This window comes from Sphaeramia orbicularis, chromosome 14 (genome assembly GCF_902148855.1).
Source record: "Sphaeramia orbicularis chromosome 14, fSphaOr1.1, whole genome shotgun sequence".
In the NCBI taxonomy this organism is placed as follows: Eukaryota; Metazoa; Chordata; class Actinopteri; order Kurtiformes; family Apogonidae; genus Sphaeramia; species Sphaeramia orbicularis.
Genome location: NC_043970.1, coordinates 24852769 through 25429484, shown reverse-complemented (window position 1 = coordinate 25429484; position 576716 = coordinate 24852769). Strand labels below are relative to the sequence as shown.

Genomic DNA, 576716 nt, shown 5'->3' with positions numbered 1-576716 from the left:
GTTGAAAGTGACTTCTCAGACACAGATACAATTTAGTAATTTCCATATAAACTTTGATATACTGGCAAAAAAAGAAATATCTGTCATGATTATCTTAACTTAATAAAAAAGCTAATTTTATTATTGTTTAGCTAATTAGAAAGTGGTTGTTATTAAATTTGGACAGTTATTTAGTTGACATTTTAGCATATCTAGTCATTTATTAATAATTTATTATCATTTATTAATAAGTGATTGTTTCCATAATTAAATAATTATTGGTGTTTTAAAGACATGACAATAATAAACATAAATCACCCTTCTTTTTTTTTTTTTTTAATAAAGATGTATGCAAGATATAGCCCATGGACTTCAAAAGTCCCTCAATTATATACTGACCCAGTAAAACTATACTCATTATGGCAAATGGAGATATGTTTTTGTAAATTTGTGTCCTGAGGAAACATGAAAAAAGACAAAGTACATAACCAGGACAGGAAAGGTGGTATATAAGTTAAAATCAATGCAATACAATAATCAATATCAATTAAATATGTATTCATTATAGAAACAAATAAATAACTGCATGTATTTAATAGAAAAAGCTGCAAAAATAGTTTTTTCTCTTGTAACTGGTACAACATCGGTCATAAATCTTATTTTCCATCTGCGTATGTGCATCACACATCTATTGATAATGACTTCTGTTTTCAGATGATCGTCTTCATGCAGCTTCATCCTCCCTTGCTTCAGTTGAGCCTGAATGACGACATCTGGAGGTGAATCACAGCTACTGCAGTGGATGAGCAGGGATTTACTGACTCATCACTAACATTGAAACTCAGTGAATTCAGTCTTATGTCAACTGAAACCGACTGAGGCTTTTGCTCAGTTCATTCTTCAAATACAAGAACCCAGCACAGACTTATACCTGCAGATAACCTGTCTGTAGTCTCACTGTAAATGACTCAGGTCAGGTATAAGAGTGGGCACTATTGAACTGAACTGAATTTGACTTAATTTTCCCCCCGGTTGTTCTCTGATCATCCTTTTTGTTTATTCTTGTGCACTGTGCAGCTCTTATGGAGGAGAAGAAGACCTCAGATGTCTAGTTTGAAAGAATATCTGAGGGACGGAGGTGGAAGTAACCAGGAGGTTGAATTACTGCCAAAAGCTAAAAACAGATGTGGATCCTAAAGAAAGAGGAGAATGAAGATGAATAATGTCACAAGCAAATTCTACATTCAGAACATTACTGAAGTAAATATATGTACGTATTACATGCTGAATGTGCTTAAACGATGAAAAGTAAAACTGGTCATTATGTAGTTAAAAGGTTCAAGTTTTTTTTATTCATTTTTACTTCTGTACGTTCATGGTCAGTCTCATTTCAATGATTTCATATAATTCTGTGTGGTTTAATCTATCTCAGTACATCACATTGGGTAAGATCGTCATGCGTTTGCTGCATTGCTGTTGTATGAGATCAATGTATCTGTACAATGTCAAATTTCAGGCCTGGTTTCTGTTTTGTGAATCCATGAATCCAAGAGGGTTTTTTGAAGAGTTTATTAAGCTTGAGAAAGAGGTTCCAAAGGTTCTAAACCCACAAAGAAACTATTGATCCTTTAGTTCCATGTTTCCAAATCTTTGGGTTGGCACCAGAAATGGGTTGTGGAGCTGTTTTTATTGGCTCAACCACCAACTGTCACAAAAAAATATATAGTGATAGTATAATATGTGTTTTTATTTTCCTTATAAGAATGGAAGAAGACAGTTTTCTGGAAGAGTTTTTAAATGTTGACCTCAACAAAGCCATGTGAAATGAAGAAGACAGGCCGCAATTGTAAAAGACCTAAGAAGTCAAAATCATTTAAAAGAGACAAACAACAAATGTGATGTAAAAATGCAAAAAGAAAGAAATGACATGTCAACACAGAAAAGAAAACAAAATACCATAAAGCATGCGTCAAACCAAAAATAATGCAAGAAAACAAAAAGATTTATTCAGACAAAACAATGTAAAAGAGGTAAAAACAACAACAAAAAAACATATCTTTTATGCAAAGAACACACAAATATGTAGAGATCCATAGAGGAGATCCATTATTTTGAAAAGGTGCAGACAATCCTAAATAATTTACTAAAAATGTACTGTAATATTTAACATATTCAACATAGCATAGCAAGTAAAAGATGCATCAAGGCAAAATGATGTAAAAGACACAAGACGACATGAAAATTATACAAAACAACAGGATGTCAGAAGAAGAGTTTTTAGTTGTGAGTCGTTAAAAATATAAATCTCTGATAATTCATCGTGTGTTTTTCTAAGTTTGGCTCCTGAGGGGACACCAAATTTCCCATAAAGGTACTGAGCTGAAAAAAGGTGGGAGCCATAGTTTGAGTTTATCACAAACAAAACCGAAACATTAGTAGATGTGTGGAATTTACTGGACAGGAAGAGGATGAAAAACTAATCTGAAAAGAAAGAAACACTGACAGACAAACACTACCCAGCAAAATTGCAATATTAGGCTCTGAGGTATAGCGAAGCAGAAGCGTGAGGCTCACAGAAAGTAAACAAACCTCAACCATTATTCACACCCAGTGGACTACTCAACCACTGAAAGTGACCTGTGTGGTTACTGTGTGCAATGGTTAAACTGCTTAAAGAGCTAAGACAGTCAAACCAAAAGTAAATAAACCAGAGACCAGGAACACACCCTGTCACATGCAGGTGTGACCTGTCTGACAAGGAAAAGGCATCATGTGGTTAAAATATGCTCAAAATAGACCTGTTTATCCACCTCCTTACCTATAATCAGAATTCTCCATTGTAAGAGCAGTTGAAGTTAATCTTATTTTTTCTACTTAAAAAAAACACATTAAACCAAGAGCATATCTTGGTATTTTACAGTAGAGTCATCAAAAAATGACAGCATGTAGTTAAATGTAACTATAAAATTCAGTTCGCCTTGTCAAGTTGAATACATGATACTATCTGTTATCAGCTAAAATCTAGAGAAATCTAGAAATCTGAAAAAGTTTTAGTATCTATTTCTTATTTATTTATTTATTCATCCCAATCTGAATGACTGGACAGGAGCAGGATGAAGAAAACTTAGAATACCTGCCCCTTTCTTGAAACATTTGCTTACATCAGATACATTGCCATTACAGCTATTACAGTAAACAGTTTACATGACAGTCAGTGTAAATAAAACAAATCCAAAATCCATAAGTAAAATTATTCCATTACATGCTTTTATAAAGCTTTTCTATTCTTTCCTTATACAGCCTCTTAAACTGAAAAATATTTGCGAGTAGTAGAAATCCATCTGTGACATACCTCTCAAATGTTAAATAGTTATAAAAGAAAACATACATTTATCAAGACCACACATTACTGAATAAATGAACCCTTTCATGCATCGCGGTCACTACAGTGGACAGTTATTCTGCAGCTGTTCTCTTGTATATTCATGGGTTTTGTTGTTTTAGTTCCATATCAGCCGCTTATGCATCATCCCATACACTGCAATTCATACTGTCACTATAACTTTGCTGTTCTTGATAAACCTGATCTGCAGTAACATGTTTGAGTGTAAATCAATTGTTAATTGTGAGACTGTAATTACCTTTGTTTTTTAAACAAAAAGTTTTTTTTTTTGTGTGTATTACCTCCATGAAATGACTAATAACTAGTATTAGAATATGTTAAAATGTGAGAAAACATCACATTAGCAACAGTTAATGTTTTAATTTCATTCTTTTCATATCACTTTCTGCTATTGGGTCAAAACACGGTATTCAAAATCTCTCTGACGGGACATTTTAGAGACAATTTGACAGATTAGTGTTGCTAAATGACCCACATTTTTACTTTTAAATTCATTTTTGCTTTAGTGGGACCATAAGGGATTATCCATAACAAGGAGCTACTTTATACTGACATAAATGTTGGAATGGCAATCAATTAAAGTTCACTCTCTCACAGGACATTACTGTGCTTTGACCCGATTGGGTTTTTAATATATCTTTCTTTGCTTCGAAAATTAAATGCATGGTGTAGCTGAGTGGACATTTTTGTGGCTACATGAAAAAAACTCAATCACATTGTTTTTTTCATGCCTAAGGAGGAATAAAAACACTCCAGACAAAAAATCTCGAAAAAGTTCTCATAATTCATGCATGAAAGGGTTAAAAACACTGGGCCTTGCAGAGACTTGTTAAAACTTGCATCTATCTATCTATCAATCTATCTATCTATCTATCTATCTATCTATCTATCTATCTATCTATCTATCTATCTATCTATCTATCTATCTATCTATCTATCTATCTATCTATCTATCTATCTATCTATCTATCTATCTATCTATCTATCTATCTATCTATCTATCTATCTACAGGGGTTGGACAAAATAATGGAAACACCTTCATCTCAAGATGATAATGCCCCAATCCATACAGCTAGAATTGTTAAAGAATGGCATGAGGAACATTCTAATGAAGTTGAGCATCTCGTATGGCCGGCACAGTCCCCAGACCTCAACATTATTGAGCATTTATGGTCAGTTTTAGAGATTCAAGTAAGACGTCGATTTCCACCGCCATTGTCTCTAAAAGAGTTGGAGGGTATTCTAACTGAAGAATGGCTTAAAATTCCTTTGGAAACAATTCACAAGTTGTATGAATCAATACCTCAGAGAATTGAGGCTGTAATTGCCGCAAAAGGCGGACCTACACCATATTAAATTATATTTTGTTGATTTTTTAAGGTGTTTCCATTATTTTGTCCAACCCCTCTATCTATCTATCTATCTATCTATCTATCTATCTATCTATCTATCTATCTATCTATCTATCTATCTATCTATCTATCTATCTATCTATCTATCTATCTATCTATCTATCTATCTATCTATCTATCTATCTATCTATCTATCTATCATTTTGGTTATGCAATGTAAATACTGTCAAATGAGTTTATTCTAATTTGGTTTAGGCCTGTTTTGTTCTATTTTGTTCATTGTTCTGGCTTGAAGTCAAAGGACAGGAGTGAGTATTTAAAATGTTTTTTTATGTTAAGTTATTTGATAATGAGAATGGGGGTGGGATTGAATAAGTTTTTCTTCTTCCCACTCCTTTTCGAGTGTACTGTAGAAGAATGATTTTTTTTTTTTTTTTTTTTTTTAATTTAGAATTTACATGTATTCTGTAAATGCTCGAAATAAACAAACAAATGAATCTATCTATCTATCTATCTATCTATCTATCTATCTATCTATCTATCTATCTATCTATCTATCTATCTATCTATCTATCTATCTATCTATCTATCTATCTATTTGTGCTGCGGTCCCTTTAAGAGCCTCCTGGGTGTGGAAAAAGGGAAGTTTTTGTGCATCCGAAGCCAGTTGGTTCCATTCCATTATGCTTTTCTTTACACTTCTTTTTAAAATTCTATATGTTGTAGATATCAACAGCATCTCTCTTATGATAAAAACCCCACCTTTAACACTTAAACCTGTGTATTTAATAATAAAAGAATAAAGCGTGTAAATATTCAACTAAAGAGCAGAGGAAGGACACATAAAAGTGTGCGACATTTCGGAACGGAACACGGCCGACGGGCTCCTAGCCGCTCTTCTTATCACGACACTGCAACAAGGAAAAAGTAGCTAAGAGGACTCAGGATACAATTAAATGACACTTTAACGGGGCGTCGGGTAAAAGAAAAGAGGAAGTGAGAACAAACCGCGCCTCTTCGTAGATTTCTACACTTGGAATTGAAGCAGTGGCTGCGGCAGGCTCCCACGGACACCATGGTCCCTTTGAACAGATGAGTGTGTGCAGCTAAACGTGGAGTCTCCTGAACTGAGCTGGAATGACCTGTGTGCTCTAGACTGGGACTAACTGAGACTTTTGTGCGGTGCAGAACATGGGGCATCCTACTTTGGAGTTCAGTGCCTGTTATCTGGACAGTCCAGACTTCAGGGAGACTCTGAAGTGTTATGAGCTGGAGCTGGAGAGGACGAGCAAATTCCTCAAAGAGTTGATAAAGGATGGAAACAGTGTGATCACAGCCATCAAGGGTACGCATGCTCACTTCTAATCTCATCTAATCTGATCTGTTTGTTTATCATTTCAGTGTATGGAAAAGCTGCATGTGCATATTAGTGGTGTGATCAGGGTGCAGCATCAGTGGGGCCTCATCATGGGCCTATAGGATCAATGTGAGTGGGTGGGAGAGGCACATTCAGGGAGGTGCTAGTGTCCCCCCTGAGAAAAGACCAAACAGCTTCATGAAAAGGCCATGGATCTGCAGATGTGTGGGATGATGACACCAAAACCAGCCTTCAAGGAACAGCTGGGCTCTTGTGCAGCATTGGTGGTGTCTCCTCTGTCATTTAGGACCAGTCCCACTCATAGTATGGACCTCAGCCAGACGCTTATATTTGGGTCAGCGTGACATCCATGAGGGAGACACTGTTTGTTTTGTTGGACTCACCAAGTTACGATTCTGCTGTCAAATCCCCAAGCTTTTCACCTCGTAAACAGAAAGTGTCATTGTATGCACTGTAGTGGCGCTGAGTGTCTTTTATTCGGTCCTGATAATACCCAGAGGTCACAAGTGCCTGTGACGTACATAGATATTCACAAAAGTCACGTTTTAATCTTTGTCGTGCTACATTCTTATCATTGTGACATACACCTCAATTGTAAACTGTAAAACGATAACTGTGCTTGTGTGTAAAAAGCTTTCTATAAAAGCATAAATGGAAATTCAGTGAAGCGAACACTGTTTATACATATTAACCACAGTTCTGTTAAGTAAAGTGTTTTTATGGGGAGATTTAAAATATGATACTGGATCTTTTAGCCAAGCTCCTGAGGCAGAAAGCTGTGCTGTATTGATCTGACTGGCTCTGTTTTGGTTTCATAATAAAAGCCAGGCAGAGCAGGGATAATGTATTACATAGACTTTGGGCTCTAATACCACATACTGGCGGCAGGACTCCACTAGACATTGCTGTCATACTAAAGATTTTCCTGGCAGCATGAAAAGAAAGTAATGTGTAGTTAAGAGTCAACCTGAACTTTGCTTATATTATTATTATGATTTGGGTTGAAGTGTAAGGATGTATTTTAAGGCCTTAATCTGTTTTGTTTTTTAGCCTACTCTGTGGCTGTGCAGAAGTTTTCCCAGACTCTCAACTTATTCCAGTTCGACTTCATTGGCGACTCCCTGACAGATGATGAGATTAACATCGGTAAGATAATACACACTTAACATTTACTGACTTTCATGAGGATTAACAGACGTTTAGAGAGCCTGGAAAACATTTCACCTGTCTTATGTGAGGATATCCATGTTCATCAGGACATTGAAAACTCCCAAATTGTTTTTACTGACTTTACATAACTCTTCTACATCAGCGTTGGAGATTAAAAGAAGAGTTTTTCCACCAGACTTCAGCATAGAGGATACATTTTTGGCCGCCAACTGGTCATTCCTTAGTAGTTGAATGTGAAGAATCTGGGGGAAAGAAAAAAAAAAAAGGAAAACCAGATGATACAAAACAAAAGTTGCTTATTAAAATAGATGGAAACTTTGATGATCTTACAGGTAAATCTAAAAATGCAGTTGTAAACTCAGGAATGTGTGTTTTTTTTTTTTTTTTAATGTTTCCTTATGTGTTTCCCGCATCAGCATGTTAAGATAAAAACCTGCTACATCTTGATCCTGTTCCTTTGTGTTTTTTTTTTCTTAGCTCAATCATTCCAGGAGTTTGCTGTGCTCCTGCAGGATGTGGAGCACGACAGGATGATGTTGGTGAGTTATCAGCTTCCTCCACATACGGCCTTCATCCTAATGAGATATTAGAAAACACATTCACATATCCTGCAAGAAAACTGACAAGATAGTGTCAGAAAGCTGACGTTTCATAAGTTTCAAACATATTCCCATGCACAAATATTTGTAGCTCCTGCAGTGACATTGTGGGTAACCCTGTTTGTTATCAGTTCCCCTAATCAACTTTTTGTTCCCTTTTCTTAGTGACATGGTTTACGTTTAGTTCACAGTGCCTTCATCTGCTTTGTGACTATTGCTCACATGTACATGGTGATGACGATGCTCAAACGACATATTGTGCAGCTCTAGTTGTGGTTCAGTTATCTGTGCATCAACTGCTTCCGTGCATCTCCCCCTACTTCCCCCCTACTCCCCCCCCTTCTCCCCCTCTTCCCCATTCTCTCTATATTTCTCTCTCTCTGTTTCTCTCCTCCTTTACCCTCTATCTCTAACCCCAACTGGTCAAGGCAGACGACCATCCTCCAGGAGTCTGGGTCTGCTCCAGGTTTCTGCTGTTAAAAGGTCCTTTTTCCTCACAACTGTCACCAGTCACAAGTGTTTGCTCCTGGAGGATTCTGTTGGGTTTCTATAAATTGGCTTGAGCGTCTGGTTCCAACTGGCTCTATATGTAAAGTGTCATGAGATGACTTTTGTTATGATTTGGCGCTATATAAATTAAATTAAATTTGATTTGATTTGATTTTGTACAGAGAAGAGTATTAAATATTTGATCTCACATTGTGTTTTGTAGTGTTATTGACGTCTAGATAAAGCTTTCAGTTGTGACTCATTTTCCGAGTAAGAAAACTCAGATCAGTCTGTTTTTAGATGTTTGTTCACCTGGCTTAACACTGAACGAAATCAAATTGTGCCATTATGCTCAAAGCAATGCAGTAGTTCCTGTTTGACAGGGTTTTCAGGATGTAGATCTAATTTAGAAGCAGTAAGTGCTCTTCTCAATGCGGATGCTATTGTTATGCTCACACTCACAATGTTTTATTTCCTTTATCACGTATTTTGTGTCACATATTGTCCTCATTAACTACAATCCAGATGAGTTGAATTTAAATGTGTAGAAATGTGCATTTACTTAAAACTGAACAGAAATAAGAGTTGCTCTGTGCTTCCTGTCCAGGTGCAGAATGCCTCTGACCTGCTCATTAAACCTCTGGAGAAGTTCAGAAAGGAGCAAATCGGAGTCACAAAAGTGAGTGTTGTTACTGTTTATCAGTTTCAATCAGTCACATGCTGCTTTTTCTTGTAAATATCAGATTTTAAGGGTTGTTAGTCACTTCTCTGGTTCAGTGATTAAAGCCTGATCTGTTTTTCTGCTTATTATATGACAAAGCCACATCATTTTCCTGAGTCACATACAAGAAAAACATATTAGGAGCCACTTCCCCAAATCTATTTGTTGACATATATGAAACACCCACCTGTGTAACAGTAACATATAGGAAGTGAAGGCAAGGCTTTACTTAACTTAAAACATTTGCTTAAAGGATGTAGGTTATATAATTGCTTAAGGTTTAAGATTTTAAATGTTAAGGCTTATAGGTTATTCTCTAATTTAGGTGCATTATTCAATGTGACATTTGGGTTTTTTACTGTTATGGTTACATTTTCCTACGCTATTAAACTTAAGAATGATAGTAGTTGTAATATTTCATTCTAAAGTAGTTTACAGGGATTTTTTTTTTTTTTACAAGGCAAGCCAGAACTAATGGTTAGACACTTTTTTGTAGTTTATTTTCTGTTCTGCTCTAGCTTAACCACATTTATAGTAAAAACAGTCTCCAAAATGTGACAGTATTCTTTTCTATTTATGCAATGCTGCAAGATTTATTTCCATCCATAGTTACATTAATTTTGGCCAAGATCTTGTACTGATGGTAACATCTTCTCAATCACATCCAAAGATTCCAAACAGGGTTCAGGTCTGGACTCTGTGGTGTCCAATCTATGTGTGAAAATGATGTCACATGCTCGCTGAACCACTCTTTCACAGTTTGATCCTGATGAATCTTGGTGTTGTCATCTAGGAATATGGCTGTGTCATCAGGGATGAAAATAATCCACTGATGTTCATTCAGTAGATTCAGCTGACCTCATAACATTACTGAACCTTGACCTGATCAACTGAATCACACTGGGTTTATGTTCAGTTAATGAGAGATTTAACTGAAAAAGACACTTTTTCTTCAGTTTTCTCTGTTTTGATGTAATAACCCTCAACTTTAATCTGAGCTTTTATGAACATCTACATGATCAGTGAATTAAATGCAGGAAAATACATGATATTCACTGGAAAAATGCAAAATACAGAGGACAATATTAGAATAAATGGTGATAAATTACTTAAGAAAGGTTACAGATGGAGAAAAATTCATTTGGGAACAGCCACAAAAGTAGCACTGGGTCTTAAAAAAAGTAAAGTGTAACTATAGAGCGTATTAAGCACACCAAAATGCTGTATAAAAAGCAATAAAACACTATGCAAATGTTAAGTAAATATGATTTATGAGTTGCTTGATTTAATCTTATTTAAGTCCTGTGCTTTGCCCTCATCTTTCCTACAGGAAAAGAGGAAGAAGTTTGAGAAAGAGAGTGAAAAATACTACTCCCAGTTAGACAAACACCTGAATCTGTCTGCTAAGAAGAAAGAGAGTCAACTCCAGGAGGTCAGTGTATAGGACCATCTTCAGATTTGTGTTGAAATGAAATCCTGAGAGGGTCTGAGTCAAACGGTTTGACGCGTTGTCTCTTCAGGCTGACGATCTACTTGAGAAAGAGCGAGTAAACTTCTATGAGTCGTCTGTGGAGTACGTTTACCAGATCCATCAGGTTCAGGACCGGAAGAAGTTTGATGTGGTGGAGCCTGTGAGTGTCGTCTGTGGTCCCCCACTCTTCCTCTTTGCCACAACACAAGTCACGCAACAAAAGAAGCAGGAAATATGCATGACTTTAGAAAAAAAAAAAAAAGAAAGAAATGGAAAAAAAAAAAAGGAAAAATCATAAGAAACAAAAGAAGTCATTCAGTGCTGCATTCATTTGTTCAGTATGGTTCATTTGATTATGAGTAGTTTTAAGTGTGTGATTCATGTTTTATTTGGACAGGTCCTGGCGTTTCTTCACAGCATTTTGACGTTAAACAACCTGACAGTGGAGATGACTCAGGACTTTATGCCTTACAAACAGGAGCTGCAGCTCAGCTTGCAGAATGTAAGTGCTATTACCTGCAATAAATAAGACCATTAGAAAGATTTAATGCCCTTTAACCTGATCTCCTGAAGGTTCTAATGCTCTGTCTGGGTTTGTCTGCAGACAAGAAACAACTATGAGAGCACCCGTGAGGAGCTGGAGGAGCTGATGAAGAGAATGACCAACCCCTTGCAGATCTGTAAAATGCACAGTTTTCTGCCCATGGAGGGTTATTTGTACTGTCAAGAGAAGTGTAAGTGTACACAGACAGAGTTGTATTGCTTATGTTTTTAATCCTGGCTTCAACCAGACCTTTGTCTTTGTTTTTGTTTTTTTGTCCTAAAAGGGGCCTTGGGTGTCTCATGGGTCAAATACTACTGCAAGTATCACAAAGAGGGTCGACTGCTGTTTATGGTTCCCTGTGAACAAAAGACTACAACTAAACAGGTACTGCAAGGACAAATTAAATCATTACTTTTTTAATACTGGCTGTCGTATCCACATTTCATCTTTTCATAGGGGACTAATATTTGTTGGCATTTACATCCATCTGTGGGTTTTACAAATATTTATCCCATAATTCCTCCCTGCCCTGTTGGTCTTGGATGTACAGGGTTTCCACCTGACAGATTATATATAATATTTTCACATAAAAACATTTAATCAATGAAAAGTATTAAGAGTTCCACAGATCCTCAGATTGTCAGAAAAGCCTTTAAAGGGGTCATATTTTGCTAAACCCACTTTTATTAGTCTTTGGGCAACTGCGTATAAAACCAATATGTATTTCTGCTCCAATATTTCAGTTGATTTCATGCAGTGTTATTTACCTCAAATGGACAATTCATTTACAGCTTTTTCCACATGCATAGAATCAATAAATGAAATATTAAGAAACATATGGGCCGGTAAAATCCTCAAATCAATAAATGCAGTTCAATAAATAAAAACTTTTAACTAAAATCCAATAAATAAATCCTCTAAAAATAGTCAATTTCATCTAAAATGGCTTGGCTCTGTATTTAAGAGCTTAATATCACAAGGAATAAAGACATTGTGTAGCAAACAAACAAAGCAGAAGATGATCTCAGACACAATTTGATTTAAAGGGGTCATATTTTGCTAAACCCCCTTTTATTAGTCTTTGGTACATTTAATTGTGTATTTGGACCCTAATAATTTAAAAAGTTTGAATTTGAACCCTCCAGGTGCTGCAAAGCTATCTTTATATTCATTTTGGCAAAAAATCAAGTAGATTTCTACAACCTGTTTTAATTCCTTCTTAATATGAATGAATGAATGAATGAATGAATATATTTATTTTTGGTTTTACATCAATCATTGTACTCAGTATATCAATCGTAATAAACATAAAAACCAAAAAAGGAATAGGCTAGAAGCAAAAGCTTATTTTTTGCCTATCTTTTTCAACTAATACACTGCTTACATCAACTTAAATGTGTACAAAATTAAGCATTCACACCATAATAATAACAAATAAAAAAAAAAATCAACAACAAAAACACATCTACCATCTCAATTCAATATTTCTGAATATTTTAAACTTAAAGTACTCTTTTTTTTTTTTTTTTCTTTTTTTTTTTTAAACTTCACCAAAGGAGTGGATAATTTAAGTGCATCATAAGGTCCCATAATTTCACACCCACAATCCCAACCCATCTAGACTTCACATCCGTTCTCATTTTAATCCACGCACACATATGAAAATCTCTGAAATTCGAATTACTCTCTCTTAATTCCAAGAAACCACAAGTAGTCTTTGAGACAATACTATTTTTATCCTTCATGTTCCATATACCTATTTAGAAACTATTCTTTATACCTCTTTTTAAATATATTTATGTTTGTACTTTCCTTTATCTCCTTTTCTAGATTTGTTACGTCTATAACTAGTTACGTCACGAAATTTGCACATATAAGGTCAAGACTTCCGACGAACATTTCTCCGAGTATGACATAATTGTTTGTCAGCAGCAGCGGTTGTAGTCCATACTGAAAATATGTCCAAACTTTGAGCCGATTACCTGAAATGTTCAGTTGTTGGTTGAACAGGACAGAGCAGCACAGCCAACAACCTGGAGGAGGCGGGGCGTGAAGTGGCTCATGTGCATTTAAAGGGCCAGTGCTCAAAACAATGTTTCTGGTGTCATTACTCAGAAATAGGGCTGAAGATGGACCTGTGGAGTTGAATTAATGAAGAATTTAGACCTAAGCATAGCATTTACAGTTTATGTAGACCACAGGAAAATGTTTTAAAATGCATAATTTCATTAAAAAAAAGCAAAATATCAGTCCTTTAGCTCCATTCTAACTCCGGTTGTCTTTTTTTTTTTTACATACTGTTTACAAGGTTATAATGTCATATTTTCAGAATGAAATATCAAAAAATAATAAGACCTACGCTATATTTGATGACCTCTGTACCTTCATTATATTAAATATCTTTAAGTGGTGTCATTTCTCGTATACTAATGTTACTTATGGATATTACATCAGAATGTCTGTGTAGGTTCTCATTTGCCCAGGTCATCGTTTTTCTTGGTAATTCTTGGTTCTTGGTAATTAGTAGAGTTGAACTGAGAAGAACTACCAAGAGCTACATCAGAATAAAATAACATAATGAAAATATAACTTGCTTAATGTAATGTGACTAAAACGTACCAAACAGTATCATAATAATGTTTTGTTTTTTTGTTTTTTTTAAAGAAAACTGCAACATTTACTATTGGATTGACATTGTAGTAGTCTAAGATTGTGTGAAAATGCAGGCTTGTTAAAATAAGAGTCTGAGTCCTGTCACACAGACATTGGCAGTGGGGGTAAAATAACGCCCACAATCCCACACTACTTCACTGCATCATTTTACTTTTGTATTTTATTTTTGGTTTTAATTGCCATAGAAATTACACACTGTGAGTTTAATTACATGCATTATATCAACCCCTGAACAGACCATAAATTATATTGTTCAGATACAAAACATGTTTGTCAGAGACCGTAGCAAAAAAAAATGATCAGTTTGATACTGATGATGTGATGTGTTTTATACTTGAATAGAATAGAAAGATTTTTATTGTCACTGTCACAGGAACAATGAAAATTCATTTAGCAAGTCTGTTCTGTATAGCAGCAAAAACAATTAGTGCAAAAAAAGGGCTGTATAAAATATCACACAAAATACTGAAAAATGTAAGCAATGTGTGAAAGCTACAAGATAAAATATTAAATATGCATATACAGCCAAGGTAATACAAAAACTGCATTTACATTTAACCGCTTGTGGGTTAAACTTTGCTTGAGTCTGTTTGTTTTAGTCCTGAGTGTCCTGAACCTACTATGCCTCCTGTATGTACTACAATGGGTTAAATGCAGAGCTTGAAGTTCCTTATGGAGACAATAAGAGTGAACGTTATTTTACATAGCAATAAAGTATTTTTTTTTATTGTAAACCACTAGGGTCATGAGGTTAAATGTGTTTTGAGCATCTGAAGCTGAACCATCTGAACGCCTTTTTTCACCAAACTTTGAACAATCAGTCTAATCAGTTACTAAAAACACAAAATCATCAGTTTTGTGTTTTAGTGGTGAATTTTGCTAATATGTCTGTCATGTCTCTGTGTTGTCTGTGTCTTGTCATTTCATTGCTGGAGTTGAACTTCAGAACCATTCGATATTTCTCCAGTGAACTACTTGACTCGTAACTCCTTTCTTGTCTTTTTAAATGTCTGTCTGTCTGTCTGTCTGTCTGTTTGTCTGTATGAACTCTAATGGTCACATTTCAAGCATTATTGATATGAAACCATGACCAAATGATTGTCCATATTCTCTAGTCGACCTGATTAGTTTTTACCAATATTAGGCCAAAGTAGGCCAAAGAGATAAAGGCCAAAGTTCAAAAATGGATATTTCGCTATAACTTCCACCAAAATCATCATATTGACTTGAAACCAAAGCCAAATAGTGCATTTTTCCATTCTGCATCCGATGGTATGCATCATGACATCATAAGGGTTTTGCCCTTGGTAGCACCCCGGGGTAAATATCAGGGGGTCAGTGAACTTGGTTTTCTAAAATTTCAAATGGCTGTAATATCGCCAATATTCATCCGATCATACGAAAATGTAACATGCAACATCTCTGTGCAAGTCCCTTCTCTTATGCCAAATTTCGCAAATCTAGGTTGCGTGACTTCCAGTTGCTATGGTAACGTTAGTAAAATGTGTTTATCATTAATAACTTCCCTTCTGTTCATTGTAGTGATTTCAAGCTAATGCCAAATTATTGAAAATTCAGTTCTCTATCCATTACCTACCTCATTTTTTTCATGCGTATATATACAGATTTGGAGTTATTGGCATCTAAAGTGACAAAGGCTCAGGCGCCTAATTTGCATATTCACAAAACGGTGCCTATTTTGAAAACTAAGACGGACGTTTATTGTTGACTTACAGGAAGTCGGCTATGGTCTTTCATTTGGTACCAATTTTGTTGACCTTCGATGACCTTGAAAGGTCAAACTCAAGGTCATGATTTTCAAAAGACCCAATTTTAGACTGTAACTCCCTCAATTTTGCAGAAAAATGACTAGTATCAGGTTGTAAAGCATTAAAATGTTGGCCAGTGTTCTCTTTCAAAGGCTTCTGGCAAACACACTACCTATGGCAGTTTAATTTTTTTATGTTTCTGCCTCTCATCCATTCATACTTTGAGCATCCTCTGTGCTGTAGTTGTCCGTTTACCTCCTCAGACCACTCACTCCTACTCTCCTCTGATTCTCATGCTGCTGTCGTCTCTCTTATATATATACAACCACCATGTAACTGTCTTTCTTTTTCCCACAGGGACCGACGCAGCTCACGCTCAAATCCTGCATCCGCCGGAAGACTGACTCCATAGACAAGCGCTTTTGCTTTGACGTGGAAACTATCGAGAGGTTAGTGGAAAACAAATTTGAAAAACTGTGAGACGAGGCAACACGAAAGCCTTGTGGGATAAACAGGTTGAGGCGGCGAGGTGAACAGGTGGTTTACAAGGACAGAGTGTGAGGGCTAAATGGACTGTAGCCCAAACAATCCCTAAGCAACAGGCTCAGGCTGGAAACAGATGGCAAACTAGTGATTTTAGTGGAAGGAACACAAAAAGCTCATGTTTATACAAGTACCCGACTCCGTGCAGAATACATGATCAGAGATACTTCAGTCATTGGGTCCTCTGTCATATGTAGGTTTGTTTCCTGAAATATGTGGAAATACAGGAATACTGACAGAGTGTTTTTAAATGTTTCAGAGGGATGTGAATTATCCATCTAGAGCTGAAACTGTCTCTGAATATGGAGCTTCTAAATGTTGTTGTGTGTGTGAAAGGAGTGTATAATGGTGGTCTCCTATCTGATGAGGCCGCTATAGATTCCGATTCTTTATTTGTCATTTAAACATTACATTGCAGATGAACAAAAAGAAATGACCATGCATTGGTCTCCTGTAAACGTAATAAAACAGACAGTATAAAAATATATTAATATTCATGAAATAGTGCATATAATAAAATCTGTGATTAAAAAGTGTACTATTTCAAAGTAAAAGTGTATTGCACTGAATATGGCACAAATATAGTCCATCTATACACAGAGCCAATATTTCCCCTCCTCCGTTTTCAATAATAATGTCGTACACACTGGATAGTTTTCAGATGTTTTTATCTACAACAACCTGCATAAATACACCTGCAGAGTGCTATCATGGGATAAGGGCCTGGATAAACAAAGCTCACACACATGACGTTGATACATTTTTTTGTTGCTTACTCTGATATTTATGACCCTGTAACTCAGTTTCCCCCGTACACACACAAGCACTGAAACAGTTTTGGCTGTAGATTTATTTTTAGTGCCCTAAAGCGGAGTTTTCTTGTGGGTGAAAGGCAAAAAAGCATGAGAAAATATCTAGTTTTTCCGATACCCGACTACAAGTATACATGACAATAGTGTCAAACAGTGAAGGGTCAAGATGCTTGAAATGTGTATGGAATCACTGACCTACATCTGACCCCTGACCTTTATGATTGTTCTATACAGTCTCCTCAGCACATCCCCCTGCTTTAAAAATCCTTTGATTACATTTCTTCATCAGTTTTGTTGTATGACTGCACAATATGTTGTTTTAACATCAATATCGCAATGTGTTGCAGTGATTAGAACTGTCACCTGAAAGCAAGAGGGTCCTAGGTTTGAGCCCAGTGCTGGTGGGGCCTTTCTTTATGGAATTTGCATGTTCTACTCATGTGGGTTTTCTCGGGGTACTCGAGCTTCCTCTGTCCCACAAGGATAGGATAAGTGTTCAATCAAAATCGTCCATAGGTGTGAATATCAGAGTGAATGGTTGTTCATGTCAGCCCTGTGATGACCAGCTGGTACATAAGCGACTTAATGAATAAATGAATGAATGAATGAATGAGCCATCACAGTGGGCATTTTCATACTAGTTCTGTTGTAGTATGTACCATGTCAGCTCAAACATGCCATAATACAACAGTCATCCTTAACCGCAGACGAAAAAAATAATTTCAAGTTCTCATTTGGAAGAGAAGTTATTGTGATGGAATGTGATTGGGTTTCAGTTTTCATTTTCAGTTTCTTTTTTCAGTTTTTTTATCTGGCATTTTTTGCTTTATTTTAATAATAAATGCCAACAAGGAGAGGACAGAAATGAAGAGGAAGATTTGATGTCAAAATGGAAAGAAAAATTAATTGTTTATAATTATTTTAGCTAAAGACAAGGTAATCTTGAACAAAAACAGGTACATTATCTTTATTACGTGTCTAAGTAAACAACCTAATATGTTCGAAAATCCCCACAGAAGTGTCACCCATTTGTTTTTGTGTGCAAGAAAATAAGAACAGATGGTTGACATTTAAAAAGTCTTCAGAGTAAAATGTGTTTTGCAGATCCACTCCTTAAAATCACCCCCATGATTTTAATAATCATGAGATCCTTGGTGAAAATTCCTTTATGTTTTTATAAATATTACAGAAAAAAACATTGCAATGCATTTTTCTGGTGTTTCTTCCAGTATTGACAGTGTAGCTTTTGGGAAGCACAAAGATGTACAATATTATGACTGTGTTGCAGAAGTGAAGGGATTGGACTGACTGTTTTAATTTTACATTCGATACTAACAGGAATTACAGCATTAAAGCTCGACCATTAAAATGAAATGCAGATGCAGCTGGTGTAAATATCACTGCTGTTGACAAATAAGAGGTTTTCTTCGTGGTGGTGGCTGCACTTGGCAGAAGGACTGTTTAACAGTTGCCATAGTTAAGAATTGATTCAGTGGCCTATGAGCTGCAAAAATTGGCACATGACATTGTTGCTCCTGCCATCAACAGATTTGCTTTTCTTATTCAGCTCCATTTGCAACTTCCATGAATACCTTAAGGAATTTAAACAAAGTTACTGCTACTTAGCATCTTTGGCCTTATTTTTTTCTTTTGAATTATGATTTTTTTTTTTTTTTTTTTTTTTTCCTGAAAGTTCAGCGTGAGAGCTTTTAATACAGAGGTAACTGTGGTCGAAGGGTGTTGTGTATTTTTCACAATAATTTAATTGTAACCTTTGGCTCTTTAATGGTGTTTCTTTTGTGTTTCCATAGAAACTCACCCGTCACTTTCCAAGCCCTTTCAGAGGGAGACAGGAAGCTGTGGATGGAGGCCATGGATGGAAAAGAACCCGTGAGTTTATTTATCTACTCATGTATGAAGTTAGGGCCAAATGATGCACAATTGATGACGCCGTATTTTCACAACCTCTACACACCTGTTTTTATGAATTTGACTGAGATCAGAGGTAGTTAAATTCACAGTGGTTATTAATTTTAGGACAAAATAATATTATAGCCTCTTTATTGAATTGGATAGAATTAAATGTTTTGTTTTGTTTTTTTAGCCTCCAGATCGTTTGTACACAACCTAGGAACAAATAAGACAAAAATCTAGTGTATTTAAGTGTTAGTTTCATTATCATGTAATACATAAATGATCCATTCACTGTACATTATCCTGTCTATCATATGGGTAGATACTAAAGAAAAGAAATGAAAAAAGTGAAAAAAATATTGGTTTCAAAAGTATGTTTAACAATTACTAATGATCAAAATTATATCCAGTACTGCGCAAAAGTCTTATTAGCCATTAGTTTGTTGTTTTACAAGAGTTACGATGCCTGCACAAACACTATTCTCAGTATCTGTAGTAAGATCCAACCAGGATCAGGAAATACAGCGTATCTAGCAATACAAAAACAAAGTTTCAGGAAAAAAACGTGTGTTTTGACCAAAATGTCAAGTATTTAGTATGACCTCCCTGTGCATTTAACATATCTTTATCTTTTTTGCTCAAACACTTTGACATTTACTGTAATAATCTTCATCTTTTTTTTCTTTTTTTTTTACGGTGGGTTTCATTCAGTGTCAGATGTTTTTATCATTTGGGCTCATTCTTATTATAGGAATGCAAGTCATACAAAAATTCAGATTTTAGCAATTTAATTAGTTCTTTTTTGTATTTTTAATATTGTGCATATACAGTACTTCCTATGTTTTGTTGTATCTGAAGAAAAGCGACTGAGAAATAATTATGAATGCTCATTACAGCTCTGAAAAACCTATAAAAAATAAGGACTTTTGTGTAGCTCTGCATGTTTTTTCATCTCTTAAGTCACATGTTACTCTAATTGGGAGGAGTTAATATTACTTGCTGATGCTGATTCTTACGAACATGAATAAAATTGACACTGTAGCTGTGTTTCTAATGTGAACAAATGGGCTACTTTCGCTTAAAATACTTTTTGGAGGCTGTTTTTATTTAGTTTTCTTTATTGTTGTGTCATGAGTCTTATTTAATCACCAATGTGCATGAATCCATGTTTGTCACATTTGGTTTCATATCTTTTCTTTACTGCTTTACCTACAAACAACTGCCAAGATAGAAATCCAACAGATCAGATACCTATGCATTAAAGACTTTTTTGTTTTGTTTTGGTTATTTTTACCTCACATTGTGTGACACTTTCAGAATGGGCCTGCAACTTGCTTTAGGGTCACGGACCACCAGTTGAAAACCCTATTATTAAACCCTCCTTCTGTACATGCTCTGTCTGTACTCAGCATTTTAACCCATAAAGACCCAGTGCTACTTTTGTGTCAATTCCCAAATTATTTTTTTTCTCTATTCAATCTTTCTTAAGTGATTTATCACCATTTATTATAATATTATCTTCTGAATTTTATATTTTTCACTGTAAATCATGTATTTCCTTTATTTAATATCATATATTTAATTTAGATGTTCATGAAAACACAGACTAATTCAAAGGTTATTATATCAAAACAAAGAAAATATAGGAAAAAGTGACTTTTTCAGCAAATCTATCATTAACTGAACATAAACCAAGTGTGTCCATCCACTGTCACTGATCCAACTCCATGGGTTTCACTGGTGAATTAATATTGTAGAAGATGACAGTGTTTCCATGTTCACTACGGAGCCTCTGAACGTCCAAATAGGTCATATCTGATGACCATGAAAAGATGACAAACTGTATTTCACACCAGTTATTTACATGTATTGATAGGATTAGTGGATCAACAGGCATGAAACACTTTACATCAGTAGATGGTTTTGGTTGCTGGGTGCTGTATGGGTCTTTATGGGTTAAAGCCTTTCAAATATAAAGTGCTGCATTTGCAAGACTGAGGAGTCTGTCAGTTCCTCATTTGCAAACATTTAGCTGCGAGACTCTTTGCACATCTTGTCAGATTATTTCAGAGAACAGCATATATGGTTTAGTGGTTGAAACTGTGTGACATAACCTCCGGACTTGTGGACAAAACAAATAACACTCTACTGCCAGAGGATGTGAAAATAACAGAAGGCACGCTTTTCAATGCCCTCTTCCTGAGAAACTTCCGCAAAAACCTCTGTGCATCATGACAGTTTCTCAAGAGCTCCTCCACATACTCTGCCAAAATATTAAAGTGATGATCCATCACACAGTAATGCTTTAATGCCAGGTCTGTAAAGTCTCCAAAGCTTTTATACAGGTCAGGGATCAGGTTTGTCACATAAATACAGATGTTCTCAAATGATCTCTTCTCTAATGACTTTATTGTCCTCTAAATACCTTTTGGCTTCTTGAATAGCTGACGTATTAGGTGCTACATTGATTCTAGATACTTTATAATGTCATTTATAGTGCAGTGTTTCTGTGCATAATGTTATGAACTTCAACATTCCCTTATGGTACAAGAAACACAAACAAAAATGCTTAAAATATGTTCATTTTATTGTGTCAATTATAGCATTATTATGAATTTAAAGCAATTCAGTTGTTTAAAACCATAGTTTCTGTATCTGTTTCCTTTTCTGTGATCATTTAGCCCAAAGTGTCTGTTGTGACAAATATCACAAGATTAGATATGGCTGACAAGCATGAACCGAAGGGCCAAAAAATATCTGAAAAACAATGTAGAGACAATTAATATTCCAAGACCAGAATATAAAAGAGTTGAATTTATACAGAAAATGACTGGTGATCTGATAAAAACATCCATCCAGGTATATTGTCTTTAAATCTATTAGTGTTTTCAGGAAGTTGTTTTAAGTATAGCAGGTCTGTGTCATTGTACCATCATCAAGTATTGTCACACTACTTTTCTCACCTTTTGAGAGATGTTTCCTGTCATATTTCACAATCACACACACCAGGGGCTAGTAAAAGATGTTTCCATTTTTCCAGCGGTCTTTACTTTCTTTTTACATTTTTTCATTTCAGATCTATCATTCCCCAATTCACAAGCAAGCTGAAAGTAAGTCATCACCAGCTGTTAAACATGAACATACAGTGTAGACGGACACTGATGTTCTTTGCTGTTATTTCTCAAGTGTTCGTGTTGATAATTTGTCCTTGTCTTTCACAGTGGAGCTGAACGAAGTCGGATTCAAGTTTGTGCGAAAATGCATCAACTACATTGAAACTAGAGGTAAATTGTCAGTTGGCCGCTCTGTAGCTTCCTCTTGTCCCTTTAGGGGGTGTAGTTGAGTCATAGGTTTCATGGTGATGGTTCTTCTGCAGGGTGCATGTACCTTCAGCAGAAATGTTTTTTATTACAATGGTAATAGTAGTAGTCATATTATCATTATATATATATATATATATATATATATATATATATATAATGATATATATATATATATATATATATATATATATATCATATTAGTCATTTTATAAGCCTCCTTACTTTATCAGAGATGATTTAGTCACTGTCATTGGCTGTTCAGATTGATTTAGTGATGTTGTTGGTTTTTTTTTTGATCAATGTATTTTTATTAAGTCTTTCAAACATACAAAAAAAGTAAGTCAAACACTGAAACAGATAGCAGAGGTATAAGATGCCACAAAACAAAAAAAAAAAACCCAAACAAACCCAAAAAAATTAAAGGGTTCCATATTGTAATTCCCCAATCACTTTGTACACAGCACACATTATCCAGCGTCAAGGTGCATTGTCAGCTGTTCTACATAAGAAATAAAAGGATGCCAAACCACATTAAACTTCCCCATTGATCCATTCAGTGTGTATCTAATTGGTGACGTTATTTTGAATAAAACCCGCTGTAGTCACCATTCAAAGCTCATGCTAAATGTCGGAGTCTGGAGGCAGATGTCACTGTTTCATTATGTTGTCGTGATATATCCAGTTCACTCAAATCCGACGAGAATGGAATGAAATCCCAGTTATGTGATCTGATAAACGCTCTGGTGTGGAGCATTTACCAGCCTCAACCTAAGCCCATATTAGAGGTTTATATTCAGAACAGCTTTATTCAGTGTCTTTGTTTAATTTCACGCAGCTTCTGAAGAAAAGTACGTTGGACACTTTTCATCGCTCTGTTTTTTTTTTTTTTTTTTTTCTTTGTAAACCTTCTCCTCTCCTCTTTTCAGGAGTCACTCAAGAAGGAGTGTACAGAACTGTTGGCAGTAACATTCAAGTGCAGAAGCTCTTAAATTCCTTCTTTGGTAAGAAAGTAAACCAGTAATCGTGTGCTAAATCTGACCATACACTGTCCACGAAACAAGAGGGTTCTGTAGGTTCTGTGCGGAGAGTTTCTGCTTCTGTTGAGATTCAGTGTAAAATGTGGAACAAATGTCAGCAGGACTATGTGTCACAGTGCACCTGCTCCACAGGTTTCTGTAGGAGACACACAAACTGCACCTCAGCAGATTTATTTAATGATCATTTTCATATCTCTGGATGAAATAAACGTCTTGGGCAAAAGAGCTGGAGTGATGACACAGACACAATAGATCATAACATTTTATTCTCACTAAGTAACATTAATATGCTAACAAGCTGAACAAGCATTGTGACTATGGTAAACATTTACACTAGTGTATTTAATATGTACTGTAAGTGCTGTACAGTTTTAACTACTTCTTTAACTGAGTATTTCAATTTCATGCAACTGTTCTATACTTCATCATTTCAGAGAGAAATATTGCACATTTTTCTCTACTGTTTCATTTTACTCTTGGTTGATAAATAAAATAATCAATAATTTGACAAATATATTGATATAAAAGGATTGTGTTGCTTTAGCTAAATAAAATAGTGTGTTAGGGTGATGTATACAATCCATTTTGACCACATTTCTATAAATTTATCTTGCTTTACTTTTAATGATAATGTTGTGGTGCATCTGGTCGTAGCCACTTCCTTGTCAGAGCTTTTTTCCGGTAAAGGGAAACTTTACTGATAACTAATAAACTAATACAGAAATATGAAGTCAAAAATGCTGGTTGGCTGTCGTCACAGTCTGGGTCAAAATGTGGAATTCTGAGAATTAATGAGAGAAAATGTGTTTTACTCAAAAGGAATGTTTGTCTCAGACCTACAACATCTACTTCGAAACGCTGTCTGAACCTTACAATACATTCACTTTACAGGTTCTTTCTACTGGGAGATTTCTAAATCTATTGTATAAATGTACACAAACCAATGCATATGTGTAATAACACTTTATCATATACATTGAAAACAGCAGCACTTCTGTCATTTGTTTTTAATTCATCTTTTTGAAATATGTAATATTTAGCACATTTAATCTCTGAGACAGATAATGTCTGGAAAAAAAAAAAGGGTAGAGAAATGTAGAGTGTTATGAGTACTTTTTCCACCCCTCATTAAACCTGCTGACACGACCAGTTTACACTACAGCCTTAAAATAAAATTGTTGCACATTGTAAACCAGTGTCTGTGACATGTGATCAAATAACACTTTTCTGCTTGTTTCTTTTCCACAGACCCCACAAACCCAGGAGATGTAGATCTGCAGAGCAGTGACTGGGATGTTAAAACCATCACAAGTGCATTGAAGTTTTATTTAAGGTGAGTTTGTGCAGGATGTTTTATGTGGATCTGGATTCCTCTCACGTCCTGCAGACTGTTGTGCAATTGAAATCAATTGTACCAAATCTGTTACATTTTAATGTTGAATGTATTTCATGGCACTTTGAGCACATTAGATGTAGAACAAATGTAAGTTTTGATCACTCTGGATTGGTCATTGTATGACTAAGACTAGATTTAGGGGATGGTTTTGCAGGCTTTACAGAAGCTGCTCTTTCTGATTGCTTTGTAATGGAACACTGTCATAAGCAAACCCTGCGATCCATTCGATTTACGAGTGTCTCTGTTTATCTGTAGGAGTCTGTCTGAGCCCCTGATGACCCATGGTCTACACCGAGAACTCATGTGTGCTGCAAGTAAGACTTATTCTGTGAATGTTCCTTTGTATGATTTGTACATTGAGTTTGTCCACTATGTTAATTCGACCCTAAGTCTTGATCCATTGACAAACGTATCCGTGTTGTGATGGTTCCAGGCTGCAGAAGTGTTTCATTTTACCCTTTTGCTTTAAACCTCGAATATACACAGCACTTCGTGCCTTTTGCTTGTACAGTTTAAGGGAGTGATCCTAAAGTATCTGTTTATCTTGGTTATCTTTACTCTGACTTTACTGCAGGTAAAACCATGAGCTGGATAAACTCTGAAGACATTTGTGCATTGGTACTGAGCAGGCTCAGGAATTCAAAACAAACAGTGGATGGTCCAAGAGAAAAAAGAGGAACTCTAAATACCCTCTTTCTTTATATTACTACACTACATTATTGTAAAATAGAGAAAACAATGCATTTAATAGCATCAACCTTATTCTGTCAGGATGTAGCAGAAAGTCCAAAAGATGAACGGTTTCCTGGAAATGCTATTGTTTGTTGAAGGGGGTTTCCTAGTTGTACAGCTGCTGAAGTTAGTTTTGCAGACTTTGTTTTAGATCTCATGAGTTCTCACCTCATAAACTGTTGAAACATTAAACATTTTAAGATAGAAGGAACATCATTTTTCAGCTGAGAGAAAGTGCCTTCTTCTGATTTGATATTGGACATCAACTGTTACTTGTGTGCATTAATAACTTTTTTTTTTTTGTTTCGTTCATATTGCAGAGTCAGATAATCTTGACTTTCGGCTGAGTGAAATTCATTCACTTACCTACAAACTTCCAGAGAAGAATCGGGAAATGCTGGAGATGCTCATTAAACACCTGGTCAAGTAAGTGATTCCTGTTGTGGGTTGAGATTTGTCTGTTTTACCCTTAAAAAATCTGTCAATTCCTGCTATTTGTTTGACATCCTCCATGATAGTCATTGACTGCTTATCTGATTTGACATTCACAGTTTTTAAAATCATTTATTTAAATCTAATATTTAATCAAGTGGATTGATGAATGGATTAATATTTACTCTGTTGATGCTGCCTTTTTCTGTTTTTCATCAGTCTTTGGGATGCTCAGCGACTCTGCTTTTTGCATCATAACACTAATTTCAAAGACTCAAATTTAAGTTTAATTAGTTTTGTTTCTTTTTACTTTATTCATAAAACTTGAGGGAGTGTTTTTGTTTATGTATTCATTCTGTAAAAAATCCATTAACTCTAGAGATTACTAGGTACTCCCTGCACTTTTTGTTTTTAAATGATATTGAAAATCTTTCTTTTAATTAAATTTATTGTCCATGGTTTTTCTTTGAAGTGTTGTGTTACTTTAAAGTTTATCATTTGTGCTGTAAATATATCCCTTGATTTTACTAATATGCTGTATCAGTGTAGATAGGAGTCCTGCCCCTTCTGGTGTTGCCCCATGGGATGTCAGTCTGGGGGGAAAAAAACAGTACAATTAGTAATTTGGTCATGGAAAAAATTACCATGACATTTGTCAATTGAAGGGATAATTTTACAGGTCAAAAGAGTCACACTGTTGTAAAACTGCTGACATATCGAACTGTGAGAATATGTAGTTATGAAGACTACAGGTGACTTTCCTCACTGTCTGTCCATTATCTGTGCTGAGCCAGTAAAGATGTGTCTGTAGCTTCAGCATGACCTGATTTGAACATTTTTTTTGCCTCTTTTAATCATTTTTCACTTCTCAAAGAAGAATGAGGTGAAATATACCAAAGTAATGGTCATTTTGAAGACCTGTATGTGAAGAGATGTCATCCACGGAGCCATTTCATACAGTCACAGAAAAAAATATTAGACCATCCAATGTCATCAAAAACAATGGTTATACAATCAAGTACTAACTCCTGTGTGTATCATGTGACTAAAACAGACAGGAAAGAAAACACAGAATGCCTAAAAGCACTGTTTTTGTCAGTATAATGCCATAGCTATTGATGTAAGAACTGAAGTGATTTTTGGTTATTATCAAAAAAACATAGAAAATGTTTAGACATCAGCTCTGAAATTAAACTCTTATGAGCTATTTTTGGGGGTGGGACCTTTCTGTGTGGAGTTTGCATGTTCTCCCCGTGCCTGCATGGGTTTTCTCCAGGTACTCCGCCTTCCTTCCACCATCCAAAGACATGCACTGATAGGTTAATTGGTTAAATTATAAATCTAAATTGCCCATAGGTGTGAATGTGAAAGTGATTGTTTGTCTTTATATGAGGGCTGAAAAGTTCATAGCCTGACTAAGAAGGAGTTATTGCACAGCAATGAAACTTGGCATACATTAAATTCAACCTTTCCTGATACTAACTGCATGGTTTCCTTCCAGATAAACCCACATTGGATAAATAATTTAAGACTTTGAAAAGTAGTACTACAGACATTTCATGAAAATGCTTGCTTTTCACCCCTCCCTCATTCTCCCTCCCCTTCTTGAATTCAGCTTCCCAGTTTTGCACACTTGATAAAGCAGGAGCATCATCCCCTATAGCAACCATGTCAGCATGAATGTCCTTGGGGGCTAACCCCTTTTTCTGCAGACATTTGATAAGACCACGCTGCCACAGATGGTTCACAAAATGTCTCTGGTACTTTTCAGAGTCCTAAATTATTTATCCAATGTGGGTTTACTGGAAGGAAACTATGCAGTTAGTATCAGGAGAGGTTGAATTTAATGTATGCCAAGTTTCATTGCTGTGGAATAACTCCTTCTTAGTCAGGCTATGAACTTTTCAGCCCCCCTCGTATGTCAGTCCTGCAATGAACTGGTGACGTGTCCAGGGTGTACCCCGCCTTCGCCCATAAGTAGCTGGGATAGGCTCCAAGCGACCACCATGACCCTAGTGAGGATAAAGCGGGTTCAGAAAATGAATGAATGAACTATTTTTGTTATCATTATATTTGTCCAAACAAATGTACCTTTAGTTGTACCAGACATTAACAAGAAACTGAAGAAAACAAGGGTGGTCTAATAATTTTTTCCACGACTGTATAAAACTAGATGTTTCTTTACCACAAACTGTGATTTTCTTGACTTGTAAAATAATCTTTTAAATTGACAAACATCATATGTGTAAATGGTGACACAATTCAAACAGGAACTATAAATTATTTGGCTTTCACCATTGAACGCTTTTTATATTTTTTATATTCCAATTTTGGTCTCATGGGGCAGGACTTTGGCTCTTTGAGAGACTCTTCCAGTTTTAAGGACATCACGCAAATTTCTATAATTTACAGCGGTTACTCCTGATCCTGATAATGTGTCACTAGCTGGGGTGTTTTCTTGCTTTACAGTGTGTGTAGTCACAGTGACGAAAACCTAATGACTCCGTCAAACATGGCGGTAATCTTCGGACCAACATTGATGAGAGCAAAGGAGGAGACTGTGGCGGCCATGTTGGACATCAAGTTCCAAAATATTGTTGTGGAGATTTTGATTGAGGACTACAAAAAGGTACAGGTTCAGAGACGACAGCCTCTGCAATCTAAGAATAGATGGAGATACAGCAACGAGCAGAGAAAACAGTGGTCAGGCTTCCATCCAAATTCATGGCAAATTTAAGTGAATTCTCTGCCAAAGTGTAAATTTCCAACCATGACTGTTGTGCAGATATGAGTTACTTTGTCATCACTGTGATTTAAAACTGTTGAACACATGCACACACACACATAAAATCATTTACTAAATCTGCTTCCATTGCACTTACATTTATTGTTTGGCAATTTTGAGGGTTTTTTTATCCACAAATTGAAAATGTGAATTAAAACAGTTCATGGGTGTGCACCTACAGTTAGAGTGGCTTATTTTGAGATGGAAATCCTTTTTTCCATTTCATCAGCCTGTTTTTTTTCCTCTCAGAGTTTGGTCCATTAAAGCACAAGTGGATCATAACGTGATCCATTTGTGACAATTATTCAGCATTACTCCTGCTGGTTTAGTCACTGAGTATTCAGTGTTTGAACGTTCAAGCCAGTAACTAAGTTGTTTTCTCATTTATTTTTCTGCTCTTATTGTACATTAGAGTTACAGTCTGGATTAAGCTGCTGCTGTTGTGATTACAGATTTTCAGTGGTTTGCCGGAGGACAGCACCGCCCGACCCGTCCCTCCTCCACGGATCACGCCGAGGAAACGACAGCCAATCACAATCTCCAAGCGGCCTCTTCGTGCCTACCAAGCTGCTAGTCAGGACCACTTCCAGCACACCGAGAGTAATTATCCACCTCTCTAGGCCTGACTGTCATCACCGTCATCATCATGACCATTATTATCCTGTCCTGGTGGAATCCCTAACATTTTCTCCTCATGCATAAAATGCTCAAAAGCATGCTCACGTGTTTGCATTCAGTACTTCAGATGTATTCATTGTGTACTCATTTGTTCTTAAAATCCATTGATATGCTTTTCTTTTCATTGCCTTTTCATCTGGTGTGTTTTACATTTAACTTCAAGTACAAATAAACATATTTACTGTTCATTTATCTCACATTAGTCTTTTTTTTTCAGTGTTTCAAACCATGTCATGTCATTTGTGTCTGTTTAAACTCCTCGTTATGTGGATGTGAATCTGTGGAAGAGGGGCTCCTGCAGCTTATTGTGTGAAACTAAACTGCTCTTACACTTCTTGTATGGTAAAACCAGCCAACAAGCTCTGCTAAACCAGTAACATGCTGTTCTAAATACTGTGGAAACATTCTTTACAATCTAATATCAGTGATCCGAAGCATGTAAATGTACCTACCATCATGTTTGCAGCCTTTGAGGTCATTCTCAGTATTTACTACTTAGCATTAACTGTCATGTCGTTGCTCTGTAACAGATGGGCAGAAAGATGGTTCTGTCCTGGACGGGGACACCTCCCAGAACCCTGTCCCCTTCCAGCGGACTAAACCGCTCCTTCCCAGAGAACCTCCTCCTCGGCAAGCGCTGATGCCCAAACCGCCGAATCGTCAGGAGAAACTTTCAGACTCTGACGACACGAGGAACAGGCCAGATTCTGCTGCAGCGAATGGGGAGTCTGGAGTCACTGTGAATCGAGCCTCATCCTTCCAGAACAGACGACCGCCTAAAGGTATGTCAGCTGACCCGCCCTATGTCAAAGTCTGTCTACAGTAACAGGGTTCTCACGGGGTCTTGAATATACAAATCTGCATTTAATACCTTAAACCAGTGGTTCCCAGCCTTTTTTAGCTCATTTTAACATCACAAATTTCTGGCAACCCCAGACATTCAAAATGGAGACTTTTCTTTGCTAAATTTAATTTGTTTTTAATCATGTAATAGTTGGCTATACTATGTTGCAAATAAACATTAATTTTAGATGACATTAAGGCTATATAATGCACCTTTTTGGTGTCTGCTTCTCAGTTTCTCTCGGAGATGTCTTAGCAGGGCCAAGTGAGCGAAGAAATCTTTCCATTCTCTGTTCGGTCTGGTTTTCTGACAGTGACTGTGTCTGGGGAGGTTGAGGCGTAGTAATGCATGCGGTCACATGATCGGGTCAACCAAGATATGCCCTCTCAGCTATTATATCATGCATTTTATTTGAACTTGATTTTTATTAGGAAAAGTGTGTGGTGTTTTAATTGTAATGAAATATATATTGAATCATTAAAAAATGTTTTTTATTGGTAATTTCTTTTTTTTTTTTAATCAATTACTTAAAATTTCTGGCGACCCCATTTGAATTCCAGGTGACCCCAAGGTTGAAAAACACTGCCTTAAAAAGTCTTTAAAAGGTTATGGTATGGTAGGTCTTAAGCTATGTTGCCATGAACTTGTTTGCTGTGTTGTGTTTAAATGTGTCTGAAATGTTCATGCTGCAAAGAAAGTAACGTTAGTCTACTCAGTTCCACCCGTTCCAACCCAACAACTTATATTGAAATTAGGCATCAGTTATCGTTAACTTTGCAGTCCTCGGTGAGAAGTGATCGAAGAAGTGACTAACTCAATAACTTGGACTTGTTTTCGTAGTTTGACTTGTATGTTGTTTTGTGTTGTATTTCATGCTGCCTCTTGGCCAGGACTCCCTTGAAAAAGAGGTTCATAATCTCAATGGGATTTTTTTTCCCTGGTTAAATAAAGGTTAAATAAAAAATAAAAGTGAAAAGTAAGCATGGGGAAGTACACATTTAATAATGCTTGGTTGGAGTAAATAAATACATTTTACTAAACTCTAGGAGTCACACATTTTTGCCAGTATGGCTGTAAAATGGACATTAAATTATTTTCTAAGTAGTCTTAAAAAGTCTTAAATTTAACTTGTAGAAACCTGTAGGATCCCTGAATAAGTCTCCAATAGTCTGCATTTTTACTGTTAATACAGTGGGTACGGAAAATATTCAGACCTCCTTAAATTTTTCACTCTTTGTTATATTGCAGCCATTTGCTAAAATCATTTAAGTTCATTTTTTTTCCCTCAATGTACACACAACACCCTGTTTTGACAGAAAAAACAGGTCTGATATAGACAGGTGTGTGCCTGTCCTAATTAAGTCCGATCAATGTAATTAAACACAGCTGGACTCCAGTGAAGGTGTAGAACCATCTCAAGGATGATGAGAAGAATCACCTGAGTTAAATATGACTCACAGTAAAGGGTCTGAATACTTACAGCCATGTGATAGTTCAGTTTTTCTTTTTTAATAAATCCACAAAAATGTCTACAATTTTATTTTTTCTGTCAAAATGGGGTGTTGTGTGTACATTTAGGAGAAAAAATTACTTAAATGATTTTAGCAAATGGCTGCAATATAACAGTGAAAAATTTAAGGGGGTCTGAATACTTTTTGTACCCGCTGTAAGTACAACCCTGAAGTAGGAACATTTGGGATTCTATGACATGAAAAAACTGAAACCTGTGATTTCTAAAATGAATTTGACTTGTTTTTCCTTGCAGGCATTATAGTCATGACAATTATTATTTTGCCTGTTTACTTTTAGTTTTTATTAGAGTCGGAGGACCATGGGCAGATTTTAGGAGAAAAGGACCGGAGCACATTGAGTTTCAGTAGATTTTATAGTGAAAACAAGCTAATGTTTGGACGCTGCTGTGTCTCCTTCAGGGGAAAGGATAGAAGAGGCATGCAAACAATTTATAATTGACCTATATTTGCTGGAGCTTCTCATTGGATAACAGGTTGAAACAAGTTTAAAGTCTATTAGCTAATATTATTAAAGAAGCAGCCAGTGTCCAAGTACCACACCCCATCAGTCACATGTAAGAAGACAGACCTGCTATGAAGGAATGCATGAACAGAAATACAATAATGAGTAATTAAATATATAAAATAATGACAAGAAAAATGAATAAATAAATCAAATAAGAAAATGAATAGATAAATAAAAGTGGATAAGCGGATGACAAGTGGGACTAATGCACAAACACCAAAGAAGAATTATACATGAAATTATTCACACTTGACAAATTTATTTATTGCAAGAGGGCTCCACTGTGTTAAGTGTATGAGTCTAATCTGCCTCTCTGTGGAGCAATAAATTAATAATATCTCTGCCTCTTGAAAGGGATGAAACTATTGCAATGGAATTTTAACTTTTTTGTCCAACTCCCTTCTTTGTCTCATGTCCTTATCTGAAATACCCCCTACTATATGTAAGACTAGAAGCAACTAATGTGACCGTGCCAATTTCTGACTATTTGTAAAACTTACCCAAACACTCCCTACTGCATGTAACAAAAGGTGACTGTTAAAACCCGGGGCTCATCACTCAATCAAAAGGCCCTTTGAAGAGACTGGAGGTGTCACTTGACAAATGGGATCCACCCTATGAAGGTGGATCTTACCAGAAGCTCTTTATCTTTTCTTCACAATCACCACTCGTGTGCAGAACTGACCTTTCTTTGCAAAGAAATAAAAACCTTGTCGGCCGGCAGACGTCTCTATTTCATTATTCACCAGCAGCAGAGAAAAATTTCCCCAACACTCTTTAATTACCTCTGAAGCATAAAGTTGCTACAGCACATCATCAGTCAGTTGACTTTAACCCTTTCATGCATAGTGGTCACTACAGTTGACAGTTATTCTACAGCGGTTCTCTTATATGTTCATGGATTTTGTTGTTTTAGTTTCGTATTGGCCAACACAGTGGATGCTTATGCACCATCCCATGCACTGTAATTGAAAACATTATTGTAACTTTGCTGTTCTTGATAAACCTGATCCAACATGTTTGAGTGTAAATCAGTTCCTTGTTATTGTTATTAGACTGTAATTAACAACAAAAGTTTTTTTTTTTGGCATATTATGTCCATGAAGTGAGTAATGACTAGTATTAGAGTACACTACAAACAAAAACTTAAGGATCTTTCTTTTTTTTTTTTTTTTTTTTTTTTTTTGGTCATTTTTTTGTCATTTTTGCCATTTGTAAATAAAACTATGTCTGGTCATTAAAAAAAAGTCTTTCAATTCAGTTCACACAAAAAAAAGTAAAAAGCATTGTGCAAGAATCCCAACTGAAAAAAATAGCCCAAACATTAAAAATATCCATAACTTTTTGTTTGTAGTGTATGTTAAAATGTGAAAAAACATCAAATTAGCAACATTTAATGTTTTTATTTCATAGTTTTCACACAGTATATCAATAAATACAAGTTTTCTTTGCTTCAAAAATTAAACACATGGTGTCCAGCTAAGTTTTTAAAGACATTTTTGCAACTCCATGAAAAATAGCTTAATAAAATAAATAAATAAATAAATAAATAATTGCGTTTTTTTTTAATGCCCAAAGAGGAATAAATAAAAAAAATCTTGATGAATGTTCTCATAATTCATGCATGAAAGGGTTAAACTAATGTCAACCTGTTATCTGATGGTGAAATTTAGGTTGATTAGAAATTGTTTACATGTTGCTTCTGTCCTTTAATCGAAAGAAGACACAATAAAACATGAGGTTTTTGCACCAATTAAATGTACTCAAACTATTAGTGTGCTCTTTTTTCCTTTTTGCCTCCAGTCTGTGTTTTAAGCTGAGAAGCACCTGTTTTTTGGGTTTTTTTTGCCTTTGTCGGCTGGGTGATGTGCTGAAAATGACACTGAACAGATTAAAAGGCCGAGTGCTTCAGGCGATTGCCACCTTGCCCGTAAATGTATTTTAACATTGAGAAGATTTTTTAAAAAATACAAAAAAAAACGCAACGTCGCAAAAGGAAGATCAGTGGGGTTTGGGAGGAGGGGGAGATTTTACTCTCTATGCTGCTTTTGATTCATCCCAAATCCCTTCTTTCTTCCTCTGAGGTCTGATGTTTTTTAAGGTTTCAATGACTTTTTTTTTTTCCAAATGTGGACAATCCCTGGTCCAACTGCTTTTTTCGTGCATCTGTGGACAAATTGAGCACCCTCAGCTCATCTTTCCTGCTTTTTTTTTTTTTTTTTTTAAATCATATCCAGCTGCTCATTCTCATCATCATTAATAGTGTAACTCATTCCTAGTCCTAAACCGCCCACATCCTGACATTTGGAATGTACTGTTGGCCTGAGTGGCTGTAATGGAGGTACATTTACATCCATCTCAGAGGTTATGTGTCACACTTGTTCACACTTCAGAAGAAATACACACTCAAAAAAAAACATCAGCACTGATTTTTGTGGCACTGGGTGCAAAGTAGACCTAAACATCCCATAATGTAACTTATTGCATTTCACAGATTTTAGAGAAATTAATAACATAACAGCAATTATGACTCAAAATGATAATGGCGAATAAGTGTTAGGTTTTTATTATACAGGGAGAAGTGAATCAGACAATGACAGCGTGAACAACCTCAACATCAATGTCAAATCCGATACTGTTACCACGGTAACAGTCAGTTACAATAACTAGTGGCACCAACTGACAAAAAGGTGGAAAAACCCTCAGACAATGTGTTTTGTCTGTGTTTTAATGATGTTGTGTGATGAATTGAAATGTGGACTCCAGGTCTTGGAGGTCTGCTCTGTTGGAGTTCTCTTCTAGCCACAAACAAAATGAAAACCAGATAACACAATATCCTGTCTTCAGAGTAAATGTAATAATCATTCTTTCCTGTTTTTATGATCTGATTTGTAGTTGTGGTAGACCTCACAATAGAACTTATGTCGCTTTTCCTAACATCGTCATTCAGGGGCAGCACACTGTCCAGCTACTGTAGCTGTGAAGTTTTATTAGTCATCTGTAATTTTTTTTGTGTGTGTGTGTGTGTTTTTTTGTTTTTTTTTTCAGTATTTTTTTTTTGTAACTTTATCACATGGAACACATCAAACATAATTGTCTTGTTTGTCATTGAAAGAACCAGTAGTGCATCTTGATGAAAGTGAAGACTCTGTAGGCTGGACAAATGACAGTTGAATGTTTGTCTCAGGATGTTATTATATAATTGTGTGTTTCTTCTTGAATATTCAGATCATTGTTAATACTAATTGTTGTTAATTTTCTGTAGAGGGTGAAGGTCTGAGCAGAACGAGGTCAGCAGAGAAACCTGCCATTTGCAGACCTCCAGTCAGGCCTCCTGAGCCCCCCTCTCGAGTCCCGGTTCCACAAAAGCTCCCGAGTGTAGGCAGCGGTGAGGCCTCTCCGACATCCTAGTAAGTCCTCCAGTCACATAAAAACCCTGTAAGTCCTGCAAATAATAAGGTATTCAGCTGTTTTTATTAAAAGAACATAGATTTACAAAATATGCAGCGCTTCAGTGCAGTTACAGCCATGACACAGTAATAACTTATAAAAACTTCAGTACAGACCTTACAGCTGTGTCTGACTTTCATCACCAATTTTTCATCAAATGTGTAAAACCCCAGTCATAGCCTAAGTATCACAAATCCGTGAGTCTTCCCGTGATTACGCACCTGAATCTTTTCCCTCACAGTGAACAATTTCAAAGTGTACTCCACCATAAATAATCCGTGTGTTTACAGATGGAGCCGGTAGGTCACTCGGGTATTTTCGGAAATTTGTCGGGACATGGAAGGGAAGTGGAGCTCCATGCAGCCGCAGTGGCAGCAACAACCAACACGTCAACCAAGTGGAAGCGGGTGCATGGAACTCTGCTTCCCACAGTACACGTCGTGACAAATTTCTGAAATTGTTCACCGTGAGGGAAGAGATTCAGGTGTGTAATCACGGAAACACTCACAGATTCATGACTCGGGTTTTACAGATTTGGTGAAAAATTGGTGATGAAAGTCATACGCAGCTTTAAACTGGTTATATGGAGTACTGATATTCCAAACCCGCAACATCAGGGGGAAATCACATACCAGAACACACGTAGTAAGATAAGATACTTTATTGTCATGATACAAAATGTACGATGAAATTTAGTACTACCAAAACCACCAACAAATCAGTGCTATGTATGACAGACTGTAGCACTTACCAAATAAAGTATAAAGCTCATTGTTTACACACATCTGTATTGTTATCAACACATTTTCTTTTTCAAATAAAAACTCACGGCTGGTTATTGTAACAGTCGGTCCAAATAAGATTGTGTTTAGTAATCTCCACATGCTGCCTCAGCTGATAGTTTACATTCTAGCTCTGTTAGCTTAGCTCTGTTTTTAGACAGAAAACAGTCACAGTAAAAACCACTAATCACCTCTGTTTTATGTACAGTTTGTATTGTCAGTAGCTGCAATAAAGATCTGTTTGGAATCAACCAAACAAGGTCAGAACTCTCACAGTTTAGTTTGCACCACGGATCAACAAATGGTCAAATAATGTCCCATAATAACTTCACACATTCATAGTCAAACCCATGTAGAAGAAACACTGTGGTTCTTTACTGACTAGTTGTTTGTTAGTGATTCTCATCCTATTTGGTCACTTTTTGACACTTTGGTCTATGGCTCTGTGGCGTTAGTTTTCCTCACCATGACAGAGCGGCAGAGTGACCCAGTACTCCCTCTAGTGGTCACATAAATCTGTTTGGTCCGTATGATCATATTTGGTTCATATCACTACAGTCCAATACATTGGCGTCTTTGGTACAACTTCACTTATAATACATTTAAGTTTTTTTTTTATATTTTGAAGTAGAAATCTATATTATAAAAACCAAATGGGCTCTGTGTGTGTGTGCGTGCCTGTGTGTGTGTGTGTGTGTGTGTGTGTGTGTCTCGGGAATCACCCAAAATCTGGAAAGAGCTGACTGCTGCAGTTTGGCATAGTTATGGATTTTCGGTCAAGGAAGACACTAGCGAAAACGGCAAGTTGATAGGACCGATATTTTGGGAGATATTTTTAATTTTGGAATACAATTGCCTTACAATCACGTTGCCATATACCCAGAGTGCTTTGGCGATGACTGCTGGACATCTTCTGTGTAAGAAAACGTCAACACACCAACAGCATTATATTAAAAGTTATTGGAAAAGGCAGCACACATATTTATAAGTATATATATGTGTGTGTGTGTGTGTGTGTGTGTGTGTGTGTGTGTGTGTGTGTGTGTGTGTGTGTGTGTGTGTGTGTGTGTGTGCTGCACAGACTGGGTATGTGTTGAATTGTTGGCTTTTTCAGACCTGCAGTTACACCATACATTCTTTTCAGACATTTTATTACCCTGTAACTTTCAGAAAACTATCAGTATGAGGGAGACTCAAAAAGTTCTCACACTGGGATTGAAACTTGGGTCTACCAGTTTGACTTGGAGAGCAAAATTCAATCAAAACAGTAGCATCCAAATGGAGCTGCTGGACCTGTGGAATTCAAGGCAGAGAGGTCTGTTAAAGAATTAAATTAAATAAATAAATAAATAAATAGAATAGAATAGAATAAACTTTTTATTACATTTGTCTGAGAGCTTTTTGACTCTCTCTTGTATTTCACCCAAATGGTTTTGTGCCAAAACCTGAGAGGTATTTAAGTTCCACTGATGTAAACAGCAGGGAATCAAACACTGAAAATCCAGCTGCGTTAGCTGATTTTCAGACAATATTTCTTCCTTTTTTTTTTTTTTAACCGAGTAAACAGACTGTTATTTTACTGACAAATGAATTATAGGAAATATGACAAATAACCTGTAGCCCCCAGTATTATATGGAAACCAGTCTACTGGTTAAAGACACATTTTAACATCCTTGTATGACCTTTTTCTACATATGTCTGTTATTTTCAGTTGCACCACACTAATAGCATGGTCATTACACTGAATTTACACTGTGAAAATACAAATCTGCCTTTTACCAGCATAGCCTAGTGGTGCTGGTTGTTATGATGGACATTAGGTAACATAGGTAATGACGAGTGTCTGAGGAGCAGCCAAGAGTTGCTGTGCTTGTATAGAAATAAACCCACTTTGAGCAGGTGATAAGACGTTAATTAACTTGTTATCCTCAGAGAGAGGATAATGAGATCCTTAAAGGTGGAGACTTTTCTCAGTGTAGACTAATAATGTGAACCATGGCTGCTGACTGTGGGTCTGTTACATGTCCCAGTGAGCAGCACTACATTAACTTTCTAGGTATATTGAATTAATGATATCTGACTTGATGAATAGTCTTCAGTAGAAAATTAGCAGACAAATGTAACACAAAACAACATCTGATTAACTTTCATAATGGTTTATAAAAATACAGATTGCAGATGATAAGTTCTTGATTACACTGGTCTGTAAACAAAATGCTTCCGCAACAAAAGTAATGAAACTTTACTTAATTTGGGTTAATTATAAAGAAAAAGTAAGTCAACAGTGTTAGTTGGTGATAATTTTCAATAAAGTGTATTTGGTCAGAACTTGAAATTGTATGATTTAATGTGAAAATGGGTTTTACACAAAAGGAATATTTTCCTTTGAGTTACCAGTTGTACTTGTAAACACTGTCTGTACATTAGAATACATTCACCTCCCACATTCAACAGTTATAAATCTGTCATATAAATGTACATGAACCTGTAGGTGTTGCAGTGAGTAGCACTGTCATCTCTGTCAAGGTCTAAGTGGCTCAGAAAATGAATGAATGAGAGAAGGAATGAACATAAACCTATGTGTATACTATAACTTTGTCATATATCTTGAGATCACTATCTTGCACTTTTCTCTTTTTTTTTCAAATGTATCTTATAAAAATATGTAAGATTTAGTGCATTTCATCTCTGTAGTGGACCCAAAAATTTGTGGTGTTTGATACCACGAATTTCCTTTCCGATCCGATACCGAGTAAAATTCAGGCTGGTATCAATGGTACTGATCTGTTACTGATACATGGTACAAATACACATAATATCTGGAAAAACTGAAAAAAAATTGTGTATTTCAAATCATAACTTCATAAAGAATACGAGACATGAGAGTAATTATTGTTTAATTATTAACAACTATTATAAAAATAAAAAGTTTAATATTAATTCACGTTACATGAACGTGTTAACATGAAACATGAAAATACTGAACATGTAACACTTCAACAAAAACATCCAACATTGACACTTTCCCTCATTGACAAGTTTTTGTTCAGGAACAGCAGCATATTTACAGTTTTCCCCTTTAGTCTGTTCCGTTTTCTGCTCAGATCCTCTGCTGCCTTTGTAAAGACTCTCTCTGCTGGTCCAGAGGTGTCAGCCATTCCCAGGTATCTCTCTGCTAGTTTGTTTAGGGCCGGAAAGGAATGAATGAGAAGCAGGATGCTGTACACACTTACCCAGGCGGAAGAAGAAGTAGTTCCCATCAGTCGCGTATCATTTGGACAACATCACAGTAGTTTAGCTGCTTTGTACTGTGTTCCTGATGTACATTACCTCAAATGACCGACGTATCAAAAGTATCAATATTTTGATTTGTGAATCAATTCTGGAGTGTAAAGATCCGGTATCAGAGATATTGATATTTTAGTATCAATCCACACATCACTACAAAAAATGTTAGACCAGTATTATTAAATGGATTGGCTTTTTGTTGTTTTTATCACTATTTTTAGACCAGGTTAAATGTTATAAATGAGGCCTCAGCTTCAATATAATTGATCACTGAATGATCATTAAATTGTCTTCTTTTTCTGCAGTGTTGCCTCTAAAACTAAGTTTTTTGAGAACGCCTCCAGGCAGGTTACCAGGTATGTATCACTGCTTTTCATGTACAGTGTAGATACAACAGACCAGCCTCAACAGTGAACTACTAGACATCTTGTAGTTGTATGTAGCTGCTTTTTGTTTCACATAATATCAATGTGAGTGTGTGTGCGGGGAAAACCCCTCCATCATTTACATAAGTCAGTCCTTATGTGGGTCCTCTCCCGCTTTCATGCCCCTGCTTTTGATCTTGTGGGTCAGTATCCTCACAGCCCTTCTAGTGCAGACACTGGTTAAAGAGCGTGAAAAAAATCTTGACAAAGAATCTCTGTCTTTATGGATAAAATGGTGATTCAGTCATTGCAGTTTGTCACTTTGAGTTTCCACCATGACATCCATAGGGATTGAAATAGTGACTGTGATGCACAAAAGTTGTCATGCCCTTTTGATGCAGAGACTTTGGCGTCAATGTGCCATTCACAAACGTTTATTTTTATCAGATTAGGTCTGAAAGAAGTCTTTTAAAGATCAGCAAATGGTGTTTCACAGGCCAAAGATAAATACCAGCCAGTTAACCTCATTACGAGTAACATAATTCAGAAAATCACAGCATTACTGAATAATTTACTGGTCATAGTAAATAATTAACAGTGCACTGTAGGAAAAATGGTGAAATCCATATGTAATAATGTGCCAGTCTAACAGATAGTTAGTCCATATCTCCAGACTTGGTTGGTATGATTCATCCACTGTCATTCTGGAGCAGAATAAAATAAAGTTTGTGTTTCTTTCAGTCACTTACATTCATTTTGGACAGCACTAAGCAAAGGTTGCAAAATAGTTTTGAGTTTTGGCTGAACATTTGCACATGGAAAAGTCAGCTGTGGAATTAAAATGACTAGATCCTCACAGAAGAAAATGTCAAAAAGATGTGTGTCTGTCAGAACGTATCATGAAGTTTAGTGTAGTTGCAGCTTTGAGGTTGGTCGTTATTAGTCTTTCACATAGTGAGGAGTTTGAGAACCTTAACAGATATCAGGAGGAGAATGACAACTGGAATAGTCGACCAATGGCAGGATCTGATCCAAAAGAGGTCAAGATATCAACCAGAATAATTCAAGGTCATTTCATTAATATGTGGAAAAAACAAATATGTTAACAAATATGTAACTTCACTCTCTAATTTATATACAAAGTGCCTTTAACTTAGAGCCTTTGTGGTTTATGTTGATTGTGTTTGGCAGAAGTTGTCATCATACGCCTTCTTCAGCCTTGAAGAAGGCGTATGATGACACGCACTGGTGTGTTTTTAACTCCAGCCCCAATGAATTAATCCACTGGCCAACATGTAATAAAGGCTTTTTAAATTCTCTAACCAAGCGAGTGCCTTGATTTTTGTTTTTTTCCAATGGTTCATGCCCTCTACAGGAGCACCTTTGGTTTGCTGAGTACCAGTAGCTTCCTGTGAAATAGTTTTTGTCTTTTTGGATGATTGATCATTTTATAATGAGAGTAATCAATATCTTAATCCAGATTTTCAAAATGTGGATCAAGTAGTGATAATATTTGTGTCTCTTTTTAGCCCGCCAACCTCTCCGACGTGTCCAGCGACAAATGTAAAAAAAGAGGTGAGACCACTTGTGATTTACTTTTGATCCTTTTCTGTACCAAAGCCACAACACAGAGTAACACAACACATCATTCATTCTGGGTCTGATTTTGCTATAATTGAGACTGTGTGTGTGTGTGTGTGTGTGTGTGTGTGTGTGTGTGTGTTTTTTTTTCTCAGAATTCCACTTAGGAAGTGTTCGTCGGCCTCTCGTGACTTCTGCATGTGCTGTACATGTGCATTAAGCTGGAGGGAGTCACCACTAATGAACTCAGTTTTTGTCTCACATGAAAGGTTCTCTATAGAACCCAAAGGTTTGTTCCACCTCTCCATAGTAAACATTGTTAAAGGGCAACACGGTGGGAAATTGACTTTTGAATGAACTCTAATGTTCTGTGTCTCAGTGTTTGATCATTATTCCAAAGTTAGGATGAGTGATTCAATGTATATTTCTATTTGTTTGGTATTATTTGACAATTTTGTCAAATAATTATCCCGATGTTAAGTCATGTTCAGTGTTAAACAGGACCATTTGGCCATTTGTTGAGACTAACTGCTGTAACTGGTTATGATGCCTTAATCTGACATTTTTAACAGTTGATATTTTGCTGTAAGACATAGATGCACCAAAGATGACTAACGGATTAAACACACATAATGATTCCCTTATTCATTTTCCACATGGTTATGATTAATCTAGGTTTCATTTCTAAACTAGGAAGTATCATTTTAGACGGTATGAAAACCCAGCTGCTGGGTGTTGGGAGACAATTTTTAGTAAAATGTACTGTTTTGATTCTCAGCTGAGTCCAGGAACTAGATTAAAGTAAATGAAGTCAACATCTTACAGTGTCTGTTTGCCTTAAAGCTATTTGTTTATTCCAGTTTAGTCTAAACTAGATGAAAAGTGTTGATAATGTGCAGTAGTCAGTGGAGATGCTTCTGTTGTTAAGCAAACTAGTCACTTTTAATAAGGTCAGCGCAGCTTAAATTTAACTAGTATCATTCCATCATCTCTGACCTCAATGTCAAACTGTACCTGCTGTAGGTACAGCACGTTGTCCAGAACAGACCTTAAAGATTCACTGAAAGGAATTAAATTAAATCACAGGTCAAATACTGTATGCAACAGAACTGATGGTTACAGTTTATGAAAATCACACTCCAGTGTTTTATTTTTTACAGCTTTGTTCTTAAAAATTCTATTATGTGAATTTTCTTTTTTTTTTTTTTTGAATAATCCAACTTGAATATTCTGTTGTCTGTCTGGTTGGTTTTGTGTTAAAACAAATAAACATAAAGTGTCTGAATGTCTTTGAATGTTTGGATAACTCAGTATTATGTGTCTGTGATTTTATTCTGTGGTCTTTATTTGACGTCTTTGTGAAGGTGCTGAAGTGTGGAATCTGTCCTACAGTCTGTTTATTTATGCATGTATAATCTTATTTGTAAAGATAGTTTCTTTAAGTTAAAAACAGTCAGATAAGTAATGCTGCCCCAGATCTAAGTGCACGATTAAAACTATCTTTGGTTTTGTATTAACATCAGTTTTTAATGACAGCAGGAAAACAAATGACAGTGCAGTTGCAGTTTCTATAAAAGCTTCGCTATTTGTGAGAAACTAATTGGCTCAACTTCCAACAGCATCTGTAATTTTTTTTTTTTTGGATATTTTTGAAACTGAGCAACCCAACGCGTATGAAATGTGCTGTTATCTGAACAAAAGAAACAAATATTGACATGCACACTCAATGTTCAACAGTGATGTGAATTCGATAAATACAAAGGTCAAAACAGAAACAATGAGAGAAAACCAAGAATTATTAAAGCACACAAGCCTTTTTCCAGTATTCTTAGTTATTTATTGACATATTGTATCATTTACGGTTTTGGAGCACATGTTGCGTAACAGTAAATTGATACAGTTTGGAGTTAATTGCTGATTGATTCCTGGAAACTGATCGAAAAATCTTTTTAACTATTGTAGCTACACAGTGCTTCATTACGGTGTATTTTCAACATTTATTTCTCTCTGCGCACTGACGTAGATGCTGTTGAAAGACATCTATAAAGAAATACAAAACAAGGAATACATGTTTCAGTCTCTCAAAGTCTCTTCCAGGCAATAGACTGGTCCCATCACACTAACTTAGCAGCAGATGTGTTCCATATAAATACACATTGTGCATTAATGTCTGATAAAGTTTCCAAAATACACATAGAGAAATACTAAATACAGCACAAACACCATTTACTGCTCTGTCTCATGAACCATGTTTAAAGTTATTATCAGAGCTGTTGAGTTTCTGATTCATTTTGACTTTATCCCATAATGCTTCAGTGGCACCCATTTCTGCTCCACACATAAAATAAATCTGGATGTTATTCATTGTAAAACCAAATGTTGTTCTACAGATAAGCTTTGGCATCTTTTACCAGTTTTACTGTTTATATAATGCCATTTGTAATATTTTCATGTATTTTTAAATGATCATATAAACCCACAGACTGAGTTATGAGAAACACAAAATAAACTTCACCACTAAAAATGTAAAAACTGTCTTTTTAATAATTACACATATTATGTTTGTCATCAGTTCCTCTAATTCCACCAGACGGGGCCTTTCCAGCCCTTTTTGTAATCCATCAACTCGCGTCATTCAGCACCACCAGTCTGAACACTGGACCTGCTGATGTGAATGATGGAATTTTCAGCAATATTTATGACTAATATTTGGTAAAGTAACACGGTAACCAAGCAGCAGACACAGCAAGGACAAAAGAATGTGTTTTTGTTTTTTTTTTTTTGAAAAATGCACTGTATATTCAAACAGACCCAAACTGTTTCTGGTTAAGACTATAAACCTTCCTGTTGTGTTAGGGTCGGCACCGATTCATTTTATGTTTTGAATGCATAAAAGAACTACATATAATGTGTGTATTGTATCAAGACTTTTTGACTTTGTCAGGAACCTCTATTTCAACAAAATAATACAAAAAACTCTTTGTGTTAGGGTCAGTTTTGACCCAGTTATTGGGGGGGGGGCTGAAAAGTTCATAGCCTGACTAAGAAGGAGTTATTCCACAGCAATGAAACTTGGCATGCATTAAATTCAACCTCTCCTGATACTAACTGCATGGTTTCCTTCCAGACAAACCCTCACTGGATAAATAATTTAGGACTTTGAAAAGGAGTACCAGAGACATTTTGTGAACCATCCGTGGCACCGTGGTCTTATCAAATGTCTGCAGAAAAAGGGGTTAGCCCCCAAGGACATTCATGCTGACATGGTTGCTATAGGGGATGATGCTCCAGCTTTATCAACTGTGCAAAACTGGGAAGCTGAATTCAAGAGAGGGAGGGAGAATGAGGGAGGGGTGAAAAGCAAGCATTTTCATGAAATGTCTGCACTACTATTTTTCAAAGTCCTAAATTATTTATCCAATGTGGGTTTATCTGGAAGGAAACCATGCAGTTAGTATCAGGAAAGGTTGAATTTAATGTATGCCAAGTTTCATTGCTGTGGAATAACTCCTTCTTAGTCAGGCTATGAAATTTTCAGCCCTCCCTTGTAAAAGTAAGATTACTAGAAGCACTCGGAGAGCGCAGACCTCTGCCAAGGCTGATCAGTGGCCCCCCCCCGTGGGCCCCCCCACGCCAAGGAGGTTATGTTTTTGCCAGGGTTTGTTTGTCTGTCTGTTGTTTGTTTGTTTGTCTGTCCGTTAGTGTGCAACATAACTCAAAAAGTTATGGACAGATTTTGATGAAATTTTCTGGTCTGCGCCCCCCCCACCCCCGATCACCACCAAAATTTAATCATTTCTTCCTTATCCCATTTCCAACAAACCCTGAAAATTTCATCAAAATCTGTCCATAAGTTTTTGAGTTATGTTGCACACTAACAGACAGACAAACAAACAAACAGACAAACAAACAAACCCTGGCAAAAACATAACCTCCTTGGCGGAGGTAATAAAGCGATAATCAGAGCCAAAACTGAAATCATAAGTGTACTGTCAGCCAACACACTGACTGCCAGCTCCTCTACCAATCATGTGAGCTTTAGGGGATTGTCATTTTGTGTTGTTTTCCAGTTTACCTGCACAAAAACAAAACCAGCAAAGACGGCCATGTCCAGACGTGACGTCAATTCAGTACAGAGTTGGTGACTTGCAGAGTGTACATGGAGGGGTATACTGACAAAAAAAAGGCCCAGAGGCTCACACTAAAAGTATTAAAACCAATATTTTCATGGATAAGGAAGCCTAACAAGGTAACCAAAAGATGAGAAATAAATTGTATGATAGATAATTGTTTGCCCCTGTGTAGCTGGGACAGGCTCCAAGCCACCCTTGTGACCCTAGTGAGGATAAAGTGGGATCAGAAAATGAAAGAATGAAGATAACTGTTTTTAGTGTATTTTACAGCTGTTATCATAAGAGATGGGAACAGAAAGATAAGGCTAAACACCAGAAGGGGATTTATAGAGTCTGAATGAAGAATCAAGAGTTTTTGTATAGTTATTACTGTATTTCGACTCTAAGTTTTTTCAGACAATATGACACATAAACATCAGAACTTCTTGGACATCTTAAAGAAATTTAAGACATACAAAAAACAGAAAAACTAATATGAAATGCAAAGACTGAGCAAGAAAATTAGAGTAATTTCAAGGCTACATATAATTGAGAATATACACAGAGACATTTAATGGCCATTGACCATAATCATAGTTTCTTTATATTGTTTGTCGTGTGCGGTATCTTTATGCATACACTTTTTTTCCCCTTGCACTTTATTTTGTTGCTGCCTTGATCAATCAATGTCCCCACTGTGGGATTAATAAAGTCTCATCTAATCTAATCCATACAGGCTCATCAACTGTGAATGATGGATTTATTCCAAACATCATCCATACCTGCTCCTAATACTTAACATAAATATACGATGTTGATTGGTTGGGAGCAAACCCACTGTTGTGTCTAAGGCCACATATCGTCCAATATGATTTCCTCCAGGCTGGATCAGTAAAATAATAACATCATTACCAATAAATAATGACAACTCCAAACTTTTCTCTATATTCTAGAGTGGAAAAAATAGAATTACATGATGAAAATGTTTACATCTACTAAATATCCTTTAAAAAAAACTGTGAATAACATAAACAACCATGAACATCCTGACATTTCTTCAGAAAAATAAGTACAATGTTAACAATCTTATGCCTCATCTTATCATGTACACATAACAACTTACAGATCACAGTGGATCTACAAAGACATAAAACATTTACCGGTAGTAACAAGCAGAATGTTGTTAAAATTGTACTTATTTCTCTTTAGACATTATTCATATTTGCTCAGCTTATTCACATTTTTGTGAAAGCATAGTTTGTAAATGTAACATTCTTACACCAAAACAAAGAGAACATTTTGGAGTTGTCATTATAGTTAGGTTATTTTGAGAATATTTTACTGGAGATCATTTTTTTCTATATGAGGAACCTGAATTAAAATGATTTTGATTTCCTTGATTGTTAATGTCTTTTATCCCATGGGCCAGATTGGACTCTTTGGTGGGCAGGTTTTGGCCTGTGGGCCGTATGTTTGACTCCCCCAGTCTAAGAAAACCAGCATGTGGGAATAAAATCTATGAAGACTGGTCATGTATCAGTGAATTTCTGATGGAACCGTCGTCTGTTAAGTCTGAGTTTTTCTAATAGAATTAAATACAGGACCTCTTTGACCCCATTAGTGAAAGATGGGGGCTTATCAACCTTCCAGTGGTGGAGAATACGTCTCCAGGGTCATTGCCTGTGAGTAAAGTTAGCTGTGGGTGTTTTAATAACGACATTATCTCTAGGAAAATCTCAGTAACTGGGTTGGGAATTATTTATTTATTAATGGTTTATTTGATAGGGATGAATAAATTTACAGCAGTCACAGGTATCAGTATCAGTATCTATAGCCTGTGCTACTTTGTGACACTTGTACAGAACGAAATACAGAAAAATAACCTCATGTTTATTAACCCATAAAGACCCAGTGCTCTTTTTGTGGCAGTTCCAAATGAGTTTTTTCTCTATTTTTAACCTTTCTTAAGTGATTTATCACCATTGATTCTAATATTATCCTCTTTATTTTGCATTTTTTTCAGTGTAAATCATGTATTTTCCTATATTTGATTTACAGATCATGTAGATGTTCATTAAAGCTCAGAGTATAGGTAGGGTGATTATATCAAAAACAGAGAAAACTCAAGAAAAGTTACTTTTTCAGCAAAGATATCAATAACTTGACGTAAAATCAAGTGTGTCCATCCACTGTCATTTATCCAACTCAGTGGGTTTTACTGGTGAATCAATGTTGTAGAAGATGACGGTGTAACTACGGAGCCTCTGAATGTCCAAATGGGTCATATCTGATGACCATGAAAAGATGACAAACTGCATTTTACACCAACTATTTACATGTATTAGATCCACATGGATTAGTAGATCAGAAGTTATTCAACAGTTTATATCAGTAGATGGTTTTGGTCACCGGTGGAGGTTTAGGTCTTTATGGGTTAAAACTGATTACAACAGGATGCCAAGAATAAACATTCAAATACATCACATCTAAAATGAGAGTACAGATGCGTCACAGAATAAACCAGGATTTAGTGTCTCACATGAAGGTGGTGAAGTTTGTGACAGATTTCAGACAATCAAGGCAGTGAATTCCAGAGTTGTGCTCTTTTTACGGGAAGTAATGTCTGAGTAAAAGATGTTTTACAGAACAGGACTTTGCAGTTGCCTCATGAAGCTGCTCTGGTGGGTCTGCAGCAGCTGTGAAACTTATTTACAAAGAGACAGAGGAGCAAAACTATGTAAACATTGAAATACTGGATGTGTGTAAAAAAAAAAAAGTGTCAGTGATGTCTTGTTTGCTTTTTGTTCAAAACTGATCAACTGCAACACGACAAATACATTATATTGCCAAAAGTATTGGGATGTCTGCCTTTACATACATGAACTTTAATGACGTGTTTTTTTTTTTTTTTTATTTCATGGGCTCAGTTCGATATGTAAAGTGTCATGAGATAACTTTTGTTATGATTTGGCACTATATAAATAAAATTTGACTGATTGATTGATTGAGTTGGTAGAGTGGGTTGTCCGATGACCAAAGGGTTGGTGGTTCGAATCCTGTTCACATGTCGAAGTGTCCTTGGGCAAGACACTGAACCCTACATTGCTCCCAGTAGGGTCTGACAGCCGCCTACTGGTGTATGAGTGTGTGTGTGAATGGGTGAATGTGAGGCCTTGTGAAGTGCTTCAGGCCCCATGAAGGTGTATAAAATGTGCTATATAAGTGCAGTCCATTAACCATTTAGTCTGTAGGGTTTATGTGGCCCTTTACCTGTGGCCATGGAAGCAAAGTTATTATCGTTAACGAAAACTAACGAAATGACGAAAACTAGAATTGTAAAAACATTTTCGTTAACTGAAATAAATAAAAAATTATAATTAAAAGAAAAAAAGGATAACTAACTAAAACTGTATTGTGTGTTTACAAAACTAACTAAAACATATAAAAATTATGGATAAAATTCCCTTCGCTTTCGTCTTTGTCAACATTGGGTTGATATGAAATCGATTTATTTCGCTCTAGCAAATTTAGCTAGCGGCGCCATATGATATTTAACGGTCCATCACTTGTGGTCACTTGTGGTTTCCAGGCGTCTTCTTGTCGCCACTCTATCTGGAAACATGGAGACTAAAGTTGAGAGAAAGCAGCAGAGTCCTGTCTGGAATTTATTTGAATACGACGGAGAAGAAGAGAAAAGATACGACAAAACTAAAATTAATACTAAAACTAAGCATTTAGAAAAAAAATAAAAACTAGCAAACCTGCTCTAAAAACAAATTAAAACGAATTGAATTAGAGAAAAAAAAAGTCAAAACTAAATAAAACTAAACTACAAGGAAAAATCCAAAACTATTATAACCTTGCATGGAAGTGGTCAGAAAACCCTTATTAAATGATTTGAGAAATGTCTCAATACTTTTAGTAACATAGTGTATATGAAACTACAGCAAAATAAACGTGGATGATGTTCAAGTGACATCTAATACATGTCCTGTTAATTCTATTAAACTGAATCATAGCTGAAGCTCATATCTTAATAAAGACAATGCTCCTGGTCTAAAGATAAGATTATGTGAATTTGCAATGAAAATATTAAAATTCCTTTGTGTAAAATAGACGGAGAGAGCTGAATATCTGATTGGATTAGCTCCTCTCTCAGTGAAACAGATAACACTTATTAAGAGTGAATTTTTCCATATTAGGCCCAGGAATGGTGAAAGTTAGAAACACATGGTCTCTATAATTAACAATAATGCATGGATGTCTTCTTTTGTCTCATCAAACAGGAAGAGAGTATGTTTTAGCCACTTGTGATAGCAGTAATTTGAAGCCATCATCTATGTTATGTGATGTTACATATTGGTGCTTTTAGTTCTATGGGATCTAAATGCAGATACACAACTTTTATTGAACATACATATTACAACTGAAGTGATATATACAACTAATATCAGAGCATATTTGACAAATAATTGGATTGTTCATAAACTTTCTATATTCTTGTACTGTTGAATAATTAGTTCCTACAGATTTACAGACTGAAACTAGAAGCACTCGGAGAGCGCAGACCTCCGCCAAGGCTGATCAGTGGGCCCCCCCACCCCCGATCACCACCAAAATTTAATCATTTCTTCCTTATCCCATTTCCAACAAACCCTGAAAATTTCATCCAAATCTGTCCATAACTTTTTGAGTTATGTTGCACACTAACGATCAGTGCCCCCCCCCCCCCCCCCCCCCCGTGGGCCCCCCCACCCCCGATCACCACCAAAATTTAATCATTTCTTCCTTATTCCATTTCCAACAAACCCTGAAAATTTCATCCAAATCTGTCCATAACTTTTTGAGTTATGTTGCACACTAACGGACAGACAAACAAACAGACAGACAAACAAACAAACAAACCCTGGCAAAAACATAACCTCCTTGGCGGAGGTAAATATCACTGATACAAGCAAGAACAAATATTATTATTCAAGTTAACCCTTTCATGCATGAATTATGAGAGCCTTAATTTTTTTTCTCCAAAGTGTTTTTATTCCTCTAGGCATTGAAAAAACAATGCGATTGACATTTTTTTTAAACCTATTTTTCATGGAGTTGCAAAAATGTCCTTTCAGCTGGACACCATGTATTTAATTTTCAAAATGAAGAAACATATTTATTGATATTCTGTGTGAAAACTATGAAGCTAATCTGATGTTGTCTCACATTTTAACAAACTCTAAAACTGATCATTACTCACTCCATGGAGATAATATGCTTTTTGTCTAACCCATAAAAACCCAGTGCTACTTTTGTCATTTTGTCATTTTGTTTAAAAAAAAAAAAAAAAAACAAAAACAAAACTTAATCACCGTCTAATAACAACAACAAGAAACTGATTTACACTCAAACTTGTTAGTGCAGATCAAGTTTATGAAGAACAACAAAGTTACAGTAATTATATGAACTGCAATGTATAGGATGATGCATGAGCGTCCACTGTGTTAGCAGATATGGAACTAAAATAACAAAATCCATGAATAGAACAGCTGTAAAACAGTTGTCCACTGTAGTGACCACTGTGCATGAAAGGGTTAATAGTGCATTTACATATATGTCAGAAGTATAACTTTACATAATCAGTTATATCTTTTTTCTACAACTGATAGTAAAATTTTGTAAACAGTTCCATAAAATAGAGTTTGTAAGCTAAAAAAGTGAACCTATTTGAGAAACGACAGGTGAAACTTCCATTTTTGACACTGATGTTCACTTTTGCTTAGTCTGGCCCAGTAGCAGCTCCTATATTTGCCACAAGCAGCTTTTTCAACCAAGGCATATGGACTAAATTTGTAGTAGGGTACCATGAAGATTTGTCTAGCTTGTACATCTGCATGACATAAGTGGAAACATGGCTGCATATGTGAGCTAAGAGGTAAATGTTCTAAGAGATGGGTGTGGTTGTTCAGAAAATCTGCATCTGGTGCAAAGTCTGGAGCAAAGAGTCTGGAAACATTTCCATCCAAATGTTGATGCCAATTTACAATCACAGAATGTCCTCATTCTAAAACTTGTTATTACCACTCACGTACTTGATGTTGCTAAATAATTAACACCACTGTCATGACATAGAAGACAAGAGACATGGATTTAACGGAACAGTTTATTACTTTATTAACCCTGAAATGCCTAAACACCCACTGGAGACCAAAAGTATCTACTGATATAAAATGTTTAATAACTTGTAAACCACTAATCCTATAAATACATCTAAGTAATTGTAGTAAAATGTAGTTTTTCAACTTTGCAGCACCACCAGAAATGACCCATTTGGACGCTCAGAGGCTCCATAATGAACATGGAAACAAAGTCCTCTTTTGCAGCACTGATTGACCAGTAAAATCCATGGAGTTTGACTGATGGCAGTGGTTACACATACAGGAAAATACACAGTAAAAAATGCAGAGTCAAGCTATTTGAACCTAGATACAGCACTTTTAGCTCTATGGAGAGTAAACCAGGTCTTACAGTAAAGTTAAAAGCCAATGTAAAGTTCTGCACAGATGCAGAGTCAAATTCAACTCTACAGAGTGATAATTAGTGCCAGTCTGCCGAATTGCATTGTGGATACCAGACATCTTACTTATTGTGTTCTATTTTATGTGCAGGGGTTTGAGGGTTTGTGTTAATGTTTATTTAGATTAATGGGTCTGTCTTACAATGTTTATTGGACTTTTTATGTTTGTTTGTTTGTTTTTTTTATCAATGTGACACCATTAGTCAAGCCTGTAGGTAGAACAATATGTTACCTGATTGTCACTATGAAGTTTTAACAGTGTTACCGGTGGAAAAAATCTGCACTTTCAAAAAATAAATAAATAAATAAATAAATAAATACATTTCCTGGGATAAATGAAATGCTTGGAGCAATTTTTCTCACTTCAAACCATCAGCGTAACAAAAATACACCAAGTCTATCATAACTATCTGAAGAGCTACTACAAGAAGTTTCTGAAAATCATCTTATGACCCTCACCTTGGGAACCCCTGCAATTCTACATTGTTTCAATATTAATGTAGGGTACAAACTGATGAAGAAAATAACACTGCAGAGAAATAAATATTAACACATTATAGAGTAATTTTTAAAATATATAGTGTAATCATATTACTCTAACAGTGTGAAAATATCACAGTGTTAAATTTTTTTAAAAAACATTTCATTGTTAATTTTGACACTGAATTGAGTAGGATTAACTCTGAAAATTTGACACTGGCCATAGAGTAAATTTTACTCTAATTTTGAGTGGGATCAAATGTTATCTGAAACAGAGTTAAATTCAACTCTGTAAGAGTTAAATTGACAGTCTGTTTTACTGTGCACCCACCTTTCACTGAAAATGCAAAATGCAGAAAATAATATCATAAGAAACTGTGGCAATTAGAAAAAAAAAAATTATAAATTGCCACAGAAATATTTGTAAGGTCTTTAAGGGTTAAGGACACTGAAAAATACATTTGACAGTATGAAGAGTGTGATCACTATTATCATTGATGGATGTGAATAATGCATGCCAAGTGGTGTAATGATATGAAAACTAAAACAGAAAGTCAAGAGCCATAAATACAAAGAATATGATGCTGGGATGGAGCAGACTTAAGCTTTAAAGGAAACTCGTAGCCAAACTTTAAAGTCAGGAGTTTTTTTTTTTAATCACCTTCAAAAGATGATGCAGTTTTACACCTTTGAAAAACACATATTGAAAAACACACGAAAAGGTCACAAAAGGTAAAAATCATACAAGAAACGTCTTTAAAAGTCAAGTGTTTAGACATCAAAACAGACGTTAAACTGATCAATATATACAGTTACTGTAGCATAAAGAACCCAGTTAATATGCAGTTCACTGGGCGAATACCTTTCAAATTCAGTGGAAAAGCTGCAGCCTGCTGTGATTAAATCATATTATTCATAAAACTTTACAGGGACACGGAGGCACGTGATCCACTGGATCTGACAGTCTTTTAAAATTCTCCATGTGAAATGCATAATCAAGCTACAGTGGCATTAAAAACACAGAAAAAACAATTTTGGCCAGTCTTAATTTCAAGGATAAAAAGTAACAAAGTGTTAAGTGTTGGAACAACTTTTATAGTGCAAAAATTTCAATCAACAAATGTACAAAGACATTGAAGTGTCTATTTCTGATCTTTATCAAAATGTAATCACAGTATTCTCATGATTGGTTTTTGCACATGCCAAATGCTAAACATGCGGTCTTGTTTTTTGTCACATCTGCTGCGTTGTTGGTTAATTCATTTAGCTGTTGTGTCACTTTACCACCACCAATTTTGATTTTATTTCTGCAAATGTTTTATAAAAGGACAGAATGACCATATACAGACATGTGCAGCTGAAACAATGCACCCTTAGTACTCCATAAAACTGGGAATCAATTTAAAAAAAAAAAAAAAAAAAAATGAAATTGACCTTCACAGCGACTGTCACTCACTGTACACTTACAAAATAGTACCGTTCCCTCTGATAGATGTTCTGCTCATTGAAGTGAATCAGTAAGTCCACAATAAACCGGTAAATAGAGGGATAAATGGATCCCCATGCACTGGTTCAGTAAAGCTAAACACTGCTACTACACACACAGTTTTACAAACACATGATGCATGCATCTGCAAGCTATCAAAACAAGTAAGGAATTATCAAAAAGTGTTACATTTACAGAGATATAAAACATCACTTCATGATGTGGAAATAGCTACAGAGAAAAATTACAAGTGTTGTTCCTGTTGGATCTCAAAAACACAAAACAGTTCAATGAAAAGAAATAGGATTGTCCAAATTGTATGTGCACACTTTAAATCGCGACCGCTTTGATTTTTGTGTTTTGGTGAATGATATATTAAAAATGGCACGTCTATTTACACAACATATATAGAACTTTTCTTTGTTGTTGTTTTTGCTCAAATGTCTGTGGTTTATCTTCAAGGTATTCCACAGATTTACCCAGAGCTCTGGCGGGGTCACTCAAGGACTTTCTACATCTGAAGTCAATCCAGTTTTGGGTTGCCTGCACACTTTCATTTTTTTGGCTTGATGGTGCACACACTGTTTACCTAATCCAATCCATGGCAATCTGAATGAAGTTTTCATCCAGTATATGGCTTTGCTTTATTTTCTGTTTTTTGTTAACACCATATTTATTCAAGCTTTGAACTGTCAAGTTTTTTTTTTTTTTTTATTTTACTTTTTTTTCTTTCAGTGTCAAGTAGCTACTGTCAAGATGTGAAAGTATAGATACAAAAACCATCTAAAGAGGGGACACAGTTCTTTTTAAAGGCACTGCGTTAAACACAGTATACAGTTTAACCAGAAGTTTCTGCTAGATAATGCATATGCAGTGACAATATACTAATGGGCTATCAAGGTCTGTTGGCTTTGCATTTATTTATGGTGTTTAAAACTAATTTAAAAATTTAGTATGGAAGTGTTTGTCACTCAAGTGAAGTTTGTGTTGGGATCTGTTTTGTGTCATTTTTTTTTACATTTACTGACAGCATTTCTAAGCTGTTTTTGATGCAGTAGAGGAGCAGAAGTATCCAGGAGAAAAGATTTATGCATGGAGCGACTCAAAACATGGAACACTCAAATATCAATAAAACTGCTGGCAAGACAGGTAAAGAACATGTATGATTTATAAGGGATAAATGTGACCCATAAAAACTCAGCTGTTTCAGTCATTCAGTATTGGGAGACTATTAACCGCACAAATTTCTATTTCCAATTTCACTCCACCTTTATTTTATGTTGTTCATATCCTAATGAAAAAAGCACATAGTATTTAACAGACAAATTATACTCCTCATTCAACCATTCATTATCTGAACCCGCTTTATCCTCACTAGGGTCATGGGGGTCGCTTGGTATGGAATCACAGGAGTGCCAAAATTAAAAGGAAATAAATGTGGAAATAAAAAGAGAATCAATAAAAGAAATTTGGAAATAAAAAGAGAATCAATAAAAGAAATGTGGAAATAAAAAGAGAATCAATAAAAGAAATTTGGAAATAAAAGGAGAATCAATAAAAGAAATTTGGAAATAAAAAGAGAACCAATAAAAGAAATGTGGAAATAAAAAGAGAATCAATAAAAGAATCAATAATAAAAAATATACAAATGCAGTCATATCATTGCTTTACTTATTCCATTTTGACATTGTCTTTTCCATTTGTGTTTTGTCATTGCTTTTACCTGATGGCTCAAGCTGTCAATCAAATGGCTGTGGGCAGGTCTTTCTGTCCAGGATAACTAGTCGATACCCGATCAGACGATTCCGGCTTGACAGTGACTATGCAGTAGCTATGTTTATATGTTAGCTCTCAGCGCGGGAGACCGGAAGTAGCGTCACAGACAGGACGTAGACGCGCATACACATTTATCTGAAGTAAAAAGAGGGAAAGTTAAATATGGTTGACGTGGACGAATTGAGAAGAGGCGTTCAACGAGAATTATTAGCAATTGCTCGGTATGTGGGGGAAAATTTTCCAATGGACTATATTTTAAGGTTGGTGGAAGATGTAATGGAAAGTCTTGGAGAAATATCTGCACTGACGAATATAGACGTGGTTCTAGTTGACACATGTGTATGCGCGTCTACGTCCTGTCCGTGACGCTACTTCCGGTCTCCCACGCTGAGAGCTAACACATAAAAATACCTGCTGCATAGCCACTGTCAAGCCGGAATCATCTGATCAGGTATCGACTAGTTATCCTGGACAGAAAGACCCGCCCACAGCCATTTGATTGACAGCTTGAGCCATCAGGTAAAAGCAATGACAATAAGCAAATGGAAAAGACAATGTCAAAACGCAAATGGTAAAGACAATGTCAAAATGAAATAAGCAAAAGCAATGATATGACTGCATTTGTATATTTTTTATTATTGATGCTTGTATTGATTCTCTTTTTATTTCCAAATTTCTTTTATTGATTCTCTTTTTATTTCCAAATTTCTTTTATTGAGTCCCTTTTTATTTCCAAATTTCTTTTATTGAGTCTCTTTTTATTTCCACATTTCTTTTATTGATTCTCTTTTTATTTCCACATTTCTTTTATTGATTCTCTTTTTATTTCCACATTTATTTCCTTTTAATTTTGGCACTCCTGTGATTCCATAACTTGGAGCCTATCCCAGCTACATAGGGGCGAAGGCAGGGTACACCCTGGACATTTCACCAGTTTATCGCAGGGCTGACATATAGAGACAAACAATCACTTTCACATTCACACCTATGGGCAATTTAGATTAACCAATTAACCTATCAGTGCATGTCTTTGGATGGTGGGAGGAAGCCGGAGTACCCCAAGAGAACCCACGCAGACACGGGGAGAACATGCAAACTCCTCCTCATTCAACCATATCATCCTTAATTTGGCTGTAACTCATGCTCTGTTCCAGGCCGGTTTTTGAGCCCGTAAGTCACGACTTCAAACCAAGACTCACGACTTCGTAGCGTTCCAGGCAAGTTACGCCAAACTGCCTGAGCGCAAGGAACTGTGGTAGTTAGATGTAAACAAACCAACATGGTGGACCGTATGTTATGCTCATTTACAAACATTTCTGTCGTCAAAGGTGTTTGCTCTTTGCTTATTTGAGGCAAACAGAGGAGTAAAAATGGCGCATAAGGCAAGAGAATCTGTTATACGTTTTATGTTGTGTTATTTGTATATTTGAATACATATTTGGTATTTATGCTAGAGTAGCTGCTGATTATGCAGAACATTTGTGGATAATTAACGTTAGAGCAATATCTTGTTTTAATAAACAATTTGCATAAACACTGCATCCATGGGGGCTGTCATTGTTGTTTCATGGGCTAAGTGACGTCAGAGCTCAGAACTGGGAGTACATCGATCTAGTATGAGTTCACGGGTGGGAAGTCACAGGTTTGACTGACATTCCAGTGCATTTTCACCGGTAGAACGTTGGAAAAGCACAAGTTACGGGTGGCCTGGAACGCAGCTTAAAATGATCCATTGTAAGTCCAGCTCACAGAGACACTGTTCATCGTTAGATTTAGGGAAGATAAGATAAGATAAGATAAGATATTCCTGTCTTAGTCCCAAAAGGGAAAAATTCCAGGAATCAATATAGAGAGGGGCCTGGTGGTTAGGTTCTGACATAAGGACCAATCAAGTAAAATGCTCCCCTTGGCAGGTTGACCATGGTTGAAGTGAGGTACTAAAACAGGAGCGATCCATTTGAATGGTCCTCTATTGGGTACTGCACAATCACTGTCTGTTACTTTTTATGAAGAAATGACAAATACTGTAATAAAAATGACATATTTAAGTCAAATTGGAAATAGTAACTGGGATATCACTAGTTGTGTGCACTTGCAAAATGGAGGTTTACATTGTGAAACCCCCTTTTATACAAACGTGACTGACACGTCCAAAGTTTTTCATATATATACCTGCTCTACTGTGCATGTTCTTGTACCAACATTCACGGTGTGTTCCAGTTCTAGAGGCACCTTTTGGTTAAAATCTGGAGGAACATGAATGACCCCTGTCAAAGTTTAGGTTTCTATGGTTCATTCCCCCCTCTTTGATAACTGTATGAATGGTCATTTTCATATAAATCAAATGTTTAGATTAACCCTTTCATGCATTGTGGTCACTCCAGTGGACAGTTCTTCTCCAGCTGTTCTCTTGTATATTCATAGGTTTTGTGGTTTTAGTTCCATATGAGCCAACACAGTGGAAACTTATGCAACATCCCATAATACACTGCAATTCATACCATTACTATAACTTTGCTGTTCTTGATAAACCTGATCTGCAGTAACATTTTTAAGTGTAAATCAGTTGTTATTTGTTAGACAAAAAGAGTTGTTTTTTTTGCATATTATATGAGGTAATAACTAGCATTAGAGTATGTTAAAATGTGAGAAAACATCAAATTAGCAGCCTTAAAAATGTTTTTATTTCATTGTTTTCATTTTACTTTCTGATATTGGGTTTTAAATACATATTTCTTTACTTAAAAAATGAAATGCATGGACATTTTTGTAACTCCATGAAAAAAAAAAACTTGATTGCAATTTTTTTTTATGCCTAAGGAGGTATAAAAACACTCCAGAAAAAAAAAAATCTTGACTAAGGTTCTCATAATTCATGCATGAAAGGGTTAAATAAAGGACAAACATTATGTATAATTAATGGGAGTGGGAGTATCTGCTATGATTGACAGGTGAATCTGTTTGAGTCTGCTCTACTGCATGGGCTTTGATTGACAGTTAGCGTTAGCTCTGCTGCTGAAGTAGACATTTAGAGCTCTTGTTCATGGAATAAAATGTATTTTTCTCACTCAGTAGTTGTATTTAAGGTATTACACTAACATTACTATCTGGGGATTCTGTCATGAAGTTTACTGGTCCTTAATTATAGGGCCCGATGCAAGTTAGCTGCATTGGCTAATGTTAGCATCAATATTGATTTATATAGGCTGCTCTAGTTAGCCTGCTAATTAGCTTACATTTCATAACATAGACAGAAATATTATCAAACATAACTGCGGTAACATTTATTAAGGAGCTGAACTTACTTGATGCCATTTTTTATTATTATGTTATAGGTGGATTCAGTGTTTTCAGAGAGTTCCTTTTTCATTTCTTGCTCTTCCTCCCTGCATTCGTTTTCATAAATCCAACATGTTGTGCATCTCATGTTTGTTTGTTTTTTTATAATTGCAGTTCACAAACGACCGGGTAACATCACTGAAGGTTTGTCCAATATTTATATACAGTCTATGCATAGAAATTAGTGTACACACTGTTATCATGGATGTAGGAAATGGAACTGTAATCAAAAATGACCAGAATGAAACAGACTCCAACACAAACTTCACCTGAGGGATCAAACAAATCTGTATTTAAGCTTAAGTTTAAAAAAAAAAAGAAAAAGTTAAGATTAAAGACATTTCAATATGTCAGGTTTTTTTTGAGTGTTTCTCCTTCTCTCTTCATGTTCAATATGTTTACACACTACATATTTCTAAGTTAGCTTTAAAATAAACAGCGTCAAGCAAACAGTTCAACACATTTGCAGCCATTTTGACAAGAAACGAGTTTAAGTGCACAGGATCTACAATGACGTGTTTTCTTCTTGCATTGTGCTACTCTGGCTCAGTTAAAACGGGAAAAGTACAAAGGCAACATGTGACAAAGCTGAAGCAACTTATCTTTTTGTCCTCATTACAAGTCTGAATAGGCTGTAGTGTATGATTTCCGGCTCAGCAAAATAACATTGCTGTACTGTCATGTGCTGTGATGAATTGCACGACTAATCATGAACATTTAAATGAGAATCAGATTAATGCTAATATTAACGACCAGGTGAAACATACAGATACAATGTGAGGTTTTAGTTGTATGGCTGCTCAATGTCTGTCTGATATTATCCGTCACATCACTCATTTTCTTGTTCTCAGCAGATTAATTGGCTGTGGTGTTTGTTTTATTATGATTTAATACATCTCTGGAAGAAAATTCACTGCATTCTGCAATATGTGCATGTTACCTGCATTTCTCAGGTCAACAGTTCTTTGTTTTTTTGTTGTAAGTTCTGCGTTTTTAATTGCTGCCTTCAACTGCTGTACAAAAAAACCCCCCACTGTGTTACATGTTGAGTGTAAAACAGTATCCTAAAAAGGCAGGACGCAGGATAAATGAGGTTTGAAAAGCATGTGAGCAAAGTAATTTTAATGGCAATGATGTGTTGAATTATTCTGAAGAGTTGCAGCTGTTATTTTGAATGGTTTGTTTTGATCCTCATAAGTAAAGACCTTAGAAATCACAAAGCAGACTAAATAATGCATTTGAATATAAATGCAGCACTAAAATGTATGTAATACTATCGCTACTTAGTATGAACTTTTAGAAAGTCACATCAGTTCTACTAACCATGAAGCACCACATGTATGTCTGATACAACTGTAAGTGTGTCCTACTGTATTTACACTGACTTTGAGATATAGAATGAGGAAAAAAAAACACTTGAATGTTACATCAGGAGGTGGTGAAGCAGCTGGATGTGGCTTCGTCCTGTAAATCTGACTCCATGTTACAACAACAGAAGGATGATATGGTGCAATAAAAGAGACTCCATTAATTTGAGACAAAAGTAACTGTACGTTCAGCTCTTCTATTGTCTGGTGTTTTAAGGCACTTAAATGCCTCACATGCTTTATTTATCACTTTGTTTCAAATGTCACCTAATGTGCACCTGAAGGCAGCAACTGAAACAATTGGGATGATGAGAAAAGAGCACTTTTGGGATCCATTTCATGTAATTTCTTTAGTCTTTGTCTTTCTTTCCTCTTTTTCCTTTTGTTCTCTGAGTACTTTTACAAATGTTTGTAACAATGGTAGTCCATGTGAAACAGTTTTTGTTCTGCTCATTTTTTACAGGTGCATGGTGTATAAGTACTGTAGCATCAACACCTCCAAATACAAACTCAAACTCAACAGGTGAAAAGCATGGACAAATCTAAAAAAAATTATTTCAGTTATGGCTAAAAGGAAAACAAAAATTTAACTAATAATTACAAAACGAGACTAAGAGCTATTACACTGAGGGAAAACAGTACCAAGCCATTTGTTAAAGTTTATGGAGGCAGAAAGGATGAATCACTTTCGATGATAAAAAAAAAGAAAAAAAAATCTTTCTACTCATGAAATAAAATTGGTTTAGCCAAACCTGCCAAGATCTTTGGTACATGTACAGAGATTATTTCTCCAATCATCTCTGGAAAGCTGACCTTTGTGGGCAGTGACTGAGCCTGGACGAAAAGGTCGAATGTAAACTGATGGAGCTTCTTCACCGTCTGAAATAGTAAGAAAATGAAAATACATGACATTGTGTGGATTTGCTGAACAGTAACTGCACACCATTATTATATATGTATTTATCAGATGTGTCTTTGGGCTCGGGTTGATACACTGCCTCAGACACCACCAGCAAAAGGTGAACAGTGAAACTGAATTCATTAAAACCTAGTGAGTATAAAGTTTAATTTGTAAAGGTAAAAAGGCTACAGGAGTGTGCGAGGAACAGTGTTCATTAGAAAACGTCAAACCTTTGACCCTTGACTTTCTCTTAAAAAATGTCTTTTACCAGCAAATTATTCTTTCATACAAAACACACTAACTGTATGTTAAAAACCTTAAAAATAATAATATTAAAGAAAGTGTTCCTCACCATCTGGAGGGAGTCCAGAAGTCGGGTGAGCTGGTAGAATCTCTGAGAACAATTGGTGTTGGTCATTCGATAGTTAATGAGCCGATCGAGTTCATTGATGTAGGTGAGACGCAGTTCATCAAAGTACTTCTGACTTTTCAGACCCTCCACTGGAACTGGTTAAACAAAGAAGACGGTCATAATTAATTTCTGCAGTTTTGATCTTGGCGTGAACAAGAGCAGAGAGTGAACGCTGTGCCAAATAAAGGCGTTTTTGTTTTCTTGTCTCATTTTGATACAGGGTCCACAGAGAAACAATCCACTGAACTTACTAATGCTGAACAGGAGCAAGGCCTTCATGCAGAGGAACTCTTCCTGAGTGATCTGCAGCAGCACAAACTCCTGTGAGAGATGTCTCATCCGTATGCAGTGTTCGTACATGGTGGAGATGTGCATCCGGTGTCTGTAGCAGAAAGAGATGGAGCAAGTAAAAAGGTCAGAATATTATAGGGGAAAATGGGAATATTTACATAGCAAAACCCAAGAGGATAAATTCCTTCATTTGTTTACTGGACACTGTTTTTGACTGGTGAGGAGGAGAGACAGCCAGAGACACACATTATGGTCCAGTGTGGACTGTGTTTGTTATCCTTAAAATAATACATGTCTGCTGTGCGATCTATGGCATTTGGATAAAACACACATCTTGTGGTGACTGGGCATTTCATTGTGCCTGAATAATCTACAGGTATTTCAGCGATAACAGTAGGAGAAGAGGCTCTGTGATCCAAGATGACTGTTTCTGCTGATATTAAATCAATTTGCACCATTAATCAGGAAAAATGGCATATAAGTATCATATTTAGCTTCCCTATAAACGAAAATTAAAAAAGAGACTAATGAATAGCATAAATACATATACTCATAGAGACTGACATAGATTAATAAAGGTATTTTTGTAGCTTCTCACTGTTTCTGCGCTGGTTGTATAAATGCATGATAGAGGCTACAGACCAGGGTATGGCGTAATTATAAAAGTTATGAAACAGGATCAAATTCGAAACAAACTTATCAAAGAGCTGCTTTTTCCTCACAGATGTGATGTTTACGAAACACAAATACAGACAGTTTGCAGACTGAGGGGTGAACGGAGATGTATCAACAAGAAAACTATGTGATAAAATACACAAAAAAGGCTATGTTGAATTCACATTTTGCTGTTTTACCTGCTGTCAATATACTCTGTAAATGACATCTTTTTTTTTTTATGTTTTTCCAGTCTTAAGATGCTGCTAAAGTAATAGCTCTTACAGCAAATACTAAAAAGTAATATTAGTCGTACAAGAAAATATCAAACAGTAAATGAAAACTGCAGCTTTATAAACAACAGAAACACAAATCTGTTTATGTTGGGCTTTTATAAAGGTGATATCTGTGCTGCCGTAACATGTACCTTCACATTTCAATGAGCTTTAAAACCCCTTTAGCCCTCTCGGCCCGCCCACATGCCTAAAAAATTATATTAATATTCGTCTACTATAAAAATATAATAAATCAGGACAATGGATGTTTTTTCAACTTTTGCTCAAAGTTTAGACCCTAATGCTAATAAAAGTACATCAAAAGTGTATTTTAGTGCAAACTTTAATGTTCAAACATGATTTTTAATCTTTGTGGGGTGAAATATATGCTATTAAAAATCTCCGACACGAACAATTAATTTATGCATGTCATCATCAATCCAGCCGAAAAAAAAAAAAACAGGCAAGGATAAAAAATTCTAATTTCTCTTTTAGTTTGTTACAGTTTACTCAGGCATAGTAATAGATACAATATTTTAGACAATGGGAATAGATTCTGTTAGGTCTCTAAATGTCCATAGACACCAAGAACATCCATATGAACCTTATTATTGTGAAGTAATTCTTCATTTACTTTGGGTATGTCTTTTTAGGCGTTTTTCCCCTGAAAATATGGTCAAGGTTAAACAGGTTAATAAAAAACAGACATGACAACAGTTATACTGATGTTTTTGCATTTAAAAGAAAATAATTGGAATGATCACGATATGCAGTTTTAGTCTCTTTATTTTCCAAATGTGGGTTTGGTTCAACCAACACCTCCTACAGTTTAGCAGAAAATGATGAAACCTTTATTTTGGAAGATTAACATGAGATAACAGGATGTTTCACAAACTATTTGTGTTGAAAAAACTTGATGCCAAAAGTGACTGATTCTTGGAAATACTGAATTTGAGGGAAAACTAACAGCTCAAAAGATAAAAAATGCTCCCATGAAAATTTTTTATGTTCAGCCTGATGTTTGGTTTCACATTTACTGATTTAAGACTTTGAGTTAAATGGCAAGTAATTCAGATTTACTTATTTAAGTAGTTATTAGGCAGGGAGGGTATTAACTGATTAATAAGCTCTTGGCTTTTTCCTGCTCCACATTATTGTTATTACATCACCCTTTAAAAATCCAACTATAGTCAAACTTTACTTAAAACACTTTTTTGAGTCTTTGATTCTGTTTTCATTCTTTTCCTTTAATGTAATTCAGTTAAAAATAAATTGCATTAAATGAAGAAATACCACAAAATGGAAAGTAAAAGTGGTGCTGCCCTTCCTGATGAGGCGTGATGAATTATCCAGTCACCACACAAGAAAAATGTAGCTGATCTTTGTAGTTTTGCACTTGTGCGTTTCCCCCAGATGCCAAAGATCACACAGCAAAAACAGCCAGTATAAAGGTAATCAACTGTGCGTGTGTTTAGGTCCTGAAACAGTGACCCATAGAAAACAACATATGGTTGTGCTTCTCCATGATACAAAGTGTAGTCATTATTACGTTTCCCATGGAGTTTATGGTGCAAAAACTACTGAAGTGATTTTCATGAAACCAGGTGGAAGGGGTGATCCATAAAAAGGAGCAGATCCTGGATTTTGTTTTTTCAGTTCTCTACCCTCGTGACACGAGATATGTGAATTAAAAGCCATTTGGCCTTGGAGGAGGTACATGCCCCCTGTATTACCTCCCAGTCATGACTGTTCTAACCCTTTCATGCATACTGGTCACTACAGTGGACAGTTATTCTACAGCTGTTCTCTTGTATATTCATGGGTTTTGTTGTTTTAGTTCCATATCAGACAAGACAGTGGATGCTTATGCATCATCCCATACACTACAATTCATACAATTACAGTAACTTTGCTGTTCTTGATAAACCTGATCTGCAGTAACATGTTTGAGTATAAATCAATTGCTAATTGTTATTAGACTGTAATTAACAGTTTTCTTAAACACAAAGGGTTTTTTTTGTATATTTTCTCCATGAAATGAGTGATAACTAGTATTAGAGTATGATAAAATGTGAGAAAACATCAGATTAGCTGCATCAGAAATGTTTTTATTTCATAGTTTTCACACAGTATATCACTTTCTGATATTGAGTTTTAAATACATGTTTCTTTGCTTAAAAAATTAAACACAGTGTCCAAATGAGCGCACATTTTTTGTAACTCCATGAAAAATAGGTTCATTTAAAAAAGTCAATCACATTGTTTTTTTTTTTATGCCCAAAGAGGAATAAAAACACTCAGGAAAAAAATCTTGAATTGAAGTTCTCATAATTCATGCATGAAAGGGTTAATGTAAGGGTATATTGTTCTAGGTAAGTCATTCTCTTTATTGTACAAATTTTAAGGGTCACAACAGAGCCTCAAATCAACAGCACCAATTTTGGATGCTGAACTTTCAAAGAAATAATGGAGAAAAAAAATAAAATAAAAGCTACTAAATACTCTAAGTAGTAAGAACTGAAATCCTATACAACTATACAAAACATATATTTAAATTAAATTTCCCTATGTTGTGTAAAGTTCAAAACTGATGTCCAGAAACACCCAACTAATGTAATGACAACATCTAAAAAAAGTAATAAACTATTTTTGTGATGACTTCCAAATTAATTTTTGTCGAAGTGATTTCCTAACTGTGTGGATGTTCAAAGTGAATCCAAAGGTTACGAATATAAAAGCGACTGTCCAGCAAAATCTATCATTTACTAGACTTAAAAAAACACAAGCGTCTACAACCACTCTTATTTGACAAACATGGGTTTTACTGGTAAATCAATGTTGGAAATAGCGATGGTGTTTTCCATGATCAATACGGAGTCCCCACACACCCGGGTCATATGGGTCATATCTGATAATGATAAAAAAAAATGCATTTTACCTGAATTATTTTACATATGTTGGATTCATGCATAGAATTAGTTGTTTAAAAGTCATGCTGCTGCAGGACTGTTTGGATTAAATTTAACAACAGGATGTTTTGGGCTTAAATCTTCAATGTGTTACAAACCTGGCTGCTCTGTATGAGTATTGCATAATTATGGTGTTGCATTTAAATGGAACTTGATGAATTATTAACTGATTGTTTGGGTTAAGTGGGCTAAAGAACAGCAAAAGAGCTTTTGACCTGCAAAAATATGCAGAAATAAGTTGAGCTTTATGAATATACACAGCATTCTGGGTAGTTTCATCAATATGAGTTTAATATCAACCCTATCCACACGTACTCAGAGTCTGGTTTTGACCAACTTGATTTGTAGTGTCATGAGATAACTTTTGTAATGATTTGGCTCTATATAAATAAAATTTGATTTAATTTGATTTATTCCATGCATGCTGCCTCTTCTACTCTTCACTGCCTAGACTATGTAAATCACAGTGCTCTTTGTTTTATATCCAGTTCATTGTCCCATACCCATCACTGTGCACTTTATGATGTGGTTTCCTGGCCTTCATTAAGCCTAAGGAGAAAGCAGCATGGTCTATCTTTATGTATAAAGCCATACTGGGTAAACTCTCTTCATATTTATGTCATCTACTATCACTCACACACAGCTGTTATAACTTTGGTTCCACTAGATGGCTGCTCCACCAGGTACCCAGGATTTGCACAGAACTTGGTAGAGCAGGTTTCTCATATTTTGCACCATGGTCATGGAACAATCTTTAGAACACATTACAACTTAATGATTTGGTCTGCCTGGGAGAGTTCAAAGCTCTGATTAAAAAAAAACAACTGTCTTAGTGAAGAGTGCAATTGCTTTTCCTAAGCTGGATTTTGTTGTATGTTGTCTGTTGTCCTTTGTCTGTTTATAACATGTTTTATTTTAGAATTTTTGTAACTTTATAATGATGTGCTGTCTTGGTCAGGTCTCCCTCGAAAAAGAGATTTTAATCTCAAGGGAGTTCCTGGTTAAATAAAAGAAATAAATTATTGGGCTCTTGTACACTGCACACACACTCTCTCTCTCTCTCTCTCTCTCACACACACACACACACACACACTCACACACATTTTTATAAATGTTTGGGTTCAATGAGAATAAAAGCTCCTTTTTAGTGACACTCAATTTCATGCCCTCTGGGAGCTGCGTTTCTGCTGTCAGTGTCTGCTGATTTTAACAAAAAATTTGCTTCGATGTTTGCTTCTCAAATTAACATGTAGCCTTGACAGCTCTGATTTATTTGCTAAAACAAGTTAACTTTTGTACAGTACAGGTGCCTTTAAAAAGCTATAATCATTTAGTCTTATTGTTCTGATTATATGCCATCTAAAATCCCTTTAAGGTAATACTGAATGTGAATAAAACCATCCAAACCTGACACAATAGTGACAGTGTTACTACATGACAGTATCTTAATTCAGTAGTAATGTGGTCAAAGCCTAAGGTAATAGCATTTAATATTAAGGCCTGACTTACATGTGAGTTTTAAATCCAAGTCTTGCAGCTTCAGAGATATCACTCTGGATAATAATGGGTTCTCATGATCATGATAACTTTTCTGCCTTTTAGTAAAAAATCATCTCTCGCAGCACAATTGGACATATTACAACCGAATGTGCTATGCAGTATGAATAGATGAAGCCCCAACCATCGTACCTGTGCTGGCTCTAATCATAGGTCAATTTGATACTGTGCTGCAAACACATTATTAACACCAAACCTCCAAAATTAGCTTTAAAACGAATGGAATTTCCATTTAGTCATTTTATTATATATTTGAGTCAGATGTGGCAGAACACAGAAAGTAGAGGCAAGAAGTAAAACAGTAAAATTGAACTTGTACATAATCTTAAATGTACTCACATCAAGTAAAAAATTTAAAGTAGGCATTTCAGCTGTATTTTACAAATAATGAGGAGACTATTCAACCATTTTAATTTAAAAAAAAAAAATCAACATGCTGAGATGAATAACCATTAACTTTGCTACAATGTGCAAATTTTTTTTTCACTGTCACCAACAGAACCTTGTTATGTTTGTCTTGTGGGATGGATTCACTCTTTTCTACATGTAACTGTTTGATCCATGCAGGCTGAAAAAAAAAATGGACCATCAAAGAGTACAGTGGGTTGAACATACCCTTGACCTAATCCTGATTTATGGTGTGGAACTTGAAGACTTAATAGTCTTTCCACAAAATCCTCTCCGACCACTGCCTAATAACTTTTGGATTTTTGTTATTCAGTGATTCCCTTCCTGTCAAAATGTTTATATCAGACATGTATCACATCATCTAAATGTACACATCTGAATTATGCAGCAGATTCTTTCTCCAGCTCAGTCAATTTTACTCCATCTCAATGTGATGAGTTTGTTGATAGTACAGCAGACTCTGTGAAAAACATTCGATCTTATTGCTCCACCAAAAAAGAAGATTATAAAACAAGGGAATCGGGCTCCCCGGTTTAATTTTCATACTCACCAATTAAAACAGCATGTCCAAAAACTTGGGAGAAAGTGGCGTTCTACTAAACTGGAAGAACACCATTCAGCCTGGCAGGACAGTCTAAATAAATACAGGAAGGCACTTCGTTCTGCTAGAGCAGCCTATTATTCATCATTAATAGAGGAAAATAAGAACAATCACAGGTTTCTTTTCAGTACTGTATCCAGACTGACAAAGAACCACCGTGCATGAGCTTAGTATTCCTGCAACCCTCCATAGCAATGATTTTATGAACTTCCTCAATAATAAGATTTTGTTCATCAGAAATTAGATTAATGGCCTCCTGTCCTCCACAAATTCTAGTCCACCTTTAAATCCTTCAGACCCAGAAACCACAGAGTTGACTATTGAACCATTTGGTTTTATGGATTGTTTTTCTCCCACAGAGGGCATCAGCTAATTTTGATAGTCTATTCATCCAAAACCGTCTAAACTGTCTCTTATACCCAGTTCCAACAAAGCTCATTAAAGACGCTTTACCTTTACTTATCACCACCTCCTTGATATGACCAACCTGTCATTATCAGCAGCCTATGTACCACGGTCCTATAAAGTAGCTGTAATCAAACCTCTTCTTAAAAAACCCTGCCTTGACACTGCAGTGTTATCTAACTATAGACCCATATATATATATATATATATATATATATATATATATATATATATATATATATATATATATATATATATATATATATATATAGCCTATCTAACATTTTCAGTTTGTTAATATTAAGACTGAATCTTCTCAGTGCACCACAGTTAGATATGGAGTTCCTCAAGGCTCAGTTCTTGGACCAATACTGTTTATCCTATACATGCTTCCTTTAGGTAACTTAATAAGAAAACACTCCATCAACTTTTATTATTATGCCGATTACACTCTACATTATATTTATCCATTAAATCTGTTGAAGCTAATCAGCTAACTAAACTACAGGAGTGCATTAAAGATATTGAAGATTGGATGACCAACAACTTTCTGCAAGTAAACTCAGACAGAACTGAAGTAATTTGTGCTTGGCCCAAAAAACGTTAGACATGCAGTGTCCAGCAAAGTGGTCACCATGGATGGCATTACCTTGGAGCCCAAAACCACTGTGAGGAATCTAGGCGTTATGTTCAATCAGGATTTATCCTTTAACTCGCACATTAAACAGATTTTTTTGAACTATCTTTCCTCATCTGTGTAATATTGCTCAAATCAGGCATATTTGAACACAGAATGTGTCAGAAAAAGGAATCCATGCTTTTATGACATCAGGCTAGATTACTGTAATTCACTTTTATCAGGCTGTCCCAAAAAGTCTTTGAAGACACTTCAGTTCCTCCAGAATGCTGCTGCCCATGTACTGACTAGAACCAGTATTAAAGACCATATTTCTCCTGTGTTGGCTTCTCTGCACTGGCTCCCTGTAAAAGCCAGGATAGACTTTAAAATACTCCTCCTCACTTACAACACCCTTCATGGCCAGGCACCGACTTAGTTCCATCTAATCCACCCAGACCACTACGCTCTCAACATGCAGGCTTACTGGTGGTTTCTAGAATCTCCAAAAGTAGGACCGGAGCTACAGCCTTCAGCTATCCAGCTCCACTGTTGTGGAACCACCTCCCTGCCTCAGTCCGGGAGGCAGACACCCTCTCTATGTTTAAGAGTAGACTAAAACCTGTCCTTTTTAATGAATCCTATAGTTGGGGTGGCTCAGGCTGGTCTTAGTTCTGCTCCTACAGGCTTAGACTGATGGGAGACTCATCTGGATACACTGATCTCTCCTCTGCTCCTCTTCCTCTCTGACCTCCTCTCTCCTAATCTTCTCCTCTATTTACACCCCAGTGAATATATGCTATTGACTCTCCTTCCCTGGATCATCTCTGAACCTGCTGTGTGGTCCTGCCTCTCTCCTGCCTTCATTGTCATCAATCATTTATCCATATATTTGTGTTAGTGTTTATTACATAGCTACATAGATGTTAACGGTTTCTATTATTTGTTGTAACAGTTGCAGTAGTAGTACATCCACTGTTAATACCTGTGCTTGTAGTACTAGTAGTATAAACAGTTATGGACATGTTCTAGTTATTGTCAATTATACTAGCACCAACTGTCCTAGTTTCTAACAGTTCTAGTTCAGTTTGCTGTGCATCCATGTGTCTCCTCCTATACCCCACCTTCTCCCCCCTTCCCTAATCTCTCTCTCTCTCTCTCTTTTTCTCCTCCTTTAACCTCTCTCTTTCACCCCAACTGGCCAAGGCAGATGACCATCCTCCAGGAGTTGGGGTCTGCTCCAGGTTTCTGCCTATTAAAGGAAGCTTTTCCCCCCACTGTCACCAAGTGTTTGCCCCTGGAGGATTCAGTTGGGTTTCTGTAAATTGGCTTGAGAGTCTGGTTTAGACCAGGTGTATATGTAAAGTGTCATGAGATAACTTTTATTATCATGTGGCAACATATAAATAAAATTTGATTGATTCATTGATAAAAGCACCTGAAACTTGTGCACAGTTACATGCAAATCCATGTACAAATCCTCATGTTCTGACTTTGCACTGATGCTAAAACATACATATTCATATATTAATCTTATACGTACAATATCTGCACAGGTGGATTTTGGATATGAGCATTTATATTCTTTGCTACACCCAGTCAGACAGACTTCACCACTGTTTTTTTTCTGTGAAGACTAATATTCAGGTCTGAATCCTTTTCAGTTACTGGGGCGATGAGACTGTGAATGCTCAAAACTAATGTTCCTTGCTGTATTCTCCTGGTAACAAAAGACCAAGTAGGAAGGAAACTGGATGCATATGCAACTGAAAGGCTGCAACCATCGCTACTTTATGTTTACAAGATTGTAGATACTTGATGCATGAGCAGTAGCGCAAAAGAGAGAATGATTGGAAGAGACAGAAAGAATGAAGACTCAGAGAAACTGGTGTCTGTCATATGTCTGACTGCATGTCTTTGAATATGAAAGGCAGTACTGCGACGGTAGCTGAATTCAGAATCTCTGAGCTGTACGTACTCGTTGAACACAAGGTCAGGGGCGAAGTAAAGCATCCGGCCGTTCACGTTCTTATAGGACCTCCAGCCCAAAGCGAACACCATCACCCCCATCCACGACTGCTGAATGACTGTCATCTGGTCATCCACATGGAGGTTTCTGAAACCTGAGGAGGAGAAGAGGAAGAAGAAGAACAAGAACCAGAAAGAAGAAGGAGAAGAAGAAAAAGAAGAACATGCAGGAGAACAAGAAGAAGGAGAAGAACAACAACATTAAGAAGAACAAGAAGAACAACAACAAGAAAGAAGAAGAAGAACAAGAACAACAAAAGAACAAGAAAAAGAACAAGAAAGAAGAAGGAGAAGAAGAAAAAGAAGAACAAGCAGGAGAACAAGAAGAAGAACATCAACAACATTAAGAAGAAGAAGAACAAGAAAGAAGGAGAAGAAGAACAAGAACAACACAAACAAGAAGAACAAGAAAAAGAAGAAGAAGAACAACAAGACAAACAAGAAGAGGTAGTCAACACAAATATCAGGCTTTGAGCTAAAAGCAAGTAAATAATTTATTTAACTGAAGCCGGAACTTGTGACATGTTACGATCCAGTTTTCCCACAGGGGCTAAAGTGACACATTTTACACACATGTATTTCCTTTTGCCGTTGTTTCTTCAACGTTGGTTCAAGCACAGTTTTCTGCTGCTCTGTGCTTAAACATATATGTCAACAATAAAAAAAGAACAGTCTGATATTCATTCCTATTGTAATAATTGTTCAATATGATCATCTTCAGAGATTTACAGGAATGGTTTTGTACCGAGATCCCACATCTACAGGGATGTTTATTCAAAGAATAGACTCTGGTTGCAAAAGAATGAGAAGATATGCAATGTTATTCACACATTAGCTCAAAACACCCAAAGACTGAGTCCCAAATCTGACTGAGACCAAATAAATTACATTTCAAGCATTTTAAAAATTGAAGAAGACAAAGAGAAAAAAGAGCCTCTTAGTCATTGAAACGCTTTCATAATATTCTGGGACAATTATAAAGTATTTAATGTTTTAGGAAAGTAAATGAAAATAAATCTACTTGTTAGATGAAATGAATGTATTTGATTTACTATTGGGTCTAATGTGTGAGTATGTTTTCAGTAACATGACCGAGTCACGATGGTAGGATGCATTTTTTCAGTTTTCTGTGAACATTCACAGAATTTCAGAAATCCTTCTTCTATTTCAAAACTGCAAAAACAACAAAGTTGTTTTAGTGGGAGGAGATAAAATTGCTCCCACGAGAATTAAACAAAAAGGCTGTTTCACTGAGCTGTGTCACAAGTTTATTTGAATTGAGCTATATTTAAACCATGCCTGACTTACTCGTGTCAGTCAGTGTCGTACCTGGGAGTCCTTTAGCCCATTTGACCACTTTGACCAGCTGCCTCTCCCCAAGCTCATTGAGGCTGGTGAGCAGCGTGTCGGCAGAGTCCGGCTGGCCGTAGTCGTGTCCAGCGTTCACCACCTCTGGCTCAATGGACTCCAGGATGTTGAGGAAGACCAGCTGGGAGTGGAAATTCAGGCTGGATTTAGGAGAGACATTCTGCAAAGCCTCTGTAGAATCCTGAACTGGATGGTCCTCTTCAGAGTTCTTCTGTTGTCCAATTTTCTTGAGTTTACGTGCTGCAAACAAACCAAAAAAGTCTCTTGAGTTACTTGAGGTTTGAAAGCTGCTACTTGGTTGAAAAGCCAATCTTCAATTTTTCATCCAAGAATTACAGTGAAACATACTCACCACAATAAATGGAATATTTAGTTTTATCTACAGTAGTGGAAAAAAGTTTTCAGACAACTTTAAAATTTTACACAATCTCAAATATTTCCATGAAATATTTGTGAAAAAGGTTTTGTTGTGTTTCAAAAGGTGTGGCTGCGTCAGACAGACAGTGATAAAATGATTTCTCTGGTCCTCGTTAACAATAAAAAGTAGCTAAACTAAATTCTTGACAGTTTCAACATGTCATGCCCTGGATGTGTTTCATCATCTCACTGAAACATCCAGTTTTAACCCTGACAGAAAAGAGCATGTGCAGAAGTGAACATGACATTAACTTAAGAGGGATTCTTAATACAATATATTAGAGATGCATGGGGTGTCCAAAAACTTTTTTCCACCACTGTACTTGGGAAGTTACAGATTGACTCAACTTACTGCCCACTACAGTGATCACAAAAAATATAAAAGGCTCACATTAGAGGTTTTTTTTGTTCCTTCTGGGCTTTTTATTGGATATTACCTCTGACCCTCACTCAAATATGATATATGGCTGTAAAGCACCTCAACACTGGACGCAACCCATGATAAAACAGAAAAAAAAAGAACAGGAAGTCGTTCTTAGTACCTATAAACATGGTCACTAATGACTCCCTCAGACAATAAAAACAGCTCATTCTAAGGTAATAAAAACATGACAATTTTTATTCATGTGTAATTATCCACTGATGACACATTACTATGAATATTATATTCAATTTCTGCATTTAAACGCTCTAAACCCCCACTGAATTCTACACATTCAATCTTTAACCTACACAAATAAGAACCAAAGCTGTGTCAGACACTGTCAACATGGGCTTAATTTGACAGAAAAGTTCAGCCCTGCTTGAACAATTGTTGTTAGGAATTCTATAAGAGAGATTTTCTGTGTTTAAATTTAGCACATTGTCGCTGTTGGGGGGAAACCTCTTATGTCTAAAACGGATATTTTTCAGGAAACTGGAAAAACGATGTATTTTCTAAATAAATAAATGAGATGTAGTTACAGGCTGTTTTCAACACATTGGTTAAATATTTCTAAAACTGTCAGGCCAACATGAAGGCTGACCGATAGAATAATTTTATGACAAAAAAAAACAAAACAGTAACAGTATTGCCATTGTTACAGCATCACTAACAATGACAAAAAAGTCATATTGTAGTTACTATTAATGTTATATAACTGGTGTTTTTATGTTTTATGCCTATGTTATGACTCATCCTACCATCTAGAACTTTGTTGAATTTTTATATACCTCCCTGTGACAGACTCTACCATTACCTAAGAGCTAGCCAGAAATGACAGGTCATTGCATCCAGAGGTGGTGTTGACCAGTCAGAGCAGACTATGCTGTTTGGTGACAGTGTGACCTCCCTAGACTGCAGTTTCAGCAGGAAAGACAAATAACATTTTTTTTTTTTTTTTTACAGACAGCGATCAAAAAATCCCAGATATTAATAACACACTTAATAATAAATACATAGTCCTATGTTATGTATTTTGTGACTTCTAACTTCAGAGTTCTTACATGACAGCATTTAACCTTGTGGTGTACAGGAGGTTTTAAAACACACTAAACAAAACATATAGTATATACAATCACACAGCCTAGCCAAAAAAGTCCTGTTATCTAATATTTCACTCGACCTTTAGCTTTGATTGTGACACACATTTGCCGACATTGTTTCAACAAGGTTATGCAATGTTACAACATTTATTTGCATCATTTTTTGGACACATTACAAGGTGAACCTAGACCTGACCAACTGAAGCAACCCCAGATCATAACACTGTCCCGACAGGCTTATAATGTAGGCACTAGGCATGATGGGTAATCGCTTCATCTGTCTCTTGTGACAATTGACCCTGGAATCGGGCCAGTTTGGATTCCTCCGACAACGTGACCTTTTCCCTTTGAAACACAGTCCAGTCTTTATGCTCTCTATTGAACTGCTGATTAATCACTGGAGTAATGATCCAGTAGAAGGAGTACTTTGGCTAGGCTGTGTATAATAACATGGAGTCGGTGTAATAATATAAAATACATACGTAAGTCTAGTTCTACTCAAGTATTCCATCTTTTCGTGCACAAGAACATGAAATTTAGTCGTCATCACCCTTTATAACACAATAATACAACAGCCACAACGCATGCACCTTACTTCTACCTGTATATATCCTATTTGTTTTACCTATCTCTCATCTGTAGTATAGTTAGCGTTTGTACAGGGTGTCCCATAAGTCTCCATACATAGGAGACATAATACATTCCATACATATATGGTTCTAACATGTATTTCTTTATATTTCTTCTTTAGAGTTCCTCAGCAGTGGAGGACACGCATTGAAATGTGTTCCCGACAAAATGGCAGTCATATAGAGCATATTATATAAATAAAAATGGTTTATGTCAAGAAACGTTTATTTTTCCTATGTATGGAGACTCATGGGACACCCTGTATATTCTTTCTGTATATTTTGTTCATTTTAGGAGCTCTAGCATTACTTTAGTAGCACATGTGTATTAATATTTTATTCTGAAGCCCTTGCACAGTTCACTTTTCTGAACACTGTGATATTTGTATTTTATTTTCTTGTTCTTATACAGTCCCTTTTGCACAAAGTGTTTTGCTGCTAAATTGAACTGAGCTACTAAACTGATTTTCATTGTTCCTGTGACAGTGACAATAAACATCTATTCTATTCTATTCTATTCTATTCTATTCTATTCTATTCTATTCTATTCTATTCTAACACTGTGCATAGAAACATCTTAAAGGTCCATTACATAGCAACATAAGCATAGATAAGACATCTCATCCCATTTCCAAGAAAAGTCTTTTAGCAAATGAGCCTCATCTGGTGGAAAGGCCTGTGGTCATCATCAGTGAATCCTCTCTGGTTCATAACAGGTGACACATAGATATATAAAGATAATTTTCTCTACATATTTCTTACTAAAGGCTCTTTCCTAAATGCTAGAATTATACTGATGAACAACACAACTCTCCAAATGATGCGTCTTTGTGGTACATGTCTATTTCTTTGGGTGCTACAGAAAATACGAGTTGTAAAAAACATCCTAAAATCTACTGCACTACAAGTCTATCAATCACAAAACTGCAATTTAATTCCCCATAAATGCTGAAAGCCCTGAGGCAGCTGCTCCATATGACAACCAGCACTTACAAACTGCACTGCAGGCAGGGCTTTGTTACTGAAGTGGGCTGTCATGTTCACGAAGCAGCAATACAATCAAGGCTGAATAATTGCTATATATGTTATATATCTGACTAATCGGAGCATGCGACGTCACACTGTTTGTTACAAAATACTGACAGTTTCTTGGACATATTAAATGGTGCTAATAGTTTAACTTCAGCTCATAGGGATGTTTCTGAGTGACAACTGTGGAGTGGCAGAAAATGATATACCGGTATGTGTGCTGAAAAACATTCCTGACATTCAGTTCAGCTTTCAAGCCAGTTACACTCTCCAAAAATGAACCAACAAAATCCTTTAAGCTAGAATTTATTAATCTGTTGCATCCTAAAGTGAGTAAAAATAATCAAAATATCAAGAGATATTTATGAATTTTCTCTCTATTCTCCATATTTGACTGACAGGTTAATTGTATTTCAAATGTGTCTTGCAGCTTCTGTGCAGAGGAACATCTCATTAAAGCTGCACCCCAGGTTTCTAATCCAGTTTTCTAAATATTGAACTGCCGGTAATAGACCTGACTTAAGTCTCTCAAAGGTAGCAAGGTGGAAGGCAAATTGCAGATTATATAAGAAGTCTAACATTTTGAATTCTGATCCAAAACAAATATTTCAAATAAAAATGGTTAATTAAAAATCCCTCCCTGGATGTGGCACAGGAAGGCATTTGATCTTTGCAGAGTACAGTGTAAATAGTTTGGGTTGAGCTAACCTTAAGATCCTCGTACTTGACATGAAGCCAATACAAACTCTTACTAAGTTGAAACACATTTGTAAGTTTCAATACATCTGTACATGTTTTAATGGTTTTATTATAAGGCACTGTTGCCTATTTTGTAAACTTCTCATTATGTGTATGCATTAAAATGATGTATGTGCTATTTTAAGTGATGGATCCCAGGAAGACTAGTTGTTACCTTGGTAGCAACCAATTGGAATCCATTGAAAACAAATAAAAATAGAAGACGACGTCCAAACAATGGGTTGGGTCTTTGTCACTCTCAGATTAAGTTCAGGCATAATTAGTTGCAATATTGTGGTGTTGTTTGTGTACAGTGTGTGTACGAACAACACAATGGCTTTTCATAAAAATACTGCAGAGATTTTCTGACCTGCACAATGAATGTTACGTGTCCAGTGTATTATCATCTTTAGTTCACCTCCTTGTATGCTACCATCATTTAATAATCTGTGTTTTTAGGTTCCTGGGTGCAGGACACAAAAAGACCATGAACTGGTACATTTTCTCCTCTGAAAAAGCACTTTTGAAAAGTGTGTCTATTGAGTTATTTTACGATCAGGGTCCAGGTTAAAGATGTCATTATATCATTGGATCACCGATTTAAGGTGTGTTTCCTGAAGGGCATTGGTAGCAGTGTATTTGACAGATGGATAAAAGAGAAAGGACTGACTCAAGACCTATCAAACTGTTCACAAAGTCTCCATTAAATCTAAATTTCACACTTACTTTGTAATAGTTGCCTGACTGTAACTGATCACACATATACACAATGTGATATTATTTCATGAAAAATATACTGAGCTGTAACATACTGTGCTCCAGCTGACTGAACCTCACATAAGTGGTTGGTTAATGAGTGATAAGTTAACTATTTATTTCAAACATGTTGGAAAACAGATAACTCAAGAACTTAATTGATCAATCAGTCAATAAAGAAAATAGTTATACACTACAAATACACTGTTGTCCATGAAGTTGGAATAATTTTGTTTTCAGACACATTCTTTTTTTTTTTATTCCTAATTATACACATTAATAATCACCTTTGACCAAATTCAACGATTAGTCCCAGATACACTTTATCTATCAAGAATAAATCACAGTCACAATCATTTCATGAGAAGAGATAAAAAAATATTTTATGCCAATTTTATCAGCAACAGGGTATAAAGCAACAAATATAGTCCCTCTACATACTTGAGTAGGAAGAAATAAACACTTATTAAGTAAACTTTCCCATATCTTATTAATTATTCATTATATTTATACACATACATACATGCACATATAGTTTCCATATGTAATGACTGTATTTGCAGATAAAAATCAGAACGGTTAAATGTGATTTGTTTTTTGTGGTGTGTTTCGGAGAAATAATAGTGTGTGTGTAAGTGATAAGATGAATTACTCAAATTATCTCCTTCCTGTTTATCTCCGTTAATTGCGATGATTTTACACTGATATCAAACCATTATTAACGACAGATTATAGGCTTGTTAATAAATTGTACCACTGTTCACACTGCAATGCATAAACGCTACAGTTAACAAGACTTTCTCATTGTTATTACAAAGGCATAATTTTTGAAATCATTGTTTTTACTTCTGTGATATCGCAGAACTGCCAAGTTATTTTACTGTTGCACATCATTACTGACCCTTAATGTTAAGAGCTGCACCAGACAAATATGGTCAGATTTTTATTATCACAGAAAATCACAGTTATTATGCAATTAATATTATTATTATTTAAAAACTATTAGAAGAATGAAAGGGGCACAACCTTTAAATAAGTGACAAATAATCCAAAGTGCTTTCTCTTAAAAGACAAGAACCAAAAGGGAAACTGTTGTGAACACTGATGTGACTCCCCATCTGGCTGCATTCAAAATAAAAAAATACTTTAGATAAGCATTTATATACAAAGTACGATAACGGTCCTTTTTTTTTTTTTTTACTACAGTGTACTTCGGAACAGTAAACTGCTACAACCATTCTAGAGAAAAAACTGAGTCAAAGATGGCACCTATGAGTGGATAAATATTTTAATTTCTTTCTGATTATTAAAAATTAAACCAATAAGGGGATTTTCCGATACAGCAAGATCATAACTGGTTTCATTTTTAAATTTCAGATCCATTATGAAAATTGATGGAAAATGTATCTGATTTCAGGAAAATGGCCCTGCATTAGGAAAATATATCCTGCTGGTTTTATATTTTTATAGTGTCATGCTATAGTTTTACAGTTACAGAATGATCTGGACAGGACTGAGACATTAGTTAACCTTGTCCCTGGGTTCAGTGAATCAGGACGACTCATGGATTCGGTTACTGCTCCTAATCTTTCAGAAATCTGCTTTCTGACCACCTCATCCAGGGACAGGGAGAGGACACTTATATCTCATACATATACTTATATATAGGCCTGGAAACTCGTAGGGAACAGGGGTATTTCAGCAGCAGAGAGCAGAAATAATATTGTATGAATGTGAGACTCAAATTGTGGTCATTTTTATCATCACCTTCAGGAGATCAGTATGACCAGCTTTTGTCATACAACACATATAAGAAGTAATAAGAAGAATCCCACCATTTATAAATTCTGCTGCCAACTTAAAATGAGTTAACTTTCAACTGGAAGTGTAGCAGTAGCAAAGACTCACTCAAATGTGTATCAAAGTGCAGTCAGGTTTCTGGTTAGGATGACAGTTTGTTCTTGAGCAATGATGAAATGAGCATCTAGAGGTTAAAGTCAGAGTCTGTCAAGGATTTGAAGCACCTCTGTAGAACGATCAACTATGATCAGAGCAAACTCAAACAGAAGAGAAGAGTTCGTAGCTTTCTCCTATGTGATCAGGCTCTACATACTGCAACAATAATACACATCAGTGTTCAGCTGATGGTATAAAGTAGCACCACTGTAAAGCAGTTACCTGCAATAAGAGGTTTCAGTATCAGGATGTTTTTATTATAATCTAAGACAACGCACAAAGGATATATCATGGTATTTGCTCCATGAATGATAAATGGTAGGAATTTAAGAAAGAACCAAGAAAGATACTAATAAATAATTAAAAAATAAAAAATAGGCACTAGGATCTAATTACAAAAACAATTTGTACATCACACAGTAATGTGCACTGAGCTGTTTTCTGTAAAATTAACAGTTTTTTCCCTCTGACAATGTAATGTCAAAGTAATGTCCCTGTTCTGCTTCTATTTGTGGATGTAATTAAAATTCCTGTAATGATGAGTAATTTTTAATAACTCTTAAATCCTGAACAGATGCTAGCTAGACCTGAAATGGAGAAACATCAAATAATTCAACCCTATCTATTTCCTTATTCCACTGGAGCTTCCAAACAATTAGAAATGGAAAAAAAAAAAAAGCCTTTAATTTAAGAGTTTATAATTAAATCCATTTCTGCATTTACAACTAAGTAATGAATCCAATTAGTTAAATCATTCTTCATCATATATTATGACTTTTAAATCTGAGAATCTGTGATAGGAAGGTGCAAATGTATAATTTTTTCCCTTTGCTTCTACAAATTGTTGTAAATTTTCCTGTGAAATACCAAAAGTGAATTACATGTCCATGATGAGAACATAAGTGAAAGAAGGGTCTTTTCAGCCACAACTAGAAAAGGTGTGCCTTTTTACTGACAATCACAGCATTAGATCACATCTTCCCGCCATGAGTTTGTCAGTGACTGGTGGCAAAATTACCAGCATGTCTGCCGCTTTAATTCACATGTCTCATGTCAGCTTTGTGCTGCCAGTACAATTTTCACCGTTAACAGAATGAGAAAATGGAAGAGAGTGAAAATTGAACACAAGACTAAAATTAGTCCACTACATGTCAATCTTTACAGCCTAATATGACGAACAGGTCTGGGTGACAGTAAGGAGAAGTGAATGGAAGAGGTCTAAATTGCATGGCAGCTCAGTCAGGGGCTTGATTATCAGTAACATCCCCTATTGTGATGATGCTGCAATTGAACAGCCAGCTAAGATGTGCAGCATAGAAAGAATAAAGTACATGGTCTTGGAAAACCATTAATAGTTTTACTTTTAGGACTTCACTTTCCCTGTGGTGTGCTTTGTTCAGATGGTGCAGGGTGTGATGTTTGTTATAGCTCCTACTGTAAAAATATACATTGAGATGAATTCTGCTTCAGCACACATCTGCGCTCTATGCGCAATCTGTCTGACAGGAATGCAACAGATCATATCAGTGATTACCAGTCAAACACTTGGAACCAGTGTAAGTATAATATCTTTGTGGATATGTCATAGTATAGGATTTGTACAATAGACTAAACACTACAAAAATGGAAATTCAAGAAAGGCAAAAAAAAGTTTTGTTTCCTGGAAATAAGTCACAAAACCAGGTCCACAGAAGGATTGTGTGTCTGTTACAACCACTGACCTTGTGCAAATGAGAGAAAAACATATTTTACAATTAGCAAAGAATGTGCACAGGCAAGAATTTACTTCAAACTGCACCAGAAAGCAATTAGCACTATGTTGCAAATGTGTCTTTGCATGTTTGCAAATCAGGATATATTCGTTTATTCAGTGCAAAATAAAGCCCATTGCATGCAAATGAATCTTGTTGCAAAAAGCAGATTCCATGCACTTGGCTGGTGCAATTAAGGCATAAAAAAAGATGGAGTTAAAGTTATGTTATTATATGTATGCACACTCACTCACTCACTCTGTCTTTTTCTTCAAATTTGAGTTTATAAGGTTTGAATGATATTTAAGTCATATTTAATGATATCAACTGTGAAATACTCAGGTATATGTAAGAGATACTGAGTGAATCTAGATCTTATCTTGAGCTTAAGAAAAAAAACCCAAACTGAAATCTGAATGTAGCTGCTGCAGAACACATATCACATATGTCAGATCCGGATTGATCTGGTATAAACGTGCACAACCTCTTTTGGAGTTTGGAGACATCTATTATTTCAGCATGTGACGCTGCTGCCAGCTCTGAGCATTAAACAGAGCATGATTACTAATGGTTGTGTGAAATACCAGATACATTCATTGAGCCCATTTACGTGACCATAAAAATCTGATACATGCACTTCAGACATGTGACAAAAAACAATGGTTTAGACAGTTCAGTCCATTATCAGATTAAGTCTGTGACTCTGTGGTAGCCTCTACTATCCACTATGCTGTGGTCTGCTGAGGAGCAGGCAGCACAGAATGGGACAGAAAGAGGCTGAACAAACTGGTCAGGAGGTCCAGTTGTGTCCTTGGCTGGACTCTGGACACTGTGGAGCAGGTGGGTGACAGGAGGATATTGCCAAGCTGACATCCATCATGGACAACACTTCTCACCTACTGTTTCACACTGTGGAGGCTCTGAGCAGCTCCTTCAGAGGCAGACTGATCCACACAGTGTAGGAAGGAGGTCGTCCATCCACCGCTGTTAGACTACAACACAACGCTTTAACCCTGTCCTGGTCGTGTCTCATTTGTACTGTATTGCAATTCCACTCTGATGTAAATATGTATATAGTCGTTAGAGTTGTATTACTTATTACCATTATTATCATTATTATTCTATCTTGTTTGTCTTTTGCATGATCTTTATGCATGCACATTTTTTTCTTGCACTTTATTCTCTTGCTGCTTTCACTGTTGAATTTCCCTGTTGTGGAATCAATAAAGTCAAATTTAATCTAATCTAGGTATACACGCCTAAAGATATCAGAGAAGTCCAGGTGTGTTAATCCAGTTTCTCAAAATCAGATACCTGCTGTTATTTAATAAATCATATCAGATTAAACTGTTTACATGATTGCCTGAATAATCTGATAACTCCAGGAATTAGATCATGATTGGAGTTTTAGTTTCCGTGTAAAGTTGCTCACTGACTCCTGAACATTGTTAAAATCAAGACATGAATCAAACACTTTAACCCATAAACACCCAAACATCCACTGTTGACCAAAACCATCTACTGATCTAAACTGTTTAATACCTGTTGATCCACTAATCCTATTAATACATGTAAATAATTGGTGCAAAATGCAGTTTGTCATCTTTTCATGGTCATCAGATATGACCCATTTGGACGTTCAGAGGGTCTGTAGTGAATGTGGAAACACCGTCATCTTCTACAACATTGATTCAACAGTAAAACCCATAGAGTTGGATCAGTGACAGTAGATGGACACACTGGGGTTATGTTCAGTTAATGATACATTTGCTGAAATAGTTACTTTTGTCTGTCTTTGATAGAAAAACCATCAACTTTAATCTAAGCTTTTATGAACATCTACATCAGGGGTTACCAATCCTGGTCCTGCATGTTTTAGACATTCCCCTTTTCCAGCACACTTGACGGTCATATCAGGCTTTTGCAGAGCTTTATGATAGGCTTATCCTTTGAATCAAGTGTGTTGGAATAGAGATACATCTAAAACATGCAGGATACCAGCCCTTGAGGGCCAGGATTGGACACCCCTGATCTAACTGATCAGTAAATTAAATGTAGGAAAATGGATATTTCAATGAAAAATGCCAAATAAAGAAGATATATTACAATAAATGGTAGCAAACCAATTAAGAAAAGTTAAATATAGAGAAAAATTCATTGGGAACTGCCACAAAAGTAGCACTGGGTCTTTATGGGTTGAAGACTTGAAATCCCAGATTTAACTCTATGTGTTCATCCTACCTCCAAGAGTCATTCCAGCTTCGAAGCACTTCTTTAGCCGGCAAGACGGGCAGTTCTTTCTTCTCAGCTTGTCAATTGTGCAGTCATTTTTGCTTGCACACAGGTACTTTTGTTTGCCTACACATACAGAAACAAGAGGTTGATGATACATGGCTTCAAATGGAGATTAAAACTCACGCCCACTTTGGCTTTACCTTCTGCAGCTCTTTTGAAGAAAACCTTGCAGCTGCCACAGGTGAGAGCCCCATAATGGCATCCAGAAGCCTCATCTGAACAAATCAGGCATGTCCTCTGTGGTGGGAAGAAGAACTCCATGGGGAACATGTGCTCTCTGCCGCCTTCAAACCTGCAGCCATTACACAATATTAAACCCATGTACATTATTATTTCAAATACTGCAAATCATAGTTAGTTTGTTGTTCCTTTGTTTTACTTCTTTTGTTTTCTAACCAGCCATGCTTCAACACTTATTGGCACCCTAAAGGCAACTATATTATCTCTGTATTTGCTGGATACCTCCCTCCCAAAGTGTAACCACAAAGCAGTTTTTGTACACTCCCCAAAACAGTGCTGCCTCCCTGTGTTGTTAAAAGAAGGCAGAGTTGAGAGTGTGATGTCTTTGGATGGTGTGGGAAAGGTTTGAGCGCCGCAGCCAAAGAACTGAAGGGGGGTTTGCATACGCCCGTCTTCAGCCTTGAGCGCAGACAGATTGGAAATGCTCAGACATAACGTTACCTTAGTGACATGTTACTCAGATATCGAAGTAAAAGAGACGACTGGAGTGAAACTGGACGTCCTCCATGTAGGAGAGGTGACAAAGTGGAGACTACTGAACTTTAGATTATATAGTTAAGTAATTGTGTGAAACTGGAATTAATGAATGGAGTGTAGGCTGAAACCACAGTGAGATACTGAGTGCAGCTGGTAAAGTACAGGCGTGACTGTATAAACACTCAAATGTAACACATGTTTGTAGTATTTTTTTTCATATTCCACTGTAGTTTTTCCTATTATTTCAGATCCAGGCCAATGTGTTGCTTCTTTTTTTCTGTAACCCCATTACAACTCTGTGCTGCAGCTCAAGCCTCATATCGTAACTGTAATGGAGCAGCACTAATCTAATAAAGATTACAATAAATCTTGTTTTGGAGCAAAGACTAAAGTGCACTGCACTGTTAGAAATGTATACACGTTTCATTTGTGAATCCAGGATGGAAAATCGTCATTCTTTCTTTTGGAAAAACCCTAGTAAAAGCAAGTGTAACTTTACCACTTGAGTAAAGCCATTATTTGCTCAAACTGACTCATCAAATATAGGATCTATTTATAATACCAGTGAAAAAATTAAGCAAAAGTGGATTGTGACTATTCAGTGTTTTACTTGAGTAATGTGTGACAATTACTTCCTGTACCTTTTGGACAAGAAGTTATTGGAGTACTTCAAAGCAGAAATTTATAGATTAATACTATGTTCCACAGTACAGTGCAAATAAGGTGTCTGAGTATTTGTATGTTTATATCACATCAGATTAGTCTGTCCGTTTTTGTTTATATATGTGATATTTTTTGTTTTGGTTAAAGTTACATGCACACATAGCCTTGACATACAATGATATATGAATTGATAAGAACATTTATATGATGAGTGCAAACATTGAAATACATAAAATGACACAGATACACATTTTCACAGAGTAATAATTTAATACTATTTTAAACCACATCATCTGATTAACTGATAGGCTGACACATATTAGATCCTTTAACTAAAAATACTGAATTAAAATTTTCTGCTCCTTCACTGTCGAGCATTTTGTTTCCTGTCCCTGGAAATTCATTTCCTTCTACAAACATAAAGCAAATTTCAAATGTGAATCCAATAAAGTCAACTTCTCATTTAGCTCCTTCTAAAGCCGTAATCTAAAAATCTACCATTCAGTCTGAAGATACATTTACAAGTGTATTTGTTGAGTTTATGTGGACATGGACTTTAACTCTGGAGCACCAGCAGTTACCAAACTGATCAAAATACACGCTGGTGCCTGTGGCTCAAAGTACAGGAAACCGTAAACATAGAAGTTAATGAGTCTTTTTAATCAAACATATAAACAAAAGTCAAAGCCACTACATAAAAACTTTATGTAACTTTTTTATGATTCCCTCTGGGCCTTGGCTGATCTGATCTGATATGTTTTCTTTCCAGTCCTCCTTCCAGATTGAATGTGGAACTATTTCAATACCTTAACAAGATCATTCCTTTACTCCTGCTTTTCAGTGATGTCTTCAAGGGTCCACATCACACCTGTAAAAGTGATCATGACTATCTCCAACTTCCTCTGAAACAAAAACACTGCCTCAAACTTTCTTAAACTGTCTTCCTTAAAGAAGTGAAAATGCTAAACATAAAATGAGTATTAGACCCTAAATAGATATAATTCTTCACAGTGAAACTCAAGGATTTCAGTCAAAAAACATGAAAAACAGTGTTAAGTGACACCAGACTTTAGTGAGATGCATATTATGTGAATAGAAAATGTGAAACTACACCTGCTTTGTCTTTTGACCTGTCCTTCTTCTGCAAAATTTTCACTTAAGGTTTACGACAATGAGATTATTCAGTCACAACAGCTGTGAACAGACCTGAGCTCATTCATTATAAATGCTCACATACACATGAGTCTAAAGTGGCCGTTTGAGTGGAAAAGTAAACTGAACAAGGTTGGACGGTTTGAGAGTGTCTGGATATAAATGATTACTAAACCACTACAGAAGCAACTAAATGAAAGCTGAACGTGATCACAGCTGACGGTGAAACTGTTTGGAATTTTCTCAGTGTGCCATACTAAATACAAGAAATACACGGGCCCAGTTAAATATCTACATTTACTATTTTATTTTTTGAGCCACCTAAAAGCAAAAGGTTTATGTTTAACTTTATAATCCTCCCAATTCCTGAGGAAGCACACTGATGCTGCCACTTTGTGTATCGTGTTTCAATGTGTTTAAAATATCAACGGAAGAAATGAAAAACAAACCTAAGACAGCTGAATACTGGGAAAAAGTATACGGGGCAAACTGGGCATATTTGGACATGCAAACATAAACAGGCATCCTTGTGGACAGCTTTGTACACTGAAAGTCAAATATATGACTGAGAAATTTCCAAAAAGACATGCTCAGGGTTTTTACTCGGCACATATTTCCAGTGGGTTCATTGGAAAAAGCTCCAGGACTTGAGGTATCAGGCAACAAAGAAGTAGGAATTCTCAACTCTTCAGGGTTCATGCACCTGGAGGGGTGTCCTGCTCCAAAATGATTTTTAAAAAAAAGCTAAACTGCATAGTTTTGTTATCTATTTCACTAAAAATCTGTCATAAACATCTATCACACTCCTTGTTCTTATCTTAAATCTTCAAATAAAGTAAATGTCCATACAAGACATGAAACAGGATTGTAATTTTGCCTTCAGGCTTGGTTTTTTAATGCAAAGCAGATGCACCACAAAGCAGGATGGGCTGACCGCGCTGCTATTCGCAACAGTGTGTTTTTCTCCACTGATTAGGGTGGATCGGATTCTCATGTAGGATGTGCAAAAGTCTATTGATTTAACAGTAAAACTTATTTCTGCTTCTGGTTCTTTGTTGACATTTGTGTTTTTTTAATAATCCACTGGCTGCACATTATTACTAAAGGTCATAAGAACTATTATCCAGACAGATTAGGGTTAGAAAATGCTCTCAGTTATTCACCTGCCAAATTAAATCACAAATGCTCCAAGGTCAGATGCCCTGACACTTCTCTCTGGTGTCGACACCAGCCTTATCACACAACATTTATCCCACATTCACAGCTTTGAGGATCCACACTAACCTGACTACTGAGTTAACAAGTGTAAGAGAATTATTATGGTATGACTGCCTCTTGAAAGAATAGAGGTTTTTTTTGTGTTTTTTTTTTTTTTTGTGTTTGTATTTTTGTGTTTGCTTTTTAATATGGACCGTGAGTCTGAAATAAAACTTATCTATCTATCTATCTATCTATCTATCTATCTATCTATCTATCTATCTATCTATCTATCTATCTATCTATCTATCTATCTATCTATCTATGAATAAAACTTTGCACATCTGCACCACACAGTATATTAAACGGCATTATTAAAATGTGTGACTTTTTATTTTTCCAAAAGCCATTATTATTATTATTATTATTATTATTATTATTATTATTATTATTATTATTATTATTTTAATGACACTTCTTTCATCAACTGCATTCAGAACTTAAGTCAGCATTTCAATAAAATCAAACATTATCCATGAATGTTCAAATGTAAGAACAGCTGAAATCTGTAATGTTTTAGGTTCATGGATTACTTTATAAAAGCAGCGTTGATAATGAGAAATGATTTAAAAAGAGGGAAAGTTATTAGAACAAAATGTCTCCAAAATCTGATGAAAATATGACTTTTGTTTGTACGTTTATCTGTTTGGTGCAATCTAGTGAACTTGTAAGTCAAATGATTTCCTCTTTATAACTGATCTAAATAAATCAGAAAACTAATCAGAGTAAATTGTGTTAGAAAATGTCTTCTTTTAGTCTTATAATAAATCATTTATCTAATGCTAGAGTAAGGATAAAACACAGATGACAATGAGTGCTTAAATCTTGCTTGGGTCTATATTTTTTGCTAAACGTGTGTGGAGTATTAATGAAATATATGGCCATAAACCTGTGATTCATGTGGTCTTCCACACAAATCACTGCTTTTAATCTCCTATTTTTCTTTTGTGGTACGAAGAACTGGCAATGCTGATGTTTTGAGTCACATAAAGGTCAGACTGATGTCAGATGCAGCACAGTGAGATGGTGTCTTTCTATGTGAAAATCACCGAATCCTCTTTTTATGTTATTCACATGTGTTGAATGTCCTTTTTATATCTTACCTGGTGTCATTGTAAGGCACCTCCAGCCACTCTCCCACCTCTGTCTTCATGTAGTTGTTACTGGGATAGGGCGGCCTCAGCATCCCTCCTGAGTACCACTGCTCCGGACGCACCACGCTCCTCTCATACGGATTACAGATGAAGGCTGTGTTTGCTGCTGTGATTTGTGAATTCATGCATTGCCTCGAAGCCCAGACCTGAGAGTTGCCCTTGTCGTTGTAGTTGTAGTTAGTGCCCCACAGAGCCCCTGCAGAGTCCCCACTCGTGTCCTCAAATTTGACTTTAATGCTGTATTGTTCCGGCTGATACGCGCCGTACTTGTTCTCCGTGGTTTCCACCTCATCCGTGGGTCTGTAGACTCGGCACGGCATCTCTGGGACCGTTTGTCCGAATCGTGCCAAGTTGTCTGGCACCGCCGGGCCATAAGGGCAGGACACGGCGGGCGCAGAGTCCAGGTGGTCCACCTCCGGCGCGCCTCGGTCCTCCGACGCGCACGCGGTGAAGTTGGGCTCGTCACCTGTTGCTCCGGTGTGTCGGAGGTCTGCAAAGGACGCCACACTTTCAGAACTCTTAAACATGTCACCCAGGTGCCTGTGTCCACGCATGGATCTGTCCGGACACCTGTAGTCGCACACGGAGGTCTGCGCTCCGGCTCCGGGACGGCTCAGAGGCACGGCGCCGAACGCGTACTCTCCACGCAGGTGCTCGTTTCCACTGCACGAGCTGAGAGCGGGCTCCGCGTCGCTGGTGTCGCCGGCCTCCATGGTCAGTCCCAGAGACACGGACACAGCATTACACAACTCCCTGGCTGTCTCTGAGATTGTGGCGCAGGCGGAAAAAGAGCGGCTGTCGCCCACTCTGCGCTCTGCGGGTAATGCGTCCTCCGGAGGCGCAACAGCTGTTTGACAACACTGCTCCTCCATGCCACACACTTGCGGGTGAATCTGTCCGTATGAGAATAAGTTTGCATTGTCCGACTCTTTGGACCTTCCAGTGTCGTTTCCTCTTGACTTAATGCTGAAAAGGATCCGACTTTCCTCAGTTTTTAGCGCCATGCTGGGAGCGCGTCCACCGCAGACTGCCTTTATTTCCTCCCTCCTGGACTAACTTGAACTCACGCAACTGTCCGTGAGTTTGGCCGATCTCCCAGACTGTGCTTACTTTGACAGTAGACCGAACTTTATGGGACGAAAGTCCCACTGGTCCCTGTAGTTGTTGCTGCTGCTCAGCCCAACTCTCACGTTGAGTAAAATGTTTTGGTAAAGGTCCTGCAGGGCTGCAGGAGTCACAAACTCCTCCTAAACTGACATCTGCTCTGGCAGGGCGGCCAGTCTGGAGTCAAAGGAAGAAAGGACATGCGTGTGTCAAACATACAGCACTTTACAAATCTGAAATCTATCAAAACTGAGAAATGAATGAGAAACACATCTTCCTCCTTTTTGAGCCCTGGTTATTGTGGGGTGTCTGTCAAACCACAGGAGTCCCACATTTAAGCTGTAGTCTGGAAGTATTCTACCTCCTTATTTATTTACTTACTGAAATAGTTTATATTGTGTTAGGCCCTGTGGTATTACAAATAATTATTCGCCCACATAGTTTTTTTTATTTTATTTTATTTTGTTTTGTTTAAATCTAGCCTACCTCTTTTTTTGTTTTTAATTGTTTTTTTTGTTTGTTTGTTTTTTTGTTTTTTAGCCTATTTAGTTTTTATTTCTACAGCGTATTTATTAAGGGTATACACACAGGCATGGTGCTCCATAGTTGGTATGTTGAGAGGATTTTACAACATTTTAATAAAATAGAAATAGAATAAATACCTAAGTGCAGATGTTTCTCCTTGTAACCTAAAAAGCTAGAGATGAACTTGCAAATAATTGGATTTGTTCATGTGTAAGTAATTCAAGGTTATGTATTTTCAATATAAAGGTCTGCATTTAGCTTCTATAAGCATTTTTTTTTTCCAGTGAACTGTAATGGCATGTTTCTATATCTTCTATTTTGTTTATTTAACTGATCAAATAGTGAGTCATAGTGGGGGTAAGTAAGCCAAGGTTTTTCAGCAGAGATGCTTCCAAAACCATTAATGTGTAACACTTTTTCCTTTGAAGAAAAATAAATGTTGACCCCCACTACAAGAAAAGCACACAAAAGGCATGAATGAAAGTACTGCGGAGATTATGAAGCATTGATATGATCTACTTTATTAATTAATTAATTTTTTAAAAATTATTATTTATTTATTTTTGGGTCTGCTTCATATTACAGTTTAGGTCTTTTCAAAGTGTGTGCATTTCAACAGGCATTTAATAATAGTGTTGGGATTTTGAACAAAGTTAGTTCACACAGCAAGAAGCTTCAGACAGGAGTGGTACATGTAATGGTAAATTCTGCTTTATATACAACGTATACCTTTACAGAATCAACTAATAGACTGCAGTATTCACAGGCAAAGCTGTATGGATGTCACTATTAGAAGAAATGATTGTGTGCCTGTTAAATAAGATATTATCACAATAAAAAACCAATGATATTCAGTTGGTTTCGCTGTAATACACAGGTTCAAGAAACTTTACTTCAAATCTGGAGTACCTGTTACAGTACAGATTAGTCAATCCAATAATATTTTCCTCATTTTTATTCACCATTCATTCATGGTGCATTTCATTTCTCTGTATTCCACAGTGGATGTCCGCAGTTGTCCTTGTGGGAATGAGCTCAGTCTAATCCAGTGTTATGGTTTTCATGGTTGCAGTTGTGTAACACAGTCTGTTGGATTCACTCTCCTTGGCAGACATTAAACCCAGACCTACGAACAGGGGAAATAAGAGCCACACACAGGCAGCGTGACTCATAGTTAATGTATCTGCTTCACCTCTTTGACAGTGCATCAGCTCCTTCCCAGTGACCACAACACATGACTGAATCGTGTCCATATCCTCGTAAATCACTGATACATGTAGTTTCATATTGTTGACAACACAACCTCAAAGCAGCCACTGTTAATCAAACATTTATCAGGCGTGACGTTAAAACTTCCTGCCCTGCTGCCAAATACTGTCTGAAGTCTTGATTTGTCCTCAATCTGGACAAATAAACACGCCCATTAAAAACTACTCACCACAGTTTATGATGCATAGATGAATTACATGGAGGGTTTCTGTAAATGTTATTGCTGTTGTTTGAAGTTAACTTTTGTGAATCTGTTTTCATGAATGTATTGATAATATTTACTGAAGTTTGGAAATAGATTTAAAAAATAATGTATTGTCATTTTATGTGCGCATGTGGCTTGGATACTATGAAATCAGAGGTGTTGGGCCAGTGTTTTTTTTTTCTTCCTGGAGAACAGCTGCCACAATTTGTGCAAATCAGTGAGCATTGTGTTCATTGTGTATTTAACCCATAAAGACCCTGTGTGACTTGTGTGGTAGTTCCCAAATTAATGTGTTCCTCTATTTAACCTCGCTTAAGTGATTTATCACCATATATCCATATATTATCCTCTGTATTTTGCATTTTTTTCAGTGAAAATCAGGTATTTTCCTATATTTAATTTATTAATCATGTACTTGAATCATCATGGTGACATTACATTTGAGTGTTATTGTATCAAAAACAGAGAAAACTTCAGAAAAGTGACTTTTTCAGTAAAGTATATAATTAACTGAACATAAAATCATGTATTTTCCTATATTTACTTTACTGATCATGTAGGTGTTCATTATAGCTCAGAGTAAATTCAAAGGTTTTTATGTCAGAACAGAGAAAACTGAAGAAAAACTGACTTTTTCAGAAAAATATATCACTAACTCAACATAAAACAAGTGTGTCCATCCACTGTCATTGATCCAACTGTGTGGGTTTTACTAATGAATCAATGTTGTAGAAGATGGCGGTGTTTCCACGTTCACTACGGAGCCTCTGAACGTCCAAATAGGTAATATCTGATGACCATGAAAAGATGACAAACTGTATTTTACACCAATTATTTACATGTATTGATAGGATTAGTGGATCGACAGGTATTAAACATTTTAGTTCAGTAGATTCTCTTGGTCGCCAGTGGAGGTTTGGGTCTTTAGGGGTTAAAAATTTTAAAGTTTATACAATAAAAGTTTTGTCAATATAGGCTTGCTATACCTTGTTAGCTCAGATTCTCTGTAATTGAATAGTTAAGTTTATTCTACAGTATTCCTGAGCATCAAAACATAATTAATAAAAGAATCACATCTATAGTGATCAAAGCTAATAAGACTAGTGTGTTGTATTTTAGCCACATAATAAAAAAGGACATTTTCTGAAACTAAATGAGGTATCGTTCATTAACTTTAATCTTATAAGCTTTGAAACTTGGTATATCGTAAATATTTTACACCAATTATTTACATGTATTGATAGGATTAGTGGATCAACAGGTATTAAACATTTTAGATCATAGATGATTTTGGTCGATGGCGGATGTTTGGGTCTTTATGGGTTAAGCCTCAAAGTTTCAACAGAGGAAGAGGAAGAAAGCTAACTTCAGAGGGCCTCATCTGTCCCCCATTATTTTCTATGTGCTTTTAATTGCATTTAATTGATGGGCTTGTAAAGTGAATTTATATCATAGCCACCCACCGTGTTAGTGTGGGTGATTCCTATTGTAAACCTAGAATAATTATTCCAGCGGCGAAGAGTCAGTGGCTGTATTTGCAGTCCTCAGTCCATCAAGTTGAAGCTGTAGGAAGACTTTCAGACTTTCAACTGTTTTCCTGAAATTAAAAAAATAAATTAAAATCCTGTGCCCTGGTTCTTCTATGACAAATGAAGCAGATAAAAGATTTGGAGTCAATTCCAAGTGTTTAATTTGCATTTGGTAGTTATTCACTGGAATTATCAATCTGAGGTCCAAATATGTGTCAATGCAAGTAAAGGAGGTCATCATTCAGCTGAAAAACCTACAAAGAATCTATCAGAGAGAGAGAGAGCAGAAACTTTAGAAGTGGCCAAAACCAATAATTTGGTGCATTCTTAAAAAGAAAGAATCCACTGGTGAGTTCAAGTACATCAAAAAGCCTGGAAGACCACAGAAGACAACGAAACTGAATGAATAGAGATTTATTCTGTTGGTGAAGAAAAACCCTTTGACAATAACAAGTCCAAAATACACATGACGAGGTAAACGTGTCATTATGGAAGTCTATGATCAAGAAACGCCTTCGTGAATCTAAATACAGAGGGTTTATAACAAAGCGCAAACCACTGGCAACACTCAACAACAGGAAGGATGCACGTCATGTGTCCAACATGGTGGACAGTGTTCTGCCATGGACCTGTGTGGGTCACCGCTGTTTATTAGAACAGGGTGGATTCTAACGTTTTCAGGTCTATCTTCTGCTCCAAAAGTGATAGGACAACATTTCACCCTGCAGATGGATCTTGACCTGAAACATCCTGTAAAAGCAACCCAAGGGCTTTTGAAGGTCATGAAACAAGATGTTCTTCTGTGGTGGAGTCAGTCCCCTGATCTCCATCCAGCGCTTCAGTTACTGATCAAACTGAGGGCACAAAGATCCACAAACAAGCAGCGACTGAAGGTGACTGTAATAAAGACCAGGGAGGAAATTCAGTGTTTTGGTGACGTCCATGACTTCCAGAAGGATTTCCAATTACTTTTGAGCTTCTGAAACGGTTTAACCCATAAAGACCAAAACCATCTACTGATCTAAAATATTTAATACCTGTTGATCCACTCATCCTATCAATGCATGTAAATAACTGGTGTAAAATGCAGTTTGTCATCTTTTCATGGTCTTCAGATATGAACCATTTGGACGTTCAGAGGCTCCGTAGTTACCATGGAAACACCGACATCTTCTGCAACATTCATTCACCAGTAAAACTCATGGAATTTGATGAATGACAGTAGCTGGAGACAATTGTTTTATGTTCAGTTAGGGATATATTTTGCTGAAAAAGCCACTTTTTCTTCAGTTTTCTCTGTTCTGATATATACGGTACTAAATATAATATATATAATAATCTTTGAATTTACTCTCAGCTTTACATGATCTGCAAATTAAATATAGAAAAATGCCTGATTTTTACAGAAGAAATGTAAAATAAAGAGGACAATAATACAATTAATGGTGATAAATCTCTTAAGAAATGGGTAATACAGAAGAAAATTCATTTGCAAACTGCCACAGAAGTAGCACTGGGTCTTTATGGGTTAAAATGGTTGTAATCATTAAATATTTAGTGCATTGTTTTTGTTAAACCCCTAGAATTAAAGTCTCCTCTCATCACATGTTTGCTTCATTTCAGATTCACTGTGGAATGGACCTGACTGTATTTATTTGGTTAAATGATTTTTTTTAAATCCACCGCTTCTGGATTAGTGCTTCTGGCACTTAGAATTGTATAAAGATTAAATTTGGCAAAGCTGCTCTAAATTACGTCTATAATGAGTTTCATGCATATAAAACTAATTCTACCACCGACTTATTGCTTTACCACCTCTATCTGACTGTTTTAACAACTGTTCAGCAGGTTTTAATTTTGCTGAGGAAATCAGTTCATGTACAATAATAGTTAATTTGTGTGTCCTGCTTTGTCTTAGTTATAAATCGATATTCAGAATGGGTTTTATGAGTAATTAAAAGTCATACCTAGTGCCGGTGGGAAATATTATGGCCATACTGGGCCTTGAAAGACACAGAACTTAATTTCTGCCACAAGATGAGTCTCAATCAAAACAATAACAAAAGGCCTAGTTGTTGAACTTGTGAAGTGATATTACAGATTTTTTTTTTTTTTTTTGCATCACATTTAGCCACAAATGTTTGCCATTTAATTATAATGAAACAATCACAAGTAACATTTAAGAGGATTACACATGAAATAAGCTGTTATATTGAACACAAGTCAACAAAATACAAAACATAGGTCCAAGATAAGGCCTTATTCCCCAATATTATATTTTATTTTATTTTATTTTATTTTTTTTACAATAAAGCAAACAATATTTAACATAACATATACATACACTGCACAAAATACAAAGCAAACATGGATGAGGAACTGCCAGAGCATCAAATTATCCATCAGTAAAACAGCTTTATTTCTGGCTGAAATCACACTGGTAAAGAAGCTGTAGAATATCTGCACAGCTGCACAAGTCACTTAGGAGCATTTATTTATATTTTTATGTAAATTCATCTTTTTATATGACTTGTTCTGATCTCATTTAACAGGATTTTTTGTCTTAATCCATGGCTTGTACCAAATTTCTCTTTTAATTATTAACTTTTTGGATTGCAGCATTCTTTGTCAATCCTCTAATTAAATTTATTGTCTTATTTATGTGTTTTGTTGTGTTAAAACTGTGATGGTTGCTATGACATGGAGACTGCTAACTTAGTTTATCAATAGGTAAAGTAAAGTTAACATTGCAACTCAAAAATATAATTAAGCATTACCAAGAGTTGCTTCCATTACTGTTTTTTTTTTTTTTTTTTTTTTGAGTTTTCACTTTTCTAAAACAATAAAGGAACACAGAACACAGAATATGAGGTCAGAGGCAGTGAACACTGGTGCAATTCATTATTCAGACCTTTTTGGATGGAAACAAAACAACAGAGGATTAAGAAAATTAAGAAAATCCTCATCAGCGTCCATTTGAATAGTCGTCTCATCTCCTCCAGTTTGTCCCTCTGTTCTGCCTGTTGCCAGGGCGTATAAGTCATCTTTTCCATGACGTGTATATAACTGACAATCCCTGTAAAAGAGGGCATCCATTACTTTTGAAAATGGTTTTGCGTGTTTGTTTTAATGAACCTGTTCCATTTCAGCAATAGAAAGCACCCCATTAAAGCACCTCTAAACACTTATGTACTAGGCTTCTCCATTTTAGTCATGTTTATTTTTCAGCTGTAACCATTCCAGCATTCTGAACCTGTTTTTTTGATTAAATGTAAAGGCCCTTATCCATTTGCAACTCCAACCTGTTCACAGCAAATATCAGAAAAACCGCTGTGAACTGTTGCAGTCAGGGACATATTCATTAGTGCACACTGTGGTAAAAATTTGGGATTTGTATTTAAAGGTCCAGCGTGCACAGTCCACCTGCAGAAATGAAATATAATAGTCATAATTATTTTTTTTATTAGTGTATAATCATGTGAAAATAAGAATTATTGTTTTTGTTACATTTTACAACTTTCTTTTTGTTTGTTTATTTTCCTTTATAACTGGTAGTGTTCAGTGTTAATGTACACTCACCTACTATAATAAACTAATTATATACAGTCATGAAAAAAATTATTAGACCATCCCTTGTTTTCTTCAATTTCTTGTTCATTTTAATGCCTGGAACAACTAAAGGTACATTTGTTTGGCCAAATATAATGATAACAACAAAAATAGCTCATAAGAGTTTAATTTCAGAGCTGATATCTATCCATTTTCCATGTTTTCTTGATAATAACCAAAACCACTTCAGTTCTTACATCAATAGTGATGGCATTGTACTGACAAAAACAGTGCTTTTATGCATTCCTTGTTTTCTTTTCTGTCTGTTTTAGTCACATGATACACACAGGAGTTAGGACTTGATTGCACAACTATTGTTTTTGATGACTTTTGATGGTCTAATAATTTTTTCCATGACTGTATGCCTACTTAATTCCTATTTATACACATCAGTAATCATCTTTAACCTGGTGCATTGATTACATACTGAGTCCCAGTTACGCTTTGTCTATCAAGAATAAATCACATTGTCATGATCATTTCATGAAAAGAGGGAAAAATATTTTATTCCAACTTTATGGGCAACAGGGTACAACAAGAACTCTGGTCAACTCAACTTCTTGTTACACTAGAAACCACATGTTATGACTTATGTTTTCTTTCTTCTTGTCAGTTAGTGATATAGATCTAAGAAGGAGATACCACATGATGATGATGTACATCTGTATGGTCACCATAATGAGAAGGTTAACATTAGAGACTGGCTGGAAAAGTACTGTACTGAGCCGCTCAAAAATGAAGCAGAATGTTTCACGTGTAAGTGGCAGTTTTAATTTATTTAACTCTCATGCATGTTATTGAAGATTATGACAATGGTGAAAGATCATAGACATAATGCTTCTGGCAAAAATGATGTTTACTGCTTTGTAGAAAGTTACCATCTGGAACGTTTTTGTATACATGTCAGCTAGTCTAGTTTATTTGTATTTTTAGAAACTTTAATGTCATGACCTTGAATCACATGAACATGAACATTTCAGTCTTTAACCCATAGAGACCCAGTGCTATTTTTGTGTCAGTTCCCAAATGAATTTGTGTCTTTATTTAACCTTTTTAAAGTGATTTATCTTGGTTTATTACAATATTATCCTCTGTATTTTTTTGTTTGTTTTTTACTGTAGATCATGTATTTTCCTGTAATTAATTTCCTATATTCAACTTAAATGTTGTACATCCAAAGGTTATTATATCACAACAGAGAAAACTGAAGAAAAAAATACCTTTCAGTAAATTATGTCATTAACTGAACATAAAACAAGTGTGTCCATCCACTGTCATTGATCCAACTCCATGGGTTTTACTTGTGAATCAATGTTAAAGAAGATGACAGTGTTTCCATGGTAACCATGGAGCCTCTTATCGTCCAAATGGGTCATATCTAATGACCATGAAAAGACGACAAACTGTATTTTACACCAATTATTTACATGTATTGATGGGATTAGTGGATCAACTGGTATTAAACATTTTAGATCAGTAGATGCTTTCATTTTCTATTTGATGTTTGAGTCTTCAATGAGCGCATTAGCATCCATGTGAATCTGCATGACCGTGATCATAATAGCAAAGGTTTATTGAGTCCGTCTTATTTTTTTAAGGAGTGGCCTCCACAGAGTTTTATTATATCCTTCTTATCTGACCGTTTTACCCATTACCAGTTAGGAGAGGATGAGTCATTGTGGGAGGCGACCTTCTTCCTGGGTTGTTTCTACATGAGCAGAGGCCTCTGTCAGTGCGGTGAGTCTGTCTCTGCAAATATGCTGGCAATTGTCCTGCAGTTTTGGCTTTTGATGTCAAGGTTTCTGTGGTCCATCTGCGATGGAACGAATTTTCAGACAAGAAAGAAAGAAAGACAGAAGAAAAGAAGATGTTGCATGTGGGAACCAAGAAAAATGACACAGTTTGAACAAAATTGCAACTTATTTGCTGAGCTGGTTGAAACTCCAAACCATGCATGTAGGTTTTAAAGTTTGATGTTATTATTACTGTGCAAAATGTATGGTAAAAATAATACAATATATCTATAATTAATGAGGCTTATTATGTTCAACTTTTGCTTCATTTGCTAAAAAAAAGTCCCATCTACAGAGAGCACTTAAATAATGTTAAATAGTTTCATTTATGTTTACTCTGGTTAAACCTCTCAGGCTGCACAGTGACACAAATTACACCTTCCCTGCATAAATGTATGTCAAGATTCCACCCAAAGCAGCCTACTGTCAGTGCTACCTTTTTGGATTCCAGTTGTCATTTATGAAGCCTAATATTACTATAACTCTTGAACTGAAATAAGGGGGAGAGTACAGGCGGGAATGTGTGGGAGAGCAGCGAGGAAAAAGCAAGGTTTTAAGAGGCAAAATGCCAAGGCTGAGATATTAGACCTTCTTCTGCTAAAAAACGGAGAAATCTGTGAAAGCGAAAATTCAAGGTTAAAACCCCACCGCGCTCTCATTCTGGGCTCAGAGGAAACAGGGCAGAGCTGTTTAATGGAGTGTTAAAGAGGTGATAATTTGAGAACCATTTTATGCCAGAATTTGCTGAGGAAAGTGAACTCAGACATTGTAAGTACTTCAATTAAATGCCAAAAGTGAGAGTAAGAAGAATCCAGAGGAGATGTTCACTGTCCTGTTAAACCACAAGTTTTTTAAAATTTGTTTTTATTATAATTTTGGTTCACACAGGGACTTTCTATTGGACACTGGCAGGGACACATTTAGTTAGAGATCCCCCTGGAAACTGCATCAGCTTATGTTGCAAATGTGATTTTTAAAAATATTTTATATATCCTTTTCAGCTACATTTGTTGTCTTCCTGGCACCCAAACATGTAAAAATACATCATGAATTACCGTTTATATTTACAAAAACAGCAAACCATGATTTTCAAATGAATCTGAAGTATATTAAATCACAAGATTAGCAATATTAACATTTACTGTGTATAATATTAGCTTTTGAACCTGCACTGAAAAATGAAAACTGATGTGTGGAAACTCATGAATACATCAGTCTCCAGTTAAGAGGGACAGTAGATGAAAAAAAAAAAAAAAAAATCCATGCTCATGTTCACATTGTTCTGCACATTTAAAACATATGCACATATCTGTGTTTTGGAATGATTTTAGGAAAACTGACGCCTTTGTCATTCATAAAAAATAAAAAGACCCATTGTGTTTATGTACATCATAGCAGTTTTTCACATTAAATAATAGTCTCCTGTGTCTTTGCTTTTTCATTGGCCAGTGGCACCACAAATCCAGTCCAGAGCTGGAAAAAGTTGTTTTTCTCTGTGAACTGTCTGTCAACAGTTTATCTCAAAGGCTGCATCGTAGAGAGTGTTGTCCAGGAACTTCTTCAAGGTGAAAGAGGATCAAAAGCAGCGATCCTTGGCCTAAATGTACTTGTTGGGACCAAGCCAAGGTTTGGTCACATCGGTGAGGGTTTTCAATACTGTAAGCACCATGTGATGCCAGGTTAATTCTCTGATATATTCACTTTTAAACTATCTCAGCTGTGCTCTTTGAGAAATATTCAGTTTTACTTGTACACTGTTGCACATAAAGTTGGAATAAAACATTTTTACCTCTTCTCATAAAATGATCATGACAATGTGATTTAGTCCTAATAGATAAAATGTAACTAGGACTCAGTATGTAATCAATGTAGTTGGTTAAAGGTGTATAAATAGGTATAAAGTAGGCATTATATACAGTATATTATTAGTAGGGCTGTCAAAATGAACTCATTAACGCAGATTAATCCATCATCACGATTAATCTGATTAAAAATTTTAACACAACAAACCCATCTGCAACACAGAATGACTCTGAATGTCTCTGCCAACACATTTCAGGCAGTTTGTCCAAGTAGAGTTACCGTCACACATGTGCAAAGGGGCAGTTGATCCGGTAGTGACAGGCAGCAGAACCAACCCATAAAGATGGAAGACACTAAACAGCACGTTGGCCCTCTGGATGGAAATATGAGGACAAAAAACCCAAGACGGAACAGTTGACCGACATAAAGTATTATATACACTCTGCAGGAAGGAGTTTTCTTTTCACTGAAGCACTTCCAGCTTAAAATACCACATTAATGCAAAGCATATATTAGTTGGGGATTCTGCTACCACTTCAGCTAATGTGTCACCCAGCTTGCCACAAACACAATAAGTGCGTATATATGCCCTTCTTTCTTGAGTCTGTTTGTTCATGCAAAAGGAAATGCGATTAATATAGATTATAAATGAATAATATTTAATCGTGATTAACCCTTTCATGCACAGTGGTCACTACAGTGGACAGTTCTTCTACAGCTGTTCTCTTGTATATTCATGAGTTTTGTTGTTTTAGTTCCATATCAGCCAACACAGAGGACACTTATGCATCATCTCATACACTGACATTCATACCATTAATGTAACTTTGCTGGTCTTAATAAACCTGATCTGCAGTAACATGTTTGAGTTTAAATCGATTGCTAGTTGTTATTAGACTGTAATGAACAAGTTTCTTTGTTTTTGTTTTTTTTTTAGCAAAAAGGCTTTTTTTTTTTTTTGGACGTTTTCTCCATGAAGTGAATAATAATTAGTATTAGGGTATGTTAAAATGTGAGAAAACATCTGATTAGCAGCGTTAAAATGTTTTTACCGCATAGTTTTCCATATCACTTTCTGATATTGTGTTTTAAATACATGTTTCTTTGCTTCAAAAATTAAATGCATGGTGTCCAGCTGAGTGGACATATTTGTAACTCCTTGAAAAAACAAAAACAAACAAACAAAAAAAACTCAATCACAATGTTTCTTTTTTTTTTTTCATGCTTAAAGAGGAATAAAAATACTCAGGAAAAATATCTTGACTAAGGTTCTCATAATTCATGCATGAAAGGGTTAATCGAAATTAATTGAGAGTGATTGTTTGTCTCTATATGTCAGCGCTGTGATGAACTGGTGACATGTCCTGGTTGTACCCTGCCTTTGCCCATAAGTAGCTGGGATAGGCTCTAGCGACCCCCGTGACCCTTGTGAGGATAAAGTGGGTTTAGAAAATGAATGAATGAATGAATGAATAAATGAATAATGAAAATTAATCCACAGCAACCCTGTGATTAATCTGATTAAAAACTTTAATCGTTTGACAGCACTAATTATTAGTGTACTATAGTAGGTAAGTGTGCATTAATGCTGAACACTACCAGTTATAAAGGAGAATAAACAAGAAACAGAAGGTTGTAAAGTGTAACAAAACACCAGGTCAAAGGTGATTACTGCTGTGTATGAACAGGAATAACAAGAGGAATGTGTCTGAAAACAGACTTATTCCAACATTATGGACAACAGTGTATATTTATTGAATGTAAAACATCTTTATTATGGCTGCAAAGTTGGGTAACTGTCCTCAGTTGGCTTTACATGAGTTTTGCTTTTTGTGTTTAGAAGGATAGGCTTCCTTTCATCAAGGCTACGAGGACCAGAAAAAGTACAAAATGCAGGTGTTAAATGTTTCAGTCAGTATTCTTATCTGAAACATTTTTGTCTGGCAGTAATTCACGGCCTTCATAGTGCTTGTTTCTCCTGAAACAAAGGTCAATCTTTTAACAGAGTAGAAAAGAGAAAAGAAGGAGTAAAGTGAAAGAATAACCTAACACCGTCGTATTATAAAAGGTATGTTGGACCAGAAACGTTCGAGTCGACTATAACCTAAATACTCTGCCAGACATGAAGTAACTTGACTCGGTCAGTTCTAAATCCTCCCAGTTGTTCAGTTCTTCTGTCAACATCGAACAAACCCATTCTTCTTTTGCAGCCAGGCATACAAACCACATGATGCATATGTGTGGGATTTGATATAAAAGTATAATTACTATCACTTTAATGTGTTTGTGTTTATTTATCCAGACAGTTATTGTGTTAAAAATGTGACAAACATGTTTATTTTTTTCCAAAATTCCAAAAATATATAAATTAAAGGTGGCATTTCCTGCTGCTGTATATTCTAAAGTTTCTCTTCTGTTGATTTTTGGTTCTTTTCATAGTAAATAATTGTGCATTTCTGACACTGTTTGCTCTTTTCTTCTCTTTCAAGATTTTATGCAGACAAAATAGCAAAAACTCATAACTTTCTGTATAGTTATTCCATGTTTTATTATATAATCTATGAAATTGCAGTCATCTGTTAAGAAAAATGCACTGTGAAAAATGTCTTTGAAGAACTAATTTGTTCAGTGCAGGGTCAGGTTAGTTTGACATTGTGTGGAATGTACTCCAGTAGTAAACAAAGAAGATACTGGTCAAGCTGGAGGATTTGGCAGGTTCATGCAGCTGCAAAATGCATCATCAATTGCTGGCCTTCGTCTTTGCTGACTTTGCGTTGTAGAATTGCTCCTTTTTTCTACAATTTCTCATAAGAGACCTTTATGTTGAATGTCAGGTGGCAGCTGCGTGGCCCCTCATTGTGCTTTAGGTGTAAAAGTGTAGATTCATGTGGGAGCACCTGGATGCCAGACAAAACAAACAGAATAATCACAACTTTGTCTGTCATCTTCGAATTATCTTTATAACTTTATACTATTTTTCACATTTTCTACTTTCTTGAAATTTGTTTTTCTCAATCCAGACACTCTCTGCAGCTCAAGTCTTCCACAACAGACAATACAAACCCCATCTGTCATCAACATTATAAAGATTTAGTCACAATTTGTGTCAATCAGTCCTGCACTATTTTGTCTTGAGTGTGTTTTCATTGATTGGCACAAAACTTTCCTTGGAGTTACACAAGAATGGCAGAAAAAGTGTGTATACTGTATAAGTGCATATATGTTCTTACTGTTGTAGGCAGAAATTTCAGAGAAAAACATTTAAAAAGAGTGTTAAATACTCTTTTGTAGATGTTTAGAATATAGAGGAAACTTGGGAACTGACGTTTTTTAATTCCCACAGAAAATAAAGCACAATGGAAGGAGACAGCGCATACACCCAGTGTATCCCACAATGCAACTATATTATTAAATAATGAATAAACAAGTGGTGCCAGGCACAACAAACCCCACCCCTCGCACGTATTGTAGCTTATTTTGTCATCATGTCTATGTGTGTGCAGATGTAAGCATATCAGTTGCCTTTATATATGTGTCAAGTTTGAAGTAAATTGAAACAAAATTGATGTTTTTATAGACTTTTGAAATTTCATCCATTGTAAGTAAATGGGAGGGGGAAAAAAAAAGATTTAAAAAAAAATTATACAAAATTTGACCTTTGACCTACTTTTCCCAAAATGTAATCATATCTATTCTTAGTCACTGGCAATGTATAAACCAAACTTGGTATGAATTCAACCAATAGAGGGTATGCACGTAACGTCACCGCCAAGGTTATAATCGTTAACGAAAACGAACGAAATGACGAAAACTAAAATTGAAAAAACATTTTCATTAACTGAAATAAATAAAAACTCTAATTAAAAGAAAAAAACCATAACTAACTGAAACTGTATCGTGAGCTCACAAAACTAACTAAAATGTATAAAAATTATGGATACAATTCCCTTCGTTTTCGTCTTTGTCAATGTCGGATTGATATGAAATTAATTTATTTCGCTCCAGCAGTTTTAGCTGGTGACACCATACAACACTTCACAGTCCGTCATGTCTGGTTACTGGTGGTTTCCAGTCATCTTCTGGTCCCCACTCTACCTGGAACATACAGACTAAAGCTGGGACAAAGCAACACAGTCCTGTCTGGGATTTACTTTAGTGATACATGGGTCGGGGTTTTTTTTTTTTTTTTTTGGCATACCGTGTGTGCTCGTAAGTGACAGAGACAGAGCAAAGCTAAAGGACAGAGTCAGACAGGACTAGCATCCAGGTTAAAACTGGAGAGTTTATCACCATGAAAAGGCCTTCCAAGGCCTTAACTGTACAGTTTAGAAGAGGAGAAAAGAGGAGGATGAAAACTAATCCAATTACAGAGGCATGAAACCTGTTAGAATGTTAAAAAACGTTTGATGTTACTAGCTACAGCTAGCTGAACTGAACTGAAGCAAAGTTAGCTAATAATGGAACTGGAGATGATTAAGAGATGAGATATCTGCTAAGGTGTGGTTTACTGATGATGGACTGGGTTATATATGTTTATAAGTGGTTTATATATGTTTCTGTCTGCTTTAACTGCTGGTTAGCTGGTTTATAATAGGTTCCTATCTGCTTTAACTGCGGGTTAGCTGGTTTATATATGTTTCTATCTGCTTTAACTGCTGGTTAGCTGGTTATATATGTTTCTATCTGCTTTAACTGCTGGTTAGCTGGTTTATAATATGTTCCTATCTGCTTTAACTGCTGGTTAGCTGGTTTATAATATGTTCCTATCTGCTTTAACTGCTGGTTAGCTGGTTATATATGTTTCTATCTGCTTTAACTGCTGGTTAGCTGGTTTATAATATGTTCCTATCGGCTTTAACTGCTGGTTAGCTGGTTTATAATAGGTTCCTATCTGCTTTAACTGCTGGTTAGCTGGTTATATATGTTTCTATCTGCTTTAACTGCTGGTTAGCTGGTTTATAATATGTTCCTATCGGCTTTAACTGCTGGTTAGCTGGTTTATAATATGTTCCTATCGGCTTTAACTGCTGGTTAGCTGGTTTATATATGTTTCTATCTGCTTTAACTGCTGGTTAGCTGGTTATATATGTTTCTATCTGCTTTAACTGCTGGCTGCTTTGTGCATCTCCTCTCACGCTTTGCACATCTTCGCATTGTTTCACGTAAGTGACGTTGTGTATGGATTGCACCCCCCCTCAACCTGCTATAGGGAATTTATACATTGTACGGTACATTGTGTCTCTGCTCAGTCAATGAGCCGCCCTAACCCGACCCCCAAATAAAGTGTCCAGGGTAACCCATATCCGCGCCTCACTTATTTCTTTGAATAGGATGATGAGGAAGATAAAATATATGAAATAACGAAAACTAATACTAAAACTAAACTAAACTAAAACTAAGCATTCAGAAAAAAATGATAACTAATAAAAACTAACAAACCTGCTCTAAAAACGAATTAAAACTAACTGAATAAGAGAAAAAAAAGTCAAAACTAATTAAAACTAAACTATAATTAAAAATCCAAAACTATTATAACCTTGGTCACCGCTAACGCATGTCACCATGGTTACGTCCACAGAGTGGCAGAAAGAGGGAGATGGGTAGCAGCTTGGGGTTGAATACTGCGAAAACTTTAGAACAATCTAAAAAATGAAGAAGAGCTGTTGTACCATTGATTGCACAAATAGGTTTAAAAAGCACTTGGAGCAATCGTTTTACCAGCTACCTAAAGCCAAAGACAGAAGACACAGATGGATCGCTGCAATTCGTAGAAATAACTGGAATCCAGACAACCAAACCTGGATTTGTGGTTGACATTTTGTGTCAGGTAACATTAATTTATGCTGTGTTCTTGTGTAAAATCATACCTTAAATTACATATGGTTTTGGCTAACGTTACTTCTTAGTAAAGCTCTTAATGTTAGCATCTGTCATTTAGTTCTATATTTCATAACTGAAACGTTTTTGTCTTCAGTTGTGTGATTCTGAACCTTGTGCTCTACATGATTTATAAACTAGCTTAAACTGAGGCTAACCTAGTTTTCCAAGCAAGGGGGTACTCTAGCACAAAGCTGTTGTAGCTGTGTTGTATGAAGTATTTGATGTAAACTCTAGTTAAATCTCCACAGTACCAGTAGATCATCCACTCACTTGGGTCAGTACTAAGGGTTCAACTCCAGTAAATCAGTAGTGAACTGTGAGCACTACTGCTGGGCCTTTACCTTGGCAAGAAAATACGTCTGCACTGACAGAAAACCTCAAGACAAAAACGTTTCAGTTATGAAACACATGACAGATGCTAACATTAAGAGCTTTACTAAGAAGTAACGTTAGCCAAAACGATATGTAATTTAAGGTATGATTTTATGCAAGAATACAGCATAAATTAACGTTACCTGACATGAAATGTCAACCACAGATCCAGGTTTTGTTGTCTGGATTCCAGTTATTTCTACGAATTGCAGCAATCCATCTGCTTCTTCTGTCTTTGGCTTTAGGTCGCCGCTAAAACGATAGCTCCGAGTGCTTTTTAAACCTATTTGTGCAATCAATGGCACACCAGCTCTTCCCCATTTTTTAGATTGTTCTAAAGTTTTCGCAGTATTCAAGCCAAAGCCACTACTCATCTCCCTCTTTCTGCCACTTAGTGGACGTAACCGCGGTGACTTCCGCTAGTGGTGACGTCACATGCATACCCTCTATTAACGATGGCGGGGATGTCAACAACTCTTCGGCTTTTGTATGCTTTCAGCCTTTGCATTGGGGATTTTCCCGGCGTTGAAATCAGGTTCATATAAATGTCAGGATACGTGATTTCCGGCCACATATCAGTGTTTGTAGACCACTTGTTGTTTGGTAGCTTGTATGGATCCATGTCCAGTCCAGTTGTCTTGAATTTCATGTTATATTCCACATTTTTCCCGGTCTCGCTGTAGTTACTGCTATGCTCCGCCATGTTGAGCCGGTTTGTTTTTGCCACTCAGTCTGACTTAGAGGGGCGTGGCCCAGGGGGGAAGTGACGTATGTGCATTCCCTCTATAGTTTTGCCGCTAGAGTGTTAACAACGAAACAAACAAAACAAACAAAAAACCAAACCCAACCAAAGACAATACCCCTTCCCTCCCCTTCGGGGGGTGGGGTAATTATTAGTAATATTCTTCTCACTTTAAACATCCTACAGACTTGGATGCACCCACCAAGGATGAAACAATACATTCCATTCAATTATTTCAAATTCTTGTTCCATTCCTCAGTCTCTTCCCACAATCATTATGTTTTTTTTCCAACATTCTGTAATAAAAAACAGTCCAGGTCATTTCATTCCACCCGTTCTGTTAGTCTGGAAGGTGTAGAACATTTCCAATTTGCAACTGCAGCATTATTCTGGCTGCCCTAACTCATCCAACCATCACAGATATGGACTGATTTGCCTCTGCAGGAAGTCTGCAGAGAAATCTACAACTCAACAAGTAAAGGAATCAAGAACTGGTTCCAAAATGTCAGATCAATGGGATTCTTTAGTGACTGACCTTTTCATCTTCTTTTACTTCACAGTGAGGATCGGAGCTAAAAAAAAACATTACAAACTCATCCATGGAGCCTTGCAACAAGAGGTATGTCCTTATTTATACTTTTATCCACACAGAACGTTAATCAGGAATCAATCAGATGCTCAATATAGAATCAATAAGCAGAATAAAAGATAATCAGTACAAATATGGGCGTGTGTGTGTGTGTATATGTGTACATTTATGTGTATGTATCAGTACATATATTTAAAGGGGGTTTAGCTGGATATGAACTTGACAACAGTTTTATGTTCAAGTTGGATGTTTCTTGTTATACATTTGAAAATTGACTTTATTCATTCTCAACTTTACAACTCAACACTTGAAGGAAATATATTATGTGTTTTAATTTACTGTGTTTACTGCCTTCGTTTCAGTAGAGCAGGGGTGTTAAACTCACTTTAGTTCAGGAACCACATTCATGATCTGAAGTGGACCAGTAAAAGAATATCAGTGAAAAAGTATTTACATCTACAAAGTTTCCTTCAGAAAAATTCTTGCAATTTTAACAATATTATACCTCAGTTTATCAGTTTATCATCTACACATGTGCATTATAACTTACAGATCACAGTGAATCTACAAATGTACAAAACATTTAGTTACAGGCAGAATATTGTTAAAACAGGAGTTACTTCTCCAAAGACATTGTTTGTATTTAGAGTAAAAAAAAATCTGCATAAGCATGCAAGATTTCAAAAACTATTCCAAGGTACACTGTAGGATTGGTGTAAAAATAAAAAAGCTTTATTACTCCATGGTAATCTTTTAAAATACAGCCAACGCATTGCGCTTGGTTTAGACATTGTTTGTATTTGTTCAGGTTATTCATATTTTTAGTGAAAGGATAGTTTGTACATGTAAACATTTTCATGTAATTTTACTTTTTTTTTTTTTTTTTAACAGTAAAACAAAGAGAAACATTTAGAGCTGTCATTATTTATAGGCTATTATGATAGTATTTTACTGGTCTGATTCACCTGACATCATATTCGAACCTGAATTAAAATGTTTTTGACACCCTGGACTTTTCATATCTTCAGTGTAATTTTTGCATTTCACAAATTCATCCCATGGGCCAGACTGGAACCTTAGCCAGGCCAGTTTTGGCCCGGGGGCCGTATGTTTGACACCTGTGCACTAGAGTATTGGACATGTGTGCAGAGTCATCGTTACCAGATGAAAACAGTGAGTCTTTTTTTCTTCTAATCTCAACGTCCCTGTTCAAAAGAAACCGCCAGTGTGATATTTCTTTTATTTTAGGTATCTTTTATGTCTCAGTGTTGAAATAGTCACACTGATACACAATTGAGTTGTGTTTGCTGTGCTCAAAGCATCAAAAACACACTCGCTCCATCCCACTGGGACATTGTTTCTTTCCAGAGAGAACAAGACACAGATACAAACTCCTTAACGTCGGTGGTTTGTGTCCTGTCGTCCAAAAGTGGTGGAGAGTCTCTTTAACATCACTTATGTAATTCTGCTTTGGAATGTGATATACTTCAGGTCATAAGAGAGTGAGCTTATGTTATTACACTTATGTTCACAGTTGAATGATTTCTACAGAATCTGTCAAACACATTTCCTAAAAACATCCTGTTAGATGATGTGGAGGATATAAGGTTCTTCTGCTGACGTCCACTGTCAGACGCTATGATCCTGCACGGTGAGGTGTCTGTGAAAAGGTCAGTACTACAGTTATTTGTTCCAGTTCCTGGCAATATATTACATTATTCAGTTTTTACATAAAAAACACTCCTCTGTAATATCAGTAGTTCTACTGACGACAGTTTCACTTCAACCCTCAAGCACCTAAACAGATGACAACCAAAAGCATCTACTGGCCTACTAATACTACCACTACTAATACTACTAATACTACCACTACTAATACTACTAATACTACCATTACCAATACTACTAATACTGCTAATACTACCTCTACTAATACTACTAATACTGCTAATACTACCACTACTAATACTACTAATACTACTACTACTAATACTACCACTACTAATACTACTAATACTAATACTACCACTACCAATACTACTAATACTACCACTACTAATACTACTAATACTACTACTACTAATACTACCACTACTAATACTACTAATACTACCACTACCAATACTACTAATACTACCACTACTAATACTACTACTACTACTACTACTACTACTACTACTACCACTACTAATACTACCACTACCAATTACTGCTAATACTACCACTACCAATACTACCAATACTACCACTACTAATACTAATACTAACACTACCAATACTACTAATACTAACACTACTAATACTACCAATACTACTAACACTACCACTACTAATACTACTAATACTACTAACACTATTAATACTACCACTACTAATACTACTAATACCACTGCTATTTATACTACAAATTCTATTAATACTATTACTACTATTAATACTACTAATGCTATTAATGCTACTACTATTTATACTACTACTATTTATTCTATTACTACTATTAATACTACTATATTACTACTATTAGTACTACTAATACTATTAATACTACTACTATTAATACTATTAATACTACTAATACACCTAATACAACTACTAATACTACTACTATTAATACTACTGATACTACTTCTGCATTTACTAATATTAGTAGACCTACTACTAACACGACTACTACTACTACTACTACTACTACTACTACTACTACTGATACCATTACTACTACTACTACTACTACTACTACTCCTCTTGCAGATACTTTTTTTTAATCTTTCCTCCATTCATCCCACCCTGCCTGCCTCCTCATTACTGTGAACAGTTGTCCTTAAATACTTAAAATCCCTCACCTTCTTCACCTTTTATTCTAAGTGTTTCACCTCCATCCCTTTCATTCATATTTTTGTTGCTGCTGCTGACTTTCATTCCTTTTATTTCCAGTGCAGACCTCCACCTCTCCAGGTTTTCCTCCACCTATTCCCTGCTCTCACTACAGATTACAGTGTCATCTGCGAACATCATAGTCCATGAAAATTCCCAGAAATCCACGCCACAGGTTTTGTGTTTGTTTTTTCCTCTTTTGTTTCTGTTTAATAAAAGACCTCTATCCATTTCAGTACTGCGCATGTGAGTCCTTTATTTCACCCCCTATGACATGATTTCCACTAAGCAATGGAAACTGTAGAGGATAATCCTATAATAAGTGATGATAAATCACTGGGAAAGGTTTAAATGTAGAGGAAAATTGCTTTGGAAGTTTCTACAAAAATAGTTCATTGCAAGTTTACATTTTTAGTCTTTTTACCTGAACAGTTTAAGGAAGTATAGTGTTTTTTCTCTCTATCCCTCCTCTGTTCTGTTGTTTTTTAATTACTTTCCAGGGTAATTTAACATGCATTTTTGGTTTGAAGAAATTTGGAATAGGATATGAGTTAATGAAGTCTTAACACTTAAAAATAAAAAAAAAAAAAAAAAAACAAAATCAGCATGTTGTACCAAAGTCAAATGTCACAATAACTGTTCCTGGAGCTAAAATGTGAGGAGGTGAACTGTTTTGTGAATTCATACACAGACTCACAGTCATGTTTCAATGGATCTACTTAAACTGAAATAAAGCTGCAGGTCAGCCACCTTCAGAGGTTACTTTTACATGGTGATTTTCTGTGTGGCCAGAGGTCGGGATGACAAAATCACTTTTAGGAGGTTAGATGGATGCAGCTATCTGTCTCTCACATATTGAACTCTATTTGAGAAACTAAATGAATATCACATTTTGGATTATTGCAGGTTTGACTGGTCAGTGAACCACAGAAATTTGGTTCTTTTAGAATTAATACAGTTAGTTCAGGGGTGTGTGTTGGAAAAGTTTCCTCCCTGAAAGGTTCCCATTAGTTTTTAATCTTCCAACACGGACATGCACTTATAGTAGTGGCAGAGCTAAATCTTCGGTTGTGCTACATTTACCACTTAATTTCGTATTTGTTAGCAATGAATCTGTCACAGAATTGGCTTTGACCAGTGTGCAAACTCAAAGCAGATGTGCCATCAGTTCAAGAGTTGATCAGACTACATTTTGTACGGTTTCTCCAAAGTACAGCAAGGCGCTGGTGAGGAACACAGTAGATCTGAAAGTTAGTTATGACTTTTGTATGATTACATGGCAAGGCTTCTATAATATGATATCACTTTCTTCTGCACTTTATCACACATTGCACTATTGTCGCGTCTGCTGCTGTTTTGTTCCATTATACACCTCCTCACCTCATAATTGTTATTGCACTACCGCATTGTTGTAAAAAGCTTAGATTTATATCTTTTATGTGTTATTATAGTCAGTGTTGGGAAAGCTACTTAGCAGTAATTCAAACAAACTACATTTCTACCCCTGGAGAAATGCAGTTTGTAAAACTACAGCTAGAAAAAGTAGTTTTAGCAACTTCTTTGCATTTTTCGCACTAAATTGATAATGTACATGTGGTGTATATGAAACAAAATATGGCAATGGTTGGGGCGGCTCATCGCTTTTGGGGGTGGCGCTGGTGGGAGGGATGTCCATGGTGGTGATGACCACATGGCGTCTGCGAAGCATTCAAGTGCTGCCAGGGCAAGCCAATCAGAGGAAGCGTTGGCTGTGATGTCATGACATGATCATACCTTTAAAGCAATTCGGGCGGAAAGAAAAAGGGACTGCTTTGTGTTCAATTATGAAATACAGTTTATATTAAAAAAAATAAATCTAAAAAAAAACAACCTTAATTTTATGTTGTTACCCAAAATTGTAGTTTGCAAATTGAGTAGTTAAATGATGAAAAATTATCCAAAAAGTACCTGTCTTGTACTTGATGCGGCATGAAATATTAATGTAGTTTAAGTACCAGCAAGTTATAGCAAAATGTAGTTGAACTACACAGTTCAACTACATGTAGTTTAAGTCTACCTAACACTGGTTATAATTTATCTTTCATACCACTTATATGTTCTTATTCTATTTGTACCCACTCTTTAGTTGCTTGTCATTTCAGTAGCATGGTTAGAAAGAAACAGCGAAATGTCCTTTGCATATACTGAATTGACTATAAAAATCTTTGAATCTTTCACAGCAAACAAGTGAAGTAAAACACTATTTTTCCCCTGTCGACAGTAAAAATGAATCACTTTTTATTATTATCTGACCATTTAAAGGTTCCCCATGCCAGATTAAATATAATTGAGTCAGTCAGTGGAATATTTAGTGCAGACACTTGGCAACTTTGGCGTTTAGGCTCTGGGATCCTCACTCCCTGCAGATATTTTACATGTAGGTATTACAGTGATGTATAAATAACCTCCCCCCAGAGTCTACAGGTGGATGTTGGCGTGTTGGAGGGGGCTTAAAGAGCTAGCAGCAGCACTGGGGAGTCAGAAGAGTGTTATTTAAGGTGAAATAGAAACATTATGGTGGTACTTTGCAATCGTTGAAGTGAATGAGGCGAAGTCTGTCCATCACCACTAATATTGCTTCCTGTCTAGACCAGGTCTGGACACGCCTCTCATCTAACCACGCCCCCACGTCAAAAAGAGGCCAGAATGTTTTTTAACCGCAGAAAAGTGTTTTGTAAATGCAGAAAAGTTTTGTAAACACAGAAAACATTTTGTAAAAGCAAAAAACAGGTTTGTAGGAGTAAAATAATTTTTGTAGATGCATTTTTAAAAAGAAATATATATTTTTGGTTTCCAGAACTTCACTTGTGCTTACAATACTTCCTGTACGTGTACAATGTTTTCTGGCCTCATCTTGACACCATAATCTCAGCTACCGATGGGCGAAGGTGGGATGAACCCAGATCATCACAAGACTGACATATACAAACAAACAACCATTCACTCCGATATTCACGGTACAGCCAAATCAGACTGACCAGTGAACTATTGAAGGTGTGTCTTTGGATGGTGGGAGGAAGGAGTACCAGGAGAAAACCCACATAGACACAGGGGAGAACATACAAATTCCACTTAGAAATGCCCCAGTCAACCAGTGACACAGACCAGTGCACCACCCATAGGTTTCTTCTTCTCCCAAGTCTTCTCCTTTACATTTCTCTTGGTTTTGTTCAGGTTAATATTTATTAACCCTTTAACCCCTGAGACATTATTCCAGGTAAACGTACTGCTGTGAATTTACGTCTGTTTCAGTGTCATTAAAGCTGCTGTGTGTATGTGCTTGTGTTCCTTTTCTTCAGTGGTTTTGTTTTACTGTGTGTTTTAGGAACAAAACAGGGTGGAATAACAGAAAAAGACAAAGAGAGGAATGGAAGTTTGACAGGTTTTTATTAAATAAGACACGCAATGTACATCGATAAGAGATTTAGGATGTTGAACATGAACTGTGAACTGGAACACACTGAACAGCAACAAAGATTTTGAATTTTGGCCCAGTAGTTTTTGTTTTGGGGCTCTTTTTTTTCTAAATCAGTCCAGCTGCTTTTTGGCACCTGGTTGAACTAAAAAAAAAAAAAAATGGTTACACAGACAAAACTTGGTAAAAACATAGTGAAAAAAAATAATAAAGCAAAACCACCACACCACGACACTGCAAACAACTGTAAAAACTAAAAATGACAGAAAGTGTAAAAAAAAAAAAGCCCAAACTGTCTATTTCGCTGACTGCTCAGACGTCTATGGAAAGAACCAGGTCTGTTCTATCAGCACATTTTGAATATTTTCCTATTGAGCAAATGGTTGAATTTTTATGAATATTTTATATAAATAATACATTCAGAACACTCAAAACAGACACGTCAGCGGTCAAAGGATTAAGTACTTCCAGAAAATACTGTTCTTCTATTTTAATCAGGAAAATCAATCAGTGGCCCAAAATTGTGCAAGTGTGTATGTTTGAGTGAAAAAAAAATGGAATGAGGGACTAATAAAGGCATTTCTTCTTCTTCAACACTTCTTCAAAAGTTATATTTTCAATTGAACCAGTGAATGAATGAAACAAATCTGTATACACTGAGTACCACCTTTTTTCTAGTAGAACAGACTTCTTCTTTTTCTACTATTCTTCATGTTTTAGAGTAGGTCAGTGTTTTTCAGCCTTCGGGTCGGGACTCCACGTGGGGTCGCCTGGAATTCAAATGGGATCGTCTGAAATTTCTAGTAATTGATAAAAAAAAAAAAAGTAATAGAAAATATAATGTGAGTTGAGAGAGATAATCCCAATCCATAAAATACATGACAAACTGTGAATCTGAAACTGAAGCACTGTGGTACTGTTTATCTTTCAAATGTTCACTGTGGTCGGTTTCAGATGCTGCAGCGCTTCCATAATTCATAGTTTGAGTTATTGTTTTTCGGTATTAATTGTCAGCCTTGTAAATCTAAGCTGGACTGACTGTACATATCCTGACCAAGGAAAACAGAATTCTCACTTTGTGCAGTAATCTACACCTGGCTTTTCTGCCTCCGTCCATAATAATATACATTATATAGACTAAATGTCATCTAACATTAACGTTTATAAGCAACATAGTATAGCAAACTATTACATGATCAAAAACAAATTAATTTTGCAAAAACATGTCTCCACTTTGAATGTTTGGGGTTGCCAGAAATTTGTGGTGTTAAAATGGGGTCACGAGCCAAAAAAGGTTGGGAACCACTGGAGTAGGTGAATTCCAGCTTTATGTCGCATTAATGTCAGCAACTATGTTCACTAAGAAGGATAAACTGTAGAATGAGGGACCTCCATGTTTTTACACAGCCACTGTGAAGAAGGGTGAGAGGGTTTTTCATTCAGGTGCAATTGTGAACTTCACCACTAGAGGCCACTGAATATCACAAAATGTGCATTTAAAAGTATAAGTTGCAAAGCCTGAAGAAAATTATGGCAATATCAACTTTTCTAAACCAAAGTTGCTTTTCATTTTGCTGTTTCTACATATGTTTATTACTCTTACATAGTATTTTAATCTCTCAAGGTATTTTTTTAACCATGTATCTTAGAGATTTATCTGTTTAAACATTGTTCTGTTCAGGTTTAGATATAGATAACAGTGAGCCAGAGGAAAAATACCAGTTTTTTTGGTTTTATCCAAAGTCCACAAAGATTTGATAAAAAGTGACTTGCGGTTTATTTAGTAATATTTAAAACCAAACCTTGACCTTTTGAGTAAAGTGGAGGATCCTTCAATGACAAATTACTCTGAAATTATATATCAGTGGTTAGTAAAATTGGGCAATGGTGACATTTTGCAGAACTCTACAAATTCTTTCCAAGTGTGAATTTGGGGCCAGAATAAAACAAGAACCCCAAATCTAACAGGGCATCAGAGGAAGCTTTTGTCCCGGTTCAGTCTTTGCATTTGTTTTATTGAATGAGTGAGGTCTTCACACATTCCTTCAAATGTACTTGTTTTCATCTCAGCTTTGCGGGGTTAGACTGTTTATGATCCTTTAATTAAAAACCACTAGATTCCAAACACTGAAAGACACAGAACTTTAGTTCTACTACGGATGTTTATGTCATATAAACAACAGCCATAGACACTCATTTGTTTTTTTTTTAAGTTTCTCTTTTGAAGTTAGAGCTCGTTTGACGATCAATAAATATCTCACATTAGGGGAAAATAAATACAAGTACCCCTTATGTATGGGATATACTGCCAAAAATAGAAAATATGGAGTTAATTTGGTTCCTTGTTCTTTTGTTTTGTCGTTAAGTGACAGTCAGAAATCATGTAATCATTTATGTTTGTATATACACGTAATGTTTATCTGATTTTAACATGAATAAGAAATAGTTGATAATAATTGATTTAATTTGAATTGAATTGATTTATTTATTTACAGTCTAAACTGCCCATAGGTATGAATGTGACAGTGATTGGTTGTTTGTCTCTATTTGTCGACCCTGTGATGAAGTGGAGACTCCTCTAGGATGAACCCCACCTTCACCTATAGGTAGCTGGGATAGGCTCCAGGACCCCCCACGACCCTAGTGAGGATAAAGCAGGTTTCAGAAGATGAATGGATGGACGGAAGGAGGATTTATTTACACCAGTCGGATATGCATTAGTGTTTAACAGCATCCACTTCTGCACAAAAATACCTCCTAATTAAGTGTTATTGAGATGAAAAGACCGAGCATAGTCACAGAAAAACTAATAATGTCATCTCAAGAGATGAGAGCTTTTATTTGAATGACTTTTTTAGTCGTAGGCAGGGAACAAGTAATCCTCCTCCAACCACGTCTCCAAGTCAATTAACAATCCTTTCCAAAAGGATGCTTGGCTCTACAAAGCACAAGTCAGAGTGACATTGAGAGTGCAACATCCACAGTGAACAGGGTCACGCTGCACCGGGAGCTCCAGAGGCTTCTCAACAGCAACATCAGCTTATATGGAAAATTATTTGCAACCAGGCATTTGATGAAATAAGGCAATAGAAACTTAAATGACTATTTTCACATCATCAGCTTCATCCTTTGTCTCATCAGTAACTATCACCTTCCTATCACCTAAGAGCAACTGTAACACAGCATCTCTGGATTTTCTGCTGGTAAATGACCAGGCCAATGTTTACTTGGTTTCACAAAATGATGTCAGCTGTACACAAGACAAACTGTGAGCCAAACAAACACAAAAGGCTTGTTTGTTTTGGCCTGGGGCTATTTTCCATTGCTTACCTATGTTATTTAGCTCTTTCTTGCCAGAAATGACACAGTTTTTGTTAGGTTTTTAGCTCTGATAGGAGGATAATAATAGAAAATGTAAAGCATAGATGGGACCTTAAATTCAGAAAGTGCTCCAATCATGCAACAAATACCCCTCATGTTCCCTAATGGTGGCTAAAAAACTCTGAAGTTCTGCATCAGAGTCAGTTGGTTTAACTCCAGTCCACATTCAAACATTATATGTAACAGTAATACACCTTAATGTTTTTCCAAAGAGAAAAAGCAGACAAAGAAGACATTATACTACTGTAAAAACACTGCGATTCAACATGTACAGATAGAAATGGCTGACTGTGGAAACAAAAACACTGAATCTTTTTTTTTTTTTTTTTTTTTTTTTTACTTATTACACATTCATGGAAATATAATAATGAATTTTACATTCCATTTCCTACTCTGACATCCCCTTTCTGAACCTCTACCACACCACAGTTTCTGAACCACATAACTAATGTAGTGACTCTTTTAGGTAAACCATATCCATGAAGCAAATGGCTCGTGTAACAAAAGTCCTACTGTGAAAGGGGATGTAAGTCAAAATATTAGAATGTGGATGAATTTAAATTCTCCTGTAGAAGCCCATGATAATAATAATATTTGCCCAAATCCTATTAAAGGGCATTTATTCTAGCAATAACAGTTATTATTCACCCACAACAGTTTAAAATGATTATGTTTCTGATTTATAAGGTTGTAAAATAAGCTGCAAACCTCTGTAACTGAATGGATTCTGCAGGATTTAGCTTGTGCTTGACTTCGAGTGACTCCCAGTTTATAAATACTTGTAAAAGAGGAGATAAAATGTGATGCCCCACTGTACAGGCTACAGTCCTTGAATCTTTTTGACCATTTTATCTGGGACTAGATCTGTTTTTAGTTTGTTGGAAGCTGCAGATGGATGTAACCTGGCCTTGTTTCTCTTCAAAAGGGCCTCAGTAAAGTGCAGTTGGAATTGACACATTTAAATTAAACTGATGTTAAGTGAGCGCTTGCTGTAAGAGCACCACTTATGGGTGTAATCCGGCAATATTCCTGTCCTGATGTCATTCTTGGTGACTATCAAAACATTCATGACATGCAACGAAAGAATGAAAATGCAATGAAAATCCTGCTCCTGCTTTGCATGATCTTTTATACATTTGATATATTGAACTACAAATGTATTCTTGGTGAAACATACTAAATCTGCAAATCTGTCTGCAAAGTTTCTGCCTGATTTTTCATTTAATCTAAAGCCAACTGTGTTGTATATATGCTTTAGTCTCAAGAAAGAAATAGCACTTCCTTCTCTTCACACCTACTTATGTTTTTTGTTCAGGTGAGAGCTTCTTCAGGGTTTAAAAAAACAGCAGGGACGCTTTTATGATGTTCCATTTTAGGTTAGAAAATGTCACGAATAATAACACACAGCTGGGTATTCTAACCAGAAACTGAAAAATAATTATGTAGTTAGTGTAGCTTGGTTTTCTTATTGATGAATGAGAGGTTTATACAGCTTTGACAAAGCCATGAACACAGACTAAAAACCAGAATTTATGAGGTTTGAAATTAAGCTGTCAAACACAATCAACAGTGACAAGAGTAACATACACATTATCTGTTTTAATATTTTTAATATTTTATTTCAAATAGTGGCTTGGTAAACAGCTTAACATATATTATTTATTAAATCAGTCTTCAGTATTTACATTTTACAGTAGTTTCACGTCTTGATGCACTGAATGAACTGAATTTATCATTATGTGCAGTCTTTGATCTTAATGAAGACTCAATTATTTTCACCAATGCAACAAACTATAAAAGGAGCTCTATCACCACTTACTGGTCAAACTGAATTATAGCAACAAAAGGCACCCACACGGTGACTGAATAAGGTCATATATTCAATATGGACTAAATTATTAAGATATACCTATTTGAAACAGAAAAATAGGGTGTCAGATTTGTATTTTTTAATCAACCAATGTTCTTCAACGTCTACACCATCTGCACTTAAAATGTCTGAAAAGGATTTGAATCTCACTGGTCTATGTGGAAAATGCCTCCAGTACAGTACAGTACAGTAGTGAAACTTTACCAAGTGTGAGTCTAACAATGAACACTTAAGTCAAAAATGCTGATCGGCTGTAGTTTTCCATGATACAGTCTTGGGTCAAAATGTTAAATTCTGAGAATCAATGACAGAATGTGTTTTACTCCAATGGAACGTTAGTCTCAGAGCTACCAGATCGACTTCAAAACACTGTCTGCACATTAACTTTTTTTTTTCCTCAAATGCTCAGGACAGTGAACTCATATGTACTCAAACAAAACCAAGATTAAGACTGGACTGCACCACATTACATTTGCACACACACACACACACACACACACACACACACACACACACACACACACACACACACACACACACTGCACAACGAACATATTGCACAATGTATATCCTCTGCTATGTTACTCTGTGTAAATATAAAAGTTTGTTTTGAGTCTGTTTTGGTGAGCCGCTTTAATTTTATTTTTCATATATTTATATTTGTCTTATATTTTAGATTTTAAATATTTATGACTTCACCCCTTAACAGTAAGCTTTTTGTCTGTATAGGTTTTCAGATGTGAAGCGTTCATTTCTTGCAATTCGCTGTTCATACCATGACATGTAACAAATGAAATAAAAAACAGTTTATCATATACACTGAAAACATCAGCACCAGCACACTTGTTATTTATTTTCCAATTCATTTTATTGAGGTTTGTGAGATTAAACACATTTAATCTCTGAGGCAGATCATTTAAAATGAAAAAATGTTGACCAGTTTTAGTGAAAATAAACAGTTATATTGTCCTTTTCTTGCGCTTCACTTTTTACACATGAGGTCCCATCTACGGAAGTTGTATGGTTTGTTTTTATGTTATATTGATGCCAGTATCTACTCTTTTTGTATGTTTGCTGCTGTTTGCAAAAGCCATTTTAAGCTTTTAACTTCTCCAACAATGTATATAATGTGCAACTAAACTAAACTACCCTAAGCTGAATTACTTGACCCACAACCTTCACAAGTCATCCTGTACGTGTCCACTTACCTCTGATCATTTCTCATTTCTCAGGTGACACATGAGCTCTCCTCAGTACAGTAGGCATCTGTTTGCCTAAAACAGTCACTGCCACTGGTGCAATTTAAACTTCATTTGGAAAATTGGGCGCGACGCAAATTCATGCTGTAACGTACAACGTGGCTCATTTTAGGCCAGTTGCTCTTGTGTAACATACTGAAAACATCAGGTTGCATTGTCCAATGTACTGAACAGCCTGTGTGGCCTAATTTTGAAATGGGTGGGTTAAAAAAAAACATCATTTTACAGAGTTAGACTTTTTCATATGACTTAAAAATATGTGAAATATGTGAAGTGCTGTTCCAGGTCAATGTTAACTTGCCAGAAACCTTGGAGCCCTGACAAGACTCTGACACAGTTTACAGAACAACTTGACATTTGGTTAAAATTCAGAATACGTAATATGTGTAACAATGTTAATCAATTTATTATTAAAAGGCATTCAAGTGGAGTACAGTAAGAATACAAGCACTGTGGTAGGAAACTGGGTCAAACTTAACTTTATATAAGTCTGCAAATAAGACAATGAAGGTCAAAATGACAAATAATATGTAAGAAGCATTTCTATACAAAACAGAATCAGGATAAATGGGATGCATGTGTGCAAGTAACTGGAGCAGATGTAAAACCCTGCAGGCGTGTATAATGCATATAACAATGTGGAAACAGCCTGTGCATTAAACTCCAAATAAATACAAAGACGAATACTGAAGGCATTCTCCACTGACATATATCTGGATTCATATTTATTCTTGTTGCATCTCTAACCCTCCTACATTTTCTCTTAAATTCAGAGATAAAACAGGAACAGGAAACATAAGGCAAACAGATAAGGGTTCTCTATGAGAAGTCAGTTTTGATAAGGCTTTTTTCTATTTTTACTGATTTCAGATTAGTTGAAGTATCACATATCAGCCCATTTTGATCACACTGCATTTTCCTTTATTATAATACATGTTTGGTGCATTTGTAGCATTTTAACATCTATGTTCAAAGACACACACAAGGTTTCTGGGCGACTGGAAACTTTATTGAGCCCTTTCCTCTGTCAAACATGTAGGAAATGGACATTTACCAGATATGCGGTTGCGCATTTTATGAGATAATCATAGCAAAATACTGAAAGGAAATGATAAACCATTGGATTTCCCAAACACTTTTGCGCTAATAGAAATTAGATAATTTCATTGTAAAGACTTTCTCCCACACAATGACACTTTATGTATATATGTGTATGTATATATGTATTGTGTAAAAATGCGTTTTTTATAAAAGTTAATACCATGACACTCAGGGATTGCACAATATTTACCTCTAGTTGCAAAAAGCATCAAAAACATAACATCACATTCAAGAGTTTTATCTATTTTTGCAGAAAAACTGAAAACATTAGAAAAATATTAGACTCTTTTGCAGCACATGATGAATGAGCGTATTGTATCACCCTGTCAAGATGGACGGTCAGTCTGATGAGTGACCCAGGATGACAAGTGACACCTCACTTGGGGTATTTGACAAACTGACACTCATTAGTATAGAGTGTCCAACTCAGCTTGTCAAACACACTAAGTGGGGGGCCCGATCAAAAGCAAAGATGGATCTGTAAATGTAAATGAGTACATGAAAACACACTGAACACTCCACCCATTGTACACAGTTATCAAAGACACATAAATACACTTGTATGTTCTTCATACTTGAGTAGTGTTACCTGAGTCGGCTGATCTAATGAAACTGAAGCTTTGGAGTCTGAGGGTAATGTTCTTCTCTCTCTCACACGAGTCCACAATGATGACACTGTGCAGAAGACAATTCGTTTGACCACTGAGCTTCAACACAGCAAAGGGGAAGTCAAAACAAGGAAGATAACTGCAAAACTAGCTCTCAGGAAATATGTGGAAATAAAGTGTCAACATGTCACGGTTGTGAAATGCTGTTGAAGGCTTTCGGCGCCCACAGCTTTGTGATGATAGTTTGCGGAGACATTTTCGGACAGATTTTTGTTCTCCTTCACGTGCTCAGAAACGTTGATGGAACTCAATGTGCATAGTTCATATGATCATCTTTATGAGAAGCAACATCCTGTGGTGTGTGGGATGAACTTACAGAGCCTTCAAGTAGATCATGTAGTTAGAAAAGCTATTGAAGTTGTTCATACTAATTAGTCGGAGGACAAAGGAAAGTTCTGGCTGTGCCCAAAGCTTTCACATGAAGAGTCTTTTCCAAATCTGAACCAGCTTGTTTTCGCTCTCTTCAACCAGAGCCTCTAATGACAGGACTCATCATCTCCAAATTATAGTTTTTTTAATGGTACCCAAATGATGGTCTTGTATTTTTTGCAGCAGTTAAAATGTGCTCTTTACTGCTTTGTAACTTCCTCATGTTACTCTGAACCAATGCACCGTGAATCAGTCTGTGGACTTCCCTCTGCAGTCTCCACTGTACTGTACTTTGAGCTTCCTTCATTGAATAAGTGACTGAACACATGATGTACTGTAAACTAACTGTTCAAACGTCCATCTCTGAAGTGCAGATTTATCAGCAAAAGTAATATAGATGAAATAAACTGAAGGACTCTTTTACTTTGATGCACTTTTCCACCATTTATTTTAATATTGGCCTCTACATTTTGGATTTCTCATTAAAAATCAGCAATTCTCCTTAAGTTCAATTACAGACCATGTTGATGTAAATAAAACCCAAGTAAATACAAAGGTTATTATATGAAAGCAAATAAAAATGGATAAAAACTAGCTTTATATTGTCATTATCTGAACATAAAACAGCTAAAATTTACTTAGGGGGTCAAATGAGTGGCCATTTTTGTCAAAAAAAAAAAAAAAAAGTTATAAGACATGCATAGAACTGTGTTGAAATAATGCTAATACATTTGTGCACAGACTACTGATATTACTTGACAGTGGAAGCTATATTTTCAGAAATATTGGATTTTGAAAAGCACGTGTATGTGAAAACTTTTGCTGGTGGACGGACGTGACATTACCCATGATGATCTGGTCAGTACCAGTACTTTATTAGTAATAAACTTATATACTTACTATTGCTAATTCTCCTCTTATTCATAAATGTTAGTATTGTGGATCTAAAACAATAACAGCTGACACAAAAACACAAAATGTGGCAGTGGACGGATGTGACATGGTTGTTACGGATCCCATCATACTGATGCTCGGCAGCCATGTCACCGTTTCCACAAATGATCCCTGTGCAAAAACTAGGATCATAATAATTTATTGTATAGTTTATCATCATACTAAAGAGTAAATAACAATATAGAACTGTTATTTCTTTATAAAAATGCTTATTATTAGAAAACTGTTGATTTAAAAAGTGACATGTGACATTCTTAATGTATGTATTGGTGTAACATAAGCAGGATGGATCAACACCATACTCCATATTGAACCTGTAAAAATAAAACATGTGATATGTAGTATATAAACTTGTAAGAAAAACTGGGGAATCTAAAAGAATAGAATATTTGTTTTTCAGGTAAATTCAGTTCAAATAGAACTTGGCCATTTGTGACATGAAAATATAGCATTAATTGTGATGAAATTGGACATTTTTGAGCTAAAAACATAGTTCATATGACCATCAACATGTTGCAACAGAACTGAAATCCTGTACATTTGCATAACTTGCATTTACCAACACAAAGTTCCTTTGGGGATTCACTTATATTGATTTCTCATGCACAAAGACATAAATAAGACCTCTAAGCAAATTTTAGCTGAAAAACAAACATCTACAATTACAAACTACATGGGTTTTACTGGTGAAACTACATTCCACAAGATGATAGTGTTTCCACATTGACTCTGGAGCCTCTGAACGTCTACAAAGACATGATCTGATGCTGCTGAAAACCTGAGGAGCTGCATTTTATCTGAATTATTTATATATATTGATAGAATGAGTGGTTTGAAATTTAACAGAATATAGACAAACATGACATGAAATGTTATTAAGTGGATGTAAAGTTATAAAATATTAGTTTAGATAGATTTTAAGATAATTAAATGCACTGTTATATTTAGTAGGGTTAGCAGGTATTTTCACTTTGCTGAAGCTCTACATGAAAATATGTTTAATTTACTTGAATAACTATAATACATTTAATATTTTTTAAGCAAGTCAATTCTATGATGTGTCACTTCATTGCAACTATTCATTTATTTTCCACTACTCAATAAAACCTTCTGTCATTTGCAAAAATGCCTTAAATGGAGTAAATATATACTGACCATAAAACTGGTAGTAGGTTCACTGGATCAAAAAATACAATATGTAAATATGTATGAAAGAGTCAGGTGTTCATTAAGGACAGGGATAGAATGCATGAAAAGTAAATGAGCAAAAAACAGATTATGACAAAAGTAAGTGGTGCAAAAATACAACAGACTGAACCATATATGAGCACTCTGATGCAAAAAATAAAAGTCCTTTATTTCCTATAGTGATGCCATCGACACATCCTTCAACATATGTAATTGTCTATTGCTCAGCCAAAAGACAGGCACACATGATGCATTCACTGATGCAAAGTTAATGCAATGTCACAATAAATGTCACAACATTTCTTTCTGTCCAGTTGAAATAGTTGCTTGTGTAAATATTAAACTCCAAGAGTGTTCTGATGAGAAATGGCCTGATTCCGAGAAGATTCCACCAGTGGGCCTGTTTTTCAGAATAAATAAATAAATAAATAAATAAATGGGGAAGAAAAGGACTCTGAACTAGTCTGAATTGACTTTTTTGAGGGATATTAATTTTGTTAGGGTGTATATAAAAAAAAATACATATAAAAAAAAAATCTAAAAAGGGAGAAGAATGGGAAAAAAATGCCATGCCATCACAGTTTACCTTCAAAAACCTACCACTATTTTTGTGGGGACTTTCAAATGAGTTTTCCACTACATTTAACCTCTCCCAAGTTCTAATTATTTAACTGCTGTCCTGTGTGTTTAGCATTCTTCCGTGAAAATCAGGTATTTTCTTTTATGAAATTTAAATTGACCATAAGCTGTAGATGTTTGCAGAAGTTCAAAGGAAATTCAAAGGAAAGAAAACATAATTTCGGCAAAATATATTATTTGCTGAACAACAAAACAAATGTCTCCAGCCACAAACCTTTCTCAGACTACATGGGTTTTGCTGGTGAATCAGTGTTAAAGATAGTTTCACTATGGAGTCTCTGAATGTCCAAATAAGTCATGTCTAATACTGCAGAAAACTATGAAAATGCATTTTACCTGAATGATTGACATATGTTGATAGAATTAATTGTTTAAAAGTTATTTATCATTTTACTGTTTGGATTAAACTAAACAACAGGTCAGTTTGTGCTTGAAGTTCAGGCTGCTCTGTTTAACTGTGGTGTTGCATTTACATGGAACTTGATGAATTTTTAACTGGTTGTGTGGATTAAATGGGCTAAAGAACAGCAAAAGAGCTTTTGACCTGCAAAAATATGCACAAACAAGTTAAGCTTCATGAATGCATGCAGCACCCACTTCTGAATAGTTTCATCACTTTGAGTTTAATATTAACTATATTCACAGTTATTTACACACTTCACTCAGTTTAAGCATAAATTTTGCTGCCATTTGTCAAGCTACATGGGTTTTAAAGGTGAATCAATGTTGCAGAAAATGGTGACCTTTCCAAGTTCACTGAAGGCACATCTGACGCCACTGAAAAGCTGAGAAACTGCATTTTACCTCAGTTATGTACATGCAGTGATATGGTTAGTCATTCAAAAGTGATTTAACAGGGTAGATAATTACATACTCTTAGTTGCTGGTGATTGTTTAGATGTTTTTAACCCATAAAGACCCAAACATCCATCACCGACCAAAAGCTTCTACTGATCTAAACTGTTTAATACCTGTTGATCCACCAATCCTATCAGTGCATGTAAATAATTGGTGTAGAAACAGTTTTTTTTTTTATCTTTTCATGGTAATCACATTTGACCCATTTGGACGTTCAGAGGCTCCATAGTGAACGTGGAAACACCGTCATCTTCTACAACATTGATTCACCAGTAAAACCCATGGAGTTTAATAAATGACAGAGTATGGAAACACTGGGTTTAAGTTCACTTAAGGATAGATTTTACTGAAAAAGTCACTTTTGCTTTGTTGTTTTTTTCTGTTTTGATATAATAACCCTTAAGTGTAATCTGAGCTTTAATGAGCATCATCATCACAGGTGCCAAACATGCGGCCCGGGGGCCAAATCCAGCCCGTCAGAGGGTCCAATCTGGCCCTTGGCATGAATTTGTGAAATGCAAAAATTACACTGATAATAACAATCCTTTTAATTCAGGTTCCATATTCAGACTAATTCAATCTCAAGTGGGCAGGATTCAGTAAAATACTATCATAGCAACATATAAATAATGACAACTCCAAATTTTTCTCTGTAAATGTAAGTATTTTCATGTATTTACATTAAAACAAAATATAATTTTGCAAAAAATGTGAATAACCTGAACAAATATGAACAACTTGAAATGTCTTATAAGAAGTAAGTACAATTTTAACAAGATTCTGCCTGTTGTGTATTTGTAGATCCACTAATGTACATGTGTAAAGGATAAACTGAGGCACAATATTGTTAAAATGACACTTATTTTTTCAGTTTGTTCATGTTATTCACATGTTTTGAAAGGATAGTTTGTAGATGTAAACCTTTTCATAATGTAAATTTACTTTTTTTTTTCACTCTAAAACATAGAGAAAAGTTTGGAGTTGACATTATTTATATATTATTATGTTATTATTTTAATGGTTCAGCCCACTTTAGATCAAATTTAGCTGAAAGTGGCCCCTGAACTAAAATGAGTTTGACACCCCTGATCTACATGATCAGTAAATTGAATATAGGAAAATAGTTGATTTTCACGGAAAAAACACAAAATAAAGACAATAATATTATAATAAATGGTAATAAATAATTTAATAAAGGTTAAAAAGTAGGGGAAAATGCATTTGGGAACCACTACAAAAGTGGCACTAGGTCCTCATGGGTTAAAAGGAAGAGATTCTTCTGATGTGGTGGCCAGATCTAAATAAACTCATTAAGTCCTGAGTCATGAGCCTGTGTTGTTTTACTTTCAAGGTGCCTCAGTCTGTTCTGAGCAGGACCATTTATCCTGATGACCTGCAGACACTGAAGAAACAGAGAGAAACAGTCTTTGACAAACCTTCATACCCTCACGTACCTCAAAGATGATCGAGGGATGTCAGATTCTGTCTTTAATCGTTGAAAGGCCTCTTAAACAGAACCCACATGAGTTCAAAACTGAAACACTGAATCAATAAGAGAAGGAACATACACGATAAATGTGTAAGCGTAGAGGAAGTAGGAAGTAGGTGGGAGGGGCAAAGGTTTGAAAGGGTAGTGAGTGGGAGCAGGGAGAAGCTACAGAAGCTGTTCAAGGTTAGGGGGTTACTTGGACCCAGGTATTTCTTTTTGTCTTTTGTAAACAGTATACATTGTAGAATTGCACGCTTTTGTATTTGAAATGTTGTTTTGTGTTTTAGTGATGAGCCTTGGTGCCATGAGGACCAGCCACTGTTTTCTCGCTTGGTTGATTCAATTATTGTTTGGACTTTGATATTTTAAGTTGGTTTAGAGTATTTTTTGCGTGGTTTGTTTTCAAGTTTGATTTTGGTTATTCCTGTTTGGTTTTGTTTGCAGTTTTGTACTTTTTCTACAACTCAGAACCGGCATTATTGCACACACCTGTTTTTAAACATAGCCCATCAATGAATTAATCCTGCCTCTGCCAACTCTTTTAAACCTCGATTTTGAAAGTGTATAAATAAATACTGTTCAGTTGTTTAAAAAAAAAAAAAAGTCTCTTATGTTATTGTGTTTCACTTGGTCACATAAATGAAGGAAAAAAGGCTTAAGGTGGAAAGAAGAAAAGGGGAAATAACATCCATCAACTTCAGCTTCATTAATTTATAACTTTAGAAGCTCCAATAATTCTACTTTTATGTTCCAGACACAACCTCATCCAACCTGACCTCACCAACAACACGACAATATCAATTTAGGAATGTTTTCTTCATTTTGCAGCTGGTGAACAAAGTTTGTGGACTTCAGTGTTGGAGACCAGTGTTCACATGCCAATTACATGAAAAAAGGTGAACGTGCACATCCAAAATTAGAGATGTGCAGGATCCCAAAAAAGTAGAACGTGAAAAAAATAAAGGATTTATTTTTTTGCAGCTGAAAAAAAATAAAAGCTGAAAAAAAATAAAGGATTTATTTTTTACACATGCCAATTACAACCTGAGGTGAAGGTTATTCATTCATTTTTGTTATTTGCTGTTTATTTTGTCTATTTTAGCCCTTCCATGATCATTTTCCTAACCCAAATCAAGTCTTTTCTGTGCCTAATATTAATCAGTCTGATATAACACCTTGCCCACTTATTTCCATCTTTGGAGTCCCCCTGAATTATCCTAAGTTCACCACACAGAAACTAAATGTGTCCGTAGATGTGTCCTCCTACACCTAGACAGACTTATCCATGCATTTATCTGGAGCAGGTTAGACTACTGTAACGGCCTTCTCACTGGACTCTCTAAAGGAGCTGTAACAGCTGCAGTACATCCAGAACGCTGGTGCTCGGGTCCTGACTAGAACCAGGAAGTATGACCATATTAGTCCTGTGCTCAGATCTGTGCACTGGCTTCCTGTGGCTCAGAGAACAGACTTTAAAACAGCTCTGTTTGTCTTTAAGTCTGTCCATGGTCTAGCACCAAAGTACATCTGGGACATGTTGGTCCCATATGAACCATCTCAGACCCTGAGAACCTCAGGGACTGGTCTGCTGGTGCCCAGAGTCAGGACTAAACAGGTGAAGCTGCGTTTCAGTTCCATGCAGCTAAACTCTGGAACAGTCTTCTGATGACATGAGACAGGCCTCTACTCTGACAATGTTTAAGTCCAGGCTGAAAACAGCTCTGTTCACCTGTGCACAGAACAACTGAAAGGGTTCTATCTTCACTCTTCTCTTTTATTTTATATTAAATGATTATTATTTATGTTTTATTGATTATAAGTACTGTGAATTGCCCTGTGTATGAATTGTGCTATACAAATAGATTTGTCTTGCCCTTCCTTACATTGGAAGTCACTTAAACCTCCAGCAGAACACGTCTGGATGATGGACGTAATGTCTTTCTTCAAACTGGAAAAGATCAAATTTTCTTTCAGAGGTTTAACTGAGAAATTTTGCAGTACATGGAAGCCCTTCCTCTCTTACTTAAACATAACAGAATAGAATAGCTATAACACTCCTAATTAAGTGAATGTGGACCAATGTGGGTGGGAAGGGGGGTGGGGGTCTTTTTTTTCTTTTTTTTTTTTTTTAAGTTCAAGTTGCCCTGTGATGAACTGGCGAAATGTCCAGGGTGAACCCCGCCTTTGCCCGTAAGTAGCTTCAGGCGACCCCCGTGACCCTAGTGAGGATAAAGTGGGTTCAGATAATGAATGAATGAATGAATGAATGAATGAATGAATGAATGAAGTTCAAGTTTTTGTTTGTTGTTAGTTGGTTTTTGGAAAACTGGAAATACTTATCCCTGTACTGAGAGAATGTTTGTTTGTTTATTTTGAATACTGCAATAAAATCAAACAACAAAAGAATTATATAAAAAGAACGTGAAACATTCGAAAAGGAGCGGGCTGAAGTTTAACTTATAATCTCCCACCCCTTTACTCCATCCTTCAACTATCCTAAATTCCTGTCAGATTCCCTAAGTAACTCAAAAATCCTCACATATCAGACTAAATTCTGACTATGCATAAAACACAAAATTGCTGTACATATCAAGGCTAGACTGTCCATTTTGCAGCAGCATTTCACATTAAAATAAACTCTGTCCTTTCCATAACAGTAATGGTGCACATATCAAAACAAAAATAAACTCTGTCCATTTCATAACAAATATGCATACTGAACATGTGTCCTAATAAAATTGATTATTAAAAAAATATTTTAAAAAAAATGAATCAGTCTTAAGCTACGATACATTCACAGCCTAAATGCAGGTGGTAAATAAAGCTACCAGTAGATTTTCAGTGCATGTTCAGTATGGTCATTTCAGGAAAGAGTTATAATTAATCTGTATTTTGTCATTTACAGGTTTGAGTCTGATTACAGTAAATGAAGCTAACTAAGGTTCAGGACCAAGGCCACATCTCCAACCACCTGGAAAGTCTACGTGTACCAAGTTAAACAACCAGGAAAGTACCCATCACTCCTCTCATCCATTTATTTAGCATTTTTACCTCTTTTTTTCCCAGGCTCCATCTGGGTCTGTTTGTTAGAAACACACATCAGAAACACTGGGTCTGCTTCAAACTCCCACAAACCAAGACTCAACATGTCCCAGATGAGCCTGATCCACTGACCTCCTCATCCATCACCATCCTCTCTTCCTTTATTCTTCCCATGATGCAACACTGCTGCGGCTTGGCCCATGTAAACTGAACGTGTAATCATTTGCTCAATAAATATACGGTTCTGTGTTGTATCATGAACATGACTAGTGATCCACTGTTGGCGTAGTGTTTGAAGGTGCCATTTGAAAACATACATGTACTTTTGGATTGGTTTTTTGATAAAGTAAGTAAACTTTGTGTTCCTTAGCTCATTGTACAAACACAGTTGGTAGTTTCCATGCATATAATTTATATATGTCTGTATTTCTGTATAATATATTTAGTTTTTCCAAGTAAATGATACATATATGCCATATATACTCTAGAATAGTTGTACTTCATTATGAAAATGCACTGTCCCACCATAGAAAAAAAAAAAAAAAACAGTAAAAGTAATGACTCGACCTAAAATGTCTGAGGGGAAACTGTGGGGGACAGATTTTTAAAATTATTATTATTATTATTATTATTATTATTATTATTATTATTATTATTATTATTATTATTATTATTATTATTATTATTATATGTAGTAGTACTGTGAATAATACTGGCAAATAGGCCAAAATACATACATCTTATGTTTTGCTTTAGTTTCTAATTAAAAATAATACAGTAAAACATGATTTACAAGAATATTGTTTAGTATTTTTCAGGACATTGGTGTCAAATATAGCAGGGACTGTATTTTGCTGATATGTATCCCATTAAAAAGAAGTGTTATTTATGGTGTTTATAACTGTAAAAAAAAAAAAAAAAAAAAAAAAAAAAGGGGTCCTAAAGTGTGCATGGACCTCTTTGTTTGTCCCCAGAATGATCATCGAATAATTTGTCCCTAGTGTCAATGCAGTGGACATTTAATCACAAGTTAAGACTTAAAGTTGTGTTGTACAGTAGTGTTCTCCTCGAATAACCTGAAGAACTGAAATACACAGAAGTGTTTGCAGTAACGCTGAGTCATTCTAATTGAAACACGGACATGTATTTACGTAGTACAGCTCACTTATCTTGAAGAGACAGTTCAGAGTGTGAATCATTTCAACACAGTGTTCAGGCCACTAATACCACACACAGGGGAAGTAGAAGATGAAAAAACACCACCTCCCTTTGCAGTTGAGAAAGAGGCGGTCGATTTTCATCAAGTTGTTTAACAAGAATTAACTGAATTTCCTGTTGCAAAAATGGCTGAAAATTCAAACACCTAAATTAATTCATGAGCTGAAATCCAAAAATCTACAAGCATTACCATGATGAGAGACGTCTAAAGGTGGAAGAAGCAATGAGATACTTTACTTATGTAAAAGCAGAAATAGCAAAGTGTAGAAATACTCAACTTACTGTACTGTGTTCAAATACCTGGAGTATAATATACAAAACTGACTTATAGCTCCAAAAGTTGAAGTATTTACTTAGCAAAATGGCTGCTTTCATACTGTTTTCTTATAGTATTATCAAATATTGTATTATATTATTCAAAAGCATCTAACATTTATATTTTCTAACTGCTGAAGTTAGTCCATAGTATGCATTTTGTATACTACTTGATATTAGAAATACAGAACTATAGAACATAAAATGGATATGCCAGTATATTACAAATGTATTTCTAGCTGTAGTCTCATTTTGGTTGCAATTTCTTATCATCCTGTCTTTTCAACCCAAAAAAAAAAAAAAAAAGAATTGTTTTAAGTTGTTGGAGTTGGAATAATTAAATTTTCAGACACATTCCTCTTTTAATTCCTGTTTATACACATCAGTAATCACCTTTGACCAGGTGTAATGATTACATACTGAGTCCCAGTTACACGTTATCAATCAAAAATAAATCACATTATAACAATCATTTCATGAGAAGAGATAAAAACTATTTTATTCCAACTTTATGGGTAACCGTGCATTAGAATAGAATAGAATAGAATAGAATAGAATAGAATAGAATAGAATAGAATAGAATAGAATAGAATCTTTATTTTGTCAGTTGGGGTTCACACACATAAACATGTACTACACCAGCAAATGGGGGGTTTAAGTGCCTTGCTCAAGGGCACATCAGCCAACAACTCTCCACCAGTCCAGGGAATTGAACCAATGACCCTTTGGTCACAAGCCGACTCTCCAGCCATCTAGGCCCCATTTCTTTTACAATTAAAAAAAAACAAAACAAAATAAATTACGTATATACTTTATGCACAATACCTGTACTTTGTTTCATTCCAAGTGGTGTCCACAAATGTCGATTCTGAGGTTTGTTGAATTTGCCAGCACCAGCTGTCAGATGTTATTTGGAGTCATTTCAGTTATGTTGAAGAGGCAGGTGATGTGTGCACTGCATCCATGAGTACATGGCTTTAAATAGAAATCAGACAAACAGTTTATTTGCCAGCCTGTCAGTCACTGGATCGACTGCATATTTGAGTCTAAACCAAAAAGCTACAAACTAAAATTCAAATATGCACCAAATATTTATCATCTGAGGCTTTTTAGGAAACATATAGGCTTTCTGATTTGACCATTTCATACATGTTTATTTACTTTCGGAAAAAAAAAAAAAAAAAAAATAGTGGGCACTTCACTGGGCCAAAAAGCACAAAATATAGATGTGTTTAAAGGAATCAAGTCTTCAGAATGAATGAAAAAGGATACAAAAAGACTGATACAAACAGAATTAATCATCAGAAACATATCTAATCAAATACACTCTGATAGAGATAGAAATAAAAAAAAAATTAAAAAATATCCATTATTACCTATAGTGACTCCATCTCCAACATGTTTTGACAACACAGTCTTCAACAGGTTATAATATTTAAAAAGGTATATACCAAATTTTAAAACCCTAGTGCATCATGGGAGACTGATCATGTTGATCACAAACAAATATCTGGCGAAGGAGGCAGAAGTGTCATATATATACATCATATGTCATATACACTGATGCCCATAAAGTTGAAATAAAATATTTATACGTCTCCTCATGAAATGACCGTGACAATGATTTATTCTTGGTAGATCAGTGTACCTGGGTATGTAAACATTACACCTGGTCAAAGATGACTACTGATGTGAAAACAAAATTATTATAACTTTATGGGAAACAGTGTAGATATAAAAAAGAAAGAAAATGAAATTAATGAGAAAATAAAAGTTGATAATAAATGGTGATTGAAACACATTGCAGATACTGTCCCTACAGGAAACTACAGGTTATTATTTTTGTTTTTAAATTATGTTTGTGCATTTTCTAATCGACTTTATTTGTGCCATCTTTCTATAATAGTTGCAAATGCGCTCACTTAAAAAAATTACTGTAGAATTAACATCAAAATATTGTAAAATTGCAACATAAAAAAACTAAGTAAAAATAGAATGCAAAGTTGTTTATTCATAAAGATTTTTGTGTTAATGATTAAATCAAATATAGCTGTAGTTTTTACAGGAAGAGTATGTTAACAAAACCAGATTTGTATGTAGAAATGATGTATTTCTGTTGTTTTGAGAAAATAAAACTGTAAATTGAAAAACAATGTGGTTCCATTTAAATTGCCAGACCATAATATTGAAACAACAGCCTATTTGCTTTTTTTTTCTTTTTTAAATTAAAAAGACCATCAAAAGTCATCAAAAACAGTGGTTATGCAATCAAGTACTATCTCCTGTGTATCATGTGACTAAAACAGACAGAAAAGAAAACATGGAATGCCTAAAAGCACTGTTTCTGTCAGTACAGTGCCATAGATATTGATGTAAGAACTGAAATGATTCTGGTTTTTATCAAGAAAACATGGAAAATGGCTAGATATCAGCTCTAAGATTAAACTCTCATGAGCTGTTTTTGTTGTTATATTATATTTGTCCAAACAAATGTACCTTTAGTTGTACCAGGAATTAAAATCAACAAGAAATCGAAGAAAACAAGGGTGGTCTAACACTTTTTTTCCGCAACTGTACGTGCAAAAACACTTTATCACATATGCTGAAAACATTTTATCTAATCAACAATTTCGTCATTTGTTTAATCTTATTAAAGTTTGTAAGATTTAGCACAAAAGCAGATAATTTCTAAACTAGCATACACTGTAGAAAAAAAAAAAATTCTCAGAAACAAAACTGGCAGCTGTGGTTACCAGAACAATATTGTATAAAACAAATCAAACCGTAAACATATTTACACAGTAACATGTAGATTTAACATTTGATTTCAGTGATATTTACATTTTAAAACATCAAATTTACTTTTTTATTATGATTTTTTTTAAGTATGACAATAGGCTGTTATTTCAACATTATGGTCATGACATTTAAATGGAACCACATTGTTTTTCAAGTTATTTTTATTTTCTCAAAACAATAGAAATACGTAATTTCTACACACCAATCTGGTTTTGTTAACATAAACTTCCTGTAAACATCACAGTTATGTTTGATTCAATCATTAACACAAAAATCTTTTCAAATAAACAACTCTTCATTGTATTTCCACTTAGTTTTTTTTATGTTGCAATTTCACAACTTTTTGGTGTTAATAACCCCCCTCTCAGATTCCTGAGGCTTTAATCTTCCTTTATAAATGGAGGAGAGGAGTTTTTCTCCACCTCCTTGTTCTTCCTCCAGCCTGTTGTCCATCGTTGGTGGCTGTCGACAGGCGCCAAACGTAAGAGCGCTGGATGGGATTCTAGCCCGGGTTGGTGATACGTGTCTCCCTCTGCTGGAGAGGAGCACTGTTGAACAGCAGCAAAAACAAAGCAGGAGACAGATGGATCATCTTAGTAAATAAACGCTGTGATGTTACACTCTTCAAACACCTGTGAAAAGGCAGGGGATAGAGCTGAGACGATGTAGCCAATGGTAAAAGAAGGATGAGGGAAGATGAAATGACATGGGACAATGCTGCTAAAAAAAAGAAAGAAATAAAAAAGCTAAAATTATTTACAAGTCAGCTGGACTGTTTTTGATAAAGATATATATGAAAAACATGAGAATTCTATGATTATATCCACTATACTATGGTTTTTAAAGTTTTAGACAATACACATTAAGCAGTTTTCACTTTTTCTTATTTTATACAGCCTGCACTTATATTGGATGCTCTTTCATATGTGTGTCTCACTTGTCTTTTTTCACTGGAGTGTGTTTTTAACCCATAAAGGCCCAGCGCCTTTATGGGTGTCTGTGCTCATTCAGCCTCTGCGTTCACTTGTGCTGCTTTGCTCATTATTGAACTGATCTGGATGGTGATCTGTGTTCATCATTTTGTGAGTCCTTATGAAATACCTGCATAAACTGACTCCTACAGGGCTTTTTTGGATTGAGAATGTGCACTGCCTTTGTGAATGTGTCTCTCTCTGTTGTGTGTGTGGATCGTGGATGTCAGTCATTTTAGTTCAGGGGCCAAATTAAGCCCAGTTTGATCTAACAACCTAATAACCTAGAAATAATGACAACTCCATGCTTTCCTTTGTTTTAGTGTGATTAAAAACCCATTAAATTCTGAAAATATTTACATTTACAAACTACCCTTTCACAAAAAAGACAAGAATGAACTGAAATTTCTGAAACATGAATACAGTTTTAACAATATTGTTCCTCAGCTTATCATTTACACATGTGCATTACACACAGTGTTACACAAACATTTGGTAACAGGCATAATATTTTGGAACTAAAATAAGAACAATTTTTACAATATTCTGTCTCAGTTTATTATAAAGACAACTTACAGATCACAGTGGATCTACAAATGCACAAAACATTTAGTAACAGGCAGAATATTGTTGAAATTGAGCTTTATTTTCTTTAGACATTTCAGGTTGTTCATATTTGTTCAGGTTATTCATATTTTATTGTTAAAGCGTAGTTTGTTAATGCAAATATTTTCATAGTGTAATGTTATTGTTTTCACTCTAAACCAAGAAGTAAATGTGTAGTTCTCAATAATTATTATGCAATTATTTTACTTGATTACTTGAGATCACATTAGTCTGTATGAAGCTCCTGAACTAAAACCAGTTTGACACTTTTGATTGTGAATATCTTCAGTATAATTTTTTGCACTTCTCAAATTCATCCTGTGGGCTGGATTGGATTGTTTCTGGGTCTGGTTTTGGCCCATGGGTCGCATGTTTGACACCCCTGGTGTAAATACTGGTCTGAAATAGATTTTAGCACCAAATCAATAAGTTCTCACCTGTTCCAACCTTTTTTGGGTCCAAGGTCCATGACCTTTGAACATGTGGGACTGCATTAGAAAATCACACGTGGATGTATGTCCTCACACAGGACCTGTAGATCTGTGGCGTTAATGGAAGGGCACACTTAAAGTCATGAACCTGATTTCAGATCTTACTCACACTCAAATATGAATTATTTCCATATTTCATCCCCATGATTCATTCATTCTCTCTGTGCATAAAATCCTGGACTGAAGAAGACAGAAAAGGCAGATAAAGAACTCACTTTTGTGTCTTTGTTGCGATGTAAAGTCATAACAGAGTTGTGATCAGCTCATCCTGTCAAATGTTTGTCTTTTTGTCTCTGTCCAGGCTCTACACTTTTTCCACAGTCACTCCACCTGCAGATCCAGAACATCAGAACATGTCCCCTCAGTGAGTGGGATGGGAGTCCCTCCTCAGTCTCTACCATAACCTGGTGACAGGCTCCTTGACCTTCCCACCAGTGTCTAAGCAGGCACCCTCCTCCCCTCCTCTCCCCACCACCCTGCTGTGTGGTCCTTCCTCCACACGTCCAGACACAGCCCCGCCCAGATTTCCTCAGGTCTTTAGTGCTGCACCCAGGGACCAGCATCCAACAGATTGTTCAGTAAGTACAAGCACTTCACTGGGTTTCAGTAGAAAAGTGGGGGGAACCAAAGCCCACAGAACAGTTTTTTCTCCCTCTCTGTTGTCCTGATTGTGTCCTGCAGGCATGTTACCAGAGTCATGTCCCCCATGGTCCACAGTGTCCACCTGTGGACAGTCACTGACTACAACACCTGTGGACACATGCTGATGTCTGTCCTCTGCAGCTTCAGCCCAGAGAGCGCTCTCTGGGCCATGTTGCAGAGGTGGAGGGATGTCATGGAAGAGGAGGAGGGAGACCCGGAGGCCCCTAGGGAGGGACAAGCCAGGGGAGAGAGACGGTGGTTCTCCCCCGAAGAGATGCCGGATAACCTGAGAAGACCAGGACCAGCAGCTCCCTGAGGACCTCCACATTCACTATATGGTATAGTACAGTGTAGTACAGTATGGTACCTTACAGTATAGTATAGTACAATGTAGTATAGTATAGTACTGTACAGTATAGTATAAAACAGTATAGTACAGTACAGTATAGTATAAAACAGTATAGTACAGTACAGTATAGTGTAGTGTAGTGCAGTATAGTATAGTATAGTGTAGTGTAGTGTAGTGTAGTGTAATGTAGTACAGTACTTTACAGTACAGTACAGTACAGTACAGTACAGTATAGTATAGTATAGTATAGTATAGTATTTATATGGTAATCTTTTTAACAAAATCTAAATAAAAACAACAGCAAAAAGAATAGAGACCTTAGGTTCAATATAAGTGAACCTAAGGTCTCTATTCTTTCTGCCGTTGTTTTTACTGTTTAATTTTTTTTCTTTTTTGTGACAATGTTTCCTTCTTGATGAATATCCTGTTTCTTTACTTGGAACAGTTCTCCACAGAGGAGTACTAAGTTCAGCCTGACCTGACTTAACCGTTGAACATGACAAAGGGCTGAGGCTGAAGCGCCCCCTTGTGGTTTATTACAATACTAGAATTTTAAGTTCAACAGCAGTTCGATGGTGACCTGCTTGTTTTCTTCAATTTCTTGTTCTTTTCAATGCCTGGTACAACTAAAGGTACATCTGTTTGGACAAATGTAATGATAACAAAAATAGCTCATAAGAGTTGAATTTCAGAGCTGATATCTAACCATTTTCCATGTTTTCTTGATAATAACCAAAATCACTTCAGTTCTTACATCAATAGTTATGGCATTGTACTAACAAAAACAGTGCTTTTAGGCATTCCATGTTTTCTTTTCTGTCTGTTTTAGTCAAATGATACACACAGGAGTTAGTACTTGGTTACATAACCATTGTTTTTGATGCCTTTTGATGGTCTAATAATTTTTTCCACAACTTTATTCAGCGAGATGATGTAAAAAGTATAAGACTAAAGATGCAATCAATCACAAACAAGCAATAAACAAACAAAAGGAATAGTTTGCAATTTGTTTTTTATTCATTGAAAGGAAGCAGAAAGTTCTGATGACTACTCTGGGTGAGGCACTGCCTGTTACTTTACACTTTCAAATACATGACATGTTTCCGTCGGTGTTTTCTTTGAGTTCAGATCATTAGTAGAGGGCTGTCGATGCAGGTGCTTCAGGTTTTACATTGTACAGCATCACTGAAGGTATCGCCAAAGGCACCGAAGGTTACTCAAATCAACTGCACTTTTATATTTCATGGAAGATACAAAGAAGTAAAAGCAGCAATGGGCAAAAATATCCTCTATCAAAAAGATTCTTGGTATAAATGGCACATTTTCATTTCTTAAGAGATATCAAAATAAAATACAAAGAAATATTTATCACTACAATGCATGTGAAGTCGCAAAATAGTGACGAACTTTTTCACATATTAATTTCAATGTGTGCAAAAACCTTTCTTCTGTCTTGTTGAAATGAAACCAGGAGCGTGTATGACTTTATGAACTTATGGTTGTAGAACACTGACAACGCCGTAAGAGACGTCTGGATTTATGGTAGAGAACGTGTGAAATACAGGATTTCTAGTAGCATCTAGTGTTTGACTGGTCTGTTTACAGCAAATACTGATTTGTTTTCTTTCAGTACAAAAACTGTCAAGCACTGCTAGATTTTTAAAATATAAAAATATCTTCAGTGGTGTCTTCTTTTATCACACCTGAAAAACCCAAATTTACAAAACACACACATGTAATTAAATACACAGACTCCTATTGATAACGCATGCATTAGAAACACTGTCCATCTAGGACAGCAGGTATGTTTGGATCGACTGTGACAAAGTTAACCAGGGTTTTCCAGTGCATCTTCAAATACTTTTATGCATAAAAATTATTGAGAATTTAGGAATAATTACAACTTTCAGCTTCATATCTGACTGTATTCATGTTTGATATTGATTTAAAATTGGCCTAAAGTATACAGTATTGAAGTAAAAATGTACAGTACAGTAATTTCTAATGCTGTATTGTTAGAAAAGACTCCACTCATCAATGCAAAAAGAAAAACTGCATTTGACTCAAATGTTATTTTTGATGAGTAAGAATTTAAAAAAAAAAAAAAAAAAAAAAAAAAAAGGAAATAGTTCAATACTAAACATAGTAAAATCAAAAATCCATTCACTTTGATGGAGGCATTTGCTTTATAATGAGTAGAAGATGCCAAATCTAAGTTTGCGGTGAGACTGATATATTAAAACTGAGGTGATACTACAGAAAAGAGTACATTTTTCAAGGGAAATTGTTCTAAAATATTTCCAAAAACTTTGGCAAACACAAATGAAGCCCTCCTTGGAGATTTTTTTTTTAAAATCACATTACAGTCATTTGGTCTAAATTCAAGACATTTGTATGCAAGTTTTAAAGGAAATGGATCCATTAGAATATTAACAATGAAATAAAAACTAAAGGCTGGTAATTGCAAATTGACTTGAAGTAGTTCAGAAACACACAAAGTACAAAAAACAAACTAAATGAAATTGAGCTTTAATGTCACTTTGTGACTGGGATATAAATACTGAATGGTTTGAAACAGTTGATTTCAGTCGATAAATGGTAACACTGCTCTATTAATCTTCCACAGACACTTCAGAGTCGTATTAGGTGTATTTTCTGATGTAGATTACAGTGCATTGAGCTTTAATGGGAAATGTATCATTGTCTAAAAAATCCAGCTACTTGAGAGGAACCGCTGCCCTCAGTATTTACAGCAGAAATACATCTACAGTTTTCTAGATCAAATTTAGATTGGTCTCTCATTTAGTTTAATTCTCTCTAATCTTGATACAAAAATGTAACAGTAATAATGAACTGTTTGCCACGTGTCATGAAAGGTGGCGTGAGCCCTTGACTAAAATGCTACATAAACCCCTTTGTGAGGAATGAAATACTAATAAAATACAGTATGTCCCTTTTCAACCAGTGACTCGCCTAAATTCAAAGTTAGGAATGATAACAAGTGGAATTTCCAGATCCTTATTTGTACATTGTGCTGTGTTTGTGCAGCCACATCTTGTTGTGGATCTGATTTATTTGGGTGCAGAGAAAACAGCTTGTGTGAGGCAGGACTGCAGTCCAGGCAGAGCGGCCCAGCTGTGTGGGCTTCTTTAAAGGGTGAACGCACACATCACATGCACTCGAACTCGTCGATGCGCTGTTTGGTGTTTCCTGACCGGATCTGTCTGAGGGTCTTGTACTTGTCCCGTCCTGCCTTCATGTTTTCTGCGTGGATGATGTCGTTCACTGTTTTCTTGTTCTCGTCCCGGGCATTGGCCAGCTCCGAGCTCAAAGCCTGAAGACACACATTAAATCACAGTATTAGGCCACAGTTGCAGCTGTTTTCACACCAACCACATGTCGTTTATCTCACATTACACCTGGCAGATGATGAGAATAAATAATGATGTTGGTTTCTTTCTTTTTTGCTGCTAAGAAAGAGTTTTTAGAGTCAAAGAAAGAGACAAATTAATAAAAGCTAGAAGCACTGCTGCTGTTTTCGGCATCAGACACAGTTATAAAGGAAAAGAACAGAGTTTGATGCTGAAATCATAGTGAATTATGAATGTAATAAGTTATTATGTGATGTTATTATCTTTGCTAAATCGGACGTTTGTTGATCCATGGTTCAGACTAAACTGTGACAGTTCTGACCTTGTTTGGTTGATTCCAAATAGACCTTTAATGCAACTATTGACAACACAAATCATACATAAACCAGGAGGTGATTAGTGGTTTTACTGTGGCTGTTTTCTGTCTAAAAACTGAGCTAAGTTAAGAGAGCTGTAAAATCAGCTATTTTATTTTGACCACTTCTTACAATAACCAGCTGTGAGTTTTTATTTGAAGAAAACCTGATGATCCCATAATACAGATGTAATGAGCTTTATACTTTACTCAGTGAATGATACAGTCTGTGGATATGTGGTGTTAATTTGTTGGTGGTTTTGTTGGTCTTAAGTGTGTTCTGGTATGTGACTTCCCTCTGTTGTTGAGAGTTTGGAAAATCAGTTCTATATAAATCCCCTTTAACCCCCAAAAATGAACTACGCACAAGATTTGATAATACTGTACTGTTATTATTTTACATTTACCAGTTGTCATAATATATAGGTCAGTACTGATTTACAGCATCTGTGACGTCTGTTTCTGTTTTCTTAATTTTCCTTTTTGTCTTTCTGTCTTATCAGTGTGGATAAAGTCAGGGACACCGCTGTGGGATGACATCTTTTGCCTGGAATCACATTTTTAGTCTAACTCATGAACAGAGACTCTAAGATATCAGTGCATTTATGGATGATTTTACATAGAAGTTATACAGCAGTAGATTTTGTTTTTGTGAACAAAAACCACTAACCACTACTTAAAACTTTGGAGGTGTAGGTGAATATTAACACATTTGTAATATTATGTTTGTTGATACTGTATTGATATATGAATTTTTAACAAACACTTTATGTGAAAGATTTGTGGAAGACAATTTACAACCCAGCCACTAGATAGCAGTGTTATTTAGAATTTATCTGCCACACCTGTTTTATGCATATGTTGATGTTCTTTATACTTAGTTTCCCAAGCGTTTAATTTTTCTTATTGAATTTAATATAATTCCTTTTTACATGTGCATCTCAGTGCTCTAGTTGGACTACTTTAAATTCATTATATTTCATATTACTTACATTTTCCTTTCATTTAAAATATTAACTCAGGTATGTTGTGCTTTCATTTGTTTTACTTTTATGTCATAGATTTATTGTTTTTTTATTCATGGGTGTTATGATCTTTTAATGGTCTTTTATCTTTTATTTGCTCTTACATGTTTTTATTTATTTCATGTTTTGTCCTACAGATATTCTCAGTAATTACCATTTTATAATTTTAAATCCTTGAATGAAAATTATTCTTTTTTATGATGTTTCTATTTCTTTTGCAATTCTTGATTCACTTTAATGGTTGGTTATTCGTACATCACACTTGATGCAGCACATGGTTCTCCCATCTGGTTCCATCTTAAATCTGCTGTATAAATGAAGTGTTTACTTGATTATAATATGACAATACATTGGCTCTAATAAGTTTATCCTGAGATGTATAGTATTTCCAGTTTCGAATCACCAATACACAAGTCATTAAAATAATTCTTTCTTTTTAATTAAAAAGAAAACTATTAAAACATAGTGCTAAACCTCCTAATCCCTGAATCCAATATTTCCTGGATTATGGATTTAATGGGAATGAACAAAGACTTACGAGCAGATGTTTCTGTAAACGTTCATTCTTCTCAGCTTCAGTCATGCGCTCCTCTTCACTGCGGTCTTTGTACGTGGCGGCGGATGTAAACTCGGCGCTGGCCTCAGCGCTGCTCTCATCGTTTTCATCGTGCTCGTTCTCTGCGTTGAGCGGCTCCTGAACATGAGCGACCAGGACTTTGTTTTTGAGCTCTTCTTTGGTCTTCTCCAGGTCTTCCTGCACCATTGTAGCCTGACAGGAAACATTGACAATAAGATGATTGTGTGTCCTGAGAACGACAGGTTCCGTCCATATGTACATAATAAACAGATGCAGGTATTAAGTTATTTGTTTGAATGATTACTTAAATTACATCAAATCATAAACATAGGGTTAAACCTCATTCATCAGAGCCAAAGGAGTGGATTATGTTACCTGTTTTACTACTTTCACTGGCTCCTTATTGTACTGTTAATGACACTGACATATAATCCACTATACAACCTTTGTGGGTGTGATTTTCACCGTGAGATGTTGGGAATAAGATCCAATTACGACTAACATTGGAATGTCATCTGAAATCCAGCAAATTGCGCAACATGGAAACCACCACTTAGTGCAGTAGTGTTTTATAAGCCAGTGTATCATAATAGGGTAAAACACTAAAACAGGATTTCCTCTTCACAAAGACAGCTGCCGCCACAAACTGCATGAGTCACAATGCCCAAAAAATGAAGGGGCTGGACTGGCACACATGGGTTTTTACCAAAAAAGACATGAGGCGAGCTTTGTGCTTTAACTCCCCCCTCAAATACACTCAACACAGCAGGAATGTCTGTATTTATTGGGCCACAAAGGAGGGCCTCTGCAGTAAAACTGAAACTGAAGCTAAATTATTTTTCCCAGTATTTCTATGAAATCTAATGTAGTAGTATTAAAAGGTAATAAGTCACCTTCATCTGCCACTCAGTAGCCTCCTCTTCTTTCTTCTTCTTGGCGTCTTCCAGGAGGGAAATCTTTGAAGCGAGGTCTGCCAACTCTGTGGCCTGAATGGACAAACACATGATTTAATAGTCTTGTTAAATCCTCAGTGGATGAAGAAACTAACTAAATGTGTTGCATCTACTGAAATAATGTGTGGGGAGCATGTTGCCAAACTTGAATAAAGTCAACAAAACTGGCACAAATTAAGTTTTAGTGTAAGTCCAATTAATTAAATTGTAACATGTTGGTAAAACCCTGGCACTTATGAACAAATGCATTACATCACATTAACATAAATATCTAGGTGCAAGTTTTTGTGTGTAATTCTTTAAGGTCAGCCATGTGTGTTGAGTGAATAAACTGACCAGGTGTTCTTGGTTCTTCATCTGGTTCTCTGACTGTTGCAGCAGGGTCGTCCTGGCTTCCTCTGCGACTCTCAGATCTGTCTCCAGACGTTCAGCCTCCTCTTGAGCTCGTTTCCTCTCCTGTTCCAGCTCCAGAGCCTTCTGCGTTTGCTCCTCCAACTCTGTGCATACAAGCATTCACACAGAATTATGTCATGAACAGCATTAAGAGAGAAAAAAATCATTGTCACTGTATGTATGAGTATCCACAGGTCACCCACCTTGTTGGGCTTTTTTCGTCTGTTCCTCAATTTGCTTTAATCGCTCCATGAGTTCCTCCTTTTCCTTTTCAATCTTCTCCTTCTCCTTCTCTGCCATCTCTCTTTTCCTCTTTTCATTCTCCAGCAGAGCTCTAGTGGAAATAGAGACAAAAAGAGATGAAATAGCTTTATTGTCTGTTCCAGGTAAAATCAGAAATTTGTGTTTTGTCACAGCTGTTTGACAGAATTTAAAAACCAAATCCAGGTATTAAAAACACCCCAACAGAAACAAAAACACACTTTAACAGATAAAAACTCGTAAAAGAGATAAAATAACTAAAAACACAGTGCAGTCTATTTTGTATTGTTACAAGCAGCTATTTCAGAGGGTAGGAAGGATGAAGCTTAACAATAACAAGATGGTCTTTAAAAAAATAAAGCACGATGATCCTATATAATGTTCTGGCATATATATTAGGCTATGTCATATAAATAAACAGATGCTACTCTTACCTCTCCATCTTCTTGTGATTCTTCTCCTCTCGAGCCTGTGCCTTCATCTGCTGCACTTCAATGGTGTCGGGTTTGCGGCGGCGCATGTACAGCTCATGGTTGCCCATGCATAGTGCCAGGATACGTTTGTTAATGCGAAGTCTGGGAGCGTAGAACACAAAGTCCTAAAATAACAAAATAGGAGAATGTATCAGAAGTCATACAATGACCAGTTAAACATGGGATTTCTGAACCGTTAACAAGATCCCTTTGAAAAAATGGATTCACGTACAGGTGCTTTCTTGTCAATTGGTTTAATGACAAACTTCTTGTCATTGAAGGAAATGTTTCTTATTTCACTCCAAGGAAATCCAATTTTGGGTGTCATTCTGCAGAGAAATTGCAAAATCAGAAGCACATGATCAGTTGCCTTAAACCTAACAGAAATAAGCAAACCCCAATCACAGAAACTCCACATATTCATAGTGATAACAGTAATTCTGACATTGCGGAATCACTTACTTGTCATTCTGTTCATAGATGTTGAGTCCCAAAGCATCCACTCCCAGCCAGAGCTCTGTCCCTTTCTTATTCTTGATGTTGAAGTAGTTGACTCCATACATCTCAAGATCTTGAGCAATCTTCAGGTACTCCATCATGGATTCCTCTCTGTGGACAATAACATATTAACATGGGAAATGAAAGGACAGAATGGACGGTTTGGGTGATTCTGGTCACTGCACAGAGCTAATCAGATAATAATGAGTAGCATGTGTCATGTACGGATGGTATTTTTCAGTGGTTACCTGAGCATGCCCTTGTGTTCCTCGTGCCACACTTGAATCCTCTCCTCCCACTGATCCTTGTTGAGTTTGTGCTGGTCCAGGACTCTGAAAACATAAGAAACGTATAAACAGAATGGCTTCAGTATCACCCCACCTCTCACCTTAATGCATGTTTTACAAAACATTAAAAGTGTTGAACTGTTTTCTGAAAACTGTGTCTGCACTATGAGATTCTTAGCCTTACAAGGTAAGTTTAGAGGGTAAATGCTTAATTATTGTTGATATAAATCCAGTTGTATATGTTTTTGCTATTAGATACTGTGTATTAATCGGCCTTTAGTGCTAATATGTGTGTCAAATCAAGTCACAGAGGTGAAGTCACTGCAAAAGGTGTGAGATCCAAAAACACCTAGGTAGCTTTTCACATTTCTTGGTTTTAGGTCAAATACAGAATGCTTGCATAAAAGTAATGCACAACAGTCAGTTTTTCAGAAATACACACTATGTAACAGTAAAGGAAGTACAGTAGTACACTAGAACTGCAGATATGTCAAATTCATACATGTATATTTTTAATAGTATATTACAATGTTTAATAAAATATTGAAGCCTTTCAATTTTAGATTTGTCCAAAAAAGAAAAAACAAACAAAAAACGGTTATATTGTTAAACAGATAAAGATAAATCTAGATTAATTATATGGGCATTTATACTATAATCGCTACAAGGTAAAAATGATCTCAACAAAAATGTTCTGATTTTATACTATTCAAGCATTCTAAGTTTCAAGACAAGAGCATTTAATAGTTTGTGAGCTGAAAATGTACTGTTTTTCTCACAATAATATGGATATTTTCTAAATTACCTTCTTTTTTTTTTTTTTTTTTTTTTTTTAGCATATCAATCCACGAACCACAAAATGGTACAAGTGTGCGACAAACCAACAAACATCCTGTGCTCATTAAAATGAGGACACTACAGATAATAAGAAGCAGAGGTTTTAGTCTGTCATGAACATGAGGAGCAATCACAAGGTAAGTCATAAACTCAGGTTATTACATGTTGGTTTGGGCAGTCAAACTGCATTCTTTATATTGTGTAGATTTTCACCCCAACACAGATACAGTACCTCCTGCAAGTAAACCACTGACTTGTGCACCTGTATGACCTATATTTGAAGGTTCAGGTCATTACACAAAGCAACAATAGTCATATGCAAATCCTTTTCTGATCTTTTCATTTTCCCTGTCCACATACACATGGAAGTTTTAACAATATTCCCTCCTAATCTCCCATTTTGTGACTTAAAATGCTGTGTATGTGAGATAAGATAAGATAAGATAAGATAAGATAAGATAAGATAAGATAAGATAAGATAAGATAAGATAAGATCCCACTATGGGGAAATTTCACGATTAACAGTTAAGCATTTTTAAAATTTAAATAGTATTTACATATTTACATTGTGGTTGCATATTTAGACTGATTTGATTGATTTGATGTTGAAATTTTACAATTTTACACCACAGATAATAATACAACACATTGTTCAAATTAGACCAGTGGTTTCCAACCTTTTTGCCTTAAAGAAGTGATATTTTGCTTTTTTTAAAAGGAATTATGCATTTCAACACCTTTCCCTGTGGTCTACATAAACTGTAAATGCTATTCTTGGGTCTGAATTCTTCATTAATTCCACTCCACAGGTCCATCTTCAACTCTATTTCTGAGTAATGACAACAGAAAGCTTTTTTTTGAGAGCAGGCCCTTTAAATGTATATGAGCTATTTCACGCCCCGCCCCCTCCAGGTTGTTGGCTGTGCTGCTCTGTCCCATTCAACCAACAACTGAACATTTTAGGTAATCGGCTCAAAGTTTAGACATATTTTCAGTATGGACTACAACCACTGCTGCTGACAAACAAATATGTCGTACTCGGAGAAATGTTCATCTGAAGTCTTGACCTTACATGTGTAAATGTCGTGATGTAACTAGTCAGAGATGTAACAAATTAAGTGGGACTTAAAACAGGTTGTAGAAATCCACTTGATTATTGCCAAAATGAATATAAAGATAGCTTTGCAGCACCTGAAGGGTTCAAATTCAAACTTTTTGAGCTATTAGGGTCCAAATACACAAATAAATGTGCCAAAGACAAATAAAAGTGGGTTTAGCAAAATATGACCCCTTTAAGATGTTCTTTGGTGAAGAGAATGACATAGTTTGACAATAGTGGACACTACATTTGTGGGTAAATTTAAACCATTTAGCCGTTCTAGAGCTACACTTTAGTGACTCCTAATGTGATACTTAATACAGAAAAAAACAAAACAAAACACAGAACTTAAAAAAAAGTATGTTCAGATGTGTCTTGGTCTATGTATGCATCTGAATGCCAGGTTTAATAACACTTCCTTTTTCTAATGATCATTCTTATGACTGTAGTTTCGGAGGCGTGATTACCTCTGAGGGAGCAGATGTTCACTGGACAGGTAGCCTGGTGTGTGGACTTCCTTATTGTAGTCAGCATACTTGGCCTGCACTGCATAGGAGGCCAGGAGGACCGCTGTCTCTGGAGGACAGTAGATGTCGTCATTTAAGATTCCCTCCTTCACCTGCAGGAAGAACAGGCGCTGCGTGGCCTCCTGGATTAACTCCTCGGACACATCCTCAGGGAAGAACTTGGCACGGAACTTAAACAGCAGCGGGCTTTCCTTCCTCACATCCTGGGCTGTCACCTAAAATATATGTGTCACGAGTGAAGGGTAGAGGTTAGACTCCTTTACATAGCTTCAGTCAGAGGAGGGTGTCATTTATCAAAGACCTCACCTTCTTGTTGAGCTTGAGCCATGTGGAAAAACCCTTTGTATCCTGGTACTGGAGTCCAAAGTACCAAACCTCCCTCAGTCCAATGGTCTTGACAACCTTACAATGACATGAAAACATGGTAAATATGCCTCTCATTACACATATAACATATTATACTTTTAGTCCAGTGTAAGACTAAAAGTATCTAGAGCTGATGATGAAATAAACAGAAGACATGTAAACAGTTGAGCATACTTGGTCAAAGAGCTGCTTTCCTGTTGTATTGGGCTGAATGGCGAACTCCAGTTCAGCATCCATTGTGGTGACTCTCACACTAATCTGAGGAATAGAACAGAGAAAGGGAAATATTTAATTATCAACATCTTAGAGGTGTGTATTGTCTGTCTTCATGTATCTAAGAATCACCAACACAGTCCCTGCTCACATAGTTATTACAATTAATGGAAAATAAGACTAAAAACATAACCAGAAATGAAAAAATAATGAAGAAAATCTAGAGTTTTTCTAATTGTTATGATGTTGCTGAATAATAGTTTTGCACAATATGGTTTTTAAATCATATTCCACATCATTTTCATCCTATCTTTTTCAACTCCTATAAATCAAGACTATCGTGGTTATAAAAATTGCAAACCTGTAACAAACAAAGAATAAACAAGTGGTGCCAGGCACAACAAACCCTGCTCCTCGCATGTATTGTAGCTTATTTTGGCATTGATCCAGCTGATGTCATCATATCTGTGTGTGGTGATGTCAGCATATCAGTTGCCTCTATATATGTGCCAAGTTTGAAGTAAATTGAAACAAAATTGATATTTTTATAGACATGTGAAACTTTGACCTACTTTTCCCAAAATGAAATCTCATCTATTCTGGGTCACTGGCAATCTATAAACCAAATTTGGTATGAATTCAACCAACAGTTTTACTGCTACAGACATGTGAAATTTTGCCCATTATAAGTAAATGGGGAAAAAAAGATTTTAAAAATACATAAAAAAATTTAACTTGGACCTACTTTTTCCAAAATGTAATGACATCTATTCTGGGTCGCTGGCAATCTATTGACGAAATTTGGTATGAATTCAACCAATAGTTTTCCAGCTAGAGTGTTAACAAACAAACCCAAAAACAATACCCCTTGCCTCCCCATCGGGGGTGGGGTAATAAAAGTAAGACAATAATTGATGCATAGGGTATATTATTTTAATGGGTTGTCTTATGTTCATAAAACAGCTACAACATAAAAATACAACAAAAGAAAGAACCTGAGACAGAAGCTTGATTGGATTTTAGGTGCAGTTCTTTGGGTTTCAGTAAAGTCAGCAGCTGTACAACCAGAAAACCATGCCCACCATCATCACAGCTCAGTAACCTATTTCTGAGCAGCTTCACTGTGCATATTGGGATGCTCTGGAAAACAAGGTAATTCAACAATCTAAGATCCCATCTGCAAACAATCATCCATTTACATGCAGGATTCATTGATTGTGCCTGTAGTCCCCCACTGTGTACAGTAAACGTACCAATCTGACTTTGGCTCAGCCGCACACAACTTATCTACAGGAAGTAACCACATCCTCTGGTGGCTGAGCCTTACGAGGCACTGCTGCTAAACACTGAGCTCTCCGGAGAGCCGACTACATCCTGTCATGTATCAAACAACCTGTCAGCTTTCTACTGAGCTATCTGAGCCAGCAGACACGGCTCAGACATTAGCAGACTGTGTGAAGTCATCTTGTTTTCTCTATAGGTAGTGCACGTCTTCAAAGCTGCTTATTGAGCCACTGAGATAAACTTGTGACTGGAAAAATAACTGACATAACATCAACTTCCATGAGGTCACCAATATATAAGTAACATGTGTACCGACAAGGCTTTTCTCATTTTCTCTGTCCACGAAGAGATGACGAAAACAGCAGCATGCTTGTCTATTGGGAAATAACTGTGCAGGCTGAGGCCCACGCCTGACCTGAACAACAATGGTATGCATTATTTCCCAGTTGCGGGGCTGATTAGAGTTGCGTTCTTTCCCATTCATGTCAGCAGGACCCCATTTACTGCTCAGGACACTTGCCCCTCTGTCACTTCCTGTCATCACCAGCAGTTAGTGTTGAAGTGAAGCCTACAACCCAGACCGGCGCTGAACTCTCACACAGATGCACACACTGGTCTAGACAAAACAGCTCTGAACTCTGATGCACAGCTTTTTTATTTGCAACTTCAGTCCAGGACCGTTTGTCGACTTTAAACGGTTTCATTTCCTCCGTCAAAGTGGATAATGTTGCATGAAAAAGGAACTATGCTCATAAATTTTGTGCCTGGTTAGGGTGTGTCTCTCATGGCCAGAATTCAAAAACACACTATTATTAGCAACACACTCAAAAACACCCTTCTCAGGCCCACGTGTCATGTTTCCATGGCTTATTATTCACCGTTTTTACTCACAGCTACTCTATACCGTCAATTAATTCCTCAAGAAACTATAAATTTAAAGGTACATAAATGTATTAGTAAATTTAAATTCATGAAGTACTGAGTATATATTATTTTTGCTAACAGAAAACAATATTAGCTGTATTAATGATTTCCTTTAGGGCTTCATGATTCGGTGAAAAACTCAGATTGAGATCACTGTGTGCAGTATTGTGATAATGATTTTTATCTACTTAGTTATCAAGGACAATGAACTGTTCTGTCACAGCTGCCCATTACTGTCAAACGAATACTACACATATTAAGGAACTAGTTAAATGTATTAAAGAATTTACTTATTACTCATGCAAAAAGGCAATACAAACATACACAAGCATGAAAAAATACAAGAACTTACATGACAAAAAAACTTTAAATTTGCTTGTTTTACACAATATCCCTCTATATGTTCAATGTCATTAAATCCAAAATATCACGTTACTTAAGGCCATGTTATTATTATTATTTTTTTTTTCCAGTTTCTGTGATAAAATCATCCTAAAGCCTCCTAAATCAGTCGAAAGAAAAGGTTTGTCAAAAATTAGACTTCCTTCTACCTTGATATTTTCAACTCTGCTTTAAGACCCCCTTTTTATTTCCACATTTTTATTGTGGTCATGATTGCATTCTGGTTTTTATGTTTTTACATTATACTTCATTGTATTTTAATTGCTCCTGTGAATTATTACAGCTAGAGGATGAGTTTAGAGTCTGTAATCTTAATTTATTGTCTTTTATTTGTCTTTTCTTTGTGTTAATGATGTCTCTCTTTAAATTAATTTTATGAATAAATTGAATGAAATCGAGTATCAGAAGAAATATGATGAAGAAGGTAACCCAAAGATGAACCCTGGGAAAACCACAGGTAACTGGATCAGGAGGAAGTGAAACTACCAACACCTCACCCACAAAACAGAAACATTTTATAGGTTATGGAAACAACCTCAAAGGGACTGAATGACTATAACCTGTAAGAGCAGATATTAAGAGGGTTTATCACTATCTGTATTTTTATTTTCATATAGAATAAATTAATTTAAAATCAACAACTTTGGTTCTGATGCAGATGCTTTTCTCCGCCTGTAATCAGCAGTTTCAACTATTTAAACAGTCTTTAAATAATGTACTAAAATAAATATTGTTTGCATATTACTGACATGTATTTTACCTTTTTTGCGTTGGAGTTACTCTAAAATTCAACTGCTTGATTTTAATTATTCTAAAAATATATCAGTTATCATTGTCCTTGATTACTAATAGTCATACTGGTCCTGAAGAACCTCTGAGTTCTACTAATTGATAAAGTGACGAAAGGTAATATATGGATGAGTCCTCAACTGCCTCAACCCCCACATTCCAACACTGGTCTTATCTCAATGTCCTGGTCATAATCACAATCCTGCAACCAACCTAGCAATCCAGACCCAGACAACAAAAGCAGATAAGTGCTTTTAAGGATAAGAAAGAACACAACTGTTCCTAAGGGACAAACTGCAGCCTGATTATAAAGTGAGGTGGATAACAGCTCTCCAGAATGACACCTCCTCTAGTAAAAAAAAAAAAAAGTCTTCAGCTGTTTATATGATATATGTGATATATTTAAAGTACATTAAGGGCAACAAACTGCTCAAATAGCAACTGCAAGCTGACAATAAGTCATTATTTGTAAGCCACATCGTCTCAGAGGGACAAGGTTATCGGGTCCTTAACAATGGCTCGGATCGACCCTGGTAACCACAGCAACCACTACTGACATCTCCCCCTGACTCACAGCCAATGAGAACAGCTTATCACAGACCAACAATAAGAGCTCATTAAGAAACTGTAGCAATTATGAGCCATTTAGAGCAGATACAGTAAATCAAAGGTTCAGTGAGTGAATTTCACTGACATCAAGTGGTGAAGGTGCACATTGCAACCAACTGAAAAGCCCCCTTTCCCTGGCCTATGGCAGCCGCAAACAACAAGTGAGTCCTCATTTTGGGATTTTTAGTTCACATAGTAGATGGTAATGCATTTCAAAGCTTTCAATGCCTTACAATAGGAATTTGGAAATGCTGTAGATACAAATAGCTCATTTTACAGTGAAATAAACATTCATCCATCTTCTATCACTTATCCAGGTCCGGGTCAAAGAAAATGTGCAGACCTTCCTCTACCAGACCACCTCATCAAGCTTCCATGGGGGGACACAAAGGTGATACCAGGTCCTCTGAGGAATATATTTCCTCCATATCCTTCAGGTCTGCCCCTGAGGTCTGCTTCAGAGGTGTCCAGGAAGCATCGTAACCAGAATCATCTCAACTGGCTCCTCTTGATGTGGAGGAGCAGTGGCTCTACTCTGAGCTCCTCCCACATGACCAAACACCTCAACCTGTCTCTAAGGCTATGTTGAGACTGCACTCAAATGTGGCCCAAATCCTATTTTTTTTTTGCCCATATGTGATCTGTATCTGATCTGTTAAAGACAGTTTGAATACCACAAATCTGATTTTTTCAAATCCAACCCAGGCCACTTTCATATGTGGTCCTAAATCCGATACGTATCTGATATTTTGCAATGCGCCTTCAATCTGAACTGCCATGTGGCATTTATCCGACCTTTACACCATTGAAATGCAACAAACATCACAATTCTGCGTCCCAGGAGGAGGAGCAGCAGGAAAAACACATGTACTTTTGTAAACACAGTGTGTGCCTGCGTGGTCACGTACTACATTAAGACCTCTTTTGCACATACGGGTCACTTCAGGGTTGCATTCAGTCCATACTCAAAACTGATAGAAGTCGCATTTAATGTGTAATATGAACAACACAAAAAAATCTGATTCCACCAAAAAATCCAAATTGTGCATTAAGACCTGTTGTCTGAAATTAGCCTAAGTGATCTTGTTCTGCCAGGCACCGCCCAGAGCTAATGAAGGTGGGAAATAATAGCAGATAATAGCAGACTAATAACCTTAATATAATAAAACACTACTAACAGAATTATTAATTTTACATTATATTTTCCGCATTTATACCCTCATAAATACCTGTAAATCTTACACCCATGATATTCAAAGTATGGATCTAAAGCCTGCACTACAGCATGCATTTAACAGTAAAACACCGTAGAAGTGTGGAAAAAGTGAAAAAATGTGACTGTGGTGACGCTTTCTGTTTGCAACACAACACAACAGCCATTTTGTTATCCACTGACACCACACTTCAAGGAATAGCCTATCATGTGAAAAGACTTGTGAGCAATACAACAGGGATGTTTATATCATCCAAAGAAAAAACTACAAATATAAATTTGACTTGAGAGCTGAGTCTGAGCCAAACTGTAACCTTTGTGTTGTGTATTAAAAATGAACAATGAACATGTATTTACAGCAGTCAGGCATGTTGGGCTCTACACTTAAAGTACTGTGTGTTGTGTGTGTTTCTCTCACCAGCTAAAGCTACATTGTGCACTAGCGACAACCATGTCCGTCCTTTGCTGAAAAGCTCACATATGAGGTGAATGTAATTTTAGTCAAAGGTAAATCATCATTTTTAGCAGGGGTTGACGTATGTGCTTCTTTTGTGTCTGCATAAATGAAATCTTCTCAACGTCCTCTTGTCCTTCCGGATCAGCCGCCAGTCGTGTGCTAAACGTCATTTAACAGATTTGTTTACTGCGACTTCCTGGAGTTTTGTCTATACCATGAGATCACCAGGGCAACATCAGACATCTGCCTACTACTTCTCTATTGTTTGCTTGAGATTAAAGAACTATCCAGAATGTACCACCCAAGATAAACCGCACCATGTCTGTGTTTTAACCCAGATGAAACAAAAGGGATATAATGCGCTTTAAATGAACACATCTGCTTCAGTTATTCATTCTAAAGCATCCTCAACATTTTGGCTTTGTTTTGCATTGTACTTTCTAAAATATCCCAGTTTCTCCAAACCATATGGAAATTGAGTGACAGGAAGTAGGATGTAAGAGAGGATGAGGTTTCATTCTTCGCAGGGGACAGTAGACACACGAGGCCAAAGGGTCTCTTTCCCACAACCACTGTAATGAAATCACTGTCTTATTTATTAAAATTCCAATCCCGTGGGCATCCAGAAATACTCACACTATTACAATGACTTACTGGGACACTGAACAAAACTTCTCTTTAATGCTATTATCAACACCTGTGTTTTCCATGTTGTAAACAAGTTAAACTCTCTACTGCAGGGAAAAAGAAACCCTATTTGTTTGCTGACTGTGCGAGCCACTACAGTACATCGCCAGTGACCCAGTAAAGACTCTTTCATCCCCATGGGCTGTGTGTGCCAGGTTGGTTTTTGGGTTCAACAAAGCATACACAACACAAAACAGTATGTACTTATGATTCTACCCTATGTTAACTTTCTTTAACCCCATATTTACAGTAAACTATGGTAGGGTATCTATAAAATGCCAAAACTTCATTACATACATTATTCTCACAGCAGGACTAGAACCAAATTCACATTCTAGTGGGTCAGAAGGACATTTGTTCCTGCAGCTCATTCATACTTGTTAAGTATCAATCAGATCAATCTGGTCATCGGCAGGTGTATGACCCGAGACACATTTCCCCTGAAAAAACCAACATGATGCATGATGACAAGTAATCCTAATTCATTCATTGCTCCTGACAATTCAGCTTAATATATTTGATTGCTTATAAAGGCAAGCACGAGATTTTACATGTTAGTTTACTATAAAAAGCAAAGAAAATTACAGCAACAGCATCAGTCAAGTCCACAGGGAGAAATTACCAGAGACAAAACCACTAAATGGATACAAATACATGGAAAACAATAAAGAATTTACTTACGGGAGTATTATTTTCTCATAAGTTCCCACTAGAAAACATAAAACTCAAAGCCCTGAAGTTGTGGTTGTAGTTTGTCCACCACCTCCTGCTTACAAACTGTTAATCTGCTCTGCTATGTGCACTACAGACTCATTTAATCCCCTACTTGCATTCCTCTGGGTCTTTCCATTTACCATTTCACATTTCTGCATTGCCACTTTTGTTAAAAGTTTGTTTCCTCTGACTAGAAAACTACTGCTGTCATTCTGCCTTTGTTCCTGCATGATGGAATAGTATGGTAAGTTCTGTTTTTCATTTAATTTTATAATGCAACGTTCAATAGCAAGAGAGAGAATGTCCTGTACCCTTACTGAAAAATGACTCATAATACACACGTAAAAGGAAGATCAGCGTAAAGCCCATTCAACATTACAAATCAGTGAACTGAGAGACTAGTTATTTTCTTAATACAATGTGTAGGGGTTTTTTGCATTAAATAAGTAAAGACTGAAGCTATTGTGGCCTGTTTCTAATGATTTTTTTTTAAAGAGAATAGACATACTTCCTAAATAAAGCAAATCTGAAATGTATCTAAATATCAAAATGTAAAGCCCAAAATGTAAAATTTAACAAAATATAAAAGCTACATTTATATGTAAAACTGAAAAAGCTCCATTAAAATGAGAAATGAGGCTTTAAAGGCTAGTTGTAATGCAGTGTAAAGCAGAGCATGGTATCTGAAGACCACGCCGGGGAAGCAGGGAGGAGAACAGCTAAAGCATGATGTGAAAGTCCATATAAGGCTGCAGACGAGGAAATTACCAGAAAGGAACTGATGTAAGTGCAGAAACCTTGAGTCACAACATGACTTCCTTGGGAAACTGAGGCAAAGCCAAGACAAGTCTAGCAAAGACAGAGTTTTCCAATAATTATTACTCTTGTGAAATATGAACGCGTGGTTTTGGACTTAAATAAAGTGCAGAATAAATAAGCTCTGTTTACAAACTAGGACACCTAAACAGCTGCTGGGAAAAGAAGCATTTATAACCACACATCTAAAACTCCCTGACCCACCTTACTGTGGATTTGACTCTGAATTGGGAGAACTACTTTCACTGGGTGAGCACTAGTGAGAGTTGTGCATTTGCTGAGTCAGTGTATCAAGCTTCCTTCTTTTATAAGCCTCGTCTACTGTCATCTTCAAATTACACGGCAAACAAGAGGAAGCAGATCACTCAGTTCATCATTTCATAATATCACCATCCATAAAGAGCCATGAGTTTGGAAGGAACTTTGTTTCCAGACTAGAGATAGAACATTTCATAAAACATCAGTATTGGTAGAAGTTGATGTGGGTAGTTGCTGGTACTGTAGCTAACAAAAGGCTTCAAATGTAGAATTAAATACTGACAGGAAAAAAAGAGCTCAAAATGTCTTTTTTATGGTTAGTTACTGTTCATCACCTTGATTTTGATATTCTGTGATTGAGATTTATTTCTTTACTGTTTTATTCATTTATGTAGTCATTATTTTGACTTAACGTAAAAGTTAACTTACATTCAATTCAATAGTTATCCAGTTTGTAATAAAGTCACAAATAGATAATTTATGTTAGTGCTGAAATTTAATTTCAATGAAGACACTTTAGTTCTGTTCAATACAGTATGAGCTTTTTCTCCAATAACTCTAGTTATAGAATACATTAATTTTATATTTACGATAGTTATAATGATATAGATATTAGCTTTAAAAAAGTTCACTACTGGTTAGCCTCTAGTCCATACAGGATCAAATCTAACATACACATACTGTATCTGCATGAACTAACATGTCATTGGCAGCAAATCACATGTACCTCATTGTCTAACACACCTTACAGCCTTTTCCTGCCATCATTCACTGCTCATGTTTATTTTAAGAAACTCATTCTGTTTCCTCTTGACCACCTATTTTGCCCACTACCATTTCCTCTTTTCTAAATTTGTTGCTTTATTACAAACAGGCCTGTACCTCATAGCTGTGATTTCCACTGTAACGTCCCAGTGGCTGCAAGCTGAGCCCGATAACCACCGCCTTTCTGTGGCCAGAATATAAATGAGCCATATAAAGGTGAAGAACATACTGTAACAGGCTGATGGAGTCTAGTTAAATGCACTGCATACCTTACATGCCAGGATGCAATAAAGTGTTTCATTTGACAGCTGGAAAATTAACAAGGAAGTATGAACAAGAACAATACAGCAGGAAGAGAACAGTGTTAATGTTTCTGATTGCATTTTGAGATGGATAAAAATACAAATGAATATGATACAGAGGCAGTCAACCCATTTTGGGTGTTTTGTGTTCAGCAGACATGTCTAAATACTAAACCACAAATCTCTCAGTGAATCACAGCACATGGTGACATTTAAACAGCACCTGAACACAGCAGGTTAAGAGCGACTGTAAAGTTCCTGCGATGACCCCACATGGCTATCACAGACCAGCAGATGTAGAGCAAGGCCCACATACAGCCCAATCTGATATCAAGCAGGCCAGGCCAGTAAAATAATAGCATCATAATAGCAACATTTTCTCAAGAAAACAGTGCTATTTTAACAATATTATGCCTCATCTTCTCATTTATTATTGTGCATTATAGATCGTGGTGGATCTACAATGACACAAAACATTGAGTAACAGGCATAATATTGTTAAAATTCCACTTAATTTCATGTTGTTCATGGTTGTTTAGATTATTCACATTTTTTGTAAAAGAATAGTTTGTAAATGTTATTTTCCTCATGTGATTTTACTTGTTTGCACTAAAAGAGAAGAATTTGGAGTTGTCATGATTTATAGGTTATTATGATTATGAGTATTTTACTGGTCTGATCCACTCCTGACTGTTAATATCTTCAGTGTAATCTCTGCACTTCAAAAATTCCTCCGATGGGTTTGATTAGACCCTTTTGGTGGGCATGGTTTTGGCCCGCAGGCTGTGTTTGACACCCCTGCTGTATAAGATAACCACAGATTTCAGTTTATCTTCTTCCCACAGAGTAACTTTTACACACACATTTACCAGGGGCAATCAGACGTAAGGCACATCACTTTCACTTGTGTTGAAGAAATGCTGTGCTTTTACAAATCACTATGAATAGAGCGTGAAGAAAGAGTCCAGTCATTGTGTGGTCCTCCTGCTCTTCTTTGTTCATAGCTCTGGAGCTGCAACCAGGACCAGGACCAGGTCTCTTAAGGAGTCTTCTTTATATAATACTGCTAAATTGTGGCCTTTTTCCTCTTCGGTGCAACATTACATAATAGGGGTGAGTACTTCCCCCTACTGTGCCACCTCCCAGTCTTCACTTTGCCTCCATTTGTTCCAGTTTGGGGCAGTCAGAGGGAGCACAGCTGGTTTATGTGACAGTTGAAATCCCTCCTTGTTAGACCTGACTGAAAAAGGAGGCCTTACGAGGACGAGCCCGGCTGCTACTGCGGGCCACACAGAGCCTTAAGCTCACAACCCACCGCAAAACAAAAAAAAAAAAAAGGGGGATTTCAGAATCCACACCTTCAGGAGTCAAAGTGACACTGACATACTATTGTGTTAAAATAAATAATTAGAGCTAGTTTGGCTTTTGTGATTTAAGGCGCTAATTTTAATGAACGTACGGGCGGGAGCGCGCACGTACACTCACATAACGGAAAGTGAGAGTTTAAAGGATGTGACTAAAACATGATTAAAACATCAAAATGTGCATATTTAGGACGCTCTACATGGTTTCAGATGTCACAAAATGGCAGACTAGAACTGTAGGAAATCAAAATGGGAATATTAAAGCAGCAATGTAAAAAAGAATACACCCAGATACAATGCTCAACATGATAATATAAACATTTAAGTCGTTTTCTAGCTTACCGTTTTCGGCATCTTTGCTTTCTTTTACGTCCGGTTCAGGGTTTTCTTTTAAAAGAAGTTAGTAAAACAGACCACCAGTTAACGATACCAGCAGAAAACTTTTTCCCATCAGAACAACGGCGCCAATAAAAACACCGTCAGGTTTTCGATGAAGCGGACACACTTTGATCCAGTACACCAGGCTGGGTTCACTGCTCGGCCGTGTGGGACTATTTTTTCTTTGTTCGTCTTAGAGTGAAATGGACAGAAGCTTGATTTCCTGCTAACGGTACCCCTGACTGCAAAACCACACCCAGACCGATGACAGGACAGGAGCCAGACTGAAAATGAGGGTTCAGGCCAACAGACTCCGCCTGCAGCAGCCGCATCATCACCATCATGGCTGCACTCTGTCCCTCCGCCACGAACTTCTGCAGCAAATCACTAACATGTGGAAAACAACAGCATTTACCCGGAACAGAAAGACTCAGGCTGGAATATCACATGCAACAGGGTGAATAGAAGCATACTAAACGCCACAGCATTAAATATTAATGTGAACAAAGCACTGGGAGGATGCAACAAGTCAAATCTCTGCACCAGATCTGAATAACATGAATGATTTAGTGCAGGGGTGTCAAACTCATTTTCTTCCGGTGGGCCACATTCTGCCCAATTTAATCTGAAGTGGGCCAGACCAGTTAAATAATAACATGATAGCCAATAAATAATGACAACTCTAAATTGTTTTAGTGCAAAAAATAACATTCAATAATGCCAGTATTTACATTTACAAACTATCCAAACAAAAAGGATGTGAATAACCTGAAAAAAAAAAAGGAATTTGTTAAGAAAAGTAAGTACAATTTTATCAATAATCGACCTCGACTTATCATTTATACATGTGCATTACAGATCAGATCTACAACGGCACAAAACATTTAGTAATAGGCAGAAATTTGTTAAAATTCCACTGAATTTTCTTTAGACATTTCAGGTTGTTCATATTTGTTCAGGTTATTCACATTTTATTGTTAAGGGATAGTTTGTTAATGTAAACATTTTCATAATTTAATGTTTTTTGCACTGAATCAAAGAGAAAAAATTGTTGTTGTCATTATTTATATGTTGTTATGATATTATTTTTGAGTTTGATGCCCTAACTTGCACTTTGCAAATTCATCTTGTGGGCCACATTGGAACCTTTGGCTCCCGGGCCGCATATTTGACACCTGTGATTTAGTGTCTTTAAATATAATGATTTTAACTATAGCATAAAGCAGTGGTTCCAAAACAGTAAACACTTGTGTCTCCTTTGCACCCAAATGTGCAAAAAAATGTTCTTGAATTGGCGTAAAGGCTGCTGTTTTACTGACTCTTTTGCCATCAAAACAGTCTGATTGTCTCTTTTTGGGTATTATCTTGAGATCCAACAATACATTTGTCCACTGTAAAGGACAGGAGTTTTACAGCTTTACTTAAACAAAGCAAAAAATATATACACTACAAACAAAAAGTTAAGGATATTTTTAATTTTTGGGCTATTTTTTTCAGTTGGGATTCTTGCACAGCGCTTTTTACTTTTTTGTGTGTGAATTGAATTGAAACACATTTTTTTAATGACCAGACATAGTTTTATTTACAAATGGCAAAAATGACAAAAAAAAAAAAAAAAAAAAGCCAAAAAAAGGCCAAAACAAAAAAGAAAAGAAAGACAGAAAGAAATATGCTTAACTTCCTGTTTGTAGTATATACACTGTCCACTGCAAAGGACATTCCATTAAAAATGTATCTGGACAAAATGTTGTGTTATGTTGTTTCCAATTAAGACAGTTATTTTTTAAACAGTTTAGAATTACAAGTTTGCAATTATGAAAAAATGGTATAATATTTAATATAGTTTTCATGTTGTTCCATCCATTTGCATCGTTTTCATTTTGTTTCATCTTTATTATCGTATTTTTCTTGTTATCCCATCTGTTACCTGTGAATTTCACATTGGTCAGTGGTAATGAATACTTTCCAATTTTGATTGCACATGGATTCACAAAAAAGATGAAGAACTTATCAACTAGATCTGAATGATATGAGTTATTTAGTGTCTTCAAATACAGTGATTTTAGCTGAATCATAAATCAGTGGTTCCAAAACAGTCCTCTCTGCACCCAACTTTACAAAAATGAATCCTGAATTGCCATTTCTCCTATCAATACTCTGCATCTGACCATTATTTATGGCTATTATTAAATTATTTTCATGTTGTTCCATCTTTGCATTGTTTTCATTTTGTTTCATCTTCATTGTCATATTTGTCTTGTTAGTCACATCTATTACTTATGCACTTCTGGGGTTTAGCCTGACTGTAGATCAAGTCAAACAACAAATACATCCACATGAAAATTATGATTATCAAGTGCTTCTGTGTGTTGGGTGGACACTGCTGATTTACAGAAGTACAAACAAATTAATGCATGGGAAAATTATTCTCACTTAAAGTATCACTTCTGTAAATGTGGGTTATAATCAGTTGAATGAAAGTTAGTGTCGGTCATACTGAGGAGGTCTAGTGGTCAGCACTTTTTCATATGAGTTTTAACCTTAAAAGACCTCAAATAAACTGCTGTATCTACTGTTCTGAAATGTTTATAACTTTTGAACCACCAATCCTATTAATGCATTTAAATATTTCATGTAAAATGAAGTCTCTCAGCTTTGTCATGACATGGTATCAAATGTGTCTTTGTTGGACGTTCAGAAGCTCCATAATGAACATGGAAACAATCAAACAAATTATCTTCAATAACATTGATTCACCATTAAAACCCATGTAGTTTCACAAAAGACAGTGGTTGTAATTCTTGTTTAATGGTATATTTTGCAGAAAAAGTTACTTTTTCTTGCCTGAAAAACCTGATCTTCACTGAAAAATACAAAACACAGAGGGCAATATTGTAATAATATCATAATGGTAATAATTTTAACAGTTAAAGCAGCCAAGGCCCAAAATGCGTTTTAATTTTATTGTATAGGTCAAGGTGTAAAGCTTTGAAAATAATATTTGTAAAGCATCCACAAAATATTACCAAAAGACATCATGAGAAATTAGCTTGTACGGTTAATAAAGTTACTTAACCCATAAAGACCCAAACATCCAATAATGACCAAAACCATTTACTGATATAAACTATTTAATATTTGTTCATCCATTAATCCTATCAATCCATGTAAATAATTGGAGTAAAATGCAGTTTGTCATCTTTTCATGGTCATCAGATATGACCCATTTGGACGTTCAGAGGCTCCGTTGTGAACATGGAAACACCGTCATCTTCTACAACACTTATTCACCAGTAAAACCCATGGAGTTGGATCAATGACAGTGGATGGACATGCTGGGTTTATGTTCAGTTAATGATACATTTGGTGAAAAAGTCACTTTTTCTTCAGTTTTTGATACAAAGTTTTGATATAATAACCACTGAATTTACTGAGTTTTCATGAACATCCAAATGAAATACAGGAAAATACATCATTTCCAGTGAAAACTGCAAAATGCAGAGGACAGTATTATAATAAAGGGTGACAAATCACTGAAGAAAGGTTAAATAAAGAAAAAAATCTATTTGGGAACTACCAGAAAAGTAACACTGGGTTTTTATGGCTTAATAACATCATAGTGGGCATTTTTATAACATACTGTGCATAAAAGACCACCAAACCCCCCCCCCAAAAAAGGTGTAGAAGAAAGAGACCAGAGAAGTTTTAATATGGAACAAAAAACATTACTACATATGTTACCAGTGTTTTAATGATAGTGATGGTGGAAAATAGTCAAATACTGCCTATGTAACGTCCAGATGAGTTGAGCTGAGGAGCTGTGGAGTTAGTTTTGTTGTCAAAGTTGTGTCCATGTGCATGTGAGCACTCATACCCTGTAGAAAAAGCAAAATATCAACCAGAAACTGCTGCCACCAGGAAAGAAAATCCTCCTCAGAGGGCAATCCCAAGCATTCAGAATGGCTTTTTTTAATAGACAGGAATTTACCGTTTGCAGTAAGAAGCTCAGCCCATCTAAACCTTGTCAAAAAATGCTTCCCTCACCATAAAAGAGAAAGTAGAACTCTTCAGAGACAAGACCTCTAAGGCCTTTAACTTTTTTTTAGCACAGCATGACTCATCTAACCTAACTTTTCCTCACTGCCAAATTAAACTCCATCATGTCTTTACCCCTTAAATGCCTTTTTTTTTTTTTTTTTTTTAATAAATTCTTAATGCTTTGTAACCCTTGAGCATGTTTGTAGTTTCGGGTGCTGGATGTGTCACTTCCTGCTCACACCCAGTCGAAAGTTTGTGGTCAGCACATTCAGGGTTGCATGTCTTCCTCTCTCTGCAGCTTAAATCATTGTAGACCATCTCACTTAGACAGAAGCACATGTTTCCCATCATAGAAGCCCCTATATGATGTCTCACCTTTACTTTCTCTTCAGCTTCTGTCTATAAATGACTCTTTCTGCTCCTTCTTTTAGTTAAATTATACCAATTTTTTTCACTTGGGGTCTAATTATCACCACCTCACTATCAAACATGTCTTACTTTTACTTAATAGTTACAGTCAACGCCTCTGTAATTAGATTAGATTAGATGTTATTGATCCCACAACGGAGGAAATACACTAGTTAATACAGCAACAGATTAAAGTAAAAGAAAAAAATATGCATGCACAAAGACAGTGCAAAAGACTACAATATAAAAAACAATAACAATAGTTGTAAATAGTACTTCGCATATATATTTCATGTGAGAACTGGAATCTGAAAGATTAAAAAAACTGCTGTTAATGCTTTTGGCAGCAAGAAAAAGACTATCACTAGAAAATGGTTAAAGCCTGAAGCACCCACAACTGAAGAATGGATCAATATTGTAAAGGACATTTTGTTTTAAGGGTCAAAGGGAATCTTTTTTCACAATTTGGTCAAAATGAACCAACTATGTTAAATCTGTAATTGATGTGAATTGAATACATCGGTCATGTGACAACATTTATATGATATACATTTTTATTTAGGTCAGTGTAAACATACACACCTTATTGTGTCTTAATGTGTTGATGAAGAAACGGAGCAAGCCCTCTCCTCCCGCCCACTTTTTAAATTTTCTAATTTTTTTTATTTGTTCTATATTCTACTAGTTCAGATCTGCACTGTTTCTTTTAAGCTTAAAGTTTTTATCTGTTTTATCTGTTTGGTTGTTGTTTTTTTTGCTTTTTTGTTTTGTTTATTTTTTTTGTTTTTTCTTGTATGCCTATAGTTTTTATTGCTTCCCTGCTGTAATGCTTTTAATGTTTTATTTAAAGCACTTTGAATTGTCTTGTACATGAAATGTGCTATATAAATAAACCTGCCTTGCCTTGCCTAAAAACCTTGAATTAGCATCTTCATTCATTTCGATGTGTGGCTACTGAATTGTACCCAAAAGTGAAGTTTTGTATGACCTGCTTTTCTAAATAAACAAAGAATGGAAATAATAACAATAATAATAATAATAATAATAATAATAATAATAATAATAATAATAATAATAATACTGAATAATAAAACTCAATAGGCTATTTACATAAGACAGGGGTATCAAACTCATTTTAGTTCAGGGGCCACATTCACCCCAATATGATCTCAAGTGGGCTGGACCAGTAAGATAATAACAATGGAAAAAAAAAAGTAAAATTACATGATGATAATTTTTTACATTTACGTTTCCTTAAAAATCTGAATAACATGAACAACTTGAAATGTCTTAAGAAAAACAAATGCAATTTTAACAATATCAGTTTATCAGTTTACAGATGTGCATTACAACTTACATTATTATTACAAATATACAAAATATTTAATAACAGACAGAATATTGGTAAAATTGCATTTACTTCTCTTAAGACATTTCAGGTTGTTCATATTTGTTCAGGTTATTCACATTTTTCAATTTGTTATTGCACACATTTTCATCTAATTTTACTTTTTTACACTAAAACAAAGATAAAATCTGCCGTTGTTATTATTTATAGGTCATTGTGATACTATTTTACTGGTCAGACCCAAATGAGATCTAACTGGTTTATATGTGGAACCTAAATTAATGGAACTGATTTTTACACCATTGATTGTTAATATCTTCAGTGTAATTTTTGCATTTCAAGAATTCATCCTAGGGGCCGGATTGGACCCTTTAGCGGGCCGGATTTGGCCCCTGGGCCGCATGTTTGACACCTGTGACATAAGAGTTCAACACAAACTGAACAGAGTTACACTGTTGTGTTGTACAGTCTGAATGACCTTATGTGACACACATATACACACTGTGACTACCTTTGTAGTGGACGCAGAGAAAGTACAGGGACGTCCCCGCCTTTGAATGTTGACTCATTTCTTTTCTTCCATGGTACGATGACCTCTTACTGAAAACACTCACTGCCAAAGACAAGTCCTATCTCGGGCTACTGTGCCTTTCTACATATTAATACTGTACTTCCGCCTTAACTTTACTGTGAGGAACATCTGTGAGTTTCAGTGATTTGCATTTGTTAAGACCTCGTGTCCCAACAGATATAATTATGTAAATGTTTTTCATTTCCAGTATTAAATTTACAAACCTGATATCAACATAAAGCAGACTGTTCTGAATTATTCACCGTACATTTGTTTGTCTGCATTTATTTAAAGGGGTATGATGTGAATATTTTTGTTAGGAGAAAACATTAAATGAAGTTATGTAGGTTCAGGAGCAAAGCTGTGTCTGAACCACTACTCTAATAACCTGGTAAGTCTATTTATACCTGCTCACTCTATCCAGCACTGTTTGTCCATGTTCTTTTGACCCCACCCTCCCTGTTTCCCTTTCATCCATTCACCCTCATTCCTCTTCCCTGAGTCTTCTCCCTATCCAGATGTCAGAAGTTCATGACGACCCGGCCGACCTCACCATACTCACATTCAGCACTATTATCATACAAAATGTGTCTGCATTAAAACTTCTAAACCAATAGGTTGTGTTGTGGTGTTTGCTTATGGACTGTAATTTAACCCTCAGAGACCCTAAACAGCAGTCCCCGATTGATTTACATTTTTTATTAACCTTTGAACCACTTCTCGTATTAATACCTGTAAATAATTGATGTAAAATGCAGTTTATCAGCTTTTCTTTAGCGTCAGCCTCCTTAATGAATATGGAAACACCATCATGCTCTGTAACATTGATTCACCAGTAAAATACATGTAGTTTGATCTATGACAGTGGTTGTAGATGCTTGTTTTTATGCTATTAATGATATATTTTGCTGAAGAAGTCACTTTATCTTTAGTTTTCTCTTTTCTGATACAATAACCTTTGAATTTACTCTGGGCTTTTATGAACATCTACATGATCAGTACATTAAATATAGGAAAACACCAGATTTTCACTGAAAATTCAAAATGCAGTAGATAATATCACAATAAATGGTGATAAATCACTCAGGAAATGTTAAATATTGAGGAAAAAATCATTTGGAAAATAGTTCTACTTCTACAAGGGTTATTTCTGAGTTTTAACATCCAATATATTTGGAGAAGGCATTAATATAATAGCAATGAAAGCTTAATTACATGTCTGTGTGCATTAAATGACATAAACCTATGGTATTACATAATTTAACCAGCAGATAGAGTCCCTGCTCTGTGTATCCTCTGTGAGAACATCTGAGGGGCTGAGGGTATTATGTATCCAGAAACATGTAATTAGCATGCATTTTGGAAGAAAAATGAAACTTTTTAAAATTTATTGTCTTCCCTCAAGATAACACTAATTACAGTACAGACAGTAAAAACATCTAGTAGTGACTAAACAGGCTAAGGTTGATGCAAAATGTTTAAATACTGTCTATGTATATTATTATTATTATTATTATTATTATTATTATTTACAATTCCAGGGGAAAAAAAAAAAAAAAACTACATATGAAAATTATCCAGACTTGTGTCCCTCAAAATATACATGTAAATCTTTTGAAAACTGAAAGTAAATTATTATTATTTTTTTAATCCACAAAACTTAACACCAACCATGGAAAACATCTCCTTTTGGCATATTGTTTATTTTTTTGTACAGTAGACTTACCCCTAAATATTGCTAGTCATATTCTGTCCTGTAATGAAAAGAAATATTTGCATTTTTTGGTAATAAAACAAAATCATTAAATAAATAATAATTAAAAAAAAAAAAAGAACAAATTAATATTGATAATGATAATATTGGCTTGATTTGCAGTGAAATTAATCTCTCTTATGCTGTATGTAACCTATGAACCAGCATAAAGTATATCTTTAACTAACATTTTAATACATGTAAAATTGTACCAACTGTAAAACAGCTATAAACTCATACCAAAGACAGAGAGCATTACACAATAAGATAGTAAGACATGGGTGTTGGCCAGACAATGAGATATTACTGTCATGTTTCTCTGTTATACAGCTTCCTCTGGCAAACAATGGCTGCTGTGTCCATTTCAAGCCCTCTATTCAGATGTCATACACAAGGAATGATGGGATTATTTCAGTCAGACTGAAACCTAAACTTATTTTTTGTCTTAGTTTTTCCATATTATGGGGCAACTTCTTATATTATTGTGATGTAAACTTGGAAGAAAAAATATATACTTGCTAGAAATGTTATATATATATATATATATATATATATATATATATATATATATATATATATCCTGCAGGGTTCCTACAGGTTTCTATAAGTGAAATTTAAGACTTTTTAAGACCATTTTAAGACTATTTAGAACAGAATTTAATGCCCATTTCACAGCCACACTGGCAAAAATTTGTGACTCCTAGAACTTAGAAACATTTATTTTTTTTACTCCCAACGCCTTGATTCCCACCGTTCCAAGTCATTTCTCACTGGGGAAGGTGAAGTTAGTGATAATTGGTACCCAATGTAAATATAAATTTTCAGTTTGGAACGGGTAGAACTGAGTCGACTAATGTTACTTTCTTTGCAGCTTGGACACATTTAAACACATAACAGCCAACAAGTTTATGGCAACATAACTTAAGACCTAACATATCAAATTTAATACCTTTCAAAGACTTTAAGGTATTAAATGCAGATTTGTAAATTCAAGACTTTTAAAGGAGTGATATCTTGCTTTTTTAAAATGGAATTATGCATTTTAAAACATTTCCCTGTGGTCTACATAAACTGTAAATGCTACGCTTGGGTCTGAATTCTTCATTATTTCAACTCCACAGGTCCATCTTCAACCCTATTTCTGACTAACGACACTAGAAAGGTCACTTTGAGTGCTGGCCCTTTAAATGCAAATGACCCCCCCTCCTCCAGGTTGTTGGCTGTGCTGCTCTGTCCCGTTCAGCCACTTGTGTTCGTTAATACAACCAACAACTGAACATTTTAGGTAATCGGCTCAAAGTTTGGACATATTTTCAGTATGGACTACAACCGCTGCTACCGACAAACAATTATGTCGTACTCGGAGAAATATTCGTCAGAAGTCTTGACCTTGTATGCGCTAATGTTGTGACGTAACTAGTTATAAAACATAACAAATTAAGAAGGAATTAAAATGGGTTGTCGAAATCCACTCAATTTTTGCCGGAATGAATATAAAGATAGCTTTGCAGCACCTGGAGGGTTCAAATTCAAACTTTTTTTTTAACTATTAGGGTCCAAATACACAAATAAATGTACCAAAGACTAATAAAAGTGGGTTTAGCAAAATATGACCCCTTTAAGACCCCGCAGGAACCCTGTATACAAGTGAATAGTGACAAAAATGTCTTGCCTTTTGTTCAAACACATTTACTTAGGTCACTTTTTATGTGAATGACAACGGCTGACCAAACTTTCAACAGTTATGTGTTGTAATCCCATGTACTGCCCTTCCTGCCTCAAGAAAGAAGAAAAGACACAAGTTTGAACAGAATTTTGCTTTATTTATGGAGTGAAACACATTTTGTCATTAAGACTTACATTTTGTTTGAGTCCACAGACCCAAATAGTCTATTTTTGTATATTTTGGTCTATAAAAGCAATGCTTTCCAGTCAGTGTGGATTACAATACTGCAGATAATCACAACACAAAAAAATAACCCGCTCATTTTGTTACGCTTCCCTTTTTACATCGCAGACACATTGGTCTACTCATCAAGTTCAGAAATGCAACCATCCATGATACAGTATTAAAAAACAACCAAGTATTTGATTTAAAATGTTTGTGAGAGTTAACCTGAGTCTTACACGGTTTATGTACAGTCATGTTCAACTGAATTCACCTCTTGTCGTCATTGCACTTTATTCACCAACACTTATGAAGCTACCACAAACTGCAACAGTCCAAGAGGTTCACAATCCATTCATTCATTGATCATAACTGTTTGTGTGTGTTCGAACCAACTATCACAACAGGTGCGTGATTTGTGCACATCAAAAATGACTTTGGTCTTAATTTAAGCCATTAACAACTGATTCTGAACTAAAATTAATATCATATGGACAATATCAATCTCAACATCTTGAAAATAGTGTTAGTATAATTTACACAGATCCAGCCAAAAGCTACTCACTGTTCATTTGAAACAACAGTACGCCAACTAGCCCCCGATAACAAAAGGATTCAGTTGCAAATGGTGGATTTAATAGTGAACAAAGTGACAATTAAACACAGCTCTGCTTTGTCAACATACAGGGTCATCATTAAATCAACCGTTCAACACTCAGAATTATCACTGAATAATCCATGTCTTAAACACAAATCCAGATGTGTTTTAACTGACAGTGCTCTTGCTGGCTGATGTGACCAGGACATGTACCTTCAGTACACTAGTGACATCCTCTGGCAGCAAAGCTCAGCCACTGAAAACTGCATATTCTTGAACATGCTTTAAAAGTCTTTTAATCAAACTAGACACAGATTTACTTCCTGTGTTTACTCTTTTTGTACATCTCAGAAAGAAATATCATTGCATGACAATCCACCTATTTCTCAAGAAAATATGTTTGACAAAGCCACCCAAGAATAACTTTGGCATGTTTTATTAGGCAAAATATATTCAAAAATATTCAAATTCCCATTAAAATAGCATAAAGCAGACATGTCGATTCATAGAGGAAATGTATGCACTTAACCAAAGGTGCACAGGTTACAACACAGAAATAAGTATTATAACAACTGAAGCAACTGTTAGTTTACATTTACAGGTAGCTGTTTCTATATACACACACAGGTGTGACTATGTACAGAGAGGACATGATGCTTACTGCTGTACACAGGGTATCTGTGCACTTGAAGGTAGCACGTAATGTCCCTGTAAATAACTACTGTACCCAGTAAGAATTAGTACATACCAGTGGGCTACTCCCAGTGACACACAGTGTCACAAACATTATGGCATTGTTTTTTTCCCCTTTACTTAAATAAAACTATTTCATATTTTACATTTCATATTTTGTTACATTCAAGGTATAGATACAATTTGTATCAACAAGCAAAAGTCAATTCTAGACATTTGTGGCTTAGATGTTTGCGGCACTTACAAAGGGAAAAGTGGGGATTATTAACCACCACTGTGGTTTGTAACCTTTGAGCTAAGCAGGAAAATACAGGACTGGCACATTGCAAGGTTTTAGGTATAGTATTAAGGACTTTTTTGGAGGGGTCTGGAAGTAGTCAGAGCACCAATGAAAACAGAGCGTCATTCTGGGAGTGGTTTAAGAACAGCGACAAAAATCAGCAAGTTCCTGTGTCTCTTTTCCCCTTTTATTCATAAAATAAAAAAAATATCAAACACTTTATAGAATCTGAAAAAAGCTGATCTTTCAAACCACACTGTCCATGAAAACAATGCAGCACAGAAAATACATATCAGAAATGATCACTTAAATTTAGTGAGGGTTTGATTAAATGTAAGGTTACTTTTTTAATATTCTGAACTGTGAAGCACAACCCAGGAACCTTCTATGCAATGTTTATTAAGTCTCAGCTGTTCTAACCATAAAGCCAGTCTCTATGCCTGTAAACATTCTATACAAGTTCTGTATCTAAATTTTTCTATATTTCCAGACAAAAGCAGAGGGAGGGCAAGCCTTTAACTGTCTTCAGACGGATTTTTTGTTTCTCTAAGATCTAAGCAGATGTACTCTGTCTCCATCATGACATCTGACTTATTCCAGTCTCCAGAAGGATCACTCCATATGCTGGTTGCTCAATTAGAAAGCTTATTTTTTAAAAGTTTCTTTTACATTTTTTTCCACCAATAATATGTTTTTTTCCTGCAATGCATAATGATTCAACAATCTCAAGGTAAAGATTTCTTTAAAAACAGGATGGCACGCAAACCTTTAGCCAAATGCCAGAAACAACCTTGACAGCAGCCTTGCAATCTGATTGTTTCACATGAAGAAACATTTAGGCAGTTTGTTTCACCTTCTCATGAACAGACAACCGGCCTTAAGTGGCCCTGTCTTTTTTCATGAAAAAACAAAGTCAGCAAAGCCCAAAATGTATTTGGGCTAAACACATTCATTTTTTTTTTTTTTTTTTTTTTTTTAATGTCTGCTCATACACCACAGCTGTACCTAAACATTATAAATATAAATATTCTTAAAGCACCACCAATGAGACAGTCAGGCTCACATAAAGTAACTGGCCTTAATAAAGAGTAAAACTGCTCAATTTATAAATATCAATAAAACAAATCCTCCTGCCATTATTCCAACACATCCCCAGTGAGAGCAAACGTATCTGCAAGGTCACCAAAGTGTCAGCATTTAATCGTTTCTTACAGCAATGATGAAACACTAACTGAATGTTCTGTTAACACAAATCTGATAATTAATATTGGGTTTGAGAATGTGCTGTAGAATCTTAATATTCAGTCATGGAATTTAAAAGCAGGCCAAAGAGGGCCATATCCGAACTGTGAAATTAAGTGGAACTTCCCTTTAAATGCACTTAAAGCAAGACAAGGCTATTAAGATTGGCTTTACGTGAGAGTAAATGTCTGCTGTAATTCTGTAAGTTACACATTTGATGTGCCTGTTTTTACATAAGATGTCTTTAACCAGCTGGTCAGAGAGGAGAAAAGCTAAGCAGACTGAATGTGCTCTGTGAAATTAGTAATAATATGATCATCAAAGTTTCTAGTTTTTGTTTCCAGGTGAAAAGTTTCACTGAAACAGAAAAACTATCATCCAAACCCTTTGCAAACCATGACCATATCAGACTAAACTTGAATCATGTAAAGCCACCCCTTTATGTAGCCCAGTGTTCCAGATCTCAAGGTGCATAACGAGGATTTACACAACACTTCTGAATGGCATCACTGCATTTCAACTGTACAGAATTTACTTTAAAGAACTACATGTTACATGTAGGATTTTTACAAAATTTTCACCACTAGAGACCCTTGCCAGTAACCAGTGGTTATGGCAGATAAAGAGTGTAAATTAGAAAACTGAAAGCATCCTGAGAGCAAATGTGCTGCAAGGCACAGCCAAACCCTTCCATGATCCTTGGAGACCGGCTGCATGTGTGTGTTCTGTACATGTATATGTAAGCAATTCAGTATTCTGTAAAAACCCTCTCATCTTAAACATGCTTTTGAGCATTTACTTCATTTTTCATAGAGTAACTAACCCTCACACAAGACAACAATACAAAAAGAGTTCGATATGCCAAATGCAGTAATGGTCAGATTTGAATAATTTTATCTGACGAATGTAACACCTGTTAAATATTCAGTCTGTTACAGAGTGACTTGTGCAAACCACTGTACTGAGATGGCAACCATTGTTTCCATCTAATAAAAAAAAAAAAAAAATGCAGAGATTTTACAATTAGTCCCTACCTAAGTCATATCATAACCCAGTGAAACTGGTTCCTGTTTCACTGCATCCACATGCACATTAGCAACTGTCAGTAATAAGGTCAAGGCATGAAATCAGGCAACTAGTCTTGCTGTACTGAAATAGATGGACTCCTTTATAATACTAGATAATGCAGTGCGCGAGAAATTATACCTGCTGATTTTTCCACTACATTTTACTCTGTTTAGCAGATTTTCATTTGATTCTAACATTTTGAAAGATAGTAAAGTTAAATATTTACTTTGTGCCTGTGACAAATTCTGCCTGCTCTTCATGGAAACGGATTTTAATAAAGAAGCTGTGTATAAACTATTAATTCTTTCTATCAGTTCAGGTTCATTGAGAATAGGCTGGAAAGCAAAAGCTGAAAACTATCAGACTACTTAAAGTAAGTGCAGTCTTTAAAGCTGCGTATGACTTTCATCACCAATTTTTTATCAAATCTGTAAAACCTAAGTCATAGCCTAAGTATCACAAATCTGTAAGCATTTCCGTGATTACGCAGCTGAATCTCTTCCCTCACGGTGAACAATTTCTAAGTGTACTCCACCATAAACAATTCATTTGTTCACAAACAGAGCCGGTAGGTCACTCGGGCGTTTGCGGAAATCTGTCACGACGTGCATTGTGGGAAGCGGAGCTCCATGCAGCCGCATTATGGCCGCAGCTGCAACTAACATGGAAACGACTTCATTGCGTCTTGCTACTGCAGCTGTGTGGAGCTCCACTTCCCACAATGCACATCGCAGCAAATTTCCGAAAATGCCCGAGTGACCTACCAGCTCTGTTTGTAAACACACCGACAATTGTTCACCGTGAGAGAAGAGATTCAGGTGCGTAATCACGGAAAGACTTACGGATTCGTGATACTTAGGCTATGACTCGGGTTTTACAGATTTGATGAAAAATTGGTGATGTAAGTCATATGCAGCTTTAACAAATCTAACCTTCTCCTGAAAACAAACTGCTCCACTGACAACCTGAAGGAGTCCATTAGAGCTACTGCTTCAAACAAAGACAATTTGAATATTTGTACAATTAAAATAATTAACACAACAAATTTAACAAATATATAGATAGGAATATCCTGGACATAGCATCCTGAAAATCAGATCGGTAACTATACATATATGGTACACTATAGGAAATTAACCAAACATTGATGTTAGTTGATCTTATAAGCCAATTAATTCTGTGAACCAAAATGTGGGTATGTGGAATACTGACACTATATAAACTATTTTTTGGCATTTATTTAGCAGCTTATAAATGACTTTGAAATAATGGCTTTTGTGTGATTGTATTTACATAAATATGTGGACATATACAGTATACAAGTCAAATCTCTTTCTTGGCTTGTTTCGTGCACTGTCAAATTCTACCAAAATAGTAGCTTTGTTAAGTGAAGCTGAGAAAATATATCTCTTTAGATAGTGAGATAGTGCTTTACATTTGAAAGTTGGAGGCTCCAGTGACTAAGAATCTTCACTGAAACCGATCAGACAATGACTAAAGCGTGAGGTCATTCAGATATAAGGCCATTAAATGTCGTAGTTCATGCTGTGAGGTATGTACCTACCTCCCACTGACTTATCTTTTAAATAAATGCACAAAAAAGTCACAAGAACTATTTACAGCAGAGGCAGACCTAAGCAAGGTTATTTATAGTTCCACTGCACCAGAAACACTTTAGATGCCTTTCAACACATTCACAGGGCCTGAACAAGATCTTCATAAAAGCTGTATGGTGCATTAAAAGTTGACATGCTCAGATTAAATTCAATAAAGCAAATATAGGAAAAGTTACTGGGTTGTCGTTTAAAAACAGCACTGGCTTATAACTAACTTAATTATCCTACTTGTTCACACTAATTCAGATATTTGTGGTTAAATTGTGGATACATTGAAATCATAAGCATCTGTACTTTTAAAACTTTAAGTTAAAACTGCAATAAAGCCAGAATCAATCTGTAGACTTGTCAAGTGCTGAAAATCTTTCATATATTATTGAATCTTGCAATTATCTTAGAAGACAGTATTAGATAATCTTAATCATAAAATAGAGCACAGCCTCTATGCAGCTCCTGTTCTGGTCTTATGACTGTTACGAATGAGATTTTCAGAAAGTGTCATTTTACATCAAGTGCACTATGCTTCATATAAAAATGCAGATTTGTGACACATTTTACAACTCAACTTAAACTCAATCAAGGAAACTTCCACTACAATAATCGTGTCAATGTCTTCTTAGTGATGTAAAATCTGATCTGCCAGATTTCACACCAGAGATATTTTAAAAAATATTTACTCCTGAGGGCAAATGTTGCACATGCAGCAACATCACACAAGTGTCTATCTTTGCAATCAAAATCTTAATTCCCCTAAAAACTTAATTGTTAAATGTTCAACAGGATTATCTGCTCAATGGCATGACCTCAGTTTGGTAACAATGACAGCGGCGAGTTGTTGTGGATCTGTCAAATGTGGGTTCTTTTCCATAACTGAGTGGACTACGTAAGCAGGAAAGATGTTACAAAGGTTCCGATATGTTTGGTACTGGTGCTCTGGGATGATGTACCGCTCTTGGTGTTCTGCTGCAGATGCAACCTCCCATGGAGAATTCCAAATCTGCTCCATTTTGTCCGGCATGCTGCGGACCATCACCCGTTCACAACACGGCATCAGGCTGTTACTCAGGGGGTACGAATGATATCCAAAGGACTCGTTCCCACAAGGCAGAGGATCCCAGCTCGCATGCTGCTCACGACACAGTGGAGGTCGTCTCTGTCTCATCGGGTTGCTATCATATAGCCTTGAATCGGATATGCTATCCATGCGAGTCATACCAAGAGAGCGTGTGGGCTGTGAGGACAAAGGTGGGAGGACGTTCTGAGTGAGGGGATAGTCTCCTGGGCAACTCGATCTGGCTCCCACTGCAGCATGCTGGATATGAGGTGCTAGATGGGCTGAGGACTGCTTACGAGGGCCCTGCTTGGGCTCCTCTGGTCCATAACTCTGAACCCTAGTCAGTGCCTCATGTCGAAACCCATGGGCAAATGCTTGCATCCTACTCTGTGCAGGCGACTGCTGCTGGCCCTTCATGCTCTCCTCTAAGCTGCTGTCCACAGAGCTCGGGTACATGTCTCCATAAGAGGAGAAAGAGTCGCTGTTCGAATGGCTGAGGCAGGACTCGGGGCAATGGCTGGGATTTCTCTGGTACACGCCATGCTCGTGCTCCATGCTACAGAAACTGTCGACATTATGCATGCTGCTCATGCTCATATTAGAAAATCACTGTGCAGTGAATAATATCCATGGTCGCTAACTGAGTCATACTTTGGGAACTGTTCGCTGTATGTAACAGAGGCTCCGTGACTGTTTGTAACCAGAATGGGTGGATACTGTACACTAGACATGTGCTCCAGAGAACTGTGTGCAAACTGCAAAGAACCTGGCACTGGGCTGCTGGCTGATCGTGTGTTCAAGGCCCCAGCTGCGTGGCTCTTGGCAGGCTGCATGGTGGGCACGCTCAGAGCAGTCACGAGGGAAGGCACTGAATTTGTCTCCGACTTCCTGACAACGGACAGTGCCTCTGGAGGTTCACAGGCCACTGAGCGAATGCTGGGGTCAGACTGACGTTTGGGTGCCACACGTTTGGCCTCAGAGCTGCTGTCCCCCTTCACAGCTGATGGACTGGTACCACATTTAACCAAAGCCCCCTCACTCATTGTCTTCACAGCAGACAATTTGGCAAACGCCCGAAGTTCATCAGCCACAGATCGCTGCGGCTGGTTGACACGTTCTGGATGGTAGTATTTGCACTTGTGTCCGTATGTGCACTTTTTACCTTTTTTAAACAAAGACAAAATAGGCAACTTATTCATATTAAACTCACAAAACCACAACATAATTCTAAAATCTAAGAGCAGATAATGGGAAAACTTACCATAGGGACACGGCTGTTTTTTGTGCTCTGGAACAACAGGACGCTTTCGGAGGAAATTTTCGAGGCTTGGACCATGTCTTCCCAAAGGATCGTCAGGTGGCATAAATCTGATAGTTATTAAAATGTGAAAATTAAATGGCAATGTCTTAATTAAACCACAACATCCAGAGTCCTTGTCAAGTAGTACTGATGTTACTGGAGCTGACTGAAACATTGGCTAACCTACTTTTATGAAAAATATAACTTTATTCTTCATAGGTAACCTCATGGGGTCAAAGACTCATACATCAGCTGACTGGGCAGAGTGAGCATCATATCTACTTACTTGTCATTGACAAATGAGTACATCAGGAGACGCTCCTCAATGAACTTCTTCCATTCTGGCTTCTCATTTTGCAAGTCTCTGTAGTTGTCATTTGACACAATAATTCCATCAGAATCATAAGCCAGCTTCACTATGAAGCGATCATCATAGCACACCACTCTCCTGCCTTGAACTCTGCGGGATGGGGTGAAAACCAGGATCTTCTCTTTTTCCAGCTTGCGTAGTATTTCTTGATCTGAAAGAAACATGTACATTTAATTACAACTGCTCAGCGTAATGAAAGTCATTCTTGTCCATCATCATGTGATTAGGTCAGCCTTTTGTGACATACATATACCATAATACTAAGAACTACATATTCAGTTAAATATTACATTTGTTCAGACCTCTGAGATCATTCAAATTCAATTTAATCTTAAGTTTTCACTCAACTCAGATCTTGTTGCACTTGAACTTAACCATGTTAAGTAACAGAAACTTGTACTGCAATTGTAACTCCTGTAAATACAGATGTTTTCGGATGACATCATATTAGTCTACATCAGCACATTGTGAGATACAAGCTCAGTATTCCCTCATAAATTCTAGGTGGGCTACAATGTTTGCATTAGTGGCAATTTGTAAGATCTATCAAAAGCATATTAATGACATTTTACAATACATTAGTGCGGATATACAGATAAACATTTATACCTAAGAGCATTTCAGTTGACAAAATAACCTATTAAGATGTCTTAGGGACTGTTGGAGGAAATCAGAGTCTCAGGTATTCTGGATCCGTACGCCACAGAAAGGCCAACCTGACGGGATCTGGTTTCAAGCCCAGGACCTTCTGGGTGTGAGTAGTAGCCTAGTCGAGTAAGTAGCCTATCACAGGACCAAATACTTCAAATGTGATCAGGATATGACCACAGGGCAATGGCCATGAAAAACAAACAATGTTTTCACCTGTGATAAGTGCATCAGGCCTTGACTGCTCTTTTCTCCAGGCTGGGACAAAGACAGTGATGTCTTTGTGTCCTTTCTCCAAGAACCATTCAACAGCAAGCTGGATGCCGCGGCAGGAGAATACCTCTTTGTTTCCATGGCTACAAAAGAAAACAATTATTATGACCTACTTTAACATAACAACAAGGACATCCATTATTAGAGAAAACATTTTCAATGCTAAGTGCATTGTGTAGCACTGATCAGAATAAATACAACTGTTTGATGTTTGTTAGCACCTTACCTCATTGCCACATTTGAGCCATCAATTACGATGGGCCTGAGGTTATCAAAGGTATCCGTAGGTTCCTCTTCCACAGACACCTCTGGACTAGGCGTCTCTTTAACACAGGGGGACCGTGATATTAAGGTGGCTGTGTTAGTGCAAGGTTGAATTTCTGACTCTACTTTGTTTCCAAGCCTCACTAACTCTGCAAGAATGTCGTTAATAAGAGCAGTAGCACCCAGCTTGTTGAGCACAGCCTCCACCTGCTCGCCTGAATAGCCCAACTTCAATGCAAATTCCATCTTGGTCTGATACTGTTTGTCACTAGGAGTCTTGATTCCTGGTCCAGCGCTGGAGTCATCCTCACGGAAATCCTGCGCAGTACTACTCTGGGAAAAACTAGGTCTGTCGAGGCATGGAGAGCGACACAGCTGTCGATGCGGCTTTGTGATGGCCAAGGGCTCCCTCTTCCTACAGCTGCTGTTGTTTACCTGAACCTTCTGGCATTGCTGCCCTTCAGATTCACTTTCTGAGCTGCTTCCATCCTCAGACTCGTCAGTGGCATGCTGGGCCACACTTGAGTCAATGTTCTCCTCCCTGCATGGGCGTTTTTCCATTTTGAGCTTCTCCACCATGGACCATGCTGTCATCACGTTCGCCTTGACACCTCAGATTTCCACCCCATGCTTCCTCACCTCCACTGCAACCATGGAATCATATTCAGCGCTGGACTTCAGCACTACAGGCTCTTTGTGTAGGGCCAAAGTACGAGTCTCTCCTATGTGCGTTGGCAAAAATGAACTATTTTATCTGAAAGATAGTAAACACATATTGGGATTTAGGTTACAAGATGTGTTTAAAATAGAAGAATATGATCTGATAAAGTTGACCATAATGTTATCTAAAATTTGGTCTAAATATTCCCCTTGTTTTATAGTCATTTTCCAATAAATAAATATCTCTTACAGTCAATCAAAAATGATTGCATAAAAAGGAGATTATTCATCTTTCACCTAGTAAGTTCAGTGCTCCTTTGCATATGTATTTTAACAGCTTCATCTGCTTTACTTTTCCATACTTCTCCATCTTGCACATTTTAACTTCTAATCTATAATTACCTATTTTGCAAACTTGCAAAATACAGCTGACAATTCCTGGCACTTCACCTTATGAGTAGCAATGTTTTTCAGCACAGAATATTCTACTTGGTGTTGTGAATAAATTCACTCATAAATTAATTTATTCACTGTAAACAAAGGGATGCATATTAAAAAGAAATTGTGTCACTGGTCGTATCTTGCTTGTAGGTGTTAGAAAATACAAAAAACACAGTGCATAACAGCTCAACCCAAAAAACAACTACTTTGCACATGATGTGATCCTGTACTGCAGTGCAAACCTTTCCTCTGCGAGTACAAAACCTTTCCTCTTGGAAGCATTCAAGCCAGACACAGTGGTATGAGTGCAAGCGTTAACATAACCTGAGACAAAGTGTGGGCTGAACAGTGCATCCCAGCACCTCCAGGCCACTGATACTTAATCTGAAATGCACAGAAATCCTTTGGGAACAAAGCTGCTATATGGTAAAACAATGCAAGATGTGGGGTGGATGCCACTTAAAAGCTACAGCCATTAATTTGACTTAAATCAAAATAATATTTTCTAATGATCTAGTGTTTTAATGGAAAGAAAGACTAGACTATAGATGCCCCCAGTCTTGCAGAGTGTAAAATACAGCCAGTGTTGAGCTTCAAGAGGCACAGCCCATGATGTGCGTTGCTTAGCAACACAGCCTTGTCATCAGCTAACTCCTTTTTACCAGTCACGACTAACACAAACACAGCTCATCATCTCTCTTCAGGCAGCCAATAAAGGCAGAACACTTACAGCTATACTACAACTCTACACTAAAACTCTTGAGGCAGCACATTATGTACAAAAAGATTTTATTATGACTTACACTTCTATCAATGCCAACTGCTGAAAGAAATAAATATTTATTTATTTATTTATTTATTTATTTATTTATTTATTTATTTATTTGTATCTGAGTTAAAACAAGTCTTGCCATACATATTTGTGTTGCTTGTTCATGAAATTAAGCAGAAAAATATGTGTTGTAATCACCTCATGTAACACAAGAAGAGACACTCACAAAGGACACAGAAGGATGACAGGTAATTTGAAGGTCGAGCTACTGCTACACATTCCTGCATTTTAATGTCATTGACTAATGGAGGCTTCCAGCAGATGTAGCTGGATCCAATCTTGCAAAGACAGAGAATTTAACAATCAATAAGAAGGTTTGGACATTTAACACAAATAGCTGAAAGTGCTCAGCCACTGCTGTAGAACTTCAAGGTTAGTGGACAGACTCTGCAAAAACAGTACATAAGCTCACACAGCCCACTGCCATTTAAGACATTTTATGACACATCAATACACGTTTAAGGGAGAGCAGAGCTCCTCCAATCCTTCCCTTTCCACCTCCAGATTCACAGGCTTAGACACAGCAAGGCCTCCAGACTATCTTTGCACATGCACAGGCTCGTGTGGTTGGGTTTCATAGCAACAAGTGAAGCAGCTCCTGAAGCCATCTTTTAAACTGCTGACCTGCCATAGTATCGACCATAGACAAATTGCAGCATGACCGGTGTGGTCTGGTTATACTGCCATACTGTCTAGTTAGATATATTGAAATGCAGCTAAACAATTTGGAGTTAAAGGCCATGACTACTGTATAAAAATGTTTTTAAAATGTTATTATTAACAATTTATGGACAGGCCAATAATAGAACGACACTGGTTATAGTGATATACAGTAATACACACCAGGACATGCTCTTACTTAACAGATATCAATAATTGTGTATAACTGCTTCATTAAAACCAATTTCAAAGACACATAATGCCTTTAGAGTTATAATACACATTCATAGCATAAGCAAAATATAGATTACTTTAAAATATGTACAAGAGACTAAATGTTAGCTCATCTTCTGCTCTAAAGATAACAAAATCACTTACAAGAGAGAGAAAACTTGTCAAAATGTGTCATAACAAGGACAACGGAAACATCCATTACCCATTTTCCCATAAATAAATCATGGACATTTAAGATCAATTACGATGGTGACACATTGACTGTACCGGTGAAGACACTGAACATTTCCTGGGCTACTTACTCAATGGTTCATTTATATATTAGCAGATAATATAATTTACTGAGCCAAATTTTTTTTTATGCCTTTTGTAGATGGATTGCTCCAGAGGGTCAAGTGATCACATGAAAATAGTTACTTTGAAAAACAACTGCCCTGTGACAAATCAAGTTATGGTCTAAAGATTCAGAGACATTACAACATTCAAGATAAGACCCTAACATAGGCTACGTTTTGTGAACATCTGCCCCCATCCCATATCAAAGCCTGCACCTTTCTTTATTATTAGTCACATGTGATGCTGATTTATGTCGACGTATTAATACTCAAAGATGCAGAAGGGTTCATCATCTGTGCATGACTTTTCATCTATAAATTCAGCAGGCTCCCTCCATTCAATTAGTTGGTGCAAAACAGTTTAACAGCTAAGCTTGAAGTCACAAAGAAAGCAGAGCATTTCTCTGTCATTCTAAGGTGTCTTTAATTGGATGTTCACACAAACAGGCTCATTTTACAAGATTTGTATGAACTGAGGAAGTTTTATTTATCATTCCATTATTCTTTCTTCCTCTTTTCCAACTAATATATTTAAATAATGCTGAATAAGGCATTAACCATTTCTATTTAACCATTTTGACTCAGACTTGGTGAGTTTAACATACAATAACTAGTGTTAGTTTTAAAGACTAATACGATTAAATCATAATATCTCAACATCTAATAAAACCTGTGTCAAAATGTAAATAAACCGAGACTTTTAACAGCAGGGAAAACACGTGAACATCTGACTGTTCTACTGAAAAGTTTAAGCTTTACCTAACAAACCTCAACAATGTGTAACTACACACGAAAGAAGATTTATATACATGACTAAAAACAATGCACACATAGTACACGGATTAACTTTAATAGCAAGCTAAATACCTGCAATCATCAGCTAATTGGTGGACACGTCAAAACACACAAAAAACTACAGTGCTGGATATCATTAGCAACAGCATAATGAGTTGTTAGAAATGAAATCAAGGTAGAGTAAAGAATATGACAATGCCGCTGTGCTCACAAAAACAACCCAGTTTAACAGTGTAATATCAGTCCTACACACGACATCACCTTTATAAGTGAAATTTCTTAAAGATAACTGATTTGACACCATTAGGCCCCGGATAACGGTGTCCAAATGTTAGCAAGCTACTTTCCTTTGGCAGCATTAGAGGCAACGTTGTGGCTTGATAAACTCACCGGGATATATGTATTTATGTTGTTGGTCATTAACGGAGAGAAAATAAAACTACTCATAAAGCCAACTAACACTGACCATCAATCTTGTCAGGCAAACCCGGCCTTTATGTTGTTAACGGTATCAAGCTAGTTAGCAAGTAGCTAACATGCATTAATGATAGCGAACTCAGTGGCTCCAGAGGCTAACTTAAACGTTAGGTTGCTAGCGATAGTTAGCTTTAGCTGCTTAGCGTGGGTATCGTTTTTTGCCGGAACACTATAGTAACTTAAGATAAAGTTGATGGCCATTTCAGTTGTCCGACGGAGGTGAAACCACATCAGCACAACTAGTTTTTAGACATTATCTGCATTTAAAGCACTGCCATCACTGAGTTGAATCGGTGCTCATCTCACCTTGTTGCTGTCATCCTCCTCGCTTGTAACAGTTATGTTTTGCTGCCATTGGCGCTGTCGCAGTTTGGTCAGGGTTGCCAGATAATGCGAAGGAACCAGTAACCTAAGCTGTGAGAAGACAATGGTGTCAGAGCAGAAGACGGTAAAAAAAAAATTGGACTTGGGTGTTCCGTTACTTTTTTTTAAAATCAGAAATCCATCTTTCTTTCTTATAATACTTTGAGAAATGTCATCATTAGATGCATAAAAAATTGTCTTGTTAAAATAACGGACCACTACCCTTCTCCTGTGGGAATACTTAAATAGAATATTATCAAAACTTTTATATTAGAATTTAGATTCTGATACAAAGTGAAATTTAGTGCTAATATACAATCAGCCAGAGTAAAAAATTGGCCATTAAAGTATTTCTCCACTTTTTATACTGTGTGAAATTGTTCATTTGCTCTTTTCTAACATTAAAACGTGTCTTATTTTTAACTTCACATACAGCTTTACAAATAATAACTATTGGGCCATTTATAGTAAGAAGTCCACATTTGTTAAAAATGTCACGAGTAAAGCAATCAGGATTTTCTTTGCAAATGTGAGACAAATATGTCAAAAGACACAAATTTTTTTTCTTTCCAAATATATTGAATAAGCTGTAAAGCTCTAAAATCAAAGATAACTAAAACCTTGCTTTATTAATAACAAGTAACACAGTGTTTTTCAACCTTGGGGCTACAACTCACAAACTCGGGGTCGCCTGAAATTTCTAGTAACTGATATATATATATATATATATATATATATATATATACATATATATATATATATAAAGAACTAATCTTTTTTTTTTTCAATATATATTCCATTATAATTAAAACACCACACCCTTTTCCTAATAAAAATCACGTTCAAATAAAATGCAGGATATAATATCTGAGAGGGCATATCTTGATTGACCCAATCATGTGACCGCATGCATTACTACACTTCAACCTGCCTGGACACAGTCAGTCAGAAAACCAGACCAACCAGGGAATGGAAAGATTTCTTCGCCCGCCTGGCCCTGCTAAGACATCTCCATGAGAAACTGAGAAGCAGACACCAAAAAGGTGCATTATATACATTATATAGCCTAAATGGCATCTAAAATTAACATTTCTTTGCAACATAGTAGAGCAAAATATTATATGTTATTTTTTACAAATACATTTTAGTAAAAAAAAAAAAAAAAAGTCTCTGTTTTGAATGTCTGGGGTCACCAGAAATTTGTGATGTTAATATGGGGTCACGAGCCCAAAAAGGTTAGGAACCACTGAAGTAAGATATTCAGAATATTCAATGATGAAAAAATATAGAAACGATGAATATTCTGAGAACAGAAAATCAAATGGTCATTTAGAAAGGATGATATATTGAATTTCTAAATAAAAATTATAAGCAGTCTAATAAATATTTCCAAAGCTGTGTTCAGTTATGCTTTAGTCATGTTATGGCCAAAGCATTTTCCTGGCTTTAACCACTTGGATGTTGAAGTTATCTGAATGTCTTCCAAGGAACTGAAAGGGAACAATTAAAAACAGAAATATACAAAAATGATGTCTTGTCATGTTTATTTTAGTGTAAGGCAGTGTTCTACTTTGACAAAACAGTAACAGCTTTTCAAATAGAATCTCCTAATATGGACACAACTGTGTGACAGTTAAAACAAAATCTAAAAGAAAAAAAAAAAAAAAAACAGAATAAAATACTGTCAGTGTGAAAGGTCAGATCTGAATACAGTGTTACAGTGTACAAATAGATAATATAAATACAAATTCTTTGAAATTTGTTCATTATCACACTATAAAAACTACATTTGACATTTTAATCTCTGCCCAATAAAACATTAAGTTCACAAATAAATGATACAAGGTGAAAATACCAGCTTCTAACTGTTCTAATCAACTAAGGTCAAACTGCCTTTTCAATTCACAAACTTACAATAATGCTGTGAACTGTGTTAAATTATGCAATCCATAAATGATCAAGCTGCAGTAAAATGGGACACAGCTACTTTTCCACAGTACGGCCAATATGGCTTGTCAGTACAGTCGCACAGACAAAAAGTTTCTGATTATGAGATACTAGCAGAGTATTTCATTTCTTCCCCTCTTATTTTCTTGAAAATTAAAATCACTACACAAAAAGATGCTTGCCAACAGCCTATTAAATGAACCTGCAGCTGAAATTTAGATATAAGCACTGTCAACCCATTTCTGTCTAACTCATTTAAAATAAATCCTATGCTTAAGAGGATCAAGACACTTTTTACGTTGTATAATGAAAGATTGACAACAATGAAAACTAGTTTTGTGCATGACAAGCAACATATAGACACAAAGAGAAGCTGTAGAAAAAAAGCTCAAACTAAGATAACCAACCTTAAAGCATGATTAGTGTACACTGACTTTAGCGGGATTTGGCAAATGAAGCAAGACTTGGCCAGCCTTGTTTGGTTATGCTATGAAACCAGGCTTATTAACACCAATTAGACAAAACATGGCATTACTTTTAAAGCCTGGATAGTGAGGCTACATGTGTGTTGTAAACATTCAAGTAAAATTCAACAGCTTAATGAGATGAACCTACTGGCATTTTCAATGCAAAAAGAAAAACAAACTTCCCAAAAACTGTAATTGACTGACATGAAAACCAATGACTGTGACTGTATGTGGCAAGTAACCGTTACTGTGCAAATGCAGAACATCCCTTTTGACTTCCCATTAAGAGGGATGGCACAAACTCCACATTTCAAAATGTTTTCTAATTTCAATTCAAGTCCTGTCTATCACAGTGTACATCAACTTCTAAAAGAAATACATTGTGCAAGTTGAAAACAAGTAAAGCAGTTACTCCTTCTGATGTAACACAAAGCACTCATTGGCACATATAATTCTTGTTTTAATGCCAGCTGTATGATTGAGAACCTTTCAATTAAGGGCTCCCTCTGGTAGACTGGTACAGGCAGCAGGGCTCATCACCTCCCTGGGCATTCCTGTTTCACTGACATCTGTGTCATCTGTGGACAAGCCTGTGTTCAGAGGACTTTCAGGAGGAGACATTCCTTCCCTAGCTGCCGCTCTACTTTGAACACACTGATTATATGACTGCAAATTAGTGGCAGCTTTACAAAACACATCCTTGTCTGTGTCGTTGGATAATGCTTCCTCCCCTATCATTTCAGAGTAAAAAAAAGTGCTGTGAGGTAAACAAGACTCTGCCTGCAAAGGAAGGTGACACTGTCTATTATAAAGCTCAGGACTTGGTGAAATTAATTCACAGGACACATTATCTGACAGATTGGAGCAAAGATGTAGAGCTTTACTGTTTGAAAAGTCACTGCTAGATGGAGCAGAAAAGATTTTGTGTTTTATTTGAGTTTGGCTGAGACTCTGTACTTTATCAGTGATTTCCCTATCTGTTAGGGGCAGGCTCAAAGCCATTTCTGACCTCGTTTGCCATGCCATAATGCTGCTACTGTCTCGAGCCTCTAATGGGGAGACAAGTGCATTCTTTTTGTAATATGAAGAGGATTCTTGCTCAGAGTCCTTCTCTGTCTGGAAGCAGGAAATGATAGCACCTCTGTTCTCTCTGTATGTGTCAGGCATCTTTACCTCTAGGCTTTCTGTGTCCAAAGACCTACTTCTCCTGTCTAAAGACAATGGATTAGACATGGACTGACTGACTCTAGTAAGGCCTAGGTGCCGTGGGAGACTCGCTATTGCCCATGTGTTACTGAACAGGTTCTGTTCATACAGATCTAACATTTGATAGTCACATTCTGCAAATGCATCTTTTTGAAGGTAGCTTTCTTCGAATTCCTGATAAGGTGATGAAATGTCCTCCTCTAGATCCATCTGAATCTGCTCATCATATTCACCCTCATTGTGCATATCCACTACATCAAATGTGACTATGGTTGGTAAGGCCTCCATATTTGGAGTGAAGGCAGAGTTCGCCTCTAAACCCTCCACACTGTTGTGCAAGTTGCTCAACATCTGAGAGTGTTTTGTGTAGTCTACAAGTGCTTGTGAGAAACATACAGCTTGTCCGTCCTCCTCATCATTGTTGAAATCTGTAGACTGAGTATTAATATTTCTGTATGGTAAAGCTACAGGTTATTTTCCTCAAGATGCTGTTCTTTGGGCTCGCAGAATGTTCAAAATCTGGGTCAGATGCACTTCCAAATGATATGTTGCTGTGTCTTTTCTCACAGTCAGCATTCATGGATTTTTCGGCATAGCAAAGCTTATTTCCCTTTTCATCAAATGCATCTGGCTTGATATTATTCTTGTTCACTGATGCTTGTGGTTTAGAATTCAAATTACCGTTTTTATTCATGCTTACTTCGTGCACAGCAACTGTATCTCGTGCAGGCTCTGGCGATTTACTGCATGTGCTCTGGATTTCAAGAAAACTATGACCTTTATACAGTTCAGGACTTATTTGTAATCGATTCATTTCAGGAACAAAGGCAGAGTCTGTCACATCTACAGGTGTACTTAAATACTCGCACTGTTTGGAACCAGGCAGCTTTGATTTGTTTTCATAATGTGGACTGATAAGACTTTCATCAGGGGCAAAAAGTTCATAGAGGGCATCGCCGCTGTAACTATCTCTGGGTAATCGGTCTGGCCTTAGTCTGTCAGTTTTTTCTTGTCCTTCTTCAGGTCCTGGAGTAGTTGAGTCATAGTAGCCCTCATCGCTGTTTGGAACAGATTCTTGATGCTCACTTTGAGGAGTTAATACATCAGCAATTGAGGAAGTGTCCATACCACTGGCTTGCTGTACACTGTTACTGTTCAGTAAGTCCATATTATGAGAACTTGTCAGCTCAGTGGTCACGTCTGTATGATCTTGGTTGCAAGCGCAGCAAATATCCTCTGAAGCATCGTTTCCCCAGAAATCCTGAAGACACTCCTCGTCAAAATCTTCAGGAGAGGCCATTTCTTCACCACCACCCTGATATGTAAGATAACAAGAGGCCCTCTTTCCCCCGTTTCTACTCCTTTCCCCTGAAACTGTGCTCTCTGTGATGCTGTCATCTTCTTGATCTGCGATAATGTCCCCGCAGCCTGTGAGTGAGTCAAAACTCTTTAATGAGGCAACATCTCCAAAAATCAGGTTCAGCTGCTCAGATGAACCAGCAGGCATTTCAGACTTCAGTCCAGGCTCAGAGGTCATCTTAAGTTTAAGACACGGGTCGCTGTGTACTCTGGATCTCTCTTCCTCATATTCACTGGCAACTACAGCCATCAAATTCATCTCCTCCATTTGATTATCACATAGCTCATCACCAAGCTCAGACTTTGGGCTATCTTGCATCACTGCATTCTTCTCCAACGCCATTGCATCAGCATCAATACATTCAGCACCGATAGAAATATCGCATATAACTTTTTCAAAGTCAGGCACATCGGGTTCAGGTCCCAGGCACTCTGTAAAATACTGCTTGATGTTGTCCTGGACAACAGGCACCTCTTTCTTGCACGGAGGACAGGACATAGCAATCATTTCTGTTTTATCCAGACCAACATTTCTCTGGTTTCTGTGATGCTTAATGCTGTGGAAAAGACTCCTCAAACCCCTTTTATGCCGGGTGAGAGTCAGAGATTTCTGGTCAGCAGAGGGGTGACTACATTCATTGTGACAGCTGCTGTGGAGCTCTCCTGCAGCGTGCCTCTGGCTGTGGTACTCAAATCTCAGCTGAGGCATAGCCACTTCTCAGATTGTCATCGTGACAAGCCTTACTTAGCCCATCGTGTGTTTTGCTTTTGCCGATTCCTTTTTTAGAAGACCACAGATTTTTACTTCTTCCTCCAAAAAACTTGGTAAAATGCAGATGCTTTTACGAACTCCAAAAAATGTCAAGGCAGTCCTCCGAAACCTCCCAGATTTCTGGGATTTCACTGTAGCGTTCATGGCATCCGAATGAAGCTCCTCTGTGATTTCATCACACAGGGATGGCTGGCCGGAGACTGAAGCTTCATCCTTGGTGTCACTTGGTGGATCATCTACCTTGCGAGAAGCCATGGCTATCAAAATTTAGAGAAAGATGGATCCAATAGAAGGCATAATAGCTGAAGTTTTTAAATCAGCTGATAGACTGACTGCAGTGAATTGCACCTCCATCTGTTGAGAAAAATCAAGATTAATCATAAAATAAAATCAACTCAGGTCAATTTAAAAGTAAACTTAGTGATCATTTGCAACCTCATTTGTACAAGATACAGCCACATCTAAGTATCAAGTATATTTACAAAATTTCCTAATTGCCTGTAATAGATGTTGCATATAAACTGATGGATATTTACCTAAATGGGTGAACAAAAGGAATATATAACACTGATGATCTGACTTATATATTGATTTGAAGATGTAAATAGCAGTGTTATGTCGATATGTGTTTGACCTTAACCAGTTCATCCTATTTGGTTCATCTGGTAAATTAAGTGTGAATGCAGCCCACTCTGTTAAATCATTTCAGGAAAAATATCTACAAAAAATCTTTCATCCTCTCTGCAATAGCTGCTCTCAACAACACAAAATAGACTGCATTGTATTTTTAAAATTTTTTTTTATTGTTTTTAGTTTTTACCCCTAAGCCAACTTTTGGCCGAAGCAGTATTGTAATCATTTTGTCATCTGTCTGTCCATTCAACGACGTAATCGCATTATCTGAAGAAGGCAATGAGATATCTGCACCAAATTTCTACTGTGGATGCATCTTGGCATAAAGCAGAAGCCTATTCAACATAGGTCACCTTGACCTACTTTTTTCAAGGTCCAATGGCCTGGTGCCTTATACAATTATAATATCTGAGTACTTTCAAATATGTAATAAATTTTACACAAAGACAATCTAAATTCTAGGGCAGTAACTTTCAAAAGAATCTTACATTATATTTGGCCGAAAGGGATTAAAAGTGCAAAGCACCTTTTAAATTTTGTTTTACAGCCGTGACAAGATGAATTTCTGTTTTTACTTGGAACACACAATAAAGTTATCTATCTATCTATCTATCTATCTATCTATCTATCTATCTTAAACCATTCTTTAAACATAGGCACATTTTATTAATTTGCTGCTGATTTTCATAACTTTGCTATTTCACCCTGAAAAACACTGCAGCCTCAATTGGTCAACATATTGAATGTATACTAAAATAAAACTTCAGGGCCTGGCCAGGCGAGTAACAGAGTGACAATCATTCCAAATCTGTTTTTCAAAAATGAATTTAGCAGCAACCATAACAGCTCAAATTGTAGGTCTAAGCTAGTACTTTAACATGTTATTGAGGAATAATGACCTAATATTTAATAGAAATATGGATTTATCATCATTGACAAAGTAATGAAGTGAGGAAAAACCCTACAGCAGTAATTCAAGGTTTGGAAAAAATGCCAAAAAGTGCTGTTCCTCAAGGAAAGTGCAAGTATTTAGCATGCCATACTTTTCGTAATAAATGGCAGTACATTATATCCAAAAACAAAACTAATGTAATTTTATTTTAGTTTTAAAAGACATGAATTCATGGTAACAGAGCGAGAATCCAAAAAAGTAATAGAGTGAGGTGTTATTTCAGTGTGATGTACCATAAAAATGAAAATAATCAAAAATTTGATTAAGATACTGATAAAATTACCAGTCACTGGCAACATATGTTTCATTACTATATTTAATACACATCTCTCTGCTGTTTTTTCATAATAAATAACATTCAAAATCATTATAGTATTTGATTATTATGAAATATTAGATTAGACACAGGCATATATTTGGAACATATTTATTTACACATTGCAATTTACATTCTGAATTTATGCTGTATACATTCATTTACAACCTTTACTGTTCTTAATTTACACTGTATTCTATTTACACAGCAGCAAATAAATTAATTAATTAAACACAGTTTTAGAACCTAGAGATATATGACTTTCATGCTGTGTAATCAAAAATATTGTTTTAGGAATTTTTTTAGGAGGAAAACAATAAATTGACCCTGATGTTCACTTTCACTTGGTCAGGCCCTTCAGTGAACTTTAGGGGTTAAGGGGTCTGACACTCCTATAACCCAGTAATTATTACATTTGTATACAAATACACATGGCCAAGTATAATACATCTAGCCTATTAAGTGTATAAAAGTGATAAATGTGTGTAATAATGTTGCATATATACTGGTAAATATAGGTGAACAACTGGAATATAAAACACTGGTGATCTGATTTCTACACTGATTTTAGGATGTAAATAGTTTTATGTCGATATGCGTTTGACCTTCTTAAACTGAAGCAGCTCATCTTATTTTCACAACAAAAGCTATCGTTTTATGTGGTTTTAACACATTTCTAGACTCCGTAGACCAAGTTTGACTCATTTATTTTCACCTAAAATAAGAGTGGAGGCTAGACCCAGTCATAGCTAGTTAGCTAAATGAGTCACAAAGTAAACAAACTCACCAAGTGTAGCCCAAATCTTCCAGCAGCTGATGCTGATAACCCGTCCTGGACACAAAGTTAACCACCTTTTACTGCAGATAAGGTTGGTGTTTATCCACCTTTAGTTGGGTTTTAACTTTTAGCCCCTGCAGTTTTCTGGAAGTCGAGTCTATCCGCTTTGACCCGATGCGGTTTCATTTGTTTCCAGCAGCCGTTAGCTAGCTGCGGTGCTTTGCTAACTGCGTTACGGAACAGGCGGTGTGTTGTTCAGTTTATGGCTGGAATGGGAGTCTGACAGCTGCTAACGATGGGGAACGTTAAACCTCATCGCATCTACACGGGACCGCAAAAGTCCACATGCCACGGAAAGATAAGGCTGTACCTTGCATAGCCACGCACGGTTATTTCACTCAAGATGTTCACAAAAAGCCAGCCTTAACTGTTTGATGATGACTTCCTCTCCCGACTTCTCAGGTGAATTTTCCCAAATCTCCTTTCGTGGCTTTCCATCGGCGCACACTAGTGACGCAACACGTGTGCTTTTTTTTTTTTTTTTTTTTTTTTTGGGGGGGGGGGGTCCATGATGTTGTGAAAAGGAGCGCATGTATTCTGCATAAAAGCAGATACCCTGTTAAATCCAGATTTTCTTATGCATATAGAGATTAAAAAGATCTCTGTCCAGGCTTATATCAAAGGATGCATACAGGCAATTACACACAAATTCTAAAATATCATTTATAATCAATCTTTTTTTAGTACGGAAATTTCATATTTTAAAGCCTTCCAAATTTTTAACATTTTTATTAATCTACAATTTATTTCAATTTTTCATCTCTAATAAACTCAAAAAGCAACACAATCCATTAGTATAGACCAAGAATCTTTAAAATTGAATAACATTGTGTTACATTTATGACTTGATTACACACCCTTTCAATAACTGTGCTGTCTTTTTTTAAATCATATTTTGTATATTGTCTGTTGCCTGTTACCTGTATTATTTTTTATTGTATTGTTGAGGTTATTTAATGAAATTCATTAAAAAAAAAAAAAAGAATAGGAAAAGAAAGGAAATCCAGGATTTTGTGAAATATACTGCGTGTACTCTGCATAAAAGCACATACCCTGTTAAAAGATGTATGTCCAGGTTTTCTGCAAGGATGCATTCAACCTTTTATGAGATAATGATGACGAATGCATTATGCAAAAAGCTAAAAAAAAATGCGGAGGAGTAACAGTCAGAGCAGGGTAACATGGACAAATAACGCAGAAAGGAAAAACTTTCTGGAATGCTATTTAACCCATAAAGACCCAGTGCTACCTTTGTGGCACTTCCCAAATTAATTTCACTCTGTATTTAACCTTTCTTAAGTGATTTATCACCATTTATTATAATACTATCCTCTGTATTTTGCATTTTTTCAGTGAAAACCAGGTATTTTCCTATATTTAATTTACTGATCATGTAAATGTTTGTAAAAACTCAGATTAAACTTGAAGGTTTTCATATCAGAAGCAGAGAAAACTGAAAAAAAGTGATGCTTTTTTTGCAAAGACATTAATAATTGACCACAAAACAAGTGTGCCCATCCAACCCCATGGGTTTTACTGGTGAATCAATGTTGTGGAAGATGACGGTGTTTCCACATTCACTATGGAGCCTCTGAACGTCCAAATGGGTCATATCTGATGACCATGAAAAGATGACCAACTTTTTACACCAATATTTACATGTATTGATAGGATTAGTGGATCAATAGGTAAACATTTTAGATCAGTGGATGATTTTGGTCACTGGTGGATATTTGGGTCTTTATGGGTTAACTTGGCATTAATCCTGGACATTACCATTTCTTAATAACATCAAGGAAATTCCTATTAAACTTTTACACAATATATATCCCACCAACCTATATTATTCTAAATATTTAGATATTGGAAATACATGTACATTTTGCAACCAAGAATCAGATTCACTTCTTCACATATTCTGTTACTGCCCTTACTCTCTTTCCTTTTTTTGTCCATCTTACTAAATTACATTTCTTCCGATTTAACCAACACCATTGAAATCACAGATAAAAATCTAATTATACATTTTGACCATACATATTCTAAAATATAATTTATAATCAATCTTTTGCAACTTTTAAAATTTTCATGTGAGAGTGCAACATTTGTTTTAATTCATTATCCCTAACAAACTAAACAAAATCCAATAATTTTTTAAAAATGAATTATTACACCTCCTTTCAATAATTGTATTGCCTTTTTATTATATTTTGTGTATCATCTGTTGCCTTTAATATTTGATCGTATTGATATGATTCTTTCATAAAAATTTGTTGGAAAAAAACTAAAAATGTGAGAACAGGGTGGTGCTGTTTAGAAAATGCAGAGGAGTAACAGTACGTGCATCAGTGATGAGATATTCAGCCGTTGGTATTCAGTAGTCATGGTGTCCAGAACATTGCTGACTGGACAGGGAGTCCTTTTTACTGGAACCTCTGTACAAATATTGATATAGATATAGCGATCAAAATAAAGGTCTGTGTCAGTATCATTAAGAGCACACATTTTGCTCCTGCAGTTAGAAGTATAACATGTCAAATAAATGAAAACGATCTGATTTAAATGTTTTCTCTGTTCTTTTGTCCTTACAGTGATGCAAAGTGAATGATTCTACAACTTAAAACATATACATGATATCCAACAACAAGATAAGTGACTTAAGTCCATGATAAGAATATGTTTTATCTTATCTTATGTAAAACCACCATCGCATCATGACTTTCAAACACGTAACAGAACTTAATGCTTTTTCTTGTTCTGTGTTCTACAGTAAAAATAAAGTTTACTGGAGGAATAACAACTTAACGCTGACAACATTTAACTGTGAATTTTTGGACAAATGTTCCAGTAAACCGCAGTGGATTAGATCACTGCTAGTTTTGGAAGAGCTGTATCAAGTTTTCAGCATTATTAGTATGACACATTATTTTACGTCAAAGAGTTTTCTGGAAAATCTGCCAAAAATAAATTCGTCTAGAATTTGATTTGACTTCCTTAAGCAATGTAGGCTGTAGTTCACTGTCATTCATTATGACACATAATAAGAAAGAGAGAGAGATTTGGAATGTTTTATAATTAAAATACTTGTCTGTACAATCACAATTATTTAACAGAAATATACATACATTCAAACAGATGTAATTGCGATAAAAGAAAAAAAAGGCCCTGTAAAAAAGTTTAATGCTACAGTAAAAATCACCGTAATACACTGAATGATTAGACAGACATTATATTACATATCAAAGGTGTCCATTTAGGTTTTAAAGCAAGCATCTAAGTTCTTGCTTGTTCTTTAACTTTTATTTTAATACTGTTTTTCAAAGTGCTTTTAAATTAAATGTGGTCCTTTGTTGTTGTTATGAGTTCATGTTGGTTTTCATATTTCTCCATTTCTCTTTATGTTTTCGATTGTCGAACATCTGTCCACTCCATTTTGGTGTTCTGCAGTGCCTGAGTCTTCTTCTCATCCACCTGCACATAATCCACTCTGTGTTCATCAGACAGGAAGGGTTTCTGCTGGACACAAGCAGAGGGACGAGGAGACTTGAATGAACATACTTCAGACAATTAACTATTCATTTTTAACACCGTCACCATATCTTCAACTCTTCAAGCTATCACATCTAACATGATTTCACATGGTTTGCATTCCATTACCAGCCTACTGGATGAATTGCTGTTTTTTTCTCTGTGAATGAACTCTAATTTGGTCATTTAAATTTCATGCAAGATGTCGTGGCTGTGTTCCTTCAGGGACAATGGAGTTAATTCTAGATAATGACTGTGACGACACACTCCTGCTGAGTGTGGGCTGAGTTGGGGGATCAATATATGTAATTAGATCTGCTCTTTCCTAACATATGGTGTAGTTAATTATTATTTACAGTCATTTCATCCTTCATTGATCCAAATATACCTTCAGCACAGGCGATGGGGATGCAGAATTGAAATCTAGCGACAAGTAGTCGAGGTTGGATCTCCTCAATAGCGGCTGACCTGCTCCATCAAAGCTGAGAAAGAGCGACTGTCTCGACTCCTGTCAGAGAAAGAAACAGAAGAAGACTCATGCACTTTAGCGCACAGCGAAAAGTCAAAGCTGTCAGTTAAAGGATTTGGGATTTTTTTTTTTTTTAATCTTTTTGCATCCAAGAGTACACACTTGGCGCATGTCAGCATCTTCTACAGAAAATCACTCCACAAACACATGACTAATTTCCAGTTAAAGCTGTGTATGAAGAGAACCATATTTGCACTTTCAGGATGTGAATATTTGGAACTTTTATATAAGGCTTTAAAGCTGTGTATGACTTTCATCACCAATTTTTCATCAAATCTGTAAAACCCGAGTCATAGCCTAAGTATCACAAATCCATTAGTCTTTCTATGATTTGCAGCTGAATCACTTCCTTCATGGTGAACAACTTCAAAGTGTACTCCATCACAAGCAGTCCATTTGTCCACACACCAAACAGATATGCCACTTGGGCCTTTTTGGACATTTTATTGCAAAGTGCATTGTGGGAATGGGAACTCAACGTAGCCGCAGCAGCAACAAACATAGAAACAGCTGTCAAGGGACGATTAGAATGTCCCGACGGTGTGAGAAGCATTTAAATCTCTGTTGGACAAGTTTTACGAGTCACTACGTCAACCTCGCTAGGACAAATCACTGTTGTATGAGTCAAATTATGTAAAAGTACAGAGACTTTACCTTCAAGGAGTATCTTTCTAGCGATCAATTTATATGCCTACTTTTGGTTTATTTCACAGCTGAGAGCCTATCCAGCTGACAAACATTTTGACCACATTTTCTGGAGGAAACTGAGCGGTGGAGGGTAATTGCTGCACCTTAGTCAGTTGTTTGTCCTAGTGACGTAGCCATAGTGAGTTGTAGAGATAAATGCTTCTACACATGTACGACTCACATTGTCTGGAGACTCAAATCATCCCTGACAATAGTTTCATTGCTTCTTGCTGCTGCGGGTTAGGGTTAGGGTTAGGGTTAGGGTTAGCCTAACCCTAAGGGATTCATGATACTTAGGCTATCACTCAGGTTTTACAGATTTTGATGAAAAATTGGTGACAAAAATCATATGCAGCTTCAGAGCCTTATATAAAAGTTCCAAATATTCACATCCTGAAAGTGCAGATATGATTCTCTTTCACACATTCCCTTGAAAAATCTGCTGATTTACACAGAAATTTACAATAAAGCAATTTCACATTTAGCTTTTTATCACGTTAAATAGAAAGTAAAAGTATAAGCTGTACATGTAGTTTCTTGTCATGTTTTTAGAGTCTCTGAAAGTTCAAATTAAAAACAGAAAATAGAACTAGCAGATGAAATGACTTAATTGCCCTGAAAAAATACACAAAATGTTCCTTCTCAGAAAAAGGGCAATTATACCATTACTTCATGCAATAGATTATATTGTAACTCCAAAAATATCTAAAATGTACTTTCAGTAAATTAAAATATTACAATTGCTGTGTCTTCATCTCTTGCGTTGTCTCCATTCCCAAGTCTTCTTTCCAGAAGAAGACGATTCACTGAAAAGCTGCAATTATATAAGATAATAGATAATCAGCTACAAAAAGAATAGCTACTTAAGTACCAAGACATTCTCAGTGAGCTGTGAAAAGTACAGATGTTCATATTAAGTCTGTATTAACCCTTAAAGATATAAACAATCACCAGTGACCAAAAGAATCTACTGATCTAAAACTATAACTTTTGAACTCTAATCCTATCAGTACATGTGTATAGGTAAAATTCATCTTTTCATCGTCATCAGATATAATACGATATGATTCACCAATAAAACCCATGTAGTTTGACAAATGATAGTGGTTGTTGACAATTGTCTCCAGATAGTGAAATATTTTACATAAAATGTCACTTTTTTCCTTTTTTTTTTTTTTTTTTGTTTTGATCTAATAACATTTGAGTTTGCTCTGAGCTTTTATGAACATCTACATGATCAGTGAATTAAATATAAGAAAATGCCTGATTTTCACTGGAAAATGCAAAAAGCTGTTTATTTGAATAAATGATGATAAATTACTAAAGAAAGGTTAAATGTAGACAATAATTAATTTGAAGTCACCACAAAAATTGTTCTAGGTCTTTAAGGGTTATAAATAATGCTACAATGTAAACAACGTAGTGTTATTTGTTTACATCATACATATTTGTTTGGAAAGGACATGTTTTACTGTGATCAAACACACAAAAACACCCAGGGTTAATTTTACATCTGAATTTACAAGATAAGAACAAATCTTTTGACAATCATGTTTATGATCCTACACATGTAAATGAAAGAAATACTATTTTTTTCTCACCATGAGTCAGTCATTGTTCTGCTCAAAGGAAAGTGAGTGGGACATTCTGTGATTGTGGAGAGGCCACTCAAGTCAAGAGGTGGAGGTCGAGCTGTGAACCAAGAAAAGATAGAGTTATTAATGCGCAAAGGCAATGCCAGTTCACTGACAAACATCTGTGAGTTAGACATGTTTGTTATGTTCATATCTTCACATTCTTATGTTAACCCATAAAGACCCAAACAGCCACCGGCAACCAAAACACCTACTGATATAAAATGTTTAATACTGTTGATCCACTAATCCTATCAATAAATGTAAATAATTGATGTAAAATGCAGTTTGTCATGGTCATCAGATATGACCTATTTGGATGTTCAGAGGATCCGTAGTTACCGTGGAAACATTGTCATCTTCTACAACACTGATTCACCAGTAAAACCCAGTTGGATTTGGATCAATGACAGTGGATGTAGATACTTATTTGTGTGTTCAGTTATCGATATATTTGCTTAAAAAGTCACTTTTTTCCATTTTCATTGTTTTTTAACATAATAACCCCCAACTTTGATGTGAGCTTCCATGAACATCTACATGATCAAGAAATTAAATACAGGAAAATACATGACTTTCACTGAAAAAATGCAAAATACAGAGGATAATATTATAAAAAAAATAGTAATAAATAATTTAAGAAAAGTTAAATCTAGAGGAAATTTCATTTGGGAACTGGCACAAAAGTAGTACTGGGTTAATATTGGTAAGGCAGTGATTCTAATGACCTCTAATGACTTATCAGATATAAAACTGTTTTTTAAAGCCTGCATGTTGTATTTAAAGGTCAATAAGTCACTGAGAAACATCCTAACACATGTAAATTGTACAATAAATCCCACAGACTTCAAAAAAAAAAAAAAAAAAAAAAAGTGAAGATGATTAATCAGCCCGGGTATGAGTCTTGTCCTCACCTCTCCTCAACCGAGGCTTGAGATGTCGGTGAATAGGAGGTGGTGCAACCTCTCCAAGCTGAGACATCAGCGAGCTGAGACTGGTGGACGACTCAGCGGTAGTGCTGAACAAACTGCATGTCCTGGGGCTCATGGGGATGTAACCATCACATTCACCAGTGGTAACAGGCAGCGATGGGGAGGCCATGGGAACATATGAGTCATCCTGGTAGCTCTGAACTCTCGTGGTATTTAAACAGGGCTGCAGAGAGACAGTGCATCATTAGATCTGACAAAGTCGTAAAAGTCACCATAGGCTTAGAGCAGCTTTGAAAAGTTAATTGTATTATTTCTGTTACAGTGAGACCATCATCTCAATAAAAATGTACTCAGTATTGTTTTAACTGCTGCCACCAGTGTCTTTCATGTTGTTACCACTTGGGGTCAGTAAAGAAATCTGAAATAACAGTAGCTCGGCAGACCTTTAGATGTACAGTCCTGGAAAAAAAATTATTAGACCACCCTTTGTTTTCTTCAATTTCTAGTTCATTTTAATGCCTGGTACAACTAAAGATACATTTGTATGGACAAATATAATCATAACAACAAAAATAGCTCATAAGAGTTTAATTTCAGAGTTGATATCTAGCCATTTTCTATGTTTTTTTGATAATAACCAAAATCACTTCAGTTCTTACATCAATATCTATGGCATTGTACTGCCAAAAACAGTGCTTTTAGGCATTCCATGTTTTGTTTTCTGTCTGTTTTAGTCACATGATACACATAGGAGTTAGTACTTGATTGCATAACCATTGTTTTTGATGACTTTTGATGGTCTAATAATTTTTTCCGTGACTATAACATTAACAACATGATTTTCTTACCAAATTAACACTTTGCCTCCTGTTTCTCATCGACCTGCTTTCGATATCTCCTAAAACACACAAACACACAAACACACACGTGGTTACTTTTTTGTTAGAATTATTCTTCTTCTAATTGTGTTTTAATATGCATATTCAGAGCTATATATAGGTGAATATTTAGAACTTTATACATATATGTGTGTATATATATATATATATATATATATATATATATATATATATATATATATATATATATATATATATATATATATATATATATATATATATTTGTAATATTGATAATTTTTTCCCTGCTACTTTTTCTTATACTTGCATGGAGCAACTGTAACCGCACAGTTTCCTCTGGGATTAATACAGTATTCTGAATGTGAATGTGAATGTGACTGTGAATACTAACTGGAGGTGCTGTGTTACCACTGTCACCCTCTTATAAACAACACCACATAAGTTTAGTTTGGTCTAGTTTTGCCATCTTCTGCTCTGTGCTAATTGTGTGAGTGTTTGTTAACCCTTTACATTCCTTTAAATACAAAAGAAATGTTGCTAATAGTATGAAATATCCCCTTAAAAAGCCTTATGTGCTTATAGAAGAACCTCGAAATGAATGCAAATAAACACAAAGTAAAATAAATGCACTGAGCAACACAGGCCATAATGTGCTTTTCTTGTGGGGGTGTACCTAATCTGAAATGGTCCAAGCTTGACAAAGAGGTTCTTCTGGGAATGAACGCGGTGTGGTTTGAGAAGTGCCTTGTACTCATTGCCCTCGGCCTGTGAGCCCCGTCATCACTGAGCTGATCTGGCAGATGGTTAGGCTTAGGTGGCAGCGGAGGAGGCGTTTGTCTGTCAACCGTCGCCTCAAACGACGCAGATGAATAAGGTTTGTCAAACTGGAAGACACTTGTGGCACAGTGACGTGGCAGAGGAGACGAAGAGGACGACGGTAAAGCCACGGAGGTGCAGGGAGCGCTGAAAGGAGGGTGAGCCAACCTCCCATGGCTGAAAAGACACGGGCTGGGGCTGGCGTAGGAAATGGAGGACGAAGAGGAATCTGTGCAAAGAGGTGAAGGCACAATGTCCTTGATAGCGTCTTCTGATGACATCTGCTCCAGAGAGTTCTCAGAGTTGGAAAAGCTGTCATGTCTACAAGATATGGAAAAAAATGAAAACACTGCACTGAGCGCAAACCACTGTCATGGTTTCATCTTGTGCACGGTGTCTCACAGGTCATACATACCTACTGATGGTTACACTCCCTGTTTCACACTGTGACAGGAAGAGGTAGTCTGGTGGATAAGTGGACTCTTGTTGGCTCGATACAGACACTCTGTCAGAGCTGTCAGGTGAGGGCTGAAGAGAGGTCGGGGTTTGAGGAAATCCATCTTCTGAACCCTCTGTTAACAACAAATACAAAGGCACAGAGCATGTATGTGAGGGAATGGTAAGAAAATGTAAGTCTGCATAACCTACAAGCAAACAGGCAAACATATTTCTCCTAGAACAGTGGTAAGCAACCTGTGATGTTTAACTTCTGAACCACCAAACCTATCAATATATATGAGCAATTTGGGTGAAATTCAGCTTTTCAGCAGCATCGGACATGACCCATTTGACCCATATGACACAAGGAAACACCATTCACCAATAAAACACGTAGTTCAACAAATGACAGTGATCATAGACAACTATTTTTGTCTTCAAATAATAAGATATTTTACATAAAATGTCTCTTTTTTTTCTCAGTTTTCTTTGTTTTGATATAATAACCTTTGAATTTACTCTGAGCTTTTATGAACACACTGCAATGCATTATTTAGCTCTTACCAAGATTTAAAAAAAAAAAACAACTTAGACTGAGAAACATTAGATAATTTATCTTGCTTTAAGAGTTAATTTCTTATTTTAAGATTTCTTATTTTTAGATTTAACAATCTTAACTGAAGAAATCTTGTCAAGTTAAGTTATCTTGCTGCATGGACATTTTACTTGTTTTGAGTACCTTTTTCCTCAGATTTAGTGTTTTTATCTTGTTTTTAGACACCCTTTTTTGCAGTGTATCTACATGAACAGTGAATTACATTTATGAAAATACCTGATTTCATTGAAAAATGCAGAATGCAGACTGCAGTTTATTTGAATAAATGATGATAAATTGTTAAGGAAAGGTTAAATGTAGAGAATAATTCACTTGTAGTCACCACAACCACAGCTGTCAGTCTTTAAGGGTTAAAAACAATCTTATGATGAAAACAATGTAATATTATTTGTTTACATCATAAATATTTGTATAGAACGGACATGTTTTACTGTGATCGAATGCTCAAAAACACCAGGGGTTAATTTCTTATCTGAATGTATAAGGTAAGAACAAATCTTTAATACATTTGACAATCATGCTTATGATCCTACACATGTAAATGAAAGAATTATTGAATAAAGACACTTTTTTCAGCTACATTTGGCCCCTGGGTCTTTTCCAAGTGTCCCCACGTGGCTTTGTCGAAGATCATATGGAAATGAATAACACTTATTTATTTGACACATTTTGCTATTTTTGTTGCAACCATAAAGTCATTCTGATGTTGTACAGTAGTAAACTAGACTATATTTATTTTATGATACTGAACGTATTCATCTGTTTACTCCAAAGTTTACTCCTTCACAGACCCGTCAGTTTTTGCTGCACCATATAATAATGCCAAATGCCACTGTTTTCTTTAGTGTATTTCTGTAAATGCACCGAAACATTAAAACAAATTCAACTAGGTATCTGTCAATGCGAGAATATAAAAACAACATTTGTCATATTTATATTAGTTTCAGTTTAATCAGATTGTTTCGAGGTAGACTTGTCCTTTGTAAATATAACTGATTCCAATGTATTTTTGCAGATGTCACAACTATTTTGTGACAGTTTCCAATGAATCTACATCTACATCTAATCTTTCCTTAGTGATTTATAGTGATTTAACAATTTATTCTTGCCATATTCTGTACCAATTAATGTTGAAGAGCTTCTTAACCCATAAAGACCCAGTGCTACTTTTGTGGCAGTTTCTACATGAATTATTCTCAATTTCTACCTTTCTTAATTGATTTATCACCAGTTTTAAAAATAATATTATCCTCTGTATTTTTTGCTGAAAATCCTGTATTTTCCCACATTTAATTCACAGATCATGCAGATGTTCATAAAAACTCAGAGTAAATTCAAAGTTAATTATATCAAAACAGAGAAAAATGAAGAAAAAGTCGCTTTTCCAGCAAATATATTGCTAACTGAATGTATAAACAAGTGTTTCCATCCACTGTCATTGTAACTGCCGTCCAAGGCATCACTCACATATTCAGTTCATAATTTTCAAGAGTATTTAGAAACATAACACATTCACAGTAATGATTCATTTAAGTAGTCAATAAATAAACAATTCACAAAATGCGGTAAATTCATAGAAAATACGTTTTATTTGTTTGATTTAAAAACATAGAGGTAAGAGGGGAACCAAAATGTTTGTTCCGCATGTTCACGTTGCCCCCAGGGGATAAGATTATTAGTACCCTCCATGAGACACATGAGACTATCATGCACGATGTGTTCTACCCATAAGGTCTGCAAAAGGACAGTTCATAAGAACTGACCTAAGAAATTTAAAACATATCTTTTAAGAAGGTGCTGTGGAACCCTCTGTTTTATTCCTTTGGCGTCAATGCGGCCAGTGAGGTAAAGTTTGTCAGTTTTCTTTGTTAATAAGTCGTGTGAATGCTACGTGAAGCCAATTAAGCCTGTTATTTTATATGTGTGCTTTATTTTGTTTAATGGGCATTCATTTCATCATCCTCCTGTCAAATCTTTATATTTTTGTACGTTAATTTAAGTCTTAATATTTTATTTTCTTTAGTTCTGACGGCATTGTTTGGGCATCATCACTGTTGGGCAAGCTCAAGATCTGGTTGTCCAAATAAATGGCTGTTAAAACCCAAGAACTATGTTGAGCCTTGATTAAACTCTGAGGGAGTAACAGCCATTGATCTAACTCCATGGGTTTTACTAGTGAATCAATGTTGTAGAAGATGATGGTGTTTCCACTTTCACTACAGAGCCTCTGAACGTCCAAATGGGTCATATCTGATGACCATGAAAAGATGAAAAACTGTATTTTACACCAATTATTTACATGTGTTGATAAGATTAGTGGATCAACAGCAATGGCGATTTCTCATAGACTGCAAGGGAAGCCCGGCTTCCCCTAAAATTCCGAAAATTAAATGGTCAAATATGTACGGTTGTGTTGACAATTCATTGACTACAAATGTGTTAGAACACGTTCATCTCATAGATGAGTTCGTTCAGAATCAGCTTTATCACAAATCTGCGGACTCCATGTTGTTCACTTCTCATACATTCCTGTTGCGCTGTTTTCTCATGCGATCTCTGCTCAGTGCATTTGCTCGTAGACGCCCGACGTCCATGCACTTCAATGGGACTGAGTGGAACAGTTTTTTTCATTGCCTCAAAACTGGACGGTAATTGGATAAATGCCACGATGTTGTCCCGCTCCCAGACACTTGGTGTCTCTGGGGGTGAATGGAGCTGTGGGCAGAGCTTGGCCGGGCTGGACGCCAGGATTCTACATACTGATTGGAGGATCAGTCGAAAGGCTGAATCCCATTTGATTGACAGCTATTTTGAGATCTACTCCTTCACTTGACAGAGTTCAGTTTAATACTGTTGCACATTCTGCTGTGAAATCAAGAGAAAAACCATTACGAAATTACTTGTTCATTTCTTACACTGTAAATAAAACACTCATTGTACTTCCTTGTTTCAATTTAACATAATGTCAACGTTTTCTTGTTTACTTGGTACGATACGACCATTTTCTTAAGAAGGAACAGAGGGCAGAATTTAAGTTTAAATAACTTGACTTTTTTTTTTTTAATGTAAGCCGACAATGAGCTTCCCTTGTCTGAAAGACGAGCAGCCGCTACTGATCAACAGGTATTAAACATTCTATATCAGTAGATGGTTTGTGTCACTGGCGGATGTTTGGGTCTTTATGGGTTAAACAGTCACCACTTTGATGTAAAACACATAAGGCTATCTTTGAATCCAGACAGTTTTTTAAATATATATTTCTGTCCTAAAATGGCTCTTCAGATACCAGAAGTTGCCGACCCATGTCCCATAATATGACACAAACTATTAATGCCTTTGCCACCACATTTACATAGTGGAAGAGTCCTTATTATGGACACGTGTGAAGTGTCTGCCTGTTCCCTCTTCTGTTTACATATTCTCAAATCTTTTAGTCAGGTTGGCCTCTGTTCAGAAATTTCTTTCATTCCATTTCATTCAAGGCCACTGAGTCAAGGCTGTCCCTGCACAACCACATGAGGGAAAAAAAACTCAAAAGTCTTTTCGTGTTCTCATAAAACATTTGCTGCTCCTAACAGGCGTTTGTGCTCTCCTGTGGGTGCAGAAAAAAAACCCAACCTTTTATATTCATTTGCAAACATTATGAGGTGCAATGCACACAACTCTGGAGATCCAGGCACATGAATCTACCGCTGTCCTACTTCCTTCTGCATGAAATATGCTATGAATAAAGCAAAATGTATAAATGGTTTGATTTAAGTAAAACAGAAACATCATTTTGTCAAACAGGATTCAGCCAGCAGTGTCATTTTGGCTTATAATAATAAAAATAAAGCTTCAATTAATTATTTTTCTGTTTGATTTAAAATACTCAGGGATTGGCAGCAGTGGAATAGAATAAATGTTGATTCCACATTATAGATAAATAATGATGGGGACTAATATCTATATTATAAAAGCTAAGTGGCCTCTGTGTGCATGTATGTGTGTCTGGGGACTCACACAAAATCTGGAAAGAGTCGACTGCTGCAGTGTGTCATACTTATGTATTTTTGGTCAAGGAACAGACTAGTGAAAATGGCAAGTTGATAGGACCAATATTATGGGAGACATTAGTAACTTTGGAATATAATAGCCTTACAATCATATTGCTATACCCAGAACGCTTTGGCGGTGAGTGCTTGGCAAATGTGGTACAGCATGCACGAATACACAACAGCATAAAAACTGGTAAATATAGATAAGCAAATAAAGATTAAATAAAGATTTTATGACATATAATCACGTCATACACATAATCTGCTTTCCAGATGACTTGCTGATATCGTCTCTAAAATACCTGACAGAGAAGGTTAAACTGAATGTTTCTTATCATTAAAATTGAAAACTGCAATATGGAGTTTAGCTCAAGTCATTACATTATGCTATTTCTAACCCTGCTGTTGTCGTAAACGGACGGGAAATCATTTGCATGAGGTGGTGAAAACCACAATGTGATGGCGTGCATCTGTGGGTAAATTTAACAGCCTTTAACCTATTTGATTGACCCAAAAGAACCAGAGCTGTGCAGAAAAACATCCCATCAAAACATCTGCACATCTTCAACTCATCCATAGATGTTTGATGAATTTCCATCAAACTGTTTGTGTTTTTACATCTGCCACTCTGCCACATACATTTTTAAGTTTTTTTTTTTAATATGGAGTATGTATGTTTACAGTGAAATACAGTTAAATATTGTCACCTTCTATGATTAGATTAGATTAGATTAGATTAGATTAGATTAGATTAGATTAGATTGGATTGGATTGGATTGGATTAGATAAAGTTAGATTAGATTAGATTAGATTAGATTAGATTAGATTAGATTAGATTAGATTAGATTAGATTAGATTAGATATAATTTTATTGATCATTTGGGCATAGCCCTCAGGAAATTAAGGTTCCAATAGCAGCACAAACACTAAATGTACACACAAGAAACACCACAAGAAAACAGCAAAACAATTCAATAACTATTAAAAAAACAGGAGTGAAAATTGTAATTGCACATTGGAAAGTACTAGTAGAAACAAGTGGCAAAGTAAATTAGTAATGATAATAATAATAAGTAGCCTATTATGTTATAATATCATAATATTAAGGTATGCAAAATATGTGTATGTATATTTCTTAAAATAATTGCCCAAGTAATTTTTTCAGGTTTTTTAGGAAAAACAAAAACTCCACCAGAAATTGAGTGTTTGATGATTTGGGGAAAAAAGTCACTTCAGTTCAATGACAACATGAGAATTTGTGTTAGAAATAACATCAGTGCATCATAAAGCTTCACTATTTCCTGAATATACCGTGTGTAGATGTGGTTGATTTGAAGTTTCTCATTTATTGTAGATAATCCCTGAGGGAGAAAGGATCAGAAATGTTTCATCTGAAAGCAGATTTCCAGTAAACATGTTTCTAACCTCAGTGGTCTGTGGTGTTTTTTTGTACTTAAACTGTCCATACATTGACAAACAGCACATTTTCTCAGGGCTCTGACCTCGTTTTATAGTTCGTTTCACAGCTCACCACTTCCTACATGTGGTCAGATGACAACAGTATGTCCTGGAGCTGTAGGGTGGGATGACTTTTACAAAGACCATGCACTTTCTCATGTTTAATACAGTTGTGTTTTCAAATCACCGTCAGTTTTAAACCAAGGAACATTTGAGTTTCTAAGTACCTGCGTCCTCCAGGGTCCCAAACTGGCAGATCTGACTGATGCTGCTGATCCAGCCGTTCATCTCCTCCTCCGTTTTGGCCACCAGGTAAAAGATGCGAAACGAAGTCTTCACCACAAACAGGTGCTTTCCATGAAAGTCTCGCTTTATCCTGAGTTGGCCGTTGAGCATTTCCACCTCACACTCTTTCAGGTCGATGGTGCGGATCGGCTTTTTGGAGTTTTTACTTTGATAATACTCCAGCACATCTGGATTACCGCTCATGCGACCTCTTCTGAGCACAAACCAGCGTTTCCTCCAGGCCTGCAGGAGAAAGCAACACAAAGTTTGGATCTGGTTGTGACTTGAAACTTATTCTGCAGAGTCCTGGTTGACTCCAGTCTCCCTTTACTCCACCAGTGACTCTGCATTAGTCATGACCAGACATGGGAATTAGATCACAGCTCCTTCTCACAAGAGTTAACTTAGCAGCTTTAAACTTCTTTTTTTCTTTTCATATGGTCACTAAGCGGAACCTTCACACATATTTCCCAGAAGTACAAAGAAGAGGAAGTTCACTGTATTTAAAAGAAAAAGGCAAATACAATGAAAGAGGTATTAATACAGTATGTGGTGAGAGCTGCATATTCAGAACCAATAACCTAATACATATTTTTAGCTTCAAAAAGAAACCAGAGCCAGAGAAGTCATCACTGCATTAGAGGGGCCATCTCCATTTCATGCACCACGCTTTAACATTAAAAATATTTAAAGAGTCATTGTCATGTTGAAAGCAGAGGTGCTGATATCTTTTCACACTCAGGTTTGTGGCTTTGTGTGCATTGTCTGGGTGGAGCCTCAATTTAGTTTCAGCTCCTGATATTTTTCTGTGGCGTGAAAACTTTAAACATCAGCCTTTTTTTCCGCTTGTGGGTGCAGGTTTGTTCCTGCACAAGGCAGTTGGTAATTTATGTTTTCTTACCAGGAAATGGTTCAACATTTCCACGTTACTGCCAATAACAATGACTAGTTTAGGAGGAAACCGTAACTAGACAGATGCCAGTCTGGTCCAGATCAGATCTGACGTTTAGGCCCTGTTTCCAACCTCCAGGATCAACCAACTCAAGTTTTTTGAGGATGTAAAGGGTAATCAATAGGTTTTATTTTATTTTTTTCTACAAAAAAAGCAAAAGCAAATGAATACAGAGTAATGTAAAGGGTTTACTGTTACGTGTTAAAGAGGTTGCTTGTTCAAAAGTCCATATTCTCCTCAAACTAAGTCAAAAAAACACAAACTACAACAGATGTGAACACACAAGCTCAACTTTCAACCACAGCTCATCGGTCAACAGATGAAGATAAATCAGTTCATCATCAGTTCAGTCATCATGTCAACTAAGTATTGAGCTTATGGTGACATTTGATCATAATCCGCTGAACCAAAAAAACTGCAATTTTGACATTTTTTTCTCTAGAAGCAAAAATGAAATTGATGCTGAAAACCATACAGAGTGAATCTATAAATCATATATTCCTTGTCATTGTGGAGTGGACTTTATTTTTGCTTTTTAACAGAATACTTCATTTGACTAAAGTCAGATGTCTTTTTATATATATATATTCAATAATACATTTATTAAAATGACTGTTTTTTCAGACTTACCCCCGTACACTTCTACTGAGCCTATGTAAGAGATGGAGAAAACCTTTTGTATGAATATTAGCTCTGGTTTCACACTAAAAACACAATCACAGAAAACTTTCAGATTTTATAGAATATAAATTTTTCAGATAAGATATTCTTTTATTAGTCCCACAAGGGGGATTTATCCTATATTTTATTTGTATATCTGTAACCATAATCTGTTTGTAACCTCCCACACTGTTTATTTTTATGGAATTTTCAGGAAATGTTGATACTGGCACAAGGAAAAAATGATTACATTTTGGTGGTGATGGGGGGGGGGGGGGGGGGGGACTGATCTGCCTTGGCAGTGGACTGCTCTTCTCGTATTAGAAAAGGATTTGTGTACTGAAGTACTCCATGCAATGATCAAATCACACAAACAAGTCCAATATATACTACTGCCATTCCAGTTCTACTACTACCACTACTACCACTACTACTACCACTACTGCTACTACTACTACTAAGACTACTACTACTACTACCATTACAGTTCTACTACTACTACTACTACTACTACCATTACAATTCCATTACTACTACTACTACTACTACTACTACTACTACTACTACTACTACTACTACCACTACTACTACCACTACTACTACTACTACTACTACTACTACTACTACTACTGCTACTACTACCACTACTACTACCACTACTACTAGTACTACTACTACTACCATTACGATTCTACTACTACTGCTGCTGCTACTACTACTACTACTACTACTACTACTGCTACCACCACCATTACTACCTATTACCACTACTACCCCTATTACAACTACTACTACTACTACTCCTACTACTACTACTACCACTACTACTACTACTACCATTAATAATAATAATAATAATAATAATAATAATAATAATAATAATAATAATAATAATAATAATAATAATAATAGTATTTTACAAGGAATAAGAAATGCGAATATAAATGAGAAAAATGCACATATTGTGAATGAGTGAAAACTATCACGTGAACATTAAACATGGCACAAGTCCTATGTCAATGTGGATTTTGTTGAAGTTTTTTTTTTCTAAAAAAAGGCCTCACAGAAATTTTACTGAAATCTCTGTATTGTTTTCAGCATCTCTGAATCTCTGAAAAAATGGAGTCTCCATTATTGCAGCTTCCAATTAAATTTTTCCCTGAAAGTTTTTAATACTGTTTTAAGATATTTATGCAGTTTGTGCATGTGTCCTTGGATAAAACCAGATTGTTTCTGTGTTCATATTGGAATGTGTCCACCTGATGATTTGACTGTGAGGCAGACAGATAGAGTACCTGCCCTTACTACTATTAGAAAAACATATTTACTTTGTTCCTCAGCCTGAGCTGGATTTGCATAGTACACTAAAATAAGTTTCTATTTCCTGGCCTGAAACACCCTAACCCCATCAACACACACATACATACACACATCACACACACCTCCACCCACCCTTTCCCTGCAGTGGTGTTGACAAGTGGCCCTCCTCCTGCATTGGTACAGAGGAAGTGCAAACAGCCATCACAAAGCTGGACTATTTCTGCTTGTCGCTGAAGTGTCTGACTGCCGCTGACATTACTTCCCATGTTTCACAACACACACGCTCATCTCACAAACACACGGCAGCAGAGTGAGTGGCCAGCCCGACATTATCACATGACCCCAACAACCACACAACAGTCATGGCTGTATGCTGTTTATCTGATCTGCTTTACATAAACTGGTGTTGTCCTCATGTCTGAAGTAAACACACTGTCTGTGTAAAATCATCATGACATGACACATCATTGTTTACTACTATAAACCCGCTCCACAAGCCAAAATGTAAGGTAAAGGGTTTCGTAAATGGGGAAGAAGCAGTACAGGAGGGTTCATTACAGCTCAATTTAACAAAAACAGTGTGATTTTTACATCAGCACTCAACATCATAAAACAAATAGACATGTATGGATGCACAAAAACACAGAGACACGAGCAGGCATTCCTACAGCTATGGTAAAATGTACAATCAGAGGATGTAAACAAGTGTCCCATGTGTACTTCTACTCACAAATCTCTTTAGTTTCTTCTCTGGAGGGGATTTAATGAGCCAGCCGGTGCAGACCACATCCCCAGCACTCATCTTGACTGCAGAGCGTGTCGTCCTCACTGCTGCTGCTGCTGCTGCTGTTGTTGCTGCTGCTGCTGCTGTGAAACTGAGAGCAGTGTGAAGCATATCCTGTGTTCTGGTATTCAGCCCAGCCACTCAAAAAGGAGGAAGTCAAGAAATTGATCACACTGACAGAGAGAGAGAGAGAGAGACAGAGAAAGAGAGAGAGAGAGAGAGAGAGAGAGAGAGAGAGAGAGAGAGAGAGAGGGAGACAGAGTGAGAAGGAGAGAGAGTAAATGTGTGTGTTTTCTCAAGGGCACCATGAAAGTAATGGAGCTGTTGTCCTGTGGAAGGGTTAAAGCGGGAAATATTTCAGATAATGAGGCTTGACAGGTTTTTAAGAGGTGCGATCTTTTGACTACAATCACAGTTTCACATTAGTAGAGTGGCAGATTTGTTCAGTCATAAATGTAATGTTTTAGATGAACATTAATAGTTCCATAGGTGGTTCCATTTTGCTGCTGTTTTGCTGTTGTTTTTGTTTTCCAGTGTCATCTCTTAACTCTACAGAAACCAGAAGTGGCTTCTGCCATAGATAACTGATTAGAGAAAAAAAATGACTTGCCTTACATGCTGATGCTTGGAGATAACATAATGCTGGCTTCTTTCCATGTACTCTTGCTTGTACATATACCAGGCCTAATAACAGCAGTACTGTAACAGTAGTAGTAGGAGTAGAAAAAAAAATACAGATGCAGATGAATTTGATCATAATAGTCAATAATAGTTGTTGTGGTGTAAGAGCAATAGTTGGAGCAGTGGTTAAATACTGCAAAACCAGGCAGCAATATTAAAATCTCATAAATTTTACCTAATTTGAGACTAATACGCTTACCTAAAATACATTTACATCATTAAATCTTTGTCTCTGCAGTAAAAACACATGGCTATCCTAAAAATCAGTCATTTCTCATTAGAGTTTTATTGTTATTCTCCTTAAAGGAAGTACACACAAACATTTACTTCCATAAAATAATCAACCTCTCTTCAAGCATTACAGTCATATTTTTCATCAGATAAACTGCAGAAAACAGCATTATGATCAGTCTGCAGTTGATGCTTGAGTTCCACCTGAATCCATCAGAGGGCGACATATTTGACCTAGATTTGTCTATCATAAGATAGACTGTAATTTCATATTCATAAATCATGACTCAGTATGAAATAGCCTATTTGTGTGCATATAGCTACACATGGCCTGCTGTTATAAGCCCATGGGTTAGATGCATCCATGCTCTTATTCCAACATAGATTAATTGAACATAATAAATGAAATTATTTATCATGTAGCTTTTCTTTCCAGACTGTGATGGCCTTATAGATACTGTTTTCCTCATTATATACGCATAACTTTGAAAACAAAACCGTTTGTTTTTACAAACGATTAATTCTGTCTCTGTATGTTGAAAATGACATGAGTGTAATGTAAGATGAGAGGCTCTAGAGGGCAGCAGTACATTATGACTGTGTCTATTCTGCAGGAATGCCACAAAGAAGATTCTGCTTTACGGCTGAGCTCAGAGAGTATATAAAGAAAGATGTGCAAACAGCAACTACTTTATGTAACATCATTTATAACTCCCCTAAAATGAGAATACATTAATTTTTTTCAGTATATTATCAAAGAATGAAATTATTAAATAATTTAGAAATAAAAAGAAATGAAATTAAAAATGCCACCAAATGTATTAAGATTCAGCTGGGATTATATTTTCTACATTTAACATCGGCGCCATCTTTGTTTTGGCTGCGTCATCTTGCGTCTTTAGCTGTATGACCCAATCTCTCCTCTGATAGAATATCTGGTATTACCCATGACTCCCCTCAAATGTATGACCTGTCTCTGGCCTTGGCGTGTAGCGTGTGTCGGCATTGCTAGGTACCACTGTGTGAAGCCGGCGGTTGTACAACATTTAACGTTAAACAGTTAGTGTTCCCGTCCGACAAGCCGGCTAGTTAGCTGAAGACCGTTACAGCGGAGCTGAGCCACAATGCTGAAATGTAGAACAGTATGGAAAAAGCTTGCACCTCTTGCTAGATCTTCATCAACTGTGTGCCGACAGAATGTGAGAAGAGCAGGTAAGTGACTAGTTTCACTAACTTGTTGTCTTCGTGGCGGTTTGCCTCGTTCCCATCAGACATTGCCTGTATAATTCCACTCTATGTCCTGTTATGAAGGACGAATGTGGCTCCCTTAAAGTGTTTTGACCTTTGTTTTGCTTTTTCAAAGCTAACTTGGCTAATTAGCAAAGGCTACAATGAGCATGAATGACATTTCTCTAACTGTCTGAAGTCGCATGTTGCACTTTAAGATTAGCAGCTGGAGTTTCTAGTTTAATCTTCTGTCACTATTATTTCCACTTGTTGGCAGTCTGGTACAGGTGTTTTGACCTGTCAGATTTCTATTCAGGGTCTGGTTTTGACCAGCTCTATATGTAAAGTGTCATGAGATAACTTTTGTTATGACTTGGCACTATATAAATAAAATTTGATTTGCTCTGATCCTGTTATCCATGTATAATCTCTGTTATAGGGGTATAACAGCTTTGTAAAGCATCACATCAATTGTCTGCCTTTAAGGTGGTTTGCATGTACCAGCCCTGTGGGGAGTTATTAGTGGAAAGTAGTTCATGAGATCACTCTTAAAAGATTCAACTCTGCACACTGTGGGGGCGTGCTCTCCTCTGTTAACCTAACTAAAATCACCAAACTGTGCCACCCACTTAGTACAGGGCCATGTCAAGTCACATTCCCAATCACTGTAAATTTGACAGGTAAAGAGAATTATGCCTCTTCCTATATTGAGTAAGGAAAATACAAAATACTAGATTACAGAGTTGATAGATGTCGGTCGTTCTAATGCAGTTGTGTTGTGTTTTCCAGTTTTGAACAATGGCAGAACACCAGCACAGGTACCTGCAGCACACATGTCCACTGGGCCTGCAGGAGGAGGGAGGGAAAATCAGCTGTACGCCCTTCTGGTTGGAGCTGCCTGCCTTGGTGGAGGAATATATGTGTGTACATCTATCCATTTGTTGTCCAGAGATAATTCTAGATGCTGATTCTGACTGGAAATTGTGATATTGATTTTGAGTTAACAAAGAATGTTTTGTGCTTCAACAGGCATACCGAACTGTAAAAGGAGACCAACGAAGATATGAGGAACGTCTCTCAGAAATTGCTTCCAGACCACATAGAGCAGCCCCACAAGAAACACTGTCTGAGCCAGAGCCTCTGGGTTAGTGTTTTTTCACATATATTTTGGTTGGTTTGGTTTTTGGTATATTTTGGTTATTTAAAGACATTCACAGATTAAATTCTGGTTTTCTTTGTTTTTAGCTGCAGAAGCTGCTGAAACAGAGGGTGAGTTTCTCCTGATTTATGGAGTAGTCTTAATTATTTTATTACTATTATTTTATTATAACCATCACACTAAAAACAGTGATTACTCACTATTTGCTCCATCATTCTTTGGACTCAAACATATCTTAGTTGATTGTTTTGTTTTAAGAGTGGTTTGCAATCAGCTGACTCTGCAGCATTCAGTTTAACTTCCTCTTTATTGCCACCAACCAATTTATACACTGCAAAACAAAACAAGCTTCTGTCTTTTCTAATGAATACTTTCATCTCCCAGCAGTCCCAGCTCCAGAGCCAGAACCACAAGCAGAACCGTCACCAGAAGAGCCAAGTCCTCCAGCACCTGAAGCTGAAGTCGTAGCTCCTAGTGAAACAACTGAAATACCACCAGGTTGTTTGTTTTTTACTTTTCTATATCACCTCATGCATGACACATGCCTCCTGTATAAACATCTATATTAACAATACAAAAATAGAAACCAACACTTTAAAGTATGATACATGTGGAATTTATATGTGCTGCTACATTTTGTTTAAGCTGCCTGTGCACACTTTATGTTGAGGAAATGATGACACCTACAGTTAAAGTCAAGTTAGTGCAAAAAAGCCAGTTGTATAACACACATGCCCTTTCACTCCACTTTATAGCCTGCTCATTATTGCCCCACATTAATATGCGAGATAAACAATTTTTTAATGATGTTTTATACATTAGGCATCTGTATCTATTCACATTAATATTGTCTGTCTCCAGTAAGGTATACATTAACTGCATGCACTTTGATGTAGTCTGCTGGTCTGTTTGTTTTATTCATTTATATGTGTTGAATTTTGTGGTGCTTGTGTCATTTTCATTGTTTTATGTTGCACTTCATTTACTTTGTGTCCTCTCTAACCTTATAAATTAACCCTCTTTACAGTTTTGTTAAAGTTTTTGGAAACTCACCTCCATTGATAAACATTTCTGTTTATATTGGTCGCACTAATTTAAATCAGTAATATTTTTCTACCAACATGTATGCTGTCACATTTGTGTCATCTAATAGACTTCCAACAACAAAAACTTTTGTTGTTAAGTTATTTTGTATGTCCCTTGTCATATGAATGTGGTGGGTGTGTGCTGTGTGTAAATGGAAGCTGCCCTTTAAAGTGTATTACACTTGTATCTAGACTTTTTTGTGTAAACAGTCTTTGTTACAAAATCAACACTGACGTTGTTACTTTTAACAGAAAATATAAAAACAGAAGTACAAGAACCACAAATTTCCCCACAACATGTGAAAGGTACAGAATTGCTGCACATTCTTAACAATACTAACATGGTGTAACTGACACCAGCATTTTGTTTCTGTCACTAAATCTCTTTTCAAAGAATTTGAGAATAGATTTGCAGAAGTCCTGTAATTTGTGTGCAGCGTCTCTTTAGTTAACAAAAGAAATGTGGGAAAGGGCTAATGTTAACAGTTAAAAGATTGTAATAGGAGAAGACTGATTGTACTGGGCAGCTTTCAGTTGCTTTTGAGTCAGTTTGCATGCTCCTGGCTGCATCAGAGTAGTGGATTAAGATAAAGACATGCATGGATCCTGATGGTCTTCCCCTTTAATAATCTTATAAAGAATTCAGTTTTAATCCAGATTATGGATTGCCTTAACAACAGATGAACCTGTGGAAGCAGCACCAGTGGAGGCAGCACCTGTAGTAGAGGAGGCAGCAGAACAACCTGCTGCAGCTGTAGTAGAGGAAACAGAACCTGCTGCAGCTGTAGTAGAGGAAACAGAACCTGCTGCAGCTGTAGTAGAGGAAACAGAACCTGCTGCAGCTGTAGTAGAGGAAACAGAACCTGCTGCAGCTGTAGTAGAGGAAACAGAACCTGCTGCAGCTGTAGTAGAGGAAACAGAACCTGCTGCAGCTGTAGTAGAGGAAACAGAACAACCTGCTCCACCTGTAGCAGAGGAGGCAGCAGAACAACCTGCTGCAGCTGTAGTAGAGGAGGGTAAGACTTGCAAACATAGCATATTTTGATCCAGTTCATTAATTCAAACCACTAGAACTGAGACTGCAGAGTAAACTCACTCTCTACCTCAGTTAAAATACATGGAGTTCATTTGTTACCTGTAGTGCATATTAGAAGTTATTCTTTAATGTTGCTCCAGTGATAGCAGAGCCATCACCCACACCTGAAGTGTCAGAGCCACCCCCTGCAGCTGTTGTGGAGAGTGGTAAGCACTGAGTCAGACCTGTGCATGGATCCACAGTAGGGCTGGGTGATAGGACCAGAAAACAGAATTTTGAATCTCTTTATTAAAACTATATGGCATTTACTATACATTTATTTCATTCATTTTCTGAACGCTTAATCCTAGTGAGGATCAAGGGGGTCCTGAAGCGAAGGCAGGGTACAGTGAGGATAATGCGGGTTCAGAAGATGAATGAATGTCTGTCATGAGTTGCATCAGCCTCCAGAGAAAGCACTAATTTTTGTTTTTACATGATTTTCATGAAACAATAACTTGATAAATCACATTAGTTCATTTTATTGCCCAGCCCTAATTCCTAGTCAATCATTTACCAGTTTTGAGGGTTTATTTTGTCTTAACCAACTGATGCTCCGGTTACACTAACAGAACCCACAGCAGAAGCAGCAGAAACCCCGTCAGCTGAATCACCTGAGCCTCAGCCTGAAGTTGTGGCAGAGAGCGGTAAGACCACAGTCCGGACTGGGACGGAGCAGGGAAACTGGGAGACACCGATAATGTTAATGTTAACTTCACACACCTTTTTTCCCCTCCTATTTCTTATCATTATAACCCTTTTCCTCATTACAGCTTCTCCCCATGTCTTCACACCTCTTTCATAGTGTTTGGATTTTTGTAATGATAAAGGTTAATAATCTCTCTTACATGACTACTTTGTTTTCTTTGTTTTTTACGTAGCAGGTCCATTGCCACCCCTGTGCCTTTTGGTTCTTTTTACAGGTTACAGCTACTGCCGAGTTTTAAGAGCATACTTTAACCCTTTGTCCTTTGTTCTTGCTTTCTGTCTTGGCTGTTGCTGCCATACATAGGAGGAGATGTTGCACCCGTTGCCTCTAAGATCCCCTCACACGCCCGCTACCTCCTTATTGGTGGAGGTACCGCCTCTTTCGCTGCTGCCCGGTCAATTCGAGCCAGAGACCCCGGTGCCAGGGTCAGTTACACTGTCACAGTCAAAACAAGCTTAAAAATCTGCTCAACTCTAGTTTTATCTGAATTCTGTCTTTTTCTATCAAGAGATCAAATCCACTGTTTATTGAAGCCAGTTTTCCTGTTTTTCTTTCAGGTACTGATTGTGACTGATGAGCCAGATCTTCCATACATGAGACCACCTCTGTCTAAGGAGCTGTGGTTCTCTGACGACCCCAGTGTGACAGAAACACTCCGTTTCAAACAGTGGAATGGAAAGGAAAGGAGGTATGCTGACTTAACTTGTATGCTTTTAGAGTATTCAGCAGTATTCTACTGTCCTCCCTCTGTCTAATGATTCTCAAATAATGGCACATTTTTTGTTACCCTGCATTTTGACTTTGGCTGTGTCTATTTACACCAGACCACTTGCGTAAAACGTACAACACTTCCTGTTCTGCAAATGTATATTTTAATGCAGAAAAGGATTGCTGGATATAGTATTTTAAAATGTCCTTATAATTAGAGATCAATCTGTCTTGAGGTTCACTGGTGTGTCTTTGACTTGTCAGGCTGTTAAATCATTGTTTGCTTTTGTTTTTATTTTGCAGCATCTACTTCCAGCCACCATCATTTTATATTAATCCAGAAGAGTTGAACAGTGCAGAAAATGGAGGGGTGGCAGTTCTCACGGGGAAAAAGGTAAGTTTATAGTTAGTTTCAGGTAATAATTAGACAGTACTTTATTTTGACTCCATGTATTATTGGTATCATAGTGTAGAACTTATTTGACCTGTATATTTTTAGTTTTTAAGGCTATGTTTGGCTGCATAAACATAATTCAATCTCCTTTAGGTTGTCCACATGGATGTGAGAGGAAACAAAGTAAAACTGGATGACGACACAGAGATTGCTTACGATAAGTGTTTGATTGCTACAGGTAAGTGACATTTTAAGATATATTTATTAACACATGCTCCATAAAGCATTCAAAAGAAGCTAAATTAAAACTTTGTTCTTCAGGGGGAGTGCCTAGGAATCTGCAGGTCATTGAAAGAGCAGGAGAGGAGGTGATGAGCAAGACAACTTTGTTCCGCAAGGTCAGTAAACGGCCACTAGGGGGCGGTAGGTTTATTATAGTTGTGAGGCTTTAGTGTCAATGATACACTGTATAATAATATACATAATATTTCCATTAGGAATTCATCTGAATCTGATACAAAATCACAACCACTAAATGTAGCTTGTTTTTTTCATAACTAGTATAAAACATTGATTATTGAAATTAATTTTGGGTTTTATTTCCAGATCGAGGACTTTAAATTATTGGACAAGGTCTCCAGAAACATCAAATCCGTTACAATCATCGGTGGCGGCTTCTTGGGCAGCGAGCTAGCCTGCGCCCTTGGCCGGAGATGTAAGTAACCTGAACAAATGTTAAAAGGACAAAGAGGCAATAATTTCAATCTTTTGTAGAATTAATTTGTTACACCTCTTCTTATGTTTTCCGTTTTCAGCAGCTGAGTCTGATCTGGAGGTGATACAGATGTTCCCTGAGAAGGGCAACATGGGCAAAGTGCTGCCGGAGTATCTGAGCAACTGGACAACAGAAAAAGTCAAGAAAGGTTGATGTCTGTTCTCTGGTTTCTCAGCTCTCATGGTACCAGTTTGATGCTCAGAAATGAGACCTTTTTTTCCCTTGTTTGTTACCTCTTCTCTCTAGAGGGTGTAAAGATCATCTCAGAAGCTTTGGTCAAGTCTGTGGTCGCCAAAGATGATAAGTTAGAAATTCTGTTGAAGGATGGCCGATTGGTAGGTCCAATCTGTGCAAATTTAAAGTCATTTGGGAAAATTAACAGACTTGTTACTCATTCAATGTATCCCTCCCCTCCACAGGTTAAAACTGATCACATTGTTGCAGCTGTTGGCTTGGAGCCCAATGTTGACCTTGCCAAATCAGCAGGTCTGGAAGTGGACTCGGACTTTGGTGGCTATAGGGTCAATGCAGAGCTGCAGGCCAGGTCCAATATCTGGGTGGTAAGTTAATGTTTACATGATGCAGCTGAACTTATCAACATTTATACTCAGCAATGCCAAACCTCAGTAACTTTTAACTCAGAATAATATTCATAGGACCTTTTAAAAAGTCTAAAATCAGTGCTGTGAATTTTAGCCCTGATGCATTACACATGATTATTAATTTTTTGGTGTATTCATTTATTGGATTATGAAGTACATTTCACTTTTACATAAGTTACAGAGTGTCTATCCTGCTGTAACAAAGACAGATGGGTGCTTCTATGAAACTTGTATATAAGACCATTTCAAGCCATGCTTTCCAGATTAAATGCGCTGAGACCTGGGTAAGTTTTCCTGTCCCAATTTTGGTCTTATTTTTGGCCCCAGTATTTTATTAAAAATTCATTAAATTTTGAAATGGCTCAGAGCAAGAGAAATTTTTTTTGCATTTATCTGAGGTCATCATTAGGTACATCCCGGGGGGAAAAATGTCTAAATTTCTCTATTATTGGGTCTGAAAAACTGGCAAAGTGGCAGGTACCAAAATGAACCCAGTTTCATAGAAGCACCCAGATGCAAAGTGGCTAAAGCATTAAAGTATGGAAAGTAGTTGCAGAGTTAACCAATATAGTATTTAGGTTCAGTGAGTGTAATGGATTCAGTGACAATGAGCGGAGGTGCACTGGGTAAAACATGCTAAATGAAAGACGGCACATTTAAAACCTATTTTTTTTCCTTTAAATCTAGCTGAATACACATGTCAAAATGATCATTAATCTGTATGTCTGTCCTTAATAACAAAAATCAAGCTGAAATCACAATTGTAAATGGCAAAATTGTCCATGGACATTGCATTATGACTTTTTCATCAAGTTATGCAGCCCTCATGTTTCAAAGTTAAAGGCTTCTTTGTGCTGGTGTTTGATGAATGTCTAAATAAAATGGGTGGGGGGTTGTATTTAGACATGACAAGGAGTCTTAGATTGTATTCATAATGATCTTAAAGTCAGAAATGTAACTTCTGAAACCCATTTTACATCACTGCTCCACACACTACACTCCTTTCCTGTCTTAGGCTGGAGATGCTGCATGTTTCTACGACATCAGACTGGGTCGCAGGCGAGTGGAACACCACGACCACGCTGTTGTGAGTGGCAGATTAGCAGGAGAGAACATGACCGGAGCCAGCAAACCTTACTGGCATCAGTCTATGTTCTGGTGAGTATTGGACTACTTCCTGTTTCCTGCCAGTGGCTGCTATGAAAGCCTATAAAGGACAAAGAGAGGAATTGTTGAAAGAGTCAACCAGGCTGAACTGTCGATAACTTAAGTTCCTTTGCACGTAATTTATTCAATAAAAGGCCCCGGAGCATGCAAATGTACTAGTATTTAATCTTTTTACAGGTCGGCGCATGCATGAAAGCTCTGAAGTCTTAAATCCCATTATGTCCTCATTTTTTTAAGCTTTTAGATGTCCATTACTTTGAAATAGGAGACTCTTGTATTTGTCCGGCAGGCAGACAACCCACATTTTTAAGCCAATTTTAACTGCATGTTTTAGCAGCTGGTGAAATACGACACATTGCTGACAACATGCGTTCACTACATTCTCCCGCCCCCTCACAAAAAAAGCCACAGACTCAATACTCAAATGATCAGTGCTTGCACACCAGCTGATATAATTAGACAATATTTTAACTTTCTAAAAATGCCAAAGCAAAATGACCCCTTTGGAGATTTTAGTCCGATGCCTGTTTATATACTTGAAAACACAGTGCAGTGATTTCAGGAATTTTAAAGAAGTCACATTGGAAAGGGCCCCCCACCCCCCACTCATCTCAAAGCAATACTTCCTAATGAGCTGTAGGTCTGCAGACTCTGTGGGCAGAAAAATCAGTGTAATCTGTCTAGGTTAGCATCTTCTGTTTGGTTGACTGTGACATTACTTCAGGTCATCAGCTTGATTCCCACTGGGCGGCAGTGGTGAGATGTCTCAGAATTTTACAGCTAAATTTTAACAAGTGCCCTCTCTGCCTTGTTTGGTTTTTTTATGTGTGTGTGTGTGTGTGTGCGCGTGCGTACGTGCGTGTGTGTGTGTCCCAGTGGGTAACAGTGTGAGGTACACAAACATATACACAGTGTTGGTGTTTTGACAGTAAAGCTTTCACATCTTGGAGCTACTGAACCTCCTGCTGGAAGGAGAGGAGCCTTGGCAAAACACTTGCAATAAAAATGTGCAATAGTTTGTAATTCCTGCTCAGAAAATGTAGTTGGTACACTGGAAATGTGGCTGTGTGTAGCGTTCCACTGTTAATATGCAATGATGTAGTTGCAGAAATATAATATTAACTATTAATAGGGTGGGTTTATTCAGAGTATGTTGTTCTTAAATTTCATTGTATCTTGTCATAGAGGTTTGTTGACATTTTTAATCAATAGAGAGATTGCTGCGAGGTGTGAATCAAATTATTCCCTAAACATATTTCCCAAACTCATATGGCGTCTCACAGGAGTGACCTGGGACCTGATGTAGGCTACGAGGCAATCGGGATTGTCGACAGCAGTCTACCAACAGTCGGAGTGTTTGCCAAAGCCACTGCAAAGGACACACCTAAAGCAGCTACAGAGAAGTCAGGTAAGACCGCCCCTGATAGACATAACGGCCCTAGCGGTGTGTTTGAGGACTGAAGATTGAGCCCTTTCATTGTTAAACCTTCTGCAGGAACTGGAATCCGCTCAGAAAGTGAGACGGAGGACACCGCTGTCAGCCCCGTGGCCTCCTCCACACCTGCTCCCCCCACGGTGGGGCACAAGGACGACTACGGCAAAGGGGTCATCTTCTACCTTAGAGACAAAGTGGTTGTGGGCATTATTCTGTGGAACGTGTTCAACCGAATGCCCATCGCGAGAAAGGTTAGCCTCTGCTGCTTTCAGATTAAGATCCAAAATCAACTCTAACTTTTAACAGAGGTGTTGGTGTCCACTGTTCAGAGTCAATAGAGATACCTTTGCTATCCTGCAGTTTTCCTTTATGCTGTCAGCCTATAGTTTAACTTATAACTCAGATTTTAGCCAAAACCAACACATAACCACAGTAAAACAACGCTTCATCATCAGGAATGCACAGATTTATCAACCAAACATCACTTTTGCTGATGAGAATAGATGTTTACCACCATGTGTATTAGAAATGACTGTTTATATTCATTTGATAGTAATTTGTTCTCTTTCAAAGATACTGTGGTCAAAGCATTAGTCTTCAATCAGTTCATATGTTTTTTTTTTTTTTATAGCAAGTTACGCTTCTTTGTTTCACTGCCACAAGAGAGAATAAATAGAAAAATAATATCTACATTGACAGTGCGGCAAAATGTCATGCATATCAGTTTCAGCCCAGGATGTCGCAATGAGTGTATTCCTTGTCAATCAATTTTTTTTTTTTTTTTTTATGGTACAGTTTTTGTGTCATCAGCTGAACTAAAAATCACTTTTGAATTGTCTAAAAAAGGTCAGGTTGCCAAGTTTGTTTGCTACATAAACTGCCTCAGTATGACAGATCAGAGCTCTAAATTAAGTCGCGCTATGTGTTTTTTACAGACTGATATACTAACAGTTGTGTGAAACAGGGTAAATGTTGCAGCCAATTAAGTGGTCAACATCACCCCTGTCCTAAAAATGTTGACACTGAAAAGGTACTATAAATGTCAGAAATAAATTTTTCACCAAGTAGAATGTGGTTAGCTGTTGAACTGAACATCTCTGTTAAAGTAATGAATAAATCTGTCTCTCTGGCCATTAAACTCTAGCTGATTAATAAATTATGCTGGAAATGAACATCAAACTAAGCATGAAAATCTAGGTGGAGTGATCTTTTTTTTTTCTTAAGGTTTCCATTTTTTTTTTAGTAGTCAGAAGTCTAATATTAGCCATGGAACAATATGGCTGCAACTTCTACTCATACCCATTATTTGTAAAATGTCCAACATGATAAAACACAGAAGTAACTGAGGTATACTGAGTCACTGTAGTATACTGTCCTCGTTGTACTTAAGCCATTAAGTTACTTTAAGCCATTATGACACAGTTACTGGTCTTGAAAACATGCTAAGTGTAGCATCTGACTTTGTTCCTTCACTTGTGAGGAGCTATATGGACACTACTTTATGAACGAGTACAGGTTGGGGCTAGCTGGTTAGCATGCTAACCTCAGTCGATGCCTGTAAAACATAATGTGTTTCATGTATTGGTACAACTTTCATTTGATTCTGTTAATAATCACAGTTAATCTGAAGGATTTAAACTAATTTAATGATTATGATTAAAGGGTCAATTTGTAATATGTAAAGAGTTAACACAAAGCTTGTCTTTTATCTGTTTTTTGTAGATAATCAAGGATGGAGAGGAGCACGCAGATCTGAACGAAGTGGCCAAGCTGTTCAACATCCACGAGGATTAAAATGGAAGCTGACGCTCACTTCAGGAACCGACTTTCACTTCACATGAAGGCTGAACTTTTCCAGTCGATGCCACAGTCTTGAAGACATGGCTGTTCATACAAATACAACGGGAGGATCAATGTAAATTATGTCATGTTGCTGAAATATTTTCGTATCTGAAATTTTTATTCACTGCAAAGGTTTTGTTGCTGCTTATTTTTTTCCTCCTCCATCAGGTTTTCATCTGTCTGCTTCCAACCAAACATTCTGCTCCTGTTTTTTTTTTTTTTTTTTTTTTTTAATTCTAGTCAAAGTGTGTCTGCTTTTCCCCACCAGGCTGGTAATGTTGTTCATGGGTTACTGTGTTCATCTGTGTGATTCAAGCAGCTTGATGTGAAACAGCTGCAATAAAAACTATTTTTAAATTGGAGTGATTTAATTTTTTCATTCATGCTTCATGCTAGTAGTGGTGATGACAGGTATGTTTACTTCCTTTTCAAACACAATTGATCGGAGAAAAAGTATGTTGTGGACCAAATCACAAAACTCTGACTTATCGTACTGTACCCACACTAACACGGATAAGGAAAAGTCAGTCCACACTACTTAAGTTTTACCAAATACACAAAATTTGTCAGAACGTTGGAACACATAAGAACACATTACATTCTTTTTCAATTCATTTTTGTATTCTTTCTTTTCCTGAACGAAGAGGCAAAGGAATTTCCCTTGTGATAACTAATATTGGATACAGATGAGGCTTTAATCTGACAGTAAGTTGACCAGCGGTGTCACGTTAAGTTACAAACTCAAAGTGTTGTTTCTATATTGTAGTCGCAGAAAAAATTATTAGACCATCAAAAGTAATCAAAAACAATGGTTATACAATCAAGTACTAACTCCTGTTTGTATCATGTGACTAATACAAACAAAAGATAACATGGAATGCCCTAAAAGCACTGTTTTTGTCAGTACAATGCCATAGCTATTGATGTAAGAACTTGAGTGATTTCAGTTATTTCCAAGAAAAACATGGAAAATGGCTAGATATCAGCTCTTTAATTAAACTCTTATGAGCTATTTTTGTTATCATTATATTTTGTCCAAACAAATGTACCTTTAGTTGTACCAGGTATTAAAATGAACAAGAAATTGAAGAAAACAAGAGGTGATCTAATAATTTTTTCCGTGACTGTATAGATTTTTTTCTACAATCACAAAGTATGTGTGTAGACCCTGATCTATACTGACTTAAATAGATTAAAACACAACTCTGGCATTCTAACTGTAACCAAATGTAAAGGAACCTGTGTATCTGCTATTGCATTACATGTTCATTACACAAAGCAACAATGAACATGTGAATTAGTGTGAGTTTGAGGATGTTCACTTTAGGAGTCATTTAAAAAGTGTGTTTTTAGCGACACAAAAAATGGCAATTTATTTATGGGTGAGAAGTCAAAATGTGGAAATAAATGTTGGTTTTGCACAGTATCTGTATTAGTGTAGATAGGACATTAAAGGCATTATTCATGACCTAAATATAAGTACATTTGGATCAGTTTAAAAAAATACAAGCAGTGGTTAAATAGACTAGTAAATGAAATCTAATCTAATCATATGGGCCATTATCATCATTAGCAAATAGAGTGTGATGTGTTATGTGTAATTCTCACTAATCACTTAAAGAACATGAATCATCTGAATTTGCTTAAAGCCTCTGGAGCAGAAATTAGAAGGAAAAACACCCGAATCTAATAATGCATACAGTCCTGTACAGCTCTCTCCTCTGGGTCCAGGTCCAAAGAATAAATATTTTATGTTATGGAAAAGTGAAGCTACTTTTCTGATCTTCCGTGTCGAGGTGTTTAGTAGAGCAGTAGAGACATGTCCTGGTCAGCTCTGACAGAATCTGCTCAGTGATTGGTGATTACAGTTGTCAATCATGTATTTATCCCCTCTTCCTGTCTGTAAAAGCCTGTGATTATCTCAAACCTACATCATAGACTGAGGAGTAGGAGTACTCGAATCACAATATACTGAAACGTAATTATGGAAGTTTCACTCAGAAATGCTTAAAAAAAAAAACAACTACCAGTGATGCAGCTTTAAATCTGATGTTCAGTATTTCAAAAATCACTGGAAGCAGCTCTTAATTAACCTAGTGAAGAACCAAAACAACAGCCACTCCATGGGCCTTGCAGTGAATTTGTTTTTTCATCTGCTGTTTTTAAAGTCACAAATTAGCTTTGAACCTCATCTTGAAGTGTTTGATATCACTCACACACGGCGCATGAACTGAAGTGACTGGGCCTGTTATTGAAATGATTTGATGCTGAAGATCTCACATTAGTTTGATGCTTCCACTGTTAATTACTAGGGCAGACAGGGTTGGATGCAGGGCACCTGACATGTACATTTTACACTTTATGGAAGTGCAGTCTAATTAAGCAGATCCAATGTGTGTCCACACAAAACAGCATTAAAATGAAGCATGGCCTACTTTTCTTGTCCGGAGGTAAAAATGCTCAAGCATGCAGAAACATCTTTTTTTTTTCATATACTGTGAGCTTCATGTTATTAAGAGAGTATTCATAGTTTATATTTTCACACATTTCAGATCTTATTTGACACTTAAGTCTCCAGAGCGCGCTCGGAAGTGTGAGGCAAACACGTGCCATAACCTCCCATCTCTATCTTTGACATTAATTTTACATGAGTAAATGGCTGAACTGCCTCCCCCTCTGCATGGAGGAATAAACACGAGTTCCCACATTTATGTCTCAATTTTTCTGGCAGTTTGAAAATGAAATAATTAGACCAGAAACACTGGACATCTCAGATAAATATCCTCTGGATGTACAGTGACATGAAAAATGTGCATGTGAAATAATTGGAACTACAGAGATTCTTTCTTTTTCTTCTTTTTTTTTTTCCTCAAACAGCAATAACCCTGTATCAGTGCTTTTGTTAAAAGCTTAAATCTGCATTTACAATGTGAATAAATAATGAAATAAATGGACACAGCTTAGGCTTAACATAATGCATTAGAATTACATACACAAAAGACATTTTTGGACATATTTGATGTCATTTGCTGGTGATACTGGCTGTTTGATACACTTCTCAAAAGCTTGTTTTTTACTGCAATATGAAAAATAAAACTTCACTTTTAAAGCCTTTAAATTAGAGTTAATAACCTTCCTCTTGTCTGTTAAAAAGAGTTATTAAAGTCCACTAAAATTTAATGTTGATAAATAACTTGGAATCCTGCATGAGTGTTCAACAGTATTTGCAGGGTTAAATTAATAAAAACGGTAAATATTTGAATTTTTACACAAGCAATGTCTCTAAAATGAGTGAAAAGATCACTACTTACAAATTTGATCTGTTTCAAAGCCTAATTTTTACCACTAATCTGACATTTTCATGATGAACTGCAAGACCACACTACCGTAGCAGCGTGGCGCTGTCTCTTTAAATATTCTTGCAGTAATTCCTGAAGCATGCATATGGCCATAAAAAAGAGATAAAGCTTGAAGTCATCCACACAAACAGGCAGAAAAAAAACTTCCCTGGATTTTGAATTATACAGCAGCAGCTTCCTGTATTTTACACCTGCACAGAGGGAGGGAAGCTAAGCTGAGTTCAGAAGACAAAGCCAGACTGGAAAAGCAACAAGAAGTTCACGGCAGCTCCACATTCTAACTTCATTTTTTGTGTTTTTTTTCCTTCTTCACTGGTCTAACTCTGGGGTTTGTACCAGCTAAGAATGTTGTTGCACATAATTTGTGCTGCGTGGGCTTCATCTGTCATTTTTCTGCAAGGAAGGTAAGAGAAAATTGGAAAACATTTTAACTTATTTATGAGAAAATATAAGTGTGTTGGCTTAATTTATAAGCACATTAATGCATTTATGTGTCACACTGATGAAATGATTGAGAAATATGAGCGGTTTGCTTCTGTGGCGTAAAGGCATTTTATCTGTAAGTTTATGGAGTCATACATTAAATATATTTTGGTGGAAATTGTAAGCTTCAATTAACAGCAATAGAAAGTTCATGAATTATTTTGCAAAAATGTTAATACTATTTATCACAAAAGCTCTGAATGACATTGTTTCACAAACAAATTGTATTTGAAGTGGCTCTGGTATATGCATTTGAAGACTTTTAATGCATTTTAATATTACTTATGAAATATCAAATTAAAAACTCTACATGATAACAGATTAAGAAATAATATTAAGTAATTCTGCACATCATTTTAACAAATTATTATCCAAATGTTTATGAAATCAGAAGCAATGCATTGTCTCCCTTTGTGGATTCCTTTACAGTATCACTTTAGCGTGTTGTTTTGGTTTAATCATCAGTGCATCCAAAAGTAGTCTATCCTGTTCCCTGGCAGGTCTGTGTCCTGTAAAGAGATGAAGCTCCCCAGCAGGGCACCCAAAGCCCCTTCCCCGTCAGACTTTCTGGACAAACTGATGGGACGAACATCTGGGTATGACGCTCGCATCAGACCAAACTTCAAAGGTAACATGTCGTGCAGCGGTGGCACTGCCTCTGTCAGAACAGGTGTGGAGAGAGTGTGCTGCTCAATTTGCATAACAATTTGCACAGCCAAGTAGCACAAATCATTCGCAGATGGGTCAGAAGTGAGAGAAGCTGCGGGCTGTAACGTTTTTCATACAGGAGCCTTGTTTTTTTTGTCATGTGTTGTTACTGTTTTCATGCTGACCCACAGCCTTGGGATAACATATTTTTTACACAGACTTCTTTCAGATCTGTTTTCGTCAGAAATGTGCAGTAACCCTTGTACGTCACCCTACAGGCCTGTTTGAGTTCACTCTTGATCTCTTTTTATGAGTGAATCTAGCAGATTCTTCTTGACATACTTCCCCCTCAGCCTCTGGGGTCGCATTTCATATATTTTTCATTTTTGCTCCACATCCTTGTCAGTGCACGCTGGGTAATCCCAGCTGATTATCTATAAATATACTAATGTAACTAAAGGAGAATCAATAAATTATTGCCTCTTAGGAAATGAGTCCTTGAAATATTTAAAGTTTCGTTGGACGACAGATGGACCGCACTAATGGGAAGGCACTGGAAATGACAACACAATTTCATGCTGGTTATCTCAGATAAGTCTATCTATCAGGACAGAACATGGCACACTATGAAGAGAGCGAGCAGATGTTATTTTGCAAGCGTACTCTGCTCATTACTGTTTCAATTCCTCACGTGGTCTCCTCAGAAAACACCACCAGCGCTGCTTAAAAAAAGCCAGTTTATCTTTAATTTATTATGATAATCTGCTTCTGTCAGGTCCTCCTGTAAACGTCACCTGTAACATCTTCATCAACAGCTTTGGATCCATCACTGAAACAACTATGGTAAGAATATTCATTTATTATCATCCGGGTATTTCACATAAATGCTTTGAGGAGGATGATAGTAAAGAAAATGGTGGTTTTAAACAGTACCAGCTACACATTTTTTCTACTTTTTACAGATTACTCCATTGATAGTTGTCATTTTTACAGTAGTTGGGGTCAAAGACTGAAAACTGAGCAAAGTATAGACTTTTGAGCAGATATACTAACTTTACAGCTCAGTGTTATTCAGCTCCATCCTGTTTTCTTCTGTTTGCATGAAGCATTTCTGTTTCTCCTCCCGCTGTATTTATTTGTGGTCCAGTTGGAACAAGATTCCCAGCTCCTGAACATACTTCCATCACATTATGAGGGTGTCGTATGATTGTAAACACTATCTTTTACGTTGCATAACGTGAGTGAATATTTTCTCATTAAGGTGGAAAAATACTTCTGTGTCTGTCAAGTAAAGGGCCATGTTTTATTTATGAGGACAGAGGAGAGGATTTTTGGACAATCTTGCTTTTTTTTTTCCAAGTTTAGTGTTGGGAAGACTCATGTATTTCATAAAACACCTCTAAGGGACACTCATCAAATTTTAATTGATGAAACTGTAAGTGAAGTTTGCTGTCATTTGAGTTGTGAGCACTCAGAGCTGTTTGTCAGCATCCATGCGACTTTTTTTTTTTTTGCACATTTTCAGTGTGTGGGCACAGTGCCATTCACCCACTGACAGATGTTGCAAGTTCATTTGTTTCTACTCTTTTTTACTGTTCACTTCCTCTCAGTCCTGTCATTTGAGTTTACTTTTAAATGACACAATAGTTAAATTAGAATTCTGTAACTTTCAGTCTCCATAGTGTAAAGTCAGCTAAATTGATGATTGAGTGTTTGAGTCACATCTCTGACTCTTACTGACCTGAAACTGTGGAAGTGGGAGCCTGTTAAGTGTGGCTTTAAGGAATGTTAGCTCACATTAAATACATTTCAAGAGAAATTAAGCTATAGCGATATCACACTTGTGCTTAAAGGCATAAAATGAAGAATTCAACTGTATTAATGCATATATAACATGACAACATATGCATTTAGGTCAAAGCTGTCGTCATATAAATGCTAGAAGTCATCACTTGCAGTTTAATTCCTATCACAGGCTCAGTCTTTGTGAAGCACTGAAATATCATGATGACAACAATAGGAATATTACATCTCAGTGATTTATTATCATAGTTTAATTCTAATTATTGCTTAATTCTATCCTTTAGGATTATCGTCTCAATGTATTTCTGAGGCAGCAGTGGAACGACCCACGCCTGGCATATAAAGAGTACCCAGATGACTCCCTGGACCTGGACCCCTCTATGCTGGACTCCATTTGGAAGCCTGACCTGTTTTTTGCAAACGAAAAGGGAGCAAACTTTCACGAGGTCACCACAGACAACAAGCTGCTGCGGATATTTCAGAATGGAAATGTCCTCTATAGCATCAGGTGATAAGTGATGTAAAAAATGTAGAACTGTCCTGAATAATGCATAAGTATGTTTCTCCGTTCAGACATTATAAATGTAGATGCCATGGCCTGACTCCATATTTGTTTCACTTCAATTCAGTTCAGTTGTAATTGTATTGTCCAGTTACACACAGTGTGCAAAATTTTGTTCAACAATAACTGCAGGGTAAAGCAAAATCAGGTCAGTAACATGGCACCAAGGCATGGATGAACTGTAGCGTAATGGTAAGAAGTTATAATTAGAAAACAAAAATGAGAGGAAATTGTTTAAAGCTATATTTATAGTTTTGTTCAGCATTGAGCAAGTGCATTTCTGCTTAATGAACGCTTGAACCTTTAACCTTGGGGTTCTGACCAGAAATGACAGCTTGATCACTGGGGTTAGTCAATAATTAGGTCATGAGGATCTCATTTTTTTCTTATAGTTTTAAAAAGAGTTTCCATTTTATAATAAAGTATAGATATTTACCATTAACTAATTTTCTTTTAGTCTACAAATTAGCAGCATATTGGCCAATTTTAGTCATTACGAAGCACTTATTAGTGGCTGAATCTGCATAAGTGTAGCATACAACTAGGCAATGACACTTCTGCCTCTATAAGCTCCTACCAAGGCCATCAGAGAATGTAGACCTGCCCCCTTAGATCATATCCAACACACTGAACAATCCCGCTGTATTGTGAAAACATGCAAAGAATCATACATGTATGTTATACATCAGTGCCTTTACTGTTAAAACATGCTCCCAGGATGTTTTTATCATTCATTTGATTTGAAGTCACTTGGCGTGGAATGGACTGGATTCCAGTGTCAGTGTAGTACAGTTGTATTAGACCAAATATAAATATTAGATGAAAGTGTAGTAAGTTTCAACATCAAATTTGAAGTTAAACCAGTGTTAGAAACTGCCTTTAAATAGGTGCTTCTATGAAACTGGTCCCTATAAACAGGACATGGGAGCTAAAAATTCAAACCAGATGTAGACTAATGTTATGAAGCAAGTTTGAGAGCACTTTGGGTCAGTTTTAAAAATAAATATTTACTGAGATAAAAGAGAAACTATTTTTCAGATAAAACACACTTTTATGTAATTTTTATTCAAGAAACCTCATGTAACACGGGAAAAAGGACACGAAAATTACGTGTTACTATTTTTTCCAATATCTTTTTGTTTTCTCACAGGTACATTTTGGGAACTGACCTAATTATGCAAAGAAGAGGGTTTGACAAAAATCACCACTGTTGCAAAATCACTCGCGATTTATATGTGTTTAAATGGGCAGGTTCTGCATGTAACGCAAATGGACACGATGGGTTATGTACAAAACCTGGAATGAGACTGCTGATTCATGCACAACCCACATGTTTGGATTAGGAAAACCACTAGGATCATCAAACTTAACACAGTGTCTTTATTTATAGTGGTATATAAGACCATTTCAAGTCATGTTTTCCAGATCAAATGCACTGACACCTAGGTAGTTTTTCATGTCCCAATTTAGGTCCTATTTTTGGCCCCAATATTTTATTAAAAATTCATTAATTTTGGGATGGCTCAGAGGAATAATATCGTTTTTTTGTATTTATCTGAGGTCATCATTAGGTACATCCTGGGGGGAGATATGTCTAAAATTCTCTTTTATTATTGGGTCTAAAAAGCTGGCAAAGTGTCAGGTACCAAAATGAGCCAGTTTCATAGAAGCACCCAAACAGAAATTAAATGAAAATATGCTCAGTTATGGATTGTCCTCAGGCAAGAAAGTGGTCTTGTTACTAAACATTGTCATGTAACATGTTAGATGATTTTTCTCAGAGCAATAGTTACTTTCATTTCTGACAAAATTACAAAGAAATGGCAAAAAGTGTCCTATGTCTCAAAGGTGAAGAATTTTTCCAGATTCACAGCCACTTTGAGGATGACCAAGATATGGCAGCGATTTAACTTAACTAAAATTTGTGAGTCAAAATGTGTTGATTAAAAGATGTTGAGTTACAGGTTACAGGGACAGTGGACAAGTTCTAATGACCACATATGCATTTCTCAGTCTCTGTATTAAGATCCAATCCTGATATATGTGAAGTATGTATAGCAGTAAAAACTACAATTTTCTTCTTCCTCTATAAACTAAAGTTGTTGTATTTACCTCTCTTTGCATTTAACATGTCTTTAACCCTTTTGTTCAGACAATATGAGATTTATTGCATTAATTTTCTGATATTTTACACCAGGTTTCATCAGATGTGTTTAACTGTTTGTGCTGCTTCTTGTCATGGGGTCAGGGGTCACACTAAATAGTGACTTTAACCTTTAGAACCCATTTAGTTCAGTGTCTTCTAAGGCTGTGCACATACTTCCTATATTTTCTTATTGTATGTGAACAACAGAGAATGACAAATAAATATGTCAGCACTTTCCAACCTTCCAACCAAAAACAACAAACTAGAGGTGGCCTGCACAGTACTGTACATACAGACATACTAGAACACCTTCTTATTGATAACCACAAGAATAGTAAAGAAGATTTAACTATTTTTAATTTAGAGTAACTTGTTTTTTAATATGCGTAGACTGGCATTTATGTATTTTAAGGGAAATTTAATACTCTTCTTAAGGTCGTTAGGATGTAATTAATGTACAGCAACTTCCATATTTACGGGTAAAGTAATCATTAACGCATAAAGACCCAGTGTGACTTTTGCGGTAGATCCCAAATCAGTTTTCTCTCTATTTAACATTTCTTAAGTGATTTATCACCAATGGTATTTTGTGAATTTTCAAATCAAATATTTTCTTAAATTTAATTTACTGATCATGTAGATGTTCATAAAAGCTCAGATTAAAGTTGAAGGTTATTATATCTGAAAAAGAGAAAACTGGAAAAAAAGACTTTTTCAGCAAAAATATCAATAAGTGAACATAAAACAAGTGTCTCCATCCACTGTTATTGATCCAGCTCCATGGGTTTGTAGAAGATGACGGTGTTTCCACGGTAACTACAGAGCTTCTGAACGTTCAAATGGGTCATATCTGATGACCATGAAAAGATGACGAACTGCATTTTACACCAATTATTTACATGTATTGATAGAATTAATGGATGAACCGGTATTAAACAGTTTAGATCAGTAGATGCTTTTGGTTGATGGTGGATATTTAGGTCTTTATGGGTTAAGATGCTACTGAGGGAACCTGTCAGTTAATGCCTATACTAGTTGTTGAATATGTTCATGCAGAATAAGGCATTAATAAGTGTTTTATACAGATAAATGGTCCTATAGAGCCAATATAAAACTAATATGTATACTAATGAGCATCTACTTAATGTTGATTAAGTGAAGCTTAATGTAATAATCCTTCATAAGCAGCAGTGACAGTAGACCAGACGCTCCAGGGTGTCCTTACTGGAATAAATTTAACTTACTTAAGCTGTGATAGGCAGCATGACTCAGCAACTGTCAAAAAAAGTGTGTCAGCTGCAGAAACATAGACATCAGTGAAGCCTCTAATGGCAGCCCTTTTTTTTTTTTTTTATCTTTCTCTCTCTTATGGCTTCTGAAGATGAAAGTATTCCCCCCATTTTTACGGATGGTGGTGCTGTGCTCCCGGGCGATTCCACATCAAGCCCACCATAAAGGCTGACATATTGTCTGTCATCACTCGTCTGTCAGTCTTTTGTGTGGTTTGCGTTTAGAGTAGTGGAATAGAGAGATGGGAAGGAGGACAGGTGCCAGAAAGGTCAGAGCGGTTTGATGTAACCTTTAATCTTGGGCCGGCGTACAAAAAGGCTGTGAGTGACATACCGGGAGATGGCTGGTGCTGTGGGGTTCACAGGTGTGGGCTTCCACCTGGGCAGTAAAAGGAGAGAGTGTGGTATTGTCAGCTTTTTATTTTATATAAACCATTGCAACCAGCAGCGTTCCCTCTACTCCCTTCTCCAATCTTCATCATTTATTTACATACATAGGTTTCCATATGAAATGAAATAAATGCCATGTATCTTTGTTTTTGTTTTTTTTAGGTTAACACTTACCCTTTCCTGTCCTATGGATCTGAAAAACTTCCCCATGGACAGCCAGACATGTACGATGCAACTTGAAAGCTGTGAGTTGATCATAAAAAAACAACAGCTTTATTTGAACACAGTTTAATTTTTTTTTTCTTGTTTTTGTTTCATATTTTTATTGAAGTCTATACAAGAGAATTAAAGGTACATACAAATACCAAGGCACACTGTTGTCAACATTAACCATGTCTGTAAACACCATTAAGTTTAGATTTGCATATTTTTTTTAGGAACAAATAACAATGAAACCCGACAAACAATACTATGAAAAGAATACTGAGACAGTGGTTCTCAATTGGGGGTACGCGTACCCCTGGGGGTACGTGAAGGCACTCCAGGGGGTACGTGAGATTTTAAAATATATTTAAAGAGTAGCATCCATGCAAAAATCCTTTAAAAATAATTATTAAATTAATTAAATATTTCAGGAAAATATATAAGTTCATAAAATGAATTTAATATTCAGTAGGCTATTCGATTTCATCCTCCTAAAAACCCAGAGTCTCCCCCATACCAGAATGGTTCGACCCAACCTGTCATATGCCACCTAGCATCACCTGTCAATCACTTGAAACTCAAACAATGGAGTCGTGGTTGAAGCATAATTCTTTTGAAAAACGTAGGGACAAGTGGCAAAAAAGGCCAAACCAGAGCCAGCAAAATTCTGGCTGTATCTTGAAGATTATTATGTTATGTTATGTTTTTGAGAACAGATCTTTACTATGATTCCAAAGGAGGACACTTTATGTTGATAATTATTTTTATGTGCACAAATCTTTATTTATAATTAAGTTAATTATTTCTTTCTTTTTTTAGTTATATCTTTTTATTTCCAAATAGTTCAAGAGAGACCACTACAAATGGAGTTCCAGAGTTTAATAAATCAGACACTGATGGCAAAGCACTCTGTTTTAAGTCATTTTTTTCAACCAAAAATGCTTTGCACTGGTTAGGGGGTACTTGGCTGAAAAAATATTTCACAGGGGGTACATCACTGAAAAAAGGTTGAGAACCACTGTACTAAGACATAGTCTGTATAAAATAATTAAACTGGTGACATAAACATAAGAAAATAAATAAATTTAAAATAAATAAATAAATAAATAAAATAACAATAATAATAATAATAATAATAATAATAATAATAATAATAATAATAATAATAATAATAATAAAAGGAGGAAGGGAATTACATTGTTTCCAAAAAAATCCATAAACGGTTGCCATCGTAGAATTTGTTCAAGTTTCCCTGTTTTGAATATCTAATTTTCTCTGTTTTTAAAAAGGACATAACCTCATTAATCCATTGTGTGCTGGAAGGGGCTGTTGTGGATTTCCAATTAAGAAGGAGGTGGCGTTTTGCAATCAGGAGGGTAAAAGCTATTACTTCAAATTCTTTAGCAGAGTATTGGGTATACTCTTCCGGAAGACCAACAGTTTAATATTTTTATACACTCTTTCACCAATTTTTATACACTCTTTCACCAATTTCAGTTTAGTTCTAGGGAGTTTTACAAGTGCAAACATATTCAGTGATTAAGTTTAAGTTAGTTTTTCAGGTGTTTTAAGGAAATATTTGACGTATAAAAGGTGAAAAAGTTAGGATAAAAGAATGTGTGCAAAAATCATTATGCAAAGCCATTTTATTCTTTCATATAATGAACCATTAGAACTGGCTGACCCACAGCAGAGCACAGTAATTAACATTATGAGCTCAATCAAAACACAAAGAGGATTTTACCTGCAGTGCTGTTTCATTTTAGTTCATTTTATCTGAGTTCGCTGCTGTATTTTATATGAAACTGGAGTGTTGTTAATCCCACAAATGTAATAAACCGCAAACGTAATAAAAATTTGCAGCTTTTAACGTAATAATCCCACAAACATAATAATTATTACTTTTGTGGGGATTTATTACGTTTGTGGGACGGTAAAAATCTTCAGTTTCCAAAACTGTAATAACTTCCCACAAATGTAATAAATTAGTACATCACATACATTTAAATAATACATGCATGAATATTCATTTTCTTCCCATTTATTCTTGTCTTTTGGATACTTGCCTTTTTAGAATGATCAAATGTTGCAGTTCCACCACATGGTACAGATTCCAGATTATAGGTGTTTAATTACAAACACAAGTGGAGGAGCAAAATAGAATGGGCAAAAATGTTGTAAAAGTTTTATTATAAAAGCTTCAGTATGAACTGGATATTATTTATTTTCATCAAGTATAATAGAAGCCTATGTTTGAACCATGTAAATAAAATGTCTGGATATGATTATGATAACAATGGAGAGGGTAGGAGCACACTGTGGGAAAATGAGGTATTACGTTTGTGGTAGCTGACTGTTATTACATTTGAGGGAAAGTTGTTATGTTTGTACAAGGGTCATCTCTAAATCAGAGGACAAAACCTGAATTTTACTGTGTTATTAGGTAAACTACACCTAAAATCTCCAGCCTCTGTCAAATGTCATACTAAATCTGACTGGTTGAATTCTTCTGGATATTTCTAGGGTGAGGACTATTTAAGTGGCATAGACATGGATTGAATTACAAAACATCATCCAACTTGAGACATTTCCATCATTAAAAACCTGTTAATGTACACTGTAACTGATACAGTTGGAATAATTTTGTTTTCAGACACATTCCTCTTTATCAGTAATACCCTCTGACCAGGTACAATGATTATACACTGAATCCCAGTTACACTTTATCTATCAAGAATAAATCAGTGTTACAATCATTTCATTAGAAAATGTAAAATATTTTACTCCATTTTTATGGGCAATAGTTCATTTTACAAACCATTATGAAAGAAACATGTACCTGCCTTACATAAACCTCTGTAGATGGTGTGAGATATGGATATCACTGTATTTGTCCATTTCTTATTTTCTTTACCTCTCTTTCATTCTTTTTTTTTTTTTTTTTGCAAAATTTATGTTGCTTCATATATTTTTTAGTGCATTTTATACATATATAAAATTGTGAAACTGTTAGTAGCTGCCATTTTTTACCGGAACTCTTTACCAGGACATAAGATAAGATAAGATAAGATAAGATGAAATAAAATGAAATAAAATAAAATAAAATACATATTGGGTTCTTTGTTGTACTTTTTATTTATTTTACTTTTATTTCAGTTAACAAAACCTACTGTGGCACCACTAGTTTAAGTCAACACGTCTTTTCCTCTGTTTTTCAGTCGGATACACCATGAATGATCTGATATTCGAGTGGCTGGACGTCGGTGCAGTTCAAGTGGCCGATGATCTGACTCTTCCTCAGTTTGTACTGAAAGAGGACAAAGGCCTGGGCTACTGTACCAAGCACTACAACACAGGTACACGACATACAACAACCTGCCATCCTCAAAGCTCCACAAACACTGCCAATCCACTTCTAATAAGACTGTCAGTTTGTACCTGTATCTCCTCCCATCTCAGGTAAATTCACCTGCATTGAGGTCAAATTCTACCTGGAGCGGCAGATGGGTTATTACCTGATCCAGATGTACATTCCGAGCCTGCTCACGGTCATCCTGTCCTGGGTTTCATTCTGGATCAACATGGATGCGGCTCCGGCCAGAGTGGGTTTGGGCATCACCACAGTGCTCACCATGACGACGCAGAGCTCTGGCTCCAGGGCGTCTCTGCCAAAGGTTTGTGAACTTTACAGAAGAAAATGTCACTGAGGCGTTTTTATTAGAACTTCTGGGATGATTTCAAGAAACAAAGGTCACTGGATTGATTTGTACAATGAACAGTTATGATTCTAAATGTTCTTTGACAAAGGCTAAACTTTTAAATATATAAAGCCATGACAGAAAACGATTTATCTTAAGTTTTGACAGTAAAGTTATCACTAAATATGCAAAATGTTCTTCAGAATGCTATATCATTATATAGAAGATAATGTTCCTAATGATTATTAAGCAGTAACAACAGGTACCGGTATATGCTATAATTAGTAAAACTGGGGCAAATATGAGTGATTATATTTACTATTGCATAATTTAAATTAAAACACAGCATCATATTTTATGAGCTGATCATGTATTTCTAATTAAAATGTTAATTTGCGGTATAATGCACGCTACTACTTTATAAAAAGGCGGAGAAGACATTAATGAATTCTTTAAAGTGTAAAACAACCAATACTGCTGAATGCTGTGCCTCCAACATGCAATTAAGTTTCTTAAATAGTTGATTACTGACAGACAACAAAGTAATCATAAAGAGATTAAACCAATGTTTTTCAACCTTGGGATTGGGACCCCATTTGGGGTCGCCGGGAATTCAAATGGGGTTGCCTGAAATTTCTTGTAATTGATAAAAAAAAAACTTACTAATGAAAAATATATGGTGAGTTGACAGAGACAATCACAATCCATAAAAGACATGACAAACTCTGAAGCTGAAACTGAAGCACTGTGGTACTGTTTATCTTTCAAATGTTCATTGCGGTCGGTTTCAGATGCTGCAGCTCTTTCATAATTCATAGTTTGAGTTATTGTTTTTTCAGTATTAATTGTCAGCCTTGTAAATACAAGCTGGACTGACTGTACATATCCTGACCAAGGAAAATAAAATTCTCACTTTGTGCAGTAATCTACACCTTTGCTTGAACTAAGCAAAAAAAAAAAATCTTGAATTGAGCAAAAAAATCTGCCAATGGAACAAGTGAAAATCATTTTGGTATGATTTCTTAAAATAAGATTTTCAATATCTGTTGTCTAAAAATAAGTTCTTATATCTCACTGAAAAGTTACTTTTTAGGTGATTATGTCTTATTGTAATTGTGATGAGATATTTTGACTTGAAATTGAGAAAAATAGACTTGGTAAGATTTACATTTTTACAGTGTATGAGCTCTAGTGAATGATTTTCCACCTTATGATTTCATTGTTCCTCAGGTGTCCTATGTCAAAGCTATAGACATCTGGATGGCTGTGTGTCTGCTCTTCGTGTTTGCTGCACTACTGGAGTACGCTGCTGTTAATTTTGTTTCACGCCAGCACAAGGAGTTCTTCAGACTAAGGAAGAAGCTGAAAGAGCAACAGAGGCAGAGAGCTGTGAGTGCAACCCACCCACTCAGCCCCCCGGGCGACTGTCACCTGCTATTCCCTGCATCCAGCTCTGCATGAGCTACGCAACTCAGCTGCATGTTACTCTCCGACCGCGAAATGCAGACAGCGTTGACCTGTAATTAATTCAAGCCATCACCTTGTTCTAGGCTGAATGTTCTTAGTATCTTGTTGCCTCACTTTGGATCTCATCATGGGGGGATTGGGGGGGGGGGGTGAAAAATAAGTGAGACCACCTTTAAATTTTAAATACCGTGTGTCATTAATACTTTCTAATATTTAAGCCACAATATAAAACCATCTGCCAGAATCTTTGCACTGATTCATCATGGGAGTTTAAATAATATCAGCTAAATTTGCATTTACTAAATTTTCCAGCTGTCACATTTCATATTTATGTTGGCCTTGTATTCCCTTTGTACAAAACAAACCATCATGACTTGTTAATTTACAATATACTTCATATAAAATGCAGCACGGTGGAGTCAGTTGTTTCATCAGTGCAGTCGTTTTGATGATTAAATTCATGTACTCCTTTTTATCTATCAGCAGGGAAGCAATGACAGTAAGGTGAAAGGAAACAACCTGTCGGGTAACAACGCTCCTCATGGGAATGTCACCCAGCAGTGCAGTGCCTGTGCCAGAGTATGTACTGCCGCCCCATTCAGCCAAACGCCAACCAATCAGCAGCTGAAAGAGAAAATAAACACAAGTAAAGGCGTGTGATTCTCGATGAGCAGATGGTAATTCTGTGTTGTGTTTTATTTTCTTCTAGGAGGAGGAACTGGCACAGCAGGGTTTATTCTTCCAGAGTTACGGACTCGCACTGTCAGCAGCAAGTGCAACAGAAATGGATGCACCTGTCTTCGCTGATTTACCTCCTGGATTAGGTTTCTATGACATCCGCAGACGCTTCGTGGATCGAGCTAAAAGGATTGATACCATCTCCCGAGCTCTTTTTCCCATGAGCTTCCTTATGTTTAATGTCCTCTACTGGCTCACCTATAAAGTTTTACGGCATGAAGACATTCAAGCCATAATTTGACAACACAACAACTGAAAAGCATAAAGACACTGGATATCTGCTATTTTCACTAAAACATTTACAGAACTGAGAGCCTTCAGCCAAGCCATGCAAGATACATTTGACTGCATGTCCAGTACCGCTGGGATATTACATGACATGGAACAGTCCATCACTTTTATTTTAATTTTTAATACTTTCAAGGAAATGCACTTTTTATCGGCACTGATGCATACATTACATGTCAGGTTGTATATGGTCAGCTATATGAAGTTAATAGCTACTAATGGTTATTTTCCTTTTTTTTATTATTATTATTTTTAACTTTATGTATAAAGCTTTTCAACATTTATAGAACTTTTTAACATTTAACAAATATAACACTTATAATTTCAAGTGATGTGTTCATAATACAAAAATTGATGCCAGACATGATAAACAAACAGAACCAAAAGAAAAAAAAAAAGGCAATACAAACAAAACATGCATAACAAGACAGTCAAGACAGGGCATTTTGGTACATTTAAGAAAAGAAAATAAATAAATGACTAAACAAACAGGTCAAACACAATATAAACTATTAAATAGTGTACAACAGGCTCCCATATTTTGTCAAATTTGTTGACGGAGTTATTTAGGGTGCACCTAATTTTTTCCAACTTTAAATTAAGCATGATGTCTCTGATCCATTGATCATGTGTTGGAGGTGATGAGTCCTTCCATTTGAAAAGAGTAGTACGCCTAGCTAGTAAAGATGAAAAGGCCACAACTTTTTGTAGGTTAGCTGGAGGGATTGAGTCATCTGTGCAATTTTCCATTATTTTTTACTCTCAAAAATCCCACGAAAAGACCAACAATATTTTTTTTTATTTCCCCTTGCGTCTCTGTCGCCTTCAGTCCAAGTCAACTGATGCATGAAAATTTTGAAGTTATTTTTGCAGCTTTAAAAACATTATCGAAACATTAGTAAATATATTGTTTGACGACTATTTCAGTTACATAGTGCAATATTGAGACTTTATGGCAATAAGATGCCTCCAAATGCACTGCCATCAGCGACATGTCACCAGAAAACAGTGCTGATAGTTTTTATTTGACAGTTTGAAGGTCTGAGGCACAGACACATTTTGAGTCTGCACTTACTGTTTATTAATATCCATGGTTGGTTTCAGTCTTTTTATGAGGTTTGTTGATATAGAAATATACGTATTATTGCCAGCCACATAGCAGCCTCTGTTTATTTTTCCACATATGTTTTAACTTATTGCAAATTACTTGTAACTTCACAATATTTGGACTGCAGCACATTTTGTAGTGTGCACTAATTCTACTGTTACTCTGGTAGACAGTTTTCAAAGCAATAAGTCTGGCATCATATGATCCAAAAAATGTATTTGACAACTGCAAGTTCTGTTATATTTGGGTTTGTTGCTGGGCTTAGATTTAACTGCATGGTAACAAGTTGTTCTCAGCCCTGTACAGTGGCTGTTGTTTAAAAAGCCTAGTGAAATTACACATAAAACAATAAACCAAAATGATATGCTACCAGATTTTTTCTAAAAGCTGAAACCCATGAGTTTTAACAGAATAAAATAAAGGAATAATTTAACATATTGTAACCGTCATTGTAATACTTTGTTTAATATGGCTGTTTCGAAGTATGTTAACTGAACTGACCCATGTTAAAAAAAATATATCTTTACACATGACGATTGGTCTTTGTGTTTGGAGCCTCTTTTACTGGAAAACTCTGTTGTTATATAACTGCTGTATGAACATCGATGAGTTGGGAAAAGTGTCTACACTGTCTCACTTTTAATGAACTGCCAGGTCAGCATTTCTATTTGCACATGCCTTGAGACTAGCTCACTAAAGAAATATCAACTCAAATAAAAAATGAATCTTGAGATAAGATGAAGCTGTCATATTAATATTTCATTTAAAAAGGTTGCTGTCACATGCATATACGGTGTGTTTTATATAGGAGGTGCATACTGAGCAACAAAAGCATCTATCTATCTATCTATCTATCTATCTATCTATCTATCTATGGTGTTTTACAATGTACTGTTTTTAAAAAAGACTTTATAGTTCAAGCCACTAGAGGTCACTATTGGCTCGTGTATATCCCATTTGATCAGTGTTGGACCACATAACATTTATCTGCACACTGCAGGCCAAATACAGACTTGTCTTACCTAACCCATAAAGACCCAGTGATACTTCTGTGGTAGCCCCTAAATTAATTTTTCTCTCTATTTGACCTGTCTTAAGTGATTTATCACCAGTTATTATAATATTATCTTCTGTAATGTTGCATTTTTCAGTGAAAATCAGGTATTTTCCTATATTTAATTCACTGATCATGCAGATCATCTTAAAAGCTCAGATCAAAGTTGATGATTACTATACCAGAAACAGAGAAAACTGAAGAAAAAGTGACTTTTTCAGCAAAGATATCAGTAACTGAAGATAAAACCCAGTGTGTCCGTCCACTGTCATTGATCAAATTCTCATGGGTTTTACTGGTGAATCAACGTTGTAGAAGATGACGGTGTTTCCACGGTAACTACGGAGCTTCTGAACGTCCAAATGAGTCATATCTGATGACCATGAAAAGATAACGAACTACATTTTACATCAATTATTTCAACATATTGATAGGATTAGTGGTGCAGAAGTTAATAAACATTTTAGATCAGCAGATGCTTTTGGATGCCAGTAGCTGTTTGGGTCTTTATGGGTTAATTTGAGGTTAGGAGTGTTTCACATTTTGGATCAGATTAACCTTTATATGTATTAATATGACAGTAAAACTTTCTTGTGTAATAGTTTCCATTGATATGTAAGCAGTTGTCACCTATTCTGGACTCATTCATTAGAGTTTATATTATGGAAAAAGGCTGTAATGCTTCATATCACAATTATTATTATTGCATTAGATTTGATTCTGAGTCAAGCAGTTATTACAAATCACTGCTTTATTGTCAGTGAGTCTAATCCAGTAGCCTCAAATCCAAATCAGACTATATTATACCATATATGACAGGTTTTGAGCTCATCTTTGTGCGAGTTGTCAAACACAGACAATTAAATCAGATGCACACTGTGAATAAGACTGTCCCTCACTAAAAACAAGCTGATTATGATCGACATGTTAATTATCGGGCAGTTATGGAGAACACTGCAACTTATGTTTAAAGCATAAAAAGAGGACTGATTTTTTAAAAAGCATAGCAGTCAGAGATGTTTAATTCTATAATGACTTAGTCTAGTTTACACCATTAGTTATGAAATGCAGTGCTAATCTATATAATTTGCTGCATTCATCTTCTGATTATATTTTTATGAGACAGCTATTTAGTCATGTGCTACTCACTAGTCTACAATTCTATTTTCTTTTTAACAAATGTTCTGCCGTAGAGATTAAATGTACTAAATTTTACATACTTTAATGAGTGGAAAACAAATGACAGTAGTGCTGGAATGCTGATGTTTTCAATGTATATGATACAATGTTATTACATAAATATTGGTTTATGTATGCTTATACAATAGATTTATAAATATTCTACTAGAAACAGCTTGAAAAGTGAATGTATTATGAGGTTTTGAATCTAGCCCTGAGACAAACACTCTCTTGTTAAATCTCAGAATTTCACATTTGCACCCTAGACTGTATCTTGGAAACTACTGTCAACCAGCATTTTTTACTTAAATCTTCTTTATTAGTGACTCAAACTTGGAAAAACGTTTCACTGTTTTTATTCTGGAGGCATTTTATTTGCAGCTCAGTGAAATTACACAGCTGTAAACATTAATACAGAAGTTAATGCATCTGTAAGTAGCCTATATAAGATGGTTATTACAAGTAGTAAATATAGATTGAACATGGTTTATATTATAAGATAATAAATGTTGATTTCAATTCTAATTTTGTTACTTGTTACACCCAAGATGCAAAATCTACTGCAGCAGTTGCTTGTTTTTTACTTTTTAAATGTTGTGAGTGAATTATTGCAAGTGATGGGACTTTTAAAGGTTATTCCTATTGCATGTGGAATAAGTTGATTTTCCATTTTAGGAGAGGAGAAAGTATGCTCTGGTCCCTGAACCAAAGTGTATCCACTGCCTGGAGACGTGGCAGAGCCTCCGGTCATATGATTACACGAACCCCACCCCGGTGTTGCCCACCCTGAAAGGTTTTTTTTTAATATCGCCTCTGCGTTAATTTTGGTTGAAGTAATCCCTAAAAATGCCAGCGGCTGAAAAGTCTTGCAGATTATTCTATGCATAACTCTGCAAAAACACTCGACATGGACTTTAGTAGCGGTGACCACCCAAAATAGTGCCATTTTTAGACGTTTAGTGCTGACGTTTACAGCGGCTTCAAATAGCTTCCGTTTTACACTGGTAGTGATTGGACTGTTCTGTACTTACCCAGTGAGCTAACATACAGGCTGAACAAGTCCGACATTCTACACTTCAATGGAGGAACAGCCCAAAGATCGGGCACAAGACAGACAATATCACCACCACGGAGAGGACAGAAACTCTATTCAACATACAACTGGTTTAAAACATGATCAGACCCACTTCCAGCGCCAGCATCAGGAAACGCAGACGAAGAAAACAGGTTGGGCCATCCGGAAAAGTTAGCTAACGCTGGCTAGCCTTACTCAGCTAATGTCAACGAGCCTACTAGCAGTTGCTAACTAGCATTAACGTTTACTCCAACGTGATTGAAAGCTTAGCTCGCTAGCCTCAAACTATATAGTAGTGCTAGGAATAATTACAGAAATGCAATAATTGGTGAGTAGATAACCGTTTAGGGCGGTATGCGGATGCTGTCGAATACGAAATCATCCACTAAGTTGGCTAGTTAGCAGGCTGACGTTGCGTGACAGTTGTCGGTGGTGGTGGTTTGACATATCGGGGATTGACCTTGTGCGCCGGTTCCACCACCCATTTTCCTCAAGCAAACGCTTTTAATTCAGGTTCCGATTGTTCTCTTTGTCATCAGATGTGTTGAATGCATGAGCCTGTGCCGGTGCATGGCCACTCGCCTTCAGTAACAGTCATGAATTCGTCTTATTCATTTCGGCATGCTTGTGTCCAGTTTAGGAAAATGAGCCGGCTCCACTGGAATGTTCTGTTCTGCCATTTCCTGTCGGCCATGTTACAACATCACTGCGAGCTAATGCTAAAGTAACCCCACTTTTAAAAAAATTCTACAGCCACGACAGCGTCTAAAACTAGCATGTAGTTGTACTCATTCTGTTTCCATGTTTCTCAGGTTGCTGCTGTTAGCTTGTGATGTCGTGGCATTGCCAAGTGTCGGTGCCAGGGCGTGTTGAAACCAAACGAGCCGCTGCTTAGTTGACATTAGCTAATGCTAGCTAGTTGACAGGCCTGTTGCATGTTGACGAGTTAACATGAAGCCACGCAGCAGGTCGGAGCAGTGACCGTTAGATACAGATATGTTGTGCAGCAGCTGATCGATTTAACAGTAACAAAACGGCGCAATGAGGCAAATCTTTTAACCATGTGCCCCTGAATGCCTAAATAGAATGAGGCTGTCTGCAGAAGCCATTGAATGGGAAGACCCACGTTGACACAGCAGTTCCCATGCATCTGTGCAACGCATACACCTATTTATGGTTCACTGCCAGTCCATATTTATTTCTTTTACTCCTGGCAACTGGGTATCTTTGATGTCAGATGATCTCCAGTTCTCCAGAAAGTTCACTAGCCAACGGTCCAGAGTGCAGTTTATTATGTGAACAGTCAGACCATGTGTACTGGGTTCTTATTTCACATACTTTTCTTTATCTCCCACAACCTGGTTTAAATACTACTACTACTGCTGTTACTACTACTAATTATAATGTTATTAATAACTGACTCATAGTTGTCTTTCCAGCTGTGGTTGCTGTAAACCTACATTATTATTATTATTATTATTTTTTTAAATCCTTCACTATGAAAACAGTCTCTTTTTCCAGACATGTGCATATGTGGGGTTTGAAGAGGAAACTTCAGCCTGATGGTATTTGAAGAGAGTAGATGACATTAAGTACCAGATGTCACTTACTATTTTGAATATGAAATATATGCTAATGTAGGACCTCTGTGTCATAACTGTCAATTGTATTGCGAAGGTTTTCTGTATGTTCTGTAGTACCCTAAGATTTAATCTTCGTATTGGAAAACAGAGAAACTGACACTAATTGGTTGCATCTGTTCAGCTCGACCTCAGGTACCGGTTCATGCAAGCAGGTTTTAAGTCTTAATGGCATGGTATTAGCAAGGTAGTCTTTTTAAGTTAGTGGATTTTGAATCCTGTGTTGCTTATTATTGCATCAACTTCTTTATAAATACCAATTTCATGCAGCCTTTTGCCATTGTTCCTTCAAAAGTAATGTAAAATTATTAGATTCATTTTATGGTTAAATTCAGAAGAAGGCATAAATGTGTAACATTCTGTTAATTTTGTAGTTGCCCATAGTCTCTAATTTTAGTAGCTCTGTCGATGTCGCATACACTAATTGTGTTTTACTTTCCAGGCAATAAAAAAGTAATTGTCAGTGACGAAGACGGGGAGAAGAATCCACATCAGTCTGATACTGTTGGTATGTCACATCCCACCAACAACAATGGTAACAGACACACAAATAATGCAAATGTGAAGCAGAAGTCAACGCAAAAGCTGTACATGACTGTTCCAAAAGCGGGCAGTAAAGGCTTGGACCATAAGAAGAATATGGACCTTAAAAATGACAAGGAAAAAGCCCTGGATTTAAATCATCACAATGATCAACCTTTGGATAAAAAAGACTCTGTTTTGCTTCAAAATGGTGTTGTAAACTGTAGCTTAATTACAAATGGCTATTCTAGCAAAGACAATGATGGCAGCGGCTCTGAAGGTGGATATACAACTCCGAAGAAACGCAAGGCCAGATGTAACAATGTCAAGAACACTGATAATGTGATCCGAGAGAAGGAGAAAGACATGCAGAAGGGCAACACTACACAGGAGCCAGGGGCTTTTAATCTGGAGACGACTGAGAAGGGAGTGACTTCTAGACTTGATGGCTTTCGAGCCACCCATAAAGTAGAAGCTCAGTCAGCAGCTCGACGGGCTGCGTCCTCAGACGCTTCAGTGGGTGATTCTCAGAGGAAAAATTCAGATGGCAAATCAGTAGGCACCTTTGGTAAAAAGACTGAGGAAAGGCACAAAGCCAAACTTTCCTCACCTTCAAAAGAGGACTCATGGACTTTGTTCAAGCCTCCTCCAGTATTTCCTGTGGACAATAGCAGTGCTAAAATTGTTCCCAAGATCAGTTATGCAAGTAAAGTAAAAGAGAACCTCAACAAGGTAGCTCAAGGTGGAGGAGAGACACTGCCTCCTCCTGTTAGACTGTCACAGGTCCCTATGTCTGCTATGAAAACTATCACCTCAGCTAGCTTTACTAATGGTCCTGTTTCTGGAAATGGAAACGGATGCCCATCAGTGGGTACCTTCTTTGCTCCTGCTGCTAGTAGTATTCCACCAGCCCAATCTATCCCAAGTGGCGAGAATGTAGCATCTCCTTTGGAAAGTAACTGTAGCTCTACAAGTAGTCCTGTAGATGGAGAAGCATTTGAGCTTAGAAAGTGTACTCTTTTAATTTACCCTTTAAATATGCAACCTGTGCTCCCTAGTGCTCGCCACCTTGACCCACCGGCTGCTCAGAAAAATCAGAAAGCCTTAGGAGACATCTTCCAGAATCAGTGGGGGCTTTCCTTTATCAATGAGCCCAACTTGGGTCCGGAAGGAGGAAATGGACAGGTGCCTGCAGCGGACAAGAATACTGTGGTTGCACCTCAAAGCGAGTGCCAGGCTGCTGCAGGCAAGGCTGCTCACCCCTCCTTTGATGCTAGCCCATCAGTCTCAGATCCAGCCATGTTGGCTCCAGAGTCTGAGAAAAGGACTCGCACCCCCTGCGACGTGTCTAATGCTTGTTCTCCTGCTTGTGTGAGTGAGGAGGAGAACAAAGTGCAGCCCTGTGGTCATGAAAAGACAAAAGAGGAGGCCAAGAGTGCAGGTTCTGCTGTGGCCCCGAGTAAAGACAACGGTGCTAAGTCTGCCCCGGGCCAGCTGACCACTCTGCTGTTTGGCTCGACTAAAGAGCCGACCCACACTAAAGACACTGGCCGGAGGTGTAGCTGGGGCTCCTTTGACATAAAAGCTGCTGTCACTTATCACACTAAAGGTAACTTTTACAATTCTACTTACATCAAGTGAAGTTTACAGTATTAAGAGATTTAATGTATTGAACAGAAATAAGAGAAGACTTTAAAATGTCTATTTTAAACTCTCCTACATATATATTTGTAGGTCAGGATTGCTCTTTTGACAGTTTTTAACATAACTTTTTATTTTCCTTCACCAGAAATGGAATCCATTTTCAACTTGCAAAAACAAGGTAACCTAAATGGTTCTTTTTTTTATCTCACTATCCAAAATAATTGTATAATTTAAAAAAAATACTAGAACATTTCCAGCTGTAGGACACTGATTGTCATGTTCCTCTTTGAGTGCATACGGCTGTGCACAAATGGTTTAAAAAAAAAAAAAAAAAAAAAAAGCCCAGGAGTGTTTTGAACTTAATCCAAAAACAGCAACTCTATAAAAAGAAAAAAGGTTTTCACTTTTTGTTTGAGAACACCTTAGTGTTTTCATTGTTTGTTTCTTTGCATTTACATATTTCTACTTCACAGTGTACTTGCCTCACAGTCAGTATCTTTAGTTAATTCAAGTACAGTTTCAGTTTTACTGTTTGTCAGTAAGGCATCTTTATTATTCTGACACATTTATATAGCAACTTTTGATGTGGTCATATGCAAATGATTACACATGTAGATCCACAGACTGACTTTGCAGCACAGACATGGAGGTCAGTGATGTTCTGCAGTTCCTGTGTTTTTTTGTTTTTTTTTGTCATGAACTGTAGAACCGTGGCTTTCAGGTCATGCGTGAGTACAATTATATTCAGGTTGGGCAAATGTCAGTGTATGCACAAAGGTTGCTTTAATGCCGTTTGACATAGCAGGAAAGAGACCATCTTAGGATGCACAGATGAAACAAGTTTTTAAAGTCAAAACGCCATCGTACTCTTTATGGCCGAGCAGAAATATAAACTCCTCATGTGACCATATGGACCAAATGTTAATGATTGTCAAACTACAAGTAGTTCTGCCAGACCTTTGCCTTTAATAAAATATTCAAAAGCCTGTTAAATGTAAATGATTTTGCATTTACAATTTGAAGAATGGTTTCAACACTTGCATGTTTGCATTCATACCTGCCTCTGGCTCATGTACAGGAAACTAAAAACCCTTTCTGTTCTACACTGACGGAGGAAAATGATGAACTTAAGATACTCATGTAACACTTATTGCCAGTTAAAGTCATTGTACTACTTGTGTGTTGTACTGTTATCCAGTGAGAACTAACCATGTGCCTCCTGTTTGTCCTCTCTGCTTCAGATCCAAAAAGAGTAGTGGTTTATGATGAGACCAAGGATGGACCTGATCAGTGAGGTAGAACGCCTACAGTACTTACCTGCTTCTCCTCTGGGTGCTGCGGTTATCTACCTTGGAAATCACCAATCCTGTTGGATAGCTAAAGTGACAACTGTGAAACAATTGAGAGTTTAGCATGACAGATTTTCCTTGGAGTCTCGGGTGGAGTCACAGACTTCTTGGGGGCATCAGACGAACACGAACACACGCTCAAGGGATGCGTTTAAGGAGCTGATCGGTGCCTCTTCAGTACATTGGATGGACACTTTGAGCTACGTTAGTAGTTTGCGTCATGGCTCTTTAGGGACGATGTTCAACAAAAAGGTGTCATGGACTGCACCTCCCAAGCCTTTATCCTGTTGAACTGCGGCAGCCGTCAGTGTGACTATGGGATGCCTCAGTTGTTTTTTCTTCATGCATTCACAAGTTCATTGTAGATATGTTAGACGTTATACATACACACCGTCGTGCAGGCTTGAATTCATCGTGAACGAAAGGAGAACACACTTAGAAAAGAATGCCTTGAAGTTGTGGAATACTGATCTTTGGAGTCCTATTAAACTGTAAGTTCAGCGGAAGACCCCCATCCAGGAAGGGAGCGCCTTGTCTTAAACCTTTAGAGGGAATCGGAGCCCACAAATGAAACCCTTGCTTTTTCTTTTCTACTGTTTTGTCTGACTAAACATGAGTGTTATCTGCACTGCAGTATGACCCCAGAGCACACGTACAGAACAGAAGTGCCCAGTTTGAAGGAAAGCAACGCCCCCCCCTCCACCCCCACCCTGTTTTATTGTTTGTTACAGATGTGCTAAGGACTTAAAAACCAGGTTCTACTTGTCCGTTAAAAGCCAACCTTTTAATCTTGAAGCTTTCCACACATTTCATGCAGAATACTATGAGGTCTGGTTAATCTTATCTTCAGATGACTACACCTTCAGACATGAATCCTTATTTTAGGACTAAACACATGTTAAGTGAGAGATGTTCTTTCAGCCTCTGCTTTTAGTTCTGTTTGTTAGCAGAAAGGCTCAGGATGTTATTTTTGCCTGCATTTCTCTTTTTTAAAAAGTCCTCTAGTCAAAAACAGTGTTGCGTTTTACAACATGGATTTTTTTTTTTGTCTTCCTGATTCAGCAGTTGGTCTTTACTTTTCTGTCTTATGGCATTGTATTTCTTGCATGTTTACTGGTGGAAATGAATAAGGTCGCGGTTCATTGCCACACAAAGATAACAGTAACATAACATAAAAAAAATCGCAATACTAATCTAGGGTCCCTGACTAGCCACTTTGTCAAACTGTATTGAAATGTGAAGATGAGTTGTGTTTTAATGTTATACTGTGGATAACATTTTACGTTTGCAAACCAGTGTGCAATAACATAGTGAGTGTGATCCACACATGAAATGGGTTTAAAAAAAACAAAAACAAAGTAAACAAAACAAAATCAACCCCAAGATGCTGGTGTGACCTGCAGTCAATACTTTGTTCAGAAAAGTTTTAGATGTATTTTCAGCTCATCTAACAAACCCTCCTGCAAAAAAGTGTGACTTTTGCAGAAGAGCTTGTGTTCTCAGATCTAATGGCGTCTAAATTCGTCAGCTGCAAACTGTCCAGCCTCAACATCATTTTCATAACTCTCCAAATCAGGATTAGTTTATTGGACATAACAAAGAAACTGTCCGGGTTTCTTTTCTCTAGCAGATATGATTTGGTTAATGTGTGGATTAATAGCACTTTATGTAAACTAATTGCTTTTATCTTTTAATTACTAGAGATCTATATGTACTGACAAGAAATACTCCTTGAAAGAATGGCTCTGGGCTGTTACTTTTCAGAAAAAAAGTTGATAATACAGAATTATTAAATGTAACTCAGGTAGTGTTGATAAAGCCATGACTATGTTAAATATTGTTTATTCTTTTCTTATTTTTGCCAAATGGCCCCTGTCATGTTGATGTTCTCAATTCGGAAATAGTTAATTGGAGCCGTATTATTGTCCCATGATGTTGTGAAAAAACACCAAATAATTACTTTAGAGGAAAACTGGGACTGTTGTTCACTGTAAACAACTGAGTTTTCCTGTTTGTCTCCCCTTAAAGCACATTGCTCCATGCGCTGTTTTCTGTCTAAATGTATAAACTTGATTGCAATCCTCTGTTTTTTTTTTTTGGTTTTTTTGCCGCTTGTTCGCAGTGAACCACCTGTTGATTTATTGTGACTGAACGTTGGTGATGTTAATACGGGGTAGACAAAATCGGAGCGGAGTTCGGAAGCGTGTTTCTTCCCACTGTGTCCTGATTAGGCTGGTGTTTGTGTGCAGAGACGGGGAAAGTCATAACTGCAGCCGTGGTTTTTTTTTTTTTTTTTGTACAAGCTGTCTTGACATTTAACGATCACGTCTAATCTCAGTCAGCTCTCTGGTATTTAACATGCTTTTGTTTTTGCTTCCATTGTACAGCATGTGATGGATGAGTGTATCATCAGATGCTGCCCTCTGAATAAGTATAGGAACAATCCTATCTGGTCGACATGGAAGCAAGTAGTGGCAGAGATATTGCCCATTAGCATTTAGCCGTTTTCCTGCACTTGTGGATATTGACATTTAATCTGGCATACAGTTACACATAACCCACATTTATTACTTTTTTCCCCAATACCCATAATCCACAGACAAAGTGACATAATCAGGTTCCCATATGGCAAATGCCAAGTGGTTGTTAAGACAGCCTGAAGGCATTTTCAGTGGACAGTGATGCATCTGTAGGCTTTTAGATGTGAAACAGGGTGAAAACAAACCAATAGTATGTGATGTTACTGTAGTCTTACAATGAATACCTTTTTTTATTTTCTTGTATTTTGAGAAGATGGTCGTGGTAGAGGGAAATCAGAGTATCGCCCACCGCCCCCCCTGCCCCAAGACTCATCTTCTGAAGCACTTAAAAACAGCAAAAAGGCGATGTCGAATATGCATTTATATATGAAGATATAAGAGTTAGTGTTGTAGCCTGCAAACCAAAAACAGCATCTTGAAGAGTTAAGAGTAAATGGCAAATCAGTAATTACTTAAGGGTGTGGAGGGGTAGGGGTGGGGGTGGGGTAGTTATTGAGTGATAGGTGTGCTTTGTGTGAAGAGAGAAAAGGCTGATCATTTGGAATCTGTGAGTCTGTACCCCCCCCCCCCCCCCCCCCCCCCGGTTTCCACTCCCCTTCTTCGACATGTGCAATCACCTCAAGGATGCTGATGCAGGCTTCCAAGTTGTGAGTGACGAGCTCGGCCTCGTTTCGTGGGTGTGTGTGCGTAGCGAGTTCTTCCTATTATATGCAAGTTTCTGGTAGATTTCACCCCCCCCACACACACACACACACTTCCCCTGCTCCCTTTTGTTGTTTCATGTTCAGGTGCCTGTGTGGGAAAAAAAAAAGTACATTTACAGCAATTTTGATTGTTTAAATCTGCTTCCAGCATATATCCGTGCCATTTTTTTTTTTTAACCTTTACAATGCTGTTCAAGTTTTCTTACAGCTTCTTTTAAGTGACATGGATGCCGCTGAAAGCATTGAGTTTTTTTTTTGTTTCTTTTGTTTTTTTCATGTTGATTTTTTTTTTTTTTTTTATTTGTAGGTTTTAAAATGTTCGTGGCTTGTGTTCAGACTTGTGTGACCTAAAGCCAAATTAGTTTGGAGTGGGACGGATGACAACTGCTGGCTGGTGTACGCTCCCAAGGCCAGTCCACAGTCGAGTAAATGTCTGAAGTAGCACATACAGTAATCAAGTGATTTAACAAATTAATATTTTAACATGTTTTAAAACAAAGTTTTTATTTTTGTTTATTCTTGGAGTTATAACCTAATTTATCCGTAGATGCACAAATAGGATGAGACTAAAAGAAATAAATGGTAACAGAGAATCGAGATGTCTCACTTTTGATGAGTTGTAGATGATATTAGTCATTGATTTATGCTGATGTAGACTTATTTTTTCCCCAATAGCACCAATGTTATAATATATTTGAAGTTACTTTTTCCAGCAGATTTTATACAAATTACTTTAATGCATTTTTTTTTTCACCTAGTTGTGATTGAGGACGTCTGAAACACACTGCATCCAGAGTTCCTCGCGATATATTTTTTATTTGTAGTGTTGTTGATCGTGTTGTGAGGGGGTGTGAGGTTTTAATGCACAGTTCAACAACTCTGGATCTGCTTTCGCCAAAGGTACACTACTCAGATAATTCAGCTCCTGAATGGCAAAATGCACAGACAGGGGGATGCTGACGATGTCATAACCAGCTTCCTGACATCTCGCTGGGTTTGGAGGAGTTTGTTTTTTTTTCTTTGTTTTTCTTAAGTGAACAGAAGTCACTACTGTAGCAGCTGAATGTCACTTTGAGCGTGTTGAACGGTGCGAGAGAGGAGGAGGAATCTTAAAAGACAAACTAGAGTTAAACAAATACCGAAAGTGCTGCTTCTTCAACCAGTAATCAATCGTCTGTAATGGGAAATGCTGGACTTTGGTGTTTGTGCTCAACTTAAAAAACTGTCCCTCCTTTGAAAAGGAACTGTCCTTGCCTCTTGTGGAAATGTCTTTTTTTCTGTTTTTTTTTTTTTTTTGTTTTTGTTGTTTTTTTTTTTTATTCAAGGACTCCTGAGAGGTACAGTGTTTCCAGTTCTACACATGACAAGTAAAGTGAACAAGGGCAACATGTGTCTTTACAGGATTCTGTACTAACAGTCATAAAAAAAAAGAGATGAAACTTTGTGCCGAGTCATATTTGTTTTCCTATGTTTTTTTTTTTTGTGTCATCTCAAATGGCTGGTTTTCTTATCGATGCATTTGTCTTCAGTCTGCTCTTTTTTCACTATTAAACCTCTTGCCCCCTAAAAATATGAGGCAATAGCATTTCTTTCTTCAATGTCTTACAGGTCGGCATTTTCAGTTTTTAAGTGAGCAGAGTCTGATTTATTTAATTTTTGTTGAATTTAACATAAGTGTCACGTTAAAATGTATTTTTGTTTTGTTTTGTTTCTGTTTTTTTTTTTTTTTTTTTAAGCATGATAATAACCCTCAAATTCCAAACAATGTAATAGATCGAATTAAAGAAAACCTCCAGTGTTCACAATTTTAGTTTCCATTAAAATGTCAAATTTTCATGAAGAGTTTGGTGTGTTGTGTCTTATTTCTGGTGTCGCATTAGATTGAAGACTTTTTCATCATTATTTTTTACCTGTTCAGTTTTACAAGTTTATAAGCTGTTAAAGTTTTTCAGGTATTATAAGGAAAGATTTTATTTATTGATGTAGTCGATAGTTTTACTCTGAAATTTAAAATACAGCACATTTTCTCTCAGTACAGTTGTGTTCATTCTTCTTTGCAGCTTTGAATAAATATTGGTGTTTTGTTTAATCTTTATTTATGACCAAACCATTAACAATATCAGCAAACAGTAATGGCATTGAACATGGTGTAAATCAACTTTACTATTACAAAATCATACTGTATTCTGTGATTTAATTTAATATTATGCATAATTATTAATAAAACACACTTTTTTAAATGCTGCGAAAGTTAATTTTGGCCAGCGTTGCAGTTTAACATCATTTAACATACAATATTTAGCAAAAGTAAGAGGAAATCCTGCATGAAGTTGGATTAAACTACGTCTCCATTAGACTGAAACAAAAAGACTTATTGTGTCTCATTCAAGACAAATGTCAGAGCAGTGTTGAGATTGTGTTTCTGTGTTGAATCATGATAATCTCAAATAAATTACCTTCAGCAAAATCTCAGTGACTCAGACCTGATTCACAGCAGCTGATCTGCACTCTGGAGTTTTTATATATGTGTGTATATATATATATATATATATATATATATATATATATATATATATATATATATAAAATCTTTTTATTGGATATTTTGTACACACACAGCAATATCTGACAAATATGTTTCCTCTTGTTGAAAGGTAGTAGGAAGTTGTCTCACGCAATGTGCATTGAGAACAGCAACAGCTTTAACCCATAAAGACCTAGTGGTACTTTTGTGTCAGTTCCCAAATTAATTTTTCTCTATATTTAACCTTTTCTTAAGAGATTTATCACCATTTATTATGACATTATCCTCTGTATTTTGTGTTTTTTCACTGAACATCAGGTATTTTCCTATATTTCGTTTTGTAATCATGTAGATGTTCATAAAAGCTCAGATGAAAATTGAGGGTTATTATATCAAAAACAGAAAAAACTGAAGAATAAACGACTTTTTCAGGAAAACGTATCATTAACTGAACATAAACCAAGTGTCTCCATCCACTTCCATTTATCCAACTCCATGGGTTTTACTGGTGAATCAATGTTGTAGAAGATGACAGTGTTTCCACGGTAACTGTGGAGCCTCTGAACATCCAAATGGGTCATATCTGATGACCATGAAAAGACAAAAAACTGTATTTTACACAATAGATAGATAGATAGATAGATAGATAGATAGATAGATAGATAGATAGATAGATAGATAGATAGATAGATAGATAGATAGATAGATAGATAGATAGATAGATAGATAGATAGATAGATAGATAGATAGATCGGGGAAAATGTTTGGGTATTTATGGGTTAATCTAACCCAGATTGGCTTCTGTGAATGAACCATAATTAACCATTATCCCTTCCCACCAACTATTAAGAGATTAATAAAAAAAAAAAAAAAAGAAATAAAGAAAACAGAGAAAGAGAAAAAAAACCAAAACAAAAAAACACATGACCACTACTGGATTGAGTTTTATTTTTAATCACAGGAGGTAAGAGGTCTACAGCTTCAGCCAGCGAACAGGCGTCATGTCCAAATGGCATCAGTAAGAGGAGCAGACATTTGAATCTTCACGTCGATTCATCTCCGACAGCATATGTTTGAAGATGATGCGTTCACTGTCACTGTGCTCGCAGGAGCTGTTAGAGGGAGGCATGTGTCCTAATGAGCTCAGCTTGATCAAAAGGCCTCAGGGCAGTCATCAACACAGATGAACCTCCCAATGTTGACCAAACACGCCCCCTTGTGGACCAAAGGTTGCACATCAGTTCAGTCCAATGCCATACAGATGATGACATGCAGGTGTAATGCAGCAAAACAACATATATATTTATCACTTACTGTTACCTGTTAACCCTTAAACACCTGTGACTATTTTTGTGATAACCTCCAAATAAATTTCTCTCCATATTAACCTTTATTAACTGATTTATCGCTATTTATTATAATATTTTCCTCTGCATTTTGCATTTTTCAGTGACAATCAGGTTTTTCCTACATTTAATTCACAGATCAGGTAGGTGTTCATAAAAGCTTAAAGTAAATTTAGAGATTATTAGACCAAAACAGATACAAAAAATGAAGAAAATAGACTTTTTCAACAAATATACCATTAACTGAATGTAAATTAACTGATTTATCGCAATTTATTATAACATTTTCCTCTGCATTTTGGATTTTTTGGTGAAAATCAGGTTTTTCCTACATTTAATTCACAGATCAGGTAGGTGTTCATAAAGATTAAAGTAAATTTAGAGATTATTTGACCAAAACGGATACAAAAAATGAAGAAAATGTGACTTTTTCAACAAATATATCATTAACTGAATGTAAAACCAGTACAACTACATGGGTTTTACTGGTGAATCACTTGATAATGACTGTAACAATGTTTCCACATTCACTATGAAACCATTATCAGATGTCACTGAAACACTGAGAAACTGCATTTTATCAGAATAATGTAACTGCGCTGATAGAATTAGCGGTTAAAAGGATATTAAACGTTTTAGATCAGTAACTGCTACATGCTTTGGTCACTGGCAGCTGTTTAGTCTTTGACTGTCAACTATTGATGACATATATATATATATATATATATACATATATATATATATATATATATATATATATATATACACACACACACACACACATATATATATATATAATTTTCTATACGTTTATACATGGTTATCATAAGCACGTTTTTACATATTTATTATTTTTACTGCATATTTAGTTTGTATTTTTTGGGTTGTTCAGCAAAAAATTCAGAAGCAGCTCTACAAGACCTAAATCAAACTAAAACAGTTTGAAACTTACTTTACTTTTGTGAAGAAAAAATGTATTTTACTGCCTTTGTTATTGAAAATGTGAGTCAAAATCTTTTTATCAAATCAAACAAGCGTGTTGCCTTCGATATTCTGTAGTGTTGTGTTTAAATGTGTGGTTTCGCTTACCTTTTGTTCACCTTTATATTTTGTTTCTACTTATGTTTGAAATAAAATTTATCATATCATATCATAAGCACATAAATGTATTATCGTCACCAAACATAAAATGAAAAAAACACCCCCCCCTCCCATAAAACCCAGGAGTTTTATAATGTTTGTCTCTGGTGACTGTGAAAGCCGTTGACGCTGTAGGTGGCATATTTTCTTCACACACACACGTTTCCTGTGTGTTCATGGAATTGAACCGGTGTTTACTGCCACCCCCTCAGTTTTACCTTGATTACCTTGTACTTCATGAAGGCCACATGGGGCTTGATGGTTGGAGCACTGGTGCTCAGAGAGATTGTCCAATGTGCTGAAAGGTCACTAAAAGGTTTGATCTTTGTATTGACAATTTGTCTCTGCTGAGCACTACTGTGAAAAGGATGAACACTAGGTGAAAAATATGTATTTATAAGATAAGAAAAAAAAACTATTACAAATGCACCTTACAGTCATGTATCAGCCTTAATGTGTTTTTCAGATAGATTTAAGTGATTTAATACTTAACCTCTACACACTGATGGCCCATATATTTACTATTTATGTCTCCTATGGAACCTGATTTTCCACTAAATATTGTCTATTCCTTCCATTTTTATACAGATTTTCTCTACATATATTTTTGTACATCTGTACATATTTGTAACACTGCGCAAAGACTTTGTTTTTCTATACTTGGCTAATACAAATAATGAAAAAATAAAACCACTTTCTCTGTATATTATGTATATTTTTGTAAGATGATTGGTCATCTTATTTGTGATTTGGGGTATTTACAATGACTTCTGTGTATATGTTTCCTCTAGAAATCTAAAAAAAAACAGTAAAGCAGCTCAAAACATTAAAGTTACAACAAATGACTCTTTGCATGGGAGCTACACTGGTGTGTAGATTCTTTACACTGAAGCATATACTTCTGTAGTGATATATTTTATATTTCAGCAGGACCACAAATTAATAAAAGAATATGTATATGGCAGGTGCTACACTCGGTTAAAAGTATGGTCATAAAAATCAGGTGTTCATCTGTGACAGGACTGAGTCCAATGAAGATAAATCTCAGTTTACTGTTAGTAAAAGTCCCATCAGTCAGAGTCTGAATTTTTAAGAAACAGCATAAAAGTTTGAATCAAATTCAGACTCTGAATTTGTACCAGTTTGATAGAATATTCCATATGTACTATATAATGGGTCATAATGTCCATACATAATATACTGTACATGAAATTCAGATCATTTGTTACATGTCCTAAATCTTTGTAATAATGCTGTAAAAACAGTTGTGTATGATGTTCTAGGATGACAGAAAATGTTATAGGTCAACCAATACGGGTTTTTCTAAGGCCGATGCCGATTTTTAAAAATTTGGTTAGCCGATGGCTGATATCTACTACTGATATTTATATACAACTGATACTTAAGGCCAATTTTTTTTTTTTTTAAAGCACATTGACTGTCAAATGCAATTGAAACACTCAGATAATTAAGATTTTTATGCAGCAGTATAAATTAAATCACTAATACACATACACATAGTACTCTTAACATTTTGAGCTTCAAGTGCTGCCCACACAGGTGCCTGATCAAATATCTTATAACATTTTTACTACTGAAAAACATCAATATATCGGCCTGCTGATATAGCAGGCCGATATATCTGTCTACCTCTAGAAAATATCCATACCAACATCAAAAGGTTTACAAACAGAAGTTAGGAGCTGATTCTCTAAAATTGAACACTGACCTGCATTCTGGGAAATGTAGGAAATATCAAATCTGTCTCATGTTACTTCCATAACTCTGTGTTTTATAAAATATCAATACCATTATGTGTTTGTTGAAATGTGTATATAAGGTCTTATAAAGATATCAAATGTGTATTCTGTTTTCTGATTAATAAGATATGAGCTGAGACAATGGGAACTTTTCAACGTGCAAAATACAAACGGTCCCATCCAGTCTGACTCGGTCCTACAGTATCTCAGAGGTCATCTCTGCTGGACTCATCCTGTTTACAATTATGGACCATCAGTGTCACCGTCCATTCCTCAGGCATTTACCATGTTGACATTAGTCATAGAGAAAAGCAATTCACCAACAATAAAAACAGTAAAACAATAAAACTAACGGACACTGTGTATGTATTTAAAGTCCTGGCTAAAAGGTGAGGACATACTGTGCAGATAACTTTGGCTTTGGTTTTATGTTTTATATTGTTTTAAGTGTGTTCTGTTATATGTACACTGTTGTTGCTGTGATGTCACTACACCTGCCGTTAGTGGAAGGATGACTACTACTAAAAATTGGTGACACATTTACAGACAGCACCTTTAAAATCTATGATTACATAATGCATCTGTTTGGAGATGGTGTAAGGTCAAATCCACATGTATTTTTGCCATTCAACACTTATACATATACAAGTCCAGTTTGTAGTGACCACCACATGGTTATTTCTCTATATTAACCTTTGTTAAGTGATTTACGACTTTTTATTATAATATTATCTTTTTTCAGTGAAAATCTGGAATTTTCCTATATTTAATTTAATGATTGTGTAAATACTTATAAAAGCTCAGAGTAAATTCAGGGATTATATCAAAAGAGAGACAACTGAAAAAATAGTGACTTTTTCAGGAAAATATATGTCATTAGAGGTAGAACAAACATGACAGGTTTAACATTTCCTACATTTCCCAGACTGTGAATAACATGAACAACCTAAAATGTCTTGAGAAAAACAAGTGTATTTTTAACAATATTATTCTTCAGTTTATCATTTACTCATGTGCATTACAACTTACAGATCACAGTGGACCTACAAATACTCAAAACATTTAGTAACAAGCAGAATATTGTTAAAATTGCAAATACCTCTCTTAAGACATTTCAGGTTATTCACATTTTTTTGTGAAAGGATTGTTTGTAAATATAAACATGCTTATGCAATTTTACTTTTTTGCACTAAAACAAAGACAAAAATTTAGGGTTGTCATTATTTCAAAGGTTATTATGATTGTATTGTATTGTACTAGTCCGACACACTTGAGATGGAACTGGTCTGTATGTGGAACCTGAACTAAAAAGAGTCTGACATCCTTGTATATGTTCAGTGTAATTTTTGTATTTCAGAAATTCATGATGTGGGCTGGATTGGACCCTTTGGTGGGCCAGCTTTGGCGGTCACATGATCAGGTCAATCAAGATATGAGTGCTCAGATATTATATCCTGCATTTTATTTGAACTTGATTTCTATTTGGAAAAGTATGTGGTGTTTTAATTAAAATGAAATTTATATTGAATCATTAAAAAATATATTTTATTAGTAATTTCTTTATTTTCTTATCAATTACTAGAAATTTCAGATGACCCCACATGGGGTCACGACCCCAAGGTTGAAAAACACTGTCTTAGAGGGTTAAATTCAGAGTCTGTGTGTTTGTGGTATTCAGACAAACTCCTATTTTTAGACTGTTTTCACAGCAGCAGAAACATGATTAATGGTTAGTCTAACTTCTGCAGTGTAAGAAATATTTGATGACGCATTTGAACGACTCCTTCCATGCTGTTCATTCCTGACAGGAACACAAACCAGGAGCCGTCCATCATCTGGGCGTATCTCCTGCTTTCCGGCCTGAATATATATCAGCTCTGACCAGATAGACCGTGACATTTATATGATCAGCGATGATCACCATCAACCTTAAATCATCAAATGTCAGACTGAAGAACAGGCCAAGTCGGAGCGTTCACCCTGGGCCTTAAAGCCTGAACCCTGGCTCAGTAACATCACCTGGAAGCAGACACAGGACGGCACCGGCCTCCCAATGCTTTATGAGGAGTGGAGCGGCTGTTTCTGAGCTCACACTCCACCACCACCAGGGTTCAGGGCTCATATAGCAGAGGTTTTAGGGGAGGAAGCCAGTGATCTTTGCTTCGCATTGAATTTTATTTTTAGATGAGTTTTGGTTTCGCAGAATGTGCGGGAAAGCTACTTTTATACATTCCCTTTGTAATAATTAACCTCTATACAGGGATGGCCCATATATTTACTATTTATGTTGGTATGTAACCTGGTTTTCCATTAAATATTCTATCTACTCTTTCCTTTGTTTACATTCTATTTATGTATATATTTTTGTACTTCTGTATATATTTGTGATAGTGTATGTGAAGACTTTGGGGTGTTTCTACACTGGTCTTTTTTATATTTACTTATTTATTTATTGTGTGTCATGCTGCTCCATCCATCCATCCATCCATCCATCTATCCATCCATCCATCCATCCATCCATCCATCTATCTATCTATCTATCTATCTATCTATCTATCTATCTATCTATCTATCTATCTATCTATCTATCTATCTATCTATCTATCTATCTATCTATCTATCTATCTATCTGTCTGTCTATCTAGATCAATGTTTTTCAATCTTGGGGTCACAAATTTCTAATAATTGATTTTAAAAAAAATTACTAATAAAATACATGTTTTAATGATTCAGTATATATTTCATTAGAAATAAACACCGCATACTTTTCCTAATAAAAATCAAGTTCAAAGAAAATGCAGGACATAATATCTAATATAATATCTTGATTGACCCGATCATGTGACCGCGTGCATTACTACGCTTCCACCTGCCCAGACACAGTTGCAGTCAGAAAACTGGACCGAACAGAGAATGGAAAGATTTCTTCGCCCACCTGTCCCCACTAAGACATCTCCAAGAGAAACTGAGAAACAGACACCAAAAACGTGCATTATATACATTATATAGCCGAAATGTCATCTAAAATGAACATTTATTTGCAACGTAGTATAGCAAACTATTACATGATCAAAAACAAATTAATTTTAGTAAAAAAAAAAGTCTCTGTTTTGAATGTCTGGGGTCACCAGAAATTTGTGATGTTAAAATGGGGTCACGAGCCAAAAAAGGTTGGGAACCACTGATGTAGATGATTAATCATGCGGTGGATTTGGGGTATTTAAGAAGCTTCTTTATATATGTTTTCTCCAGAAGACTATAAAAAATGTCAGTGAAGCTTGAAACTTTACGACTTAAATAAATCACTGGTGTGCAGATTTTTTTCCACTGAAGAACATAATGTAGTGTTAGATTTATATTTCAGCAGGAAAATAATAAAAGAATGGAAAAAGCAAAAGTATATGGTAAGTGCTAGACTCAGTTAAAAGTATATAAAACAGCATGGTCATAAAACTGAGGTGTTCATCCAGGGCAGGACTGAGTTAAATGATAATAAATTTGGACTTACTATTAGCAATAGTCCCAGATGTGTGGAGCATCAGTCAGAATCTGATGAGTTTGAAACATCTTTGTTGTAGTTTCACACCTCGATAAAGCCTCTTCAGAGATGAAACGTGTTGGCTTATCCATGATATAATACAGTAGAGGATTTTTATTTTATCAATTAGAGCATCTCACGCTCATTCTGACTACGACTCACCATTTTTGGGAGTTTTACTTCATTCACTGAACTTTTTTATCTTAAAAATAAAAGTTTTCAGAGGACTGGTTGAAAATTGTTGATGAAATTCACAAAATGGAGAGATTAACATTTATGCTGAAGCTGAAGCTAAAACTCACATGATAAGGTGGGGCAAATGGATTAGTTTCTTTAAAAACAATTAAAGGGTGGTTTGTCTCATAGTCTTATAAAATGTTAAATAAACTGCAGCTCTAAAAATTAAATTAATTGTGTAACTTGATTGTTATTTCATAACTGTACCCTAAATTATCTTTACTATTAGATTGTGACTATTATCTGTTGCTGATGGCTGTTTGTTTGTTATGTTCTGTATGACAAAGTGATAAATAACTAACAAAAACTAAGTGTAAAAAAAAAAAAAAACGAAAAAAAAAAAATACAATGATCAGTTTTCCCAAAATCCATAATTGTGCAAATTCAGTTTTCTTCTTCTTCTTCTTCTTCTTCTTCTTCTTCTTCTCTTTTCACACTTTCAGGCCTCTGCTAAATGCACAGTTTCCTTCTGATTACTCATAGTAGGTTTAACACTTCTGGTCCTGTCACAAAATGCACATGTGGATTTTAATCATTCTTATCAAACATGATAAAGACTGTGATGATGGTATGTGGTTCCACACAACATGAAACTTTGAGGTGTTGGTGTGCATGAACTGCATCCTGCCGGTACCTCAGGACGACTGCAGCTGCAGAGGGTCTGCTCATGGTTTCTTTTTGGTCATCAATAACATTCTGTGTGCAAACTGCTACATATTGTTTTCTGCTAGGTGGAATTAAGCTTTGTGTGCTGCTGGAGAAGGGGGAGGGGGCATTTTGTGTGATATGGGCCACTGACTGCTTTTCCATAGCTCAGGAACAATAATGAGATTTTTTTTTCTTGCAGAATATCAGTGCCGCCATTCAGCGCACTGATTGTGTTTATGAAATTGTGCATACATCTCTCAATGCTGGAGCAGGGGAAGGGAAAGCTATTTTCAAAACATTAGCAAATTGTTTTCTCTGTTATTGTGCACAGATTGATAAGAGTATGTGTTGTCCAAACACACACACACACACACACACACACACACACACACACACGGTTCTCCAGCTTGGGAGTTGGCCATCCACAAAACGCGTCAACTATATCATTGTTTTCATTCATACTTTTATCACAGTAAGTACACAGATTCAAGTGTTCATTTCTGTTATTATTATCTTTATACTCACCCTAAAATATTTTTTGAAAATAGCACAGTGTTATTTACTGGCTGTAGTGTGTGTAGTTGTTGTAACCACGTATTTGCTTTAAAAAAAATCAGGTGTGTTTTTTGCAAATTCCTCCCATCAAAAAAAAAAAAAAAAAAAAAGAATGACCTTCAGTGTGACCTTGCTTTTCCCCATTTCATTTTTCAGTGCTTTTTTTCTCACACGCAGATATTGTGACAAATTAGCTGAAACCTCACACAAATAACCCTTTATCTGATGAAAAACCTTTGAATGGCGTGTTAAGCAATAGAAAATGATTTGTTGCTTCTCATGTGTGACAGGTCACAGTTTACATCAGGGTTTGTTTTTTAAAAACAGGAGGAAACAGGATTTTATGACATTCTTGTCATGATAAAAAAGCATACAGGTTGTTGTTTTTTTTTACTTTGATGTGATACTGAGGGCTAAGACTACAAAGTATCCAGTTCATAATAGTACACATGCAGTATATAATGCAACTTTTTGTTCATGTTTACCTGTTTTGCTCAGACAATCACAGACTAGTATTTTCTATGAAGGTCAGTGCCATATACAGGATTTGAGTGGTTGTACATTTATGCAAGTGCTTATATTTGAGGTATTTGTACTTTATTTATATAGTGCATTTCATATATAAAGACATTTCAGTGTGCTTTCCATAAATAAAAGGAACATCCACTTCAGTTCCATTTCCACTTCTACTTCACTGTGTCTCAGAGGCAGATATTGCTCCTTCCCTTCTTCCTGTCCAGTGAAACCTACACATATTAAATGTGTTGTGATGAATTGAATGATGAAGAATTGCTTTATGTACATTCAACTGCATGTTTTTATGTAAAGTTTTTTCTTTTTTCTTTTTTAAAGTCCATTTACAGAGATAGAAAAAAGTTTTTGGACACCCCATGCATTTGTGATATATTCCATTAAGAATCACTCTTAACCCTTAAAGACCCAAAGATCCACCAATGACCAAAGTTATCGACTGATTTAAACTGTTTAACACCTGTTGATCCACTAATCCTAACAATACATGTAAATAATTGGTGTAAAATACAGTTTGTCATCTTTTCCTGGTCATCAGATATGAGCCATTTGGACGTTCAGAGGCTCCATAGTGAACGTGGAAACACCGTCATCTTCTACAGCATTGATTCAACAGTAAAACCCATGGAGTTAGATCAGTGACAGTGGACGGACACACTAGGTTTGTGTTCAGTTAATGATAGATTTTACTGAAAAAGTCCCTTTTTTTGTCAGTTTTCTCTGTTTTGAAATAATACCCTTTGAATTTCCTGAATATTCATGAATATCAAAATTAAATATAGGAAATTAAATAGAAGAAAATACATGATTTACAGTGAAAAATACAAAATACAGAGGGTACTATTATAATAAATGGTGACAAATCACTTAAGAAAGGTTAAATAGAGAGAAAAATTCATTTAGGAACTGTCATTAAACTCTGTTCCATTCTCTAAACCTGCATACTCCCTTCTGCAAATGCTCTGTTCTGTCATGTTGAAACTGCCAAGAATTTAGTTTTGTTATTTTTTCTAGTTAATAACAAACAAACAAATAATTTGCCTTTGTTTGTGTCTCTGATGCAGCCACACCTTTTCACAGACAAACAAGATTTTTCTGCAAGATAATATTTGAGATGTGCGTAAAATTTCACACATGTCCAAAACCCTATTTCCACTACTGTACATACACACTCCTATGTACTTTCCTCCCATGCCACACGGTGAAAACCTCTTGCCACCCCATCTAAAACTCAGAGGTGTCAAATATACGGCATACGCAGGATGAATTTTAAGTGAAGTGCAAAAATTACACTGAGGATATTAACAGTCAAGGGTATTATTTATAGGCTATTATGGTTTTATTTGACTGGTCCGGCCCGCTTGACATCAAATTGGACTATATGTGGCCCCTGAAGTAAAATAAGTTTGAAACCCCTGGTCTAGATCCACAATGGAGACTTTTAATAAAGTACGGTTTTGAATGTAAAAACTTCCCATTAGAGTGGTATTTTTTTTTTTAATTTAAGTAAAGGATCTAAATAAATCTTCTACAATATCAGACTGTTTTAGCAGAAGCTACTCTGTCTAATCCCTTGATACAACATTAGATTTAGTCTTAAAAACAAACAGAATATTTCCATCTACACTCATACACATTCACCTCATCAGAATTTAATTGCTGTTATAACAGTTTTAAGATGTTCACTCTGCTTCAGCGCAGGGAGGACTGCACATTATAGTCTGGAAAATGAACTTTTAAAAGGCAGAAATGTGCAGCTCCAGGTCCAGTAATCATTAAGTCATCTGTAATGATCCTATCAACACAGATACCTTTCCCCCCTTGGCATTCAGTTTGTATTTGGCTTTGTCCTCCGGTAATAATTGGCACTCTTACCTGCTGCTACAGTCTGTTGCTCACTAGTTTGCTCTAAGGCAGATATTGATTTTGGGGCATCAGATCTATGAGGACAATGATGATGAACAATGAACAGACAGCTGCATCCTCTGTGATCTGGGTCAAAACCGGGGGCCGTTGTAAATGTGAAATGCCTCATCTGGTGGATACTATGAGAGAAAAGAGGTTCACAATCTGTGGATTTTCTGAGTCACTTAACTCGTGGCCTCCTCTGCATTAGATAGTGTTTGCTTTACAGCAGTCGGGCCTCATTATTGTAGCTAATGGTTACTTTTATTTAACGGTACGTGTGTTCATTTCTTTTCTGTGCAGTTATCTTCTGTGTTCATTTAACAGTAATAATTCTCATCTTTCTGCATCATGTTTCAGACCTTATCCCATCGTGTCCTACAAAGTCGATTTTAGTTCCCATTCAGTAAAGAGAAAACCTAAAGCGCTAAAGTATACAGGTATCATCGAATTGTGTACGGCTAAAGTGATATTAGCAATGATGCAGTGAGAGAGAAAACCACATCTATGCTGAAGTATACAGGTGAAAGCTAAAATGATAGGGAACACAGTAGATACTGTTGGCTCCTAACACACAATTTAAAACCTTCTGTTAGGTTTAGAAGCAGAAATGGGGCATTTTTCATTCCTCATTTTTGCCTATGTAAAATATAGAATGTGTTAAATAATCTATTTGCAAACACGGTGCAGTAAAACCAAGTCTCATGATGAAAACTAGGAGATGAAAATCGATCCAATTGAGAAGTACTGAAAATAATTCATGATTTAATGGAGCTATGAGTACTATTTCTACATTAAAATATTCCATAGTTACCTGAAAGTATCATTACTGTGTTCGGTATAAAGAGCTTAACCCTTTCATGTATGAATTATGAGAACCATACTCAATATTTTTGATTTTATTCCTCTTTAGGCATGAAAAAAACAATGCAGTTGAAATTTTTTAATGAACCTATTTTTCATGGAGTTACAAAAATGTCCAGTGAAAGTGATATGTGTGAAAACTATGCAATAAAAACATTTTCAATGCCACTAATCCAACGTTTTCTCATATTTTAACACATTCTAATACTAGTTATTACTCACTTCATGGAGATAATTTGCAACAAAAAAAGAACTTTTTGTTTAACAAACCTGTTGATTACAGTCTAATAACAATAAGCAATTGATTTACACTTAAACATGTTACTGCGGATCAGGTTTACCATGAACAGCAAAGTTACAGTAATGGTATGAATTGCAGTGTTTGTGATGATGCGTAAGTGTCCGCTGTGTCGGCTGATATGCAACTAAAGCAACAAAACCCATGAATACACAAGAGAACAGCTGTCCACTGTAGTGACCAGTGTACATGAAAGGGTTAAAGGAGTCGTATGTAGGATTGTGGCCAAAACTGGAACTGCAATCACATTCACAGTACTGTAAAGCAGGGGTGTCAAACTCATTTCTTCCAGGGGCCACATTCAGCCCAATTGGATCTCAAGTGGGCCGGACCAGTAAAGTAATAGCATCATAACCTATAAATAATGACAACTCTTTCTCTTTGTTTTAGTGCAGTGGAAAACATTAAATTATGAAAATATTTACATTTACAAACTATCCTTTAACAAAAAAATATGTGAATAACCTGAAAAAACTGAAATTTGTAAGAAAAATAAGTGCAGTTTTAACAATATTATGCCTCAGCGTATCATTTATACATATGCATTACACAAACATGTGGTAACAGGCAGAATATTGGTAAAAATTTGGAGTTTGGAACTAAAATAAGAACAATTTCTCATTTAATTTCTCATTTGCCCTGGTCATTGTTCTTATTGGTAGTTCTTTGAGGTTCAACTGGACTAATTTTGCTTCAAAAGAGCAAAACTAGTCCAGCTGAATCTAGGAAAATGGAGTTGTCACTATTTATAGATTATTATGCTATTATTTTACTTTAGATCATATTGGTCTGTATGTGGAACCTGAACTAAAATGAGTTTAATGCCCTTGATTGTTAATATCTTCAATGTAATTTTTGCACTTCACAAATTCATCCCGAGGGCCCGATTGGACCTTTTGGTGGGCCAGTTTTGGCCCCCGGGCTACATGTTTGAGACCCCTGCTGTAGAGTGTGGTATCCCCTCCCCCTCCCCCTCCCCCCAGACTAAGGGTTGCCAGATCCAGCATCAGCGTCTTCTACAGGGGTGTCCAATCCTGGTCCTCGAGGGCTGGTATCCTGCATGTTTTAGATGTTTCCCTCTTCCAGCACACCTGACGCCTGTTATCAGACTTCTGCAGAGCTTGATGATAGGCTTATCATTTGAATCAGGTGTGTTGGAAGAGGGATACATCTAAAACATGCAGGATACTGGCCCTCGAGGACTAGGATTGGACACCCCTGGTCTACTACAAGGAGCTACCATGGCAACAGACAAATCCAACACTGGTCTCTTCACCCTGCCTTGGGAGAAGACACCACAGCCTGGGTGAAGAGATCGAGGCCCAGGCCTGGCTCTCAGTGGCTCTTACCAGGTGGTGAGACTGTGGGCCCGGGCCACAGGAGACCACAGAAGAGCCAATGTCCTGTTTTTTTACAGTAGAAGCATTATTTCATTTTCAAATAGGCATGTCGAAATGTAGAGTAGCATGTTTTGACGAGGTAGCGTCAATCGACAGATGTCGCTGTCGATATAAGCTACTGGTAACTTATATCGATGGAGCAGCTCAACTCGACAGAACACCAGCCGGTCTTCAAATTCTTCTCCACTTTCAGTCGTCTCCATGTTTCAAAAGCATCTCCTGCACATATCCTTGTTTTGTTTCTCACTTTGTCACGACGTATTTGGGAATAAGAGGCCTTTTAGGTTTAGTAACGTCAGACATTTGTGATCAGAAATGTTTCAGCTGCAGCTCAGTGGGAACTGGCAACCAGGATGTCCAAACACTACTGACTTGGTAATTGGCAGATAGGTGATGGGTGGAGCATCAGACCAAAACACAAAATGACAACATAAACATTATTTAGGGGCTGACGCTTAGCTTTTCAAATGCGAATATTCTGGCTGGACTACAACTGTCAGTAGTTGCTTTTCCATTGGACATCTGTGCAAAACTTTACGGATATTTACTAAATGTCAAAAAAACAGAGGTGCGCATTGTCGGTTTTTCCATTAAATCACAAATGTGATGATTTGTTTATTTATTATCGCAAGATGACGCAAGAAGTCATTCCATAAACATGGCGACAAATGTAAATATGGTGTTTATTCACAGATATATTCATTATTATTATATATTACCCCTCTATCTCGTACTAAATTAAAAAATTATTAGGTTTCCTGGTGTGTCCACACATACTGCGACATGTTTCTTCTTCTTCTTCTTCACTTGATGTAACGTCCGTCAACACCCGTTTTTTCAATTCACCTGACTCTAGTTGCAAAAAAAGGTCTTTCCATTGCAGTTTTGCATGATATACCATTTGCGCTATGCCCGAAAAACCACCTCTTGTCAGCGGAAAAACTTTTAATCGAAAAATGAGACTTTTGGCGAAATTGTCGATTTTCCATTAGGTACATTTTTATGCGCAAGTTATATTTGCGCAATTTGAGGGTCAATGGAAAAGAGACTGTGATATCAGCATTTGAAATGAACATGATTCCTTAATGTCTGGTGACATTCAGGCCCATTTTATGATTACTTGGAACATAATTCTTCCACACAGCTCCTTTAAGTTCTGTCATAGATGCCATTGTACTGGATTATAGATGATGGTTGATCAGATTTATATGACCACTACAGGGAGTAGTGAGTCACTCAGCCGGTCTCCCATGGTGAGGAAAACTAACACCACAGAGCCTTTGACCATAGTATCAGGAAGTGATAAGATGGGATGAGGACTGCTAAGAAACAACTTTTAGAGTCAAAGATAGTGACTCAGAAAGTGATAAAAGCTAGTAGCACTGTTGTTGTTTTCACCCCTGGACACAGCTGTAAATGAAAAGAATGGAGTTTGATGCTGAAATCACAGTGTTTTATCTGCACAGGTGAGTTTGATTCTGAAGATATATAGTTTTTATGTGATGTTATTATCTTTGCTGAGTTCACCAGTTGTTGACCCACAGTTCAGACTAAACGGTGACAGTTCTGACCTTGTTTGGACCATTCCAAACAGATCTTTAACCCTCCGGTATCCCGTCCAGCAAGGCCCTTACTAAGCACCAAGTGTGCCTTTTTGGCACACTTGTGGAATAATGTCAAAAAACTTTTCATACAGTTTGATTTTAATTCTTTTACACTTTTTTCTATTTCATCAACTTGAGCCGTATATAAAAATACCAAATACTCAATAATTGTCACATTTTTTAACCCTTTAAATGCCGTGTTTGTAATGTAAACAAACCATTTTTTTTTGGATGCAAAAAACACACAAAAAATTTTTTTTTTCAATATACTACATAAAACGTGGATCACAAATTATTTGATTTTTGCATCCTGGCATATGTCAATGATTAACTCCAACATTGGTTAATTTACATTATTATTTTTGGCGCTAGGTCAAATGTTAAAAAATACTAGCATCTGTCACCAAGTGTGCCAAAAAGGCACACCTATAAATGAAACTATTAAATATTATATATTGATTTATTTTTCTGCTCTAATTTTATTTTATTTTTGTAAATCAAGGTCAGCCCTAATCATACATATCAAACGGAATAGTGTGTTTTAGGCACACTTGGGAGACAGATGCTAGTCTTGTAATTTTCTTTTGTTTACAATGTGCAAATTTTAGTTGGTGGCCAGAATTTTAAAGATCATGCAAAAATGAACAACTTTTGAATTCTAACTTTATTTAAATTGTGGAAAATAATATGAAGTTTTTCAAAATGAAGTGCAAAGTGTGCCTAAAAGGCGCACCCGGATACCGGAGGGTTAAAAGCTATTGACAACATAAACAGAGGTGATATGTGGTTTTATTGTGACTGTTTTCCATCTAAAAACAGAGCTAAGATAACAGAGCCATAATGTAAAGTATCAGCTGATGCAACACTTTAAGATTATGACACAGTGTTATATTGACAGTCAAAGTCACGAACTGAGATTTTTTTTTTTGAAGGAGAAAACTTGTTAATACTAAAGAACATTTTACAGTGAGCTCTCTCCATACTTCATTTAGTGAAAGTGCATTTGGGTTTGTCATTTCCTCCTGCTGTTACAGCTATACTGTACGACCTGCCATTTTTACACTTTTCTTTTGTAATCTTAAAAGGCTCCAAAAAGTGTGTGGCAAACTAAAATGTACAAGAAATCCACCAGGTTTTGAAACTCAAAAATATTTAATTTTCATATATTTCTGATAAAAGTCTGACCAATCTTTTTATTCGGTCTGAATAAAATGATTCTAACAAAAATTATTCTAAAATTGACTCTAACTCTAACTAACCAGAGCTAGTTCAGCACATGACTAGAGGACTTCTCTGGCTAATAGATAAGCATCAGAGGTCAGGCAGGGGGAAGCGAGTGGGACTTTCATGACGTTCATTTTCAAATTTTCACTAAGTGCTGTGCGACATGCCAGATCAGTAAGTATGGCTTTAATAGTCTGGAATGGCCATACATATAACCACTTGAAAGACGTTGGGGGAAAGAAAGTTCTAATCTTTAAGTTATGAAGTTATTCCATATGTAGCTAAACATAGGAACTGGAATTATTGAACAGCTCCATCAGTGCTTTACAATTTTCTCCTTCAGCTATGTTCATCTTAAACTCAGCTTGACAGACTCGTCTAATAAGAGACACATCTCGGATCAGCTGATTAAAGAAAAGCAGACGAACAAACCAAAAAAACTCAATCTTGAAAGAAAACCACTTGTCTCACACTTGTCTAACTCTGGTCTATTTCCTGTTTCCACCTCCTCAAAAACAATCCCGACCAGTTTAACATCTGAAGCGGTCTACGTTCTTGGCACCAGACTATTTGCCATTCCCAGAAGGTCATTTGGTTAATGCACATTTGAGTTTTCATGGACTCTTAACTAGTTTTTAATCAGCAATTATTAGTGAATTGGAAGGCTGTGCAGGCGCATGACTCTGTGCCGGCAGGAGAGTGCCCATCAATGTCACGTCAATTTCCATGCCAAAGGCTACATTAGGCCTGGAGTCTGGGAGGAAGCAGCCACCTGAGTGCCTCATCTCCCCATCCACAGCAGTCTTCCCATCAACTATTGACTCTATTACACAGCTCTGTCAAAAAAATTTTCCGCTTCAAAAGAGGAGCAACCATTACATGGCTGTGCAGGGAGATAATTTAGTGACGCACATAAAATTAAGTGCATATCCATTGAACATTGCTCATTATTGCACTTGAATTCATACAATGCCAGGCTTGTATGCGGATCCTGGATGCCTCCCAACCTTTCATTCCTTTTTCATTTTCAAGGTATAAACACAGCTTGATTATTTAGGATGATGTATGTATAAATAGCTGTCATTTTCATCTATATCTAACCCTACCTGTAATTGGCAATTAAACATGCCAGCATCTCAGACTAGCTCTTAATTAGCGTTAATAAATACAGAGGGGCCCTGAGGTGTCCTCTCAGACTGGGGATGGGGGCTGGGAGTCTACACAGCTCCACATCGCAGCATGAATATGCATGGCAGCCAGGTATTCTTCAGCTCTCGGCTGCTTTCAGTATGACGCACACAGCGATGGCAGCCCACCGCCTCTTGAACCAGCACTTCTTTATCTCCTCCACCTCCACAGCGGCCGGAGCCTTGTTGCCATGCTGCATCCCTGCAGCGGCATTTCTGTACACGGTGACTTGTTTGTGTTTGCCAGGAGCTGTCACATTCAGCCTGTTAGTACTGGCCCACGGGAAATTTACACAGAGTCACTGCTATGAGGTGAGGCCATTAAAAGAGACGCTGACATGCTGCTCTGTGCACACGTATTTATGTGCACAAGTATATCACTGTATACACGCCGCCACTCATACTGCATTTGGGAAGTGTCAAGTCATGTAGACCTGAATTACTCAACAGTTTAGAACAGGGGTGTCAAACTCATTTTAATTCAGGGGCCACACTCCCCCCAATATGATCTCAAACGGGCCAGACCAGTAAAATAATAAAAATGAAAAATGTTAAAATTATATTATGATTATGTTTACATCTCCAAAGCTTCTTTTAAAATCTTAATAATATGAACAACTTGAAAAGTCTCAAGAAAAACAAGTGCAATTTTAACAATATTCTACCTCAGTTTATCACTTTTTCCTTTACACATGTGGGGTACGACTTACACTACTATTGAAAATACACAAAACATTTAGTAACAGGCAAAATACACTGGTCTACAATTTTTTTTAGAAATGATTTGCTTCAGAGATTAAATGTGCTAAATGTTACGTATTTTAATAAGATTAATTGGAAAATAAATGACAAAAGTGTCGGTTTGCTGATGTTTTCAAGGTATATGATTAAGTGTTATTACACATATATATTGGTTTATGTACATTTATATAATAGTTTTAGAAATCTTCCACTAAATAGAACCTGTAACGTGAATGTATTCTAATGTGCAGACAGTGTTTTGAAGTAGATCTTGTAGCTCTGAGACAAATATTCCTTTTGAGTCAAACCCAGTCTCCTGTTAATTCTTGAATTTCACATTTTGACCCAAGGCTGTATCTTGGAAAGTTCAGCCAACCAGCATTTTTGACTTGATTTTTCTTATCAGTGACTCTCATGTGGTAAAATTTCATTACTTTTATTCTGGAAGCATTTTCCTTGTAGACCAGTAATATTAGTAAAACTGCATATACTTCTCTTAAGACATTTCAGGTTGTTCTTTTTTTTCAGGTTATTCACATTTTTTGTAAAAACATAGTTTGTTAATGTAAACATTTTTGTGGAATTTTACTTTTTGACACTAAAGCAAAGACAAAATTTGTAGTTGTCATTATTTATAGGTTATTATGATAGTATTTTACTGGTCTGACCCGCTTGAGATCATATTGGTCTGTATATGGAACCTGAATTATAAGGATTTTGACACCAGTGATTGTTAATATCGTTAGTGTAATTTTTGCATTTCACAAATTCATCCCACGGGCCAGATTGGACCCTTTGGTGGGCCGGATTTGGCCCCCGGGCCGCATGTTTGACACCTGTGTTTTAGAATGTAACTTACTTGAATAATAATCTGTAATCTCCAACTTTATGGGCTGAGTTTTCCTTTCTCAAACTGAGGGTGTTGTTCTGTTGTTCAGACTTGAGGCTCATTTCTGATTCATAGTATTAGATTATGTAAGGAAAACAGACTTAATTAGTTTAATTAGGTGTCTAAACTGTCTAAAACGTCCACTTCTTTTTACTTTGTTTTTCTGCATTTCACATCCCCACATTTTATGTTGTTTTACTCTATTTATTTATGGTTGTCTTGATAGGACCATACATTATAAACTGAAAACATCTATGTAACTACTATAGTGTTACTATATTAACTCATATACATTTACATCTGATCATATGTTTCTAAGGATCCAAGAAAGTATCTGAATAGGATTATTACATAATATTGTACCTCCCTAAAAAAAAGCATAACTGACACATTGTTTTTTGTATCTTGTGATGGTGCAGCCAACTTTGGACATTATGTTATTTTATGATGAATGTGTGTGATTGTGTAAAAGGATAAACCTGGTCCATGTTTCATCGTCCACCACTGACACGTGGAGGCATTTTTATGTTTGCAGTAAAAATTCCTTTGGGTTTGAAAGTGAAGAACTGAAATCTGATTTATTGCTCAGATGTGATTTTTTTTTTTTTTTTTTTTTTGCTATTTTTTATTTGGCTGTTCAAATAATTAAAAAAAAAAAAAAGTGTTTCCAGTATAAGAATCCATTGTGAACTGGTCACAATCCTGAATTAACTCATCTACTGATCTAAACTGTTTAATACCTGTTGATCCACTAATCCTTTCAATACATGTAAATAATTTTTTAATTTTAATGTGACCCATTTGGACGTTCATAGGCTCCATAGTGAACGTGGAAACACTGTCACCTTCTACAATATTGATTCACCATTAAAACCCATGAAGTTTGATCAATGACAGTGGATGGATACACTGGGTTTATGTTCAGTTATTGATATTTTTGCTGAAAAAGTCACTTTTTCTTCAGTTTTCTCTGTTTTGATGTAATTACTTTTGAATTTACTCTGCACTTTTATGAACATCTACATGATCAGATAATTAAATATAGGGAAAAATACATGATTTACACTGAAAAATGCAAAATACACGGGATAATATTACAATAAATGGTGAAAAATCACTTAAGAAAGGTTGAATAGAGAGAAAAAAAAACTCATTAAACTGAAATGTAAAAATATTATCAGTATTATTTATGTTGCAAAATGGTCGCTGTCAGTGTTTTACTACATATGGTGTTTTGGATTCATTTTAATGCAGTGCTCTATGTTCACACTGTTTATTTGTTTTATTTATATTGATGTTGTTTTTACTTATATTTACAGCATCCTTGTATGCTCAGAGGTGCCTTTATATAAAATGTATTATAACTATTATTATTTGGTATTCATTTATATATTGTGAGTATATGTTGTGAGAGACTCCTTAAAGTGCAAAGTTGTGGCAAATCTGAATTTTAATCTGACTGTTAAGACTGAGGTCACATTGAAAAAACTAACTGTATCTGATTCAGGACCATAAAATAATCAGACATGAATCACACATGGGTAAACATAAAATCAGATTTGGGCCACTTTTGCCTGACATCTGAACGTAGCTGAAGGGACTCGGATAAGAGTTTACTGCTGTCATAAAAATAAAAAAATAAAAATGATCTTGTTGGTGAGTCAGACTTTTCTGCCCAAACCATCTCTAAACTAACTTCAAACTCCTCAAATTAATAACAGTTTCCTTTTCTCTGGTGTGTGCTGACATTTACCTCCCATAATGACTGCTGATTGTCTTGCAGCGTTCCACCAAAGATCTGAATCCTCCAACTAAAGGACCGGTGAGTGTGGAGCTCTCTGATCGTAATGGCACTTTTAATTAGTGCGTAATTAAAGGCGGCTGCACTGGAAAGGTCAGCTAGTTAGGCCTGGAAGTTAAAAACAGACATGGACGAGCATCAACAACGTGATAGAGACCTGTAAATTATTCCAATTACTAAAACATCCTAAACAAATAGCTCACATTTAAGTTCATATTTTAGAGATTTTGAATAAAAGTTGTGAAGCAACTACTATTGCATTGTGGGATACTGTTTGCACAAACCTTAAATATATACAGTATATATACAAGCCTATAGAAAAGCAAAAGTGAAAAGATATTTACTTGTAGTGATCTCTGAATTGTACCCATTAGACATTATAAAATTACTGCAGTGATCTAAACTGCTTGTGCCACAGTGAAAAACAGAGCCCAGAAAGGTATTGATCTAAGTCAGAATTATAGATCACCGTGTCTGAATGAGTGATGAAGCTGTCGGACTGTTGGTCTCACCTGACAGGAACCCACATTACATATTCTGATCCTTGAATTTCCAGACAAAACATACTAGTTACCATTTATAATCTATCCTGCAGCACAACTTGCATCTGATGGTGAATAATCAGGGGATAATTATCTTGTTATTAAGCTGCACCCAGTTGGTCTAACAAAGGGTAAAATACTGAAAAAAATAAAACAAAAAACAACAGAACAATTCCATCAGACACCAGCTGTCAAAAGCAAGTGTGATTCCACTTCTTAGAAAAATAAACTCATTTTTTTTAGGTCGCAGTCGACTTTGCAGAAATGATTTTCATATTTTTCAGTGCTTCGTTCTTGTGGTTCACCTGGGAAAACAAAATCAGATTTTTTTTGTGTCTGTCGTCTTGAAAATCTCCACTTTAGGAAAAGCAGAACTAATCACATTGTGGCAAACACATCAAAGCTCCAACTTTAATATATACATAAGCGTGTGTGTGTGTGTGTGTGTGTGTGTGTGTGTTACTGTTAAGATGGAAAAGGCCTGTCATGCATCAGTTTGGTTGTTCATTTACTCACCCCATCCTGAGCAGTTCACTGAGCCTTGGCTAATATTGATGCTCTCCATGTGATAGTACGGATGAAAACTAAACCACTGGGTGGATGTGGTGCTGAACGCAGGGACAGACCACTGAGGGGCAGCAGAATTACACGCCAGAGCTTGTTTGTTCACGGTTTCCCCAAATGCATCTTAGTACTCAGACTCTATTAATCCCGCTGACTTAGGAGTGACCTCGAAGGATCCGTTGCTGACATGCTGAGTGTGTGTGGTGGAGTGAAAATGCGCAGTGAAAAACCCTGTTGTTTTTAATAAACACAGAACACACTCGGCCAAGTGTCCGCTTATGGAAAGTGTGCAGATGTTTAACAGTATGAGGAAGGGAATGTGTCTGGATGTGATGGTTTACTAAATAATTATGCATGTAAAACTGACATGAGATAAATATCATCAGATTTACTGAGACAGAAACACTGTTACATCATATAAAATCATCCAATCTTTAGCAAATACATAGCAAAAATAAAAATACAACAATACAGTGAAAACAAGTAATATAACAATTCAGTTTATTTTATTTATTTTCCAGACAGACACATCAATTTCTGGACCACAGTAGAGGATGGAAACCTTTCACAGACATTTTTTGTCAATATTATTATTTGAAAATACAAATATAAAATTAGACTTTCCACATTTGATATGTGAGAGACCCCCATCCATTATTATTATTATTTTTTTTGTATATTTTACAACAGGGCTTAAGCAAGCCATATGATAACCTGAAAGATGCTTTCAGATGTCAGTCAAGTCTGTCTGTCTCTCGCCATAAAAAGTTGGTTAACATAAAAAAAAGGGGCAAGTGTTAGGAATGGGCAGACAGCAGTGAAGAGAGCTCTGTGCTCAGCCTGCAGAAACATGGAAGCACAGCAGAGCCTCACACTGCCGCCCATGCAGTCTGAAGAGCTTCCAGGCTCCCCTCTAGGCCATGCAGTCTGCTCCAAACTCGACAACACGCCAGGGGTGAACTCTTGTGTTGGTGAACATAAGCTAACAATGATGATTGGACTATATGAACCTGGTTGAGCTGTGTGTGGGATATACTGTATACAGCTGAGGTCTCCAGTCTAATAAGTTCAAATGAGTGGAAATTGCAAATATATACCAATCTATACATATACATATATATATTGCAACTGTGTGTGTGTATTTCGTAATGGGTGGGATGGCAATGGTTTGGACTGAAAGGGAAATTCACCCTAAAAACACAAGTGTAGCATGACTTCTCTTACTTCTGTCACCTTGAGTTCAGTCTAAATTTGTGAACATGAACTTTCAATCTTTATTATATCCTGAAACAAGAGGCCGGAGACTATAAACGGTGTTAGCGAGAGTCACTTTGTGGTCACTGTGACAGTATCCAGTATCTCTCAGAGATAAGGGCACATTGTCTGGTTTTAAAACCATTAGCACCGCTATGAATAAGCCTCTTTTGGGTATAAATGCTCAAGAACATTCAATGAGCCTTCAAAGTCAGTCGAATTCACTGGAAATGGAGCCGAGTCTGAAACTCGTACGACGTCCCCTGCTTTTTGGAGACAGTCGTTCATATTCATAAAACACAGTCAAACCCAAGACGACAGAAACCTCATAAGAGCGTGTTGGTTTTAGGGTGGAATTTCCCAGAATGGATGGGATCAGTTGTTTGGCCATTGCCTAGCACTTGCCTCGAGATTCAAGTTTAAATGGATACGGTAGTACACTACAAATGTCAACACCTTCCAGGTTGACTTTTTTTCTTTTTTGATTATTTTCTTAAACCAAGACCCCTCCCCTCTCCCCAAATGGCTAAGCTAGTCTACTAAGATGTGTAACATTCATCAGCTGTAAACTGCTGTCAGTTTGAGATAAAATGAAATTACAGCAACAGAGCCATGCTACCTTAAAGTCCAAGCTACAGGATCACAAAACAGGAGTCCACTTTTAGATCATGGAAGGGAAAACCAGCCATTTCAACACTTTTTTTTTCAATGCTTATAATCTAAGAGCCACCAGATGCTGCAAAACAATAGTCATCATATTATATACTTAGACTGATTCTAGTTTTTCAGTTGAAATGGCAACAAAACGTGAGGCTCCACATGAGCATTTTGTATCATTTACTTGATTTGAATTATAATTTATAATTGAATAACGTTTTTCAGGTAAACAAATTGAAGGAATAATGCTACAAAAGAACAGGAGGGACACTTTTCTTTTATCTCAGAATAAAACACGACTAATACAAGTACAAATGACTTGAAATGATTATACTCATTCATATTCATTAGTTTTTAGCAGCACAGGCGACAATACAGAAAAATATTAATAAATACTTTTACCATATTTTTTATTTTTGCCTCTTCTTTTGTTTTTTTTTTTCCCAATAAATAGCATTTTTCCTGCATGATTGTTTCATTTAAAGCCAATGTGACTTGTATAATTTGGCAATTAAGTTGAATTGGCTTGTATTATCAGACTCACTAAATATGTGAATACTGTCATTTGGCCTAATTTTCCTTTAAATAACGTCCTCTTTCTCTTAACCTCACTCAGAAACTGTCATTACCCTACATACTGTATATTATTTGACAGTTTTTACTAAATGAGAGGAATAAATAGAGACAGTAATGTTATTTATTCATGCCATGGTGCTTAATTTAAAGACTCCATGTGGTGAAATGAATTAAATAACTGATAAATACAGTGAGTTATGTTTAATTGAAATTAAAGGTCAAAAAATGACTGGGTCTGCTGTCGGAGTGTCCACACAGCTCCAGTTACTGAGCTCAATCAGTTCTGTATGATGTGGAAAACGGTGAGTTTAACACAGCGTCTGTTGTTGGACAATAATATGCACTTTAACCAATAAAAGCTAACACCGCAGTATGGGTTTTTTTATAATCTCATAGGTCAGATTGATTTTAGCTCAGCTCACATTCCAACGTGAAATCAACCTTCGACTAATCGGCCTCAAGGTGTTTTCTGATTTACAGGGTGTTTTACGGTGACTATTTTACTTTTACACATGTGCGAACGGTGTTACGATAAAGTTAAAATCTAGTTCCCAGGATGAGACGAATATGTTTTTAGAAATAAAAGTTAAAAAAAATAGTTTACAAACATGAAAAGATTGTAGTTATAAGTAGTACGTAACTTAAAAAAAAAAAACAGATTTTTACATAAAATCCTTTTTTTTCATGGTTATAGCTTGTGTCCCTCTTGAAAATAATCCATAATAAAGGTTTTGCATATCTAGCGTTAGCATTTAAGGTAGTATGGCACACCCCTTTTAAAACATTCAAGGGTGGGGATCCAAATAATGCCTTGTGTACAATTCCATCTTACAGCAACTGTTTCTCTATTGTTCATCCATGAGAGCTTTGGTTAGCTGAAACCATGTGAGAGTGGTAAAACCAAACCAACAGAAAACATACAGGGAATAAATTACAATGAACCTCTACCAAAATAATTGTCTGCAAATATCAGAATAACATGATCATTTAGAGAAAGGTCTATCTTGACTGGTCCTAAATCCACTATTCACTACAAGTATTATATTAATGAGTCCTATATAACATCTACTTGTAATTACAGGAGATAGAAAAGAGCGCGAGAGGGAGAGGGATAAATATGAGAGAAAGGAGAGGTAGAGCAAGGGAGAACAACAAAGAGCACTACACTGGTATCAAAGACAGCACTCTGTTTACAAGTTAACTGTGATTTCTTTACACACTAATGAAATACATGAATGATCAACAAAAGATAGTAGGATCTCTGAGGATGGGGAATGGAAAGAGAGAAAGCAATGGATGCACAGTACATTTTAATAGTATATTACAATTATTAATATATAAACCACAAAGTATCAATAAAACTCTGATTAAACTTGAAATCAGCAAAGAAGCATCTTTCTTTTTTTTTTTTTTTATAGTTTTGTATTTCTTATTTTCTTTTACATTTGAACAATACAAGGGTTTTTTTTTTCTCTTTACTCTTTAAATTATTACTTGATCACACCTCCATATCATTTACTTTAGAAGTATCCAGCATATTTCTTTACCTGGTTGTCTGAAATAAAAGTAATGAGACAAAGAACTGGGTCAAATGAAAAACAACAAAATACATCTGCAGCAGGTAAAGTATTTCAGAATAAACACCATTCATTCTATCAGTCAGTGACTTTAAAAACCGGACTGCACTCTGGAGCATATTATTATTATTATTATTATTGTTATTATTATTATTATTATTATTATCCTCATCATTATTGTTATAATTAAACGTTTGAGTGAAATCATTAACCACACATACTGTGTAAAACCCGGTGCAGCGACTTATAGTGATTAATTGTGTCATCTTTTGACCCTGTATAAACACCTTCAGATGAGACGTGGGTCCAACACATAAAGGCATCGCCTCACTTCACTGCAACACACCATGCTGTTAACTCACCTCAAAGCTCTGAAGTGTTTGTCTAGTCGATAATACATCAACCCCAAAAATCCTTCATACTATCCCAGCGCACAGGGCCATGTTTTTTTTTTCTCGTTTTTTTTTTTACAAAGCCAACATATACATGTGCAAATAGGAATTGGCCTGTACTTTACTACTCACAGTGCAATGATTACTCGCTTTATTACCTTTCAGTGTTTTCAATTATTTTGCCACTAGAATAAATTAAACCTGCCAATGACTCCACAATAGAACTCACAAGGCTGAGGTATGGTATCAAAATGGTTTACTTTCCTAATTCATTCAAAAAGAACCGATTCAGAGAACAAGCATTACATAAAGGCTCTAGCACAGAGCCCAGATATTGTGTTCCAAAATGAGTCAGGAACAAGCAGGATGAAACAAACAAGAACATACAGCTAACAAGTTGAGTTTCCTCTCAAGAGTATAAAAGTGTCAGGATGCACAGAGCACTGGAAAATGCCTGGTTCAAGTTCTAATCTTCACATCTAAGTACAGTGTGCTTTGGATTAAATCGTCTTTTTTTTTTTCTCTCTCTCTCTGTTCTTTGAAATGATACTGATATCTTATACAGTTAGACAAAAAGATACCAATCAGGTTCTTTTTTTTTTTTTTTATTAGTTCTTAAAACTGGTTACTTACTCACCGTTTGTAAATTTGCTGGTATGACACTTGTAAAATTATTCGGCTTCAGTATTTACAGAGCAAGTGTGTTCTGTTTGTCTCTGGGGTCGATACCGTCTTCCAGCAGAAAAGTATAATAATAACTGTTTACAGCTTTTTCTTCTATTCACACGCTATAACATGTTCTTTTGACACACCATCACAAAAATATGCTATTCTCTCACTGAGTTGGTTATATGCAGTGACTGGAATAATATGTACAGCTACATTTCTTTTTCTCAAGTTTGAATTCACAATGTAGTTATATGAAATTTGTTATAGCATATATATATATTTCTAAACAACAAAAACAACACTTATAAAAAAGGACCATAAAAATATTGGAGTCCTCTTTGTATTGCCCAAAAATAGGTAATTATGGTTAACAATGAGACATCACAAGAAATAAAACAGCTACTAAGATTATTACTTAGATACCCTCTTTAAATTTTTCTGTCAAAATTATTATTTTTTTCTTTGAGTCTTTCCACGTTTACTTTTTTTTAGTAGAAAGACTGAATGGAAACATCCAATCATTTTTCCTTTACACTAACCCATACAAAGATGAAGACATGACTTGCAGATATTCTTGGCTATAACCCCCGTACTTCCAAAAAAAACCCCCCCAAAAAAAAAAAAAAAAAAATTAATTTACACAAAAAAAAAATACTAGAAGATAAAAGAAAATGACACCAAATTAAAACGGTTAAACTAAAATGACTCATCTAGAAGCTACTCAGAAAACTCTAAACAACAGAGGAGGATAATAGGTGAATGAAATCGACGTGAAACATCATACCAAACCAGGTTGTAAAGTTATAGGAGGTTTGGAATATAGTACAGCAGTTGTTATTTTTCTGAGATGACTAACGTTTTCTTTTCTTCTTCATATGGTTCCGACTTTCTTTCTTTTTGCCTCGGTGACGCTGTAGTGCTTGAAGTTGAAAAGCATCACCTGCACACAAAGCCAATTAGAAACTTCGTCCTGTCTTTCCTGGGCCACCAGATATACTCTGCTGGGTGATACAGAGAAACAAAACATAGTCACAGCATTAGAGTCACAACAATTCACTCAAATAAATACCACATGCTGTGCATCAATACAGTGTCTCAGTACTGTTATGCTCTGCAGTATTTACATAATAATTACAGGAAACAACAACTCTGTGCATGTCTGTTCACTATCAGTCAACAGGCCACTATGAAAATACTGTTAATTTAAACCACATACATGCACTGATACTTTAAATATGTATAATCCATCCATATAATAATACAAATAATACCACAAATAAAAGAAATGTATGAACAAATGAGCTAAACAGAAATCACACAAACCTTGTACAACACATTTTAAGTGGTTTTATTGATGGAAATGCATATTGAGGATGATGTTAGGCATAGAAATAGAAAAACAGACAAGAACAATAAAACAGTGAAATATTTGTAACAGGCTGGGCGATATGGCCAAAAAACAAACAAACAAAAAAAAAACTAAACAAAAATAAAAATAAATGTATACCTTCTCTTTCTCTGTACACTGGTCAATAAAGTTGGAATAATTAGTTTTTCAGACATATTCCTCTTTTTCATTCTCTTGATACACATCAATAATCACTTCTGACCTGGTGCAATGATTAAACACTGAGTCCCACTTATACTTTATCTATCAAGGATAAATCACATTGTCACAATCACTTCACGAAAAGAGGAACATATATTTTATTCCAACTTTATGGTCGACCGTGCGTATGAATCCAAGACAAAACATGATCCAAACAATCCTTAAAACTATGTCATAGATGTGCATTATCAACAAACAGGTTAAATAAGCCCCTATGCCACTTTTCCACAGCAGGTATTGACTCAGCTTGTATCCACTGGCTTGGTTTGGCATTTCCACCCTCAGTACATCTGGTCGTCATAGCAACACAGTGTAAACTATTGTGACCGTGTCTTCAGTGCTACTGCAGCTATGAGCGACACAATGATAGCAAATAAAACTCAAAACTGTTAGTTATAATTTCCAAAACCTGGCATTAAAAGACTTTCTTGGGCAAAAACATAAATAATGAATAATTAAACCCAGTTGATTTATTAAGATGGAGTCGACTTGAACATTTATTCTGAAGTGTTTCCTACTTGCTTGGCTTAGTGTCAGCAACTACCAGTCTGTAATCTGCATGTAAAGGCTGGAGAAGTGGCTCGTGACTCAAGGGTTATGGGTTTGATTCCACAGACGGGCAGAGAAACTGTTGGCTTCCTTGCACTTGAGCAAGGCACTTAACCCCTCATATGCTCCCCTGGCGTCTGACATGGCAGCCCTCTGCTCCTAGTCTGTGTGTTTGTCTATGTTCATCTAGCGATGGATTAAAAACAGAGGTTTCATGTCAGTGTGTGTTGCATGTCCACATGTACAAAACACTGACAAATAATGATTCTTCTCCACTATTTACACTGAGTATCACTTTGGCTTGAAACCACTGCAAAGCTGTTATGAGAAACAGTATCTGATAATATCTGTCCATCAGTGCTCTCAGGCAGTGGAAACAGCAAAAAAGCCATGAAGAGTCCAGCTGAAACCACAAGTGGAAAAGTAACATTAGAGCAGCATTTGTTCAAATATAAACTTTAAATAAACTAAAGCACCATTGTGGCAGTGGCTGGAGAAACATGTTCGTAATTAATATAGTACAGAAGATAATGTCTCTGTTTTTTGTTGAGCATGAAGGGACTGCAGAGGCAGCACTAATCTTGATTTGATCATTTAGACCATGGGTGTCAAACATATGGCCCGTGGGTCAAAAACAGGATGAATTTGTGAAGTACAGAAATTAAACAGAAGAGTGTCACTGTGTCACAACAAGTTAAGTTAAATATATATGCCAGTTTCAGATGTCTGTTACCACATGTTTTGTGCCACTGTACATGTGTAAATAATAAGCTCGGGCATAATATTGTTAAAATTCACTTATTTTTGAGATTGTTCATAGTTTTTCAGGTTAGTCATATTTTCATAATGACATTTTCATAATGTAATTTTACTTTTTTGCACTAAAACAAAGAGAAAAAAATGCAGTTATTCTTATTCTTTTTATTATTATTATTAGCTGGGATAGGCTCCAAGCAACCCCATGACCCTAATGAGGATAAAGCGGGTTCAGAAAATGAATTAATGAATGATGATGATGATGATGATGATTATTATTATTGTTGTTATTATTATTATTATTATTATTATTATTATTATTATTATTATTATTATTATTATTATTATTATTATTATTATTATTATTTCAGTGGTCTGGCCCACTTGGGATCATAATGGGCTGTATGTGGCCCCTGAACTAAACTGAGTTTGACACCACTGATTTAGACCATTGAAAAATAAACAAAAAAATCATCATAAAATAATCAAATTAATTCAACCTAATGCCCAGCCCGTAGTGTAAGGGTTGTTTATGAGTGTATAAGATCACATATGACTGAAATGATTTACACAAGCAACAAATGGAACTATTCTAGGATGGGGCACATTTCTAAAGGCTTCCATATGGCAGAACTAGCAGTAGTGTGTATGTGTGAGCAACAGTCTTAAATCTTCCCAAGTCACACAAAAATCTAACTGTGATCGAATCCAAATTATTTTTTTTCTTGCATACTTGTCTTTCCTTTTTTGTGTTTCTAATTTTTTTTTTTTTTAGTTAAGACATAAGCCATGAGATAATCAGTGGGGGCCTCTTGACTTGTGAAGAGTTGAACCATCTGTCACATTCACACTCTCCTACCAGCTCTGTCATTTTGAAGACAACAAAGAATGTGATGAACACATATTAGGAAGAGAGACTGATAGAAATGCACAGTAAATAAAATGCAATACCTCTGATGAGATGGCAACCCGCCACCTGTTCAATGGTATCCATTTGTAAAAGCTGTCGCAATCAACGGGCCCTAAAAGTGTACAGTTAGTGCTTTTGTCAGTATGCAATTCAAGGAAAGAAAAGTGAGTATCATATCAATTTTTCAAGCTAGCATGAATGTGTACTTGTTGATTCAGTTTGATGGTGTTCAGTAGCAGAGCAGGAGGCTATTGTTGTATATTTTACAGGTTTGTTTTATACTCTTGTAATAGATAATAGGTGCCTGCAGCAATACATGGACTGCAGGAGGAGAAAATAAATTACCAGAGGAAGAGGGAAGGATGTTTTAAATAGCCAGATACACAATACTATAATGCCAACAAAAAAACACCAAACCATGTGATTTATTATGCGTAGGTAGCTCTCAGGTTACAATAACCTCAGCCCCAGTGGTGTAAACAGATAATGCACACACACAACACCCATTCATGCTAACGTACACAGCTGATCTAATCTGAGAGCATGCAGAGAGAAGAATCATAAATACTGGCAGTGAGGTCAGTGTGCTTTGGAGTACTGAATGCTTTTGACTCTGTAGCTCAGTTATCAGGATACTGTGAGTTGACACGTGGCTAGAAACCCTTCAATTCTACACAACAGTGAAAAGAGAAACACTTTGTACCACGATTAGCTTCCTTTATCACCTCAATCAGCTAATTGCGCTCTAATTGTCTTGCATAAAAACAGTTAAGTTCATTACTGCGTCTTCACAGTGACTGTTTTCATATTGGCTAAAGGGATTAATAAAACCGCTGAAGCGTGCGACTGAAGGACGAATCAGTGAATCTGCAGCCATCTATGAGGCTGTGGCATGTGATCATTTTACAAGTATTCAGTACCAGTGCACACTCTGTCAAGAATGAATTAAAAGTATGTTTTCATTTTCAATCATTTCCTTTCTTTAATGCTGTGAATAGAGCTATCAGTTCTTGGACTGCTTCATCCCTTCTCTGCTCCATTTGATTTACTGGTGATTCTGAAGTGGTAAATTTACAACAGCCTGTCGTGTAAGGGGCACAATTCATTTCGAGAAAAAAAACAAAAACAAAAAAAGCTGGCATGAATTGTATTTGGTAAAAAGATATTTTTAGTGAACATTTTTGCATTTACAGATTTGATTTTATATTACTTAACAGATGTTGCAATCTTTAACTCAGCACTAAAATCTGGTTACAAAACAGTTGCAACAAATGATAAATAATGGAAGCAAATCGCCTCATTTCCATCTGTAAACTATCTGCTGGTAAATCTGCTTTGAAAATGAGCCAGCCTGATCGTTCATAGCAAATATTTTGCTTCCTAAACTGAGACCAACAGATTATGGCAGATAGCCAGTGGACCTAAAGCAATTAATAAGAGAGGCTTTGCTTAGAGAGCAAAAAGCCAATAAAGTGTAGTTTTCTTTTAAGCTCTGCTTTTGTCTAATATCATAAATCAATTACTCATATTTGCTGAAATTAAAATGAGTTATTTGCACATTATCTGTTCAGGATCTGATATATGGTTCACATTTAGTCTATCCTTCCCACATTGTTGTAGTTATTCCCACTGTTTGATTCTTTATACTCCAAAAAATGACAAATGTCCTGTGCTTTTACTCATTAAAAATGCCAGAAACGTGTGATTACAGAACACTAAGTTCATCATAATGTCTTTCAAAAACACAATACTGAGTGTTTGTGGTTTCACATTGTCTGGCAGTAAATGAAGTGGACTGTGAAGTTTGGAAAAGGCGTCACCCTGTACTCATGCTTGCCGTATTAATGGGCTCCACAGTTATTCCACCTTAGTTAAGCCATGCGTTAATGAGCTCCTTTTGGAAAGCGTTATGTTCATAACCTATATTGTGTCAGTCAGTTCAGTCATGTAAAACTGTACAAACATGCCCTGACAAGCCTCAGAGTGAGTTGAAGCGCTTAGTCCTGCTTCAACTTGCTAGGGGCCATAAAATTCAGATGGTAAAATTTTAGATTAATTATTCAGTGAGGTCCAGAGTGGAGCAGACACACTGCTGATGGAGTCGAGTCCCATTATAAACAACACGGTTCTAAACGTAAGAGGAATCTCTGGACTATTCAGATTAAAAACAGCACAAAGATACGTTTCCATTTTGTATTAGGCTCATAAATGTTTAAGACTCACCTCCTACACTGATTGAAATGTTGAGAAAAGACCATTTAAATGTCCAGAACTGATAAATGAATATATGAATATATGAATAGTTGTTATGGGAAAAGTCAAAATCAGTGGAAAACAGGTTATATTATTCTTGTTCAGTTCTATTTTTGATTTACCAGCAAATTAAAATAGTCCCAATACATAAATGTGTCCTAGATGACAAACCCAGCAGACAGTCAAAGTCCAACACTTCATCATTTTCAGCTAAAATTGAAATAAACTAAGACAATTTTTGCAGTATATACACGAGTGAGCAGCTTTGAGCCAGTAATGTTGTTTTTGAGTGGATGAATTTGGTGTTAGATTTGGGAAAGGATTTCTTCTAAAAATGTGGGTAAAGTCTAATCAAGTCAAAATAACTCCATCCAACAGGTTCTACTGACATCAATGAGTTTCTAAAACTGGTATTTACTTTGATATTTTTCTTCCCAGGTGTTTTTTTAAATGTGAATATTTAAATGACCTAGCATCACTTCTATGACTATTGTAATTACACCGACCAGAAGAAGGTTTATTAACAGCCTGGTGCACCTTACCTAAAATGACACTCGGGCAAAGCACCTGAATTCATCAGCAAAAGGCTGATGATGCGGACATTGCCTCCTGTACCAGCTCTGCAAGTATTACACTCATGAGTTCACATGGCAACGAGGAGCTAACTGATTCACCAGAGGAAATGAAACAGCACCTGGCTGAGCAACAACACCTGGGCAAGGACACTGACAGAGACAGAACTTGCTCACGAGCAGTGTCCTAGTGATGGAGCAAACTCAAGCTCTGGGACAGATGGGATTCTAAAAATAAAAGAAATTTGTTCCACGAAGGTGAAACAGGGTCTGAAGTGAGGTGATTTGTGCAACAGCCAAGGGGAATAAACATTTGCATGTGACACAGATAACTTTCTGTGCTCAGAGCAGGGTTTATCCTTATGTAGCAAATTCTTGTTTGACCTCTAACCTCATTGACAAATGATTTTAGACCAAATCCAGCTGCACTCGGTGAACTGATTGGTTGCTTTGTGCTTATCTATATTATTATGGTTATTTCTGGTTGATTGAGTTGAATATAGGAGCTTAATATTAGTAAGCTTTTACACTAACAATGTTACATTTACAAAGAGCTACAATCAGTGTGCACTGGCATTATGTTTCCTTTTAGTGATAATTAGAGTGGCTTTCTGACACAAAAGAGGAGGTTGAGCTAAAAGTGAGGTCAGTGATGACAGAAAGTCTGCATTTTATTACTCACTGTGATGCTGGGGCCAAACCCAGAGCCAGGCTGAGGGCTAGCAGCACTGATGTAGTTGCCCACAGCTGAATCCTGGCTGCTAGGTCCGTACAGGTCAGCCACAGGCCCTGGACTGTTAGCACCGGGGAATCCTCCGGGCCTCGAGGGGTTGGTGCCTGCATACAAACACAGCAGGGAGCGCAGCAGCTCAGAAACATCCACCAGAACCATCCTTCAGCAGAAACTGGCAATGATCCGAATGGACGAATATAAATCAAAAGAACACATTACTGGATTCATTTGTTTATTACAAAAGGTTTTGCATCAGCTTCAAAGGCTAAATAGTCAATTTCATTTATAATCGACTGACAAAATGGTGCAAGTCTTAGTTTAGTGAGAGTTTAAAAAACAAAGGGTGAATCCAGTATGATATTCTAAATATAATAATCTACATGCTGTGTGTTTTATGCATAGGAGTAACATTCACTTTATATAACCATGCACAACACAAAACAAGCACACTGCTGGAAATATTTCCACCATGCTAATAAACTAGTAAGGTTGCAGTGTAAATGTTGCCATGCATATGTGAAGAACTATAAAACAACATCAGCCACTGAATAAGGATTACACAGTATTATAACATTAGAGTATATTTAGAATATTGAGTATTTCGCACCCTAACCTTTGACGTACTTCACACTACAACAGTATAAGTGCTACACTGTTTGGCTTAGCAGGCTCATTTATTTCATATATGACCTAGTGACTCATAAGTACCGACGATAACCTACTAAAAATATTCTTGATGGTGCAGGAAACACTGTCAGCTCTGTGATTCAGTGGTTCAGTCTGCTGGAGTGACTTCCAGCAGAAAGCACAAGCGGTTTGTGAAGACAAGAGCGAGAGGCATGAGGGGGAAATACAAAAGCTTGACCTGAGTTCATATGCAGGTCCAAACTCGAGGGGGATGAAAAAGAAATACTGTACATGACTTACCACCTTGGCCCTGTGAGTAAGAGCAACTCAGACTAATAAAATGTCTTTTGAAAACCCTACTAAAGGCCAGGAACACTGGCAATCCAAAAAAAAAAGCAAAAAAAAAAGGGGGAAAAAAAACTGTCGGGGAAGAAGAAAAATGCAGTGATCTCTTAACAGCAATCTCCTCTGCTGTCAGCTTCACGTAACCCTCCATCTCACCCTTATTCACCTACAGAAACTAAACAACTACATTAAAAAGAAAAATCATCCCGACCACTGAAAATGCTCCATCTGTGTTGTGTAAACTCATGAACCCTATGATGCATGAGGAAAAGTCTGCGTGTACATTTAGAGAAATATATAGTAAAGGCATATTATAACCATACTTTTAAAATAGAATATATAACCTGTACCATTGTCAACTTATGAATATTTCATCCACCATAGCCACATTAGTCAGCCATTAGAAGCACCTGAACGTACTTTAGGTATCTGTGTAGTGCACTACACTAAAATGAAGCCATCTCACTAAATACACATCTAGTGGAGTTGACACTGTTTAACTATAAGGACTTTAAACAGTGAGCTTATCTTGCCTGCACAGCCCCCAGTAGGCTGGCTTATTATATAATTAAGGATTTTTTTTCAGTCAAAATGGCAATCCTCATTTCTTATGACTGCTGATTTTTATTAGCGTGAGGCTCACCCTCTTCCTGTCAAATGGCTTTTTCTTTTAAACTCAGAGGATGCACTGGTTCTGCCTTTAGCTAAACAATCCCGAGTGTACTGCGGATCCATTGTAACACAGGAAGCCATTGTTTAAATATACATATCAGTGTGTTACTATTCATTTTGCTTTGCGTCCTGATTGTACAGTGTTGTTTTGTCTTTTATCGAGGGGATGAATAGACGTAGAGTTCTAAGTCTTTCCTATAGTTATGTTTTGGCACTTGCAAGGGAAATGTATTTGACTGAAAAGAAAAAAAAAAAAAATTCAATGCGTAGAGTGACTTGTGTGTGAAGTTCTTTGAAAGAAAATGGAAAGCACTGAATTAATGAATGTCTAATGTGTCACTCTATACTGAACACTTTGCACCACTGCCAGACTGTGTCCTCTAAAACAGCTTTAAGTTATACTAAAATATGTCTGAGATTTACATTAATGCTGAGCACCAGTACAGATGCGAACAATGTGTGCATGAAAAGCATTTACTAATAATATTTGAACAGAAATTGTACATGGGCGCTATCCTATTTCCCTTTACTGGCTGAGAGTCTGTAGTGCCGTTCTTTGTGTTGAGCACGGCTGCTCTCTTCAGCATTTAAACAGTAATGAAATGATAAATGAAACAGGTGATCTGAGCTCTCCAGCTGGTAACTGGCATCATAAAGCCATGTGTACACATAGGTTTCCAGTATTCAAGGATCCATATACTGCATGCTTTATCCACTTAAACAAACAGTCTAAGCTCATTATTGTAGTTCCCTTTATTTAATGAGCACTTTGACCTTTGTATCCTTAAAAGTTGCATTGGCTACAAACACGAGGTCTATTCTACTAATATGCAACAAGGAAATAAATTGAAATCAAACTGATCCAACTACACACAGGATTAAAATGTCTGCTCTTAGATGTGACAAACGTGTGATCTACAGTGATTTAAAAAAACCACAACAAAGTGACTGCTGTGTATTTCCTGCCTTTAAAAGCTGAGGCAGACCCTAGGGACTTTAACCTGCACTTAATTCTTTCTGGCAAGTGACAGAATATCATTTCTGCACGTACGTCAATTCTAACGTACTTTTATCGACATGCTACGATGATCAAAACCAACACAAATCAGGGCATCGGTGTGAATCTTTGCGGTGAAATAAAGTAGTGAGTAATATCCCTAGTGGAATTCAGCTGTGTATGCAGTTAATCACTATGTCACACTGCATAATGGATATACACTAAGTGAAGATATAGGGAGCTACACAATGCTTGCAGTGCTGACAAAGTGCATACACAAGTCTTATGAGACAGACGCTAAAGCAGCAGATCAACAAGAAAACCCGTCAGAACTCCACAAAAATCACTTCTACAGAGTTCTCTGCACACATTTCTTGTATGTTTGCTGTTTGGTGTTCAAGAGTTTATGCAGGCAATTTGCAGCAAATGTCAACATGTGCCTAGGGCGGCTGGACAACACTTTTGGACTGTGAGGGGAGACTTGGCCTGTCCTTCGGCCTGCTAAGGCCATCACTGTTTGCTCCACTGTCCCCACACCTATTTTTTTTTTAATTTTTCTTTTCATCCAAAAGGGTGAAGGGCATCCCTTTTTCAATACTCTTTCAATTGGATGTACAGGTGCAATTTTATTCTTAAAAGAACAAGGTTTAAGGCAGAATTTAAGTGAAACAGAAGGGAGACTGTGAGTCTTGAGGCAGCAAAGTTAAAAAAGCCTCTGAAAAAAAGACAGTCTCTAGAAAAAGCACGCTGCCCACATTTCCTCTGATAAACACAAGTGATCAACAATAACAGCATCTAAAACAGGGCTTCACGTGTCTGATTCCAACATGCATGACTGTGATTCACTAAACTAGACCTTCACTTTCAGTTTTTGAGATTAAAACAATTTTCAATTCAATGCACATGATTAGTAGCAAATTAATAATATATGTAGACTAGCTGAGACGTGAATAGCTATTATGTTAGTGTTAAAAAGTACATTGTGCTCTCAAAAATGGTATATAAGCATGCATGTAGGGAGTGAAATGTCAATGTGCTGTTTAAGTCATTACAGTCTCATCTAACCTCATCCCTGGCTTTCAACAGCTATAGTTACATAAAGTGGATAAAGACCATCAGAAAGAAAAATGCACAAGATAAAAATGTATTGTGAAAAAAGCAAGATGTATTTGAGACCAACATGTTAAAGCACTTCCACTTGTTTTGCAGTTACTGACAAACACTAAAAGGAATCCACTTACACATTCTTATACCTTAAGTACTCAAACAGCTCAGCCAGAATTTACACTCACTCTCAGACTTTCTTGCTTCTTCGCTGTTGAAACCTGAAGATAAACCTAAGCTCTGCTATAATAGCCAGAGTACTCATCAGTATTTATTTTGTTCACATGCAAATGGAGAATTACATTCTGTATGTGTTGGCCCCTAATGTGCAAGCAGGGGCTGGAACATAACTTCACAAAGAAACAGAGTCTACAATAAAAATACGTAAAAAAAAAATAAAATAAAATGAGGAAAAACATGCAATGCTTTTTTGTCAGTAAACTTTTGTAGGATTTTTTTTTTTTTTTGCAGGGAAAGGAGGGATTTGTTTTCTTTTTTGAAAAAAGGAGAAAATGTAAAAGTAAAACAATAAAGTATTAGACCATCTGCATGAAATAATGTCATGAATCAAACTGAAAAGTCCAAAACGTGGATGAGATAGATGCGCATATACAAACCTGGGTTCTTAAATTGATCCGGGCTGTGTAGGTGCTGGAGGGGGGAGTTGCAGGCGGAGGTGGCATGCTCACTGTGCAGCATCTGAGCCGCTTGGGGCCCCAGGGAGCCATAGTCAGCAAAGGAGCAGGGCCCCCCCCTCTGGTCACTGGGCGCAGAGTAAAACCCATAATCGGGGAGGCCTGGGAGATACAGTATAGGGTGGGGAGGGGGAGGGGAGGGGACTCCATCATTGTGGAAATCAACTTTTTCATCGTCAAAGTCAATGTCCAGATTGTTGAGCATAGCTTGGTGGTGTGTTACACCGTTTTTAGTCATCATCCTTCTGTTTTGTCCGCTTTAATTGGCCCTCCCTGCCCTCCCTCCCCAGCAGCTCCTGCCATGTGGCCAGGCCCCCCTGGCAAATGGTCTGTGTTTAAAGTGAAACGCACAGCTGTATCCTACACAGGAGTCCTAAAATTAAAGATACATTCTGGCTGTGTTCAGAACGACACACTACCGTCTACTGTGCACTCTGATCTGACCAAAAGTATCAAGAACCGTATGGGGCAAACCTGGAAATCTACAGCATGACAAACCTACCTGGACATTTACTGCATTGGCCATTTGATATACTGCATCCCAAAATGCATTATGGTCATCATCACTTTATTGTGCTTAATGGCAGGTGGAACTACTGTTTTTAACACCACCTACTATCCTAGAGTGTGGAGTTAGCGATTTACATATATTTAGAATAGATGTGCTACTAAAGAAATTAGGACAAAGATGGCCGTGTGCTGCTGGGGAGACGGGAAACCACAACTTTAAACACATAACATGACTATGGTGAGATTTGCTGTCATGTATTTTTTTTTTTTTGTAATAAAACATTCATTTCACAACATGCTAATGCTAACCCTGATGTCCCAAGTTAACAGGCAGACTAACACAAACACAGTAGTGACAATATATTACAATCACACTCTTTCCTGGTTAAAAAAACAAAAAAAAACATAACCATGTGTAAACGTCAGTCAATAGCTGCCAGTTTATCATTTATATGCTGATAGTCATGGTGGTCACACACAGCATACTGAACTGCATACTACAACAGGAAGTAGTGTGTAGTTTGCAGTATACGGTATTAAATGTGCAGTGCGTGATTCTGAACACAGCCAGTGTCTCTGAAAATACACACACAAGACCTCCTCAAACCATTAGCTTGATTCAAATGGGCTAGTAATTATAATAAATGCAAAGTAGAATATTACACATACTAGAGCCGTAGCTTTGTTATATTTTGTTTTTTGCATAATTGACCCATGTCCCTCACATTTTCTGGCAATCATTAAGAAGTGAGATGAAACTGGAGAATCATTAAATCACAGGTCAATACATTTCTCATTTCAGAGCGACAATTCTTCGTCGACATACCTGAAGGAAGCTTCTGTCAATTAAATGAAAAGAAACACAAGGTGCACCGATCAATAATTAATTTAAAGCCTTTTTTTGACCAAGAGCAACAGATGATATGTGAATGAGACACAGAGATTTTCTTGTTTGTTGATAATAGGCATTCACAAGTGCACTAAGTACTCTAAGCACGTCCTACATTGGCCTCTTCGACAGATTCTCTCTTTGACACAGATGGTGGATTATCAACAGTTTAGAAAATGTCATTCAGCAATAAGTCGTGCTGACATTTATTGCTTGTCCTCTTAATCTGAGACAAGCTGCTCATATAAAGAGTGCAATTAAAAGAAACTGCTCCTTCTCACACCTCTTTGATAACAGAGTTAATCTACTCAGGAGGGACTGAGATTGGTGACACCGGCTTTTCCATGGTGGGTTTCCCCTGCTGTGTGTTTGTTTTTCTTCTTTTTTTTTATTTGCTTCCTGGAGCGAATAGCCATTCAAAGCCACTTCACCTCCACCCGTTCAGAGTGAGACAGTCCACTTCTGCCAAATGGAATGTAAGCACCAGCCATGTCTCTCCGCCAATGCTTTTTAGCACTCTGATCTCACCACTTGTGGGCTGTCTGCCCACTCATCAAATTATAGGCTCCAAATACGGCAGGCTTCCCACGTACGTCACATAATGCCTGACACATTGAACAAAGCTCAAGAACCAATCATTCCATTTACTTCACTTAGACAAATGTCACAGAAAATTGATTGGCCTTGCTAATGAGGAAAACCGGATCAATGGAATAATTATAATGGGCCAAAAAAAACATTTGACAACAGCACAAACCATGTTATTGGGAATTTATGAGGAATCCATCCCAAATATGTCACCACTTCAGAAAAACAAAGAGGCTGGAGCCAAACGGCTGCTGTTAGTGGATTACTTCCACTACTTTCACTCTCTAATAGATAATATTTACACTATTCTGCGGTGAGAGAAATAATTCAAAACATTTGTTTGCTTTCACATCACACAATTGAAAAAAAAACATGCCATTACTTGGGTTAAAACTTTGCTTCTTAATGGGAATCTTTCAGTCATAGCTGATGTTAATAAACCTGTGAATTATTTTGGGTGCTTTCACACCTGTGTTCTTCAGACTCCGGTTCCTTTTTCCCCTTGGTGCGATTCATTTGAGCAGGTGTGAACACAGTAATCACACTTGGATGTGGAATAAAACAAGCGCATCAAGACCACTGAGAGGAGGTGGTCTCAGTCTAATCCAAACAAACTCTGGAGCGTTTTTTTTCCTGGAAGGAACAGGATCTGAACTTGATCCGACCCAGACTTCAACTATTCCAAGTTTGAGCGAATCGCCTCCAATGGATAGGTTTGCTTTGCATTCTGGGAAACAGCAGAGGGTTCAAACTGCAACACTTTGCATAGTATTAGCAGAATGTTTGCTTCAAAAAAGATAACCGTGTGAACGTTCTCACATGGTTTACAGTGATGCATTTAGGTGCGCTTGGATTTTTTCATGTGTCAAAAGAAACCAATGCAGAATGAACTATAGTCCAGTGTGAAAACTAACCTTCAGTATGAACATGTTCTACATATTCTCTTGTCTATGTCCATTATATTAATGTGGCAGCATTGTAATACTCCCTTATTAAATATTGAAAAGTACATTGCCTTTGAACAACACCCTGTTGATTGTCTGATCCTAGATCAAAATGCCTGAATAACTCTGATGACAGTCTGATGAGTTGCTACTGTTTCTATTAACTGACTAAACTGTACAAAGCTGAAAAAAATATTTATTGCAAAACATATTACTAAATACATTCAGAATCATTGTGAAACACTATAATAATAACATTTACATATGTAGCAATAACTACTCTTAATCCTAATGATCCTGTCACTGTTTCAGAAGTAATAAATTGCACCAGACCCATGAAAATTGGCAACCAAAGTCACATTCAAGGACACAGCTGCAGTGGAAACCTACAGCTATAAAAATTGTATTAATATACAATGGTACAATATAGATTTAAATGGAGCTGTTTGTTTCAGTGCATGATCCTCATTAAGCAGATACACACATAAGACACACATACAAACACAGAGTAGCTTATGTATGAAATGAATGTGTAAAGAAAACCTGCATTTGAACGGATATAAGGTTTACACTGATCTGAGACTGTTTCGTACGATACAGATTTGTGATACTTTACAGAAATGCCAATGCACAAGTTGTTGTTCTACATAATGCACTGGAATAATGACATGAAAATTGTTATTGATTGCATTGTTACTGTAAAGCAAATGATAACCTATGGATTCCACCAAGGCATGGCTGCGTCGTGTTATGACTTGGACGTGGTTTTGCTACACCCTCTGCGTGGCTTCATACTCCATCGTCTCAAAAATCTGTTTTGTCTGTCTGTCTTACACATGGTTAACTAAGCTGAATGGTTTCTAATTTGTCTGTTTTAATTGCATTTATTGTTCGTTATTTCCTGCTTTATTGTGCTGTAGCCTGGAGACAAAGACAATACGGCTAAAACCAGTTGTTAACAACATGGATCAGATTTTAGTTACTGTTTTGTCTTTGTGTTCTTGTTGACACTGATGTGATGTTTTAGAATATAGAGGCTGCACAGGGTGTTATTTTTTGATGCTCAATGTCATTTATGTGTCTGACTTCCTTTCCTGTTTGTGTTCTGCTTGTTCTGTGCATCTTGACATGGTTTCCATCAAAAACAGACTATGTGTAGTGTTGTGGGATAAGCGTAAGTATTATCTAAAATGGACTGAAGGCCTGTACACACCAGGGTCATTTTTAATGTCCTTAACCCTATAACGCCAAACATATCATATTTGATACATGAGTTTTGAAGCCCTCTACATGATCAGTGCGATTTTTTTTTTTTCTTGAAAAACCTGATGTATACAATTAGATACATGGAATACACAGATAATCCACCAGGGAGAGGAATTTGTTCAACAGACAGACTGATCTCATGAAATCGCGTTGTATGTCATGCCAGTTCTTAATGCATTTGGCGTGCTATATGTACACATTTTCATCCTTTCGCATGTTATTCTACGCCATTTGATGGTATGTCAATGTACGCCAAGATCTCTGGTTTGCATATCCGTAACCACTAACCCTAAGCCTAACCACTAATCACGCTTATCACGTGTTATTTCATGCGGCATGAACATACACGCAGAAAGCTTATAGTGCGTACCGATAAAACGCCAATTAAAAGTGGTGTGTTATCTGTACGCAATTCCTGATATCACCTTGCACCCGAGGCCTTTCCAGTGACACTACAAGATTGACAGTAATGAGGAAGGAGGCAGAACTTTGCCAGGTTTGAAAAGGAATTGCCCACTTGTTAGACATGTTTGTGTTATATTATGTTTTTGTTTGTTCAAAAATAATAATATTTGAGCATGGAAACCCAATGTATCAAATATGATACAAAATTGAAACTCATACATGGAAACTGATATTTGAAAAAAAACAAAAAAAACTGGGGGTTGTTCAGAAGGACCAATAAAGGCTCCACTTTCAAAGAACTGGAATTTTCTGTCAGTGATTTAATGGTTCAAGCATTACAGGATTAATTTACTCATTGTACCGTGACCATGAGTACTTATATTACTGACATAATTTATATTACATGTTGAAATATTTGTGTTTTATTTTTTCAGACTAAGCTTGATTTTTCTGAGATTTTGCAGCACAAATAAAGGTATCGACCAATCATTTGTTTGCACTGGAGTTCATGTGAAAACAATAGTAACGGACCTGGACCTGCTGATTTCCAGCCACTGGAATGTATGAAACACAAATGATAAACATGGCATGTGGAGCAGCATCAACAAATAACTAGAAAATTAAAGTAGTGGGGAGTTTCTGCAACATGAATATGATATGAGTCAGATCCAGTTTATTTGGGTCTTTTTGGCTCCACACTGGACATAAAACCAGAAGATGCTGAATCACACACACACACATACACAGGCTCCAGACGATGTTGAATCCATGACTATTTCTGTCAAACAGCCTGGTGCCAATGGACTGGAAGCTTTTATTGAATAAATGTCACAACTGTTGCAAACTTCACTGCTAGTGGTATGAATAGATTAGATGCCAAATATTTGTGGTCGACTGTTTTGTAGTTTTATGTCATTTACTCATCATAACCCTGGTGTGTAAAGGCCTTAAGAAGTTCAGATTGCACGAGCTGTAAATCCGAACACAAAAACAACAAAGACAAAAACTAACTTTAGATGCTATTATGTACAACTAGGCAGTCTGCGTTGTTTAGCTACCTCTGACGTAAAATAAATACCTAAAAAGTGCATATTGTATATACATTATATATAGAGGTATCCTACTAAGCTCAAATGGAGTGACATCACACTACTTTACTATTTTTGTTCCAGCTGTGTAATGATTTTTTTTCCCCCTTTTTTTGGGCAAATGTCAGGAATGTGCATGCTGCTGCATTGTCCGATCTGCAGGTGGACTGTGGGAGGCTCAGGTAAGAAGATGGCTCAGTTTACTGGACCCAGGCAGCTGGATGAAGACTCAGACACACATGCGGGCCTACATTCTCAAAGCCATATATTTTCATCAGCGGCTATCTGATCTGTTATGCAGGATGAGACTGGGCAGAGTGTGCCCACAGCTGCATTAGTATCACCGATCATATCACTGTGCCTCCGACCGTCCCACTATTAATATTCACACAATCTATCCAGAACAATGGGCCTTTCTTGGACTCCTTTTTTTCCACTGGCCACTAATTGGATGTAATTACTCATCTACAAAACAAATGAGCGTGTTGAGGTTGCCTTGGAGACTAGATCAGGGGACCCAGCAGTGCGAATCGTTCGCAGGGCTTCATTTATACTGATAATTATCTTCCCTACCCCCACCCTCTTTCCCTTCTGCCCTCAGTGACCAAAACAGGCTGTGAGGCAATGGAGAGGGGAGTGTCTTGGAGTCATCTATTACTGACATCATCGGGGTGGCTCTCTTTAAGTGGATAAATGCCCTGCTCTCATTCCCACTTTGCCAGGTGACTGCCTTTAAGGAGGAATCACAAACCTTGAAAGTACTGCCGCTCTTTTTTTCACTAGTTGCAAAATAAAACTAATCAGGCTGATGATAAATATAACACACCCTCACCGGCCTGTTGGGACTTTAAACGTTTAAATATTTGTTCATAAGTTTGCTACTGTTGCACCAAGTTTGTGTGGATCCATAATTAAATTCCCACAGAAACTCAACAACTGTGAATTCCCTTTTAGAGCACCATCGGTATCTAAATGTTCATTGAAGTTGCAGCAGGTGTTGTTACAGGTTTCATTTAAACAATCACATCAGGGATGCACTTTACAGCACACTTTTGGTAATAACATGGTAATAGAGGGCGGTACAGGTAAAATCCCTATCATACTTTAGCAATAAACATCTCAATACGGTGACTGAAATAGTTAACCATACTGCACTTCATGACATTTAATTATTTTCTTTATTTATTTCAAGCTTCTATTAAAATCAAAAGCAGCCTCACATGGGATAACATGAGTTAAAACACAGAAATATAGAGGCAAATTGGAAACAACTCTAACAGCTGAAAATGTCTAATATCTCATACTATAAACAAAGATTCAGTGATGACACCATGCATGCTGTACTTATCTTTAAATGTTGTATTAATGGTCCGTTCTGTATTTATTTAGTTTTTACATATATGGCTGTCAACTTAAAAAATATATAAACATACATATATAAATGGTATTCACATAAGTAAGTTTTAGTTTAAACCTGTGCAGATAAACCACACATATATATTTATTTATGGTCTATTTGATAGGGACAGATCCATGTATATAGATAATCTGCATAACAATAATATTATGTAGGCATCAAATATTTCTGACAAGTGTTCATTTGTAACTCTTGTCCCTAAAAGGACTTTCATTGAATCAGAAAATTAAAATATGAAGTATGAAATACAGTAAAATATTGTAAATATATTGTTGTAGTGTATAGTATGTTTGTGATGCATTGATACAAACAAAAGAGCATAATATGAATATGAAGAACTAATTGGATGTGTTTTTTTAGGTGTACTATAGCCTACAATATTGTAAAACATCAACATCAATCCAAACCTCATTATTGTGAGGTTAACATTTCTAATACAATTACTTTATTTGTGCTATATACCTTTCAGTCTAAAATGATGCAGATATATTCACTATTGACACTAAGCTATTACCTATTTAATAGTGGTATTATTAACTCTTTATTATCAAACTATTCCACAACTGTTCCGATGTTAGGGATTGATTACAACAAGCCCATTGTTTTTGCAAAGTAAACCCCTCCATGGTAAGGATCACCCTGCAGTGACCAGCTTGCTTTTCATCTTGACTATTTCCTACAAAAAATAAAAATAAAATCCTTGTCATCAACCCTTTAACTGCCAAAGTCACAATATTGTGACAAGCAACATATCTGAATGAAACAGACAGTTTTTCGAAATCTTGATATCAAAATTGAATACTAAAAAAATGAAACTCCAACACCTAAAGGGTTAAAATGATTTGATTGCCTCTGCTGAATTCTAGAGTCCCATTATATTGTACAGTTGTGTATAGCATAGCAACGGTCTGCTATTCATAGCAACAGCCTGTAAAAACTGAAATAACCGTCTCCGACCAATCAGAATTGAAATAACACGCAGTAATGTAATGTAAAGTGCTACCCACATCAGTAAAAAAAAATGACTTAAATCTAACTCTTCTGTGATACGTTAATCAGTAACATGCTCCATAAGTCAGCTCTTTGAATACACATGAGCCTGCCTGTTCTTTCTACAGTCAACAAACAGGGAGTACTGGGAATAGGGGGGTTATAAAAATCTATTCCCAACAGTGACTTTCATTTCTGCGAGGAATGATCCTTCATGGAGTCACTCCTCCGTTTCCCTCACAGCGCCAGTGAGATCCCTTGGTGGCCATCAAACCACATCACTCTACAGAAGATGTCAATAAACCTGACATGCTGCTTCTCAAATTAGCTTTGAATTTTAGAGCTACCATAATTAGCTTTTCCATTTTCACCAATGTCATTTAAAAATAGCGTGAAAGAAACTAACAGCTCTTTTGCTGTCTAGCCTTGCTTTCACTTTCCATTTGAAATAATCTTTTCTGAATGAATGGCTGAGTAATTAACAGCACTAGACACCCTATTCAGAGAGCACAGACATTTCATAAATAATACATATTTAATGTCTTGTCATTTTGTGTTCAGAGAAGCTTGGCTAATGAATTTTAACAGATGATTTCTTCTTGCATTTACTCACCCATACTCAGGCCTTAGATTTTTTTTTACTTTTCATTTTATGCCTTCTTTTCTCTTTTCTTGCTATTCTTTCCAGTAATGGACAAACTGAACAGAACTATTGATTTGTATTTTTCTTGTATAAGCATTGGTTGAGGGAAGTTGCATATGATGGGACGTGAATATTGAATCATGGGTAAAACAACACGCCACAGTGTGGCAAATCACTGTGAGTCATTTGCTTAAGGTAAGACAGGGGAACCCACACAGCCAGACAGCGCTAAATGATTTTAATGCAGATTTTAACCTGTGTGGGATCTGCTCTAGTCGGGACTGAGAAAGGGCACTCAGTTATCAACGGTCAGCGCAGATTATCCTTTTGTGAGAAGGCTCAGAGCTGACAGCCCTGGCCTTTTGGCTGAGCACATTTTTTTTCAGACATGTCTGGTCAGGCCTGTGTGGTCAGAAGAAATCTAAGACTCACTAGGACTGAAACCTGAGAGCAGCACTAGCAGCATCTAATGGTCATTCAGTTACAACGGGAAGGAAGGATCTAATTGAGCTAAAAAAATAAGTAAAAAAAAACAATCTCACAGCTAAGGGCAGTGAGATCTTGTAGCCTCACAGCTTCAGTTCAACCAACAGCTGAACTCACAGTTTTATTTAAGGTTTGTCACAAAATGTCTCTTTGTATCTGTGTGGAGCATAAACCGCTCATTAAAAAGCCTAAAGTGCTATTCCTATGTGGCACAAATGCAAGTAAGCACCAACCTCTTTTTCACACATGTTTTGGTTTTTGTCTGAAACTATCAGCTTTTCCTTTTTTTTTTATTTTGGAAGCAAACATAACCCTCTGGTACTCTGCTACTACTGCAGTATTTGGAGAGTATGTCACTAGATATATCTTAGTTGCTAGGCAAACATATATTACACTTACACTGCTTATGGAAGGAGAAAATCCTTCCCACCTTCAAGCTATGAATTAAAAATTTCATACATCAATTAACATGGGAGAAAATTCACTATTCTACATAAGGTCATGATCATAAATTAAATGAAGAAAAAATGCCTGTATTTCACCCCATATATATATATATATATATATATATATATATATATATATATATATATATATGAGATACTTAATAATAATAATAATAATAATAATAATAATAATAATGATAGTTTATGGCCGTTTGTTTAGCTTTTTTTATTCTTTACTATATTTTTTCTTTGTAAAATGTTTCCTTACTTACATAAAAAGGTGCAGAGGTAATTGGTTGGTCTCTTTAACAAGACACTGAATAAGAAATGGGAAATAGAAAAAATGTGAGAGATCTGGGTACTCCAGAGAAAAAACATGTTAAACATGAAAAAGGAAGCCTTTCTCTACATGGCTAACTAGTTTAAAACACTAACACTCCTGTTTTTTATTCTTGTGTCACACCTATAAATTTAAGTACATGTACATGCAATTGTTTATGAAATCGACTGTGTTTAATTACTACTGCTACAATAATAAGGATAGAGACCTGCTGGAGCAGAAACATGGGGGGGGGTTACACTGTGTTCAATCAAGTGTATCTGTGATTTATTGCATTTTGCACAACTTTAAATGTCAATAAAAAAAGACCTTGAGCAAAAATAAAGAGAACTGTAATGACATCTTTATTATGCCACTTAAAAATACACTTATAATATAAACACAAACTCTAGACACTGCATTAGTGATTAAAGAGAGACACAGTAAAGACCATGTTCAAAGCTGAATTCACAGGATTGGCAAACAAAAGTCCAGTTTGCTTTCCAGAGTGTTATGTGTTCAGCCCCTGGAGGGCAGAATGGTGATGTCCCTGAAGGCCTGTGCCCGTAACCTCAGAGCATCTGCTACCCACAGCTGTGAGAGCCATGGCGTCGTGGTGAAAGCGCAAAGGGACACTTTGCCCTCCCTGATGTGTCACATCTTTCCCTGGGCCTTAGATGGAAAAAAAAAAAAAAAAAAAGCACTGGATAGGCTTGGCATGCCTGTTCATGTTATTTTGCACCAAATACATGTAAAGCGCTTCTGGCTTCAGCGCTGAGATTAGCATCTGGGACAAATGGACCTGAGCTCACTAAGAGCCATATTGATTAATCTCAGTGCACACAGCCAATCCTGGTCTCCTCTCGGGCACTGTTGAAGATCACAGAGCTTATTGGGAGAAAATTGATAATGATCTTAATTTGGAAATGTCTGTCACATGAGTTTCCTTCTTTTCTTTGGTTAAGAAAAAAGAGAGGAAGTGAGATGAGCAAGAGAGAACAGAACAAAGACCAAGAACAAGAAGTGTAGAAATGGGTTTTAAAAAAAAGGTAACAAGCATCCTCAGTCCCAATGAAACTGGCTCAAACACTTGTACAATTTATACAGCAGCTGAGCACAACACTGAATGACCAAAGCCAATTTCACTTTTTAACACCTGAGTCGAGGCAGGTACTCAGATGTCTAAAAGCGGCTGAACGGGGCTTTATGTATACAGTGCAGGTAAAGCAGAGATCTAAGACTGACATTTGAGCTTCCCCGAAAGCTCCTAGGGACTCAGAAAAACACTCAACCAGAGTATACTGGGACCTGTGAAGTTCCCTGGACTGTCAGAGGCATCTGCCTCACCTGCATTTTCTCTGTTTCTATCTGACAATGAAACAGCACAGGATATTTCACATAACTCCACTTTATACAGATAAAACTGACGGACTGGGCGGTAAACACCCTTCAGTTTCATAATAGCAATGAGTGCAATGCTCTGTTTCTTCATATATACAATGCATTAATGCTGTCACAATTAATGTGTTGATTTGTATAATTAATTAAAGGTGTTAAGAAATATTACCACCAGTTTTGCTGCCACTTCCTCTGCTCATTCAGTTTCTACTTTGCTCGGCCACCGCTGCTCTCTCTTTCATGTCACTCACTAGTTGATGTATCTATACGCAGCCAATAACAACATATGCTGAAGCCTTTTTGCCCAACAGTGACATGACGCACCAATCACTGGTCCCCTGATACCGTAAACAGACTGGTCTGTCTCAATAACCGGATGATTGTAAAGGAGGGACTGTGTTTATGGACTGAAAATTATTCATCATTGTGAACTCTCAGCAGGATCTTTCCTTGTTTTTTTTTATGTGACTATTAATCGTTATAGAATACTCTGAGAGTCAAATGGCGCTTTTAACATATAGACCTATGTTTTGTTATGAGTTCTGTTATTATAAAACATGTGCCTTTTGAACTGTTTTAAATAAGTTACTACACAATAGAATCCAAATGTAAATACACCTCCTTTTCTCCTCTATAATATTCCATTTAAATAGCAACGAGTAAAAGGTTCTTTCTCAAGAAAAAATGCATTTGTGATTAATCACCGCATATTGCATGATTAATTAGTTAATGTTTTGTAAAAGCATAAATTAGTTAATATTTTGTGAAAGCCATAATACATAATACACATATAATATATTTGTCATTATGCACACAAAAGATCACTGCAGTTGACAATTCATGAATCAGCTTCGTGCCATTTTCAGAAAACAACTCATTTGTGGAGTATCGTCCTTTCCAACAACAGCAGAGCTTGACCACACTCGTGCAAAATGCAGCCCAGGTGGTGATGCAACTATTAGTCACATCTACATTAGCTAGTGCCTGTGTGTTTGTCTTAGTATGGAGACATTCAGAGCCCTTCAGCTCATGATATAACTGTCCTTTCTTTTTCCAACACCACCGGTGCCATATAGCAGCTCAAATCGGGTTCACAATCATGATATGGCCTGTGGAGCCGAGTATGGGCCACCACTTTTCTACCTCCAGGCAAAGGTAAACACTGCAGGAGCCAGATGTCTCCGATTTATTCTTGGAGCCAGAGATTCTGTACAAGGCCTGACAAACATGCATTAAAGCTGTTGTTCCCGCTTCAAACAGACACCTTTGGAAGGAAGCTAATGTTTAACACTGATATATGACTGGAGTTTTAAAATAAATCTGACTAGAAATTCCAAATTTTGCTAAAATGAAAGTAAAGTGAACTCCTGTAGCTCCATAACTAAATGCACCCTCTACTGTATGTGGAATAGAAATTTCCTCAGAAAGGCACCAAGCCTACATCTTCAATAACTGTCCCTATTATGACACACACTCTGGCTGTGTCTGGGGTATAGTTTGCTTCAAGTGCTATGCCACAGCGAGAAGTCCAAAATACACCTTGTCATCAGCAGTGGACTGTCATAGAGAGGGAAGTCAGCATACTGTCATTTTGTCTGCTGGACTCTGGGAGGAGGGTGAAAGTGCCCTCTGTCAGGGATAGAAAATGTCTTTGTCATTTTCAGTCTCTCTGTGTATCGCTGATAAATGTACCAACAAACCTCAGTCCAAATGAACAAACTGCACAATAAGGTGTGTTTTAAAAAAATATCCATCCAAACAACAAACAGGGTCAACTTTAGCTTTCATCTCCTATCGTGTTTGCCTCATCTTTCTCACGAATTTTGTCTCCTTTTTTGTTTAACTTTACCTCTGTGATGCAGAGACTATATTTGCCCGAAGCAGACTATATAGTATGTGGTGCTCTATGGAAACTGTAGGTGGAGTCAAAGCACACATAATGCACACTTACATCACAGATAAGGTTTATTTTTGCAACCAACTGTGCATTTAAATTTCAGAATTTAGCAGAAAAAAAAAAGACTTGCTCTTCCTGTGTTGGTTTTAGGCTGAGTGTGCTAATTAAAGGTTGCGATAGCAGTGAGGTGCAGAAACATCCACAGACAACAGAGAGGAAGGTCAAACAGTCTGTGTCCTCTATTCTGTCTTGTCTGTACAGAGAGGAGAGACCACTCAATGCATCAATCCATGCAGCATGTTATTAGCACCATTGAAAGCACTACAATAAATCATCAAGAAATCAAAATCAACTATTTTTGCTGCTCCGCAAAATATACAAAGCAATGAGCTACAGACTGCAGCTGTGATATTATATTATCAAGAATGCATTTGCCGAGCTTTTTCTGCAAAACACAGTTCCGTTAATGACTAGGAATACACTGATTACAATATACAGCTGATTTATGCAACAATCTAAATACTTATGAGCTTAATAACTTTGCAGCTTAAGTTATTTTGGTAATATTCTTGGTTGCAGAGAGCTACTGTGATGAACTGAGGCAGCCTGGAGATTTAACTGAGTGATATTTTTTAAAACTGCCTCATGGCTGTTTAAGTAGTCTAAAACAGGCCCATGATGTCACTGTTTACCACTCTAACCCTCCATCTTCCCCCCTCCCTTTCACCCTCTGTTCATAATCATTTACTTGTCTCTCTTCCATTTGCAGCTGTCAGAATTAAACTGTACATAATGGTTGCCATCATGTCTCTTGCTTCCTGGCTGCTGCTAACCCCAAATCAACATTCCTGCTTCTTAGTGATGTTTTATTGCAATTGTTGGGCAAATTGTTTGTTTTGAAAACGCAGAATGAAAAAGCCTGATGTGAAAGAAAGAACATCTGATTGGCTTCCAGTGTTCCCTCTGTTGATTTGAATTAAGTTCAAATGAGGACAGGTGGGTGAGTTTGTCTGTCCACATCCAGGTAGTGAATGCTAGCTTACGTGTGTATCTCCGGGTGCCGTACTATGACACACTCATTTATTAACTTTATAATGTATCGGTGACAGACAGCCAAAGCCGACGAAATCTGACTTAAAATCAAAACAGATCTATTCCAACAAGCTTTGCATCGTATGTCTGATTAAGAAAGACACTGTTCCCTAAAGGCTGAGCATTCAGTCAAGGAAGCTCTTATTAACAGCTATTGGATCTACAGTTGTAGGGGTGGAAAAAGCAGGAGCTCTAAATGAAGCCGACAAGTCAATCAATGTTGTGTTAAAGACACAGAGAACCTCACATCCTGTATTCTGCATGACTCCGCTGGCAGATATTCTGTCTCTAACTCAATAAGGTATTTATGCATGCTTTACCAGATACACAGTAACACAGAGGAATAACTAATATTTCCATTTTTCCATTTTCTAGTATTGGCTTTACCACTGGGACTAAGCTTTGATTTTCCTCACAGGCAAAACAATCATTACTAATCCAGTGAAGGTTAAAGGTCACATCGCTTTGACTCTAAAAATGATTAGGTCATCTCAAGAAAAGTCGAGCAGTAGGAATGACAACAAAGCGATGCCTGTGCTGTAGCTGTTAACACACACTGCTGCTTTCTACTCAACACAACTCTAACAATACCCTTCAACACTGATTATTTTGACAATCCACCTTCATGTGACATTTTACAATATGAATTTAACTGAGCAGCATATAATATCAACACAGCAAACAACATGAAGCTCCTTGTTTGACAAAGAAAATGTTCACTGAAACTTTAATATTTAGACAGAAAGGAAATTTGCTGGCTAGTTTCCACAGAACATTCAGCTTAATGTACTTTTCAGAGCTAATTGGTTGTTATCTACCTTTATATTCTTATCTTATTTATTTATGACCTAACAGTATGTTTGACTAACTTTAGACATTAATTTTTGAACCATAAATATCATTTGATTAAAGGTTGCTACATTGTGAGAAGGTTTTACTGTACTGACTAAAATGAACGTGTCACGTTAGAAATTAAATGCAAATATCTCCTTTTACTTCTGTTTTCTTTCCCATGAGAGATCTGGTATGGTATGAGCATCAGGTTTTTTAAGACTAAGAGGGTCAAAGAATACAATGAAATTGTGTTATGTTAGTACATGTGACTTACAAGTGCAAGCTTGAATAATTACAGTTAACAGTGATTTAAACACATTTAAAAGTGCACAAAAAACCTTGTATATGTATATGAGGAACCGTGTGTATGTATATGTATCTAGGGTAAAATTTGCATGTATGACTATTTGCATGTGTACTCTGCTGTCTATCTGGACTAAAGCTGTTGGTGGTGTGTGGAGGCTCGGGGGACTATGTCTATGGGGAGAAGCAGAGCAGGAGAAGTTGGAGAGAGCAGCAGCCACACAGAACATGGACAGAGCGTTTACCTGGCCCTGTGCTCTGTGGGTACGCCAAGTAGCCGCCTCTTCCACGGGCCCCCCTACCTGAGCCACGCGCTGCTGCTACCGCCGCCGCCGCCACCGGTCCGTATGCTGTTGCTGGGAAGCCTGCAGGCACATACACACACATACACACATCACTTCCTGCACATGGATGAGTAAGTCCCAGAGCTACAGGAGAGTGTTGATACCAGCACTCAGCTAGAGGATAAAACTATAGCTGTCAGAGAGTGGGGCTCATGTCAGGGCGACATCTATCAGCAGACTCCTACAGAACCCACTGTGATATTCAAAACCCTGCAGACCCACTGATCCACACAGAGAAACAGAAACATGGCCATGAGCAACTCACCAAATTTTACACAAAGTATAGATGTTAAAGAGTGGAAAAGACTGACTGACTGAAGTGATGCTTCAATGTTGCGGGCCGCGCAGCGCTGAATAGTAACTATTTACATTGTAACGGTGTGTGTAATAACATTACAAAATGAATGTAATTGTTAGCGTTTTCAGCTTTTGAGAAGAAATAGAATTAAATTACAATTACTAATCTAAGTGTAGGTGATTAGAAAGGGGTTACAGTACATTATATATTTATACATAGATATGCTTTTTTGCTAAAATGTCTTAGCATATCAACTGATGTGACAAGAATACTCTTCAATGATTTCCTTCTGAAATAATGAAAGGGCTCTAACTTCACTTAAGATGTCTGTTTTTCAGTTTTTTCAGTTTTACTGTCTTGGATTAAAGTCTGTTTTATTAATCAAAAGTTATCTAACATCAATAACATGTAATACAGTGGTTCCCAACCTTTTTTGGCTCATGACATCTTTAACATCATTTAACATCAAAATTTCTGTCTATCGTAGACATTCAAAAAGGAGACATTTTTCTCTTGGAGATGTCTTAGTGGGGCCAAGTGGGCAAAGAAATCTTGAAGCATAGTAATGCATGTGGTCACATGATCGGGTCAATCAAGATACGCCCTCTCAGATAGTATATACTGCATTTTATCTGAACTTGATTTTTATTAGGGAAAGTGTGTGGTGTTTTATTTATAATAAAATATATATTGAATTTCTTTTTCTTTTTTTTATCAATTACTAGAAATTCGAGGTGACCCTATTTGAATTCCAGGTGACGCCACGTGGGGTCGCGACCCCAAGGTTGAAAAACACTGATGTAATACGTCACATATTTTCCAATTTTCCAATAGTTACATTATATCATTCTTCACAGGGTTTCCATTAAATGTAAAAGTCACCCTCTAAATACTAGATTATAACTTAATGCTAAGTGGCTACAACATAATCAAAACCAAAACACTAAAATGTAAATGTAATACCGTTTATTATCATACAGTTTTTGAAAGGTCAACAAACCTGGTTAAGCTACAGAAAAATTAATTGCAATAACAGCAGCTTGCATTAATGTTGTGATACTAAATGTGATACTGTTTTGTTCAGTGTATCTGAATATTTAACAGCCACTTAATTTTCTTTAAATTTCAAATAAAACTACAGACAGGAATTCAAAGTGGAGTTCAGGAAGGGTTTACAAAGTCCTTGATTATATTAGAGGGAGAACCAGTGGAGGCTCCAGAGGCTGTTTATGTCACACGCTTCGGAAGGAAGATTATGGCCACTTCAGAGCTGCATAGACACAGACATAATAGTCCAAACTCTGGGGACAGTCCCTGCTTTTTGTATGATATGATCCCAATTACCGCAAGTTTCTATGAAATCAGAATCGCCCACTGTAATACAAGAGGAAGAGTATTCCATGATTTTTTTTTTTTTACAGTCCAGCTAAGTAGAAGATATAGAGCAGGGATAAAATCTTATGGGAGACATCTGTTGGATGATTTGTTATTCAGAGAAGGTTTCAATCTGTTAGCTTATATAAAGACTGAACAAATCTCTTGCGCTTGTTTCTTTTTATGTAAATATTAATATGTAAATATTTACTCAGACACTCTTAACGTCTTAATTTTTTTTTCCTGGGCTTGTTCATAAATCAGTTCAAGTTGTCATTTTAAAGATACTCTCGTAAAATAACGAGCCTCACAGCATACAAATATAAATCCGCGTCTTAAGGGTGTGATTATTCCGACAAATATCAGCCTAATAATCATTCTGTAATTAAGCCAAAGCAGTATCAGTGAATTGTAATTACATTGTTGGCCTTAATGAACAAAGTAGCTAGAGGTGGCCTGACAGAGGCTAGTCCATGCCCAGGGCCCGGGCCCCTCTCTCAGCACAGGAATGGCATGTCATTAGCACTGGTGATGAGATTCCTCACTCAAGGCTCAATACCATCTATGCCTAATCAGACTCCTAAAATTATCTCCACAGGAAATACGCTCCTCACCAGATTCCCTCAATTTGAATTTTACTTTTTTTTGGTTAAATGTGTGTGTATGTGTGCGCATGTGTGTATTTCCTCTATGTTTTGGTCATAATCTGGAGAGTGTGGTTTAGACATTACAAAATGGCACAGGACACCTTAGAGGATTATTTTTTGAATGCTGTGGAGGTGAGAGGAGCACCAGCGGGTGACCTATTTTCCGAGCCAGCCTTATACAGCTATTCCACCAAGAGGGGCTCACACAAAAGACTGATGAGAGGGAGGTAGGGGGAGGAGGTGAGAGGGCAGGGTCAGATGAGCCGCAGCCAAAGAGAAAAACACATAGCTTTTCATCAGCCGGCTGAGAAGGAGGTAATTCACAACTCTGTCGACACAATATGACCGTGAATGTGCGTGTTGGGTGTGAGGTGCCATCACGCTGCGACTGCCAGGCAGGTGGAGAACAGAAAGAAATGGCACTTTTTCCCCAACTGTCTAACAGCTCAGGAGAGAATAGAAGAGACTTAGGCAGCATGGTGAAAGGACAAGAAGAATCCCAGCGACAACAAAAAGGCGACTAAAATCAGCTGCGTTAAGACTACGGCAGCCACACCAGTAACCAATTCCAACAGCTCAAATTATATTCTCCGCCTCTTTTCACAAAAACACAAATCAACTCTGATGCTATGCTAATGATGGCCATGCACCCCTGCATTTCCACTCGCCGAAAAGTATTCCTTGTAGCTTTCGCCACCTCTTTTTCTCTCTCTCTCTTTTCCTAAGTGCTGAATCTATCTTCCCCTTGCTGCCATTGTCATGACACCCCCAATAGACCCACTGGCTTGGAAGTTAGTTGCGGGCAAAGTTGTGGTGAGAGATTAACTTTGCAGGATTAGGTGGGTTAATTAATAGATGGCTGCTGCTCATTGTTTTGTGCTCACGCTGTAAGAAGCCACCCAAGAGAAGCGCTGCAGCATTAAATCAATTTCATGGCCCTTTTATTACTGAGGAGATAAAGCCAATATTTAGCTTTCAATTCTTCACAATTATTGGGCCCCTGCTTTGCCACTTGAGTGGCTGCGCTTGGCTGGGGACAAGGACACATCTGTTTATGAGCTGTGGAGGCCCGGGGGCCTTGGTGTCCGGACTCCGGGGAACTGTCCTCAGCTTTCTGTCCTCAAGCCTGTCGCATAGAAATTCAGACTTCTTTGGAAGTGTGCTCAGAAATGAACAAAGATGAGACCTGAAGAAGAGTGAGTACTGTTGTACATTTTAGACATTTCAGATGTAAGAGTGTGGGCTGTTACATGTACCGATTGTACTGTAACAGCGATATTTGCTCTGTTGTTAGTAATTTTTGTAGATACATTAATTCTATTCTATTCTCTTCAATTCGTAACCATACAAATCCTGTATCTCAACACAAATGCCATAGAAATAACTAAAACTTACTCATAATTCCATCTTGTGCAGGTATAATTTTTTACACATTTCTTCCGTTGTGGGTTATTCTGAGCAGTAAATTATACACTCTCTACTAAAGCTATTCAATGCCAACATTTTTTTGTTCTTAGCTTAATCCTGAATCAGCTGTGATATTAACTTCAGTTTTTCATTCATACTGCCTTCATATCAAAAAATTCTACAACTATTGTTATTACTATTACTATTACATTTACATACCTTTACACTGCATAGGCATAAAAAGTTAAGTTTTGAGTTTTTTAGTAATTTGTGCTGGTGTACAAAAACTTGTGAGGAAGCAGAATAATGTGTCTCCAGAGCACGTAGAACTATATTTTCATGAAGGTGAAGCACATAGTGAGGTCTTATGCCAGTAAAATGGCATTTTCCTTGGGTGCACATGTATTCTGTTCTTACCTGCACCTGTATTTTGTGAGTCTGTGTGAACTTGACTGTACTGAAGTGGGAGGAGAGGCACGGTAGGGGCAGTGTCAGTAGTGATCAAACAGCACAGTGCAATTTTTGTGTCAAGGTTTCCAGGGATTTTTGCTTGCACCGCCTGCCTGCACAGACCAGGTCAAAAGCTTTGTTTTCTCTATTACAAAACTGTCAGAGCGCCACACAGAATAAAACAGCGCTTTTAAAGTGGATAAAAGGAGGTGAAGTGATTGGTCAAAACTAATGCTAGCTCGTATCATAAGCACCAATGACATATTCAGCCTAATGTTTTCATTCTACTCTCCAGTAACAGTAACAAATTCATTAGAACACTCATTTGAATATGCATTTATCTACCACCCTGCACTACATCATTATAAGTAACTGTTTAAAGGATAAGGCCAGTGATGTTTTTACTGAGGATCCAACAATGTACAAGTTACTCGATCTTCCTCAGCCTGTTATGAGACTTCCATTTGCAAGTTCCTCAGTTCCCACTGAGGCGTTAATCATGCTCAAAAATATTACTCAAACAGAAGTAATGGACTGCTGCAGAAATGAGTCTTAAAGTCCTTAAAAGTGAGTTAGCATTGGGAATTTCCCGGTTGTCTAGACTTGAAATCCATGGGGCTATTGAAAGGGTTTTTGGCAAGAAATATAGTCTGTGTCTGTAAAGAGACTCTCACACTGTTAAATGATAGAAAATACATAAGGAAATTAGTCACTTTTAGAGGGTGTATTTGTTTTAAAAAGGTGTTAACTAAGCAGCTGCTCAATGCATGTTAAGGGACATTAACCGTTTAACTTTTGCAACCTGTATTTTTCACTATTTATTATTTCTACCTCTGCATTGGTCAGCAAAAATGAGGTATTTTCATGTATTTAATTTACATCAAGGGGACGTTCATATAAACGCGGAGTAAATGTATAGATTAGATTATATAGATTAGAAAACCGAAAACTGAAGAAAATGTGAATATGAATGTGAAAAAAATCAGTAACTGAACAGAAAAATACACATGTACAACCAGTGCCAAACTACATGAGTTTTACTGGTGAATCACTGCTGAACATGATGGTGTTTCCACATTCACTATCTGTCATATCTGCCACTGCTGGAAAGGTGAGAACCTGTATTTTACCTGAATTATTTTAGGATTAGCGGTTCAACAATTTATTAAACATTTTAGATCAGTAGATACTTTTGGTTACCATCTGCAGTTTCGGTCTTTAACTGTCAAACATCATCGTAGCAAAAATGAAAACTAATTTACTCACTAGTCCAACTTTACAGCCTCATGTTGTGATCTAACATCGCCAGTGTTTTCAGGTCACACTAGGATGAAGGGTTTTTGCAGAAGACTTAAACAAGTGAAATGTAATCGCAAGTTAATGGTGGTGATGCTGAAATTACGTAACGATAGTGGAATGTGTTTTATGTTTAACTTTTTGCAATGGCATTTCACTTCACCAATTATAAAAGATGGTATATTTGTGGATATCAAACTTATAATAATTCAAATAATTCTAACTATAAATCCCATTGAGGGCACCTTTCCATGCTAATTTTTGCGCTAGTCTACAAAAACCTGCCATTGCTGTAGCACAATAAATCAGCCACACATTTGGTGCATTAGTGAGTATTTAAGGCAGCACTGCTATTCCCCCCACTTTAATATTTGTATGGCAAAAAAAAAAAAAAGTATTATAGGTTTAGCTTCTGGAACAGCCAAAGTCATAATCCCATCCAATTCGCAGCCTTTGAATTCTCTAAAATTGCATATTCAGCTAAAGAAAACCAAAATACTATATCTGATTCCTCTCCTTATGGGCCATTTCTTACACATTTATGTGGACCTTCCTTGGCAAGCCGCCTACCTACATCACACACACTTTCTGATCCAATTTTTCAGAAAACGCCTTGATGAAAAGTTGCTACATTATGCATCAATAAGGTCCTATTTATGTCCTACCAGCCTGACAACAGCTTGACTGATGTTAATGTAATCTGTACTGTTCTTTGGCCCAAAACTGCCAGCAGCAGCTCAGCCGTCATTGACAAAGGAGCTCCATCAGTCACAGAGCACTCCACTTATTTCAACTAAGAAGACTGTCAACTCTTTAATGCACAGAGAGAGCCCAGGGACAGTTGCTATTCTTATAAAGACCCTATGGATCAAGCAGGCTGCATGCACACAACACTACCTCTGAACACAGACTTTCAGTTTGAAGAGAAGATCTAAAATGCTCCGGTCTGATTGTATAAAAGGAAGGCACTCCTGGTTATATTATATGTCATTTTGGTGCATTTAGCAGGGTTTAGTATACTAGCAAGCAGTGTGAATGCATGGTAAGCGGGTTAACACAGTTGCCTGGTTTGAGGAAAGAGGCTGGTGGACGGTGAAACGAGCCTCCAGCTACAGTCGATTTTAGGGGCAGACAAAGGAGTGAGACAGATGAACAGAGAAGAGCAGAGATGAGTGAGACAGATGAACAGAGCCGGACAGCAGCTACATCAGTAGAAAAAGAAGACAAAGAGAAGAAGAAAGAGAGATGAGAATGAGAAACTGACATAAAAATAAGGTCATGACACAGGTGTCCAATTCATTCTCATGGAAGCATTGAAGATGTTTTGGACAAGAAAAAAAATGGCCAGGCTATGGGATAATACTACATTCTGGATAAACACACACCTTTTGCACTTTCAGTAAAGCACTGTCAATAGGGGTGTGTATTGGCAAGAATCTGGCAATACAATACAAATCCCAATATCACGATACGATATATCACGATACTGTTCACAAGGTGATATTTTTTTGTTTAGTTTCTTTTTTTTTAAAAGATTGTTTCCTGGAAATATCCAACTGCACCAGAAATATGCACAAATACTTGACATATTTTTAGTTGATCAGAACAGGATCTAATGCTATATCAAAAGACTTTCCTCTGTAAAAATAAAAGTGTAGGATTTGGATAAATAAAATCTTAACATCCAGCTTTACCAGTACAAAAAATACACACATACACAAAATAAATAAATAAACAAGAAAAGCACTCGGAGAGCGCAGACCTCCGCCAAGGCAGATCAGTGGGCCCCCGTGGCCCCCCAACCCCAATCACCACCAAAATTTAATCATTTCTTCCTTGTGCCAGTATCAACACTTCCTGAAAATTTCATGAAAATCCGTCAATAATTTTTTTAGTTATCTTGCTAACAAACGAACAAACATGGAAGCACGCAAACACACAAAGCAAAGCGATCACAATACCTCCTGGCGGAGGTAATAAAATGATGTTTTACTGACATTACAGATTAAGATCCTGCTCAAATGTTCATATTCTATTAGTTGTGAAGAGAATGCATAATGGACAGTCTGAATCATCCAACATCATAACATCATTTTTGTGCAATCTCAACAAAGTAACTAACATTTGCTTTTAGCATGCTTGAAATAACAATAATTTAACAACACAGTGTTACCAAAAAAAAAACAAAAAAACTTGTATGACCTGCAAATAAAATACTACTTTTTAGTATACAAACAACAGAGCAAAATACCCATGTAAATATATAAGTAAAATAGCAAAATACCCATGTATCTATGTCTTTCAATCTATTCTTGTATTTTATTCATTTACTTTGGTTTCATTTATTCTTCTGTGCAGCACTTTGGTGCACTGTGGTTGTTTTAAAGTGCTTTACAAATAAAGTTGGATTGGATTACACTGGATGTAAATATATACATAAGAGCAAAAAACCCATGTGACAATATAAATAAGAGCTTGAAAAACAAATAAGAAAACCAAAATTACAAAAATGAACCTCCGCCATGTCTATGTTTGAATAAATACCTTAACATATTGATACAGTACTTTTTGGTATTGATGCAGAATTGTGGAATGAAATATCACAATTCATCATGGAACTTACCTTTTCTTACACCCCTGACTGCTAACCCAGTAAATCTATCTAAATATCATATCATGCTGCAAGACTGTAGAACGTGAGAATATATATTCAGTAAATACAATCAATGTTAGGCCTGGACAGTTTATCAACTTATCTCCATCAATCATGTTGTACTTAGTAGTCTATGTTAAAAATCATAAAATCAACATTAGTGCTTTCTGGTTTCTTCTAATCCATACTTTGTGGCTATTTTACCAATAAATGCCTTCCAGTTGTGCTTGATTTTATTAACAATTATTTTAACCAAAAATGCACAGTGATACTACAAGCACTTTTTGTTATTGCTGTTGTGTTTGATACTACTGCTCATGTGTATAAATGAAAAAAATCTGTTGAACACAAAATCTTCTTAATTAACTATTTAACTGTATCTTAAATTGATGTTGACAGAAGAAGTTAATTGAATCTGTGAAACACCTAACAGTTAAAAAAAGGTCTCTCATTGCTAACAGGGGGCTAGGAAGATAACTGAATAATGGCAAATATTGTAATAGAATTTTATATTGCCGCAAATATCATTGCAATAAACATTTTTATTTTGTCTTGCGGGTTAATTTTGTTTATACTGTCATCTATACTTACGAAGTGCTTCAGAGTTTCTTACATTACTAAATGTTACATAAACAACATATTTTTTTTTTAAACTTTCTCATTACTTTCTTTATATGTATAATTGTTTTTATTGTTGTACCTCTAGATTTCTGAAAAATTTGTCACGTTCTGACCATAAATAATTGTTTTAAACCACAAGTCACCATCTGGTTTCTTCAAGTCTCGCACAGGAAGAAAAACAGCTTTTAATTAATTTGATGTTTATTGTTATAGTACTGACTGACATGAACTTTTTTTTTTTCAAATAAGTGGGAATAGGAAGTTCTATCAGCTGTAGGTGTGATGTTTTTCAATATTTTTGTCCATATAGTTGTATAATTTAATTCAGTCATATCACACAGTCCTAGTTACTATTGGTTGCTGCTTCTACAATGGTAAAAATACAAGGAGATTCGAATCAGAGCTTCAGTTAACAGGCAATTATGGTTTTTTGCCTGGTTGAATATATAAAATAATTGATAACCTTAAAAAAATAAATGTTTGCTAGCCTTGTAATGCCCAGTCCCTGAAGTGCTGACCAAATCAGCACTTGCTCTTCTCAATAATGCATGTTTTAATTTAGGTGCAAACATAAAAATTACTTTTACATCTACATGGTTTAGTGCCTCAGTAAATGTACTCTGTATTTATAACGGAAAACTGAGGATTAAAACTTCTCCCAGGGCAGCAGTGTTTATTTTGTTCAATCGTTAATGTTTTAGTCAAACTGCGAAGTTTTAAAATGGTCTGGACGCCTAAAATAAATTCTTTCCAGACAACAACAACAAAAAAAAAAATCCTAGCAAAAACCCAGCTACCAATAACGGATCTGGGTATTCCATTAAAATTATTATTAAATGGGAAAAGAAAGTCAATTACATAGGAGTTGCACATTTTTTCCTGTCACCGTATGACAGTGTGAGGAAAAAAAACCCAGCAGAAATAAGTCAGTTGATAAGTTGCAGCAGATGTTATGAGGCAGTGAAGCACGCCGCCGTCTCCTCACAGGAGTACAGAGGTATTCTGTCAGAGGTGGGAAACTGACTCCACTTCACATTTTGCTTCATCAATAACCTTTGATAAGATATAGAGAAACATACAGAGGCAAATAAACAAAAAAATATCAAAGTTACAAAAGAAACAGCCACCTAGCAAGACATCTTTTCATCTCCAGACTGACAAGTGTCCTATTGTCATCATCCTTCAGCGCTACTTTGTTGTTGTTGAAAGCATCTCTGGGTTGTTGTTATCAAAGGCATAAATCACAGCGCTGGAGAGAGCCAGGTGGCTTTCATATGAACTGCTGCACACATGTTCATGTCTCACCTCTCCTCTGATCAGCAGAGACCTATACTACACACAGATTTCCCCTCATATCAAACACAACGGCCTGTGTCTGCGTGGGAATGAGCCTGAGTGAGAGCAAGAGCATTTACATGCACACCAATAATTCAATTATAACCAGACTAATGCAATACTCTGATTATTGCAACTCTCATGTAAACACCTTAACCAGGTTATCTTACTCGCATTAAGTTCCTAATCAGAGTAAGCATAACTTGATTAACAGAGCTGAGTTGCTTGTCAATCACTCAAATTAATGTTGCCATGTGTATGTCTGGGTTCTTTTGGTGTTTTCATTCAGTGCACGCTCTGCAAAGGTCACACTGTGAAGAGGATGCAAAGCAGTGAGCAGAATGAATCGAGTCTTAATAGAAGCGTACTCAACTGATCAACTAAATAAAACGGTCAAATGCTGTTTTTTTGGGCTATACTTACTATGCTAACCAGTAATTGTAACATTAAAGCTACAGTGAATAATATGGTAGTCAATTGACCTTAAAAAAATTACAAATAGTTTGATCATCCTTAACAATTGCAGTTGTTTTTCATGCAAAAAAAGGCAAAGATGTGTCGTTATCACCTGCTTAAATATGAAGATTTTCTCCTTGTCTTTGTCCTACATGTGGATATTGTTTTTATGGACAGAAGTATTCATATCACGATAATAAAAAAAGAATAACAACACTAAATAATGCCAGTAATCATTAATTGGAAAATATCTTGGTATCTGTTTATCTTGATTAAAAGACCTGAAACTAACTTTGCGATACAAGCTGCATTATAATGGAAGAAACGCTTGAATAACCGAAATGTAAATCAAGGACTAGTACTATTTAAGTATTAAATTTTGTATGTGAGTGCACATCCAGCAGATTGACAGCCGCGGTACTGCGTAGAACTGAAGTTATTCTTTTGGATGAGTGAATATGACAGACAGCCACAATCTAAGCAAGTGAAGCAACTGTTGCTGAGAAACGCAATGATAGCACGGTAACAGCTGTTGATGTAAACGGCAAGTCATCTATTCCCTCTCCACAGCAGTTGACCGCATGAGGTTTTTTAGTGGTCTGGCTAAAGTTGTTGAAATAAGAGTCGTGCTTTAAAAATGAGCCTGTTTGTGTTAAGCCCCATTAGATCAGAGACATGTGATAAGGAATAGTCAATATTCTGTTGCTCATTTATACAAGCCTTTACTGTGTGTACAGCTGTGTGGCCAGTGTGTGTGTGTCCCTTTTCTTCAGCTTTGGCTCTTTTGTGCCACACATGAAGGTTTCTGTATGTGATGAAACCGTTTGGTGCACTGATCCTTTACCAATAAGACTTCTGATTGGGGAAAGAAAAAGTCAATTACAGAAGTGGAGTGAGCTGAGAGCCTTCACGAAGCCTGGCTTTATGCCTGTAATTGCACACGCATCTTATATCTTTGAATGAAATGAAAAGGCCAGGAAGAAGATATATTTGATAAAATTTCAACTGGAAAATCTTTTAGAAGCAGACCGGACAAAACGCCCACATTCTACAAAAAAGAACATGAATTAGAACTGGACAAATGACGATACGCAATTATCTACTCCAGTTTGAAGACACAGAATACAGAATATTGTATTCTCAGTTTATTTCCCTCACATACACAGATCTGTCAGCTTAGGACAGCTTTGTGGCCTCACAAGACATAATGCCCTGGAAAGCTTTGTCTACTTGAAGGCACCACATTGCGGATGATAAACAGATCTGGAAACACACACAGAGCGATGCTGCTCACCTCCACCTGAAAATCCAAATGTGATTTGAGGTGGAGGTAAAGAATAACCTTGCTGGAGCTTGGAAGAACTCAGTGATTTGTTCAAAGACACTTCAGCGGTGTGGTTGCCCTTCAATTTATGAGCAGACTCCATAATCCGTCTTCTCCTCACCAAAACTGGCCTCATGAACTGTTGAGATAGTGTTCTTTTTTTTTGTTTCTTGTTACAATCCTATTTCCAAAAAAGTTGGGATGTTGTGTAAAATGTAAATAAAAACAGAATGGACTGATGTGTAAACCTCATAAACAAGACAGCATAGAAAACACACCTTTTCTTTTTAAGATTTGTGAATCTTTACCTCTGAGAGACTCTGCCTGCTATTTCAACACCCTATCATGTGACTGACTTGTCAACCTAAAGTCATTAAATGTCTTTTACTTTTTCAGTCTTTTCTTGCCCATTCCAATTTTTTAGAGACATACTGTTGCCATCAGAATGATTCAATTTTTTTTAATGTTTGTCGGAGTGTTTTCTATGTTGTATTGTAAATAAAATGAGGTTTGTAAATCATTGCATTTTGCTTTTAATTTACATTTTAAACAGCCTCCCAACTTTTTTGGAACTGTGGTTGTATTAGCTCTAAAGATTTATGTAACACTATTTTACAAAAAAAAAAAAAAAAAAAGGAAAAAGTGTTATATACTTGTACAATTAAATAAAATATACAATTTTCTTGACAACCCCAGCATCATGAAGTGCAAACCCTCCACAGACAACACAAAGCTGTATACTGTGACTAGCGACAGTAGTGTTGTGATGTATCGTGGTGAATGCTGGGAAAAAAAATAAAAAATCACTGCCTTTTAGTGTAGTTCTCAGTGACAAGAGTGCAGTTTCTTTTGTAGCTGAAGTGCATGGCGGCATAGCATCAAAGAGGACAAACTAGACTCTTTATTGAAGAGTGGCCGCACTTTCAACCTCTTCTTTGTACTCCTTTCCGTGCACTTCAGCGAGAAGGAAACAACCCGTATGCAGCAGAACTGATCTAAACTCATCTTGCTTCCACACAGACTTAAAAGAATGTCTTATACTTTGCTCAGACGTATATAGTTGTTAAAGGACAACAGGAAAGGCACATAATAAGGAAAAAGACTAAATAAAAGAGGAAGGACTAATTAGAAATCTGCCAGAATAGATAAGGTACAATGTTTAAATCCGTTTGCTTATGAAAACACAGAAACTGCTCGGTGGATGTGACAATATGTGGATTCACAACCCTAATACCAAGGCAGTTTATGACTTAAATAGAGAGAGACAGACAGGGAGGACACAGATGTCTGACCTTGCAGTGGTGCTTATGTAATGGTCTGCTTGAGTGCATTTAACTGCAGTGCTCCTTTCCAACCTGGGATCAGCAAAGGCAACATGTCTCTGCAGTCCAATCTCCTCTAACATCAGGTCTGACACTCAGAGTGTATGAAAAGGTCCTATGAGCTCCGAGTGAATCAGTTGTTATGGTCCTGCCTGTGTGGTCCCTGTGGAGCCAATCATACTAATTAAACTAGACTACTTAAGCCTCCTCTCATTAGTGTCCAAGTAAACAGCCTTAATTTTTTATGCATTTTAATGCCCATCTCGCAGTGCCGAGGGTGGCAGCAGAGGGGACAGATGAATGATGAAGGGGGGTAATTTCAGGTTTGCGTGAATGAAAGTGAGTGCATTAAGTGTCCTTTCACCATTCAGGTTAAAATATATGTCTGTGGATTTGCTCTGATCACAGCAACTGGCAAAGACAGACACTGACTCAAATTTGCTACTGCAGTAATGATGGATCTTGGATGATGGTAAAATTAAGATAAAACATATTATGCTGGTAATAATGAGAGGAAGCAGCTTTCATCGCGCTATTTCACAAACACGATTTTATAGCCAAGCCGAGGCACTTACAGACTTCATTATATTTTAGCCAGCCCTGCTCTCTGCAGTTACACAATCTAGCGCTGCTCCAGATAGCAGGGGCAAGTAGGGTAAAATGTTGCATGACCCAAAAATAGCACTGCAACATTGGCTTCCACACCGTGATTGGTGCTGTAAACAATGTGCCCACATAAAGCAAAGCTATGTGCAAGGGTCATGCGCTATGAGTGGGTAATATTTTCACATATATGGTTGTGTATGTATGCATGTGTGTGTGTCCATGCATTAGGGAAAGGGCGGATGAGAGCAACTGGAGAGCTATTAGCACAGTCAGCAGGAGGGAGGGATTGAAGGATAGAGGGAAAGGAGGGGGCATCTGGGTAAAGACCTAGCTAGTACCTAACTGACTGGGCTTGGAGCTTTCAAACAGTGGGTGGTATCAAAACAACAGGCAGTAGACACAGAGCTTGGTCTCACAGACACACATATTGTGCTACTCTGCCCGTTTCCATGTCTGTGCACCTCCTCTTTTGTCCTGCTGGTTTTCAGCGGTGTCCAGTTATGGTTGCCATGTACCAGCCAGAGAAGCTCAAGTTTCATTTCTAGACCAGCAGTTCAACAGTCAAAACATAATGAGCTTTAGTGTTGCCACTCTGCCTCTTACAGCAGCTCATCTTACTCCCCACAGGAACCTGGACTGTGGGTCTCTATGCCAGACTGTTTCTTGCTTTAGTGTGGGCGGATGTGTCTGCCGTCCTACGGTGAGTTAAGACCTGGGCAAATAGGATGAGCCTTCTCTTTTAGATTCAGGGAAAAGCCAGCCTTGCAGTGTTGTTGGTGTCAAGGTGCAAGAGATAGTGTTTTGTAGAGAGAGGCGCCGATACACAAGAAAATACAAGTGCATGTGTATGAAATACGACTTATGTAGGTGAGGTTGCAGTTTACATACACCTTGGCTTAAAGTAAATTGGACTTTTTCATTATACAACATATAAAAAAATCACTTCAACCACTTTCACATATCTCAAACTTTAACATACTGTAAATTTCTTCAGCCTAGATACTGTATTTTGATGTAACCTTGCTCTATTGTAGCTTGCTCCACATGGGATGTGACTAAAGAAGGGGTGTCAAACATACGACCCGTGGGCAAAAACTGCCGGGATGAATTAGTGAAATGCAAAAATGACTCTGAAGACCTTAACAGCCAACGGTGTCAAACTCATTTTTGGTCAGGGGTCACGTACAATTTGATCTGACCAGTAAAATAATAGCATAATAAACCTAAAAATAAAGAAAACTCCAAATTCCAAACTCTAAAATTTTAACAATATTCTGCCTGTTACTAAATGTTTTGTGCACCTGTAGATCCACTGTGATCTATAATACACATGCATACATGATCATTTGAGGCATAATATTGTTAACATTGCACTTATTTTTATGGAGAAATTGCAGTTTATTCACATTTGTTTTTGCAAAAGGATAGTTTGTAAATGTTATATTTTCATAATTTAAATTTACTTTTTTTGCACTAAAACAAACATTTAATTTCTCATTTTAACATCCCTGGACTAAATTGCTTTTCTCATTCTTTCACTAAATCTTACAGAAACACACCAATTCAATCAAAATTGATTAAACACTTATGTATTTAACTGAGAGAAGTGCATTATGGGTTTTGTTGCATTAATGTGACTAAGCTAGTGAGTTTAATAATGCATGTTTATAGTGATTCCTCAGCACGCAGTTAATCAGATTTAGCCTGCAGGCATATATGTATTGTGTTTTACAACTGCTGTGAAGTCATGACACCTGAGAAGGAATTCGGATCGTCTCCCAAAATCTTTACTGCAGGAATAACACACATCACAGATGATGAGCTCAGAAAGACAGAGTGAAAAATCAGTGTGAGAGGACTGACGGTAGTATCACAGTGGGTTTGCACAGTTGTGTGCAATATTTTGTAATGAAAAACTCAGTGTACTTGTTCTAGGTCCTGTTGCTTTTTGCAGCTCAACACATCACCTCTCTTCACTGTGTAGTTCAAAACAAACCGGGCTCAGTACGGCGTCCTGTTAGCTGAGCACTTCTAACCCACTGAGAATGTGATAAACTGAATACAACGAAAAATCTCTGAAATCTGATCTCACAGAGTACAATATAATTAGGTAAACAAAACTAAAAAAAAAAGGGGATATAGTGAAATCATATGTTTGCATTTGGCCAAGGAGTATGTAAACTCCTGACCTGTACTCTATGTGCATGTGAGCATGCTGACATACCAAATATAAAACAATACAATAATAAATAAAAAGCAAGGTGGCATGGACCTAATGAATCTCTTTCACTCCTCTATTCTGTCTGTAGGACTGATCCAATGAGACTGTAAAACATCCAAGCACCTTCTGTAGTTGGACTACACCTACCTTTCAAACCACTGCAGATCACTTAAATCACTGTTACACTTTATATCACTGCCCTGAAGTATGTAAATACAATCAGAAGTCTCTATTTACAGTATTGTACAGGAAGCTCTTTTAGAGGTAGTTCTTTAGCAAGTGTCTTTTAGATAGGCCTGTAACGGTACACAAAATTTTCGGTTTGGTACGTTTTCGGTTTTGAAAGCCACAGTTCGTTTTTTTTTTCGGTTTGGTACGGGAAGAAAGAAAACCCCTCAAAATGTCTTCAATGCATTTATGAATTTTTGAACATTCTTCCACAAATTTTTGGAGACAATAGAATATAGAAAAACAGGAGTAATATAATTCTGCTGCTATAAATCAAATAGAAAATAAAATATTACTAAATGTATTTTAAACATTAGTATTGCACTTTTCCCTGATAGGTCGTTTTGAACAAACAACAAAAATCAAATCACAGTTCTGTCAGTTTACATTCTGCATTAAAATAACAACAAAAAAATTCCATATGAAGTGCAACATTAAGAAGAGGGCAAACTGGTATTCTGTTTTAACAAACTGAAGAGCAACACTGGCAAATAAATTAACCTAATTATTTATTTTAGGACAGCGAAAAAACTCTTTAGGACACTTTGTGTACTTGTGTGTGTGTGCGCAGGGTGCGACCTGTCAAAAACACAGAGGGGTTTTTTGTTTTGTTTTTTTGTCGGAGGTGCATGGGGGGGGGGGGGGGGGGGGGGGGGTACGTGGGGGTTCGGTCCATAGCTAACGTAACTAACGCTGGCGTGAAACAAAAGTGAAACTTTACATACTTTCAACTCCTTTCCAACTTCCAACTCCCGGGTTCTATTCCTCTATTATACAGCGTGTGTGTGTGTGTGTGTGTGTGTGTGTGTGTGTGTGTGTGTGTGTGAGTGAGTGAGTGAGTGAGTGAGTGAGTGAGTGAGTGAGTGAGAGAGAGAGAGAGAGAGAGAGAGAGAGAGAGAGAGAGAGAGAGAGAGAGAGAGAACTAGTGTCAGTGTTTTAGAACTACCGTAGTTCACAGGCAGCAAGTAACGTTCGTCTTCTCTTTCCTCATTGTGGTCTTTCGCCTGAACCCGTAGTGATCCCAAACAGTACTGTAATGATGGTGGAGGGTCTTCAGTCTCTTCCCTTCAGGTTCACATCATATTTGTTGTTTTTTTTAACCTTATGGCAACAGCTATTTCATATTTGGGTCATTGTGCGCTAGCTCCATATGTCCGTGTGGAACTTTTGCGGATTTAAAGTTCCTCATCGAACAGCGTCTTCCGTTCCTATTTCTTTTTCTCATTGTACTGTGCCGTTTCAGTACAGCTGTGTACCGAACCGAACTGGTGTGTACCGAAATGGTTCGGTTCGGTACGTGTACCGTTACAGGCCTACTTTTAGAGTATATATACTAACCTTAATGTCAACCTTGTTACTAACCCACTGTTTTGTTTTGTTTCATTCTGTCTGTTTTTTGTCTTCTTGTGCTGTATGTAAAGCTGCCGAATACTTGAATTACCTTGGAATTGACAAAGTGTGTATGTATGTATGTATGTATCTATCTGTCTGTCTGTCTGTCTGTCTATCTGTAGCGAAACAACATAGTGCACAGCAGTCGTAGCCACAATGTCCGAGTATCACAGACAAAGCACACTTAAATGGATAGATCGGAAAACAGTAAATGGAGAGCAGACCTGATCTGGGAATGGTCTAACCCCATGACCACATACACAGAAGTAGACAGGGCGTGACATGCAGAGCTGTTCACTGACGTCAGAGCAGCAGACTCACTGCTGTCATTTGGGAGGAGGGGTGGGGGGGTCATGGCCTGGGGAGCTCACAGAGTCTGTATGTGTGATGATGATGAGGATGATATGTCTGCGAGTGCATGCGTGTGAGGACATCACTGTGGAGACGGTGAGTCAGAAACACACACACAGGCAAAGAATAGCTCTTGGTAAAGCCCCTCCACCTTCTTTACCCTTCTGCTCAGCCTTGGAGACCCACTGACTGTGCCAGTTTATGCCCGTGTGAGGATGATCATTCGAGTATGTGACGAGCGAGATGCGTCGTGCATGGCGGTGCGAGTGTATGCTGCAGCGACGCCCCTCATCAGGCCCTACTTTAAGGCCTGCGACTCACAGAGAGCCCCACAGACCCATTGGGCTAATGATCAGCCTTGGCAATTAAAGCCGATCTGTGAGTCAGTGTGGCATCAGGAGAGCCATCTGCTTCCAGCCCTGTAGCGCTCGCTCCGGCCTGTGGGAACACTTGCTGGGGTCACAGCTCACCCAGCTTGTAGGGACGGTCACAGGATCTAAAGAACTATCTGATGTGAAACTGTACTTCAGTGGAAACCTGTTCTGCCAATTGCACGGCTTCATGTACCGCTGGTGCTTCTCGTGAGTGCAGTAAAAACATTAACAGAGGGATATGTCTTTGAGAACACAATGTTGCATGCACCCATGACACAGGTATGGTGCTCATCAGCCTCAGGCCAGTGGTTTTTTCCACCTGCTGAAGCACTGATGCCAAGAAGTTACTTAACTGAAAAGGGAAATATAAGTCTGAACATTTAAAGGAGCTTTGGACCTGCCATTGTTGACTGCACTTCTCGCAAAGTACATCACTATGCACACAAGAGTTAATGAAGCCACGCAGAATAGAGTTTCACTCGACAGGTTGAAAAGGCGCTTTCATACTTTCAATTAGTGAGATAATACACCCTCCTGTCTTCTGTAGAACACTGCTACTAGCATGGTGTGCTGTCTGGATGCACATAACGCTACAGTGATAGACCAAACACCGGCAGTCAGCTGTGCTCAAATCACAGGAGTTCTCGTTTGATGTATACAATTTTTTTGTTTAATGCTGATTCCAATATTGTAACCAACTCAGAAAAGACAACACTGATCTGTGCACACTTTCAGTATGTACAGGACTTAGACCAGGGGTGTCAAACTCATGTTATTTCAGGGGCCACATTACACCAAATTTGATCTGAAGTGAAATGATAACTTTATAATATATAAATAATGTCAACTCCAAGCTTTCCTCTATATTTTAGAGCGAAAAAAGTAAAATGAGGCGATGAAAATATTTACATCTACCAACTATCCTTTAAAATAATGTGAATAACATGAACAAACTGAAATTTTTTAAGAAAACTAAGTGCAATTTTAACAATATTATGTCTCAGTTTATCATTTACACATATACATTACAACTTAAAGATCACAGTGGATCAACAGATACACAAAACATTTAACAACAGGCAGAATATTGGGAAACTGGCACTTCAGACACTTCAAAATGTTCATACTTGTTCAGGTTATTCGCATTATTGTGAAATGATAGCTTGTTTTAGAGTTAATACAGTAAAATGACATGAAAATGTTTACATTTACAAAGAAAAAAATTTGGAGTTGTGAGAATTTATAGATTATTGTGATAGTATTTTACTGATACGACCCACTTGAGATTAAATTGGTCTGTATGTGGAACCTGAACTAAAATGATTATTATCTTCAGTGTAATTTTTGCATTTCATAAATTCATCCAAGGGGCCAGACTGGACCCTTTGGAGGGCCAGATTTGGCCCCGGGCTGCATGTTTGAGACCTTTGACTTTAGACAGTCAAGGCAGATATAATGTTAACAGAAGGGAAAACTGTTGGACTACTGAGAAAAGCTAAAAATAAATAAATAAATGAAATCTTTCCCAGCAATATCAGGCCAACAAATATATGCCAAAAATATATTCTACTCTTTACTTTACTCCATGTTTTCAAAAGCTTCACTTTCAAGTTCAAAACTCTCCGTGGTCAGCTCTGGCACCGTCTTATCTTCCAGCATCAGACTGGTGCTAAACCATGGGAGGCTAACTGGTGTTTCAGGCCAGTGCACTGATGTGACCTCTGTTGCATATGCTCGGCTGGCTTTGCCCCATTTCACAGAGCCGTTCAGCCCTCAGGAGCAGTCACTATCATACCGAATGCACAGGTCAGCAGCTCTCTTTCCCTATGCCCCACATGCTGAGAGGACAGCTGCACCTTGTACCTTTGTATTTCTCTCCCACAGGAAAAGAAGGGTCAGAAAGTCAGCAGCCTTCTTTTCAACCTCGTTCAGACATGCATAAGGCAAGATGCACCTTCACTGGACCCTTGTTCAAGCAGCAACAGCTTTGACACTGTGTGCTATTTGTATCTAAAAACCTTACGTGTATTTTCTGCATGAATTCCCTGTTTTGCTAGGTTTCATCTAAAGGTGGAAAAAAATATTGATATGAGGATACACTTTATTATTTCCTCTTGTGCTATCGATACACTGGTGCCAAATATTGATATTTTTATTAAAACAGGCAGGCGTTCTAAACAGATTCCCCTGCCAATTTTACTTCACAGAGTTGCTTCTTTGTTGCGTATTAAAAGATGCACTCAGTTAAGTCTCTACGCACTTTTTCATCTGACTTGTCAAATTCTGTGAAAGTGACACCCCTAATGCAGAGAATAAAACATTTATTTTTTGCCTCTTTACGCCTGTTTTTTCTTCTTTTTCTGCAGTTACATCACAGACGTTTTGATATTTTAGATGATTATTTTGTAATGTGTCAAGTTTTGCAAAAAATCGCTCCGTCGCAGTATCATTTGTAATCATGGGCAATGTGTTGTGACAGCATCATATGATGTGTTATTCTGTGATTCCCACCTGTAGTTTTGTCTCGAGGACAACACCATACAAACTCTTTTATGAGTTTTAGGTGTTTTTCAAGAACTAAAGAAACCCAGACTTGTTGCTTACCCATCAGCGCATCGGATGAGGTTTAAGTCTGAAGAGTGAGTACGACTTAACAAGAATGGATGTGGGCAGTTTTGGCACCCAACCACGTCATCTTCTGCACACGGGACAGTCTAAAAGCCAAATATGCCACCCTGCTGGTTTTCATATTCAATAGCAGGGGAAGCTGTAGAATCTAGAACCACCTGCAGAGCTGCGTCTTGTTTACCTTCATATCGAAAGAGAAATATACTCCACGCTGATTTAAGGCTTTTGAAATGTCATTCTCCATTGCTTAGGTATGATGGAGTGTGCTGTTCTGTCACAGAGATGGCTGCTGGAGCTGGAGATACAGAGGGACGGAGACTACCACAGCGCTATCCCACACATCATATCTGCTGGGAAAGAGATCTGACACAGTTGAAGTGTGTGAAAAGTGAAGGATGTGGCAGCAACATGGGAAAAACAGATGGAAAAACCAATCCACCGAGTGCAACAACCCCACCCGAGGTCTAACACACGCACACTGGTTATTATAATGTGTTTATGAGAAAAAAACAAAAAAATGTGTGTTTTCTGCTGCAGTGAGAATCAGAATAACTCTGTATGACGCTGTCACCGTACGCTAGCTATAGTAACACCGGTGTCACGATACAGCAAATTCATTACCCATTACAGGACAATTACATATGATACAACCTGATGTCTGTGTTGGTTTGGTCATGGTTCATAATAGTTGCTTTTCCATTGACCCTCAAATTGGGTGAACATAACTTGCACATAAAAATTAGCCCAATGGAAAAAATGACAATTTTGCCAAAACTCTTATTTTTCGATTAAATGTTTTTGTGCTGGCAAGAGGTGGTTTTCCAGGCATAGCGCAAATGGTACATCGCGCAAAACTGCAATGGAAAGACCTTTTTCAGCAACTAGTCACGTGAATTAAAAAAAACAGATGTTGACGGACATTACAACAAGAGAAGAAGAAGACTTTTAAAAGAAACATGGCATGGTATGTGTGGGCACACCAGGAAACCCAATCATTTTTTATTTTAGTACAGGATAGAGGGGTAATATATAATAATAATAAATATATCTGTAAATCAACACGCTATTTACATTCTTCGCCATGTTTATGGAATGACTTCTTGTGTCGTATTGCGATAATAAATAAACAAATCATTGCATTTGTGATTTAATGGAAAAACCGACAAAACACACTTCTGTTTATTCGACATTTAGTAAATTTCTGTAAAGTTTTGGGCATATGTCCAATGAAAAAGAAATAATACTGAGTCTCACTAATGAAGGGGGTTGAATATTTGGCAAAAAAAAAAAAACCTCCTATACTCCGTCTTTAGCTTTGGTTACAACATGCATTTCCTGTGGCATCGTTTCAATAAGCTTATGTAACGTCACATCATTTATTTACTGTAATTTTCTGACATGTTACTGAATCTAGACCAACTGCAGATCATAACACTGCCCCCACAGACTTGTACTGTAGGGACTAAGCATGATGGGTAATCACGTCATCCACCTTTCCTATCACACTGATGTTCCTCCTCACTCTGGAACAGGGTCAGTGTGGGCTCATCAGACCACATGACTTTATTCAATTGAAATACAGTCTGATCTTTACGCTCTCTATCAAAATGATGGTCGTTTAAAGAAACATTAAGCTAAGATTGGACACTTTTTCATACACTGTTCCATCTAAAGATTATCAGCCAAATATCAGCTCTAGTTTTTAAATTTTCTGTAAAAATAATAATTAATTTTATTTATATAGCACTTATCACAGAAAGAATTCAAAGTGCTTTACGATAAAATCTGAAGTAAAAAAAACCCAGGCAAAAAATAAAATTAATAATAATAATAATAATAATAATAATAATAATAATAATAATTTAATTACCCATTACATTATTAATATTCCCTCAGGTTCAATGTGAAACATGGCAATGGATATCACTGATATAGTATTGAATTGTAATTTATGATTGAGACTTACTTTAAAGGCTTTTCAACAATGTTTTGTGATTAAGCTGGAAACAAGTTCTAACTGATGCGGTGAGTAGCTTCTCATTTCTTATAACACATACTGCCCACACGAGCCATTAGTCCAAGAAGTAGAAACCATTAACTTCTAGCACTGGTATGGTCCAATATACAGTAAACGTGTTGTGTGATTCAGTGTATTCCCATGTTAATATTTCCTCCTTCCCTTAGTTTTCTGGCTGCAGAAGGTAAATAAGCTTTTTTTTTTTTTTTTCTTCACACAAATACAATATTCCTTTAGTATTAAGGTGACTGCTACCTTAAAACTCCCCCGCCCCCCTCGTCGATCCTCATTGCATCCTAGCTACACTTACCGCTGCTCTCTCTTCTCCTTAATCATCCTTCCCCTCGATTCTTTTACTACTTAAGAGGCTGACTCACTGGACCTGAATTGCTGTTTGTCTGTCATGACATCTGGAGTAGTTGGATGACTGAGTGTTATGTCTTTCTCTCACTCAGTCTGTGCCTCTCCCCTGATGGGACCCCACTAACATCTTCATCCCTGGTTTTTCAGTGTAGCATAATGACCTCCTAGCAGCAGCCCTAATGGAGCCATAATGGTCATTTATGCCAGGGGAGGCTCTGAGGGCACGGCTGTGGAGGCAGCGAGTCGCACAGGAAAAACGGGAGAGCGGAAACGAGCCTCTGCTGCCTCCATCTCCACCCTTCCTTTCCATACATAGCTCCTGAATCTCAGTCTTTCTATGAATATGCCAATTTAGTGTGTGCGGTTTGTGTGCGTTCAACTGTGCGATCATGTGTGTGTAATGAAAGGAACTAATACAAGAGCGGTTAACAATAGGAAGTACAAAATGAATGTATGAGTGGTGTCCCCCTGCTATTGAGTCACAAAAAGTGTGTGCATAGCCATACTACATTTTTCTTTTTTTAATTACATTTTTCTCACACAGACAAGCTTCTTATTCATGCATACATCATACGCACAATACAGGCTGCACGACTATTCCCAAACCTCTTTGCTCTTTTATATTTGCTGCCACTGATGGCAATTATGTGTGGGTAAAATTACAGTATATGTAAAAAAAAAAAAAAAGACAGTGCTTTACTTGCACTCTTCCATTGTAACCATTTGTTTTTAACAGCAGTATCACATGCTGCAATCTCAGCCTTGGGTTATATTAAAAAACACCACAGCTTAATGTACTACAGTGTACGGTTGTGATGTTTCTATGCACTCCCACTAGATTATTTTCAATGCCTTCATCATGTGACATCCTCCAAACTAAGCACCTCATGTTTTAAATGCGGCATATCTTGGGATGTTCCCCTGGGCACTCCAAGTTGAATAATACAAAAGTGCATTTATCATCTGGCCGATGCTAATTAGAATGTTGCATAGAAATGGGAATAATGTACAGTAATGGCCCTTATGCTGTTTGCTCCAGCTTCCTCTATTACTCTCAGCAGCTGTGTTTTGGGTTTATGCAGGAAAAATACTGCATCCTATCTAACGCATTAGGGATCTTCATATAGACTTTAAAGGAGGTAATCATCATTCATTCTGTTAACCTCACAGATGGAAGAAAAAACAGACATGGCATGAATGCAAGGACAGAATGAGATGCATGATGATTCCCTCTGGGTGGAAAAAAACCTGTGGTAAAGATGTGTTTACTCAACTCACATTACAGAGAGATTTACCTGATGCTAAGAAGAAAAAATGAGCCAGTTGAACCCCTAAAGGTGGTTTTGACGTGATACTTTGATACTTAAAAATTACTCCCTTTATCTGCTGTTGAATATATGCAAGTGGTTGAAATAGAGACAAGTGTGTTAACATTAATTAAAAACATAATTTCTAGGATATCTGAAAAGCCAACTGTTTTTAACTGCACTATCTGTGGAACAGCTGCCTCTTACAAGTCTGAATCCTCTAAGAAGTGAGGTACCTTTGTACCTAATTTGAATATTTTCAACATGAGTTTTTATTTTTTACTTTGTTATTTTCTGCTGCTTTCTGCCACATTCACACCAGGGCTGCTCTGGGATCTAACAGGTGAGGTACTGTGGCATCCTTTGTTTTCATTTGTACTTCATTTTGTAGCTTTATGTTATTTCTGATGTATGAAAATTATGTTCAGCAATGTTTTTTCCTACAGAGTGCTATATACTACTATTATTTCACCTAAATTTGCCTAAATCAGATACGCTGATTCCAAATCTGAAAACATCTCTCCAGCATGTTTGGATTATGAGTTCTGTTCAAGTCAGTTTATAGCCATTAGCATCATATCATACTAGAAATTTTAAAATTCAGATGGATTTAAATACCTGAAAGAAAATTTGATGATTTAATGAGGATGATTGGCAAACTCATTGGTGGTGCTGTGTTCCCCTCAAAGCTCATCTCTCTAATGAAAGGAACAACCTGGGATTCATTTGCGCAAGCTGAACAAAATTTTCTGGGCAACATTAGAACCATATGATCATCTAGTTGAGGACATACTAAAAGCAGATGATCAGATGGATTGTAGAGTATCATTCTAAAATCATTTTCTCTACTCCCTTTATTTTTTCCATTCAGTTTGGTGATCTAAGTAATGACCATGGTGAATAATTTTGTGAAGATATCTCTGAAATGGAAACCAGGAGGAACTAAGTACACTTCAGCTGAAACATCATGACAATTACTGTTGGTTCCTATAACAGGAAACTCACAAACTACAAGCATAAGAGATGGTACCTGAAACATTTCTGAACAATGTTGGGGCTCTGCTACTTAGGTTTATTCTTCATTGGTACTGATACTCACATCTTTGAGTAAATTTCACTAATTTACCAAATATTATCCTCAGATTGTGAATACACAATAACAGTAATTAAGTAACAGTAATTTACAGATGATCAGATGGTTTTCCTCCATCAGCAGAGTTTTGTGATTCTAACACGTACAGTATGTTTCCCAGCTGTGATTAACCCATAAAGACCCAAACATCCCCCATCGAACAAAATCATTTACTGATTTAAACTGTTTAATACATGTTGATTAACGAATCCTATCAATTCATGTGAATAATTGGTGTAATGTACAGTTATTCATCATCAGATTGACCCATTTGGACGTTCAGAGGCTCCGTAGTTACCGTGGAAACGCTATCATTTTTTACAACATTGACTCACCAGTAAAACCCATGGAGTTGGATCAATGACAGTGGATGACAACACTTGGTTTAGGTTCAGTTAATGATATATTTTGTTGAAAAAGTCACGTTTTCTCCATTTTTGTCTGTTACTGATATTATGACAGTGAACTTTAATCTGAGCTTGTATGAAAATCCACATGAACAATGAATTAAATACGCAAAAAATATCTGATTTTTATTGAAAAAATGCAAAATACACAGGATAATATTATAATAAATGGTAATAAATCACTTTAGAAAGGATAAATAGAGAGAGAAAAATTCATCTGAGAACTGCCACAAAAGTAGCGCTGGGTCTTTATGGGTTAAATTCTGCAAAAACAGAATTTTAAGGATACCTACCAATAGCCATCCAGACTGAAAACTGTACCCAGGTACCCATGTCCACCTGCATCATCAGCCCATGGAGTTGGATCAATGACAGTGGATGGACACACTGGGTTTATGTTCAGTTAATCATAGATTTTGCTGAAAAAGTCACTTTTTCTTCAGTTTTCTCTGTTTTTGATAAAATAACCCTCAACTTTAATCTGGGCTTTTATGAACATCTATATGATCAGTAAATTAAACATAGAAGAATACATGATTTTCACAGGAAAAACTGCAAAATAGAGAGGATAATATTATAAGAAATGGTGACAAATCACTTAAGAAAGGTTAAATATACAGAGAAAAATTCATTTGGGAACTGCTATAAAAGTAGCGCTGGGTCTTTATGGGTTAAACATGAGCAGAACACTATTTATATTCAATCTAGTTCATGCTGACAATTTTATTAACTGGTGTCAATTTTGCACAATTAACCATTTAACTTATTTCTTTAAAAACTTCATGTGTATCTTAAGTACTTTCTAACGTGTCTGGTTCTTTTCAGACAGTGACACTGATATCACATTGGAAACCTGATTTTTCTCAAGTGTAAAATTCTTTCTATAGATTCAGCAACTTAAAATAAACCGAAGCTACATTATTGAAGTGTCAACTTTAATTCTATTTACAGTTTTTATTATACTTGTCATCTATTTATTCTGTCTACCTTAGCCTAAGTAATAGCGATGCCTCCATTACCGGCCTGATCCACTCTGCACTAATCTCTCAGTATTATAGTATACAGTTTACATGCAAATGTTGTTTCCTTGGAACTCCACTAGAAACAAATACTCCCTTTGAAATTGTCTGACAGAGAGGTCTATACATTACAATACATAACATACATGTGGCCGCCATCGATAAAAATCTAATTCAGTTAATTCGGTATAATGGCAAATGATAGGTTAAACCATGGGTGAGTATATAAACTATCTGCATGGTCAGATACACATGGGGTTTTTGTTTTCATGCTTATTCACTGCTCGTGAGATTTTGAATTAGACTCATTAACATTTCTCTGGGAATTCACTGTGTTTCTGGGCAAACATCGCCAGTCGTTAACTAGAGTTTTACATATGGGTCCGATCAAGCGAAAGTGAACATCAACATGAAAAACTAAATTTGCACATCATTTATCAAGTGCGCTCATTTTTTAGCTAAAGATCTCTATTTTATGGAACTGTTACCCTTTTTAAAATACCACTTGTAGAAAAAAGTTACAACCGGTTTTAGTGATTGTACTTTTTACACCATAGTCATAGCTCGAATTTGACGCTAAAAATTATACCTAAAAAATTTTAAAATGTATTCAGTCTGTTGATTATATAGATGACTGCTAAGTTTCAAGTATTAGCTCTTCATTATTTTGTGAATATTATTGATATTTATGAGTTTGAACATTTGTGAGTTGCTTAAAAGGCCCTGCCCACATGTTACCACAAAATGCCAATTTTGATTTTCAAGTTACTTATAATTCAGATATTTGAGTGAAACTTTCAGAAAGTAATGGTCTTTTCATACATTTTGGGTGATGCATACAGTGGTAAAGAGTCGTCCATGTGTTACTATGGCACATGTTACCACATTCAATGTCAATAAAACAGAGACTTTTCAATATTTCACTCCCAAATTAATTGTCAACATAGTTTGACATAATATCTAAAAGGTTTTGTCCTACTTGATATCAGTTTCTATTGAGAACCACATGTTTTGAATGTTTGCGTAAAGCTTAAAAAATTGATGTCGCTTCAAGTCCACGTGTTACCGAACAGCAATTTGACATTTTTCACCTAAAAATTTTATCTCCCCAAATTTTGCAATACATAATGTTAAAGTGCTCATAAATACCTACTCAAATATGTATAATCAGAGTTCCAACATATTTGAAATTTCAAAATTCCACACTTTTTCCAGACCCTAATTTTCAGATGTCTGGGTAAAAAAATTCCAACCAGCCAACCAGTCTTTATATTTGGGATTTATGAGCCAGTCATCAGAGCATTTACATCTACCCATTATGAGTTCTGCCAACGATCATACAAGGCATGTTGAATAGCTCGCTCACCAACAGTGTGTGGACATCACCTGTTCGTCAAAGCAGCAGTGAAACTTGACGACACCTGAGCGGGCCTTGAAATGGGTTGAAGGAGAATAAGAGCAGAAGGCTGGGCTGGGCATTCAACTTGTCAATCTGCCCAAATGTTTTCTGGGATGCAGTAGCCTACTATATGTGCTCTCACACAAACATTTTAGCTGCACTAGGAAGCGCCTTAAAAAACAGATCAATCCATTTCTTTTTTTTTAGATATTTGTAATTTCATGTTTTAGAAAATAAAACAGTAGTAACAGTCTGGGAAACATGAATATTTTTCCATGCACTTGTCTATTTTCCATACTTTTCCAGACCAGGAAATTTGTAAAATCAAATTCCATACTTTTCCATACTTGTGTAGGAACCCTGTACAATGCATGCATATAAGTCACTCTGCTTACATGACGGAGGCTGTTGAACATGAAATGTGTCCACGTGTTACCACTTGATCAGACCCATATGTCATGACTGTGACTTTCTTTTGTTCAGAATGACAACAGATTGATACGTATCATACTTGAAGGTAAAGGCAATAGCATCCTCTGCAAACTCCATGACATCTACGTGAGAAACAATAAAGGTGTTTACATCCACACAGAAAATAGCAACATGACAACACATAGCGGTTTCCATATCTCAAGTCCCATTTGCATGCATACATTACAGTCTCCTCTGCTTATGGGTGACACTGAGAGGCCACTGTTTGCATCAAGGTCCTTTATCAGCACAATCTAAGTGTGTCACAATAAGATGAGGCAGAGCTGACTGTCACAACCCATTGGATATGATTGTGTCACAAAGTCTCCCTCAACAGGCTCCTGCTACTAACAAACGAAACCAATACAAAGCAGAAAAAAGACTTACTTTATTGTAGGAACAAAGAATCCAGCGATTGAGTTCATAATTACAAAGAGAGCCATACGTTGGCTTGGAGCTCTGATGAGTGCAACAAAACAAAGACTTGTTTTTCGCGGCATGCTGCTAATCATTTGTAACACCTTCCTGGTACTGGTAAACATCGCTGTTGTCTTGATTGTCACTACACATCCAATGTGCAGTATAGTGTTTGAAATTCAAATCAAACTGCTGTTCAAGCTTAATGCTAAAAAGATGGCGCCACCAGGTAAACAGTCTGTGATTACTGCGATACATATAAGGTGCAGCTCAGGTTGAAAAAGTGAGCAAAAGTCTGAGATTTGTCTGTCAAACAGTTCATTACTCTCGCAGCTTTAACAAAGTGTTTGGATTCGTCTCCATTAGACTGGAAAAAAGGGCAAATATTCATAAGATTAAATTAGATTTAAACATGAGCACAGATTAGTTCTATGCACTTGTGAACAATGATTTCTGCCCTAGTGCAGCTTGTAACAGACGATTTGTGCTCATAATTGTTTCATTCTTTTTTTTGAAGCAATGGAACATACAGCAAACCAACATGCAGATTAATAGACTTTTTACTTGCAGCAGCTAAAATGTAATGTACAAAAGTTGCTAGAACAGGCTACATTTGATTAACTAGGGATTTTAGTTAAATCCTTGTAACATGAAACTGTTTTATTTCTTAGCATTCTTAACTATTCACACCAGATGGAGTTCCTTGTCTACAAAGATTTTTGGTCTTTTTTGGCAACTGGAGTTTCATTGTGTTTTATTGGTTCCATTTCAGACACTAATAATTATCTCTTTGCAGTTTTCAGACACAGTATGCCATTTATCTGTCACACTGCTTCCTTGATGGTTTGTGTCAATATTTACTTTTAAACCCATGGTAAGTAATTACTTTCTATCAACCTAAACAATAATAATAATAATAAGTAGAACTAGATCTTGATCTAGTGTGGGATTATGGGAGTTCATGTTTTTACTACCATCTCAACTGAATTAGACAGTTAGAATAGTTCATAGTTCATAATTATTGTAATAGTTCATAAAATTAACAAATGAACAGATGTATGAATGGTTCTTTCAGTTGGCTTAATGAACCACCATTCCACCACATTTCAGATTAGAAGCAACATCATCTTAGAATAGAACTTAAAAGGATGTTCAGAGATAAATCAGTTTAGGCTACATATGATTGTGATGTGAAGATGATTTATTTTTAAATACTGCATCACTAAACCAAGTATCAATTATGCATTTTAATCATTTTGTTGTTGTTCGGCTTGTTTTGATGTGGTATGGGATTGTAAATGATGTAAATTGTCTACTTTCATGTTATTCAATTTCTTACTGATTATTGTCAATAATGAAATCACTCGTTTTGTTCTTTTTTATGATAATGATTAGTGTATGAAGAAAATAATGTACTTTCACTTTTGCACTTTTACTCACTTTTGCTCACGTTTACTTTGTAATTACTTTCATTTTTTCATTTATTGTTGGTTGTTGTCAATAATGAGATGTCAGAATGTCTTGTTTTTTTGTGTAGACCCTAGGAAGAACAGAGGTTATTGTGGTAATAACTACTGGGAATGTGAAGTAAATAAATGAATAAATGAAAAGGAGCAAAACTGAGTTGAAAACACAACACAAATTTAATATTTTTAACAGAAGTGTTCAAATTGAAAGTGAACAAGACTCATATTCATTATTTTTGGTAAGTTTTTTTTTTTTTTCGTTATTTTTATTTTCTTTTTTTTGTTGTTGTTTTTTTTATAAAAGCCTCCTGTGTGTAGGTGTGGTAAATTTGCTACAGACTGTTAATACAGTGCATCTGGTTCTTCTTATTATTGAATGTTATAGTTCAAATGCCACTGTTGTGTCCATATCAAATAGATAAATATATATGAAAAATATTTTACAAGTGATAATAATTATATGATTAAAGAAAAGTTAAAACAGTATGGATTTACTGTTACATTATCAATCAAACACATCATCACATAAATCAGGAGTAGATGATAAAGTCTATCATCACATCTACTGATCATAAAAAATCAAATAAAGTAAAAAAAAAATCTGCTTTCAACACCAGTAAAGAAATATTTATATTTGATAGGGATCTAATCAGAATGATTATATCATAAATGGCAAATGTATTTTAAGATACTGAAAATACTAACCCAACCACTTATCTCTGGTACACCTCACTGTCACCATAAACTAAATCTTCAGTGTGTTATTTTGCTAGTGAAAAAAATATTTAGAGCTGGAGGTGGCATGAAAACTGACAGAGGTGTAATGCCGGTAAAAATATGATGTTAAATCAAATGAAAACGTTAAGATTAAAATATATGTATACATATATATATATATATATATATATATATATATATCTATGAATATATATAACACAACCTTTGCAGGTATTTTAAGGTGAACATATTCCATATTATACATTTAACCATCTCAACAACAAATTATTTATTCGCAGCATCAGTGTGTTCCTTCAACGCCTCAGTTAGTTTTTGTTGTTTTGGGAACTAAATGGCTGTCTCGCACGGAAAAGATTTGGATGAACTGCTAACAATCTGATTTATATCATCAGAACACTGAACATCTGAATTAAGTGCATCACATAGTAATGAGGTTTTCATTTTGTAAGTGACTAATGCAAACCGTGCAAACAGAGCCAGAGAAACATACAGTATGCGATCGATATTAAATGCACTTGTTAATCAATGGAAGTGTTGCAGGGACCAGGAAGCTAAGTTGTCAGTTGGTGTTTAACACTCTATGAGCTGATCTCTGCTTTTTAACAGTGAGTGCTGTGTTTTATCCTTTTTGGCTCAGCCAGTATATATCTCACTTCTGTTTTGGGTTTGGTTTTCTTCACTTCAACCCTTTTTTGGTTGCAGGGATGTCAGCTTTGGTTTCTCTTTCCTTCTGTGTCCTATTGAGTTTTCTTACTTAATTCACTGTTTCATCACTGATCAATGTTTTATCACTGTTTTATCTTGACAATTGAACAATTGCCTAACCTCTTTTTTTTCCCTGCTAACATTGAACCCCTGAGGTTTACTGGGTGTAAGAAAAGCCTTGAAATGCTGCCCACAATTTATGCCTCTTAGATACAGCCTGCTTGTTCCCAGTTTCATTTATTTATAGGAGTGTTGCTCAGTGTTGTGTACAGTGAGAAAAAGCTTTTGATCTTAAATTGGGGATGCTTTCCACATCTTAGTAAGGAAGGACACTAGTCAATATTTGGCCTGAGGTTATTTAATTTGGACAAGGAGTTTGATTCATACATTAAAAATTCCAATTACCCTGTCAAGAGCTGAGCGAGCCCAGAGGAGGCTGTTTTAATCATACAGCTTTATCAAACTCTTTAAATTGAGTTTAACATGGACAGAATCATACATTTAGCCTCGGGGAAGGTGATATCCCTTAATCTGTCCTAAAGAGTAAACATTTCAAAAAATCCATGTTTAACTAGAATTTATTTTTATGGAATAAATACTGATCGTTGCTTTTCCTCTCAGCCTCATCCCTCTCTCAGTTTGATTCAACTTTTTGGGATATCTTCACAGAGTAAGAAGACTGGATAAATACTACAAAATGGAGAGATGTGCCAAAGTAAAAAAGCACATTTGCTGCTTCTGTTTGGACATGTCTTTGGCCTGGTATTTATATTCCTAAATTATGGCATAAAACAGGGGAAAAACACTCAGAATTTTCTGAATATTCTATATTCACCCTCATGGACAAGTACTGCTGCTTCTTTCAGACAAATAACACTGTGGTCAAGAATAAATTTATCATATTTCTGATCTGCAGGTGGTCACAGCTGGACCTCCCGTGTTACCATTCCTGAATCTATTTCAAAAAGATATTACAGAGATCTGAGCTGCTGTCATATATTTCCCATTCCATCTTATCAGTGGCAGGAATGATGTCTGGCACAGCAAACAAAGTATGTGTAAAGTCCTTAAATAAAGCATGAAATTGACGGGACGCCTGTCTAAGTGAGGCACCTCAGAGGCACAGGCAGCAGACAGGTACAGCTGCTCACATTCAGTCTGCACGCCTTTCATTTGGACTCCCATTAAAGTGCCCGGCACTCTGAGTCAACACTTTTAATGCAGAAAATGACTTCATTCATTTTCCATTATAAAAAAAAAAAGAAAAAAAAAAAAGAAAAGAAAAAAAAAAAAAACACATTTTAAAATCTGCCTACACAAAGTGCTGCTTATTTTTCTGCTTCTTCACAGATGAATTTGCATACATTGAGGCATGGAAGACGAAGGACTTCCTCCATTTTAGGCGTTTGGTCATGGTAATGTTGAAGTATGGGATGAAAAGAAGTAAGCAATTTACGACGCTATACATCCGCTTTGAGAAGCTGGTTGAGAAATCCGAACACGCAACGTACTTATAACGCTGCAGATTATTTGGTGACTGACGTGTATATTCATGAGCATTTATTTTTTGTATGTGTGTTTTTATCTGTATGTGATGCCGGAGAGGGAGTAACAGAAATCAATCAGCTGAATCGCTGATACGTTAGAAGAAGTCTTAAAACTCACCAGGAAACTGGTAGCTGTAGCTGGGTGTGAATCCAGTGTATCCACGGCCATACGTTGCCACAATATTAGGATAACCTAAAATAAAGAGCAAAGAAGTTAAAAAGATGAGAAGTAGAGCTAGTTGGTATAATATAAACAGATATCAGTGTGGAAATACAGAACCCATTTCAATGCTATTGCAATACCTTGGCTACAAACGTATAAAAATCTATATTGTGTAACAGGTTTTGTCATGAAAATACTGAAGTTGTACTTTTTTCATAAATAATCTGAATGTTACCTCAACTTTTAAGTATATAATCCAGTCTTTCTTTGTTTCTTTTCTTTTCTTGTCTTTCATTTATTATACTGTCTTTATTGTCTGATTTTTTTTTTTTTATAAGTACATACTTTTTTTAAGGGTATTTGGATAAGCTATTTTTAGGTGCTAGTTTTTAATTATTGTCATGTTATTGTATATAATGTGCAACTAAACTAAACTTCACTAAGCTAAACTAAATTAAACTAGAGTTACTAGTAAGGTCTCAGTTAAAGTAAGATAAGATAAGATAAGATAAGATAAGATAAGATAAGATAAGATAAGATAAGATAATTACACCATATGGACTAAAGTATTGAGACACAGGTGTTTCTTTTCTAATAGGTACATTGATGGTTATAAACTCTATGGACAAAAATATTGAGACACATTATGGCTACAGCTTGTAAGATATACCGTTCATGCTGATTTGAGATATAAACATCAATATTTCCTTAAAGTTTAATGGGAGATTTTTCTTCCTAAGTGAGATGTGAAGAAAGTACATGGCTTTTTGTGGTATAAAATTATTATTTACAGTCAGAGCATGAAAAATATTTTAGAAATTTAGAGGTGCAACATTTAAAATCATAGTCATGGATAAAAAAAAAAAAAATCAATGTTGAGAGAAATGTTGTAAAAAAAACCCATCTCTGAGGCATTTTGGAAGCAAATATAACATATTCAAACAAAACTAACCAATGCAATGTAATGATATTTATCACAATACAAAACTATATTATAACACTTGTCATTATTTTTTTGTAGTTAGAAAAGAATGTCAGAATACTTTTGTCCATATAGTGTACGTGCAATTGGGGCTTTGTTTGGAATATGACAATAAGTGCAAGAACTGATATTTCCGTGGATCATCCCAGATTAATAGATGAGCTCCAATGCCCTTTTTGTTAAAATGAAAACAGAGACAACCATTATCCCACTCAAACATACTGAATGAGATGATGACACATTTATAGCTGGAAAAGATTAAATCATTCATGTATTTTATTCAAGTGCTAATAGTTTTGATTTGATTTGATTGAGTACATAGATAAATTAAAGACACTACAGGGTTAATGTTCTTTTTCATTTTTATTCCATCTGTGTGTATATATATATATATATATATATATATATATATATATTTTTTTTTTTATATATATATATTTATATATATATATATATATATAATTTTTATTTTGCATATATAGAAACACACACACACATACAAATACATATAGTATAGCTGCTAATCATCTATACAAACATACTATATTTGTTGCTATACAATAAACTGCATCATTAGACATTTAACATATCTTAAGTACAGGCACAGGAGCCACAGTTCCTGGATCAGGTCTTTATTAAGGGATAATATCCAGGCCAAATTTATCACAAGATTCTAAATAGCCTGAACTAGAATCACTGATAAGATCCTGAACAAATAATAAGGCTCCTGCTTCTTGACTGTCTATATGTAACTCATTTTTATTCATACAACCATAAGTTCTCAGACATTTTTATAGCTCAGTGTAATAACACTTTATAGCAGGCGCCTCGCAGTGACGTCAGTGTCTGTTTATATTCTGTACATCTTTAGCCTCACAGACAGGTTCATATGAATAAATGTGTGGACACAATTTATTTTAAAGATGTCAGGAGTTGATAATAAAATCACATACACACGCAAGGAGATTAAATAAATAGAGGCTGGAATTAAAGAATATTCTCAAATTTCACATTGGAAACATAAACAACTAGGGCTAATTTAACCAAAGGGAATATAATATGATGATGTCCAGTTTAGTGATGATCAGAATCTGAGTTCAAATTGACATCAGGAAACGAGCAACTGAGGCTTTTGAGTACCCTCCTTTTTCTGTATTCATTACTATCCAGTTATCCACTTATGCACTGGCATTTTTGTCCTTTTAAAAAGACACTCAGGAAAGCTATACTCTGCTAAGTGGATTAAATTTAATTAAATCATTTTCATTTCAGTAATGCCTGTCAAACACCTGTAGTACATTCACACAAAGAAGAAGATGAGTATTTGGAATGACTGAAAAGTTGAAAACACCAGGTAATGTTTCTGGATTTAATCTGTGGTTTAATATGAGTGAAAATGTGTATTAAAAATCTGAGCAACAGTTCAGTAGCACTGTGACTTTGCAGTTACATTAACGTATGAAATGCACAATTTAAATTAGGATCCTACATGTACATCTGCAACAAACTAGTACTCTACAGTCAGAATTATTTTGTTAGAGTTAATTTTTAAAGAAAAAGTGCCGTTAAATAGGTGTGTTGTACTGCTGCTGCGGTTGATGAGGATGAATGTGATATCCGTAAATCAAAGTCTGTAATGGAACAGCCTTGTTTACAAGTTATACAGTCCCTGATGTGATGAGGAGCTGCACAAAGGCCTAAAGAGGATTCAGTGTCATTACAAAAATTTAAGAGTAGCAGATGCATTGTTCATCTGCTGTCATGGTTCTTATTACAACCACAGACCCAGCAGTTAATTAGCTGGACAGTTTTCAGACAGAAGCAGCTGTGGGCAACATATTGAGATACAGGGTGTGAGGGAACAGGCAGGTAGGAAGTAGGATTGTGACAAAACAAGAAATTTGAGATGAGTGGGTGGGTGAACAACTAAGCCTGTGTGTGAATCACAGAGAATTTGAGCACCATCAAAAAAGTAAACATAATTAACCCCCTAATTACGGTATATGTCTCATTCTTTATCTGTCTTCCTCGAGCTATTATCACCTTCAACCATAAGTCTGCGCTAAATTACCTAATAAGAGGAAGTCCTTTAGGCCAGGAATGAATCACTGGAGTCAACCATGATAACTCTTTTTCATTGTGTGTAAGCTACACCCCAGAAACTGACCTCGAACACCTCTTTTAGTCTTGTGTGTCTTCAGTTCTTGTTAAATATGTAGTACAGACTGTTACTTTTACGCTGTAAATCCACTATTCAGACTGCTGGCTAATAGCAATTAAATGAAACTAGTTACTCAATTCGAGTGCAGAATTAAACACTTTCTAAGACAAATTTATGTTGGACTTATTTATGTTGGACCACACGTGCACCTGAATCCATTTATCTACATCAGCAAAGTGGACTAAAAATGTTTTGCATGCATGCATATTTGCATGTGACTGTTTGTGTGAGTGTATGCAGGCTTTGTGTGCATGTGTGTGTATGTAAGCGGGCATGTGTGTGCATGCTCTGCTCTGTATGCCTCAGAGCCTGTGCCAGCTGGAATCAGAAAGGTTGACCTTGGTCATAAATATCTAATCAGTGTTTGCTGTCCATGAAAAAGTTCAATTTATTCCTGACCCAATGGGAAAATGCCTCTCTCAGGCCCTCTCCCCTCTCTCGCAGACAAAAAGAAATGCAACTCTGAGAGGCAGTGAGGGGAACCGTAACCTAGTATGGATGAAGTAGGATGGAGGCTACACCGGAAAAAAATAAAATCTTCATCAGCGGCTGATGAGAAGTCATCACCAGGAAGCCACAGATGGATAGCTTTCACAAAAGCCCTCACTGTTTGTTTGGTCTGAAAAGAACTGTTATATGATACGATGAAAAGCTATTACAGACCGCAAAATATTGGATATTATGTGTTTGATACTGTCTTACTGTCAAACACAATAAATGCCAAACTGAAATTGTTGGCTTAGATACTGAAGCACCTCATACTGCCTTTTTCAACATTTTTTGAAATGGCAAAGCCATTTTCCCAGTCTGATATAATGCATTAAAATGCATCTCACATGATAAATGAAGAATTTGCAGCCAGATGTGTACAGAGTGTCTGAGGGGAGAGCTACAAAGAGGAATATAAGAGTGTTGAGAGAGCAGATTGAGACACACTAAGCTAAGCAAGTTATACTTACTAAGCTTCTACTACCTCATGAAATTCTTTGAGTGTGCATACCAATAAATATTTTGAAGGATGAAATTGGGGGAAAGGAAAGAGAAATGATAGAAGAAATAAAAAGAGAAGCAGAGAGAGAGGAAAAAAAGCTGGAAACCCGGTGTCTTTCCTACATTCACTAAATGAAGCCTGCCATTGTGTATGGCCTGGTGGCGGCCTCTTAGTGCTCTTATTTGCCTTATTAATATGCATGCTAATGTACCTATTTTATGGCTCAACAGTTCTGATTCACTTTAAAATCAATTATCCATCTGGTACACCCATACCTCGCCCAGGCTCAAATGTGTATTAATTTCAGCAAACATACATCGGGCACAACACAATAAAGATAAATGCCTCGATTAGAGCCAGTAAACAAAGGAGCTAAGGATGGCTTTAATGAGATTTGGCACAAAAGAAGCTTACACTTTCTTAAATAATGAGCCTAGGGTCCCTTTTTCCAAATGCAAATTATATAAAGGAATGTTTCGCTGTCCTTGTTCCAATTTCATTTAGATAAGAGTGTCTCCAAACAAGTTGGCTGTTAATATTCTCACATGAGCACATCACTGCCTTTCTGCCTGCCTTCTCCCAATGGAGGGGAAGAGTGCTCTCCTCTTTGCAGACGCATTAGGCTGTAATAAGTTCTGAAAAGTTCACAGTGCTTGTTAAATACTTCTAACAGATGAGATAGAGCTAGGAATGACTTCGATAGAGCTGACAGAAACACTTGGCCGGTCTTAGCAACACAAACAACTGTCATTGAAAGGTCAACCAAACTATTAACATGAGACTTTATGTAGATTGATTGATTTAATAGCGGTGGAGTCTTAGAGAAATGCATATATGCAACAACCGGCAGAAAGACAAAAATAAACTTTACTGCTCAAGTATCCACAAACTGATAAAAGACCTGCATCAATACATTTTCATTACTTCAATGTCAGGCTGTGGTTCTTGAATTTGACTTATTTTTTATTTTCCTTAAAAAATTCAATATCTTGTAAAAGTCTGTTTTTTGTCATATTATGGAGAGAAAATGCTAAACATGCAAAAGATGAATCATTTTCTCCCTTGATTTTGAAAGCACTTGCAACATTGCACTACCTGATATAGATACAGCTGCACCTGCTATGAGGGGGAGGGCTGATTCACACGTAAAAAGAGACTTTTACGATCAGCTGCTTTTGCTTTTGAACTAATAATAAATCTTTAAAGTGAGGGTGAATTCATTTGGGAGGTGTGCGTAGGGGGAGGGGGGTGTACATACAAATTACATGAATGAAATGTGGCAGACAGATAGACAGACGGCGGGGATGAACGGAGGGAGAAAGTGCAATAGTGTTAAATAAAAAGGGCCACGGGCATGGGCTGGATGGTAATGAAGAGGGGTGGGCCAGCAGCTGAGGTCCCTGTAGATGAGATCTCTCCCTGACATGTGTGTCCCCTTCATTACCCATTAAGGGGGGCACAGTGATGAATCCTTAATATGACATTACACCAATTTTCCTCTTCATTTAGCCTGCTAATGTGCTGGTCTGCTCCTATATGCCCAGGGGCTGCCTGTACCAGACTCCACCAGAAATAGACCACAGTGGCCACTGGTGGCACACCTTGAAGCAGCCTAATTAGGGGCAGCGCCCACCTAATGGGGCTATCTAGACCAGAGTTTGCATACGTTGATTTTTTTAGCAGGTAGAAACTGATGACTGCATGACATGCTGGTCTGACACTTCCCCTGTACACCGTAATGTGTGCAGAGGAAATGTCCAACACTTACATTTCCATTTGCAACCAGTTTCAAAATCTGTGTCACTGTGACATTTCAGAATTTTGTGTGTTCAGATCTTGTTGACGGCAATGGAAAGTGAGTAATGAGTGAATTTACTCAACAACTGAACTTAAGAGCAATTTTGCTTTTTTCCCCGTTTTATTCCCACCTGTTACAGCACGGATGCAATATTACACTTGTTATGTTTACTTGAAAGCTTCTACTTAGAATATTTACAGCTTCTATTTCACAATTTGACAATTTTACACCACAGATACAACACATTGTTCAAGATTAGACCAATGGTTTCCAACCTTTTTGCCTTAAAGGAGTGATATTTTGCTTTCTTAAATGAAATTATGCATTTTAAAACATTTCCCTGTGGTCTACATAAGCTGTAAATGCTCTGCTTGGGTCTGAATTCTTCATTAATTCAACTCCACAGATCCACAGGTCCATCTTCAATCCTTTTTCAGAGTAATGACACCAGAAAGGCCGTTTTGAGCGCTGGCCCTTTAAATCCACATGAACCACTTCAGGTCCCACCCCCCCCCAGGTTGTTGGATGTGCTGCTCTGTCCCATTCAACCACTTGTGGTTGTTAATACAACCAACAACTGAACATTTTAGGTAATCGGCTCGAAGTTTGAACATATTTTCAGTATCGACTACAGCCGCTGCTGCTGACAAACAATTATGTCGTACTCGGAGAAATGTTTGTTGGAAGGCTTGACCTCATATGTGCGTATGTGCAAATGTCATAATGTAACTAGTTATAAAACATAACAAATTAAGCAGGAATTAAAATGGGTTGTAGAAATCCACTGGATTTTTGCCTAAATGAATATAAAGATAGCTTTGCAGCAGCTGGAGGGTTCAAATTCAAACTTTATGATCTATTAGGGTCCAAATACACCAGTAAATGTACTGAAGACTAATAAAAGTGGGTTTAGCGAAATATGACCCTTTTTTAAAAAAAATGCAGTGTAGTCAGGCTTAAATTTCAGAAGTCTACATGTTGTAAAACAGCTCCATCAAAGTGATTTTTCCCTCTAAATTTCAGTTTTCAGTTCATATTTATATATGTGTCAGATGAACCAAACCACCACTTGCACTCTTTCCATACTAGGTCTTTTTAATGCATTACTTATACTTACAACAGTGAAATTTTACATTGATGTTTTTGTATTTTACTTGTGACTTTAGAGTAAAGAGAGAGACTGCATACAAAACACTTTGATGTGTATTTATGTATCCATGTGTCAATATAGGTAATTATCACAATAATAAATGTTACATCATCATAGCTTGATTTTTGGGTCTGAGTGATAGTTGCATAAATCAGATGGTTATTTGTGGTTTTAAACTATTCTTGTTACATATTTGTCAAACAATGCAACATTTCACATTTCTAGATGCAGAATATTGAGAACAATTATAATGATAAAACTATTTGTTCAATACTTAAACAGACATAAGGAACAATTAAGTGAAAAAAACAAATCACTGAAGTGTTTGAGTTGACAATGCAGACGATAAAAATTATCATTACCATTTCGTAGCCCAAGCCGACATGCGTATTTATGTGTGATGTGTGTACTACTCACTCAGCATGCCCATCCCCAGCATGAAGGCATCCATGGTGTAGGGCAGACCCCTGGCTCGCCCCCGTGTACCTGGTGGGAACATCACCTCCTTGGGCTGGGCCTTCTTACATTCTACCTATGTAGACAGACAAACACACACATGCACATGTACACAAACACAAACACACACACATAGACAAACCATTAGACTCAGTAGACAACACAACCAGACAGATCTGACGGGGCTGTCTCAGCTCTTTTAGGTGGTTTTCTGTTTGACTTGCACAGCGCTAGATGTTTTCCATAGAGAAAAACAAGCCTGAGTCAATCTGAACACCTCACATTTTAGAGGAAAGTCTCAAAGGAAAACTTACAATCATGCTCCTTCGGCATTAAAGCAAAGGTTATTGCTCCGCTGAGCATGTGCCCAAAGCCTCAGGGAAATACAAGCTAAATACTTTCCAAGAGTTTCTGAGACATCAAGGTGGGAGAAGCTTTGTTCTTCAATGTCGTTACCAGAGTCCCTCTGTGTGGCAGTATGTCCACTCGCTTTGTAAGAGGGAGTGTTTGTTTAATCTAAAAACAGAATAATCTAAAAGCAATTATCTCCGACCATAACAGTATCTGTACTTTTCTGTTGTTTTTTTTTCATTTAACCAGAGTGTTGTTTGAAATATAAAGTTGCTTTTACAACTGAATATCTTGATGTGGATGGTTCTGTTTTATTTTGTATCTGAATTGCGTATTTGTGTGTCTGGTGGGCTAAAGTCCCCAGTGTCTCACAGTCCAATTCCACCTGCAGCACTCATCTCTCTCCTGCATTTCTTTCTTTCTCTCACTTCACTTCTCACACATACCGGTTTGTTCATTTCCCATCTTGCAAGACTGACATATCCTCCTCCTACATAACACATATCAAATGAGGGATGTGACAGGGGCAGATGAGGAGAAGGAGGAAGATGAGAGTCCTATTTACCACGTATCTATCCTATCTCTATGAATTATAGAGGAGCACGAGCAGTTGACAAGGGTGGCATGGTCTTGTGTCTGTTGGTTGTTCTTTGGTAGGCTGAGTCTGTTCACCATGCTGCACAATCTATTTGCTCCACTGCCTGCTTGGCATCAGCCTGTCCATCTGTTTGTCTGTTTGCCTCCTGGCTCTTGCCTGCTTCTCCCTACTGCCTCCACTTAAGCGGGGCTTTCTCGGCTGCTGCGATTCACATGTCATCCTGGCCTGCTGCACAAGACAGGCTACTGCGCCAGCGCTGTGTACACCTCAACCAAGGTACAGCCCGGCATCCATACAAATAGGCTCGCAACTTTGACAGGCCAGCGGTGCACATTACTATTCACACACAAACTTCATACACATTTTCGCACATGCACAGTGGCAGACACAACCTGCTATTGCAAGTTGGCAAGTTGAAATAGAACTTTGCATCTGTGAAAAGTTGCTGTGCTAAATGAATAGTATAACCAGCTCTGTATATCCAGCAGACGGCTAGAAATGTAAAAGGAAGCACTAATGAAAAAGGTTTCTATCACAGAAGGAAAGTTGCTGCGTTGCAGAGCTGTGATTTGTTGCTGTTAGCAGCCCTTTCATTTGAAGCAGACCAACTAAAGTACACAGTTCCCTCAGCCACTTTGTAGCTGTCACAGCTACTCTGCCCTCCTTGCTCGGCTGGCATGGTTTGACATTGTGCTGAAGAGAGCACAGGCACTCTTATCATCAGGGAATGACCGCCGGCATGGAAGTAGGAACTGGGTGGGACAAATGGCTCTGTTAGAAGTCTCAGCACACTGCTGCGACTTTCACATGTTCACACCGCTGAGCGACCGACCAACACAGCCAACTATTGCCCACACTATAGACACGTTGGTGTCTGATCAGTGTCCTCCTGTAGTATCTGCCACATCCATCAAGTTGGACACTCAGGTAACCTGCTGGAAGTAAGACAAACCCAGGTGTGACTCATGCCTACATGCTCTCAGATGCATCTCTTTGATATTCAGAGAGAGGGCTCCTTGTCATGGATTTAAAACCAGGCAAAAGCCAGGATCTGTGGTGGTGTGAGTGTGTGGGTGTTCACCTGCTTCAAACACACAGGGAGTGTATTGGGTGGGGGTGGGGGGGGGGGGCAGGAGCTTTCAACAGTGAACGAAGTAGGAAAAATAAGGAGAAAGAAAAGATAAACAGAAAGGACAGCAAGATAATTCTGAGCCTGACAATAAAACACCGTAAAAGCTGTGCAACTGCGAAAGCAGAGATTTAAATTTCGCCATGTGGAAGGTTGTGTAGACAAAACCTTTGCCTCAAGAACACTGAGAAAATACTAAATTTGCATTTTAACTGTTAGGTGAGGAAGGTATTGTCCTGGATGTTATGAAAGCTGCACAGTACTGTGCTTCCCAAAGTACCATGATCCACTATTTAGACATTGTGAATGGAGGTGTTTGAGCACCATTGTGTCTTGCAGAGAAAAGGGACACCCCATTAACCTGACTAGCCTTTTCTGCCAAGAAAGTTACACAGGTTTATGCATAAATGGCACCCATGAGATCTGACAGACTCAAACAAAGGCTGCCTGGATGACAGTTTGGACCACTAGAGTCTCGACAATGTTTGGTATCAACATATTTCCTCATCAGTGGCACAGATGCACTGTAATGGATAATTTATCTTTATTTTGCTTCACCCCAGTAATTCCCATCATAGAATCAGAGACAGGGGAAAGCATAAAGCCAAATGAGAGCCTATGTCCTTTTTAAATGATTGTTTTAATAATATATTTGTAATATTGTATGTGATGCGGACTGGAAAGCTAAATCTATCACTAAGCAGGAGGTTTATTGCAACAACTGAGCACATTCTGTTAGTGTGGTTAGTGTGAGCAATAAGAGCAATCATCCAGACTCCAGAGTGCAACATACAGCTGCGTTAAGAAGGTAGCCTTGGATCTTGTCCAAACAACCTGCAGTTCAGTTTTCCAGGAGTGTAAAGTAATCCAAACCAATCCCCAAGAAAATGACCCTAAAACGCTGTGTGCAGTAAGAACAGATGTTGGCATTTGGTCGCCAGCAGATACTTGTGCTGTAAGAAAGAACGTTAACATAAAAATAAAGCCTCAACATGGCAACTTATGTGTATCGAATAGCACAATAAGAATAGCTTATGTTATGTACTTTCTTGACTTGTATATCAAATATTGTATATCAAAGGCTAAAATGAAAAGAAATCTTTCATATTAAATACTGTAATGCGCTGGTTCATGTGGGTTCATTTGGTTGCCAATGAATAAATAACTAACGTTTACTAATGTTACAGTTTTACAGCTTTTTAACTTGAAAGAAATGACATGTGAATCATTCAAGATAACGTGACTAAAACTGTAATAGATTATCTTGTCTCTGCCTTAGTTATGTCAGGTAGATTTTCCTCAGCAATAGGAGTGAAAACACTATTACCCATGATTCCACACTAATTCAAAATGTCATGAACTACGATTGTGCGTGTCAATGTTTTGATTTCAGGACCTATAGTGGCAAATGCATGTGCAGTTGAATTACTTCATTTTATAGTAGTATATTTATGGTTTCTACTCATGTTATGCTTAAGTCTTAAAACTGTAATGTTAAAAGTCAAACTGCCTATTTTAATTACTTTTTTTTTTTTTTTTTCACAAGGCCAGTAAAACCAGCCATTATTAAATGAGGACGAGGGTGCAATATAAATTGGCTGTTCACTGGGTTTTAAATCCAGAGTAAAATAAATAAACACATTAAAAATGTGTCCAGTCCATTTCATCCCTATCATTAAACCTCACATGTTAATGTCAATACAGAGCATTCATTTCATTTTGCTGTTTTATTCTGGTTATTTTTCTTTATCCTACCCAACAGGTGAATTATGAGGGGCACAAAACGCACACAGATGTCGGCATGTACTTGAAATGATAATCAGTGCTGTATTACAACCTACTGATGAAGCATCACACAAACAACTGCCTTTGTTTTCATGCACAGCCCATATGATACAGAGTGGAGTATTCTCTGGTTATGACCTTTTCAATACATCTCCCATACATATTAACCTTGTAGGTGTAACGGGAAGGTGTTGGCGGGATGGACTGGCAATGACTGTCCTTCAGGGACTTGTGGATAGTGTGTGTGTGTGTGTGTGTGTGTGTGTGTGTGTGTGTGTGTAGAGGAGGAGATGCAGGGCTACTATTAGCTTCACTAGTGAATGGATTCAATCAACAGACTGGCAGACTGAAGAAAGGAAACAGTGTGATTCATTTACTCCAGCTCCCACTCCCAGCTGAACAGTCAAAACACATAGACTGAATAGTTTGGAAATGTCAAGGCTCTGAATGCGCGATGTCAGGCATGGTGGTGTGGGGTTATTCATTTAAGAAAAAGGCTTTTCACAACCATTTAACAAGTTGGTTATTTAAAGAACAGAACGGCTGATAAAGTAGATCTCGTTGCTTCCACTGACACAAATGAATGTATCACATTTTTGCCGGTACTGCACAGGAATAACAACAAAACAGAAGAAATCATTTCCTTCATGTTGAAATTTTGTGAATATCTTTGACTGTTGAAAAATTAAGAGGGACTGTTTGTCAACCAGTAAAGAGAACAATGTGAAGAAAATCAATTTAAAAATGTCATCACTAAAGGGATTGTTTCCTACTGTTGTGCAGCTGAATACTGAAATACCTGTTATGAAATGTCTAGTTCACCTGTCATTATTCTGACTCTAGAGATGTAGTTAACATTCAGCAGTCAGTGTTATCTATTATTATGTAATTCCTGCAAAAAAAGAGAATAATTATAGTGTTTTATTGCTAATCACTGCTTTATTTTCCTGCTTTGACACATAACATTACTGTGAAAAGTTAAAGACAAAACGTAAGACACCAGAGAAAAATATGGAGGCAGGTGCTTGTACATCATTAACCCATTAAGAAGTGAAAATTAAGTGAAAACAGGGCAGACAAATAGAGAATTGACTACTTTGTATAGTTTTTTTCAGAGAAAAGCTTGTAATTGTAATCCAATTGGGTCTTAATGAATCAAAGCTGACAAGACCCTTCATTACTGCTTCACTCTTTCAATTTACAGTTTATTTCACTTTACAATGACTCACCTCTGTCTGTTTATGTGTAACCTATGGTCATGAACCATCATACTGAACATTACAGTTTACTTTGTTTCTTATAGTTTATTTTTGCACATTACAGTTAATTATCCAGGTTTTGCCCAGATCTATCTATCTATCTATCTATCTATCTATCTATCTATCTATCTATCTATCTATCTATCTATCTATCTATCTATCTATCTATCTATCTCTCTCTCTCTCTCTCTCTCTCTCTCTCTCTCTCTATCTATCTATCTAAACGTCAAAGAGTGTGTGATTTGTTGAATGCACTCGTCACACCAAAGGAGATTTCAAAAATAGTTGGAGTGTCCATAAAGACTGTTTATAATGTAAAGAGGAGAATGACTATGAGCAAAACTATTATGAGAAAGTCTGGAAGATACTATTAAAGAAGAATGGGAGAAGTTGTCACCCGAATATTTGAGGAACACTTGCGCAAGTTTCAGGAAGTGTGTGAAGGCAGTTATTGAGAAAGGAGGAGGACACATAGAATAAAAACATTTTCTATTATGTAAATTTTCTTGTGGCAAATAAATTCTCATGACTTTCAATAAACTAATTGGTCATACACTGTCTTTCAACCCCTGCCTCAAAATATTGTAAATTTTGCTTCCCCACACTCTATCTATCTATCTATCTATCTATCTATCTATCTATCTATCTATCTATCTATCTATCTATCTATCTATCTATCTATCTATCTATCGTTCGTAACAATTTTTAAGATTTCTCTTTGGCGCCCTCTATTGATGGTGTGGTAACTGCAGGAAATTGATTGTTACGTTATCCAGCATCATCAGTCAGCTGACAGTTTGAACCTCTGGCCACGCCCCCATAGTGACAGTATCTGTGATGTATGTCCACTTGGTCACCACTAAATCCAATTTGTTAGTCCACTTTCATTTTAGACAAGTGATAAGATATTATACATGGGTGGGGCTGTTGAACCATCATCAGATGATTAATTCTTTTCTCACCCTTTTCCGGCATTGCCGCTTCACTCCCAGTAGAGTCTTAATGTAGTGTGGAGTTAATGTTACATTCAGGATTAGCTTCTGTTGGTGTAAGTAGGGTATGAACACATTTTACAGCAAAAGAAAAACACAGTAACTCGGGATGCACTGATATATTGGCTCGGTATTGGCATAAGATGTATTTTCACCATTGGCGGTGGGAGATCTTTATCTGTTGCATTTTTTTTGTTTTGTTTTGTTTTGATTTTTCATAAATTTCTATGTTTGAATCTGAGTCTATTCTTTGATAATTCATTCATATTTTGTAATGTAGATTTCTTTGTTAAGAGGGGAAATAAATACGAAAAATAAATAACTAAACAGAAAGTAACATCAGTATTGCATCAACTCTTGGCAAAAATGAAATGAAATATCAGTATTAGTAATGGCCAAGGATTTAGCAATCAGTGCATCCCTACTAATAACACAATCTTCTGTGCAGGCTGTATTAATTTAAAAGTGGGAAGTGAGTGAACACAGTGACAAAAGCTTTGGATGTATTTTTCCTCCGTTTCTATTTTTTGTTTCTGTTTATAAGCTAGTAAGGCTGCCCCTGACTAATAATTTTGCCTGGTAAATCAGATGGGACAGAGTTATGAGAAGATATTTTTGAGGATTTTGAATTAATACAGTTGCAAATAAGATATGCAGTTCTGTCATGAAATCCTCTACTCTCAGACTAAAGCCCCCGGTCCTGGACAGTTAATCAGTTAATTAAGATCCACTGACCCCTGCACTCTGGTGTCATTAAATGTTTGGCTGCAGAAGACATGCCTGTTCGCCCTGAGCTCACCTTAGGACACCTGTGTTACACTTTGACAGGTAACCTCTAACCACTTCACTCAAACCCTTCATCTGTCACTGTCTGGGGTTCACCTTCCTCCTCACAGAGACCTGTAAACTGAAAGCTGTATGGAAAGAGATACAAATTACATCACTCTTCCTGTTAAAAGTAAAGGATTTTCAGCTCATTTTGTGTCTGTGGCCGGTGAAATTACAGTATAGTGTAACAGCATAACCTTGGTGGAAGTACAGTATTATAATTGCTCACTGTGAACTAACATCCTTTGATGACCGTTAATATTGAGGAGGATGAAAAAAGTCTTTTTGTGAAACAATGGAATGCCTCACTTGTGCATCAGCTGCCTTTGTGTGTGTTTGGGCTTTGCATTAACACACACGTAGTGACAGGTAACTGGTCACTATGGAGATGGAACACGCATAACTACTGTTCACAAAGGACAATTAATTGGTGGGAACGTTACCACAGAAACATACATGACGAAACTGTCAATACAAGGATTTTGATATAATATTGTCAGGAGGCTATAAGCTCATAAACTCATGACTGAAATGACAGTCTGAAAACTGTGATTGCAAGTTCAACAATTCAGGTAGAACGTGTAAGGGCGAAGACACACCAACCCGACTGCTGGTTGTCGCCGGAAAAGGTAGCCTAACTGATCAGTCGGTTCTTGTCTCCCCGACACGATTAAAAAAGTGTGAAGAACACGCCAAATCGACTCCCCACTTGAGCATACGTTCTGCGCTTGTGCGAGATGTAAACCTGGAAATGACAGAACATCTGTCTAGACCAGGGGTCGGCAACCCGTGGCTCCGGAGCCGCATGCGGCTCTTTCATCCTTATGTTGCGGCTCTGCGTGGCTTGGGAAAATAAATTATAAGTGTCCGATTGAAGTGTATGTTATTTGTCTCAAAAACGTGTATCATGTCTTCTTATTAAGTCAAAGTTTTTAACTTCTTTCTTCAGACCTTGTGCAATTTTGGTGATCAGCATTCGCCTTCTTCAGAGACAGCACTTGACGTGTCAGCCGGCAGCTGGCATGCGCGGAATGCCCTGCGACACCAAAACTGCACAATATCTGAACAAAGTATTTTATTTGTGTTTGTTCGTTTGTTTAATTGTAGTTGTAAATTGTAAGATTATTGTGATCTCGAAATATTAAAATAAAATTATATATATATAGTATTATTTTTCGTCGCTAAAATATGCGTCACACTCTCCGACAGCCTGCCAAAACGCTGTACATTTATCAAGACTTTCAACCCCAGGTAGGCCAAGTATGGAGAAATCTAAGAAAAGAAAAATATCTGAAGAAAATAGAACATTTAATGATGCCACGTGCCATGGCACGACCAAGGTGCCGCGGCACCTCGGGGCCAACGCTAGGTGCCGTGGCACTGCAGTACTACGGCTCAGTGCCGGGTGCCGTTGCACCGCAGTGCCACTGCTCGGTGTCAGGTTCCATGGCACCACCGTGCCACAACTGGGTGCCACCGGTGCCGCGGCACCACCGGCACCTCGAGGCAAGTCACCACTGCGGTGCCACGGCACCTGGCACCTGGCACCGAGCCATGGTACGGCGGTGCAACGGCACCTAGCGTTGGCCCCGAGGTGCGCAGCGGCACCACCGAGGTGCGCGGCGGCACCAAGCCGTGGTACCGGTAAAATCATTGTATAAACCGTGTCAGAGTATAAGCCGCAGTGTTTAAAGTGTGGGAAAAAAGTAGCGGCTTATAGTCCGGAATTTACGGTATATATAGGCTAACATCTTCATTTCAGATGTCAAAAAGTCTTTGCAGCTCCCAGTGTTGTCTTTTCCGTGGAAACCGGGTCGAAATGGCTCTTTGAGTGTTAACGGTTGCCGACCCCTGCTCTAGACCAGAACACAGAGCTCGCTGTCGTCAGTCATTGTCAGCAGAGAGTTTTGAGTAGTCAAGAAAGGATGTTGTACTCATTGAACAGATGGCTAGTAATAAGAAGATACTGGCGTTGTCAGCTCCTGGGCTTCTTCTTGTGAAAGACGAAAGACATCGCAGGCAAAAACTGAGAAATCGCACTATGCTAACAATGCTAACAGCGTTCACTTCATGGAATGAATGAAGTCTATAGGCAACACTGACTGGCACTCATTCAGATACGATATGAGCAGTTCATGGCCTATTATAGAAGACAATAATAGTGTGAAGTACCTTGGCATAGCTGTATTCACATGTAAACTTCTCATTCACTGATTCACTAGTCAAGGCCTATCCCTCCACCAAACAGATTGGTCCAACTGAACGACTGGCAGTGGCCGATTACACGTGTTGAACCGGCCGCAAAGACTGTTGACAGCATTAATGACAGCCGATTGCACGGAACACACCAAGCAGACTCATTACCAACCTCGCCAGACTGCCCAACGATGTCCAACTGCTGAAAATCGGGTGGTGTGTCTTCGCCTTAAAATTTATCAAGTTGGTACATGCAAAGGAAAAGTACTATATATAACATTTTAATAAAAAGAAGACAAATATACGGACTAATATGGTAATAATCACTTTCAATCACCACCTCTTAACCTCTAAGTTTGTGGTGGTGTATTTATCTGGACCTTGAGACCCTGTCCTCTGCCTGTATTTTCTATTTTCCTCTTGATTTTGTTAAGTTCGACACATTTCTGGCCATGAACCTTTGAGCAGTGAGCTAATCAGTAACATCGTGCAGCTTCTGTAACTAACAATAAAATAAACTAACCGTGGGCGACATGATGGTGCAGTGGTTAGCACTCGTGCCTCACAGCAAGAAGGTCCTGGGTTCGATTCCAAAACCAGCTGACGGGGGTTGGGACCTTTCTGTGTGGAGTTTGCATGTTCTCCCCGTGTCTGCGTGGGTTTTCTCCGGGTACTCCGGCTTCCTCCCACCATCCAAAGACATGCACTGATAGGTTAATTGGTTAATCTAAATTGCCCATAGGTGTGAATGTGAGAGTGATTGTTTGTCTCTATATGTCAGCCCTGCGATGAACTGGCAAAATGTCCAGGGTGTACCTCGCCTTTGCCCATAAGTAGCTGGGATAGGTTCCAAGCGACCCCCGTGACCCTAGTGAGGATAAAGTGGGCTCAGATAATGAATGATGAATGAATGAAAAAGTAACTCCAGTTCATTCTGGTCTTCTCTCTTGCTGCACTAATCTTAATGTTGTGGAGTTCTGTCTGTGAGATAAAACTCTGGACAAAACAAAAACAGACACTGTTCAACCAACATTCAGAGGAGGAAGACCTGTGTGCTTTGTATTTGTTCAAGACTATTATAATAGTTATGCAATGCTGAGGTGCATGCATGTGTGTTTTAAAGCATACCCACTGTGAAGAAAACCCAAACAGAAAATGTTTTATTCTTCTTTTCACAGCTTTTCTGTAAAAATTGCTGATCATTCCCCCATTCAATCTACAGCTCATTCAGCCACAGCTCTCTGTGCCTTGTGGGCTGAGTAGAGAGGAAGGACTATGTTTGACTGGCTTCTTATAAACACAAGCGATTAATACTACGCAGTTTACCTTTGAAGGCTCATGTATGTTCTATGTATGTAGGAAAACAGATGTGCGTTTCAAACAGTGTAAACATCATATAATTCTATGCATCCATTGCATTGGAATAAGTATTTAGCAATCAATCCTCCAAAGGGAAAGGGAAAGAAGAATTGCTATTATGATATTATTACTAGGTAGGTATTAGTAATGTTGATATTGAGAAGGGTTTGGGTTAGTTGATGTAAATATGTCGGTAGTTTCTCACCAACTCACACAATCACTCTTCAAAAAGTTCAGCCATTTCTGGAAACTATTTGCTTCAAATCTCAATACTGCCCCTCATGGTTCCTGATGGTACTGCAACAGATGAACATAAGTACGGACGAAATACATGTAGAGTATGGATGGCTCTGTGCATATCTGTATGCATATCTAATGTAGAGCCTAAATGAGCCCGAAAGCGTCTCTAACATTTGAATGGTTTACAGTCTAATCGATCAAACTGCTGCTTTCAGCTGTCAGCAGTTTCATAGGCACTGAAATCATCATACGTGAGGATACTTGGATGTATAAACACTCGAACAGTTGTGAAAAAGAATATGAGGTCATTTTAAGTACTAGATGCACCCTGCAGTTCCAACACTGTTACACTTCTATATTCCAAAATGACAATGTAACCTTACACACTGAGAGACATATTCAAAATTGATGCCATGATCATCAGGTTGAAGTCAAATGGCTTCTATCACTTCTTCAATCACAGGATCTGAAAGTAATTGAGCTTTCATGGGACATCCTGGAGTGCAGAGTGTGAGGTAATTTCCAGCCTCCTTCATCCCTCAAAGCTTTGCTTCTTCAATGAAAAGTAAATATCCAATTATTTACAGTCCAGAACTTGTAAAGCAGCACTCCATGTGGGACTGGTGCTTCTCTGAGGGGTGGTCCTACTGCCTTATTAGGGATCTGGGATTCAAACATCCCCACTAATAAAAAAGTATTTTCCAGAATGCGTTACACAAGCCATGGATTTAAGTTGACTTCTGTACCGTTCTACTTTAAAATGAGAAATACAGATTTAAAAAAAAACAAAACTCCACTACCTATAGTTATTGTGGTAAACTAAGACATTCACTGACAAATTCCATACAGTACAGAGGCGGTACTAATTATAAATAATTAGGTTGGGTCATCTGATCCCTCATAGGCCTTCATTTATATTGTATATAGTGAAGTGTAGTATATTTCTTTATTATATTGTGAATATTTATCCCCAGGGAACATGTACACAGGCCAAAAGAAGTAAAACAAATGTGTCTAATGAAAGGTTTATGGCCAAATTTTTACTTGCGTCCAAATTCTGTGCTGTCAAGGCAGCAGCCAGCATGCCAGTGGCTTGCTAAAACAGATTTTCTGTAAGGTGTGGCATGTTGAAAATGTATAAATTAACATTTTATGACTCAATTTTATAGGCACAACTCCTGCAATTTCTACTCAGAACACCCCAGATGTTTTCCTGTGTTTACACATATACCAGAATAAGTACCTGTACAATCTGTGGGAATGGTTTGTAAAGCCTTGCAACTCATATTACCGCTGAGTGGTAATTTCTCACTCTTATATTGATATTTCTTTCTTTTTTTCTATGATGTGGTCTCTAAAACATCATCGTAACCTCCGAAAGCTGTCTCCCAGCCACTTCTCATCAGTGATCAGATCCGCATTGCCTGACCTTAGCGCATTTTCCTCACTGGAGGTCAATGAGGTGACAGAGTGACTCTGCTCTACACTGAGCTCATGCCTGGACAAAATATGTCCGTTATCCACTAAACCTGCTTGCTCTAAACAGCCCAGTCCTTGGCTGTCTGATACCCTCTGAAAATTGTGCACTGAACTCAGAGCAGCAGAAAGAAAATGGCAAAAACACTCCCACCCTGCCAACCTCCAGGGCTACCAATCAATCCTTCTCTCCTTCACAACCAGCATCAATGCTGCAAAACGGGTTTTCTACAATGACAAAATCTGAAGCACCTCTGATTCTCGAAAACTATTCTCCACCTTCTCTACTTTACTGAATCCGCCGCCTCCTCCCGCAGCCACAAACCTCTCAGCAGACACATTTGCCTCCTTCTTCACAGACAAAGTAGCCAGTATCAGCAGAGGGTTCACAAATCCAAAGGGCTTTGCTGCTGAACAAACATGTAGCTGTCCTACTATATGCCAGTGTCTGCTTCTCTTGAATGGGCCATCTGACACCTGTAACACATGTAGCCATCCTACTACATGCTCATCTCTATCTCCTCCGGGCAATCAAACCTTATTCCCTGAATTCACTCCTTTCACTGAGGGTGAAGTGTCAAAACTCCTGTCTTGTAGCCGTCCTACTACAGGCCAGCTTGACTCAGTGCCAACCAAACTCTTGCAAGAAATATACTCAGCTGTGACACCAGCAATCACACATGTGATTAGTGCCTCACTAAAGTCGGGCACAGTTCCAACTATATTCAAACAGACATGGGTGAAGCCTCTCCTCAAAAAACCTTCTCTCGACCCAGGTAGGCCAGTCTCATTACTCCCCTTCTTATCAAAGGTCATGGAAAGGGAGGTCTCCAGACAAACAATGCACTTCCTCACTGCAAACAAAATCCTAGACCCTTACTAGTCTGGATTCAAAAGTGGACATTCTAATGAAACGGCTCTGCTGTCTGTGACAGAGACCTTAAGAATGGGCAAAGCAGCAGGTCTATCCTCAGTCCTTATTCAACTGGACCTGTCAGCAGCTTTTGACATAGTAAACCACACAAATTCTGTTGTCAGTCCTCACTGATATGGGCATCTCGGTCAAAGCACTTTCTTGGTTTGAATCATACCTCACTGGGCATTAGTTTTTGGTGTCACGGCAAGGGCAAACATCCCCATCACAATTCCTCTCCACAGGGGTATCCCAAGGCACGGTGCTGGGGCCCCTGCTCTTCACCACTTACACAACATCATTGGGCCAAGTCATCCATTCTCACGGATTCTTGTGTCACTACTATGCAGATGATAAACAGCTCATGCTGTCGTTCCAGCCAGATGACCCTACCATCTTGGCAAGAATATCCATTTGCCTCTCAGATACTTCTGTAAGGATGAAGGAAAAGCACCTCCAGCTGAACCCATCCAAGTCGAAGCTCTTGGTCATTCCTGCCCAGCCATCTATCCATCACAATCTCAAGATCAATATCGCCTCAAGTGAAATCACTCTGTCCAAACTAGTAAGGAATCTGGGTGTCATGATCGATGACCAGCTCTCCTTCTCAACTCCTGTTGCCTCGGTTACCCGATCATGCTGATTTGCTTTATACAACATAAAGAAAATTGGGCTGTACCTAACCAACTATGCTACGCTATGCTGGTCCAAGCAATGGTCATCTCTCGATTAGACTACTGTAATGCCCTCCTAGCTGGCCTGCCAACCTGTGTCACAAAACCTCTACAGATGGTCCAGAACGCGGCAGCGAATCTGGTATTCAATGAACCCAAAAGGGCTCATGTCACTCCATTACTCATCATCCTCCACTGGCTCCCTGTTGCGGCTCAAATCAAATACAAATCACTTCTGCTGTCCTACAGAGTGATATCTGGGTCTGCACCCTCATTCCTCATCATACAGGCTTACACACCTGGCCGATCTCTGAGCTCCTCCCAGGAACACCATCTAGCAGTACCATCCCTATGCACAAGGCACTCTCAGACTAGACAATTCTCACAGGTTGCCAGCCGCAACCAGAGAAGGGGTGTCCCTCTCTGGCTTCAAGAAGCTCTTGAAGACTCACCTCTTCCAGGTCCACCTTTTCACTTAACCAACTAACAAACTATCACACTCTTGTTTTTCTTCTCTCCTTAAACAAATCCCATTTTTTTTGTCCTGTCCTCCTGTTTGCTACAATTGCACTTCACCCAGTTTTTCTTGCACTTCATAATATTTTGCTTATTGTATTTTACCACTGATGCTTGATTTGATCCTCTCTTTTGTAAGTCGTTCTGGATAAAAGCGTCTGCTAAATGCAATGTAATGTAATGTAATGTAAAAACAGTCTCTAAAAAGACAATTTCAGATTCAAGTTACCAAGAGAGTTTATCAAATAGAGTCTTAGATAACACACCCACAAAATGACTACTTCTCATATTTATCTTTTTAGCTGTTAGTGTTATAATGACAAGATATTTTTAACTTATTTGTATGAGTTGCTTTGTCTCTTCTGTTTTGTAAGAAGTCTTTTTTTCTTTGTTAACCAAAATAAGCTTCTAAGGAAGATCACAGTTTGTCTGTACACTGTTTCTACTGAAGCATCTTTGCATTCAGTCATAAAGTTTGATATAACACTTTATTTGAGTGGAGCAAACTTATGCTATATTAAGAACATGATAGGAGCTACATTTCAAAGACAGCGGTCCCTAAAACTCACTGGAAACATTCATGCTGCTTGATTGATGGTATGGTTGTTTGGTCTTTTTTCTGCTCAAATATATGAACCAAAAATTCACAAGACAAAGACTGCAAAATTAAACTAATGAAAGAATATTTATTGTGAAAAATGATCCAATCTGCAGTCTTTGCGTGCTTTGTTTGTGGTATTGACCCCCTTCTACAACAATAACTTTGGGTAGATATTTCTGACGACTTATTCAGCACCGGTTTACCAGCCTATTGGCTTCTCACACCGGAGTTTCAACTCAAGGATGCTGGTTGGTCTTGTATAAATGTCCTGCTTCAGGTTCAATCACGGTATAAGATCAAGGTCAAGACTTGGATTGAGCCATTCCAAAACATAACATTTCTTCTACTGTAACCATTTCTTTGTTGAATAACTGAAATTATCTTACTCCATACATTTTGATTAATAGCTGTATACCTTGGCAATGTAGTGCAACATTTTTCCATACTATTCTGAATTGATTATCTTATTAATACTATTAACCCATAAAGACCCAAAGCTGCTTTTGTGGCAGCTCCCAAATGAATTTTTCTCTATTTTTAACCTTCTTTAAATGATGCCTTCCATTTACTCTAATATTATGCTCAGTATTTTGCTCTGAAAATCAGGTATTTCCCTATATTTAATGTACTCTTTATGTAGATGTTCATTAACGCTCAGTTTAAAGCAAAGTGTTATTATATCCAAAACAGAGAAAACTGGGAAAAAAGATACATTATTGTGGAAAATATATAATTAACTCAGCATAAAGTAAGCATCTCCAACAATTGTCATTTATCAAACTACATGGGTTTTACTGGTGAACCAATGTTGTAGAAGATGACGGTGTTTCCACGTTCACTATGGAGCCTCTGAATGTCCAAATGGGTCATATCTGATGACCATGAAAGATGAAATATGCATGCATATATATATAGCACCCCCCTTCCATTTTTTTCTGGATCCGCCACTGCTACTGTAATGTTTCACAGAGAGAATAAGGTTCTTGTTAAGTGCAAAAGCTGTACGTTGGTCTGCAGAACATCCTTTCAACAGTATTGTGGTAAATCCACATGGCACTAAGCAAGCTGTGGATAAGTAGCAGTGTTCATTTTTGTAGAGAAGTGGCTTCTTCCTTGAAACTCTGCCGTGTGACGTACATGGAGTTGAGTGACTGAGCTCAAACTCTCTAAGAATTGTCCCCCGGTGAGCATGAACATCCCCCCGTCTAAGGTCTTCCAACATGACATTTGTTTGAGCCATGACACATTTCCACAAACCTGTGTTGTGAAAGTATCTAGTGTGTCACCTGCGTTGCCAATGATCAAACTTTGATAGTGACCCAGATTTGTCTTCTATAAATAAGGTAAGGCCTCCCCCACACACACCTTACTGTCATCCTACTGAATCATATGTTATGATAGTCTAATTCAAGGGATGTGTTTGGATGGAAACCTGCCATCTGTTGCCCACTTTAAATTAACTGAGAATCATAGAGATTCATGTACTTTTTCTGCACAAAAAGCACATTTTTAATGATAAATTCACAAAGAAGTGTAACGTTTTTGTCTAATTTCTTTTACTAGGTTCCAGTTTTATGACTTGATGAAAATCATGTTTTAAGTCATACATCATAATTTTGTAGCCCATAAATACACAAATAAATGGTGCTGTCCCATCACAGTGATGTGTACACAATACCATAGCCCTAATAATACATGATATTACAGCTGCTTTTCTGTCAGTGGTATACTTCCTAATACAGCTACAGCTTGTGTCACACAGTAAACATTATCTATATAATAAAGGCTGGGTTATAAAAGCCTTCCTGAATTAAAAAGACAGAGATCATTCTCCTCAGCAGAGTAATTGGTTGGTGGTGTCAGGAAGACTGCGAGAAACTGACGACTACCAGAAAATTTCTCCATCCTGTTGTGATCATTCTCTACTGTTGAATATTAAAAATGACACATTAAAGAACATTACCTTGAAGCAGTTGAGTAAAACCAATGTGAGTCCATTTTAATGGCACACTGCTCGCTCATCAGAGCCAATACTTGATAGGTATTATTATGAATTAGCTACGCATGCATAATAACAGAGTGGGGAGTGATGAAAGGAGCGGTATTAGGGTGCCTTGCTACAATCTAATATCAGCGTTCATATATTGTATGTGCAGTTGGTGGTTTTATACAGGAGTTTCTTTATGGATTTAATACAAAGAAGAGATTCACTGTGCCGTACGAGTGTTTCTTCTCCTTGGGTTCACTAATACGGGGTGGTCTACAGAGGTGACGGCTGCAGAGAAGTCATTGTGGTTGGTAGAGTGGGTTCAGGGCTCCTCGCTAAGCAGCACCTTACATTTAATTATATATGAGGCAGAACTCACAGTGACAGAGAAGAAGTGCTCCTGAGAGCGAGGCCTCAATGGCACATGAACACAGGGTGACTGACCAAGTCACTCAAAGGTCCAGTCACTCACATCTGAGTGGGCACTGACCCACTACACTTGCCAGAGCCCTTGAGAGGACAGGCAAGGAGAGGGTGGGGTGCCCTGTACATCCACAACCCTCCCAAGTGGGGATGGAATTTCTGTCCGCATCAATTATTCAGGAACCACCTTAGATAACACTCGCAGGGAGGATGGATGAGGTCTATTTCTGTATAGTACTTCATAAGGAAGAAGACAGGAGGCATTTTTTATTTGGTGTGCTCGTGCTTCAGACACTGGATAACCAGTACTCTGCTGGTACTCTGTGCAGCTCAGGTAAAACCTGAAGTGTCTTTGAAAAATGCTCTTAACACACTCCACATTCTTTTCTCTTTGTCGACATTCCCGGATGTCAGCACTTTGTAGAAGATCTGAGGGACACACTTAGTGTATTTCCTGCAGGAAATCTAATGTAGGTGTTGTTAAAAGGGGCCCTTGCGAAGGTGACAAAAGCTTAAGAGAAACCTGGCCCTGCATCTGTCCTTTCACACTGCACCCTTACTTATCCTTTTCCCTTCACTTCGGATGGGTCACATGGCTTCGGTGTGTCATTTTCTTTTAAGAATAACTGCAGACAGTCTGGGGTTACTGGCTGTTACCAAGCAGTTGTTGTATTTTCTGACCACATCTTGTCAACAGTTGTGAGTGGACAAACAGTGCATCAAAACATCAGAATAGTTTGTTGTCCAAAAAAAAAAAAAAAAGACTTGAATCTGAACCTGACCTTTTTTCTTTTACAAGATGTAGTAAGGGGATGTCATCCCTGCTACTTTGTTGTGTTATTCTCCAGCTCCCCTGTTTTCAGCTTCTCTCCTATTGTCTCCTCCACTTCTCCCTCCCTCAGTAGTTTCCATGTTCTCAGCCACTCCTTCACTCACCTCTAGTTTCCCTCCGTTGTCCCTGTCTCCACCCATCCTCACTTGTTGTCCATTCTGTAATTACCCCACTGTATATCTCACTCACCTTCCCTTTGTTCACTGCCAGATTGTAACGCGTTTTCCAGTTGTGAACAAAAACCCAATTCTTTGTGTTTTTCATGTCAGACAGATACAATCTTTACTCAGCTTTTGTGAGCCTTGAGTTGGAAATTTTACAGTGCTAAAATAGATTATAGAAACATGATTTATAAAGTAAGGGTGATTGTTACACTCCTAACTGGTGCTGGTACTGGTATTTATAATACAACTGTTATCTAGTTTACATCTAGGGTTGGACTACAATTATTTTTCTCTACCCAGCTAAGGGTTAAACAAACACCTCTTAATTATTTTTGTAGCTTAACAAATTGTGCAGTAATAGGCTACAAATAGTTTCTGAAATCAAGAACTGATGGAGCTGACAGCAATTGTTTTGTGTGCGTAAACAGACACTCTTCTGTGTACATTTGTGGCTTGTGTGTTGATGTGTGATATTTGTTTTCCACAGTCTGCTTTGCCTGCATGTCAAAGGATCCAAGACATTTGATTGTGACAGAGTATGTTCTACATGCATACAGTTATTTCTGTCACATTGTGGCTGTGGGATGGAGTCCTGAGCATTGACTGTAATGCAGTGCAAAAGACACAGAGGGATGTATACAGGGGTCATACGTGACCTGGGGTGGTCCCTGGTGGGTATGGTTCTACTACACTGGTCCTGTCAGTCAGACAGCCAGTCACTCAGTCAGTTTTAGCAAAAGGCTGGCGGAGAGTGAAGACACACACTGAGAGAGGGAGTCCTGCTGAACGGCAGTGAGACAAGTATTCCCTCTAGTCAATCACAATTCACAGAACTGCTCAAATGATGCAGGATGTCTCAAGAGGCCTGGAGGGCTGAAATGGGTGAAGGAGGACCTAATGTCACAGTCACTACACCGAGGTCAGTTCCTGTCAATTATCAGAGGTGAAATGATGACTTTAAAACTGTAGCTGAAGTCCGTAGCATGCACCAAGATGGCCATATTACTGGTGTGTATAAAACAAGCATCACTGGGACTCTGTGGAAGGTGTTAATCCCTGACTAATGAACTCTACCTCTGCCAGTTGCTTCCCTGTTGCATCCCTGGACAGCTCCACCTGTGTGTGTTTGTGTATGTGTGTGTGTGTGTGTGTGAGTGTGTGTGTGGTTGGGGATTCAGAAAGAGAGGGACAGGCTCCACTCTCCCGTTCCTCAGCCTGACAGGCAGAACTCAGCCACACAATTTCACGGTTTGTGGGCAGTACACACCACTGCTTTCCCATCCCCAAGACCCAGAGACCCACGGAGTGTGTGCATGTGTGTGTGTTAGCCTGTGCATATGAACATGAGCACACACACCCTCTGCTATTAAGACTGGGGAAAGGGGAAAATCAAATATTAATCCTTCAACACCCACCTGGAATTGAAAAAAAATGAGTGGACTTACCATTTTGTTATTGATTTCATGAAAATGAATTTCACAGACTTTCTCTACGATGTCTTCACTCTCAAAAGTTATGAAACCAAATCCTATGCAGAGAGGAAACAGAGATGGGAGGGGGAGAAAAAGAGCAGGAGTTAGTGGTAAGCCTTAACAAAACTTTAGCAACTAAAAGAAAATGCATCATAAGATGGATTATTATCACGAGCCAGATCCAGAAACTATGCATGTACATCTTTGGAGATTGGCTTGGGCATCGAAAAGAACAAGTGAACAAGACAGACATTGTCCTCTTTAAATCAGGAGTATGATGAAATCTGCCACATTATTAAGGGCACTCGAAGACCTCTTCTACAAAGAGAAGATGGAAAAACAGCACAAAGCTCATTTAATGAGATTCAGGGAGCTAGGGCCCAGCATCTGAATTTCATTAAATGCATTTTGTGTTCTTTTTATTGAAATCTCACTGTATAACAAGCCCTCGTTTTTATGTTAATGCAGGCCTTAGAATGAATGTGTCATTGACTGTGGGATTTTCATGCCATATTTATAGGATAAAAGCTTAACCCCTCTTTTAACACAAAGACAGAGAGACAAGATGGTTTCAGACTTCTGAACACAAGTGGATTGCAATGCTTTCCTCTGTGTTTTGATGGGGATGCACAAAGCAATCTAGCTTCTGTATGACTGCAGTTGAAAGGAAAACTGATATTCTATTACTTTTGCACAGGGAAAAAAAAACTGCACAAAAGGAACACAGTTAGTGAATAAAGCAGCAAGTGGGACTGAAAGGAGATGAGTTTCTTTTTTAAAAAACGGCAAACACCAGACGATGCAATAAAATCACATCGGATAGAGCTTAAACACCCGTCACTTCAAACAACACGCCATCTGACTTCCACACACTCCACGACAATGACAGCGCACTCAATATATTATTATGAAACGTCAGATGATACAGTAAAACAGTCAACTATTAGATGTAAAAATGCATGCAACACTTTAGGAAAACTAACAGACCAAGCCTGGGATATTTCTTGTTGTAATGGCGATGGCTTTCCTGTGTGTTTAAGATAAAATAACACAATATTTGCAGCTACAGGCTCAGAGTCATCACCCACTTTACAAGACAAACATGAAGGTCAAAGATCTGAGGGAAAGGCTTTGTGAACAGAGATCTGTCAACCTTCAGAGATTTTACAAAACCAATTATACCGATAATATATTGATATCACAATATAAAATAACAAATAGTATGCCGTATATTTTATTCATGCAGGTTGATTGGTGATTATTTAGCAGCACAAGTGTATTCATCTTCATGTCTGAGGCAATAATGGGAAAGTGTAGTGTGCATATTAACTGAGGTTGAAATGTAGAGATTTCTATGTTGGAGATAGATTTTATGCTGTTTACTAGCCAGCCTATCGCAAATACTGGCATTTATAGTTCTGTCATAAAGTCTTTATCTTTGGCTGGCATTTTTCTTTCCTGCTCCTCCTCCAGCTCCTCCCCCATAAATAACAAAAGCCCCTCTGCTACGGATACAAGCTAGAACATATCAAAAACAGCCTTGTCAAAAGAAGGGTTGGAAACCTAATGTGTGAGCTGATTAAATGCGGACAACATCTAATCTAATGAGATCTTATGAGACAGAATATCAATTTCCACTGAGACGTCTCAACACTGAGCTGAGGTGGGAACACGTCGCACATGTGACGACAAGCAGGAACATGGAGGGAGATGCACCCTCTTTTCCTGCTCACCCCACCGTCATGCCAGCGTAAGGAGCACTTTTGACAACCAACAAATCAACCGCCAGGAGTAATTTGTCACAGAGGAGTGTGGGTAGTGGGAGTAAAGTCTGCGGGGAATGAGGGCGGAAAGGGAAAGAGAAAAAGGTGGTGAAGGGGGGGGGGGGGGGGTAGGGGTGTTCGATGATGGCGGTGGTGGTGGAGAGGGGTGGGGGGGAGTGACAAGGAAAGAGGTTAACACACATGGCCCCTGTCGCCACACTCCTTCCTGCTGCTACAGGCAGCTCCTCCATCAACTGACAGGACATTTTCTACTGCACCATTATATCCAGTGGGGTCAGGGCCAAACCACAGGACCACAGACACCACCAGCAGGTCCTTCCCATACATGACTGGACAAAAGGAAATTTCACTGTAGTGTAAACTGCTGCTGGAATGATTCCCATAGCCATATAGAGGATAAAAAAAATGACACCACAAACGCTCCTATTTTTCTCTCTCCTTGGCTCAGCACACACCTCCTTGGTCAGTCCCCTGTGGACTGTCTGAACTTCTGGCCTCGCCATTGCAGTGCAGCTCTGTGCTCTACTATCCTATTTTACAGAAAAACCTCGTAGACAATTACAGGCCACAAAACAGCAGCAACAGAAGCATTCCTCTCCTGTCTGCAGGGTGTCAGCAGAGCAGCCTTGTCTTCATGTATCTGGCCCTTTCCCTTTTCCTCCAACTCTCCACATGAGGAAGGAGTTTGACCTCCACGAGACTATTAAAGACTGTCAGCACAGACAGACACAGGGAGAGAGGTGTCAACACCCTCACACTGAAGAACCTCCCCACAGCTTAAACAATACCCTGTAAATGGAAACACATGGATGTCTGATGGGAAGGCTGATAATAGGTGTTGTGTGGGCACTGGCTGAGGCCTCTTGGCTACATTTGCTCACACTTATTAGCCAGAACTGGGCTTGGCCTCATCTCATCGTTCCACTAAATTGGCAGGGAGCCTACTTTCACGGCCTTTTACCAGCTTCATCATTTTCAGTCTTTATTTCACACTCATTCCAGGTTTTTCTGCTTCTGTTGCTCCAAATGTTTTTCAGTCCCCCGCCCACCAAACCCCTTCCCCATCTGGGAAAAAAGCTGATTATGCCAGAAGCAGAAAACAGGAGAACAGGGGATTCTCTTTCATTTTAAACAGGAATCTAAACTGTCAAGTTATTGTCAGAACGACTTCCTTTTGTTGTAAAAGACATTAAAGTTGTAAGAGCATGGACGCTGTATTTACTGTATAAGGTGAAAAAGCTTTACAATTGCTATGAGTATAGCAGGCATTCCCAACTCCCTAAGGGCCAGAGCTAAATATACTGCAAGTAGTACAAAGTGCAGCACATATGTATCATCACTAATATATAAGGGAGACATGGTGCTCATTATCTACACCTTTGTTGGTAATGGTTAAAGATAAATGGAACTAAAAGAGAAGGAAAGGGGTTGTGAACCTAGTGTTTTGTTGATAATGCAGTTAGAGTACAGGTAGATGGTGTACACAGGTGGAAACCTGGGAATGTGCTTAACTATATAGTAAAATAATAGTGAAGCTAGTTTCAGACATTTGATAAATGGTAAATATTACATAACTAATTGTACCCTTGTAGACCAGAGATCCACTTAAAAACAAACAAAAAAAAAACCAATAAAAAAACAAAACATTACAGTCACATTGTCATGTCTCATCTGTGTGTATCTGTGCATAAATGACCACTGATGACCATTTTATCAGTGTCACATCATCTTACAATACTAATTCCAAAAAGAAAGACAGCTATTTTGAAGGAATTATGTATATGTATTCCATATTTCCTCAAATTTGTGGCCCAGGCCTTTATCTATCTCAGCTACAGATGGTACCCAACCTTTATTTTAAGGAGGCTTGTATTAGAACTAGGCCTTTACTTCTAACTTCCTCTGTTTAGAGGAGGAATGGTTGTACTTACAACAAAACCATTTAAACCAATTCTATTTGCAATTTTAAAAGTCCTGCATTGCATGTTTCTACAAACTCTTCTGTAGCTATTTCAAAATAAACGCCCTCTGTCATTTCAGTGACAAGAATTCATTCATTACTTAACACCGCTTTTTTTTAAAGTAAAAATTGTTATTCTGTTGTGCTTTTAAGTTTCTACAAATGAGAATTTTCACTGAAAAAACACACCTGCACACGCCTGCAATGACTGAAACCAGGCAATATTACTGGATATGTCTGATCTAGAACAACAGGGTGTTGGAAACAGACAGATTATGTTGCTGAATGTATTAAATTAAACTTGCAGACTTGAACTTTGTGATTAATCAGCAGAAGTTTATCCAAATTATTTTTCACCCAGCCTGTATGATGGGTTTTATTTGTCCATGTCATCCTCACCTCACCTCACAACTGACTCCTAATTTTTACTTGAGGAAATATTGTACATTTGGTAAAACAGAACTTTGTTTTGTGCATTTGTCATATTATTTTCATTTCTTTTATTTTAAAGACTTTATAAATGCTTTAAACATATTTAGACTTAGTTAACAGCTCATATTTTTCTCCTTTCATCACTAAAATAGAGTGGATGCTAGATTTAGTGTCAAAAGTAGAACTTTCTGAACTGTAAGAACATTTAGAAATGCTCCAAATTCACTCAAATAATTTCTCCTGCAATCTCAATTCAAAATGGATGCCTCCGACATTCTGGACTGATTCACCTAGACTTGTCTGATGTTATAATGATAGAGGTTGTTTATTGTCACTTATTAAAACTGAACAGTTTTGACTGCAGGCACAGATCAAGACTAGACTTTCCCAACATGCATGCACAGACAAACACGTACAATCTTAAAATCCTGCATGCTGCAGCCAACTTCTTTCCACATTTCCACCACTGAATTGCTTAACCCGCCCTGATTAAGCATGATCAAACATTCACCTGTCCAATGAGGGGTAAGACTATAGAAATGTTCTGCAGATTCTGCCTCTCTGTCTGTGCACCCCAGTCTCCAGGCCCTGTCTTCTAATGCAGAGAAGCAGACAGAGGCCGTTCGAACACCCACGGCACAGTTAGAGGCCTTTGATCAGTATTTCCGTCTGCTATTACTAGAGATCCAGAGCCCCAGGCGTTAATCCCCTGTTTAATACAGTTAACACCCTGAACTCTCTAACAGCACAGGGCATATATCGCATAAAAAAACGAGAAGTAGGGAAGAATAAAATTGAGGAAAAACAGCAAAACCGCTCCAGAAATACAGCACGAATACTGGTTTATTATTGGTTAATTTGGAGAGACAAACAGACTGGGTCCCACAGGGATGCCCTGATTCCCTAATCTCAAGTTGAGACACAAGCTGATGAAAATCCTAAAAAAATAAATGTGACTGCCTTGATGCGTCCGAGTCTATGGGGAAACTAACGGTGGACGATGGAAAATGAATCCCTGAAGTCTACTGTACTGTGAGTGTGGTTCTTATGAAGACAACATTCAGAGGGTAAGACTTGGGATGTTGGTTTAGTTTTAACACAACAGCATAAAAACAATTTTAGTATTTTTGATGCATTTTTTTTCCCTCCCTGTAGTGTTGTGTACCAAGGAATATGGTTTTGTATGGAGAATCAATTGTGATCTGGAACTGGTTACAAATTTATAGCTAAAATTACTACTACACGGTTGTATACCCCTGCCAACCAGTCAAGTTGCAGTTTATTTCTGTGTCTGTCCAGACTCATACAATATATGTAGCGAAGGAATGTATCAACAGGTGTTAAGTGTATTTTACAGTATGAACAGAGTGGAATTTCATCATATAGACATTATTTCAGTTCATAATTTCCAGTATTCACTTTGAGACGTAAGCCCCTTTTCCACAGCACTTCTGTTGCAGGAATTTTTCGCCTTTATTCCAGAATGACGTCTGTGTAAATGAAATGGTGGGATCATTTGGTCCAACCTTTATCGCGGCTTTGTAACACTTCTGGAAGTAGCAACAGAGCCATGATAAAAGTGGAATCATGGTTCTGGAATGCCATGTAAAAGGAACACCTCTCGTTCTGCAACCAAGGCGTTGTTTCAATGATGTATTGTGTGCGTGGGGATTTAAAAATGAGCGTGTACAGTAAACAAACATATCAAAGCGACCAGAAAGATGTCGAACTGGGGAGATGCCGAGATCCGCGAGCTACTGTCACTTCGGGCGGAGGACTCTATCCATGCTAACATTTGTGGAATGGTGAAAGAGTCTGGAAAGGTTAGCAACACCGCTATGCTCGGGGTATTTCCGACGTGCAAATTATGTCACACTATACACTGCGCTGCGTCACCGCCCCTTTGATTCTGGAACACAGGTCCGCTGTGTAAAAGTCCAGCCTGTCTCACCTCTGTTACTCCTTTGTTTTGGCTGTGGAAATCAGTCATTGGTGAAAAAAAGGTGGGATCACCATCTCACCTTTTTCCCAGGATCTCTGTGTAAAAGTGGCTACCGAAGTATGGTGTTTATACAACACATTACAATGCAAGAATGAAGACAACGTTTGACCTTGTAGATATAATTCATCAATATGTCGTAATTTTATCCTATTAGCCATTTCTATGAAAATTTCAGAAATACATCATAAATTCCTAAGTTTTGGCCACATTTGTGTTTTTGACATTTGACCAAGAAAATCTAAGCAGTTTCTCCTTGAGTCTAAATGGATATTTGTGCCAAACCTGAAGAAACTCCCGACATATCGCTTTGATGAGACTGGGATGGTCAGATGCATCCACTGTCCTTGCATCACAGCATTTTATGCATTTCTCTCATTTACTAGAAAATATAGTCTAAATTGTGTTTTGTGGGGTCATAACAACCTTGAGTTCAGGAGAGCTCAAGAGATTGATATGGTGTTTAAAAAAATGGACAAACACAAGGTCACAGTGACCTTGATCTTTGGCCACCAACATCTGTTGTATGTATTTTTGCATCCAATTGAACACTTTGAACTGAATACCAAATATTGTACCATTATGTCAAACCAGTGGACATACCTTCTTATACAGATGCGTCATGAATGCATCCAAATAACACCACACTATATTCATTCTTCAATACACTTATAAATGCATGCATACAAGATGGCATAGCTATAATATGGCAGATTACCACTGAATGTATTAATATGGGTGGATGAAGTTGAGCTGATGAATGACAGCTACTGCAAATGACAATTACACTTTTTCTCCAAGAACTGCTGCCAATCATTCTACATTTAATGCCATATTTTACTAGCTGAGTAGAAATGGAAAGCACTGGTTAAGGCTATACTGAATAATAAATAGATAATAAATATTGAATAAATATACAAATAAATCATACGCCATAGATAAATAAATCATGCTGAATAAAACTACCAAGGCGACCTCTGTTAGCCTCAATCATATCAGCCATTAGCCATACCACGTAGTACCGCAGCCACAGCACTGAACTAATATTATGGTAGGTTTCCTTTAGAAAACTTAAAAATACTACGAGGAATACACATTGTTTTTAACATCACACACTGCTGGTAGTGAGAAAAAAATAAAACTTTCAAAAAAGCAAATGTGTCAAATATAATGGAATACTTTGTGTAGGTGTGCAAATGCAATGACCCCCCTGGGCATAAGGCTCTTTCTGGATTCAGTCTGCAGTGTGTGTATTATGTCAACCCAGAGTTTGATGAAAACATAAGGCAATGATTATATGTAGGTGGCTGCATGAGCAAGTGTCTGGTGGTTGAAAAATTGGCTTAAGATTGGACGATTACCACACATGAGGTTTTGGTTTGTTTAGCAGCAGCAAGAAGGCTTTTAAATGCTAGTATTTATTAGTTGAGACAACATTTAAAAGGACATCTCACAATTGATTACTGAGAAATGTCACACAGTGGATTTTAATAACAGTATGAAATAAAGCATCAGGGCAGAGAACAATCAGACAGAAACTGTGTGATTGGAAATTGATGTAATTAGATTTCAATGTGATTGTTATTTTCTTCATGCTTGGCCTTTGTATGGGGCCCTTTGTGCTCACATTTGTCAGATCACACCCAGTTTAGATATTTTCTCTGGCTTTCTGGTCAATCAATTACAATTCTTGATGAATCTTAATTTATGCAAACTGAAGGTGAGTAATATGAGCAGCAACAAATCCCTTTTAGTTCAGACCAGAATAACATGCGTATATGGAATGATACGTGTAGAGGCAGTGCTTCGGTTTATCTATTAATGACCGGGATAAGACACTTTAAATGACAAATGGATTTTGGCTTTAATCTTTACAGTAACATACAATATATCTGCTTGTTCTGCATTTTCTGCAGAGCAACTGGGCTCAGTATGCATGCTGAGGGAACTAGTTTGTTTGTGCCTCTATGTAGGTCAGCTTTCAGTGCTGGCCATCAATTTCTACTGTCCTACTTAAAGAGACAGCCATCCACATTTGGACACACACAAACACACCTTGGTAGCATTTGTTTTACATATGAGCACTGTAACCCTGACTTGTACAATGTCACTGATTTTATTTATGCTCTAATCACAGACATTTATTTCAACACTTCACCACATACGTCTAATATTATCATAACTGTAACGCAACAGCATGGGACAAATCACCACAGCGCTCTAGTTTGTCACCAGGTCTGGTAGCACTGTGGTCAGTAGTAATGTGTGTCGCAATTACTACACAGAATGTGGACTTCTGGGAAATAAATGCAGCTCTCTCCACCTCTGCAGTATACCTTCAAACATTTTGTACCTCAAGAAAGACCCTCATTAGTGCCAAACTATACTCCTATACGTATGAATACATTTCCTTCTTAAGATCAGCGACTGAATGGAAGCAATTATCCATGGAGAAGTTGACTAACCAGCCCTTTGCACACTGGCACCCAGACAGCAGGCTACCTGTAGTTACAATAAAAGGACCTGAAAGAGCATTTGATGGTGAAGACAAAGAAATGTGGAAAAGGTTCCCATAAGTAGGATTAATGGGAATCTAACTGCAAAAATGAAAATATAGTATTCATAGAATTTAATGTATTTATCATTTATTTGTTTTTAATCGCATGACTATCAGAACAGTGATTTTCTTATGACAGAATGAGCAAGTTTCTTCAGTAACTCAGAATGGACTTGCTCTAATTTCTTTTTCTTTTTTTTTATGATGGATGGCACACAGCATTAAGCTACATTTTTGTCACCGACTATGTTGGAATCTAGATCAGTGTTACTATTTCCTTACATCCAAACAGCCAAAAATGGACAGAGTGCATTTCCTTTCCATGTTTCCTGCTGCTGGTAATAAAGATTAAAGACTGGAAAACAGATGAATAAATGACTAAATGTAAATAACACCTGCCCCCATATTTCTGAATGTGAATGTATTACTTGTATAATATAATTTGTAGAATCCTAAAAGTACAGGGAATATTTTCACTGACAAAAAGAACAATGTCAACACAGCAAATGTGTTTATACAGTGCAAACTGTGAGGTAACTGAGCCCAACAAATGTAATAGGCCTTTTACTGTGTCATTTCTAACCAAAGTCAGGCACCAGAGAGGCAAAAATATTGATAAGTGACTAAAGTACCTGTGCATTCAAATGTTACCTGTGATGGGATGGAATAAATATCATGTGGGAGGTCAAACATAACAAAAACCTTCTGTCCTTTTGTAAACCACCCACAGTTCAGGATCAGACCTCTGGACTGCATTCAGAACGAATAGGTAAGACAGCCAATCACTACAGACAATCTACATGCAGTAGGAGGCCCAGAAATGCTTCTACCTTAAGATATTAAGATCTATTTGTAGTCACCTAAATGGACTTCTTGGAGCAATTTTATTTTCCTATCTGGAGAAGCCAGTTTAGAGGCTCGTCTCCATTTGGTGAGCCATTTTCATGGACTGTGCACTGCGATTGGCACAGTTGCTTAAAATTTATGACACGAGTAACATTACTGGCACAGAGGATAATGATTAATCACAAGACACTCAGATTCACATTCAGCTTCACCCAGCTCTTTTACTCGTATCACACTGCACCTTTATGAACACAACACATTTGATTGCACCCTCATTGTCCTTGCACACATGACCTACCACGTTACGCCGATGACTGTGTCATAAAAATAGAGCCCCTTTTTACACCTCTGAAAACATGGGCATGTTTTCCATGTAGGTCCCTCAGGTTCACATTCTGACAGCTGTAGAAACATATGTGAGCAATGCAGGGCTTACCACCAACACTTTACCAGCACAGGACATCCATTATGCTTTTATTCTGCTGCATCTCAGAGGTATTCCACTGTATTTGTCTGACAACTTTAGTTACTAGCTGCTTTTCAGATTACAGTTATTGTTTTGTAATAAACTGAATGGATTGTTGCTTTATGGGTTGAGAAATCACAAATAAAAACAGGAGTGTTTTTTCTGAGCTGCATGAAAAGTTGACTTTTCAGAGTGACACAGGTCTCACAAGACAGTGATGCTACAAACATATGAAGGCCTTAGAAAATACAAAGCATTACTGTAGATTAAAGTCTCTAACAAAAAATAAAGTCATTGAAAGAACTCAACCATACTCCTTATTTTCTCTAGGCCCAGCTGCGTCACTTTACGGCACAGTTGTGGTTTCACTATACATGATGCCTGTGTTTTCACTGCAAACACCATGGAGCATATTAGAAATGTCCCAAAACCAGATATCAGAAATCAAGCAGCAAGCAGCACAAAGCAGAAGAGACACACAAGAAGTCAGATACATGACAGGCTTAGAAGATAGAGTATCTGTTAAATTATCAAACTAAAGCAGACTCCCAAAAATACAATAAATAGATAAATAAACAAAACATAAATAATTCCAGATACTTGTCTTTCATAACGCCACTTAGCTCTATTAATTTTGTCTGTAAACTATAGCAGGACTAATTAATAAGACCAAAAGAAGCAACTTAATTATGTGGCCTATTTTATCTTTGGTAGAAGTGAAGACACAACCTGCCAGTTCTGAAAAAATCCCAGTGTGGATTGAAGCCCTGCAGAAGATGGAACCAAACCATGTTGGATAAGTAACACAGTGAACATTCTCCTGGTGGAATCTAGGGGTTAAATAGCTTTAGCAGTAAAATGCAACCTACACTTTAATGCAACGGCAATATTAACCCAAAATACATCACAGTAAAGCAGTTCGGGACCATTTTTCTGCTCAACTACTACTTTTATTTTTCATAGTTCAAGTGCATATTTCTTCTGATACGTACTCTGACTTAAGGTCGTCAAGTTGGAATGGACTGTTTTCAGTATGGTACAGTACTTTTGGTAAGTAGGTAATTCTAGTGCTTAGGCTAATTCCAGTCCACAGGCAAAACTGCTCTTTTCAACTCTAGCTATATACAAAGGGTCATTGGTTTTACAAAGTTTGAAACATTCACTACTTATTATAATTTTAACGATTCAATGGAGCCCCTCTGAAATTTAATGTAAACTTAACCTAATTAAGTTTGCACTGTTTTAACCGAATTTATTAAGTGGCTTCTTTCTGCAATAAGATGCAACAGAACTAATGCCCCTTCTTGTAATGGAATCAACAACAACAAACATTAAATATTAAAACAGAGACAAAAGACAGTAATCAAATGAGGGGACGGATATAGCCACAGTTACCAGAGTTGAAGAAAGAAACATACCCTGCACACACAGCTGAAGACGCTACAAGATGGAAGAGCCTAAGACAAATACTTGCTGGTTTAAGTAAACAATGGTGAGTATGAGGGCGCGAGAAAGACGAGTGGGCACAGTATGAGTTAGAAAATTGTGCAGAACCAACCTGAACATAATTGCTCACATTGATAGAATTTCTTTAGTACAAATGAAGTATGGGTGTAATGAGATCCAAAGGGTTGAACCACAAGAGGATTCTTCTTTCAGGAATGTCAGACTCTTTTGTGCCAAGCAATAGGCTGAGCTTAATAGATGTCTCAATTTCTATCACATACAGTAACAACCAATGCAGGGAGGAGGTGGTGGGAGGTGAGGGCAGGAGTCTTTCCAAAAGGCTTTTGAGCCACTGTGATGAATTTCTTTTGAGGTGTGCAGCAACCTGGGACTTGGAATGAATGAAGAAGATATGCACCTTTTGTGTTTTCTGACCTATTGATATAGATATCAATTTCATTAAACCTAATTAGCATTTCTCATTCCTGACAAAAGTAGGGGATCGGAAAAGGGAATAATAAGTAGCGAGTGAATAGTAAAAGAGATGGAAATATCAGATCACTCAGAAGTTTGTACATGGGGAGCGGTTTTCCGTCTTAATAGAAAACCTAGCGGGGTGTTGTGGATGCCAACATTTCCTAACGGAGCCTCAACAGGGGATTTCACTCAGGAACTAAAAGCATTTAATCAAGATAATCCTCTGCAAACAACAAGGCTTTAAAGCACTGAATTATGTGCAAGGAGGTTGCAAAGTGAAATTGATTTAAGTGAATTAGGTCTCTCATTGCCTGTATGGCCAGATTGTTATTAATATTTAAGCATAGGGTATATTTAAAGGCGTGACACAGTAGCAGTTCATCTGAAATGAAGAACACTGATGATGCCACTTTACAGAGGCCCATTACCATTTAGCAGAGATTGCTTTCATTGAGTGAGCCAAATGCTTAGAGGCGGAACTGCCACTTGTGTTTACTTTATGGATGCTGTTATGGTGCAATGGTGAAAAAGGGTACTGTTCTAACAGAGAGTGGTCCCCTTTCTCCACACGTTTCCAAATGCACATGTGAGACAATCGTGACATGATGGACTCATTAAAGCAATGCATGATGATGTCATTCTGGTACTATTGACCCCTGTAATCAAGAAAGGTTCTGGAGCACCCCTCTTTCATCAAACATCTCTCTCTCTCTCAGACACTCGCACAAAATTAAAGCTGTGGGGTGCTAGAAGTATGGCAGCATAGTTCAGCTGCAGACAAAATCAGCTCACAACATCCAGGCATCGTCTAATTGCTTGCTTGCACTATAATTGGGTATATAATCAAACGCTAAACTGAACACAGCATAGCGTCTTCATAACTTCAGAATATTCTTTCATCAATGCCTTTGGGCAATGATTAACGTAGGCTGAGAACCACAGATAGCCATATAACCGTCGTTTATTTATGTCTTTGTTAGTTATTCCTCCCCATTGATTTGTGCTTGCCTTTAATGTTAGATCTTCCAAAAGAACACCTGAGGAAGGGCAAAGAAAGGTCGTGATCTCACATTAGCGTGAGTGCGAAGGCAGATCACAAGAGCGCCGGCGAATCTACTCAGTGCATTAGGAGGCGTGAGGAGATGTTCTACAGATGTACAACCTGCTCAGCCCTCAGGTGCGATTCACGCAAACAGGAATGCTCAGGGTTGCTTAAGTTCAAACGGCAGTGGGTTTCATGATACCTACAGCGAACTGGAAACAGATCTCAGGCTTTTTGATTATTGATGACCATCCACCATAGCCAGCAACTCTCCCACGGCAAAGGTCCAGGTTTATTGTTGTAGCCTGGGTAAAGGTAGGTGGATTTTCTGTTTAGAATGTTTTTGAATGAAAAGAATGGTTTTACAACAGACAGAGCTTTTTTCATAATTTAATATTTTTTTCTATTTTTATTTTTGGTAACTAAATCAGTAATCAGGTGAACTATTGTATGCCAGTTTGGAGTTTCTATTATTGTATATGAACTTAATAACTTTGGTGGAGTCACATGTAGCATTTCTACTATTCAAACATGACCTAACAGTGTTGTAAGAGTGTTTGGCATAATGAGTCCTTCAGTTATGCTGACGATGCCAATGTATTGGATTGCATTTATTCATACTCATGGTCCAGAAGATTTATGTGACCACTAGAGGGTCTGCCGGTCTCCCATGGTGAGGAAAACAAACGCCACTGGGCCTTTGACCCAAGCATCAGAAAGTGACCAGATGGAATGAGAACCCCTAAGAAAAAACTTTTAGGGTCAAAGAAAGGGACAACTGATAAAAGCTAAAAGCGCTGTGGTTGTTTTCACCCCTGGCCACAGCTCTAAATGAAAAGAATACAGTTTGATGCTGAAATCACAGCATTTCTTCAGCACAGGGGAGTTTGATTATGAACCTTATCAAGGTTTAAAGTTACCATGTGATGATAAGGAGTTTTTTGATGTTCACCATTTGTTGTTCCACAGTTCACACCAAACTGTGACCGTTCTGACCTTGTTTGTGCAGCTATTGACAACACAAACCGTGCAGAAAATTGAGGTGGTTTGTGGTTTTATTGTGGCTGATTTCTAACAGAGCTATAATGTAAAACATTGGACAATGCACTAACCTACATGAAAATCTCATGTTATTTTGACCACCTGTCAAAAAAAAACATCTGTGATTTGTTTATTTGAATGAGTGTTATACTTTATACAATCTGTGGATATATAATGTTGATTCATTGGTGGTTGGTGTTTTCTGATACACAACTTCCCCCTGGTGCTGAGTGTTTGGAATATTAACACTACATATAACATATTTTACTAACGTTATACCACATCGGCCCTAAGTATGGGCCTACATTAACCTTACTGAACACATTCTGCTGTCCACAATCAAAGATAGCAGTGACTAAAATGTAACTGTGATATATTTAAAGGTTACATCATATATATTTTTAGGATTGAATTTATCATCATTATGGTGTGACAAAAGGCTCAGAGACTATTTTTCTTTTCTCTGACACAAAAATGAAAGTGAAAGTGGAACAAAATAAACATACACACACACCACTGGTACCGGCATCAGTTATCAGCCAAATGGCAGTAGTTGGCATTGTTAGCTTGGAACTACTTTTTCTGGTCACCAGCCTGCTATGGCAGATGTCCAGTCACCGTAGCGGTCCTTAAACTGTTGTCTGTGACTGCTGCTCAGCTTGTCTTCTGCTGTTTATTGATAGTGACCCAGTACTGAGTGGAGTTATATGGAGTGTAGGTGCCGTAGGTGTGCTTCATCATTATCAGAAGCATTCACTTGTTTAAGCCCATGGTCAGCCACACACACACACACACACACACACACACATATACACTGAACCGCACACACATTGAACCACACACACACACACACACACACACACGCACACACACACACACACACACACACACATTAAACCACACTCTAGCTGCACTCATGCTACTGAAAAGTCTTTGCATCTCTGTTTAGTTTCTCTCTTCCCCTCTCTGAATTTTCCTTTTAACTCTGCCTCTTTGCAGAAGGGGAGCTCATTTCAATCTCAAAGCTGACATCTGTGGCAGCAATGCAAGCTCTAAATGAGTGGATTTAATCCTGGGTAACAAGGCTAGAGCACAGGAAGTGTTCACGTGAGAAGCTGGGAGAGAGGGAGCGAGTTAGAAAAGAAAGAAAGAGCGGGAGGAGAAGCTGTATGCAACAAAAAAAAAGGGAGAAAGGGTTTTGTGACCTCCGCTTATATATCTTCCCATCTGCAGCAGAGCCACCATTGGCTCATCCAGGAGAGAACAGAGCAAACGAAGAAGAAGGGGCAGAAGAGCAGCTTTAGCAGATAGAAGGTAGATATGTTTATTCATGCAGCGAAGCAGCTGAGGTATTGGAGAGGGCTTCAAAGCAGAGGATGGCCCTACGTCCTGCATGGCCTTCTCCTCTGGCCGGTCTTTCTGTATTTGGCCTTTGAGTAAGGGGCTGATCAATCCCACAGCATGCTGCCGGGCTCTGGACCCCCCATTATGGGAGGCTGCTCTTTGAACAAACCCTGCCAGGGGTCACTCTCACTGCGCTTCATCATCTTAAAGGTCAGACACAACAAATGGCATGGAAGACAGTTCTGTCCCCGGTCATAAACCCACAGCTGACCGCCAAAAGTGTCGGCAGCCAGGCCAGCATTCATTCAGGGCGACTGGTGCTGGAGGTGAGTTGACAATGGCTGTGCATCCATCCAAAAGGCGGCTTTACTATAGACCCACACCATCTTTATCCACTACATACTTGTCTGTAGTGTATGCTAAAGCTACCTCAAACTGAACTAAACTGACAAATGATAATGGATGCTATAACACGAGTGGTAGTTATTTTGTGCTCAAATATTGCAGGTGCCAAGATCAGAATTAAACATAAAAATAACAAAAAGAAAAAGTAGTCTCACATATCTGCACTCTCTTACACCTGGAGTAGCAATAATATTGAGGTGAACACAAAAATCACATAAATACGAGACAGAAAAGTGACAAAATCAGAGAAAGAATGTGTACAATGAGACATGGTGAAACAGGTTTATAATACTTGCACATATAGCACAGAACAGGAAGGTCTTCTCTGTTAGAAAGTTTTAATCCTCAGTTTTGTGATAAAAATAGAGAAAGACAAGATTTACCAAGGCAGGAAAAAACAAGATGTGAAAATGCAATTTTTATGCTTGAGTCTAAATTAAAACATGCTTTCACTGGGCAGTAAACAGTGATTAAATAATGGCGTTACTGTTGATAAAACAGAAAGCATTCTGCAGTTGTTTAACAATCCAAACTTCCCAGGAAAAGTATGGGATTAGAGCACTTAAACTGTTGCGAGGTTTAGATGGAGGAACACCAGAATTTCCTAATATAAACAAAAAGATTTCATAATGTAAAATTTAAATGTTATTGTTATGTCGGAGTGCTTACTGAGGCTATCTGCAAACCTGATCAAAAAGATACAGATAAAATTGCAGAAGAGCAGGACTAGCACAAATGATTTACTTACAGGAAGCTCTAAAATAAAATATACGGAGAGCCAGTGTGACAAGGGAAGAGGTTAAATTGCTAGACTCCTCATCTGGACCTGCACCTGCATCTTTTCAGTGAATTCTGTTTGCTTAAAATGACAGCTTTTCAATTTGATGAAATGATTGTGCACACCTGATCTCTGCCACTCAAGGCTGAGATCAGGTGTGCACTGATCAATTTGCATACTTAAACCATGAAAGTTGTACTCTTGAAAAAATAAGAAGCAGCTGACTGCACCTCAGAACCGTAAAGAAAAGCCTGAAATCTACCAAATCACATATTTATGAGTTTTAAGTGCTATTTATTCCATTTTATCAGAATTGTACTACTCAGGGCCTTAGCGACAGATATGCTTTTGCTACAGTCTATTGTAGAAATATTTATTTGGAGGAGATAAAATAAAGGACATAACAACATTCAGAAACATTGATATCATAATGCAGGTATTCCTGTTGTTTCAGTGCTTACTCTTGCATAATTTATAATATTCATTTGTGTCCTGTAATTCAGACTATATCTTGTTTTATTTATGTATTATTATTGTCCCATGACTTTTTTAATGGTTCCTCTGACATTTTAACTTTATCTGTCAGTGAACTGTCTGTTGGACTGGGATGCTGCTAACATACTGCCCATGAGGGATGAATAAAGTTGTCTGAACTGAACTGAATTGAAATGAGCATATAGAGGCAAAATGTTGCATCAGGCCAGCAGTCTGGATAAACATTTTTTCGCACTAAAAACTGGTTCATTAAAAGGTAATTTTGTTCAACATACTAATATTTTGCTATTAAAGTGTTCTCTCAAACATCAGTAAGTGGCATGGGCCCAAGTCCAGCATTGGTTGGAGAGACTTTTAGAACAGGTGTCAATCAGTCGCTGCACTAACAATGGTTTTATCAGCCAAAATTATAGTTCAGGTTAAACATAATGGAGCTATTAAATGTTGCTGTGGTTAGCGCTTGCACAATGAAGAGCAATGAATGCAAAGGTTGCAATCACAGGTGCTATAAATGAAGAGGACACTGTAGCTACGGAGATGTCAGATTATCATGATCTGTAAACACACAGTTCTGAGGTGTAATCAGACAAAACAACTGAACCCCACACTGAATAGACTATTTATGCACACAGACAGACCTTTTTCACAACACACATTTTGACTTGTTAATGAATGGTTTCCATCAAAATGCCTTAATGAACATGAGCCATTGTGCACCTAAATGTAATACAGACTTTATCAATGTTATTACTACCCCGCCCCCCCAAAGGGGAGGCATGGGGTATTGTTTTTGGTCCGGTTTGTTTGTTCGTTTCTTTGTTTGTTTGTTAATACTCTAGCAGCAAAAATACTGGTTGAATTCATACCAGATTGGGTTTATAGATTGCCAGTGACCCAGAATAGATCTGTTTACATTTTGGGAACAGTAGGTCAAAGCTCACATATTTTATGAATTTTTAAAATCTTTTTTTTTTTTTCCCCATTTACTTATAATGGATAACATTTCACATGTCTGTGGCAGCAAAACTATTGGTTGAATTCATACCAAATTGGGTTTATAGATTGCCAGTGTCCTAGAATAGATGTTGTTCCATTTTGGGAAAAGTAGATCCAAGTTCAATTTTTTTATGAATTTTTAAAATCTTTTTTTTCTTCCCATTTACTTATAATGGCCAAAATTTCACGTCTATAAAAACATCCATTTTTGTTTCAATTTACTTCAGACTGGGCACATATATAGAGGCATCTGATATGCTGACATTAGCACATGCATAGACATGAAGACATCAGCTGGATCGATGCCAAAATTAGCTACAATACGTGCGAGGGGCGGGGTTTGTTGTGCCTGGCACCACTTGTTTACATGTGTTTTCCGCTATGATGGGCCAAAATCTCTGGTTGGAAAAAATAACCAGAAAAACTGTGCAATTCATGCGGACACTTGCTGCTGCATATATTTCCTTGATAAATCAATTGACTTGGAATTGAATGCATCTGCACGTGGCACTTGGACCACCTTGTCTCCATCCATCAATAACTATACAAATATTTAGAAATACGTGCCATATTTCACCTTTTGTTGAAATAACAATGGCAAATACATCAGCAACTTCAAGACAAAGATACTATAAGAAGGCCACTGAATGAAACATTTCTGTGTCAGTGTGATGTAGCTCAACAACAAAGAAATGAATGTTAATTCAAATAGTCTGAGGACATTTTAATAACTATCCCTACTTTTTTCTACATGGGTATTTGGTTAACTACACCTTTATTACATTATTCCATTCTTATTTAACTACTGCGTTGAGTTGCAAGGAAATGATGGAAACAATTTTCATGAAACGCAGTAGACTGATATGGCATGAGAAAATGAAGCCCTTAAATGGTACAGACTCATTCACACTTTAAGATTAGCTCACAACCTGTAGAATTTAGAAGCTAAATGTTTGATACCAACAATCTGGTAAAGTGACTAGTGAGCCCAAAATGAGGAGAAAAGAGGAAAAAATGTCTAAATCTGTGGTTGATACTGGTTTAAATGACTACATACTAAAACGTGTCTGTGGTAGAGATGCATTTATACTAACTGTGATGAAACATCAAATACTGGTGATAATACACATAAAAAATGACAAATACACCATTGCCGATACAGTTGGTAAAATTTTATTTTCAGACACCTTCTTCTTTTTATTCCTTTTTCTTTGCACCAGTAATCACCTTTGACCAGGTGATATGATTACATACTGAGTCCAAGTTACACTTTATATATCAAGAATAAATCACATTGTGACACATCTATGACAGGAGATAAAAACAATATATATATATTCCAACTTAACTGGCAACAGTGCAAAAAACATCTGCATTTTACAGGTGAAAACAGCAAGTCAGTCCTGTTTTAAAGTCTTGAGTCTTACCACCTAGATGAGAACGCAAGTCAACTCTACATCATGAAATGTGTATAAAAAAATGAACGTTAAAATCCTCTGTGGCCTTCAGTGGAGTCTAACAAACCTCGTTCATTTTCCAATGGGTCAACCTGAAGTCGTTTTACTGCTCTACTCAGAGCCACTGGACTCCCACAGGGGTAGTGAGTTTGCCTCATAAAACTGCTGCCTTAATTTTGCTTGTCGGTGTAAATCCGAAGCAGTGTGTTTAAACACCACAATGACACAATGACACAGGCTGCAAAATAGCTCTTTTTGCTGGGGAACGCTGGTATGTTTAAGAGCCTCTCAGGGTTTCAGTTCAACATGAGAGTTCATCCCCAGGGTTAATATTGTGTTAAACTGAGCCTTTCAGACACCCTATGGTTCTGCATGGATGTTTTAAGGTGTCCTGTCACACGGATGTCCCTGAATTACCACTGCTACTCTCCAGCTTCAGAGCGATTGTCAGAATCACATAGCAGGTGGAGTTGGGATAAAACTAACACTAATAATACTGTGGAACAACAAGAAGAGTGGAACATTTGTGCGTCCTAAACTTATATTACACAGCACCAGAGAAAGAATTGGATATTGACCAGTAGTAGATATTTAAAGGCAGATATAGGCTAGTAATAATCTTTTAGTTTTCAGAGATTAATGGTTGAGACTTAACTATTTTTGACTGATATATTGAGACTGGGGAATATCAAAATTAATAATGAGTATATGGATACATTTAAACGCCTAAATGACTAAATCAGTTCATCTGGATCACCGAACATCAACCTAACCATAACAGATTTCCCTCAAAGTCCATAAATCCAGTTGAGAAGCCTGATATTAGGCACCGGCCACTATCGGAGCCAAGTTCTGCCGATACTGATCTCTTGAAAGAACTGCATGACATTGCAATCCCTTTTTCTGGCAGTGTACAGTAGCTATTTAAACAGTCGAATGCTTCACTTTCAACAATTTCAACAGGGTTTAAATGTTTTGTAAACCTGTAAGCAATTGTATGTTTTGGAACTTGCGCAAACATATTAGAAGACTGATTAAAAAGCCACTTCACTGCCACAAAAATCCTCAATTTGACATCATAAAAATACAGTACTTTATTTGGTGTAAAATGCCATAAAATCCTCTGTTTTATAAGCTGCCAAGGACAGAAATCCATTGGCAGTGTGCTGCCGTGAGCTCTGACAACTTGGGCCATCTAGAAGAGATGTGTGCTGATTATCTGGATAGAGCTCCTCTGCCTGGCTGCCCCAGTAACACCGTGATGCCAGAATGTTCTCCTGTGACTCCCAGGTCTGAAAAAGGCTTTAAAACTGACTTTTGTAACTGTGCTACATACTAGTGATATTAGATGACTCCTGGCAGCCGTTCTATGAATTATTTAAACCACAACCAAACTGGATCTTTTCATTTTCATGAAGTTGGAAACTACAATAATTGTGGGATGGCAGCATGTGTTTCGGTCTGTGAGTGTCTGTGGGAGTGTGGGCCTGTGAAATGGGCATGCATACAAGTGAACGAGACATCTCAAGATATGTAATATGACATAATGTCTCCCCTGCTCGAACCCCCAGCTGCTCGCCCACATGCCACAGATCCTGCACCATGTCTAAACAGATGCTCTATCAATAATGCTTGCTCCAGTGCCACACACCTCCCTGGTGGCCAAATCGGGAAGAGGAGAGTGGATGAGAGTAGAGCTGAGAGGCAACGAATAAATGAGTCAGTGTTTGGAGAGGAGGGAAGGAGAATGGGCAAGAACCCAGAAGATAGGGCGACTACTGGGAGATGGATTGGCTACGGCAGAAGAAGCCAAAGGACCAGTGAACCTGGGGATGAAATGTTCTCCTCGTCCCATCTGCTCCAAATATGGGTGGGAGAGGGAGAACTACGTCACCCGTGCTTATTGTACAAAATGATGTGATCAAACGGCATCCTAATCAAGAGCTGTAAAGAACAAAGACTTGTTAGCAGAAAAGGAAACAAAACGGAGTATCTCAGAGAGCTTTGAGAGGTGGATTGCTCTGCTATCCCTTGCCTGATCCAGATACTTTGCCACATCTTCAGATTAGGTCTACAGAGTCTCAAATATAAAACCTTGAGAGGAATCAAGTGGATATGGTGCTTAAAGCTGGATTTACACTTCATGCAAGGGGTTAATAAAAGTCCTAGTGTAGACCGGGCTTAGGTTTTGATTTATAGTTTAGTGCAGGAGCTTCCACATTGAATCATGCAGACACAACGTACATGACCAGGCTTTCATTATATTCCTCTCAGCAACTGTAAGTACATTCTTCAGTTACCGAAGGCCTCCTGGCTGACCATCTCTGGTTTCATACTTCATACATTAACAGCATAGTAAATAAAAGTACAGTAAATAATACATACACTGGGGTTAAAGACACCAAGTTAATATTTTCAACATCAGAAGTGTATACCATCTGCCAGCTGATGTAAGTGCAGCATTAATAACCGTCAGGATATGTACAAGAGGGAATTACAGTTCATTCATTAATAGCCTAACATAGACATGATCTTTCTGGTGGAATATTTTTTATGGTGGACCTTGTCATACATGAGCAATACTCTTTTGAAATATACACTGATCAGCTATAACATTATGACCACTGACAGGCAAAGTAGTAATAATGTTGATTATCTCATTACAATGGAATCTGTCAGTGGATGGGATATATTAGGCAGTAACTGAACATTTAGCCCTTGACGTGGATGTATTAGAACCAGCAGAATTAGCAAAAGTAGGGATTTGAGCAACTTTGACAAAGGAGAAATTGTGATGGTCAAAACACTGGGTCAGATCATCTCCAGATCTTGTTAATTCCCAGTGTAAAGTGGTTTGTACCTACCAAAAGTATCTAAAGAACAACAGCTGGATCTCAAACAGATAAATCGTTTACAGGAGCAGATTATTATGACTACCTGTCTAATATTGTGTAGGTTCCCATTCTTCCACAAAAACAGCTCTGACCCGAGGCCTAGGCTCCACCAGACCTCTGAAGGTGTCCTGTGGTATCTGGACCAAGAAGTTAGCAGCAGATCCCTGAAGTCCTGGAAGTAGACAGGTGGACCTTCATGGATCAGATTTAGTTGTCCAACACCTCCCACAGATGCTCAATTGGTCTGAGATTGGGATGTCTTTCCATAGTCCATTTTTGGTTGGTACTAACCACTGCAGACCAGGAACACCCACCAAAGACCTACGGTTGTGGAGATGTTCTGACCCGGTCATCGCTGTTACAATATGGACCTTAACAAAGTCACTCAGTTCCTTATGTTTCTGCTTCTAACACATCAGCTTTGAGGATTAAATCTTCACTTGTTGACTAATACAGTATACCCAACCCAGAGAAATGCGCCACTATAATGAACTAATGAATACTAGTGCGTTGACCCATGGGGATCCACAGGTTCTAGATGTGGTAGTTTTTATGCTGTTGTGCATTTGTGCATGCTGTACTGCATTTGTCCAACAGTCAGCACCAAAGCATTCTGGGTATAGCAGTGTGATTGTAAGGCTATTGTATTCCAAAATTACTAATATCTCCAAAATATTGGTCCTATCAACTTGCTGTTTTCGCTCGTCTGTTCCTTGACCAAAAATACATAAGTATGACAAACTGTAGCCGTCAGCTGTTTCCGGATTTTGTGTGAATCCCCACACACATACACACACGCACACAGAGGCTACTTGGCCTTTATAATATAGATTAGCACCACTTATCACTTCACCACAAATCAGAAATGGTCAGTCAGGAACAGGAATAGTAGCATTAATTTAGAACAGCATTTCTCAACAAGCGGCACTGCCCCCCATGGGGCGTTTGGAACCCCTCCCCCCCAAGGTACGTAACCCCCAGTCTTCGGTGGTAACAACCGTTTTGTGCATCTCCCCACTCGACGACGTGTTATGGATCGCTACCCCCCCCCACCACCAACTACAACAACAACAACTATTTTTGAAAGGGGGGTGGAGGGTGGCAGGAGGCTCATGATAATGAAAAGGGGCTTTTGTTCATAAAATTAACTTTTTTTATCCAAGAGTTGTGATTTTGAGAGTTCACATTCTGTTGATTTTTGCTAAATGCAGAAGGTGTAAAACTACAAATATTAAAAATTGTTCCTTTAATAACTGAACATTTGTGATGATTCTATGCAGTCACTGTCTTCACACTAATTTACTCATGGTGACAAAGACCTTGGGATCGTGTTGAAATATCTTGTTGCTGCTTTTGTGTTCCTGACATGATAACATTTTTGTAATACCTGTTGCCTTCTCCTTCATATATTTTATTTTACCAGCAATAGAGACACAGTGTGAGTCTCCGCTGTGGCAGCCCGTAAATGGGAGCATTTTGGAGAAGACAAATATTCGAGTGAAGCCACTTAATGCAGAGATTTAAATAAAACTTCCAAACTCAGAAAACTGTTGAGAACACCTCCACTCACCCTCAGCCTGGAAACACTATCTGCAGCGATCCGATAAGAGGCTCATTCTTGCTCACTCTACATCTACAAGTTAACACGCCAAGTCAAAACTGTACTGATTTTGAGGTATGAACAGATTAATTATCCGATTTTTGTACATATTCCCATTATCACTGCTCCTTATCTTCCAAACATGCTCTGTAAACTGTGCTCTTCAAAGAGTGTAATGCATTCTCCATTGCAGTGAACACTACTGACAATGTATACACTATGAGTGCACAAAAGTTTTTGCAACTTGCTTAAGAAACTATTCTGACATCAAATAAATTCAAGCTGTATGTGGTGGTCAGCAGCTGCATTCAGCTGCTCAGGAAAAACAAACAGCAAACAAACATTTTTTGCTGCTTTGATATTGCATTTGATATTTTTTCAACTGTTTTTTATATTCAGAAAAAGGACTGAGCTTTGAATGAGTACAATCAACATTCATCAATCAACTGGTTAATGTTTTAGAGCACAGAAAGTACTTACTGTTCGTAGAGTAAAATTGCCTTCATAGGAAAACAGGAAATCAGTGATGTCTAATTGTTGAGCTTTGGATTACTCAACCAAAGAGCTTCACAAAAAAGAGCAATTGTTTAAATAACAAAAACAAGACAAAAAAAGTTAGAAATTTTTTTTTTATTTTAGCATAGAAATACCATTAGAGACCCCTTCATTGTTATTAGAACTTTTGAGCCTGTGAGGCTGGCGACGACAGCGTCCTGAATGAATTCTGTAGGTATGAAAAATTGCAACATCATTTTGAACAGCATTTTAACATACCCATCAGGCATCTCCATTTGTGTGTGTTTGCACAGCATCACCAAAAACTGTCCCACATTAGGTGTACGTAATAGTTCTTGCATGAGCAACAGAACACATCAATGTACCTTCTGCACCACCCCTGTTGTCATCATCCATCATAATCTAGCCCTGCCTTCCACTGGCTGTCAAAACTGCTCTGGACAATTCACTTAGACAGTGTCAGCTGAACTGTAATATTTTACCAGCCGCTATAATGAGGACTGGCCTCCAGACCCACAGAAACAAACACATGGCTCCCTCCTCACGTCTTGTATCCATGACTTTGCCACAGTCATTCCAATTTTCCTGTTGCTTGAGGCGATACTACTATCCTAGTATGGTCAGCCTTTGCCAGCTGGGAACCCAACCTGTCAGCCCGTGCAATATTGTTCTTTGTCTGAGCTCTAACATTATCTCTGCTGCTTCTGTGAGATTTCCTGAGGAGAGACTAATCCTTATTTAGTTAACTCTTGAGGTCTCATTAAACGAGTAAGATGCAATGATGCAAAAGTTATGAACAGTCATCGTAACGCATGAACTTTGCTTGGTTTTATTACTATTTTTCATTATTTCTTCACTGGAGTCACATCAACTAGGACATTGTTTAAAAAAAAAAAAAAACAGAAAAAAAGAAAAAAATATTCACTGACTGATCTGATATTGATTAATACAATTCTAAGCCATATTTTTCCAATTTTTCATGTGTGCCTTTTCCTGGGGGTGAATGAAACATGAGCTTTAATCCTGCACTACAGAGGGCACTTTTCAACACGTGTGGGTCATTTTATAATAAATAGAACATTAACGTTAGTGCTGCGTGCTCACATATAGATGTAAACATGAAGCTGCGTAATAATAATTCAGGTTTCCTTGTGCAATTTAAAGCTCCACTTGTCAGGAAAGCTAAACTGGTGTTAAAACTGAAATATCCCTAAAAGAGCTGATACTGAATCTAATCAAACTGAACTGGAAAATGAATCAAAATGGGACTAAAATGGGAATCAAAACTAAGTAGATCTGGGAAATCCTTGGAAAAATCCAGCCATAATATCAACCTTGCAAATACACCTGACCCTCAGCAACACTGTGATGTACGTGTATTATTTGAAAACAATGCTGTATCTGCTCTGACAGATAAGTAAGTTCTTCCTCACCGGGGATGTGCAAGTGCCAGTATCTGTGTATTTGTCAGCAAGTCTGTGCGTCCTCAGCAAGTGCCACATCAACAACATTAACTTGGAGGACAACAGAGGGCACACAAACACACCGAACCACACACGTCAAGACAGTAACAGAAAATAGATGGAGTAGGAACACACACTATTTTAATTAGCCTCTTGTCTAACCTGCCCTCCAATTACAAATAGGGATGTATAATAATCCATCTATTGATGCATGAAAGACAGGACAATAACACAGAAGCTGAACACGAGCAGGATAAGAAGTGGTTTGAAAAATGAGCTCAAAAAGGCTCAAAGTGAGGTTAAGCTTGGTTAAAAAAAAAAAAAAAAAGTAAAAAAAAAAAAAAAAAAAAAAGGGAATTGCTTATATACGGCCATCAATTCTAAATCCTAAGGCCTGCATTTGCATATTTACATTGACTATGATATTGTTGAAAGGCTGTGTTTATCACCATCAGAGACTTCAAGATAAAATACATGATTACGTTTATGATAACGCTGTTAAAAACGATAAAGACACTGCAATGCAAGCTGTATTCCACTGAGAGACTGGCATAATGAATATGCTCTAGCTAATTTATGCTGGCTAATTTGTCTACATTTGGTAAATCTTTTTAAGATCGATTTTCTCTGCAAATATAAACTCAGCTCAACATTAATTATGTACACGCCGGGAAGGTTTGGTTTTACATTTTGCTACTTTATATTCAATATTCTGAGTCGTGCATATTTACAGGTGATCTTGCTTATCATGCACTTGTCATTTGTCTTGCTTATGATCAGTTTTACCCGAGTAGCGAATGGTTTTGTGGATTAGACGAGGAACGATCAAAGGAACGTAGAAACAGGGCCTGGTGAAGAAGATCTACGTGCTGCTGACAGTAGGCACAACAAGACAAACATCCCTTACAGTATCTAACATTAACGATGACAGTAATTTTGTTCAGGTGTCTAGTATAGTTTTCTATCCATGTGTCATGTTGCTTGTCTGTGCCAATCCTATTCCCTGTGCATATAAACCCCCCCGGTCATAACACTATCTTACACAAGTGCAGCCTTTTAGTGGTCGAGAGCGAGTGAAAAGTAACATCCAGTGGTCAGATAAGCTCCAAGGACAATCCTAGTCCTGCTGGACCATGAGAAGGGGGCAGTGAGGGGGAGGATATGCATCTGACTGGCCCTGTCCGTCTGTCACGACTCATGCTCTGCCTTATTTGTTTAGAGACGATGTAAACTATGCCTGTGCAAGTTCCCCCGTCCTTACGATGCTTCAGGCTCTTATTACCTTGTGTGTAGTCTCGCCTACCTTGTACCTATGTGTCCAATCTGATCATCTATAATATGTCAGTGACAGCCCGTCTGTGTGAAAACTCATGGATAACTCAAGTCTTTGAAAATATTCTTTTATGTTGGTCTGGTGCTTATTATACAGCACACAACCTCGCCTTTCTTTACTGAATCTACTCTTTTTAACTCACATTAACTTGTGAAGTCATACGCAGCCCCTGACTGCAGATACGATCTGTCACACAGAATAACTGATTATATTTTATCATCCCCTCTCCACTGTTTAACTATTCCCTTCTTGTGTCAAATGATATGCCGGTTCGTACGTACCCTCCTACATGTGAATACAAAGAAATACAGGGAGAAGTGAATGTTTGGGGCAGAGGAAGACAGCAGAGGACTTAGTGGCCCTTCTCCATCCCTGCAGGCATTAAAGCAGGCTGCATGGCAGTCCTGTCTCCCAAGACAAGTTAATAAGATGGAGCAGTCCCCTGGGGCAACAGCCGGGGAGCATTATCACTTTGAAGGCAGCCAGAAAAACTGACACATACAAGGAAAGAACTTCCAAAAAGAAACGATTAATTACCCCCTCTCACTAGCCACTGCTGTAGAAAAAAGTTAATTTGACAATTTGGAAGACAGGGATTGTTTCGAAATAAGGGATTTTCCCTCCCACTTGGTTTGACGAATCTTCTGCAATTATTAGTTTTTGTGCTTCTCTATTCATACCTCTCAATTTGCATTTTGGTTCTTTCACTCCATCTCCCTCTCTTCTTCTCACATATGTATGACGAGGCAACCTTCTCGAGTGTGAAACCACAAGGAGGTGTGGGCCAACACAGCACATATCGGTACATGTGAACCTCCCAAAGACCACTTCCACAGACATGTGGCGTGATGAATAAATCATGCTGCATAAAACCATGAGGAGAGAAGTTTCTCTCCTGAGGGCCCACATTCTCTTAGTGCTGCTAGACTCAAACGTAAGTATCTCTCTGCCATCTAAATGAGCTGCACATGGCCGCACTAAAGCAAATAGGAACAAAACTGTCACCTCGCAGAAGAAACACTGATCGTTACACAATTTGTTCCCTTTTATTACAGCCACTGTAATTAAAAATAATTGAGTAGTGGGGTGGGCAGGTGCTCCCATCAACATTTTTTTCCACCAATTAGCACTACAATAATATTGTCCTGGATATTGCAGATGATATTATTAGCATTTTGATAGAACACAAGTGCCTGCAAGCCTACACGCCAGAGAAGTGTTCTCAAGTGAAATCTTTTCTCTGGGATCCACTAGAGAAGCGTCATTTCTGCTTTGACAAAACCCACTAGGAGCACAAGAAAGAATGTCTTGTGTTAAGGTTAAGGTGCTGCATGTAGAGTTCAGCAGAGCCAGGTTTAAGTAGAAAAAAAAATGTGCCAGCGGCTTCTAGTCTTAGCTGATCAAGAGAAAATTATTTAACTTTATCTGTAGCCCTGTTTTATTGGTCAATTTTAAGTCAATGTATTTGGTCTACACACATCTGACAGTTATATTTTAACGTGAGGGATAAGACCTGTGTGTTCTCTTATAGCATGTCGTCTTTTGTCAGAGGCCTAACAAATTGGGTCTCGAACACTTGGGAGTTTAGGTGTGTGGCGCATGATGCTTTACCATCCACTGAAGAACCACAATCAAATTTCAAGCACTGAATTTCTGTGATACTGGCGATACCGTTGTTCTCTAAAGCGACCCATCCAGATCTGAGTGAGTGTTTGTGGCGAGGATTATCTGACAAAACATAAAAGTGGAAAAATAACTGGCAAGTCTTGGGGGTTAAAATTCCTTTTTTAGCACTTACTGGTTATGTAAATAAACCGGTTTGTGGTCTTGAATGCTGTCAAAACACAGATTCCACTTGTACTTACAATTTCTTAGTTGATGCGTTTTGCCATTTCATTAGCATTGCTCTCAATAATGACTGATTTTGCATGGGCATAAATTAACTTAAACTAAAAATAGAGCTGCTTGAAACTCTTCTTTCAATTTTTAAAGGAAGAAAAAGAGTGACTGGAGATTTATTTCTTGCTGATTTGTCTTGTTTTGTGTCATCCTTAATGAGGAGATTTGTACATCACCTAAAATACAGTGTGCTATTTCAGGTTTTCACTGAATATACTGTAGGTGTGTGAGCGACAGAAGAAGAAAGAGAGAGACAGGCAGAAAGAGAGAAATGAAGCGGGGGAGTGTCAGAGACAAAGACAGAGAGACAGACAGAGAGAGGAAGACTGAGACATAGAGATCAGAGAGCTAGGGACAGAAGAACAGCGAACGATAAATGAATTCCCAGGAGAAAAGGAGGGACACGGAGAAATTACAGAACAAAAGGAGAAGACAGAAATGACATTTCTTAAGGGACTGCTGTGTGGCATTTGTAGGAAGAAAAATGAAATGTGAGGACCAGAGAGAGACGGAAGGCGGGAGAGGGCATGGGGAGAATGGAATGAGTAAGAGCAAGAAACAAAAGAGAAAGTGTGTGAGAGGTAAGACTAATTTATGAGAAATGAGGCGGGAGTCAGTGAGGCTGCCTGCTGCTGTCTGATGGATTGGGTGGGGGTGGAGGTTGGGGGATGGGTGGGACTAGGTTTTGCAGGTTGGTGGACAGAGAAGAACCTGTGATATGAATCCTCTGAGGCTGCATTTCAAAAAAAAAAAAAAAGAAAAAAAAAAAAAAAGTGAACTCTCCAGAAATGGGAGATGAATATGAAACAAAAAACATCACTTCTTTGGAGGAGAATCTCCCTGGCAGGTAGGTAGAGCAGAGAGAGGCAAAGGTGAGAGAGAGATCTGGTAGAAACAAAGAGGGCGAAAAAGGAAAAGCACAAAAGAATGAGCCAGGGAAAAAAAATGTTAAGTGAAACTGGCAGGAAAAGATGACGGAAATAAAGCGAGATGAGAGACAGCCGCCTTTGATGCAACTGCTCTTCAGCTGTGGCACTTTGGGAGGAGGGGGTGCACATGTGGTTGATTGTGTATGCATATGCCTCTATGTGTGTACGCCTCTGATTGTACCCAAGTATCTGATATAATAAAGTTCACACAGGCGTGAAAGGCGGGATAGATGATAAGGCGGATCCTCATTTGTAGTGGGTATAGAGTTAGTTCCCACATGCTCTAGGAACACAAACACACAGACACAATCACTCACGCTCATACACAAAGAAAAGCAGCCTCTGGAGGTATAGAAAAACACTCAGGGCCTACGAAATATTCAAGACAGAATCCCCTCCCAAAGCTCGCTGACAGAGGAGCGCGGTCTTTCAAACAGCGCACCGTCTTTATTCGCCCCAGTCGTACAGCTCGTTCGTACTGTATCAAAGCCAGGACACACGCTGCTGTGTGAAGTGCCATCAACGTACATGGTGACACACACCTTCTCCTGTTCGCACAAGCTTGCATTCTCTTTATGTCTCTCTTTCTATCTTTCTAGCTCACATAACTTTGAGAGAACTGAGCAGAGGAGGGGAGAGGAGCTGGCAGCGGCGATGAAAGACAGTGATGAAGGTGCGACAGTAAAATACACTGTAGACGTCATCTATCTACCGATGAAGAGAACACATCATACAGAGACGCTGGCTTTTATGTTTAGTCTCTTTCAGCTCTAATATAGATAAGAGCTGAGTGTTTATACAGTTGTGGTCAAAATGATTTGGCCCCAGGGAGGTATGGGACACTGTCCTAAACCTCGGCTGAATACAGAATCAGTGAAAAGGAAACAGTTTTGAATTAAAAAAACGCTGCATCAATCATCAAAGACCAAAGACTGCATCAATTTCTTTTTAAGCAATGACCTTGACCTTGGTCTTTCAAGGTCAAACTTTCTTTTTTGGGACTACGGCATGACACTACACTAAGTATGTGACAAATTAGAGTCAGATGAGATGACCTTGAGGTGAAAATGGAAAAAACACTTATAGTTTTATACAGTGTCACCTCTTATCATGAAACATTTGCAGATTTTTTTTGTGTGTGTTTCAAAAGGCATGGCTACATCAAACAGATGCAAACAAATGCAAATTATTTTTATTTGTTTATTGTTAACAAGAAAAAAAAACAACAAAACTTACACTATCAGTCAAAAGTTTGGACTCACCTAGTTTTTTCTTTATTTTCATGACTATTTACATTGTAGATTCTCACTGAAGGCATCAAAACTATGAATGAACACATGGAATTATGTAGTTAAAAAAAGTGTGACATAACTCAAAGCATGTTTTATATTTCAGATTCTTCAAAATAGCTGCATTTTGCTTTGATTACTGCTTTGCACATTCTTGGCATTCTCTCAATAAGCTTCATGAGGTAGTCACCTGAAATGTTTTCCAAAAGTTTTGGAGTTCCCAGTGATGCTGAGCACTTGTTGTCCATCTGCGGTCCATCTCATGCTATTTAAATGAGAAGGTGAGTCCAAAATTTGGACTGGTAGTGTAGTTCTTGACAGTTTCGACGTGTCACGCCCTGGATGCGTTTCATTATCTTGCAGAAACATCCAGCTTTGGCCTTGATGGAAGAGAGTACGTGCAGAAGGGAACATGTGGGTTTTGAGAGTTCAATAGGAGTGATTTTTAATGCAAAATATTACAAATGAATGGGGCGTCCAAAACCTTTTTTCCCACCACTGTATATGGTTTCAAATGAACAGGATGAACAGGTGGTGGGTTGACGTCTTAAACCCACAGACCTTATTTAGAGCAGCATTTGCACTGTAGATTCTGGGCTAATATATAGTAGTGCAATATAATAGGAGGTGCAGTGGCATAATGGTTAGCACCTCTGCCAGTTCTCTCTGCACCATGTGGATTTCCACCAGGTCCTCTGGTTCCTCCCACTGCAAAAATCAGATATATATAAGTTAAATCTCCTATCTCCTATCAGACTGAAATTCTTCAGTTATTTATTATTTATTTGTATTTTGCCAGCACCATTAAGAAATGCATAGGTAAAAGAGTATATGTGTATGTGTATGCATGTATATGTACTTGTATGTTGTGTATAAACATATGTACGTACTGTATGTATATGTATACAGATGCATGAGTGTGTGTGTGTGTGTGTGTGTGTGTGTGTGTAAATGTATATATAAATACAAGAGAGTAATGTAAAAGGCAGAGGGAGATAAATATATATTATTAATATTTTATGGAGAAGGGGTGGGATTAAATAAGTTGCACTTCCCACCCTTTTCAGGCATGTCAATTAAACTATTGTTCTTCTGTCTAAGATTGTCTTGATTATTGATTTTTGTATTATTATTTACATTTTACTTGTTCACATATATGTGAAATTTCATTGCATGTTTGGAATAAATCACTAAAATCAAATCAAAAATCAGAAATTCCCTATAGGAAAAATGAAGAAAGTTAACCTTAAACGTAATCTTGCCCTAATAATGAACTCCAATTCCTCTAATCCTGCATTTCCAAAAACTTAAGGGACATTTTTTATTAAGTAATGAATTAGTGGATTAAAATACATAAAAGTTCTATGATAACTCTAAAAGAAGGTTGACCAACTTTTAAAAAAGTATTTCCTTTTTTGATCATTTATATCTTTACTCAACTACACTTATTTTTACTCTATTTTCTTTGACAATGAAAGTTGCGTGTTTTGTTTTTATCTATGTCAAATGATATGTGTATGCTGTAGGACTAATCTACCTGGTAAAATCCAAATTACATAAAACATTGAGGAACTACAGCATTAAAATGCTTTCGTGTGAATTCATTAGTCAAAACTGTTAAAGCTCAAAGTATTTCTTCCGCCTCTGTCTAATTTAAATGGAAGAAAAATGTTCTTTTTTTTACTTCACTGATCAGTTCACATCTGAGGCTGTGTGCAGTGTTTTGACGGCGGAAGTCCATAAAAAACAGACATGTTATGGCAGTTAATAATGAATCTTCCAAAGTTTGGTTCCTGAGGAGACATCAAATTTGTCTTATAGATCTAGAGCTAAAAAAGTTTTTAAAACCCAGCTCTATATGAAGTGTATAAGGGGCTATATTAATGAGTATGCACCTTTAAGGGTCACTTCTATGCTGCCATCTCCAAGCGTTTCATGGTGTTTATACCATTCAATCATAAAATAACCGGAGACACAAAAACAAACAAATCAGGGTGAGGTTTGGAGAGGGAAATCATCAGAAATAACAACCAGAATCACTGGATCACTGAAAATGATTTGTTTTGAACTGAATTTGATGTTTGACAGAAGACTGTGAGGGCTCTTGGTGGTGGTAGGCTTTGAGGTTATCGACATGGAAAACTCTACTGCTCACACACCGGCATTTCAAAGCCTGACTGAAGTTTCCTTGTAACAATCTGAAACATGGGAGGGGGTATAAGAAGTCTGTCGTTTGGTCTGATGAGACACAACTGGAGCTGTTTGGGAAAATGCGGGTTGCTTTAGTTTGGTGAGGGTAGAGAGAGACCTTCATAAAAAATATACTCCTGGAGTTAAACATTGTGCTGGGAGCGTTATGCTCTGGGGCTGTTTTTCTGCTCCAGGCACAGGGAACTGTGTTAATGTGCGAGGGGTCATGAAGAAAAAAAAAAGATTATGTTGACATTTTGAGGGATAATGTCATGAAATCTGCTGCCAGTCTGCTTTAAGTCCCCACTGGCTGTTCTAGCAAGACAATGACCCAAACTACACACCCAAGTTGGTGCTAAGTATTTGACGAATATCAAAATCAAGGTCCTGGAATGTCAAAGACCAAGTCTGAATCCTATTGAGAGTCTATGGTGCACAGCATTTTAGCACAATACTGTGGTGATGGCACACAACTGGTCTGAACCATACATTAAGTAAAGGACCAATTAGCAAACACAGTCATGAAAAAAATGATTAGACCACCATTGTTTTCTTCAATTTCTTGTTCATTTTAATGCCTGGTAAAACTAAAGGTACACATGTTTGGACAAATATCTGATATCTAGCCATTTTCCATGTTTTCTTGATAATAACTAAAATCACTTCAGTTCTTATATCAATAGTTATGGCATTGTACTGCCCAAAACAGTGCTTTTAGGCATTCCGTGTTTTCTTTTCTGTCTGTTTTAGTCACATGATACACACTGGAGTTAGTACTTGATTGCATAACCATTGTTTTTGATGACTTTTGATGGTCTAATAATTTTTTCTACAACTGTATTAATTAACATCACATACAATTACTTACCGGTCTATAAGAAAAGTTGCACATTCAGAATCCATACTCTTTTATTTGCCAAGACTTGTCTACAACAACAGAGTGAAACACTAATCTTAACTCTTGTTTTGCTTTCATTTCTTTCACACCTGATGTGGTTTCCTGCCGAGTGAGGGTGGTGATGGCGGTGGTGATAATGGCTTCTTGGCAAGAGCTTCAGCCACAGCATTTATGATTCCTCTCAGAGTCCACCTCTCCTTTCATATGATTGACAAGAGAATAGACTGCTCCCATGGACCAGTGCTTGTTCTAATGTTCAGGCCTCTTGGGGTAAAACATGGTACTAAAGACAGGGTGGTCTGGGATTTCTAGTGAGCATGCTAACACGAGTACAAGCCTGTATAACTCAATAAAGTGACATCTTTGACATGACGTTAAATCTGTTATTTCTTCATACACTGTTCATAACTAAAATTTGCAAAGTCATTTTAAATTACTTTCAACACTGAAAAAAGCATAGTAACAATTTTACAATACTCCAATAATGTGTACAAATCCATAGAGTAGCAACAAAGCACAAGGCTTATTAATCATATCAACATCCCAGATGCATTGAAAATGACCTGTGATGTCTTGCCATATCACAGGTCTTCTGCAGCAATGAGATTTTGGCTGCTATAGTCAAAAAATCAAGCCTAATGATGTCAGATGTTGTCCCTGACCCCTATAATTTCACAAATTCAGATTTATTGCAGATCATTATGTATTGCAACCGAGCATATCCACGAAGATGTGTGCTTTTTTTGTTTGTGTATAAATAAATGTGTGGTGGACATTGTCATATAAAATCGGTGGTTGGTTCTCTGTGGGACAATACATTGGGGCAAAAGCAAGTAGCGCAAACAACGAGCCCCTAGGCTGCCACCCATTTTATATGGCGTCGTGCTACACCTTCACTCTGTTGAATAAATAAAAACACACATAGCACACCTAAGCAGAAGCGCACAGTTAAACACACAAAGACCGACTTGGAATCTGTCAAGTGCGAACAAACTGATGACAAGACGGCGACAGATGGATTCACTGAGGAGAGACGAGCTACGCATTCAACTCAATTAGCAACGTGCTGCTGCATGACGCCGATGGGATATGGAATCTTACCATGACTGGCAACCTGTCAATCGAGCAACAGAGCCGCAAAACAAGCATCATGGAAGACGCAATGAATTAAATTTAATAAACCAATAAATTAATTAATTTATGAATAAATGGTATAATCCCATGGAGTGGCAGCTCTGCATCAGAAAACTGGGCGTAATGTGACCAGGGAGCCTAAATATCCCCAGGCACATACACATACAAAGAATAAAGTGGCAGCGAGGGGAGGAAGAGGCGACCGAGGTAGCAAGGAGGAAAAAGAAAAGAGAGAGAAAAGAAAGAACAATGGCTGCCTCTCTCCTTCCCTCTTACTCACTCCCTCTCTCTACCTGTGTGAACATCCACAAGCTCTGTTCATACATTATCCTGCCATGGTACCTAATGAGCCAGGCATCTCCACCCTGACACTTACGCTTGGCTAGGCAACCCTTATTACAGTGTGAAGGCACACTCACTCACACAGGCAAACACACACAAACACACACACACACACACACACACACACACAGAGCACTTTGAACTGACCGTCGCAGGTCAGAAACACTACTGTATACGCGATGGAGAACAACACAAACATGTTTTGCCTGTGATGTAAAGGAGGTTGCCATATTAAGATGTCTTTATTGTCTGTTGAGAAAAATTACCATTGCAGTTTATGTGTATTTTTTTCAGTCTATCTGAGACATGTCAAGTTCCTAGAAGTGCATAAAGCAGCATGGAAGCTCCTGGTGAATATCAGGACAGACAACATGTGCCCTTTTGAATAGTTCCTTATTACTGTAGCTTTATTGTTCATGACTGCACACAAAATTGCTCTTTCTGCTGCATATTACAGCTACAGTATGTTCTTCAAAGAAAGAAAGAAACAAAGAAAGAAAGAAAGAAAAAAAGAAAAAATAACCACAAAAAACAAGTCTATCTTGTCTGGCAACATACTGGTCTGTGCCAAGATGTACCCTGTGGTGCTATGATTGTTTTGCCGGCTTCTGTATAAAAAAACCCTGCACTTCAAAAGAGCCTCCTACAACTGTTTAAGTGGTAAACCAGCAGGGCTGTGGGAGGCCAATCAGCTGCAAGTAGGGGCAACAGAGTTACACCGGCCAAATAACCATCCAACGTTATGACAGTACACCAGTGCACGGTGGAGGTAGGACAAATGCTTAGAAATGAGGGATGGTTAAACACTGAGCACAATATAAGGCGCTCAGTTTGACCCTCAAATTGAAAAAAATGAGAACAGAAGGAGAAAGACAGATAAGAGAGATTGTTACCTTTTGCTTTTAATCTAAGATTAGATGACTGGACTGAAGGTGATGTAATCTAATTTCAGGTTGCAATCTTTCTGCGAGAAGCGATTTCTGCAGCTCAGCCGCTGATTGTGATTTTCTGCTGTGTGGGTTGGTGTATAACATTATATTTAAGACAGAACTTAAGACAGAAATGGCACAAAAGTTCACAGGGGTGCTCATATTTGACAGTATGCTTTCCCTCGTCCTGATAAGTTGAGAGGTTTTAGTGAAGTAAGAAATTTAGAAAAAAGGAGAAGTGGGATGATATAATATACATAACATTCGACAAAACACCCACATCTGTACTTTAATAAATACATGCAGGACACTTGTGCTTTATATTTTCTGTATGAAAAACAAAATGACTTTATTATAATGCACCGTACATACAAATTCTTATTATGTGTATCAGTTTTAAACATAGATGAAAGCAGGAAATATGGCAAGAGGCATGTGTGCATCATGTTTCTGTGGGAGAGATGCTGAAAAATGACATCCAGATAAAGAAATTCAATAGAGTAAAGATTAAAATATATTGTTTACGTTAGAGATACAGATTTACTACTTAAATGAAGCTAACATCTGACATAAAAAGATCGCATTTACATGTCTTTAAACCTGGTAGAAATCATGCATATCCTTCACTTTGCACCATCTAAAAATCATATCCTTTTCAAACCAGAACCACTCGAAACCCCTGTAGGTGGTACAGATGTTTCTGAAGTGAACCTGTAGGCACGATGGCTATCAAAACACCCATGTGATCAGCATGTTTTGAAAATGTTATGAAGACAAGATGTGACATTTTTCACTAACAATGCATAGTAGACACTTAGCTAATTCCCTTATGTGCTGTGCTCAGCTACAAGATGGCTGGGTAGGCACCAATCAGGCTGTGAATACTGGGAACGACACAGAGAGAAGCCACCACTTTCCCTGTAGATCTGTGTAACACTCCTGTGCATGTTATCACAATATTTCTGCAGTTATATGAATGTTTTGCTTTGGTTTTTTCTTAAAGGTCTCGACTTCGCAACACAATCTAGATTCCGCTTCGCTTGTGGATGAAGAAAGTAATTCCAAAGAATCAGATCTGTTCACGTGTGCTTGTCTAACACTAGTAATGTGTATGTACGCCTTGTATTTTGTGTGTGTATTTGTGTGTGAGTGGATGTAAACTCAGTATTCCAGGTCACGGTGGCTGCAATCTCGCAGGAGGTTTAACCTTGGTAAATCCACTATTAGGTGTTCTGAGAATGATGATGTGAGCAGTAGATCCTCCCCGATGGTTTCACTTTCTAAGAGCCTCCAGCAGGTCACAAATAGAGAAGCTGTGGGGGTATTACAAGGTCAAAGGTTGGCTAACTCTCAATATGGTGACAATTCGAAGCTGGCATTTTCATTTCCTGAGGAGACTGATTCCTCGTAGCGGCTGTGGCCAAAGATGTTTGCTTATATTTGTTTGAATAAATTATTTTTGTCAAGACAGAGACAGAGAATAATGTACATACCGCAAAAAACTGTCACACACTGACTTTCCATTCACAGTCACATTTCTCTCCATTCAATATTCTAATCAATATGGCTTTGCGCTCCCTACACATGCATAAAAATCACACCATTTCTATCATATATAAATGTGCCTTCGCTCATATTTTTGGTCCCTTTCATTTTGTCCTTCAAACGTCTTCAGAGGTGCGGCCGTGCAGCTAACCAGTGGGAGTAGCTGATGTTTTTAATGGCACAGGGTTTGTCTCCTGGTGGTGAGATAAACATGGGGAAGAGATTAAAACCCCAGGCTTTCTTCCACAATCTCCTGCCTTCATCCTGCTTCCCCTTGCAGTGGTCATGCAGGGCCGGCCCAGCAAAGTCTAATTCAAAACCAAACCTATCCGGTCTATTGGGTATACTAGAGCCTAAAAAGCACAAGAGGCTGCAGAAATGTTGATAGTGGGGCAGATATCAGCAATGGGCAAGTGAAAGACAACTGAACGACCACCCAATTCTTATGAACGTCACACTGGGCTATGAAAATGCAGAGGGGAAACTTGACACATTTAGCTACTTATGCTATTTTGAGGTAAGTGTAGTGGGTCATTGCAGTGTTTCTTACTAATTGCTTATACTGTGTCAGCCTCTCGTAGTCTAGATTGGACCTCCACAGTATAATGAACCAAAAACTGAATAAGTCAGTGTGAATGGCTTTTGAACAGTGAGCAGAGCATCACCTCATTCCCACCCTATCTGTGCCACAGGGATTATACCAGCGCAGCAACACGTTGAACTCACGGTTGCTACTCCAACATAAAACACTGTGTAAATTTAATGCTAAACATAAAAGAACAAAGCAAAATGTGCGCAACAGCTAATGTCCAAACTTACTGATACAGAAACTGCTTAGGACATTAGAATATTTTCATACTACTATTAGTAACATGAAAGATCTGTAATGTGTTTTGTGATACTGCTTTGACAAAGCATCTATGTAAAACAATTCTTACCATATGATCAGACTTCAGCAGTTGAATGCAATCAGGACTCATTTTAATTCTGTCATCAAGACAGGCCAAACACCTTTAGTGTGGACAACATCACCATAAACTGAATTAAACAGACTTGCTAGCCTGGAAAACTGAACACTATAAACAACCCATGACACAAAGTTGTCTGTATAATATCATAATTACACTGATTATTAGCTCTCTGTGGGAAACACCACATTAATACCCGGATGTGGGTTATAACAAACACCCTAAGGAGAAAAGAGGAGGGCCCGTCGGTCAGACTCCCCGCTTCATGCTATGCCTCCCTAGTGAGGCACAGGTTGGCCACAAAGTCAGCCTGCCTAGGAGCTGATGAGCTGGAGCAGCTATTATGAGTGGCTAAACACATCATTTCCTTTGTCACTGTGATTAGGCCAAGGCAAGGGGCCTCAGGTGGAAGTACACCCAGAGCGTATGATTAGCTCTGCCATTTAAATGACATTCACACTAATCGCTAATATCAGGTCTGTCAACGTGAGAGAATACAATGTGGAATCTGTCAGCTAAGGTTGGAAGGATGAAGCAAGGCAAGGAAAAGTGCAGGAATATCTGATTCCACTTGATGTGAACGCTGTGTCAATCAGTTAAGTCAGGCAGAGTGGTAGCCTGTTTTCCTCTGCATCAGTGATGCATATACAGTAGTCACAGAGCATAGAGGAGCTACGATCTGTAAACACTACAACTACTGTGGAACCAACAGGGATTCAGTTGTTTAAAAAGGGATTGGCAGTGGAGTATATTTACCATCAAAGAAGACCTGGCCTTGTAAATGTGCTGTTGAGCAGATACTGTAGTTGAATCCTGTCCAAATTGTTTTTTTTTTCTCTGGGAATAACAACTCTGGCCATTTGCTTGGGAGGCTATTTGGATGAGAAATTAAAGGATTGGTTAACTTTTTTTCTCTTGGTGGAAATTCACCTCTGAAGTCTCGCCATCTTTAAAACTCAAATGACCCTGCTCCCTCTCTTGCCTGAACAAAAGAAGGCATTATCAAACCTCACTCAGCAGTGCTAGATCCATTTGGTAAACAGCCTGTGTCCTACAGTAGTAATCAGAGGGTATTTTTGAGGGATTTGCAGGCTGGCCAGGAGGCATCCGCTGGAGTGATCTCTAATTGCTAGAAGCGGAGGCCTAGACTGCCTGGCGCTCTTTTGAAGCCATCGGCAGCAGCTTCCAGCCAGAGGAGCCAGCAGGGGGAGGCTTCCCACTGAGGCGCTCTCCTTTCTCTTTATTTCCTTCTCTTTTCCTCCCTTACAATGCCTTTATTCTACTTTTTTCTGCTTTCCTTGTACTAAATCTCCCTTCTTTCCATCCTCTTCTTTCTCTTCCCATTTCTTCCTCCACTGTACTTGTTCCCCTTCCCCATTCCTCCCCCCTCCCCTCCTACTCAGTCAATGAGCCAGCAATCACTTTGCAGACAGACATCCTCTGCTCAGTCGGCCATGTTCAATCCCTAGCACTGGTGGCTGATGAGGCATTGTGGTGACGTCAAACACCAAGGCTTTTCAGGGAGCAACAGTTAACCTGTGGAGGTGCAGCTCCGCTTCCCAGGTTACAGGACTCATAGTGGCAGTCTTTGTAAAAAATAATGAATGTAATATGCCAAAGAGATGAAAGATAATGAGGCCAATTATTTTTTTCTTCTCACCCAGTGAGGCGAGAGAAATGAATTTATGTCAAATAGCTGGTGTATAATGACACCTAATACCACTCAAGCCTTTGTTATTGTTAAGCTTAGGTATCCTAGGGCAAAGACTTTTGCTTTATGAAGCAGTTTTGGGACTGTGGCAAAAAACACACAGACACTGCAAACACTAAATAATATTGTTTGAAAGTTTGACTGCGCTGCATATTTTTGTTCATAATGTCCACAATGCACTAGCAGGGACTGTAAAATTCACCTATGAAACAGCACAAAGGCACACACATTAAAAAAAGCACGCTCTCTTCCACACACAGTCTCTCAGAGACACAACCAGTTTTTTGGTTGTTTGGAAGGCAGCTTGCTCAGTGTGACATTGACTTCTCAGTGCCAATTCCACACTGGGAGCTGCACTTGCTAGCTTTGCTGCCAATCCAGGTAAAGAGATTACAGACACACACAATGCAGTCTTCTGTTCCTCTGCCAAGAAGAAAACCAGCCCTTTAAGCCCACAGAAAAAGGGCTATACACAAATTCACACAGCCTTGGCCCCATCCCTGCACAAAACCAAGAATCCCCTTCTTCTCCAGGAACATGGCAATATGTGCCTCGCTCAGCGGCACTCTCGTAATAACCAGCCTTGCAACTAAAACAATTCAAGCCTCCATTCCTTTTCTTTATCCAGGTCCCCAATGTTGTTGCGCATTACTAATACTTGCATCATTCAAAAAAGACGGAATTTGGCTTACAATCAGTCACAGAGTCATTATAAAGCTACACTAATGGGTACTGTCTGGTATAAACTATTGTAAAACAATATGAAAGAAAAGTTACACTTGCATTACATCAGCCTTCTTAATGGTGTAATTATAAAGGTGATGGAGGACGTGTGTATCACCCAAAACAGATACAGGTAGCACTTTCACTAAAAACTTCATGAAAAGTGTAGGACTGACACTGGTTTCATGCAGTTCAGATTTTGCAGTACATGAATCAAACAATCACTGTAGCATGCAGTTCTGACCCAATTAACGAGCTCCTTATAACTGTAGGAGTGTAATTTAGCATTGGGATTGGAATGTACTAATTTGCATTGTATATAGTTATCATTTTTGGAATTGTGTGGATTAGTTGGGATGCTGGGAAGCTGCTTGTGAATAATCAAATCAGGATCATTTTATAGCTTTACCATATATTTCCTGTTAAAAGGGTCCTGTGTGGATTATGTATGTGGAATTAAGCTACAGAGGGGTGCGTTGATGAAGATTGTGGCAAAGGAAGACTAATTATGGTGTGGCTGAGTAGCACTTAATAAAGGATGCCTTTAAGTAGCAAGACGCAGAATTCATTTATCATCTGCTGTACCTTTTACTCACAAATTAAACCCCAATGCATCGGATGGTAATGATAGCTGCCACTCTGCCACTCCTTCATCACCGTCTCTATCCCCTCCTCTAAGAAATGCCATTTTTTCCCCTGGCCAACACTCTCTTTGGTGCTACCAATTGTGTTTGACAGTAAAATCACATTTTTGATCATAAATCACATGTCAGCCTGCAGAATAGGGGCAGGCAATGAATGACAGAATGATTCTGACTCTGGGCTATTCCAAAAGCTTTTATTTCCCCCCCGTATAGCACGTCCTTTCATCCACAGGTGGCATATGATGTCATGTTGAGAGTGTTGGGAATGATCAGTGGTATCTGTGCAGCCTGAGCATTCATAGTCTTTTCCCGAAACACCAGCTTGTGCTTTGGAGCAAACACACAGACACACACACACACACACACACACACACACCTGGACCAGATGCAGCACTGAACAAACCATCAAAACATAAAAGAAGGAGTAAAAAAAACATGTTGTGAAATATGTTCTAAAAATGGACACATTCCTGACTTTGTCTTTCTGTCACAAAATGAGTGTCAAGAGAAAAAAAGGAAGGTGGAAAAGAGGCGGGGAGGGGAGACACTGCAGTGGAACATGGAACAATAGGCGCCCTCTGGCATCAACCTCTGGACAGCCGAAGCCGCTCACCAAAGACACCGAACTCACCCACAATGAACTGCTGCAGTGGGACGGAAGGCTTTAGAGAGTTCAATTTCCAACACAATTGGCCTTATTCTACTCTTTTAAATGCCAAGGAGATGGTGTGCGCCGTGTGCCATTGTGAGGAGCTTTGCTTACAGTGAGTGTCCTCTAGCAGGAATGACAGAGAGGGAGACCAGAGAAATGGAGAGACAGCAAAGACAGCCGGGGTGCGGGACAGAAATAGTGCGTTTGTGTAAAAGAAAAGGAAGAAAGAATTAGACCGAATGAGTGGGACAGATAGACTGAGTCAAAGAGAGTAAAAAAAAGAGAGAGAGAGAGAAAACGAGAAGGGTAGAGAATGTCTCCTCTGGCTGACGTTTCGCCAGCCTCACAGGGACCGTCTGAAGGACAATGCTGCTACTAGTGGAGTGTGACGTTTGTCCTCTATGCAATTCACCACAGTCCAAAAGAAAACACACTTACAATCAAGTGTTGATCATGCATCTCACACATAATAAACTCAATGCATTATAATATACAATATTGACTCTATGTGAAAAAAGCCACAGCAGAAAGGGATCACCTTCAGCTCCAGTCATGAGTATCTCTGACTTTGAGTTTTGTACTTAGGGAATCATTTCACACTGGACAAATCTCGGTTATACTGTAATTATTAACAGTATATTTTCATTACTTAAAAAATTATATGTTATTTTCTATGATCGAAATATAGGCGCTATACAGTATATAGCATGTATGTTCTTGGTGCCGTGTTATTGCAGATTTACAGGAGAAAAATAGAGAATAAAACAGAAAAAAACCTTCCTCTTCCCCATGGTACTTTGAAGGACATTAGAGATGACTCATTATGGGGGCTTACAGATATGGAATATGCATTACCTTTTTTTAAAGCCCGCACTTCGTGCTATTTCTATTGTTAAAACATAAAAATGTGTTATTTTTATGTGCCAGTGCACAGCAGAAAAAAAATATGGAATCATTTTTTCATGAATCAATCTGTAGGACAAAAGTGAACATAGGTGGGGAATTGATTTGGACACAGGGTTCTGGATACCCATCACTGAATCTGAAGGCAACAGAAAAACAGGCTGAGGCACTGGTTTCACTGAAATTACATTCAGTGTTCTTTCCTTTGTGGTCATGGGTCAGCTGAAGCATTAATATTACACCATCACACCAATGGCTCGGTTAACTCTGATGCATTATTCACATTTTCTTATGGGACTATAATATTCTATGCACTTCATCTGGGAAACCTGTTGTGATTTGAAGATGAAAGCAGCAAATTTCTATGGTTCCAAATTCACACTGGAACAAAATATCAAAATGCAAGTTCGAGGAAACAGCCGGTGCAGAAAGAACTGCACCTGCCTCCTCCTGCCTCAGTGTCACACTCTATCTAAATACGTCCCCTGTCATCAGAAAAATTGCCAAGGAGGCTGTTTCTCCATCATTGTCTTCATTTGAAGGGCATTTTGCTGCCCAAAGGCAAACGCCTAACACAGTCCCAGAGTGTGGCGCCCATCCCCTTTCACAGAGGGCTGGCAGTGCAGCAGACAGAGGAGAGAGAGAGGGAGAGAGAGACAGAGAGAGAGAAAAGGAGAGAGAGAAAGAGAGAGAGAGGGGGAAAAAAGCTTTCGTCTCAAAGCAGACCTCACACTGGGTTCTGTCACTACAGATCAAAATCCCCTCAAAGCCATAGATCACTTCCACTATAGTTCACATGTTCCACACTTAGAAACTGTTTACCAGACTCAAAGAGTTCCTCTGCACAGTGTGCACACACTTAAACACACACACATACACTCAGTTACAGTAGAAGAAGAGTAAAGCAGACATCACAAAAGACCGTGCAGCATTCTATTCAAGCCAACTCCCTTAAACATTTATACTGGTTGAGAGGATGAGTTGCTCACTGCAAACAAATGTTTACGTCTATATGGCAAAACAGCACTCAGCCCAGTTCAGTGAGATGGTGCGATGCCACTCAGCTCCCTAACAGTGAGCTGACTAGTGTGACAAACAGAGAAGTGCCTTCTCCTTTTTCTAGTGAAAATACCTGTCAGTGCCTGTCGACTACTCCCGCACACAATGACGTACAGGCATACACACAACTAGGGACAGTCTGTCTCTTAAAAGTTACTTTTACGTACCTATGTGAGGAATAAGAGCCCATAACAGCCACTGCACACAGCTTTGGTTAAATGACTGGTTAAGTCAGACCTGTAAGCTTGCAGTTTAACTTAAACACACAACACTGTGAAGGAGACAGGAAACCTGTCTTTGGAAAGTCCTCTGCTTGAGAGAGAAACGTCCCCTCATCTAAGATAAGGAGCCGATGAGAGAGAGCGATAAAGTCAGTGCTTCTCTTGGGCCTTATCTGATGCTGTTATCTGACTGCACAGCACCAAACCATCTCACAATCTTTACACCCTTTAAGCACCTCTCTGAAACACTCACACCAGCATCATCACAGAGATGTGCACACACTCACACACACTCGCCATCTAATGCTCAAACATTCTAAACACCGTACCAGCTTATTGATTACTTTGACACGCTCCCATTGTTGAACAGATGGTACACCTAATATCATGTGAAATGGAACTGTTCTGTGTTATCTCATGGGGAAAGGACATAAAATGACTATTTTCTCACCTTTCAGAAAGACAGAGCAAAAATGGGAAAAAGACAGCAGAAGCCGTACACTTACCTCTATGTCTGTTAGTAGTCTTATCAAACATAAGCATGGCATCATCAACCTGGAAGACACAAGAAAAGTACTGACATTAGCTTAAGTCTAATCTTTTCAGCAAGTTCCTCACGTCGCCTTCTCCCCACTGACTCACATCCTGTCTTTCTCATTCTGCTCACTGTAATTACTCTTAGAGTATATATTCTCACTTCTTTACACTTACTTCCTTCTAAGCACCTCTTTCTTACATAATCATTCAGTCCCAGGATTATTATAACTTACTATGTCCCTCACATTTTTTAGCCAGTCATTTTTTTTGATAAATGATTTTAAGCAATTTCACTCATTGCATGGAATGGCAAAAATGTGAGCATTATGTGGAATTAGGTGAGCAAATTACCAATAAAGACAAGCGAGGACTATGTGGGAAAATATGTTTATTTTAAGGAACACGGATGTCCAGCCTTGGGCAGAGTGACAGATAGACACATTACAATAAGCGAGCATGAGACAAATGGGATCCTTCCTCATCTCGCAGCCGCAGCAGCAGCAGCATCCACCATAATATCATCCCTCATCATGTCCAATAAAGCCACACACAGACAGACAGCATTTTTTCCCCTCGCCCATCTCTGAAAAACAAATCTCTAGACACACTCTGCTTTCTATAAATCTGAAGAAATGCTTAAAAAACAGAGCGAGGCATGCTCATTTAGCCCGTGGTTTTGTCTTGGGAGAATAATAAAAAGGACAGAGGGGATGGAACAGCAGACAGAAACAGAGGGGGAACATTCTGCACCGTTCGCTCTCTGGTTATGGTCTCTAGGTAAGTGTAACAGCGTACTGAAAAGGCTTGATGCTGTACAGGGAAAAGATGTGCACACAAGCATGCATCTGTGTTTTTCATGGGAGGGTGACAAAGCTTGGGGAGGAGATCGGAAGAGACAAGAATAGGGGTCTCACTCAAGCCGAACTGTCTGATTGGATAAAGAGAAGTGCCAGGCAGCCAGGCAGACTTGCACTGGCACACCGTTCATGCTACCCTCTTGCCACACATTTGGCACAAAAGACACTGGCACAGCTTGTAGAGCCCGGTTACTCACTGCACGGCTCACAGGCCACATGCAGCTCACAGGCACTTTATTTGCACCTCCCTAAAATATTTCCAAATATAGCTAGGAGTTACACAGATTTTAAGTAACTCATACACAAATGTGTTTGCTTGTACCCCTAATACAGTTCCAACAGCCAACTAGCTCTGATCAGATTGCAGTATGGGAATAGAGTATTTATTTATATGCAGTCTATATTTAGGCTGCAGGTCCTTACTTGGTCCCTTGCTGCATATTTACAACACAGTCAGGGCCTGGGACGGAGCTGAGAATCAGGTGCTACAGGTGGATTCTGGGAAGTGGGTAGTAGCAAGTTTGGCAGAGCAAACAAAAACAACAAGATGTATCTGTGTAGCGGCAGTGATGGTACTGGTAAAGCTGGAATGACACCATTAACTTTGTGAGATGTACTGAAACTAGGGCTGGGCGATATGGAAAAAAGTCATACCACAATATATTTTTTCATATCAGACGATTTCGATATGTACCACAATATAAATCAAATCACTATTTTTGTCAAGCTTAAATTTTCCGTTACTCATAAATCAGATGTGAAGACATCAGAAGGTTATTTTTATTTAAATATGATTTATTTTCAGTCAGAGGTTGAACATGGCAGGTGTGCTGAAGAACATTATCAAACTGTTTCAGATACATAAAACAGGTCCATATATTTAAAACTGAACTAAAAGTCTGACCAGCAGGTAAAAGCTTTCAAGTTTTAAAACAGAACACAAACAAAACAGACCATTAAATTTTTTGGTCAACTCCAAATAAATAAAATCTTCATTCCAAAAAGGTTTGAGTGGAAAGGTGAGTGTCTGTGTTCTTCACATAGGCTACATGTTTTCATTCAGTACACTTCTGTATTGTATTGAAGGCCCTGAACCGAACTGAGTGTACCGTTACACCTCTACTTTTCAGTAACCTGGTCACCTGAGTTCTTGGTCAAATTTTCTCCTGAGGGAACATTCATTAACTCCCACTGCAGTCCAATCATTAGCATGTGTGCTGCTGCTGCCTGTGCTGTATGTCAACCTAATTTGCTGTTGCTCTAGTGTGATTGGTTCGGTGTGGCACTACTTAATTATGATAGGCTGTCCTTATGTCTGTCAAAACATGGACGAATGAATTCTATCGAAATTGTATCGCGCATGTCTCATATTTCCATCTAGGAAAAGTTATTTTGCGATATATATTGTTATCGTTTTATCGCCCAGCCCTAACTGACACATTTGTGAGAGCGATCCGAGGGATACTTCTATAAACTGGCTTTGGTCTAAATAATAAAGACTTCAAACGCAGATTCTCTCTTTACATCTAGCTGACTCTAACAAGTTTGTGACATTTTTAGTCCTAATCCACACAGAGAAACGCAGTATTTCCTTGTTTGTTTAAAAGCACCTAAATCAGTCCACACAATATGCAGTATGGCCACATGAAAACACAAAAATACAACTGAAGCGCTGCCAAGTGTATACAAAACCAACAGGTCTCCATAGCATGCCAACGGTAACTGTATATTTATGTCTTCTGTTACCTGTGAGCACTGCATGTACAAAGGAGATAAACAGTGTTCGTGAGCCAAAAAAGTTTTTCACTGTACATGGAATATCTACACCCTGGAAGGAATACGGTCCATTTCCAGTCAGCTAAGACTACATTTCTACATGGATAAAGTCCACAGAACCAGCTAAATATTAGAAAATACCTGTGCATGTGTAGTCTAGGCCTCAGCGACGATCGTTACTTTCATCAGTTAAAATAACAGAAGCTACTGGCAGATGGTCAGATCGGCTGCTGCTGATTAACATGAAATCTCTGACTATGTCAATGACAAGCTGAAATAAAAAACGATTGTTGCGCTCACTACAGTGGCCAAAGACAATTTAGGAGGCAGGAAACTCTAAAATGTGACAGTATATTACATCTCTGACATCAATTTCAGAAGTTCACCAGGAGCTTCAGTATTTAGAGCCATATGCTAATAGAAACTTTGATTTAATAAGCTAAAGCTCCCCATCTTATTGTACTAAAGCCTATTTATTCGACAACGCAAATCTTCCTCTTATGCAGTATGAAGTATCACCGGTCATAAAATGTTGCGCCCTGGACAGACACAACTTAGTAATGAGCTGTGGCTTTAAACATCACTTAACACAGCTTAAATCAACACAACAAAGAACATTAGACTGGCTATATGCAGAGGTGTAATTCAGTAATGAAATGGACAGTTTATTTTGATATGTATAGCATTTTTGTGTTTTGTGCAGGCTTAGTCAGAATTTATTTTGGTATGTATAAGTTACTAGCTGTTACGCTTACTTATGGGAGCTGACTTCAATTTATGGTCAGTAAAAAGATAGGGTAAGGGGGCAGGAGTATATAAGTTACACTTCATCCCGCTCCTTTTCAAATATGTATTCTTTTTTATATAGATTTTTCTTGTATTAGTTTTAAATGTTGACAATCGAACAACAATCAAAAATCAAAAATAATTCACTATAAGTGTGATACTGTCATTTTTTGCTTTTGTTCAAAGACTACAAAGTTTAATTTTGCTAGACCCATCCTACAATACAGATGTAACTTTGGCCCAATCCCATTTCACCCCCCCACCCCACCCCTGCCCCTCCATTTTGCATGTTCACATGAAGGGGTAGGGGTGTCACAATTCTTGATGAGTTGGAGGGGAAGGGCTAAGGTGGAGGGCTGTTTGGCCTTTGAAACCGAGATTTTTCAGGACCACACAACAAACAGAGACATATGAGAAATCTCCCATAATTCTGTTTGAATCGTCCACAAGATGGAGGTAAACACAGCAAAAAAGTGCAGCAGCGTGACGAAAGAAACACATAAATGTACATATTTTCTTCCTAAACAAATTAATCATGTGATCAACCGTTTAATGCCGTTCAATGTGTTACAGATCGCATTTCTGCGGTTTGCGGTTGAAAGCCGCAAAAAGAGGACCAAAGCCCATGGAACAGACATGGTGACAGCTGCTGACGGCATGGTGAATTCTTTTGGAAACAAAGTTGTCGCATCTGTTTATAGCGGTATCGATGACTGCTGATGACGTAACAGGTCTGGAAGGGTTGTCTCATTTCACAGGGGAATGTTTCAACCCCTACCTCTTGCACCTCTGTTTCAAGAGGTAGTGCCAAGTGCAATGGCCAAGGGGTGAATTGGGATTGGGCCTTTGTGTCTGAAATGAACACCTTTCTAAAGCCTGTGTGTTAAGAGAACATATAAAGGTAGAGTACAAATCAACAGATGTACAGCTTTATAACCTGGTGCAACAATTTGACAAACAGTCTTATATATTGTCACATAACCTAACCTGTGTGTCATGCTTGGTGATCTAATGAAAATTACATTAAAGTGAGAGGAAGTGGGATAACTGGAATTTGTGGTGCAGAGAGGTATGATTTTATTGCCTGAGTTGGCAGAACAATGAAACCCTGTCTGTTTTTTTGTTTGTTTTTTTTTCTGCAGTGCACTTACTCCAGTGGAGCATTTCTATAGATACCTTTACAGATAATTACACCGCCTTAGATCTAAATGTGTAAAAACTTTGGCTCAATTCATTTCTGACATCACACCGGGAGCAGTTAATAACGTCTCCACATTTGACAGGGTGAAAGCTTCACTGCGGAGCAAAGATGGAATGGCATGTTTACCAACTATGGTAAACGTTTAATTTGACAAGCGTGGCTGACAGCCTGTGATCATTTACATGGGAGACAGAAATTTATAGCATTAGACTTCTGTCCTCTAATATTAGTAATATTGCAACCGCAAAAGGAGTCACTGCTGCGTGCATTAGTAGAACGGCAGAGAAATATGCTGAAATAGCCAGAGGAGAAAATTCTGCCGTCTCCATGAACTAGAAGGGCCTTCCTCAAACACTACTGTTCTGACAGAGTTTCATTAGTAACAATTTTGTGAAGTCTACTGTTATTCAGTGGTGAGATGAAACTCATCAAAACGAAAAATGATACCCACAAGCATCTCCAAGCATAATGGAAACAACAACACTTTTAATGACTTATAATCTTGCATTCTTAATAACTCCTGTGCATGGTCTGAAACAGTGTTTGGAGGGTTTCAAATGTATTTTGCCCCAGATTAGAGAATGTATGCTCTTAAATGTAATCCATAATGGATTCTGTTAGATTATTCAACATGAGCAATGGATTTTCTATAGTATGGATTGCTACAGTATTGTCTCATATTCGAAAAGTGCACTGAAAACCACAAATCTCTCTGAATGTGTATTAACACTTGCTACAGATTTGTCAACTCTAAGTACATGCAAACTCAGAGCAGGGTCAAGATATGTTTGGCAAAAAGACTGACCACAATTTTTCTTTGCCCTTTTATTTTCCATTGCGTCAAGTTATAAAGGAAACCACTAAACACAAATGAAAACATAACAGTAGAACATTTAGTTTTTACTGAGTGTCTGAAGGGCTTCAAAAATGGCAGGAGAACTGCAAGAAAATTATGGGATGTAAATAATCAGAATCAGAATACGTCATTAATCCCAGAAGGAAAATATTGCTATAATTATTTAAATAGCAGGTTCAACTGGACATGGCACTTAATAGTAACTCCATCATTAAAAAGTCATCTAAAGGTCATGTTTTTAAAATGTAACTGTAACTAAATACAGCTACTAATATTTTGCATTATGAATATTCTAAACTAGGGTTGGGTGTTCTGCCTAAAAGATCACAGGATGATCTTTAGTTGTTATTAGCTAGAAACTGCATTTTTTTTTCCTAATGTTGGACCAAAATTACTACAATATTTTTGACAATATCTAGATGAAGCAAACAAACATTTACACATTTTCATATAATTACACTGATTGGATTAATTACAGAGACTGTGGTGGCCTGTTTTGACCAGTCAGTTTTATAATGAATCAATAGCATATTCACACTAGTGTTAATCATAAGCATCTGTGTAAATTAGACCGGCTGCATGTCAGAGCTCAGAAGGCGGACTTGTAGTTATAGACTTACAGTAATTTGTCATCATCATTTCTTCAACAGCAGCAATATTAATTTGGACAGAAACCAAACACAAACTTATAAACAGACTGAAACAAGTGGTGCAAGGCACAACAAACACCGCCCCTCGCATGTATTGGAACTTATTTTGGCATCAATCCAGCTGATGTCATCATGTCTATGCATGTGGTGATGACATCATATTAATTGCCTCTATATATGTGACGAGTTTGAAGTAAATTGAAACAAAATTGAAGTTTTTATAGACATTTGAAATTTCACCCATTATAAGAAACTGGGGGAAAAAAGATTTTAAAAATTCTTTAAAATAATTTTGTACTTTAACCTACTTTTCCCAAAATGTTTCCACATCTATTCTGGGTCACTGGCAATCTATAGACCCAATTTGGTATGAATTCAACCAATAGTTTTGCTGCTACAGACATTGAAATTTTGCTCATTATAAGTAAATGGGGAAAAAAAAAGAGGAGATTGCAAAAATTCATAAAAAATTTAAACTTTGACCAACTTTTCCCAAAATGTAATGACTTCGATTCTGGGTCACTGGTAATCTGTAAACCAAATCTGGTATAAATTCAATAAATAGTTTTGCTGCTACAGACATTTGAAATTTCACCCATTATAAGTAAACGGGAAAAAAAAAAGATTTTAAAAATTCATAAAAAAAATTTTGAACTTTGACCTACTTTTCTCAAAATGCAATCAGATCTATTCTGGCTCACTGGCAATCTATAAACCCAAATTGGTATGAATTCAACCAATAGTTTTGCTACTAACATTTTAACAAACAAACAAACAAACAAACAAACCAAACCAAAAACAATACCCCTTGCCTGAGGGTAATAAAGTTAGCAGCCTAGAGAACTGTGCTAGCAACAGGTTTCTATTTACATTAGGACAATGCTCTATTACAAAAACCATAATTGCACTGATAAATAGATCATTTAGGACAAATTTTAGCTGAAGAGGAAACTTTTGACAGTTTTGCTATTTATCTATTTCAATGACACAATATGTATGATCCATCTGAAAAGCAGTATCATGACAAATTAAGATCATAACACATTCTATTCTAAATACATCTACTATTTCACAACGGCTAAAACCAGTTATGGGTTTGTTTTGGAGGAAGCTCAAGGTAATCATGTCAATAGGTGTCCATGTGAAACCTGACTAATCTGAATAATACAAACAGCTCACAGCAGCACCGAGCTTTGGACACGCAAGATTAGATCATTTGAAACCACTGTGAGCCCTTCATACAACATGGCATTCAAATATTTGTACTCCGCTATTGATGATATGGCTCCTGTGAAGGTCTGAACGCAAAAAAGACTGCTACTGTGTAAAATGAACCAAGGTCTATTAAAGGAAGTATATTATATAAATGCGTGAACTGTGTTGTTGTGACATTATTAGAGGACGACCATCCTGTCAGGCAGACCCATACAACAAAGAACATAGATTCACAGTGAAGCACTGATGGGCACTTTAACAAAGAATGTGCACATCATGTGAGGGTCACACTCCAGCAGGTCATACAATACAGTCTCTCTCACTCTCTCTCTCTCTGCCACTTGCAGAGTCTATAGAACCATCTCCTGTGCTTCAGGGCTTTTCAATGTAGTTATTCAAGCAGAACACAACTGTGTGCCTCCATCTGATAGAAGGTTAAGGACCTCTTCACTGCTCACAAAAAAGCCCGCCACACAGAGGTGAGGCCAGGCTCACCTCAGGGAAGAAATCTTTCTCTGTCCTCCTCCTCCTTCTCTTTCACTCTTCCTTTTCTCCCGGCTTGGTGAAAAGAAAGGTTCAAAGGATAATGGCCGTCTTATCACTATGTAAAAAGGGAATGGGAACTCCAGCGAAGTGCCTGGCCTTTTGTGACAATGAAGAAAAGAGCAAAAGTCTATTTCGCTGTGGTATATGCACTGAACACTCCATGACCAGTTAAAAAGAGAAGGCTGCTAGAAGACTGTCATGGGCCATGAGGCCAAGCAGCTCTTTAACTAAACTCGAGGCAAACACAACTGCCCTAAATAACCTTTAGCTGAAAAAAAAGTCAGCAGGTAGTGTATTAGGAAAACGAATTGCTTGGTTAGCTTCACTATGCAGTGCAGTTTGGTGTAGTCCTGCCTCAGTGTAAATTCTACGTTTACACTTTTAATAAAGGTGTAATACTACTCTGCTAACAGGGCTGTTTTTCAAAGTGTGAAAAAAAATAGAGTTAAGCATGGGAAAATATTTCAAGTGGTTGAGGTAGAAGTAGTAACAGTGACAGCAGTTGTACTAGTGATAGTGGAAGTACCAATTTAAACCTTAAACCCACTGGCAGGATGGGGATGTCGTGGAGGTGGTTGGGTCCGTACATGAACAAAAAGAGAGTGGTGGGAATGAGTGAGTGGGTGAGTAAGTTTTAAACATACTGTAAGAGTACTTTACCGAGGATAACAAGTCATAAAAAGTAATGTCAGCAGAACTAAAGTATCTGCTTTGGACAGTTTACATGCTGCTTTTACTGTATGCTTGCAACCTGTCAGTTTTTGTTTTTTTTTCTTTTTTCATCTTTTGGATAAAAAGGTACAATAGTTCCGATTTTATTTTAAGTCTTGGCTCCTTGTCTACCATGTTTGAGTGTGAAATGCAGTGTCAGTTACATTAGTTTCCAGAATTGGGACCACTGAAGGAAAAAGACCCCAGTTGTTGAGCTCCATTTCATGAAATACTGAATAGATCGCAATTAGTCTGACTTTCTCTAAGCTGATGGCAGGCATGTAGTGTAATTTATAATTTACCTCCTGACGCAATGAAACAGATGACAGTACGAGGGCAGAGAAGCATAAGTCAGATGAGTAAGGGAAAAACCTCCTGTGTGCTTAAGCAAACCATCTTACACTAATTTCCAAGTAAGAAGGAATAAAAATCTTAAGACTTGCAGCTACTAATTGGGAAAACCTGAATGTGGTCAGTTACTCCACTATGGATCAGTGTGACAGTGAAGCTCTATATCACTCCGGTCCAAGAAACTGGGGAAAAAAAAACTTCTGTCATGAAGCTTGAGACCAGGTGTACCTGCTTTGTGTGTATTAACTCACCACCAAATCCATATGGTTGAACAATCTTAGAAAAAAACATGATAATTCACAAAATAAAAAAAAACAAAAAACAGAAAAAAGTTTCCTGAGTGATGAATTATGTATCGGAGGACAAAGGCATCAATAAAAGCTAATGTGCTCTGTTTTTGGACAGGAAACCAGCAGAGGTGCCGGGTGACAGGGAGAGATTTAAGAGCTCTGGAAATGAATTATGACAGCGATTTAGATAGGTGTCAAATGCACATTTACATTCAGCTCACGGCCGAAGGCTACCAGAGGAGCTTTCCTGCAATTTGGGGGTGACACTGATATAGATCATATCTGATGCTAAAGGAACAGAGGCCTGAACCACAAATGGTGACCTGGGAGAGTCTGCGCCCATCTTTTTGTTGACGCTCTAGGTTATGTTTCTCCATGTCTCACCCTTGTTTCCACTCATTTATACTTGGTGTAAATTTCACTTTAAAACTGCACTGTGCATGTATACTATTATCTCACACTTCTGGTGTAAACTTCATGTCAAGGATTACCTGGATTTGTGCTTACACTGCCAGCGCCAGGGAACAGTCTGCGCTACATGAATGGTTTTACACAGCAATGCTCAGGAGAACACGCTTACAAAGTACTTTTGTGGATATGTGGCCAATCCAACATAAACAAATCCAGGTAGGAACACTGTAAGTCGAAAAATAGCCTAAATATTTAATTCTGAACTTGCAACATTTATGTGCACAATGTGTGAATTTATGTGCACAGAGTGTGAATTGGGATGTGCTAGTGAACAAATTAATGTACCTAAAATTAGTGTAGAATGAGTAGCTCATTTGTTCATGTTATATTTCCTAATTGTCCATGCTATTAACAGTCATAATCAGAGGATTATGATTGTTAAGATTTTTTTTTTTTTTGTCGGTGCACAGTACTCTTGTCCAAACTAAGAGTTACCTAAAGCCAAACTAAGAGTCAAGAATCAGTGTTGTTCATCTTGAATACATGTTGTCCAGTCTGCAGCCTCATAAAACTTTCAAAATGTAACTTCAATGTGATGTATTACAGTAATGGTCAGACATATTAGAGCGTATTAGCCAATAGCTGAGGTATAAGTGATAATCTCATTTGTTCAGAGGGACTTGTGTTAAGGTTATGGGCAGATAGTGTACAACTAGAGCTGTCCCAAACTTCCTGTTGGCTACAAACTGCATAAAAGATGTGCAAATAGCCACCATGATGTCACATATGGGCAAGAGGGTGATGGGTGAACTTACAAACATTACAGTAAAATTGTACATTTCATGAAAACACATTACATATCATGAAAAAAACTGGATATAATTCATAAGTGGCCATAATTCTCATCTTTCACTCAAAGTCAACCCTACTTACATTATTTCATACAAAATATCATTAATTGTGGAATAAAGGAGAACTTATTGTAGGGGTTGGAATAAATCCAGTCAGAGTGACTCCTAGAAAAAATTTATTGACTGTACTTCTACAGAGAACTTCAATGGAGCCAAGTTTTTGTGCAAAAGCATCTAGTGGACACCAATGGTATTACATTATAAATATTTCCATGTTTCAATTCCAAGCCATGGTCGTTGCTCTTAAGTAAGCAAACATCTTCACAGTGACATAAGAGGTTCTAAGTCTGTGCCATCTCGGTGAGCAGTGGACTGAATCTGGAGCTGCTCCACTACTCCACCGTGGAAGGGGTAAGGGGGGGTAAAAAAAAAAATCCCTACAGGGATCAATGAAGTATCACACTATTATTACCATTATCATTAGAACAGATAAGGGTCACGGTCAAGGAGAAAACTCGGCTGGCACTGCCCCTTCATCAGCACTCCCTTTGCAGTGTAGAGCATCTAATATTCTATTACAATGATGGCAATTAACAGAGAAATGATAGCGACCCAGTGACAATGGACAAATTTGTGACAACCCTTTCAATTGTTCTTCTGTAGAGGAAATCTATATCATTGTCTGGGAACGTTGAGCTGCAATGTGCTGCATCCACGCTTGAGCGCTTTTACAAGTGGTGCTTTAACGAGGAGCAGAGGGCAACATTTTTGGTCCCTATAAGCTCTTGCAATTACACAAGGGGGCAAAAGTAACACTGTTCTTAAGCCTAGATGAACGAGCACTTTCAGCAGAAGCCATCCCAGCTATATTTAACCTAATACGCAACCTTTCTTTCCCAAAGGGAATATTCCTGATTATAATGGAATGGCAATCTGCACTAAAAGTGATAAAAATGTCTTCTGAGGAATCACTGAAAATAGTACCTGTCATATACCACACTGTGGCACAAATACACAAAATGCATCCCTCTGATATTTATGTATAAAGTGGTGTACAATATGGTTCCAATGAACAGAATGAGCTCTGAGGGTTAAAGTACGTAGCTCATCTATTTTTTATACCTAATTACCGAAAAATGAGGGAGACAGGAAAACATGATTCAAGTGTTTTTCAGCAGTCATCTAACAGAAATTCTTATGTATGTAATTATTAATGATATACACCATGGGCTGAATGTCAACACTTATTCCACTAACTTTCCTTCATGTTGACATTAACAAAATGGCTTGAGAGAAACACTCGAGGAAGACAATTCCTCAAATCTGTCAGGATTACATATTTATGAGGTCCCCTGCTCAGCATCCAAGGAGGTCGCTATGGTGATACAAACTGATGTATATTCTAACAATGAACTTTGCGTGTCAGAGAATGCCTCAGAGCATTGTTGAAATGGTTAGTACAGATTCTACAGCTGCGCTCGGCGCAGCTTTCAGATCAGCAAATAGACAATTAAAAAGGCAGTCATGCTGAGGCCACTCTAATCAATGTAGTGTTACAAAAAATGTAATGAAAGGATGATGGAGTGATGCCTTCAGGAGCTCTATTGTTAGGGCAGGCTGTTGTGGCAAAACAATATTTTCTTAGCACATCTCTGTCCCTGCTCAAGTGACTCTTGAAACATAAAAGTAGTTATAAAAAGCACCATATTAAGACAACCTTTCCTCGTAAACAAACCATGTTTCTGCCAAATTCCATTTTATGGGTGCTTTACTCCTAAGTAATGTCAATTACGGATTATACAAATGCAATACTGTCACCCAGGGAGGCTTGTTTACCTTACCATTTTCTTACTTTGAGGTAAGATTACAATTAAACTAGATTCTGTATGGTTGCATCTTCTAAACAGACCATTGGCGTTTAAGAAGCGTGTTTCATTATTTATTTTTTAAAAAAGCCTGCTTCAAAACACCTTTGAGGCTTAGAGGTGATGTATTGCTCTTTTAAACTGCCATCTTACACACAAGAGGAAATAATTTATAAGCGTCTTCCTTCCTAAATGAATAGGATTTCAGTATGTCATGGGGTCTGGCCTTGTGTTTGGCCTCACACAGACATGTCCACATAGTTGAGCTCAGTATGCTTGAGGAAGTAGGCCTTGGCCTCGTCCATCAATCCGCCTGTCTTTCTTTGCCAAGCTGCAGGGAACTACCCATTATGGAGTCATTTTATTAATAGGGCCCCTTTCCTCTCCGCCACACTCTTGCAGAGTGCCTCCTCATTCTGTCAGAATGGAGTATGCCTGCAAGCCACCTCCATGAAACTACCGCACCAGGGCCCTCCCTCATTCTCCCATGTGAAAGCTCAGGCAGGGAAATATTGTGCTTTCAAGCTAAAATAGTATTTGGAGAGGTGAGCAATCCCTAAGCCCTAGAGCAAACAGTTTAACATTGAGGACTTATTTAAAATGATGTCCTTCTTCCAGCAAAGCCAATCAGATTTCTCTTTTCGTAGACACACATGCTGTACAAAGCACACTCTACACAGCCTACTCCTTCTTTTCTCCTCCTCCTTGTTAATGTACAGTAAATATAGCAGCAAGTAGCAATAACTGGAGGGCAGGGAGAGGTCAGACGACACTTCAAGACAACTGAGGAGACTATAAAAACAGGATGCAGAGAAGTGAGAAAGATGATCATAGCACAATCTGTTCTAAATTATAAAACATAATCAACTTTGGCTTTTTATGGAAAATGAGGTAATTCATTTCTAGTCATTTATAAACCATTTGTAATGAAGATAGCTGAGTGGCTGTGGTGTTAATGGTGTCCTAGGTTGAAACCCTGGTCTAGTTAATGCCTGTTTCCACTCTCTCTCCACTGGTTTCTGAACATCTCTATTCAGCCATAAATTAAATAAAAAGCAGGAAAATATTCTCACAGTCATCTTCCTCTCAGGTGTTGCTGTCTTGTGCTCTTGGACAATGCCTTCCAAGTTTCATTTGTTGAAGCCGTAAAGGTACGAAGCTTATTTCTGCCAAACTGACACCCTCCTGACTCATATCCTAATCAGTCTGACGTTAAATACTGCCTCATTATGAACTGGTTTGACAAAGAATTAAATGTTTGTTTAATTGTTTCTACCTGCCTGGGGTATGGGTACCTAAGAAGGCTATTTATTTCCAACTTCTAATGCTTGTCAAAACCAACATGCAGAAAATAAGCAATATGGGTGAGTCAGTGATGCTTCAGTGATTCACAGAAGTTTTTGGTTTGTTCACTGTCTTACTCATCCACCCATCTATCTATCTTTCTTCAAGTCCTTATCTGTGCACAGTGAAAAATAGCAAAAACAACTACTTATTGCTATTTCTTCAATTGGTGATTAAAAGTGCTATTCCTAACCCTAATTGATGATACTAGTTCTATTATTTGCAACATTATGGGACTGTTCTTTGTTCTAATAAGTAATATCCTACAAACTAAATACATATATTACACATCTTTAGCATTTAAAGTTAAACATAAGGGTGATAATGTAATTGTGGCGTCAAAACACACATCATGACCATATCTGCTAATAATTATATTGGATGGACCTTGGCAGCAGGAAAACCAATGCCACCTCTTCACACACTCAATACATGACTCACACTTTGAGCAACAGCAGAAACGAACAAACAGTCTTTCAGATTGAATAAGCCTTTTTAATAAAATGAAAAATCCCTGCACTGCACAGGAAAATATACAGACATCTAGTAGTGAAATAGTGGCTCAGCCTGATTTTGACTTCTTTTTTTTTTTTTGAGAGTCAAAGAATAACTAGCTAGGAACCTAGTCTTAAAGAGAGCGTGTCATTCTCTGTGAAATTGTGCCTTTGCTCTTTTCCACAGCTTGTGAATCTAAGAGATGGCCATGAAGTAAGAGGGTCATTTCCAGCTCTCTTTGTTAGTGGGAATACTCAGGAATGCTAAGAGCTCCCACAGTACTTCTGCAACAGCCTGAGCTGTAACTACATGACACAACCAGAAACGCCTTTGAATAACCATCTAGAGAATAAAATGTAATAACACACTTTCGGTATTCATAAATCAGGGGGAGCGCTCAGTGACAGTATGCTCTGATGTTCACAGGTCCGATGAACATAAATCTCTCTTAGGAGACAAGGTGTGTATTATGTACTTTGATATCAATAGGTGAACAAGAGGGATAAAATGAGGCGGTAGCTTGAGTTGAATAGCATTCATTTCACCCACAATGGCGACCATCCCTAATACCTGCAGTGTTTTACTTAGATTAGGCTTAAGCTTTTTTTTAAAGGCCATTTCAATAATTTGACATTTCTCCTCAGAATAGGATAGAATGAGCACCGATAAAAACTTTTTTTTCCCCCTCCTTTTCATGCAAAACACTTTCATCTGTCATTTCGTGATAGCCCGTCTCTCTTTGTCAGCATAAATACGGGAGCCCCTATTTGAATATGGTTACACATCCCTCTATTTATTAAAGCTTGGATTAACATGACAGGAAGTTTTGTCTGGGGGCTCTTTAAGATGGCTCAGAGAGGCAATCTGGTGACAGTAATAGGATCCAGCTAATATACTTGACTGATGCTCCTTTCCCAGTGTTATAAAGCAGAACAATGGGAGTGGGGTTCTGGGAGTGAATACATTGTGTTTTGTAACAGTGTGTGTGTATGTGTGTGTGTGTGTGTGTGCTTGGGGAATGAGAGTGTGCTAATCAGCCAGAATACCATCACTTAGCAAATATAAGGTCTGAAGAAATAAAAATACTAAAGGTCACAGAGCAATTCCATCGTGACAACTATACTACAATTAACTATAGACCAAGGCGCTGACATTAGTGAGAACGATAATGATGTTTAACTCCAGTCTCTGTGCATTTGTAGAAATTTGCTAAAGGTTGTCTTTAAAAATTTTCCTTTTAAACTGTTTGTACTCTTGAGTTTTTAGTCATTCATTTATTTTGCTTGGTTTGCTTGTATGCAAACCATGTGATTACCCCGAGGTGTGTGTGTTTTTTTTTTTCCTGTCATTCTCTGAAATGAACCCCATCAAAGAAATTAAGTTCAACTAAATTACAAACAAATAATGGATATGCACAATCTTTTGCCACTGCAGACCAGAGATCACTCCCTAACTTCTGCTGGTATTTTTGGTTTAGGTAATAGAAGCAAGTATGACATGGTTAGGAAAAGACTTAAATATTAATGAATTCATTTGGACTCTTCTTTTTAATCACATTGTTCCAGACTATTTTTCTGTATCAAACTAAGCCTTGCTATGTTTCACTAACTTAACCAAGTATCTTCTGTTCCTAAATGTAATCATTTTTAAAACCAGTTGACATGGTGAATTAAATTGATGAATCTTTTAACTGATTGATGCACACTGTCTATTAATAACTTCCATTGTGTTCAAGGAGCAGTATTTTTACTGCTGTAAAATTCAATCAATCCAAAATATTTCATTATCATGTTGAGCCACAATAAAAATGTTTTTGTGGTTACAGTTGAGTTGCATAAAAACTACAGATGCATATGATCAATCAACTAGTGGATTAGTTAAAATAGTAAACACAGAACAGATGATAGACATTTGGGCGGACGGTGGCGTAGCGGTTAGCATTTCCTCTTCACTGCCAGAGGTTTCTGTTTTACTGTGCAGCATTGGGTTTTCTCTAGGTCCTCTAATTTCCCCCAACATCACAGAGAAACAGGTATACATAGGTCAATTTTCCTGTCAGCGCCCTTGACCAATGTATTGATGAGGATCTGGAGTTGGCCCCCGAGCACCTTAAATAGCAGCTCACTGCTCCTAATGTGCTAATGCTTATGTTGGGTGCTGTGTGTATTAGGTGAAACACAGAGGCAAAATTTCCCTACGGGGAAAATAAAGCGAGTTAACCTTTATTTATGTTTTACTGCATAGAGATGTGGAACTAATGTTCACTGTGTGCACTGTCTCTGCTCCAGTGCTGCATATGTAAAGTCTTTTAAAAAATGAAATGGTATATGTGATTCACCCACTCCTGGTTGTTCAGTTTTATTATTATTATTATTATTATTATTATTATTATTATTATTATTATTATTATTATTATTGTTATTATTATTATTATTATTTCAGTTTCGGTAGAGGGTATGCATTAATGATGATGTCATGACTAATCGACTTAAATTTGTTTGGTTATTCAATATGAGGAAGTGATTAAAAATGCCCATCCTTAACATAAACATAGTAAGAATGGGTTCTTTGAAAGAAAGGGCTTAGACTGCATAGTGCATAAAATACACTAACTACTATGTTAAACAGTAAATCCCGGGCTGTGTGTTGATCATTATCCACCTAATAACAGTGTATCTTGCAGAAATGCTTGTATTTTTGTTGTCTCTTTTGTGGTGCTCATTTATGCTTTGCTTGCAGGCTCACAACAGAGTTCTTTATGATCCATGCTTTTGTGGAGTTTTCTGTGGACAGATCTATAGTTGTTCGATATCAGTATGCTGAGAGGGACTTGCTTATAGACGTTTTTATATGCCAAAGTGTTGCCATGGCTGGACAGTATGTGTGTGTGTGCTGGGTTAGCGGATCAAACACACATCTGGTTGAGAGATAGAGGGGGATCTGTGCTTCTCCCCCAAACCTCTCAATACTAATTAACGATCCACTGATAGTGGCCAAATGCCAGCTGTCATTAGCACCCAACACAACACAAGCACACAGATGTAGATGTGCTCACATTGGAACACAGATGCTATGAGGTCACCCACACCAGACCACCACAGGCTTACTGCGGGGAAAAAACAATGACCACCATTCACCCTCGATGCAGAAGAACTGAATTAAAATCAATCTGTATGAAGTAAAAAATAAAACTACATGAATCATAACTGATATCTTTAACGGCAGTTTAATCTTTACAGTATATGTATGATAGTAAGGCACGCCTGTTAAACAGACTACTGGCACTTACACTGTATGCTTAAAAAGATGAATGACAACCTCACTTCTCGGGTAGCTATGGACCTTTGACTTCTTCACTGATAGTGCCATTTGCGCGCTCTCAAGCACCGTGCTCGGTAAAAAGCATCTGACAGCTATCTTTGATTTTATTTAGTAAGGATTTCAGCTATGCCTGTATCTAAAACGATATGCCACCCACTCTCTCTGTCTCTTATGCAGTTTCTCTCTCCCCATATCTGTCACTCTCTGCCTCGGTGACAGGGTCAGATAGAGAGAGCAAAGTGGTGAGAGGTGTGACATTGTGAGCAGATGAGGGTCTCCCTGTATGGAGGCCCTCAGCATGACACCCATCACGGCTATGCAGACAGCCACCTGTTGGTCCGGCTAATGCCACCCACACTGACTCTGGCAGGGAGTCTAAAAGCCACATGGAGGACAGAAACCTCCGGACCACCGGGAAAAAGATTGATATTCAGGCATTATCGGTAATCAAACTGAGCCATTACAACATCCATTAAAATGTCAAAACACCACATAAGAGATCAGTTCAAGGACTAGGTCAAACAATTAATCGGTTTGGCTGATTAATCAGTGCTGACAGGACATTTTTACAAACTATAGGTATCAGAGGATCTTGGCTCTGATAGTGTCTGATGGCTGCACAGATTCCAGCACTTACACTAGGATGTGCAAAGTGAGTTAGAGGGTTAAGCACATATTTATAGACCTGGAGTTACATCCAGTAACTCCTGTTATTGGCATGAAAGCTCCACAAATGAAGTCACATTAATGTAAAGTGTACCTGAGATAATCCATATCTAAATGAAACTTTATTTTAACTTTATAGAGCTGTATATAAGTATGATAAGGTTGGCATAATGAATACATAAGACTGATAAGATAAAGTCTCTGGTTAGCAGTTTATTTCTTTAGGTATTTATCATTTGACTTTGATGATCTGTTCATTTAATTGTTTTTAATACAGTCAAGTTCTGGGTAACTTGTTTTTTCATTTTTTTTAATGAGGCAATTAGTTGGCTATTAGCTTCCTCTTGTTCCAAAGTATAGATTATTATATTGGCTGTCGTTTATCAACAACTGGTTGACCCCTAATACAAGGCATATGATGTTTTCTTTGTAAATGTCTATGATATAATATTTTGTTCAGATTCTAACTGCCTGCTAAATGACACCAGCTAAAGGGAATACACCAACCTAAAACTCTTCCTTGAAAACAAGAATGCAGTCTTTTCTTGTGTCTCTTCGCCTCTCCCGGTGCAGCCTGCCTGCCGCCATCTCACGACAGCATCTCTCCATCTCTCACAGCCCTCTGATCTCTGTGTCAACAGGCGACACCAGCAGCTCACACTAACTCAGCATGCATCAGCCCATCTGCAAGGCAAACCGTCTACAAATGCATTTAGCATAGACTTTGTGTACGATTAATGGGACAGTTGGCGAATACTCTAAGTGCGGATGTCCTTAGACCTGACAAGCTACCGTCTTCTGCAACACAGCCTGATAGGGAAGCCTTCTACAGATATTTACCATGAGGCTTTGAATTTTCAAGCAGTGGGTAGGAAATCAAAGCGGCTGCTGACAGAGTCTGCAAACACTGAGATTTATTCAAGTCATCAAAAATCATTGCAATGTTTTCTCTGTGGTTTCCTATCTTGGTGTGTAGCTCAACTGATGGGGGTTTATTAGTTGTCACTGGGCCAGGTGGGAGGCTACGTGGTTGTCCAGCTCAGGTCCAAACTCATACAGAGATTGTGATGACAGGATCCGAAACACTCCGCGGTTACACAGTGGAATTCAAATGCCAATCCCCCTGCCCAGCACCATCTCCTCTTCCTCTCCCTCGTTTGTCATCTCTCCCTCTCTCTTTCCTCCCCTCTCCCCCAGTGTTTGTCAGGGTTGGTGATTAGCTGTCACCCTCTGCAGAAGCAGATAACACCCCACACAGCCTGTTTCCCCTCTGGGAGCATGCACACACGTAAAACAGGAAAACACACAAACAAATACACAAGTGTGCGCACATGCATGCAAACTAAGGACACTTAAAACCTCTGTCATATGTAGTCAAAAAGAAGAGTTTATTCCATTTTTACAGACATAAGACTCCTTCCACAGTTATCTATAAATGCTCTGTGGTGACTTTACATCGCTGAGATTTGATCAAATCCATTTTATAACCATCCATCATTTGTGACTGGAAAAATGTAGGCAGTTTTAGGCTTAACTTGAAGGACAGTCAGATTAGTATGGATATATTTTGGACATGATAAATGTGATTATAATAGCAAAAACACTACAAAATATGTACATAACAAGTCTATATACCAAAGCAAAGGTAGATTGTTCACTTCTTTACAACTTACTACTTGTATCTTCCTTCTGACATTGAGATGTAAGCTTTCCTTTGCAATAAATGTGTAGTTATAAATGTGGAAGGTGTTTCAAAAGGGAAATGTTGACAATGCACAACAACTGTGGAATTACAATTATTTTATTTGTGTCAAATTGAGTAATGGTGTGACCAAAAACCTAACATTGTGTCAAGCAGCAGCAGTCTTCAAAGATAAAATATGCCCCCCTTATCTATACCCTGTGCTCTTTTCATTACAGTCTGATCTACTTGTGTCAGAGTGTACTCTGGCTAAAAGCTAAAAGCCAAGTGGCTCATCAGTAGAGCTGATTAAGGCCTCCAATTCATGGGAAGAGGGAACCACCTAATCCTACCTTCAAAACAGGCTGACATGCTTGGTGGACATGCTTACTAAATGTGTGATTAATATTACTAAAACAATCTAAAGTATGGATACAAACAGAGATAGAGACATGGGGCCTTTGTACATTGCTTTGTTGTATTAAATACGCGTATCAGGATGTTCTTCACCTTGTTATTAATGCCTGATCAAACCTGCAGGCTAGCTGTTAATTGGTTCTCATGCATCCAAAAACAGACTGCTTGCATCCAATACAAATAAAACCAAACACATCAAATATTAGACAATTAAACAATTAGACAATTAAATATTAAACAAACACCCAAAATTAATCACGCCTGGGAAAAAAAAAAGCTAGACTCCTACAGTGTACTTATATGCATACTGCAATAAATTGCCCCATTTACACACAACACAACTTCATCTCACACACCACTCACTGGGATTTTTAAGGGATCATCAAAAGAGACAGCATAATCAGGAAGCACAAGAAGTGCAAAAAAATGTGCTGAGTCTGACAGACCCTTATGCATCCACTATTTACACACAGATAAAGCTGAGATGACTAAGGGCTGCTATTTTTGAACTAAATGTGCAGAGCCACACAACATTCCTCTGGTGTTACTCCAGGTAACTTGTGCCCTTTGCATCTTGGCGACAGGTGCTGCATTCGTTAGACAACGTACACGAGGATGCTGCGTGAATTTCTATTTTTTTTTTTTTTTTCTTATACGGTTCTTAATGGAAATAAGCAAATGGATCAAACAATATCTCAGTTTTTTCTTGAAATAACCGTAGCTGAATGTGTGTAGTGACATTCAAAGATGGTATTTAAAAATGTGCCAACAAATATGGTTGTGAAGCATGGACGAGTGCATTGTTAAAGGTGCAATATGTAGCAGCCGTGTGTGCACCCCATATGCTTATGTGATGTTAGTGTTGGAGTCTGTGTTAAATTGGGAGCTGGCCATTTGTTAGTGTTAACTGACATTTCTAAGCTAATGGTAGCTAGTGTTGCACAGTCCTCTGCACAAAATGAGACTTATCACCGCTGTAGACAAGTGTGAGAGTTGAGAAAAATGCCCATTGTTAAGATATTGTTTTTCAGCAAATGACTGAAAATAATAGCACCATTAATACAAGTAATACTACAATACAAATTTTAGGTCATACAGCCCAGCACCAGTGGATTAGTTGCATAATATTTTGCTTAAAAAAGAATTTCTGCAGCTCAAAGCAGCTTCCCATTCCCATCCAAACAATACCACGTGTTAAACTTCAAATTAATATAGCAGGATAGCATCACCTTGCCCTCTCCTCTCCATATCATTGCTGCTGTCACAATGCAAGAAAAGGAAGGACTGAAGCATTGCAGATAAATATACGTCATGGCTTTATCTTGCTGCCCCTAAGCAGCTTTACTCAAAGGGAAGCTCAAACAATGTTGGCTAATCATAGCATTTTAAGAGTCAATATGTCATCCTGAAATTGTCAGGAACAAGAGGTGATTTCTTAGGAGATGACAACCCTGTTACGGGAGCACAATGGGAAAAGTAGGGTAACAGAGGAGCTAAGGGTTGAAGCAGCAATGAAACGGAGAAAGGGAGAGAGAGAGAGAGAGAGAGAGAGAGAGCGAGAGAGAGAGAGAGAGAGCGGAGAGCACAATAAAGATAGCAAGACAAATACAGACAAAGAAAGACGTATGAGATCGTGCCCTTGCCTCTGTGTACATATGGCAAAGCGTGCTGGAGCAGAGAAAGACCAACACACTGAGATAAGCCCCTTTGCACAGGCTTCCTTTTAAGAGTGATTTGGCAGCTCGGCCCCATGTCTGTTGGCAGGCAGCAACGTATGCCCCCAATCATCTGCTGATCACTGAATTACTGCACGCCTTTTTATTTCCATTTAACACTATTGGGTGATTTGCCGAGGTGCTTGAAATTTACACGGCAGGAACAAACAACTTTACATTCATCAGAGACAGGTGACAAATGACAGGAAAAGCCAATATAAACTGTTGGATGTGTAGATAGTTTCTTTCTTAGTGAGGTATAAGGTGTTTTGATGACGGAGGTGGTTGAGGTCACTGTCTAACACATCGGTCCGAAAGCTCCCAGATGTGTTCGATTGGGTTCTGGTGACTGTGAATTCACACACACCTATGTTTCTATGGCTTGCAGTATTTTCACACTCATCAAACCATTCAGTGACCCCTCATGTCCTGTGGCTGGGGGCACCGTCATCCTGGAAGAGACCTCTCTGATTGGGTTTTTCCTTTAATTTGTCACCTGTCAGTAGTGGATCTGTCTGGATAAGAGACAGCTGTTCTATCACACAACCATAGCTTATCAAACTCAACTTTAACACATTCACCTGTTCTATTTCTTCATTTTACATCTAATATCTAAATAATGCTTTTTTCATTACAGCATTTTGCTGTGCATTCTGTCTCAGGTTAAAAAAAACAAACAAGCCCTGGAGAAACGTGACTATGTTGAGTTCATGCCCATGTTCTTGGTCACTGCTACGTCTCAGCATGTACTGGAAGTGATGCATTTACCATATTAGGCAACTACGTCAATGAAATTACTTTACAAGTCAGCAAGCTATATTTATAGCAGAGGCACTGTATGGCAGAAGCAGCTCAGCAGGAGTGTCTCCATCAGGTCTGAACAAAATAACATGCTTTTACTGCCAGGTTTTTCTTTTTGTTTTTTATTCAGGATTTTTAGTGAAATGACCATTTCAAGGCTTTTGTTGTCATATATCCAGGCCTCGAGTAGGTTAACTGGGACAGTGGTTGAGGTTTTCAGGCCATTTTATAGGGAAAATAAAGGTAATATTATCTACTCATTTATTATCTCGGGTTTATGATTTGCCAGGTGAGATGCTGCATGTTTGTGACCATTCTTTATTTTCAGATTTTTAAAAGTAAAACATCTAACACCTTTGAATTAATTTTCTGATATTGATTTGAATATTCTTCATAATTTGGGTTTTCAAATTTTATTTCATAATCAAGCCTATGAAATGCAAATCTCATTGAAGTTACAGCATTTTCATTTACAAAATTAAGCAATCCTGAGAATAGAATAGAATAGAATAGAATAGAATAGAATAGAATAGAATAGAATACATCGGCCATTTGATAACATTAATATGATATACATTTTTGTTTAGGTTAATGCAAACATACACACCTTATTGTGTTTTAATGTATTGATGAAGACGCAGCACAAGCCCTCTCCTCCCGCCTACTTTTTTATTTTTATTACCTCCACCAGGAGGTATTGTGATCACTTTGCTTTGTGTGTGTGTGTGTGTGTGTGTGCGTGCGTACGTGTTTGTTTGTTAGCAGGATAACTCAAAAAGTTATGGATGGATTTTCAGGAAATTTTCAGGAAATTTTGATACTGGCACAAGGAACAAATGTTTTAAATTTTGGTGGTGATGGGGGGCAGATCTGTCTTGGCGGAGGTCTGCGCTCTCCGAGTGCTTTTCTAGTTTGTTCTATATTCTACTAAAAAATTTGGATCAGCATATTTGTTCATATTTGACGTGTGGCTACTGAAATGTACCCAAAAGGGAAGTTTTGTATGACCTGCTTTTCCAAATAAACAAAGAATGAAAAAAAAAAAAGAATATAATAGAACCGAATAGAAGAGACATCCAAAGACAGGCACTGAATCGGTTAATCTAAATTGCCCATAGGTGTGAATGTGAGAGTGATTGTTTGTCTCTATATGTCAGCCCTGTGATGACCTGGCAACATGTCCACGGTCTACCCCGCCTTCGCCCATAAGTAGCTGGGATAGGCTCCAAGCGACCCCCGTGACCCTAGTGAGGATAAAGCAGGTTCAGATAATGAATGAATAGAAGATACTTAATTCGTCCCCATGGGGAAATTCAAGGTGTGACATAAAATCCACAATCACAACAATACATGCATAATATAAAGATTTTAATAAAATTACATTATAATATTGTAGTATATAGTAGTACAAGCAAAATAAAATAAGAGTGATTGCCTCTAGTTTTAGTCTGAAAAATGTGTCACAGATCAGAAAAATGTTAGTCAAAGAGGTTTTTGGATTTAATATATTTTAGCAGTCACATTTTACCATAAAATGTCAACATGCTCAAAAATAGAATGTTTTTCATTCATTCTAAACTGAAGAAAAAAAACACATTTATTATTCAAAATGTAGAAGGACACATCACCTATTTATCTACAGGATTTATTGGAAATATAAATACTGATACTTAGATATGAAACGATCTATATTTGACTTCAATCGTGTCATACAGACCTAACGTAAATGTTTCAGAGTTGAACAAGGTGCTACCCTCTCTCCATCGAATGGTTTCACTACTTTTGGATCACATGCCAGCTAAGGGCATCCACTACCACCAACCCTCCACCTAAACAATATGTAACTAAAGAATACAGACTCCAGGGATTGGAATGAAGTGTGACTGTGACCAGACAGGAAAATAATCTACGTAATCCAGATCGAAGCCCTAAAGGCTTTTATAGATCGACGGCATAGATTTTCTCTCCGTCTCCATTTCTACCTGGCTTAGGTTTAATTCAACTCAATTAAATCAACCCGTGAGCCCAGGAGTTCGTAGAGAAAGCAATCATTCATCTTTGTGGCGGGCCACTTCATCTGAGCAAAAAAACCCAGCCCCTACTCTGCTCTTTCTCCATAGACACCATTAGGCCACTCAATATAGCTTCAGCCATGCCAGCTCTGTTATAATTACTGTGGTTGACATCTAACAAACAGCTCATTATGGATGTCCTGGCCTCACTATTACTTTAACAAATCTGGTCATTTTGTTGTAGCTTGCTGCTGGTGTCTGCTTAGTGCATAATAATTTTCCACTTCCCAGCTATGAATTAGTTGGTTAGGTAACTTTAACATCTAAAAAAAAAAAAAAAAAAAAAAAAAAAAAAAAGTGAGCATAAAGTTTTGAGTGCTTATCTCCCAGCATGCAATGTGAAAGTAGAAAAAATTAAAAAAAGAAAAAGTTATCCCTGATGCAGCAACACACCCTGAGGTAAACTTGTTATCTACACCGCACACCACAGCTTTAATGTAAGACAATCAGAACAATAATCAACCACAACAGCTATAAGGGATTGTCCTTGAGTGACTGGCTGTGACTGCCACAAAAGCCGCTCCTCATCATGACCATATCAAGCAGCTGCTTACATGAACATCCATCCAGCAGATCCATATTTCATGAGCTATGGTAAACACGCAGCTCTCACTGATGCCAATCTAGCAGTGAATCATACATTCATAGTGGATCGGCTAATGAATTGAGAGCTTGCCCGAGTAAAAAGAAGAAAGCAAATAACCAATACTCAAAGTAGAAATAGAATTAATGAGCGGTTGTGAATACTCAAATATTCCGTTGTGAATGTAGCACAAAAAGAGGGACCGTTTCTGTCCTCCACCTAACCTTTGTCTCTGGTCAAAGTTCTACATTAATGAATGCAGGAGAGGTTTCATAGTCTTCTCTATGATTGTAGATTTCACAGATGTGTAAATGATGCTACGTGAGACACTGTGAGTGAAGCTTTGATCTGCTATTCCACAAGCCAGGTTCTACAACAAAAGGCATGGAAATCCTGAGCTTAGACAAGGTTTGTGTAATCTAGCAGAACCCCTCTCCCTCCGTCTGATCCTCCTCCACTCCGCTAGCCGTCTCAGCAATCAATCTGGCAGCCCACACTTAGATCTGCCCCATTGGCAAGAACATAGACCACAACTGGAACCTCCTTTTCCTCAACGTATACATTTAAAAGCTTATTCAAGTGTGAATATGATGCAGGTCTGGAGTTTTCAGTGAGGTAAACAAGTACAGTGAAAGGCTGTTTAAAGCTGACACCATCCAGAACTATGAGGGAATCCCTGATCCTTTCAAAACATGGGAACTTGATCCAAACATTGACAGTCTTGAGTTGCCGTTCTGTCATCTCTTCCCCTGTTTATTTGACAAATCAACACTATAACAGGTACAAATCATAAAACTATCATACTATTTAAAGTTACAACAACCCGTTTATTTTGTTAGCTTACATACAGTATTACACCTTCACTGTCTTCTAAATGCAAGTGTAACATGTTTGGGGAATTGTTTTTATTTAATTATGTATGCCACCAGGTCAAATTTACCCAGAGTTGTTTTTCAACTATGCATTACCCTGTTTTAATAAAAAATGCTTTAGTTCCACAATTTTTGTCACTGAAATTGTATTGTATTACATTCCCTATTGTTACATATGGTCAAAATATGAGCAAAAACCACCCAAAATCCTTTTTTTTTAAAATGGATTTTTAAAAGAGAAAAGCAGTTAGAAAGAAAATAACAATTATAAAAACATAATAAAAGACAATATAAAAGAAATGAACCAGTTAACTTAACTGAATTAACTTCATTAACTTAAAGATGAGACGATCTATGTGTGAGGAAGATGGTGGAACAGGGAGGAGGAGGAGGAGGAGGAGGAGGTGGAGAAGGAGGATTATTGTTTGGAAGGAGAATCGTGATCACGTTTTCTCTCGCAATATTGCCTCAACGAGAGGGACAGGTGAACTGAGTGAGCGGAGGCTGCTCCTGTTGGAGGGAACATGTGCGAGCTCAGTGCTGACTAGCGGCAGCTAGTATGATGTTTGCTTGGCTTTCTACTCATATTTCAGGACAAAAATATTCACAGGCCGTGACTTGGCAAATTACTAGTACAATGGTGCACTCCTACTTGTGAGGTTCTACTGTATGAGTAAACTCCATTTTCGCTATAATTTTAGAATGACTTACACTGATGTCTATGCAAACAGATACGTCTTCTTAAATATGCTTTAATTAGGTACATTTGGCCATTTTATTTATATATGTATGTATACAAAGTTTGTTTGTTTATTAATTAATAGTTGTGTGGGGTTATTACTACTTTCCTAGTGTTCTTTCCAGTTCTCCAAACTGCAGTTTTATCAAATTCTAAAATAACTGCCTCACTCTCTACAGTTTTGCATTCATTTATTTTTATTTTAAATATATTTTTCGAGATTATTCACAGTCACTGAATTTGTTATAGGTGCCCCATTCTGGTGCTGCTTTAAAAACAAAACAAAAAATAAAGGAGAATATAGTATGAAAACAATGTGAATGGTGAAACAGGCCACGTCTGATTTTCCAAACAGAAACATTTTATATAAAAAAAAACCCTAAACTCAATTAAATAGGCTTAATGTAAGCACAGTGTCAAAACAACTGTAGGAGCAATCAATAGGGCACACTCTGTGTTTATAGTGTACTTCTTAAAATTCAATTATTACTCTGACTAAGCCTAATATGTACCTGTAGGCTGTTTACTGCAGCAAACCTCAAGTGGATGGAATTAATTGGATCTCAGAGTAGAACTACTCTAATGTACACAGCTCAGAGTCAAAAAAGAACATTTAAAGGGCTAACATAACCCCTTAAAAATGGACTCAAATCATCATCAGATCTAGAGATTCTCAAACTAAAAAACTGATATTGCCTGGTATTCATTCTCTATTTTGTGTACTTTTGCTTTTTGCTAAGCCACTGTGATGAGGACATGCTAAAAATAAGTTTTCTGGCTAGGAACACACACTATACAATGTATATCATATGCTCCTCCTAAAATACTTGTGTCTAACAAATAAGCTAAACAATTGTAGCTTTAATGCACTGCCTGTGCAACACACTTTCCTCAAGGGAAATGCCCTAAATTATTCCTGACAACATGTGGAAATGTGTCCCAGCTTAAAAACATTCTGCTTCTTTATTTCAAGAGTAGCTAGGCTGATTCACTTACAGTAGGAGCTCCACTACATTTCTCTATCTGTGCTTTCACAGAAGCATAAAGAAGAGCAAGGGTTTCTCCTGCAAATGCATCTAACCTAACCTAACCACCTGATCTTTTTCAGTGGAGCGAGTAAGGGGGCAGAGAGAAGTATTCCAGGAAATGAACAGTTTCATACGTCTACACCCACTCTCATCAAAACTAACCCTATAGAGGGGGCATACAGCAGGGTGAGAAGGGGAGGCAACACGTCCATCAGCTGCACAAACACCTTCATTAAGGTGGGAGGAAATAAAAACCTACAGGTGCATTGTAGTGTGTCACCTGAACAAGCTGGAGCAGTTTAGACAAAAGACTCTGGTCAGCGAGCAGACCGTCAGTGTGGTAAGTCTCTGTAGGTGTCTGACGAAATTAATTAGGAGAGTGAAAGGAAAATGTCTGTCAGATCACAGATCACGCTGTGAAAAATACCCACCCCTGCTGTGATCAATTGATTGCCAGTAAATGTTCCAGCTGTCACTCCCTAAAATATTAATATTTAAAATATGACAGCTATATAGTGGTTTTCCCGTTTTCACCAGATAACTGCAAGGGCGTCCGTCATTATGGAATAAGGAGCAAAGACATTTACGGTATGCATAAGGGAGGGTAATAGTCGCAATTTACCATTTCTGGATTTCTCTCAAGCCTTCTTGATTTTAACTCACATTGCATGAGTCTGTGATAACTAATTCTAACACTTACTCCAGTTTGAGAGCAGAGACTCATCCCACTGGGCTTGAGGGAGGAAAGGAGGGGTGGACTTCAGAAATCATTCACTGGTCACTAAGCATATAGTAGTATTTAGACAGCTTTAGCATAATGCCACAGCTTAATGCGTGTTGGCTAATTTGCCAACAGGCTTGATGTGAACAATCTCTCTGCATGTTCTGGTTGGGCGCATGGCCTGATGGGATGGCACACCATTAGCCCAGTCAGACTACAGGGCCCCGCTGTTAACATTACAATGCGTAGTGGAGCATAACAAAGTGAAGGAGGGCTTCATCTTGCCATATTTGTGTGCTTTCCCAGCACGTTATGGTCAATGCGATGATAACATAGATACAAGGCAATCAATATGAGTAAAAAAATTGGCTTGCAATTAGAGCTATGGGGTATTAGTATTTTCATAACACCCCTTTTATATATTCACATTCTCTATCAGGGTTGGTAATCACTTGTCTCAAACAGTTTAATTACAGCTTGGCAATGACTACTTAACGTGATTAGATGTTATACCTTATTGTTGCGTGTGGCATATTACATCAATTATATTAAGAGTTATTTTCATGAGGGTGCAGTGCTCGCATGTGATACAGAATGCAGTGAGAGCTGAGTGACAGGGACTTCTTAAAGACTTAATTTTACAAATAAAGTAATCAATATAAGCTAGTGCACATCACGTCTCACCACACAGTGAGCTGTAAGGTCTTTTGCATAATTGCAATAAAAAAGTGTATTGGCCTGACTGATTGAATTCAGCCTTGGTAATTGCAGCATAAACAATGTAGTTGACTGTCACAGCTACTGTGCCACTATGCTGTCAACAATCCAGATATTTTTCCAGCGTCTACTAGCATATCATGCAGATCCACAGCCTGCCGTGTAATGAGTATAATTACATGGTGCGCATGTGTTACCTGTGGGGTAACACATACACACATACACAGTCTCACACACATGTGGAGCGCAACACATTTTTCCATCCATGACCTGTCACTCAAAATCAGCCCCGATGGAAATGACTGTAACAAGCGCCCAGCTTTTCCCAGCCTCCCAGCCTCCCTCCCTCTCTCCTCCATATCCACTGGCTACTCTCCCCCTCCTTCTCCTCCAAATTGAAAAAAATACAAGTAAAAACTGATTCTAATATTAAACCTGCATCATCTCTAACAGCCACCTAAATCCCTGTTGATGCTGCTGTCCATCAATACGGCCACCCGCACTCTCATCCCAGCCCCCACCCTTTGATCGACGTTAACTCCGCAGCTGCCAACCAACCGCCTCCCTCCATTCTCAATCTATCCTTCTCGCCCCACTTACTCTTTCTGTCTACCAGAAGAAGCTCGCTGTGCTTCCAGGCAAGTCTACCCCTTGTCTCTCTCGTGCTACCCCGTATCCAGTACACTGCTCTCATTCCTTACAGTTGTGTCTCGCACACATCTAAGGCATAAAGGAGTTGTAAATAGAGTGGAGCTTAAATGACAACAGCCTTGCTTTTGTAGGGATTTAAGGAGGGGAAAAAGCAGCTGATTTGTGCGACTGCTGGTGAAGATAAAATGTTAGGCTTTGGATCTAAATTCCACATGAATGCCTTTCCCTTTAGTGTGCATTATGATGGCAATGGACCATATCATAGTATTTGTTTTGCTTTAGAGCTGTCCCCTGTGATTTATGTTCCCTGAGTGCAAATATTTCATGTCACTATACAAGCAATGTTTCTGTCATGGAGAACGTGGGGGGTATTCGGAGGCTGAATATGAGAGATTTGTGTATATGTGTGTGTTTGTGTGCATCAGTGAGGCACTTGTGGCAGTGCCAGTGTGTGACTGCTGGCCCCCCTGGCTAGGGAGTAGCGCCTGGAAAGGTTACCCAGCAGAGTGGCTTTTGTATGGTAATGTGACCTCCAGCTCCCTAAGGAGTCCCAACACCTGCCCAGCACCCCCCACCATCCTCACATCTCCAACATGTTAACTGTTTTCCCTGACAGGAACGGAACCACTGCTCTTCCACTGCTTTATGATTCCTCGATGTATCCGACATATTTTGTTTCAGACAAAGCGTGGTATGTGCCTAACAGATGCCGAGTACAAATGCAATCCAAACAGTGGTCCTTATGCAAAGGAATATGTGTTGAAAGTGCACTGCAGTGAGAGGTTTTCATTAAATATCTGTCTCTCACTGGTAAAACCTATAAAATATGTAACTCCGACCACAAAAATAACCAGAAATGCAATCAATCATTTGCAATCCGGGCTGTGCAGAGGTGAATTGGATGTGAAGGCTTGGGGATGGATGGAGATCAAGTTATTTTGGGCTGCTCCACAGACGTCATATGACTGCTTGCCTGGCGATTACAGAGCTTAATTTAGTGAGGTTGGCATACATAAGAAAAGAGGCTGGTGTACAAATTTACTGTGTTTAAGTGTGTTGTACATAATCTATATGTACAACATACCAATGAAAGAAATTAGCCACTTTGAAGCATTCTATATAAATATTCTGAGTTTGTTACAATTTAAATGTCAACACTTGCTATAATGCATTTTTATCATTAATATTAAAAGGATTGCAACTTGAGGCTTTAGATTTAAACACAAACAGCAAAGAATAACAGAGGAGTAATATGCATGCAGACAGGCCGTCGCCCCTAAACCTACAGACAACTGACTGGGCATAGAGAGAGAGGGGCTCTAAAGCAATTATAGCAAATTAAATGAATGCCCCCAAGTTAAATAGTGTTAATAGTGTTCAGGGAGACAAATTTGAGATGCAACTCACAGTATGATGGCAAGATCCACTTGGATTGCTGAGTAGCAAACAGTAGCTTTAATTATATTCAAACCCTTTTAACAGAGAATCAATTCATAGCGTGCTGTGACAGGTTGTTCGCTTTTGAAATGGATTGAAGAACGCTGTGCATCAAACTCGTTTTACAGAGTTTGCGCCGTGTTTTCACGAGCCGGCTCACATAAGAATAAGTGATCTCTCAGAATTGTTCTGTCCTGGATATAATGAAAAACAATAAAACAACTGGCAACTAGTGACGCCTTCAGAAATCTACTATGTGATTCAATTTGACAGTGATGAAAATGAAGACTAACAAACACTGTCAAGCATGAGATGATGAAAAGACTTCATCCTAATGTTGAAACAGACACAAATTGCACACATGGTTCTACAGGCCTCTTCAGACCTATTCATGAGAATTAGATGATAGATGTTTTTTAATGTTTTGGCTCTTCGCTTAACCAGGCGCTTCAGTCTCAAATACATACAACGTACAGACTATATGCTGCACACTGATACACGCACTGTGGTTCATGTCTTCTCTCCAGGACACTAGATCTTAACAAAGTCCAGTCTATCCTTCCATTTAAGGTTTCAGAGTGGTTACCCTAAGGCTTTGTGCCTACACCTCCGTAAGCTGCCCAAACACCCTCCTCGGTGCCTAAGGCAGCCCACCTAGTGAACTGATTTCTCTGTCTTCTCCCCGCTGTGCTGCATCACTTACCCACCCTTCTCCATGCATTCACACTGGACTTAAATGTTGCACTAGAAATGGTTTTCCTCTCATTAAATGCACCGTTCACTTTTTTGTCATTGAATATAACTTAAATCTATATCTCTGTGTCATGTAAAAGCCTATTCCCCTGCTATACTTTTGTCTATTTATTTATCCATTAAAAAAACTTAATTATGAATAAATGTCACATTGAATAATTCATGTGCACCCCTAGTGCTGTGAATAAATAGCTTGTACACCTTCGCTTTCTCTCCTTCAGTGTTCCTTCAACCCTTTTAGTAGCTCCATGCACTACTGTAGGTTATTGGTCTTTCTTTCTCTCAGGAGGGTTCTTGCACACTTAGTCCTTATTAAAATCCCTATGGCACATAAACACACACAATGACACATGCGCATACATACACACAAACACACACTCGCGGGCCAAGGACCGTGTGCTGGTACAAACCATTTATTAAAGCTCCTGTGAAGGTCCTGGCAGTCAGCCAGAGGGAGACATGACTTTGGATCCCATTCATGTCCACATCAGCAGAGTAAAATGTTTCTAGGTGTTGATCCATGACAGGCATTATTGCTGCAATCCACTTTTATCACTGTCAAATTCTACAAAAGGGAAAATAAGCCATTTTTCTGCACTTTAACAGATTGTCAATACAGTTCAACCAATTCAAACAGCTGCTGAGGGAGTTTATTTGCTTTTCAAGACATGTTTTGAATAAGGAAACCGGCCCACTGTGATTGTACATCTGTAGGGCCACAACTTTTCTAAAAGATCTGATCCGAAAACACATCCCATTAATTATTCTGAATGCAAGATATTCAGAGAAATTGCAGAGTGTAAAGCAGTGATAACAATCTTATGGTATCACAGCTATTTCATTGCTGGTGCGTTGAAAAAAATGACAGCTGACAGGCAAGGAATTCTTACACTAAATTAAACGCACAGTATGTAATTTCTGCCGCTGAAGTAGCATGGGATCATGGGAGTTGTTTTTCCAGCACTACTTCTGATGAAAATATCCGACGGGATTCAGGTAGAAATCACATCTACAGATAAGGTTATGTATTTGAGTTTTATTCACATCACCTATGGCGATGTATATTCACATTACGTCATTTTATTCTGATGAAGGTAATATTAAACATCAATGTTAGTAATGGGTACATGATGCCATTACCAGAAGACCAATGAATAAAATTACTGATTTCTCTGAATTTTAGCAGTTAGTGTACAGTCAACTAGATATATGACATAGACCAAGTCCTTTTAAGAAATTTGAATGTTTAAATTTTACATATAACAGCTTTAATGCCAGGGACTGATTTTTCGCACAATGGGTAAAAAAAATGGTTAGCGCTACTTAACGGAGAGGTAAACATATTATTAATATATGTAACAGTTGTGTTTAATTTACAATACTATAATAGAAAATAAAGGGCAGCAAAAACATACTTTATAAATCAACCAATCAGACCTCAGTTAGGACAGACTTTTCTAAATGTACCCACCTAGATACAAGTTACTACAAAAACCCCACAATGAGATATGTTCAGTAAGATAGGAGTTAAAGAGCCCTTGAAACCAGGCTCCTCAAAGTAAATTCCACCAGTCTATTCAGTTCTATGCACTCAGAAAAGATGCAACCTTGCTCATTGCCCACATGCCATGCAGAAAAAGTGCAAAGTGGTCTGGAGTCTGCTGTGTCATCACCATACATTATTACCACGGGTGACATCAGGTAATACCATCAATTTAGTCTTCATTCACTGACAAGCATATATCATATTAAATTCAAAATTGTAAAGAGGGAGTGATTGTGAAGCCCAGGGGTGCAGTAATCATTAAGGGGCATGAAACTATACAATCCTAATTTACAACTTCTTCATCACCTCCATTCTGTGTAGCGGGAATGATCTACAACAGGGTGGTCTGTTTCAGCGGTCAGAGGAGGTCTAATGCATTTGGTAGAGGCTGATAACGGTGCTTCACTTTCACACCGAGCACTCAGAGGGAATTACAGGGCTGCAGAGAGGAGAACGTCTGAGTGCTTTAGTTAAAACCAGGGGTAAATGCTATCTCGTGCTTACATACTCCCTGATCCATGCACACTGAGGCTGCCTGATCGTTTCAGAGCTCGGTCCATTTACATTTTCACTTGACACGGTCACTCATACTGTATATTCTGCTTTACAGAAATCGATTGTGCAGCCAAAGGCCTCTCCTTTTCTACAGAGCACTGGTCTCCAGCCAAGCCTTACCTGGATTGAGAGATATGAGGATGAAAGGATTGGGTGCACTGAGACCATAGCCGTGGGGGAGAGATTTTAGTGCGGGGTTGAACATGTCCATGTAATGCTTTACAGAGGATGGGTATGGAACCTCTCTGGGGAGGAGCAGGGCAGCAAATAATATGTGAGTATCTATTAGCTTTTTGGTAGCGGCTGCCTGCCATCGGAGAGGCTGGATGAGCCCTCAATGACTAATCTATCAGTTCAACATAAGGCGCCTGCCACACTGCCACTGACTTCCCTCTCCCTCATTCTCTTCCCTGAGCTGAAACATGTCTGATTTCTTTTCATTTGGTTAAGAGTGCTGCTCATTTAAGAGCAGTAAATCCAGATTTGCAAAGGACATCCTGACTGAGACTGCGTACAAAACCCTGATCTCATACAGTTGGTATCCACCTGACATGGCGTACACGGTATGTGCAACAAACAACCGTGTGTAATGTTTAACCCTCAAAGACCCAAAAGCATCTGCTCAACTAATGTGATGAATAACTTTGGAACAACTAACCCAATAATATGGTGAAATGATTCAGGTAAAATGCGTTTTCAACAGCATCAGATGTCTTTTTCAGATGCATCCATAGTCTCTGTCATGAACATGGAAAACACCATTGTCTTCTGTAACAATGGTTCACCAATAAAACCCATTTAGTTTGACAAATGACAGGTTGTAGACGCTTGTTCTTAAGTAGAATTGATTGTATAGTTTGCTGAAAGCGTCATGTTTTCTTCATTTTTCTCTGTTTTGACATAACCTTTGAATTTACTTTAGCTATTATGAACATCTACATGGTCAGTGCATTGAATATAGAAAAATAGGTGGTTTTCACTGCAAAGGATAGTATTGTAATATATGGTAAAACAGCACTTGGTGGTGGTTAAATGTATCAGTTGGAAGTCACCAAAAAAACTGTTCTGGGTCCTTATTGGTTAATGAACCGTCTGGAAATGTACATGATATATTTGATAGGAGAGAGTTTGGGTTTTGATTATTGTGTGTTAAGTCATATACAGGGTCCAAAATTAACACCCACCAAATGGCCGATGATTTCATATTTTCCGTTTGGTGAGTAAATCTCAGAGGGCTATCTGCCACACTGTTGGGTAAATATTTGTTCCAAAATAGCTGTGTAATAAAAACCTAACCATGAGAGTCTGTGTTATTGTGTGATTTTACTGGAGCACTGCTTCTGCCCAACCTGCTCTCTCTCAGTTTGACACCTACAGGATGTGGACTTCATGGTACCTTTAAGTGCGTCTTATAAAAAAAAAAACACCTTCCTCAAATGACCAAGAGGGTTGTTTAAAAAAGCAACGTTTTTTGTTTTTTTTTTTCTCACTTTACTTACAAATATAGTTGACTGATAGATTTTTTCTACCGTCTTCCAGGCCAGTAAGAGTTAATTTTGGATACTTTAAATAGTTAAACAGGTAATATGTTAAAGCTATTTAATAACACTAACCATCAAGTGTTGTTTTATGACCAGTAATGGAAAAAAAGATTAACAATACTCAACCCTACTTCAGAGTACTGCTCCATTAAGACATTCACCCAACAAATCCAGCACCAGATTTCCAAAGGACATCCTGACCAGTTGTTCTGTCAGGTTTTTACCCAGTACCTACTTCCAAAGACTAGAGGAGAGACACTGAGTCAGATGTTGCCACAGTCAACACATCCCAGCCTTAGCCAGCGCTGTTCATCACCCTCACAGTGAAGGCTAAATATGAACACATATATGAATATATGAATAACTGAACAAGTGGTTATTGTTATTCACCTGCACGCACTCTGCCGAGGCTGCAAAGTCTTTTGTTGGGAGCCTGTAGTTCTGCTGAGCATGGGCTTTCTGACAGAACGTCTGAAGTGGGGCAGAGGGGAGTGGGAGCACAGGTGTTACTGAGTGGCTCTTTTACTCGGAAAGAATGACCTGTGTCTGCAAATGCCCCCTCTGTCTGTCTTCGGAGCTTCCTGCTATGCCCCTGTGCCCTCTTTCTTCAGCAGCTACCATGCTGGCATAAAGAGCTGCCATTTGCCCAGATGGTAGACAGCAGGGGTCCCCCCACACTTCTTTGTCAGTGAAGTGCTGCCCCCCTGAGTGTGTCTGAGATGCAGCTTTGACCCATATGCCCTACTGAGAAAAGGACTAGAGTATAGAGATGGGCATCCACACTGCCCTGTGTAACTTATTGTATACTTATCGTGAATTTATCTGAAAACAAAGTGAATTTCAATAAATGATCCGAAAGACTGCTACCAAGTTCCTTTAGCTTTTAAACACACCGTTTGTTAATCCTTAATTGACAAACTGCAATAGAGAGTGGAACATAAACACACTTAATACTCATCATTTGGCCATACAAACTGAATTCTTACTCAAGCAGGTACTCAGTTTATCCTGCAACAAAAGGGTCACAGCCACATCCTTCTTTCTATGTCACCTCTTCCTCTTTCATGACATGCCTATGCTGTTCCCATCAGTCATGCAAAAATGTTGTAGCATTTATTAAATAAAAAATAAATTCAACAAAGCCCTTATGTAAACTGTGCTTTTGTTGGACCGTGGTTACAGGAGCTAAGTAATATGATTTATTAAGAGACTTAGAACTGACTAATAGTCAAAACATCCAATAATGCATTAGCCATGTTCCCATACAACTGTCAAGTGGATCAGAATCAAATAAACATGGCTTTTGAGACTTAAATTCAACTGAATGTCAAAACAATGAACTGCCATGAGGAAATACAGAAAATCGTTAAAAGTCAATGGGCTTGGTTTAATACTCCAAAGTTTTATATATGCGTGTGTGCGTGCGTGCGTGTGCATGTGCGTGCGTGCGTGCATATGCGTGCGTGTATGCATGCGTGTATGCGTGCGTAATTTCTAAAATGCAACCATCATAGAGGCTTTATGCCCATAGTACTGTGGTATATAACCTTACATGGACTGGTTAATATGAAGTCAATGCAGAGCATAACTTTCTTCAGAATGTCAACTTTCCATAAGTATTGAGTTTCCCTCACAGTGCTATCTATTGAGTAGGAGATGAAAGCCTGGAAATGTGGCTTTGTGCCTACTGCTACACATCAGGCTCTTCAAGTTCATAATGTCATACTGACACCAGGAGACAGGCAGTGCCAGGGGTGATGCCCAGGAGTGATGGGAAGGTCAGTGAAGCTTCACAACCGAACTGGTGCTGATGCCACAGCATGTATGGCTCAAGTGCTTGGCAGTGCATCTTAACAACAAAATGTGACATTTTTAGAAGCTGTCAAATTGTGGTTTAAAAAGCGGTCTTGACTGGGGACCAGGCCAGAGCACCGCTGCAGGGCTTTCAATCTGCCCGTAATGGGAAAGATGGAAGAAGATAAGATTCCAATTCAGCCATTTCTGCACGGCCCAATGTGATCACACTGCAATCCAACGGGGCGTTTGGGGAGTTGAGAGAATTCTTAAAAGAACAGAATATCTTCAAGTATAGCTTGGTACTTGCACACAAATCCAATCACTGGTCCTAATTGTCCGGTCCACCAATGGTAAGTGATGTAATATGGTAGTATTCTGATTCAGTTATTGCAAAGCATACAGCAAAATATCATAATGTCATTTCATGAAGAATCTTACAGAAAAAGGAGAAATGATACAGACACTGTTGATCATTTACTTAAAAAAAATCACTGCACAATTTACAATGATTAATTGCAAATGGGCGACACGGTGGTGCAGTGGTTAGCACTCATGCCTCACAGCAAGAAGGTCCTGGGTTCGATTCCAACACCAGTCGATGGGGGGTGGGACCTTTCTGTGTGGAGTTTGCATGTTCTCCCCGTGTCTGCTTGGGTTCTCTCCAGGTACTCCGGCTTCCTCCCACCATCCAAAGACATGCACTGATAGGTTAATTAGTTAATCTAAATTGCCCATAGGTGTGAATGTGAGAGTGATTGTTTGTCTCTATATGTCAGCCCTGTGATGAACTGGTGAAATGTCCAGGGTGTACCCCACCTTCGCCCGTAAGTAGCTGGGATAGGTTCCAAGCGACCCCCATGACCCTAGTGAGGATAAAGTGGGTTCAGATAATGAATGAATGAATGAATCGCAAATAATATGAAGTTTCAAAAAAATCTCAAACAAATCCTGATTGTAAGATTGAATGACATATTTGTTAAATCCATTAACAGAAATAGGAACCACACCCAGGCCTGTCTGTTAAAATGCAATATAAAAGCCATAAATGTCATCTTAGTAAGTAGTAACTTGTTCTATGTACAAAAATAAATTATATAAACAGCAAAAAATGTGTTCTATGTTCAACTGCCAATTAAATGTTCACGTTCATTTGGGAGGCACTAATTATAAATTGTATACGTACATTATATTAAATGGAGTATTTACTCTCTGTTGTCCAGCTGTTGGACTGGATAAAATTCTGAAGAAGGCAGCCTCATTTGTACATGTGTATGAAACACACAAACAAATTTGTCTTCTATGTCCCAAAAGCCAAAAGTAAATAAATGTGGTGTACGCATCCAAAATGAAAATCCACAAAGATGACTTCCTGTTACACTGTTGATACTGGAACAGTGTTTGGCAAGACTATAAGCTAAACGACTCAACACAAAGAATGCAAAGATATGAGAGAGATTTCACATTTTTTTTAATTAGCCACTCAAAGAATGAGCAATTATGCATTTGTTGTTTTTGTTCAACTAATAACAAAAAACGAACTTTGCAATGGCTTTCTGCCAACAGGGTATCATGGCCCCTACTCCCCATGCACATATACATTCACTCTACACCCTCATCAAATATTTTTTAATTAATCTGCAGGATTCATTTGTCACCCTAGCTTGTCTTTCTAAATGGGCCCCAAGAGTGGTCCTCAAACACAAAAGAACAAGACGGGGGAAGAATAAGATTTCTTGTTTTGTTTCGCCAATCTAAATTCTCACATTTTTTGAACAAAAACTGTGCGAGTTGCTGAAACAATACGGCCTTATCTGCAGGAGTAGGGTGAAAATTCTGCTCTGTCTCTTTTTCATTAGGCCATATTCAACCTGTCCAATTGAGAACACATCCTCCAATGCTGCTTTTGTGCTGCGAGGAGATATTGCGAATGGTGTCTGTAGATTTTGGACTGACCTCTTTACCTCCACCCATCATGTCTAGTTTACAAACAACAACACACCACTGTTTCATCACTCATTGTGGCATTTCTGCAGCAGTGTTGGACAGTTTTAAACTGACATATCCTACTGTTTATTGTTACTTAGACAGAGGAGAGGAGTGAGGGGAGAAGAGGATAAATAGGTATTTGTATGTGGCAGAAGCCTTTGTTGACAGTCGGCATCAAAGGATTTGCTTCCATGTCCTCTCAGCCCCTGTCAAATTGTCATGGAACCTTCCTGAGAATCAAAGAAACCTTCCACAGAGTTGCTGTGGCATCAGCTCTCTCTTTTTGTCTTTCTCTCAATAACTGACACACATGCGCATTTCATCTTGGAAAAAAAAGAAAAAAAAGATCTTCTATTTGGGGGCTCTCCAAAGACATACCACTGAACAAACTGAACTACATTCAGCCTCCTGCTCATCTACTCATGAACAGACAGTAATTCTGTGGGGAAAAGTAAAAAGGTAACATGCAAAAGTGGGAGCCAAAGACCTCAAGCAAAGTTAAGGAGCCACTTGGGAGTGGGAAAAGGTGAAGACGATGGTAAACAGCGATCACTCTAGAGAGCTCTTCAGTTGGGACAATGGTATTTGAGGCCCCCCGTATGAACCAGGAGCGAGCTGCCAGTGCAAAGCTCACAGCTCTTTTTTCCACAAGAGTTTGAAATGTGAACTCAAAGAAGGAAACGCATGTTCCTCTAATCTCTTTCAGATAGAAACGGGAAAAGCCTGCTCAGTGTTGCATTTGGTTGCTTTGTGTTTTGAGTGAAAGATCAGACAAGAACTTCTGACAGTAGAAATATGCTGGCTTTTGAAGTGAAGAGCGTTTTGTACAAAAATCACCAACAAGCTTTTACTTTATCTCCACAAAGACTCTTGTATAAAGGCTACACACTCTTAACTTGGCAAATTTTTTGCAAATGACAATAGTAACCAGTCATTCTATGGGTTCATAGACAATGGCTGCAGATTTAAAGTCCATAAAAATGTGACTAGTACTGATATTCTAAGCATTTCTAAGCTGTTTAAGTAACAGCAACTCAGCGTAACAATCGTTGACAAGACGGAAACATTTATTTAAATACCTAGAGAGGATTATAGAAATTGATTTCACTCTTGTTGCTTTGTCCTGCTGCTATCAAATTTAATCAAAACAATTACAGCCTTGACTCTGCCCTTCTACATTAGTGTTCGTTCCTGCCACGGGCCGTTCTCTGTTTCAATTAAAAACGCACTGCCTTCATAAATTGTTTGTAAAATATGGACTGCCTCAGGTGCTACTTTTGGGAAATCTATTGGAAAGAACACGAAGCAAGAAGTTACTGAACCCCAGGCAATTCTGTGTTTTGGTTAAGGATATGAAGGCAGAAGTGGAAAGGGTACTGTGTAATGTCCTGAAGACTTGTGTTGCACTGTGTGAGGTGCTGTATTTAATACATCATCACAACATTAATGTCTGGGCCAAAGTCTGTTTAGTCCGACTTTAAAAGAGCTCAAATTTTCATCATCATAAGTGTGTAAAAGTAGTTTACATATTCTTTTAAAGATGTCTTTGTATTGTATTCCAATAGGCCCCTTTCCACTGCAGGTACTTTAAGCATTACCCAGAACTTTGAAAAACCCTGGTGCATTTCCACCTAAATTACCCAGGTAAAAATCTTTCCCTCACCCCCAAACTTTCCCCAAAGTAGTTCCTGGTAGGGAGGTAGTACTTTTCAGATTACCTGGAATTCTTGAGGGGCAGGGCTGTGTGCTGGAGAATAGTGATTGATGGACTACACTTTCAGCGTTCCGCATTCCGTTCACCTGCAATTCAGCCAAATGATGAAAATGCGAACCAAAATAGAAGCTACCACAAGTGGATAGACGACAAAGTCCAGGCTCTATTGAGTGTATTTGTGGGGGAGGCAATTCAAAGGGACTTCGAATCGATGACACAAACTGATCGAGTTTATGTAAAATTAGCCAACAAGCTGGCAGAGCAAAATGCAAGACACATGCCTGAACAGATAAGGGAAAAGCTGAAGAAATTTAAGCAGGATTATAAGAAACTAAAGGACCAAAACAGTCTCCGAGAGGATGCAAACAACGCAAGACTGCAAGAGAGGGAATTCCAGACTGGCTTTCTGGCCGTCCTCGAAAAGCTTGTCCAGACACTTGGCCAGAAGCCCTAACCTTTCACAGATGTTTATTTCCTTTTTAATCTCAAGGCACCTTGTTTTTTGCACCTTTTGTTTTGTGTTTAAATTTTTAATTAAAAAAAAAATAAATTCTAACCTTATATTGTCTGTTCATTTACAAGGCATCAAAATATAAGTAGAGTATAAGTACTCTTTCAAGTAATATACAAGTAGAATTAAATGCAGGCATTTGAGTAAATCATTATGATTTTATAACTTCACCTCAAATGTATTCCAGATGGATTAAGTCACAGGTGTCAAACATGCGGCCCGGGGCCAAATCCGGCCTGCCAAAGGGTCCAGTCCAGCCCTTGGGATGAATTTGTCAAATGCAAAAATTACACTAATATATTAACAATCCTTTAGTTCAGGCTCCACATTCAGACCAATTCAATCTCAAGTGGGCAGGACCAGTAAAATACTATCATAATAACATATAAATAATGACAACTCCAATTTTTTCTCTTTGTAAATGAAAATATTTTCATGTATTTACACTAAAACAAAGTATAATTTCATAAAAAATGTGAACAACATGAACAAATATGAACAAGCTGAAATGTCTTAGGAGAAGTGCAATTTTAACAATATTCTGCCTGTTACTAAATGTTTTTGTGTATTTGTAGATCCACTGTGATCCTAAAGTTATAATGTACATGTGTAAATGATAAACTGAGGCAGAATATTGTTAAAATTACATTTATTTTTTCAGTTTGTTCATGTTATTCACATTGTCTGAAATGATAGTTTGTAGATGCAAACCTTTTCACAATGTAATTTTACTTTTTCCACTCTTAAACACAGACAAAAGTTTGGAGTTGACATTATTTATATATTATTATGTTATTATTTTACTGGTTTGGCCCACTTCAGATCAAATTTAGCTGAATGTGGCCCCTGAACTAAAATGAGTTTGACACCCCTGGATTAAGTGATTTAACAACTAGCAAAATGTTAATCCAAAACTGCCCACTTAAAGTACTGTGTAATTTTATGGTGCTAGAGCTTTGCTTCTGAATGTACATGAACTGTACTATATATGAAGAATATATATTAACTGATTCAGTAACCATGAAAGAATCACTTTTAAGATGCTAATTTTTATTTTCAAAAAGGGTTCATAATTACAAACATGCAAACATGTATTTACAGTAAATTTACAAAAATCATAATCCCAAGTACTCAAGACGTTACACCGCTCACAGTCAATCTCCTCAACAGTTTGTAAAATCCATTTTATTTAGATTTTCTCTTTGGGCATTCGCAAATGTCTTTGTAAATAACGTCTGTCGTCTTTCCCATTCAGATCGCGTGGTTTTATTTGTGATGTAGTAAAACAAGAGGAACAACAGAGCAACTTGGGTGTCCTCCATCCTGGGTGTATTATGTCGCTGTAGCGTCATCTCCCATCTTCACTGCCAGGACCAATACTGGTCAATAGAAGTCCTGGCCATTACCAATGTTGGGCTGATACAGTGTTGCCCATAAAGTTGGAATCATTTTGTTTTCAGACACATTACTCTTTTTATTCCTATTTACACGCATTAATATTCATCTTTGGCCAGGTCCAATGATTACATACTGAGTCCCAATTACACTTTATCTATCAAGAATAAATCACAATGTCACAATCATTTCATGACAAGAGGTAAAAATATTTTAGTCCAACTTTATGGGTGACAGTTTATATGAGAGCATTCCTAGCCTGTGGCATAAATGTATAAATAGAAATAAAACATCCAGGGTTGGTGGCAGATTGGATCAATAGGAATGACACTCACTGCATTGCTGTGATTGGCTCATTAGCTAACCACAATTAGCATCTCAGTTTAGATTTCACACAATATCTGCATAGAGCTGTACAGAAATACAGACACATTTACCTTTTTCAGAATGCAATATGTATCCATTAAAACACCAAAAACTACATTTTTGAGCCTAAGTTCTACTATGAAGCTTAGCAAGTTATAGCTCTCCTCAAAACTACAAGGATCCCCTGATAAAAACAGCAATTTAACCATAAAGTTTGTTATTTTGGATCTGAACCAGTGTTTGAAAATACTTAAGTCATACAATCATGCATACAACAGCAACAACAACAGACTCTTGTGACTTGGAATCGAGCTACAGGGTCAGAAAGGACACGTAGCTACATATTGACTGACTTCAGCAATTTTGCAGTAGACGCCAACACCAAAACCCTCCAGTAAAATGTTTCCACTCTCTAGTGACAGGAGTATTTCTTTAATCTTAATTTACACAGAACTAACACAAATCTATATCTAGTTATTCCAAACATGAGAGGCCTCACTGGTGCAGCCCAGGTTCAGTTCCGGCCCAGACCATTCCCTGCATCCCTAGTCTCACAACTATTTCTCTAATAAAAACTGAAAATGCTCCCCTCCTTTCGACAAACGCAAACTTTGCCCATGATTGTACAGAAACCAATATTATCTTCCAATGACTATGAGTGGTTAACTATCCTCTGATTCATCCTCATATTTGCACACCATCCACAAGTGATTTCCTAGTTAGATTTTACTGCACCACCTTTCACATAATTCTATGGTAATAAATCAAACCAAACAAATCCGAATTTAATGAAACAGTCGATCAACCTTAAAAAAAGCTTATATGTCACTGGAGAGAAAACAGCAACAATGTGAAGAGCTGGGCAAAAGTGGAGTGTTTGCCTTTTTTGCTTCATGCCTCAGAAAAGATCATAAACAGAACCTTAAACTTAAAGCTGCCACGATTCACATACAAAGTGTAAACGCTTTGGCACAGTAAAGATGACAAAACACAGTGTGACTTTTGTTGAATGTCTGTTCTGTTTTATGGACTTGTGTATATCTGGGGGAGTGGCTCTGAGGTCTGGGGATGAAAATTGCCATTTCCATCCACAAAATGACTTGGATAGTAAAAAATATGAGGCGGATATTCTTGGAAAACCATTTCTGAGGTCATCAAATATGATACACTAGCTTAAGGCAACTGCTCCCACTCTTTCATGTAAAGATGGAGAAGAGACAACATACAGCGCTTTGCCTCGCAGTCTCACAATATCTGACAGCTTTCCTTCCTCTGTCTGCTTTTTCTCTTATACCCTCATACGCTGGAATATAAATATACAATAGAAACTGTTACGATCCCACACAGACACAAACATCAATGCACACGCTCACTCTGTCAGTCTGTTTCAGAAGTGAAATTATTCCATCTCTCAGGGGTCCTGTTAAGCTCTTACAAAGCCTCAGTGCGTACAGCAGGTAGATTGATTGTGACTTATTAACTGTGAGTGAGCCTAACAGAGTGCATTAAAACAAAAGGAAATGTGATATCCCCAACCATCAAGTGCTTGTTAGAGCTTTAATCAAAGCCCTTCCAAATCTGCATACGGACTCCTGGTCATGAATTCCAAATGGCGTCTTTAAAAACAAGAGGAGACCACGCCACGGAGACGTGTTACACAAGAGGCCACCGAAGATATTTTACAAAGATCTAGCTTGCGAACAGTACAATAAGAAATTGTTCTCAATAATTATGGCACTGGCTTTCATTGTCATTGCCATCTAAATCATCCTTCTCCAAGGACTGTGGCACATGAGAAGAATCCCTTTTTACAAAAAAAACAAAAAAAAACTCTTCTCCTAAATGAGTCTAACGATTATCATTATCGCAAACAAACTAATTCATAGTCAAGTGGCACAAAACAGCACCTGACCTCATTTGATCAGGAATGCATGCTGCTTTTGACCATTTGCCGTTAAATAGCAGCCTTCCAGCGAGCAGCGGTATTGATGGCTGCACCTCTATTTTAGCTGTGTGAATATGACTGAGAAGTGTAAATCAGAGCCATCATATCATCTCTGCTACTGAGGCACAAAGGCGTGTGGAAGAAGATGACCGTTCCACATGTTGGCCCCAGTGGGAAACAGAATGATAGAGAGAGGTGAAAATTGTCGGGACAGGTTATTTTTGAGGCTCTGCAGAATCAAATCTTCACACTATGGCTGCATATTTATTACTTTAATTACTTCCATCAGATTTTTTTTTTTTATACTGTTGATTGTGAACAGTTGAATTGTCAACTGTTGTACACCATAATTTCCCCTGGGATTAATAAAGTACCCTGATTCTGACTGGCAGGGGGTTTATTTATTTGGCTGACAACATTCAAAGTATAAAAAAACCCAACTTCACAACAAGGTCTAAGGCAGGCCTGAAAATGGGGACGAGCATATACTATGTACAATAATGTTCTATACTGCAAAAACAATATTAATGATGGACAAATTATTAGTTGCCTAGCCTTGCTGATACTGATAGTGTCTTATTTCAGATAGCAATTTTTTTCCGATTGCAAATGTTACACTTTATTTCAATTACAGACATTGAATAATAGTAATATAGGAAAAAAACAAAAAACATATCAGTCCAACATATTTGAAGGGCAAATTTGATAAGTAAACAAACTAACATTGCAGACAACAGTTGGTCTGAGGGTATCTGGCAGGTAGAGCTGCTCCTTCATCTGACTGGACAATGGTGTGAATCCTGGCCCATGTATCCAGGGTTCTATCTGATCGGTGAAATGTTCACACATGTGAATGCATGGTGTGTGTGAGAGCATGGTGTTCAGCAGCCAAGCAGTCATTCGTAATGTTTGGGGTTTTTCTTTTTCTTTTTTTTTTCATTTCATAATGACAATGAAAATACAATTTATCGGTCAGCATTTTTTTTCAATGTGGTGCACAAAACAATCCAAATCTATTTTAAACAAGTACTGTTGACTACTCTCAAATACTGAACATCTAAAAGAAGTACAACACATTTAGTTGTTTATATCAGCAGGACTGTGAGATCTGTGGAACAGAGTATTTTTTTTTTATATAATAAGTTTTCTATCAATCTTTCAAATTTTAGGCATTTTTCACTAATAAATATGATGGAATGATAATAATAATCTTAAAATGTCTCACTTCTTTTTGTAAAATGTGCTTAGAGTGGATAGGACACACTGATTATTTCTTAACCAAACACAAGAAAAGGGAAAAATAACAGGACCAAGCACAGCTATTCACAACAAAGTTAATCAGGCTTGCCTAAAACAACTGAGGCTTCAGTGGATGTCTAATTGGATTAAACCAAACAGAGGATGTGTTTTGGTGTGTTGTTGTTGTTTGTGAAGGCTTGACCTCTAATGACAGGGCTTTTTTAATTTCTTCAGATCCCCAATCAGACTTAGACTAATGACTACTGACAGATCTGCCACACAGTGGCCAGACAGTTTTCTGCAGAGTGACTTATAAGTTAAAACTAAAGGGAGAATTGGTCAAGGTCGTTCAGAGAGGCAAAGCTGCTCCAGCAGCGTAAAACTCACACAAATCACAGACTGTCTGGCTTGCTGTTCTCTCCTCTGGGGGACATTTAACCCACTCCTACGATGACCTTTCCAGGCAAGAAGTGCCGTCACTTCAGAGGTTTATGTGGCAACGTACCTGCCAGGACAGCTGATGACACATTTCAAACAGGACGTGCAAGCACCAAGGTGCTGCTGAGGAGAGTTACAAGTAGAGGAGGGAAAACGGCTTACTTCACTACTGCTGAGACTAATCTCCTGCTCTTGTTGCTAAGGGCCATTACTTTAACATAGCATAATGTTTTGGCCTTACTAAGCTGTCATCAACATTTGCACTTCATCACAAAAAGTCAAACCAAAAGATGAAACAAGTTACTGATTGCACAATATTAAGGATAACACACACTCTCTGTGATTTAAGCATACAGTAGAGCTTTTTTTGGGTTTAGTTGTAAAAATGCATTCAAAACTGGGCACAAAAACACATCCCTAACAAATAAGTCAGATCCCCTCCTGAGCCAATCAGGAATAAACATGCCTTCTGTTTTGAGTGCCAATAATAGTACACCATCAGGGCAATCACTGAATTTTTTAAAATGCTGTTTTGAGATGCACAATGTCCCCAAGTCGCATGAAATTAACTGAGCAAGTGGGCAGAGACCAATCCACGCTCTTGTTATTTTGGGGTCATAGCCAGTGTGGCCATGATTATTCCCTTCAGACTGCAGTGATTCACATCCCACTATTTTTACAAACACATTACTGTCAAATTGGCTAAACTGATATGACCTTGTTAAAAATGCCTCTATATTTACTGTCAGCAGAGAGTATTTTAAGATCAATTAAGTGTGAGTGTACAAGTGTGTGTGTTTGTAGGTCAGCTTTTCAACTACTGCCTATCATCTGAGAGGCTGTGAGCCATCAATGACTAATGTGTCAGTCTGTCACAGTCAAGGACCTACCATATGGCGCCAGTGCCCCCCCATTTAGACTAATGGGTGGGCTGGGAGAAACAGCAGAGCTATATAATCACAAGGCAAATGCATATGCAGTTATGGTGCAAGGCTTAGGCAGCTAAATGTAATACATAACATGCCGATTAATGATCTGAAATAAAAATAATTTATCCACTTATTTTTTCCCCAAGATGAGCATTTAATTTAAACAATTAATTTGAGCAAAGAATGATATTTAATAGTCAATACTAGATTAATTTGCTCATAAAAACACTACAAAGAAGCTTTAGCAAACATTAAAACCAGTAAAACCACAGGTAACCATAGTAAATCAAGCAATTGAGTTTTTCTCACAATCACAATCTATGATTTTAATTTTGATCTTTTTCCTAAGTTTTGTAACATAACATCAAGTAGGGAAATAAAAACTCCAATGGACTTCTCAATGTGGATGATTAAAATATGTGTTGTTGACATTACCACCCTTTTCATTAAAACCATTAGTTTTTTAAAATTAAAATAAAACCTGATGTTACTGGATAATCAAGATAAAGAGTGTTTTCCCAAGCATGACACATTTTTAATAATGAACCCGAAATAATTTTACACATTTCACAATAACAGAAAAGCTCTAACACTGTTGCTTTAACTAAACATCTGTATAAAACCAGGCTGGACATCTGCAGCCACTGTACTTGTTTCCATTGTCCTCAGTGACAAGAAAAACATGTTAAACAAACTCCTGCAGAATAAACTGAACTAACCCACACAGACAGATGCATAGAATCACTGAAACTGACTTACATGTACAACACCCTTTATAAAATACTATACTTGCACTGATATCCATTTAAAATAGTTATTAGTGCATAAGACATATATTTATTCATCCATAACCCAATCTATGCAGTCCTTCTGTACATGAACATCGTCTATAATATGAGACCATCTGATTGCTCCCTCCTATGCGGACGGGCCATTTAATACCTGCTGCACAGCAAATCGTTGCTCATGATGACTGGAACTGTGGTACATATGTCCAGCTACTAATCTCCTGCAGGGGTTAATGCCTGCCACATCCTGCAGATGCACAAATAACCTTATATTTATTAATATATTCTAAAACAAGATTATTGACTAATCAGTACCATCCGTAGTCTACAGTCTAAGTGAGTGGATTGTAAGAGCTAAGCAATTTGCTGTGCCAATTACAGCAGGTTCAGACTGTTGAGGTGGCCCAGAGGCAAAGCAGAGTTGTGGCCACCTTTCCCATGAAGCCCTCCAATTACCACCCAGCAGCCCCGCTAACTGGCTGACACATTAGAGCATATGACGCACGGGAGATACTTCCAGATTTAAAGAAAGTCGACTCTTTTTGTCTCTTTGTGATTGTCATTGTTATTCATATTTTCCTCCCCACTCTTATTATCTTCCTTATACATTTTTTTTCTCTTATATATGCATGGAATTAAGTAAAAAAAAAAAAAAAAAAAAAGGAGTTTCTTTTTTTAAATTGTATTGCTTTTCAACTCAGCATCTTCCTTTCACGGGTCTGAGGCAGCTGATGTGCCCTAACCTTGCCACCACATGGTGACTACTGTACCAACCCTACTGGCGTTCCTGCTGATGAGATGCTTCCCATGACAGTCCATCAGTGTCTCTCCCTGGTAGGAGGCAAACTGCAGTGCTCTTTTGTTTTTGCCACCTAAATCTCCCCAAAGTCACTTTCAAAGCCTGTATTTAATAATCAGCAAGTAAGGAGACGTGTCATGGGTCAAACTGGATACCAGAGTAATAGCTATCAGTGGCTGATTGCCTCACTATTGCCTCAAAACACACTGCAGCTGCATCGTCGAGCCGGGGCACAGGGTTGGATGGAGTGATGGTATTGTCTGACTGATGCTGAATGGTACTTATAGGCAGTATTAAAAGACACAATGCATATAATGGTATTGGTTTAAAAATGTGATTGCAGCCAGTACGTGTGTGTGCGTGTGTGTGTGTGTGTATGTATATATATATATATATATATATATATATATATACACACACATATATATACATATATATATATATATATATATATATATATATGAAATTAAAATGGCCAAATGTACCTAATTAAAGCATATTTAAGAAGACGTATCTGTTTGCATAGACATCAGTGTAAGTCATTCTAAAATTATAGCGAAAATGGAGTTTATATATATATATATATATATATATATATATATATATATATATATATATATATATACACACACACTATATATATAGATATAGATATAGATATAGATATAGATATAGATATAGATATATAGCTTAAGAAGTGAACTCAGCATCGTTCTGCACTGTTTCAAAGTTAGTGCACAAGTACAGCTGGGTGGTATGACCCACAATTTGTATCTCTGTATTTTTCTTAAGATACTGGCAGTTTCACTGTATATCAGGGGTTTTTTAATTCTTCTTTCTGACTGGGTCTATATATAGGTGTGTGACATATTCCACTGTGAGGAGCACACAGAATATAAAACATTTTCATTTCACTGTGTAGATAATGAAGGCTTTGGCTAATATAAGGTTTGCTTGGCCTCACAAAAAGATACAATATAGAAAGGAAAAAAGTATGCATGAAACAGCTGAGGAATTTTTATTGCCCAAACTGCAATGCAGTAAAAACAAAATAAATAGATATGTCAACAACTGATTATTTTAGTCCTGTAAACAGAAAATGAACAGACACATATGTACTGCAGGTAGTGGAACAATGTTAGAACTTCCTATTTTTTTTTTTTTAATTTACATTACGTACACTGGAGACAGAGCACAGAAACAGATCTGCTAAGACAAGCAAAAATAATGCAGACATTAACAGTGTGCATTTAAACTGAACAATTTTGGATGTAATTTCTTACAATAAATTCCTTTATTTTCATCTCTTGTAAAAATAATAATGACAACCAACATGATACCAGCAGTATGTACAGCTATCTAAATTATCTGGTTTTCTGGTTGATATAACAGTATATCAGAATACTACCTTATACCAATAGAGTATAATAATAATAATAATAATAATAATAATAATAATAATAATAATAATAATAATAATAATACCTATCAAATAATACCTACCTAAAAATGTAGAATGGCATAAAATGAATAAAAATTGTTAGTTATTAAAATCATTCTATTTAGTTTTACTTGAAATGCACGGCTTTGCTTAAGCCAGTGACTCTATAAACCTTCCTTTTCTTTTGAATTAAATGCTTTTTCATATTAAAGAGACAACGCCGATCATGCCATGATCACATCCTACCATCCTCTATCTCTTGGGGTCTAGCTTAAGTAAGTCGGTAAACCATATTGACCAGTCGCCTGCTTTTAGCTTCTATGAACACAATCTGCCTTGGGGTGAATCACTGTGTACATTAGGTCACGACCACACCCTCTAAAAGATTAGAAGTGACACTGTAAGCCATGTCCAATCCAATCACCAGGACTTTCTTTTTCCAGTGGAACCTGCGACTTAGGAAGCTGTTCCACTGGCAGAGCTCTGGCCCAATTTGAACCTCGCAGACACAAGTGTGTTGGCCGCGCAAAATGGAGAACAGATGTGGTATATGGGCAGAGTAATATAGTCTTAGGCTGCCTTCAGTGCACCTGATGATATAGAGCCAATAGGGGCATTTGTCAAATGCAATCAGGTGTGATGGAGAGAAGAGATAGAGCAGGGATAGAGAGGGGGGGAGGGAAAGGAGAATGAACAGCTTGAGCTGTGACAAAATCTCTTCAGAGCATCAGCTGTGGGGGGACAAAGACCGAAAAATGGGCCTACTTCAACATGAAGACAGCTCTGTTCTGAACAGAGAATCACAATCCCTAATCACACAGAAGAGAAACTCTGAAAATCCACAGTTGGATATTTAAACTGCATGATTTACTGTGCACACAGAAAAGCTGCGCTCACAAATAGGTGAACATCAAATACACAAATTTTCAGAAATGCCATGAGGTCAGATTTTAATCAAAGGTAAGAGACACTTGCCTCTTCATTTCTGTGTGAACTATGGAGCTATCTTCTTTCTGTTGCTCTTTTCTAAGCCTATAAAAAGGTCCACAAGGTCAGAATAAAGGCCAGCCCAATCCCCTGAGTAGGGCACTTGAATGGAAAGTCTGAATCTGATTTACAGTTTGGCCAGATGTGCGAGCAGCCGATGACTGGGCAGTCAGCCAGACAGAGTGAAAATGGAAAGGAAAAGTGTCAGTGAGGCTACTGGTAGTAATGAATGCCTGCCCTGTATTTACATCCATGTCTGTCCTAATTCATACATGTAGTGAAAACACTTAAGGAACGTACTAAAAGGCATTAAGTATGTTATTGATGAAGTACACATGTATGACTCTAGTGAATCATTTGCAGTGCTAAACATGTTGTCTGCACTTTAGACAGTATTTACAGAAGAGATGGTGAATAATGGACAGAAAACTGTGTTTGCATAACATTAGAATATCCCAGTGAAGATGACCTCTGACCTGTGGGGTAACCAATATCATCATTTCACGATTTCACCCATTTACATATTTGTGTGAAATTTTGTCAATAAGCCTTTAAATTCTTAAGTTATAGCCAAAAATGTGTTTTGATTTCATTCAGATATTCTTTTAAATCCTGTGGTTGAATTAAAGTTCAAAGGATGTTGTCATTAAGATTCTAATTTATTCCATAAATCTCACTTTAACAGCTGCATGTATCAGTCTAACAGCTTATTGGGTACACTATAGCTGGTGATTTATTCTCCTGGACAAAAATATTTACAACCCTAACCCAGCGTTTTTCACTGTCACACATTGAAAACATTGACAGATTCACATAAAAGTCATGTGAATAAATGCATACATTGTTCGAGAACAGTTGTAAATCAGAAACCCTTTTGGTTTTGGGCTGGAGTGACAAAATTAGCCTCAACTCACTGGTCTGACTCGTGAGTTCCACATTCAGCAGGCGAGTTTAGCTTCTTTATGTAAATGTAAATGGATTATTGCATCTCTTCTGCATGTGTTTTATTCTCAAACCAGATGGCTTTGTGGCAATTGACTTAAATGATTTCTAATTAAAGGAGAACATATTTGTGAAATATCTGCAATAAACTCAATCTTTTTTTTTTCGCTTTGCAAAAGCAAAACATTAAGGCAAGTTGCGAAAACAACTCTGATTTATGTACAGTTTTGCTATTTTAAATCTGTTGCCACATGAGAAGAAGTCATGCTGTGCAAATACAATTCGCTCTCTAAACCACAAGAGGCAAAATCGCCACGCGTTAATGTGTATTCTTCGCTTCAAGTACATATTAGCTCAAAAGTAGAGTCATGAAAATCCCCATTGTGGGCCCCTAGATTTAATATTAAATGGATATTACACAAAACTGCTGATAGAAGTCACTGCACAGTTAGACTAGAGACATTTTTTGCATCATGTATATATATATTTTTTTCCGTTTGGTTCAATCACCTGTAAATGAAATACATAAAACTGCATGCAAACCTGCAATTGCAAAGTAAAAGTGTGATTTGACATTGTCTCAAGACTCAGTAATGCAATTCCAAATAAACAGTCATATGTGCAGTTGGCCACAGCTGATGTATTCACCTTTGCTGGAACATGTCTGCTCAAACACTGGCATTTTAGGTGTGTGCAAATATTCACTGGCATCACCACAACCTAGACTAACACACAGCTGTAGCTTGGACGGCTGGAGAGAGCCAAGCAGGGCAGAGCGCCACATCTGGACTAAACAGGGGGGCGGCTGTTCACCTTGAATATCTGGGGTACTGGTCCAGTGCCTCTAAGACTAGACAAATACACAAATACACCTTACACCTTGGCTATGACACTAGATAAAACACTGTATTACTTTTCCCATTTCATCTTTGTGCCTTTCTGAAGGTGTTTCTTCCGCTAAGATACACATTTCGTGTTTTTCAAATAAACCATTTACTATGTATTGCACTGTTTCCAGGAGATCAGTTCTATTCATCCTATTCAAAAGACATAGTAGATGGCCAAATATATACTTATTCCTGAGTCTGTACTGTCTAGAAATTACAGGCATACACACAATATACACAAGCCATACCCATCACAAAAGTATATGTATATGTACTTCGTGCACACCATCTGAATGCAGGCGTCAGTTATATTATTAATGTAGCAGAGCAATGATACTGGATCAGATGGACACATGTACAAAGGTGGACATTAATGCAGCTTGTATTTTACTGACACTAACTTTTTACACACTAATTATTGTATTCAACATAATAAACCGACAGCTGGAAGACTGTCACATCAAACCGTGCATCTGTTTGTGTTCACCTTTAATGTCACTTAAATGAAATTCTGATCTGCTCACACTGAAAGCTGCTCTGCTTTTCTTCTCTGAACATAAACTGTGCTGTGTTTCTAAGTTAAACAAACAGGCTGCTGAACAGTTGAAGGACATGCGATTTTTTTGCCATTCTAACAAGATATGTAGAGAAAAAAGAAAACCAAAGACAAACATGCACAAATGTTAATAGGCATGAATGTGGTGGAGGGGATTCAGTTACACAGGCAGGGCATCATGTTCACACCAGTTGGTCTGAGTGTCACTGAAAGAGGACCATTTACATATCCCTGTCTATCCAATACAGTTGGCTTGACCTAAACCACTAGAGGGAGAAATAAGCTGTGATTTACCTCAAATGAGAGAGTGAGTTGTGTAATACATATGCAGAGGTTAATTATTCAGTCACAATTGAAATCTGTATTCAGTTCAGTACTGACATACGTTTTTTTCAGTCCAAATGATTTTATTTCAGTGGGTAATTCAAGTTTAAAAGGGATGACTGCTCCTTGGTGGCTTTTTACAATGTGTGTTCAGCTGGAAGAGACTGATGCTGTGCTGGCAGTGGGCTTATCAAAAACAAGTTGAGCCAACCCACCAGGAGGCAAGATGGGGAGAAGGATAAAATCCATGTTTCTGCTCAACTAACCATCAAACCTAATTACCTGTGGATAGGACTCATGGGCCACATGTTGGGTTCAAAGTTTCCTGATCAGGAAGTGGCTTGGGAGGGAGCTTTAGTGTATGTGCGCTTGTGTATGTGTGTGTGTGTGTGTGTGTGTGTGTGTGAGCTTGGTCAATGTGTCCGTGACCAAAAGATTAGACTGAGGGACAAGACTTGGTCCTAGATCTTGGCTCTGTGCCATTAGTTCAATCAAGCAGACTTATTTAGCTTTTAGACAATTCGACCAGAGCCCCGAGATACCGCTTCAGAAAATAAGCTAAAGATTATTCATGGCATGGCAACAGAGATAGGGATCTGTTGTCACTCTCCAGCATTGTATGCATGTCCACTCGCTCACTGCATTACTCCTTTATAAGGAGTAAGCACACTGATTAGAAAGCACAAACACAGAAAGGCACCAAACATTAAACGCAAAGGTCAGCAGAGCGACGGGAAATGGATGAAAACATAAAACACATTCTCAATTCCTTACATTAACCTCACTTTTACACACATAACTCCAAGTAAGTGCTGTCTCTTTTGAGCACTGGGAAAAATGTCTTTAGTAATTTACTGAACTCCTCAACACACGGCTGAGAATTACTGACAGGTGCTGTCAACATCCCATTAAAATAATCTGCGCTTATCTTTAAATCCTCTGATGCATGCATTCCCTTTTTTCCCTCCCGACACATAATGTGCTCGCCGCTTTTTGTTACATTCAAATGTGGAAGACACATTGCATATTGTCTCACTTAAATTACAGTTCTGTATCATAATCTACCTCAGTATAAGAGTTCTCGTTATTGTCTTTTTTTTACTGTTTTTAACGCAGACAAAGAAAAGGGTCCTTTCTAGAACTGTTTAATACTGATGTCTTTCCACACATTATGGCAGAAATAAAAGAAATCTACTATTCTGTAGTATTTGTGCTTTATGTTTGCATATCAAATACTGTCTATGCTACTCAAATGCAAGAACATTATTAAGTGATGGGAGTTGTTTTTATCTTTTTTGCCCTGGTTTTAATGTTGCTTTTTGCACACTGAACACTGTTTAGTCCGTTTAACATACTGTTTCTATCTGTTTTAAAACAGATACACACTATGTGTCACTTTCCACTAGACATCTGTGCAAAACTTTACTGATATTTACTAAATGTCAAAAAAAACATAAGTGCTTAATGTTGCTTTTTCCATTAAATCACAAATGCGCTAATTTGTGTATTTATCATCACGAGATGACAAGAGAAGTCATTCCATAAACATGGTGAAAAATGTAAGTATCGTGTTGATTTACAGATATATTCATTATTATTATACATTGCCCCTCTATCTTGCACTAAATTAAAAAATGATTTGGTTTCCTGGCGTGTCCACACATACCGCACCATGTTTCTTCTAAAACTCTTCTTCACTTGTTGTAACATCCGTCAACATCCTTTTTTTTTTTTTATTCACGTGACTAGTTGCAGAAAAAGGTCTTTCCATTGCAGTTTTGCAAGATATACCAATTGCACTACACCCCAAAAAAAAAAAACCTCTTGCCAGCGCAAAAACTTTTAAAAGAAAAAGGAGAGTTTTGGTGAAATTATTGTTCTTCCATTAGGTAAATTTCTATGCGCAAGTTATATTTGAAGGTCAATGGAAAAGGGACTTAGGAAAGGGGTGTTAAAGCGGTCATTTATCTAAACCCCCTTTTATTAGTCTTTGGTACATTTATTTGCATATTTGGGGACCCTAATAGTTCAAAAAGTTTGAATTTGAACTATCCAGGTGCTGCAAAGCTATCTTTATATTTATTTTGGCAAAAATCAAGTGGATTTCTACAACCCGCTTTAATTCCTGCTTAATTTGTTGCATCTATAACTAGTTACGTCACAACATTTGCACATTTAAGGTCAAGACTATCGACGAACATTTCTCTGAGTATGGAGAAATGGGACAGAGCAGCACGGTCAACAACTTGGAGGGAGTGGGGTGTGAAGTGGCTCATTTGCATTTAAAGGGCCAGCCCTCAAAATCCTTCTGGTGTCATGACTCAAAAACAGGGTTGAAGATGGACCTGCGGAGTTGAATTAATGAGGAATTCAGACCCAAGCATAACATTTACAGTTTATGTAGACCACAGGAAAATGTTTTAAAATGCATAATTCCATTTAAAAAAGCAAAATATGACCCATTTAAGACATAACTTTTGCTGACTGATTAACCACATGAGCACAGGTTAAAATGGGTTACACCTTTTGGATAAAAAATGCCCCTTTTTTATAATCTTGGCTTCAAACTCAGCATTAGCAAATCTTTGTGGTTGCATTTTTCTTTCTTCAAAGTGCCTCTGTAAGATGCTGACTGTCACATAGGTGACTCCAGTATAAATACACTTTGGTTTTTATCAAAGAAAATGGTTCCCCTTTAATCATCACAGAAACGGTTTCAGAAATAAAATGCAACAAAGACATAAATTACATCCATCCAAAAGCAGCTGGCAGTTGTCTCCTTCAGACACTATGACAGTTTAAATCCTAATTAAACCGGTTTGATTGCACGTATCGGTTAAAGTTTGATACCATATCTACTGGTACTGTACTCTACTGCCTGATACAGATTACAACTTGATAATAATGAAACTGAACACACTGTCACTGCTGCTTCAAGCATCAGTGACATGAGTTTTTTGGCGTCATTGGGTGAAATTACATTTAAATTGACCTGTAATGACCTCTCATTGATTTGGACATAAAGGAAAAAGCTGCAGAGGGGAAGTGTGCATTTCCACATTCTGGTGATTGCTTCACCCTTAAAGACCTAGGATTATTTCTTTGGCAACTTCCAAATAAATCTCTTTACATTTAACTTTTCTTATGTGATTTATCACAATTTATTACAATATTATCCTTTGCATTTTGCTATTTCAATAAAAATTTGGGATTTTTCGATATTCAATTGCCTGATTCTATAGATTTTCACAACTGCTCAGAGTAACTCTAAATATCATATCAAAACAAAGAAAACTGAAGAAAAATAGGGCTGGGCAATATGCAAAAAAATCATATCACAATAATTGTTTTCATATCAGACAATATCGATATGTGTCACCATATAAATCAAATCACTATTTTTGTCAAGCTTTAATTTTCTGTTACACATAAGTTAGTTGTGAAAACATCAGAAGGTTATTTTTGATTTAAAGATGATTTGTTTTCTGTCAGAGGCTGAACATGACAGATGTGCTGAAGTACATTATACAACTGTTTCAGATCAATAAAACAGGTACATATATTTAAAACTAAACTAAAAGTCTGACCAGCAGGCAAAAGCTTTCAAGATTTAAAAGAGAACACAAACAAAACAGACCATCTTCACTAAACAATACCGGGGGTATATATGGGGGGGGCGGTGTTCAATAACTGCTGAAACTGGTGTGAACCTAAAATGAAACTTAACATGCTTTGAACATCCAACTCCCGGCTTCTATGCTGCGCAGTACTTTTGAGTAACCCAGTCGCCCGAGTTCTCAGTCACATTTTCTCCTGAGGGAACAGCCACTGCAGCCCAAACATTAGCGTATGTGCTGCAGCTGCTCTTACGCCTGTGCTGTGTGTGTCAACCTAACTTGAAGTGGCTCTAGGGTGATTGGTTCCATCCTACTTAATTATGATTGGCTGTTCTTATGTCTGTCAAAACCTGGACGAATGAGTTCTATCGAAATTGTATAGAGCATGTCTCATATTTCTATCGAGGAACAATTATATCGCAATGTATATCATTAACGTTTTATCACCCAGCCCTAAAAAAAAGTGTTTTCTTTTCAGCAAAATATACAATTAACTGAACATAAAAACAAGCATCTACAGCCACTGTCATTTGTTAAACTCCATAGGTTTTACTGGTGAATCAATATTGCAGAAGATAGCAGTGTTTGCATGTTCACTACGGAGCCTCTGAACATCCAAATGGGTCATATCTGATGACCATGAAAAGTGAGAAACTGCATTTTACCTGAATTATTTACATGTATTGATAGAAGTTAACTATTTTAGATCAGTAGGTGCTTTTGTTTAGCTCTTATGAGGTTTTAATCCTACAGCTTTCAGCACCTTCAATTCTTTCCAGTCGATTTCTCTGTTTACACACATCTGCACATATGCTACCAGCTGCACAAGTGAATCCATTTTGAACTGTGACCAATGTCAGTCACATAATGAGTACTCAGTCATGACAAATAGAGTCATCTTACAGAAGGTGTTGCCCTCCTACTATAAATCAAAAAATTAAATGACATCCACGGTGTATCCTCCAAAGAACTGACCTCTGTGGGATTCAACAAACTATACATCACATCCAAGTGCACCAGTACATTAAATGCACCTGGATTTTAATAGATAGTTTAAGGCTAAGTGTGGACATTCACCCCACTGATGATTTTTTTTCTATATATACAAAGAAACTAAATAAGCAGAGGTTTCTGAAGAAGAGCTGTGTAGATTAAGACATCAAGCAGGTTAAAAAAACACAGCCTGCCCCACTCACATTTGCTGAAACTACATCTTTCACTGAAATTACCTCATTTTGTTTGGCCTACTTACTCTGCCCTGCTAAATATTACTGAATGTAATGAGTATGTCACTACCAATGCTGCATTTTAGACTTGCACCAAAATAAAACCTAACAAGTAATTCGAACTTTATTTAAGAAATGCCAACGACTTTAGGCTTTAAATCTACATCATTTAACACTTTAAACCAACCTGCGGATATCCAGATGCACACTGCCGCAGAGGAGTGGGAACTAAGTGTTTCAGATAAGTGAAACCTTTTAGACTTCATTAGCCCTTCACGTCAAGCAGCAGCACATTGTGTACATTTCCACATAAGAACATTTACCCCGTGATTTCAAGATGGCTATAAGGTGTGTGGGAGGCACTCAGAGCATGAGCTGTAGCTGCCTGTGGACCTGTGGCTAAAGAAGCACAGGGAACTGGCTGCATAAAGTCAGACACTTGGAGCATGAGGCAGTCACTATTCTTACTGTATACTGTAGTTCTCAAATAGTAAAATCCTATTTTACAGACCACACAATTACAAAAAAATCTACGCATGTTATCGGCTCACATATGAGCACCAGGCAGTGTCGTTTGAGCTTACTGTGGCCTGAGCTCCAGGTGGTGCTGAGTCATAGTTCGTGCTCAGTGGTTTCCTGGAGCTCAACAGTGGGGGGATGTGGAGCGCTGACAACCCTCTGTTAAGAAGACTGTCTGATGAGAATGAAAAAGGGTTATTTGGTTTGAAAAGCAGTTTTGCATTCTCTTTAAAAGCCTATGAGATGAGAGCTGGAATTTGACACCGTCATTTTGTTTCTCATTTGGCTGTGACACGCGGGGACACAAGGTCTGTCACTCAGAGGCCAACGCCGGCTTCTGTGGACCTCGACCATAATGCGTCTGTGTCTGGCAGCCTTTTGAGATGTGCATTCGAGCTGCGGCAGGAAAACACATTTTATCATCCATACACCTAACTCGCAAAAACTACCCACAAAAACTTACTTTTACACTCAAAATTGTTTTTCTTTATGAATGTAGAATGTAAACTTGAGTCTATGCAAAAAATTAAGCCTGAGGAATATTGAGATTGGATAAATAGTGAAGTTTAATGAGCCTGGGATGTGAATTTAAAAAAAAAAAACTTTATTGATACAGATGCTGTTATTGACTTTTAGTGGCCCAAGTATTGAGTGACCTAATGCCACTGTATTTTAACCCTTTCTCCCTCTCCAATTGACCTTATGACTTGTTGCAGTTTCCACTATAGATTGAGCTGTGACTGTCAGAGTGGTGTTGACAGAAGCGTCTGATTGGCTCATTCGTTTTGGAACCCGGTCTCAGCTGGAATCTGTTCTCAACTGCCATCCATATTGAGCATACCGCACATGCTAACATTTTACTCTTAACCTAACTGCATAATTATCTCCATAATCTAAAATAATTTTATCTCCCAATGACAAAAAATCCCCAGAACTATTTCATAACTCATAGGCACAACAACAACAACAACATGCTTAAGGATTGTTTTTCTTTCCTTCAGAACATTTCCTTGAGCCTTTCTTTAATCTTTTTCCAAGCCCATACCCTTCAAATGCTTTATTCCATGCCAATCTTTAGAACACACATACAGCATATATCAATACACATTTTCCAACCATCTGGGAAATAAACCCTTCTTTGAATCTCGATTCCTGCAGATTTGGTCTCCCACGTGGGATTCCCTGTGGACTAGATTGTAGTTTGTGAAGCTGAGGTGGAGGTGTGGAGGTGGAGGCGTCCACCTCCGCATCAGCCTGATGGTGAGACTGCTGCAAATTACTCATGACACTTCCTCTGATGACATTTTTCAACTACTTCCCTGTTGAATGGCACCTCTAGCCCCCTCCCCCACTGCCATCCATCCAGCAGCAACAGCACCCTATCACAACACACACATTAATTCGCCCCCCATTCGTGTCACAATAGCACCACAGAGATTGCTGCCTCCAGCCTTCACCTGATTGACCCCTTTGAGCAGGTGCTGGATCTGATCCAATCACAGTCAATCTTCTTTAAACATTTCATTCTTTAAGCAGAACAGGGGCTCAAAATTCCATCATTCAATGACCCGATCAGTCGCCGATAACACAATCAAGCCAATCCCAGCTTATCCCGAGGGAGCCATTTCAGAAGGGACAGCTGGGAGATGAGACTACAGACCTACAGAAAGGTGTCAATCTCCCCTGATCCACAGCTCCCTTTGTGAGCCAGCTATGCTGCACAGCATCTTGGAGGACACCGACTGATAGGTATTTCTAAGGATCAGTAATAGTCAACAATCTATTTAATCTTTTGTTAAAGGTCTGATCCTTCATATAAAAATTCTACAATCTACAGTAAAGACAGGAGACACATATGCCCCCCACCCCACCCCACCCCTCCCAATTCCACGACAGACACACAAAAGAACAGCTCAATTCTTCAGCAGCCATTTAAAAGCTACTCTATTGGAAATGCTGCTGGGCCACTGGGCAAATAAAGGTCAAGGGGGATATGAAATAGTTTGTCTAACTGGCCCTTTCCCCCCTGTGTGTCCCTGCAGCACCACAGCCGTTTTTACATTCATAGCCAATTCATTTATATTGCTCTGCCCTTCTCACTGCTAGTCTCAGTCACTAACTACAAGTGACTGCAATGAGATTGAAGCCCCTGGCTAAATCTCCACTGCAAGGCACATGCTCCATCATTGCTGCTCTGATCACTCCTTATAATCACTGGAACCACACTATATCCTCAACTGATTGGGTGAGCTGCGGCAGAGAGGAAACAATCACAGAATGTCAGCAGATGATGGACACCGAAACGTTGAGTAGTAGTGGTCACTGTGAGCTACCATGTAAATGGCATGCAAATGTGCACCTGCACTAGCTGAGGAAGTGGAATGAAGGACTGTGGCCTTTTGATTAGCTTCTTTTCCCTCATATCAAGTGTATTTTTTCTGCATTAATCATCGGTGTACGCCATTCCAGCCAATGAAGGTTTAAACTGCTTTATTTTTGGGCTGTGTTTGTGGAGCAGCTCCCATCACCTTGGTAAAAGTTTGAAAGGCATCTGATGTGCAGCTTTAAGGTTTATAGTTAAACTGCAAATGTGTAAATGTAAGAGCTAAACTGCACTGGGAAATACTGTGAAAATCTAATTCTGTAGTAAACATAGATAACACCAGAAAATATATCAATATTGGCAGATTATTGACCATTTCAATCTGAGCTGATACAAAGACCCTACCAGGTTAGTAAGAAGTCCAAGCTTCTGAGCCTGAATATGGAAACAAACATATTAGACAGATCTATTTTATTATATTACTACTTCTGGGTCTTCTAGTGTTTCCCGGAGGAGAAGTATTAAAAAACAGACTTTGCCACAATCTTCTCCAGTGATTTTCTTAATTGTCATAATGGCTGAATTCTTTTCTTGGCGTGCATAAAAAAACAGCATTGTTATAGGCATGTGCACTTTGGCAAGTATGCAAAACGAATTCAGTCACTCTTTACAGACAGTCAGACAGAGTTATTTTTCTGCCATTTACAAAATCTAAGGGCATGCAAAATGTCAGCCGTGGTATTAGATTACCAGAGCCCCAGAACAAATTTCATGCACTAAGCAAGGAATCTTTTTCTTATCCTTACTGTATATAATTTCCGTTCTTTCATCCACATCCATCTACTACATCTCAGTAAAAAAGAACTGTAGTAAAAAAAAGAAAAGAAAAAAAAAAAGAAAGAAACCTCTATTCTCTATTGTGCAGACATGATACAGGACTCCTACAGGTATCCTTCCAGTGCCCTCTAACAAGTGTCATTCCTTTTACAGCCATGTCCCTTCAGTGTTTTTTTAACATGTGAACACTCTGTCTTAATTCAGGAGTTCAGTCTTGCTCATCTGGCTCGGAAGTGACCTTTGTGTGTCTACCTTTATCTCTCCTGAGCCCAGCGGCAGTGAACTGGTTAAGCCCCTCCTCGTCCTCCATCCCATTCAGCTCCACCTTCAGGATCTGGCTCTCGACCAGTGGAGCATGAGAACCAGGACAGCTCGGACATAAAGGGACAATTGTGGCAGTCCACTGACATGGAAGCAAGTGGCTCTGATGAAACTAAAAGTCAGCTTCGGGCCTGCACAGCAAAGCCCAGCCACTGGGCAGGAATGCAGACACTGAGTCAGTGTGCAGGAGTTGTTTCAGCTTAGCCAAATAAGGGCACTATGAGATGCACTCAAAGCCGATTACAATAAACCAATGAGGAAGCATTAGCCATCACAGCTAATTATGCCTTTAACGGCGGTGAGAGCTCTTTTCATGCCTGGGCAGGGCTCTGCTGGTACGTCACATCCAAATTTATAAGGTGTCATCACACCAATGCCCATCTTTAATGAAGTGCCTGCCTCAGTGGAATATTTTATTGTGGTAGGTGTTTTGATAACAGGTGTTTCATTTATTGGAAAACAAGAGGGCAGTTTATGCCAATACACAAAAAACGGAGAATACTTAGGAGATCGTCGTAACATGCAACACATTCCGTATTTCTAGCAGCCTCATCACACATTTAATGAACTGGTGTCGGGGCCTGCAGAAAATCTGTCATATCACATAATTTATTTTTATCTTATACAAAAAGCCCTCATAATCGAATGTTTTGCAGGTGTGTCTATCCTCAGACTGCTGGGAAAAAGATATGCATAATGCTGACAATGCCTTAGGTAATAATATGGTAAAGGACACCAAATCCCTATAAGCTCCATAGTTGCTGTTCCGTGGCTGGCCCTGACCTTTGACCTTGAGTCTCTAGAGGACTCAAAGTATCTAAAAACATGGGGATTTTAGGCATAATAATATAATAAAATCATTTAAGTGCTTTCACCTCTAGGTTGATCTTTGGGTGTGTTTCTGCTTGTGAGGCAAACACAGAGCAGAAGAAGTAAGAGATACAGGTAAACGCATTAAAAATGATTGCAGATTGTGAACACAACAAGATTATCAAAACAAAAATGGAAACAAAATGTCAATGCTGGCTATGTATGAGGGACAACTGCAGTAGCTGACCTCTAAAGGGTACAACTGTCTTTTCTTACAATTTATATGTGTGCAAAAGAGCACACAATAGCACAAACAACACACTGATTAATTTGACTTTACTGCAAGACAGAAATAGCGGCCGCCTCCAGTTAAGAGTCCTTGAATATAAAGGGAGGCCAGGCAGAGCTGATAAGATTGTCTCATCTGGCTCACAGGGCTAAGGTGCAGAGGAAAAAAAAAAGGAAAAAAAAAAAAAAGAAGGCAGCAAGATGTGGCTACTACAGGGCAGGTAATAGGAGCCATCTGAGATGCATTAGAATCAGTCAAACACAACCACACTTCACTTCCATTCAAATGACTGTCACAATCACTTTGAATACACACACGTTTTTGGTGCATATTGTAGGTGACAAAAAAAAAAAAAAAAAAGTGGCTCAGACTGTGAAGCGGCTCGTCTGAAGTTGTGCCAGGCTCGGGCATGCGCTCTTTCCTAATGGTGACGGCTGGGAGAGTGGCAGTGAGACTGATGTGCATGAGAGCTGTCAGCCTCTCCCAATAATAAATGCCACCTCTCCCCCTGACAGAAAGGAGAAAGAAGGGAGGGAGGGGCTGATGCGCGAGGAAGGGGAGGTGTGGAGGTTACACAGAGAACCTGTGACCCAATTGTGGCCACACCAGCTGTTTCCCCTCCACTGCCTCCCGACCACTGCCATCTCTGTAGACCACATCCTGCTAATTGGCCTATGCTGCCTACCACACACAGACACACACTCACTGATAACAAAAAAAAAAAAAAACATGCTATATAATATCAGTGAAAAGGCTCATTCTTGGTGATGACAGACATTTGCCAGAGCCTTGAGGTGTAGTATAGTGATGCTTGATAAGTACTCTGAAACATACTTTCTAGAAATACAGTATAAATGACTAGCTTCCCTGCCACCATTCAGGCTAACGTCCCCCTTGACATGCACATGAACAGACAAAAACAGACAGAGTGACAACTGACTGACGGACTGACACATACTGACACTGAGACTCTTTGGAGAAGAAACTGAATTAATAGGTTTTCTCTTCTATGGAGAAGTCCTCAGAGTTGTGTGCCTATGAGGGAGGTTGCACTGACAGGAAGGTTATTTAATAAATTGTGGGAAAAGGAAGGACACGCACAAAAAAGCAGAAAAAAAGACAACTTTTGCTGCTTTATATTAGAGGCTGGCTCATATGCTTTGTTCAGGGACGATGCAACAAGGAGACTGATAAACAATATTTGAAACTGATATAAATTTGCAATAAAGATGAAATTCTTGGTGCCAAATTTTAGAGAAACAAACTCCAACACATAACTTAGTTGAAATGCCTTTAAGCATAAGTTTAATTAAAAGAGAACTTTTCAACATTATCTTCAAACAAAAAGTGCAGGGAGCCTGCCAGTGGCATTACTTATGAAGTTAACTGAAATGTTTAATAAATATATAAACAAAATATCTCCACCAAGTTTTGTAAAGTGAAAACAGATAAATCTAGTAAAACTTAAATTTGCACTGAAATTTGAGTCTCCATTAGTTGTCTGAATTCAGCAGCACCAGATTGTGGTGACAGGGTGTTACTCGATATGAGTAGGAGATTTTTCAATTATTTTACCGGCTATTGAATAAAGCATTAATAATATCAGTGATAATAAAAATTCTAAATATCAGACTGGATAATCTTCCAGGCTGACCTCTCAGTTGACCCCTTCTCTACATCCTGTCTGCCACTGACCACAATATCTACTCTGATTTTCTCTGTGCTGCAGACACTTAAACCTGCTCATACACACACTTAGATAAACACACACACCTAATCATGCACCCACATAAATACACTTAATCGCTGACACACTCACGCATGGTGAGAGTAGTACTGCAGACACATCCAAGCATGCACAAGTAGGCTATAAAGGCACACACAGAAACATGCACAAGATCTTGCTCAATCAGTCTGATTTGTTTGTTTCCTCCTAAGCATTTGAGGATTCCTCAAGGAGGAAAAAACTTTGTATAATCAAGTCAATTATGTCATTCAATCAAGTCGAAAATCATCTCAAGCCCTTTCTCAAATCCATTGATTGCGAAGCCGTGCTGAATATTTCCTTGCTGTGTTCTATTGTACAAATAAGCCATCTTTATGTGGAACAGCAGACCAGCCCAGTGGTGGGGTCTTCAGTGCCACTTCCACCAAAAATTACAAAACAAACCCTCCTTCACCTTGCTTCCTCTCAGTCAATAAAATGACACAGGGCTTAAAGCAGAGGAGCTGGTTAGATACTGTCTCAGCCTCTCTCCATCTCTCTCTCTCTTCAAAAAAAAAAAAAGAAAAAAAAAAAAAGAAAACAGTTTCTATTAATTTCTAACAGCTCTTTTGTCTCCTTCAGGACATGGTACATCATGTGCCCATGAAAATCCATCCTCAGTGAAATTGTTTAAACTCAAGGTCAAGTGCTGATGTTAGAGGGACTGTATCAGCTGAAGGTGACCTTGACTGATGTGCAATATGACATGAGGGAAATGGATCTCAGCTCAGTGTGGGGAAATTATCTGTGAAATGCTGCCACTCTATTAAGGCCTGTTTGTGTGTGTACATGCTCACGTGTGTGTGTGCTGTATGCATGTCCTTGTATGAAAGGGTGTGCATTTATGCTTCACTCAACTGGGGGTAACGTTCATGAGAACAGCGTGCGGAAACTGCTGCGGTAGATAGAGAGAAACGACAGCTGATTATGTGGCTGAGGGTCTTTTCCTCTCAGACTATAATGTATGCTATCATTACATTCACCAAAATACAAATTCCAACCATATTACCTCATTATATTCAATTCTAAAAAAAATCTTCATCATAATTTGTCTAACTGTTAAGGAAGGAGCTAAAGCAGGGGTGTCAAACTCATTTTAGTTCAGGGGCTACATACAGACCAGTCAGACCAGTAAATTAACCAGTAAAACATAATACCCTATAAATAATGAGAACTCTTTGTCTCAAAAAGAAAAAAAAGGGAAATGTACAGAAAAAATTTTTCTATTTACTAACTGTCCATAAAGAAATATATGTGTTATTTTAACAATGTTATCCCTCAGCTTATCATTTACACGTGTGCATTACAGCTTACAGATCACAGCAGATCTACAAATGTACAAAATATTTAACAAAAGGCAACTGGAACTGAAAAATACAGCATTTAACTTTATTATCAATACAACTTGTTGAGATTCAGTGACACTCTTGACTGTCAGTGACTTCTATACAATTTTTGGACTTTGCAAATTCATCCTGTGGGCCCGATGGAACGCTGTGGAAGGCCGTTTTTGGTCCACAGGCTGTATGCTTGACACCCTTGCTGCATGTCTCCTTAGGTTACGGTCTAAAATCTGTGAGCCAGCTATGAAGTCAGACAGTTATGATCTACACAAATTATATTTTAAATTAACAAGTAGATTCTTTTTGTTCAAGTAATTCTAACTTTTTAAAATATGACATCAGTTAAATCCAACGGGAAGGGAATCAAAGAAATTTGGTGACTGAGGCAACACTTAGAGGTGAACATTAAAACGGTCTTACCTTTCCAAACTGTTCAAAATACTGCTTCACATCTTCCACTACTGTATTGGCTGACAAGCCGCCCACAAATATTTTCTTTGTTCTTGTGACCATCTGGAAAGAAAAGGTTGAGAGAGACGGATTACTGATGAGTCTTCAAATGTATTGCACAACACCTTTAATGAGGCTCAGAACATTCTGGCTGAACAGCACCTGTGATGGCTGACTCGTGGCTATGAAAAGTAGTTCTGTGAATGACACTTACAATGACACTGCAAATGGAAGCGCTGATGAAAACAGGCTCTGACAGGATTTAAGACCTCCATTTCATCCTAAAAAGTTTCTGTTTATCTTTGCAAAACTTAATAAAAAACAACAGAAATAATTTATGGACTTTCAAAAAACAATTAATGAGAGCTGGAAGACGGAATCAGAGTGCATTAAAGCCTCATTTAGTTTCAAACAGCAAGAATATTAAGGATTATTACCCACGGCATCAAAAAGGGCACAACATCTGCTGCAGAGAGTACATGCTAAATTTAGGAGGACAATTTCTCAGAGAAATACAGTAACATGTTCACTGAAGAGCTGTTTCCTCTACACACATGAGGTTACACCAGTTAAAATTAACCACTGACTGAATGAAATGCTATTTATAATCGGAATTACATGTGAAATCTGTTCTTGTTCAAACTCCAGAGCTTTGATATATCAAATCATATTACTGTTCCATTCTGTGAATCCATATTTTAGCAAGACTTAACTTATATAAACAGGGAAATACACATTTTGAAGCACTTGTGCTCTGTGATAAGTTTTGTACACAAAACTACAAAACAGCTAAAGCCAAATATTTAATCTCCCCTGGTTCAACTGAATCAAACAACCATACATTATGGGAGTGGTATAAACGCATTCTGAAGATGCATAGCAAACAATCAAGAGGGTTGAAAGAGTCTGGCTTGATCAAAACGCTGACCGAAACACTTTCCATCCATGAAAGAGGCTTAACACTGAGAAAAAAGAAGCAACATTCAGTTTGAGCTGAAGTAACCATCTGTCAAGTGCTTTCCAGGTGCACACAGTCTCCCAGGCACATAGTCTGCACATATGCACACAGCTTCCACACATGGGCCCCTTGTTTTTACTCTGTTTTTCACTAAAATTCAGTTTATTTGTTTTTAATGTTTATTTTTAGTATATCATGTTTGAATATAAAATCAAATTACAACTGAAGAGACAAGTTTGTACTCGCAGAATGTTAACAGTTACATTTCAATGCTTTTTACTCTATGATTGTACTATATACATTAAGAAATACATTTAAAGGAGATCACAGTACTTTAAGGAAAAAAAGGTGACAGGTTTGGCTTTAGAGTACAAACAATAATGACAATTCAATGATTAGATTCCCATCACCAACACACTAATGTCTGGACACTACAATGATAAACATAAACACTGTGATGCTGTGTTCAATGTAACGCAGCCAAAACCTGCTTGAAAACCAACTAAATGTTACTAGCTGTTGTTAGATTGAGGCCACATGTTGTTGTTATTTTAGTTTTGGTTTCTTTTACTCTAAATTAATAACAACACTGCTTAATCCTGTAGCCATGATCACTACATCCATTTCATTAAGTTTGTTAAAATATTAAAGAGTAAAAAAAAAAAAAAATCTGTACACTAGTGTAGCTCCTATATTCAGGCTGATTTCAACTGATACAGCGCAAATACTCTAGAGGGGCCATCTTAAGTACCCAGAATCCCTTGGTGTTACAAGTCATGTGATCAGTACATAACGTACAGAAGGAAAACAAGGTCATAGCATATATAGCATACAATAACGCAACATATTCAAGAAAATGGTAAGAAAGACCCAATATATTGCGTTCCATTTGAGGGTTGGGATACACTCATCTAACTACTATATATGAAGAGCGTCTCTGTATTGAGGTTTACTACTATGAGGGTCCTCTGAGAGAAAACACTATCTAAGGTGTGTACCAAGTCATATAAGAAAATACTAGTGTATGAAATGTAATAATCTCAAGGCCTGTAGAGAACAGAGGTAGGTCATGAAAGTAATTTTTAGCTTGATATTACAATTGAGAGCTTTGTAAAACGTTAATGAAGACTATTACACAGTTAACATTTGCATGTAATGGTACATCTTCAGTTCTATGTGCAAATTATCCGCAAGTTAATATGCTAATGTGAATGTGTTAATAAAATGACAGATGCTTCAGAGTTGACAAGCCCACCTACGGCTCACATAGAATGTAGCATAGACTGAAAAAGTTGAACAAAGAGCCTCAAAAGTCAAGTCTGAGCTGCAGAAAATGGAAAATGTAGTGAAATAAATAAAGGGCTTTTTCCAGGTTCCACCCACTTTACATTATTGCACAATAAGAACAGCAACCAAGTTTCAGTTTTGCACTATTTTGTTCTGTAATGAGCATTAAAGGTTTTATTGTCTCCTCCGTGTGTTTGCATGAGACGGGGATCATCACATCTAGAAGCCTATTGGTCGACATGAAAAATATCAACTGGCCACTTTCGGGTTATACCCTGGCCAAGACCCAGCAGCTGCATCATCCTCCTCTCCCCCCTCCTCCTCTTCCTCCTCCTCCCCCACCAACATCATGCCTCTGGCCTCAGGGGTTATCAGCCTTGGATGCTGCCGGCGGCAACCCCAAGCCAGACAGCTGCTGATAAACTGGCTGTGCAGTATTTATCAACATCACTCACTTTTATCATTGCCAATCTAGGTAGGAAAAAATAAATAAATAAATAAAAATAAACAAGGAAATGTTCATCTATGCTCCCCTCTCTGCACCAGCTGTTTGTCCAGCGTCCCTTCTGGGCCACCCATTCCCTGGTCATTTCCGGCCTTGTTCCATCAGGCTGTATCCAGTCAAGTTCTCAGCCTTGTCTTTATACTTTGACATGTCTGCCCAGTAGCTGATGGGATTTCTTGAGTTCTGGTACCACACAATTACTTGCTCTATATTTCTATCCTTTGTGACATTATGCCTGGTAGCTCCATACTGTGTTTCCTTAAGGCTATATAACATTTGGTGATGTTGATGTTTGAGGTTCTGCAAAGGAGCTCAAAACTGACAATTATCTCATCTATCTGAACGTTCAGTGCAATTTAACAAACAGAATTTATCAATAATTCCCCACTGATAATCATAATAATCTCCAGTCATGTAAACATGCTGCAAGTGCAATACCATAGAGCTGAGTGGCTGGAATGGTTGTGAATTGCATTTAATTTGACACAGATCATTTTGCATTTTAATGAATGTATTTTCTTGTTAACCACATCATACATTAACGAATAATAACCACTAGGGAACAAAAACTCCCTGCACTGCATTTACAGCAGCATTAGTTCTGATCATTGGTAAATGTGGTGTAGCAGTTTTTCGACAACACTTCAATTCAATCTGACAGTTTTAAAAATGGACCACTCTTCAACCCAGTTTTTCCTTTAACCCAATTTCTCAAACATTCAGTTATTTTTGCACATCCCTAAGAGACAGTAAGGAGAGTTTTGTGTGTGCGTGAGAGGGTGCATGTGCGCTTACACATGAATGTGTTTCTAATTTCTTGAGTGAGCGTGGCTGTATGTGTTAAGGGCTGCAACAATTACTGCTCTAGTGCATTAGCATGGTAATAGAAGGCATGCCGCAGATATTACCGAACCAAAAAAATTTAAAAAGCTCCTGGTACTCTCTTATCAAGACCCGTTAGCAGTTTTTAACAATGACAGACAGAGCAAAATGACAAACCATCTACAGCTACGAAAGCCATAACCTTTCTTATGAGGTCATCAAGAAAAAGCTGCCATTTCATGACGCCTGCCACTTAAGTAATGTAGTCTAGCTCCGAACCATTTCTGTTTAAGAAGAGGCTGGATTTATTTTGTGACTCAGTAATGCTGGCCATGATGACATCTGCATTATACTGGTCCTGGATAGTAATAATGATGTAAGTAGAGGTCAATCAATAGTAGATTTTTAAAGAGTAATATAATAATGATAGTTCGGAGCAGTGAAAAGCTGATCTGCTATCAATGACATTACCTTGACTTTATGGAGTTGTAACCAGTATGTCACCTCAGTAAAGAGTCATTTCTGGAGAAATATTCAGCAACAACAGGGGACATTTCTTTCAGGGTTAGATAACAATTTACTATCTGTATCCACTTATCTTATGCCATGCTACAGAGCATCATATTCCGCTTCACCATTACTTTTATTCTATTTAAGAAGCAACTACAACCTGTGAAATGAACTAAAAATCACATATACGTCTGTAATGGTGCATTCATATTCACATATAATGCATGAATTCAAATAAAAAGCAAGGAATTAAACCAGATTCCATATATTTTAGTTGATGTTACATCATGTCTCTTTAACTGTTCAACTCAGAAAGAAATATATATCTGTCCTTTACACAATGTCTTCAGCTCAAAGCAAATAAATGGCTTTTAGCTACAAATTCACAGAGTCCTGTAATTATCTCTGAAACAAAAATGTAATAGCGGGCCACCAAATACAAATATGCAGACAGAGCTCTACACGAAAATGTAGAAGTGGGTATTTTGGTCAAATTAGCCTACTCGATTTGTCTGGAAGAATGCAAAGCAGCTGCTGTCAGCCCCCGTAAAGTGACACAGGGCAAACAGCAGTCTCTCCACCTCTGAAGTTCGTTTCTAGTGGGAGGATATCATACAAGCAGGTGGTTCAGGCTGCAGAGTGTACAAGGAACACAACTGACTCTTACAAGCTTATTCTGCCCTAGCTCCCTGCCATACAAGCCAGCTTTTCCTCTCAAAACCAAGTGTACTGTTTGTATGGGTTACAGGCACAAAACAAACAATAGGTCAGTGCACATTTAATGTAGAACATATGGAGCTAACTGAATTAAGAAGTAAAGCTATAACATTTCAAAGAACACATTCCTTTCACATTAAACTCAACCGAAGTATAAAATGTTTTGACTTTACTTCTTGAACTTAACCCTTTATAATGGCAATCTCTCTGGTGCTGCATTTTGCACTTAACAGCATTCAAATTACTGTATTTCCTGAACCGCTATCCACAAAATTCTAATGGCATTGGAAAACTTAGATCTATATATAACATTTTACAGTAGTAATGTTGGAGTCTATTACAAGTAGAACGGAACTGTTTCAGGGACTTCCACACGGGCTAAAAAACGCCTGAAAGTAACAAAAAATATGAAGCCATAATATGGATACTAGGGCTGCACGATTAATCGATTTTAAATCGAAATCGGATTTTTTAATTAGGACAATTTTTAAAAAAGGGAAATCGTAAAATCGATTTCATCTCTCTCATGCCTCCGGGCCGCGCGCCTCCGCGTGCCCGCGGGCTACCGTAGGCTCTTCCTGTGACAGCGGTCTGTCACAGAAGTCCGTCTAATGACCGGACGTTAAATCTGTTCATGAACCCGCAGCACTTATACCAATATAAGCCGTGGCTTCACGCAGGGATCCCGCAACTGAAATATAACTGCAAGCGGATCACTCATCTTCCGTTGTCCCGGATCCGTACCGTACTGTCTTCTTCCGAACCGGGTCCGGGTCTCGGGGTCATCAGCCTCAGCAGAGGAGCCCACACAGCCCTGTGCCCACACACATCCACCAGCTCCAGGGATAGAATCCCTCCAGCGTGTCCTGGGTCGGTCTATTCCACGCACAGATCCTCCAGTTTAAACAGAACCGCATGTGGATCACTCATATTAACCTGGTCCACGCACACACACACGACTGATGCCTGTCACTGACTGACACTGGTATCACTGCTGTGGGCCAGATACCCAGAAAAGAAAGAAAAAATAAACTTTTTTTTTTTTAAATAATTAATTTAGTCCTCTTACTTGCTAAATTTTTCATTCACAAATGTAAATTCTGTAACACAAAACCAAATATTATTTATGTTTTGTAAGATGTTGAAATTTATTTAAAGCTGTTAGATAAATGTGGAAACAAAAAGGCTGTAACAACTATCAGTATTTGCTCTGATTTGGACATTTTCTTGTAGTGTATTCCCCCTGACAAACTTATGTTATTTTCTTGTTGTATACATTGTTTGCATACTCTACTTCATTTCAAAGATTTAATGAAGAGAAAAAACAAAACAAAACTGTGGGTTCATCACGTGATACCATCACAGCTTTGAGGTCAGAGCAGTGGCTTGCATTGTGGGCTGCTCACGAAAACGACATGCTGACTGCTGTTGCCTTTTCTAGTTATACCCAAAAATCGAAATCGAAATCGAAAATCGAGTTTTTAGAGGAAAAAATCGGGATTTTTTTTTTTGCCAAAATCGTGCAGCCCTAATGGATACTAGGGGTGCAACGGCACATGTCGTACCATCGTACTGAACAGTATGCCCCTCACAGTTAAGTACGAGCATGGACCACGGTACAGCTCATTTGTCATTTTAAAATGACATTTCCGGACAACTCGTGTTTATATTAGAGCTTTGCATGATGACTGACTTACGGAATTCTACTGTCATTGGTTGGAGCCAGACACGGAACTTGTCTAAAGCATTATGAGGCGGAGCCTGGCTCGCAGAGCACAGCCCCTCTACTTCCAAATACCCTTCTCAATATTAACATTAGTATCCACGTTAGGAAAACCTCCTCTGTCGTCGCCAGGTTTGTTATTATTGACCTTCTTCTTCTTCTTCTTCTTCTTCTTCTTCTTCTCCAAAAACTTTACTCTTCTTTGTGGTAGTTGGCCAGTATGTTAAGTAAGAGCAGCACCCTCTGGTAGATTGATTGAGAAACACTCATTCCAACGTACATGACAGCAGTGACAACATTAGAAATGGACGTACCTATTTACGTACATAAAGCAAACATAAATGAGCCTTAAGGCTCTCCATCAGCCCCTAGTTACGTTTCGGCACACAGCCAAGCTCCAGCCAGCCCCAGCGTCCATACCGTACCGTGAACTGCGACTCAAGAACCGCAATACGTACCGAACCGTGGATAACCTGTACCGTTGCATCCCAAATGGATACTGAATGGTCAAGACCAAAAAGCATGTTTGAGCAGATACAAAATAGTTAAAAGTTTATTTCCACAATCTCAAAAGGTTCATTATGGACATTTGCAGCTGTTTCTGATAATAAATAAGCTAAAAACTTCAAGCTATTTTTTTTCTTTTTAACTAAAACACACTGTTTTAAGCATTTATTATTTATAACAATGGTAACTAATGGCCAGATATGGAAAGTTAAGTCTTCCTCAAAACAAAGGTGTAAAAGAATTGGCAAAAAATACATTTTCTGACACTTTCGTTGCAAAGAAAACATGAAGACACCTAGGCAGCTTGTTATAATGGCAGTCTTAAAAGGGTTAAATGAAAAAAACCTATTTTCCAAAGTCTGCTTAGCATGGCAGCTACTTAGTAATTGGCTTATTTGCGATCAGCCACTGAAAGTCATTTTGAGTACACCATGGGAAAGGCAACTTCATACACATTAGCTATGGCGTCTTGCCTAGTAGGAGGATGACATACAAGCAAGAGATTTAGGGTGCTCAGTGATGGAGATGCACGAATCAGACGTCATGGTATTTAAAGATCATTACGTGAAAGTACAAGATGATTAAAATTAGCATTGGGTTACAGAGCCCCCATGTATTGGCCACTATAGAAGCCAAATTCAATCACTTTATTTTAAATTGTTTGCTGAGCTCGACCAAATCTTGCACTTTTAAAAAAAATGCTGATGACCTTAAGTACAGTGCACTTTAAAACATTTTTGTCAAACTTTGTTATTACTTTGTGTTATCACTATATCACTGGCTGTTTCTTGCATTTTTTATGTATTGTTACCACTGATCTTTTAACCTGTTTTTCATCATGGTATGTGCTTCTGACCTCTTGGCCAGGTCAGCCTTGTAAGAGATCTCAATCTAAACGGGACTTGATCTGGTTGAATAAAGGTTAAATAAAAAAAATAATAATAATAAAAAACTTCAGCACTGTCAGGTCAAGTAAAGTTACATAAAGAAGTATACTACAGCAATAGTCAGGAGTAATATGAATGTTAGTAGAGTGGGTAAATGATCCCTGGCTAGATTTTAACATTTGAACAAATATTATTCACATCCATCTGCAGCCATGTCAGTATGAGTCTGACATCCCAACACAGGCAAACAGAGCCCAAGTCCCACCAATTCTGCCCCATAGGACCTTATTTTGGTAAAAAAAAAAAAAAGAAAAAAGTGGAAAAAAAGATTATTACATTCAAGTGGCGGGAGACTTGAATGAATCCTTTACACATATGACGTCTGTCTGTTTAAGTGATCATTTCACAAGTCAAGAAAGTCTGTTTGTGATAAAATTGTTGAAGTATCAGGCTGTGAAAATACACAAATAGAGAGACTGTGCAACCAAAAGTCTAAACTGTTTCTCTCCACTATACATTCATAGCTGTTGAAGATGTCTCTGCAGGTTCAACATGACCAGACTGTAGTGATTTTCACCTCTTATACTACTTTTTGCACTGCATTCTCTTTAAGATTGAGGTAAAATCTCCCAAGGAAGCAACTGTTTTGGTGATGTAGTCCATTTAGCTGTTTAACACATAAACAGACATTTCTTTACTGCTTTTGGCACAAACTCACTTTCTTGGTTTGTAAAATTATCTTTTTAATCGACAAATGTCATATGTGTAAAGGATTAATTTAAAGGGAATCAAAATAAATTACTCTCACCATTGACTATAACACTTTTTTTTTTTTTTTTTTAACCAAAATAAGGCCCCATGAGGCAGGTTTTTGGCTCTGTTTGCCTGTATGCATATGTCTAACATGATTAAAACATCAAACATTGGAAGGGGTGGTTCTCTATATACATGATATTCATCCTCCTTAATGTGCAAGTGTTTGTTTGTTTGTTTAATCAATACACTCTATGATCTAAATGATGTAACTATATCTTACAACTGTGTGCAATAATTTAAAGAAATGACAATACTTTGAAGCGCTCTTAAACATTCCTACATCCCCACAGAGATTACAAAACACACACTAACCCTGAGAGCAGGTCTTTTCACCGATGCCACACTTACAATTATCAAAGTCACTCATGTCCTGACTGTTTCACTTTGATGACTCTACCAACTGTCTGATTTTACTCTGTTGGATGTGTTGGTGAGTGTCTGCACACTGTTATCTTTCTGATGAATAAAAATTGCAACAGTGCATCTCAACACAGTTCCATTAATACTGTGCTCATCTCAAAGTTAAAGTTGAACCTGTAGCTGGTACTGCAGCATATGATTTTATTGTTATTGATGGGAATTTGAAGCCTTCTACTTGTGGAACAAAACGTAATTTTAACAGCCTCTGTGCTGCACTTATGACAAGCTATTAGTGTTTTAAAGATGCATAAAGAACAGAGACTGCAAACCCAAGCTGTGAATGTTAACTCTCCATGCAGGATATGAAAGGCCATGAATATAACGTGTGACAATATGAAAGGGTAGGAGAAAAGCAGGCAGACTGGAAGTAAGAATGTGTAGCATGTTTATGCAAATCTTAAGGTTTTGCACAGTCGCACTAGCTCTAACACCATGCTATAAGTATGACAGGCTGACAAGACAGATGGTAACAAAGACATTTGTTTTCCTGGCAAAGATGTAAATTGACACCAATAATGATGAGAGGAAAAGGACTGAATTAAATTACTGATCAATGGAGTCACTTTACTCTATCCTTTACTCCCTTCAGCGTAAAACACGTTTTCAGTTCAATGCTGCTAAAAGTGTTGGAAAAAGTGTAACTATAGTTTACTATTACAGCCATTCTCACACCTTTCAAATAACACTATTGAATTCAACAACATCTGACAACAATTCGCTCATATAAAATGCTGTTTATTCTGTTCCAGATAGCAACTGACTTCAGACCGGGGGTGTTCATGGTCCTCAATAAATAATAATAATAATAATAATAATAATAATAATAATAATAGTAATAATAGTAATAATAATAATACATTTTATATGTTATATACTTTACATCTGTGATAGACAAATATCAGCAAGCTACAAGACAGGATGCACATTTGACCACCAAAATGTTTTCGGCATTGATATAAAAAAGAGATAGGAACATGTTACAATAATTATGGATTTATTATTGGATACTCTACTCCAAAACCACATTTAGATCGATATAAACAAGTATATCAACAATCAGATTCTACATTAATAAGATGATAATGAGTCAACAATTTTGACAGAACTTAAATGAAGTCTGATAGAGTCAATAATGTAAATAAGAAAAAGAGTTTAAATGTAAAATGAATCATGTATCATTGTTATTTTCAAAAAAGCATTATTTAAATCTATAATTGAGAGTTATGGCTGTAATAGAAAAAAATAAAACATACATACATATATACATATATATGTATGTGTATATATATATATATATATATATATATATATATATATATATACATATATATATATATGTATATATATATATATATAGATAGATAGATAGATAGATAGATAGATAGATAGATAGATAGATAGAGAGAGAGAGAGCTGTAAAGTAGGCAGGCATTAATAAGCTTTGCTTCCATCTGAGCTTTTTTCAGTCAAATTGTATTATTTCTCTCTTCTTCTATTGTTCTGAAATGCATTTTTTTGGCATGTAAAGGGTTTTATACTTTAAGGCTAGAAAATGACTAAAATTTTTAAATGTAGCACCAAATTTCTTACTTTCCACGGGAAAGTAAAACTTCTGTATTTTTTTTTTTTTTTTTACATGAATTGCCTTGATTGGAAACAGCAGATTCATTTTCTTTTTCTATCTTCTTTTATTTTTCCCATGCCTTTTTTTTTTTTTTTTTTGCTGTAAAAAGTTTTTTTTTTTCTTTCTTTTTTTTTTTTTTTTTTTTAATAAAGCTGTTAAGCTCCTGTCCCCAACACACTGTAAGCCCGGATGTCAAATAGATTATAGGCAACTTTAAAAAAATTAATTAGAATGCACTTAAACATATAAGTTTGATGACATTAAGTAAAGTCAACTCATTTGTAGACATAGTCGAATATGTGACTAAATTTAAGTTAAATGGATTTAAATGAATAAGTTTTAGTTATGAGCACACCTCTTTTTCTTTTGACCACATGCATTGTCACCTGCCCATGTATGTCTGAACATGCCGGTCTCAGTGTTTTCAGTCCAAGAGTAGCTGCTATAGGAGTTTCAGCGATTATCATACAAGATACAAATCAAAAAGCTCTAAGCTGCTGTTGGCTATCGACAACTGTTTGTTTTAACTGTGAGAGGAGTGTTTTTTTTTATTATACACTAGTTCCATTGACCTGTTCCATGGACATTTTGTCTTAGCTAGGTGTCTGCTAGCTGACTTGCTACTTCTCTCAGTGGGGGAGACTGTAAGCCTGGATAAGTTGAGTTTTCTGAGAAAAAAAAAAAAAAAAGAGAGAAAAGTGGTAGCCTTAAATAAATTTAGTAATGATTAATGACCTTTTTCAGTACATTTAACTTAAAATCTTAGTTAAATGTAAGTTAAATTTACTTAAACAGTTCATTAATCATCACTTAATTTTTTTAAGGCAACCACTTTTCTTAACTTTTTAAAGTAAACTCAATTTATCCAGGCTTACAGTGCAGAGGACAAAATGCATTGCTGGGAGGATATAACAACTGGTCTAATAAACCTGAAAGTTTTGAAAAATTCTGTTTACAAAGTCATTTTCTGGTCATGTGTTTTTTGAAAGCCAGTGAAGATGATAGCAGAGCATCAGTGAAGGTTACCACCCGTGCCCTTTCCCCTCCTGCTGTTTTACTCCAATTTTTCTTTCCAGCTCACATCACCACACTCAGACCTTTTGATTGTGTCATGTCCTTGATTAACTGACTGTTTCTAACAGCAAATTTGCTGTTAGTTGATCTTTTGGTCACCACCCACTTCTCCAGTGTACACATACACACGACACATACGCTGCGTTCTGTGAGCTGGTTCTGCAGCAGGTCGCTCAGATCACACGTCCAGCTATGATTACAAGGTGTAAGCCTTTATCATGGTCCTCACCTCTCACACACACAGGCTCACAAACAGCTGTAAACACAGAGCCCCAGACAGGGAGGAAGCAGACAGGGGATTTCGATGTCATTTCTCATTGCTAAAAATAATGGGACAGATAGAAAAAAGCAATCGCACTTTGTTGTATAAGCCACAATTGTTATCGTTCTAGCAAGGGGATATAATTACTGGCATTCAGATCCCGTCTGTGGCCTCGTTCATAAGCAACCAGAAAGCACCAGAGAGCATCTGTCAATGCAATGTAGCATGATCAAAGGCCTAGACGTTGTGCAGGCAGGCACGATGTGCACACACATACAAAAACACGTGCATACACACATACAGAGAAAACATGGCCAGTCCAGGTAAACACTGCCTCTCCTCATTTGCATCACTAGAGCTGACTCACAAAGAGAAAACCCAGCCAATAAACAACAAACAACAGCGCAATCACTTTTGCTTTGCAGGGCTTTCTGAACGAGATACAAAACAGAAGGAGAGCACGAGATAGTAAAGCAGGATTAGATCATCAGTGTGAGAAAGAGAGAAAGCTGTGAGATTAACTGCGTGTTGGTTGTCTTTGTCCAGCAACAAGTTATGGATGAGGGGCAGCGTCTGGTCCAGTTCCACTCCCCTACACGCCCTTTTCAGAAGTGGTCCAATCTCAGCTCTAGTGTGCATAAATAGATCTATAATTGCTTATTACAATACAATTAGGGCAAAGGAGATGAGGGAAGGAAAGATGCTTAGTGCAAATGTGAAGTGACAGGCCCAAGCGCCCAGACCTGGGATTACAGTAGCCATTTGCAGACGGACAGAAAATGAGAGCAATAAGAGAGACAAAAAGAGAGAGAAAGGGAGAGAGGGGGAGGGAGGTAGGAGTTGGGGGAGGGGACGGACTGTCAAGCACAGGGCAGAAGCTAATGACAACTCTGGCTTCAACTTGCACAGACGTCTTTGAAGCGCGGCTCTGATCTGAGCTGTGATTGCCACCCCTGCAGGGCCACCACTCCTATATTAACCTACACTAACAGCTATTCAGTGAAAGTCACAGGCCTTTTCAAAACCTGACTTCTGACCGAGCTGGCCATCTGTGGAATGGCCCTGTGAGGCGGCCAAGATGTGAGTAAGGGACACACATGTAACGGACACTGTTTGCATATGGCCTCACTATAACAGTGACAGTCAGGCTGAACATGGGGCTGGTTAGAGCTGATTAGCTGCACTTCCCTCCTCAACCCACTACAGTTATGAAGATTGATAGAAGCAGCTTAGAGCTGATTATAGGGCCCTGGAGATGCATGGGCCCATACCCAAACAGCACATTCACACTGCATTCACAATGAGCACAGCATGCAATCGCTAGGCACAGACCAAGCATTAAGCAAACGTTACAGCAATAAGAGGTAAATAAGAGAAATGGACAATGCCAGAAGTGCTCTTAAGAGCTTTTTGGAAATATGAATATTATGCTAATTAGATGCTCGCTTGTGGCCAAATCTGGGACATTTGAGCAAGAACGTTATGAACATTTAACAAGTTTCCTGGACAATATATTGTGAACATGACTGGATATTTAAAATTCACTCCAGGGTTATGGGACACAGCATGACTTCGTGTAGCCGTGAAGGTCTGTTTAGCATGCAGAACGCTGAAATGAATCTCATTTTTACCATGAGACAGACATGCTTTAGAATACAAAACAAAATCAAAGCAGATCCATACTACTTTTTCTTTTTTTTAATCTAGGTCATGTTTTAAATTAGTTGATAGTTTCATGGCATAGGAAAGTTGTAACAGACAAAACTGGTTACTCCAGTTTTAATTAATTATTAGAACAACTGTCAATACTTTTATTACTACTGCTTTTTTTATTTTGAGTTCAATTAATTGCTTTAAAACCTATTTGTGTATTCAAAGAAATCTGTAATTAAAAGGAAAAACTACTTGGCCCTGACTGACTTGACCCAGACTAACCTTTTGACCCCACTGCAAAAGGTTAAGCAGTTCAAGCCGCTGTCCTCCCAGTGTAGCAGAAGAGCTCGTCTCAGCTTTACTCTAGCACAGGACACAGAGGAGACAGAATCCTGCAGTCACTTTTATCAGATAGTTTTGGGACTGGACACTGTCCTTCTCACTGCAGTGCCTCTCAGTCTACTTTGGGCCTCTGCTGCCCCCTCCCTGTCTCTGAACTTGCACAAATTTGAGGGCCTTCCAGCTTTGCTTTGTGTGGCTCAGTTGAGTAAAGGTCATTTATACGTCAAGTATTCGTAGTGTTTGCATATAGAAACAATTGTGGATTTGAAAAACACTTAAAAGTAAAGACTCTTCAGAAAATAGCACATAACAGGAGATACGTTTGAGAAGCTAGATCTGTGAAATCAGTTTAAAAGCAGACTACAGGTAAGGATTAAGGTCAGCAATCGGGGCCACTTGGAGGTCACTTGGAGGCTGTGTGATGGACAACGTCAGCAAAATCATCTTGACAAAATCCCCGGATCGTATTGATACTATCCTCTGAAAAACCGCAGAGTGAATTTTACTTGTTTGGGTCTTTTTAAAATGTATACTTTATCAAAGGTTCGCTTACATAAATCATTCTACAACAGCAACTGACTGGATATTAAGTCGTAGTTTGAGTCTGTTATTATCATAAAACAGCATTTGACACTTGACAGTACCGAACTAGAAAACATAACAAATGGAATAGCAAAGAACTGAGATTGTGCAACAGAAACATTTTCTCAATAGTAAATAACCTCCCCTGCTTCAGCTGTCTGAGTGGCAGCCTTTTCAATAAGTTGATGTTCTCTTATATGACCGTTGACACTGATACCAAATGTTAATTTTTGAAACAAGACCCATGTCTTAGTAGTGACCGTAAGCACTAGAGGGGGAAACAAATGGGATTTTAACTTCCAATTACAATAATGGTTTTTTGTGACGGGCCCTCCAACTACGCACCTTACCCCTTCCTGCCCACGGCGCTCTCTCTCTCTCTCTCTCTCTCTCTCTCTCTCTCTCTCTCTCACCCACACACACACACACATTGTAGGGAAACAATGCAGCTAATCATCTTCTGAAAATGTGGTCATATGGGTGTCACAATAACAAAAGGAGATAGAGGAGATAAACAGCAGAAGGTAAGACCGGATAAAAGCAGGAATATCTGTGTTCTCCCACTTTCATATAGCACCGTAATGAAATTGTAATTGCAGAAGAGCACAGCAACTCATCCTGAAGTCAGTAATTTCATTAAAAGATGTCATCACGATATCTTATTAAAATTACTTTCTTTAGTTTTTGAGGAAGATACTTCATTTCTTTTGCATACAAATATGTTTTGATTTGATGACAATGAAAATATGTCATTATCTGATGGATACACAGATAAATTCTTACATTATCCATATTTTATACACAGTGTATAGAACCACATTTAGTTATCGGTGGGACTGTTTTGGGGGTGCTGGAAACACTATTATAATGCAATATTTAACTAAACTAAATTGTAGCTGACTTCTACTCACAGGGACAGTAGCATCATTGTTGATGCAAATGTAGCTGCACATGACAAACTGAATGCAACCTTGTTAATCATTTAGAAGTAAAACAAACTCCAGGCAGCTGCCAAGATGATGGAAAACACAGTTTATTATACTACAAAGTTAATTATGTGGACCATTGTGCTCCAAAAATAAACTAAGAGTGCATTATTATGCATGAAAACAAAGGTCATCAAGCACTCGCTGTCTTCAGAAACATGACTTCAACTTGCTCTCTGTGGCATCTCGGGTGTTATGCATTTATGTATTTTACTGTTAAACTCCAGGACAACAATGTCACTCGAAGCTGGTTAAATGCTCTTTTTCTTCAGGTTTTATCTTTAGGGTAATTTCTTTTCTACATTATCTTTTTTTTGTTGCATTTTTATCTTGATTTCATTGTTTTTTACTGAAGTTCCTTAATGGAATTATTTAACTTGTGTAAATAAAATATCAAGAAAACAGAAATCTAATGTTGGTTTGCAGAGCTACATGTCATATTTACAATTTTATTTAAAAAACAAACATACACTCTGCAAGCTACCTTAAAACAAAGAACAGCCCTTTGTATCCCATTGTTCTCTGTCTCTGCCTTTTGACATAGTGTTTTCAGTCACCCCAGACAATGGTTGTGGTCCACTTAATTGATGTAATTAATGTTCATCATGGTGAGTGTTTGCTGAATGACTTCTAAACCAAGGCCTCTTGGCTCCTCTCAGGAGGGGAATTGGAAAAGCATGAAGCACTCGAGTTTTTTGTCATGCTTCACAGGAACCTAGAAATGAGTGGAATAATTCTCAGCTCTTAAGCATGCTCAGAAGAGCTCAGCAGCAGGGCTCAACTAAGTCATTCTCCATGGCGTGGAATAGCTCCCAGGCAATCCTGACCAGCCAGCGTCCAGTTACGAGGACACACATCCACTCACCCCACAATACACAATCGTGTAGTCACAGGTGATGCATGGCAGAGCAATCACAATGATCCTGACTAGGTGTCATGTAAAAGGGGACTGTTTACACTCTGTCTGTGTGTGGCTATGCTGCAGTGCTTTGTACTGTCCTTGATGCACCTAGGTAGTGCTGTCTCGAGGTGACTGGAGTAAAGCTGAAGAGGAGGAGATAGAGAAAAGCCGGGAGGAGGGGTAGGAGGAGGAAAAGGAGGTTGAGGAGGAGGGAGTAAAATAGTACTTTTTCTAGCAGCAGATATTTTGTTCTCTCATCTCTGGAATTATATAAACTGCTTGTGGCTAGTAGAGACCTCAGATGCGGTTTAAATAGGCCTCAACTGCCTTGCTCCCTAACAATCTACTCCACATCTCCAAATCTTCCATCTCTGCCCCTGAGCAGTGGCAGAAACAAACAAAAACCTCCTGCTCTCCACTCATTGTCTGTAATTCATTTCCTCAGAGGAAGAGGGCTCTCTTAAAATATTCAACTGTTCTAAAGTGGCACGTCACTCTGACCAGGCTATTCTGTTTGATGAGCTCTGGCCCTAATCCTTCAATGATACATCTTCCAACTCTATCAGTCAGGTCAGGTACCATCCAGAACAGGTATTGGTTGAAGAATCTGTAAAAAAAGAATGACTAGATTTCCAAACAGCCCCTAAACATCAGGTGTATAGATGGAGCTGTGTGACACTATGGTCAAATGGATTTGTGTACACAGTCCACACACACCCTTAAAGTGCTGCTGGGCCACAATCTCAGCCCCCAGACTTGGCTCAGCCCACCTGCCCCACCTACAGTGTAATTCACTCTCCAGCTAAAGCCGGGTAGTAGGCCTGACCCCCACAGCTCTGGCCGTCAGTTACTGCTGACCTCCAGCAAGGTGCCAATGAAACATGTCCATTGAGTGGTGAGCAGAACAAACTGCTTCACCTGACTCCTGCTGACAGCTCAGCATTTTAAAGAGGAGGAACGGATCAACACAGGTTCATAGCCTCACAGCCAGACCATATTGCCTCCGGCCTGACCAATGTGTGCAGTAAAAGCCTGCACTGAGAGGAGGAAGGGGGTCATTTTGACACTAGAAAGCTTTTGGAAAAATCAAAATATTGATTTACTGACAAATGTAAACAAAATGAAGATGCATGACTCTTGCGAGAGAATTTAAGCCTTTATCAGGCAAGTGACTATTTTTTTGGTAATTTCTGTATGTATGGCAAGATAGTGCCAGCAACAGTTCCAGTGAGGACAGTGAGCCAACAATCTCAGGTCCAATGTGGTCTACAGGGTCTGTAAGGTCCACCTCTGCATGAACAGTGAGTGTACCTGCTTTGTTAGGTACCATAAAGTAATGGTACTAATGTAAGAAATGATGTTCAAAGGGATAATGTGAATGTTAACGTGTCTGTATCAGCACTTATGTTGTTGTAATGTAAGATTTTGTTGTATTTTTTATATATATACATGTTGTTGTTGTTGTTGTTTTTTTGGCCACCTATGTGTAAGGAACCAAATATGGTAATTTCATTAACCTTGATTTTTTTATATTATAATAAAAAATGTAGAAAATTTTCACAAAAGTAATAAAGTCTTATCTTGTCCCCCATTAACACACTAAGGTTGAAATTTTGAATTTTAGAGTATTTCCATGAGTGCCCTATAAAGGGTTAAAGATGTTATACTTTAACAAAACACTATTTCTAATGAATATGTGTAATTCTAATTGTTGCTTTTCGGCAGGCACTTATTCTGGGTTTATGCTGCAATACCAGTGTTTCCATTTTATTATGCCTCCATGATATGAGGAAAATCCTTCAGTAGTGTTGCCAACAATCCTTGCAGTTGCCACCAAACTCAACCCAATACATCTGAGCACAGGTGACCTTGAGCTAAGGAGTCACCTGACTGGCCAAAAGGTGTCAATGCACTGTCCATGTATCCCAGGATCATCTGGTAGATTAAACGTTTGTATGACAAATGGTGAATAATATGTGGCATGTGTAAATAAAATTCATTGTCTTATTCACCATATTCCAGGCCGTCTTCTATAATGTGTTGTGCATATTTACATTGAAATGATGGAAATGTGATAATAACTTTTTATGCATTTTTAAATATTGGTACACAAGAATCTTAAAAGAATAAAATACTTCAAGACTTAGTAACTTTAATTCCAAGCAATACAGGATATGATACATGTGTCGAAGAAGGACACAGGTGTTGTGTCCATTTCATTGTAGGTAAAAGTTCTTTTCTGTGCTTGAACACACGAAGTATTTTAAAAATGAGTGAAATTTAAATGTACCTGTGCGCACAAAGAAAATATGCACGTTAAATCAAAGAAATGATAAAGATTTAAACTAAGTGCACATGTTAGACTCTATTCTCCTTTAGTCAACAACAGATTTTTTTTTCCCCTGTAAGTGTTTCAGCCATTAAAATGATCTCGGCGACAGTGCAATTTTTTTTTCTACAGATATGCTTCAGTAATATTTAAACAAATGAGAATAAAGCCCCAATTTTACAGGGTCATAAAAGCTTATTAGAGACAGAGCACATTGCATCCCAGTGATCTTTCACTCTCCATACCTTTACTGCTCCAATTCAGTTAAGAAAATTTGTCTTTTTTAGCCCTGTATTTTGACCTTTATAAATTGGAGCTGATGCAAGAGCAAGTCTTCCAAAGTCCTGTTCTTCTATTTGAATCCCGGCCATCACGTTCAGCCCCTGCGTGTGCGCTCTCAGCTGTGCTCTACTGTCATTTACATAAACGCATGTGATTGAATGGAGTCCAGCGGCGGGAGGAGCCAGTCAGGGTTAGACTGGTGCACTGTGCGTCTGACAGCTCCCTCTCGCTCAGGTGCAGCTTCGCCTCTAGTTTAGTGTCCGACTCGGCTTGTAAGCACAAAACAGCAACACCAACGTTAACAATTGAAAGCATGAGAAATAGGAGGTGCAAGAAGTGTGTGTCAGATTAGAGTCCATTGCATGACTCTCACGCTCACTGCAGGAGATTTGGCCTCGGGCCACGTTCCAGATTTGGGGAAGTTCCAGGTGTTACTCAGCACCGTTATCCCACTAACCTTATCAATCTTCCTTCATGAATCAGGATTCAGCTTTTGCTTCCCTCACAGCGAGTAAAACAAATTCAAATACATAGTTAATGCACAACTAATACTGCCAAAGAGATAACTCTGGACTCTGATAATGTTTTAGCTGCCTCCAAGAGTAGAATGCGTAGACGCTGCTATCAGAGCAATTTAAGTGTTCCTAAACTCGATAAATCCACTAAAATCTCTGTCTTATGCAATTATTTTTCTAATGCTTGTGTAATAAAACATTAACCTCAGGTCCTAATGCAGCTGCTGGAAAAAAGTCTGTAAAGAAAAACACTGGATGTCATTTTAAAATATACGCTCCTGCCTCGTCTTCAACTTCAGACTGGCTCATATACAGCATTTCATTTCCAAAGGGGTCTTTTTAATGAATTTAATTTCCTTGTGCATAAGAAATGTGATAATTAAATGTGAAATCCATTACAGATTATTACATTGCTGTCAGGTGAAGGTGGAAGGAGACGTATGGTTTGGGCGGCACCAACTGAGAATCTGAAATTCTGACGCATTTTTACCTTTTAGTGCATTTGTGGCAGCATGTCAATAAAATCTACTGGATATAATACGTGCATGTTTTGTGTTGTTTTTAATCTTGCATTCGTGGCTGTTTTGGGCTTCAAAGGTTAGTGATAATAGTGTTCAATCAGCGCACACAGTTCACTGATCGTCTTTTGTGCTTTGGTAGCACTATCATTTTTGTAGCAATAGCACTAGCACTATTGATGAAAATTATTCCACAATAAAGAAAGCTTTGTTCATTTCGTAAGCGGGGATTCACTTTAGAAAAGAAAATGACTAGGCACAGTACAATGCATGTTGGAAGTTAATCATCTGTAGGTCATTTGCTTGTTTTGACGGTTAAACTGACCTGTGGACAAGACATTTATTTGTTGATAGTGAGACGTAATGTGTTGGAGGAGTAAAGCAAAGGCAGAGTAATGACTCATAGATGTCGCGTTTCTCTAGGACAGATAAAAGTAAAAATAGAAAATTCTAAAACGAGTCACTGAATATACTTCAGCAGCTATTAATATACCCAATACACATGGGTAAATATATTCAAGGACAAATAAACAGGCATGTGTATGTCACTGGACTCCTAAAACATTCAATGCAAGCCTGTGTCAATCATATGTTTTATGTGTTTTGTAAATACTAGTAAATAATAAAGGGGTCATATTTTGCTAAACTCAGTTTTATTAGTCTTTGGTTCATTTATTTGTGTATTTGTGGACTCTAACAGTTCAAAAAGTTTGAATTTGAACCCTCCAGGTGCTGCAAAGCTATCTTTATATTCATTTTGGCAAAAATCGAGTGGATTTCTACAACCCATTTTAATTCCTGCTTAATTTGTTACGTCTATAACTAGTTACATCACGATATTTGAATATATAAGGTCAAGACTTCTGACGAACATTTCTCCAAGTACGACATAATTGTTTGTCGGCAACAGAATAGCAGTTGTAGTCCATACTGAAAATATGTCCAAACTTCGAGCCGATTACCTAAAATGTTCAGTTGTTGGTTGAACGGGACAGAGCAGCACAGCCAACAACCTGGAGGGGGCGGGGCATGAAGAGGCTCATTTGTATTTAAACGGCCAGGGCTCAAAATGACCTTTCTGGTGTCATTACTCAGAAATAGGGTTGAAGATGGACCTGTGGAGTTGAAATAATGAAGAATTCAAACTCAAGCATTGCATTTACAGCTTATGTAGACCACAGAGAAATGCTTTAAAATGCATAATTCCATTTTTAAAAAGCTAAATATCACTCCTTTAAATGCTATTTATACTGTGAATGCACAATGACAAAAAAAAAAAATTTAAATATTGTTAGTTATCAATTCCCTGTTTGGGACTGATCCATAGCCATATTTTTGTCATATTTATAATCCTGTTTGTGTTTAATTTCTATCTATACAGCACATTTACTATCCTTAGTTCCCGTCTGTTTAGATTTGTATATTGTTAACTGTTTTCTTTCTCTTTTTTATTCTGGGCACTTAACACATATAAAACAAAATGTTATTGTACTGTACTGCTTATGTTCTGCAATGACAATAAACCCCATTCTATTCTATTCTATTCTATTCTATTCTATTCTACAGGAACCCAAATTAAGGAACAAAAGTGAATCTAGAAAACCCACACTATATCTAACCCTGTTTACTAGTATATGGCACATTTTTGCTGTTACCACTAAAGCAAAAGATACATAAAAAAATTATAAATAAACTGAGAGCAAAAGTGGTAAAAATTTGGGCATGTATTTTCAGCCTTGCAGAATAGTTACACTGTTTTACAGAGCGCTGTAAAAAATCAGATAGTAGACCTAGAGCTATGAGGAACTGCCAATCACTTCAGCCTGAACTTAGTTAGCATTACTGTGTCTAATATCCGAAGAGGTCAAATTATTCTAGTGTTTATTCTGTGGCCTGAGCTGAGTTTTGCTCTAGGCTTGACACATACATCTAGTATGTACATATAGCATAGTGTGTGAAAATGGTGTGGGGATCAAGACCGCAATGTAAAATACTGAATCTATCATGTCAACAGCATGTACCAGAGCCCATACATATTGTGCAAATCTATTTTAAATGTGGTTTGTTTGTGCCTATGCCATTTCCATTCACAGTACTGAATCTTGAGATTGGTACATAATAATTACAGGCGAGTTAAAAGCCTTACAAATTTGAGGTAGCGTATGTGAAAGATCTGGTAAGCTTCCAACATATCCCCTTGTTGCAGGGCATGTGCCAGCTCATCATGCACTAATACAACACATCATGCATGTGTATCGTACAAACACAAACATAGAAAACAGTCCCACACAACAGTCATTTCTTGTCTGTCTGCACAGTAGCCAACCGTAGGCAGCACAGAGCTGCAGAAAACAGGCTTAGACACACAGTTCTACATGAAAACCCTTCTTTTCCATGAGCTGATCCTTCTTTGTTCTGCATAAATGCCAATTACATAATTCTCTCTGGCATGCAAATCAGATTAGATGAGGCCATGGCAGATCACCTATACAGCTCAGTGTAGTGCTGCCTCTAAATCCACAAGAATTGAACATTTTGGGACACCTCATTTCTATGCATTAACAATTTAATCATATTCTCATTTAAGATGCAACAAACTAAATACCACTGTTCATTTGAAAAACATAATGTTCATTACATACTGTTGTTCAGGTAAATGTAGTGCTCTGTCTTTAGAGCTGCAGGAAACATTTGCCGTTCACATGAAGGTATTAAAATATATCAGTGACTGAAATTTTACTTGTGAAATATCAAGGGTATCATCAGATGTTAGAGATGTCCAGGAGTATACATGACAAACTATATCAGGGGGGATATTTGTATGCAAAGGAGACAAACTGACATTCAGCTTGTGGGCATTGATACCCCGAATCACACTGGGAAAGGGAACCGATGCAAATTAGCAAATCGAAGGAAAGTGACACTTTGCTGTTGGCTGTAGGAAGTCATCAGTAAAATGTTGCAGCAGTGCACAGTGAAGTCAAGAACAGCACAAAAGGGCCCTCAGTATGCTTTTGTGTCCGTGTTTGTGTGTCTGCGTGTATAAGGGTGCATGTGTGTACTTCCCCTGTGTGTGTGTGTGCATGTTTGTCCGTGTCTGTTTCAGCCCTTGGAACTAAACTGCAGGACAAACCAGAAGTTGCCTGACAGCACAAGACCCTACCAAATGTGAACTTTGAGGCGAGAGGAGAGAAAAAAAAGAGAGCCAGAAATGGAAAGCAGGAAAAAGGATGTTGTGACTACAATGCATTACTCATGATTTTGGGAAATGCTTGAGTCATAAAGCTATACTATGTGAAGGACTACATTTATGCATTGTTTTAATTTATTATACATGTTTATCCAAAATATATGCTTCCAGACTAAGGCAGGACATTCTGAGGAGAAACACATCAGACAAGATAGTGAAAATATAGGTGACAAAACAAAACAGAGCACAATAGTGAATGTATTTCTCCATCGATGGTTCATACAGTTTTGCATGTAATAAATATTACATTATACTGTATGGTTAGGCTGCAGCCTTTCCAGGGCAAGAGTACTCGAGCATACATGTGCGAAGTGCACAAGCCAACCAGTCAAACATGTGCATTACATTTTGCATTAATAGATGCAATTCCAGAGCAACATTCCTCGGGGCTCAGCGTTGTTAATGGTATTATGAAGCACACAAGACTAGTGACATTAAGTTGATATTCAGCCTCCATCTTTCACATAAGAATGCTAGCAGAGACTGCTGTTTATGGTGAAACATTTATGGTCTGTTTCTGTCTTTATTTCCTTCTATAGGTAAACATCCTACACTATGTCGCTAGCGGGGGACATGTAGTGTAAAATAAAATGTAAAAAAAAAAAAATCACAACAATGGATTTGATGCCTCTGTCATCCGGTGCAAAGCGATCAAACTGAGGAATGCATGCCTGCTGTAGGCCTGCCCTCTGGGTCCTGGGGACAGATATATAAAGATACAGATCTATAACGTACACTATCAGGGCCGACTTGATGCAGAACCACCACGATGGTAAGATCAACATGACAGGCATCAGCCACGTGTGACATCCTTTATCAGTTTGTCCTGGTCTCCTCACAAGGAGGAGTCACACAAAGTGATGTCGACATGTGCATCACACAAATTTCATTTACACTGTACTGCAGTTTCTTTGTTAAACAGTGTATAAAACTGCCGTGGAGTTTTGGAAGGTGGAGCGTGTCAAAGTGACAGTAAAGATTGTGGTATCAAATCCTGCTTGAATAGCAAAAAGCCCAGCAGTGTGAATCTGAAATGCGTACTTGGTACATCCCCGCAGATCAGCAATGAAATGTGTTAAAATTTGCGAGAAACATCTGAAACACAGATGTCTGGCGGATGTTTCCCATAACACTTCCTCCTCCTCTGACATGTCGAGCTGTCTCTCTTCTATTCATATGCTAATGCTCAATCAGGCTGCCCAATACGGAAGCATTTCCAACCACATTTTTTTTTCAAGCAATCAATTTACCTTGGAGAGAGATAAAAGCTTAAAGAGTCACATAAGAGGCGAGCTGGAGCAAATGGTGATATGAACTGAAAAAAGACAGGAAAAAAAAACTAGCAAGATGGAAAAGAGGCAGTTGGGGAATAGCTGGATAATGTAGGTATAAACACACAAGTCTGTGCCTAGGAAGGCTCGACTGAAGCTCATTCTCATCTAAGCTGAGTTTCCCCCCACTGCAGGAGGGACTTCCAACACCTTCAGCTGCAATATAAATGTTAATAGAGTTCAGGGAAAGAAAACGAGGCGTAAACAAACAAATGTGGTATTCCATGCTTTGGGGCAGCAGGAGGGCCCCTGCCATTGAGCGTATGTCTGCGTGCGTTTGCATGAGTGTCTATGTGTTTGCATACGCATGTGCAAAGGGAATGAAGAGGGAAGAGGGAATAAAGATGGGGCTCCTCACATACTCAGTATGAGCTCGGCTATAGTGGACCTCCAGCGGTGGAGCGCCCCCAAACCCTTCCTAAAAAATTCCAGCGAGACTCCGCCGTAAGACAACTAGATCATTTTCCACATTCGAAAAAGAAAAACAGCTTTGAGGGTGAGAGCCGCTCCAAATGAAAATCCACTGTCACTACAGCCACTAGAAACCCAGCATCCAAAACAAGAAGGTCTCATTTGAAAGCGAGTGCTCTCTGAAAGAACCCAAAGTACATATAAAATACAATCTTTGTCTTTTTTGATGCATTTAAAGGATAGTCTAACTTTTTTTACTGTCAGCAGTGATTTTACAGAACATGAAAGCAGGACAGTAAAAAGGAGAAATGAAGGGTGGTTAGGTGGGTGGTAAACACTTGCATCCTCATTCTAAGCACACAGGCAGCCACAGCTCTCCGTCCTGACTTGTTCAAAGGGTTGGCAACCTTCAGACCAATTAGACATCACAGGGCAGCCTGCACAGCACCCAGCTTTCATATAAACGGCTCTCCATGAATTTTTAATCAGCTATAATTTAAGGATTTAAATAAAGATCAAATTCTTCCGGCTGCACCATGAAGAGGTGTCTGTCTGTAAGTGTATGTGTGTGTGTGTGTGTGTGTGTGTGTGTGTTTAAGTGTGTTTGTCTGAATTTTTATGCAATCAAATGGAAGTGAGTTTGCATGAATGTGTTCATCTCTCTCACTCACTGTCTCCCCTCATCTTTAATGTCTCCTTTCTCACTCTCCTTCCCAATCCCACCTGCCAGTGTTGTGAGCAGAAGCCCGGCAGGTTGTCTAACCCAGAGCAGAAAATTTCCTGACTGACTGGTTGACTGGTTGGCTGGCTGAGTGGCAGCATGTGAAGAGCAGGAGACAGATCTGCAGGGAATCACTGACAGATGTAATTAATGAGGTCATACTTGGAGTTGGCAGTCCCCTTCATATCCAATTCCTGACGATCACAACTGAACACACCTGCAGCTCTAACAGCTACAAAAGACGCCAATGCTCTTTTCACCACACAAAAGAAAAGATGGATGGTGAAACAATAAAACAACACTATTCTGCATTAGCGTTTTGGGACAGATTATTACAAATCAAGGAGAGCTGTAACTAAAATTTGATATTGATACATATTTGCAGAACGATCTCTGTGTCAAACTTTAGAGCAAACTACAGCTGAAAACCGCACTGGAGTGCTTTTAAATCAAAGTACAATAATAATGATCAGCAATGTTTCAACAGAATTCATTATCACACTGAACTGGAGCAACTACAGACTTTCCTGGTGTTGTGCAGGCCTAATAGAGACAATAAATTCTAAAAATGTTGAATATTGGATCAAATAATCAGTCATAATCATCCAATATCCTCCTGACCCAGAAAAGTTTTGGCTTTTTTACTGCAAATAATAGTCTTGATTAGAAACAGTATAAGGCAGATACTTTTTTATGGAATGTCCTTTGCAGTGAACAGTGTTTTATTTTTGTTGTCCCCTACAGAGGACAAAAATGCACTGCTGCATCTCAGGAGGATATATTCCCATTTTTTATTATATACATATGAAAAATCAGAGCAAAATTACCTTAAAATATTTCTGAAAAGTATATAAAGTGTAAAGTGTATAAACACCAAAAAGAGTTGATAATTACTGAAGCTTAACTGCACAGAAAAACAGATCTGAAAAAGCACACCATCCCAACATTAGCAGTGCAGTTAATTGAGCTGAATGTCAATGAATATTCCACCATTTCCACATGGACTGTGTTATACCATCTCCTGCCCTGGATTCACTCTTCATGGTGGATAGTATTTATTACCTGTAAACAAGCAGGAAAACAGGCCTTGTCACGATTCACTGAGGCTCCCTCACTCATCACTAATATGTGAAAATATGTATTCAGGTCAAAGATTTCAGGCCTTCCCTAGGGACCCTGTCAGTCTTCGGTCGTCCTTAGTGCAAACATTCAAACAAACACATGTACTAAAGGGCACACGATGCCTAACAAATGCTGTCTAAACTCAAAAGGGAACACAGGAGTAATACAGAACACTGCACACAGGTATGGCCGCGGTTTGCATACATGTGCGTCTGTGAACGCTGCGCATCCTGCACATGAGGCTGACCAGCCAATCCAGCTTCAATGGACACTTATTTACCCTGAAAACAAAAGAGAGCCTTGGCAATTCTGTTGTTATCCATCACCTCTTCAGTCTTGCATAAATAACTCTTAATAAATAGCATCATCATATCAGAGAGCTTTCAGCTGCATGGCCTCCCCTGCAGCTCCAACCTATTTTTTTCTTCATTCTGCACTTTCATCCTTACTTGTTTAGCATTTTTGCCTTGCTTAGCATTAAGGGATACAAAACATTTTGTAACCAGAGCTGTGGCGACTCATCAAAGATGTCAGATGCAATTTTCTGGAATTGTTTAGGTACATTCTGCCCCTTGGTGGGGACGGAAAGCTTTATTGGATATAAACTCATTCTGACTGATTACCTTTACACTATGGTGAGGTATTATCAACCAGATTGGAGTGGTCCATTAAAGGTAATGACGTCCTCATCTACAAGGCAATCACTAAATGGTTTGATGATGAAAACAGTGTCAACCTTACACCATGATGGTGTCAGTCATAATGTGAAAAATTCATATGCTCGGCTGTAGATTTTATGACCCTTATTTTAAATCACTGCACACACAAAATGTATCTTACTTGCTATTCATTTAAACTAAAATGACTACTATTATTATTTTAATGTAATCAATTTTGGATAATTGGGTCACTTTGGCTCAGGAGGAACAGTGGTCTGTCTATAAACTGGAAAGTCTGTGGTTCAGTCCCCGGCTTTTGTCCACATGGACACTTAATATGAATTGTTTTGAGAGCCAATGTGGCACAAAAGCCATAAACAGGAAAAGCAAAAAAGATAATCAGTACTCAGTATTGAAAAATAAACACAGAATTTACCCTGTTGAAGACTTGTGATGATGATTATTGATTATTTGCAGATTTTTTTCTTTTCCTGTTTTTCATGTTTATATACCCTTTCTTTATGAGCACCTGCTTCCTTTATTCATACCTTCATTTTACATATTTGACCCAGTGAAGAACCCACTACTAACATATTCTTCCTTGAAGGAAGAAAAGTGCCAAATAAATGCAGTCCATTTGTAAGTCTTGTTAATTATGACTGTTTTGCATTAAGAATGACAGCGAACAAGACCATAACTAGTTCATCTGACTTTCAGGCACATTAGTCATGCTGACAAGTGGAGAGGAGAAAGTAAAACAACAAGAACCATATAATAGTGGGTCTTAACATTAATAAACTGTTTTGTCGATTGGTTTATAGAATTTTCTGATTTTCACGTCTTGCACATTGGCGTACCTAGACTTCCTATTGACCAACTAACCTATCATGATGCATGTCTTTGGACAGAACCCACGCAGACCATGCAAAGAACATGCAAACTCCACATAGAAAGGCCCCATCGGCTGCTGACGGTGTTAACCACTGCACCACCATACCATCCCTTCTACATCACTCTGTAATGTAACTTTCATGTGTTACTGTGTTAAAAACTTTTGGGTGTATTAACTTTTGATATGCAGTAAAACACAGAACTGCAGATGATCTGAAAGAGAAATAAAATTATAATAAAATAATATCAATTATTATATCTGTTAATTGCGACCTCTTTTAGTAAATATAAGCATTAAAGACTGGTCTACCATAAACAGGCCTCATTCATAGCAGCTGTGTTACCTTGCCCGCTGTATTTCTCTCGTTCTCTGTCTTTTTGATGATGAAACACTCACCGGGCACAATAGCACATTTCAAGTGTTATCATTGTTTTAACAAAGCTCTGGCCTGGCATTCATGTTTCCTGCCTTTTTACTTTCCCTTTTTTCACACTCCACCTCAAAGAGCAGTGTCATGTTTTATCTGACCATCTCACACTGCGCCTAGAGAGCCTATCTGCTTTTATCTGACCACCTCTATGTCCCTCTCTATTTCTCTGTCGCAACCAAACACACAAACACACACACACACACACAACTGATGTGTGTTATTAGTTAAAGAAAAAGAAATTGCGATGTGTTGTATTCGTAATAAGTCAAAGGTTAATGTGTCCTTCTAGGAAAAGGTTGCCATTGAGACATCAGGGCTGCAGCCTTTGCAGAAAGACAAAAATCAATCAGCACTTGAGTTAGATGAGATCGAATGACATCGAAAAGGACTGTACAAAGAGCCTAAATAATGACATGTGGTTGAGATGGTGAAAACAACCTCAGCATCACCTCCAGAGGCACTCAGCTCCCTCCCCCAAGCCTTTCCCTTTTTTCTGTACCCTTATATAGAGCTATTTCTTTCACTGCAAAAGACACTGGTTCAGCCCTCTTGACTATACCCCAGTTATTTATAGACAGAGAGGCTCTACAACAGATAACCATTGTCCAAAAGAGAAGAAGACGGCTGATGAACGGTCATTTCAAAACAACACGGCAACACATTTTAAGATAACAACTAAACAGACTGAATTTGCACCCCAGACCAGCAGACTTCTTAATGTGGCAAAGTAGACAATGAAAGTATATTAAGTGCGCAACAATAGGGTTTCCAAAGTATGTTCAATCCCACAGGGTCTACTAGATTTAGAGGCTGTTAGGGATACTGTCCATTGGTCTGTGATGAATGATGAGGCACCTAGCGTACTTTAGCAATGATAGCTTATAGCTCCATTAGCCTGTAACTACAGAGAAAGGGTCAAAGAAAACGGTGAACTCCCTGGCAACATACAGCGCATGAGCTGGCTGCAGTGTCCAGAAAGATTCATTAATCTAAGACGATGAGTACTGGCTGGTGTAATTAGGCCTCCTGACACAAAGAACCTCACTAGAGTTGTGTCTAAACCCTTTATGGCAAATAGAAACTTCCCTGATGTTCTAGAGGTAGTTACCTTTAAAATAAATAGAGCAATGAAGCTGTGATATCATTGTTTACAAGCATGTCTCTGTATTTTCTTAGGTGCTGAACTGGGTCTGTGGGAGTTAATCATTCATTGGTAGCGGGTGGCTTTAAGACACAAATGCAACTCTTGCTGGCACTGGAGCTACCAGCATCACCCACACTTTCTATATATAACTCTTTTTCCATGGCTGGGCCATTTGTGGAGCAGAGTTCACAAGGGTGCTAGCCTGAGGAGGCTTTTCTACTCTAACATTGTTCAGACCAGCTGGACCACAGAAAACAACATGGTTTACACCCTCTTTCATCAAAATAATAGTTATCAACATATAAATGGCTTCCTGCAGTGTGTGCCAGCTTACACATAGCATCTTAGATTTAATTCACATTCAACAGGGAAAAAACAAATCCATAAAAATTCTAAAGAAAAAAAAAATGCACCTACCTTTAGTTTATCATTAATAAAGCCACTGATGTTTGACCAATAGGTGGCAGAAAAATGCACATGAAAATAATGGCAAGGCTGCCACTCGGGCATCTTTACTCTTATGCCTCTGCTCTACTTACTGATACAAAGTTACATGTGAAAACAAATATTTTGTACTCAACAGTTAAAGATGAATATGTGTGCCTCAGGTAATACAGCTTTATCATTTTCATTAGTTTTATTTTTTTATTATGTTTATTTAGTCTTTGTTTGATTTTAGATTGTTTAGTTGAATTTTGCTTTCAGGAATTTACACATTTTTATTTAGTTAATATTCAGTTTTCATGTTAGCTTTAGTTTTTTTAATATTATGAGGAAATATATCATTTACACTGAAAGAGGCTTAACCTCCTGAGACCCAGCAAAGCATTTTTGTCCTCTGTAGGGGACAAGAGTTTCACAGCTCTACTTAGAAACATCCTGTCCACTGCAAAGGACATTTCACACAAAAAAAAATAAAATAAAATAAAAATTGTATCTGTATCATTGTATCATTATGCTTTTCCCAGTCAAGAAAATCATTTAATGTAAAAAAGCAGAAACAAAGCAGAAACTTTCCTGGGTCTCAGGAGGTTAATGAAATGTATGATATGTTTCATATGGTACAAAGCCATTTTATTGTTCATAAATATTCATTTTTGCTCAAGTTGCCTCATTCATGCAATTTTTATTCTGTTTTCATGCATTTGAAAAGTATTTATTTATTTTTTGCCTCCATTTTGGTTAGCATTTTTTCCATTACTACTTTCCATTCCATTACTACAACTTAATTCCCAACTAACAACCTTATATTACACCTAGAAATGGATGATATGGACAAATAATCTCTTTTTTGTTTTTCAATATTGTGAATTATTTATTTATGTTAGTCAATTGTGCATTAATTGAAGACAAACTAGTATTATTTAGTTGGCATATAGTTTTCTATAGTAAAATTATATGGCATATATGATAGAGAAACACATACATTACAAGAAGCAAACATATTGCATTTGGAGTTGTTAAGCAACAAAGGCATCCAGAGAAATAGTAGAATCAAATAGTCTGGTTCAGGAAAAAAAAAAAAAAAAGCAAAACCTTGATCAACTTAATTTAATCTATTTCTCAGCCCTTATTACTCCTTTAGTAAAAATCTGAAAACCCTTTGCCTTGGTTACTCATACACCTTTCCTTGGCTTCAGTCCTTCTGCAAAGCTGTTGATCATGTCTTTTATAACATAAGGTCCATTTATTAATGTGCAGCCTCTTCAGCAGAAATGCCTGATTATTGTGAAAGCATTTACGGACATTGAACCAATGGTGACACTTGAGTAAGAGCTGCTCTCATGACTCTGGGGAGCACAGCAACTGTATCAGTAGACCCCATTCCTTAAAGAACAGTTAAAAAAAAATCATCCCACCCACACACTCAATTACCACAACCCACTTTTGCACTTTACCCTCTATTGTGTCCAAAAATAGTCGGGTTGTATTGGCATGATTAAGCTTCGTTAGCGATGGCTGCTTCAGTGGTAGGCCGTCGGGCTATTCCCACTGCACTCAGTCTGTTTGTCTGTAGCTTTGAAGAAAAGTCTTTACAGCTTTAGGGATCACAACTCAAATATGTGTCTTTCAGTGGTCTAAATGAGAAGTAATTACTGTCTGCTTTTTTCTGTTCCAGGACAAGGTGATCGAAATACATCTGTTTTACAAATGAAGTTGAAGAGAACAAAAAGACTGAATCAAGGTGATAACTGAGCAGCTCTTGTGCAAATATGAATTTAGAACAGAGGAAGAAAGAACATGCAGGGTTTGTTCTCGCTTAAATTGTCCTTGATGCTGTGACTTTGTGAGCTTTGAGTCAATATTTATGGTCATCAAAAATGTTAGCTGTGCTATATATCCTGAGACACCATGCGAAAAGTGACTGGCATATAGTTCAGTGTATTCTGTAAAATGCAAACACAATGTCCTAAAAATAACTCTTATCTTGCAACAGTCATTATCATTGGGAACACTTCAGAAAACAGCAGCCCCAGTTGTGTGTAAATAAACAGTGAAAAGCAGAGGAAGAGGGAAAAGATAACATACAGCAGGAATTCTATCAAGGAGCAGGGTGGGATGACTCATGAAAATAAGTGACTTTGAGTTTATGTGGGGAAGGACAATAAGGAGCTTTGAAGCACCGAGATTACAGAGAGGTAGCTGATGGAGCAAACTAGGGAGGCTGGGTGGTTCAGGAGCAATGTAGCACACTGTGTGCAAGGGCTCCGGTATTCACTCTTCTGGAAACACATGTAGGGCACAGCTTCATCAACCCCCTTGAGGGTTGCAGCCATTACATTAACACACCTCACCTAGCGGGCAGAGGGACAGAGCAGTGTCTTTGTTGCTGGGTAAGTTCATCCTGGTCCCAAGCCAGTACACTTCATCCATTAGCCATTTATCATCATCACAACATGACTGGATATGGTCTTCCTTGGATTATGTTAGTAGATATAACAACACAACTGTAATTGCTGTAACTTCTTTTTTTTTTTTCTTCTCTCTTTCATTTCACTGAATGTGGGTATAATTAGGCACGCTTCAAAAGACATACACTTGAATCTCAAACTGCTTATTAATGGTTCACTTGTATGGATGCTCAAGAGAAAAGTTAGAGCTGAGATCTCTGTGTAATCTATCAGTTGAGGATTTGTAAAAGATGTATTTCAGTACATGAGGATATTTCCAGTATTAAAGCAAAGTAGGAAACATTAAGTCCATACCGTTTTACTAACTACTAAGCATTAGATGTTTGTAGCACAGAAGGACCTTGAAAAATGTTGACAGCTGCAGAACTGCTTAAACCCCCCTGTGAATGAAGTGATTAAATTTCGGCTTTAAATTAGAAAATCTGGTCTGCTTGCATGTACAACAGTGCTTTGTATTATCAATCTTGACCTTCATTACCGCAACAATAACGGCAACAAAATTATAGCCCAAACTGATACCATCTGAAAATGCTTAGATCAGCCATGTTCCAATGCCGGCCTGATTGGTTCAGGACATCACTAATACAGATGAGAACATATTCTCACAATTCTATGGGGCATCTATGGATTATATTTTTTAGGTAATGTCTGCAGCAGTAAGTCGAAGAGAACTTTGTCAACTGGCATAAAAATGAAAGTGACAGTTAAAACGAAACAAAAGCAAAAACTGACAGTGAAATGAAAGCCTAGTTTTCCCCTGTACCTAAGTACATAATATACAAGAATAAAACTGTTTCCACCAGAATGGGGTTTTGTAAAGGTATTTATTTATTCTTTATATTTGCAAAGATGGGTTGTAAAACATCCTACTGGTCAATTACTGTGTGGATATACAGGATTTGTTGTTTTGTTGAGGATTTTGTTCTTTTTTTCCCATGTTTCATATCTCATTAAATGTTTTGTTATGTATTTTCTGATGACCCTGATGAAGGCCACAGTGCCCTTCGGTCTAAATCTATAGTGAAATAAAGTTGTTCTATTTAACGAGTGCTGCTGGAGTTCTTGAGCTGTTGCAAATGCACCTTGGAAGTAGATGAAGTTGTGCCAGAACCTTCTACTGAAGATTTCCTTTATTTAGCCGGGAAGGTCCTGTTCTTTAAGGTAGTCCTGGATCATATTGATATGGAGCCCCATTTGCATTCTTTCATCCTACCTTCTTCGGCCTCTATATATGGAGGATTGTCTTATAATATAAAATATCTAAAATTAAATAAGAACTAGAACTAGTCAATATATGCACTTATACATTCACTAGACTATCTAAAACTATACTGAAGAATAATCAAAATGTTGCATAAAAATAAAAGTTAGTGACATTTAAAAACTACAATAATCTTGTAAACCATTATCATAACCTAGATTTTTCTTTCCTTATTAGTTAGTAGTAGTCAACCTGTATCACAGTCCTTTATGACTGTATTTTAATGCAGTATGGGAATATAAACTTACCAAGAACAATGGTGCCCTACCACATCCTGTTTGCATTACCCTGCTACCTGCTATTCCCCAAGTCATGTAAATAAGGAGTGGAGCGGAGGAAGAAAACTCACTGCCACTCACTGTCACTCAGTGTGTGTTACCTTACAACTGGGGGTATACCACATAACCCCTCCTGCAATGATTTTTGTATTTGTGCAGGAGTTTTTACTCCGCCCCCCGAAGGGGAGGCAAGGGGTATTGTTTTTGGTTCAGTTTGTTTGTTAGTTTGTTTGTTAACACTTTAGCAGCAAAACAATTGGTTGAATTCATACCAAATTTGGTTTATGGATTTCCAGAGACCCAGAATAGATGTGGTTACATTTTGGGAACAGCAGGTCAAAGTTCAAAGTTTTTATAAATGTTTTAATCTTTTTTTTTTCTCCCATTTACCTATAATGAGCACAATTTCAAATGTCTATAAAAAACATGAACTTTGTTTCAAATTATTTCAAACTTGGCATATATATATAGGCAACTGATATGCTGACATCACCACACACATAGACATGATGACATCAGTTCGATCAATGCCAAAATAAGCTACAATACATGCGAGGGGTGGGGTTTGTTGTGCCAGGCACCACTTGCTTATTTTTATCTTTTTTTTTTTTTTTTTAATTTCTTCTTTTTAACCTGCCACCTCCCACCCTGGGGGGGGGGGGGGGGTTGTCCACTTGTTTATTTATATTTTTTCTTTGTTATTATGCTGCATGAATGTGCATATAGTAACTATGATGTAGACTACACATATCCTCAACCAATGACTCATCTAGAATTCGTACTTCACAAACTACTCAATAAACTACAGGTTTTCAGCCATGTAATGTGTAACACAATTCACCAACAATTCCTTTAACCTCTCCATGTCCTGTTTTTCTTATACAAAGAGAAGTAAACAGTTAACCCCCTGTAACTTATTGACGCAAATGTGCCTCAACATTCAACTGTTTTTATAATTAGGGTGCTGCTCAACACTCTTTGTGAACATACATATGTTACCAGGTTACCTATGATCCCTGATGTTTGTGGATGAATTTCAATGGTCTGTTTCAGTAACAGTGTTATTTATTTCATGACATTCTACTGATTTTCGAATCATTTTTGTTGTGTTTGGATTGTTGACTGGAACGACTAATCAATAGTAACCTCAATGAAATAATCTTCATTCCTGAGATTGGAAAATGATTAGTTTGACAATTATGACAATTATGCCTAATGTCACTAATTTGCATCACAGTTATTGTAAGTACTATATTCAAATAAATAATCTCCACTTAATTTAGCATCAGTGTGACAGCAACAACACAAGTAATTATTATTTTTTATATTATTGTAAATAAATTTAGGCAGCAAGGGGTTAAAATTTTCATGCAAACAGATTATACAAGGTATCATTTCTGTATCTTATTTATATCCCACTTATCACAAAGAAAGAAAAACATCTGATTGAAACTGATTGCTGTGTTTTGTTTCCATTTTTGCCACCCCAATCAGCTGTAAAAGTTATTTGGCTGTTTGCGTTGTGTTTATCGTCTGTACACAACCATGACATATTCTCATAAGCAAGTGTGATTTACCTAAATCCATAAACATTAGCACGCAGCTGCATCACAGTCAAAGCAGCACATCTTGAAATTAATGTCGATATTCACATGAGGAGACGCTTTGGAAAAAGGAAAGGAACAGAGTGTGTGGATCGGAGTGGACTCTGGGTTTTAACTGCACCTTTAGCCTCAGTGTGAGTGCTGTACCAGGCAGGGTCAGCAGTGAGTGCTGTCATGAGAAGGGCAGAAGGGGAACTCTAGACCACGGGTTCAAATAACAAACTCACACCGCAGGTGGCGTTCAGCTGCAGTGCACCCCGAGGCTCTCTGCAGCATGCATGAGGGCATCTGTCATGTAAATGAATCAACTAGTGAAATGGAAAGAGACTGTAGAACCAAAAAAGCCCAGATTGATATAGCAGGTCCTTCTATGAAAAAGTGAGTTTAACATATGAAACCCTCAGTCGGAATATCAAACAATATTGAGTCCTAAACTGCCCAGTGGATTTTATAGCTCCACAGAGACATCCAATTTTCAAGTGTTCAGTCACAATATTATTATTGCTTCGCTGATGTTGTCTATGTCAATAAAATATAAGTCCTGAGCAATGAAGCAAGAAACTCAGCCGTACAGTCTCGTTGTGATATTACTGGGTATCACATCATCATCTGACATCACTTTAAAGATAATATTTTACCTCACTGGACCTGTTGGGAAGAATGGTTTTATCCCAGGAGGTCAGCAAATCAAACTAATACAGTCTTTTATTAAATTTTCTCATTTTATAAGAGTGAGGAAGTGGCAGAAATATAGTTGGTTCATCAGGAATAGGAAATTTTCACCAATTCAACAAAACAGAGATTACTACGTTTTACAGGTAGGTATGCACAGATATATGGGTCAAATATGTCAAGGCACTGATGTGTGTTTCTATGTACATTCAGAAACAGTGTTATAAGGGGCTTGAGTTCTATTTTTATATAATGAAGGCTACCTTATTTCTCCTGCACAAAAGAGGGAATAAATAACTAGAGCTGCACAATATATCGTTTGAGCATCGTCATCGCGATGTATGTGTGCGCAATAGTCACATCGCAGGTCCTGCAATGTAGGAGGCAAATGAACTCAACGTGTTTTCATCTAATTTCAACCTGGGGACCTGACAAACACTGCGCACAGCGATCCACCAATCACAATCATTCTTAATCAGTTTGCCGAAGAAGACCACGCCCCTGGACATGGAATGAGTCGCTGGTAACAACATTGAAAAATGAGCAACGAACAAGAGAAAATCACCGAAAACAAAGACTTGGTGCCAAAAAGAAAGGCAACGTCAGTTATCTGGAATTATTTCGGCTACTAGAAGGAGGATATTGTAACGTGTTCTGTGTCGACAGTGTCTTACACCTGTTGCCACAACAAGAGGTAACACAACTAATTTGTTTGACCATTTACTTCAGCACCACACAGCTATTATATCCTCCTGAGTATTTGGTCATATCGCAATATATATCACAGGGTTTTTAAAAAAATTGCACTGTCAGTTTTTTTCAATATCGTGCAGCCCTATAAATAACAGCAAAAAAAAAAAAAAAACAGAACATTACATTAATATTGGCAGAATTTGACCGTTAGTGCATCCCTGTTTATGTCACTGCTTAATGGATATTAATCATTCAGAAAAAGAGTAAATCTTTACAACATTTATTCTGCTAATAAGTACAGAGGAAACTCCTACTTCTAACCAGGCAATTTTACTACCCCTTTAGGGAATTTTTGTCAAGCATGTGTGATAAAAACAGGACACTGCAGTTAATACAATAAAAAAGCAATTTACATTCAGCCTCACTCACACTCAAATGTCACCCCAACACTTATCACCGCATGCCCTGAGCACATATTCTGACATGTGTGCAGGCCGACATGTTTTTTCAGTTTCATACATTAAGCATTTAAGATGTGTTTAAATCACGATAGAACATTTCAGATAGTTTAATATGTGAAATCTATGACATAAGGTTTGACAATATTAAATGTCAACAGTCATCAAAGTTTTGAAAGATAGGATTTAGATTGAAAGTTAGTAAAATGACCTTTTAAATACTGTCTGCCCATTTATTTCTACCATTTAACTTTCAAATGAGAACATTGACTAGTGATGAGAGAAAAAATCAATATGATATTACACTGCCATGTTTTAAAAATGTCCTCTTTCTTAATATCATCAATGCTCCGGCACCAAATATCAATATTTCCACAAACCTAAGAACGGTGCAAAGTGGATTTGTCACAGTGGCAGCAGAATCACTACTTCATAAAGTATATCCTCCTTGTGGTGCTTATCACACTGATGATAAAAGAGTGAGATGAAGCATGCATTAAAAACATGGAGGGAAAATCAGACAAGCAACAACAAAACACTATCAAATTTATAACCTGGAGTTTATATTTCATATTCTGTGAGACTTGCTATAGAAGAAAATTTGTTCCAGTATTGACTTGAAACTCATGTTAAATCTTCTATAGTAGTGTAGTTTAAATCTATCAAACTTCTTTAATTTACCCCAATGTTTCAAGTGTTCTCTAAAACAAAAAAATAAGCCTGGATGTGCCATAACTGATTAAACTTTAGAGTAAGGATTTGCTGGCTTAGCAAATGGGACATTCTGTGCCAAAAGGCAGTGCTTATCTCGTAGTCATTTGCCTCTTGAATTAAGCTGCAAACCAGTCGAGGCCTCTAAGTTTGGAAATGTAATTTTAACCATTATGTAGTACCCATCATTAGTTGCATACAAGGAAAAAACAAAAATCTGCTCAATTCTGTCTGATGGAACTGAAGCCTTTTCATTTCCAAGGTCTATTAAACCTAATAAACCAATAAATAAATAATAAATAAAATAGCAATTTCCTGGAGAAACAGCAGTGAATATATATTAAAAGAAAACTGATACAATCTTGACAGGCAAATTTCCTCTCCAATAAGTCAACCACATTCAAAGTACGGCATCTCCATACAAAAACAAGTTGCAAAATTACTCAACGTTTTCATTCCTAACTTGGCCGTATCCTTGGAATGGTCCGCTGACACTGCCTATCTAGTATGAGATGACTCATGAGATGACAATTTGTGGTTCATAAATGTATAAAAAGATCAATAAGGACAGAAAACTAATAATGCACAACTGTCATGAAGCTGTCATCAGACACACTCGGTCTCAACCTCTAGTACATTTCACTTCTTAACCACAGGAATATTTATGTGAATTATGGGTGTGTATGTGTGTATGTGTGTATGGGGGGGGGGGGGGGGGGGGGGGGTTATTACTATTGACTATCAACACAGTGAAAAAGAAGCAAACATTATACCCATTGTCTCAGATGTCACGCAATACACTGTAGGATCACCTGGACTTTTTCCAATGGGTAGTGATTAAAGTAATTAATATTTGTGTGTAGCCCATCACTGAATGTGCATACTGTATGTGTATTGTTCACGTAGGTCGCCCTATGTGCTGTGTGGTAATGTAACTGAGCAGAAACACTCCAAGTGAGCTAATAATTTTGCTCCTGTTTATATTCAAACAATGTGAAGAGCTGCAGCCAGACAGACTGGCTCAGTAAACAAAGACAACAGCACATTTTCTCATTACCAGGATGCGTGAGGGAGGCCAAAGCACAGAAATTAGCGAGCAAAACTGCAAGGAAAGCAAACCAACCAGGTCATCTGCAGAGTTTGGCACCCACTGATTTTAATTTCAATATTACCGTACAAACAACAAGACAGGAGTTGATTATACAATAAACACACACTTCATCCTAACCGCTGGCCACAAATAGTGGTGTGTGTTAGTGACGGGCCGGTTTACCACTAAAAAAAAATTCTATGTAAAGCATCAGGAGTAGTCGATATATAAATCCATAGACTACTGTTTGTCAATGGCTAGACAAAAAACTATACAGGAGGTCTCAAGAAAGACCTAAGAAAAAAAATGCAATCCTCATAGATGCACCTGCTTATCCTCACATCCCCTCAGGGAAACCCACAGACCCATCTGTAGACTTTGCCGAGACTCTATTCAAAACCACAGTTTCCGTATCAGTTTTCTCTGTGTTGAAGTAAAGACAAACATACACCCACACAAAATGTATGAAGACACAATTCTAACAATAATATCTGACTCTTCATTCTAACAATAATACTTGACTCTTCACATCTGTATGTCAGCCCTTAAGAAAATCAACCTCCATGTTTTTGTTTCAAGGCAAATACAAGGAGAACAATAACTAATATTTGACCCATTTGCATTAAAAATGAAAATTCTTGGTGTCAAATTTCATGGTAGTTTTTATTAATACATGGTATGTACCTGGAGCAGGTGTGTTGAAAGGTTTGCATCCTGTCTTAGATAAAAGATCCCACACATTGCTCTTGCTCAGCATCACACTTTATCACTCATAATATCGCTCTGGTTCCTCCGGGCATTTGTCAAGAGTATGCGAGGTAATGTAATACGCAGGATCTTCTGATTAACAGTAACTCCGACTCAGAATTTTGTTGAGATGCTTTAAAGTTGACTATCAAATCATACGAAGAACAGAAAAATCAATAATTACAAATAGTAAGTGCTAGTACATGTAATCATCAGATGGTGCTGTTATGACCACAGACTGAAACAGCCATGATAATAACCAGTTCAGCCCAAGATGCAAATGTCCCTGCATTACAATACTGCATAAAGAGCAATATGCTTATACCTGCATGGACGCTGACTGCTAAGCATTACATAATGAGTGTGTGAATATTACACTTCACTGATTATTGTTTGCGGACTTCTCCACAGGTACAGCATGAGAAAAGACACCTTTGTTTTACCTTGGTAAGTAGGTTGGAATTCAAATAATTCAATAATTGGGGAGAAAATTAAACGAAAGCTACATTTTGATAAATAACAGTTTAAAATACTGAATTATACAGTATGACCAACTGGTTTTGGCTACTTTTGTTTTTCAACCAAATTAATAGGCACATCAAAAGAATAATATGATGCTTTTGAGAATTTGTTTAGAAACACAAAAGACTATAAATGGATTTCTTCTGCTGAGAAAAACAAACTGTAAACTAAAATATCCCAAATATTAAGAGAGCGAACGTTGATACTCATTTTGTGAATGTGCCATTAACACTTCTTCACTGCATACATGTCAAGGTGTTTGAGAGGAGCCAGTTTAAAGTCATATCAGATCTTCTTAGATAAGCCAAGATGACATTTATCCCCATCACACATCACACTATAAACTACAGCTGAGTGAAAGTGCAGTGTGCAGAGCACAGTGCTATTACACCGGCAGACACCCACCGCATCATTTATCCTGCCCATAAATCAGCCCTCTGCTCTACCGCACTACCTGCTCCTCTTGTCCCAGCAGATCTCACTGACGTATCATTATATCTCATATACCTCCACTAAAATAACCTCTACTGAGCCTAAGAGCTTAGGATGTGTAAAAGAGGAGAACTCACAGCCTCTCTGTGTCTGCCTGCTTGGATGATGCTTTGCATTAGAGCCCCAATTAGGCCTGTGATCTACGCTTGTTGTTTTACTGCCTGGTATTTTGTCTCTGTCTTATGGTTGGGATGAGTAATGTTTGGGGTTGAATAACCCACCATCTCTTCATAGCAAGTCTAATCTTGTGTCTGTGATATATCACTGCAGGTGAGAGTGTGTGCAAAACGAGGACATACTGTAATAATGAGGATAATTGAAGGGCTGAGCTGACACTGGGTTCTACATCAACCTACAGATTGTTTCAGCTGCTTAATTTATGTCGTACTCTGCTCTGAATTTTTATTCTGCACCTTACAACCCACTTATGCTCTTACATATATATTTGAGGGTGGACAGCAGCTTCTTTAATCTGAACATCTCTGAAACGGGTAGATCTCATCACTAGTTCTACACCTGCCTGCCATGACTGACCCCTATGTACACTCAGAGTAAATAATATCCGGAATGAAGATGAACATGTTTTAATATTTGTTGTATTATAACTTTTAAACATTTTGCCACTTCTTTTGTTTCATCTTTTGTACAAATAATAGTTCTTTGTATATATTCCCATGTGTTCAAAATAATTAATACATATCATTTTAGCACTTTAATAGGTGTATACCATGTGCTAAAGCTACATTATAATCACCCCATGTTGTTAATTAGCAGTAAAGTATAAACCACCACATGATGACAGCTTATACTGACAAGTGTTTGTAACTGCAATACACTTGTCACTTTTTTACAGATAGATAAAATGTGCAACAATGTGTTAGTTAAACATGGCACATTTTAAGTGTCACATTTTCTTTTGTTTCTTATAAAGTGACAGATGTAGACAGATGCACGGAAATAGGATGTGGAAAAAGAACAGAAATGAGATATCTCCACTTGGAACTGGACAGCAAGGACAACAGGACATCATTAAAATGGGTAAAAAAGAGCGAATGCTTTATCTGTTGAATAAAGATGAGAGTGATGAACAGAGGCTGGAAGGGTTAATATCTGTAGGGATTAGAGATGGTGCTCATCAGGGAAGTTGGGGGGGCAGAGCAATGTCTGGGTCCCCTATCAGCGGGGGCTGAATCAAGGCTCTGTGGAGAAAGGCAGCAAAGCAGTGCAGCAGCACTCAGGCCTGTCTAGAGCAGACACGCTGTGTACCCCTTCACTTAGCCAGCACTCAACTTCTGATTCAAGTGACAATGCCACAGAGAGAGAGAGAGAGCGAGAGAGCAAGAGAAAAAGAGGGAGAGAAAGAGAAATGTGATGAAGAAGTGGAGAAGGTAAGAGGCTGTCAGCACTAGAGTGAAAGAGAGAGAAAACAGACATTTTTAGTGAAGGTGAGAAAAAACAAGGACCAATTTATTCTCTAAACTGTGAAAGCTAAAATGAAGAAAATACAGGGCTAACACCTACGAATATGAGGGAAAGTTTGAGAAAAGTCTAGCGATTTAACTCCGATTCAGCATAAGGAGAGCACCTCTTTTTAAACCAAACTTGCTTCCACGTATTCTCTTTTCTCCCCTTGACTGCCCATGCCTCCCCCATTATTTCTTCACTCTCCCTCGCTCGGCGTAGCTTCCTGTCTCCACTTTGAAGAGCAGCGGTGTGTTTGTTTGAGAGGCTCTTGCATCACACCTGTTTGTTTAAGCTGCAAATGACGCTAGAGACAAAGCGTGCCTGTCTCTGTAGACTGCCCAGATATAGCCTGTGGTTGCCAACAACACAGGACTCCCTCCACCTCTCGCCCTTTACTTCATTCACAGTCACTCTCCCTGTCTTTTCCTCTCTCGGTCTCTAACAAGGGAAATACAGAACATTGAGCCTCAGTAATAATTCCTACAAGCACTGCAGAGCATTAAATGCTCCCAGTGCACCTCAGCTTAGTCCCATGGATCAGATGAGGTAAAAACACTAAGTGCAGAAGTACCTTAGGTTGTTTAACTTAAACGTATCCCCCCCATAACACCACAAGCCAATCATGTGTAATAAAAGACTGGTAAATATAAAATAATCAAAGGCGGTACGTTATCTTATATATATATATATATATATATATATATATACATATATATACACACACACACACACACACACACACACACACATATATATATATGGTGAAAGCCAGGAAAATCTGATCACAGTGCATCGCAGTAATCCACTGTGAAAATCTTTACTTACAGCCATTTAGAATCACCTGCTATAAAGTCTTAGTCAGCACCTTGAGATCTATACGTACAATATGATAAGCAACTTAGAAGTGGAATTTATTTACCACAGCATTATCAAAGAAAATGCCTAGCACCTCTGATTTTACACTCACAATAGGTTACGGATCAAAGCCCTGCTATCAGCAGTCAACATTATTCTCTCCAATAGACCTGAGAGGAATCACTGCGTAACCTCTGCTGTGCATGTAATTTTTTTCAGATGTATCACACATAAGCAAAATCCAAAATCCACTCATGTGAGTGTAGAAAACATAAATACACACTTCATCACACACATAATCAAAGCTGCAGCACCTAAACTTACAAAGGGCAAAGGCTATTTTTCTTTTTTTTTCTTTTTCTTTTTTTGCCCTGTGGACTAACTGTGTGGACAAAATAGGAGGTGAAAGGTTAAAGATATAAATACAGTGTCAGAGTTAATTTTCATGCTTTGTTTTGCCTCATAAAAAGTAATAAATGAGATATTTCTTTACTGAGTGACTTGAAAGCAAAAGCTAAACCATGCAGCAAGTTTTTAAGACAGAGGAGTCCAGGATAACTTTATATAAGGGATATTTTTCTCTTTACACATAATAGAAAAAGAAACTCCAGTAATTAGATGCAAAAAATTAAAGCTGAAAGTTAATAAGACAACATTGTTACAGAAGTGTGTATGCCTGGTCTCTTACTGGGCATAAATTAAAGAATTGGGTCAGATAAGATCATTTTCACTCTAGTTACAACAACCACAGTAACAATATTCAACTAAAACTCACAATGTTTATACATTTGCATCAGAAAGGTTTTTACATGATACAGACTTAAGCTGAAGTCCTTCTGTTTAATAGAAAATACTGCGTTGTTAATGAGGTACTTAGCATCCTTAAGGTCTTAAGATGTCGCTGTAAAAAAAACACATTAACACAATATGGATGCAGTGTTTTAATACATATGCACCTTTTAATGTGTTATCTTCATTACGTCCTGCAGTATGATATAATTTGTTTTCAATATAAATCAAACTTGAGCTTGAGTTTTTAGTTGAGATTAAATAATAATAATAATAATAATAATAATAATAATAATAATAATAATAATAATACACTGGAATAATGTTTTCAGACACATTCCTCTTTTTATTCCTATTTATACACATCAGTAATCACTAAATGCAATGATTACCTCCTGAGTCCCAGTTACTCTTTATCTATCAAGAATAAATCATACTGTCACAATCATTTCATGAGAACAAGTAAAAATATTTTATTCCAGCATAAATAAATTTATCAAACTGAACTGAAACGTATGATTAAAATATTCTAAAAATCTGTATAATGTGTAGTATTTTGTACGAAGACATGAAATAAACAAAAGGAAAAATAGCTCCCTTTCCCGGTGTGATTCTTCTCTTCCTTATTTTCTTTTTTCTGATTTTGTTTTCTGTTTTCTTCCCTCTTTATTTATTTTTGTTGCTGTGTATGCCCCTCAGCCTCATGTCTACCTGACAAGAGTGGAATTGAAGTCAGATGTCCCCTAGGGGACTCTCTTTCTTTGTTGCTCAGGTGAAATTTTCTCCAAATATTTTGTCATTTGCCTCCACTGACGGACAAATTCACAGTGAAAACCAACAAGGTTTCTTGCTGCTTTAGTGCCGCACAAACCTCCACTTTATTGACTTTACCCACTGGTTTTCTTTTAACAAAACTAAAGGCCAAATTCAGATCTGTTTCCAGTCTGTGTTAACTTTGCGCCCCTTTTTTTTTTTAACTGACGTAGCTGATGGCAAATAACCTGTTTGTTCTGTTCATATTAATATTCACCTATAATATTTGCTCTGGACTGTTAGCCGAGTGTAAATAAACCATTTATAGCTTAAACATTTTTAACATGCAACTGTTCCCATGCCGCTTGACATTTAGTGAAAAGGCAGGTCGATACATTAAAACAGCACATTATAAGACACAGCACACTGACAAAGGAAGGAAAAACTAAAGTTAAATATCATGCTCAAATCTACTAAATATATTTTTTGAGAAACAAATCCACAATTTTACTTCAGGATGTGCAAAAAAGTTATACAAATTAAAATACAATCAGTACGCTGCAGTGTTGTGACAGTCATAGTACATTCCGATTCAGAAAGTGTGCATTAATAGTAAACATTGCATAAATAAAATGCACAATTCATTCTATTTTACATGATTTCATGCTGATACCTAAAAGCATCAAGATTCTGATCACTGGCTTTAAGGCTAAAGTCAAAAGCTCTTACTTCAGTGGCATTCTCAGTGACTTCCTGTGTGCATTCCCTAAAGGTCTACGCATGCAGGCAGGCTCTTACAGATTTATTGAAGTTTATCTGTTCATCTGCATGAATTGCTAATACCAGTAGGCATCTAAACCTTTAGAAAAATATCTATTAAGGCATTCAATTCGTCGCCCATGTGGACTTGACGTGATAACAAACAGTGCACGTGAGTGAAGTCCGCAACTCCAGAGGGACATGGCCTAAAAAAATGCACTGAGTGATATATTATACCACCTTACAAACACACACATACACACACAAATCTGCTATCTTACATCCTGTCACCCTTTCCACATGTGCCTTCATAAATCAGTCAAGAACTCCTGGCTGGCCCCTCAGTCTCCCTCCAGCTCTCCTCTAGGTGTTAAACTCATGCAGGGCTCTCCCATGACTTCCAGATGTGCCTCAGTACTTTCAAACCTCAAGATTCATTATTAAAGCTTATTGTAAGTTGAGACAACACAACTGCAGTCTGCATTCTTCTGAAAGAGATATTTTTAAATGGCACAATCTTATCTACATTACCAAATCCAGTTATTATAAAAATGACACTGATGGATTCAATCCCCCAAACACTAAGTGCTTTCAAGCAGGAAAAAGCACTCTGGGGAGACTGTTGTACGTGGTTTCGATTGCTGCAGTCTTGTTATCACTTCAGGCACAAGATGGAAAGACAGTTAGACAGTTGCAACTCTGACCACTACCTGGTATACACATCTTATTTTCTCTTTTGTTATCCTTCCTCTTCTCCTCATTTCCACATCTGTCAGCCTGAGGGAAAGGATACCTGTGACCACAGGCCAGTAACATGGCAACCAAGTCAAAAGGCCTCCATGCCTGTTGCACGGCAGGGTGCTGGCATTTACTTCCCCCGTCCGCCCCTAGCTCCATCCTCGAGGTCCTTAGCCCCACCCAGGAGTCTAAAAGAAATCACTGTCCTTGCTTTCTCAGCTGCCTCCCTCTTCCCGAGTTTGAAAAAAAAATAGTCCACAAAAGAGGAAAAAAGAACTTCCCGTCCTTTGTTCGATGTGCAGGCCAAAGGTGCTGTTTATTGCACTCCACTGCATGATTCCTGCTTCTATACACACTGGGTTCTTTGATGGAGACAAAATTCAACTGATGCATATGTTCTGTCCTAATTTAGATCACGACCAGCATGTATACAGTGAGAAAATCAAAAGTTCACCATTCTTTTCATTTTGAAAACAAAGTGAGGTGAAAACATGCATCTTTTTTTTTCTCCTGGTGCGTCCATTAAGCCCTTTTTTTTTTTACATACAGTCAAAGCAGAATGCACTGTGTCAGAGCCAGTCTTCGACCAGCTGCTTGTTGCTTCACAGTATGTGGGCAAGATTTGCTCTGAGCTTTTAAATGGGTCACATTCTGAATAAGCTATGGTTACACAATTGCAAGAAGAATGATAATCCTGTCTACTTTGTTCAGTATTTGAATAATGATTACATCTCATTTTCAGGAAACAAAACTGGTGCATTGTGCATTTGTACCAAACCTAACTTAATCATAGCAGTTTATATTAGAAGAACAAAGCCTTGTTTTCCCTTTTGTTGTCTTTCTTTTATATTTGCTTCTGTAGATTTTCCTGCAGCACAAACAGACACACTATATGCTGTCTATATTTTTATATCAAACAATTACATTAATTCTTATCAGGCATATTTTTTCATGGTTTGTAATGTAGTGTAAAGCTCTTTAACCTGTACTGTGACTGCTGTTAATTGTCTTATATGTCTAAGGACACTGAGCCATAAAAAAACTCCTCAACCTACAAGAGATCACAATAATTCAGCTTTTTCACTGTGCAACTGTGTCACTAATGTTACTGGTATTTTCTGAATAATAAAATAAATGGACCAAGTTTGTGAATTGTAATGATTTTGTAAAGCTCATTAGATCTTTATATTGCTTTAAGATGCCGCATTTGACACAAAATCTGCTGCTACAGGATAGTGCAGACCCAATTATCAGCCTCCCCTTCCCACATAACAAATCCTAGTTTAACCCAGAGATCTAAAAGTAATTTACCTCAAAATGAAAGATAATCACAATGATTTACTTCAAGGAACCAAAAGAGGTACCTGCAAATCATCTCTGCAGATTTTCTCTTTTTTTTTTTTTTTTTCGCAGAGAAGAGGCCTGAAATTCTGTCTATACTGGATGTATAAATTACACTGACAGGACATAATTATGCACGTATGCAAAATGTACATGCTCAATGTAATTTTAAATGCAACAGTAAAGCTATACTATGATGTGCACGAATTCTTCACATAAATGACTTGCACTTTTTTCTGCTTTGTATCCATCCTACTGGGGATTCCCTCAATGCACAAACTACCACGGTGCTTTCAGACGGACGGAAAAGTGTTTAAGATGCTTATAATCTTGCTTAAGGAAGAGCTTGCCTCACCATCTTGTGGAGTTCTCAGTGACAGAAGGAGAAGGACTTGCCCAGAGTGAAGGAGCTAGTGGCAAGCTCATCGATCAAAGACTGGGAAATGTCAGACGCCAAGTACAAGGTAGAGTTTTTATGCAACCCTCATGCCTACTAAAGCTGCACCAACACACTAGAATGATGAATAAGAATGCAGTCGTTGTGACTTGTATGATTAAACAGCCGTTAAAAATCAAAACAGCCCACAATCAGTCCCCAGGAGTGTCGGTTACAGACGTGTGCCCCTATTTTATAAACATTTATACTGATTATGAACCCTTCAGAATTACTTTAGCTATTTTTATCCTCTATGTTCAACTGGAGATCTGAAACTACGAAACACCTGAAATGTAAGGGTTTCGACTTCCTGACAATGAAACAAAACTTCATTCTAATCAGCTAGGATACTTCCGAAAGTGGCCTGGCTACTGTGCTCTTCTGTGAAATATATGGCCTTACTTTCTCTCAGAGGCCGCCACTGTTTACCTAAAGGTACCTCAAAGCCTCCAGAATCTAGCAGATAATTGCACTGTGAATCCAAATGGCAAACTAATTACTCTCTCCTCTTCAGACAAACGTACAGTAGAAGACCACTGCAGGATGCAACTTCACTGCCCAAGGAGGAAATATCCAACCCTTTATATTCAACATAAACAAGAAGGAAAGGCAGGAGAGTGGAGAGAGGATAAAGGAGAAGTATTACTGGCACCGGGCAGATAAGAAAGTCATAAAAGCAGCAGGAAAGAAGGAGACAGAGAAAGAGCAAAAAAAAAAAAGGACAATCAGAAAGAAAGAGACAAAGAAGCTAGTCTTCTGTCTAAGCCATTACCTAGCTGCAAGGCACACTACGGTGAGGAATGTGTGCATTGTTCAGAAAATCGATCCATCAATATACTGTATAGAATAAGGCAGAGAAACTGCACTCTAATTACAAACTATTTCAGTGCATACATGAGCTTTACTAAGTATGCTAATATATCTAGAGGAAGGCACATTCTGCCTCTGATAAATGCTGATCATCTATGCTTTGCAAACACAGTATTGTCTGTGGCATCCACTACATGTAATGTCTACTGTTAGTGTGTAAAACCTAAGCATGAGGTCTACAAGTCTAAGATACCTATGTGAATTTTTAGACTCTTGCTGCATATTTTGCATATCCTCTCCCCTTTTTTCTTCACTTTTACTGTACGCCTTCAGGGAACAAAAGCTAAAAAATGAAAATAAACAAAAATGAAGATTCTGGTATTGAATATTGTCTGGTTACTAAGAGCGCCCTGTCATGTCCTGCACACTGTTAAAGTTGCTGCATCATTTGGAGAGTTCAAAATGTTCTATTACTTTACATAAAGAAACTTGTGTCAGTATAACTGTAAGTTTACACAGTTGCTTTCTTTTTGTGTCAATTTCTATGTTCAGCAGGTTTATTGTGATCTAATGTTAATACGTTAGACTCAAACTCACTTTATGATCTCAAATCGGCCACATCAGTAACATAATAACAGTAAAAAAAAAAAAAAAATTACATTATGAAAAAGTTTCACCTAACTATCCTTTAAAAAATGTGAATGACATGAACAACCGTAAACAACATGACATTTCTTAAAGGAGTGATATTTTGCTTTTTTAAATGGAATTATGCATTTTAAAACATTTCCCTGTGGTCTACATAAACTGTAAATGCTATGCTTGGGTCTGAATTCTTCATTAACTAAACTCCACAGGTCCATCTTCAACCCTATTTCTGAGTAATGACACCAGAAAGGTCATTTTGAGCACTGGCCCTTTAAATGCACATGAGCCTCTTCATGCCCCACCCCCTCCCCTTGTTGGCTGTGCAGCTCTGTCCTGTTCAACCAACAACTGAACATTTTAGGTAACCAGCTCGAAGTTTGGACATATTTTCAGTATGGACTACAACCACTGCTGCTGACAAACAATTATGGCGTACTCCGAGAAAAGTTCGTCAGAAGTCTTGACCTTATATGTGCAAATGTTGTGACATAACTAGTTACGGATATAACAAATTAAGCAGGAATTAAAACAGGTTATCGAAATCCACTCGATTTTTGCCAAAATGAATATAAAGATAGTTTGGCAGCACCTGGAGGGTTCAAATTCAAACTTTTTGAACTATTAGGGTCCAAATACACAAATAAATGTACCAAAGACTAATAAAAGTGGGTTTAGCTAAATATGACCCCTTTCAGAAAAGCAAGTGCAATTTTAACAACATTATGCCTAAGCTTCTCATTTGCACATGTGCATTACAACTTACAGATCACAGTGAATATATAAAGGCACGAAACATTTAGTGACAGGTACAATTTTGTTAAAGTTGCGCGTAATGTAAACATTTTTGTGTAATTTTACTTTTTACACTAAAACAAAGGGAAAAATTTGGAGTTTTCATTATTTATAGATAATTATGATTGCATTTCACTGGTCTGTGTCATTTGAGCTCAAATTGGTCTGTATGTAGCCCCTGGACTAAAATGATTTTGACACCCTTGACTGTTAATATCTTAAGTATAAATTCTGCATTTCACAATTTCAACCCACGGGCCAGTTTGGACCCTTTGGTGGGCCAGTTTAGGCCTGCAGTGATATGTTTGACACCCCTGCATTAGACTGTAGCTAAAATATCTCCTTAGATTCGTGAGATGAGCAGAGCTTGTAAGGTGTGGTTGAAATATTTTAGGGTTGACCCAAAACAGTGGGTGCCACATTGCAATCAAACAAGGTTAGGGATGACAGAGAATTTGGAAATGAGGGGAGTATAATGAAAGCTATACTCAATGGCACGCTCACAGCTGTAATTTCAATGGCAAAGGTTTTGTATTAGAACCGCAACAAACCCCTAATTTTATAAAGTACAGCCCCACTGAGCAGAATGATAAAGCACCCATTCAGAAATATCCCTGTCAGTTAAATGTGGCCCTCTGAAGAATTTGACCACTGATATTTAATTGGATGACAGAAAAAGTTATGGCAGCGCGAGGAAGAAGAAAGGGGGATGTGAATTTCTGCGACGACCTCACGTTTTTCAAACTGATAAATAAAAGATGATAAACATGGATTATAGAAGCCATTTTGTCTGTGGTCTTCTCTCTTTCTAGTCCTGGTGACTTTGAGAAATATGTCTCTAAATTTAGCATCAGATTTATCAAACCGAAGCAATCCAGGGAAAAGAGGGACTTGGGAATAGAGAGAGCAAAAGAAAGAGACAGGGTTGAAAGGTATCTAAAAGACAGGTGCAGCAGACAAAGGATTGAGGCTAGTGGGGGGAGGGGTTGTGGTGGTGGGGGCCATTGTCTGTGAGATCCTGTCCATCACTTGCCACTTTTAGAAAGAAAATACATCTCCACTAATATCCGCCCCACACACACATTCATAGTCGCACACACCGGCAAGACACATGAGGAGAAAGAGATGTGAATTTCAATTAAGCAGGTAAGGAAATTAAACTAGTGTTACAGTTATAAAGTCAACCAAGTAGATAAAGACTCCAATACTGGGCGGAGGGAGGACAGATGATACAGACACGCAGAAAGCCCGACTGATTCCCACAGAAACACACAACACAAAGGCGGCCAGAGGCTGAAGGTCGGCGGAGGTCAGGCGTAGAGCCACGAATAATGCTACGTCTACTCTGAATTTTCTAAATTTCTACTGTCAACTGCACAGAACAAAATGGGGATCTCATTAAGCGGTGCACAAATAATAATCGCTAATGGTAATGAATTCTTTGCCACTCTGCGCATTTAATGCATTCATAGATGCGAGGGTTTTGCTGTTTTTAATCACCAACCAGAGGTCCTGTCTACTTTATGTAAATAGGGTGCATCGGACGACCTGACTTGCCACTTCTCATATTCTTGTATTCTTATAAACAAACTTTAGAACAAGTTCATTTAGTTCAGCAATAAAAGTAGAATAAAGGGTGTGTTTTTGATTTATTGTTTAGAGAAGGGGAATAGCTCTCGACTACAAGTGGCTCTGTTTCAGATACAAAATCAGGGCGAATACATCTTCTACTCAGAGAATGGTGTAAAAATATACAGCGAGTCCTTCATGCCATCTTCATTTCCAGTGAATAGAATCTCACCTCTCCATTTTACCGGTATGAATTAATTCACTACCTCTCCCGTCCTCACATCTCATGTCAAATATCCTTATCCGGACACTTTACTATGATGTCTCATCCAACTACAAGTGCTTTCAGGGTTAAATCAGACTTGTTTGGATGCAAGATTTACATAAGATGCAAATTTTTAGAAAGCAAAGCTGTTGTGCTGAAGTGCTTTACGGACAGGTTTCAGACAGGCTGTGTTGCGTACATAAAAAAAACCTGTGTGAGGATGCCATTTATTGATGTTTCTGTTTGTTCTTTTATCCCCTCCCCCTTTTCCTTGCCTTGTTATTTACCCCAGTTACATGTCACTATGGTGCAAAATAAAGTATAGATTTGGTTATTGTTTGACTCAAAAATGCATTACAACGCAGACATCACAAACAAATTATGAGGCCAGAGAATATTCACATTTCTAATGATTTATGTTCTGTATTTGTAATGTTTTACATACTAAGGTGAGTCACACAGATACTAATACTGAATAGATGCAACTGTTTATATTATGGATGGGTGCTTCCATGAAACTGGTCCCTAAAAACAGGACAAGAGAGCTAAAAAAATTCAAACCAGATGTAGACAAATGTTATGAAGCAAGTTTGGAAACACTTTGGGTCTGTTTAAAAAGTAAATATTTACTGAGATAAAAGAGAAATTATTTTTCAGATAAAACAAATTTTTGTATTATTTTTGCAATTTTTTTTTACAAAAATCTGCATGTAACACGGTCAAAAGGACACAAAAATTACATGCAACTATTTTTTTTAATATCTTTTTATTCTCTCACAGGTACATTTTGGGAATTGAACTAGTTATGCAAGACAGGGTGTTTCACAAAAATCACCGCTGTTGCAAAATAATTTGTGATTTATTTGTGTTAGGGATGCAAATAGATTATCGATTAATTCATTAATCATTAGTTGGGTGACCTTATCGATCAATTAACGATTAATCGGTAAGTGGTAATTTTCCTGAGAACCTGAATTTCTTTTTCAGTACGGTCTATAAGAATAAAAGCTAAATACTGTTTGTACACTTCATGAAAAAAGCATGTCATATTCCTTCATGATTGATTTATTGAACCATTGGATACAGTCAGTGTTTCCTGTGGAATTCATCTGTTGGTGTGGCGGTGTGTAATGGGGGGGTGTACGCGTGTGCGTTTCGTCGGTGGGGTAGGGGGGCGGTACTGGCCGCACGCGGGCGGTACAGCCGGGGGATGCGTGCATGTTGGTTGGTAACTACGTGCGTGCGTCCCTTTCTGTCCTACTTATAATACTATGGGGTACAGGGTGGTGCAGTCCGTGCCCCCACAGAAGTGAAAGTTAAACGTTTCACTCATTTATCTTTTCCCTTCCTCTTGAAGCTTCGCAAATGCATTACATACCTGTGGCCCGGATCAGGAGCCTGGAGGATGTTTTCAACTTCTGTCTCATTGACCGTGGACTACGCCAACCTCCCGGGAAAACACTCCGATACCGACCCCGCATTTGTGCGTGTATTTATTCGGGCTTGCACCGCTCCCCAAAACAGACAGCCTGGTCTGTGTTTGGCTCCACCATGTCCATAAAGACATTCTAACTTATCAACGCCATGATCTGGTTTGATGACCGGCTATCCCAGCCACGGCGTCACAACACGGACAAACTGGCAGCCTTCAGACAGGTGTGGACAGGTGGACAAGGGCAATTAACCGACAATTAATAATTTAATGGAGCAAATTCTTATAGACGATTAATCGTTACTCGATTCATTGTTTACATCCCTAATTTGTGTTTAAATGGGCAGGTTCTGCAGGTAACGCAAGTGGACACGATGGGTTACAAGCGAAACCTGGAATGAGACTGAGATTCATGAAAAACCCACATGTCTGGATTAGAAAAACCACTAAGATCATCACATTTACCACTGTCTTTACTTATAGTGGTATATAAGATCATTTCAAGCCATGTTTTCCAGACACCAAGGTAGCTTTTCATGTTCCAATTTTGGTCCTATTTTTGGCCCCAATATTTTATTAAAAATTCAATAATTTTGGGATGGCTCAGAGCAAGAGTATCATTTTTTTGCATTTATCTGAGGTCATCATCAGGTACATTCTGGGGGGACATATGTCTAAATTTCTCTTTTATTATTGGGTCTAAAAAAGCTGGTAAAGTACCAGGTACCAAAATGAACCCAGTTTCATAGAAGCATCCAGACTGATGTCATCTGGTTCTTGAACGAAATTGCTAAATAACAATAGAACTGGAAAATACCTGACTGCTTGTTTTCATTTTTTTTTTTAAATGTGCAGAGAAAAACAGGAAACTGAGGAAGTACCAAACATCACTATCAATTCTGATCAATGACCAGTGAGTTATGACAGAATTGTGGGACCAGTAACGCTTCACTTCTATAGAAATGACTGCACACCTTTCCTGTCAGCATGAATGTTAAGTCGAATGCAATATAATTTAGTAGAATGTAGACCAAATGAATACTAAACACCTTGTCAATTGAAATTCATCTGAGGTTGGTGTTTATTCATTTACCAATATACACATCTGCTTGATATTACATGGGAGATTAACTAGTTCCATACGAAGGATTCATCCGAGTAGAGAGTCATCATGCACCTGTATTCCCTAATGACGTATGTAAGGGCTTCCCCTCTTAGTCAATTAGTCAACTAAGTGGTTGTTGCAGCCTCATTCCGCAGAGATATTTTTATTCACTTGTTTTGTTTTTACAGTTTTCTTTGCCGTGTTAATGACCTTCCCTAAAAATCCTGATCTCCTCTCTCTCTCTCTCTCTCTCTCTTACTCTCTGGGGTCAAGAGTGTGTATTAGATATTCATTTCACATTTTACAGATTACTTAATTGTGAGGTATAATCAATCAAACAATTAATTTAACAGGCCTATTAATTTATGTGAGTCACACTATATTTCATACAGTGCATGTATGGATTAATATGTTGTAAATGCCTGTATTCATTCAACTAAAGTTAATGAGGAAAGAAGGTGAAAATAATTTGAAGCAATATAAATGCAAAGCGAACAGAAGGTCAAAGTTGGACTAATTAAAAGTGCCATAAAATTGTCTAGTGCTATAAAATTGCTGCATCTAGCTATCAATTAGAAATCTCAAAATGGTCTTAGGCGGTAGCAGCTAGGAAATGAATCTGTCAACACTTTTCATTATTGTATGATAACACGGAGGAAAATTAAGTCACAAAATAACTGTTACATGCTGGACTTGACCTGCTTATGCATCACCTCTTGTTTGATTATTTCATATTCTGCACAGTTTTATAGTAGCAGCAGGAAAAAGGACCCTTTTTATCCTTTAGGGGTTTGTTTTTGCATTTTCCGAGAGTGTGTCATAAGAGGTCTTATTTTAATGAATCAAGGTGAAAGCACAGGCAGTGGTGCAAATTCGTGGCGCTACCACATGTAGAGTACATCACTGCGAGAACACATTTTTGGTAATTTTGCGACCAAAGATGCTGGCACAGCAGTGGCACACCTGCGGTGCCGTCGTAAAAAGGGGTTGAATTAGAAGGAATAAATTACCAGCGGATGTGGTCGGGGGGCTAGTGTCAATCACAGTCAATTAAATTAGGTCCTCTCATTCCCTTTAAAAGCAATGAGCTCCTCACCATGTGGCAAAGGCAGTTTTACCATGAATGAGAGTCCAGTCTGACTGCCCTGTAAAACCTTCTGCACACATAAAAACAGTTAGTATCTGTGAAGCCCCGTCACAAATTAGAAAATATAAGGCACTGGAAATGTGCTGCCATCACATACGATATCCAATTTAAAGTTGAATTAATTCTCCTGGAAATAATGAAACCACACGATTGGCACAATAAATCAAATCCGTGAACAGCCAAACTTGACACTGACATTACTTCTGAATATTTTTTGAAAACGGATAATGTGCAGTAATTACTTATGCAGGCCTCAATTAAGTGAGGAACATCAGTAGTTAACATTTCCTTTAGTTAAATGATAGTGGCTCCTGTTTAGAATCAGTGGAATGAGTGGTGTTGTCAGACTAAAGGAGTCGAATTGCAAGGTCACTGACGCAAAACCACACAAGACTGGGTCAACAGCTGATGCAAGTGTGAAGGTCGTGAATTATGTCGTTTGGTATTCTGTGGAGATAATTAGCACTGTCACACATTTAGTGCAAACAGTATCTAGCCAAAGATTTATTTCTATGGTCAGGAAAAAAATGTATAAAGGCATGTTGTCTAATAACTACCGTTTATACTTTAATGCTAAACATCAATTAGATGCGTGATGTGCACTTACTCAGCTTCCCTTTAATACCGCACCACGAAGTAGCTCTATGCTGCTTCATTTTTACCATAAAAAAAAAAACATGCACAAAAATTACTGCTTTTGTTACAAGGTCCATTTTATTATTTGTTGGAAAAGCACTCAAATATATGAGGCATATTCATAATTTCTAGGCTTAAAGGCAGAGTAACGCATAGGATAATCCTGTATTTGAAAACTGTCCATAAACAATAAAACCTATAATTCAGTTACAAGTCAAAATGGTTTAGATAATCAAACATGAAATTAGTTTTTTTTTTTCCTCATTATTTGTCTTTCCTCTCCTGCATTTTAAGTCTGTTGTGTAATCAGCATGCTTTCACTCTGTGTGGGCATATTGTAGATGTAGTGCATCATTTCTGTCTCATTGTAAACGACTGCTTTTAATTAAAACTCATGTTTTTCACATGTTCAGACTGCACATACATCTTATTTATTCATCTACATAGAAACCATTTAGCAGCTGCATTTATTCTTTTTTCCTCATGCCAGATTGTGTTTACATCTCAATTCTTTTTTTGAAATAAATGAAATGTACAATCTAATCTTTCAGACACACACAAATATACAAACACATATTATGGAAAGCCTACATGAAAACACAACACAAATTTATCCAGATGATAAAATATGATGTGGCTGACACTGACTCCAATGAAAAATTATTGGCATGAGCCAACATGTCAGCAGTATAATCGTGAATGATGTGTGGAAGAGAAAGGTCACAGCTGAGGACTGAGGCATTATGTAGAGGAACAGCTAAGCTCTTTAGCGCCCTGACTTAGATCCACTAATACAGAACAGTAGATTTGGTACCTTACACATATGTATTTTTTAATTCTATCTTGTGACAAATGCCGTGTGTCATTTCATAAAAATACAGCTACAAACCCTCTGTCAGCCTCTAGGTATCGATCTGAGGAATTCGACATTATAATGAAAATAAATGACAAACCACCGGGCATGTGCCTGCAGAGTGAACCAGATGAAGGTCTTAAATGCGAAGCAGGATACTGGACTGTCTGTGCCTTGGCTCGTCATCCCACATTGCTTTGTTTTGGCTCAAGTCTCAGATTCGATCCAGTTCTTCCTTTAACCCACAGTACAATGCAGATTTTCTGTCACCGGGGTCATTTGGGAGCTATTAAGCAGTGCGTGGGAAGAGCATAAGCAAAACAGTAGTGGCTCTTTGAGTGGCTCCCACATAAGGTGGAATTTACTGAAAAACAGTATGAAGATAGTGGTGGGCTCACTTGTTTTAATCAGTGCGATTCTTATCACAAGTATTGTGGCCTCCTGTGCTGGCGCATTGTTTTATGTTAATACTCTCGAAAACACTTCTATCCTATCTACCTTTTTATCTTTTATCAAAGTTAAACACACAGCTCATGGTTATATTTTAGCAGATATTTTAATTAAAGAGCAAATGGTTTCAGTTAATTACATAATGTTTGTACATGAGAGTGACAACATACACTACAGTCACCATTTAGAACCAGAAAAGAAACAACACACAGCTGCTGAGAGTGACAAGTAAAATAACAGAGTAAGTTTAGAAATATGTAATTACTGCATAGAATATATTTCTGTTTGGTGCTTGTTCTATCTTTTCTTCCTTTTTGTCTGTTCAGTTTTGTTTGATTAACAATAGAATGTTGCTCTATTGGCTGTGTGAGAACATTAAAATGGCAAAAGTACCATTATAAACAGACATTAGAATGTTATGACTGTAAAGGGAAATCATGACCACAAGCTTTTAGCAGGTTCTAAAGTGATGCCACGGCACACCATCAGTTCAACAAAGTGGTCATTTGATTAGTGTTGGACAAAAGACGTTTTTTCAGAGTTAATGAAAAATGATTAAATGCCACAACGTCTTCAAATCTGCAATAAAGATACAGATATAGTGTTTCAACTACGTTGTTCAGCAAGGCAAGGCAAGACAAGTTTATTTGTATAGCACCATTCATACAGAAGGCAATTCAAAGTGCTTTACAAAGGCACAGAAACACATAAAATTACATAGCACAACAGCAGAATAAAACATTAAACAAAAGGAAAGTGCAGAAAAGATGCTCCACTCCGGCGGAAACCACCGCCCCACCGCGCAATTCGCTACTTGCACCCCTGGGGACTCAAAGAATCCCAGAAGCTCAGCCGGTTCTTAACAGCTTCTCTGGGAACAGCGGGTTAAACCCTGCTGTCCCAGGTCTGAAAAACCTTGAAGACCAATCTGGTTGTTCCCCCTGCACAAATTTTGAAACCCTGGCAGCAAGGGGGAAAAAAGCTGCTTGGCTGTCTCAATTAACCAACAATACTACTACTAATAACATGACAGGCTTGTATTGCTGAAAGAATATTATTCTTAATCTGAGAGACTGGTGCCCCAGACCAAAAGAAAAAAAAAAAAAAAACGCAAAAAACAAGACGGCACATAAAAACTACAGAGCATGAACTGTCACACAACGTCAAAGTGAGAAAGCACAATCTGGCCTGTGAGATACCAATATCTTACTCCACAATGACAACTGGATCCAATCATGGCACAACACTCCAGTGAGCCGGGCCGACAATCCTCCAATCAGACAGACACATCCAAAACGAAATGATCAAACTAACCTCAGCTTTACCGTGCAGAATTACAAGATGCAAATGTATTTTTTTTAAAGAAAGAAATGCCTGTTACTACTTAATTTCTCACTTCTGGAGAATGTGGAGGAAAAATCAAATAAATAAGGCTAAGGTACAAAATATGGCTCCCTTAAAGCATTTTCTTACAATTTAACATACAGTGGTTGTATATTTTATATTGGGAAATTATTATTACACTCATAAAGCATCACGCTCTTAAATATGTATATATGCAGGTTTAGTGCTCCTCATTTGTTCTACAGAAAGTGGACACAATGCTCTAAGAACATATAGTAAGGCTAGAATCTGCATTATGATTACCATAATATGTTTAAGATGAAATTACTAATAACTGTAATTATATGTTGCACATCCTGGACCCAAAACCAACAGCAAGGCACCAATTCTTAAATGTGTTTTCTGTAGTCTGTACTGGTACTGTATGTGCACCCGTATGGCTGTTAATAATGACTGCACACATCGACACAGCCTCAGACAACAACCTCTTGTTGGGGGTCATCGTACAAATCCCAAGCAGCATGTTTGAAGGCAGAAACCCAGAGGTGAAGGTGGCGAGAAGTCGTAAAAATTCCAAACCATGCGACAAGGTGATGTGCCCGACAACACAATGGACCTCATCATCCTGATTAAGCTGACCATGCCTTTCTTTAATTATTTCCGGTATTTCATTCAAAGCCAATCTCAAAGAAAAGTCAGTTAAAAATTAGAAATGCATTCCGCATCTGCCACTCTAGCTGCCAAAGCCGCTCCCTGAAGTGATGACTTTCAAAGTTAAGTGCCTCTCTGCTTCATTTACAAACTTAGTTTTTCACATTTCAATGGCTGGAAACTAAATACGATTGAAAAGAAAAAAAAAAAGATGTTTATGTCATGTAAAAAGTGAACGCTTTGGGGGAAAAACACATTCTATTTGCTATTTACTCCAAAAGGTATAGAAATTGATTTTAATATGCTGTGGATGTATTTGAGCTGAAACGTAAATATATTGTTTTTTATTGTGAATGACAGGTCTGGCATATTTTCTTCAGTTCCTCCAGACTACATAAAGGGTCTGCTCATTTCCCCAGTGACTGAGCAGAGAGTCCCCAAGCTACTGCTATTACACACTACACGTTCTGAATGGATCACGATTGATTTTTATTTTGGATCCAGTCTATATTTCCATATATGGTTTACGACAAAAGCCAAATAGGACTGACAACAGAGCTCAGCGGTGCATTTGCTCTGGTCGACCTACTACAGATTAAACTAGTGTTTTGTGTGTGCGCTTGTGTGGTTTCTGCGTGTCCATGTGTCTCTGTATGTATGGAGGCTTTGATAAGAGGTCTTGAGAGGTATAGTGAAGGACCATGCCCTCCTCTCCTCTGCTCTCTTCTCCTCTCTATCCTGGCTAGCAGGCTGTCCTCATTACTGTCAGTCAGCATCAGGTTTAGCAGTGCCAGGCTCCTGCACAGCCCTCTGTCCTCTCTGCCCTGCCAGCACTAGCCTGCCTGACTGCTGCCATTGGTAAGCATTGTAGGAACCCCTCAATCCCCTAGAAAACCTAATTACTCTCCATCCGCAACCAAGGAGACCAGAGCAGGCAGAGGGAGGCCAGGGGAAGAAGAATCACACACATGTACACTCCATTTATAAGCGCTGCAGCAATTATTTAAACAAAAGAAATGTGCATTCATATTATAACTGCGATAAAAAAAAATAATTACACTAGCAGTCACATTCACACATCATTTATCTTTCCATTGAAGCATAAATATTGGACAAAAGCAAAAAAAAAAAAAAAAAAAAAAAAAAAAAAAGAACACCAGATACATTTAGAATGTGTGAAACACACAAAAAAAGTGCATGAATCAAACTGAGCGCTGCTTTGACTAGCCGTTAACTGGGTCACTCAGTTGGTGATTGTGTCTGACCACCAAACAAACAGTCATTCATATGTCTCTGCTCTGGCCCCATTTTCATCTGGAGCAGTTCCACTGAGGCCACTGAAAGCAAAGGAGCTGACGGGTCAGGGATTTAAACCCATCTCCAGCTTCGGCACAGCAGCCATTACCAAAAAGAGAAAGGGGGGGGGGCAACTCCTTGTGTCATCCTCCATCTCTGAAGGAGGGTTTATTTGTGTTGGCTGCACATCTGTTTTTTTAAAGGGTGAAAGGAGAGTGACAGTGAAGAATTCCCATCAACTCGCTTGTCACTTTTCTGTCGTCTTGGTCAAAGTTTTCTTCGCTCGCAATCAAACGGTGTCTTGGTTTCAGTGAAACGTCAGGGCATTTAGTGTCAGCTGTAGAATCCATCTCAACTGTGCATTTATTTTGAGAAACATAGCAAATATCTTTTCAATTGGACCTCATATTCGTCGCTCATTGGAATAAAACCCTTTACATATGTCTTGGAATGCACCGTCTGCTTTGGATAATAGCCTTCATATCATTCAATCCCTTTTCTTTCTTCCATCTGTTGCACTGTGGACTAACTGCATTATAAAATGCCTTAAAATAAGAGGTGTCTAATAAAAGCTAATCTCCTTTCACATTCTAAATATTTGGGAGGTCTCATTGTCATAAATTGTGAGGCTGAACAAAGATACTGATATGACATTCTGTTGTACATTAAAGATTTTTGTCCTTGAATATTCTTTGAGACTGCAGCTGTGCAGATCTGAGTTGGAACGGGGAAGCTGGTGCTTTTAATAAACTCACAGGGACATTCAAAGGGGCTGGCAGCTACGGAGGTTTCATTTTCCCAGCAGTGAGCTGTGTCATTTAAAATAAGGATCATTTTGAGAAGGGGAATATCATAATGCTAAATCTAGATCAAATAACTGAGCAAGGTGTAAGACTGGATTTACAAGGCCTTGTAATCCTAAAAGACTAAAACAGGAACACAAAAAAGAGCATGGGGGCTAAGACAGAGACACACAATGGGAGGAAGTGAGTGAGGAATGAAGAAAAAAGAGAAAGATGAAACAGATTGTGTGTACTTTGAATACGCAGCATGTGGAGGTTGTATGTTTGTGAGAGAGTTTTGTGATTCAGAAGAAGATAAAAAAAAAACATGATTTTACATAATGCAGCATCAGGACAGATTCAATTTAAACATAAAACTAATACAGCACACCTGAGAGGCTTTTCTGCAGGTGAGTGCACAAAACACCCTATATGTGTGAAATGTGGAATAGTGCAAGAGGTGGGAATACTGGTTAATCTCCCATTCACAGAAAGTGTGTGTCAGGCAGTGAGAGAAGGGGGGAAAAAGGAGATAGGAGAAAGAAAGAGTGACACGGAAAAAGAGAGAATGAGACAAAGAGAGTACCAAAGTGAAAGTGAGAGAGCTCCAGGCAGGCACAGCTGCCAGAGATAGACCAACACCAACACTAGGCCACGAACAGGGGAGCCACAGTCACAGCTGTCACAAGCCGGAGTAAAATTTGGGACAGCACTTTGATGGTATTTCTGACTGATAGCCCAAAATTACCTAAACCAAGGTAGTAGCACAGTTAGCCTCCTTCCTCACTGACATTAACACATGCGATTTAATACAATAGTTTCAGGGAAGAAAACTGTCACTGCAAACAAAATAAACAGCATTTCTAGGAGTTCAAGTATTGTCAAAGCTGTCTGTGTTCAGTTCACATCTATTTATGCAGAGATAGAGTCTTTTTCAGCATCTCAGAGACTGCCACAGACACAGTGCCAACCTGTCCACGATGGCTTATCCCCTCATGAGGTGCAAGGAAAGGGTTACGCCCATTGCTCTGTAAATGGATGCTGCTCCTTCCTTTCATTTCCATAACAAGCCATCAGAACTCATCTCCCACTGAAGTGGCCACAGTCCCACTGGCAATTAAAATCATGCTGGGACATGCCATGGTTGTGTGTGACTCCACTGTGGGAAACAAAAGCAGCGGCAGCAGCGGTAATGACGCCAACAGTTGAGTGGTAAATCTCGAGCAATGTCGGCGGAAACCGACGCTTTGATTTCTCCAGGAAACAACGAGCAGGCCTCGTTTACACGTTTCAGTGTGAACCGTACTGGAATATATCAAACAAGGAAACAGCAAGAAAAAGCATCATTTTATCTCCATCCTCTTTACCTCTTTCCATACCCAGTGACAACAGAAAATAGGATGTGGGTGTTTTAAAGAACCCAATGTTATCTTAATACATCTGAAATTTGGTTACAAAAAAACAAGGATTAAGACTTTAAACAACACACTTGGGTCATTCTGATGTAAAATGTATCCATTTCTGCATAAAACCATGTTACTTTAGCTGAACTTTTAAATTCACTGTGGATTTTTTCATTCAGAATGTGCTGGCAAAGATTTTTCAGTAAATGCAGCAATTTAAACATATGTACGTATTATGCATGTAATAATATGCAAGTGACACTATAGACCAGTTTTTCCAACCTTGGGGTTGCGACCCAACATGTGGTCGCCTGGAATTCAAATGAGGTCACCTGAAATTTTTAGTAATTGATAAAAAAAAAATTTTAAATTACTAAAAAAAAATTTTTTTTTAATGATTCAGTATATATTTCATTATAAATAAAACACCACACACTTTTCCTAATAAAAACCAGTTCAAATAAAATTCCAGATATAATATCTGAGAGGGCATATCTTGATTGACCCAATCATGCGTTACTATACTTCAACCTGCCCGGATACAGTCGCAGTCAGAAAATATGTATATAATACAATATAGCCTAAATGTTATCTAAAATTAACTTTAATTTGCAACATAGTATAGCAAATTATTACATGATCAAAAACAAATTAATTTTATTAAAAAATGTCTCAGTTTTGAATGTCTGGGGTTGTCAGAAATTTGTGATGTTAAAATGTGGTCACAAGCCAAAAAAGGTTGGGAACCATTGCTATAGACAGAAGAAAAAAGGAAAAAAGAGGAAAAAACAACTAATAAAAAATATTTTGCAGATTATACTTGTACTCACAACCTTTTCCGAAAAAGCCCCCAATAAAACAATCACTTTTATGACACAGTATGGCATTCTGCTGATTTATTTTCCAGCTATGAATCAAGAATGGCTTGACATGAAAAAAAATGTAGAAACATTTATACTGAATTTGTGGTGTACTAGAGCTATTTGTATAAATCTGCTTCTCTAAGAAAGACAACCGCAGCCAGGCCAGATGACTACAAAGAGACAAGGCAAAAACAAATGTGCATAAAGCACTTTGTGTCACATCATCATTATTTAATCCTTTCATTTTCATCTGTCAGTCATCTACAGATGCATCCTAATCCCTGTATATTTGTGGACTAGTGCGCATTGATACCTTTGACACAACTTGTAACCACAGCTCTGCATTTATAATGCAAAATGTTCTCTGTTAAGGTGGGCTTTTAGGTGGGAGCCATTACTCTTTTGTAATGTGTGTGCCGGGCTGCATTTCCTTAGCATGTTTTCTTTGATCGTCAGAGCCTGTGGTTATCTCCCCTCTGTGCCCTTTACCATTATTCTAGTGCAGATGGTCACAAAAAAGGTAGATTACTCAAATCAAACAGATGCATGAATCTCAAAAGAAGCAACCAAAGCAAAAGCAAATGGAATTCTGTATCCAATTTACAACAGGCAAATCTGTTTCAACTAGCATTTCTATGTTTGTTGCCTTACAATGTTTAGTCTTAATTTTAGTGTTATATGATCCATACACTGTAGACAATTTGCTCATGTATGTATAAGAAAAAAAAGCAGAAAAAATTCTACTTGTCTGTTGAATGAGTACACTAGATTGTACTGGTTTATGTGAGCTATGTTGTTTTATGTAAGGACTAAAAATGGAAATTAGCCTTGGCTATAATCTTGCATATTGGCATATATTGTGTTTATTAATAGTCCTAGTCCCTTTGAAAAAAAAATTAACTTTAGGCTTCACACTTCAAAATGCAAAAGAGTCAATCTTAACTTCCTTTCAAACCATATGATTATTTTACAGCTGCATTAAAGCCAGTAGGATGCAGCTGTTACTGACACATTTTATAGTTCTGATGCTAATAACTGCTCAAATATTTGATACAAAATGGTGTTAGTTTCATCCACTCAAACAACTGTTCATGTTCTTAGCCAATACATTTTAACTCTGTGGTTATTTTAACTTTATCTGCTTTTCAACTTTTAAATGAAACACTGAATCCAAAAAGATTGGAATGTAATGAATTCAGACACAGACTCAGGGAAGAAATTAAGCACTTGATTCAAAAAGTCTAAAATATTATCAAACCCCAACTGCCGCCCACAAATTAAAAGAAACTCTGCTGTTTAGTGCAACACATACCTGTTCTTTAGGCCCCATGATGCCACAAAATCCTTGTTTGTAAGTAAAGCTACTAACGTTTCTTAAATTATATTTATTTTTTGTTTGTGCGTGCAGGAGCTAAATCCTCCTGCTTTAAATATCTATGCAAATCCTCTACCCGCCTGTCTAATAGTCATATTTAAGTGAAATGATCACAAGGTCGTCTATTTCAGTATAACCTAATGAATATGTGCTGTCAAACTCCTTTCTGTCTGTTTCTGTCTCTTTACAACTGTCCATGTTTTGGGGCAGTGTCAGTTATGCCTGCTGATACAAGTTGTTTTTCCTGTGATCCTGTCATCCCGGTGCAAACACCTTCAGTTGTTTACAGTGAAATGTCCTCTGTGTTCACCTTCACTTCCTGTCTGTTTTCAGCATTACTCTACGTGCTGTACATACTGTATAGTTTTACCATACTGCAGCATTCAGCAATGAGAGGTCACTGACAGGGTTACTTTTGAGGTCATTGTGAGCCGTGAGAAAATTAACGCTGATTGGTCGCGTCACAATTTGCTCCCCGAAGCCCGTGCCACCGAAGCACCTGCCAAGCCGAGCTTCTTTAAACAAGAATGGAGCCTATTCAACAGCTGCATAAGCAGCCAGGCAGGCAGACAGCGGAGGGACAAAAGAAAGCAAATGCAAAACAGAGAGGACTTTCTAAATAGGAATCTCAGAATGGGACTTCTTTTAAAGGTCTTAAATCAACTGAACATAAAGTACAAACTCATGCAATGTTAATCTATCTGGTTTAATCCCATTGCTTTCAGATCCTTTATAATCCACATTCAATGCAGCCATTTTTCTTCTCTAACAAGCTTTCCCTATAGCCATTTTATAAATCACTGGAAGGCCTTTGCGGTGCCACATCTTCTGCTATGGTGTCATTATTACACTGAAGAATGATTCATGGAAGGCAGACTGACCAATATTTTAGGAACAGCTCAAAACACTTTATTTCCTTTCAAGACATATTGTTAAAATGAGTATAAGTGTGGAAAAAAACATAACTGACACCAAGAGGAGTTACTGGGTCTCTTAAAAAATTGGAAGTAAATCGGAGGTGTTTTATTGCAATTTAGACTCAGCTGAAAACAAGAAGAAGTTAAAGTGATCTACTGGCTGTGTAAGAAAAAGTGTAGAAATACGAGTAGTTTTTTTAGCCATATGCCGATATCCTTAAGTCACCATGTGTCCTGGCTTTGAAAGCCTGCACTGCCGATTCCTCATTTGAAACCTGAACAACTCTTTAACAATGCCTTTTCCTGATCCAGTGGGAAGGAGAAAATCTATTATCGATTTCCACCTGGTTGAGGTGGAAAAAGCCCTGATACCGATGCTGAATAGCGCTACACTGTACTGTGCTACAGCCTGCGCATTAAATGCTGGGGGATGGTGTGAGAGGCCATGTCAACAAAGCCCTTGACTACACCACAGAAATATCTGAACACACTGAATATTTAATTGTTAATAGATCTGTTCAAGACCAGTAATCAAAGAAGAAAAAACCCATAGGAGGAGATAATAAGACAGTCCGGCATGATTTGATTTTTCTTATTTATCTTAATCATCCATTGTTTCTATGCTAATTGTGACCATTTCTAGGCGCATGCACTACAATTAAAGATGTTTCTAAATCACTTATGTCATTCAGTTCAATCCAAAGTACTACAGAAAACAACTCCATAGGCAGTCAGTGAATTTCAGTCTTTACGATGAACGAGAAGCAAGCAATCATGCCTTGTAAACAAGTAGTGAGGCTAATACCAAACTATTTTTATCACATCAAACACCCTATTACAACTGCACATCAATGTGCATATTCAAGAAATTACAAGGACCCAAAACTGCATCAGGAACTCTCAATACTGACTCCATTCTACTTCTGTGATTTCCTCATTTTCAACACCAGTATAAAATCTTCAGGCAGTGGCTAAGAGCCCCCTCAGACACATTTGATCCATCTACTTTCACCAAAACTGCATTAAGCCAACACACAAGATGCTTTTAACATTTATAGTCTTTCACATTTAACCAAACATAACACTGAGCCTCATGCAATATAAAGACACTATACTCGACAAGCAATAAGGCGGTAACTTCAATATATTTATTATATTCACCACCAGAAACAGCTATAATGACGGATAAAATTAAAATATAAGCATGGGGTGAGAAAAGCAAGACAATAACATAGTAAAAAAGTAAAACTAATAACCTCAATCACGCTTCAAACATCCATATTTTGTTTATCTGTGATTTTTTGTGGCAAAACTGCATGGACAAGATGAGAACAAGGCAGCCAGAGTAGGTATTTCTCCATTTTAACAAACAGACAACCACTGCATATTATCTGCTGTGTGAGCACACAAAATTAAGTAAGGTAGTGGCATGAGACATAATAATTTCCTTTGAGCAGGGTTAGTGACCAATTTATTCTTACCTTAGGCTGGGCGCGACGGGGAAAGGCAACCTTAGGATCAATCTGAGAATGAGAAAAGAATAACAACATTGTTGTTAAAAGGAAAGCTGTGATATTATAAGGGTGAAAAGCACAGACCAGGAATTGGAAATATTTCTAAAACTCTAAGCCCACGATATGCCCACAGTGCAAATTGGTCATTTAACAGCAGTCATACTGATTATTATAACACTCATAATAATCATTTTTCATTTCAGCTACAAATTATGTTAAGAAAAAGATTTACACAAGCTGCACTGCAGTCATACACACAGGTTGTTTCAAGATTTCCTGCATTTTCTCAACAAAAACTACATTCAGGTGTCATAAGAATTATTACAATTACAAGTTCAATGCACATGAATGAGCGGACAAAGTGGCAAAAAAATACATACAGAGTAGTCATTTTGCTGCAAAATAGATCAAAATTTCATCAAATCTACCGTCATTCTTCCTTTGTAGTTATTTTCAATGAAGACAGGCTCAAGGTTTGGTCATGGTTTGGGGTCTTTTAATATCCGGCCATCTTTTACCCCTTTTAGAATACGCACATCTTTGTACAAGAACTAGGGAGCCAATCCAAGATGAAAAATGTAATATATATATTATTTATATTATGTAGCCGTGTGGAGTTCATACACTATAATTAGAGCTAAAACAGCAAATGCAATCATTTTGCTGACTATTAGTAAATCAATTCAGTTTATAGTCCCACTGACCGGTTCATTTGTAAAATACCATTTAATGCACCATTCTGGGAGAACCTTATTAGTCAGCACATTAATCTCTTATACATATAAAAAAGACAATCATTTCAATTTACTGTTGGCCTATTATCTCACCAGGCCTATTATTAATTATACAAATGCAGAAATTCTTGTTTGAATGTAAGTTAAATGCTTTATAGGCTTTGTAACTGGTTAGACCTTTAGGTTAAAAACAAAATAGCACTCACTTCCAGATCTTACAACGCTGACTAACGGCAGCACAAAATATGTTATTAAAACGATATGACGAGAGCCAGTCAATATAATCAACATCTTTACTTACAGGTGCAAATTACCGACAAATGATGGAGTTCAATGACACATTCTTAGCACAATCCTCAAAGCACCGGGCAGTGTCCTTCAATAAACAGGATATTAATTCCCACTAATTACTGTGGGTTGATTATACCACAGACCAAAATATTAGTGCCGTCAAATTATCTGCTGGTGTGACCTATATATCTTAAGAGAGAACCGCCACTGTGGAGCAAAAAGTCAGTGTAGGGGCCAGGCACAAGACGCTGTGCTGGTCATAGCCGAGGTAGAGTCACTTTTATTTTAGGCTGGACTGGCTGATTGAATATGACAGGGAGAAAATGAGAGTCTGAGGCTGGTGACGTCTCCAGATATTGCCAAATAACCAGGAGGATGCGTCACATCAGCCTGTTTCTCCATCTTGTGCTTGTTATCTCATTAGCTTCATTTTCCCCCTTAATTTCACTGGCATGAAGGTATGTGGCAGGGGGTCTCATCAACCTTACACTTAACAATGGGGTGGAACTATTTCAAACAGCAATGTCATTCCATAATCTCCATGCTTTGATACAATTTGGAGAAAAGATTCGAAAACAGGAATGTCCAATTGATTTCATGCAAATGAACCTTTGGAAGCAAATAATAAATAAATGACATTTGCCTTTGCTCAACATGGTACCCTTTTATGCTGCTGCACACATTTTATGTGTTTTTTAAGTACTGCTTATAGTGTAAATGAGATCATCCAGCAATATTCATCACCTGTCATGTACGGTCTACTATATGTTGGTTTCTAAGTGAGCATCCCCATGCACCTTTCATTGTTTACCCATTAGTAAAATATAATAGACAGAGCAGGCATAGCAAATATATAAAATATTTACATTTTTATACTGATCCGACTCTTTAACAAAATGCACTCCTTTGACATAGATAGATTTATTTAATACAAATGCTTTATTATCTCACACCTCTGAGGAAAACAATAGAAAGAAAATGAACCAAGGAAAAGGAGAAACAGAAGACACCATCTGCACAGATCAATTAAGCCAATGAGACCGACTATGTTTTAATGTGTTTGAAGGGAAAGCATGATGTGCAATGTCATTGTCATCTTTTGTGCCTGTCTCACTTATTACTGTTATCTTTCTAAATCAGATCAAAATGACAAATGAATTCAATAACACCTGGGTATGGCAACTCTGCTTGTAATGAATTTCATTTAAAGATTTGTTTTAGCACTTAGCCCCAGGCATAACCAATTCAAACTCAATTATTTTGTGCACCCTATTTGAGCAAAGACAACACATTAGGCTTTGAATACCAAAGTCCTATACTTGGTAACATATCTCACTTTTTAGCATACATAAAATAATGCATATAAAACCTCATTATAACACACTGCATACTAACAGTTTTTTTCTTTCCTGCTGGGAAATTCTACTCACTATGAGGCTTCTTGTTTCAAAATGCACAAGAGAGCAGTTTACCAGAACAGCAATTGAGGTCATATGGTTTTCTGTCAGTTTAAAATGTTATAATTATCAAAAAGACACCATTTTATGCACAGAATTCTGTTAAATTGGGGCTATGATACTGCATATTGTCTAAATCACACTCAGAGCAAAGCAACCAAATTAGGCAATGAGGACTTAGTAACCAATCCTTCTGAGAAATGCTGTAGCAGCACCTTTTTAGGTCACAACTTATGATGAATGACTCCTTTGAGAAATTTTGAAATAAAGGGGAGGAGAGAAGAGGCAATTGTTTCCCTTCTGTTTACATATTCATGTACATGTGATTTTTTTTTTCTGTTGAAAGTACCTTCACACTTCAGGCAAAGAGCTAAAATAGGCATTCCACTCTGCACTGGATGAATGTACCACTGAGCCACAGATTATGTCCTCTCGGTTTCACCTGATACTTCCTTCCTGAAACATTTTTGTTATGTAACACACATACCATCAGGTCTGGGATCAGCCAAGCAAACCTAGGTGGTAGAGTTGTTGCAGTGGGTTCACATGCAGCACTTACAATGTTATTCTGCTCAAGTTTATTTCCATTTTGGATTTTATTTCTATTTTGGAATATATCCTTTTACTTCAAAATGACATTTTGTTTATCATATTTTTTTCATTTTACAATTATCAGCAACAAAGTCTGATCCTTCATGCAGTGATATCAAGTGGAGTGCCATTTAAATAGAACAGCTACATCTCAAAATATTATTCCACTAAGAAAGCTAAAGGTACTTTATCTTACATACAGATATTTCCCAGCTACTTTTCTATTCCATGTTATTGCTCTTACTATAATTTTCACATTCTTCACCTGCTTTACCAGACTGCAACACGTTTAGGCATTTTCTCTGTGGTTGGGTGAAAATGATTCTGGAAACAAATCACTAACTACTGCAGAATTAGAGGAAGCAATTTCAGGGAACGCATTATAAGCTGAAGGAGCAAAACTGTAGCACAGGAACCTGGACCTCCCATCCGCCTGTAGATGGATGTCTATCATTTAGGAGTAGAAAAGGTACTTTATTAATCTGCCTTTAGGATATTTTCTTTATCATGAAAACATCACAGTGTGTGCACACAAGCTATGAAGCACAGATATTACAAAAAACTGACTTGAAACTGAATGAACAATCTGTCTGAACTTCAATTTGATCCATCTTTGAACCTTATGCTCTGGTTGTTGCTAGATTAATTGCTCAAATGGGGGAAAGCAGCACTAATAAGCAAATAAACCCCTGGAATTTCCCTTTAGTCTTTTATTCTTGTGTTGTTGAAGGTTTTTGGGGCTGTAAAATTCATTTAGGATAGAAAAGTTAAATATTACATTTAGTGACTTTAGAGAACAAAAAAGCAAATGTACACAATGATGCCTATTGTTGCGGTCTTTGTTCTATGCTTAAAACAATACAATTCTACTTCACAATGGGAATCTCACTCCCCTAGATTCAAGGATGATTCTTACAAGCAACTGTTATCTACAACTGTCTGTAGGATGTGTGAGGTCCTTTCTCCCATCAATTTAATTTCTGTGCCCATTTTATTGTGGCTCTGCTTTTCATGTACATTTAACAGGCAGCCTCTAATGTGTTGTTATTTTCAAAGGGCTCTGTACTTACAACTTAAAACAATTATCCTGCAACGTGGGTATCTTTAGAAAAATCACAAGCATCTAGCTCCAGGCTTTTTCAAAATGAGGAGAAAAAAACACATCCAAGTTTACACAATTCCCTTCTTGAGGATCTCACAAGCATGCGTACTGACATGTTACAGACAAATTGGTCGAGTGTGTCACACAGCTGTAACCTCTGTCGAGAGATTTTTCCTCACCGTAAAGGAAACCTACAGTCTCCAGTGGAGCGCTATTTGCTCACCTTATGGCCTCTTTGCATCACCCTAACAAGACATTTTCAATCAGCTGCATTAGTTATCAGACTAATGGTTTCAATACACCTTTGTTTCATGACGCAACGTGATCTCATGCATTATAAAGGCAGCTATCGTAAAGACATCATACAACCTAGTAAGCCAAAATAATAAATGAGAACAGACCAAGAAGAATCTCCAACTCCACCCCACCATCTTTTATCTTTCACAGCCTTTTACTACAGGGTCTCTAAGGGCTGCTTCTGCATGCGACTGTGGGAGATCAGGGCAGAGAAACAGCATATATCTTAAGTTCACATCTTACAAAAGGATTTCATACATTAATGCGGCTCCTGGGTAAACTCTCTTCCTCTCTCTTAAGACATATCTACAATGGTATGATGATGTGGTGTTTAAGCTAAAAGGAAAAGGCTTATCAAAGCTTGCAGCTTCTCCCAATTTAGGAGTGTGAGCAGGTCCACAGGTGTGCGAGTGTGATACCAACGGAATAGGGCTGAAATTAAAACATAAATGTTTCATATCTGTGCTGTCAATCGTTACCAGTGTTTGCTGTGGAATAGCATTTCTAAAAGTAGTTTGCTATGCTCCTCAGATCAGTAATAAAAATTTTAACAATGTCATGTTCAACATGCAAATACAACTTTTTTTTTGTTTCTTATAAATGTCTGATATGCAACACCATTGCAAGCATATTCCAGATTCAGTGGTATTACACAAGATGCTACATTACTGCCTTGACAAACATCTGATGTATCGTATGTACCGACAAGAGACAGATACAGATACAGCATGAACTAATAACACCTTCAGCCATAATTAATTGCAGATGACGAAGCACCTGCTTTACTTTAAAAAACAAGCAAGTCAAACTAACTCAGTGATTTGACTTCACTTCCAAGTCTTATCTGTCAGGAAAGGTTTAGATTTGTCCAAAACAGCTGCTCTTCCCTCCTTTACCTTTTTGGACTGTTTCCTGTCATACCTAAAACATCAAAACAGAGCTTATAGGTTGACCTTGGGCCATTCAATAGAAGAAGGAATAACCGTTGAACAAAAAGAATGTTTATCTCAGAGACGACATAGATGTGGGCTTGCTTTACAGCAAATTAAGACTAAAACCATACAGCTATGTTGTTTTAACAGTTATGTTACAATCACAGTATCTACAACCACTGGATATCCACCTAGCATAGCATGAATGAGCATTGTGTTTGTTTGTTTTTACAATGACACAATTGCTTTGCTTAAAAAACACAAACTGAATGAATCAATCTACTGCCTCGTAAACCTCTCAACTGTTCCCTCTCAAATGTAAAATCATGTACTATAATCTCCTTTTCGTACCGGCCTGCTTTGAAGCATCTTAAGGAACAGATGCTATGAGTTGCATATTTCTAAACTGAACAAAGCATCATGAAAAATGGTAAATATGCTCTGAATTACCAGCATGTGTGTTTTGAAGCCCCAGGCTGTGCTTCCCCATATGTCTCATTCACATTCATCCCAGTCAGTGTTTTCATAACCGGACCGAAAAATGAGTACGCCAGGAAAGAAAAAAAAATTTAAAAAAAATTATATATATATATATATATATATATATATATATATATATATATATATATATATATATATGTATAAAAGATAACACCAAAGTGATTGTGGTGGTGGGCCTACCTATGATGATGTTGAGACAGCCACTACAACAACCACTACACAAAAATATATGAGAAGATTATCCACACATAAATCAAATCCATTACAAGGCATCGTTCGGGGGAAAGCAGGTAATGCCTCTTTCAATTTTTTTTTTTATGGGACAATTCACATACTTGTATACAGTGTTTGCGACTGAACTGACACTTGCTTGTAAGAATCCTAAAGCAATGCTGATTTCAATTTCATATACAGCTATTTCAGTAGGGGGAAAAAAGATGCAATAAACAAAGAAAGAAAAGGAAAAAATGTAAATTAGGTATGATTTCCAGTTCATTTTTTGCCTGTACAAATACTCATGACTCAACTTGTTCACAGTCACAGCACCTCCGGCCACTTACAGTCAGTCCTTTCAAGGTTACTCAGGACAGACACACTGGTAAGAATTCATTCAAGCATAGCAAAAGTGGGGAGCTTGTATCAAACCAACATCTGCAAACATATCCATATTTGCTGGAGTGGTTGCTTCTTTCCATAACTGCTGTGCAACTTGGTAATAGATATGAGAGATCCTAATGCAATCTTGATCGTGTGAATGTTAAGGTATACAGCAGCTCAGCAGACAGAGCCCAGTGACTAATGGTGAGGACGACAACACAGACAGCTGCCTCAAGTTTATACTCTTCTGGTACATGCTGGTGGATAAACAACAGCACATTAACAGCTGTGAAAATATCAATTTCTTAAGTGTGTCTTAGTCAAAACGGTCCCTTGGCTTCAACTCAACTGACAACAAAGATATCTGTCAATAAATGATATCTAGCTTTGTCTGTTGTCAAAGTCACCATTTGTCAGTGTTGTTATAGGACCACCAGGTAAATGATGTCAGAATTAAACTAATAAATATACACAAATCAGGTTTATTAAGACAAAGCAGGACTGCGTATGTACTTGGACCTATTTTAGCACAGTCAGTAAAAAGTCCAACATCATTAAATTTACATTTTTTTTTTTTTTTTTTTAATTTAAGGGCGTCCTGCCAAACTGTGGGTCTTTCTTTTGCGTGACTCTCATCATTTTTAGAATTTCCACTCAGCTCTATGCATTCTAATGATAAATGCAAAAGGTTCCTGAAAATAATACAAAATGCTATTCACTAATAGTAATATTTAGACAGCAGCAGTCTATGGGTGAAATATATTGATTTTTGAGAATAATACCTTACAGCAGTACAATTAATAGACTAAGAACTGGTAAGGTCACACAATCAGCCTCAGGTAACTTGGCAGTTAAGTTAGGATGGATATGCAACAAGTTAAGAGACATATTTGTCTGCCTGGTAGGTGTAGATAACAGGCCACAAATAATGTTCAGTGTAAACCCTGTAAGTGTTACAGTTGAAATATTTTAATGAGGAGGAAATTCTAAACTGAAGCAAAAAAACAGAAACTGTCATTTCATGGTAAAAACTGATGAGAATACGGTCATGGGATTAAGAGCTCAATAGAGAAATAAGAAAATGCACCAGGAATTTTGCTCTGTCCACTAATCTCACAGTGCCCTCAGGCAAGGCAGAGAACTAACACGTACTCCAGTTATCAAGTATTAGTGCAAGACAAGGACCGTGCAGGCCTAGTGTGTTTTATATGCTACTCTGCCTCACACGTAGCTCCCTCGACCTTTGCTGTAAATATATATTGTGCTGTCACGGCTGTCAAAGTATTCAGTCAAAATGTCAAGCTTGAAGTTATCAAACTACTCTAGATTCTGCATCAAAGTATGTTTGTATTGACACCTCTTCAAACACTACCTTAACCCGCTTCTAGATACTGCCCTCCAAAGATTTCTGCAGGTTTTGCAGCACCATCAATATTACTTTTTTTCGTCAGCTCACTGTCTGTCTTACCGTTACTTCCAAAACACATTAAAAAAAAAGCTGTGTCAGTTGTGACAGATATAATGTATTTACATGAAAAATCTAATGCTATAAACTTGAAGTAAATTGTGAGCCAGCTAAATTTTAAAAAACGAAGCAGAGTCAGAGAAATATGTAAGTAGGTCAGAGGACGTATCCGTCCACTTTGAGATGTCAAAGAAACATCCTAACATGAGTAATAAACCTGCTGTTAAGAGTTATAAGTTAGACTTATAAATAATTTTACAAAACCAAAAAGTATCTTTTTAAAATAGTTTAGATCTAGTTTTGAAACAGCGTAAGGACAAAACCCATAAGCCACTTTGGAGAAATAAAGCCTCCAGCACTGAGCTGTTCTGATAACTAACCAAAAGAACTCAGAGCTCCCTAAGAAAAACTGAGTCTCAAGCAGCCACATTACTACAGACTCTGGAGAACTTGGGTTGAAAAAACTGGAAGGAACACAAAGGTGAACTGCCTCACAAACACCAGGCCTTCTCAGAACTGTGCTAATCACAGATGGACTCAAGAACATAAATATAGTCAGCTATACTGTACAACTATGTACACTTATTTATATGGTCTCTTATGCTATACTAAGAAATATACCTACATAATACGCAGAACAGTATGTTTTCTCAGAATGCACTATTTTATATCTGAAACTATGTGGGCATATCTGAGTATTACCACTTACTGAGAAGAAATACCAGACAAATATCATTTCAGCTGAACCCTATCTAATCCATCACTACAGACGGCTCTTCAAAAGTGACTAGCATGTTTAATTATTCATCTACTGACAAATTTCAAAAGGCAACTGGAATCCACAATAGCACAAAGTTTGGCATAAATGAGCATAGTATGCGAGTCTGCTGTATCTGGGTGAATGAAATGTCTTATGATATTTAAAAGCTAAAAGGATATGCATTTGTAACAATGTCTTGACACAGTGCTTGTGTTTTGCTACATTTCTAAAATCATCTTACATTAAAGTTAAGTTCTTCTGTTTAAGTCTGACCAACATTTTTATTATGCAGTAGAAGGGAATTAATGCAGATCTACTTAGCTTGCAAATATATAACTAGAAATACTAATTTTGTTTTTGACACTGGGACAATATTATTGGGAACACTCTTTACAATGCTATTTTTCACACTTAACACTATGGATGCATTATACTGGTTACAGGGTAACATCTACTGGGTCAAACAGTGTTGACGCGCGTAGGCCCTGAGACGGCATGCCCTTCAGTGGAACATGAGATATGTGCACAGTGAACATGTGGCTGCAGCGAAGAAGGGGGCGTGTCAGCCTCATTCATCCAGAGAAGTGAAAGTGAACACATATAATATGCGGCCCAGAGTTGTGTTTTATTACTAAGATTGGTGTTTAAAGGACCATCATACGTTTAGCCCTTATACATGACCTTGATCCAAACAGCCTCTTAACCTAAGAGGTGTTCCCCTGTTAAGCCTTAGACAGGGAATAACGACAAGGTTATGACTCGGGGTCCCCACTGACAGAAAGAGTACACAAACAAAATAGGTTATATACAGTAGCATAAGAGAAGATGGAATAAACTCACCGTCTTTGAGTCTAATTCATGGTGTTGTTGAGCTAAGACTTTATCTACACTGGCAGCATCTGTAAACGTAACAAACCCAAATCCTCTGCAAGACACAAAGATGAAAACAAAAACAGAGTTAAAATGCATATGAACTGGAAAAAATAACACACATTTTGTTTATATACAAAATAAACATCAGATTGAATACAAACATTGTGACTTGCCACAGTATTCTGCATAACAGCGCACAAAATATTGCTGTGACCTTATTACTGTTACAATATTTCTTAGTAAATATATTTATAATCCAGATTATGGACGTCCTGTGGAAGATTTAAAACTGAAACGGACGACACGGCTGGACATTATTTGGTATGTTAGAATATGAGACGACACTACACCAACATTGTGGTGCAGTCACAAAGTCAATGTCAAATTGCATTCGGCCGCAGCTTTACAGCAGTGAGCATTTAAGCTTATCTGGCTCGCTGTGAAACCACACGCAGGCGCGCGCACACAGGGACACACACAAACACGCGCGCGTGCACACGCGGACACAGAAACACACATACACGCTGGATTAATACTAAACACGGACAAAGTAAGCGATATCGCTACATGCACCGGGGAGGAAAAGTAGAAAAGCCCTGTATTTACCTTGAGCGTTTTGTCGTGGGGTCTCTCATCACCATACATTCTCTTATTTCTCCGAATTTACTAAAATAGTCTCTAAGGCTGTCTGTGAATAGAGAAAATATGTCGGGTCATTTGACAGAAACATATGGGCATGCTGTTGTCACTGTATTTCAAAAACACCCCGCGATGCGGATAGGGGTCGAATAGAGGACTTCAGATGGACGGAGATCAAAAATAACATCGTGCGCACACACTAGTGAGATATCCCATACAGTACACTACTGCACAGTGCACATTCGCACATACACCGCCAGCAGCTACAACGAGCACCCAGTTACAGCGACAAAACAACAAGAAATACTGGATACGCTGTAAAAGAGAATAACAGTCTCACCTGGTGAGGTTTGCCAGCTGAGGCCACCGATAAACATTTTACTGTAAGGGGAAAACACAACAGAAGTGAGTCCAGATGTCAGTTCGGCCATTTTGACGACTAACTACTTCTAAAAGCGACCTTAAAGGATAAGGGAAGACTATGAAAACACATTCGCGCTTAGTAATTACAGTCTATCTACATAAAAGGGGGAGGCCACTCTTGCTACAAAGCTGAGGTCTTTAAAACTGCATCTGGAAACAGACCCGTGCACGGTTTAAGTGCGTACTGTGGGGACGAATCCAGCACGGCAGTCGAAGTCCTCTCCAAGATGTTGTAACATGAAAAAATCCTACCTTAAGATTAAAATTAGAAAGATTCTTACCCCGGGTCATGTTGTGAATCATTTAGGCTTCCGGATGTGGCTTGACTCCCGTCTCCTTCCATATCTATTCCAAACTATAGGCTGGGACTACAGTAACAGTGACAGACACACACAGATACGGCAGGAGATATGCAAAGCCCCGCTATGAGAATATTACTGAGCCGGGAATGAAAGCGTCACACGTGGGATCAGCTCAGCCCCCTGCTCCCTCCTCCCTTTCTCAGCACGCTCTACCTTGGCCCACAGGGGGCGGAGCCAGCCTCTGTCACCTAACCAATCCAATTGACGTCAATTCAGGCAATCTGCAAACCAATCCTCCGATTTGTCATTTAATTAAGCAATAAGCCACTAGAGTCGAAAGTGGCTTATTGCTCTTCGTAACCGGTAGAAACATACCACCGATGTTTGCAAAAATAACTTTAACTTACATATCATATTTTTTGCCTATCTGCTTACCGATGTGTTGCGTTTGAGTGACAGAACAACAATGTAAACAGCTACTAAAGGGCTATTTTTCTGCAAGTTACACTCGCTTTTTTTTATTCTTCCGCCGTACAATATAGTCCCTAGACAGCGGCGTAAAGTGGGACACCGTGTTAGCGTGTTAATTACTTAAATTAACTTAATTGTTATTGCACTCAGGTGTTGTTATTTAAGAAACAAATAATTAGAGTCTCATTTAGCTAAATGTTAAGATATTAACCAAAATGCAATTGAAATAAAATACTTTTTTTTTTGTAAAGAACTACATTAATAGTTGGGTTATGTTGTTATTTTCAACTGCAAACACAAAATTTCCTTACATCTTTGTTTTTGCTTGAACAATCTTGAATGTCATCAATTTTTAAGTAGCTTAAGTTATTAGATGTACACTAGAAAGTGCATGTTTTTAATACAAAAAATAACAATGTGTGCAGGAGGTTACTCAAAGCTAATAATGTTGCAATGGTACATTTATTATTAATCACTTTTGTAAGACAATACATTTAAAAATCAATGAATGCAAACAATATTATTTCATAAAATAGTCTGCTTTTATTTACGTTATATTTTATGTTTAAGGATGGGCAGACATAAAACATCCCCCAAGCCACGATGCTTAACATCAAGCTGAAATATTTATTCTAAAGTCCAAGAATGTACTTTCCTGTAGGGATCAATACAGTAAGTTATCCATACATCCAGTAATTATGTAGATGATTTTCTATGAACTTCCAATCCTGCTTTCTGTAATATATTTATGTAGAGATAAGCTGACTCTGCCCTTTCGTGACCCTCCTGAATAAAATGCAGGTCAAGAATATGGGCATGCATGGCATATGTGGGGGAAAAAGATAAACAATATTAATAGATTATAATATCAACAATACACAGAGATAAACATGAACATGTGAGGTTTATCCTGAAATGAATCTGCTTGTGTAAATGTAATGTATGACACTTAAACATGATATTTAAGACAGGCAGAGTTTCTCAAAATGACATGAAAATACATATAATAAGACACCTTAAGCTTTTTTGTAAAATGTGACCAGTGATCTTATTTTAGTATTCGTATTCAGTGAAGTTTTATAGGCCTGACTGTGCTGACTGTTCAGGGCACTACTTGAGGGAATTTCTTATCTAGCAAGGCAGCATGTTTTTGAAACAATGGCTTAGATAAAGCCCAAATAACAACACTTTTGACAGTTCTGACAGTAACAGCTGAAACTATGTCATTAGATGGGGGACACACCACATTACAGTTGAATCCTGGAGACTATAGTAGCAATTGGTGGCAGTTCCTCAAAAACCAAAAACACATATTTGAATTTAAAAAATATATATATATCGCATACCCCTCTGAGCAATATGTTGTCAAATGTGTGTTCTACAACACATCTAAAATGCACCATTAATGCACAATAAGAAAATCTCATCCATTCTCAGCTGCAGAGAGAGATAGAAAAAGATAGAGAGAGAGATCACTGAGGGAGTTTATAAATTGATGAAGAATATGAGCTTCAAGGAACAACAGACTTTAAAGGCAATCACAAGGTGTGCAAAAATCACAGTGGATTTAACTCGAGGCACAACCTCTGTTTTATGCTCAAATAAAAACAGCGGAGTCCCAGGTTTCACGGTGTGGATATGAATTATTCCTTTTTGAACATCGTTATCATGGCCTCTCTATTCACTGCTGTTATATCATGTAGAGAGCAAAGTCAAAGGTGGGTGACAGAAAAGGTACAGTAGGTGTGACATTTTACAATATCTGATCAAGGGTTGTGAACCAGATTTGAACCCAAAACAAGCCACTGCCTAACCAAACACACCTTGTTCTAGTTCTCTTCAGTACCACCAGCATATCATATTTCAGCAATAAGCATTCATATTTTATAAACAGCACCCCTGCCAGATTTAGCTCTCCAGATCTTCTATAAGTAGCATGTACACGGCAATAAATCGAGAGGATGTCACTCCCAGGTAAAAGTGTATCAAATGTTTGCTTCTTTAAGTAACCATAGGTTCTCTGACAGATGTGCTCTCGAAGTATTCAGATATTTCACACTGGGTGAAGAGGAATAATATTAGCAAATATGCATGCACAAAATTCCACAACAATGAAGGAAATACAGCGATTTCCAAAGGCATTTAGTCATATCAATGCAACTATGGCTTGTATTCAGTGCTAAAAGATGAACAGCTTCTCAATAGAAAGTAAACTCAGCATGCAGAAGAAGCTTGTAACTAACCGAGCCTTTGCATGAAAACTGGAGGATTTGGGGATTGAGAGAGAAATAAAATTGATAGCGTGTGAAAGAGCTGAGGGGAAAAAGAAAGTGAGAGAAGCAACAGACTCACTGACAGCGTTATGAGATGCTGTTTTGAGAAGAAGCATCCTGTTTCCTGTTGCAGTAATCATTTTACACCCTCTGAATCTTCACTTGACCTTGGAGAAATTGTTCTCGGATCACATATAACCCCTTTTCCTCCACCCAGTTTCCTACATATGCTCTGTGCACGAAGCTCAAAACTATCTCTGACTGTGTTTTAACTCTTCAACAGCCACTCGGAGCAACAATTCAGAGTATACGCATCCTCTGTCAACCTGACATTAATCATTTATGAATAATTCCCCTCCACTCTTGAGATATCCTTCATGTGATTCTTCAGATTTTGTGAATGATTTTATATTGATCACGGTGGGCTGAGTTAATTTTCCTTCTCTCTAAAGAGCCTATTATTGTAAAAATTCTAAATTCTGGGGAAAGCTGTAAAGAAGGCTGTAGATATGAACAAATTGTCTCCCTCTAGTGTCCTCTCCTTCCTGCTTCTTTCTTCTCTGCTGAGCTGAAGCATAACTCAGACTGCAGGGAGAGAACCAGGCCAAAACATGCATAATTGACAGTCCTATTTCAGGAATTAGCCAAGCACCAAACTGCACCTGCTCTTTCATATCTCCTGGTATAATTTAGCATTTCCTTTAAAAAAGTCTGTTTCATCAATATAAGATTATTCAAAGGTGAACTGATGATTTTAATAAATAAAACCTCTCCTCTCATCATCTATTTGTACATTTCCCCAGAGCGACTGTGTTAAATGCTTGTTGACTGATCATAATATGTGAGGATTACAGGGAATGTGTGCCTTTGTTACCACATAGTGAAACTGTTTGAAGTCGGATCAGTAGGAAAGATGTTCAGGTGATGAGTGATTTCTCTCCTCTATTATGCCTTCTGTAACAACACAGATGAGTTAATTAAGCTGTGCCGGAGGCTAAACACTTATATTACAGGTAGGACGACCACTTTAATTTTCAGACTTTATTAAAATAAAATTAAACTATATTACAGTCTTTCAAAATCATGTATTGGTTGTTAAAAAAAATCTGCTCAGAAGCACCACAAAATTGCAAAAATCACCACAAATGAGCTCAAAGTAGGCGTCTATAAAGTACCAAATCTACTTTAAGAGTGTCTTGTAAAACCAGCCTTTGTGTTTCTGATCAGAGTGTTGAAGACAATTTGCATCGGGGCTCTTTAGTCCAATCGGAATCCAACACAAGTAGATGACGACATCATTTACCTGCTCCACTGGGCTGAGAGATAAGCTCATGCCCCTGCTGCTCCCTGGAATGTTCTGGCTGCTGTTTGTACGACTCCAGTGAGAGCTGTGTGTTACAGATGATGACGAGCAGCATGAAAGCACCGCGAGGAGCCATCCTGTCACCTGCACAGTAAACGGTGGGAAGAAAGATGTGCACGTTGGCCTTTTGGTTAGCTTTGTCAAGACAGAGGAAATGGTTCGGAGCCAAAAAAGATCTCAATACTAACTGTGAACACAACCTAATCATATAAGCTGTGTCTATGATTTTTTTGTTTGTTTGTTTTTGCTCATGAGTATTTTCTAAAGTGAGGTTGACGTGAGTCAGCTTGATAGCCCAATTCTTTTCTTCGGTCTGTCAAAGCACATTAAAGCCTGTTTTGTTGAAATGTTTCTCAGGACATCTGTGCACCATGTTCTCTGGCTTATTATGCAAATGCCCAGTATGCACACAAGATTTCCAGCCTTAAGACACTCTCATGCTTGCTGTATTGACAGTTGGACACATGAAAAGCCTATGGATCACAAGCCTAAAGAACTCTCACATCCAAATATATATATTTTCTTTGTGTATATGTTGTGGTTTTATATATTTAATTTGTGTGTGTGTGTGTGTGTGTGTGTGTGTGTGTGTGCATGCGTGCGTGCGTGTGTGTGTGTGTGTGTGTGTGTGCAAAATGTTCCAGAGGCTAAGAATTGTGAGCAGGCCTCTCTGGACACACCAGCTAAGTGGTGCTTCTTGTCTTCTAGCTCATTCTTTGTTTTTTTCCCCTGGTCCTCTTCTCTCTCTTTTCCTTTTTACTCTATTTTTTTCCCTAACTGGCTGCCACTATGCATTCTCTCAGTTGCCAACCACTTCCAATTCTGCAACCAATGACCTTAACACTGACCTTGCCTTGTCTTGTGCCATTGAGACGAAAGCGAGAGATACCATATCCTCAGCTTCCCCCCACCATGCTGCAGGGATGAATTTTGCCTGTCTCATCAGTCTTCCGGCTGCTGGAGAATGCCTTGTTATTATTTTTTTTTTTTTCAGATTCCTACACATTCACTTTTCAGCTGATCAGTGCCAAGGCTGAAAAACATTGCTCTTGGCACGAAAAATACATCGAGCCTTTGCATATAGACCCGAGCTGTCAATAGAGATTACGTTTATCAGATAAACTTTATCTGCAACATTTGAGCATCCACTGGTTGGATCCCAGTCTGATTCGGTTTTGGAGTTGATACCGTGCAGCCTCAAAAGAGATTTTAATAGATAGAAATTTCTTTCGGCCATGGAATGCTTTGCAGTGTGTTTTTCAGTGCATGTCATTGTGTATCACATTGTGTGTGCATGCTTTAGCCTCTCATGACAGTTAATGTCATCATGGTAGGTGTACATTCTGCAGTGACTGTCATGCTATCATGTTGGAAATATTTCCCTAAGGTGCCACAGGGTGATACGCTTCATCTTATGCATTCAGTTTATAGTTTCGTGCCAATGATGCATTTTAAACATGATCCCCTCTATTTACATTTATTTTTTTATTGCATATCTAAACATAAATTTGATATACAGTATTTGGCTAAATAATCAAACTAGTATTTCCAGTATGAAACTATTGGCTTTCACATGCTTTATTGTACATGCTTATAAGCCATGCTTTATTTCTAATAGGTCCATAATAAATTGCTATCATCATGCAGTAATAATGCCCACATTCTCTCAAGGAATTATAATATTTTAGGATACATGTTCATTTCTGTCTTGCCACCACAAGAGGGCACTTAAAGCACAGGTAATCATATGAGCAACTGACGTGAGTGTGTTTATGCATAAGAATGCACAAGATTTTTTCAAATTAACATGTCTCTTGTGTTTATTTTAGGTCTGGTGAGTCTAAAATAGAGCATGAAACTAGGTTCAGTATCTACACTGACATTTTGGCCTGTGTTACTAGTGAAAAAGGCTGCATGACTTCTACAGGGTGCTGTAAGGGCAAGCGCTAATATGCTGGGCTGTTATCTCAGTATACAGTGTCAGAAAAGAGGCTCAGTTTCAAACCACCTTCTAGAACCTATTATGGTTTGGTCGAGAGCCAGCTTTGAAAGCAAAACTCTTCAAAAAACTGAAGAAAATTGACTTTTTCAACAACATATACACACAAAGATGTATAGACTGCAAACCAAAACACAACTCCTTGTCCACAGTAGCTAAAAAGCACTGCATCAAACTGTGATTTAAAGACATTTCACCGGAATAATTTCTCAAAGCCTCTACACTATACACCCTTCTCTAAAAACAGTGATATAAAAATCATAGAGAATTAGATGTATGAGAACACAAGAGGGCAGTGGGGGTCAGTTGGTACAAAGGAGCGCACTAAGGGTGAGTCTTCCTCAGTGTGGCTCAAAGAAAGAAAGCACCTCGCTCA

The 576716-nt window shown here is 37.4% G+C and overlaps 10 protein-coding genes and 1 long non-coding RNA gene across 28 annotated transcripts; 5 read left to right on the top strand and 6 right to left on the bottom strand.

The window, feature by feature from the left end:
* Positions 1–5439: 5439 nt before the first annotated feature.
* ophn1 (oligophrenin 1) lies at positions 5440–42834 on the top strand. Its single transcript, XM_030153629.1, has 24 exons — positions 5440–6080; positions 7164–7259; positions 7761–7822; positions 8979–9050; positions 10423–10524; positions 10613–10723; positions 10961–11065; positions 11168–11297; positions 11391–11491; positions 15907–15998; positions 18716–18794; positions 21895–21928; positions 22040–22102; positions 23068–23142; positions 24427–24511; positions 24830–24888; positions 25627–25732; positions 28208–28367; positions 28976–29123; positions 29732–29983; positions 35348–35492; positions 39909–39959; positions 41498–41543; positions 41705–42834. The coding sequence occupies exons 1-24, from the start codon at positions 5927–5929 to the stop codon at positions 41714–41716; spliced, it is 2340 nt and encodes a 779-aa protein (XP_030009489.1). The 5' UTR covers positions 5440–5926; the 3' UTR covers positions 41717–42834.
* An 18474-nt stretch (positions 42835–61308) lies between these two features.
* On the bottom strand, positions 61309–90213 carry ar (androgen receptor). Its single transcript, XM_030153632.1, has 8 exons — positions 89144–90213; positions 84392–84543; positions 84198–84314; positions 73118–73396; positions 71739–71883; positions 62236–62366; positions 61925–62079; positions 61309–61550 (listed from the first exon to the last, which is right to left on the bottom strand). Exons 1-8 carry the CDS (start codon positions 90196–90198, stop codon positions 61392–61394), a joined length of 2193 nt encoding a protein of 730 aa, XP_030009492.1. The 5' UTR covers positions 90199–90213; the 3' UTR covers positions 61309–61391.
* Positions 90214–140146: 49933 nt separating this feature from the next.
* On the bottom strand, positions 140147–161590 carry LOC115433122 (moesin-like). 2 transcript variants are annotated; one of them, XM_030154368.1, is made up of 13 exons: positions 161313–161590; positions 150348–150431; positions 150114–150209; positions 149748–150022; positions 147306–147389; positions 147022–147168; positions 146792–146888; positions 146521–146684; positions 146029–146159; positions 145769–145929; positions 145373–145465; positions 144441–144671; positions 140147–142485 (listed from the first exon to the last, which is right to left on the bottom strand). In XM_030154368.1, exons 1-13 carry the CDS (start codon positions 161322–161324, stop codon positions 142321–142323), a joined length of 1740 nt encoding a protein of 579 aa, XP_030010228.1. In that variant the 5' UTR covers positions 161325–161590; the 3' UTR covers positions 140147–142320. The 2 variants fall into 2 exon arrangements, with proteins under 2 accessions (XP_030010228.1, XP_030010229.1); XM_030154369.1 differs by lacking the exon at positions 161313–161590 and adding an exon at positions 157433–157455.
* On the top strand, positions 157594–161643 carry LOC115433123 (uncharacterized). Its single transcript, XR_003937308.1, has 3 exons — positions 157594–157709; positions 160611–160719; positions 161546–161643. It is a non-coding gene; the product is annotated as an uncharacterized LOC115433123 (long non-coding RNA).
* Positions 161644–176284: 14641 nt separating this feature from the next.
* Positions 176285–185131, bottom strand: LOC115432876 (probable ribonuclease ZC3H12B). Its single transcript, XM_030153945.1, is given in 7 exon segments — positions 176285–178507; positions 178510–179067; positions 179167–179273; positions 179492–179726; positions 180440–180579; positions 180723–181514; positions 185108–185131. Coding segments are annotated over 6 exon segments (2538 nt in total). The 5' UTR covers positions 181355–181514; positions 185108–185131; the 3' UTR covers positions 176285–177641.
* Positions 185132–187084: 1953 nt separating this feature from the next.
* Positions 187085–194478, bottom strand: LOC115433229 (APC membrane recruitment protein 1-like). The gene is given in 6 exon segments (XM_030154521.1): positions 187085–189650; positions 189653–189691; positions 189694–191234; positions 191236–191359; positions 191362–191662; positions 193997–194478. Coding segments are annotated over 5 exon segments (3096 nt in total). The 5' UTR covers positions 191564–191662; positions 193997–194478; the 3' UTR covers positions 187085–188460.
* Positions 194479–197101: 2623 nt separating this feature from the next.
* On the bottom strand, positions 197102–215089 carry gab3 (GRB2 associated binding protein 3). 3 transcript variants are annotated; one of them, XM_030153263.1, is made up of 11 exons: positions 214929–215089; positions 213530–213756; positions 209810–210110; positions 203449–203605; positions 202891–203354; positions 202206–202255; positions 201340–201580; positions 200393–200483; positions 199530–199605; positions 197964–198083; positions 197102–197563 (listed from the first exon to the last, which is right to left on the bottom strand). In XM_030153263.1, the coding sequence occupies exons 2-11, from the start codon at positions 213692–213694 to the stop codon at positions 197444–197446; spliced, it is 1785 nt and encodes a 594-aa protein (XP_030009123.1). In that variant the 5' UTR covers positions 213695–213756; positions 214929–215089; the 3' UTR covers positions 197102–197443. The 3 variants fall into 3 exon arrangements, with proteins under 3 accessions (XP_030009123.1, XP_030009125.1, XP_030009124.1); XM_030153265.1 differs by having other exon boundaries at positions 197102–197560; positions 214929–215084; XM_030153264.1 differs by lacking the exon at positions 214929–215089 and having other exon boundaries at positions 213530–213778.
* A 346-nt stretch (positions 215090–215435) lies between these two features.
* Positions 215436–227035, top strand: aifm1 (apoptosis inducing factor mitochondrion associated 1). Of its 7 annotated transcripts, none has more exons than XM_030153256.1 (22): positions 215436–215707; positions 216512–216642; positions 216752–216866; positions 216968–216991; positions 217269–217379; positions 218647–218739; positions 218857–218982; positions 219143–219208; positions 219602–219688; positions 220054–220175; positions 220308–220438; positions 220762–220852; positions 221006–221090; positions 221174–221250; positions 221459–221567; positions 221668–221775; positions 221874–221962; positions 222047–222187; positions 223245–223387; positions 224680–224804; positions 224892–225082; positions 226554–227035. In XM_030153256.1, exons 1-22 carry the CDS (start codon positions 215620–215622, stop codon positions 226623–226625), a joined length of 2325 nt encoding a protein of 774 aa, XP_030009116.1. In that variant the 5' UTR covers positions 215436–215619; the 3' UTR covers positions 226626–227035. The 7 variants fall into 7 exon arrangements, with proteins under 7 accessions (XP_030009116.1, XP_030009114.1, XP_030009118.1 ...); XM_030153254.1 differs by having other exon boundaries at positions 216968–216994; positions 217260–217379; positions 218644–218739; positions 219614–219688; XM_030153258.1 differs by lacking the exons at positions 218647–218739; positions 218857–218982; positions 219143–219208 and having other exon boundaries at positions 215438–215707; positions 217266–217379; positions 219614–219688.
* Positions 227036–230149: 3114 nt separating this feature from the next.
* Positions 230150–243996, top strand: glra4b (glycine receptor, alpha 4b). 2 transcript variants are annotated; one of them, XM_030153267.1, is made up of 10 exons: positions 230150–230436; positions 231016–231143; positions 231939–232006; positions 233251–233474; positions 237516–237598; positions 240776–240913; positions 241017–241231; positions 242486–242644; positions 243209–243301; positions 243432–243996. In XM_030153267.1, exons 1-10 carry the CDS (start codon positions 230378–230380, stop codon positions 243699–243701), a joined length of 1437 nt encoding a protein of 478 aa, XP_030009127.1. In that variant the 5' UTR covers positions 230150–230377; the 3' UTR covers positions 243702–243996. The 2 variants fall into 2 exon arrangements, with proteins under 2 accessions (XP_030009127.1, XP_030009126.1); XM_030153266.1 differs by having other exon boundaries at positions 243206–243301.
* A 4074-nt stretch (positions 243997–248070) lies between these two features.
* nufip2 (nuclear FMR1 interacting protein 2) lies at positions 248071–257798 on the top strand. Its single transcript, XM_030153262.1, has 4 exons — positions 248071–248316; positions 250247–251935; positions 252116–252148; positions 253212–257798. The coding sequence occupies exons 1-4, from the start codon at positions 248169–248171 to the stop codon at positions 253262–253264; spliced, it is 1923 nt and encodes a 640-aa protein (XP_030009122.1). The 5' UTR covers positions 248071–248168; the 3' UTR covers positions 253265–257798.
* Positions 257799–283821: 26023 nt separating this feature from the next.
* Positions 283822–570428, bottom strand: msi2b (musashi RNA-binding protein 2b). 8 transcript variants are annotated; one of them, XR_003937356.1, is made up of 16 exons: positions 570214–570426; positions 569850–569890; positions 569477–569558; positions 568838–568922; positions 559238–559279; positions 490634–490726; positions 422068–422116; positions 376168–376250; positions 356361–356475; positions 348757–348831; positions 314569–314688; positions 298731–298910; positions 294318–294472; positions 290852–290922; positions 289140–289547; positions 288610–289109 (listed from the first exon to the last, which is right to left on the bottom strand). XR_003937356.1 is itself a non-coding variant. In XM_030154784.1 (15 exons), exons 1-14 carry the CDS (start codon positions 570273–570275, stop codon positions 290881–290883), a joined length of 1224 nt encoding a protein of 407 aa, XP_030010644.1. In that variant the 5' UTR covers positions 570276–570426; the 3' UTR covers positions 283822–287987; positions 290852–290880. The 8 variants fall into 8 exon arrangements, 7 of the variants coding, with proteins under 7 accessions (XP_030010644.1, XP_030010645.1, XP_030010649.1 ...); XM_030154784.1 differs by lacking the exons at positions 288610–289109; positions 289140–289547 and adding an exon at positions 283822–287987; XM_030154785.1 differs by lacking the exons at positions 288610–289109; positions 289140–289547 and adding an exon at positions 283822–287984.
* Between the last annotated feature and the right edge of the window lie 6288 nt (positions 570429–576716).

What these genes read in the sequence shown, in the direction of transcription:
- ophn1 (XM_030153629.1), top strand. Translation starts at nt 5,927, where the DNA reads ATGGGGCATCCTACTTTGGAGTTCAGTGCCTGTTATCTGGACAGTCCA. An exon ending in AGATGATGAGATTAACATCG is followed by an intron (nt 7,260 to 7,760) that starts GTAAGATAATAC and finishes TTTTTTTCTTAG; the next exon opens with CTCAATCATTCCAGGAGTTT. An exon ending in TGCAGCTCAGCTTGCAGAAT is followed by an intron (nt 11,066 to 11,167) that starts GTAAGTGCTATT and finishes GTTTGTCTGCAG; the next exon opens with ACAAGAAACAACTATGAGAG.
- ar (XM_030153632.1), bottom strand. Translation starts at nt 90,198, where the DNA reads ATGGCGCTAAAAACTGAGGAAAGTCGGATCCTTTTCAGCATTAAGTCA. An exon ending in AGCTGGAATGACTCTTGGAG is followed by an intron (nt 73,397 to 84,197) that starts GTAGGATGAACA and finishes GTTTGTTTGCAG; the next exon opens with CACGTAAACTCAAGAAAATT. An exon ending in CCTGACCTTGTGTTCAACGA is followed by an intron (nt 62,367 to 71,738) that starts GTACGTACAGCT and finishes TTTCTGCTACAG; the next exon opens with ACACCGGATGCACATCTCCA.
- LOC115433122 (XM_030154368.1), bottom strand. An exon ending in GAACATCTGCTCCCTCAGAG is followed by an intron (nt 147,390 to 149,747) that starts GTAATCACGCCT and finishes TTATGTTTTCAG; the next exon opens with AGTCCTGGACCAGCACAAAC. An exon ending in AATCACAAGAAGATGGAGAG is followed by an intron (nt 146,160 to 146,520) that starts GTAAGAGTAGCA and finishes TATTTCCACTAG; the next exon opens with AGCTCTGCTGGAGAATGAAA.
- gab3 (XM_030153263.1), bottom strand. Translation starts at nt 213,694, where the DNA reads ATGCTTCACACTGCTCTCAGTTTCACAGCAGCAGCAGCAGCAACAACA. An exon ending in AGAAGAAACTAAAGAGATTT is followed by an intron (nt 210,111 to 213,529) that starts GTGAGTAGAAGT and finishes TTTCTCCTGCAG; the next exon opens with GCCTGGAGGAAACGCTGGTT. An exon ending in GAGATGAAGACACAGCAATT is followed by an intron (nt 198,084 to 199,529) that starts GTAATATTTTAA and finishes TTTCTCTGACAG; the next exon opens with GAGTCGAGACAGTCGCTCTT.
- aifm1 (XM_030153254.1), top strand. Translation starts at nt 215,620, where the DNA reads ATGCTGAAATGTAGAACAGTATGGAAAAAGCTTGCACCTCTTGCTAGA. An exon ending in GCCTTGGTGGAGGAATATAT is followed by an intron (nt 216,643 to 216,751) that starts GTGTGTACATCT and finishes GTGCTTCAACAG; the next exon opens with GCATACCGAACTGTAAAAGG. An exon ending in TGAAGTTGTGGCAGAGAGCG is followed by an intron (nt 219,689 to 220,053) that starts GTAAGACCACAG and finishes TGCCATACATAG; the next exon opens with GAGGAGATGTTGCACCCGTT.
- glra4b (XM_030153266.1), top strand. Translation starts at nt 230,378, where the DNA reads ATGTTGTTGCACATAATTTGTGCTGCGTGGGCTTCATCTGTCATTTTT. An exon ending in TACCAAGCACTACAACACAG is followed by an intron (nt 240,914 to 241,016) that starts GTACACGACATA and finishes CTCCCATCTCAG; the next exon opens with GTAAATTCACCTGCATTGAG. An exon ending in CCAGGGCGTCTCTGCCAAAG is followed by an intron (nt 241,232 to 242,485) that starts GTTTGTGAACTT and finishes ATTGTTCCTCAG; the next exon opens with GTGTCCTATGTCAAAGCTAT.
- nufip2 (XM_030153262.1), top strand. Translation starts at nt 248,169, where the DNA reads ATGGAGGAACAGCCCAAAGATCGGGCACAAGACAGACAATATCACCAC. An exon ending in AACGCAGACGAAGAAAACAG is followed by an intron (nt 248,317 to 250,246) that starts GTTGGGCCATCC and finishes TTTACTTTCCAG; the next exon opens with GCAATAAAAAAGTAATTGTC. An exon ending in TTTCAACTTGCAAAAACAAG is followed by an intron (nt 252,149 to 253,211) that starts GTAACCTAAATG and finishes TCTCTGCTTCAG; the next exon opens with ATCCAAAAAGAGTAGTGGTT.
- msi2b (XM_030154788.1), bottom strand. Translation starts at nt 570,275, where the DNA reads ATGGAAGGAGACGGGAGTCAAGCCACATCCGGAAGCCTAAATGATTCA. An exon ending in CCCGTCGCGCCCAGCCTAAG is followed by an intron (nt 490,727 to 559,237) that starts GTAAGAATAAAT and finishes TTTTCTTTCCAG; the next exon opens with ATGGTCACAAGAACAAAGAA. An exon ending in ATGAAATCAATAACAAAATG is followed by an intron (nt 356,476 to 376,167) that starts GTAAGTCCACTC and finishes CTGTCTACATAG; the next exon opens with GTAGAATGTAAGAAGGCCCA.